At 43.6% G+C, this 576,716-nt stretch overlaps 10 protein-coding genes across 14 annotated transcripts; 4 read left to right on the top strand and 6 right to left on the bottom strand.

Moving 5' to 3' along the window:
* Nucleotides 1-132,443: 132,443 nt before the first annotated feature.
* On the top strand, nucleotides 132,444-141,676 carry HIC1 (HIC ZBTB transcriptional repressor 1). Of its 4 annotated transcripts, none has more exons than XM_075263592.1 (2): nucleotides 132,444-132,549; nucleotides 137,643-141,676. In XM_075263592.1, the coding sequence occupies exons 1-2, from the start codon at nucleotides 132,525-132,527 to the stop codon at nucleotides 139,574-139,576; spliced, it is 1,959 nt and encodes a 652-aa protein (XP_075119693.1). In that variant the 5' UTR covers nucleotides 132,444-132,524; the 3' UTR covers nucleotides 139,577-141,676. The 4 variants fall into 4 exon arrangements, with proteins under 4 accessions (XP_075119693.1, XP_075119692.1, XP_075119691.1 ...); XM_075263591.1 differs by lacking the exon at nucleotides 132,444-132,549 and adding an exon at nucleotides 133,751-133,859; XM_075263590.1 differs by lacking the exon at nucleotides 132,444-132,549 and adding an exon at nucleotides 136,526-136,608.
* A 24,171-nt stretch (nucleotides 141,677-165,847) lies between these two features.
* On the bottom strand, nucleotides 165,848-328,496 carry SMG6 (SMG6 nonsense mediated mRNA decay factor). Of its 2 annotated transcripts, none has more exons than XM_075263595.1 (19): nucleotides 328,375-328,496; nucleotides 319,851-321,513; nucleotides 317,372-317,561; nucleotides 317,108-317,218; nucleotides 316,919-317,025; nucleotides 316,755-316,833; nucleotides 313,787-313,897; nucleotides 313,440-313,604; nucleotides 305,577-305,638; nucleotides 300,339-300,484; nucleotides 270,210-270,359; nucleotides 269,971-270,109; nucleotides 230,941-231,142; nucleotides 186,723-186,899; nucleotides 180,245-180,388; nucleotides 173,239-173,386; nucleotides 168,575-168,786; nucleotides 168,254-168,335; nucleotides 165,848-167,827 (listed from the first exon to the last, which is right to left on the bottom strand). In XM_075263595.1, exons 1-19 carry the CDS (start codon nucleotides 328,457-328,459, stop codon nucleotides 167,697-167,699), a joined length of 4,104 nt encoding a protein of 1,367 aa, XP_075119696.1. In that variant the 5' UTR covers nucleotides 328,460-328,496; the 3' UTR covers nucleotides 165,848-167,696. The 2 variants fall into 2 exon arrangements, with proteins under 2 accessions (XP_075119696.1, XP_075119695.1); XM_075263594.1 differs by having other exon boundaries at nucleotides 269,971-270,124; nucleotides 270,219-270,359.
* A 102-nt stretch (nucleotides 328,497-328,598) lies between these two features.
* On the top strand, nucleotides 328,599-345,526 carry SRR (serine racemase). The gene is made up of 8 exons (XM_075263637.1): nucleotides 328,599-328,698; nucleotides 330,552-330,723; nucleotides 331,345-331,459; nucleotides 333,834-333,937; nucleotides 337,083-337,202; nucleotides 337,275-337,349; nucleotides 342,894-343,103; nucleotides 345,329-345,526. Exons 2-8 carry the CDS (start codon nucleotides 330,556-330,558, stop codon nucleotides 345,524-345,526), a joined length of 990 nt encoding a protein of 329 aa, XP_075119738.1. The 5' UTR covers nucleotides 328,599-328,698; nucleotides 330,552-330,555.
* Nucleotides 345,527-345,699: 173 nt separating this feature from the next.
* TSR1 (TSR1 ribosome maturation factor) lies at nucleotides 345,700-361,180 on the bottom strand. The gene is made up of 15 exons (XM_075263601.1): nucleotides 361,038-361,180; nucleotides 359,000-359,103; nucleotides 357,364-357,580; nucleotides 357,130-357,264; nucleotides 356,470-356,894; nucleotides 355,398-355,554; nucleotides 354,864-355,039; nucleotides 351,706-351,902; nucleotides 351,455-351,617; nucleotides 349,913-350,023; nucleotides 349,695-349,827; nucleotides 349,383-349,499; nucleotides 347,888-348,028; nucleotides 347,059-347,133; nucleotides 345,700-345,878 (listed from the first exon to the last, which is right to left on the bottom strand). The coding sequence occupies exons 1-15, from the start codon at nucleotides 361,150-361,152 to the stop codon at nucleotides 345,700-345,702; spliced, it is 2,445 nt and encodes an 814-aa protein (XP_075119702.1). The 5' UTR covers nucleotides 361,153-361,180.
* A 2,768-nt stretch (nucleotides 361,181-363,948) lies between these two features.
* On the bottom strand, nucleotides 363,949-376,976 carry POLDIP2 (DNA polymerase delta interacting protein 2). Its single transcript, XM_075263587.1, has 11 exons — nucleotides 376,816-376,976; nucleotides 373,171-373,252; nucleotides 370,913-371,010; nucleotides 370,701-370,797; nucleotides 369,858-369,933; nucleotides 368,709-368,816; nucleotides 368,475-368,611; nucleotides 366,450-366,476; nucleotides 364,783-364,908; nucleotides 364,616-364,695; nucleotides 363,949-364,386 (listed from the first exon to the last, which is right to left on the bottom strand). The coding sequence occupies exons 1-11, from the start codon at nucleotides 376,974-376,976 to the stop codon at nucleotides 364,272-364,274; spliced, it is 1,107 nt and encodes a 368-aa protein (XP_075119688.1). The 3' UTR covers nucleotides 363,949-364,271.
* Nucleotides 376,977-377,095: 119 nt separating this feature from the next.
* VMA12 (vacuolar ATPase assembly factor VMA12) lies at nucleotides 377,096-386,159 on the top strand. Its single transcript, XM_075263588.1, has 6 exons — nucleotides 377,096-377,267; nucleotides 378,582-378,655; nucleotides 381,489-381,578; nucleotides 382,374-382,413; nucleotides 382,527-382,639; nucleotides 383,776-386,159. The coding sequence occupies exons 1-6, from the start codon at nucleotides 377,096-377,098 to the stop codon at nucleotides 383,869-383,871; spliced, it is 585 nt and encodes a 194-aa protein (XP_075119689.1). The 3' UTR covers nucleotides 383,872-386,159.
* Nucleotides 386,160-394,577: 8,418 nt separating this feature from the next.
* Nucleotides 394,578-402,997, bottom strand: SEBOX (SEBOX homeobox). The gene is made up of 3 exons (XM_075262607.1): nucleotides 402,906-402,997; nucleotides 399,159-399,339; nucleotides 394,578-395,084 (listed from the first exon to the last, which is right to left on the bottom strand). Exons 1-3 carry the CDS (start codon nucleotides 402,995-402,997, stop codon nucleotides 394,578-394,580), a joined length of 780 nt encoding a protein of 259 aa, XP_075118708.1.
* An 11,849-nt stretch (nucleotides 402,998-414,846) lies between these two features.
* On the bottom strand, nucleotides 414,847-431,296 carry VTN (vitronectin). The gene is made up of 8 exons (XM_075263627.1): nucleotides 431,230-431,296; nucleotides 427,528-427,647; nucleotides 426,634-426,879; nucleotides 426,369-426,508; nucleotides 422,935-423,091; nucleotides 420,847-420,999; nucleotides 416,599-416,913; nucleotides 414,847-415,105 (listed from the first exon to the last, which is right to left on the bottom strand). The coding sequence occupies exons 1-8, from the start codon at nucleotides 431,294-431,296 to the stop codon at nucleotides 414,978-414,980; spliced, it is 1,326 nt and encodes a 441-aa protein (XP_075119728.1). The 3' UTR covers nucleotides 414,847-414,977.
* A 15,763-nt stretch (nucleotides 431,297-447,059) lies between these two features.
* On the top strand, nucleotides 447,060-465,824 carry SARM1 (sterile alpha and TIR motif containing 1). Its single transcript, XM_075262606.1, has 10 exons — nucleotides 447,060-447,127; nucleotides 447,673-448,184; nucleotides 456,115-456,733; nucleotides 458,139-458,351; nucleotides 458,434-458,525; nucleotides 459,917-460,152; nucleotides 462,268-462,370; nucleotides 463,534-463,723; nucleotides 464,832-464,953; nucleotides 465,426-465,824. Exons 2-10 carry the CDS (start codon nucleotides 447,730-447,732, stop codon nucleotides 465,553-465,555), a joined length of 2,160 nt encoding a protein of 719 aa, XP_075118707.1. The 5' UTR covers nucleotides 447,060-447,127; nucleotides 447,673-447,729; the 3' UTR covers nucleotides 465,556-465,824.
* A 13,457-nt stretch (nucleotides 465,825-479,281) lies between these two features.
* NCBP3 (nuclear cap binding subunit 3) lies at nucleotides 479,282-497,793 on the bottom strand. Its single transcript, XM_075263585.1, is given in 14 exon segments — nucleotides 479,282-479,949; nucleotides 481,548-481,718; nucleotides 482,578-482,726; nucleotides 483,599-483,869; nucleotides 484,587-484,684; nucleotides 485,206-485,305; nucleotides 487,051-487,159; nucleotides 488,843-488,946; nucleotides 490,138-490,257; nucleotides 491,582-491,707; nucleotides 492,165-492,270; nucleotides 494,089-494,154; nucleotides 497,541-497,696; nucleotides 497,699-497,793. Coding segments are annotated over 14 exon segments (1,857 nt in total). The 5' UTR covers nucleotides 497,744-497,793; the 3' UTR covers nucleotides 479,282-479,713.
* Between the last annotated feature and the right edge of the window lie 78,923 nt (nucleotides 497,794-576,716).

The following is a 576,716-nucleotide window of genomic DNA, read 5'->3' as shown; positions in this document are numbered from 1 at the left end:
GAATATGCTGCATGGCAAGAAAGGCAGGGGGAAGAGAGCAAGGATGGATGAGAGAAAAGGCAGGCATAGCGCGAGAACCCTGGGACATCTGTGTGTAGCTTCTCCCTGCTCTCCTCCTCCTCTTTCCTCCCACTCCTCCCACTCACACCTGCTATGGTGCAGCTTTCCGCTTGCTGAATATCGGTGCAGAGCCAATCCCCAGGCTTCGCCGATTAAAGGGATAGTGCTGAAATCTAAGCAAGCTGAGCAAATCAGCTTAACTATGTGCAATATGTCATTTTCAGTAAGGGATCATTTTTAAATAACCGTCTGTAGCCATTTATATCCTACGTATTGTCTGTATAGCTTAAAGGAGAACTAAGTGTATAAAAGTAAAGTATATATATATATATATATATATATATATATATATATATATATATATATAGTGAAAGAGAGATGTTCATGTCATCCTTAAGTATGTATATACAGGACCCCAGATTGGAGTGACATGATATACTTAGTGGAGATATTTGGACATCTGAACTTCCTGTTAGTAATCCCATTGAAGAACTCAGAATATCAGAATATCAGTCTCTGTCCATCCTGAAACAACTTCTAACAGGGAACAATAGATTGCACTGCTCAACTAATCAACTTACAATATACTTTCAAGGCCTTGACATGTACAATGACACTATTCTACCATCATGCCAGGTTCAGCTCTCATTGACAGCTGCATTGTCCCTTGTTGTCACTTTCAGCCATGTGTATAGGCATTTTCTGTTCCCGGGAGGGTTTTTGATGACCCATCCTCAGATCATCAGTATCAGGTCACTAGAGGTCCGATCATCTGTTGGCAGCTGTCTCCGGCACTGGAGCTATACAGTGTATTTTACCAGAAGCCGAAAGTTCATGCGGTGTAGTGGCTGCACCAGAATACTGCAGCTTTACTCCTATTCATAGTATAACACCCCCTTTTATTTTGGCCCCCACACAATATACAACCTCCTTTTTTTGTCCCATAACACAATACATGACCTCTTTCTATTTTTGGCCCACAACACTATACATGACTCACTTATTCTGGTCCAACACATGGTATATGACCCCCTTTTTCTGGTCCACCACACGGTATATGACCCCCTTTTTCTGGTCCAACACATGGTACATGACCCCCTTTTTCTGGTCCACCACAGGGTATATGACCCCCTTTTTCTGGTCCACCACACGGTATATGACCCCCTTTTTCTGGTCCACCACAAGGTATATGACCCCCTTTTTCTGGTCCACCACATGGTATATGACCCCCTTTTTCTGGTCCACCACATGGTATATGACCCCCTTTTTCTGGTCCACCTCTCCACCACATGGTATATGACCCCCTTTTTCTGGTCCACCTCTCCACCACATGGTATATGATCCCCTTTTTCTGGACCATCACACGATATATGACCCTCTATTTTTTCCCGCTACGTGGTATATGACCCCTTTACTCTGTTCCCTACAAAGTATATACCCATCTTTTTCTGGCCCCCCACATGGCATATGACTCCCTTTTTCCGGCTCCCTAGAAGGTATATAACCCTTTTTTTCTGGCCCACCACACAATATGACCCCTTTTTTCTGGCTTCCCACATGCTATATAACCCCTTTTTCTGGCCCACCACACAGTAGATAACCTTTTTTTCTGACTCATCACACAATATATGATCCCCTTTTTATGGCCAATCACATGGTAAATGATCCCCCTATTTTAGCCACCATATGGTATACGAACCCCCTTCCCCGCACTGTATATGACCCCACTTTTTATGGCCCCATTCACAGTATAAGACCCCATTTTTTTTACACAGCATATGATTCCCTTATTTATGGCCCCCACACAGTTTATTGTCCCCTTTTATTCCCCCCCGCCCCCCATACAGTATATGACTCTTTTTTTAGCCCCACACAGAGTAGCAGCCGATAATTTTGACTCACCTATCCATACTCCTGTCCAGGCTGGCCTCCTCTGTCCAGGGTGTGCTGTAGCCTACATTGAAGAATGCCAGAACAAAGTACATAGCGTACTGGGGTTCTTCAGTGCCAATAAGTAAGTGTAGCGGCCCCAACGGTTGGAATGTACAAACAGAACATATGCACCTAAAACATATATAAAGCACACCTAGCTTATGAATGAAGATTTAACCAAAGTGAAATGTGCCAGAATTCTGGCATAATTTGCACCAAACATGTCTAATATGCCAAATTTTATCTACCGTAATTTACAACTTTTACAAAAAAGGTGCATGGCATAGAAATGGGCATAGCTTATCAGAAAGAGAGCCAAAGTTTGGGCAAATTTTTTGTTGCAAACTAAGCCAACTAGTAGGAGGTTTAACATTAGACTAGACAGTCTGAAAGTTTGTCATATTTATCATCCAGCCTCAGCCGCTATCTACAACATATCTGCTCCATTGTATAGTTGAAGCAGCAAAGGCAGCAGCAAACAGCTGAATGGTGGGAGTCTCAGGTGTCAGACCTCCTTGGATCTGATACTGAAATCCGGAGGATAGGTCATCAGTATCAAGAACCCTCCCAGTACCAGAAACCCCTTAATAATGTATTAGGCGGGACGAGCTGCAGCTATAAAGCACTGCAGGAAAAAACGCAGTAGCAACACATTGCGGTTCTTCCCACAGCGCTTTAAATAGAAAGTTCGTGGAGTTTTCCTCCGTGGACTGTATCTATGGGGAAACCGTCGGCATTTCCGTAGATATAATTGACATGCTGTGATTTCTAAAACCACGCCGGATTTGCAAGAATCCCATCCACTTTGCAGTTACTGGAAAATCCCACGATTTTTCTCGCGGTGTTTCCACTGTGGGCAAATCTCAGCATTTCTAGCCCATGGGGCCCCGGCCTTAGACTATGACATATATTCAAGAGATAGAGATAGAGATTACAATTCCATACCTCCCAACCATCCCGATTTCCGCGGGACAGTCACGATTTGGGTGACATGTCCCGCGGTCCCGGTTGGAGGGAGGTATGTCCCGATTTCAACTCAGATCTGCGTCCAGAGGACGCAGATCTGAGTTGAACACATATGCGGCTGAAGCAAGGAGCTGACACAGGTCAGCTCCTCGCTTCGCCGCTGCGCGCCTCTCTCGCTGACCCATGCGACTGAAGGAAGGAGCTGACACAGGTCAGCTCCTCGCTTCAGCCGCATATGTGTCAGCGAGAGAGACAAGCAGCGGCGAAGCGAGGAGCTGACCTGTGTCAGCTCCTTCCTTCAGCCGCATGTGTCAGCGAGAGAGGCACACAGAGAGCGACGAGGGAGCGGAGGAGAAGGTAAGTTTAATGTGGAGGTGGAACGTGAATCTGGGGGCAGATGAAGGAGAGGATGGCATGACACTGGGGGCAGAGATGGAGAGGACGGCATGACACTGGGGGCAGAGATGGAGAGGATGGCATGACACTGGGGGCAGAGATGTGGGGACATGAATCTGGGGGCAGAGATGGAGAGGACATGAATCTGGGGGAAGAGATGGAGAGGACATGAATCTGGGGGCAGAGATGGGGGACATGAATCTGGGGGCAGAGATGGGGGACATGAATCTGGGGGCAGAGATGTGGGGACATGAATCTGGGGGCAGAGATGGGGGGACATGAATCTGGGGGCAGAGATGGGGGGACATGAATCTGAGGGCAGAGATGGGGGGACATGAATCTGGGGGCAGAGATGGGGGACATGAATCTGAGGGCAGAGATGGGGGGACATGAATCTGAGGGCAGAGATGGAGGGGACATGAATCTGGGGGCAGAGATGGGGGGACATGAATCTGAGGGCAGAGATGGGGGGACATGAATCTGGGGGCAGAGATGGGGGACATGAATCTGGGGGCAGAGATGGAGGGGGGACATGAATCTGGGGGCAGAGATGGGGGACATGAATCTGGGGGCAGAGATTGTGGACATGAATCTGGGGGCAGAGATGTGGGGACATGAATCTGGGGGCAGAGATGGAAGGGGGACATGAATCTGGGGGGACATGAATCTGGGGGCAGAGATGGAGGGACATGAATCTGGGGCAGAGATGGAGGGACATGAATCTGGGGGCAGAGATGGAGGGGACATGAAACTGGGGCAGAGATGTGGGGACATGAATCTGGGGGCAGAGATGGAAGAGGGAAATGAAACTGGGGGCAGATGAAGGGTGTATATGAAACTGGGGGAGAGATAGAGGGGGGACATATAATTTACGGGTGACTGTAGGAGGATTATACTGTGTGCGGGCACATGAAAAATTAACGGATTCTAAGGACTTGTTGCAGTCTAGTATATTACATTCAGTAGACAGTAAATATACAGATAACTGGCTAGGGTTCTTAGGGAGAGATTTATCAAACAATGAGAGCGAGAAGTGGAGGTGTTGCCCATGGCAACCAAACAATTCCAGATCTCATTTTTCAGACGTCTTCAGACAACAAAAGGAGCCGCATAATAAGTTGCTAAGAGAAATTTCTCCACGTCTACCTTGTAGTGTTGACAATATATTTAAAGAGCGGCGGAATATGATGGGGCTGTATAAGTAAGCAACAAAATAAATAATATTTCGATCTTGTCTTGCAATATTTATAATGTGCTTTTAGAACACAAGGGTCTCAAAATGCAGGGAAGTAGGGGTGAAGTAGGGGTGTTAGTGGTACCCATTCAGGTGCTCATCCTCCAACACGCTCAGATATTTTACAAGAAGCCAATTTACCGATCAGCGTATTGTTGGCATGCGGAGGAAACCTATGCAAACATGAGAACATACAGATTCCTCCTTTGTCAGATTTGAACCCAGGACACCAGCACTGCAATGTAAAATTACAACCTACTGAGCCCCCAGGTCGCCCAATTGATGGCAAGTATTTGTCCCAACTTACCAACAATTAGGTTGGCCAAATCCCCAGGACTGCCCAAACTGGATAGGCCCCCCATTTTGGGTGAGGTTTTTATTAACCACGCCCTATACTAGGCTGGGACATGCTGGGATTTCCAAAAACTCAAGATAGTCTCAGCAATTTCAAGACAGTTTTCAGCTATGTATGTCTGTCACAGGATGGAGGGGCAAAGCCTTATCAGGATAGTCTCCTAACTCTGTGGCGCTGTATATGTGCTTCTTATGCTACTAAATTGGGAGGTTCCTTACACTCCCAAAGTTCACTACTATGTGTGAAAGGGATGTTTTATGAAGCTAATAATTCTACTTGTTCTTCTATTTTTTGCAGTCAGACCAGTGGCGGATCCAGGCTTTGCGGGGCCCTGGGCAATTGACTTTGGCGAGGCCCTACTTACCCGCCCGGCCCTGGATCCGCCCCTGAGTCGGACCTGATATCAAAGCTGTCAATCATATTGCTGCAGTCCCATTGTCACTGAAAGTGAAAGACATAGCAGCAGTTGTCCGTCCTAAGATGCATGCTATACACCTACAATCATATACTGTAGGTCAACCATCAAGTCTGTAAATATAATCAAATGTTTATATCACAATTGTAAAGGTTATACAATCCATAACATAGAGGACAATGTAAAAGACATAGACAGTGTAAAGGTATACACAAAATTCCACCTCAGTAAAGCTATAAGAGTGAGGTCATACTGCCGTTATTAATGTCCATTGCTGTCACCCTTCACAGGATGACAGCAATGGACATAAGGTGACTGATGCAGATGGACCACCCCTATCCCTCCATCTGGAGTCCATCTGCATTCAGCCTGATGCAGAAAACATGATGGAAGCTTTCTTCCTTCATGTCTTTTACATTTCTGATGGAAGAAAAAGTCAAATGTTATAAAAGTAAACAAACATAGTAGAAAGTTCTATCATGTTTCTTACATTAGCGTCAATGGGAATCGATACAGATGGAGGGGACTCACTCGGCGTATGTCACTCTACTACCGTTAATGTCCATTGCTCTTATCCTATGGCAGATGAGAGTATTGGATATTCATAACAGTAGTGCAAACATCCCCTAATACCATAATGTAAATTCTACCTATCAAAGTATATCCTGACTGTCTATGAACTCCTGTGCTGATGCAAGTGAAATGCAAGGCTATAATAAGCCTCACACAAAAAACTGAATTGGAAACTTAGATGCGTGGTTGTCCTTTATTATGTAGAGAAAATTCTAAGATTTTCCTTATGTCTATAAATATTTTTTTTAACAATTCTTATTTTTTGGGAAACACCTAGTGAGAGCCTAGAGTCAGGCAATGTTACAGTCCACAAGTCTTGTACAACACAGATAGCAATGGCCGCCAGGAACAATTGGAAGGAAAAGAACATTTGCAGAGGGATAAGGACTCGAGACACCCAACAACTGGTATTAATGTGCAACTGGACACCCGACCATGCTAGAAGACAGAAAAGAAGAAAAGCAACAATCTGGAGCAAGAGTAGAATGAGAAAATAAGAGAATGTGTAATCTCTAGAGTTTCACCAGCAAAGTATTGGTCTATCATGAGGAGGCCTCATGTATGAAAGAGACCAGATGCTTGAAATGCCAGTGTAGGGGCACGTTGGATCTCAATTGCAACAAACATTCAATATCTGTTATAATAGTATGTTATTACTCACATAAGGCCAACCAGTTCAGAATTTTTTCTAAGTTCTTATAAACAGGCTTAACAAGGATGCAACTCACTGACCGAGGATATTGAATTACATGCTGCTGCTCTTAAACTTGGTGCACAAGATGTAAGACAGAAGCTGAGGGGGTGAAGTAAAATGGGGTATTTTATATTATGACCTTAAAGGGTACCTATACATTTCACAAAGATTATGACATGTCATAGTCGTATTATAAAAGTTTTCATTTGTGGGGGGTCCAGGTGCTGAGACCCTTCTTCCTCCTTGATAACTAAAGCAAAAGAGCAGAAGCCCCCAACTTAGCCCTGTACCTCTTCATGTATGTTTCATTCTTCTGGGCTCTCCGGAGAGAGTTGAGTGTGTAGTGTACACATAAAATGTCTATGGACATTTCTATGAAGCTGTATACTGCTCGGAAAGAGGAATAGAGCTGAACAGAAATAATTGATGCCGCACCAAAACCCTGTCCACTTTTCCCGATACATTTTGATATCTTTATTATGGTTCCCAATTAAAGAGCTGATATTAAAAGTATAGAACCACATAAAATAACTCCCATCCCCCAGTCTCTGTAAGAGACTGTCAAATATTTTCAAACATTTAACCCCTTTAACCGCATTGACATTTCTCAGTTTTTGACTCCCCGCCTTCCAAATCCCATAACTTTGTTATTTTTCCATTCACAGAACCATATGAGAGCTTATTGTTTATGGGTCAAATTGTTCTTCATAATTGTACTATTTAATATTCTGTATAATATACTGGGAAGCTGGATAAAAAAAATTAGAATGGGGTGGAATTGGAGAAACGGCGCGCTTGTGCAATTTTCTTACAGGCTTTGGTTTTATCACGTCCACTGTGTAGCCAAAATGATATGTCACCTGTATTCTATGGGTCAGTACAATTCTGAGGATACCAAATTTATATACCGTAGTTTTATTTAAGTTTTAATCCCTTAAAAAAATCCAAAATTTTGTCATATTCTGACACCTGAAAAATGTTTAAATTTTCGTGTACAGGGATGCATTTTTTTTGTGGGACCAGACGTACTTTTGATTTCTACCATTTTGGGGAATGTCCAATGTTTTGATCATTTTTTAGTTTAAATTTTTATTGTAGTTGAAATAACAAAAAAAAAACATCTGTTCTGCTGTTTAGATTTTTTCTTTGCCACTTTGCTGTTCACCAAAAAATAGTTAAGTTTGTAGGCAGGGCATTTTTCGGACACAGGGATATTTAATGTGTATGTATTTCACCTACACATAGGTGTTCTAGGGAAAGGGTGTGAAATTTTTAATGCTTTTTATTTTTTTAGATTTTTTTTTACATGCAGTATTTATTAGATCCCCTAGAGTTCTAGAACCCAAAAGGTTCTGATCACTAAAGTAATGCATTGCAAGGCTAATAAATTGCAATGCATTGCAAAATACCACAACTTCTATTACAGGTTGCATAGGGCAGCCTGTAATAAAAGAAATGCTCAGACAACCTGGGAGCCTTCAATAGGCTCCCAGTTGTCATAGCAATGGATCATTGATCCCAGCTATCATTCCAGGAACTGGCGATCCTCGCAAAATTGTGGTGCCCATTTGTGAAATGTCAAGTAATTTTGTTGATTCAAGGTTGCAGAAAGAGTGAATTTAAGAAATGTTTTTGAGGTGGATGCCTTGGCAAGGAGGCAGAGTAGGCAATTGGAGATTAGGGATGATGAAGGAAGGGGGCTTCCCTCTCATAATACTTTGAACTCTATTGATGTCTGGTAGTCCATGTACCATAAATTATTTCCCTAAGTGAAAGGGTTATTGCCTGTCACATTACAATGCATTATTTGTACCACCACTGTTCCCATCTCCCCTGCCCCATGATTTCGTTGAACATCCCCTGGTGGAGGCAGCAGGAAATTGTAAGGTCATGGATGTGCAGAACCAGGTTGTCCAGAGGTGGCGCACTTGTGAGACTGGGAATCATATGGCGCCATTTTATGTAACCCTAGCCTCTGCCCGTGACTTCACCTGCATGTTGTTGGTGTCGATGATCCACCTATATTCAGCAAATTGCTGCCGTCGATGGTTCGCCTGCTCCGGCATTTCGGCAGCTCTCAAGCTGTCCTGCTGCTGAACTTCGCACCGTGCCTGTGATTTTTCCGGCATCTCAGCAGCTCGCTGGGACACCATATAATGAGCCTGTTGATGGCATCGATGATCCGCCTGCTCCGGTGTTTAGGCAGCTGTCAAGCTAGCCTGCCGCTGAACTCGTTCCTCGTGCCATGCCCATGATTTTTCTGGTGTCTCAGCAGCCCACTGGGACACCATATAATGAACGTGTTGTTGGCATCGATGATCCGCCTGCTTCATTGTTTCGGCAGCTCTCAAGCATGCCTGCCGCTGAACTTGTTCCTTGCAACGAGCCTGTGATTGTTCCGGCATCTTGGCAACTCGCTGGGACACCATATAATGAGTGTGTTGTTGGCATTGATTATTCGCCTGCTCTGGTGTTTTGGCTGCTGTAAGACCTGCTTAATGCCTAGCTTGCTCAATCCTCCTCTGCTCCGCAAATTTGGAATAAAGGTATTTTCCCATCTCAGTGTCTCAGCACTGGAGTAGATCAGATAATATACAAATGCTTGTACACGATGGACTCAGTGTTATCTGTGTGTTTACACAGACAAGTCTTTATCAGCAAACTCCAATTAGCTAAGATAATGCTGCTGGCAAGAGCAGTTTAATATAGTATATAAACATAAATTCATAACAGTCATGAAGCCATGTAATTTACCACAATAAAAAGTAGCCTATGTGTTAATCGAGGTTACAAACTATGTGCCAAATTTCATCCAAATCTGATCAGCCGTATTTGCGTGAGTAACAAACTGTCACGAACTGAACTCACTGGGTCTTGAACCCATGACTTCCTGACTATGTTCTGCGGCCTTAACCATTGCACTATTTGGAAACCTGTTTTGTTCTGTGCTTTACCTTGTCTGGTCTCTTCTGTTGGAGTAATTGGGTTATTAAGATCACCTGTTCTGTGGCCAATCACAGTTTAGCCCGTCCTATATGAACTCACAGCTCACTCCATCCTGTGCCTGATTATTCTGGCTGTCTGCTTCCTGTTGCCCTGAACCTCACCACTGCCTTGCTGCTCTTGTGTACCGAACTTTGCTAACGCCTGACTACGATTGATCTGCTCCTCCTGTGTACCGAACCTTGCTAACGCCTGACTACGATTGATCTGCTCCTACCGTGTACCGAACCTTGCTAATGCCTGACTACGATTGATCTGCTCCTCCTGTGTACCGAACCTTGCCAACGCCTGACTACGATTGATCTGCTCCTACCGTGTACCGAACCCTGCTAACGTCTGACCACGGTTTCTTCTACTTCTGAGGTACTTATCCTTCATTTATTACTATTTAAGTACTGTACCATTTGCCCCACCAATTGGACTCCAAATCTGATAACTAGCATCGTTACATAATAATCAGGAGCCAACATGGTGGCCGGAGGGGCGGAGTCTGCTTTGTCACAGCATGCCTTCCAGATCTCGGAATTGCATAACCTTGTGTATGGCCTTCAAGGACAATTAAATGAAATGAAAAGTCAAGTCACTGAATTACAACAACAAGTAAATGAATTGCGTGCAAATTCTGCTGCTGTCAGTGCCACTTCTCAAGTTTACCGGATTCCACTACCAGAAAAATTTGGTGGAAAGAGACACTTGTACCGAGGATTCCTTAATCATTGCCGGATGATTTTTTCTACGCATTCCTCACAGTTCCCTACTGATAGGTCCAAAGTTGTGTTCATCATTGCCCTGCTAATAGACGATGCACAAGCATGGGCATCACCTTATTTAGAACAGGATGATGAGATTTTGGACAATCTGAAGGACTTTCTTGCAGCAATGGACTTAGTATTTGATGACCCCAATCGTTGCGCCACTGCTGAGGGGGTTCTGCGGGATCTTCGCCAGGGAAGACGCTCTGTTGCGGAATATGCTGCAGAGTTTCGGCGCTGGGCTTCTGATGTTTCCTGGAACACCTCCGCACTAAAATGGCGGTTCTATGGAGGACTTTCTGAATCTGTTAAAGATGAACTTGTTAAAGTAGATCTTCCAGCTGACTTTGAGGAGTATATACGGTTATGCGTCCGTATTGACCAAAGACTCCTGGAAAGGTAGCGAGAAAGACGAGGCTATTATGATGCAGGCACCTTCTCTCATTTACCTGAGGGACGGTTTCTCCCAAAGATGCAGACACCTTCTCAAACAGGTTCGGCCCCAGAACCTATGCAAGTAGATGCCATCCGGGGACCAATTTCAACTGCTGAAAAACGTCGCCGCCTTGCTGAAAAATTATGCCTTTATTGTGGACAACCTGGACATTATGTTCTTGACTGCCCTAAGAAACCTCAACGGGCAGTTGCGGCAACTGAGATTCGACCAAATTTGGAATCTTGTCCCCACTGTGCTTCTCTTATTCTGGTGACACAGCCTCTGTTTTCCTCCACATCTTGTCCTGACAATATGACCTCTAACCGACCTCATTTCACCTTACCAGTTCAGCTTTCATATGGTTCCTACAAGTTGTCCACTACAGCAATGTTGGATTCTGGTGCAGCTGGAAATTTTATGGACATTAAGTTTGCATTTGATAATCATATTGAGCACAGTGCAAGATCTTCACCAGTTGAATTAGTAACTGTTGATGGGTCACCTTTAAATTCTGGTCCGGTTACTCATGAAACTACTGAACTGGAAGTATTGATTGATCCCGGTCATCAGGAGAGGATTTGTTTTCAGTTAATCTCTTCACCAAAATTTCCAGTAATTTTGGGCATACCATGGCTTAGCATCCACAATCCTTCAGTAGACTGGAAGTCAGGAAATGTAACTTTCACTTCTGAATATTGTCAACAAAATTGTCAACTGAAGCAACCTATTCTTTCCCAGGTAGGAGCTACTGAAAGATCCAGCACTATCGCTGTCGAATTACCTGAACCTTATAAGGAATTTAAATATGTTTGTGACAAAAGGAATGCCGACCAGCTACCCCCTCACCGCACGTATGATTGTCCTATTGAACTTTTACCAGGCGCATCCATACCTTATGGACGCATCTATCCACTTGCAGAGATGGAGCTGAAGGTCCTGGATGAGTACATCAAAGAAAATCTGGCCAAAGGATTTATACGGCATTCCACTTCTCCGGCAGGTGCACCTATATTCTTTGTACCAAAGAAAGATGGCACATTACGTCCTTGTATTGACTACAGAGAACTAAATCAAATAACCGTTAAAAATCGTTATCCTCTTCCGCTTATTCCAGAGTTACTCGAGAGATTACGGTCAGCAAAGATCTTTACTAAGTTGGATCTACGAGGGGCATACAATCTTGTCCGTATACGACCTGGGGACGAGTGGAAGACAGCATTCCGAACACGCTACGGCCATTTTGAATCCCTTGTTATGCCTTTTGGACTTTGCAATGCCCCAGCAACTTTTCAACATTTTATTAATGATGTCTTCCGAGATCTGCTGGATCAATTTGTGGTGGCGTATTTGGATGACATATTAATATACTCTGAGAACCTTGAAGAACATCGTAAGCAGGTTACCATGGTTTTGAGCCGTCTAAGAGAGAACCAACTATATATTAAACTGGAAAAATGTGAATTTGAAAAGACAGAAATTCAGTTTTTGGGGTACATCATTTCTACAGAAGGATTGCGCATGGACCCTAGTAAGATCCAAGCTATTTTAGACTGGCCTTCTCCCAAGAATGTCAAGGAGATCCAAAGATTTGTTGGCTTTGCAAACTTCTACTGCAAATTTATTAGGAATTTCTCAAAAGTTATTAGTCCGATAACAAAATTAACCCAGAAAGGGATTCCTTTTAAATGGTCTTCAAGTGCCGACGAAGCATTTAACCAATTAAAGACACTTTTTACTTCTGCTCCTATCTTAGTTCATCCTAATCCAGACCTCCCATTTATAGTTGAAGTGGATGCTTCAGATTCAGCAGTAGGAGCAGTGTTGTCCCAAAGAGTTGGAGATAAACAGTTGCTTCATCCTTGTGCTTTTTTTTCTTGCCTGATGTCTCCTCCAGAAAGAAACTATGACATTGGGAATAAAGAATTACTTGCAATTAAGAAAGCATTCACAGAATGGAGGCATCTTCTTGAAGGAGCATCTCATGTGGTTCAGGTTCTTACAGATCACCGAAATCTAGAATTTATTAGATCAGCCAAGAGACTTTCTGGTAGACAGGCTAGATGGTCTTTATTTTTTTCAAGATTTAATTTCATTATTTCCTACAGACCGGGATCTCGCAATGGAAAAGCAGACGCCCTATCCCGGATGTGTTCTGACATAACACAAGATGACACATCCGAAACCACCATCTTACCTGCTAAGAATTTTGTAGGGGCAATAATTTCCAAGGATATACTTCAGAAGATCAAAGAAGGTTATAATGGAGATTCCTTCCTTAATCATCCCCCCACAGATATTGATTTGGTGTTTAGAGATGGGGTTTGGACTCTTGATCAGTGTGTATATGTTCCTGAGACTACTCGATTGGAAATTCTGCGCCTTGTTCACGACTCTAAACCCGCAGGTCACATGGGAGTCGAAAAGACCAAAGAACTTTTGTCTCGTTCATTTTGGTGGCCCAAATATCAAGTGGATGTAAAGAAGTATGTTTCTTCCTGTCAAACCTGTGCTAGGAATAAGACCCCTCGATCCTCACCAGTGGGATTACTTCAACCCCTTCCTATTCCATCTCGTCCTTGGGGTTCTGTTTCCATGGATTTTATTGTTGAACTACCATCTTCAAGAGATATGCGTACAATTCTGGTAGTGGTAGACCGTCTGACCAAAATGGCTCATTTTATACCAACAAAGGGGGTACCCTCTGCTGAAGAGACTGCAGAATTAGTCATCCGAGAAGTTTTCCGCCTACATGGCATACCCGACAATGTAGTTTCTGACCGTGGGGTACAATTTACCTCAAAGTTCTGGAAGAGTTTTTGTGCCACTCTAGGGATTGAAGTAAACTTATCTTCTGCCTTTCATCCACAATCTAATGGGCAAACTGAGCGCACTAACCAAACCCTTGAACAGTATTTGCGGTGTTACACAAGTTATCTCCAGGATGACTGGGTTAATTTCCTTCCTACAGCGGAATTTGCTTATAACAACTCCCAGCATTCTTCTACATCTCAGAGTCCATTTTTTGCCAATATGGGTTTCCATCCTACATTCATTCCCAACCTTCCAATTTCTTCTTCAGTTCCTGCTGTCTCCGACAGACTGTCTACTTTCAAGCAAGTTCAAGAAAAATTGACAAACGCTCTGCATGAAGCCCAAGATCGCTATAAGAAGACTGCTGATAGACATCGCAAGTCTTTTCCTTCCTTTGGTATAGGAGATAAGGTATGGCTCTCTACAAGAAATTTGAAGCTCAAGGTACCTTCAGCCAAGCTAGGTCAGAAATTTATTGGACCTTTTGAGATTGTGGCTCAAATTAATCCTGTAGCATTTCGTTTAAAACTCCCAGAATCTATGCGGATTCACCCTGTTTTTCATTCCTCTCTTCTCAAGCCTTTTGTGGAAAATCCATTCCCGGGACGTAACTTGCCTCCACCTGACCCAGTTATTGTTGAGGGAGAAGAGGAATATCTAGTAGAGGCTATTTTGGATTCTCGTATTCATCGAAATCAGTTACAGTACTTGATAAAGTGGCAAGGGTATGGTCCTGAAGACAATTCATGGGAACCCGTAAACAACATCCATGCTCCACAACTGGTAAGAGAATTTCATCAGCGCTATCCAGAAAAGCCAAGCCAAGTACCGTCCAGAGGACGCTCCTGGAGAAGGGGGAGTAATGTCACGAACTGAACTCACTGGGTCTTGAACCCATGACTTCCTGACTATGTTCTGCGGCCTTAACCATTGCACTATTTGGAAACCTGTTTTGTTCTGTGCTTTACCTTGTCTGGTCTCTTCTGTTGGAGTAATTGGGTTATTAAGATCACCTGTTCTGTGGCCAATCACAGTTTAGCCCGTCCTATATAAACTCACAGCTCACTCCATCCTGTGCCTGATTATTCTGGCTGTCTGCTTCCTGTTGCCCTGAACCTCACCACTGCCTTGCTGCTCTTGTGTACCGAACTTTGCTAACGCCTGACTACGATTGATCTGCTCCTCCTGTGTACCGAACCTTGCTAACGCCTGACTACGATTGATCTGCTCCTCCTGTGTACCGAACCTTGCTAACGCCTGACTACGATTGATCTGCTCCTCCTGTGTACCGAACCTTGCCAACGCCTGACTACGATTGATCTGCTCCTACCGTGTACCGAACCCTGCTAACGTCTGACCACGGTTTCTTCTACTTCTGAGGTACTTATCCTTCATTTATTACTATTTAAGTACTGTACCATTTGCCCCACCAATTGGACTCCAAATCTGATAACTAGCATCGTTACACAAACATACAAACGTTCACATTTATAATATTAGTAGGATTTTAGGATAGACCCAAACCAACAGTAAGACATAATATAACAGCTCTAAGAAATAGTTACTAGAGATGTGCGAACAGTGAAATGTTCAAAGTTCAAAATTTGATTCGAGTAGCCGCTCAATACTCGACTGTTCGATCGAATATTGAACCCCATTATAGTCTATGGGGAAAAAATACTCGTTAAGGGGGAAACCACTATTCGACTCAGGAGGGTCACCAAGTCCACTATGACACCCCAGGAAATGATGCCAACACCCTGGAATGCAACTGGGACAGGAGGGGAAGCATGTCTGGGGGCATCTAACATGCCCAAGTCACTGTATTATGTCGGGATCCCTGTCAGCTTGCGATATGTGGGAGCTGACTTTTTCCCATAGGAATGCATTGACCAGCGTTGATTGGCCGAATGCCATACAGAATACAGCATTCGGCCAATCAACGCTGGTTCTGCCAAAGGCTCGTCTGTGAGGAGGCAGAGTCTAAGATCGGACCAGAATGGAGACTGCTGTGGACCGATCTTAGACTCTGCCTCCTCTGGCAGAACCAGCGTTGATTGGCCGAATGCTGTACTCTGTATAGCATTCGGACAATCAACGCTGGTCAATGCATTTCTATGCCGAGATGTAGCAGTGCTGGCCATGCACTCAGCTTGGCTACACCGGAGATGCAGCCTAGCTGAGTGCACGGCCAGCACTGCTACAGCAGAGATGTGAACCCTGCTGCACACTCAGCTTTGCTGCATCAGAGATGTAGCAGAGCTGAGTGTGCAGCAGGGTTCAGCGCGTCTCTAATGCAGCAGAGCTGAGTGTGCAGCAGGGTTCACATCTCCGGTGTAGCAGCGCTGGCCGTGCGCTCAGCTCGGCTGCATCTCTGGTGTAGCCAAGCTGAGCGCACGACCAGCACTGCTACATCTCGGCATAGGAATGCATTGACCAGAGTTGATTGGCCTGTGCAGTTATTGGTGCAAAAAAAGCGCCAGGCAAGGTGGGAGGGGTATCGAATTTTTAGTGAGTTTGCCACGTGATGTTCGACTGGAATCGATATCCGATCGAACATGTACTCGATGGAACACTGTTCGCTCATCTTATAGTTACTATACAAAAAAAGGGAAACCCAAATACAGGGACATAAAAGTATTCCGTGAATGACTATGGCTCCTTTTATACACTGCTATACTTGTACATTTTTTGATACCTGTAGCATAAAAATGGAAGCCTTTAAAGAATTTACTATCTTGTTCCTGACTCTCTAGGAATCCCAAGGAGAGGTCTGGTTCTCGCGGCTTACTGATCTCTTTGAATAAATACAACGTAATCTTCTCCATGGCAACACAGCCTAGGAGTTTGTAAATGAACAGACATGCTTTACAGTCACAGAGCGGAAGTCCCGACGCTGCCAATTCAGGGCCTGTGTCACCCGGGGCCTCATTTATCATTGTATTAACGCTGTGCTTTATCTATTATGGAAGCCATAGATCCGTGCTCTATACCGCCAAGCTAAACTTATACAGTCCTTAAAGTACAATAGCACGCTTATACTAAAACTGTGTTTGCAATGAGTCTATGTCACGTCCCATTATCCAAGGGTAAAACAAGCACCAAGTTTCACTAATATCTTAATTTGTCCTTGTTTCAGATATCAGACTACTAAAAGTTAAGGGCACTACGTGGTGTTATCCTGGGGTGGAGGGAAGTGCTGTTTGTTCAAGTTGCACCCAAGACTAAAAGCCTTAGAGAAACCCAAAAGGTATTTTCTCTGTATTGAAATCATAAATAATAAAATATTGTTGGGGCCCTGTTACCGATTTTGACTTAGGGCTTCAAGTTTCCCCCCATGGTGTTACCAGGTCTTCCATTGAAGAAGTGCCTATGTTAGGAGTAGGGCCGGAGCCTCCACAATGTCGTGCAGAGGTTGCCGGCCCTCTCCTCCTGAGTCCCCTTCTTCTGGGTCTTGGGAGGCAGGCCAGAACCTCCGCAGTGATGTGCGGGGGTTGCTGGTCACCTCCTGAATTGGACAGGGGACTTCCGTTTCTTCAGGCTGGAGCCTATTTAAGGATGGGCTCTGGCTCCAGACCGCCGCTGGCTATTAAGTGTTTCCTCCTGTATTCCTCATAGTAAGCGTCCTCCTGTCCTGTTTGCCTGTGCTCTGACCCCTTGCCTTGACCTCTGACCCTGCCTTTGCCTCCTGATTTTTGCACTGTGCCTGCTCCTGTTTATGACCCCGGCTTGCCGTTAGACCTCTGCTTCCTGAATCCGTTTTTGTACTGCTCTGCCACTACTGTTACCGACTCGGCCAGCCTGACTTTCCCTTTGGATTACCCTCTGTACTGTGCTGTCCTCTTGTTTTATTAACTCAGACTGAATGACTACACTTTGACTCTCTGCTGCCACCTACTGATCACCGCCCACCACTATCCTCTGGTTTCTTGGACCTGCACCTCATCCTGAAGATCTGCTGGTAAGAGGTCCCAGTTTCTGGTTCTACTGTGATTTGTGGTGCACTGTATGTCTGTTTTCTGGCCCATACCGCTTTGCCTGGCAGTGCCACCAAGTCCATCCCCACGGTGCGGTCAGGGGGGGTGCTGAACAGTCAGCACCGTGTTAACCATTTTGATCAGTGTGTCTAGTACTGGTTCTCACTATTGGCTCAGATCAGCATTTGCTATCCTAACAGCCTAAAGCTGGCCATACACGTGAGATATTTATCTGCAGATCATTGACAGATTCAGCTTATTATAGTAGCATCTTCCATTAATCCAGGGGCATAACTAGAAAAGACTGGGCCCTATAGCAAATTTATGACTTGGGCCCCATCCCAACACAGTATAGCACCCTTTCCTGGTCCCCACACGGTAATATTCCATTTACACACAAGTATAATGTGACATAGCGGGTCCCTCCACTCAGTATAATGTCCCATAGTAACCCCTCCACATAGTATAATGTCCCAAATTGGCCCATCCACACAGTATAGTATCACACGGCAGCCCTCCACAGTATAATATATCATAGCGCCCCCTCCATATGGTATAACGTCCCATAGTGGCCCCTCCATATGGTATAACGTCCCATAGTGGCCCCTCCACACAGTATAATGTCTAATAGCAGCCCCTGGACACACTATAATGTCTCAAAGTGGCCCCTCCACACAGTAAAATGCCATCCTGATCCACATGACAACTCTGACATCATTGGAGAGGCCAGCAGAGCCCCACTGGAGCTCAAGAGAGGTGAGTAACACTGTTTTTTATGATGTATAGGAATTCATGGAGGGTTAAAGGGGAAACAGAGGCGGTCTGTTTTTTTTAAAAGGAAAAAGCAGCGGGGGCCACAAGACCCCCTAAGGCCACAGGCCTTGTAACAGCTGCTATGGCAGTAGTTTCACCATTGCATTAATTCTATGTGCATGATCACCACAGACATCAGATTCTCAGCAGATTTCACCATTTTATTGACTCTGCTAATTTTGCAGACCTTCGGATAAATATCTTATGTGCATGCAGCTCAGGGACGTTCAATGAAGGGATGCCCTGAAGCTGCGTCCAAGACATCTCATCCAGTAAATCAGTGCATGAGAGGAAGAACCTGAAACAGCTATCTGTAAGGTGTCTCTGCTCACTATGAGGAGACCAGCACTATAAACAATACATTATAGTTGGGGGATCTAGTACAGATTTGGCTTTGGGGTCCAGGAGCTTCATGTTACTAGGAGAAGCAGTATCCCGCAAAGTACAGAATAATGATGGATGTATCGTGTGCAGTCTCCTCTGCTGTGCGGTTTATATAGCTGCTATTCCTGTGCTGACAGTAGATGTCTGTGCCCAATATCATAAAGATTTTGGAAATACGTATATGCTTTTCCTTTCCTTTATTCTTTATTTCAGGAGCCGTTCCATAATCTCCATCTACATGTTGCATAAGTGTAGAATTGATCACCATGATCTGCCCATCAATAGCTGATAGTACAGTATATAGCGGATAGAAGTATGGCTCACATATGGCCGTCCTTCTGACTGATCTGCGGCTAATTATTTCTCCCTTTCTCCATTCCGTCCTTCTATCCCGTCACATTTCACCATCACTATTGCCCTGTTTTCCCTTCGCTTTTTTCTATCCTTTGTCTCTACCTATATCCCCTTCTCCCTCCCTTATTCTCTCTCATTTCCCTCCGCTGTATCTTCAAAGCTGTGACTCACGGATGTTAATAGTCGTCTCTCTGCAGGGGCTGAAATCATTTCTGTATTATTAGTCACCGCCGCTTGTCTCTCTGAGGAGGAAAGCCTGCAGCCACCGTGATAGTGCAGCAGCCTGTCACACATCTTATACAAGCCGTACATGAGTGTGTGGCGACCAGCTGAGCTGCATGTCTCTGCCTAGACTACCCAGTAACAGCCAGAGGAACCCCTCCTGCAAGAGCATCACCGCTCTACATGCTAATGGTCCTCGCCAGCTATGTCATTCCACCCCTCTACCCGCCAGAATCTAGAGATAAATGGGGTAGATCGCTATAAAACGCCCATACATTCACTTCTTGAAAACATAGTAGGCAGGTATAAATAAGGAGTCATTTCATGGGAACTATTTTCCATTGACCTTTACTATGCAGCAGGGATGATAGTGGGGGGATTTATTAGGATTGGTGTTTCCTGCACCGGTCTAAATTAGTTCCCCACTGGTGCGAGATATTTCTACCGTAATTCCATCTGCCAGAATTGAAGTCTAAATTAGTCAGGGACTGGAGTTAGATTTCTAGTATAATTCACACCAGTTTTCTGCCAAGAGTTATAGTAAATTTGGGGGGCGAGGTCTACCCGGCTTGCCTTGGCCTCTGTCCTGATCTACCCACTTTCATAGAGTGTTGAGCAGCTGCAGAACCAATAACGTGGCACATTTATGTTGGAAAGAGAAGGGTGTATGCCAGAGATTCATCACATTTACAGCCATCTATGCCAGACGACTGACATAAATAGGTTCAGTGGCATAAGTAGGAATGGCAGGCCCCGTGGCGAACTTTTGACATTCTCCACTCCCCCACCCCAACCGACCCCCACAAAAGCCCCCTCCGCCAAAGATCCTGACCAACCAACTCCCTCCCCCCCCACGCATTCCTGCACACACTATTATGCCTCATAGTGGCCCCTGTACACAGTATTATGCTCCATAGTGGCCCCTGCACACAGTTTTATGGTCAATAGTGGCCCCTGCACACAGTATTATTTCCCCTAGTGGCCCCTGCACACAGTATTATGCCCCATAGTGGCCCCTGTACACAGTATTATGCTCCAGAGTGGCCCCTGCACAGAGTATTATGCCCTATAGTGACCCGTGCGCACAGTATTATACCCCATAGTGGCCCCTTCACACAGTATTATCCCCCATAGTGGCCCCTGCACACAGTATTATGCCCCATAGTGGCCCCTGCACACAGTATTATGCCCCATAGTGGCTCCTGCACACAGTATTATTTCCCCAAGTGGCCCCTTCACACAGTATTATCCCCCATAGTGACCCGTGTGCACAGTATTATACCCCATAGTGGCCCCTGCACACAGTATTATGCCCCATAGTGGCCCCTGCACACAGTATTATGCCCCATAGTGGCCCCTACACACAGTATTTTGCCTCATTGTGGACACTCATGAACAACTATTATACTCTGGGGTATTTTCAGACCCCAGAAAAAAATAATCTGAAACCCAGGGGAGGATACAAACATAAAAAACTCATTTACTTACCTCCCCTTGGGCTCTGACACACTCCCTGGTGAAGTCATTTGAGCCTGGGCTTGCGTCACGACGCAAAAGGACGCAAGCACGGCCCATGTGACTTCAGAGACGTCACACAAGTAGGCCTGAAGTCTGCCTGGAGCCGGAAGAGAGGTAAGTAACAGTGTTTTTTTATGTTCCCTCACCTCCCCTGGGCCTCCAGCAGGTAACGACCTATTAAAAAAAAAAAAAGTACAGCGGTAGCTGGTGTCGCCGGGCCCCCTAATGTCCCAGGACCTGTGGCAGACGCTACCACTGCTACCCTGGTAGTTACGCCCCTGGATAGGTTAGTGAATTACCCCAGTGTGTATATACTATTCGCACTTGGTACCAAAAAGTCAACTATGGGCCTAGAGTCACTATGATTTACATACAAGTAAAGGAGGTAAATGCCTCGAGACAACTGGGTATCTGATACAGGGCTGCATAGCAGCAGGTGAAGCTTGTATTCATCATGAAAACTACAGGTCACTACCAACAGCAGGCAGGATTTTCTACAACTGCAATGTCTGCCTTGACTGTGGAATTGTCGCATGGATTGTCCTTGACTGTTCTCACCATTCTTCTTCTCTGCCTTTCTGATATTTTTCTTGGCCTGCCACTTCTGGGCTTAACAAGAACTGTCCCTGTGGTCTTCCATTTCCTTACTATGTTCCTCACAGTGGAAACTGACAGGTTAAATCTCTGAGACAACTTTTTGTATCCTTCCCCTGAACAACTATGTTGAACAATCTTTGTTTTCAGATCATTTGAGAGTTGTTTTGAGTAGCCCATGATGCCACTCTTCAGAGGAGATTCAAATAGGAGATCAACTTGCAATTGGCCACCTTAAATACCTTTTCTTATGATTGGATACATCTGGCTATGAAGTTCAAAGCTCACTGAGGTTACAAAACCAATTTTGTGCTTCAGTAAGTCAGTAAAAAGTAGTTAGGGGAATTCAAATCAATAAAATGATAAGGGTGCCCATATTTTTGCACCGGTCAAATTTTGGTTTAATGCATATTGCACATTTTCTGTTAGTACAATAAACCTCATTTCAATCCTGAAATATTACTGTGTCCATCAGTTATTAGATATATCAAACTGAAATGGCTGTTATAAACACCAAAATATTTAGAACTAAAAATGATTAAGATTAATAGGGGTGCCCAAACTTTTTCATAAGACTGTAGATAGATAGATAGATAGATAGATAGATAGATAGATAGATAGATAGATAGATAGATAGAGATAGATAGATGCTTCACATCTATATAAAATGTATACCTGGTCTATACATTTATAGCATTGTTTTCCAGTGGAGCATTTGTGTCTCAGGGAACTTTGACCCTTTTAAAAGACTTTTGGCTGAGTGTAGCAACTCTTTTAACACCCCACATATACACCATACACACATATCTGTTTTAGAAAATATTTGTATTCTTTGTGAAGTATCAACCCTGGAACATCTATTTCCATATCTCTGTGTTGTATTGTTCCTCTGCTGTTCCTCCTGGAAATATATAAACTGGATTTTACCAGTTGAATATGTACCCCTAAACACTCTGACCCTGTCCAATCAGCCCTGCCCGTGTCAGACTGTGTAGGGACACATCCCCAAGTAGCAAGCCACTGTCAAAAAAAAAAAGACACATCATGTGTTTTTTTTCTGTAGCGTTTATCACTGAAAGTCCATTGAGATTCCCTCTGCAAACGTTCTGCTTCTATTATAACTATTATGCCCAGCGTTTCTATAGCTATGATTGACATGTATTTTTTCTGTTTCAGATTTTTAGCCAGAATCCCTTACACTTTGCAGATACGGTAAAATGCAGCGTTTTTTTGCCATTGCATTTCCGCTGTGGCCAAACACTGTGTTTTTACAATGTGGAGCCCTGGTCTTAAAGGGGTATTCCCACGTCGCATACTCACCAGTCTTCACTGCTGTAAAATCTTCTTTCTGCCTGGTTTCTTGCATCATTTGGTGGGTGGAGTTTCACATGCAACCTGTCATTTAGCTCCGCCCCCAAATTAGTTTGTAGCTCCGCCCACTGCATAGCGTGATCCTATGGGGCGGCTGAAGGGCCTGTGATCAAAGGTCCTTAAACAAACACTATATGCACAATATTGGACTATGAAGTACAGGCAGGAGCAACTCCATTCTGTGTTACATAGAGAGACTGCCTGTCTCTGCCATAATGAACACAGTTGTATTAGCTAACCTGATAACTGGGAGAACAGAAGACGTTCAGAAATGAAAGCAGCTCCTCTCCTCTATCTGAGAGCAGGAAGCTAGGTCACGTGGTGTAGACACAGGAATAGCTAGATACACAGCACTTAGCCCCTCCTCCCTCCCCCTGAGAGCAGGCAGATACATCACTTGACTTTTGAGCAGATAAGTCAAGGGCTGTGTCAACAATGAAGTGAATAAAGTAAGATAGTGGACAAACAAAGCAGTTTTGCTGAAGCAGTGTATTTAGGAAAAGTCTTACATCCACATTAACAAGCAGTATAGATAGGATCTTTGTGATGGGACAACCCCTTTAACATGGGAATGATAACACCCAGCAGTCAATTTTTACATTGAAATTCTGTGAGAATAAAAGAGGGACAGTACAATGCAGAGTTTTTTTAAAAAATAAAAGATGCTCTAAATTGTTATTTAATGGAGAATGTTAGACTAGTAACATGCCTGCTTTAGTTGATCCATGCACAATCCTACTAATGGATGTTTGTGGGTTTGTGTGTTTGGATGTTTGTTCCTCAATCACAGGAAAACGGCTGAACAGATTTAGGTGAGATTTCACACATACCTAGATATTCACTAGGAAGGAAAGATAGGCTACTTCTTAGGTCCCACACTCACCCGGAATCCCGACCGTGACCGGCGAACGTTCTCTCTGCCTCCGCTGCAGGACTTGAGATGACATCATCACAGGTCTTTCATCTGGGCTCCGATTGCTTGGCTGCAGTCTATGGGCAGGCTGCAGCGGAAGCTGAGCGGCCTGATACGTTGGTGGCATTGCATGGGTGGCACCAGTGAGAAAGTCTGCACCGGAAAAAATGGCAGCTTCTTCTGTCTCTGGAGTGACGACGCCAAGCCGGCCAGCAGTGTAGAGCCAGCATAAGTTCTGCCCGCGTCACCACACATTCGGCAGACAGCCACATCACCACTCGTAACTTGCCATCTGGAAGAACACCCGCGGGAGAATGGACATACCGCCGCACCACCTCTTCAGTGACTACAGCGGCTCCTGGTAGGGGTTGCCGGCTGCAGTGGTTAGGGGCTTTCACAGTGCGTGGGGATGGCGGGGGGATGTTGGGGGTCTGGGAATGAAGAGGGTTGGTGGTGGTGGTGGGGGGAGGAATGTTGGGGGTCTGGGGATGAAGAGGGTTGTTGGGGGGGGGGTTAGGGGGAAAGGGATGTTTGGGGTCCAGCGGGGAAAGGGGGGCCAGGTGTTCAAGGGTGGGCCCGCAGGGAACTGTGGTAGCGGTGCAGCGGGCAGTGCTTTGCATGTTTTCAACTGGCGGGGGCCATTGTCGCGAGTCGCAGAGAGGAGCCGGTGGGGCGCACGGGCAGGACTGGCAGCAGAGGATGCGCCACGGCAAGGGAGACACATGGGCGCGGAAGTACCTGCAGGTGAAAGAGGCCAGGTGTATTGAAGACTGTGGGCCCGGGCGTGCGCAGAAGGTGGGTTGCACAGGGGGTCAGGGGGCTGCGGACGAAGTCGCGGGTACTGCTAGTTCAGAATAAGCAGAAGACTAAATGCAAAGAGCTATTTGAGCGACAATTGCTCAAGAGTGGCATACAAGGCATATTTTGCTGGCACCGCAGCCAGCACAGGAACTGCAGTATTAAAAGAAGAGACTGTTCTAGTACACGCGCCCTTCTCTGGCTGTCCTCTCTGCCCACCAATGAGAGGGGTGAGGAAAGCTGAGAAGGCGGAGCTCATCACTGTACAGCACAAGGACCCTGCCTGCTACAATGCTGAGCTCCTGCCCTGTTCATCCTGCAAAGGCTCCCCTGAAGGAAGAAAGCTCTTGCCAGCAAAGTGACAGTAAAAGACACCAGGTACATGCTGGGGTTATTATTCCTATTAATGTCAGGCATTTGGGGTTACTAATTTAGTTTTAGTATTTCCATGTACCTCAGAGTTAACCCCATCATGTCCCTCACACTAACCCATGTGCGCTTCACATAAGGGTTACTAATATGTGAGACATATGGGGTTAATAATAAACGACCTCAATAATGAAGATGTTTAATTATTACCTTCATATGTTTCGTGTATCAGTAACCCTTATGTGAAGCACAAAGGGTTAATGTGAGGGACATGATGGGGTTAATTGCTATTAATATGATGCATATGGAGTTGCTAAACTATAGTGCACATGACCGTACTTTTTATCCACAATTATAGATATAAGTACGGACCTATACATTTCAGTGGGCCCATACACATACATATACTGTAGATGTGTTTGTGCAGCTGTGTGTCTGGGTCAAATTGAAGAGCTGCAAATTATGAAGCAGATACCCTATACATACGCTATAACTGTACTGTATCTGTCTGCATTTGTAGTCCTGTCAATTCATTTTTAATGAATAGGTCAGTGAAAACCACATTTGTGCCTTTTGTGTGCAGGAGACCTAAGGTTGAGGCCCCTCGTTGCGAAAATGCAGTGCTTTTTTTTTTTTTTGCAGACTTTGTGGCGTTTTTTTAAACCAAAGTCAAGATTGGCTCCAAAAAGAATGGGAAACATCTAGGAAGCTTCTTAGGGATAGTTCACACTGGGATTCCGCGTTTGCACATTCCGTTGCGGCTGCTGCAACGAGATGCCAATGCAGTGCACAGCATCCCGTCGTGGCTTTCTGCTCCGGATTATGCCCAAATGAATGGGCCTAGTCTGGAGGGTGCTGACGCGAGGCAGATGCCGCGGCTAAGTCAGCCGCGGAATCTACCTGAAGAAAGGGCAGCTCGCTTCTTTTTTCCGCTAGTGGGAACAAACCGCTAGCGGAAAAAATAATGCTAGCAGTCTACATAGACCTCTATTGTGAGGGGGAGGATTTTGAGGAGGATTTCGCGCCAAAATCCGCCCCTCTTGCCCCGTGTGAACTAGCCCTTATATGTCTCCCCTCTGCACAATCCACTCCTGGCTTTGGCTGAGAAAAATGCAGGAAAATCTGCAACAAAAAAAAAGCTGTGTTTCCACAACGTAGGGCTGGGCCCCATGAGCTGGAAATGCCACAGGAAAAGTTGTGGTGTTTTACAGTACAGGCAAAGTGGATGGGATTCTAGCAAATCCCATGCCCACTTTGCGGTAAAAAGTTCTGAGGGGACACGCTGCGATTTCCAACATGCAGGTTTGGAAATCGCATCATGTCAATTATATCTACGGAAACCTCAACAGTTTCCCCATAGACATAATTGTAACAGAAAGTCCTCGGAGGAAAACTCTGCAAACTTTCTGTTTAAAGCGCTGCGGGAAGAACCGCGATATGTTTCCACCGCGGTTTTTCCCACAGAACTTTATTGCTGCAGGACGTCCCATGGGGCCTCAGCCTTAGGGTGTTTGTTTTCAGGTGGTCTCAACAGACTGGGACCAAAACCTTCAGAAGGTTTGGCAAGAAGAAGCGCTCACCCAATTGGATAACGCTAATGTTTATTAAGGCACGACGCATTTCAGGCACTCAGGCCCTTTATCAAGTGCAATAAATCACCCTTCCCAGAGCAGCTGGGAGTCTTAGTGACTCCGAGTTCAGGCTCAAAAGCCACTAAGCCACTAAGAGCCACTTTAGCCACTAAGACTCCCAGCTGCTCTGGAAAAGGTGATTTATTGCACTTGATAAAGGGCCTGAGTGCCTGAAACGCGTCGTGCCTTAACAAAAATATCTCTATCCAATTGGGTGAGCGTTTCTTCTTGCCAAACCTTCTGAAGATTTTGGTCCCAGTCTGTTGATGCCTCTACATCCCAGTGACGTTTCTTCCAGCTGCTTCCCTCTCGGTTTCTAACATCTTTTTAAATGTTGGGGTTGTTGTGTCCTACACAACCCCTTAAAGGGGTATTCCCACGTCGCATACTCACCAGTCCTCACTGCTGTAAAATCTTCTTTCTTCCTGGTTTCTTGCGTCATTTGGTGGGCGGGGTTTCACATTCCACCTGTCGCTTAGCTCCCCCCCCCAAATTAGTGTGTAGCTCCGCCCATCGCATAGCGTGATCCTATGGGGCGGCTGAAGGGTCTGTGATGTCATCAAAGGTCCTCAAACAACACTATATGCACAATATTGGACTATGAAGTACAGGCAGGAGCAACTCCATTCTGTGTTACATACAGAGACTGCCTGTCTCTGCCATAATGAACACAACTGAATTAGCTAGCCTGATAACTGGGAGAACAGAAGAAATGAAAGCAGCTCCTCTCCCCTATGTGAGTGCAGGACCTAGGTCAGGTGACGCAGACACAGGAATAGCTAGATACACAGGCTCGCTCCCTGCACTTAGCCGCTCCTCCCTCCCCCCTGACAGCAGCAGATACATCACTTGACTTTTGAGCAGATAAGTCAGGGCTGTGGCCACAAAGAAATGAATAAACTAAGATAGTGGACAAACAAAGCAGTTTTGCTGAAGCAGTGTATTTAGGAAAAGTCTTACATCCACATTAACAAGCAGTATAGATAGGATCCTTGTGATGGGACAACCCCTTTAAGGTGAGTGGCCTTCCATTTGCTTACCTTTACTCATACTTGTGCTGAATTTACTACACTAGGGTCGGCTCGGTGCCGTATTTTTATTCTTCTCTTGTTTTCAGGTGGTGACACACTGTGTACCCAGGTACGGCTATAGCCAAATCTCATCCCAAGTCAACAGTGCTGTCACTTTGGGGTAAGTGAGACACCCATTAATTCCTGGCTGTGGTTTTGTTGCTACTGCCAGGAATTAAATTGATCCGTGTTTCACTTACAGAAAAGTGAAGACCAGCAGTCGGGAATTGGATGTAGCATCCAGGTACATAGTGTTATCTCACTGCTACCACTCACATACGTTATCACTAATTGCAGGTTACACATGTACTTATATTGCTTCCAATGGAAAAGTACAGGTGTACCCAGGCAAATAGTGGTAAGCGCATGTATCTGGGAGCGCAGTATGACAGCACCCCTATGTTATGGTTTGTGCTATATGACTTTAGTGTAGGTGTCGTCAGCCTTACAATTTTTGCTCGGCACTCAGCTTTGATTTTTTAATTTAAATTGGCGCTTCAAACAAAAAGTTTGTCTACCCCTGCAATACCCTCATCCATGGGAGCAGGGCTTTTCTATTAACCAATACCCACTGTACACTGTAAATGGAGAGACAATAGCAAAAAGTCATAATGGTAAAACTATTGAAGCCTTGTGCCCTCCCAAGATCAGTCCTTGTGCTGCCATCTAGTGGTGACATGAATTAAACACATAGAAATGCGCACCATTCAGAATATACATAATCTAGAACAACTAAATGCTGTACAGGTTGTAAAATAATAGTCTATACTACAATAACAATTTATTGAAATATTATCAAAACTATATATACTATAAATATAGGGGGGAGTGACTGTACTCAATCCCTAAGGCAGGGATCGGCAATTAATTTTCCCATAGGGCCACATGAGAAATTGTAACGGTTCTAGAGGGCCATGTGCATCGCGGCAAATTTAGCTCCACCTACTTCTCTGCTGACTCCGCCCATTCTCAATCATTTTTCCATGTGCCCCACAAAGTAAAATCCTCCTACAGTCACCCTAACATTATACCCCACACACACACACACACACCCACATTATAACGTTTTAAACAACAACATCCAACATTGTTTCTCAAGAAGTCAATTTACTTGTCACTCTAATCTGAGACGGATGCCCACCTTAAATTCCTCTTCAATTTCTTCCATGTGAATCCATCCTCAGTCTCATCCTCTTTAAACAGATTAGGCATTTATGTGGATGACATACTCAGAGCTACTATGATCCCGTCACATGAAGACTAACAAGGGAATGTGTTACTAGCCCCATGTCAGACAATGCAGGCAGATTTCTAGATGCCAGAATTACCTTACACATGGCATAAACCCTATAATAAAAGTATTGCATGACTCATGCTTTAATTGTCTTATCTTGTTTACATGTAACACATAGAATATAAAGGCAATATATAGATTTACACTACCTTAAGGTTCTATAACTCACTACTTATCATCCCATCTAGCCAGTAATTACCGATCCTTAGACAAGTTCTAGACACACTGAAAGGTTTGTCATGTCTTCTACATTCCCTGCAGTTTTGTGCCTATGTCTTTTTCAGTTTTAAACTAACCTGCGGTGATTTTATTACATAATTGTCTATTATTCGAAGTGCTGTGTGCTACAGGTAGGGGGCGTTTTATCTCATGTACCCTCCTATCTTAAGCTTCAAAAGATGTATATAAAATATTCCATATTCTCTATAAAATTTTGTGAACTAATTCAATTGAATACAATGTTTGAAGATGAGGAAGAGGGAGAAACTCTACAAAGATACGTGCAGCAGTTCCAGCATGCAAGGCCATTAATTCCAGCCATTAAATAGAAAAAATCTATATAGAAAAGGTAACAAGTATACCGCTCAGTGCCACAGCCTAAATGTAATGTAAAAGTGCGGCTGGGGGCTTGTAATCTTTCATGTCTGTGCAAAGCCGTTAGTAGCAGCTCCTGCTTTCCAATAGTATAATGAAAGCGCCACTCGGTGCTTAAATCCAAGACAATATATCAGTCTTATATATCAAAGAGTAACCAGACATATCCATATAATATCCTAACTAATCTGGTAGAGCACGGTCATATTTAAATTCCGCAGCACTGTTCAATTTGTAGGGTTCAAGTACAGACAAATAGATACATTACAAAGATATAGTCACTTCACAGAATGAGACTGAGGGCCCTTCTCACAAGAGTTTACAATCTATGAGGTAGAGGGGGTGACACAAGAGGTAGCAGGGGCGGCATTGCTTATACAGTGGTCAGACAATTTTGTAATAGAGGTGACTGTCATTACATAAACATAAAAGTGTATGAGCCGTCACCTGCAAGCAGGACTTTTCTTTCTGCATCTTTTGGCTGGAAATCGGGCAGAAACCCAGCAGACGCTATTATAGTCTATAGGGTCCGTGAGTAACCGCTTTTAAGTGGATTGGGTTTCCGTTTATTGTGTCCACTTGGGTAAACAGAAACCAAGCACAAACTGAGCGTTATTGTGAACCCAGTCTTACCTGTCCCCAGTGCTCTGGTGTCTGCCACCATTTTCTTTTCAGACACGTGCCATACATGACTTGCTATTGTTTCCTATGGTGTATACAGCACAGGCTGATGATGATGATGCTGACTCAGCTTCCTGTTTGCACACACATAGGAGATAATAGCAGAGACGAGTGCTGCTGGGAACTTCCTGTGCTGGCTGGAAGCTCATTAGCATATGAATAAAAATGGACTTATTCAAAAACTACTGACGCAATTTACATACTAAAGGTAGGTGTGTATTATCATTTCTAAAGGCTATGCAAGGATGTGATTAGTTAAAAAATATTTTTCCCAATGATAGAGCCCCTTTAATTCCCCATACATCCATATAGCACCCACTGACCTTTCACTATAATTTATATCCTCATTTATTAAAGCCCCCTAATACTCCTTATATTAACTATGGCCTCTTATCTTGCTAAATTCCCACTGCTCCTAATTGACCTCTTATATGTATTACCCCCACTCCTCCACTCCCAAATAAAGAGCCCAAAGTGAGTAAAAAAAAAAAAAAAGTTGATGATACTCACCTACCTCCGAATACCCGAGGAGGAGCCTCCGCCACCGAGAATGCAGTTGCTTGCCGGAAAGCAGCAGGACTTCTGTGTACTGGAACGGATGGCTCAGGACAATGACATCATCGCAAAGACATCTTAGGGCAGCACGTAGGCCACAGGACCTACAAACCAACATTTCAACTGTATCTGTCTAATGTAGGTCCTTAGCCTAAAGGTAGTTCCTAGAGATGAGCGAACAGTGTTCTATCGAACTCATGTTCGATCGGATATTAGACTGTTCGGCATGTTCGAATTGAATCGAACACCGCGTGGTAAAGTGCGCCATTACTCGATTCCCCTCCCACCTTCCCTGGCGCCTTTTTTGCTCCAATAACAGGGCAGGGTAGGTGGGACAGGAACTACGACACCGGTGACGTTGAAAAAAGTAGGCAAAACCCATTGGCTGCCGAAAACATGTGGCCTCTAATTTAAAAGAACAGCGACGCCCAGCTTTGCGTCATTCTGAGCTTGCAATTCACCGAGGACGGAGGTTTCCGTCCAGTTAGCTAGGGGTTAGATTCTGGGTAGGCAGGGACAGGCTAGGATAGGAAGGAGAAGACAACCAACAGCTCTTATAAGAGCTAAATTCCAGGGAGAAGCTTGTCAGTGTAACGTGGCACTGACGGGCTCAATCGCCGCAACCCAGCTTTCCCAGGATCCTGAATGGAATACACTGACAGTGTATTCCCGTATACCCTATATATACCCCCGATACCCGTTCCAACGGTGTGCCCCCCCCCCACCTTCACCCCAGAAATACACTGCAAGTCCCCTAGCAATAGAATTGGGGCTATATACACCCACTATTTTTGCTACTGCCATATAGTGCCATTGTCTGACTGGGAATTCAAAGAATATATTGGGGTTACAAATACCCTCATTTCTTGCTACTGGTATATAGTGCCAGTTTCTGACTGGTAATTCAAAGAATATATTGGGGTTATAAATACCCTCATTTCTTGCTACTGCCATATAGTGCCAGTTTCTAACTGGGAATTCAAAATGCGCAAGGCTCCCGGAAAGGGACGTGGACGAGGCCGTGGGCGAGGTCGGGGGAATGGTTCTGGGGAGCAAGGTAGCAGTGAAGCCACAGGGCGTCCCGTGCCTACTCCTGTGGGGCAGCAAGCATTGCGCCACTCCACAGTGCCAGGGTTGCTTTCCACATTAACTAAACTGCAGGGTACAAACCTTAGTAGGCCCGAGAACCAGGAACAGGTCTTGCAATGGCTGTCAGAGAACGCTTACAGCACATTGTCCAGCAGCCAGTCAGACTCTGCCTCCTCTCCTCCTATTACCCAACAGTCTTGTCCTCCTTCCTCCCAAAATTCCCAAGCTTCACAGAACAATAACCCCAACTGTCCCTGCTCCCCAGAGCTGTTCTCCGCTCCTTTCATTGTCCCTCAACCTGCCCCTCCACGTCACGATTCCACGAACCTAACAGAGGAGCATCTGTGTCCAGATGCTCAAACACTAGAGTCTCCTCCATCTCCGTTCGATTTGGTGGTGGATGACCAGCAACCCACCCTCATCGACGATGATGTGACGCAGTTGCCGTCAGGGCATCCAGTTGACCGGCGCATTGTGATGGAGGAGGAGATGAGACAGGAGTTGGAAGAGGAAGTGGTTAATGATGAGGACACTGACCCGTCCTGGACAGGGGGGATGTCAAGCGGGGAAAGTAGTGTGGATGTTGAGGCAGGTGCAGCACCAAAAAGGGTAGCTAGAGGCAGAGGCAGAGGTCAGCAGCTTAGGCGAAGCCAGGCCACACCCGGAATCTCCCAAGATGTTCCAGTTCGTACCCAGCCCCGAAAAACTCCCACCTCGAGGGCACGTTTCTCGAAGGTGTGGAGTTTTTTCAAGGAATGCGCCGAGGACAGATATAGTGTTGTCTGCACAATTTGCCTCTCGAAATTGATTAGGGGCTCTGAGAAGAGCAACCTGTCCACCACTTCAATGCGCCGTCATTTGGAATCCAAGCACTGGAATCAGTGGCAGGCAGCAACGGCAGGACAAAGGCCGCCTGCCGTTCACGCCACTGCCACTGCTGACTGTGCTGGCGATGCACTCCAGAGGACGAGCCAGGACACCACTTCATCTGCCTCCGCCACTTTGTTGACTTCTTCCTCATCCTCCCCTGTTCCTGTCTTATCTCCTTCTCCTGCACCATCAAAGGCACCATCAGGCGCTTCTTTACAACAACCCACCATCTCTCAGACATTGGAGCGGCGGCAGAAATACACTGCTAACCACCCACACGCGCAAGCCTTGAACGCCAACATCGCTAAACTGCTGGCCCAGGAGATGTTGGCGTTCTGGCTTGTTGAAACTCCCGCCTTCCTGGACCTGATGGCAACTGCGGCACCTCGCTATGCCGTCCCTAGCCGTCACTACTTCTCCCGGTGTGCCGTCCCCGCCTTGCACCAGCACGTGTCACTCAACATCAGGCGGGCCCTTAGTTCCGCGCTTTGCACAAAGGTCCACTTGACCACCGACGCGTGGACAAGTGCATGCGGACAGGGACGCTACATTTCACTGACGGCACACTGGGTGAATGTAGTTGAGGCTGGGACTGCTTCCCAAACTGGCCCGGTGTACCTCGTCTCCCCGCCTAACATTCCTGGCAGGGACACGAGAAGAACAACCCCCTCCTCCACCACCTCCTCCTCCGCCACCGCCTCCTCCTCCGCTGTTAGATTGACCCCAGCTACGAGTTGGAAACGTTGCAGCACTGGCGTTGGTAGACGTCAGCAGGCTGTGCTGAAGCTGATCAGCTTGGGGGACAGACAGCACACTGCCTCCGAGGTGAGGGATGCCCTCCTCGATGAGACGGCAATATGGTTTGAGCCGCTGCACCTGGGCCCAGGCATGGTCGTTTGTGATAACGGCCGGAACCTGGTAGCAGCTCTGGAGCTTGCCGGACTCCAACATGTTCCATGCCTGGCCCACGTCTTCAACCTAGTGGTGCAACGTTTCCTAAAGAGCTACCCCAATGTTCCAGAGCTACTGGTGAAAGTGCGGCGCATGTGCGCCCACTTTCGCAAGTCGACAGTAGCCGCTGCTAGCTTAAAATCTCTCCAGCAACGCCTGCATGTGCCACAACACCGGCTTTTGTGCGACGTCCCCACACGCTGGAACTCAACGTTTCAGATGTTGAATAGAGTGGTTGAGCAGCAGAGACCTTTGATGGAATACCAGCTACAAAACCCTAGGGTGCCACAAAGTCAGCTGCCTCAGTTTCACATCCATGAGTGGCCATGGATGAGAGACCTTTGTGACATCCTACGGGTGTTTGAGGAGTCCACAAGGAGGGTGAGCTCTGAGGATGCGATGGTGAGCCTTACAATCCCACTCTTGTGTGTTCTGAGAGAATCCCTGATTGACATCAGGGATAACTCAGATCACACAGAGGAGTCAGGGATAGCATCCGATCCATCACAGCTGGAGAGTAGGTCCACACATCTGTCCGCTTCATCGCGTTTAATGGAGGAGGAGGAGGAGGAGGAAGAGTTGTCCGATGATGTGATGGTGATACAGGAGGCTTCCGGGCAACTTCGAATCGTCCCATTGTTGCAGCGCGGATGGGTAGACATGGAGGATGAGGAGGAAATGGAGATTGAACTTTCCGGTGGGGCCAGAGGAGTCATGCCAACTAACACTGTGGCAGACATGGCTGAGTTCATGTTGGGGTGCTTTACAACCGACAAGCGTATTGTCAAAATCATGGAGGACAACCAGTACTGGATCTTTGCTATCCTTGACCCCCGGTATAAAAACAACATCTCGTCTTTTATTCCGGTAGAGGGGAGGGCCAATCGCATCAATGCTTGCCACAGGCAATTGGTGCAGAATATGATGGAGATGTTTCCAGCATGTGACGTTGGCGGCAGGGAGGGCAGTTCCTCCAGTATGCGACCAAGTTCTCACCGGTCCACACAAACGAGGGGCACACTGTCTAAGGTCTGGGACACCTTGATGGCACCCCCTCGCCAAAGTGCCGCCACGGAGGGTCCTAGTGTCACCAGGCGTGAGAAGTATAGGCGCATGTTGCGGGAATACCTTTCCGACCACAGCCCTGTCCTCTCCGACCCCTCTGCGCCCTACACATATTGGGTGTCGAAGTTGGACTTGTGGCTTGAACTTGCCCTATATGCCTTGGAGGTGCTGTCCTGTCCTGCCGCCAGCGTCCTATCTGAGAGGGTGTTCAGTGCAGCCGGTGGCATCATCACTGACAAGCGCACCCGTCTGTCAGCTGAGAGTGCCGACCGGCTCACTTTGATAAAAATGAACCACCACTGGATAGAGCCTTCATTTTTGTGCCCACCTGTGTAAAGCACCCCAACATGAAACTCCATGTCTGTACTCAACCTCTCCAATTCCTCCGCATCCTCATACTCATCCACCATAAGCGTTGCACAATTCTGCTAATACTAGGCTCACTCCACCCTGATTTCCCCCAACTCTGCTGGTTAGAGGCTCCCTCCACCCTGATTTCCACCAACTCTGCTGGTTAGAGGCTCCCTCCATCCTGCTTTCCCACAACTCTGCTGGTTAGAGGCTCCCTCCACCCTGATTTCCACCAACTCTGCTGGTTACAGGCTCCCTCCACCCTGCTTTCCCACAACTCTGCTGGTTAGAGGCTCCCTCCACCCTGCTTTCCCACAACTCTGCTGGTTAGAGGCTCCCTCCACCATGAATTTGCCCAAACTGGGCTGGTTAGAGGCTCCCTCCACCCTGATTTCCACCAACTCTGCTGGTTAGAGGCTCCCTCCACCCTTATTTCCCCCAACTCTGCTGGTTAGAGGCTCCCTCCACCATGAATTGGTCCAAACTGGGGTTTTTAGAGGCTCCCTCCACCATGAATTTGCCCAAACTAGGCTGTTTAGAGGCTCCCTCCACCATGAATTGGTCCAAATTGGGTTTTTTAGAGGCTCCCTCCACCATGAATTGGTCCAAACTGGGCTGGTTAGAGGCTCCCTCCACCATGAATTGGTCCAAACTGGGGTTTTTAGAGGCTCCCTCCACCATGAATTGGTCCAAACTGGGCTGGTTAGAGGCTCCCTCCACAATGAATTTGCCCAAACTGGGCTGTTTAGAGGCTCCCTCCACCATGAATTTGCCCAAACTGGGCTGTTTAGAGGCTTCCTCCACCATGAATTGGTCCAAACTGGGGTTTTTAGAGGCTCCCTCCACCATGAATTGGTCCAAACTGGGTTTTTTAGAGGCTCCCTCCACCATGAATTGGTCCAAATTGGGGTTTTTAGAGGCTCCCTCCACCATTAATTGGTCCAAACTGGGCTGGTTAGAGGCTCCCTCCACCATGAATTTGCCCAAACTGGGCTGTTTAGAGGCTCCCTCCATCATGAATTGGTCCAAACTGGGGTTTTAGAGGCTCCCTCCACCATGAATTGGTCCAAACTGGGGTTTTTAGAGGCTCCCTCCACCATGAATTTGCCCAAACTGGGGTGTTTAGAGGCTCCCTCCACCATGAATTTGCCCAAACTCTGCTGGTTAGAGGCTCAATCCACCCTGATTTTCAAAACAAATGTTGGTGCCAACCTCAACTTACTACAAGGGCCAAATTCACTGCTGGTGACAAGCTCTCCTCACTGCAAGTGCCAAATACACATGTTTCAAGGTGTTTTCCTACTGTCAGAGAGGTGGTATTGAGTGTGTAAAGTGTGTAGTTGTTAGGCTGTGATGTTGGGGTAATAGAGGGTCTTTGGTGTGTTAGATGCCCCCAGACATGCTTCCCCTGCTGTCCCAGTGTCATTCCAGAGGTGTTGGCATCATTTCCTGGGGTGTCATAGTGGACTTGGTGACCCTCCAGACACGGATTTGGGTTTCCCCCTTAACGAGTATATGTTCCCCATAGACTATAATGGGGTTCGAAACCCGTTCGAACACACGAACATTGAGCGGCTGTTCGAATCGAATTTCGAACCTCGAACATTTTAGTGTTCGCTCATCTCTAGTAGTTCCCATAAACATAATGTTTAAATTTGTAGACAATTTAAAGTTAAACATTTGCAAATTTTAGGTTTTAACCCTTTCTCGTCATTTTTTGACTTTTCATTTTAGCTTTTGCTCCCTACCTTCCAAAAAACAACTTTTTTCTATTTTTTTTTTGCTTCACAGGGCGTATTTTTTGCGGGACAAATTGTACTTCATTATGGTTTCATTTAACCCTTAAGTGAATCAGACATTTTTCATTTTTTTCCAAAGGACATAACTTTCTCCTTTATCCATTTACGTGGTCATATGAGGGCGTGATTTTTGCGGGACAAGTTGTACTTCAAGATGGCACCATTTATTATTCTGCACAACGTATAAAAATGTAAAAGACATTAGCATTACTCTGCCACTTGGTATGATCACAGTGATACCACATTTATTTATTTATTTATTTATTTATTTCATGTTGTAATAACTTTACAAAAATTCAAAATTTTGAAGAAAAAAATTTCTTTCAATCATCAAAATCTGATTCCTTTTTCATATTTGTCTCTTTTTGTGGGACACTATGTAGTTTTTATTGATACCATGTTGGGGAATGTATGATTTTTGGTGACATTTTCCATTTTTTTAGAGAGGCAAAGCGGAAAAAAAAAAACACCAATTCAGTCATTTTGATTTTTTTTTTCCTTCTAAGGTGTTTTTATATTGTAATAGTTTGGGCGGTTTTTGACATAGGGATGCCTCATGTGTTGATGTTTACTTTTATATATTTAGATGTGATCTAGGAAAAGAGGAGTGATTTAAACTTTTAGGTTTTTTATATTTTAAAACTTTTTTATTTGCTTTTTAGCAAAGGGGGATTGAACATATCAGATCAGTGGTGCTATAGACTGTAATATTACTGCATTGGAGTCTATTGCAGATTTGTTATATAAGCGTTCATTCACATAGAGGAAAATAGTGAGGAATTTGGTGTGGAATTTGTTATGTCAGTCCAGGTAGCTGCAACGGGGCTAAGGGATAGCAGTAGGGAATCTCGCCCTGCACTACTCCCACTAGCTATCCCGGTCCCTGCCTCACGGGTGTGGGTCGGCTGTACTCAGGCTAAGCCTGACCCCGACATCTCCTCTCTCACTGATTCCGTAGGCCTAGAGGGAAGTGGGAGAAGGAATGCCCTATAAGATCTCTAGGGACTGGAGACTAAAGGGGGTCACCCCTAACGAACAAGTGAAGCTGCTACTGACAGGGACTGACAAGGGTGTGCGCTGACTAACAACACAAGCAGCACACAGGAAACATGTGGGAAAGGATTCCCCCAAACCAATATGGGAAGGAACCTTACACTAGGAAACAAACACAGGGAAACTGAGTAGAAATCAAAGGATAAGGCAATTCACTCACACAGTCAATTATACACTGAGGGAGGATTGGTGAACACAGAAGGGAAAACACACAAACCAACTCGTTCACCCAAACCTCCCAAAAATCAACCACGGAACTTCCTCTATCCCAGAACACCACCTACTCCTCCTGCGAAGGCCTAGCTCTGTAAAAGCGACACTCAGCACAGAACCATGGGAGGCATGGGTTTAAATACAGAGTAGAGACCACTCCTCCCAGGTGCAAATGGGAGGACAGACTAATCAACAGGAGATAAAGCTGCCTACCATCAGTGCGCACGTGCAAGTCAGAAGGTGTGCACCAATACCCACGACAGGACAAACCCGCAGCGCCAGTATGCCACCCCAGACACTGCGCAGCCAAAAACTCCCCAGGTAAGAAAAATAGAAAGTAAAGAACCTAAATACTCCTAACAGGATCCTCCCCTCAAGGAGAAGACTCCGGATTCTCTAGGAGCATCTTTCTTCGGGAACTCCTTGTGGAATTTCTCCACGAGTCTGGGAGCTGACACATCCGACTCCAGGACCCAAGAATTATCCTCAGGACCGTATCCCTTCCATGCCACCAGATACCATAGCTTCCCCCGAACATATTTGCTATCCAGAACTCGGGATATCTCATACTCCCCGGACTCAGAAACTGGTGGAACCTTAACTGGAGACGTTCCCTTCTTGGCCTTCTTTAACAAGGAGACATGGAAGACCCGGTTTATCTTCCACCTTTTAGGTAGTTGCAGCTGCGCCGCCACTTCATTTACCATCTTGATGATCTTAAAAGGACCCACAAACCTGGGACCCAGCTTCTTGCTAGGAACCTTCAACCTGATATTCTTGGTGGACAACCAAACCATCTCACCAGGGAAGAACTGCAACTCTCCTCTCTTCCGATCCGCCTGGACCTTAGCCTGGTGCGACGCCCGCACCAGATTCTCTCGGATACGGGACCATACCCCTTGCAGCTTTTTAGAAAATAGCTCCTCCTCCGGAACTGGGGAAGAAATGGAAGAAAATACTCCGAAAACAGGATGTCTACCACCGGAGCAAAAAAAAGGTGTGGTACCTGTGGCATTGGAATCATGGTTGTTTAGGGAAAATTCTGCCAGGGGGAGAAAGGCAGCCCAATTATTCTGGTTCTCTCGAACAAAACACCTCAAAAACTGTTCCACATCCTGATTCTTCCTCTCTGTTTGTCCGTTAGACTCTGGGTGAAACCCGGAGGAAAACGACAGTGTAACTCCCAACCTGCTGCAAAAAGCCCGCCAGAATTTAGCCACAAATTGCGGTCCCCTGTCCGAAACGATCTCCTCAGGAAGACCATGCAACCTTACAATTTCTTTAATAAACGCCTCAGATAGTGTCTTGGCACATGGCAGCCTGGAAAACGGTATCAAATGGCACATTTTCGTGAAGCGGTCAACGACTACCCAAATGACCGTGAAACCCTTAGACACCGGAAGGCCCGTGATGAAATCCATAGACAGATGAGTCCAAGGTGCCTTAGGAGGTTCCAATGGATGTAGAAGACCGTGGGGACGGGTATGCGACGCCTTGGCTCTTGCACAGACCGAACAATTTTGAACAAACTGCAAGACCTCCTTACTCCACCCTGGCCACCAAAAATTCCTAGACACCAATCTCATGGTCTCTGAAACACCCGGGTGACCGGCAAGAACCGACTCGTGACACTCCCTCAGGAGACTTCGTCGGAGAGTAGTTGGGACAAAAAGCTTGTTTCTAGGTATCTTGGAAGGTGCAGCGTGTTGCGCTTCGATCAAGGCCTTCTCCAATTTCGCGCCCAATACTGCTACCACCACTCCATCCCCAAGAATAGTGGCAGGCGCCTCTCGTTCCTCCTCAGTCGACATATACCGGGATAAAGCATCAGCCTTAACATTCATTGAACCCGGCACATAAGTCACGTTAAAATGGAACCGCGCAAAAAATAGAGCCCATCTGGCCTGCTGTGCATTTAATCTCTTCGCCGACCCAAGATAAATCAAATTCTTGTGGTCAGTAAATACCTGGACTGGCCTTCTGGCCCCCTCCAGGAAATGACGCCAATGTTCGAACGCTAGTTTTATTGCTAGTAGTTCCCTATCTCCGATGTCATAATTCCGTTCAGAGGCAGAGAATTTCTTAGAAAAGAAGGCACAGGGATGCGTACCCTCCTCGAACTCCTGAGAAAGTACTGCTCCCACCCCCACCGAGGAGGCATCCACCTCCACTCGGAAGGCCAACCTCTCATCCGGCTGTCTCAAAATGGGAGCGGACGAGAATCGCTTCTTCAGTTCTTCAAACGCAGCTAGCGCCTCTGGCGACCACTTAGCACAGTCAGCCCCCTTCTTAGTCAAGTCCGAGATAGGTTTCACAACCTCAGAAAATCCCTTGATAAACTGGCGATAATAGTTGGAGAACCCCAAGAACCGTTGGACCGCCTTTAGGTTCTCGGGTCGCGGCCACTCCAAGACTGCCCTGACCTTCTCAGGGTCCATCTCGAACCCCTTGTCCGATAGGATATAGCCAAGGAAACATAATTTATTGACCGCGAACACACATTTCTCCAGCTTAGCACTTAATTGGTTAACCCTCAGGAGATCTAAAACCTCTCTCACTCTCTCCCAATGAGTCTCCAAATCCGGGGTGTAAATGAGTATATCGTCCAGATAGACCACAACCCCCCTCCCTATGACGGCACTTAGTACATCATTAATAAAATTCTGAAAAAACGCAGGCGCATTGGTTAGACCGAAAGGCATCACAAGATTCTCAAAGTGTCCTAGGGGTGTGTTAAACGCTGTTTTCCACTCATCCCCCTTCTTGATTCTCAGCAAGTTATACGCCCCACGTAAATCTATTTTACTAAACCAGCGGGCTCCCGTAATCTGGCTGAATAAATCCGAGATCAACGGAATGGGATAGGGATTCCGCACCGTGATTTTGTTAATCTCCCTAAAATCCAAACAAGGGCGCAACACTCCATCTTTCTTCTTTACAAAGAAAAACCCCACTGCTACTGGGGACTTAGATGGGCGAATATGTCCCACCTCTAGACTCCCCTCAATATACTCTTTGAGCGCCTCCCTCTCCGGAATAGTGAGATTGTACAACCTTGTCTTGGGTAACACTGCATTTGGTATAAATTTAATTGAGCAATCATAGGTGCGATGTGGTGGTAATGTCTTGGCTGCCCTTTCCTCAAAGACCTCCCTGAACTCACATATTTCTTGAGGCAAATTGTCTATAGACAAAGACATAACGGATATGGGCAGACATCGACCATTACACCCCTGCCCCCAAGAAACTACTGACTCGGTCTCCCAGTTGATAATAGGGTTATGCTGCTTCAGCCAGGGCCACCCCAAAACTACTTGTGCTGGTAACTTAGACAACAAGAACAAGTCAATCTCTTCCCTGTGGCCACCCACAATAAACTCCAAACCCTCCACCTGTTTGGAGATGACAGCTTGCTGTAGAGGGGTCTTATCAATAGCCCACACCGGTATCTGAGACTCTAAGACCAAAGGACTCACCCTTAATTGCTCACAAAACTCTGAGTCAATAAGGTTGACTGCCGAACCACAATCAACCAAAATCCGGCACTTCTGCCCATTTACCCATCCTTCAAGGGTCAACCCGGCAGTCTGAGTACAGGAAATATGCACACCTCCCTCCTTAGTAGGTTTTCTCCCTTTACCCTCAATAGACCTGGGGTTATTACTCTCCTTGGCGAACCATTCTCTGGAGGGGCATACCCTTGCTACATGTCCCATCCCTCCACACACAAAACAGCGTACTGTGCGGGACCCTTCACTCTTGGGTCTTGCACTTCGCACAGTGGCCCCAATCTGCATGGGTTGGTCCCCCGGATCCTCTCTAAAAACAGAGAATTGAGGAGGGCTAAGCCCCCCAGGACTCTTGTCTCCACGCTCCCGGAGGCGCCGTCCAACTCTAATTGCCAGCTGCATGGCCTCATCTAGATCTCCCGGAACAGGGTGAGAAACTAGATGGTCTTTAACCTGGTCCGAGAGCCCTGTCTCAAACTGACTAAGTAAAGCGGGGTCATTCCAGTGTACTTCTGCTGCCCACCTACGAAACTCTGTGCAATATTTCTCTATAGCGTGATCCCCTTGCACCACACGTCGTAGGTTATACTCAGCCGTGCGTACCCTGTCTGGGTCGTCATACAGTAACCCCATTGTGGAGAAAAACGCCTCTACAGTTAGTAAGCAAGCTGAGTCGGCTGGTAACGAATGTGCCCAGATGAGGGGATCATCTCTCAATAAAGTAATAATAATCCCAACTCTCTGTACCTCAGAACCGGAGGAAAACGGCCGTAGCCGGAAATACAAAAGACAGTCCTTTTGAAATCGGAAAAAATCTGACCTCTTACCTCGGAAGGGTTCAGGTAAGCTGACTTTTGGCTCCAGAGGCCGACCCACAGGGGCGCTACTCACCTGCCTCTGTATGCCCTCCACCTGAGAGGCTGTGTGTTGAGCCAACTGCTGTACTTGAGATACGCCAGAAGCTTGGATGGCATCCATTCGTAGCTTGATCCCCTCCATCTCAGTGGAAATCTGCTGCACCGCCTGGTACAACTGTTTCAGGTCCGTCATAATGCAAACGAACTTTTTTTTTTTTACCGGCTGAGTGTACTGTTATGTCAGTCCAGGTAGCTGCAACGGGGCTAAGGGATAGCAGTAGGGAATCTCGCCCTGCACTACTCCCACTAGCTATCCCGGTCCCTGCCTCACGGGTGTGGGTCGGCTGTACTCAGGCTAAGCCTGACCCCGACAGCTCCTCTCTCACTGATTCCGTAGGCCTAGAGGGAAGTGGGAGAAGGAATGCCCTATAAGACCTCTAGGGACTGGAGACTAAAGGGGGTCACCCATAACGAACAAGTGAAGCTGCTACTGACAGGGACTGACAAGGGTGTGCGCTGACTAACAACACAAGCAGCACACAGGAAAAATGTGGGAAAGGATTCCCCCAAACCAATATGGGAAGGAACCATACACTAGGAAACAAACACAGGGAAACTGAGTAGAAATCAAAGGATAAGGCAATTCACTCACACAGTCAATTATACACAGAGGGAGGATTGGTGAACACAGAAGGGAAAACACACAAACCAACTCGTTCACCCAAAACCTCCCAAAAACCAACCACGGAACTTCCTCTATCCCAGAACACCACCTACTCCTCCTGCTAAGGCCTAGCTCTGTAAAAGCGACACTCAGCACAGAACCATGGGAGGCATGGGTTTAAATACAGAGTAGAGACCACTCCTCCCAGGTGCAAATGGGAGGACAGACTAATCAACCAGGAAATAGAGCTGCCTACCATCAGTGCGCACGTGCAAGTCAGAAGGTGTGCACCAATATTCACGACAGGACAACCCCGCAGCGCCAGGATGCCACCCCAGACACTGCGCAGCCAAAAACTCCCCAGGTAAGAAAAATAGAAAGTAAAGAACCTAAATACTCCTAACAGAATTTCAGCGCTGAAAAAAAGCCTCCCATTGACTTCAATGGGTTCCTTTTTCTGCTAGCAAGTCAATGGGAGGATTTTTTTTCCAGCGCTGAAATTCCACACCAAATTCCTCACCATTTTCCTCCGTGTGAATGGGCCCTTAATAACTACTGAAGCCTGCTGCAGTAGTTACATTACTATGGCAGGCCTCAGAGCCAGACGCCAGGGTCGCAGAGTCATCTCTGATCATGGTAATTCTGTCATCAGAGTCATCTCTGATCATGGCAACTTTGAAAAATAAATGGCGTTGCCATATTCTGACACCTGTAATGTTTTTATATGTCCGTATGTGGGGCTACATAAGGCTTCTCTTTTTGCAAGGTCGATGTAGTTTTTATTTATTCCAATATCTGATGTTGAGATCACTTTCTATTCAAATTTGAATGGGAGATGAAATGAAGAAAAAAAAATTACGGTTCAGTTCTTTTGATTTTTTTTCTTCCAGCTATGGTGTTAAGGGTATGGGACAAATATTTTTATAAGTTTGTAGACTGGGTATTTTTTAATGCAGGGTTACCTCATATGTTTGTATTTTATATTGTTTATCTATTTCATATCTGGTCTATAGAAAGGGGGGTGATTGGAACCTATTAATCCTTTTTTTTCTTTAACCTTTTAAGTGTTTGATCTATTTCATGGAATCCGGAATCCGCCTCAAAATCTGCCTGCAAAAACGTCTCCCATTCATTTCAATGGGAGTCACTTGCTTTTTTTTCCCGCTCGCAATTTTTTCAGTTAGCAGGAAAAAAAAGCGACATGCCCTATCTTCACATGGATTCAGTGGCGTAACTTCCGCCATAGCAGCAGAGGCAGCTGCCACAGGGCCTGGGACATTAGGGGCTCGCTGACAGCCACTACCGCTGCTATCATTATACTTGGGGGTCTTTTCGGACCCCCGAGTATAATGATTGGCGGACCGGGGGAGGTAAGAAACATAAAAAACACTGTTACTTACTTCTCCACGATCCGTGAAGACTTCGGCCTAGTCGTCTGACGTCTCATGACCCCGGCCTGCGTCCCAGGTCATGTGACGTCTGACGTCATTGAAGATTAACTACTTCGGAGGCCGACAGCGTGGGAGACGGGAGATGGGTGAGTAACAGAGTTTTTTTTATGTTTTTCTCCCCCTGGGTCTCCGATTATTATACCCTGGGGTCTGAAAAGACCCCAGAGTATTATAATTGTTCATGGGTGTCCACAGTGGGACATAATACTGTGTGCAGGGGCCACTATTGGGGATAATACTGTGTGCAGGGGCCACTATGGGGGATAATACTGTGTACAGGGGCCACTATGGGGGATAATACTGTGTGCAGGGGCCACTATGGGGGATAATACTGTGTGCAGGGGCCACTATAGGGATAATACTGTGTGCAGGGGCCACTATGGGGGATAATACTGTGTGAAGGGGCCACTATGGGGGATAATACTGTGTACAGGGGACACTATGGGGGATAATACTGTGTGAATGGGGCCACTATTGGGGATAATACTGTGTGAAGGGGCCACTATGGGGGATAATACTGTGTGCAGGGGACACTATGGGGGATAATACTGTGTGAATGGGGCATAATAGAGCGCATAGGAGGGGGTCGGTCGAGGTCTTCGGTGTCGCTCAGGGCCCGATGTCAAAAGTTCGCCACGGGGTCCCGCCATTCCTAGTTACGCCACTGCATCAAAGAGTATTTAATGCACAAAAAAAGTATATAGACTTCTATTAGAAAAGCAAGAAGAACATCTCACGACTAATATAAGTACAGGCTTTATGAGCTGCCAGAACTCCATTAGTCTCAGACAATATTATACATACTGATGTATACAGTAGTTCCACCTACACTTCATTTTTTCTTTCTCCTCTGGACAATAAAGAGGCGCAATCAAAAGACAAAAGAAGTCTTTGGAAAGCACAGAAGACATAAGAGGGAGACCAACTGCTGGAGGAGACTGCAAATGAATGCAATAGACAGTAAGATTAAATATGTAAGTAACTTACTGTGTATATTTATTAGGCTCCCTGACGCTAGGTTCACACTACTGTCACCTTTTCATTGTGTAGGTCCATCAGGGGACCCCAACAACAGAGACACGGATCGCTAAGGTAGTGGTACCACACAGAACTCGGTGTATCGCTTTACTATAATGGGGTCCAACGGTTGTCCATCATTTTTAAGCTGAAACTGGCGAAGGAAAAAATCCTCAATGCAGGACTTTTTTCCGATGTGGGACTGCGGATTTTTGGCAGACCCCACACCAGAGTCTCCAGCACATATGTGAACATGGTCTTAGTGCTCTGGGAATAAGAAGAGAACACCCGAGGAGAAACAAGGGGAAGTCTAGAAGGGTGACATATCTAAGAAGCACAATGATTTCAATTTTTCTTTCTCTTTTTGTTTTTTCTCCAGTTTTGTGTGTGTTGCTTGTATGATAAAAAGCATGCATGTGGAATTTATAAAAAGACACAGATTCACCCACAGATTCAAGTGTGTAACCAAAAACTGATTCAGCCTATCGCTATGCAACTCCCTAGTGTGGTGTATCTGATATATAGTAAAAGAAACAGGCCTCCCAACCGTCCCGGATTCTGCGGGACATTCCTGGATTCAGGGTCCTGTCTCACAGTCCCGGTCGACGGGAAGGATGTCCCAGTTTCAACTCATCTGTGTCCGGAGCTCAGCTCCTGCTTCACTACTGCGTTCCATGCCCAGAAGCTGTAGGCGCAATGTGATGACATCACTCACATTGCACCTACAACTCTATGACTGAGACTGCAGATGGAGCTGCGGGGGATCGAGTAAAGGTGAGTATCAGTGTTTTTTATGTTAAACATTGAAGGGGAACATGATGAAGGGGAAGGACATGAAACTGGGGGCAGATGAAGGGGGGAAATGAAACTGGGGGCAGAGATGGAGGGGGACATGAAACTGGGGCAGAGATGGAGGGGGGGACATGAAATTGAGGGCAGAGGTGGAACATGAAACTTGGCGCAGAGATGGAGGGGGATCATGAAACTGGGGCAGATGGAGGGGGGACATGAAACTGGGGGCAGAGATGAAGGGGGAACATGAAACTCGGTGCAGAGATGGAGGGGGAACATGAAACTGGGGGCAGATGGAGGGGGGACATGAAACTGGGGCAGAGATGGACGGAGGACATGAAACTGGGGGCAGAGATGGAGGGGGACATGAAACTTGGGGCAGAGATGGAGGGGGACATGAAACTGGGGGAGAGATGGAGGGAGAGATAAAAATAGGGGCAGAGATGGGGGAGGGGCATGAAATTAGGGGTAGATGAAGGGAGGGCACTTAAACTGGGGGGATATTAAGGGGGACATTAAACCGGGGACAACTGGAGGGGAACATTAAACCATGGGAGTAGCTGGTGGGGGACCTGTCTTTCTCTAGTTGCCCCCAGTTTAATGTCACCCTCCAGCTAATAATGGGGGGGATAATGGGGACTTATACACACATGGGGATACCTAACATGTTTGTTACATTTTTTTTGTTTAAATTATGGGGGGGGGGTTAAATGTAACAATGTAGGACAATGTGTAAAGAGCAAAACCCGTCCACCAAACACCATTATATATTTCACATGAAAAGTCACTTTACAAATACAGTAAATCACTTATGTGCAGTATTACATTAGGTGTCATACTCCAGAGCTGCACTCCTAGTCAAATAGAATTACAATGAATCCCGGGATTCCAGGTGGCTTCATTTTCTATATTTGTTGTTATTCATGTATTTTTTGGTATTTTTTTTCTTTTGGTGTTGTACCTAGGTATACTGTTCTTGAATGTGTTTGGTTTTCTTGTTTCTTTTTGTTATTGTCCTGCTTTATTGTCCTTTTCTTCCGTCTCCCTGCCCCTTGGTGTTTCCCTCTTCTTCCCTTTCCCGAACTTCTGTCCTCCTTTCTCATCCATGTTTTACCGCTGTCCCTGTTATCTAAGCTCCATGTGTATAACCGATTTTCTGGTCTTACTCTACTTGAATATTTGCGTGGTGTCTTCACACCCAGTTTGTGTTTTGTTGCATTGACCTTGTATGCAATACCTTAATGTTCGGAACTTTGCGGAATGTTTTTTTGTTTTTGTTTTATATATTGAAAATTTTTCTTTCTCCAATAAAAATCAAATTTAAAATAAATAAATAGAATTACAATGAATGTCCCTGATATCTGGGGAAAATGGCAGAACTCTGACATCTGCCACATGCACTCCCCAACTAGGTTTCATCTAGCCCCAGAATGGAATTGGCATCAGAAGAGAGCTGGAAGCCAATTATGAACAGTGTAGATTTGTTTGTTTTTTATTCTTAACTTTTTTTTTTACTTTGTCCCAGAAGGGAACTTGAACATTGAATCACTGATCCGCAGTGTCATGTGCTACAGCAAATATCTAAAACAGGTGATAGAGATAGATAGATAGATAGATAGATAGATAGATAGATAGAGAGAGAGAGAGATAGATAGATAGATAGATAGATAGATAGATAGATAGATGAAAATAAATCCCATTAAATTGCACAGGCCTATTTATTTGGAACAGAGAACCCATTTCCCCAAGGCCATTTAAGGTGAGTATTCTCCGGACCTTACTTCCCTTGTGTTCACACTGTAGACTTATTCTGGTCCGGGAGAGGTATTTTATTGCCCTGTGTTCACACTGCAGACCCATACTTGGGTCCAGGAGAGGTATTAGTGTATGGTCCTACCTTAATGAGGTCGCCTGGTCAGGGCAGGTGGGCTTCCTACTGTTTGATCAAATATGTACAATGAAGAACCTCAAATGTATTTATATATTTAGTTTATAGTATTTTTATAGTTTTTCTTTGTTCCTTATAGCCTTTGTGCTGTGTCAGAGTGCTGCTATATTTTTTTGTTTTTAGATAGATAGATGATTGGATAGATAGATAGATAGATAGATAGATAGATAGATAGATAGATAGATAGATAGATAGGAGATAGATAGATAGATAGATGATTGGATAGATAGATAGATAGATAGATAGATAGATAGATAGATAGATAGATAGCAATAAGATAGATAGATAGAGTGATTGATAGATAGATAGATAGATAGATAGATAGATAGGAGATAGGTAGGTAGATAGATAGATAGATAGCTAGATAGATAGATAGCAATGAGATAGATAGATAGATAGATAGATAGATAGATAGATAGATAGATAGATAGATATGCTTGGGCTTCTTACTATTTGATCAAATGTGTATAACAAAGACCATCTCATTTATAGCTTATTGTAATTTATAGATAATATTAGGAGACTTTAACAATAGCAGTAATAGCCGTTTTTTATGTCCTTCTGCTGCAATTTTTGTATTAGATAGAACAAAAGATCCAAATAGCAAAGTTTTGTTTGTCTTCCTTTCAAAAATTGAAAATGCTATATTATGTTCTCATGAAATATTTTTCCCTTTGTACGGTCGGTGAAATCCATTAGATCCAAACCTGTGTTTTACTGAACATTGAAAGCGACGTCCTTTAACTAAACATTGCATTTAAATGCCTGCATGAGTCACCCAGCTGTCCTGCTCTGTATAATGGACACGTCTCGGCACAACACATACTTTGCCATTCTCCACTGTAGGAGCGAAGACAGAGAAACAGTGAAAAGCATTGAGAGTTAAGGAAAATGAGTGACAGCTGAAGTGCCTCAATAGGGACAATATAAAATAGGTGGCAAAATAAAATTATAGAGATATAATAAGATGAAAATGCCACATCCTGCAGAATATATTCACATACAGTCAGTTTTTCTATGTGTACATGAGATGCAAATACAATAGGACTAGTACAGCTATTGAAAATAAATCTTACTTATATTGTAACGACATTGACCAATTGGCCAGAAGATTTTCTAGGATTGGCAATGTAAATCAATGGCATTTTTGTATGAACAGTAAAATGGCCGTAAATAGCTCAGTTGTGTAGACCTTATCACTAATGTTAACCAAGCAGAAGAGATAAAATATAAGGGATCAGCCAACAGCCATCACCCATGACTCTCCCATACACATGCACACTTGGCATTTATGTTTTGTTTGTTTTTTTTTGTAGATTGTGAGCCCCACATAGGACTCACAATGTACATTTTTTCCCCTATCAGTATGTCTTTTTGGAATATGGGATGGAAATCCATACAAACATGAGGAGAACATACAAACTCCTTGCAGATGTTTTTTTGCCCTTGGTGGGATTTGAACACCAGGACCCAGTGCTGCAAGGCTGCAGTGCTAACCACTGAGCCACCGTGTGGCCCCCTTGGCATTTGTGTTTACTGGCATGAAGATAGAAGAATTATTGGCTGCCAAATACCTCTGCTTAGTCCTGCTTATCTTCTCAAGAAACAAAGGGCTGGATGTGTTCAAATCTAGCATACCTGATACTTGCCATCCCTTGTCATGGCTGAACTGTTCATAAATTCCCAGCCTGTAAACATAGGGGACCCACAATGAACACAAATGCACCCATGATGTTATTGAAGTTTGTGCAAACTATTGTCATTGTAATTATCATACATGCAGCTAAGGTGATCATGTCAGTATTCTGAACCATATATTACGTACATAGGATATAATCAGTGTGGCGCTCGGGCCTGCTCCTGAAACTCCTGGAGAGTGGAATAGGAGGAAGAACATATGATGTCTAGAGATGAGTGAGTAGTGAGATATTCGATAGTTGTTTCGAGTAGACCTTCAATATTCGACTATTCAACCGAATATCAAATCCCATTATAGTCTATGGGGAAAAAAGGCTCGTTTCAGGAGAAACCACAATTCGACTAAGGAGAGTCACCAAGTCCACAATGACACCCCAGGAAATGATGCCAACACCTCTGGAATGCAACTGGGACAGCAGGGGACGCATGCCTGGGGACATCTAACACGCCTAAGTCACTGTATTACCCCACTATCACAGCCTAACAACTACACACTCCAAACTCAATATGGAAAATGGAAAAATATTTGGAAACCATCTTTCCTCTTCATTAGCTAATTTTAAGCTAAAGAAACATTACCATGCACCCCTTTAAATCACGTTGCCCATGACAACCACAGATGGCATAGGCAATGGGAAATCCAACAGCCCCCACCCTTAACGGTCATTGTTTATGTGTGTGATGTGGTGAGACCTCCAAAAATTACTTTTCTAGCCCTTCCAAATTAAGTTAGAGGCCCTTAAGCTGAGCCATACACAAATTTACTTTTCAGGCCCTTGGGGTGAGCCCTCTCAAACTTAGCTTCAGGCCCTTGGGGTGAGTTGAGCCTTGTACCAACAGAGTTTTAGGCCCTTAAATGCACCAGCTGAGTTTTAAAACCTTAAAGTGAGTTGAGCCTTGGTGGAGTGGTCATATAGTTGAGCCTTGCACTAGCAGAGTTTTAGGCCCTTTGTGTGAGTTGAGCCTTGCACTGGCAGACTTTTAGGCCCTTAAAGTGAGTTGAGCCTTGGTGGAGCGGTCATATAGTGCTTGTATCATCAAAAAAGTGAGTTGAGCCTTGCACCAGCAGAGTTTTAGGCCCTTTAGGTGAGTTGAGCCTTTAACCAGCAGTGTTTTTGGCACTTTGGGTGAGTTGAGCCTGTAACAAGCAGGGTTTTTGGCCCTTCAGGTGAGTTGAGCCGTTAAAAGGGCTCTATCAGCAAAATTATGCTGATAGAGCCCCACATATGCGTGAATAGCCTTTAAAGGCTTTTCAGGCACCTTTTAAGGCTATTCAGGCACCGCTAAAGTTATATTAAACTACAATACCCCCCCCCCCATTTTAAAATAAAACCCTAAAAAAGAATATGTTAATCTTATCTATTGTGCATGGTGGGCGGGCATTCAGGGTCCGACGTCATCTTCAGCCACGCCTCCTCTTCCAGCGATGTCCTCGGGTCCCATCTTCCTCCGGCACTCGCGTACTGCCATTGATAAAAAAATGGCACGGGTGCATGCGCAGTAGCTTGCTGCTACTACTACTGCTACTGTGCATGCACCCGCACCATTTTTTCAATGTATGCACGTCCAGGCCTGTGTCATGAGGTTTATTTAAAAAAAAAAAAAATTCTGTTGAAGCAAAAAGCAATGTCTGACTTTCATTTGTTCATTTTCATAGAATTTCTTATTTCTTATTACTTTTGTCAGATTCAAGTTATTTCTGTGAACATTGTGGGTTGTTCTATCAATAAATGAGGGAGACCAACAATTTTGTCCACGTGTATATATCAGCCCAAGGTTTCTGACATGTGTGGTCCAGGGCGGATCTGGAGTAGGCCTCAGCCCAGGTGTAGATCCTTGACACATTACTGACCCACCAGAGGCTGCAGTTCATGGCAGTTCTATGAGATGAAAGGAGGTGGATGGTTCTGTCCTGTAACTCTGAGTCTGGTGAGACAAAACTGTGCTTGTTTGGTTCGTATGGCTGGAAGTAAGACGTGCGTATAGTTAGGTTCTCCATTCTGTTTAGCTAGTGGCTCAAACGAGCAGGGATTTATTTTGTTTTTTGCCTGAAGTTAAGGCTGTATTTTGTTTTGTCTATTTTTTGTGCCTAAAGTCAAGGTGTATTTATTTTCCTGTTTTTTTGTAAATAAACCAGTTTTGCTGCATTTTGTGTCCCCATCTTGACTGTTTGGGTCCAGACCATGGCTTCTACCGAGCTAGCTTCCCCACAATATGTATATTATACATTTCATTTGCAGCATGCATCTTAACCAAATTGCATATTAACCGAAGTGCAGATTAACCAAAGTGCACTTATACATGGCATGACTATGACCTTCATTCTTCTTCTCATCACACAGGTATATGATCCTCTATTTCATCCACCTCTGCTTGCTGTTCTGCATATCCCCTCATTCATCTGCTGTAATATTGAATGGTATATGATCCTCTATTTCATCCACCTCTGCTTGCTGTTCTGCATATCCCCTCATTCATCTGCTGTAATATTGAATGGTATATGATCCTCTATTTCATCCACCTCTGCTTGATCCCTGAACTATATTGTAGTATTTCCATGTGTTCTTATCTGTACTAGTTAAGTCTTTGATCTTCACTGATTTTATGGCTGTTTCTGACCAAGTGTTTACTTAGATCCACACTGCTAGCATCCTCATGTGTCACAGTTTGTAGACTAATTAGTTAACAACTTAAATTGGTGCTAGTTCTGAAGCTCTGCTTTCCTATATAAGTAGATATAGCTAATGGGACAGCATTTCATGCAGGGGCATTTCATTTGCAGCATGCATCTTAACCAAATTGCATCTTAACTGAAGTGCAGATTAACCAAAGTGCACTTATACATGGCATGACTATGACCTTCATTCTTCTTCTCATCACACAGGTATATGATCCTCTATTTCATCCACCTCTGCTTGCTGTTCTGCATATCCCCTCATTCATCTACTGTAATATTGAATGGTATATGATCCTCTATTTCATCCACCTCTGCTTGATCCCTGAACTATATTGTAGCATTTCCATGTGTTCTTATCTGTACTAGGAAAATGTTTGTTTTTGTACCGTGTTAGCCAGTGGTTATAAAATATAAAAAACAAAAAAAAACTTTGCAAGTCTTCAGTAGGTGATACCTTTTTTAATGGCTAACTCATAATGATGACAGAATATGACATTTCGAAGCTTCCTCTGAGCTTCTTCTTCAGATATAACTAAAAAACACTCAGTAGAGGCTGCATATTTATGACTGGGCACAGGGCTAGAATTACAGGAGGGAGGGGGGAAGAGGCTCATTACTATATACTTATAACAACAAACAATCAATTGCCAGATCCCTGGTTCTTATCTTGTATAAAAAGACATAAACCCAAGTGAGATGTTCATCCCATTGTCCAATGTCTGGAATAGGGTCATGGCCTTGTACTCATAAATCAGTCGCTGTTTCCTTGATTTAAAGTTCCCTTTTAAGATCAAGATTTTCATGTCATTGATGATGCTGTGATCTTCCTGGCAGAAGTGTTTTGGCACGGGAAGATCAGTTCTCTGTTGTTTGATTGTATGGCGATGTGAATTAATTCTCATTCTGAGTTTCTGACCGGTCTCTCCAACATACAGATTTTCAGTGGAACATTTGGTGCAAATGATCAAATACACTACATTAGGTGTGTCACAGGTGAACGTACCTGGGATTTTATATTCCCTGTTAGAGTTTGGGATCTCTATCCTGTCAGTGGTCAGTATGTGGGGGCAGGTCTTGCACCTCTTCTGTCCACATGGAAATGTTCCTGTGTTAGTTGGAGGTGATAGTGAGCTGCTGACAACCATATTCCACCAGGTTTGGTGGCTGTCTGTAGCATAGGAGAGGGGGGTCAGAAAATATGGATTTTAGACGGTTGTCTTTTTGCAGTAGTGGATGTAATTTGCGTGTGATACCTCTCAGCGTCTCCAGGTGGGGGTTATATGTGACAACCAGGGGCATCCGATTGTTACACACAAAGCGAGACATATATCTAACAACAACCAGGACCACTCACACGTGGATTTGGAAACACAGAACTGTGTTATCAATCTCTCCACCTATGAACCCACCAAAGCAGAATTTGGGGTACTCTCCAGGGGACTCTCATTTTGTCCTTCTAAAACCATGGATAAAATAGAACTGTGCAGTGACATGGAGGATTTTTTCAGGAGACTGCGCCTGAGAGAATATTTTCATGACACAGATGACACAGAGGAGACCCAACCTACCCCTTCAGAGGTTCCAATCTTAGCAAAAAAGGAGACATCTGATTGGACACCTCCAACTGGACGAAATTTTGATTTGGATAATTACTAGAGATGAGCGAACAGTGTTCTATCGAACACATGTTCGATCGGATATCAGGGTGTTCGCCATGTTCGAATCGAATCGAACACCACGTGGTAAAGTGCGCCAAAATTCGATTCCCCTCCCACCTTCCCTGGCGCCTTTTTTGCACCAATAACAGCGCAGGGGAGGTGGGACAGGAACTACGACAGTGGGGGCATTGAAAAAAATTGGAAAAAGTCATTGGCTGCCGAAATCAGGTGACCTCCATTTTAGACGAATAGTGGATTTCAAATCCGGGTCATATGAGAATGTGAACTTTGTGACTATGAGACAGGGATAGCTGTACAGGCAGGGATAGCTAGGGATAACCTTTATTTAGGGGGGAATGTTATTAAAAATAACTTTTTGGGGCTCTATCGGGTGTGTAATTGTGATTTTTGTGAGATAAACTTTTTCCCATAGGGATGCATTGGCCAGCGCTGATTGGCCGAATTCCGTACTCTGGCCAATCAGTGCTGGCCAATGCATTCTATTAGCTTGATGAAGCAGAGTGTGCACAAGGGTTCAAGCGCACCCTCGGCTCTGATGTAGCAGAGCCGAGGCTGCACAAGGGTTCAAGCGCACCCTCGGCTCTGATGTAGGAGAGCCGAGGGTGCACTTGAACCCTTGTGCACCCTCAGCTCTGCTACATCAGAGCCGAGGGTGCGCTTGAACCCTTGTGCACACTCTGCTTCATCAAGCTAATAGAATGCATTGGCCAGCGCTGATTGGCCAATGTATTCTATTAGCCTGATGAAGTAGAGCTGAATGTGTGTGCTAAGCACACACATTCAGCTCTACTTCATCGGGCTAATAGAATGCATTGGCCAGCGCTGATTGGCCAGAGTACGGAACTCGACCAATCAGCGCTGGCTCTGCTGGAGGAGGCGGAGTCTAAGATCGCTCCACACCAGTCTCCATTCAGGTCCGACCTTAGACTCCGCCTCCTCCGGCAGAGCCAGCGCTGATTGGCCGAAGGCTGGCCAATGCATTCCTATGCGAATGCAGAGACTTAGCAGTGCTGAGTCAGTTTTGCTCAACTACACATCTGATGCACACTCGGCACTGCTACATCAGATGTAGCAATCTGATGTAGCAGAGCCGAGGGTGCACTAGAACCCCTGTGCAAACTCAGTTCACGCTAATAGAATGCATTGGCCAGCGCTGATTGGCCAATGCATTCTATTAGCCCGATGAAGTAGAGCTGAATGTGTGTGCTAAGCACACACATTCAGCACTGCTTCATCACGCCAATACAATGCATTAGCCAGTGCTGATTGGCCAGAGTACGGAATTCGGCCAATCAGCGCTGGCTCTGCTGGAGGAGGCGGAGTCTAAGGTCGGACCTGAATGGAGACTGGTGTGGAGCGATCTTAGACTCCGCCTCCTCCAGCAGAGCCAGCGCTGATTGGTCGAGTTCCGTACTCTGGCCAATCAGCGCTGGCCAATGCATTCTATTAGCCCGATGAAGTAGAGCTGAATGTGTGTGCTTAGCACACACATTCAGCTCTACTTCATCAGGCTAATAGAATACATTGGCCAATCAGCGCTGGCCAATGCATTCTATTAGCTTGATGAAGCAGAGTGTGCACAAGGGTTCAAGCGCACCCTCGGCTCTGATGTAGCAGAGCCGAGGCTGCACAAGGGTTCAAGTGCACCCTCGGCTCTCCTACATCAGAGCCGAGGGTGCGCTTGAACCCTTGTGCAGCCTCGGCTCTGCTACATCAGAGCCGAGGGTGCGCTTGAACCCTTGTGCACACTCTGCTTCATCAAGCTAATAGAATGCATTGGCCAGCACTGATTGGCCAGAGTACGGAATTCGGCCAATCAGCGCTGGCCAATGCATTCTATTAGCCCGATGAAGTAGAGCTGAATGTGTGTGCTAAGCACACACATTCAGCACTGCTTCATCACGCCAATACAATGCATTAGCCAGTGCTGATTGGCCAGAGTACGGAATTCGGCCAATCAGCGCTGGCTCTGCTGGAGGAGGCGGAGTCTAAGATCGCTCCACACCAGTCTCCATTCAGGTCCGACCTTAGACTCCGCCTCCTCCAGCAGAGCCAGCGCTGATTGGCCGAATTCCGTACTCTGGCCAATCAGCACTGGCTAATGCATTGTATTGGCTTGATGAAGCAGTGCTGAATGTGTGTGCTTAGCACACACATTCAGCTCTACTTCATCGGGCTAATAGAATGCATTGGCCAATCAGCGCTGGCCAATGCATTCTATTAGCGTGAACTGAGTTTGCACAGGGGTTCTAGTGCACCCTCGGCTCTGCTACATCAGATTGCTACATCTGATGTAGCAGTGCCGAGTGTGCATCAGATGTGTAGTTGAGCAAAACTGACTCAGCACTGCTAAGTCTGCATTCGCATAGGAATGCATTGGCCAGCCTTCGGCCAATCAGCGCTGGCTCTGCCGGAGGAGGCGGAGTCTAAGGTCGGACCTGAATGGAGACTGGTGTGGAGCTATCTTAGACTCCGCCTCCTCCAGCAGAGCCAGCGCTGATTGGTCGAGTTCCGTACTCTGGCCAATCAGCACTGGCCAATGCATTTCTATGGGGAAAAGTTAGCTTGCGAAAATCGCAAACTGACAGGGATTTCCATGAAATAAAGTGACTTTTATGCCCCCAGACATGCTTCCCCTGCTGTCCCAGTGTCATTCCAGGGTGTTGGTATCATTTCCTGGGGTGTCATAGTGGACTTGGTGACCCTCCAGACACGAATTTGGGTTTCCCCCTTAACGAGTTTATGTTCCCCATAGACTATAATGGGGTTCGAAACCCATTCGAACACTCGAACAGTGAGCGGCTGTTCGAATCGAATTTCGAACCTCGAACATTTTAGTGTTCGCTCATCTCTAATAATTACATAGACTGTTTCAGACACATGGTCAAATCAACTATACTGGATACAAATAAAGCACTGCCATCTAACATCAGTGCCCAGGAAAGAAGGGCCATAAAATCTCTGAGAAATAATAACGACATCATCATTAAACCAGCGGACAAGGGTGGCGCTATAGTCATGATGAACACATCAGACTACATACAGGAGGCACACAGACAGCTGAATGACACACACTACTACTCCAAGTTGGATTCAGACCCCCACAGTGGAATACTCTAAAAAACTAAAAAAGGTTATCTCCGGCCTATCTGATGGAGCCAAAGGCCTAAGCAGCCTCATACCAGCAAGCCCTAGGACAGGGACTTTTTATATGCTTCCAAAACTGCACAAACCTGGGAACCCAGGGAGACCAAACATCTCATGTGTTGGGACCCTTACTGAACAAATCTCTGGATGGGTGGAGGGTATCCTCAAACCTTTAGTGAAGGATACAGCCAGCTACCTACAGGATACTACAGACCTATTAAACAAACTATCCACTATAGGTCCCCTTCCAGATGGAACTATCCTGGCCACCATGGATGTAGAATCCCTGTACTCCAACATTCCACACCAGGACGGTATAAATGCCTGCCAGTTTTTCATGGAAAAGCGAGGTATGAACGCTGAATCGGTGGTGAAACTGACAAAATTCATCCTCACTCACAATTACTTCTCCTTTGGTGACTGCATCTATTTACAACGGACCGGCACCGCAATGGGGAGCAAAATGGCGCCACAGTACGCTAATCTCTTCATGGCCAAGCTTGAGAGTGACTTCCTATCCACCTGTACCATTAGGCCTCGGGCCTACTATCGCTTCATTGATGATATCCTAATCATTTGGACCGGGTCTGAGGAACAGCTGAAAACCTTCCATGAACAATTCAACCAGTTCCATCCCACCATCAACCTGACGCTCAATCACTCCTTCTCCGAAATAAACTTCCTGGATGCAGTTATCAAGATACAGGACAACAAAATTGAGACATCGCTGTATCGGAAACCTATTGACCGCCCGACCTACCTAAGATGGGATAGCTTTCATCCGAAACACATAAAGAACTCCATTGTATACAGCCAGGCCATCAGATACCATCGCATATGTTCAAACCCTGCAGATAGGGACGAACACCTTGGGGGCCTCAAAAACACATTCTTGAGGCAGGGTTACCATCCAAGAACAGTTGATAACCAAATCACCAGAGCCACCAGGATACCAAGATCGGAGTTATTAAAATACAATACCAAACAGGAAAACAATCGGGTGCCCCTGGTTGTCACATATAACCCCCACCTGGAGACGCTGAGAGGTATCACACACAAATTACATCCACTACTGCAAAAAGACAACCGTCTAAAATCCATATTTTCTGACCCCCATCTCCTATGCTACAGACAGCCACCAAACCTCAGGAATATGGTTGTCAGCAGCTCACTATCACCTCCAACTAACACAGTAACATTTCCATGTGGACAGAAGAGGTGCAAGACCTGCCCCCACATACTGACCACTGACAGGATAGAGATCCCAAACTCTAACAGGGAATATAAAATCCCAGGTACGTTCACCTGTGACACACCTAATGTGGTGTATTTGATCATTTGCACCAAATGTTCCACTGAAAATCTGTATGTTGGAGAGACCGGTCAGAAACTCAGAATGAGAATTAATTCACATCGCCATACAATCAAACAACAGAGAACTGATCTTCCCGTGCCAAAACACTTCTGCCAGGAAGACCACAACATCATCAATGACATGAAAATCTTGATCTTAAAAGGGAACTTTAAATCAAGGAAACAGCGACTGATTTATGAGTACAAGGCCATGACCCTATTCCAGACATTGGACAATGGGATGAACATCTCACTTGGGTTTATGTCTTTTTATACAAGATAAGAACCAGGGATCTGGCAATTGATTGTTTGTTGTTATAAGTATATAGTAATGAGCCTCTTCCCCCCTCCCTCCTGTAATTCTAGCCCTGTGCCCAGTCATAAATATGCAGCCTCTACTGAGTGTTTTTTAGTTATATCTGAAGAAGAAGCTCAGAGGAAGCTTCGAAACGTCATATTCTGTCATCATTATGAGTTAGCCATTAAAAAAGGTATCACCTACTGAAGACTTGCAAAGTTTTTTTTGTTTTTTATATCTGTACTAGTTAAGTCTTTGATCCTCACTGATTTTATGGCTGTTTCTGACCAAGTGTTTACTTAGATCCACACTGCTAGCATCCTCATGTGTCACAGTTTGTAGACTAATTAGTTAACAACTTAAATTGGTGCTAGTTCTGAAGCTCTGCTTTCCTATATAAGTAGATATAGCTTATGGGACAGCATTTCATGCAGGGGCATTTCATTTGCAGCATGCATCTTAACCAAATTGCATCTTAACCGAAGTGCAGATTAACCAAAGTGCACTTATACATGGCATGACTATGACCTTCATTCTTCTTCTCATCACACAGGTATATGATCCTCTATTTCATCCACCTCTGCTTGATCCCTGAACTATATTGTAGCATTTCCATGTGTTCTTATCTGTACTAGTTAAGTCTTTGATCCTCACTGATTTTATGGCTGTTTCTGACCAAGTGTTTACTTAGATCCACACTGCTAGCATCCTCACGTGTCACAGTTTGTAGACTAATTAGTTAACAACTTAAATTGGTGCTATTTCTGAAGCTCTGCTTTCCTATATAAGTAGATATAGCTTATGGGACAGCATTTCAGCAGGGGCATTTCATTTGCAGCATGCATCTTAACCAAAGTGCATCTTAACCGAAGTGCAGATTAACCAGGGCACGAAACAGGCTAACCATGGCAGAACACCAGGAAACTTACAACCTAAAATAACAAGTTTTACCACATGGTATCCTATAGCTACACTGTCTCTTACTATCTTAGCCATTGGCTTCCTGCAGATCTCTCCTCCACCTCTACCACCAGCACACACCATCCATGTCAGTCCCTCTCTTCTTCCCTCTCCCATGTACAGCTCTCACACACTTTTCAGTCTCTTTAATCGCCCCTTTACTTCTTTTAGCAGTGATACCAAATATAAGCGCTCACATAAATCCCTGAACCACCTTCTGTCTCTGTCCATGTTACTCCTCCTATCTGCTGGGGACATCTCTCATAACCCCGGCCCTCCTTCCTTCACTAGCTCTTCTCCCTGCACACATAGAAGGCCTACAAACCTCATCAGTATTTACCGTGTTCCTTCTCCTCATCTCTCCCCTGTCTCTTTTAACTGCTCTCTCTGGAATGCCCGCTCAGTATGTAACAAACTAGAATATATTAATGACTTATTCCTTAGTAAATCCCTCAGCCTGCTCGCCCTTACTGAAACTTGGATCCAGCAGGCAGACACAGCCTCCCCTGCTGCTCTGTCTCATGGTGGCCTACAATTCTCACATACCTCTAGGCCTGATAATAGGCAGGGTGGTGGGGTAGGCTTACTTCTGTCACCACAGTGCATTTTTCAGGCCATTCCACCGGTACCCTCACTCACGTTCTCCTCATTTGAAGTCCATGCTATCAGACTTTTTCGCCCACTCTCCTTACGGGTAGCTGTGATCTACCGTCCACCTGGCTCACCCTACCAATTTTTGGATCACTTTGCTTCTTGGCTTCCCCACTTTTTATCCAGTGACATTCCAACCCTCATCATGGGTGACTTTAACATCCCTATTGACACCCCTCACTCCCCAGCTGCCTCACAGTTTCTCTCATTAACCACTTCTCTTGGTCTTTCACAATGTTCTTCTTCTGCCACACATGTAGGTGGAAACACGATTGATCTTGTCTTCCATCGACTCCTCACAGTTTCTAAATTTACTAACTCTGCTCTGCCCCTCTCTGATCATAACCTTCTGTCTCTCACCATCAGTGCCCTCTCCCCTTCACAAGATACACCTACCCAACACACATATAGGAACTTGCGTACTATCGACACCCAGCACCTCTTAGATACTCTACCATCCTCTCTGTCCCCCATCTCCTCAATCTCCTGTCCCAATCTGGCCACCAGTCACTATAATGAAACCCTTAAAAATGCATTGGATGAGGTGGCTCCCCCCTCCACTCGTAAAGTCCCACGTAGGAGGCAGCAGCCCTGGCACACGCCACAGACACGATTTCTTCAGCGGTGCTCTAGGTGTGCCGAACGTCTCTGGAGAAAATCACGCTCACCTGCAGATTTCCTCCACTTCAAGTTTATGCTTAAAACATATAGTTCTGCCCTTCACCTCGCCAAGCAAGACTATTTCAACCCTCCTCATCTCTTCTCTCTCCAGCAATCCTAAAAGGCTTTTTGAAACTTTTCACTCCTTACTCACACCCAAGGTGCAGACGCCATTCACAGACCTTAGTGCTGATGACCTGGACACGTATTTCCATGCTAAAATTGATAAGATCCGTCAGGAAATCACTGCCCAAGCCGCAGGTGGCATTGATCCCACCACCTACCATAGCAAGGATCCCCTCACCAACCGCACTTCAGACTGTCCATTCTCATCTTTTGAACCTGTTACAGAAGAGGAAGTCTCCCAACTACTTTCTTCATCTCGCCCTACAACCTGCAGCAGTGACCCCTTCCCCTCACACCTTCTCCAATCTCTGTCGCCTGCTGTCACTACTTACCTTACTAAAATATTTAACCTCTCTCTCTCTTCTGGAATCTTCCCATCCTCCTTCAAGCATGCTGTTATAACCCCGCTATTGAAAAAACCCTCCCTGGACCCATCCTGTGCTGCTAACTATCGACCTGTCTCTAACCTCCCCTTCATCTCTAAACTCTTGGAACGCCTGGTCTATTCTCGTTTAATCCGCTATCTCTCTGATAACTCTCTGCTTGACCCGTTACAATCTGGCTTCCGCGCTCTGCACTCTACTGAAACAGCTCTCACAAAAGTCTCCAATGATCTCCTAATGGCTAAATCCAATGGTGACTTCTCTCTTCTTATTCTTCTGGACCTCTCTGCAGCTTTTGACACTGTTGACCATCATCTCCTCCTCAATAGGCTCCGCTCAGTTGGTCTCAATGACACGGCGCTCTCCTGGTTCTCCTCTTATCTCTCAGACCGCACCTTCAGTGTATCATTTGCGGGCTCTGTTTCCTCCCCTCTTTCCCTTGCTGTTGGGGTTCCTCAGGGCTCGGTCCTAGGCCCCCTGCTCTTCTCTCTCTACACAGCCCCCATTGGACAAACCATTGCCAGATTTGGCTTCAGGTACCATCTTTATGCTGACGACACCGAACTATACACATCTTCCCATGACATCACCCCTGCACTCATACAGAACACCAGTGACTGTCTCTCTGCTGTCTCAAATATCATGTCCTCTCTCTATCTGAAACTAAATCTCTCCAAGACTGAACTACTACTGTTTCCACCATCTAATAGATCTGTCCCTGATATAACCATTGCAGTCTCAGGCCTTACTATAACTCCTAGGCAGCAGGCCCGCTGCCTCGGGGTTATGTTTGACGCAAACCTTTCCTTCACCCCTCATGTTGAATCACTTGCATGTTCATGTCACCTCCACCTCAAAAACATCTCCAGAATACGCCCTTTCCTTACCAGAGATACACTAAAGACACTTACTGTCTCTCTAATTCATTCTCGCCTTGACTACTGTAACTCCTTACTAATCGGTCTTCCCCTTACTAAACTCTCCCCTCTACAATCTATTCTGAATGCAGCGGCCAGGCTCATCTATCAGGCTAGACGCTACAGCGATGCCTCTGGTCTGTGCCAGTCGCTACATTGGCTGCCTATTCATTATAGAATAAAATATAAAGTTATCACACTCATCCACAAGGCTCTCCATAATGCCGCACCTCCATACATTTCCTCCCTCATCTCTGTCTACCGCCCAACCCGTGCTCTCCGCTCACTCAATGACCTAACACTTACATCCTCTATTATCAGAACCTCCCATGCTCGTATACAAGACTTCTCCCGAGCTGCACCACTTCTCTGGAATGCTCTACCCCGGACAATAAGATTAACTCCCAACTTCTACAGTTTCAAACGCAAACTAAAGACGCATCTTTTCAGACAAGCCTATCACAATGTCTAACGTAAACCCTTAACCGTCCTCTGTCCCCGCTCCCACATTACCCCACATGATATGATGTCATCTCATGCTAACTTTATAGGTCCAAGCTCCATCCACATGTTACAGGACACGACTGGTGACGGCTCATAAAGTTATGTTTGTGTAATGACAGTCACCTCTATTACAGAAGTGTCTGACCCCTGTATAAGTAATGCCGCCCCTGCTACCTCTTGTGTCACCCCCTCTACCTCATAGATTGTAAGCTCTTGCGAGCAGGGCCCTCAGTCCCATTGTGTGAAATGATTCTCTTTGTAATTTATCTGTCTGTATTTTAACCCTACAAATTGTACAGCGCTGTGGAATATGTTGGCGCTATATAAATAAAATGTATTATTACATGAGTTTATTCTTATAGATAATCTTATAGATAATCTTATAGATTGTAAGCTCTTGCGAGCAGGGCCCTCAGTCCCATTGTGTGAAATGACTTTCTTTGTAATGTATCTTTCTGTCTTTATCTGAACCCTACAAATTGTACAGTGCTGCGGAATATGTTGGCGCTATATAAATAAATTGTATTATTAATTTATTAATTATTATTATTCTTTTAACTCCTTTTTCTTGTAACACATTTTTCCAAACCAGCCAGTGAATACAGGACAGGTCCTTTCTAATAGTTCTTCTCTTGTTATATAAGAATAGCACCGCGATAAAGCTCCCAGTCAGGAGAGACTGCAAGAATGATTAAAGTCAATACCCATTTATCACTTTCTCAAATTGTGTCCTAAGATACAAGTCTGCCTTATATTCCAGTATATGTCTCAAGGCCAAAAGATGTTTGTCAGCAGTCACCATATCTTAGAAATATCAATGTAGTTATATTCAGTATACGCTTTATATATTGTGCTCCTATGTATAATTTTTTTGTATTCCCAAAGAATGGGGAAATGAGCAGTACATAAAAGTGAAAATAGGCATTACATGAGTGTGCTCATTGTATGATGTCATATATGTTACATATTGCAGAATGTAGTACTCATACTTTCCCTTCAATGATTTGGCCTTGAAAACTGCAGCTATAGAGGATGAATGATGGTTTATTCACATATAGCATGGTGACTCAGGGGTTAGCACTGGTTCAACTGCAACCAGGGACAACATCTTCAAGGCGTTTGTATGTTCTCCCTGTGTTTGCATGTGTTTCCTCCCACACTCCAAAAACATACTGATATAGAAAATGGGTTGTAAGTAGAGATGAGCGAACAGTGTTCTATCGAACACATGTTCGATCGGATATCAAGCTGTTCGATGTGTTCGATTCGAATCGAACATCATGTGGCAAACTCCAAAAAAATTTGATTCCCCTCCCACCTTCCCTGGCGCTTTTTTTGCACCAATAACAGCGCAGGGGAGGTGGGACAGGAACTACGACACCGGAGGCATCGAAAAAAATCGGAAGAAGTCATTGGCTGCCGAAATCAGGTGACCTCCATTTTAGACGAATAGTGGATTTCAAATCCGGGTCATATGAGAATGTGAACTTTGTGACTAAGAGACAGGGATAGATGTACAGGCAGGGATAGCTAGGGATAACCTTTATTTAGGTAGGAATGTTATTAAAAATAACTTTTTGGGGCTCTATCGGGTGTGTAATTGTGATTTTTGTGACATAAACTTTTTCCCATATGAATGCATTGGCCAGTGCTGATTGGCCAGAGTACGGAATTCGACCAATCAGCGCTGGCTCTGCTGGAGGAGGCGGAGTCTAAGATCTGCTACCTCTGATGTAGCAGAGCCGAGTGTGCATAAGGGTTCTAGTGCACCCTCGGCTCTGCTACATCTGATGGGCTGACCGGCACACGGTGTAGTTGAGCAGAACTGGCTCAGCACTGCTAAGTCTCTGCATTCCCATAGGAATGCATTGGCCAGCCTTCGGCCAATCAGCGCTGGCTCTGCCGGAGGAGGCGGAGTCTAAGGTCGGACCTGAATGGAGACTGGTGTGGAGCGATCTTAGACTCTGCCTCCTCCAGCAGAGCCAGCGCTGATTGGTCGAATTCCGTACTCTGGCCAATCAGCGCGGTCCAATGCATTCCTATGGGGAAAAGTTAGCTTGCGAAAATCGCAAGCTGACAGGGATTTCCATGAAATAAAGTGACTTTTATGCCCCCAGACATGCTTCCCCTGCTGTCCCAGTGTCATTCCAGGGTGTTGGTATCATTTCCTGGGGTGTCATAGTGGACTTGGTGACCCTCCAGACACGGATTTGGGTTTCCCCCTTAACGAGTATATGTTCCCCATAGACTATAATGGGGTTCGAAACCCGTTCGAACACACGAACAGTGAGCGGCTGTTCGAATCGAATTTCGAACCTCGAACATTTTAGTGTTCGCTCATCTCTAGTTGTAAGTCCTATATGGGACAGTGACTGTAAATGTCTATAAATATGATGGCGCTATACAAGTAAGTAAATAATTAGTACACTTGAGTATGTTAAAGGCATCTTGTGATAAGCATCATGCTGCCTGACCCAGATTGGATTATTAGCAATCCTCTTCCAGTTTGATTATTGGGAGACAAGATAAACATAGCAGGGAGTCACACTACAGATGCCTGTGCCTGTACCCATTCTCTAAAACACTTCAGAAAGAACAACATAGTTCTCTGTCATGAGGGACTCTATTGGGATTTCTTGTTGCCAGGGGCGTAACTTGAGGAGGTGCAGTGGCACCGGGGCACAGTACAGTCATGGCCAAAAGTTTTTAGAATGACACAAATCTTATATTGTCACATGATCTGCTGCCCTCTGGTTTTTATGTGTGTTTGTCAGATGTTTTTATCACATACAGAAATATAATTGCAATCATATTATGAGTAACAAAAGCTTATATTGACAGTTAGAATGAGTTAATGCAGCGTTGCAATATTTGCAGTGTTGACCCTTCTTCTTCAGGACCTCTGCAATTCTCCCTGGCATGCTCTCAATCAACTTCTGGACCAAATCCTGACTGATAGCAGTCCATTCTTGCACAATCAATGCTTGCATTTTGTCAGAATTTGTAGGTTTTTGTTTGTCCACCCGTCTCTTGATGATTGACCACAAGTTCTCAATGGGATTAAGATCTGGGGAGTTTCCAGGCCATGGACCCAAAATCTCAATGTTTTGTTCCCTGAGCCATTTAGTTATCACCTTTGCTTTATGGCAAGGTGCTCCATCATGCTGGAAAAGGCATTGTTGATTGCCAAACTGCTCTTGGACGGTTGGGAGAAGTTGATCTTAGAGGACATTCTGGTACCATTCTTTATTCATGGCTGTGTTTTTAAGCAAGACTGTGAGAGAGCCGATTCCCTTGGCTGAGAAGCAACCCCACACATGAATGGTTTCAGGATGCTTTACAGTTGGCGTGAGACAAGACTGCTGGTAGCGCTCACCTCGTCTTCTCCAAATAAGCTGTTTTCCAGATGTCCCAAACAATCGAAAAGGTGATTCATCAGAGAAAATGACTTTACCCCAGTCCTCAGCAGTCCACTCCCTGTACCTTTTGCAGAATATCAGTCTGTCCCTGATGTTTTTTCTGGAGAGAAGCGGCTTCTTTGCTGCCCTCCTTGAGACCAGGCCTTGCTCCAAGAGTCTCCGCCTCACAGTGCGTGCAGATGCACTCACACCTGCCTGCTGCCATTCCTGAGCAAGCTCTGCACTGCTGGTAGCCCGATCCCGCAGCTGAAACACTTGTAAGAGATGGTCCTGGCACTTGCTGGTCTTTCTTGGGTGCCCTGGAGCCTTTTTGCCAACAATGGAACCTCTCTCTCCTTGAAGTTCTTGATGATGCGATAGATTGTTGACTGAGGTGCAATCTTTCTAGCTGTGATACTCTTCCCTGTTAGGCCATTTTTGTGCAGTGCAATGATGACTGCATGTGTTTCATTAGAGATAACCATGGTTAACAGAAGAGAAACAATGATGCCAAGCACCAGCCTCCTTTTAAAGTGTCCAGTGGTGTCATTCTTACTTAATCATGACAGATTGATCTCCAGCCCTGTCCTCATCAACACCCACACCTGTGTTAATGGAGCAATCACTGAAATGATGTTAGCTGGTCCTTTTAAGGCAGGGTTGCAATGATGTTTAAATGTGTTTTGGGGGATAAAGTTCATTTTGTAGGCAAATATTGACTTTGCAAGTAATTGCTGTTAAGCTGATCACTCTTTATAACATTCTGGAGTATATGCAAATTGCCATTAGGAAAACTGAAGCAGTAGACTTTGTAAAAATTAATATTTGTATCATTCTCAAAACATTTGGCCATGACTGTAGTCTTAGGGGCCCATAAACACTGGCATCAGTACTGAGATTGCAGCTTCCATCTGGCCCATAAGCCAACGAGACCCACAGATTCCCTTAACCATACTGAGGCTGATCAAACTCCTTGGCACCAGTAACCATCACTATCAAGAATTCGCTGTAGGGTTGCGGAAGGGGGTCCCGGAGAAAAGATTGTAACAGGGCTTACAAGGCTTTAGTTACACCAATGCATGTTGCCCATGTTTAGGACAGCATGAAGATATCATAAGGTTGCCTTAAAAATTGGCTTGACATACTACAACAGACATAGCAACTCAACACACAGCAAAAGGTAAAGTGTCACTGTATACTTCCCTCTGTAGATATAAATTAATATATTGGAGGAAAGAAATGGAAAGTAAAAGAAGAAACTAAAATATTAAGAATCAAAAGTAAAGGAAATAAAGAAAACATGATGAGTATGAAATCAGCTATACAGTATATACAGCTATATACATCAATTACATGTATATACATCAGTACATGAAGAAGCATCAAATCCTACTAATAATATTATAAATGCGAAAGTTTGTGTGTTTGTTACTCAATCACGCAAAAAACAGCTGAACGACTTTGAATGAAATTTGACACATAGATAAATTGTAACCTCAATTAAAACATAGGCTAATTTTTAACCCGGTAAATGTCATGGTTTCACGATTGTTATGAATTTATGTTCACATACTACATTACACTGCTGTTGTACCAGCTTATCTCAGCTTCTGATAAAGCCTGGGCCGTAATCTCTCTATGTAAATAAACGTAAACCCTCAGTGGATTGTGTACATGCATTTGCATATTATCTGATCTGCTCCAGGCAGTGCTGACAAACTGACATGGGCAAACACCTTTAATCCAAATTGGCAGTTTGCCAATTTTAAAAATGCCTGGAAAAAGAAAATCTAATTTGTCGCAAACAATGAGAGCTATGAAGGTAGCCAGAAGTCAACAGAGTTCTCCTCAAGCAGAGCTGAGGGGGATCAATGACGCCAATAACACGCTCATTATATGGCATCCCAGCGAGTTGCTGAGATGCCGGAACAATCACGGGCACAGCGCGAGGAATGAGTTCAGTGGCAGGCCAGCTTGACAGCTGTCGAAACGCTGGAGAATGCAGATCATCAACGCCAACAACAAGCTCATTGCTTCCCAGCGGGCTGCAGAGATGCCGGAAAAATCACGGGCACAGCGCGAGGACCGAGTTCAGCGGCAGGCCAGCTTGACAGTTGTCAAAACACTGGAGCAAGCGGATCATCAATGCCAACAACATGCTCATTATATGTCATCCCAGCGAGCTGCTGAGATGCTGGAACAATCACGGGCACAGTGCAAGCAACAAGTTTAGCGGCAGGTCAGCTTGACAGCTGCCAAAACGCCGGAGCAGGCGGATTATCAACGCCAACAACACACTAATTATATGACTTCCCAGTGAGCTGTTGAGATGCCGGAACAATCACGCGCACAGCGCGAGGTATGAGTTCAGCAGCAGAGCTGCTGAAATGCCGGAGCTGGCAAACCATCGACGGCAGCAATTTGTTGAATATAGGCGGATCTTCGATGCCAACAACCCGCAGACGAAGTCGCGGGCAGAGGCTAATAAAAACATAATTAAAACTTAAGAAGAACACGTGAGCAATAAAAACCATAAAAAGAGGGATGGAGAGAATTATAGGTAATATGTCAAGTTTACTTGCAACTTTTTGCTGCTCTGACGTTTAGTTTCCATTCATTGTCCGCAACTTCTTTTGGGCCAGGATTCTATCAAAGTGAAAAACAAAAATCAGAGAGAGAAATTACTCATCGATGATAAGAGACATCGATACATCATAGTTAAGACTGATACATCACGGCCAAGGTGATGATAAAAGACATCTCGTAAGACCAATGTCTGGTTGTGAAATAACAGATGACTTGTGATTGTGCGAAGATAACGGTCCAGAATGTGCCATAGAAAGGACAGTGAGATGGATAGCTGCCTGACAGGGGACCCAGATGTCACGTAGAAAGAATTTCAATACTGATACACTCAGTACATCTACAGATCTGATTCTGCTGGGTGGTGGATACAATGATATAAGTGACCCGGAGAAAATTAATGTGTTTAACCATTACAAGTCAATAGCAGAGAAGAGTCTAAAAAGAATTATTTATATGGATGCCTGAACAGACTCCCTGCTGATCTCCATTAAAGTATTTAGCATGCACAGGAACTTTCTCTGCCTTCACCATGTTCTTTTAACTATTTGATTATTCTTCCTTAGAAAAAATATTTTCTCATATACGATAAACTATAAGTAACTAATTGTAATCCTACAAAAGCGTAAGTAAATCTCTACAGAGGATAGCATACCTGTAACGTAAATGTATAAATGGATGCGCACAAGTACATGGCACTCCTGTTTGATCTATGGGTTTGCACCTACATGTGCTTCTTCTCCATGTTGAGATGTAGGATGGGTAGCGTAGTATAAGGTTCTGTTGTCTCTCCCTCCTCCCCCAGACTCTCGCCTTGTGTCTTAGTGACTCAGTATTGAGCTGACTCACAGGTGGGGGAGCGAGAAGCTGTAACCTTGCTGCACACACAGTGCTGCTACCCTCACACAAGCCTGCTCAGCTTGATAAGCAGCAGCCCACCTTCAATCCACCCGCGAAAAATGCACCCACATCAACTAATCTCCATCACTGCTTATGATAAAGGTGTCACTCACAGTGGCTGGCTTCCCACACTGCCTCCTCCATACTCTGCTCTTTGCAAAAGCCCCCTCACTACATTCTCAAGGTCACCTCTTACTGAATAGACCTTCTCCATTCCCACCTCCCAATCCCCAGGATGCTTTCAAACACTCCTGGGAAGATGAAGCGCATTTATTAACCTAGCCCTGCTAACATTATAACAGTGACATGTGTTCGCCTTTAACACACCCACTCTCACCACAATAAAGGACACCTAGGTCTCTGTCCCCTGTGCTTACCCACTGAGCCATCAGATGGAGCAGAATAAGGATTGCTATTATCTCTCCAGATGCAATAGTAAGGCAAGAATTATCTTTAACTACACACATACACCAAAATCAAAAAGTCAATTTCTCCTTACAGCAATTTGTTTTATATGTGGGCAGTGTTGGACATGTCCTTTTTTGTATTTTTTCTTGCAATACAACATATAATTGTCGTCTCTGCGCAAAAATATTGTTCAGTTTTTAGTAAACACTTTATTTTTAACTTTTGCTTTTCAAGTGCACCAAGCATTTGTAAAGTTTTCTTAAGAACGTTTGTAAAGAGCAATACAGAATAATCGTCAGCAACTTGTCTGTGTATTGTTTCCTTTGGCAATACGTTTATTACAGCTGAAAAGTTTGTGATTGTACGGAGGAGAACACATGGATCTGTTATTAGATAACGGTGAGGCGACGTTAACACCTGCACTGTTATTTCTGTATTTCAGGTTTCTGTCCTGACCCTTAGGTTAAGTTTACAAGGAGATTTTTGGTCAGGATTTTAAGGCCTGTTAGAGTTAAGTCCTCCATCTTTGTATTTTGGCAGCCATCTTGTGCTCTTTCACATATAAACTGATTTTTCTGCTTAAGTCAAGGAGGCCCTTTGTTAGACTTTAAGGAATGTGATAATGAACGTTAATGCAGAGGTTGCTAATCATTATCTCTCAAGGGCCTCATTTTGAGAAGATGCAGCTGACTTTGTATATCTCTTACCTCCTTTACATGATGTATGGACACATAACCAACAAAAGTATTAATCTTATGGTATCTGGGCACTTTGTCATATTTTATGGTTTATGAAGGTCACTTAGAGTTTGTATAGACAGAATCTATGTAGCTAATTGTCAATTAAGTTGCAACATGTCATCTTATCTCTTTTGCCATGATATATACATATAGACATAGTCTGGGATGTTAGCTCACACATAAGTATTTTGAATCCTTCTTTGTTTCATGGGAAAGTCCATCCCAGTTTGGAAAATTATAATGAGATGCAGATCATATCAGGCCTCAGCCAATAGCCATGTTCCAGGCTTGTCTTATATCTCTATAACCAATCGTGTTGTACCTGATTAGAATAGCCAAGCCAGCACTTTGTCTGTAATGTATTTAAACTACCTTTTTCTTATAATAAAATCAGAACTCTTTTGATACACTACCATCTTGTGTCTTTAATCAGTTCTCTAGGCTTAAAGAAAATGGCTGCAGGCCATCTAGGCCTGTTAATTAATTATCTAATTTGGAACTCTGCAACATACTCTTATGAGGACACTTTAATGTCCCCAACAGGCCGTATTCGCCTCAAAATCCTGACCAAAAAGACGGCTCCCATTGAAATCAATAGGAGCTGGTCAGGCATTCCGGCTCCCAGAAAAAGAAGTGAGGTGCTCATTCCTCAGGCTGTTTCGCCTCGCGATTTGGCCTGAAGACACTTTCAAGACCATTCATTGGGCCTAATCCGGAGCAGAGTGCGCAACTGGATGCCGCTGCAGTACATTCACGGCTACCCGTTTTTTGGACCAGAACCTGAGGCAGCCTCCACCTCAGGTTCCGGTCCAAAATACCCCGTGTGAACTTACCCTTAAACAGAGATGTAGCTAGACTTTCCATCACCTGAGGCAAAAGTTAATTTCACCCGTACGTATCCCCCTCATCCACAAGGCTCTCCATAATGCTGCACCTCCCTACATTTCCTCCCTCATCTCTGTCTACCGCCCAACCCATGGTCTCTGTTCACTCAATGACCTAACACTTACATCCTCTATTATCAGAACCTCCCACGCTCGTATACAAGACTTTTCCCGAGTTGCACCACTTCTCTGGAATGATCTACCAGCTCCCACATTACCCCACATGATATGATACCATTTCAGGCTAACTGTATAACTGTATATGCTAACTGTATATGGTGCAGGCACCATCTGCACATTAAAGGACATGACAAGTGACGGCTCATACAATTTTATGTTTGTGTAATGACAGTAACATTACAAAATTGTCTGACCACTGTATAAAAGCAATGTTACCTCTGATGCCGCCCCTGCTACCTCTTGTGTCACCCCCTCTATCTCATAGATTGTAAGCTCTTGCGAGCAGGGCCCTCAGTCCCATTGTGTGAAGTGACTATTTCTTTGTAATATACCGTATTTTGCGGACTCTAAGGCGCACTGGACTATAAGGCACATTACCCATGAGCGCCTTATAGTCCTGTCTAGGTTCATATATAAGGCGCACAGGACTATAAGGCGCAGCGCTGTCCAGTGTGCCTTATATGTGATTGAAAGCAGCAGTACGCAGACTTTGCCGGCGGCCGCTTACCCCCCGTGTGCCAGCCGCTTCTATTCATTTCAATGGCACGCTTCCATTGAAATGAATGGAAGCGCTCGGCACGCGAGGAGTTAAGCGGCGGCCGCCAGCAAAGTCTGCATGCCGCTTCCATACATTGCAATGGGAGCGTGCTATTCGAATAGCATTCGCTCATCTCTAACTTCAATTGTAATTGCTTCCATCCATATATAAGGTGCACTGGACTATAAGGCGCACTTTCGATTTCTGAGGAAATCGTAGGATTTTATGTGCGCCTTATAGTCTGGAAAATATGGTATCTTTTTGTCTGTACTTGAACCCTACAAATTGTACAGCGCTGCGGAATATGTTGGAGCTATGTACATAAAATGTGTTATTATTATTACCCTTACGCTAGGGTCACACCTGCGTTGGTGTTTCCATTCTTCCAGGCCACTTGGGGAGTCAAAAAATGGAAACTTAATATGCTTAAAAATCAGTTACCAGCGGAAACCTGCAGACCTCATAGACTATAGTTTCGCCTGAAAAATATGGAATGCATTTTTCAAGCGAAATGGGAAATGGAGTCCCCAAATGCACATCGGGTGCAGATGTGAACCCAGCCTGACTCTATATCTAAATGCATAAAAGTGGCATTTTGGTATCCCCCTATAACAACCAGCACCTGAGGGATATGCCCAGTTGCTCCCCAAGCTATAACCTTATCTTTAAACATTGGTCATTTTGCCAGACAAGCGGCACTTCATACTGTGCTATTTTATTATTGTTTTGTTTGTTTTTTGACATTTTCTTTAATGGAGACTCTGACTGAGATGTGAATGTGATAAGGTCAGAGTCGCGTTTATGACTAAATGACTAATAATCCTGGGGAACTGTTGTTGTCTTAATTGATTAGGCTGAGTGCCAGGTGCTAAAGAACTCACGCCATTCTGTATTGTTATTCATTGTCAGCAAAAGAATGTGTGTGGTAGCAGAGAAAGGAAGTGATATAATAACAACGTAAGTTTTCATATTCATTCCTGATTGGTATGATACATCTCAATCAAACAGAAAAAGTTTAAGCAGTTCCATTTATAGCCAGCTACTCCTGCTCCTGCGTGGTAACCTTGGGGAGCTGTATTCTGGTAGCAAGTCAAGCATTTGTTTTTCTTCCTGGATACAGGCACCATTTTTTTTTTTTTTTTTATAAATTCTTTATTTATATAAAAACAATAACAAAATACAGAACAGAAGCAAGACAGGACCGGGAGACCTGGCCCAGCAAGCCCCAAATCAAAACAAGAATGCGTCTACACGGGCAGGACAAAATTGAAAATAATATAACATGACATGACAATATCAATCAGGAGGAAGAAGGGAAAAGGCGGGAAGTCGGAAAGAAGAGGGAAAAGATAAAGAAGGGATAAAAAAAAATAAAAAGGGTGGGGGAAGGGGGCTAAGGCACCCAGGAGTCCATAAAGACCAAGAAGTTCCGCGGGCTATCACAATCCCAGCACACATGCAAAAGAGCTCTCTCCCCAGAGCCACAGCACCAGCAGGCAGATGAGGAGGCTGGGTTGAATTAACACAGTTTAGAAGGAACGTGAGGCCATCGGCCCAAGAGTTAACAAGCCACCTCCCATCGCTTACTGGCAATTGAACTCATATGAGCAAACTCGAGGATTGTAGAACATTGGGAGTCAGAGAGAGATAAAAATTAAAGTCACCTTCTTCCTAGTAAGAAAGGAAGACCTGTGGCCCAGAGGAGGGGAAACCGGGAGTAAATAAAAGCCAGAGAGGGAGTGCCCGGTCGGTTAGACCCCAAGCAAGCCATCTCAAATTTGGGAAGGGATCTGTCAAAACCTGGGGGAGCAGACGGAGCAAGGAGGATAACCATGGAGAAGAGAGAGAGGGAAAGTGGAGAAGAAGAGAGAGAGAAAGAAAAAAGAAGAAAAAAAAAAAAAACCAAAAAACCAATATATTAGGGCATTCAACAAATCAAATAAACAGTTCCGAACCCAGCTAGTCCAGGGTCGGACAACACCAAACAGTGGGAAAACCCACTAACGCAGATCTCTGAGGCACACCGCGGTATACACCCAGAGAGCTGCCAAGCCTTGCTAATCAGGGGGGGAGAGGTAGTTCAAGAACACGAAGCTACCCAGTCCCTCAGCAGCACAACAAAGTCAAGAGGGTGGACGGTGAGAGGGGCCAGAATCGGGAACCCACGGCCATGTGGACACAGGGAGGTGAGAAATACCAGGTGAAAACACTGAAACCACAGAAACAACTCAAGCACTGCATCGGAGGCCAGGGGACCGCAGGTCGCGGGGCACCCCAGCCTAAGAGGGGAAAAGGGGGCGAGACACACTGACGGAGAACTGCACGGCCACCACCAGGGCAGGAAAAGCTTAGTAACGACCTAGGGAGAAAATGAGACAATGACCTGGATTATGTATAAGGAAAATGTTAAAAGGTATCAACTACTGAAGACGATCAAGTTTTCTTGTTTTTCATATTTCTGACCTGGATTATGAGAGAAATAAGGCACATATAATTATAACAGTCAGAGCACAAACTTGAGGGGAGCAAGGAACGTATAGGATATTCCGCATCATGAGGGAGTCTGCAGAGAGTCTTCCGCCCGGCGCTGCCAGCAGGATAGCGTGGAAGAGGAAGATTGGTCAGCTGGTGGAGGAGCTGGTAACGGAAACTCAAGCCAATCCGGAAGGAACACCTCGGGCAAGTCCAAGAATTGTGCCAGTGGGACCGCCTGGTCTGGAGAATGAAGGGTGAATACAGCACCGTTTCGGTGGACCTGGAGGTGAAAAGGGTGACCCCACCTGTACGTGGCTCCCGAGTCCAAGATGAGCTGTAGAACTGGCTTCAGGAGTCGCCACATGGCCAGGGTGCGGCAAGAAACATTGGGGAGAAGAGACACCTGGTAATCCATGACGGAAATAGGGCCATGTCGCCAAGCAGCCTGGAGGATGTCTTCCTTCTCTCGGTAAAAGTGCACTCTACAAAGAACGTCTCTAGGATCTGCAAAGGTGGCGCGTCTGGGGCCAAGCACATGATGCACTCTGTCAATATTTATTCCCGAGTCCAGCGGTCGAGAGAGGACAGTGTTAAAGACGGAGGTAACAATAGAGCGGAGCTCATCAGTGGGGACCGTGTCAGGAATACTTCAGGCACCATCTTTTCATATAACATTATACCAGGTTCAAGCATACGCAACTATATCTAGCATTCAACTTTTAAGGATAACAATGTTTTTTTTTATACATTACAATGTAAACTTCACAAATGTAGCCTAAAGTCACTGATAAGACGTACAGACTCAGGATGTCAGGAAACTCCAGCCATTCTTGTACAGAATATTTGCACAAAGAAGGGTATACACAGTGAGACCTGGTACAGTAATGAAAACATTTTCTAAAGAATAGTTTGTCTTCTATATTGGTTAACAGAATAACATTTACTTTTCTACTACTTGTGTTACCTTTTTTTCTCCTTTTGTATTACTCTTACTTACATGAACACAAATCAGCAACAACAACATAGGTGAATGTAGAGTAAGGCTTGGTTCACATCTGCATTCGGTAATCCGTTCAGGGAGCCCTCATGGAGAGTCCCCGAACGGAATACCGAACACATTGGCAATCGGTTAGGAGTGAAAGCACACGGACCCTATAGACGATAATGGGGTCCATGTGCTTTCCACGTGGTCTGCACACGAGTCGTACGGACAGGAAAAAGATCATGAAGTACTTTCCTCTCCACATGACACGTGCGGAAAGCGCACGGAAAGCACACGGACCCCATTATTGTCTATGGGGTCCGTGTGCTTTCATAAGCTCACTGCTTGCCAATGCGTTTGGTAGACCGCTTCGGGGGGGGGGGGGGGGGGTCCTGATGTGGACTCCCCGAAAAGATTACCAAACGCAGATGTGAAGCAGGCCTTACTCTGCACCAGCGATATGATATATCTCGACACAAACAAATCCCTATAGGTGACTAGGGTCAAGTAGATACAACCTTATTATCTAATGCAGTTTTTTGACTGTAACCTTTAGTGTATAGTCAATAATAGTTATGCTTTATTGGATAAGTAGCTATCGATATATGTTAGTATAGGTGATAATTAAAGGGATATAAATTGTCAATAGCCATATTGTAACCTTTGTATCTTCTCCCACCTTATATGATTTGGTTAAATTCAGTGCTTTTGGAATTCTAAGTTGAATCTGATTTTTCTTGACAGCTTCAATGTAACTGTATGGTATTCAGGCCATTTTTGATGCCCATCTTTGCTCTGTATTGGCAACCTGTCCTACTCAGTCCTCTGTTTCCGTTGGATCATAATCGCTTTGTCTTTTCCTTTTTTGACTGACTTATAAAATCCACTTCTTCATCTTCCAGCCTGTAAATTGCTTTTCCTTGTCATTTTTTCCCAAAAAAATTAGTTGGTCAGACATTTGCTCCAGTGCTAAGTTCCTGTCATGTCACATCCACTACTTTCCTAACATTTAGTTTCCATTTGCATATGGCGGTGGCCAGTATAGTGTATAACTGGCTACTAGATACAGGTATGTCCTTCACTACCTTTCCTATTGGTTAGAGATATCCTGCGAGGAGTGTGGCAAGATGTCCAGCTTTGAAAAAGGCTATTTCTGTTCAAAGCTGCCATCTTGTGTATTTCATCACAGGATTATATATATATATATATTTATATATATATATATATATATATATATATATATATATATATATATATATATATATACACACAGGGTGTCCGGAAGGTAAGAACACAAAATGAAAGGGTGGCGCTGCAGGTAGACTGAGATGTCGGTTTCCTATTCCTCGCTGCGCCATGTGAAAGGAGAAACGAGGAAAAGAAAGCGTTTTAATGGGAAATCAGTTTACTCACTGTTACTTATTTACAAGAATTGCTCGCAGTGCTGGCCGCCTGCCTCAATGCAAGCAGTGCAACGCCGGGAGATGGATTGACGAACCAGTTCACAGACTCCTGGCATGGCCCTCACCGCAACGAATGCAGACTGGATGCAGTTCACGAGCTCTTCTTAGGTGGCACATGCGTTACGTACACATAAAAAAAATAGTACAATATAAACATAATCCAATGAAGGATATAATTAACAGTCCAAATTAAGGGTATATTATGTCAGCAATACACCAGGGCCACCCCAGTGACACATGATGGATTACTGCCCAACCAGACTGATTTCTGACCCTGACTATAGATTTCTCTAGATCTCTAAACACTGACCCTAACACCAGAGACCACTGACCCTTAGGGCCCCTTCACACGGAGTTTACGCTCCGTGTATTCTGTGTACGCGCTGTGTATTCTGTCCATATTACACGTGTAAAATGTAGTTAGCCATTGAGTTCAATGGCTTGTTCGTATAACACGCGTCTCTTTGCACACGTAGGCGCGTGCGCAAAAATACGTGTGCAAAAATACACGCGTTATACGAACAAGCCATTGAACTCAATGGCTAACGACGTGTAAAATGGACAGAATACACAGCGCATACACAGAATACACGGAGCATAAACTCCATGTGAAGGGGCCCTTACTGTGCTCTGATCACTAATGGCAAACCTAATATGCAATAGTGACACTGACATGGACAACAGGAGAGCACTGGGACCCAAAGACAAGAAAAACAAATGAAACAAACCTAACTACCGGTAAGTGGACAAGGGACAGATTCCTACAGAAAAACTGGAAAGAAACAAGCAAAACACAAGGAACTAGAACTGAATGGAGAAGAAAGCAGCGGAATAAAACAGTGCACTAGAAACACACACTATAATATAATAACAAAGTGTGATAAACCAGATAAAATATGAGAAAAAAAATTACTAATGGGTTTTATGTAATTTTGCTTTATAGAATCCATTTCTCCTTAATATTTTATTTGCTTGATGTGTGAGAGGCATAGAAAAAATGGCACTATATTCTATATGAAATGCTCTGCAGCATGTTAATCTATCTATTGTTTTAGGGCCATCCCTATTGTGGCTGCTTATTTTCGGAATACTGTACCTCTTTATTAAGGTTAGCTTTCTCTTCTCTTCCTGTTTTTTTTTCTGGACTATGGACACCTATAGAGACCCCTAGACCCTGCTGAGAACAGCTGATCAGTGGAGGTACCAGGTGTCTCCGATGTGATACTGATGATCTATTCTTACCAATAGTTAAAGTCCAGAAAACCCCTTTATTTGTCCTAAATTGATACAAATGATTAATCACATTATACATTAATATGACAGGTCAAAAGCTTGAAAATAATGATAATAGACATCATGCCATGCAGGAATTGGCGTACCGCGTTTCTTACATTGCCGCTTCCACGGGTTTTACTAATACGGTGGTTTAGCAATTGAGCGCTTTTCATTGTCCATTTGGTATGATACGTCTCTTATATGAGACTTCCTCTATCATTTCTATATGTCAGCTAATTGTATAAGTTTTTGTGAGGAATTCTAGTGAATATTTGATCAGCCATACTGTCATAAAAAGTAAATGTGTGTATAACAAACAGCCTGCAGATCCGCCGCCAAGTTCAATGTGACAGATTCCCTTTCAGCTGGATGATGCTTTTAGATGTGAAATTCGGAGCTGATTCATTTCATAATACAGTTATGATGTTTTTTCAGCTATTTTTGCACCAAATCCTCTACTTCCCCTTGCACAGCCACTAGGGAATGCTTACAGCGTACACATGTATACAGCTGCCATTGAACGCCATAATAAATCTGCATCCGGTACGCTGCTACAGCTATGAATAGTTCAGATGCACATGTATAAGTAGAGATTTTATTACTGTCAAAGAAATGATCTACATAATTGAAGTCGCTCATTAATTCCTAATGGTAAAATTGGACTGGTTATTGGTGCGGTTAAAACGTACAATTCTGTTTAATAAAGCACATAGTCGACCATCCTTGAGTTTTAAAAGAAGATGACATTTGTCCTCTATTTAGCACTGATGGCATGGAGCTAGGACATGTCACTTCTTTGTGACCACTGAGAATTGGGAGGAGCCACCTGTCCTACGAGCCCCGCCCCAATCCCAAAAATGACGCGGCACAGTGATGACCTAGCACTTGCATCCCTTCCACCTCTTATCGCCCTGCACAGTGTTGCTCCTTGACCATTACTGGGCAGGAAACTGCAGAAAGATGATTGGAAATGGCTTCTTAAGATACAACATATCTGCTCATTCACTCCACATTTATCATTCACATCTCAACATAAATAACGTTGCTGACATCACATATGGAATTTTACTTCTCTGACACCGCATATAGTATGTTGTCGTCCTGGGGAGCGCACTCACACACAAATGAAATACAATGCATTGCCTCCCACTGACATCACTTCCTAATGACAATGCCATATATGTTGTGTAAGATGCCTTGTGAAATGCATCTCCATCTCCTGATGATACAGACAGCACATTACCTGCTTAGCACTGTGTATAGCCGATCACTTGTCTGACTCCACAGATATAACTCCATGACCTTTGTTTGTAATCAGGTTTATTGCATTTCCTTCTTAATGCCCCATATATTGTTTATACTCCATGTACGTATGATCCATTTCTTACTGGATACATTATTGCTTCCCTGATGCCACCTACAATATACCTGATTGCCTTCCCCTAATACCACTTTACTTTCCTGATACCAGATACAGCATATTATTTCCGACAGTCAAAATTATTGTGCAGGATATCACTAAAGCTACATATAGTGCAGTGGCATAACTCGGAATGGTGGGGCCCTGTGGTGAACATTCGACATGGGGCCTTCCCCAACCTACCTCCCTGAAGACCCTAACCAACTGACAACCCCCCTCCCCCGCATTACTGCACACAATATTATGCCCCATAGTGGCCCCTGCACATAGTATGATGCCCCATAGTGGCCCCTGCACACAGTATTATGCCCCATAGTGGCCCTTGCACACAGTATTATGCCCCATTGTGGACACCCATGAACATTATACTCTGGGGTGTTTTCAGACTCTCTGACTCCAACGCACTCCCTGCAGATGTCGGCCATCTTCAATGATGTACGGACGTCACGTGAGCAGGGGCTTGTGCTGTGACACATAAGGATGCAAGCCCCGGCCCACATGACATCTGAGACGTCACACAAGTAGACCCGAAGCCTTCTGGAGCCAGGAGAGGTAAGTAACAGTGGTTTTTACATTCCCTCACCTTCCCTGGGTTTCTGATCATTATACTTGGGGGTCTGAGCAGTATAATGATAGCAGTGTTTGTGGGGTAGAAGGGAAGGGGAAGCGCAGGCAGCCGATAGCAGTAGGGGGGGGGGTTGGTAAGTAAATAGAGCCTGTTACCTGATGGAGTAACTCCAATTAAAAGGCCTATAAAAAAAAAATCCACAGCGGCTGCCGCCATGCCTCATAATGTCCCAGGCTCTGTTACCCCGATAGTTACGCCTCTGATATAGTGCATTACATTCTTAAAGTAACATAGAGTGCATTAGTTCCTAGAAGATGTGTAAGCATGACCTACTTGATGCCTCTTAAAACACGTGACATCAAGTATAAATTATTACTTCTCCAAATTTAGGGATTTACCTCCCTAATGCCACATACAGCAATCAGCCACAATATTAAAGGGATCCTATCACTCAGACATGATTTTTTCTAAGTACCATGTCAGAATAGCCTTAAAAAAGGCTATTCGTCTCCTACCTTTCGTCGTCTTCTCCATGCCGCCGTTCGCCTACAATCCCGGTTCTTGTCTGTATGCTAATGAGCTCTCTCGCAGCACTGGGGGCGGGCCCCAGCACTCAGACAGCACTGGAGGCGTCCCCAATGCTGCAAGAGAACTCTCTCCAGCGCCGTCTCCTCTTCTTCAGCAGCGTCATCTTCAGCCTCTTCTTCCGGCGGTGGCTTGTAACTTCTAAGGCCTCGGGCAGAGCAGACTGCGCATGCCCACAGGTCACAAGAAAATGGCTGCTTGCACAGTATTGGAAGAGGCCATTTTCTCATGGCCTGTGGGTATGCGCAGTCTGCTCTGCCCAAGGCCTTAGAAGTTACAAGTCACGCCGGAAGAAGAGGCTGAAGATGACACTGCTGAAGAATTTAGTTGATAAAGAAAGCCAAATTCATCCCTTTATGGGAGAATATGTGACACATGCGGCATAATAGTGCCTTCTGGAGCCACTATGGGGCATAATACTGTACGAAGAGGCCACTATGGGGCATAATAGTGTGTGCAGGAATGCCGGGGAGAGGAGTTGGTCGGTCGGGGTATTCTTTGGGGTTGGTCGGGGGAGCCCCATGCCAAAAATTTGCCATGGGGCCCTGCCATTCCTAGTTATGCCACTGATTGTAACCTCTAGCTACTGCTTATGATTGGCTAAGATGCTGTCAGGTGTTGCCAGAGGCCCTCCTGGGTCACAAAGATTATGTGGTCCTCCATTTTAGTTTGCCCGAAACAAAACAAAAAAAATGGTTTAATCCAGTTTATCAATCGATTCACTCATTTCTACTGCAGACTTGACTGCGGCCTCCCACAGTTTTCAAGCATTGCATTGCAAAGGATGAAGTTGTGGGTGAAAACAACAGCAGTAAGTGACATGTTTTGGGTTTAATCTTTACCCGACATCCACTGTAATAGTACAGCAGATGTCAGGTATTTACAGTCCTATGAAAAAGTTTGGGCACCCCTATTGATCTTAATCATTTTTAGTTCTAAATATTTTGGTGTTTGCAGCAGCCATTTCAGTTTGATATATCTAATAACTGATGGACACAGTAATATTTCAGGATTGAAATGAGGTTTATTGTACTAACAGAAAATGTGCAATATGCATTAAACCTAAATTTGACCGATGCAAAAGTATAGGCACCTCAACAGAAAAGTGACATTAATATTTAGTAGATCCTCCTTTTGCAAAGATAACAGCCTCTAGTCGCTTCCTGTAGCTTTTAATCAGTTCCTGGATCCTGGATGAAGGGATTTTGGACCATTCCTCTTTACAAAACAATTCAAGTTCAGTTAAGTTAGATGGTCGCCGAGCATGGACAGCCTGCTCCAAATCATCCCACAGATGTTCAATGATATTCAGGTCTGGGGACTGGGATGGCCATTCCAGAACATTGTAATTGTTCCTCTGCATGAATGCCTGAGGATTTGGAGCGGTGTTTTGGATCATTGTCTTGCTGAAATATCTATCCCCGGCGAAACTTCAACTTCGTCACTGATTCTTGAATATTATTCTCAAGAATCTGCTGATACTGAGTGGAATCCATGCGACCCTCAACTTTAACAAGATTCCCGATGCCGGCATTGGCCACGCAGCCCCAAAGCATGATGGAACCTCCACCAAATTTTACAGTGGGTAGCAAGTGTTTTTCTTGGAATGCTGTTTTTTTGGACGCCATGCATAACGCCTTTTTGTATGACCAAACAACTCAATCTTTCTTTCAACAGTCCACAGGACCTTCTTCCAAAATGAAGCTGGCTTGTCCATATGTGCTTTTGCATACCTCAGGCGACTCTGTTTGTGGCGTGCTTGCAGAAACGGCTTCTTTCTCATCACTCTCCCATACAGCTTCTCCTTGTGCAAAGTGCACTGTATTGTTGACCGATGCACAGTGACACCATCTGCAGAAAGATGATGCTGCAGCTCTTTGGAGGTGGTCTGTGGATTGTCCTTGACTGTTCTCACCATTCTTCTTCTCTGCCTTTCTGATATTTTTCTTGGGCTGCCACTTCTGGGCTTAACAAGAACTCTCCCTGTGGTCTTCCATTTCCTTACTATGTTCCTCACAGTGGAAACTGACAGGTTAAATCTCTGAGACAACTTTTTGTATCCTTCCCCTGAACAACTATGTTGAACAATCTTTGTTATCAGATCATTTAAGAGCGGCCTGTCCATGCTCGGCGACCATCAAACTTAACTGAACTTGAATTGTTTTCTAAAGAGGAATGGTCCAAAATACCTTCATCCAGGATTCAGGAACTGACTAAAAAAGCTACAGGAAGTGACTAGAGGCTGTTATCTTTGCAAAAGGAGGATCTACTAAATATTAATGTCACTTTTCTGTTGAGGTGCCCATACTTTTGCACTGGTCAAATTTTGGTTTAATGCATATTGCACATTTTCTGTTAGTACAATAAACCTCATTTCAATCCTGAAATATTACTGTGTCCATCAGTTATTAGATATATCAAACTGAAATGGCTGTTGCAAATACCAAAATATTTAGAACTAAAAATGATGTATGGGTGCCCAAACTTTTTCATAGGACTGTAAATATGGTGACCACTCAGGAGCTGAGTGGCCATAATAGCCGTTGGGTCTCTGTTGTATTATACAGCAGATACCCATGATCAGTGACTGCACTGATTGCGGGCATTAACCCCTCCAGAACCTCAGTCAAAGCTGACCAAGGTACCATTTTGCCGGGGATCGCTGGTACCCGAAGTGAGATCCGGGGTCGGCATCCTGTTGATGGCTCCCAGGCTTGTCTACCATTCATTTGTATAGTAGTCTGCTTTATGTAGCCTGCCATACAAATGCTGATATTTTGCAATGCATTGCAATGCATTAGCAAAAAGAACCCCAGGGGATTTAATAAATGCAATAAAAGAATTTAAAAAAAATATTTAATCAAAAAGGAAAATATTAAAAATTAAAGTCACCCCCCTTTCCCTAGTGCACATATAAAAGTACTTGAATAATGTGAAATACATCCACATTAGGTATCCCTGTATCCGAAAAAGCCTGGTCTACCAACCATAGGAATATAACTATTGGGATTGGTCTATAAGTCCCATAGACGACAATACAGAAGATTGCTGGTTTAAGTCCCCTAGGGGGGGCAATAAAATAGTAAAAAGCTTTTAAAAATATATAGAAACCTAAAAATTCTAATCAGAGATAAATAGAGATAAATAAAGATAAACAAATTATACATCCCCACATCTAAAAATACCTGATCTACAAATGTATAAAATTATTTTTCTGTATGATAAACGCTGTAGCAGGAAAAAAAAATCAAAAATGCCAAACCTCCATTTTTTCACTGTTTTGCCTCTGATAAAAATTTGAATAAAAAGTGATCAAATCAATAGATATTCCCTAAAATGGTATATCTAAAAAGTACACCTGGCCCTGCAAAAAAAAAAAAAAGCCCTACGCATCATGGAAATATAAAAAAAAGTTAGGGGTGTCAGAATATGGTGACTTTAAGCAGAAAAGTTTTTTTGAAAACTTTTGGATGTTTGTTAAGGGGTTAAAATGTAAATAAATTAATAATTAATAATATGTGTAAATTTGGAATCCTTGGAATCGTACCGAAGCACAGAATACAGGTAACACTTCATTTTCACTGCAGACTGAACACAATAAAAACAAAGCCTGCAAGAATATCGCACAAGTGCATTTTTCTCCAATTCCACCCCATTCTGAATGTTTTCCAGCTTCCCAGTACATTGTACAGAATATTAAATCTCACCAATATGAAGGACAGTTTGTCTTACAAACATTGAGCACTTATATGTCTCTGTGAACAGAAAAATAAAAAAAGTCATGGACTTTGAAAGGCGAGGAGTCAAAAGCAAAAATTGAAAAATGTCCTACTCCATCTGCCCCCAGTTTAATGCCCCCCTCCCTCCATCCGGCTACCCTCAGAGTTTAAAACTGGCAACATTAAACTTGGGCAGATGAAAGGGGACATTAAACTAGAGACAGCTGGAAGGGGGAATTAAACTGTGAGAACACCTGAAGGATGACACTACAATGTAGGGGCATGTCATGTTAGGGTGACTATAGGGTCATTGTATTGTATTTGGGGGAACAAAGAGAAAAGGATGGGAATAGGTGGAATCAAAGTAGAAGTGTGTGGGATTACATTTGCCATATTCAGTCCCTCTTTATGTCCTTTGAAAGTTGGGAGATCCTGGGGGGGCGTGGCTAGCCGCGTATGAGAGCGGACGCATCTCCCGAAGCTCTCTGTGTTCTCGCTCTCCATCCTGAGTTTACCGGAGCCATCCTGCTGCACATAGCCTGGGCTGCCCTGAGGCTCTCCCCCAAGCCTCTGTCTGCCGTATCTGGGCGCCGTCTGTCAGGTATTGCGTGGTCCCGGGCGGTTGAAATCACTGCGGCCTGCTGCACTGCCCGAGTCCGGCCGCCATCTTGGCCTCGCGGCCTACCCGGCTCCTTTAACCCTGCGCTGTGGCCTGATTGCAGCGACTTACCTGCCGGACCGTCCGGTCCCTCTTCATCCCGGTGGAGATCCTCTGGTGCCTCCTGGTGTCCTCCGCCTGCCGGTCTCCTCGTCTGCAGTACTGCCTCCTCTTCATACCGCTGCGGCCGCCATCTTGGATTTGCGGCCTACATCCCGGCTGGCTTCCCTGTGTGTGGCTGCCTCCAGTTGATTCTGCCTGCTGCTCTGCGGTGACTCCTGGCTCGGCGAGGTCCTCTGGTGTCCCTCCTCTGGTCCTCCTGCAGCGTCTGTGGGGGTATGCAGCTTGCAGCTCCCTGAAGGCTTCACTGTGTTAGGCCCTTGCTCTACCTGCTGCCTGGCCTCCCTGCATTGCCTGAAGTGGAGACACCTCACCCCCCCCCCCCCCTGCTGTTCTGGCTCCCATCCTGACACTTTCTACTGGGACATTCTGCTAACCCTGTGAGTACTCCCTGCTGTTTTTTTGGACTTTCTTACACTCTTCAGAGGCCTTTCTAGCAGGGAATTTATTTTTTGTTGCTGTGGACTGCAGTGGTGTGAAGGAAGTGCTGAGCCCCTACTCCACCATCAGGGGGGGCTCCTCACCTTCCTCCACTTGCTGTGTGTTATATGCTCTGCAGTATATCCCCACGGAACTAGCACTTCTCCCACTGCTCTATTGGCACCTCACGGGTACCGGGTTTGATTATGGAACTGTGTGACCGCCTCATGTAAGGCCTGGTGATACTGCGAGTGTACCTTCATTACCTTCTATGGTCGCTTCTCATTGTGATATGTCCAGAAGACGTCCTAACACCTCTACTGCTCCTTCCCGCACGCCGGGCCGCTCTCTTACTCACTCACCGTCAATCTCTACCTTCCTGTCCCGATCTGGAACCTCGGCTACTGGGTCTGGCACTGATGACATGGCTCCTCCATCTTCTCCGCTTCGTCAATCGCAGTCACCTCCTTCAATGTCTGCCACCCCCCCTGGACATGACATGCAATCCTTGGATTCAGCCTCCCTGCCCTGCTCGGCAGCCCATATTGCCTCTGCGGACTTTCAGCTACTTCGGGACCTTATTCAAGCTCTGCCCACTAAACAGGACCTGGATGCTGTAATTTCCCGAATGGAACAATCCCAGGCACAGGCCCTCGGTGCGATCCAGTCTGATGTGTCTCAACTTACTACTAGGGCTGACGCTACTGATCAAACACTGTCCTCCTTGGAACAACGCCTGTCTGCGGTGGAGAGCAATCAAACCTACTCTGAGGCCCGCCTTCAACAAATTGCTTTGCTCCTGGATGACCAGGAGAACCGGGGTCGCAGAAATAATATTCGATTACGAGGAGTGCCAGAAAAAGGCCCTCAGGATGATCTGATCAGCCGTATTAATACCATTTTCAATATGGCGACTCAACGCCCGCTGGATGCTACCTTCATGATGGACCGTGTGCATAGAGTCCAACGTTCTGGCCCGCTTGACCCTGCTAATCCTAGAGATGTTCTGTGTAGACTACATTACTTCACGGACAAAGAACACATCCTGAGGTGTGCCTGGGATATGGGATCGGTGCCTTTTGAGAATGCCTCTGTCAAGCTCTACCCAGACGTCTCATCCCGCACATTGGCTATGCGCCGTGCCCTTCAGCCGGTGTTGACTCTGATTAAGGACTGTGGAGGTTCCTATAGGTGGGGTCATCCCTTCCATTTGATTGTTCGTGTTGGCTCGTCTTCGATTGTTGTCCGTTCCCCGGCGGACTTGCCTGATTTGTTTGCCTCCCTGGATGTGCGCCCTGTCTCAGTCCCGAACTGGCTTGCTCTGGATTCCTCCCGCCCTACTATATCCAGGCGCGGCCGCGGTTCCAGGCGTTCTTCTTCGGCTGCTTCTAGAGAGAGACCTCGGCGAAACTCAACTCCACGACGTCTTCCAATACCGGATCCGCCTGGGTCTCCGCTCCGTCAACCAGATCTCTCAGCTCAGCTTCCCATTGAAGCATGATCCCTCATGCCACCGGTCTTTGATCTGCCCACAGGACAGTGTTGATATCCTTTTATGTTGAGTGGTCTTGGACTTGTTTCGCGGTTGGTGGACATTTTCACTATGTTTATTTTATTTTGTTCTGTGACTACTCTGTTCCTCTTGATCCTGTGCCTGCTGGGCTTTATAGATGGCCCTTGTTGATATTGCTGTGTTTTTATACAATATTGTTATTTGGACCTTAGAGTCACTTTGTAGCCCTGTGCATCCTATCCCTATACATTTTGTTGGGGGTAGGGGCATAGGGTTTTCCTTACCAGGTACACTCGTGGTGCTTGCGGGCCCACTTCTCCCCCCCATCTTTTCTTACTCCCTCAATCCTTCCTGTCTGTTGTTGTGCCCCTGGCCCATTTGTCTAGGGGTAGTTAGATTTGTTCTACTCTTGGTTCTTTTTCCTTCTCCTTTCTTCCCCCCCCCCCCTCTTTCTTTACTGCTCTCCTTCCTCTACCCTGTTACTTTCCTCTCTTTTTTCTTTCCCTCTCCCTTTACCCTCTTCAATTCTTCGCCCTCTCCCCTCCCTCCCCCCCCCTTTTTTTTTTTTTTCTCTCTCTGCTCCTAGGGTGTGAGCTGGGAAAGCCCGTCTCCCTCCATGCCTCCGCTTGATCGCCTTTCCTCCATCACCGTTGGCTCCCTCAATGTGAGAGGCCTTCATAGTCCGGAGAAGCGCTCCGTACTCTTCAATCTGCTCCGTACTCTTCAATGTTGTATTTTTGCAGGAAACTCACCATTGCTCTACCAAGCCATACAAGTTGACTAATGCTTGGTTTCCTCATGCATATCATAGCTCCTCTCCTGATCCGAAATCCAGAGGGACTAGTATCTTGATTTCTCGCTCCCTGCCTTGGGAACATTTGGAGACTCGCACTGATTCTGAGGGGAGACTTGTTATGGTAAAGGGTCGTATCTCCTCTCAACTTTTTACTTTTGTTTCTTTGTATTTACCTAACTCGGGACAGGGTCGTGCCCTTAGTTCTTACTTAGGGCTGTTGGACGGCTTTGTGGAGGGCTTCCTGGTGGCGGGGGGTGATCTTAATCTGGTCCTGGACCCTTCATTGGACTCTTCTGCTGGCGTCTCTTCTCACCCTTACTCACTCATCAGGAGGGTTAAGAGGGACCTTCATTCCCACCAGCTTGTGGACTCCTGGAGGTTACTCCACCCATTGGATAGGGATTACTCCTATTACTCTCCGGTCCATCACCGATACTCTCGTATTGACTACCTCTTTATCCGTCACCAACATCTCCATTCTTTGTTGGCTGCGGAAGTCGACAACATTACTTTCTCCGACCATGCTTTAGTTACTTTGTCTGTTTCCTTGTCCTCTCCTATTCCTTTCCAGCGTCAGTGGAAGCTTAACGCATCACTTCTTGATGATGTAACCATCCTGGATGACATTAAGACCCGTTTGGGGGAATACTTTGAGAGGGAGGAATTGTCGGGGATTGCTCCTCCTATGGTGTGGGAGGCTCACAAATGTTTTATCCGGGGTATTCTGTTGCAACATGGTTCCCGCTTAAACAAGGAACGCCGGGCTTGTATTGAATCTCTGCTGCAGCGGATCCGCTCGTTGGAACTCCTTCATAAGCGCCAAATCACTCCTGATGTTTATTCCCAGCTTGCCAGCGCCCGAGAAGAATTGCGTACGCTCGTCACTGATAGGGTGAAGGGTACTCTAGCTAAATGCAGACGTCATTTTTATGAGTTTGGAAATAAGAGCGGGCGTTCCCTAGCTAGGGCCCTTCGGGTTCAGCAGTCCTCCACCTACGTTCCATGCATCGGTTCCGCCCAGGGTACTCGATTACACATGCCCCTTGATATTGCGGCTGCCTTTCGGGACTACTATGCCTCTTTGTATTCTGTAGACTCTGGCCCTTCTCCTCTCCCTGACACGGAGTTCCGAGATCGCATTCGTTCTTATCTCTCCTCCTCTGGTCTCCCGTCGTTGTCTTTGGAGGACTTGACAGCCTTGGAATCTCCTATTGTTGAAGAGGAAATTTCTTTAGCTATCTCCAGTATGGCAACGGGTAAGGCCCCAGGTCCAGACGGCCTTACCTTGGCATACTATAAGAAACTTGGCCCTGAACTCCGCCCCAGACTGTTGAAAGTTTTCAATTCTCTTACCGATGGCTCAGCCCTTTGTCGTGACTCCCTGCGTGCTCACATAGCAGTTATCCCCAAACCGGGAAAAGACCCTCTTCTGTGCTCTAACTACCGCCCCATTTCGCTAATCAATGTTGACCTAAAAATTTTAGCCAAGATCCTGGCGACCCGTTTATCGCCCTTGCTAGGAAATATTATTCACCCGGATCAAGCTGGATTTTTACCCGGCCGTGAGGCTCGAGATAATACTACCAAAGCTATCAACCTCATGTATGGGGCTAAACGATCGGGCTCTCCTCTCATGCTTCTTTCAACTGACGCCGAGAAAGCCTTCGACAGGGTCAACTGGCGGTTCATGGAAGAGACCTTGTTACATATTGGTCTTGGACACCGCATGATGAGTTGGATCATGGCTCTATACTCTCTCCCTACAGCGATGGTCAGGGTGAACGGTTTACTGTCCCAGTCCTTCCCTATCCGAAATGGCACTAGGCAAGGTTGCCCCCTTTCGCCTCTCATTTTCGTCTTGACTCTTGAACCCTTCCTCCGCCAGGTTCGAGCCGATCCGAACATCTCAGGTGCTGCTCATTCTTCCCGTTTATATAAAGTGGCGGCGTATGCAGATGACTTGCTATTTTTTCTCTCCTCCCCGCATGTCTCTCTTCCGGCTCTGATGCTCGCCTTTCAGGCTTACTCGACCCTTTCAAACTTTAAAATCAACTTTTCGAAGTCGGAAGCCCTTAATGTGACCCTTTCTTCCTCAGCGGCCACCTCATTGAGTCAATCTTTCCCTTTTCATTGGGCCCCCACTTCTCTCAAGTATTTGGGGGTTTATCTTACTCCGGATCCGAAAGATCTCTTTCGTTGCAACTTCCCCCCACTTCTGGCGTCTATCAGGGCTGATTGTACTCGATGGTCCACTGGAGCCTTTACCTGGTTCGGGAGATGCGCGATTTTTAAAATGAACATTCTCCCTCGTCTTCTCTACTTGATGCAGACGCTTCCCATTCACATTCCTCTGTCTTTTCTTAGATCCCTCACTTCCATCCAACTGAAGTTCATCTGGTCGGGCAGACCCGCCCGAGTGAGTAAGGCTTTTCTCTTTCGTCCCAAGAGATGTGGTGGTTTATCGCTTCCGGACCTGAAGTCCTATTATTTGGCTACCCACCTGACTCGTGTCGTGGACTGGTGTAGGCATGCTGTTTCTAAACCTTGGGTCTACATCGAACAGGCATTCTCTCCTATCCCTTTGCAGGTTGCCCCATGGTTGGACTCCTCCTCATTGTCATCTCTCTTTTCTCACCCTACCCTTGGTCCCACGCTTCGGATTTGCTCCAGGGGCCTTGTTCGCTCCACTCTCCTCCCTAAGGATTCCGCTTTCTTCCCAGTGCTGGGCAATCCTGCCTTTCCACCTGGAATGTTTGATCGAGTTTTCCGTAATTGGCGCCGTCATGGGATTTTTCGTGCCTGTCACTTCCAGGACGCAGGGAGATGGAATACACTTCTGAACTCCCAGGCCCCTCCTGAGTTGCCCCCTTTGGATGCTTGGCGGGGGATGCAACTTCGTCACTTTTTGCATTCTCTCCCTGCTCCTACTGAGTTCCGTGTCGAACCTACCCCCTTGGAGAAGATTTGTGTTGGCGCTGGCCCCCTCCGCCACTCCCTCTCGCTCACTTACCAGATCCTGGTTGAACCTCCGGAGGACTTTGTTCCACCGTTCTTGCTGAAATGGGAATCTGACTTATCCCTTTCCCTCTCTCAGGAACAGCGTAGGCGTATTTTTTGCCTTTCTCATACTGCCTCCATCAGCTCTCGCCACCAGGAGGCCAGCTACAAAATCTTGTCCCGATGGTATAGGGTTCCTACGAGACTCCATGCTATGTTCCCTCAGGTCTCCCCATTATGTTGGCGCTGTGGCGACGAGGAAGGCACGTTGCTACACATTTTTTGGTCCTGTCCTGCCCTTTTGTCCTTCTGGGAGGGGGTCAAACGGATAACCCTCCAGCTTACTGAAACTTCTCACCATTTGGGCCCTGCCTTGTTCCTCCTTAATCATTGTGAGTCTTCTGTAAAGGTCTTTAAGCGTTCCCTGCTTAGATTCCTGATCCTCGCTGCCCGGGCTTGTATCCCCCTTTTTTGGAAACGAGTGGATCCTCCTCCTCTCTCCCTCTGGATTTCGAAGGTCAACGAGATAATGCACATGGAAAATCTCACGTCTTTCCTGCATGGTACGACTGAGGCGTACATCAAAACCTGGTTCTACTGGTTCAGGTTTCAACAGTCTGCAGAGTACCGGACGCTCCTGGGCTCTGACCCCTCCTCTGATTGATACTCTTGTTGTTCATTTCAAGTATTTGACCGGTGGTTGCTCCCGAGCCCTTCCCAACTGGCTGTGGTATGGTTGACCTGACGAGCGCTCTCGCTGGTTTCCTGACTGCTCACACTCACCCCTACCTACCCTTTCACCCTCTATGTTTAGTCCTCTCCCCCACCCACCTGTCCCACTAACCCACTCCCTCCTCCTCCCCCCCCTTTTTGTTTTGTTTTTTCTCTATGTTGCTTTCTTTGTTTTTATTTTTTCTTGTGTTGCACTGTGTGCTTTTTTGTTCGCAGGGCGGATGTTCGCCTTGTTTCTTGTAATTGTCTTTTCTTATTGTATAAAACAGGAAAAATTTTCAATAAAAATTTGAGTTACAAAAAAAAGAAAGTTGGGAGAGCCTACTAATATTATATATATATATTTGGGTCCCGGATTGAAAGATAGGCTACTTGGTATTCCCATACACACCCGGAATTCACGTACGCGGTGATCTTCGCTTCGGCATTCCCTGAAGGACCTGAGATAACGTCATCCCAGGCCCTTCAGCCGCTCACCCGGTTGGCTGGCGCTTCTGTGTGGGCAGAGCTAACAGACTGCCAGCAAGCAGAACAACATGGCGTCGCTGCGCGCTCCGGCCCGTACGGAACAAGCGACAAGATGTGCATTGGCTGTCCCGCCTGTGTTTGCTCACTGCGAGATCCAAGTACTCTGCCGCAGCCGGGGAGGGGATCGCCTGTACCGCTGTCTGGAACGCCTGTTCGGCCTGCTGTCCCGCACCCACTGCGGATTAGGGGGCCTGCATGTAACTCGGGATGTAGTGGTCGCACACAGTGTCGTGGAACAAGCTCTGGTGAGTACGCCATATCATTCGGCCACTGCACAGTGCATGTGATGGCAGGGGACTTAAGGGAGTTTGCAGAGGGGGCCCAGCTAAGGAGAGGGGGGTTGGAGGTAAGGGGAGGTGCCGTTCAGGTGGGGGACATAGGAGAGGGGATCCGCAGGAAAAGGGAGGCTGAGGAAGTAGGCCTGGAGGGGAGGGGCATGAGCACTAGGAGACGAGGGTGGCGGGGGGGCGCCACGAGCAGCCGGGAGGTAGAGAAACCGTGGGGACTGGCGAGGAGCAAAGGAGGCAGGGGCGCGCAGGACTGGATGTGGCGGCACACGGCAGGTCATGACCAATGCCGAATACCTGCATATCAGCGGTTCAACGTCCACGCCAACCCGCAGACGAAGTCGCAGGCAAATGCTAGTATGTATAGCATCCCCTGATGCCACGCATGGCACATTACTTCCCAGACTCAACATGTAGAGCACTACCTTCCCTTGATGTCCCTTATATTGCTTCTCCATATATAACTCCATATATACTGTAGCTCCTCACCTACTCCAATGCCATTCATATGATATTACCTTCTTATATATTGTATACTGTGACATTGATGCTACATTTTGCACATTACCTCCTTGACACTGTATATAGTGAATTACCTTCCTAATGTCATAAAAAGAACATTGCCTTCTTCTGATGTCTCATAGAGTTCAGTACTTCCTTAATGTCACCTATCTCAGTATATCTCCCTGATGCCATGTGTAATACACTCTGTTTCTGGTGCCACATATAGCACACTGTATATTGGGCATTACCTTTTTAACTCCGTCTACAACTCCATGAAACAATAGGACAATGTGACTTAGTATGGGTAACTATATGGGCAACAACTATCATTTACTGCTTGGAGTTTGTTATAAGCCACTAAACATACAGTGGTTTGCAAAAGTATTCCTACCCCTTGAGCTTTTTCACATTTTGTCACCTTACAACCACAAACTTAAATATATTTTATTGAGATTTTAAGTGAGAGACCAACACAAAGTATCAGATAATTGTAAAGAGGAACGAAAATGATACATGGTTTACAAAATTTTAATCAAATAAAAATCTGTGTAACATTGAAAAGTATTCAGCCCCCCTGTATTCTGATACTCCTAAATAAAAATCCAGTGCTCACAATTGCCTTCAGAAGTCACTTAATGTGTTAATAGAGTCCAGCTGTGTGTAATTTAGTCTCAATATAAATACACCTGTTCTGTAAAGGTCTCAGTGGTTTGTTAGAGAACACTAGTGAACAAACAGCATCAAGAAGACCAAGGAACCCACCAGACAGATCAGAGATAAAGTTGTGGAGAAGTTTCATGCAGGGTTAGGTTATAAAAACAAATCCCAAGCTTTGAGCATCCCAAGAAGCACTGTTCAATCCATCATCCAAAAACGGCAAAAATATTCTACAACTGCAAACCCACCAAAATAATGGCCGTCCAGCTAAACTGACAGATCAAGTAAGGAGAGCACTGGTCAGAGAAGCAGCCAAAAGACTCATGGTCACTCTGGAGGAGCTGCAGACATCCACAGCTCAGGTGGGAGACTCTGTCCAGAGGACAACTATAAGTCGTGCACTCCACAAATCTGGCCTTTATGGAAGAGTGGCAAGAAGAAACCATAAAACATAAGAAGTGCCATTTACAGTTTGCCACAAGCCATATAGGGGACACAGCAAACATGTGGAAGAAGGTGTGCTGGTCAGATGAGACCAAAGTGGAACTTTTTGGCCTAAATGCGAAGCGCAGAAAAGTAACCCTGCTCATCCCCCTGCCCACACCATCCCCACTGTGACACATGGCAGGGGCAGAATCATACTGTGGAGAGGCTATACTTCAGCAGGGACAGGGAGGCTGGTCAGAGTTGATGGGAAGATGGATGGAGCTAAATGCAGGACAATCCTGGAAGAAAACCTATTAGAGGCTGCAAAAGACGTGAGACTGGGAAGGAGATTCAACTTCTGGCAAGACAATGACCCTAAACCTACAACCAGAGCTACAGGAATGGTTTAGAGCAAAGAATATTCATGTGTTAGAATGACCCAGTCACAGTCCAGACCTAAATCCCATTGAGTATCTGTGGCAAGACATGACAATTGCTGCTCACAGATGTCACCATCCAATCTGGCTTGAGCTTCAGCTACTTTACAAAGAAGAATGGGCAAAAATCTCAGACTCCAGATGCTCAAAGCTGGTAGAGACAGACCCTAAAAGACTTATAGCTGCAATTGCAGGGAAAGGCAGCTCTACAAAGTATCTATATGGAGGGCTGAAGACTTTTGCACATCACACTCTTCAGATTTTTATTTGATTAAAAGTTTGTAAACCAGGTATCATTTACCTTCCGCTTCACAATTATCTGCTACTTTGTGTTGGTCTAACACTTAAAATCTCAATAAAATACATTTAAGATAAGGTGTAAGGTGACAAAATGTGAAAAAATCCAAGGGGTAGGAATACTTTTGCCAGGCAGTATAGCTGGATAGAATAGAATATGTTGATGTAATAATAGGTTCACATCTGCGCTGGGCTCTCTGGGTTGATCAGGTCCACCGGGGAGCGCGAATAATGGTGAGCCTGACAGCAATAACAGCTGTTACCTGCGAACACCAGCAGGCCCCATAGGCTATAATGGGGTCCATCAGGTATATGCTGTCTTTATACTGAAACCAGTGAAGAGCAAAGTCTGCCGTATAGGACTTTTCTCTCTGCCAATTTCTGGTGGGTTTTGCAGCCGAGTTTCCAGGAACTCTGACACATAGGAGAACTTAGCCTATGTGGTTGTGCTAAATTCAGAATTGCTATGTCTCCCAGAATGTACAGAAAATTCACGGAAAAGAGGAGACCTCCTGGAAGAGCGGGTAAATCTCTCAGATATCTTATTGTTCCACTCCTTAGAATAAGGGACGGTAACTGATCTTGGAAGCCTGGATAAACTACTTATTAACATATGCAGGGCAAGATTCAGTCATTCCAAGAACTGTAGAAAGGACGGCAGGACATTCGTTACATGTGGAGTAAAAGCAATGAAGTCATCAGTATATGAAAGGGTTACAGTTACAGGGCTGAAACTATGACATGGCAGACCACAAGAGGTAGTAATGGCATATACAGCACTTACATGCTTATCTAATGAGAAATAGTATTGAGGGTTATATAGTTCATTGGCAATGGCTGGTTTTGTGCATTGTTTTCCTCTAGGTCATACAGATAGGCCAGAAAATGATAAGATTTAATGGACTGGTCTATTCCCAGCCTTAGGCTCCACGACTGTGTTCTTTGTCACTGTCCAAATCATATTTTTCATGACTAGTACACTGACCGTTTCATTTCTATGGCCACTTATACACGACCACTTATTATCATGGCCTGTGTATGTGGCTATAAACCCGCGGCAATACTCAGGACATGTCCTATACCTGTATGTTATTTCTCCCGGGCTCACTGACAGCATCCATATGCTTTTGGTGCTGTTTAATCACAGCTAGGATACAAGCACACGGTCATGTACATATAGCCTAAGTAATAATCCTAATATAAATGTAAAAGTTTGTATGTTTGTATGTTTGTTCCTCAATCACGCAAAAACGGATTTGAATGAAATTCCGCACACAGATAGATTGTAACCTCGATTAAACTATAGACTACTTTTTATTCTGGTAAATGAAATGGCTTCACGACTGTTATGAATTTATGTTCACATACTATATTAAACAGCTCTTAGCAGCACCTTATCTCTATGTGTAAACATACCCTAACCCTCAGTGTGTATACACATTTGCATATTATCTGATCTGCTACAGCGCTGACCAAACGACATGGGCAAACACCTTTAATCCAAATTGGCAGTTTGCCAATTGTAAACATGCGTGGAAAAAGAAAATCTAATTTGTCACAAACAACGAGAGCTATGAAGGTAGCCAGAAGTCACACAGTTCTCCTCAAGCGCAGCTAAGGGGGATTATCAACGCCAACAGCACACTCATTATATGGTGTCCCAGTGAGCTGCTGAGATGCCAGAACAATCATGGGCATAGCGCAAGGAACGAGTTAAGCGGCAGTCCGGCTTGAGAGCTGCTGAAACACCGGAGCATGCGGATCATCAACACCAACAACATGCTCATTATATGATGTTCCAGCGAGATGCTAAGATGCCGGAACAATCACAGGCACAGTGCAAGAAACAAGTTCAGTGGCAGGCCAGCTTGAGAGCTGCCCAAACACCGGAGCATGCGGATCCTCAGCGTCAACAACACGCGAGCTGATGAGATGTCGGAACAATCATGGGCACAGCGCGAGGAACGAATTCAGCGGCAGGCCAGCTTCACAGCTGTCGAAATGCTGGAGCAGGCAGATCATCAACACCAACAACACGCTTATTATATGGCGTCCCAGCGAGCTGCTGACATGCCAGAACATTCACAGGCACGGTATGAGGAACAAGTTCAGCAGCAAGACAGCATGACAGCTTCCGAAATGCCAGAGCAGGCAAACCATCGACGGCAGCAATTTGCTGAATATAGGCGGATCATTGACGCCAACAACCCGCAGACGAACTTGCGGGCAGAGGCTAGTGTCAGAATATAAATTTAATGTTGTTGTACCTAATATCTACCACTAGATGTCAGGAGACACTGTATAAAAAAGTAACTAATACAGAGTCCTACTATGATACTGAACATAGTGAAATATTTCTGGATATATCACATTAGTGTTTAATAGTTATTAAGCGAACACATTGAAAATTATGAATGAACCAAGAATAATTCCGTTTTCTGGACTAAATGCCAGACGTTATGTTCACTAGTTCACCATAGAGAACCCAGTTTTAGAGACTCCAACCAGGTTGACTTGTAGCCTTTGATACATGTTTTAGAGAGGACCTGTCACCTCTTCTGGAGATGTATGTGATAGTAAATGACTGTAATAATTTTTCATGGTGTTCTCTGATATTCCTCCTAGAAATCCTACTATTATAGATGTGAAAGTTTGTATGTTTGTTACTCGATCACGCATAAACGGCTGAACGGATTTAGATTAAATTTAGCACATAGATAATTTGTAACCTCGGTTAACACATAGGCTACTTTTTATCCCAGTAAATGACATGGCTTCACGACTGTTATGAATTTATGTTCACATACTATATTACACTGCTCTTGCAGCAGCTTATCTCAGGTTCTGATAAAGCCAGGTCTGTTATCTCTCTGTGTAAACACACAGCTAACCTTCAGTCCATTGTGTACATGCATTTGCATATTATCTGATCTGCTGCAGGCAACATGCTGGCACACTAGATGGGAAAACACCTTTAATCCAAATTGGCAGTTTGCACATTTAAACATGCCTGGATAAAGAAAATCTAATTTGTCCCAAAATTCTAGAACAACAAGAGCTATGAAGGTAGCCAGAAGTCAACAGAGTTCTCCTCAAGTGGAGCTGTTGGGGATCATTGACGCCAACAACACGCTCATTATGTGGTGTCCCAGCAAGGTGCTGAGATGCCGGAACAATCATTTTTTGAGCCAAAGCCCAGAGTGGATTCAGCAAAATGGAGAAGTATAATTACTTTCTATATATTTCAAAAAATCGCCACAAAATCTGCAACAAAAGAAGCTGTGTTTCCGCAACGTGGGGCCTCAGCCAGAGGGAGCCTTCACACGGAGTAAACGCGCGTGTATTTTTGCAAAATAAACGTGTAAAAATAAGACTCCCATTGACTTCACTGACATTTTATAGGCGTATTATTACACGTCAACTCAATGTCAAGTTAATGGGAGTCTTATTTTTACACGTGTATTTTGCAAAAATACACGCGCGTTTACTCCGTGTGAAGGCTCCCTAAGACTGTGTTCCCATGGATGTGTCTGGAGTGAAATTGTTGCACTGCAGAAAAATAACGAAGGCTGTTACTTGTTTATTGTTTTAGAGTGAGGACACGGGATCTATCTGGATCCTGTTGTAGTGGCCATTTTACAGGATGATGAAATGACTGGGACGAGAACAGCACCAAATTTTAACTCTTCATTATGCATTTGTTGTGATTTCTTTAATGGTGACTTTACTTTAATATTCTAGCAATGTATCAGTCACGTATCAAAAGTTTGCCTTGGTGTGCATTGTACAACACATCTGAAATCGCCATGAAAGCAATCATTGAAATTAAAAAAGCAAAGCTATTGTTGAGGAAATCTGGCAGCAGCTTATTCCCCTGAGACGAGAAGGATCAGACAATAGCCTTTTCCTTCCATCCTCCAATATCTGCCATTGGAAATAGTTGTGACACCCTACACAGATTTGATGGACAGCCAGTGCTGCAAAAATTCTCCAACATGAATCTAATGTGTATGGTCACATCTGACATTGAGCTAAGAACTGGCATATATGACCCTTCAGCACCTCACTAGACAAGGAAGCCCATGAGTAGTTGCAATAGAGTTACACAATACATCAGACAGGATTAGTTCATCTGCACCATTGTGACAAAACAAAAGATAACAAATATGATAAGAATTTTATATGATGGATGATCCATTTTGGTCGTGTTGGCCAATTACATTAACTCTTTATTATAAAGACCAGATGTCAATGGTTAAATTAAACATAAAACTTGGTGTAAGTGTGCCTTTACCCTGTAGCTTTCACTGGGCATAGAATAATATACAATACAGAAGTAAAACTCTTATTCTGCTGCATTGCAACATGTTGGGTGAGGAGTAAATAATAGACAATTATTCAAAAAGATCGATATTTATTTTAGCAAATATTCCATTGAATCGATTCCAAGCTAAGTGTTTCCACGTTCAGTCATGGCTCAGTCATTGGGCCAGAGGGTGTCATCCACAGGTCGAGGCAGCTGGGAGGGTCCCGGCACATCTCATGCTGAAAGCTCTGTGGCTCTGGTTTGTGTCTGTTCCTGATGTGCAGCAGATGTGTTCAGCTGGGGTTTGGCTCACAGCAAACATCCCATGATCCTAAACCAGCCTGGGTGGCACCATGGTACCAATATCGTGCAACCGCTCGCTCCCAAGATAATTGTATGACATTCCAGTACTGAGAATATAAAAACCATATTAGCAGGAAGAGACTGGGACACAGACACATAGACAGGGAGGAGAGATTGTGATCTATAGTACAAGGAGCAAAGAGGAGAGCCAGGGAGATTATAAATGGAGAGGGTGAGACGCGGTGATGACAGGAGGGCTAGAGATGGAGTCATTGTGAATCTGGACAATATATTGTGTCATCCGCGACTTATATGTATTGTACATAGTCAGCTTTTATTTAATGGGAAGTTAAATTAAATATATATATATATATATATATATATATATATATGCTGTATATAACTTTTCATTAATATAAATGAACATAAAAGCTGACTGTGTACAATACATATAAGACGCGAATGACACTATATATATATATATATATATATATATATATATATATATATATATATATATACATAATATACTTTCATCTCAACTAGGTTTTTTCATCATTATGTGGTGACATTATTCACGAATAAGGTTTTCATGAAGGTTTTCAAGAAAACAATGGGTCAGAAGGGGTAATATCTCTATTAGGGAGAAATTGGTACAGGGACTTATTTAGATCCTGCCCTCCTAAGAATTCTGGGTAAGGAATACAAATAAGACCTCATTGGTGAAAATGAAAAATTTGCTCCCAGCGCCACCTATTGGATGATAGCTCCCTATAGATTAATACCTGGTTTTCAAAGGAACTTAAGGGTATAATTTGTGACTAATAGACAATCCAGTATGTCTCCTCCAAAAGGAAGAGAGTCCCATTTGTAGACAGCTGTTTGGAAGTTTTTACCTCTCACCAGTGCAATATAAGGTGTCAGAGGTGATGATATGGTTGAGAAGACCATGCATGTCGTGCTAATAATTCTGGATAAGACTAGGTTTACACCTGCACTTGGCTCTCTATAATTCGGGTCTGCCGATGACCACTAAAACAGTGGTTACATGCGGACCCCGTGGACCCCATAGACTTTTCTTGCTGCCAATTTCCAGTAGTTTATGTGGCAGAGTCACCAACGGCACCGATGTGACCTAGTCTAAGGAATACAAATAAGGTCTCATTGGCGAAGAAGAGGAAACAGCTGTCTGCGGATGGGACTTTCTTCCTTCTTCAGGAACCATACTGACTTGGCTATCATACATAGTTTATGGAATGAGGTGCCTTTGAAAACCAGGTATTAATCTATAGGGAGTTACCTTCCAATAGGTGGTGCTAGGAGAAAATTCCACTTTTACATTAACAAGGTCTTGTTTGTATAGTATATTAAGGAGACAATAGAAGAGACACTGAGAAATGCTACTAATCTGGCAGTAATTTCTCTCATCCATCATAGTAGCCTTGTCCCTGATAGTCTGAAGTCCACAGTAGTAGTTCTACAAAAGTGGCTTTGGCAGCTTTGTGGTGACACTTTGGCGGCTCCATTCTGTCTCCAGGACGTGTCAATGTTGTATCACAGGCACTACCATCATCTCAATTTTAGAGCACCTGTTAGGATTGCACAGCTATGTCATGTCCGGGTGTAGACGAGTACTGTAGATAGTTAAATCTGAGTGATATCGCATTGTGGGCTCTTAAATTTGATCAAATACTTCGCCAAGAACCTTAGCTTAGATAGATAATGATTAAGGCTGCCTTCACATGGAGTAACGTGGGGCTTGTGAAAATCCTCTTTTACAGCTGTACACGAAAGCCGGCGTTACGAGCGCTCCCATTGAAGTGAATGGGAAGTGTTCGGGAGTCTTCCGCAGCGCTCTTGTGTATGGCTGTGAATGAGGATTTTTACAAGCCCGGCGTAACTCCGTGTGAAAGCAGCCTTAGGCAGTAATGCTGTTTTTCATAAACGTATATGAAAAGTGCAACTTTTTTTGAGTATATAGTGAGATAGATTGATATATAACCTACTTGGTAAAGGCTGTCATGTAACATTAGGTTTCACTTACAGCGACTACTGCAGGAGAATTGGCTGGCCATGACTTCCACTGGCAATGTCAGCTGTCTGGCAGGGTGGTGGGAACAGGATAAGGACATGGGATGACCATCTGTCTACAAGTGGTTGTCTCCTCTTTAGTAGGACACCCACGGAGGTGCATGAGGCCGTACTGTACCTCCAAATTCCCTTCAATGACTTATGCACAAACCAATTCATTTTCAAAAGCATTAAATCTAGTTGATAATACATGCAATATAGCAACTGACAGAGCATGGTACAGTCAGACTATACTATTCGGTGTTCCAGACAATATTTTCATTGTAAAACAGTGCGTATTTCTGATTGTTTATATACAGACAACATATTCACTGTACAGTTATCATCATTCAGATCACTATATGGAAGCTAAGTAACCTATCAACATTGCTTCATTGTGGGAAGAAGCCAGGGAACCCACAGAAAACCCATCTAACACAGCATACAACCTCCATACTGATGTTGTCCTTGGCTAAATTCAAAGGTAGGATCACAGTGTTAGGGTGCATTCACACTAAGTATACGCTGAACTGATTCTGAACGTAAAACACGTTCAGAATCAGTGCGTACAAAGAAGATCCCATTCATTCATCCCATTCATTCCAGATGTAGCTGTCCATGTGCATGAGTTGTCTATGTACTTTGCACACGGAGCTCCGCTAAGTGCTGCGGCCACTCTATTACTGACATTGGTCAGTCTACCTGCACATCATCTACTATAAAGCATGCAGGTAGAGGGATCGCTATATGCCAAAGGCAGGGGTGAACCTAGACAGAAAGCCGCCCCCCCCCCCTCCCCCAGGAGGAGGGGTGGAGCGGAGGGGGCGTGGCGGAGGGAATGGGGCCGAGTGGAGGGGGCGGGGCAGACGGGCGGCGTTAGCAGGCAGGGAGAGGACCTGCTCTCTGCTAAGTGTGAGGGGAGGCCGCTGGAACAGCGCTGCGTCCAGAGGGCCTCCCCAATCCACCGCTCGCTTCCCATGCCGGGCTGCCGAGACAGTGATGCTAAGCCAGTCCAGGACAGCTTGTCCTGGACTGGCTTAGTTCAGTAAAAATGCGGACCCCCCCCCCCCCCCCCCCGGGGCCCTGGCATAGCGGTCGCTTCAGGTCGCCTCATGAAAGGTGCGGCACTGGCCAAAGGCTGTTTATTCTTGGGAAGTCCAAGGCCATCAGTATACTGATCCCAGGGCTGCACTTTTTTTTTTAGCAGAGATAAATGCAACCAAAGGCTTGTCTTCCATACCCATATCATGTACAGTCCTATGAAAAAGTTTGGGCACCCCTATTAATCTTAATCATTTTTAGTTCTAAATATTTTGGTATTTGCAACAGCCATTTCAGTTTGATATATCTAATAACTGATGGACACAGTAATATTTCAGGATTGAAATGAGGTTTATTGTACTAACAGAAAATGTGCAATATGCATTAAACCAAAATTTGACCGTGCAAAAGTATGGGCACCTCAACAGAAAAGGGACATTAATATTTAGTAGATCCTCCTTTTGCAAAGATAACAGCCTCTAGTCGCTTCCTGTAGCTTTTAATCAGTTCCTGGATCCTGGATAAAGGTATTTTGGACAAACAATTCAAGTTCAGTTAAGTTAGATGGTCGCCGAGCATGGACAGCCCGCTTCAAATCATCCCACAGATGTTCAATGATATTCAGGTCTGGGGACTGGGATGGCCATTCCAGAACATTGTAATTGTTCCTCTGCATGAATGCCTGAGGATTTGGAGCGTTGTTTTGGATCATTGTCTTGCTGAAATATCCATCCCCGGCGTAACTTCAACTTCGTCACTGATTCTTGAACATTATTCTCAAGAATCTGCTGATACTGAGTGGAATCCATGCGACCCTCAACTTTAACAAGATTCCCGATGCCGGCATTGGCCACATAGCCCCAAAGCATGATGGAACCTCCACCAAATTTTACAGTGGGTAGCATGTGTTTTTCTTGGAATGCTGTTTCTTTTTGGACGCCATGCATAACGCCTTTTTTTATAACCAAACAACTCAATTTTTGTTTCCAAAATGAAGCTGCCTTGTCCAAATGTGCTTTTTCATACCTCAGGCAACTCTATTTGTGGCGTACGTGCAGAAACGGCTTCTTTCTCATCACTCTCCCATACAGCTTCTATTTGTGCAAAGTGCGCTGTATAGTTGACCGATGCACAGTGACACCATCTGCAGCAAGATGATGCTGAAGCTCTTTGGAGGTGGTCTGTGGATTGTCCTTGACTGTTCTCACCATTCTTCTTCTCTGCCTTTCTGATATTTTTCTTGGCCTGCCACTTCTGGGCTTAACAAGAACTGTCCCTGTGGTCTTCCATTTCCTTACTATGTTCCTCACAGTGGAAACTGACAGGTTAAATCTCTGAGACAACTTTTTGTATCCTTCCCCTGAACAACTATGTTGAACAATCTTTGTTTTCAGATCATTTGAGAGTTGTTTTGAGTAGCCCATGATGCCACTCTTCAGAGGAGATTCAAATAGGAGATCAACTTGCAATTGGCCACCTTAAATACCTTTTCTTATGATTGGATACATCTGGCTATGAAGTTCAAAGCTCACTGAGGTTACAAAACCAATTTTGTGCTTCAGTAAGTCAGTAAAAAGTAGTTAGGGGAATTCAAATCAATAAAATGATAAGGGTGCCCATACTTTTTCACCGGTCAAATTTTGGTTTAATGCATATTGCACATTTTCTGTTAGTACAATAAACCTCATTTCAATCCTGAAATATTACTGTGTCCATCAGTTATTAGATATATCAAACTGAAATGGCTGTTGCAAACACCAAAATATTTAGAACAAAAAATGATTAAGATTAATAGGGGTGCCCAAACTTTTTCATAGGACTGTATATCACACTATATACTAAACCTTATCATGAATATATACTTGAAGTCTATCTGGAAGTCTATCTAACCACCGTGAGATTCTCTATTTCAGGCCTCACGCACACAACCGTAGTTTATTATTCGCAAATACGGATTCACAATTGCAGACAATAAATGGGTCCATTCTTTTCTATGAGCCCATACACTCAGCAGTAGTTTTCGCATTAAATATGGAGCAGGACCTATACCTGTCTATTTTGATGTCTCTCTCCTTTCATACAAGTGCATGGGTCAGTGAAAATCACATATATCACACAGGTACCAATCCATATGCCATCTTTTCTGTTTTTACTGACCAGTACACTGCACACGGCCTGAACTGTGAAGAGCAACTGCAAACCGCACAATACTAAGCCAAGGTCAGAGCTTATGGCTCAATAATCGCCATATTGGGCAAAAATTAAATTCATCGGTGTGTTGGAGAATAAGAAGGTTGAAATCTAATAGTAACATCAATGAGAAAAGGAGCAAAAAAGTCCGATAATCCTCCTGCTGGATCTGAACCAATAGGTTTTACATGAAACCTCCCAAAATGTCTGCATTAAAGAGGATCTGTCATATGTCACTCCTGGATCTGTTTTAGTAAAATTATCATAGGAATGTGAGAATAAATTGACAACTATGTCACTATTCCATTGTATATGAGGTGTGTACCTATACTGTCTGACAATGGCAGCACTGAATGTATAGTGTGAGATGGCCTAGGGACATATATCAAACTAGTAACACCCAGATGTCAATTTAAATATACAGTAACAATCCAAAAAGAAATGCAGGTCCTCAGCACTGAGGTACGTATAAAAAAATTTCTTTATTCCATCAGTTTAAAAATAGGCCCGCTTAAATATACAGTGTTGGCCAAAAGTATTGGCACCCCTGCAATTCTGTCAGATAATACTCATTTTCTTCCAGAAAATTATTGCAATCACAAATTCTTTGCTATTATTATCTTCATTTAATTTGTCTTCAATGGAAAACCACAAAAAGAATTGTCAAAAAGCCAAATTGGATATAATTCCACACCAAACATAAAAAGGGGATGGACAAAAGTATTGGCACTGTTTGAAAAATCATGTGATGCTTCTCTAATATGTGTAATTAACAGCACCTGTTACTTACCTGAGGCACCTAACAGGTGGTGGCAATAACTAAATCAAACTTGAAGCCAACGGGGCCACACGGTGGCTCAGTGGTTAGCACTGCAGCCTTGCAGCGCTGGAGTCCTGGTGTTCAAATCCTGCCAAGGGCGTAAAACCATCTGCAAGGAGTTTGTATGTTCTCCCCGTGTTTGCATGGATTTCCATCCCATATTCCAAAAAGACATACTGAGAGGGAAAAATGTACATTGTGAGCTCTATGTGGGGCTCACAATCTATATTAAAAAAAAAAAAACAACAACTTGCAGCCAGTTGGCCAATACATTTGGCCAACACTGTACATTTCTAGGAGGAATAACAGAGGAGCGGTACTATGCAGAGTTATATGGAAAGAGGCAATTGTTATTTCATGGGGAATACTAGCATTTGACAAATTGATTCCACCATTGTATCCAATGGACAAGCAAGTTCGTATATTGCTGAATATTGGAACGCAATGAATCAATGCCAATTCCTATACATGGGTGATGCTCAATTTCCTGTCATACAATATCTCACTTTATTGAGAGAGATTGTATGTGGTTAACAAGTAGTGTCCATGTTTTTTAGAGGACATCTGATAAAGAGTGAAATCTTTTTATGACACTTTATAGGAGTTTCCAATGTCTATACTGATTTAGATCCATAATGTCCCGTATATTCATCCATGATAGATGTCTTATGAACTTGGCCATTATTTTCTTAATCATATTTGCCATTTTTTCAATGCTAAAAACATTCATTTTTAGGGAACATCACCCTAAGTGTTCTTGATAATAGGGAGGGAAGTGACCCTTCAAATGACCCTTTAAATATCAAAATAATTATTATTTAGGATCCTTTCCCCAGAAATCTCTTCCCGGGGGAATAAATCCATCAGATAAATGGATATTATTACCCAAATTACCAGTGATCATGGTGAGGTCTCGTATTTACACAGGTGGGCAGGAGGTTAGCTAAACCTGCTCATTCTCACCACTTAAGAGGTCCACAAAAAGATGACGTTCGCTCAGATATCACTGCAGTTGTCCGCCTGTAACTTATTAGATAGGAATTCTAGCTGAGGATATTATAAATATTTCCGGGGGATATCCCTCTTCCTCAATACATGTCCCATTGAGTCTTTAAATCCCAAGTTGAGCTTTCTGCCTTTTGAAGTGGGATTGGACAGGGTGTGAGAGGACAGAAGAGCAAATCTGTACAACTTCATGGAGTCGAACCATAAAACACTGCGGACTCCAAGTCTTACTCAGCAGAAGCCAGAAACTGCTAATAAGATTGAAACATCTGTCCTCAAGTTGGAGCAATAGGTTTGCATCTTCACGTGACTGTATCTCTGAGTCTGCCCTACAGTTACTGCGCTGCTATATTTTTCTCCATAGGGCAATAACAGGTTTTGATGCAGGAATATTGCTGATAGCACAAGTCTTCCCATAATTCCCCGCACGGGGTTTTGCTGAGTGTGAAACCGTTGGTGTTGCACTGGCGGTGAACCTACAGCTGTATACTTATTATGCTAGGATGAAAAGGCAGTCACAAGTTCTGTCCTATCTCCTGTGGACTTCAGGCAGTCACACATGAAGCAAGCCTGGGGATTGTATAGAATATTACAGCGTCGATCCTCGTTGCAAGAATATGTGTATCATAGTTTGAAAAAAATAAGACATCCTAGCCAGAGGGGATTATTATTATTCAGAAATTTTTCATACCCACAGACAACATGAAACATATATATATGAACTGCTGAGACTTGTTACCTATTAAAAAAAAATTGTATTAGTGCAAATGTTTCAATGCCCAAGTTATTTTATAGTATGAAAGATGACAATATGCACCAACAATGAGTTTAACCCACATAGCTCACTAGGATGAATGGCTCTGTCAAATGACCTTATAAGAAGGTAAAAATGGGTTCCCCAACAATGCCAATGTTCTAGAAACTTATAGTGTTTTTGTTGGTTACATGGGTATTCGTAGTACGCACCAGCTGGACCCCTCTGGTAAATAGTGAGCTGTTCATTATTTTTGGGTTACCTTGAGCTTGATCTGTTTTTATCTCTTTTTAAGTAAACATTATATATGCCATGTGTTATATGCCTTGTATACCATCATGTGTTATAATGTTATTTTCCAGGATGCCACCAGCAATATAATAGGTTTCTAGCTAAAGCCCATTACTATAGGCACTATAGAAGAGTATTTCTGCATAGTACATTTCATACATGTACAGTACATTTTTATTATATTATATGATATACTAGTATATATGCTTGTAAAAAAGTATGATGTGGCGGTCCAGTGGTTAAGTGTTGTGTCTCACTGATCTCAATTAACCCTGCCATGTAATATCACATACTACTTGCTGATGTACCCCTTTAGATCTTTTGGGAAGAGGAGGCTTTGTGATGTCTAGGCAATGTATCATGGGAGTAATTTAGCAAAGCATATCCTATGATAAGCTATGGCCCTATGCTGCGTCTTACACAGTGCGGACATACACTATAACTGACCTGCATGTGCATGTGCACCACTTCATGTTTAGATTTGCTGGTGTTACCTGTACAACCCCCTGTGATGTCTTCGAAAATGCACACAATGCATTACAGATGTACAGAGTGACTATGACCTGAAGAAGCGCTACCTCCAATGCTCACTGCCAATAGCCTTGTGTAGCCATAAAAAACCTTTACTAGGTCACTCAAGTCCAGGATTATTATTATACTGGAGACCTTGCTTATTGTTAATTGCCTAAAGGACACTTGTTTAATAACTTTACCATGCATCAGAAGTAAGTACCTATGTAGACAGAGACATAACTAGGAATGGCGGGGCCCCGTGGCGAAATTTTGACATGCCCCCCAAACCCCTCAAAAAAAAAAAAAAAAATCCCGACTGACCAAACACACCCTTGCATTCTTGCACACACTGCTGTGGCCCCTGCACACAGTATTATGCCCCATATTGGCCCCTGCACACAGTATTATGCCCCATATTGGCCCCTGCACACAGTATTATGTCCCATAGTGGCCCCTACACACAGTATTATGTCCCATAGTGGCCCCTGCACACAGTATTATGCCCCATATTGGCCCCTGCACACAGTATTATGCCCCATATTGGCCCCTGCACACAGTATTATGCCCCATAGTGGCCCTGCACACAGTATTATGCCCCATAGTGGTGTTTGCATACAGTATTATACCCCATTGTGGACCACCCATGAGCAATTATAACACTCTAGGGTCTTTTCAGACCCCATAATATAATAATCAGAGACCCAGGGGAGGATACAAACATAAAAAACACTGTTACTTTCCTCTCCCTGGCTCCGGTGCAGTCCCTGCTGATAAGATAATCCTTTAATAGTCCCACAATGGGGAAATTTCCGTGATACAGTTTCATAGATGTACAGTAGTATATAACTAGAGAGGAAAACACATACAAGCTCATGGCAGATAGAGAAATCCTAGGAATCATAGCAACTAAAAAAGAAAGAAACACAGACACACTGCAGGATCATTTAGTTCTCTGTGCGGATTGATGTTGTTAATAATAATAATAATAATAATAATAATAATAATATAGCCGAATGTGGTTGGAGGACATGAGGAGGGGGGGTCACAGCCTGTAGATATAACAGGCAGAAATTTTTTTTGCAGAGGTGGGGGACATATGCAGCTATCATGATAACATGTGGCAGTTCCTTTGGTAGGTAGTGAGATCTCCTGCTCACAGCTGATAGTTCGGTATCTTACATCAGCACTATTGTTCATTAACCACAAAAAAAATGCCCCAAATATCCTTCATCACAAGCCCTCCTCCTCCTTTCTTCTTACCACTATGTTCTACTGCCCAGAGAAGTCTGAAGCCATCCAGGTAGACAGGGTGCTGCTCTCTTGCCAAGCTTCCATAAACACATGGGTAGGTGGGTGATGGTAGGTTCCCAGGTTGTAACAGAGTCCCACATGTCCACATTTAAAGAAAGAAATACCAGTCAGCAGTAGGCATCTTCACACATCAGCAATAGACGCCATAAATCATCTCCTTGAAAAGAAGAAGTCCACACATCCATACAGGTTTCTCCTCCATGCCGCATGGTGAGACATGCTGTCCTTAGCTCCTGGGGGGATGGTAACAGGCACATGTGCACACAGGTCTTGAGTAATTGTCCATGCTTTAACAATAGATACAAAAGGAACAAAATACTCCACAGGGTCTTCCATTCGATTTATAGTTGCTAATTCATAGTGCTAGTTTGCTTGGTTACAGGATTCTTGAAGATACAGAGAAAAAGAGTGAAAAAGGAAAGATAAAGGTTGCTCTCAGCTTGGAGCTCTGTATCAAGCAGCCAGCCACTCAAGGGGGCGGCGCCATCTTCAATGACGTACAAGATGTCACGATATTGTGGCGCATAAGAACACAAGCCCTGGCCCATATGACGTCAGGTACGTCACAAAAGTAGGCCTGAAGACTGCCAAAGCCAGGAGAGGCAAGTAACAGTGTTTTATATGTTTCCTCACCTCCCCTGGGCCTCCGATCATTATACACGGGAATCTTTTCAGACCCCCGAGTATAATAATAGTGTTTGTGGGGCCCGCGGCGTCACTTATCATTCCTGGCTCCTGCATACAGCAGCCTCCACAGAAGGAGACGCAATGGCGGCTGCAAGCTGGAGCCAGGATCGGTAAATAAATAGGGACCGTTACCTGCTGAAGTTACTCCAGCAGGTAACGGCCTATTAAAAAAAAAAACAACGCAGCGGAAACGGCTGTTGCCGGGCCCCCTAATGTCCCGGGGCCTGCAGCAGCTGCTACACCACTGTATGTAGATACAACATCTTGAAATGGGACATTGCCTCAAGAGAGACTTTTGCTCCAAAGCTGTTCTATTACCATTGTGTTTCTGAATTGTATGAGAGTAAAATATCAACTTCCCACAAATGAGAGTGAGTTCTTTAGCCTGTACTAAACACAACTACATCACAGGTTTTGTTCAGTATAAGAACTACAAGGCGAGGCAGTGGCCTAAAGTTTCACCACCTGTTCCAAATGCACTGGAGGAACATAGAGACAATGGCAGGGTCATGGAGCAACATGAGATCAGCAACGAGAGTGTCCGCACCTCATAATAGCATCTGCTAGTTGCGGCAGGCATCCAGTGAATGGATGTTGTAGAGACTGAGATCAGTGACTGTTTCGCACTTTTATGGGACATTCATTCTTCCTTATCCACTCACAAGTAGCCATGATGTAAAATGCAACTCAATAGTGAGGCCTGTTTCCAACTGTGTATAAGGAGTCTTATACTGGAGTACTGGGTCTTACACTGCTGCAGATGTATACTGTGCCACCCTGGAGACCAATGCTCTGATGTCTTTTGACAGCCATTAGCGGGAACCTTTGAGCCCAGTGATCCATAGAGACTGTAATATGTTCAACTGGGTCACCAGGTTTCCGGGTGACACATTCTTGGAATTCAGGACCCCTATGCAGTCTGTATTAAGAACTAGAGATGAGCGAACACTAAAATGTTCGAGGTTCGAAATTCGATTCGAACAGCCGCTCAATGTTCGTGTGTTCGAACGGGTTTCGAACCCCATTATAGTCTATGGGGAACAGATACTCGTTAAGGGGGAAACCCAAATCCGTGTCTGGAGGGTCACCAAGTCCACTATGACACCCCAGGAAATGATGCCAACACCCTGGAATGACACTGGGACAGCAGGGGAAGCATGTCTGGGGGCATCTAACACACCAAAGACCCTCTATTACCCCAACATCACTGCCTAACAACTACACACTTTACACACTCAATACCACCTCTCTGACAGTAGGAAAACACCTTGAAACATGTGTATTTGGCACTTGCAGTGAGGAGAGCTTGTCACCAGCAGTGAATTTGGCCTTTGTAGTAAGTTGAGGTTGGCACCAACATTTGTTTTGAAAATCAGGGTGGATTGAGCCTCTAACCAGCAGAGTTTGGGCAAATTCATGATGGAGGGAGCCTCTAAACAGCCCAGTTTGGGCAAATTCATGGTGGAGGGAGCCTCTAAAAACCCCCAGTTTGGACCAATTCATGGTGGAGGGAGCCTCTAAAAACCCCAGTTTGGACCAATTCATGGTGGAGGGAGCCTCTAAACAGCCCAGTTTGGGCAAATTCATGGTGGAGGGAGCCTCTAACCAGCCCAGTTTGGACCAATTCATGGTGGAGGGAGCCTCTAAAAACCCCAGTTTGGACCAATTCATGGTGGAGGGAGCCTCTAAACAGCCCAGTTTGGACCAATTCATGGTGGAGGAAGCCTCTAAAAACCCCAGTTTGGACCAATTCATGGTGGAGGAAGCCTCTAAACAGCCCAGTTTGGGCAAATTCATGGTGGAGGGAGCCTCTAAACAGCCCAGTTTGGGCAAATTCATGGTGGAGGGAGCCTCTAATCAGCCCAGTTTGGACCAATTCATGGTGGAGGGAGCCTCTAAAAACCCCAGTTTGGACCAATTCATGGTGGAGGGAGCCTCTAAACAGCTCAGTTTGGGCAAATTCATGGTGGAGGGAGCCTCTAAACAGCCCAGTTTGGGCAAATTCATGGTGGAGGGAGCCTCTAAAAACTCCAGTTTGGACCAATTCATGGTGGAGGGAGCCTCTAAAAACCCCAGTTTGGACCAATTCATGGTGGAGGGAGCCTCTAAAAAGCCCAGTTTGGACCAATTCATGGTGGAGGGAGCCTCTAAAAACCCCAGTTTGGACCAATTCATGGTGGAGGGAGCCTCTAAACAGCCCAGTTTGGGCAAATTCATGGTGGAGGGAGCCTCTAAACAGCCCAGTTTGGGCAAATTCATGGTGGAGGGAGCCTCTAACCAGCCCAGTTTGGACCAATTCATGGTGGAGGCAGCCTCTAAAAACCCCAGTTTGGACCAATTCATGGTGGAGGGAGCCTATTAGCAGCCCAGTTTGGACCAATTCATGGTGGAGGGAGCCTCTAAAAACCCCAGTTTGGACCAATTCATGGTGGAGGGAGCCTCTAAACAGCCCAGTTTGGACCAATTCATGGTGGAGGGAGCCTCTAACCAGCAGAGTTGGTGGAAATCAGGGTGGAGGGAGCCTCTAACCAGCAGAGTTGTGGGAAAGCAGGGTGGAGGGAGCCTCTAACCAGCAGAGTTGGTGGAAATCAGGGTGGAGGGAGCCTCTAACCAGCAGAGTTGTGGGAAAGCAGGGTGGAGGGAGCCTCTAACCAGCAGAGTTGTGGGAAAGCAGGGTGGAGGGAGCCTCTAACCAGCAGAGTTGGTGGAAATCAGGGTGGAGGGAGCCTCTAACCAGCAGAGTTGGGGGAAATCAGGGTGGAGGGAGCCTAGTATTAGCAGAATTGTGCAACGCTTATGGTGGATGAGTATGAGGATGCGGAGGAATTGGAGAGGTTGAGTACAGACATGGAGTTTCATGTTGGGGTGCTTTACACAGGTGGGCACAAAAATGAAGGCTCTATCCAGTGGTGGTTCATTTTTATCAAAGTGAGCCGGTCGGCACTCTCAGCTGACAGACGGGTGCGCTTGTCAGTGATGATGCCACCGGCTGCACTGAACACCCTCTCAGATAGGACGCTGGCGGCAGGACAGGACAGCACCTCCAAGGCATATAGGGCAAGTTCAAGCCACAGGTCCAACTTTGACACCCAATACGTGTAGGGCGCAGAGGGGTCGGAGAGGACAGGGCTGTGGTCGGAAAGGTATTCCCGCAACATGCGCCTATACTTCTCACGCCTGGTGACACTAGGACCCTCCGTGGCGGCACTTTGGAGAGGGGGTGCCATCAAGGTGTCCCAGACCTTAGACAGTGTGCCCCTTGTTTGTGTGGACCGGTGAGAACTTGGTCGCCTACTGGAGGAACTGCCCTCCCTGCCGCCAACGTCACATGCTGGAAACATCTCCATCATATTCTGCACCAATTGCCTGTGGCAAGCATTGATGCGATTGGCCCTCCCCTCTACCGGAATAAAAGACGAGATGTTGTTTTTATACCGGGGGTCAAGGATAGCAAAGATCCAGTACTGGTTGTCCTCCATGATTTTGACAATACGCTTGTCGGTTGTAAAGCACCCCAACATGAACTCAGCCATGTCTGCCACAGTGTTAGTTGGCATGACTCCTCTGGCCCCACCGGAAAGTTCAATCTCCATTTCCTCCTCATCCTCCATGTCTACCCATCCGCGCTGCAACAATGGGACGATTCGAAGTTGCCCGGAAGCCTCCTGTATCACCATCACATCATCGGACAACTCTTCTTCCTCCTCCTCCTCCTCCTCCTCCTCCTCCATTAAACGCAGTGAAGCGGACAGATGTGTGGACCTACTCTCCAGCTGTGATGGATCAGATGCTATCCCTAACTCCTCTGTGTGATCTGAGTTATCCCTGATGTCAATCAGGGATTCTCTCAGAACACACAAGAGCGGGATTGTAAGGCTCACCATCGCATCCTCAGAGCTCACCCTCCTTGTGGACTCCTCAAAGACCCGTAGGATGTCACAAAGGTCTCCCATCCATGGCCACTCATGGATGTGAAACAGGCAGCTGACTTTGTGGCACCCTAGGGTTTTGTAGCTGGTATTCCATCAAAGGTCTCTGCTGCTCAACCACTCTATTCAACATCTGAAACGTTGAGTTCCAGCGTGTGGGGACGTCGCACAAAAGCCGGTGTTGTGGCACATGCAGGCGTTGCTGGAGAGATTTTAAGCTAGCAGCGGCTACTGTCGACTTGCGAAAGTGGGCGCACATGCGCCGCACTTTCACCAGTAGCTCTGGAACATTGGGGTAGCTCTTTAGGAAACGTTGCACCACTAGGTTGAAGACGTGGGCCAGGCATGGAACATGTTGGAGTCCGGCAAGCTCCAGAGCTGCTACCAGGTTCCGGCCGTTATCACAAACGACCATGCCTGGGCCCAGGTGCAGCGGCTCAAACCATATTGCCGTCTCATCGAGGAGGGCATCCCTCACCTCGGAGGCAGTGTGCTGTCTGTCCCCCAAGCTGATCAGCTTCAGCACAGCCTGCTGACGTCTACCAACGCCAGTGCTGCAACGTTTCCAACTCGTAGCTGGGGTCAATCTAACAGCGGAGGAGGAGGCGGTGGCGGAGGAGGAGGCGGTAGAGGAGGAGGAGGAGGGGGGTGTTCTTCTCGTGTCCCTGCCAGGAATGTTAGGCGGGGAGACGAGGTACACCGGGCCAGTTTGGGAAGCAGTCCCAGCCTCAACTACATTCACCCAGTGTGCCGTCAGTGAAATGTAGCGTCCCTGTCCGCATGCACTTGTCCACGCGTCGGTGGTCAAGTGGACCTTTGTGCAAAGCGCGGAACTAAGGGCCCGCCTGATGTTGAGTGACACGTGCTGGTGCAAGGCGGGGACGGCACACCGGGAGAAGTAGTGACGGCTAGGGACGGCATAGCGAGGTGCCGCAGTTGCCATCAGGTCCAGGAAGGCGGGAGTTTCAACAAGCCGGAACGCCAACATCTCCTGGGCCAGCAGTTTAGCGATGTTGGCGTTCAAGGCTTGCGCGTGTGGGTGGTTAGCAGTGTATTTCTGCCGCCGCTCCAATGTCTGAGAGATGGTGGGTTGTTGTAAAGAAGCGCCTGATGGTGCCTTTGATGGTGCAGGAGAAGGAGATAAGACAGGAACAGGGGAGGATGAGGAAGAAGTCAACAAAGTGGCGGAGGCAGATGAAGTGGTGTCCTGGCTCGTCCTCTGGAGTGCATCGCCAGCACAGTCAGCAGTGGCAGTGGCAGTGGCAGAGGCAGAGGCAGAGGCAGTGGCAGTGGCGTGAACGGCAGGCGGCCTTTGTCCTGCCGTTGCTGCCTGCCACTGATTCCAGTGCTTGGATTCCAAATGACGGCGCATTGAAGTGGTTGACAGGTTGCTCTTCTCAGAGCCCCTAATCAATTTCGAGAGGCAAATTGTGCAGACAACACTATATCTGTCCTCGGCGCATTCCTTGAAAAAACTCCACACCTTCGAGAAACGTGCCCTCGAGGTGGGAGTTTTTCGGGGCTGGGTACGAACTGGAACATCTTGGGAGATTCCGGGTGTGGCCTGGCTTCACCTAAGCTGCTGACCTCTGCCTCTGCCTCTAGCTACCCTTTTTGGTGCTGCACCTGCCTCAACATCCACACTACTTTCCCCGCTTGACATCCCCCCTGTCCAGGTCGGGTCAGTGTCCTCATCATCCACCACTTCCTCTTCCAACTCCTGTCTCATCTCCTCCTCCCGCACAATGCGCCGGTCAACTGGATGCCCTGACGGCAACTGCGTCACATCATCGTCGATGAGGGTGGGTTGCTGGTCATCCACCACCAAATCGAACGGAGATGGAGGAGACTCTAGTGTTTGAGCATCTGGACACAGATGCTCCTCTGTTAGGTTCGTGGAATCGTGACGTGGAGAGGCAGGTTGAGGGACAATGAAAGGAGCGGAGAACAGCTCTGGGGAGCAGGGACAGTTGGGGTTATTGTTCTGTGAAGCTTTGGAATTTTGGGAGGAAGGAGGACAAGACTGTTGGGTAATAGGAGGAGAGGAGGCAGAGTCTGACTGGCTGCTGGACAATGTGCTGTAAGCGTTCTCTGACAGCCATTGCAAGACCTGTTCCTGGTTCTCGGGCCTACTAAGGTTTGTACCCTGCAGTTTAGTTAATGTGGCAAGCAACCCTGGCACTGTGGAGTGGCGCAATGCTTGCTGCCCCACAGGAGTAGGCACGAGACGCCCTGTGGCTTCACTGCTACCTTGCTCCCCAGAACCATTCCCCCGACCTCGCCCACGTCCCTTTCCGGGAGCCTTGCGCATTTTGAATTCCCAGTTAGAAATTGGCACTATATACCAGTAGCAAAAATTGTGGGTGCACGTAACCCCAATATATTCTTTGAATTCCCAGTCAGACAATGGCACTATATACCAGTAGCAAGAAATGAGGGTATTTATAACCCCAATATATTCTTTGAATTCCCAGTCAGACAATGGCACTATATACCAGTAGCAAGAAATGAGGGTATTTATAACCCCAATATATTCTTTGAATTCCCAGTCAGACAATGGCACTATATACCAGTAGCAAGAAATGAGGGTATTTATAACCCCAATATATTCTTTGAATTCCCAGTCAGACAATGGCACTATATACCAGTAGCAAAAATTGTGGGTGCACGTAACCCCAATATATTCTTTGAATTACCAGTCAGAAACTGGCACTATATGGCAGTAGCAAGAAATGAGGGTATTTGTAACCCCAATATATTCTTTGAATTCCCAGTCAGACAATGGCACTATATACCAGTAGCAAGAAATGAGGGTATTTGTAACCCCAATATATTCTTTGAATTCCCAGTCAGACAATGGCACTATATACCAGTAGCAAGAAATGAGGGTATTTATAACCCCAATATATTCTTTGAATTCCCAGTCAGACAATGGCACTATATACCAGTAGCAAGAAATGAGGGTATTTATAACCCCAATATATTCTTTGAATTCCCAGTCAGACAATGGCACTATATACCAGTAGCAAAAATTGTGGGTGCACGTAACCCCAATATATTCTTTGAATTACCAGTCAGAAACTGGCACTATATGGCAGTAGCAAGAAATGAGGGTATTTGTAACCCCAATATATTCTTTGAATTCCCAGTCAGACAATGGCACTATATACCAGTAGCAAGAAATGAGGGTATTTGTAACCCCAATATATTCTTTGAATTCCCAGTCAGACAATGGCACTATATACCAGTAGCAAGAAATGAGGGTATTTATAACCCCAATATATTCTTTGAATTCCCAGTCAGACAATGGCACTATATACCAGTAGCAAGAAATGAGGGTATTTATAACCCCAATATATTCTTTGAATTCCCAGTCAGACAATGGCACTATATACCAGTAGCAAAAATTGTGGGTGCACGTAACCCCAATATATTCTTTGAATTACCAGTCAGAAACTGGCACTATATGGCAGTAGCAAGAAATGAGGGTATTTGTAACCCCAATATATTCTTTGAATTCCCAGTCAGACAATGGCACTATATACCAGTAGCAAGAAATGAGGGTATTTGTAACCCCAATATATTCTTTGAATTCCCAGTCAGACAATGGCACTATATACCAGTAGCAAGAAATGAGGGTATTTATAACCCCAATATATTCTTTGAATTCCCAGTCAGACAATGGCACTATATACCAGTAGCAAAAATTGTGGGTGCACGTAACCCCAATATATTCTTTGAATTACCAGTCAGAAACTGGCACTATATGGCAGTAGCAAGAAATGAGGGTATTTGTAACCCCAATATATTCTTTGAATTCCCAGTCAGACAATGGCACTATATACCAGTAGCAAAAATTGTGGGTGCACGTAACCCCAATATATTCTTTGAATTCCCAGTGAGACAATGGCACTATATACCAGTAGCAAAAATTGTGGGTGCACGTAACCCCAATATATTCTTTGAATTCCCAGTCAGACAATGGCACTATATACCAGTAGCAAAAATAGTGGGTGTATATAGCCCCAATTCTATTGCTAGGGGACTTGCAGGGTATTTCTGAGGTGAAGGTGGGGGGGCACACCGTTGGAACGGGGATTTGGGGTGTATATATGGGGTATACGGGAATACACTGTCAGTGTGTTCCATTCAGGATCCTGGGAAAGCTGGGTTGCGGCGATTGAGCCCGTCAGTGCCACGTTACACTGACAAGCTTCTCCCTGGAATTGAAGTTATATGTAAGCCCAATATATTCTTTGAATTCCCAGTGAGACAATGGCACTATATGGCAGTAGCAAAAATAGTGGGTGTATATAGCCCCAATTCTATTGCTAGGGGACTTGCAGGGTATTTCTGGGGTGAAGGTGGGGGGGCACACCGTTGGAACGGGTATCGGGGTTATATATGGGGTATACGGGAATACACTGTCAGTGTATTCCATTCAGGATCCGCGGAAAGCTGGGTTGCGGCGATTGAGCCCGTCAGTGCCACGTTACACTGACAAGCTTCTCCCTGGAATTTAGCTCTTATAAGAGCTGTTGTGGTTGTCTTCTCCTTCCTATCCTAGCCTGTCCCTGCCTACCCAGAATCTAACCCCTAGCTAACTGGACGGAAACCTCCGTCCCCGGTGAATTGCAAGCTCAGAATGACGCGAAGCTGGGCGTCGCTGTTCTTTTAAATTAGAGGTCACATGTTTTCGGCAGCCAATGGGTTTTGCCTACTTTTTTCAACGTCACCGGTGTCGTAGTTCCTGTCCCAGGGAACCGAGTAATGGCGCACTTTACCACGCGGTGTTCGATTCGATTCGAACATGCCGAACAGCCTAATATCCGATCGAACATGAGTTCGATAGAACACTGTTCGCTCATCTCTATTAAGAACATATTAAGAACAAGACGATCTGTAAGTTATAGGGACTTAGGAATTTTAGTTGGCAGTAACACGCAAGTCGAGCAACAATTTCCAGGCAGCTACTATAGAGTCAATAATAAAATCATGGGACGGGGCAGCATGGTGGCTCAGTGGTTAGCACTGCAGCCTTGGAGAGCTGGAGTCCTAGGTTCAATTCCTGCCAAGGATAACATCTGCAAGAAGTTTGTATGTTCTCCCCATGTTTGTATGGATTTCCTCCCACACTCCAGACATATTGATAGGTAAAATGTACATTGTGAGGTGAGCCCTATATGGAGCTCACAATCTACATTAAAAAAAATTAATAAATAAATCATGGTGGGCATTATTACAGACGTAGATGTACATGAAATAAACATAGTCCTGACACTTTACAAATCACTAGTATGGATATATTGTGTACAGTTTGGGCATCATTGCACAAGAAGACATAGTAGAGCCTGAGCAGAATCACAGGTGGGTGACCTAAGTAATAAATGTATCCAGATATATTAGAATCAGACTCATGTAGTAACTATGTATGAATATATCAAAGGTCAGTACTGAGTCTCCCATGATCTATTCATACTGTAACAAGGAGCCATCCTCTATGTCTGGAGAAAAGAAGATTTCTGTTATAAGATTCTAGACCTTACAAAAAAAACAAAACAATGGGAGCAGGCTGATAACTGCGAGCTGTAGAGACAGCTATTTAAAATCAGCATAGTACTGTGAGCCAAGACAGACCCCCGCGCGCCTTCACCAGAGACCCCCGCGAGGCCGGATGGACTTTAGCTGAGAGTGTGAATTGTCATCAACAGATGGCACCACCAATAATAAAAGCTCTGCAAGGTGATACAAACACAAAACCCACTACTGACATACAGAGCAGGCAAGGAGCAGGCAAACAGTCGTACAGACCAAAAACAAGCCAAGAGTCAGTTTAACGCTAATGTGAACAGAAACAGGAAGCAGGGCCAAACTAGGAGTAAAACAACAATTAGCCAGCGCCTGTGTCAGGAGGGAGGGGTCTTAGGGAGCAGTCACACAATGTAACGCAGCGCCGATTCTGGCACGATAACGCGTGTAAGAATCAGTGCTGCAAAACAGAATTCCATTGACTTCAATGAGTTCCATTTAACGCATGTAACACATTGAAATCAATGGGTTAAAAAGCCTATCATTAATTTCAATGTGTTACGCACGCTAAACGGAACCCATTGAAGTCAATGAGATTCTGTTTTGCAGCGCTGATTCTTAAACGAGTTATCGTTCCTGAATCAGCGCCGTGTTACATTGTGTGAATGCCCCCTTATATAGGACCAACCCAGGAAACCTCTGAAACTGCAAAAACTTCCCAGGTTGACACGGTAACCTTAAAGGTAAAGCAGCTGGATTGAGAATCCTAATAGGTTTCTATACCAACCTAGAAGAGATTTCCTTATTGTAAAAGCATCAAGACTATGGATCTGTCTGCCAGAGAAAGTTACAGTAGGCAATACATTAATACAGATTTTGAATTGTAACAATTTTCTGGAGATTGGCCTTTGACCCAGGAATTTGTACTCGAAATAATTGATAAAACAAAACACCAATTGGCAGATATCGTAAAACCGTATAGCACAAGGGAAAACATATTTATGGTGCTGGAAAGTGGCGATCCAATAAGACAGGAGAGTGCACTCGCACAGGAATATGGTCTAGATGTTTTCTCACCTGGTTGAGTTGCGTCGAGCCACAACTACTTATAAAGTCATAAACCAATTGGCAGGCGGCAGGAGCAGGACTTCGGGGCATCAGGACTTCAGAGTTCCTGACAGAAGATTTGTCACAGAAGATGCAGGAAATGGAAATTCCCAGAAAAATGGAAGTATCCGCGCTTAACAACAGAAGATCCTTTGTAATGATATCTAAAATGTGTGTTTAGATATCAATAAGAAGGATCTTCTGTTGGTAAGCGCCGATACTTCCATTTTTTCTGGGGATTTCCATCTCCTGCATCTTCTGTGATTTATGTTGCTTAGGAGTTTGGAAGGATTTTTTCCTCAAAGGAAATTGACTTTTACCTCATGGGGTTTTACCTTCTTCTAGATCAACATTTCAAGCATAGGCTGAACTGGATGGACCTATTTCTTTCTTAAAGGGGTTGTCACATTATGGACACTTATTATCTCCACAGAACAGGGGTCTGATCGCTGGGTTCTCCAGTAGTCAGGAGGACAAGTGACTGAAAGTCCCCCTAATGCCCCCTTGTGAATAGAGACTCCGGCAGTGCGCACAGCCCCATAGAATACAATGTAGTGCACTGGCACTCTATTCACAAGGAGGCCTTAGGGGTACACGATGATCAGGCCCCCAGCAATCAGACACTTACTCTATAATTGGCCATTTCACATAGCCAAGTTGATGACACCCAGGCAAAAACCGGTAAAGCTAACAATGTGCTGAATTCAGCGCACTGTCAGCTTTCTAGCAATATATAATACCGCCAATCTCCGAGGAAATGAAACATCCTCTTTAAACTTTTTGCTATTGCCCTAAAGTATTATCTGTACAATAACCTTTTCAATTCTTCAATTCTGTTCATGAATTGTATTAGCATATTGAAAGGGAATGAGCTGAAATACCAGTCACAGCCCATGGAGAGAACCTTTTCCTCTAATTCTCTCCCAAAGGGGCCTCCAGACAGTATAATATCCCATAGTGGCCCCTCCACACAGTATAATGTCCCATTGTAGCCCCTCCACACAGTATTATGTCCCATAGTGGCCCCTCAACACAGTATAATGTCCCATTGTGGCCCCTCCACACAGTATAATGTCCCATTGTGGCCCCTCCACACAGTATTATATCCCATTGTGGCCCCTCCACACAGTATAATGTCCCATAGTGGCCCCTGCACACAGTATAATGTCCCATAGTGACCCCGTCACACAGTATAATGTCCCATAGTGACCCCATAACACAGTATAATGTCCCATAGTGGCCCCTCCACACAGTATAATGTCCCATAGTGACCCCATCACACAGTATAATGTCCTATAGTGGCCCCTCCACACAGTATAATGTCCCATAGTGGCCCCTCCACACAGTATAATGTCCCATAGTGACCCCGTCACACAGTATAATGTCCCATAGTGGCCCCTGTACACAGTATAATGTCCCATAGTGACCCCATCACACAGTATAATGTCCCATAGTGGCACCTCCATACAATATAATGTCCCATTGTGGTCCCAATGGTTTTCATTGTAAATATTGCAAAATTTTCAGATTCAATAGAACCTGAAAATTTTGGGGTAAACCACCCACAAACTATGATTATACTTTGGAGTCTTTCTAGACCCAGAGTATAATAATCGGAGGCCCAGGTGAGCTGAGTGAACATAAAAACCAGTGATACTGATCTCTCCTGCTCTCCGGCTGGACTCCTTGCTGTTTTTGGCCCTCTTCAATGATGTCACAGACGTCGCAACACCTGCCTGTCCACTTTACGTTTGACTTCACTACAGAGGCGCAAAGACAGGGGAGAGTCACACCAGATCCCAGGAGAGGTAACACTGGTTTTTATGTTCACTCATCTCCTCTGGGCCTCCAATTATTATACTCGGGGTTCTGAACGTCGCAGGCCCCATGGCAGACGCTACGGCTGTTACGCTGCTACTTGCACTAATGGTTTACAGGACAAATTGTATTTTGTAATGGTACCATTTATTATTTTATACAATGTACTGGGAAGCTAAAAAAATTATGAATGTTGTGGAATTGGAGAAAAAGCGCATTTGTGCTACTTTCTTATGGCATTCATTTTTATGGCTGTTACTGTGCAGCTAACATGACATGTCACCTGTATTCTTTGGGTTAGTACGATTACGTGAATACCAAATTTATATTGTTTTATTTACTTTTTAACCCCTTAAAAGAAATCCAAAACATTGCAAAAAAAAAAATTCTCGCCACAGATTGACATCTTCTTTTTTTTTAGATTTCCATGTACAGGGATGCATAGCACATCTTTTTTTGCAGGGCCAGGTGTACTTTTTAGTTATTTCAATTTGGGAAATGTCCATTGCTTCGCTTTTTATTTACATTTCATGAGAGGCAAAAGAGCGAAAAATCTGAGGGTTTTGTTGAATTGACTTTTCGTGGAAAAAATATTTTTATAAGTTTGTGTACCAGGCATCTTCTGATACTGGAATACTTAATGTGTATGTGTTTCACAGTATTTAAAGGGGTTGTCCAGGATAATTTAATATTTTAACAATGAGCCGCCCATCCCCCTTTCCCCTTTAGCTTTCTAAAAAAGATTTATTATACATTTTTTTTAGTTTTACTGTAATATATGTAGGTCATGTGTCCCTCATATATTGCATTTTTGCCTTTCTGCTGATGTCCGGGGTGTTGGATTAAAGGATATCCATATCCCAAAGCATCACTTGAAAGAAGTCTGCCCCCCCCCCCCCCCGACCCATTACACTTATCTGTTCCTCCAGTGGATATCCGAATCCTGGGACATCATCACTGAAAGAGCTGCCTCTTTATTGTGTGTGTTGACCATTGGCGCATGCACAATCCAAAGAGGCGGTGTCGGCCACCAAACACATCATGAGTCCAGAACTGGAAAAGAAGGTAAGTGGCTGGGGGGGGCTTAAAGAGGAGGTGCATGTACACGTCATAAAGAGTTTGTGCCCACGGACACCTCCATAGAGTCATGTAATGTAATGGCAAATATCTGCTTGCAATAGCACGACTAGTGTTCAAAATGTATAAGCATGTGTATAGCATTTTTGTAAAGCTCTGTCAGTCATGAATACCAAGTATAATACAATTTTTCTCTGTCCTGAATGATTACTCATATCTCTGTCCCTGAGCAGCATGGAGTAGTGAGGCGCTTATCTAATTGCTTTTCCTATCACTACTTGGAGTCTGTAACAGGCCATCTATCCTTTACTGTTATCATTTGATGTTGCCCATGCTGGACTTTCTCTCTGGGAAGCAGAAATAAAGCCTCTGTCCAGCATAAATAGTATTCCTGCGTCTTTTACTGAGAATGCAGCAGAAGCTGTACTGTACTCTACTAGCCTTGCTCAAATGAAATGCACAGACCTATCCATATCAAAGACATATTGTGATATTTCTGCATGGAAACATTTTTTATAATAATAATACTTTCCAATGTTATTCTCACATGCATCTTCATTTACTGATTGATTGACTTATTCATGTTGATCATACAACCACAGTAAAGACACATTCAGTTGTGGAACTTTGCTAAGGATTATTCTGCACCAAAAATTTGTGGCAGTATACAGTTCAATGCAACTGGATGGGGTTTTCACACATATAATAGGTGAAAAAAAATCTGCATAAAAAAATCTGAATTTACTATGGGTTTTCAAATGCAGATTTTTAGAGATCTTTACAGAAATGAATGAATTTCTTTCATACATACTAATTCTATCTATCAGAAATAAATGATCAATCCTATGGCTTCGGTCACTGAATTCAGATTGATCAATGACAAGTAATTTCATGCAGTCCATTTGAGCCCGAGGCATCACATTGTGGAAAAGCTGTGTTTTTGGTGCAGATTTTGTTGCGTTTTCTTTTAGCCAATAGTGGATTCAAAAAGGTAAGGGACCTATAAAGGAAGAGTTTATTCTACTACTTTCTGCTAAATCCACACCTGGGTTTGGGTGAAAAAGACTGAAGCAAAATCTGCCAAAAATAAACGACGCTTTTCTGCAACATGTTGTCTCAGCCTTGAATTGATATTCTAGTACTGTGGTGGCGAACCAATAGCACACGTGCCAAAGGTGGCACTCAGAGCCCTCTGTGTGGGCACCCATCTGTGGAACAGATTATACTGTGTGTGGGCCACTGTGGAGCAAATTGTACTGTGGGGAGGCCACTGTGGAGCAAATTGTACTGTGTGGGGAATCACTGTGGAGAAAATTGTACTATGTGTGGGCCATTGTGGAGCAAATTATACTGTGCGGGGACCACTGTGGAGCAAATTGTACCATGTGGGGGCCCCTTTACTATTTATATTATACATTATCTGTTTTATAGCAGATATGATATTAGTACAGTCTGTAATAACATTGATTGGTCACTATAAAACAGATCCTGTGCAATGTCAATAGTGAACATTAATTGTTCAAAATTATACCAAATGCAAACGGTTTCAGTACAAAGTTGTTTTGTATCATTGATAGCTCTGTAAAGCTCCATTCACACAACTGTATTTTGTGGGTCCATAATTGTCCTCAATTTTGGATCTGCACAGTATTAAGGTTAAATTGCCGTGTTGGCGCTTTGCAATAAATTAGTGAGTTTTGGGTTGCAGTTTGGGCACTTGGTCTCCAAAAGGTTCACCATCACTGTTCTAGTAATTTAAAGAAAGAATATGCAAATATGTTTCCCAGGATGTAAATAGGGAAACACTGCCTCTGTATGCCGCCTTCTTTTGGAAGCAGACATCCAGTGAGATCCAATCAGATCGAAACGGCGCCGTCCACAGTTGGGATGATACTGACTTGGCAAAATCCCGCATCATTGCAATTAAAGGCTTGTTGGAAAGTCGTGCATGATCTTCAAAGGAGCTGCTTCCAATAGAGGACAGCATACAGAGGCAGTTTCCCTATTTACATCCTGGGAAACATATTTACACATTCTTCACATAATCCCCCACAGTGGAGTGAAAATGGCTTTATAAGACTCCACACACCTACATGGTGGTCTCTCCCTGATGAATGTATACCAGGTCTAAGCTACTACTATGTAATGCAACAGGGCTTTCCCAAACGTTCCATGGGGAGGGATCCTGACACACTGGAGAAGATTTATTAAGATTGGCATTTTGCACCCCAGTCTTAACAAAGGGTCCAACTGGCACAAGGTGCGTCTGAATTATATGGAGGCTCTGATCTCTGGCATAGAATTTCTATATAACTTACACATGAGCTATAATAAATATGTGGGGCTAAAGTGACCCCAGCCCGCATCATTGTTGGCCCTACCTTGTCCACATTCATGAGTTAGGAATATGGCCATACATCAAAGATGCACCACATTATTACACATCTATGCCAGAAAACTGGTATAGATACATTGATAAATTACCCCCAATGTTTTCATGCAGTGTTACAAAGTTACCACCAATGTTCCTGCACAGCACACAACATCAGTACAACTAGGCTCTGTCACATATGGATGTGTTATTAAATGTCTGGAGACACCACAGACAGGAACATCAGATGCTATATGCATTGCAGTATAGGACTCCATAGGAGCCCAGCACTGGGTCTATGGACAAAGGAATGGAGGGGTTCTTAGATGAAAATGCAGCAGATAATGGAGAATTAGAGTTGTCATCATGTCCAGAATGCACCCTGTGAATGAGAAGTTTCCCGAGCCTTATGATAACATAATAGCCTGCTATCAATCCACATTGTAACATATCCCCCAACAAGTCACAGAATTTCATTAAATTTGCATCTGATCGTCTTTTCTAGAGCGGCTATACATCAGTTATCTCTGTCTCTTTGGCCAGTTTAAGTGGAAGGAATGACACTGTCTGATCAGACACATATGAAGCACATATGGGCGACATGGCAGAAAGTTTTTAATTGCTTAGAGAGTGATCCCATCTGTTGTACCCCATAACTTCTTATCCTGAGAGTGTCTATGTGGCAGGCCTCCTGTGAACATAGACCCCTTGTGGAATTCCCCCTGCCGCCTGATTCAGGGGTCTGGCATCATCATCCATTTCCTGACTGGCTCTGGTATGCCGCCCATCCATGAGAAGATGTTTCATGCATTTAATTATGGGGTCTCTGGAGTGGGGATGGTATACAGTTCAGCCCGGGTTCTATATCCACCTCCGAGGGCTCCTAATTGAATACAAATTTTGTATTAATTAAAAGTCAGGCAGCTAAATTGCAGCAAGCTGGATCCCCTGATCCTCTCCCTGTAATTCAGAGCTGGGATAATCTGACAAATGAAGTTGGCACATCATCTTGTGGTTTGGAGAATGGAAAGATGAACAGCTGGAATTCAACTCCAGAATCTATCCAAAGGCCGCCTCTATCTCTAGGCCCCTCTCCCCCTCTTCTACTCAGTCTGAAGTCATCCTGTTCACAAACCCATTTCCCTGCTGTTTAGTTAGAAAGTATTTGAAACAACAACATCATTAAAGAACATTTTACTGATGACATCAGCCGGACCCTAAACCCATATACACGGGCCTGGGGTAGAACCTGGGGCGGCTGTGGGCTCAGGAGTAGCAGCATACATCACCTTATTACCAACTGAGACAGAAGATGGATAGATGGAGAGATAGATAGATAGATAGATTGAGATAGGTAGATAGGTAGATAGATAGTGAGATAGTGAGATAGTGAGATAGTGAGATAGTGAGATAGTGAGATAGTGAGATAGTGAGTGTCACGGAGCAAAGGTATACGTCTTCCTCCGGATGGTCTTTTGAATCAACACGGACGCAAGAGGTCGGGAGACAACAGCAATTTATTGTAATCCACAAAGTTAGTAGCCGGCGGCGGTCACATCAACCGTAATAACAATAAGTCCACAGAAGTCACAATCCAATGATAGCTTTGGCTCCTTGGTCCTGTAACTAAATCCTGGCTCTCTGCAGAGCTGTGCACAGGCCGGCTAACACATACTAACTGCTAGCTATATACTATATACTAAGACTGTTACACCTATATCTGTGGGTGGGAAGGGCTGAGTCACAGATCCTTCCCCCCTCACCTATACCAAGGAGAGCAGACTCCCTGTCTACTATGGACAATGCACCATCCAACATCTTCTTGGAGACACTGATCAGATTATCTCCACCCATTGTCCTCACTAGTTAGAGGTATTTGCATACAATGTGCTAACACACTAGACCCTAATCAGCCAACTACACATTGATGTATATAACAGGTTAGAGAATACATTCCACATGAAATATATATTACACATTGCCTATAGTATAGACTCTAACCATCCCGTGACAACCCCTCCCCCTCTCAAAACATGTGCATGACACAATTGGCCTACACAGGTAAATTGGGGAATGCACATCAGTCTCTATAGCTCATATGTCCTCCTGCCGGGATAACCCATCTGCGTTCTGGTGTTGGTTCCCTCGGCGGTACTGAATGGTAAAGTTGTAGGTTTGAAGGGCTGGCATCTGGCAGAAAATCCGGTGGATCCATGTTGGCGTCTCTCTGAGCTTGGCTTCGGGTCACTGCTCCCACAAAGTGGCACTGTAGATTTCCAACATCGTTGCCTAACAGAACATCGGCCGGCAGCCCGCTCATCACACCAATTGTGCATCGTTTTGGTCCATAACCATAGTCGAGTTCCACGGTAGCTTTAGGAATACGTCTTTGAGTACCCCCTGCCAACTTGATAGAAATGCCAGGGCCCTCCTCTAGGGCCTCGGGTCGAACCACTCGGGGGTCCGCTACCGTTAGGAAAGCTCCCGAGTCCCGGACTCCAACAACTGTTCGGCCATCCAGTAGGACCTCCTGCAAGTGCTTCCGCTGAAGGTTTGCGGGATGTGTGGCGGAAGGCTGAATCCCATAGATCCCTGGAGGTGGAACAGATGGGTCATTCATGGAGTCATCTGGAAATGGGGCCAAACTTTCAGTCCTAGGGGTGGTTCCCAGGTAGTGAATAGGCCGGGATGCCACGGTGGCCCGTGCCCCCATGTTAGCAGGGCAACTAGCTTGCAAATGTCCAGGCCTCCCGCACCCAAAACATCTGCGCTCTAGCATTCTTCCAGTGGGTCGTTGTCTAGGGACAGGGTTGTTCATAGCTGGAGGCCGATGGGCTGGGGCAGGGGTAGAGGGGGAATTGTAATCCTGAGGCCGGGCACGAAAGGTGGGTGGCTGGATGAAGGGTGTCTGGCGGACTGTGGTAGTTTTCCGCTCCTCTGCAAACAACCTCTTCCACTGCGGCTTGATGGTCAGGCCCTCATCTGCAAGGGAAGCAGCTTGCTCCACTGTGGCTGGGTTCCGTTCCAGCACCCACTCACGGATCTCAGCGGGGCACTGGGAAAAGAACTGTTCCTTAAGTATGACTTGGAGGATCTTATCGACTGTGACAGCCTCCTCTCCTTCTAGCCAGCGCTTGCATGCTTGCTTCAACTTGTGGGCGAACATGTGGAAGGAGCTTCCCCCATTGTAAGACAAAGAGCGGAACTGAACTCGGTAGGTCTCTGGAGTGACTGCATAATACTTCTGCACCGCTCTTTTAATGGCCTCATAGTCCCGCTGATCACTAGGGTCCATGGCTCTGAGAGCTTCCGCAGCCCCATCTCGTAGGTGCCCCACCAGATACCGGACCCAATCCTTCTCTGGGACTTCCATCAGGTGGCACTGGTGTTCGAAGTCCTGAAAATATCCATCAACATCCCCAGCCGCTTCATCAAAGGTCTTGAAGTGTTTATGGGAGACATATGGTGGTTCTCTCACTGTTGGGCTGGGGGTCGACGTTTGATTATAATTCCTCGTAGTTATCTCAGCCATTCGCATTTCATGCGCCATTCTTTCCTTTTCATGCGCCATTCTCTGTTCCTCCTTCTCCGTTTCCTGAGCCCTCTGTAATGCTCTACTCCTTTGCTCTGCAGTTGCTCCTAGCCCCAGCACTGCCAATTCCTCCTCATACAAAACAACCCATCTGCTCTTTTGGGTCTGTACCTGCCACTCCTGTATCTCTCCAGTCTCCTGGGGGCAGCCCTCCTCATGGTCGCTTTGCAGGGTCATCTCCTCCAGTGCCTCGATCAGTTGATCTTTCGTTCTTCCCTGGTAACTCAGGTTTAGTTCCCGGGCCCTTACTTGTAGACTTGCCATAGTCCAGTTCCTGTATTCTGAGGTTGTGGCTCCATTAATCGCTGGGCTGTTGTAGTCCATCTCGCTGTCCGCTGTTGATCCCACCGCTGCCACCAGTTGTCACGGAGCAAAGGTATACGTCTTCCTCCGGATGGTCTTTTGAATCAACACGGACGCAAGAGGTCGGGAGACAACAGCAATTTATTGTAATCCACAAAGTTAGTAGCCGGCGGCGGTCACATCAACCGTAATAACAATAAGTCCACAGAAGTCACAATCCAATGATAGCTTTGGCTCCTTGGTCCTGTAACTAAATCCTGGCTCTCTGCAGAGCTGTGCACAGGCCGGCTAACACATACTAACTGCTAGCTATATACTATATACTAAGACTGTTACACCTATATCTGTGGGTGGGAAGGGCTGAGTCACAGATCCTTCCCCCCTCACCTATACCAAGGAGAGCAGACTCCCTGTCTACTATGGACAATGCACCATCCAACATCTTCTTGGAGACACTGATCAGATTATCTCCACCCATTGTCCTCACTAGTTAGAGGTATTTGCATACAATGTGCTAACACACTAGACCCTAATCAGCCAACTACACATTGATGTATATAACAGGTTAGAGAATACATTTCACATGAAATATATATTACACATTGCCTATAGTATAGACTCTAACCATCCCGTGACAGTGAGATAGTGAGATAGTGAGATAGTGAGATAGATTAGATGGATGGATGGATGGATGGATGGATGGATGGATGGATGGATGGATGGATGGATGGATGGATGGATAGATAGATAGATAGATAGAGTAGATAAAAATTATGATAGAATGATAGATATAGAATGATTGATTGATAAATAGATGATAGATAGAAATAATGAATGTGATTGAATGATATAGATAGATAGATTTTTTGTAGTTTTGGAGTACTGTCTATTCTTTGAAGAGAAAAGAAAGAAAGAAAGAAAGAAAGAAAGAAAGAAAGAAAGAAAGAAAGAAAGAAAGAAAGAAAGAAAGAAAGAAAGAAAGAAAGAAAGAAAGAAAGAAAGAAAGAAAGAAAGAAAGAAAGATGTATGGATAGTAATTTAAAAATAACAAACAATGTAAAAATAAAGATACTAGGCATATGGACATATGGATAGAGATAGAACCAAACAGATGACTAGAGCAGTAATGTACAGACATGATGACTGGTATGTGGTGGCCATTAGTGACACGTGTATACAGTATATACATCCAGTACATGTCTCCTATAGATCCTCCTCATCTGAGGCTATCCTATAGGGAGAACACCTGTCCAGTAACATCCTGAGGACAAGCTGACAGGACTTGGAGATAACGCTGCTGTAGGCAGCCAGACACCGCGCAGTGTGACTGGGGGCGTCTCGTATGCTGCAGGCCGGGTGTCCATAGCCTGTCTGCGGTTGTAGATACCGGTCAGTGTGACTGAGGAGGAGGAGGCAGACACTGGGTCCTCCCCACACACAGGGCAGAGCTCTCCATGCTGTGATAGTGAGGCAGAGCCGAGCACAAGGTGGCAGTGTGAGAGCAGGCAGCACCGGCAGGCACTGAGGACAGCGGCAGGCACAGCTGGCCAGGGAACATCTCCAGCGGGGAATGGGTTTCAGAGAGGACCCCCAAGGTATGTTGTGCCCACTATGCCAGCCTGTAGCATCTGCTCCCTGCTTAATCCTTCCAATGCCATCTACTCGTCATATTGGGCATCTTCAGGACCAGTATAGGGGGCAGGGGGTATCAGCCCGGGGTATCCTTCTGACACTTCTGTTATTCTGTCACCTGTACGTGATGTATCTGTGACTTACTGACCCCAGACCTGTAGTGACCCTGAGGATGAACATTGCCAGGGCACTGCCAGCACATGCCATAGGTGCCAGGTCAGTCCCTACATGAAACTCTTTGCTGACATGAATAGATTCGTTAGTATTTGTCATTTGCAAACGAAATTCATGTATCTGGCTGACCCTCCAGCACGGCAGGGGTTAATTGTGACAAGTCGTCAGAGGCTCACTCCGGCGGTAGTCACTGACTACATGTGTAATTACACTCTGACACCAGCGGGTTAATAGGTCGTGTCACGTGATGACAACAATGAAATTGGATGAATGAGATTGTATATATGGAACTGGAAGTATTAAATTGTATGTATGAGATTGGATGTATGAAACTGGATGTGTAAGATTGGATGTAGGAAATTGTATATACGGATTTGATGTTTTAAATTGTATGTATGAGATTGTATATATGAGATTGACTATATCCAATTGTATGGATGAGATTGGATATCTGAAATTGAATATATGAGACTGAATGTATGAAATTGGAAGTATGAAGTTGTATGGACGATGTATAAGATATATGAGATTGGATGTATGAGATTAGGTGAAAGAGATTAGCTGTCTGAAATTGGGATTTGATGTCTGAGATTACAGATCGTAGACAAATAGGATACATACCTGAAAATGGATGTTAAATTGGATGCACGAGATTGTTTCTGATCGTACACAGAGATCGCATGCATAAAATTGTAAATAACAGATCTAACATATATTGTATCTACTGGATCCTTGTGATCTGTGCATGTAATGGTAGAGGTGATGATCTCCTCGGTGCTGTAGGGGTTAATCCTGTGCTGGTCCTGGGGGGCTCCTCTCCCCCATCCTATGTCCCCAGCAGCAGGATATAGTGTACTGTCTCTTTAAGAAGCAGTTTGCTGTGTGTGAAGTTCACGTTGGGGTCACTTGAAGTTCCTGCCCTGGATTTTACCTTGTAGTTTAATATAGCTCCACATCACATGGGGCGCTAACAGCCTCCGATCACACAGGCTCCATTATCCCCCAGCAACCCGGCCACAGAGCAGCGGCATCTGACAGCACAGCCCGGGGATGGTCACTCACTCCGAGATCAGCTGTGTGGACAGCCCCGGCCTGCCAGGTATGGGGGCATTATACTGCCGGGCACAGGGGATGGGGGGCATTATACTGCGGGGTCAGGGCTGGTATATAGCTGTGGTCAGAACGCGCAAGGCTGGTATACAGCTGGGGGTCAGGGCTGGTATACAGCTGTGGTCAAGACGGGCAGGGCTGGTATACAGCTGTAATCAGGACAGGGATGGCTGGTATACAGCTGCGGGTCAGGACGGGCAGGACTGGCATACAGATGGGGTCAGGACGGGCTGGTATACATCTGTGGTCAAGACAGGGATGGCTGGTATACAGATGGGGTCAAGACGGGCAGGGCTGATATACAGCTGGGGGTTAGGACTGGGATGGCTGGTATACAGATGGGGTCAGGACGGGCAGGACTGGTATACAGCTGGGGGGCAGGACAGGGATGGCTGGTATACAGCTGCGGGTCAGGACAGGCTGGTATACAGCTACGGGTCAGGACAGGCTGGTATACAGCTACGGGTCAGGACAGGCTGGTATACAGCTGCTGATCAGGACAGGCTGGTATACAGCTACGGGTCAGGACAGGCTGGTATACAGCTGGGGTCAGGGCTGGAATACAGTTGCGGCTCAGGACGGGCGGAGCTGGTATATAAGCTGGGGGTCAGGGTGGGTATGACTGGTATACAGCTGGGAGAGATATATGAAGCTTTAGATATGGGGCTGATATTGTGGGGTACAGGAGACATGTCAGGGGGCATAGAGCTGGGGAATGAAGGAGTTATTGTAAGGGGCTTTGGGTCAATGAAGGGAATCTCTGCCCCTGATACCAGATCCATCCCTGCTACCGACACTGGTCTGGGCTCAGCCCTGGAGGGGACACAATGAAGCTGAGCCCAGGACTGGCCCCAGGATCCCATTACAAGATGTGTCACTGTAGTGTCAGGCAGCAGCTTCTAGTGACTGTCACTTGTGGCCAGCAGGACACATACATAGAGAAGGCTGCGACCACCAGTAATCCCCCTCTGCCCCTTGTCATAGTGATCTGTATTATACATGGAAGACTCGGCAAATACCGGGCACAGTCCGGGCAGTCACAGCCCCATACACACCAGCTGTTTCTAATAACGCAGCGCGGCTTTACTACTCAGTACAACTAGAAGAGGTTAATGCGACGGCCTGAGAGCCCCTATGTACAGAGAATAATAGTCATAAATTATATATACTACTACTAATAATAATTAATAGAATAATAATCTACAAGCCCCCCTCACTGCCGCACTATTATAATCCCAGCAGAAGATTACATTGTACAACTTGGAGATTTATTGCAACTTCGAATTACAAAAAAAATAAATAATAATAATAATAATAATAATAATAATAATAATTGTGTAAAAAAAAGTTTTTAAAAAAAAGTTTCAAAAGTTTTAAAAAGTCCTTATACATTCTGGCGGTATTATCATTTATCAGAAGTGTCAAGAGCAAAACAAAAAGAATAAAATGAAAGAAACAAATGTAATAACCAGAGATGCAAACTGAATATCGATCTATTATTATTTCTATTATTTTATCGGTTTGTGAGTCCAGAAATATCAAAGTCTCCAAATTAACACTGAATAAAATATCAACTAATAAAAACGAAATAAAAATCAGCTAAACCCTCCCTCTGTACCCGCCGGTGCCTGTCAGTGTCCTGCAAGGGTGACAGCAGAATAGTAACAAAAAAAAAGATACAAAGTATTTCTAAACAATTTTATACAAAATTCTGAACAATTAATGGAGCAATAAAATAACCGCAGGGGGGGGGGGGGGGACAGGTGAACCTCGATAAAATAAAAAAAAAATGAATATAATGAAAAAAAGAAACAAGAATAATTGTGCTGAGAAATGTCGATATAGTGAAATGATATAATGTGTGATAGATCTGTCCGACCCTGTATGTAATGATATCATCGAATCTTATCGGGATATATCGAAATATTGTATGAAATAGAAATCTAATAGAAAATATAAATATTGTATGAAATATAAATATAATATAAAACCTATAAAAGATAAATATTGTATGAAATATTGTTACATAGAATAGCAATATATTATTATTATAATATAAAATTACACCATTATTTTTATAATACAAAGATAATTGAAATCCAGTTCCCGACAAACCTTAATACAAACAAATCCCATATAAAGGTGAAGTCTGATGATAGTTATTGATATTGTTATTAGAAGAATTCCTCCGTGTCTTGTACTTTAAGTCTATGACATGTAATAGCCATACCTGTAAGATGTAATAATATACATATTAGGCTCTATGTGTTTCTTCTGCACTTTTCCTTATCAGATCAATAAGTCAGAGCAGATTAGTGATAGAGATTGTGGCCATAAATCCCCTGTACAGACAGTAGATACTCCCAGCGCTGGGGATCTCCTATGTGTAGGGATTATAGCCCAGCTAAAGCTTCTTAACACCTCATTATAGGTGACAACCTGGGGATATCCTTATTCTAGTCTACACTGGGGAGTTGTCAGACCAACCCCAGGGGGCTCACACAGGTATATACAGATAAGTCTATGTATACAGTGGATAGATTGAGGGGGACACCTGTCAGACTACAGGAAGGTGGAGTGATGTGGAGCTGCTGGTTCCTGATCTGGCCTGATGATGTCATTGTATGAATGCCTAGGAGGGATTGTAGCCACCCCCAGCCCCACATGTACAGGGGATAAAAGCTCTATGTATAGAGATCAGGTGGCACAAGGATCGGACACCATGATGAGGAGGAAAGGTTGGGAAGCTCCGCACTTACTTACTAGTGACAGCAGAGTGTCAGTCATCCTGCATGCTGCCTCCTCTCACACAGGTACCGCTCCTGCACCCACTGCTCACCTAGGCTCCCGTACACATTATTCAGCGATCGCAAGCAGTGCCCGACACAGCGTTTTACATTCAGAATCCTTGTACATACATTTCTCCTGCTTACACTTACTCCTCAGCGGCACTGCTTTATATAGGGATTCAGAGGCGTCGTAGTAGTTCTCTCTCTCTATATACATATTAGCTAGTATATATATATATATATATATATATATATATATATATATATATATATATATATATATATATATATATTATATTTATTTTTATTTATTTAATATATATTACACACACTATATATACACACATTATATATATATATATATATATATATATATTTATATATATATATATATATATATAAACACTATATAAACACTATATAAATATATATATATATATATATATATATATATATATATATATTACACACACACGCACGACATATATACTGTACATTTCACACACATAGATATATATTTAGTTATATATTATATCGTTTGCGATCACATCTAAATCTTCTGGATCGATCCCAGCTCCCCCTGTGCCGGTCCCATTCTGCATAGATGTGTTATCTATAGTCAGGGCATCAGTTTGTGATGTGGGTATTTAGTTGGGCACAACATGACTGTTGATGACTCCCCATTACCAGGGCACATAATATTACACTATAATAATGATGACTGATGCTACTTATACAATGCACCATACGGTTACATTTCCTTACTCAATCTGGAACTAGAAGTCTCAGCAATGCCGTGTGAGAGCCCTGCTGTTCTTGCCCTGACACTGAGAGCTGTGCCTTGATTCTAGTGCCCCCTTTGTAGTTGTGGCCACAGCTGGCATTGCCCTTCCTTTGTCACTTGATCTCTCTCTTCCTTATTGCTCCTGTGTCTCCTGAGCACTAGCTGACTGCTGACTGATGTTGTGTCTGTGTTTCTGAAGGTGGACAACTGAACACGATGCTGGATGCCATGGAGGTACCAAGTCATTCGAGACAACTTCTCCTGCAGCTGAACAGCCAGAGGACTAAAGGCTTCCTGTGTGATGTGATCATTGTGGTACAGAACGCCCTGTTCCGGGCACACAAGAACATTTTAGCTGCTAGCAGTGTCTACTTGAAATCCCTGGTTGTCCATGATAACTTGATCAACCTGGACCATGAGATGGTGAGCCCCAGCATCTTCAGAATCATCCTAGACTTCATCTACACGGGAAGACTGGGGGATGCCGAGCCTACCAGTGAGCAGCTCTTTGGGGCTGTCCTAGCAGCTGCCAGCTACCTGCAGATTGCTGACCTGGTCTCCCTCTGCAAGAAGAAGCTGAAAAGGAATGGAAAGTACTGCCATGTAAGGACATCAGGTTATCCGGGGTATGGGAGCCTGGGGAGGGGGCTGAGAGCCACCACTCCTGTCATTCAGTCATGTTTCAACTCTACTCCAAGACCAGTAGACATCCCCCCTGGAGAACCAGTCAATCCCATTAACACCCATTGTGGAGAGCTTTATGCCTCTGTATCTCAGGGGAACCAGTTGCACCAGCATGGGCTGTGCCCACCAGAAAGGCATTGCTCTCCTTTGTGTGGACTAGATCTTTCCAAGAAAAGCCCAAGTCGACCTTCTAACCAGCTCCACTCAGATGCTCCTGAAAGCAGGGATCCCCCCATACCAGGTAGACCAGACAGCCCCCCAGTCAGTGCCAGTGTTCTGACCACCAGCAACTCTTATAAAGACCAACCCCATGGTTATCCAAAGCTGGACAGCAGTACCTCACCAGCCCCACACCCTGAGCCTTATAGAAACAGCGTTTCCAACAGCCACCTTAGGACTGACAGTCGTGATCTGATGTTTGACTGGATGAAGCCTGAGCCAATTGGAAGTTATGTAGATGAAAGTGACAGAGAGAAAGACTTGGACAGAGAGGAGAAAGGGGAGGGTTCCCCTTTATCCCAACAACCCAGATACCCTAGCATTGAGAGTAATGAGCCAGATGATGATAAAAGTACCAGTGAGGAGACTGGCAGCAGTGGGGACCCCTCACCCTCTTCCAACCTCGAGAGGTACCATTGTAACCACCTGTATGATCCAGAGAGCTATGGGGACAACCTGTATGTCTGCATTCCTTGTGGCAAAGGATTCCCCAGCAGTGAGCAGCTCAATGCACATGTAGAAGCCCACAATGAAGAAGAGCTCTACCACAAAGATAGCATGGAGCCACCAGTGCCATTTCTTGATAAGACCAGCCAAAGTTTGGGGGACATTATCAGACCCTACAGGTGCTCTTCCTGTGATAAGTCCTACAAAGACCCAGCCACCCTGCGCCAGCATGAGAAGACTCACTGGCTCACTCGCCCTTACCCATGTAGCATTTGTGGAAAGAAGTTTACCCAGAGAGGAACCATGACCCGTCACATGAGAAGTCACCTGGGGCTCAAGCCGTTTGCCTGTGACGCTTGTGGGATGCGTTTCACCCGACAGTACCGCCTGACAGAGCACATGAGGATCCATTCTGGGGAAAAACCCTATGAATGTCAAGTGTGTGGGGGGAAGTTTGCTCAGCAGAGAAACCTCATTAGCCACATGAAAATGCACACCACTGGACCAGATGGAAAGCCCAAGCTGGACTTCCCTGATAGTGTCTACGCTATGGCCAAGTTCACTGCAGATCATCTAGGCCTTAAACAAGAAAAAGCAGCTGAAATCCTGTCCCAGACCTCACATTTTCTCAATGATCCCAAAACTATAGAAAGTCTTTACCCCTTGGCCAAATTCACAGCAGAACAATTTGGACTAACCCAGGAAAAAGCTGCTGAGGTCCTCACACAAAGCCAGCACCTGGGAAGTGACAGTAGGATCATTGAAAGGTTCTCCTCGCCTTAACAAACCTTCTTCACTTCTGGGTCTAGAAGTCAAGGGTGCCTCAGACTCAAGAACGTGCACCAACAAGGACTACACAGACATTGCATTTCCCTAAAGCTCACCTTGCCCATTACCTGGGTGCAGATTCTGGGCTTCCAAACTGCAATTGCCAAAGACTATGAAGTGGCAGCTTGAACCTGTGAATCACTGAGTGACCAGGTAGAGTTGTCACATTGGGGAAGCACTTTCAGAGGGACTTGTGCAAAGGCTCTGGTGCACTATCCCATGGGAACAAGAAAAGAAAATCCCTCCACCATGTAGACAACCCTTCCTCTGCCCAAGGTAGTGGTGAGAGTTGCTGCTTCTTGTCCTATGAATGGTGGATGTTTATATACAAGTAATATTGTATTTTTTTGTATTGTAAGGACAATCAGATGCAGAAATCAGTATTTCCCATATGTACAGTAGCTATGCAATATTAAATGCCCTGTAAAGATGTGAAGAGGCTTTCCCAGGTTGACTTGGCAGACTATTAGCAATGCATAGTAATACAAAGGCAAAGTGCCTATAGGCTGTCCTTGACTTACACTAGTGACAATGAATTGGGGAGGGTTGAACATGATTGTGCATCATCTGCAATGCTTATTTCTATGCAACATATTGGTAGAAGACCCTGACGCGGACTTCCTATGAGTCCAGATCAGTCATTGTTTGTCAATTTCTGGAGAACAGGCATGACTCAGTAGACTTACTGTGCAATCCCACCACCTTCATGAGCCACAAGTATGCATTCCATCTTCTCATCCAATCCTCCCCAGTTTACAGTCATTAGAAGTCAGAAGACAATTAGCTAATGTCTGCCAAAGAGACAGGGGGGGGGCACTTTGATCCTGTGATATGGGATGTGGCACTTCATGATGTACTACAGATATCATAGAAGCCTATGATGGCCACAGCGGAGAGGGGTGTTGCCTGCCAGGTTGGGACACTGTGAATTGCCTCAGGGTCCGCTCACACCCTCTACAGATGTCAAGTGTGGGTGTTCAGTTCCTAGAAATGACATCTCCCTTCCCAGCCACTATTTCCCAACTCTTCCTCTCCCCTACATTTTCGGGGGCCACCATACTGATTTGTGCTGGGAATACTGATTTGTGCTTTCTGCACAGTGTATTATATGAATATTTTTGTATTACAATGAAGTCTCTTGGAGACTATTGTGCCTTAACCATTATACCACTTGATACCCATTATGTTGTAAGAGCAGCAATCCTGTAGTCAAGCAGGGGTTAAATGCCGCTCTAGTGCTTTACAGCAATAAGCTCAGGTTTCCAGAATCAGGAGCTGAGCATCTATGCTTTATTACATGTGCAATCCCCCATTACCTCTGCAACCCTAACCCCACACCAAAGATTTTATTACATTGGAGCAATGTCAAAACCAAATCAACCCCAAACCCTCTTGGTACAGTGCCTTATGCTGAGACCAAAGCCTACACTCCTGCAAGAGCCAACACAATAACCACTAATGGGAGGGGGCAAGGACTGTTTATGTGTAAGTTAATGTGCTGACTGTAGATAGGCAATCTTCCAATATATTATATTATGTGCCAACTGTGAAGATGTGGGTACCTGCATATGTATGATACCCAGAGGGCCACAAGCCATGGCATTACACAGCTGCTGAGCTGACATTGGTTGCCGCCTCTGGAGTCTTGTTCTCACAGATCACAGTGTGAATCCTGTCCTAGGACTGAGGACTATGCTTTGTATTATACAGTCAGTCACTGTGTCACACGTATTGATGAATGTTATACTGGTGATGAACAGAGACCACATCAAGAGATCACAACCTGAAATAAACATATGAATACCATCCTGTGTCAGATGTCCATGTGTATATGTATTAACCCTTCATGCAAAAGCCTAAATCACCTCCTGTAGATACCTCAGACATCATCTTCTACTCAGAGGTTAGTAAGACGCATTGTAAGAAGAATCATCATGTTCTGCTCCTGCTGCCTGGGCTGTACATGGATTGCAGAAGGGATAAGTGAGAGCAGATCATTCGTGATCACATAGATCGGCCCCTGGACCCACATGGACTTTTTTTTGTACTTATCTAAATTATTTTTATCAATTTGCCTTATTTAAGGAAAAAAAAAATTAAACAGTCTGTGCTTGATAATAGTATTGTCTTCATTTCATCTGGGGATAGATTCAATACCTGCTAGATATGCTCACTATGCTGAGTGTATACAGGATAGGCATCTGCACACACACACATACATGTATATATACAGTATATATATACAAATATATATATATATATATATATATATATATACTTTTCCGCCTTTTAGAAACCTTTTATGTATAAGAAAAAAACATATGGATAATGATGATATTATTTATTTATTTTTTACCTTATTTTCCCTGTATATATATATATATATATATATATATATATATATATATATATATCAAAACTACATCAATTTTTGTGCACCACTGATTCCATCACTAATATGGCTGCGCCTGTGACTATTTAGTATTCTTAGAATTGTCTTCATGTCTACATACATACAAGATTTGGGCTAACTATCACCACTAAAGGTCATGGCAAGGTCAAAGTTTTCCCATAGACTTTTCAACAGAATCTTAGAATGTCATTAGACAGTATTTAGTAAACTGAAGAACATTTAGCACTCTTTATTGTTCTTTTGAATATTCGCTAAGTGAACATCTGGTCAAGTTTAATATGTATATTAAAAAATACACTATATATACAGTATATATATATATATATATATATATATATATATATATATATATAGTGTATTTCCTATTTGTCCTTCAGCAGCACAATTCACCTTCTGTGCTGCCTTCGGACTCAAGGAAAGTAAAGTATTAGGTAAAGCCAGTTTTCACTACAGATATATATATACTGTATCTAGATAGATAGATAGATAGATAGATAGATATGGAGTATTTTCCATAAGTATATTAATACATTTTTAATACATCTGCCTCCCACATGTGAACCCTTAACCATTATTATTAATAAAATGGAACCTATCCATTTTTAGGTATTTTTCTGGCATACTTATGGCACCCTAGATGTTTTATACATCTTGGTGTATATGTGGCGTGCGAGGAGCCTTATATTTTGATGACGAGCTCCTGAGAATACTGAATAACTGTCCTCATGACTGTGACCGCTCTCCAGTACAATGGTGATGTAGAAGTGACACTTGTATCACCGCTCTTGTATCAGATCATTTAACCCAAGGTACCTTGTAGCTTCAGAAGACATTGAAGGTGTTCATCTACAGCAATGTGTAACAGTGATCTACCACCTATACTAGTCTCTATGTATTTATTCCATCTCTATAGTCAGTGGGCTGGAAGTAATACCCTGCCCATAGACATGTATTACACACAGGCCAACCATTGTATAACCTCAGCATCCAATCCCAACCCCTGTTACAGTCTCACATATATTGCTTGTGCACATATATTGTTCCAGCACATAGGTGTCACTTGCTGATCACTTTCTAAATGGTGTCAGTGACTTGTAAATGCTTTCTCTGCAGTTTTTCTGCTCACCTTACTAGCATCGAGACAAGGCCTGAAAATTCCCAGCCTACATATGTAACCCCCACAGTGCACCGTGCAGATAATGTAGGGCAGGCAAGTCTCAAAAGAGAAAGGTCTAAGAATATATACGTCAGTCTTCTGTCAGTATATATTTTGATGGCAGTGATACTCCTAAGTCCTTTATATACCCGTCACACACTGCTCCATTTACAGGATATCTAAGAGAACAAGCATACATTAGATAGAGGCTCTGGCCTAAAGAGCTTGCAATCTACCAGCTGTATCTGTATACTATACATAGATCACGTTACCAGAAGTGATGCCCAGTTATTAATACTATTCTAAGCCATAAATGCAGGCTTGGGAAACAAGAAACCAGTAGAGAGTCAGTCTCATCCTCCATTATTTTAATATTTTTTGACCAACAATTCCAGCTACCTATAAGCTGGCCTCGAAGATACCGGCTCTTGTATGTAAGCTGTAATGGTCATTGTAATATAATGGATCAATCACATGCAGCATTTTTAGAGAAAAAAAAGTTTTTGAGTGTTTTCTTATCTAAACCCAGAAGTCGTTGCAAAAGGAATAGGTAATAAAACAGAAGGACTTTTACATGTCCTTCCTGCTGGATACCCTTATGGCTTTGGCTTGAAAAATTGCATTAAAAACGTCAATGGCAAAAAAAAAAACCTGTGTGTGAATTGAGTCCAAAGTTCTGTGCTTATATCTACAAAGCATTTTTTCAAGTATTTTCTTTATCCAAAACTAATAAGTGAAAGTTTTATTACTCTCCACAATTTCTTTGATCCATCCTATTTTTTTTTTTTTTATGTTGCACCAAATCCCTCGCTTCTCCTAAGAGCTTATTCACATGACAAGGTTTCATTGGCACGTTCGATCCATTTTTTTTTTTTTTTTTTTTTTTTTAATGGATAGCACACGGCCCCATTGAAAGTAATGGATCTATTCACACAACTGTCCTTTTTTATTGGTCCTGGATTCTTGAAAACGGGTTATGCCCGGATGTATATTAGCTATGAGCAATGTACCATTTTGCGGCTTAGTACATATCCCAGTTATATGAATATAACATATGATAAAATGATCTCTGTTTTTTTTTGGGTTTTTTAAATGTAGATTGCGAGCCCCATATAGAGCTCACAATGTACATTTCCCCCCTATCAGTATGTCTTTTTATGGGATGGAAATCCTTGCAAACACGGAGAGAACATACAAACTCCTTGCAGATGGTTTTTTTTTGCCCTTGGCGGGATTTGAACACCAGGACCCCAGCACTGCAAGGCTGCAGTGCTAACCACTGAGCCACCATGTGGCCCCAAAATGATCTCTGTTTTGGGCGCACACAACTGCATTTAAGCCATGAAAGCCTGTGTGTGTGATGGCCGGATTGACCAGCCTGTACCTGGACTCTGAGTATTGTTATCTATGCTGCTGTAGTCTCTGCCTCCCATACTGTCCTCTACTGTAATGTAGTTGTGTGAATACGAAATACGAATACGAAAAAGCTAACCGCCCTGTTGGAGAATAAGAGCTAATTTATATATAACCTTCCAGGGGCCATATCTGCAGAACAGGTGGACAGGGTTCAAGAAAAAACAGACATAAGCACCAAATTTTTCAAGGACACAGCAGCAATAAAGTGATTTGGCATTTAGCATGTACTTGGCGACAGGTCCTCTTTCAGGGATCTCTATGATCACAGCTTTCCCTCCTGTTGGGTGAAGGCAACCGCAAGTTTATCCTGTAAATTTATGGCCGTGCAAAGAGAAGCAGAAGAATTGGAGCTTTGTACAAGACAAAAGACATATCATGGAATTCATAACCACATGACTTAGGAACAATTTAGGATTAATAAACCGTAATAATAAGAACATAAGAGATTTAATATTACCTCCTAGTCCTATAGCACTGCTATAATATTTATTATGCTTACTCGTATAGCGCCATCATATTCCGTAGCGCTTTACAGACAGTCAGCACTTATATATTAATATTTTATTGTATAGCGCCATCATATTCATTGTTGACACATATATATATATATATGTATATACACACAGTATATATATATATATATATATATATATATATATATATATATATATATAGCTCTTGCATGTTGCTGAGTTATTAATACTTTTTTTTTCGCTTTTGCATTCTATCCGCTGGAAGAGCCCAACACTACAAAAGATTGCATCAATATAAAAAATCCAAATAAGCACCTTATGACGTCGAAATATGCAATTAAAGGTCAAGACGTTCCACAAAATTATTTGTTCCCAAAAAATTGAATTAAAAATCGTTTAAATGCTAAATTTTCGTGAACAATATTAATATCTTATCTAGGTCTGAGAAAGGTTAAACATGATGGCTTTATGTCTTTTATCAGCTGATGTAAGGCCGCCACAACACATACAGATATCTGACCAATATCTGTCCAATATCAGTCTACACTGGTGCGGCAATGGCCAGCTGATCAGATTGAAATGTGAAAACTGGTCTTGTGTATATACAGTATTTGTCAATGACAATGACTAGCTCTCACCATATCTGAATGACTCTATTATAGGGAACAGAAAGGTTTTGTTGTCAGATGATCATAAGAGACAAGGAAGATGAAAAATGGATCTATCTTAGCAAACCATCTCTGGGTGTAAATGGGCGACTTATCGCAGTTCACTATCTGTAAGGTCAGTCTGTACATGAACCCGGGTAGGATGTATACCTTTTTGGAAAGTGGAGATTTCCACTAAAACATATTGAATACATTTTCTGGCAGATCAGATGGATTTCCATCAGATCGATAGTCCATTCGCACGCTACAGTTAGCGCCATAATCGACGACAACCAATGGGGATGGCATAATACAGCCATCTTATCTAGTAGCAGTGAGAACATGGAGTTGGGAGCAGCGGCTGCTCAGTGTCACCTCTCCCCATCATGTGTCAGGCAGGACGGAGGGAGGAAGAGCAGCGGGCCAGGACTTGGCATCAGCAGGACGTCCTGCATTGTGTGTGACAAACAATGGAAACAGAATCTTTGAAAAAGAGCAGATTCTACCAAAGTGAGGATGTTCAGCTGGAGTCGCAGAGAGGGATAGGGACGTGCAGGCAGCACTGGTACTTCCCATCCCAGAGAGAAGGAGGGGGCGCAGGGTTTACAGGAAGACACAGAAAGTGAGATTTAACCTACACCATTCCAGATCTGTGCTACATAATGTGTCCGCCATATATCATGTACGGCCTTTACCAGGAGCAAACTCTGGCTCTGGCTGATGGCATCCTAGCAAATGCAGCAAGGCTTTGTGCACAAGTAACGGAAATAAAATTATATTGGTTATCGAACTTGGTTAATAGGACTACTACTGGATTGACGTTACAATGGTCACACATGAGCCATACTGCTCAGAGATCTCCAGGATGATTGTTAGTTAGATTATGGACATAACCACACAATGCAGATGTGTTACAGAAAGTTTTGCAAACGTCTCATTCTTCTGAATGAGGTTTACAGAGATCCATGTTCTTGTAGACAACACAACCCCGGTTTACATGTATGGGACAGATTTAGCGTTGTAGAAATTTTCACGATCATTGGGATTGGTGGGACTGCACCATTTTGTCTCACTAGTTCTGCTCTTACCCATAAATCTCTATATAGAGGCAAACCCTTTAGATGGAGTCTGTCAGCAGTAAACTGGTTCCCAGTATCTTGTAGAGGTGATACTATAGTTTCCAAATATGTATCTGTATTTCAGCTTTGGCGCCCCATTTTCACGTGAATTAGGGAAAAGTGCTTTCCCTGGGAATATACAGCTGAGACCAATACCCAGACAAGCTAAAGCAAACACAAAGCACTTTTCTCCTCCTTTTTATATGAATATTGACGTCAAAGCTTAAATAACAGACCATAGGATTATACAGATATATATATGAGATTATACTAGGTTTATAACCTATTTACTGTTGACAAACTCCCTTTAAGAACTAAGGGCCTATTCACATGTCTGCATTTTGTGGACGTGTGATGCCCATGCTAATCACGGACAGCACTACATCATTGTTATTTAGGGGCCGTGTTCTGTCCATAGTTGGAAATTCACATTTCTTGTACCTTTCGATAAAACAGATAACGCATTGATGCCATCTATTCTTTTTCACGTACCTATAGACTTTTCTCGATGTGATGCAAAAACCACAGAAACTTCCGTCACTTGTTGTTTTATACGGACCCAGGGTCTGTGAATAAAAGGATGTCTGAATAAATACATTGATATAAATGGATATATATGGCGTCCGTGGAAAATGTGTAGATTGCAGATGTGCGAATAAGGCCTTAGTGGTGACAAGTATGTCAGAATCTCCGATTTATCTGTTCTGCTCGCTACCTGGGGTTGTGACCACTGCCTCAAATCCCATTCCTCGCAATTGCAAGCGATGTGCTTGCAAAGCACATGGAGCCTATAATGGGCTCCGTGTGCTTGCCACGCACTGCCTGCGCGAACGAATTGTGCGGGCATTGCGCGGCAAGCACACGGAGCCCATTATAGTCTATGGGCTCCGTGTGCTGAACCGCACAGCGCTTGCATTAGTGTTGGTATTCCGTTCGGGGGGGGGGGGAGTCTCCATGCGGACTCCTTGCGGACGGAATACAAGCGCTAGTGTGAACCAACCCTTACATATCGCACCAGCCTTATATTATATATTAAACATGGGATTTTTACACTGCCCTCAACATATGGTAACGATGCACAAAGCCTGTTTTTGGCCCCACGTTGTGGAAACGCAGCTGTTTTTGTTGCAGATTTTGCTGCGGTTTTTTGATCCGTAGCCAGGAGTGGATTGAGCAGAAAGGAGATGTATAAGTACTTGATATATATTTACCCTTTGTAGTCACTGCTGGGTTTGGCTCATAAAAACGCATCAAAATCTGCAACAAAAAAAGCTGCGCTTCCGCAACACGAGACTTTTTTACGGATTTCACCCGCCAGTTTGTGTAGATATTTTAAGTTTAGCAAAAGAAAAAGCAAATATAAATCACAGCCTTGTGTGAACCTGAACTAATACTGTACCTTTCCCTTCTATTGCCATTACGGTTTAACCACTTCTTCTCCCTTTGGATATGTGCGGTTTAGTAATATATAAATACTATGGGGATATGTAAGCGGGATCTCATATCACATGGGGGGTATATAGTTCCCATAATCTCAGTTAGGTCATCATTCACACTGTAGATGGAAGGTGAAGGAGTTCAGGTAGGAAATAAATAAAATCCTTGTGGTTTCCGTACAGTGTCCAAAGTAAGATTACATTTTTTTTTACTTCTTCTAACAAAACTCCTATGTGTGTGGGATAGAAGAAAGTTACAGCCACAGGAAGCCGCACCCCGAAAAATAGTAAGTGGGAAATCATAGAAATGATAAAATAACCCCCTCCTCACTATGTGTTGGTAGGAATCTGCACCTGGAGCATATCCAAGTCTTCCCAGGAAATGGACTACAGAATAGAGCCCATGAGTTGGCCCTTTACACCCACCCCTCCCACCCATTGCCGGAGCCGATTCAAGAATTTCTAGTGTTGACTTGAAATCCATGTAAATAAAGCCATATATGTCACCAAACACAAATACCAGCTGCTTCCACTCCCAAGTCAGGGGGATTGCGCAGCCCCCCTTCAGGACCAGCCTGGGCTCCTTTTCAGCATGGATGGGGTTAAAACACCGAACGTGGAGAAAGTGAGAGCTAATTAACACATGGGGTGTAAGCCTCAAGGTCGTGTGATTAGTGCTGTGTACCAGGATTAGGCCAGGGTAACCCCTCACACTGGAGGTTCTCACCTCTGCACTGCTCATTGGTGCCTCTAGTGGTGGTGAGCGGAGGCCGCAGGGAGGTGATGTGCAGGTGTAGACCATTTCTGGGGCTCAGAGGATGCCCGCATTGCTCCTATGTGAGAGCTCTTGAAGCAATCACAGGGCTCACATTTCACAGCTAATTGCAGTCACAGATTGCCAGGTGCAGACCAGTTTTATGGCTTCAGGGAACTGTGCACTGGGTTGTGGGGGGAGGCATCCAGCGGGGATCCTAAAAAAAAAAAAGGCGTTCAGTCTCACCTCCTGTGTCCAGACCTGTAGAGGAGAAACTGAGCAGACACATAATACACTTTCTAATTCATGTTGGTTGAGATAGAAGCAATATGCTGAGTGAAGACGTCTGCGAAGAACTGTACGTTAACCCTGCGCTGCCACGGCAGACTGTAAAACCTCAAACTATGTGTAAACGGACAAGCAGAGATAGCTTATTACAAATGGCATCAATTCTGTCTTCACGTTCTAGGATTGGTATAATTTTAGAGCTTTAGATATTTAAGATGTGTTTATATGTTCGGGATTTTTTTCAATTTTATATTTTATTAAAGTTTTCAAAATCAGTAAAAACCAAAAAACCCCCAACAGAACAACAGAATCAGTAAAATGGACCAAAGCTATGCAGCTGAGCTAGAAGTACAACAACAGACACATGATAGAAAGCAATAGGTACATAGAGCGCTCAGAGCAACTATGTCAAAGACCACCTTGGGTACGATATACATCCCACAGCAATCCCACCGCGTTGTCCAGAATGTCACATCAGAGGACACTGTCAAAAGATGTGAAAAAAGAGCCATCCCTGTGAGCCGCAGCACCAGCACCCTTCAAAGTAGTAGGAATTGAGCTTGCGGAGAATCTCAGGGCTGTGGTGCCATGAAATTTGTAGTTCAAGTTGATTTTTTTTTAATATGGGGTACAGTAGGGACGTAACTACCATAGAGGCAGCTGCCACAGGACCCCGGCCATTAGGGGACCCGGTGACAGCCGCTACCGCTGCGTTTTTTTTTTTTTTTAATAGGCCATTACAGGCCCTATTTACTTGCCGATCCTGGCTGGGCCGAGATCGGCAAGTGACACCGCGGGCCCCACAAATACTATCATTATACTCGGGGGTCTTTGCAGACCCCCGAGTATAATGATCGGCGGACCGGGAGAGGTAAGGGAACGTAAAAAATACTGTTACTTACCTCTCCACGATCCTGCCAGGCCTCCTTCATACTTGTCTGTCGTCTCTGACGTCACATGAACCCGGCCTGCTTCCCGGGTCATGTGACGTCCGACATCATTAAATAAGGACGAGAGTGGCGGCTGACAGCATAGGAGTTGGGGGACAGGTAAGCAACTGTTTGTTTTTTTTTAATGTTTTTATCCCCCCGGGTCTCTGATTATTATACTCTGGGGTCTGAAAAGACCCCAGAGTATAATAATTGTTTATGGGTGTCCACTATGAGCTATAATACTGTGTGCAGGGGCCACTATTGGGGATACTACTGTGTGCAGGGGCCACTAATGGACATAATACTGTGTGCAGTGCTTACTAAGGGACATAATAGAGTGCGGAGGAGGGGGTTGGTCGAGGTCTTCGGCGTCAGTGTCGGTTGGGGGGGGGGGGGCCATGTCAAAAGTTCACCACGGGGCCCCGCCATTCCTAGTTACGCCACTGGGGTACAGATATATTTCCTAAGAGACGTGGCCAAATCATTGCCCACAACTCAGCAGATTCCTCCCACCTAGACATATAGATGTATTTCCGGAGCAATGAAACAGAGCAGTCGGCGAAGAGGCCATCAGTAATGGAGATAAGGCCTGGGGTTGAAGGACTGTAGGAGCACATGCCCTCACAACAGGACAATATGAGGTAGAGAAATAGACTGACAATACCCGAAAACTTGATGAAGAGGGAAGGAAATGTCTCATAGGGTGTAAAAAAAAAAAACAATAAAAAAAAGCTAAGCTGAGATGGGTTACAGGGTCTAGCAGATCCCCTAACCGAAAATGACCTGCCTGGAACCATGGACATGTCATACATGTAGTTGTACTATCCAGGAGAAGAGGTGTGACGAAAAATAGTTAGGGAAGATTTGAAGAGAGAAAACTGGAATTTACGCCAACATCTGAGCCATATCTCACTGGTAAATATCCCAGTATAAGCTGATACCAGGAGTCAGGAACTGGACCCCAAAACTAGTGATATTAGCCAGTATGGCAGATGATCTCTGAGGCCACTGATTGGTCACGTGAATGATGTACGTGACATCATTGCTGCAGGACTGGCCGGGACTAGAGCAGGAGACTTGTTTTCATTACTTAGCCCATCTCTTTGGAGTCCTGGACAACTACTTTAATGAAAAATATATTTGGAACACTGAGAAATGTCTCCAGTTTTGTCTGGAGTGATTTACATATATGAGCAGTGTCACAGAGGGGTGCGTACAGCCCACCACTAAAATTCATTCTGGGGTCGCCCTATACAGCTACATGCAAATATTATCTGACTGGTTCACAAATTCCTAAAATGGCACTAACATAGGTTTGTCAGTCATAGTTTGCTGCCTAGCCCTTACCTGTTGCCTTGATCTAGGGCCTTTGTAGCTCTCTGAGCCAGGGATGTGTGTCCACACCGCACAATGTGATGGAGAAGATGGGCCCAGGGTGGAAGGATATTGGTTGTCCCAAACCTAAACCTAGATATCATCTCAGCTACCCAACGTATCTGCTGTATATAGAAACTGGGTGGTTTTCTATTATACCGACACATGGCCTGGTTGCGATGCTGTATGAGGTACAGGGAGCGTACTGTGCCATGAAATGGCGAACTGGGGGCCCACTGGGAATTGACCTGCTCACCTGTGTGCCAGTCTGAGCCTGTATATGAGGCCCAGTGTCTCGCTGCAGATGCCTATAGAACGTATAACCACTTTCAGTACTGTGGGTTAGGTGCTAAAGCTTTGAAATCCCCTAAGAGAACGTGTGCAGTGCCCACCAGCAGGTGTTACACGCCAGGCTCACGTATGTACAGGAAGAGCAGCAGTCACTGCAACCCATAGTGTGAGAAAGAAACCAGGCAGTATTTTTAGCATTTACTATACCTTTAGTATAGGGATGTATTTAGTGTACGGTCACGTGTTTTTTACTGGCACAGATCTATAGAAGTTGCTTTTCTTGGATATATTTCTCTATATCAAATCTACAAACTTCCAATGAGTTTTTGTACAAGCAGAAAAAAAAACCAATAAAAGACATTTTTTGGTTCCTTTTTTTTTTAGCTGCAGTTTGCTATGTGGGGCCTTAGCCTAAGACTGAGATGTTGCTTGTACACTTGTTTAACCACCACAATAGCCGCCCGTATACAGTACGGTCTCACTCACAGGAGTGTATGCTATAGGTAAGTTACTGAGTTGAGTCTTCATTTCCTGCCTCTATGAGACTCCTTCACGTCCTAGAAGCTGCTCAGTCTGAATAATGGCGGCAGCAGGACAGGATAGCGGGATGCAGCGTCCTGAGCACTCACGTCACTGTGTCATGAGGTCAAGGCTTCGTGTGGCCGGGACTTTACCAAGATTTCAGGAAAGTAGCAAACGTAAAACTAAAGATACTGAAAAACTATTCATATAGCAAGAGCAGTTTCACACATACAAACACTTTGCAGGTATTGTATTGTGGTTTTGAGGCTACTTATATATGAAACACTTCATTCTGCCACATAGTTTATAAAAATAACAGAAAGCCTTAAAAAAAAAACAAAAAAAAAAAGCATGAAAGTCATCAAAGCTCTAGTTAAATGAGAAAATGAGACTAAAGATCAATTCTATATATACTGAGAAAGAGACATACATATGCTATATGTGCATTTACCCTGGAAGGAAGACACTGCCATTTATTAAAAAAAAACAACAACACCCAAACCAGGGATCCCCACCAATAAGAAGACAGAACAATAGTACTCCACGTAACCCTGCAAAGTACAAAGGACAGTCACACTCACACTGCAGGAAAGAGCCCACCACTCTCACCCTCTGAGTGATGAATGTCCGACCATTACATAGTACAGAATACAATTAGTAGAAATATTTTCCCTCACCCGTTTACTTGTTATCGCCATGATAATACTTGACCTATCACTGGACATCATAAATGGGTGTATATTGTTGGAAAACTTCATGGTTGAGTGTTTAGCTATGAACTTGGATCAGCACAGGAATATACTAAGCTTTCCATGCAGAAACTCAGGGGAAAGCAAGCAGAGATGCCAGGTCTGACAGCCATGACCACCTGTTTGGAGGTGGTTCCTGGTGGAAATATTGCCTTTGCCAGAACGATTGGATCTTAAACCTTAATCTCGGCCAATACAAGGGCCATGCAACTCCAAAATAACGCACATCGCATCTTTTCTGCTAAAGACAGATGTCCATCAAGTTCAATTGGTAAAAAAGAGGGGAAGCATTGTAGCGAAAAAAAGTTAACCCTGCTTAACCCAAAAGAAAGTGAAAAAGCCCTATAAATTGTAGTCTGATTAGCCTTAAAGGGATTATGCCATGAAAAGTATTTATCCTCCATCTACAGGGTAGATAGATAAATACCTAGTCAGTGGGTGTCTCACTGCTGCTCCTTTCCCCCCACTGCACATACAGTCTGACCGCAGCCATCATACTAATCACAACCTGTGCGTCGTGATGTCAGCCTGATACCCTACTACCCAACTTTGATACCCTACCCTGATACCCTACTACTATACCCTGATACCCTACTACCCAACCTTGATACCCTACCCTGATACCCTACTACTCTACCCTGATACCCTACTACCCAACCTTGATACCCTACCCTGATACCCTACTACCCAACCTTGATACCCTACCCTGATACCCTACTACTCTACCCTGATACCCTAATATCTTACCCTGATACCCTACTACCCTACCCTGATAACCTACCTTGATACCCTACTACCCAACCTTGATACCCTACCTTGATACCTTACTACCCAACCTTACTACCCTTCCCTGATACCTTACTACCCTACCCTGATACCCTACTACCCAACCTTGATACCCTACTACCCTTCCCTGATACCTTACCCTGATACCCTACTACCCAACCTTGATACCCTACCCTGATACCCTACTACTCTACCCTGATACCCTACTACCCAACCTTGATACCCTACCCTGATACCCTACTACCCAACCTTGATACCCTACCCTGATACCCTACTACTCTACCCTGATACCCTAATATCTTACCCTGATACCCTACTACCCTACCTTGATACCCTACTACCCAACCTTGATACCCTACCTTGATACCTTACTACCCAACCTTACTACCCTTCCCTGATACCTTACTACCCTACCCTGATACCCTACCTTGATACCCTACTACCCTTCCCTGATACCTTACCCTGATACCCTACTACCCAACCTTGATACCCTACCCTAATACCCTACTACTCTACCCTGATACCCTAATATCTTACCCTGATACCCTACTACCCAACCTTGATATCCTACCCTGATACCCTACTACCCAACCTTGATACCCTACCCTGATATCCTAGTATCATACCCTGATACCCTACTAACCTACCTTGATACCCTACCCTGATACCCTACCTTACTGCCCGCCTCATAGCATGTGACTAGGTGAATCTGCTCCGCGCCCCACAGTCAAGGTAAGTTTGCATAATCCGATTCAAGGTTCTAAAAGATGATGGCTATAACCTAGGGGGAAACATCCAGTACTTACCTCTTCCTATTGACCAGAGCAGTACTCTGTAAGGACTGAAGGACATAAGTGTAAGGACAATTCTATTTTACCCTCGAAACCTCCTCATAATACTTAGTTTAAATGTTTCATCCCCATAGAAATAACTGCAAAATTTAGACTTTTAGCTAAGCAATCATCAGCACCAGCGTGTCTATTGTCCTGGTGTGTTAGATGACATGAGAGATCGCTAAAATAGAAGATACATACAAAGCCTGACGGACTCCATTGTCTGTATTGGGGTCCGTTGGGTAACTGTTGTTTATAAACTGAACCCGGTGGCCGAAAAAGTTGTGCGTTCAGGAATTTTTCGTCTGTCGATTTCCTTACGGAGATTCTGATGCAGATATGAACTAAGCCCAAAAGGATAAACCTACTTTTGCAGCCTGATAAAGGGAATACAGGACTTTTGGACCCAATGGAGCATTAGAAAATATTAGAAAAGAGCACTTATTCTCTACAGAAGGGGAATTTTTTGGTTTTGCCTGTGGGCATTGTGAGCCAAAAAAATATAGAAACTATCACTGTAACTTTATATAAGGACTCTTTTAGTGGATGAGGGGCATCTTTTTTTTCTGTGTCTTTTTGGAGAATGTATCATGGATGCACCTCAAATATTTCTTTTGTTTTCTGACTTAGCAAAACTCATCAAGGCTGAGGTCCCACATTGCAGAAACATAGCATTTTTTGTTGCAGATTTTCTTGTTTTGTTTTTTTTTGAGCCAAAGCCAAGAATGGTTACATAAGGAATGGGAAATCTATAGGAAGTTCTTATACTTCTACCTTCTGCTCAATCCACTCCTGGCTTTGGCTCACTTATTTTGTTGCAAAATCTACAACAAAAAAAGCTGCATTTCCGCAACGCAGGGTCTTAGCCTAAAACATTAATGATAGATCCATGGGCTGAAAAACTTGTACACACACAACCATAACCGCAGCAGCAAATCTAATGTATTTAGCCTGTGCCAGCATACCCTTATGTGTCGTGATCATGGCGACTAGAGGATTACATGGCTATGATTGGTAGATTCTTAGAACCAATATAGTAACATGGAGGTGTCTGTGCACTAATATATATGTATACTGTCATGTATGTCCTGATCCCGCATGGTCAGATGACAGGTGCACTCGGCCATGTGACAACTAAAGTTCTGACATGGCAGTAAAGATTTAGAAAATCTCATCAACAAATGATGTATCAGGTCATCAAACTGAAATAGGAAATAAGGATTTGATGAATCTCTATTTAGCGATTAGTAAAATTGATCATCGATGGAAAATGATGTAATAACTGGGTTTTCATTACGATTCCCTCTCTAAAACACTGCTTGGATTAAGGACCAGCTATTGACCTGAACAAGATGTGAACCCTCTAACCCTCCTTCCTGTTACTGCTTTTAGTAAGGCTGCAGCCAGCGCAAGGGGACAAACATTTCCGTCTTACACATTAATATTATGAGCAGGAGGAACCTTCAGTTCATGAATTATAAAACTACTTGTTACAAGTCAAGGAAAACAAACAATCCAGACTATAGCTGTCTCCAGTAACATCCACGGCTATATAGATGTCTCATTTATCAAGTCAGGCTTAGTAGGTTTGGATCTAGAGGAAATATTCAGAGTTTTCGGTATATTTGCGGTCCGTGTTTCCCATGAACAGGGCATAAATGGATTCTATTCTGCGTATTTTCCCGCAGACTTTTCTGTGCTTTTGAATCGAATATGCCCATTCAAGTCATTTGGTCCAATGAGGGTGAAAAACAGATAACATAAGATGAAAAACCAAAGAGAGGAAATAAAAGAAAAAAAAAAAAAGAATTTTTTTTTTCATGTTAGAAAAAAAACCCAGACAGATGTGTGAATAAGATCTTAAAAAGTTATATATAGAGATGAGCTAGTACTGTTCGGATCAGCCGATCCGAACAGCACGCTCGCATAGAAATGAATGGACGTAGCTGGCACACGGAGGGTTAAGCGGCCGGCCGCTGTCAAAGCGGAAGTACCAGGTGCATCCATTCATTTCTATGGAGCGTGCTGTTTGGATCAGCTGATCTGAACAGTACTCGCTCATCTCTAGTTATATATGCAGGATAGAAATTTGCGCATTTTAAAGGGGTTCTCCACCAACCCAGTCACTGCCGGCAGGGTCACCTGTCACAGCTATTGATTGGCATACACGCCGCTTTAATATACCCCTGTATTTGGATCCTCACAAACCTGGATTAGAGATCTCACCATTACTATGCGCAGACTGAATGCTGGGGCTGGGAAGAGAAGGAAGTCTGTGAGGTGAGACTTCAGCCAATAGCGGCTGAGCAGGAAGTGATGTCAGGGAAGAGGATGTCAGCTGTAAACTTCTGTAAACTCAGTACATGCAGCCATTTTGTTATTACTTGTTATGTGAAATATCTAAAGTGTACAGAACACATTTACGTACATTTGGCGGACAAGACTGAGAACTAACATCCTCGTGTGTGTAATAATCCGAGTAGTTTCACTTTGTTAACTGTGAAATTTTACTTTAAATATTCTTTATAACAGATTACAAGATTTTTCTCACAATAAAATTAGGTGATCTCTGCAGACGTAGTATCTGGTATGTGTGGCTTCCTCTTATAGTCCATATAGACATGACAATGATGTACAAAAATGTATTTTTCTCTTGCTGTTGTTTTTCATGTAAGATTCAAAGTTCAACAAAATATCTGCTGGAAAAAGAAAGAAAACTTATGGGACATGATCAATTCAGGAAACAGACTAACATTATCTATCTATCTATCTATCTATCTATCTATCTATCTATCTATCTATCTATCTATTTACTGTATCTATCTACGGTATCTATCTATCTATCTATCATATCTACTGTATCTATCGTATCTATCTACTGTATCTATCTATCTACTGTATTTATCTATCTTTCAAAAGAAAAAATAATTGCAGCAGCACCAGCAAATCTGGGGATCATCTCACAAATTGCACGGCAGAAACCCCTCTCCAGGCAAAAGGGTTTGCAATAGAAAAAACAATCCGGTCTGTCAGCAACTTGTATGGATGGAAAATGTACTTTTATTGGAAAAAGCAGTACACCACATATCAGTCCACACTGGGACCATTTGCACTTGAGAAAGGTCCCAGTGTGGACCGATACGTGGTGTACTGCTTTTTCCAATAAAAGGACATTTTCCATCCATACAAGTTGCTGGCAGACCAGATTGTTTTATCTATCTACTCTATCATATCTATCTACTGTATCTGTTGTATCTATCATATCTATCTACTCTATCTATCTACTGGATTTATCTACTCTATCATATCTACTGTATTTATCTACCTACTGTATCTATCTACTCTATCATATCTATCTACCGTATCTACTCTATCATATCTATCTATCTATCTATCTATCTATCTATCTATCTATCTATCTTATCTGGAAAATGTCTTATGTAATATAATATTTGCAGAAAATATGCTTTTATATTTCATTACTTAAGGTTACACCTATACAAATTATTCACAGAAAACTTAAATATAACTGGATAGAATTCATATGTTTGTCGCCGTGGATTTTACCTTCAGAACATAGTGAAGGTGCACTTTGAAGGATATGGGGGCAAATTCGGAAGCTGTACCAGGGCCCCAACTATTATAATAATGGTGACTTCCTATGTGGCAGAATTTAAAGCAAAAGTTCAAAATCCAAACCAGGAAGGCTTGGAGGAACGTTGAAGAACTGCACTTGCCCAGACGTGTAATGTCCAAAAAAGTCTTTATTCGATCCAAACACACTACGCGTTTTGAGAATAGCTTCCCTTTCACTATATGGCAGAGGTGCCCTCTAGGCAAGTGGGTCCAAAAGGTCCGATTACCTCTGCCCCTTCTATATAGAAATCTGTACAGAGTCTTTGTATTGTCACAGTCTCCAGTCTGGAATACAGAAGCCTTGCTATGCCGCTCATAATACATACAAAGTATTACGGCATAAGCCTTTAACAAGGTGGTCGGGGGTTACAATGTTATTCTGCGTAATTAATTGGAAAATCTGTTTTCACTGGATGGTTTGTTCCCATATAGCTAAATATGTTATTAGCTTGAAAAAAGAAGTATGTCCGTCTAGTTCACCCTATAATCCTAGGGCGATGATCCACAGAAGGCGAGAACACCTACGAGGCGGTCATCAATTACCCCATATTACAAATATTCCTTCCCGACTTCATTATTATTATTATTATTATATTTGCTGCACATCTGAACAACATTCGGGGGTACTGAGCCCTGCATTTAGCAAACGTCTTACTGCTGACAAGTGGAGTACACAATCCTGCATGTGGCTTTTTCCTGTCTCACTTGCTGGAAGTAACACTTATTGTCCAGATCTGGAAGTGCGCAGCAATAGCTCCAGCTCAGCAGCGTGCACGGCTAATAATGGGGTGCTTAGCAAAACACACATCTGGAGTCCAGCACACGCCAAGGAGTGGGGGGAAGATAAATGCTATATATGCATTGCCTAGCGTTGCAGTCCTTGTGGACACCTTTATCATAAATGATGCTGGCCAGGACAGTGATGAAGGTCCTGGCAAATAACAGCTGAGTATTCCCCTAAAAATGAGGCATGTTTTCCCCTTTAACTTGGAAAATACAATGTATCTTGTACAGTTTTAACTCTTCTGTTCCCAGAAAAAATTCTAAAACTTAGAGGATCTGTGAACAATCCTGAAGCATCTTTTGGATTTTTACAACTGTGAGATGAGATAGTACTCAGTTATTCCTCCTGGAAATTAACAAATTGGGGACTGAGCATTACTATTCCCAAAATCTGATACCACCTGGTCAGTAACAATTTACTGAAAAGGTAATAGTTATACTCAGTTCTTAATATATTCTTACATTTCCAGGAGGGCTAACAGAGGAACGGCACAAGATCTAAGAAAAGATGTTCCCAAAATATTTACTAGTAGACAAATAAAAAAAAAACCCCCAGTGAGGCTGAGTTCACACCAGCGTTGGCCCTCCGTACAGGGATTCCGTTCCCCTCTTTGCATTTTTCACCCTTTTTGGGTGGAAACCAGGAGGACCCGATTATAGCCTATGGGATCCAACAGGTTTAGTCGATTAGGTTTCCGTTCGGGGGGTCCCTAGACTTCCCCTAACGGAAACCCGAACACAGATGTGAACCTAGCCTGAGTCCCGTATTAAAGTGAAAATACTTAACCCCTTAAAGGGTCACAGTTAATGACAATGATAGACAGGTTGTTTTTTGTTTTATCATTTTTTTCATAAGAAATAAGAATACAAGGACATGAAGGCAAACACAGGCATCGAGAGAACCGAACAAAAAAAGAATGAATGTCACTAGGGACCCAGAGTCCAAGTGAAAGCACATTTTTTTGGGAGAGGACCTACGTCCATCGAGTCATAGCCCCGTCTGTATGCGAAAACAAAGTGTCATATTCCCCGATTCTTCTTCCTCGAGACAAAACCAGGCAAAAACCAAAAGTGACTTCCTGGCCTGCAGAAGAAATATTTTTCTGAAATACCAAATTTACAATTAGTTTTTATTGAAAAAAAAAATAAAATTCAATAAAAATTTCAAAAACTATTAGTGAAATTTTTTTTGGTGCAGAGGAGTTTTTCCATTTTATAAGGATCTCATCAAAGAAATGAGCCGTTGGTAATGACAAGACAATGGACGCCGATCGGGTGAGGATGACGTAATATAACTTGTAAAGGGATTTTCTCCCTCTTTAACATTATGGCTTTTTCTTGAGATTAGGGGTCCGACTTGTGTTCTGTTATACAAGAGGGTCACACACTTGTCTCAGCACAAACATTGAAGACTCCTGCACATGGATAAATACGGTATAGAAAATCTCCGCCATATATTGCCTGCATTTCCTGGACTAATCTGGTCTGGATACGGGACTCTCATCATAGTGCTCTGCAATGCTCGGAGCCTCCCCTTGTTTCTACTGTCCCGTATTGTATACTAGCCTCTGCCTGTAACTTCGTCTGTGTGTTGTTGGCATCGATGATCCGCTTATATTCAGCAAATTACTCCCGTCGATGGTTCGCCTGCTCCGGCGTTTCGGTGGCTCTTAAGCTGTCCTGCTGCTGAACTGGTTCCTCACGCTGTGCCTGTGATTGTTCCGGCATCTTAGCAGCTTACTGGGACGCCGTATAATGAGCGTGTTATTGGCGTCAATGATCTCCGTCAGCTCCGCTTGAGGAAAAGCCCGTGGCGTTTGGCTATCTTCATAGCTCTCGTTGTTTTAGAACTTTGCAACAAATTCGATTTTTTTTTCCCCCGGCATGTTTAAGAGTAGCAAACTGCCAATTTAGATTAAAGGTGTTTGCCCATGTCCGTGTGTCAGCACTGCCAGGAGCAGTTCAGATAATATGCAAATGCATGTACTCAATCAACTAAGGGTTATCTGTGTGCTTACATAGAGAGATAACAGACCTGGCTTTATCAGAACCTGAGATAATCTGCTGCTAAGAGAAGTTTAATATAGTATGTGAACATAAATTCATAACAGTTGTGAAGCCATGTCATTTACCGGGATAAAAAGTAGCCTATGTGTTAGTAGAGATTACAAACTATCTATGTGCCAAATTTCTTTCAAATCTGTTGAGCCATTTTTGTGTGATCGAGGAACAAATATCCAAACACACAAACTTTATAATATTAGTAGGATAAGGACTCCTGGCATCATCCTGCTCTCCAGACAAGATTCAGTCCGGTAAATGTAGGCAATATGGTGTGCATATTTTTCCTAGACTGGATTTGCCTGCATGTAGGAGACCAAAGTGACACCAGGCAAAATGGACACCAAAAAGTGAATTGTTTTGGCTGGTTTTCTGTTAAGCTCTAGACAAATGTTAATATTTTAGTATAAAATAAATCTAGACGTAAATAGCAACGCTGAAATAACAGGAAAAAGCCATGCTACCTGATACAAAGGGAACCCATCAGGGCTATTTGGGACACTAAGCCATCCACAGGCCCCTATGGATTGGTGGATTACCTCCCCAATAGGCCTGTGCCAAATCTGTCCGGTGCAACATTACAAAAAATAAAACAAATATAAACAAATAAAGCTTTATACTTACCTAGAGAGGAGTCCAATGACTCTCTTTGGACATGTATGTGGTGCTCCCACCACCTGTGCAACTTTTCAAGCTGGGGAAGTACACCTTGGCGTCACTGAGCATGTGCACTAAGCCACAGTGCAAAGGGGTTTATTTTCATCCTGGACACCAAAAGCATTATTAAGGGCTCTTTTGGACACTAAACTATCAGTCTAGTGGGACATTAAACCCTGAATAGCCCTGACAGGTGCCCTTTAATAAACCAGGTCCAGGTTAAACAGTTACATGTTGTATACTATGCCAGCAGGCAAAATATTGGTAAATGCTGCCTAGCACCCTCAGGCTAAGGCCCCATGAGACGTCCCGCAGTAATAAAGCGCTGTGGGAAAAACTGCGGCGACAATGCATCGTGGTTCTTCCCTCAGCGCTTTAAACATAAAATTCAGTTTTCTTCTGCAGACTTTCTGTTACAATTACATCTACGGAGAAACCGTCGGCATTTCTGTAGATATAATTGACATGCTGCAATTTCCAAAACTGCACTGGTTTTGGAAATCACAGTGTGTTCGCACCACAGTTTCTACCGCAAAGTGAGCGTGGGATTCGCTAGAATCCCATCCACTTTGCCTCTACTGTAAAACGCCACAATTTTTCCCACGGCGTTTCCGCTGCCGGCAAATCCCAGCGTTTCCGGCCTCAGTGTAGATTCACACAGAGGTATTTGATGATGATTTTGAGGCAGATTCTTCAAAACTAGCTCAAATTTCTGCCTGAAATCTGCCGCCCATTCAGTTCAATGAAGAGATAAATCTAAAAAAAAATAATAAAATGGGCCTTGCTCGTTCTTTAGACGGATTCTGCCTCATTGCAGTAGAGATGCAGATACCTATCTAATGGTCATCTCACCACGTCTGATGTGGCGCCCTCTTTCAGAATATGTAGGGACTAGAGATGAGCGAACACTGTTTGGAACAGCACGCTCAGATAGAAATGAATGGAAGCGGCCGGCACGCGAGGGGGTTAAGCGGCCGGCCGACGCTAAAGTCTGCGTGCCAGGTGCTTCCATTCATTTCTATGGGAGCGTGCTGTTCGGATCGGCTGATCCGAACAGTGTTCGCTCATCTCTAGTAGGGACAAGCCACCATTTGTAAGTTACTGACTACGTAGGGTAGGAAGAGTTTATCCTCTATGTGTTATATACCACCAATAGTGAAAGCTTAAGGAATTTTCATTCTCCATACATTACGGTGCGGACATTTCTTCTAGTGACCCAGTTAAGCTCTTGTAGCTTCTCATAATTCTCTCACATAATGAAACAGGAGGTAACAAAGAAGAACACTGCACAGGCAAGAGGGAACAAAATCCCCGCTCACAATAGGGATGTAACCTAATGTGGTGAGATATTGTAAAACAGTTCATCTCTCTGCGATTCGGGCTCCAAAGTTAATGGTATAAAATATTCCAACTCAGAGATATTATAGACTGGTAGAGCAGCCTGCATGGGAGACTGATGAGACATAAAACCCATAGAGATCAGGTACGTCTAGAACAAAGGTTTCCATGGTAACATAAATTATTAGTTAGAAAAGAATATTTCATTTACTGGATAATGGATATTGCATAAACTTTGCATTAAATTACAATCTAGGCAAATAGATCTGATCAGAGAATGAATCATCCCATAAAATTTCAGGAGACATGGATTAATAATGGCAGATATAACACCGGCAAGTGAGGGGTTAATAGCACATTTTATTTAACCTCTGATCTAACTTTTTTTTTCTTAATTTTTACTGACATGGCCATAGGAGGGGTTACTTTTTGTGGGCGGATCTGCATTTTGTAAAGGTACAATTTAATGTAACACAATTTGAGAAGCTTTTAAAAAAAAAAAAAAAAAAAAAAGTAAAAAAAAAAGTAGGGTTAATAGGAAACCAAACAAACAAAAACACTATTCCACCATTGGTTTGTGGTTTCGTATTTACATAGGTCACTATGTGATATAAGGGACAGATTAATGTTTTCTGCAGTAGTAAATAGTGAGATATATGTAATATAGGTTTTTCTTATACCTTACAATTTTCAAAAACCAAACCTTAAAAACATTTTTTTCCCGTTGATTAACCCCTTCCAGGACCAGACTCACAGTCTTGGTGGAAGAAATGTCCAGGACATCTTTGTCACCTTCCAAAACATAGTGACTTTGTAACTTAAATTTTTGTACGTATCTGTATGAGGGTTCTATTTGTAGTTTTGGGATACCAAAAACTTACAGCATAACCTATAAATTTTCTGGAGGAAAAAAAAAAAATCGAAATCCAGCCATCACACCATCGCTTTTTGTGCTTTAAATTTATTGCCACTGTTCACCAGACATAACATTTTACCCTTATCCTACAAGTCACTACAATGATGGCTATACAAAATCAATAGAATTTTCCTTTTATGTTTTGCAACATTTGCAAAATAAAAACACCCCCTTTTGTTTTTGAAGAAAATGTTAATTTTTCATTCATTTTCTCGCCTAGTCTCTCTATAGATTGTTGAACTATTTTACTCTTAATTTTTCTAGTTCCCTCATACAAAGGTCTGTCCTTGCTTGTTACGTTATACCTAATGATATTCAAATTTCAATAAACAAAACAAAAATTTCCTTTTGTGTCGTTACTTTCTATGGGTCATAACTTTATCTTATGGCAAATGTACCTATATGACATCTTTTTTTCTTTAGATAAGATGTAGTTCACATTGGTGTCATTTTAGGGTACGTGGGATTTATGAATTAAATTTCATTAATTTTTTGGGGAAAAGTAGAGGGGGGGAAAAAAAGATTTTTTTTTTATTTTTTAAAATAGCTGATTTTTTTTTGTGTGTGTGTCCACCTCAGTTTAAAAATAACACCCTTCTTTGTTTTTAACGTTATGAGGTTTGTGATAATACCATGGCTATTTTTTTTTAAAGATTTTTATAAAACTTTTTTTTATTTAGTTTTACATTTTTTAGAACTTTCTTTGCCCCATTGTAACGTCACAGTGTACCTTGTTATACTTAGACTTAGTTTAATGGTGTAAGAAAACATTTTCTACTAGCATAAATTGACAGGCGATCTATCAGGATGTGTCTCTGGCATATCTAATAAGGCCGTCACTTAGAGCAGGTCTGAAGGCCTTTGAGAGACCCAAATCTGCCAAGGCAACCATAGTCACCCTGTGATCACAGTTCAGAGGTGCGGATGGAGAAGCAAAATGGTTCTGCTTTTGTTAACCCCATATATCCTGCATTCAGCACTGACCATGATATCTAAGGTATCACAAGAGGATGCAATCCATTGTTCATACTCAATACAGCAAGAGCCCGGATATTAATCACAGTCAAGTGCCAATGATATCATCTGGATACAACTGTACCTCCGTGTGTCTTTACTAACTATATACCTAGATGTAGAATTATGTCAAAGTGCGGGAATCTGTAGTTGGGAAGGTGATGTAACCCCATATGTTGCCAGCACCCGACATATATGATACAGACTAAGCTCCTGTGCCGATAACATACACTTTCCACATGATGTCACATACAAATTAATCTATATATTTAACCTACCATTTATTTCTGTTATCCTGATTTTTTCAAGAAAAGAACAGTAGGAAAGTAAAGACAGATCTATTCTAAGGGAGTAGTGGGTGCAATCTTGAGTATCACAGTAGACTTCTATATCATCAGGATCTGTAAGGGGGATAGGTGATAATACTGGTGGTCTCGGTATTCATGTACTTAACATTCTCACATATAATATCCTATAGTGAGGCAAAGGTTAAAATTCACAAAGCAGAACTTTAAATAAATAAAAATTATATATATATATATATATATATATATACAAAAGAATGAAACTACCAGATAAGAGTAAAACAACATTTATTAAGATATTTTTGTCAGGCAACACCAAATCTAAAAATAGTATACAACAAAAAATTCCAAGCCTAAAAAAAAAAAAAAAAAAAGGAAAAAAAACAATATGAACAACACGGCCATTCGTACAATACAGATGGGAAGGGCAATACAAGTGACAGTAACGGCGGTGCTATCTCTCAGGCTATGAGCGTGGACCTTGTGTCACACTATAGGTGATGTTCCTGGGCTTTGTGCTTATAGGGGGATTTATGGGATATTGAGGCTGGCTGCACTCATACACTATGTCCATAATGGATAAGCTCACTCTGAAAACAATACACTAAAGGGTTAAACCTAGCACCGCCACTTCTGAATAGCCATACCTGGTTATATTGCTTTACTAAAGCCACACGTACAGGAAATGTAACGAAATAAAAACTATAGTACTCCTTACAGAAGCTTTACGTCACCGCACACAGAACAGTCTTCACTTTGCCAACACAAACCCACGTCATCTCTTGTCCCTGCTCACAAACTATTTACACTCGCAAATCTGTGGAAAAGATGATCATAACATAAAAAAAAAATACTGATCGCTGCTATTATCTAAAGTCTCTGCTGTCTGACCAGCTATCGGCGTAGAATATGACCGACGTAATGGTCTCCGTCCACTAGAGTATAATCAGAGTCAGCCTCAGCTATCTATACTCTCTCCCTGGTTTCCAAAAAGCATAGCAAAGTAACCCTTTGACAGCCTTATGCCCTGCGCCTAGTCCATGCTCGCAACACCATGGCACAGCAGCGAGGCCGGCCATTTTCATCGACAAAAGGGTTAAAAGGAGCCACTGTCCAGGCCAACAAACACGAAGCCAGGACCATGTGGTTGATTTTTGCCTTTATCCCTACAGACTGATCTTATAAAGTATTAGGGAAAAGGATGACATCAGGACCTACAGAAGACTTTTAGGATTTTCAGATGTCAGGTCTTGGCTGGGAATGACAGAAAAGGCTGAGAGCGTTCACTGCCAGGGAAACCTGCCGAGAACATCTGTGTAACCTGGTGTGTGTAGAGATGAGGATCGGTCAAGTAACGGAAAAGCATTGTTGTACACTTTACAGAGCAACATCATTCTTCATGTCTGAATTTAATGGCCACACCTACGCATCTCCCTATACAACAAAGGGGTGAGGCTGGCTTCGTCAATCGAGAAGGGGGGAAAAAAAATAAGAAAACAGAAAAAAACAATGTACAAGATAGGAAAGAAGATGGGGGAAAAGGAGAAAAAAAAAGGAGGGAGAAGGCTGTGTATCTGCTGCTCCAACCTCTACTCCTGGTTCCAAACTATGAGCCGGGCTGGTAAAGAAATACTGACAACCAAAAGAAAGGAAAATTAAAAAATGACAGAAAGTAAAACCAATAAAAAAAAAAACTTCAACCAATAAAGAAATAAAAGCAAACTAAAGATCAAATACTTCCGGGTGATGCAGGCATCACTGGTGCACAAAGAAAAAAGGGAAAACCAAAAGGAGATGCGCCCCTGGCAGAAAACCTGCCAGTAAAATCCTGCTCCGGATTGTCATCTTACTAAATTCTGCACCCTCGCTGACTAGTCAGACCCAACATATAGTGGCAAGCCCCTTCTTTACGCTCTCCCACCCGCCTGAACAGACAAGTTACTGCAGGCTCACGATGGGGGCGCATGAAAGGAACATTATAGCCTTTGTTCTAGGTTATTTCGGATGATGGGTTGAGGTCCGGGGTGTGTGTGTGTGTGGTATAACATGGGGCAGTTGAACTGATGGTGTCAGGACTGACTGTAACGACCTCTCGCCCCGGCGGGTCACACACTGGATATTCTTCTCTTTTATTTTCTTGCACACAAGGATTCCTTCCTTTCTAATTCTTGGCTGCTTCACCCCACTTTGGCCCACTTGAGAAAAGCAGGGATGTCCCGCACAGGGACGTGACGGGTCAGGGCCTTGACTCTGAGGTTACGGTCATCGGTCAGCAAAACCACTTCTCTTCTCAGGCGTATTGGATCGTCTGAAAACAGAGCAGAGAGTATTAGGGGATGGGGTACGAAACCTGATGGGGGTGAGAAGAGGAAAAATGATAACTAAAAGGAAACGTGCAGCAAGTTCTCACAGGAGGAAGAACGTGGGAGCGGAGGAGAGCTATAGGGAGGAGGGGGAAGAAGCTTGTCACTGTGACACTGGTAACCATCCTCCGTGTTACAAACCAGAGGCCAGCAGTTGTCAGTATTAGGCCAGGATCTGTCTTTATAAACAACATAGACAGCTGTGGCAGGTTAATCCTATGACAGATGGGCCTGGGCAGCTCATGATGTCACTCTAATCTGCCACAACAGGATAGGGATGGAGGAACGGGAGGAAGTGGCATGACTTAAGGTGTTTATATAAGTATATTACGGGTGTCCAAAAATGAAGAAAGTATTTTGTAAGGCCTTACCTTTATTTGACGGCATGAAGTCCTTAGCATTGTCCTTGCAGTAATGCAGGCAGCAAGACAAGATCAAGTCATCGTTGTTTCCCTAAGAAACCAAACAAAAATGTCAACACGTAGAGATCTCCATGATCACTAGAGGCTTGCAAGCCAAGCCACTCTTACAAAACTTTAGAGGACTCTATACCCTCCCTTTGCTTTCTCTTTCCATTTAGTGAACACAAAGTACAACAAGATGAAGAACCAAACATGCTAGTAAGCCGGACTTGGACAGAAGTTATAAGGATCAATCCTACAGCACCAAATAAGCAGCGAGAATGAAGATACCTTCTGTCCAGAAATATCCTCGCTTCGGAACGCAATAGATTCCAGCTCATTGCCGCGGCTTGTTAGTGCTCTCAGAAAAGGGTCTCGAGCTTCAAATCCGTGTTCTAGAAACTGGATGGCCTTTCTGGCTTTCTCCTGCAGAGATCGAGCCTGCACAGCGCTGCGCTGATCAACATCTTGTCCTTTTGCAAGGCCGTCCAGTTCATGGATAACTAGAGAATAGGAAGACACACATTTTTGTAAAACTGGGGACAAAAAGTTAAAACTTGCTTTGATTCTACTCTAATAGACACGCATTTTAGCTACTGCATGGGTGGTCCTACCAAAGCAAAGATCTTCCTGCAAACAAAACAATGTCTGATAAAATACCACTGACAAAAATCCCCATCACCGCTTGTTATTGGCATCGCTGTATGTCCACGACTGCATACAATATGGCTAATAAACTGACCCTCAACTAGACACATGAACATGATAGCACAAGCCTCATGAAAGCAAATAATATACAGTGATGACCTCTATAAATGGCCTACTAGAGGGGGGAACCTCGTGAAAAACAGGGCCCAAATAATAAGGACATGGAAAATGTCCAAAAAATACTATCTGGTTTAGATCAGGAGAAGTGTTGTTAAAGAGGAGGTACTGTGTAAAGGTTTCATTGTACCTAGTGGGGACTTAAAAGATTAAAAACCGGTCACAAAATATACAAAATAATATCCTAAAAACCTGGGAAACCTGATGAATTAATTGTGAGTCAATGGGATAAATCAGGGACACTTCGGATCCTTCTTAGAGGGAGTGTCTCCAGGATGAAGCATATTAAATTAACCCCCCCATGAAATGAAAGGCGTTGTATGGGATAAAACGATACTTTAACACTAAACTATACACCCTATCCCCGCCAAACTTCTAACTAAGTTACTTTATCAAAAAACTATATGTACCCATATTGCTGGGGCAGTCATGAGGCTGCCCCAGGCACTTTGTCTGATTTTCCGGAGACATTTCGCTTCCCAGTTTCTGAAAACTGATCATCATCAACACTGCTCTCCACCCCATCATACTTACCTGTCTTCATGTCGGGATTTTCTGGGAAAGAAACGTCACTTCCTTAAGGGGGGCTGGCTCCTCCTCTTCTTGACATCTGCCAACCTCCCACACCTGTGCAATATAGCCTGAGTGCCGGAACTCCGGCTCTATTGTGCAGGTGCCGGTAGACGTGAAGAGGAGAAGAACAGAAGGAAGTGATCTCATGTGCCCTGAAGATCTAGACAGTAAGACAGGTAAGTATGGAGGTTGGGTTGAGTTAGTTATGTAGGGCTTGTAGTCCGCGGGCTAGCTAGGGAAACAGGGAGGGAGTGAGTGTGTGTGAGAGAGAGAGAGAGAGAGAGAGAGAGAAAGAAAGAGAGGTTGAAGGAGTGAGTGAGAGATGGTGGGAGTGAGAGAGGAAGGGGGCAGGAGTGAGAGAGGAAGGGGGCGGGAGTGAGAGAGGAAGGGGGCGGGAGTGAAAGGAAGGGGGCGGGAAAGAGAGGGAGGGTCGGGAGTGAGGGAGGGGTATGTGTGAGTGAAGAGCAATGCATCATGGTAGTTGTAGGCTAAAAGAACAGGAAGCTACCCATGTAAACAAATGCAAAGCATGCCAGGAGCTCCAACAGAAATCCAGAGATCACACAAAACACTGCTAAAGGTATTTGGGTGCACTTATTAACCAATTGATAGCACTCAAAGACCCTTTGAGGCTGGAAAATCCCTTTAATTTATTTCAGCTTATGCAATTGAGCAATTTGAAGCACTGAGGGCAGCCAAGCTGAAATGTCATCTGGTCCTGTCACTGATAGAAGGAAAGGCAGCGTATCACAGTAATGTGGGGCATAGCAGTTTAGTGGCCAGACAACTCTTTATTATAGCAAATAGATTAGATAGATACATGATTTAAGATGTGACAAGCATGGTCTATCAATTTGTCTTGAGATGAAGACCTTACTAATCTATACCAAGTATTATACACTTGAGCTATACACACTAGTATTGAGTGATGTCCGACAACCGTACTGAAAAGACACTGCTTGTTAGCTAGTACATCCAGACAGAGTTTTTTTTTTTTTTTTGGTTATGGACTAAACCTTGATAACCTATTCTTAGGATACCTTCAATATCTTCAATATCAGACAGGTGGGGGTCAGCGGCTGTATTTGGCACTGCAACTTATCCTCATGCACTTCAATGAGACTAAGCTGCAAACAGTCCATGTGACTGGTCATGATGTCTCTTGGACTGTGAAACGTAAGTGGCTGAAGACCTCACCGATCTGATATTACCTGCCTATCCCAAGAATAGGTCACCAATATTTTAGTCCTGAACAATCCCTTTAAGCAGGTTAGCAGCAGTTGAACGATGCTATTGAGTAATCTATGCCTATACAATAGTCTAACACTCTGATCAATTCAGTACAAAGAGCTCAATGATATATAAAGATACCTACTGTAGCTCATGGCTGGAACCTAAGCTGCTGGGAAAGGAACTACAAGTCACAGCTCTCACGTCATCACAAGATTATTTTGCTACAACAATTATAAGGAATACAAATGTGTATTTCACCGCGCTCTTATGCAAATCTAGCAATGCTGGGCTAGACAGACAGATGAAGATTTTTTTGTAGGCGGCTTATAAACAGATGGACCCAGTAGTATTTGTGTGACAGGAAGGAGCTTATAATGCATGCTCATTCCCCCCACAGGGAAGAAAGCGTGCTGAACTTCTTATTAAACCCACCCAAATACACCAGATACGCCACAGGGCTCCTTCTCTCGGTCAGGGAAAGAACTCCCAAATCCAGGGAGCTGGCCAGACCACCCAGTAACACCAGTTCTTGTGCCAGGGGCGAGTGTTTAGCAATAACTGGAACCAGTGAGAGATTGCACCGCTGGCTTTATATGGAGAAAAAGCCGTGACGGGGACGTGTGTTCCAGCAGCTGCTCACTCAGCTGTGTGACTCTGTACCAAGTCCAGCCAGAGAGCTGCACAGTACAGCAGCCATAGCCAGAGTGCAGTCAAGCACAAGGCAGCTGAGGGTTAGTGGCAGGAATCAGGAGCACCCTAGTACTCATCCCGCATGAACAGATCTGGAGACAGAAAGTAAGTAGCATATAAATAGTCACACATGGGACAAGTGTCTGCCCACTGCAATCTTCACAGAACATTAAGATGTGACAGACATAATAATTTCCATGAGCGGCCTCTCACTTTCTGATCAGCATATGACTGTTGCACAAGACAATGTTGTATGGTGTGTGTGCATACATATCCATAACCAGCAGGTTCAATCCGCGATCTTTGAGGCGATCTCTAGGACCAATAGACTATCTGCTCACTTATAGCAAGTAATATACAGTTTTTTTTTTGCACATAAGGATCATCTTATACTTCACACAATAAAGATCAGCTATCATGAACTGACTTTCTTATGGTAAGGTAACACAATGTTCTTGCTATGGCTTAACCTGAAGCCCCTGAGCCCTAGTACAAAATATATAACGGGGCCCCCATTTAACATGAGCCATCTATGATACTGGTGTCTTTGTACACCCTGAGGCTCCAGGGACTTGTAGCGCCCCCTACACTTCTGGTTCTTGCTAACAGATGTGGCTTCTGAGCAGGAATTGCCCCTCTATGACATCCACATGAAAATGGACATATGGTCGGTGTTTCCCTCAGGAGACAAATACTTTAAGTATTTTCTTAGACCTTCAGTGAACATTCACTTTTACACAAAGACCCCTCCATTTCCAAATTATTCTAGAATTAGGATCACCAACTGCAAAAAAGCACTAACTCTTCTGAGTGCGGGTTCACACCTGCGCCTGGTCTCCGCTTTGTTGGTTTCCGTCTTCTGCCCAAGAAACTGGACAGGAGATGGAAACCGGCAGTCGGTTTTCAAACCCATTCACTTGAATGGGTTTGCAAAGTGACCGCCCGTGAGCATCTTGTGCCTCTTCGCGACACAACCGTTTTTTTTTTTTTTTATGGGACACAAAAAAAACACGGTTTCACCTCGGAGAGGCACAAGATGCTCACGGGTGGTCACCTTGCAAACCCATTCAAGTGAATGGGTTTGAAAACCGACTGCCGGTTTCCATCTCCTGTCCAGTTTCTTGGGCAGAAGACAGAGACTTGCAAAGTGGAGACCAGGCGCAGGTGTGAACCCGCCCTAACTGTGCTCTTGTCTTACAATGGAATACAACATGATCACATTGGCTTGTTTTAGTATCCCCTGAAAGTCTGACTTGGCTAATACAGCCATTAATACACATCTAAATAGTCAATGCAGCTTCCTTTACAAGTACCTAAATTATTATTTTGTAGTATTTTGTACACCAAACCACTGGTATTTCAGGCATAAATGTCCCTTTAAAAGGGAGTCTGTCATCAGTAAACTGGTTGTAAACCTAGCCAGGACCTAGCAGAGGTGATGCCACACTTTCCAAATAAGCCCCATTTTCATGTAAATCGCTGCTTTATTAATATGCAAGTGAGCAAAGAAGAGCTTTAGGTACATATTTGGAAACAGTAGAATCACCACTACCATGTACTGGGATCAGGTTTATAACCAATTTACTGCCGACACTCCCTTTAAGAGGACACCACGACTGCATTGGTGCTCTTACCTATAAGAGGAATAACTAGTATATAGATCTGACAAGACAGAAGCTGCTGCAGCCCGGGGAGGTGGTTGATAAAGCCATTTGTGTCAGGAACCAGGAATAAGGGACAGATTTCCAGCTCCAGGGGTCTTGTCTTTCCATCCAGGACAGCCTAGGAAGATAAAATGAGTGAAATGTTTCCACTAATATGCGTCTAGAGCCAGAAAGTAGAACAACAGGTATTTAACAATTGGAATTGGTAATAAAACATTTTGGTATGGTGGGTAATTTAATAAAGTAAGCGACTTGTTACAATAAAAAGAGGCCCATTGGTAGAAATTGGGAGAGGGTGTAACCTATGACCTATCTCCATTATATTTTTGGGTAGGAAGGGGCAGAAGATGAGAGCACTAAACATGTCCAAGTCATTGCTCCCCTATATGCCTAGATTATAGACCACTGATAACCCGCGATTACCTAAGTATACAGGTTATTAAAGGGAGCCGGTTATATGAAAATGCAGTGGAACCTGCAGGGATCGAACAGATTGATATACAGTTTTATCAGAATAGTTTCCCTGTAACTTGTCACTTATATCATTGCTCTTTTCATGCTTAGAAACAGTCATGTAGCCATAGGGCTCGTAAATCAGAGATTGACGGCTATGGTCATGGAGGGCCATCAATTACAATGTAGGACCACCCCCCCATGGCTCGATGACCGTCTCTAAACATAAAAGGAGCAAATCTATAAGTGAATAAAATACAAGTTATACGGAACCTTTCCTACAAACCTCTATAAGAAGCTACCTGCAGACTAGATGGCATGGCTCTGTTTAAGGATGGGGTCGGGGGAGTCTGTATTAAATATATTAAAGCACATTTTCTGGTCCAACTGAAATCCAAACATTGGCTTTAATGGCTGGTACGTAATTTGCTAAAAATACAATATCATGTAAAAACCAAAGGTGTTGGTCAACCCACTCCACTATTGCGAGTTCCAGCTCTGGGGCGTCTTTGCACAGGCTGTGACTGTCTGCACGTCCCCTCTGCAGGATGCACTGACCGACAACGAGGTCACATCATACCGAGCCAAAAACAGGCAGCAATAAGAACTGAAGCTTGGACGGCGGGTGGTAAAGGGAAGCAAAGCAGTCACAGGGTAGCAGGGCAGTCGGGAAGTCTGTGGCATTTCTCCTCCTGCAGGGTATTGTGTTATAAATAGCCCAGAACTTCCTACTCCACAGGTTCATAAGGAAACAGTATCCTGTACTACCGTCTGCTTATACTGCCCTGTAAGTGACAGCATTGCATCTCTGCCGCTTGCTCTCAGCAAAGGAAGAAGCTACTTAATGTTCATAAACATCCACAAGTCACATTGCTTTAACATAGCCGGTCTGCATCTTATACATCGAAACAAGTTTTAGCTCAGATACAATATGCGGCGTCAATAACTTTTATAGGCCCATATTTCTTAGTTATACCTTGTCCAGCCATGCCCAAGGGCATTCAGTGTGGCTCATCATAACATGCCCGACTGCTATTTTCTCTCTTGCCAGAGGCTGGCGTATCGGGGTGGATTGACAGAATCTCAAAGATCTCACTATATTTCAATTAGGTGTATGAAAGGTGAGTAACCAGGCTGGTTCTGGGCAGCGGGCCAATTGCTGAAGGGTACACATGTGTGTTGTGTCCCAGAAGGGCTTTCACCGGAGCTGTATTACAAGTCGCTCGGCACAGATTGCAGGGTCCAGGCATATGGTGAGACAGATGTGCCTGGCAAGGATTCAAGGCTACAAAATGAAGAATTATGGAAGTAAAGGGCCCTGGGCACTAACAGAGGTGGGGGCAGGAAGATGAAGAACAAATATCTTTTCCCCTTTGGTATCAGTATAAGCTCATCTGGAACGAACATACTCTGTAAAACTTTACATTCTAAGCCCCACCAAACAATGAACATTGACAGGGGCCTGAAAGCATCTCCAGGCAAAAGAATTCTATCACAAGGATCTGGTGTCAGTGTATCAACACGTCCCATAATGGAAAATATTTTACCTGTGCGTTACTCCATAGGTGAAGGAAATGTTACAATTACAAAAGGGAGTTAAATATTGATGCCTCCATCGCCCCATACATACTAGTAGCGAAACATATTTTGCGAATGACACATTTTGGCCACTTTTTGTCCCTCTATACATGTCCTGACATACCTGCGTAGACACTGGATGGGTCATGGCTGCAGGCTGTGATGGGATTAACGGGGGCCACGTCACAACAGGGGCAAGCGGGCACCACCTTCAGCCAGTTATAACTGAATTACTAAAAATTTGCTAAAATGTATTTTTTTTTTTTTTGCTTATTCAATCATTTTACGAGCAGGAGTGATTCATGCAACAACTGTTTGCTTTCTCCTGAAACCGCACTGGGAAGGCAGCTGCAAAAAATCTGTTTCCCTCCTCTATTATACACAAATCATTTCTGCTGGTAAAAGTAATTAACTGGTTAATGCCAGGAATCAGCTGATAAAGCAATTCTGTAATAAGTCAGAGCCACATGGCAAGTGACCGAAGTGGGTGAAACTTGCCAGTGGCTATCCATTGTAATCTGCAGTAGCAGCATTGGGGAGGAAACCAAACAAATCCCATTGACGTGCGGCAACTTAAACCTGCGCTGTGGGTTATTAACCCGCAACATGTCCATTATTTTCAGGGGTTTCATCTATTATTTTCATAGGGTGCAATGCAAGGGATGAAGGCTGCGGGGTCTTGCAGCAATTCCTTCAGGTGTTTGCACACTGCTGCCACCACCACCACAGATGTTTGCAGGTAGTTGTGTAGCATGTCAGTAGTGTGTGGTCCGAGCCATAGAAGATTTAAAGGGCCTCGGAGGTGGAGCTCACAAGGTAAGATTTCTACATGATCTCATATGAACTAGAACACTATGGCTTATAAAGAGAGAGGACATCAAATCCATGTATACAGGTAAAGAGAAAAAAAGACAAGTTTCCAGCAGATAACTTCTGGAGAAAAACCAAGAACATGTGTAAAAGTCATTATCCCCTGCTATCTGGTGAGTGTATGCGGTCACTGGCATTTAATGTATAACACAATGTATTCCTGGAAGCCCACGGGACAGTGATCTTCATAACAACCCAGAAACCGAGCAACGCCAATATAGAAGAGGGACAATGGGCTCTTCATGCAAATTTACCTTCCTGCGCAAATACAAGCAGCTTATGGCGTCACTACTGGAAGGCCCCGGTCATGCACACACGTGGGGCACAACTATAGCTATATTTCGCTATTTATATACATATAACTCTTATTACCTCCAGTCAAGGGATATACATAATCACAAAAATATGTCAGGCAGACAATGGGGCAAATAAACTAATAATAATGCACCAGAATGATGTAATTTGCATCAAAAACTTGATGTGCAGATACACCTTATTTGCTATGTGTTTTAGGCCCGGTTCACACCCGCGTTCGTGTTTCCACTTGGGGACTTCCCGAACAGAAACCTATAGGCATTAAAAAGTGGTTACCTAAGGAAACCACATAGACTCCATAGACTTTAATGGGGTCCGTGTGGTTTCCGCACGAATCATGCGGAGAGAAAAGTGCTGCTTGCTGAACTTCTCTCTGCATGTTTTGTGCGGAAACCAGATGGACCCTATTATAGTCTATGGGGTCCGCAGGTTTCCCAAATAACCACTTTTTAATATGTATAAGTTTTCGTTCGGGAGGTCCCCAAGCGGACTCCCCAAACGGAAACCCGAACGCTGATGTCTAATAGGTGGGCAGAGGTTAATATACAAAACTGTACTACACCAATGTTTATAGCTATATTAACGCCAAGCCTGAGTCAAACGATTTGTCCCACTCAGGCTTGAAGTTAATATTCAAAACTGTTCACTAGAAAATGTGCTAAAATTCTCGACAATGCGCAAAATTTTGGAGGAAACCAAGTCCACTAAGCCTCCATGAACACGCATAGGTGTACCCTCCAAAGTATTGTTCAATGATACATTCTGTTGAAAACAGAGCAGTCCGTATTCTGCTCCATGTCATCAGAAGCTTCGATAACTTTCAGTGGTTAGGTGGCATTCACACTACCGTTGGATTCCGTCAGCAGTGTCCGTGACTATTGTCCGCACAAGTTATTAGCAACGGACACTGGCTGGTCAGTCTGAAATTTCCATTAATTTCAATGGGATTTTATTTTTGTGTCCTTTAATGTCTGTTTACACCCATGTCTGTTTTTTCAAGTGGACAAAAAAATCCTACATGCAGGACTTTTCTGTCGGGTTGAAAAAACAGACAGCAAATGTCCGTTATTTATTTATTTTTTTTACATTGAAGTCTATGGGCAACAGACTTCTAACGGGCAGTAACAGTTACTATCTGTTATTTTGTGTCTGTTTAGTTTCTGTGCATGCTCAGAAAGCATCAACAGCAAAAAATCCCACAAAAACAGACACTGACACTAACTGATACTAATGTGTCCATTTTTTAATTGAGCCATTAAATGGATCAGTTTAAAAAACGGACACATTAATATCAGTTAGCGTCAGTTAATGTCTGGTATGATAGGCGTCTTTATTTATTTATTTTTTTAACCTCTTCAGTACTGGGCCAATTTGTGGTCCAGGACCAGACACATTCAACTAATGTTTGCGTCTTTTTTCGAGGGCTTTATTTTTATGTTGTTTTTATTTTCTCATGTGTTTTAAAAAAAATTTTATATCCGGGAAAATATAAAACACAATAGGTGGAAAATTGTGTCTGGTTTTCACTTTATTATTATTTTTTTAATTTAATAACACAAAGTCACTGAAAAACTTTATAAAATAAACCTTCCCTGCCATCTCTCTGGGAGCTCCGGCTGAAGTTACAGCTGGCTCCCAGCTGCACGATCTCCGTGCAGCTGCTGTGTTCTGATTGGACGTACCTGTACGTCCTGTCAGAACTAGGCAACCACTTCCCAGATGTATATAGTCTATGGGCGGTCCAGAAGTGGTTAAACGGACATCTTCATAATGGAATCCAACGGTAGTGTGAACCCTGCCTTAGCACACAACTCTAATGATCCACATCAATACATGGTGCACAGGGAAATTCTACATTAGCAGCTCTTCAGGTTGTGTTCACATTTTGACACAGGTTCCTTTAACTTAAAGGGGTATTCCCATGTGCATGACTATTTTCAAGTTTGTTGATAAAAGTTATACATTTTTGCAAATATAAGTCAAACATTTTCTCTAGATATCTTGTGGTCGCAGTTTTGTTGTTATGACCGGTTGCCAATGGATATGACCATGACTGCAGGAACTCTCTATGATCAGAAAATCAGCGATAATTTCCTTATTGATGCTGGATTATCTTTCCATACATATAGTGTCCCTGCCTGATAACTCAGCTACAATAAGAAAGTCATAGCTGGGTTCCTGACAAGTCCCAGACCATAGAAAGTTTCTGTATCAGTGGTCGTACCCATTGGCAACCGATCAAGGCAACAGACGGTCACCGCTAAGATAGTTACAGAAAATCTTTAAAACTCTGCAGAATTTTTAACTACATATGTTTGAAAAAATGTTTAACTTTTAATTATATACAATTATAGATATGATTATGTACACAGGAATACCCCTTTAAAACTGGGGGGAAAAAAACGCAAACAAAAACACTTGAACAATCTGAACCCAAACTGCCTGGTGTGAACCCAGCTTTAATCTGTACTTCCCATTAAAAAAAAAGCCAGAGTATTTCAAAGATCCTGCAGCTGGACATCCTGGGGTTTGTGTGGTGTGCAGTATTGAAATTTAGATTTTTTTCCTTTTTATACAGACACTGGACTCTGTCTCGTTGATTCCCACGTTAAATGGATATTGAAGTCTATTGATGACCCACTTCACACTGTACAGCGCGATGGGCGCTGCTGTGGAGAAGGACGTTCCTGACTGACTGTCAGGAACGCCCTTCTGACTGTAAAGATCTACGGTACCGGGACCGAAAGCTCTTTACCCGGGACATAGATCGGGAAAGCCGACAGTGCGCTGAATTCGGCGCACTGTCGGCTTTCCAACAGTATATAACACTGCCTGTGCCCAGATCCATGAAACAACCTCTTTAACCCACTGAAGCAACATCAGCTATTTACTTGTTGGGCTTGTAACAGTGATGGGAAATCTGGCACCACATAGCGGGCCGCAGTAAAAAAAAAAGTCTGCGGGAAAAACTGTGGCGGCAATACTTCGCTGTTTTTCCTGCAGCGCTTTTCACAGAAAGTCCGCAGATTTTTCTTCTGTGGACTTGTTTCAATCATACCTATTGGGAAACCACTGGTTTCTCCATAGGTATAAAAGACATTCTGAAATTTACAAAACCGCAACAGTTTTGGAAATCACAGCGTGTCTGCGGTGCATTTTTTTCCTGATGGTGGGGATGGGTTTCACTAGAATCCCATCCAACCTGTAGTGACTGTAAAACGCTGCGACGTTTAAGCCACATGGGGCACCGGCCTTAGGGCGGGTTTACATCTGCGCCCGGTCTCTACCTTCTGCCCAAGAAACTGGACAGGAGATGGAAACCGAAAGTCAGTTTTGAAACCCATTCACTTGAATGGGTTTGCAAAGTGTCGGCCTGTGAGTCTTCTGGTCTCTGAGGCAAAATCGTTGTTTTTTAATTTTCTGGACACAAGGTCGGACATGCAGGACTTTATGTCTGGTTAAAAGAAAATCGGTTTCGCCGCAGACCAGAACAAGCTCACGGGACACTGACTGCCGGTTTTCCATCTCCTGTCCAGTTTCTTGGGCAGAAGACGGAAACCTACAACGCGGAGACTGTTGCATATTTTTCATACCACACATTCACACTGGTAGGTTTTTTGCCTCAATATGTCCCCACATAATGACAAATTAAACAAGTGAATTATAAGACCTGACCGAAATGATATTTTTGCCCTACAATGTCCCTGCCTATAGGAAGTAACCCTTTCATCTCCACGCTCACACTAGCTATAAGCATTACCTGAATCTTCTGCTGCCGACGTTTCTGCTCCTCCACTTTCCTCGCCAGGGCTTGCTTCTTGGCACGTAGCTCTCGGAAATCATGCTCTGCCCCGCTGCTTTCTGGCTCCGAATCTTCAGCAAACGCTTCAATGACTACATCATCCTGGTTTAAAAACAGGTTTATGAGCAGTTAGTGTAAGATTTACAGTGCATCACCTGCATAAAATGTACACTCTGCATCACCTGAGAGATTAACTTTCAGCATTTACAGGCAAGATTTCCGCTGGTCTTAGAACAAAACACTGGCATGTAATAATTCATACAACATACGACGCTATATCATGCATTCATTTCAGAAAAGTCCATCGGGAAAGGAGAAGTAAAGTACAGCTGTGGCGTTAGGATATGGTCATTTGTGAGTGCACAGAATCTTGTCATTTATGCAATACATTTATACATATATTAATTTTAGCACTGAATAAGAGGCAGATTCTGGATAAAAATCAGCTCCAAATTCCACCTGAAAGTGGAAAATTGGAGTCCGATGCTGAATTTTTCAGCTAGTGGAGAAGGTGCGTCACGCTCGATATTCAGGTGCATTACGCTTAATAACTCCCATTGAAGTGAATGGGAAGCGGACACATACCGCCTCAGGCGCAAAATTTGTTGAAGCGGAAAAATTCAGCTTCAAAATCCTGGAGCTGAATTTTTCAGCTAGGAAAACTTCAGCCTTGTGAACACACCTTTTACACCAGGTTCACAACTGTGTTTGGGTTTCCGTTCTTCGGGTCTATGAAAAGCGGAAACCCAATCCGCTTATTAAGCAGTTACCTATGGACCCCCATAGACTATAATGGGGTGAGCCGGGTTTCCATCTATTTTTTAAGCACAACGTGGAAAGGAAAACAGGCGCAGGTGTGAACCTAGCCTTAGTCAGCCATACACAATAGTAAGGGAGCCTTCACATGGAGTAAACACGCGTGTATTTTTGCAAAGTGCACGTGTAAAAATAAGACTCCCATTGACTTCAATGACATTTTACAGGTGTATTTTGCAAAAATACACGTGCGTTTACTCCGTGTGAAGGCTCCCTAATACTGCTGAGGGTGTGACTGTAGTCAGTGCTTTGAGGAGACACGTACATGTACATTCTCTATAGTAAATTTTACAATGTAAACCAAATTTTCACAAATCTCATGTAAACGCTATGGACATTTTCTGCGTATAAATGACGTGATGTGGATCTTAAAACATGCCTCAAGGCTCATCTAGTTTGTAGAGTTTAGGAGTGAAATTCACAATGAATTCTGCATATTACATAGGCAAATTATATGGGCTCAAGTATAAGGCAGGGAAGTGGAGTCTGAACTGAAATAAGATATATTACATTTATTGAAGACATAAATACTGCCAGTTACTGGACAATATTATTTAGAATGATGTAGTTATTAGAGATGAGCGAGTAGTATTCGATCGAATTCCTCCCCCGCCAAAGGTCTGAGCACGCAATAAATCTCCCAGTTTCAGAGAATTGGGTCTCAGCGCACCTGAGACTACTTGACGTACGTGTACGAAAGGTCGAGAACCACTGATCTGGTGGATATTGTTCTTTACAAAGAACATATACCGTATATATTCTAGTATAAGCCGACCTGAATATAAGCCGAGGCCCCTAATTTTACCACAAAAAGCTGGGAAAACTTATTGACTCGAGTATAAGCCTAGGGGGGAAATGCAGCAGCCACGGGAAAATTTTAAAAATTAAAATGGTCGGATTTTTGGGTGCAGTAGGTGCTGGGGAAGGGGAGGGGGTGTTTTGGTTGTCTGCCTACCCCTTCCCTGAGCTTGAGGACTGTTTTTTTTCCCCCATTTGTAATTCACCCTGGCTGAATATAGGGTATCTGCAGTGCTCCTATTAACCCCTTCCCGTCGGAACAGGAGCGCTGCAGATCCCCTATATTCAGTAGACCGGGCACTGTCAGACACAGGGATACTTAATGTGTATGTGTTTCACAGTCATTTTCTACTTTTCTATGTATTCTAGGGAAAGGACGGATTTACAACTTTTATTTACTTTATTTTTTTATTATATTTTTTTTAAAACTTTTTTTTCACTATTTTATGGGAGTTCTATACATTACTATTCTATACATTACTATTGAGGCTGGTCATAGACTCGAGTATAAGCCGAGGGGGGCCTTTTTCGGCACAAAAACTGTGCTGAAAAATGTGGCTTATACTCGAGTATATATGGTACATAATTTATAGATCTGACACAGGTTGGTCTTCTCAGTGAGGTGGTCTTCTGGAAAGGTTTCATGATCTACATTCTTCATCCACCTCCAGGTAATCCAAGGTGTGGAGACACTAGCTATATTTTTTTACATTACCTTTAAAACACATAAAAATAAAACCAAAAGGCTTACAAAAACTATGTGGGGACCTTTTCACCATGAAATGGTTGTCCATGGCCATCCCTTCCTCAAGCTCATCCTGGGAAGGCGGAAGGCCGGCCGCTCACACACAGCTCATTCTCACTTCCTTGTCTCTGGTCGTGTCTCTCCAGAAGAGGTTTACAAGGAGGTATGTTTCAGCTAGCATGTGGTAAAAGTCTGTTGAGATCAGGAGTTACATGCGGCTCCTGGTTAACTTACGAGAGGTCAAGTGCTAGTCAGAAGGGTATGTAGATTTTATGTTCAGCTTTCGTAAGATGCTTGGTGCCAGTGTCCCGCCTACTAACCAAAGGGGAACTTCTCACTTACCAAATGACTAAGGGCATTAACGACTATACGTGAGTATAAGGAGGAGGGGACACCCCAATGTCAGCTAAGGGTCACAAGTTCACCGCGTCTGGTAGCCAGCTCTACAAAAACGTGAGAAAATGATCTGCTTCTAGTGACGGTGCGTGCAGAACTCATGAGAAATATAGACGTGTGAAAGGAAAAAGTAAAACCTATACCAGATATTATTTATGGCTATGGAAAATACATCGTATCAAAAGAAAACACAGAGAAACTTTCATAAGTGTAAGATATGCCCAAGACTGTAATACAGATGTATATACGCTCAATGCATATGGTTTAGGTGTGATGTCTAGGTGTCTATACACTGATCCGCCAAACAGTAATATAAAAGGTACTGACTAGAGTTGATTCGAATAGTATTCACAACATAGTTTTGAACACCTCGCTCCCATAGGAATAAATGGAAGCGGCCGAACAGCAAGGGGTTAAGTTCCGGCCGCTTCCATTCATTTCTATGGAGCGAGGTGTTCGAAACCATAGTTTCGAATACAATTCGCTCATCTCTAGTACTGATGGTAAGACATTTATTATTGTGTGACAATGGCGCCTCATAGATTATAATGGGGTCTGTTTGGTGCCCATTGTGTTTAAACTGAAATTGGCGGAAAAAGGTCCTCTGTGCAGACGTAAATGTAACCTATAATAGGTGGCAAGTGACTGCTACCTCTGCCTGTCCTATAGCCATGCCTCTGACAACCTAAAAGCTGAGACCCTATGTGGCGTATACACTGCAATGGTGTTACTAGTACCTGGAAAGTGACGAATCCCATCCAAACATTGCAGAAAAAAATATGCAGCAGAAATGCTGCAATTTCAAAAACGCTCACTTTTTTTTTTACCTAACAAAACCGTTCAAAAAACTTATTGAGCACTTACAAGGGCTCAAAAACGGAAACATGTAGAGAGAGGGAGAGAAAATAAAATAGGTGGGGTGAGAAGGGACAGAGTCATCATTCAGACCTGAAAGCAGGTCACTGACCTAGGCAAGAGCTAGAGAAGTAGCTGTATCTGACAGTGCAGGATACATAAAGAAATACATTAAGTAAAACACTTCTGTTAGCTTAAGATACAAGTCTGATTATGAGCTTTAAGGGTGCATTCACACTTCAGATACGCTCAGCTCATTCTGAGCGCGTACAAAGCAGATCCCATTCATTTCAATGGGAACCGGCATACGTGCGCTCCCCATAGAAATGAATGGGCTGCTTTTTTCCCTATTGGTTTCAATGTGATACTGTCGCAGTTTCCAGGAAAGATGCGCTCCTCTTTGATAAAACCAATCAACGCCTCGGGATAAATTAAACCAGGCTTTTTTTTACAAACAGATAACGCGTTTTAGCGTGAGGACTCGCACCCCTTCTTCAGATCTCAAATATAGCGTTCAATAGGCTCCTGATCATTGTACTTGGAAGTACGAGATCGAGCAATGGAGGAAGGTGGTCTACTGTGATGAATTACATTTTTGTTTTAAGACTATATAAATGGATGTGTGCACGTGGTACGTAACCGATCTGAGCTGTATGGCAGCAAGAAGTGGACCAACACAATATACTGTATAGGTTGTATTTAATGTTACGGTTGGCGATTGTATATACGTTGGTCTAAAAAAAAAGTCATAGATAAATACTATTGTGTATAAGAACATGTGTAAATACTGTGCAGCACACGCTTCATCCAGAGTATCATGGGCACGTGGGGAACGCTTGTGTACAGTCTTGGTCTGAGCAGAAAGTTTTGTATATAACATGTAGGTAACGCACAACAAGATACGATGCAAAGATTTATTAGAACTTGTGCAGATCAAAGATGAAGCCGTCACCCACAGCAATCAGATTTCCTCCATCAATCTCAAAGGAGCTTTGCAGATGGAAATTGCTTCATTTTCTTCCCCACACTAGTTTTGATAAATCCCCTACTTATCGTAACTTCTAAAACTTTTTTTTTTTTTAAAGTAAAATAGAAATATTTTTTAGTCCCTTGCCATAAATCAGTGGTGTGACACCATCAGCTGGCTATCTGCACACAGGGATATTTCGCAAGGTTTCCCATAAGGACAAACGAAAAAAATCTGTGATTCCTCAGAATAGAGATGACAATCTGTACATTGTTCATGTGATAACAGTGGTAGGGCTGGAAGACTTCAGACAGGGCTCATATCGCTTACAATACACCCAAGGTACAACATTTGCACACTAGTATTATATAGGGTTTTTGTTCTTAAAGCATCTCAGACCTGTAGGTCTCTAATTACTGGTACGGCATGAAGGTTTCAGAATGACTACTACTTAGTGGTCATTCATATAGTACATTGCCTTAAAATCCTGTCATACTCTAGATGCATTTTAATATCCAGTATGTTTCAATTTCATTCTTGTTCATTCAGGGCTTAGGAGTCCAGTGGGCGGAGCTACTCAGGGGCCGACAGCCGCCTTGTTATAAGTGTGCCTATAGAGATTGCCATCGTTCTTGGGAGTAGGACTGAATGGACTCCTATCTGTGTGTAAAAGCCCGAATAAGTAGGACCGCCCACTGGACTCCTTAGCCCAAAATAGGTGGGAATTAAGAGGGAATCTACCACCAGCAAAATCACTCCTAAACCAGTCTTCCTGACATAGTGTACACACATTTCGTGTATCAATGTGCAATTTCTTTTATACCATATACATAAGCTATTCGCAGTCATACCTGCCGGAGCACCCACTTTCTTCTGGGGTCACCACCCTCGAAAATAAAACTGGATAGGTCTCAACAATTTGCAGTTCAGATTGCACTTTGATACAAGAACGGTATCTTGAGTATCACTGTATGTTGAATATGATGCGTCTGATAGCCGACGACTACTAGCACGCTGGAGGTTGCCGTTTTGCAACAGCTGGAAATCCACCGCTTCTGCATTAAGGGTTCGCTGAAAGCCCTACACATGAAATGTTACATCAAGACTGGTTATTGTGCATGCCTGTAATGTAGTTACTGTACATCTGAGCCCCAATACAAGGATTTCATGGTTGTGTGACTGTAATTTGCTGGACAGACATGGTTAGAAGACATCGTATAATGTGCAGTAGTGGGACCTGAATATGTACAAGTCCAAATACTCGAGATTACATGTGGCTGCCCTCAAAGCACACACAGTACATAGCGAGATGTGAACAAGTACATGGGAGGTTGCCTCAAACTTCTTAATCAGATCAGGATGTGAGGGACAGACAGGGTTCAGTGGAGGGGGTAGTGGGATGGGTGCTGTCAGCTCTTCCTGTACGTGTCAAATAGACTTCAATTCACCCTAAGCACAGCACCAAGATGTACGCCCACAAACTTTATCCCCAAACTGAACTCAACACCCCCTCTCTCTCCCCTCATTCCCCCGTCTCGGCTGCAACACATTATTAAAAAAAAAAAAAAAAGGCCATGAAATAATAGCAGCAGATGATGAATGTGGAAGAGAGACAGGGACCATAAAACACACATTAGGATGACACAAGAAAGAATGTGGATGTGCAGAATGGGAGTGACATGTCTGTACGTACGAGAGGCTGGCACTCGGGAAATTCAGGCACATATTTGGCACGTCACTAATATCAATTGTTTGAAGAAATAACAAAAAACCTCAGATATTGTTTCTCCTGGGTTGCTTGTACTTCTTACCACTGGCTCAGTGGGTAAACCCCAGTCTCCCCCACTTTTAACCAATACCTGATCGTCCAGTTGGTTTCCCTCCGGGCTTCCTGTTTCCTTTCCTATGGCGTCTGGGACGGGTGCCACTGACACATACTTTCCACCCTTGAATGCCAGCAGAGGCTCTTCTTGTCCGCACAGTGCTTCCAGGAAATATTTCAGGACTGTGACCCGCTTACAATCCGCAGCAATAATCTAGAGGGGGAGAAGGAGGGAGAATAGATAATGAGAAAGGAAAACACTGAGCAGAGGCAGAAGAAAAGGGCCAAGTCTTCCATTAACCCTCTGAGTCGGATCGGCAATGTAGACGCAGAGGTTGTAATAGCAAATCAGAACATTCACTCAATAGTAATCTGTATTAACGTCATCGGAAGACGCTCTCATGAAAGCAAAAACACCTATGAAAAACAATGTCAATGCAACGCATTGTTCCGAACTACAGGTCTCACAAGACCCTGCCAGTCCATCAATGGCCGATTTAGCTCCACGACCGCATTAGTTTTCACTTCTGTGTACATGAACAATCGTATCGGCCATTTCACTAAACCACAGAACTGCATTTGACGGTTTACATTAAAAATACAGAACAAAGAAAACCGCCACACAAGTCATATGGCACATCATTGTCTCCAGGAGTCTGGGCATAGGCAATGTGGTCAAGAGCATTCAGACAGTGTGACTACCTAGACACCTGAAAGTAAAATATATGCACATTTATGGAAAATCTGATGAATAATGAAGCAAGATATGAGGAACGACATGGTGTGACTGCTGCCACACTGACTGACCACTTCTTGGTTTTCATTACTATGCCTCCTCTATGAGGAGGAGGTTCAGTTCCTGCATAGTGCCAGGTCAAGAGGGCCACCATGCATGAAAGAAAAGCAGAAGGGTTATGGTAAGGATGCAAACCCCTAAATAATATACTATGGTTTGCAAAAAGCAGCATCTACTGATCCGGTGATCACTACAGGCCTGGAAAGGCATATGCTCCTCATAGATCCCCCTCTATGACCTCCATATTATGTCCTATTCACATTTGCAACAAGCTAGCTTAGGTTTTGGTACTTCTTTTTGGCCTGGTCTGTTTTTTGCATGATGCAAAATGAAATCCTTCCCTTGGCATCCAGTCACACATTATGCTGCTCTTGTTTTCCTAAAAGAAGACACCTGATGGAGACCAAATTTCAGTCTCCCATTGACTTTAATGATATGAAGGACTCAAGTAGAAGGTCTCAGTGCCATGCTAAAGTAGGTAAGGGCAGCATATTGGTAGCTCGGGGCTGCTGTTCACATAATACAGTCATTGTGCCATCTGGCTAAACCTGTGACCAATGTCTCCTGCGTATACATGCCAATACTCTGGCGAGCGGGGCATGGTGAGCGCTGCATTATGTAGCCCTTGTACAATATGGCACAATGAAGTCAGATTTATTAATACTACAATATAATCACATTAAAACCTATATCTATTATGAGGCTTTGTAGAATTTCTCCACACTTGCCTAAAACTTTTGCACAAAACTGTACACCAGCATAATCAGGTGACAGATCTGTTTCAACACTGCATTTATGGAACAGATAGATAGATAGATAGATAGATAGATAGATAGATAGATATATGATGAATATCTGACTTTTTTGTGACTCCTTGAAGGTAATCCCCACTCACAGCACAGAATGCCTCTGGAGCAGGAAGTCGCGTACTAAACTATAAATTACACTAAAAGTCACTTTCCATGCAGAGTTATTTTCGTATGAGTGTAATCCTAGAAAATAAAGATCAAAAACGTTACCCTGACAAACAAAAACGTGTGAGTTATAGATGTAGCAGAGCGGAGTTTGCTACCTGGAACAAGTCACTGTGAGGTTACGGCTCATCGTTGGTTTTATATACCATAATATCGCAGGTCTATCTGTAACTGTGTCAACGCATTTCGATGAGCCGGGGTGGTGAACAAGCACGGAACTTGATACGGTCCTGCACCTATATGACCACCAGTTCAACACTCCCCTGTGAGACTTTCTATATAACAATGTATAGATACAATTTAGGCACTAGTGTTATAACATAGGAAATCTGGCAATAAGTAATGCAATAAAAAAATGTCTATGAGAACAATAGGTAAAGGGGGGAGTTAGTCCCTGTCAAACACAACTTCTGTCCTTTGTTAACAGCCAGCGATCATGTGGCGTTCTGGTAGAATACTATACATTTTATTAGAGTACCGTACACATGTGATCTTTTCCTGTTCCACTTTTATTGGTGCTGAACATTTCTCTTCTACACTTTACTGTAAATCAGCGGACTGACCTAATCCTTTATAAAGGAGACGAACCATGTCACGAAACATCAAAAAAATAAAAAAATAAAATAAAAATAAAGAACCTTTAAAATTCAAAGAAAATAAATTTAATCTCTGTGAATTTTCTGTTTTATAGTAATTATTAATCTTGGATGCTAAAAAGGTGACGGGAATATCCCTTTGCATAATAATAATACAGTTAAAGGGCTTTTCCATCTAACGCCGCTTACGCCCTACACATAGAATAGGTGAGAAGTGTCTTATTACAGGGGATGATACAGCTGTGGACGCCCGGGATCATGTGAATTGGGAGTCACATAGTATCCTACTGTGAGAGATCAGTACTACGTAAGCCAAGCACCGCTCCATTCACTTCCTTGTTGGGCCTGATGAAGGTAGAGGACAAAGCTACATCCTGCCCATAGCCTCTACTTATATAGGACCCAAGGAACATACCTCTCCCCTTCTTGTAACCACTGGGTGTCCAACAAGTTGAGCTTTCAGCCATCAGACCCTGTGTACGGCATGGAGTATCTACCGTCAAGTTGCTTTTGCACTAATTTAGTAGCAGCACAGCTTTGAGTCTCATCAATATACTACTTAAGGTCTTTTCCAGTATTTTGGAGGATGCGTTTGTAACGTTAATACCAGAAATGGGTCCAAAATAATGAAGCGGTACAAATACTTCCATCATACATCTCTGCTTCCACGTCAGTTGTGGTTTACAAATACTGGCGCAAATACAGAACTATAAAAAATGGCCTTATGGTAACTTAAAAGACCAAGATCAAAACTATGATCTGACCATAACACATGAATTGACCCAAATGACCATTTAGGGACCAGTTGATTTTTCAGTAAACACATCCTATAAGCAGGGCCATCCCCTTTTGTTTGTCATGCATTTGCATGGTGAGCAGACACTCAATGGATCCCATTGTAGTCATTGAGGTTCACCAGGGACAGATGTTGTCCACTGTATTAGACGGTCTGCCTGTCCATTGTTCTGGTCCTCCAACGGACTATACAACACTGATTTGAACAAAGTGTAACATGTATTTTATTGTAGTCTTATTGGCTGGTTTATTAGCTAATTCTGAAACTGCACGTGTGTAGGTGACTAATATAGATATGAATCTCTGTTCGAAGTTTCTAAATATGTTGTGCAATATGAGCAAATTTACAAAAGACTACAACAATGTTGAAAAAGGAGAAAACAAATTTATACTTACTCCACTTATTATAAGCAAAAAAAAAAAAAGAAAATCTTGGATCAAACTATATTTGCATCTGCAGCAACTATGTATAGGCCCGTACAGCAAAACCTCTTGTTGGTCCCAGCTTCTTGCTATTGTATCCAGAAGGGAAAGGGACATGTAGAGATGCCTTGTAAGCTTCTTAAAAAAGCACACAGTCACCTGTTCATGGCACTCCAGTGTCCTCCGCTGTTGTCCAGTCACCGATTCCTTTCCTGTGGCCACAGAGGCCACTGATTGGCTTTAGTGGTACAATGCAGCACATGATACGGCACGTGCCGGACTGGACAGCAATGGTGGACACCAGAGTGCCGGATCAGGAGAGCATGATTTTTTTTTTCTCTTTCCCAGCTTCCTCCCAGAGTTCCAAAATTCATAGGCAATCGCTTTTAGGCTACGGCATAAGAAGAAGAAAGAAGGAAAAAGAAAAAAAAACAACTACATACTGCTAGTCAAGTACTAGGGTCAGTGCAGCAGCCCATCCATTGCATAGAAGCACTTATGGGGATCTGCAGCTTCACTACTACGATATGAATGGGAGCGATGCTGTAAGCACTCCTCACCAAAAATTCCAAACACGGTATAATCACATGAAGTTGGTAGAGGTGGTGGAAGGTCCTCTTTGGCCAAATTTCTATGCAAAAAATCTAAGTCTAGAGCATATAATTTTGGACCCATTTAGATAAATATGAGTGAGAGGGGTGAACGAGCCTGTTATACAAGCTAGTGATTTGTAAGGGGGCCACGTCATAGACCTTCAGCAATAAAACGTATGCTGTCTATATGGCATTTTCGTAAGCAGCTAGACTCGTTCTATATACTTCTTCATTAACGTGTTCCATAAAGTGGCCATGTCACTGCTGTCATTCTCTACGCAGGTAGTACCCCCAGGACCTCGGCTGCCAGCACTGACATGGTACCACTCCTAACACACAGCAGGATTCCCGGGATTAGGTTACTCACTCTGCAGAACTGCGAGACACAGCTGTGCATTAACCGTATAGTAATCACTTCCTGATAGAAAACCTTCCACAACATCAGGGTGGGAGCGACTCTCCATCGACTCATAACTAGCCCGCTCACATACTAAGACCACATCCTATGAACCTCTACAGTCATGGGCTGCTGCTCTGTTATTTGGGGCACGGCTATAACATCCCAAAACACAAGCTACACTCTGCATAACATAAATGATTCAGTAGGCATGTGGTAAAGAAAACTGCAAAAAGCGAAAAAAACAAAAAAAAAACAACCCCAAACTTTTAAACACACACACATATCTCTCTCTATCTATCTATCCATCCGTCCATCTATCTATCTAAGTTTAATTGTAAGGCTCAGTTTCCTGTATTAAAACCACCCAGAATGAGCTACGGCGTATCCCTGCCATCAAACCCAAAGCTTCAGTGACAATGGTGGCATCGGAGGTCAATCTGTGCTGTGGTTTTCGCACACATTTGGGGAACCCATTAATGCGTCTATGCCAGATTTTTAACGTAGATGTGTTAATGTTGCACCTCTTTGGAGCAAGGATCTTACTGGTGTCACATCCCTGTTCTGAGCCTCGCTCGCCTCTGTTAATATGGGTGGAGAAGAGCCGGGGACACGTATTTATTAACTTATGACAGCTTTTTGGCATGAGCCACACCAGTTCCTAAATGGCATAGACTTCCATTGTAGCACCTGGTTTATTTAAATGCCAGAGCCTCTTGATGGTACAGGTGCAAGTTGGGGCTTTTATTAAGACTGCCATACAAAACGCCAGTCTTAATATTACGGGTAGAACTGCTTAAACCTCATCGGCTGCTTCTACTGCTCATGACAGCAGGACCGGCCATCGCAGAGTCTGCACTGGAGACGTCTTGAGGGCACCTAGCCAAATTTCCTGCACCCAGATATCACCCCATAACTTTAGGCACTACTTGCTCTTCAGGAGCCCTGGTGTGCTGGGTGTACAGTGATGGTAAAACCGGTTCCCATCAAAAAACAGGCATAACTGGATAACTAGAAATTTATTAAAGACGACGTCGACAGGTCATAATCTTTCTGGTGTTACCACGTCCTGCAGAGCTTTACAATGACCGTGTACTTGGCACGTGTCAGACCTTGCCTATCTTGCCACGGTACACAGGCACAGCTCCACACACAATCCGCTCCTTCCAGGGAAGGATAGAAGAAATCAATAACCACTTGGAAGGAGTCAGGCGGGGCGATGAGTCCACCATCCATTACTCAGGAACATTGTGCAAGTTGGTGGGCTGGCACTGAACTCTGGATGCCAAGGCCACGCAGCTCACACGAGAGTGTTGTCAAAAAGGAAGTTTGCCTGCGGCAACGCTACACGTTTCCTCTTACAGTCTAAATTTACATGCAGTTGTTTCTAAGTGTGTCAGCGCTATGACCTACATGTGACCTCTGCCTGCAACCTACTTCAACTCTAAGCACCAGGACTTTCCTTTTCCATTGCTTGGACTCTCTGCAGTGTAATGCAAAACACGTGTGAAGAAAACCCACACAGTCAACCTGTTTGCTGCCATGGACACCCCCTCCCCAAAGATCTCTGGCAGGAAATAGGTGCCCTGCCAAATGACTGCCTGAGGTTACAAGAGGAGGAGGGGGCAGTCAGCTGCAAGAATGTTCTCCTCACGCACAGGACCCCTCTCGCTGAAGGATATGATGGAAAGACAAGCACAGACCTAACACGGGCAGGAACCAGGAGAGCCCCGGCTAGTGACAAGGTGTACAGATCACTAGTCGGACATGTCACTGTACATGTGCACGAAAAAAATACAATACAAAGGTCTCCGAGCCTTATAACACTGCAGAATCCGAAAGAGTTTATTCGCATGAAAAATCGTATCACTTTTATTATTAACCGTGATTTTATTTAAGCCATATTATTCTATGAATAAAGCCTAAGGGGAAAACCCCCCAAAAAACAGTGTCCCTATATAGAAAATCGGAAGGAAGAGTCTATAGCAAGCTGCGGATATCTGTAATAAAGACAGACGAGTGCTACCATGAAAATCTTTCCACCCTACATGGCACTTTGGGTAACATTTACACAACACCTCGGCAGAATCTGACGGCCCGTACTACGAGTCAGGGAGATCTGGTGGGCGCAACAGGACTCATTGTGGGACTGTTCAGACTATGTGCAGTAGTTTCCTAATAGAAACAATGATACAGATGTGCACAAAGATTCTTAAGCCACGGACTACACCTAGTTTTGGCTTGAAAGGGGCACTCCAACCCAAAACTTGTATATCCCATCACCCACATAGGTGATAAGTGCTAGCTCAGGGCTCCAAGGGCTTTCCCCTCAGTTGTAAAAACCATGGAGTTCCAATGGCAACAACTCACAGTATTTGTACATTCCCAGGAGGAGCAATAGAGGAATATCAGTGTTGTGAGGACTAGTGTTGAGCGAATAGTATTCAATCGAATACCTCGCCCGCATAGGAATGTGTGTAATAGGCCAGACACCAAGGGGTTAAACACACTGAATATTCGATGCATTTAATCCCTTGGTGTCCGTCCGATTACACGCAATCCGATGCGGGCGAGGTATTCGATCGAATACTATATGCTCAACACTAGTGAGGACTGATTGTTATTTCATGAAGAATCACTAGAGCAGACGGATCCTATCTAAAGATCAACACCAACACATGAGTGGAGGCAGACCACCAGGCACACGCATTCATGGAAGGCGGTCAATCATTAGGACCGCCCACTGGACTCCTAACCATAAAACTAGCAGAATTTTATATATAGAATATATCTATTTATCTATCTATCTATAATAAATAAAATCTATATATCTCAATCTGTTTAGCTCCTCCTGCTACATAATATGCTGAACGTAGATAGGACGGCATTTGTCAGCTTATCCTTATAAACGGTTTTGACTAACTAAAACTGAAGTGTATTAAGGATAAATTCACATTATATTAAAGACAAAACTTCTAGAAAATGGCAAGGCAAAAAAAAAACCTTATTTTTTAGCTTGTTTTATATATAAAAAACCCCCTTAATATGTGTAATGACCAGTCTCCTCGGCTTGTACAGCACAGTACAAATGCCAGAGGGCTCAGGTGAGTCATGAACAAGACGCAGGGGTGGAATATATACATTTATTTGAAGATATACATATCCCTTTATATTAGATTATTATTCTGTATAACCTGGGGCCCCGCACCTGCCCTGTCAACATCTGTCTGAAAATGACGCAGTAACTGCAAAAAAAACACAAGACCTGCCTAACAACATAGGAGGTATTTGTAACATGGCGGAGTTTCTATGGATTTCATACTGAGTGTTGTCTATGTGACTGATCAGAGAAGTTCTATCACAACCTGAAAATGCAAATATGACACACAGTACAAAGAAGAATTATACACTTTATATGGTATCTGAATTAGCCATATGCAGCAGCATGACTTATATTTTATTCTATTATACATTCTATAATATTAATCATTTTATCTTAGTGGGGTGACAAAGAAACTACGACCACGGGACAGAAGTTGATCTGATGGCGACTATGCAAAAGTATATAAATATATGTGTAAACCTATGCCCTATACATATATATATATATATATATATATATATATATATATATATATATAACAAAAAACTTTGAAAGGCTTCACAAGTTGATAACTTTTTTAATGGCTAACGAATAATGATGACAGATTACAAGCTTTCAAGGCTCGCGGCCTCTGCCTCAGGTACTATACCTGAGGAAGAGGCCAAGAACCTCAAAAGCTTGCAATCTGTCATCATTATTTGTTAGCCATTAAAAAAAGGTATCAACTTGTGAAGACTCAGTTTTTTTTTTTAATATTTCATACCCACTGGCTAATACGGTACAAAAACACACTTTTTCCATATATATATATAGATATATATATCTATATATATATCTGCCAACCCAAATTGACAAAAATAAGCCTTAAAATTTTTGTTTTGAACGACTTATAAAAGTTTTTTTTTTTAATTAAATATACTCACAAAAATAAAAAAATATTAAAAATAGTGACGTACAAAGGGCCTAAACTAGCTGGCAAACAGGTTAACAACAAATATTCTAGCGTTCCATTGCCTAAGCACATCCCTGCATGACTATGTTGTCCAACGTCAATCACAGCCCACTGTTAGGTCACCAATCCTCTGCCGCGGCCTTGTTCTTGGCCTATCCGATCCGATATGACTACCCAGAATGACGCTAAAGATTTCTATAAGGAAATATTCCAGGAATTTTTATTTGTTAGTTTATTTATTTTTAAATAACTTTGGAAATTCCTTTTAACTCAATAGGGGGCGCCCATGAGCATTTCTCTGTTCTCGATATGGGTATAAACTTTACCTGATCTCAAAAGGGTTGTAAGTGCTTCATTTCCCTCCCCCACCATAGGAGGGTTAGTCACGATAAACCATGACGTGACCCCGGCCTTAGTGTATGTCTAATGAAAAGCTCATGTGTTATGGTAAGTCTTTACAAGACTATATGCCCACCTCTGAGTCACCATTAGGTCATGGGTATACACTATATGCACGTGGGAGGTAAAAGGTCCGCACCGAGGAGCAGGCATGAATCAACCACATGTAATGCTTTTCAAGTGGAGTTACGCTTTAACTTCTTTCATATTTACCTCTTTAATAAATAGACAACGACGAAGAGCGAGCTTTTATCTGTTTACTGTAATAATATTTCCCCTTCTGACCATCTGATTTACAGGTCACCCCGCAAACATGAAGGCTACTACCGATAGACATAGGTGAAAGCAGGGCTGCTAGGTACAGGAAGGCAGCGTGTGGTAGGAGAGAACTGTAAACGTGCCCTGAGATAGAACATATGCCAACCACAAGTGAACAATAGTGAAACCCCGTGACCTTGTGACCTGCCATTGCGGCGGCTTAGTATTGAGGTTATTAGTTATACTTGGTAACAGCTTCTCTAATGGAAACTATGCCTGTACTCGCCGCTTTACAGCCACGTACTGCTCACGCAGGTGGATAAAGTGTAACACGTAGGCACCGCGCTGGTGAGCAGATGGCTGAACCCTGGCACACGACCATGGAACTGAATACCATCAAAGGAGAGTTATCGGAAAGAATATGCAGATGATCTTATAGGATACATGGACTTTTTTTTTAACCACTTATCACTACATAGTTGTGTACACGTCTGGAAGTGTCTTTATCCCCCTCTTCCCTGTTCAGGACACATGCACTGCTCTACTGAGCCGAGTGTGCATGTGTATTGGGGAAATGTGTGTGTGTGTATGTATATACAGTCCTATGAAAAAGTTTGGGCACCCCTATTAATCTTAATCATTTTTAGTTCTAAATATTTTGGTGTTTGCAACAGCCATTTCAGTTTGATATATCTAATAACTGATGGACACAGTAATATTTCAGGATTGAAATGAGGTTTATTGTACTAACAGAAAATGCGCAATATGCATTAAACCAAAATTTGACCGGTGCAAAAATATGAGCACCTCAACAGAAAAGTGACATTAATATTTAGTAGATCCTCCTTTTGCAAAGATAACAGCCTCTAGTTGCTTCCTGTAGCTTTTAATCAGTTCCTGGATCCTGGATGAAGGTATTTTGGACCATTTCTTTCTACAAAACAATTCAAGTTCAGTTAAGTTTGATGGTCGCCGAACATGGACAGCCCGCTCTCAAATGATCTGAAAACAAAGATTGTTCGACATAGTTGTTCAGGGGAAGGATACAAAAAGTTGTCTCAGAGATTTAACCTGTCAGTTTCCACTGTGAGGAACATAGTAAGGAAATGGAAGACCACAGGGACAGTTCTTGTTAAGCCCAGAAGTGGCAGGCCAAGAAAAATATCAGAAAGGCAGAGAAGAAGAATGGTGAGAACAGTCAAGGACAATCCACAGACCACCTCCAAAGAGCTGCAGCATCATCTTGCTGCAGATGGTGTCACTGTGCATCAGTCAGCAATACAGCGCACTTTGCACAAGGAGAAGCTGTATGGGAGAGTGATGAGAAAGAAGCCGTTTCTGCACGTACGCCACAAATAGAGTTGCCTGAGGTATGCAAAAGCACATTTGGAGAAGCCAACTTCATTTTGGAAACAAAGATTGAGTTGTTTGGTTATAAAAAAAGGCGTTATGCATGGCGTCCAAAAAGAAACAGCATTCCAAGAAAAACACTTGCTACCCACTGTAAAATTTGGTGGAGGTTCCATCATGCTTTGGGGCTGTGTGGCCAATGCCGGCACCGGGAATCTTGTTAAAGTTGAGGGTCGCATGGATTCCACTCAGTATCAGCAGATTCTTGAGAATAATGTTCAAGAATCAGTGACGAAGTTGAAGTTACGCCGGGGATGGATATTTCAGCAAGACAATGATCCAAAACACCGCTCCAAATCCTCAGGCATTCATGCAGAGGAACAATTACAATGTTCTGGAATGGCCATCCCAGTCCCCAGACCTGAATATCATTGAACATCTGTGGGATGATTTGAAGCGGGCTGTCCATGCTCGGCGACCATCTAACTTAACTGAACTTGAATTGTTTGTCCAAAATACCTTTATCCAGGATCCAGGAACTGATTAAAAGCTACAGGAAGCGACTAGAGGCTGTTATCTTTGCAAAAGGAGGATCTACTAAATATTAATGTCACTTTTCTGTTGAGGTGCCCATACTTTTGCACCGGTCAAATTTTGGTTTAATGCATATTGCACATTTTCTGTTAGTACAATAAACCTCATTTCAATCCTGAAATATTACTGTGTCCATCAGTTATTAGATATATCAAACTGAAATGGCTGTTGCAAACACCAAAATATTTAGAACTAAAAATGATTAAGATTAATAGGGGTGCCCAAACTTTTTCATAGGACTGTAAATATATATATATATATATATATATATATATATATATATATATATATTATACACACACACACATATACATACATATACACACACACATACATAATTGTATTTATTTTTTAAGTGTTGGAAAATGCCCAATCTATAATATACTATTTATCCCCTCTGGTGACCACATTTTAATGTGTTTTCTTATTAAGTTAAATTGCTATTTTTTGGTCACCAGTTCACATAACAGGAAATACTCAGGACAGCCTGGTGGTCAGTGGTTCGCACTGTTGGGTTGCAGCGCTGGGGTCCTGTATGGAGTTTGTATGTTCTCCCCGTGTTTGCATGGGTTCCCTCCGGGTACTTCTGTTTCCTCCCACACTTCAAAGACATACTGACACTAAGTTCACACCTGCGTTCGGTTTTCAGTTCTTCGGGTTCTCTTGGGGACTCGAAGAATGGAAAGCTAATCCATTTAAAGAGTGATTACTGGTGGAAACCTGCAGTCCCCATAGACCAGGGGTAGGGAACGTACGGCTCTCCATTCAAGCGGATTCGAAGATGGAAACCCCCAACATAGTAGGAATGCTAATGTGAACCTCTCCAGATAAGGATTTTAGATCATCAGCCATATACGGGACAGTGACTGATAAGTAGAGATGTGCGAGTACTGTTCGCATCAGCCGATCCGAACAGCACGCTCCATAGAAATGAATGGATGCACCTGGTACTTCCACTTTGACAGCGGCCGGCCGCTTAACCCCCCGCGTGCCAGCTACATCCATTCATTTCTATGCGAGCGTGCTGTTCGGATCGGCTGATCCGAACAGTACTCGCTCATCTCTACTGATAACGTCTGTAAAGCATTACAGGATATGACGACGTTCTATAAGTAAGCAAAATAAGAATGTAACAACATCTGGCATAACTGGTTGAATGTTAAATAAAAATATAATAGGACATTTAAGCCACTCCTTAAGTTCAGACAAAACCATGACACCACCATGCATACTGTATGCAAACTTACACAACTCTCCATCTAGCGATATCTATGACGCTTGGGAAATTGCTGTTGATCCAAGGACCCAGAATGTGCATGAACCAGTCTAGGGTACCATTCATTCTCTGTGTGCCTCCAGAGAACCCTCCATATTCACCAAATTGAACAACATATTGTCCGCATACAGAGAGGATACGGAGAGGATCACACCAGTAACCGCTGCAAAAAGAAGAGGGGGTGGCACACAATTGGCACGCCTATTTAGGGCCTCTACCCATTGGGAATGCCTCCAAAGTATAACCATGCACTGTAACGTGCACTGTTGGCTACAGATACAGCAGGTGAAGGCACTTCAAGAAGCCAAGCGGGATGGATGCCCAAGCACTTAAGTCTCCCACAAGAAATTCCACTCCACTAAATCAAAAGCCTTTTCATTACTCGCTGAGGCTAATGCCCCACTGCCCATTTCATCATGCCGGATCTGTAGGTTAGTATACAGTCTTCTTAAATTAATATCTGTGGTTTTGCCTAGGATAAAGGCAATTTTTTTTTTAATGTAGATTGTGGGCCCATATAGGGATCACAATGTACTCCCCCCCCCCCCCCCCCATCAGTATGTCTTTATAGAATGGGAGGAAATCCATGCAAACACGGGGAGAACATACAAACTCCTTGCAGATGTTGTTCCTGGCAGGATTCAAACCCAGGACCCCAGCACTGCAAGGCTTCAGTGCTAACCACTGCACCACCGTGTTGCCACTTGGGTAAAGGTAAATTGATCAATCAATGCAGACTATCAATATCATCACGGATCCCAATAAGTGCCAGCAGCTTCACTAGGATTGTAGCATCGGAGACCTCAGACGATTGTGACGTCATAAAAAGAAGGGGACAAACATGATGAAGCAAAGGCATGTTTTGGCTCACTTTGACAGCTGTCTAATGCGCATAATAAATGCATTTAGATAATTTTTAGAGCACGAATTAAGCCAGAATTCTGCCTGTAGTTTAGCAAAACAACCCAAACCCCTGGCCACAGACAGATGTAATTTAATCAAGCTTTATTAATTGAGGATTGTGGGATGAGAACCACAAATCTACAATCTTCCGCTGGAAACTGTCTAGAAAGTGTGGGCATCTTTATATTTGGCATCAGAAGGTAGTTCTATCCCATTCTGTATTTCAGTGGGGCTCCTGCATTACTACGTGTGTGGGCTGATAAGGGCGGCCGGCCGGCTCACAGTCTGCATATACTGTATATACCTTATACTACACTGGCTTCTGTAATAAAGTGTACATTTGTGCTTCGCCAAGACATTCACTTTCAATTTGAGCCAACATCTAACACCCAATTGAAACCTCTCGACGCTTGGGCTGATTTAAATACCAATTTGTGAAAGAGCTGGCAGGAAATCTTATGCCACCCTCTGGCGTCCAAGAGATGTTGTAATGCATTAACTTTATAGTGTTGTAAACGTGCGAGTAACCATGCGATGATTTTCACTTCCTGGAATCTGGTCTGTAATCGTGGCATCTGTAGGGCACCCATTACCCTATCTCCTCCAGGACACTGAAGGCTGTGGGTGCCGTGGTTAGATTTTCTGTGTATCATACGTATGACCCCATAAAGCTCACATTTGGAATTTAATCACCATTTAGTCATCAGGGCTCGGAAAAGGGATTTCAGTAATAGAAATACCGGAGTAACCCGGAGTTTAGCTTGAGAGGTATCATAGTTTATAAAGACAAAAAAAAAGGGTTGTAAACAATGACCTGTAGGAAAAGATTTCACGTACAATGACGTGTGACAAGAACTTGTTAGCAATGCATAAAGCAACTTTGTCCTAAAGATAGTTAAGGGGTATTCTCATCTATGGCAAGAGGGGGCGGATTTTGGCGTGGAATCCATGTCATAATCTGCCCCCTCACAATGGTGGTCTATGTAGACCGCTAGCAAAACTAGCTGCCCTTTCCTCAGGCGGAATCCGCGGCTAATTCAGCCCCGGCGTCCACCTCGTGGCAGCACCCTCCGGACTAGGCCCATTCATTTGGGCCTAATCTGGAGCGGAAAGCTGCGACGGGATGCCATGCACTGCACCGGCATCCCGTCACGACAGCCGCAACGGACTATGCACAGGCGGATTGCGTATGAACTAAGCCTTACGTGTCTGAGACAAAAATATATCATCTCCACCACCATGAGGTGTTTCAGGGGTAAATAGCAGTTAGGAAAACTGCGTAGCCATATTCTGAAAATGCTAGACTGGTGCTCAGGATACGGAGCTCCATATTCCCATCTCCGTCACACTTCGCGAGATGGCAATAACCCTTTAAAAAGTAGAAGCCTTATTAATTTATATTCCAAGAATTTTCCAACTCCGTGGAAATATTCTAGCAGTATGATTTATTTCATCTATAGTATATACTCAGAACTTTGCCATAATGGACAGATATAAGATATCCCAGACTTCCCACCAAACCAGAACATTTTCTGCAGTGTAGCCAGGATGACAGTCTTTCCAACATGGCTGACTTCCTATAAACTAAGGTTTACATTACCACATATGAAATCCCTCCGGTCAGTTTTATAACCCCACCTTACCAAGCTCCACCATAGATTTCCCATTGTACATCCCTGAAGATACCCATTTCTGCTTCATATTAGCAACCAAGATAACAGAATTCTCCAGCTGATCATTGCTGGTCCTTTCTAACACTCTCCTGACTCACATTCATACTATCAGTGGGTGCTGTGTGCAGAATCTCCAGTGTATTTCCATAAATGCACCTTTCACACTACTCCGCTCTTCCTTGCCTTCTGCCTGAATGAACTTACAGTGTAATCTATAACATGCAAGAGACAGGGATACACTGAAGCGGCAGCATGCGTTAAAGGGGTTTTCTGGGATTACTAAAGAATAAATATGAAATGGTACATCATTAAAGCAGGTACAAATAGAGCTCTACATTTTTTCAGATTTTTTTGGAGTGTTTCTTTAAAACATTCAATCAAAAACAAAACAGGAATTTAATAAATCTGATAATTCAGATCGGGGAGGATAAGGTTCTGGATTACCAGAGTCATGAAGAGGAAAGGTACACTCAGACTCACTCAGCGTATCTCCATTTTACACTTGTGATCCTGAGCCAGTCTGCCAACTATCTCTGTCTCATGTATCCCTTACACTCACTTCCTTTTTCCTCTTACTCTTGCAGCACCAGGGATGAGACTAAAAGCACCAATTTGATGTATGTAATCCATCAAGGAAGACAAATAAATGAAGTGTTTCTTGGAATGGCAATGTGTTTTTTGGACGGAGCAAGTAGCACTGCCGTTTCAACGAAAATACATTAACACTGAGCCTTTTTTATGTTCGAGCTGTCAGTGAGGATCAGGGAAGAGCATGAAGATATACGACTATACAGTTTCCTACTCACACAGCAGATAAGGTCATCTATGCAATATCATGTACATATACAATGCACACAGGCTTGTGTCACGTTATATTGTATCTAGTTAGATTCAGAAGTTTAATACATTAAAAGAATAACATGCCAAAAATCTCAGGTCTACTAACCTTACGGATTCCTCAACATCCTACTATGACCTCTTTGTTGATCACAGTGCGACACACGGTCCACGCGCCATTCTTTATGCACGCCAAGACAGCTCAGCAAACCTAGTGTAGCAATCACTAGAAGGATATACAACACTGTATTGTACAGTCCCAGCATGCCTGAAAAACGCAGCGGGTCAATTTTTGTTGTGGAAACGCCAGCGGATTCTCTATAAATTTAATAGAAGGAAGAAAAATGCCAAAAAAGATGAAGCAAAAATTGAAAATTTTAGCTGCGTTTCGCCTTAAAAGTATTGAGAAGTTTCAGTAAAACTGTATCGTACAGGGGCCCAGCAGCAATCCCAACAGCTGATCAATGTGGGGGTGGGGTGCGGGTCCCCACCGATCAGTTATTAATGACTTATTCCCAAAAAATAGGCAACCCCCCAAAAAAACAAAAGAAACCCCAACACCCTAGGGTCTAACTAAGGTCACACATATGGAATTTAGCCACAAAATGCTGCAAAAAAACCAAAACAAAATAAAACAAACACCCCCCAAAAATTCACTGCTTTAGTATAGTCTCATTTTTGTGTCCACGGAGTCAACAGAAAAAAAAAATGCGGCTTACCGCAGATAACAGTGACCTATCATGACCTATCTTCAAGCGGATTCCACCTGGAAAAACCCATTGAAGTTAATGGGAAGCAGAAAAACCGCAACACTTTTTTTGATGCGGTTTTTGCAAAAACTGCTACAAAAACCACTAGCGTTTTTCAAAGAGCCATGCACTGTGCTGGAGCAAAAAAAAATCCTAAAACTAAAAATGCCTCAAAAAAACGCTCCAAAAAACCCCCAAACGCCTCATGTAAAAAAACACAATTTTTTTTTTCTAATTTCTGAAGCGGATGTTTTTTTCCACTCCAAAAACTCAGTGTGAACATAACCTAAAACACTCCCATTGTATTTGTAGTGTATTTTTTAGCTTTAATCAATTATTATACATTTAATGTGATTTTTTTTTTTTTTTTAATTAGTAACTGCAACTGATAATTGGAAATTATCAGGTTAATACAAAGGCCTATTAGGATCCAGGGCCCGCGAGTGTTCTGCATTGCTACATTTGATGCTAAATTCATACTAGCATTTGGGTTTCTTTCCTTTGGGTACACCCGATTTCCTCCGATTTAATATGAAAACCAGTGGAGAGATAAGTCCGATTTTAAGCGGATTCTGTGAGTCTAACCCTACTGCGAATCCAGCCGAAGTTCCACAAAATATCTGCAATTTACACGTTTTGCAATCCCTGTCTTCAATTCTTCCATATGCCGACGTCAATAAAAAAAAAAAAAAAAAAAAAAAAAAAATAGAAAAAAGAACAAGTATCGCATTATAATCTACTACGGATTTACGTAAAAATGCGGCAATTCTCATGTGTGTGAATTCACCCTTATGGAGTGTTTGACGTGTTCATTATTTATCAAGTAGAGTTTCGTTACTTCTAAAGTCTATGTAAATTCCTTGCAGTGATTTTATTACAGTCCAGTCTCTGTGTGTATAACACGAATATACATATTTTTTTCACGTTCCATTAATTTGTGCCCCCCGCTGCAAATCAGCGAATTCCCCGGGTACACAACCATTGTGATTTGTTTGTCAAGTGTGGGAACTGTGTGGGTAAATGGGACATAAATTCTGACCCAGGCTGTTGGTTAAATGAACATATGGACATGGTTTACAGTTTTCAGTGAACATGTCATCCCAAAAGATTTCTGTGAGAAATATATATGTATAGATGACGTGTTGGAAACTGCCAGCTTTATGTATGTGATTTACTCTGAAGACAAACCCACCAACACAGGATGGAAGAAATTTCTATCCTCCCTGGTTTTTAGCACATGTGCAAGGTTTCCTGTGATTTTAAAATATTCATAGCCCACACCATAGATTTATTAATGATATCATAACCGATATGATCATAACCTATATCCAACAAGGAATGAGGCATCAATTTGATGTTTCTGCTCTGATGGATTCTATGGAATATCAAGTTGCCATATTAAACTTCCAAGGTTACTTTCCCCCACAGATATACCGCACTTGTCTATGGTTGTATCAGGTATTAAGACTAAACTCTGTTGAAGTGAATAGGGCAGAGCAGATTCCCATACACAGCGCCGCACCTCCCATGAGGCGACCTGAAGCGAGCGCTTCAGGCGGCATTTTTGATTCCCAGCTTGTCCTGGACTGGCTTAGCACCGAGCGGTGGTTTGGAGAGGCCACTGGAGCAGCGCTGCTCCAGCAGCCTCCCCTCACGCTCAGGCAGAGAGCAGGTCATCTCCGTGCCTGCTCTCTGCCTGCGAACGGCGCTAAGCCCCGCCCCTTTGTTCCACCACGCCCCCTTCGCTCCGCCATGCCCCTTCGCTCCGCCCCCTCCTCGGGGGGGGTTTGCGGCTTTCTGTAGTTCGCCTCGGGCGGCAAAAGGGGTAGGTTCACCCCTGCCCATACACAACCTATGGGCAGGTATAGGTTATAGTTGGAGATGAGCGAACACTATTCGAAACAGCCGTTTCGAATAGCACGCTCCCATAGAGATGAATGGAAGCGGCCGGCACGCAGACTTTGCCGGCTTAACCCCCTGTGTGCCGGCTACGTCCATTAATTTCTGTGGAAGCGTGCTATTCAAAACAGCTGTATCGAATAGTGTTCGCTTGTCTCTAGTGAGTCATGTTTTCCTAAACCAGTACAGCCCCTCGTGATTGTGTTCTAATATTCCAATGGCTACACGTGTGCGAAATGTCACCTACGTACGGTGACCAACAGGCACAAGATTTTGTAAGTAAAATAAAGGTATTAAAAACTTCAAAACTGTCATCACATATGGGTGGGGTTTCATCTGGCGTAACGTTATAACACAGCGTCGATAGTCGAACTGTGAAATTTCTAATTCGCCTTAAAGGGTATCTGAGAATTTGTGAGAAGTTGAAATATGTGCAGGGTCGTCTGTTCTTGGACTATATAAGCCTTCATAACATGGAACAGATCAGTGTTTCTGCTGCTAATATCCTTATTACGGCTGCAGCACATTTAACATTTGTCTCTGAAGCTGTGGGCATGTACAATAAGGAGCAGTCTGCCCCCGCCCCTATCAAATTTAAATAGTTTAGTTTGTTTACATGTAATTCTGTCAGGAGTAACTGTATAAGGGTATGTTCACACTGAGCTTTTTTTTGCAGGCCGATTTTGACGCGAAATCCACCTCAAAATCTGCCTGCAAAAATGGCTCCCATTGACTTCAGTGGGAGCAGCTCGCTGCTTTTTTTCCCGCAAGTGGTGTAAAAAAGAAGCGAGATGACCTATCTTGCCCTGGATTCCGCGGCTCGAGATTTGCTCTTGTTTAGGTCCATTCATTCGGGCCTAATGAGGAGCGGTATGCCACCACAGAATGCTGATGCTGCGTAGTCATCCCGTCGTGGCTAGCCGCACAGAATGTTCACACAGCGGAAAAGGTTTCCGCCACCTTTTCCTCGGTGTGATCATACCCTAATAGAAAATATGTAACAGAGAAAAGCCCATGTGAACATATGATAGGAGATCCAGGAAAACTGAACTACAAATATAAGGCAAAGACATGGAGGATGCTGCAGCTAGAAAGATCCCTGACACAGGGAAAGGGCAAACTATGAGCGGTCTGTGAATAACGGACATCCCATCTATCATAACACAAGCAGCCAGTAGTGGATACAAGTACATAGAAGACTTTTCCAATATTGTAAGCTGTGGGATGGGAAGAATACTCTTTCCTTCCACTCATCATGCCAGCCATCTTGAATCTATGGAGGGGACTTCCCTAGTAACAGGGAGTGAACTGCAAAGAGAGGAGACACCTAGTGGCAGAAAACGCCATTTTTAAAAGAGAACTTTACACCACCTCTAATTGTCTTCTTTATAGGCACTTCTCAACAGGTTCTAGCATTGAATTTTTGCTCCAGTCAATACCATTCCAGAACAATCATTTATTAGTTTTAGCATAATTATGCACTCCGTCAGGTGGGTGGTCCCTGTCTGAGACACCACCCACCTGGCAGAGCGTAATTATGTTGAAACTAGCAGAAAGGATTGTTCTGAAATGGTAGGGACTACAGAAAATAATAAAAAATTACTGCACCAGAAACAGTAGAGTGGGTCTTATCGAGGGATGAAAAGAACTATATGAAAATGACATGCAAATAAGTTGTCGGAGTTAATATTAGAGGAAAGGTTGCTCCCTTTAAATGGCCACTAACTCTTCCATGTAAAACAGAGGGACTCGCAACCCAATGCAACCATCTGACCTCTTGTGTCCCCCTACCTCCTCATAGACTGTAGGCTCTTTTGAGCAGGATCCCCACTCCTATTGTTTGATATGTTTATTTCTTTGTTACATTGTAATGTCTCATATTGTCTGTTGAAGTGTCCTCTGATTTGTACAGTGCTATGGAATATGTCGGCGCTATATAAAGATTATTATTATTGCAAAACTGGAAGATTGATTTTCAATCCTCTCAAAGACTACAAAAGCAATGAAGACAACTTCAAGAGGTTATGGACAGACAATCCCCTCTCACCCCACCCCCACCCCATGTCTATGGTCACAGCACAGTAATCTCACATCTGTCTTATAACAAGCCGTGGTTCCTGTGGTTCTGTCTACCTGTTTACTTTGGGACGACTGATCATGTGCTGTCTACATACATGAAAACTATGATCAGTCACTTCAGTGTATCATGAACAATTCCTTTAAATATTAAAATTGAAAACATGGACATAATTTAGCAGCTGTTAGAACGATCGCCAAAGTTTTGCGACTCAGGTCATTCTATTCGGAGAATCAATGACCAAGCTCCGTTCTTAATAACATTGGAAAAGGGAAGTGCGGCCATACTGGTAAAACATACCGTCTTGTAAGTTAAATAAAACCCTAAATCTACATACAAAACACTTTCTGCTGCAACTCGTGTACAAGAGAGCAGATACTAATAATAATAAGGGAAAAAAATCCTTTCCCTAAATAAATACCTTTTGTCAGGAAATCTAGGAGAGGAATGTGCCGGGTGTTTACAGCGATCAGAACATCACATTACAAATCTCCTTTCACTGTAAAATGTCATTAAACTTTCTTCGGTACAATTGGCAGGGTCGCTCAAGAATAAACAGATTAAAAACTCCAGATCTCTCACTTTCCTGTCCGCTTGCTTTCCCTTTTACTCACTGACTGAAAGACAAAATGCTGAAAATAATTCCGTGTATTCACCTCCTGTTATTTTTAGCTCGGCCTATAAAATTATTTTTCATGACAGCAAAGCATTTAATCAGCCCGTACAGCTTGTTAGTGTTATGGACAACCCTGGAAGGAAATCTTGTAGCGGTGGAATGAAAACAGCGTTTCCTATGTCACCAGAAAGCAGCGCCTGCAGTGACAAGGGTAAATGCTCTGGGATGGGAGAGATGAATGGCCGGATTATCTGCATGGTGTCGCACAGGGCAATGCCCTGCCATCCTATGCAATGCCAGTAATGGCAGAATACATGGTTCAAATCGGTTCATTGATATCAGTTATAGAGTAAGGCTCCCTTCAGATTAAGGTGGGACACTTATGGCTGTACACGGATTGATTTGAGTCTATTGAAGGATCCAAAAATATGGACAAAATAAAATGGGACACACACTTTATAAAAAAAATAAAAGAATAAATAAATAAATAAAAAAAATAAAAAAAAATAATAAAATAATGATAATCTATACACACATAGATAGATAGACAGACAGACAGATATTAATATATATATATATATATATATATATATGTGCCATTGACATGAAGTGATGTGAGGGGTTAGTATCTTTAAGACTGAGGAGTGGGTTTAGAAATCCTACTCTCCTTTTGCCAACACCGCATTGGGGGGAGGCTCCTTCTGCAGCCAGTGGACTTCCATCCAAATAAAACATTTGTGATCCGGGATTTAGGTGATCTTGTTGGACACTCAGAAAAATTGATTGACTATATTTTTTTTTTATTCCAGTAAAACAGAATACGATAGAATGAGCTGACAAAATAAAGGGAGGGATTTCTAGGATTTTTTTCTATATTTAGCATCCCTTTAAAACCTAAAAAGAGGTCTTGGCCGTTACATTTATATAGCAGAGTGCTAAGCAGTTGTTGGAAAGCGCAGAACATCATACACTAAAGAAGGGCGGAATCACTGTCATGTACAGGAAATGCAGATGAGTAAATTAAGGAGTGTGAACACTTACTGTAAGGGATTACTCAAATATATGACATAACTTCTAACCATCCAACTCCACACGTTTATACCATGCAAAGGAGAACATGACACTACTGCATACCTGGAGAAGACAAATAACTATCTAGTATGGACCTTTAACTATGCTCATCCAGAGCCTCCTGGTTTCCATTTTAATTATTCCCCAATGTGCCCAGTTTATTGACTAAAACAGTTTTGAGAGAGTCCAGTGGTCAAGTGAGTCAAGTGTTAAAGGGTTGTCCCAGAATTTTAACTTAACTACACACAGGGCAGGTGATAAGCAACAAGATAGGGGGGACCCGGGTCCTATGTTTAAAAGGAGCGGCACAGAATATAGACAATGCTGCTCCCTACAAACTATTGGACTATACTTTGCCATCTTCTCTAGTCCCATAGTATTTTACTGAAGTGGCAGAGTGTGCGCTCCACTACCTAAAGGGGGCACAGGACCAAATGTTTTCGATTATGGGGGACCAAGTGGTCGCACCCCACTGATCACTGGGATATATCGATGGGGAGAAAGTTTCTGAGATAGATTGCATACTATAGTTGTGACTGTCTTGAGTGGATCAGATACCATTGGTCACTCCCCATTAGGTTTTTAAGTTTTCCTTCCTTCCATTCAATAAAATGCATTATTTCTGTATAATTTTGGATTTTTTAATCTGGTCACTTTCTTCCTTCATTTGTTCACAATATGGTATTTGGACTGGGACTACTACACTCCTTATACTCTTATTATATGGATTTATTCATATTTTGATTATTTATGGATGGTGCCCCTCTAACTCTTTGGTAAGCACCCCGCCGATCAGACACCTCTCACCTATTTCCTGGACAAGCTTTTTAGAAAAATAATTGCATCACCATAAAGAGATAAAATGAAGAAACTGGAGGAAGGCAGACATCAGTTAGTTATAAAATAATAATAATAATGCAGATATACGCTCTGCCCGTTCTGTGCCATGTGGTCGCTCTCACAATCCTGTGCGCTCTAACCATACAGTTAATGTGGCACGGGAAGCTGACGAGATCTATGAGAAGAATAGGAGAGGCCGTGGACACCAGGGTCCCAAGATATGTTCTTGGCACAGACTCAGGTTTGCTGACAAATAGGGGATGTAAAGAGATATGCACCCGTTGCTATGCCAGCAAAATAGATAGTGAACAATGAAGGTCTCTCATCTGTAACTGGGGCTAAGGCAGAGGAAACTGGAAGGTCAGCTCCCTCTTATCACCCATGGAAAGAAAACAAGCTGTGATGAGGAGATTTTTCATTATTTATTAAGCACATTGGGAAGTGTTTTATACAAAGTGGATCCTGCCATGCCATTTGCCAATGCGCCTGGTCTAACCCAGAGAACCAAGTCTTAGAGAGTATAACTGATCGGTAGCAACCAGAGCGTTCTTATTATTCAACTTGCATACATCTCTGTAGGTGGTGACGGCACATAGGTGGCCATAGGTGGACTAAAACCGCCCCATTCTCATGAAGAGCGGGTCCCAGGGCCTCATGGTTTGTAACTAATCTTTGCACCTACTTCTTTCCAATTAGGTAAAGATACAAAAATGTAACAGTAAGTTCCGTCCACATTTCCTAGCAGTCATTCATTTCAGTCCATCTGATGTGCAGTTTGCAAGGCTTTTCTCTTGAAGAGGTTTCAATCCCAGTAAGACTTGCTAGATGTGAGGTCTATGTCCATGATGCTGCAGCTTTCACTAGCTCTCCATTTTATTCCTGTACTGTTTTTCCCTAATACAGTCCGTATGTGATCCTCTTGTGCAAACACAAACTCATACCGCCTTTCTCCCACCTTGGTACCCGACTGAAGACACTGACAACAGGGTTATGGAGACAGTAGCCTAAGCAGACTCCAGCCCTCTAATTTCATAGCTCCATTGACTCTCAGTTAAATTCTGACTCCTTCATAATAGGCTGGCACCAATGGTCAGATAAAAGCTACAAAGGTGCCCTTTCCCTATCATGATGCAGCTTACACTAGATTCACACCTGCATTGGAGTTTCTGTTCTTTGGGACCCAAAAAATGGAAATCCAATTCGCTTAAAAAAGCGTCTACCCATGGACCCAACAGACCAGTGTTAGCGGACCAATGGCACGCGTGGCATCGCCTATATCGCTCACTTAGTGAGTGATCGCTTCTTTCAGCTGAATGTGCAGATGCAAATACAACTGAAAGCTGTCAGTGCAGGCAACGGTCCGTGGCCTACACTGATGGCACAGCGTGACCTCTGCCCCGACGCAAGACATCAGCGCTTGCAGTCAGAAGGAGGAGAACGACGCGCGGCTGCTATTCATAGGACTTCAGGCAAGTGTACTCTGTGGGTGTGTGTGGGAGCCCTATTGTGGAGCATAAAATACTGTGTGGTGGGCCTAACTATGGTGCATATAATACTGTGTGGTGAGCCCTACGTGGAGCATATAATACTGTGTGGGGGCCACTGTGGAGCATATAATACTGTGTGAGGGCGACTGTGGAACATATAATACTGTGTGGGGAGCCCTACGTGGAGCATATAATACTGTGTGGGGAACCCTACTATGGTGCATATAATACTGCATGTTGTAAATAGTGAACATTAATTGTTCAAAAGTACCTAATGCAGAGACCTTCACCTTTCAGTACAAAGTTGTTTGCATTATTGGAAGCTCTGTAAAGCCCCATTCACACGACTCTAATCTGTGGGTCCATAGCTATCCAACGTTGTGGATCCACAAAGTATTAAGGTTAAATTGCCGTGTTGGCACTTTGCGATAATTAATGGGTTCTGGGTGACAGATTGGGCACTCGGTCTCTAAAAGGTTCGCCATAGCTCCCATAGACTATAATGCAGAGAGAAAAAGTCCTGCTTGCAGAATGGAAGATGGAATCCCTGAACGGTCATTGATTGCAGATGTGAACCTATTCTTACTCTTTGTACAGCCTCCTCTCCTCCCGACTGGCACTATCTCCCACTGATATAACGATATACTAGTAACAAAGGAAGGAAAGGTAGTGAATAGCAGGCTTTCAAAAGCAGCCCAAAGAGGAGAGCAGCCAAGAGCACTGTGTGCTCAGCACGAAAATAAGAATCAACAAGACAGGCATCTATGTAAATTGGTTACACAGACTCTACAGCAAAAAAAAAAAAAGGTAAAATGTATTTTGATGAAAACTATTTTGACAGTTAATTCATTTTGTAGTTAAGGAAAGCCAAAAAAAAAAAAAAAGTGGGTACGTAGATTCTCAAGTAGTTGTGATAAACAGCCTCATTGTGTTATCTGAACCTTTTTGATGAGTAAAGAATATCGGGATAACAGACATTTTTAGGACTGCAAAATAAAGGATTCAGAGCATAGTAACTTATAATGTAAGACTAAATGCAAAGGCAGAGTCAAAATTGTCTGCCATCTTCTCAGTACTATGGTTGTCCCAATTAAATAAGAGGATAGAGACTTCGATACTGGAACTGGAGCAGTATGGAAACAGAATTCCATTATGCCTTTATATTATACCAATCTAGACTGACTCACAACCCATACGCATACAGGTAAATGTGTGGGAAATTAAGGACATGTTCACAAGGAGGCATTTGGCACAGATTTTGAGGCCAATTTCTCATCAGAATCAGTGCCAAATTCATCCGTGAACCTGCATCCCATTGTTTCCATAGGGTGGCTGAGATTGAAGCAACACGCTGAAAACCATGAGGATCCTGCTCCTACTTCTGGGGCTGATCAGCAAGTGAACGCCGAAGTTCTGCTTTGGCTCTTCATCTCAGGGAGCCAGAGGACCCTGAAAATGGAAAGGTATCTGAGGCGGTAGTCTGCTTCAATTCTGAACTGGCAGAGCTTGGCTGGAAGGCCAGCAAGAAGGGTGTGCTATTGGAGCTGTGTCCTGGCTGTTCTCAACTTACTATTGAACTTGCTACTGTAGCGGCCTGAAGAAGACGCCAGACCGGTGTCAAAACGCGTAGACATTTGTCTGTCTTTTGGAACCAATAAAGCTGTTTCAGCTCGTCCCTGAGTCCTTAGCCTCTTCAGTGGCGCTCTATCCATTATCCCGGTTTCTACCTGACTTCTTTGTTTTTCTTTCAATTCTGAACTGGTAAATGACTGTGGACAGGGACCGATGGGAGTGATGATCTCCATACAGCATAGCCGAATAGCTCGAAGCTGAACAAGCATCAGGAACTAGAGAAATGTACATCATTTATTTCCACAGCAGGTCAAATTGCAGACACCTAACATACTGAAGGGGTTAAACTCAATGTTCCTTGTACATGTCCCAGTCTGCAGGCAATGGGACACACTCCTCTGGGGTCAGTGTGGGAGAGCACTGCCCTCCCCACCGAAAGTCCAGACACACACACAGCACCCAGCTGGGGAGTGCAGCCTGCAACTAAACAACTTCTCCGCAGAAGACAGATATATCTTGTTTAGTAATAAGGAAAAAATGCTGCGAGGAGGGGATTTGGGGGGATGATTTGAAGATGGTCTGGAAAACACAAACAGCTTGGGCTCCGAAGGGCAGAGGGAAATTATGAGGGCGTCCAACACAGGAAGTTTACTGCTGGAGCAGTGTGCAGCACGTCCGCAGGTAGGAAGCCGAGGAATCCTCTTGGGATGCTGAAGTGGTGCCTGAGCAAGACTGGTATGAAAACAAAGCTCTCGCAGACCATGGTGCGCAATGAAATAATATGTCACTTCAAGTTCAGGCTAAAAATATAGGCCTCTAGCTGAAAGGCATACAATGCTTGGGGAATATATGAAAAACACATGTGCATGATAGTAATACCACACACCTGGAGCATGTCACAGAAACGCACACAGCGCCTATAGATAACCGCAATATAAATGATAAGAAGGGGGGTCTAATCTGTATCATAGGACGGCAAGGCGCAATATGCTGTAAATATGGACAATCCTAACCTCCTCCTATTTATGAATAAATCTCTAAGCTTTCTAGGTGTCTGAAGAAAGTACAGATATTTCACTTTGCAAAGTTACATAGACCGAAAGAGTGCGCATACTGAATGGGACAGGCTAGACCACTTGAAGACACTTCAGACATCAGATCTCACCACAGCGTGCGCTGAAGTCTGTCTCAGAGAAATGCGGATCACAGACCACCAACAAAATGACAGCTTTAGCGAAGGCTGCAATTCATTAGAGATCAGCGTGTATAGAAGACCTGTCACCTGTATTACGGCCTGTCCAGTCTAATGGTAAAAGAGCGGGCTATACTCCCTACACAGGCTCATGACCTTGGTGTAAGATGTAAAACTTCTTATACCAAGAATTACAAACCTTTATTAAGTGGTATCAAAGGGGTATGTTCCGGCTCCTGGAAAAATAAGCGAGATGCTCATTCTTTAGGCCGTTTCACCTCGCAATTCGGCCTGAAGACACTCCCTCCTCCCGATTAGGGCCCAATCCGAAGCGGAGTGCGCGAGTGGATGCCAGTGCAGTGCATCGGCATTCAGTCGCGGCTACCCGTTTTTTTTGGACCGGAACCTGAGGCGGCCTCCGCCTCAGGTTCCGGTCCAAAAAACCCAGTGTGAACTTACCCTTACAGTTGTGTCACCAAAGACAAAGATCCACTATCCGTACAGCATAGGTATTAGTGAATAGGTCATATGTCAGATTATTTGGGGTCTGGCAGTCCCATAAAAGAAGCATACAGGCGAACTTTTGGAGTCCTGTTTTCTTGAGTACTGGGGTTCCCAGTAATTAGACTCCCAATGATCTGACACTTTTTCCATACCCTGTGGATAGGCGATACATATTTTTGGTGATCAGTGGATTGAAAAAGTACCAAAGTTTATTAAATCCAACTATTCTCAAATTATTAACCCAGGCTGAATCAAAAGGAAGGCAAGAACCACTGTGGTAATGGCTAAAGATCCACTTTGTCATAAAATGGAAAAAAATATTCCATTCTGACCTCTGCTGGCAATCGTACAGGACCGGTTCAACATTCCCCATTAATACCAAATAGGTGGTGGCTTATAAAAGGAACATATGTAATCCTTTAACACTAGCCATACTTTCCGCCATTACAAAATCCCGGGGGAAAATGCTACATATTTTACAGTTTGGTCGGTAAACTAATACCTCCGAGCTTTGTGAAGAAACAGAACTTCCTTTAACCGTAAGCAGCGACTCCATGTTCTATGTTGGGTCTGTGGAAAAAATGTATTGCGTTGTGTGTAATCACCATCGGCATGATATTGATTCGATAGGTTATCAGAGTCAATATACTCTGTACCAATTTACAGGACCATCTAATGTACATGACAGGCCGGCAAAGACTTGTATCGCATATGTCGAGGAAAGTTCGGATTGAGAATTATGACATGTATCATGCCCAATCCTTCATTTAGGCGATCCCCCAACCCCCTTCCATCGAGACGTCTATCAGGAACATACTTCACACTCGCCAATGAAAACACATACACACATTTGGCCAAACTGAGCATTTGTATATAGAGGACCGACAACATAGATGTCAACTGGAAGAACTTTGGCTGACCGGTGCTGAAGGTATAAAGAGGTCCCCAAAGTTGTCCTTGGGATACAATAATTTCACCATACAATGGTCTCTTCTAGACTAATGCCCTTGAAAGCAGACAATGGAGGATCCAACAAATCATGATGATTATTTCCTTGGACAAATCCAGGTAGTAGCGAAGCACATGCACTGTCCGACTAGTATCGTCCCCTGCACTAGAGCGCTCTCCTACATGCTCCATACATCTGTATATCTGGATGAGCCGCTTCTTTGGACACCAGGTATGAGCGGCTTAGTGTTATTTTTCATGGGTCAAGCTGCAGTACCAAGCACAACCACTATATGGTGTACTTTGCAAGCACTGAGGAGGTCGCAGCACTTGTCCGAACACTGCAACCCTGTCGATGAGCAGTTATGTGGGGTACCGATCCTAAGAACAGATGACCAATATAGTCCCAGAGAACCCCTTTAAATGCACAAAACAAAAAAGTAGAGATAAAAAAGGGGGATTGTCCAGGATTAGAACTTCTTTCTTCTAGAAACAGCGCCACTCTTGTCTGCAGGTCGCGTGTGGTATAGCAATTAGAGCAAAGAACCAAACTAAAGCTTCCCAGATTTATTGTTCACCTTTGGTGAGAATGGTTCGTTCATAGGCACTTGAGTTCACCCAGCTTTCTGAGAATTATGATTCACCCCTTTGTACCATGATAAGGGAACAGAAGATGTGTCACTCCATTTACACAGATGCAACTTCCCCAAATACAGACGTTGAAGGTTTATCCCCAAGGGGACAACTGTGGACTTTATTATTTCTTCTCTTACATTTCGGGTAAAAGGGCATGGTGCCATGTTTTCTTGGCATCCCCAGTTAACTCCTTCACCATACTCCTTTTGGGAAAAGAAAGGTGCACATGAAGCGAATATTGATATCTCTACAAAACTGTGCCTGTGTGTGAATAGAAGCCAAATGACTAATGCAGGGAAGGAGGACCGTTGTGTTAACTAATTCATTGACTGAAGCGATGGATTGGCAAACAAGCCGTCAAAAGCGAATCTCGGCGCTGGCGGATCTCAAGTGATTGCTAAACTCATCAAGCCCCCGAACGAGAGCAGAATGTTACATCTCAAAAGTGGCAGCAGGAAGAGCGAGACTAACACAATTACATAGTATTCTCCTAGGGTCTCCTAAAGATCGTGTATCTGTGCTCGCCATACACAAAGCTCATCCATACATTCACACATTTTTTACATTTGATATAATTATCTTCCAGAATTAGGAGGAGGAGGGGGCCGTGGGGAGATTCTGCCGCACAGGCAATTACAGAAAGATAAATTTCCTTCTTCAGGGATCTGTCAGGGCTGAAGCAGCTTCGCTCCACACTGAAGTGGAAGCTTCGGGTCATGCTTGGTTAACTTGAAACAATGCCATCACCTAAAGCTGCTGATCTTATCAGAGTGTCTCGCAGATTGCCGCAGATGTGCAGCGTGGCACAGGCCTGAAGTTTTCATACCTGGAAGCGTGCCAGCGACACAAACAAGACGCTTGGTTGGAAAAAAAAAAAAAAAAAAAGATGAGGTTAAACTTATGGCAAATGAATACGCTATTAATTTGTGCAAAGAAAAGACAAAGATGTGGAGAAAAACTGGACGACGCATCAGAAAAATGGTGCTGGAGTGTTGATGATGGAAACTGGCAGTTGCCAACCCTGGCGTTCACACACATTCCAGCCACATCGAATCATACGACCTACCCCGCCACTGAGGCCCACCGCTTTGAAGTCAAGTTAGAGATCCAGAAATAGTCATCGTAATGAACAAATGGCAAAATTAAAGGGGATGTCCAGGATTACTGGAACATGGCTGCTTTCTTTTACAAACAGCACCACACTTCTCTGCAGCTTCAATTCATTCATTATGCTTACGCTGGGTTCACACCAGCGTCCAGTCTCCGTTGTCAGACAGTGCCCGCCCGTGAGCGTTTTCTGGTCTCCGCGGCAAAACAGTTTTTTGTTTTTTGAATTTTTTATTTTTTTTAACTGGACACAAAATTCCGCATGCCCGACTTTGTGTCCGGTTAAAAAAGCCCGGTTTCGCCGCGGAGACCACAAAACGCTCACGGCCGAACACTTTTCAAACCCATTCATTTGAATGGGTTTGAAAAATGCCTGCAGGTTTCCGTCTCCTGCCCAGTTACGGGCAACAAACAGAAACCTGAAAGCAGAGACCCCGGACGTCGATGTGAACGAGCCCTTACTTGTATAGCGCCATCATATTCCGCAGTGCTTGACAGACAGTGTCAGATCCTGTCCCATATAGGACTCACAATCTACATTTCCTATCAGTAGGTCTTTGGAGTGTGGGAGGGTGCCGGAGTACCCGGAGGAAACCCAGACAAACATGGGGAGAACATACAAAGTCCTTGAAGATGTTGTCCTTGGCAGGATTAGAACCCAGGACTTCAGTGCTGCAAGGCTAACCACTGAGCCACCGTGCTGCTGTAATACCACACACAATCCGTGTGGTGGCTCAGTGGTTAGCACTGCAGCCTTGAAGCGCTGGAGTCCTGGATTCGAATCCTGCCAGATGCAACATCTGCAAGGAGTTTGTATGTTCTCCCTGTGTTTGCGTGGATTTCCTTCCATTCTACAAAGACATACTGAAGGGGAAAAAAAAGTACATTGTGATCCCTATATGGGACTCACAATCTACAAAAAAAAAAAACAAAAACAAAAAAAAAAAACAGCCGAGATTTTTTTAATGCTGGACAACCCCTTTAAAAGCATCCAATTCACACTATGCACCACTGCTTACACAACATTCGCAGGCTCGGGATGTAGTATGGCTATACGTGAATGACTGAAGGCATCAGAAACCCAACAGAAACAACTGAGGTGTGCCAGAATTCTGGCGTAATTTGCGCCAAAAAAATAGCGTACATGCTTTACACCTCATTAACTAAGTGTTTTATGTCCTCTCTGCACCTTGTACAATAAGTTACCAGGGATCGTCAAGAGTGGGAAAGGATTTGTTATAAAGGGGATAGGATTTGTTATGAGATACTGTGCACCAAAAATTGTGCCAAAATATTGGTGCATTTTATGTTGGAAACGAAACCAACTAATAAATGGTGCTAGAATAAACCTTCTAAACTGCACAAGTCACTGATATCTGGCGCAGTTTAGGGGCCTGTTCACATGGAAAATGACTGTGAAGTTCAAGCTGGACGCTTCATTTTCTGGCCATGGCTTTCATTCGCCATTAGCTCATGATGAACGGGGCTAAATCAGCGAAGGCCCCCACGCTGAGAGTTCTGTAGCTGACCTGCTGTTGAATCCGCATCTAGATTGAGACGGACGCTTTTTTAAGCACTCTGCTTTCATCTCTGCCTCCCAATGAAAACAACGGGAAACAGATTTGGGACAAAATTTGGCATTTTGAGGGGGAATCTACATAAGAATCTGAGTCAAAATACATTGTGTGAACCCAAGACAGTCTCGTTTCTAAAACTTCGGATTCATTTCTTTGCCCCATTGTATTATTAGAGATACAACACAGAACATGTTAGACTTCAGTTTTCATTTAATAAATAACCTACGAGAAATGAGAGGAAAAATTTGATTGGTCGCTTTGGGTAATTTTTTTTTTTACATTTTGTAAGTTCTGGTAAATTTTCTGTCTTTTTGGTATGTAATGCCTATTTCTATTTGGTACTTCAGATTGTAGTACAGTTGGGTTACTTGGTACCCTCTCGACCACTTCACTCGTGAACATGGGTGACTAAAGTGGATGTTTAGGGCTAGTTCCGCGTGTACACATTCTGTCGCGGCTGCCGCGATGGATTAGGCCCAAATGAATGGGCCGGAGCCTCGTGCCGCAGCTGAATCAGCTGCAGAATCCGTGGGAAGATAGGGCAGCTCGCTTCTTTTTTCCCCTACTAGCTAGCAGCAAAAAGAAGCAAGCGGTTCCCATTGACGTCAATGAGAGCAGCGGATTCTGAGGCGGATTCCGCGTCAAAATCCACTGCCAACTTGCCCTGTGTGAACTAGCCCTTAGAGGTTAAAGCCTCTGGACACTGTCACTTATAGGGGCTGTTCGAAATTTTGTTGATGTAGGATTTAGAATGAGTAACGCCTACAAGAAACGCCACTCACCCCTCTGACCCCTGACACACCTCTTACAACGCTGCCTACGTTACTCTACTTCGGTCACTCCCAACACAGAGGAAATGCCACTCATCCAATGACTTGTTTTGCAGAATTGCATCATTATATTTTTGCATATTTTGCATCATTATATTTTTAACCCTTTCTGAGACCTTATCAAAACCCATCAAAACACTCGAAGGAACATAGGTGGAGGCATCGGAACTGAACTGGCCTTTAGAAATAAATGCAGATTTCCAATATGTAATTCAGACCACTGAAAATGTGAAGAGTAAACCTGAATCCAAAGAACCCCTTTAATTGTCTAACATCTATTTCAGTAGTAAAGCACTACTATAAGGCCAGCTGTAATAATGTATACCGGTCACACCGTGACCATACAGATGGGAAACATATCAAGAACTGGTCCTCATCATAACCGGCATATGACATCCCTCATCTTCACTCCTCACCACTTACAGCTTCCTTATTTGCTTCTATATACCTTCCATGTCATCAGACCAGCTCATTTCCTTTCGGGGTAATGTGACAATAGATATGACATCTTATTATATTAGCCTTCACATGACCTCTTGGCACTCCTCAAATAGGACATTTTTCTGTGCCATCACTGTATTTCCTCCCTACATCCGCTACAATGCCCTGGGACACCCCGCTTTTCCTGTTTTGCACCATTAGAAACTAATATGTACCACGCATTTCAGATCCAACCCTGGCATCAAGGACGCTGCAGACGTGTAGGAATATCTTTATGAAATATGCACACACAGTTCCTGATGGAAATTTTGTTATCTGAATAAATTTTACATTTCTATCCAAACTTTGCACTGATGCTTTACAACTTATTTTCACATTTGGACTCTTAAAGGACTGTATTAATAGTGTTAAAGGGGCTTTCCTGGCAATTTTTTTTAAAGAAAGGTCTGTAAGTGCTATTAACCTATAATAACGGCAGGGTTTTGAGTGATTCCTGTTCTTTTATCCTACAATTACCATAATGCATTGCTCTTCACTCACACTACTTCCCCCCACCCTGTTTCCCTAGCTAGCCCACTCACTACTAGCCCTTCCTACATAACTGATTCAGCTCACCCTATCATACTTACCTGGTTTTCACGTCCGGATCTTCTGGGCACGGGACATAACATTGTTCTGCAGGGCTGACGCTATTGCGCAGGCGTGGGGGGCCAGCAGACAGAAGTGATGTTCCATGCGCAGATCTGGACTGGAAAACAGGTAAGTATGATGGATTGTGGGGGGGAGCTTAGTATTCGTGACGGTTTGTTCCTGGAAATGGAGAAAAAGATTGAACCCAGAAAATCTGAAAATGTTCCTGGGGTGGTCACGTGATCGCCCAACGAAATGGGTAAATATTTATTTTTGGTCAAGTGAGTGAGAGCAACTTAGAAGTCAGGTCTTGGGAGGGTGTTTAGCTTAGTTTACAAATATGATTTTATACTGGACAATCCCTTTAACATTAAGAAAAGGGAAGTAGTCACTTGATTTGAGGCCACCACCTCCGTACTATGGACGCCCAGTGGATTAATGACAAAAAGGGACACAAGAACATATCATAAAAGGTATTCACTAACAACAACCCCCATCGCATGTATGAGTAGAAGACAAGGACCAAGGGTTTGTAGTAGAAGAGGATCCGCGCTCGCTGGTAGTAGGATGAAACATAAACCGGAGTTACCAAAGTAGATTATTTATTGAGATTAGTAGAATAAAACAGTACGACGCGTTTCGAGCCAAACTGGGTAGGAGTAGAAGACAAGGACCAAGAGTTTGTAGAAGAGGATCCGCGCTCGCTGGTAGTAGGATGAAACACAAACCGGAGTTACCTAAGTAGATTATTTATTGAGATTAGTAGAATAAAACAGTACGACGTGTTTCGAGCCAATCTGGGCCCTTTCTCAAGTGCAAGTAAACTCTCACAAAATAGAATAAGGTAATGACATGTTGACATCATCAGACAAAATTACATCACATTATTGGTCCTTTTCCAGTGACCTTCTTTGCAGGGATAACTATTTCTAAAAGAGGTGAGCTACGGCTGGCACCTTTTTAGGCTCATGTGAAAGACCACAAAGGTTTTAGGCTAAGGCCCCACGTTGCGGAAACACAGCTGTTTAAGTCACTTGGACCCAGCGAGCCGAACAGATGTCAAGGTGAAATGGCTGATGCACAGCAGTTCATTACTGCAACTCTCCAAACAAATGCAGGAGAAATTTCATCAAATGACCTTATGACTTTTTTCTATGGATCTGGTACTTGCATCAATCTGAGATACAGCCCAAACAAACACTCAAAGTGAAAAAGAATTAGCTGGCTGGCAAAATGCTGGTCCCAGCATGGAGCAAAAAGTGGTTTGCATTGGCTACAAAGTGACAGGAGACCATAGGAGAGCAGGAATATGATTACTGGAGCTGACTAAACGTCTTCATTCTAAAATGTTTCATCAGCAAACTTCAAAGTCAGGCCTCTAAAGTTTCCCTGCCTAATAAAGGAGCGATGCCTTTGAGTCTGGGCCGGTAATGAGGGTGCTGAGAAGAGGGCCTGGTGTTGGCAAGCTGCTTGTTTGTGGTCGGTAACAGATTGAGAAAGGCTTCTGCCAGTGTAAGAAGAGCTGACCTAAGAGCCAACGCTGAATCCCAACGCTGAAGAGAATCACGAGAGGGTTCACAACAGTGTTAGAAAGGTTTTTTGCCCCCTCTACAAAGAGTTGAAAGATGACATAGCACTCAATGGAGAACTAAAGCAGGACACCCGTTCAGGATAAGTTTTGTGAGAAAGGGTATTCATGTTGTAATAAGTTATCACTCAGCCACTGGATGATGAATGCTACATTTAAGGGGGGGGGGGTTACTCAATGGGACAAGCACTAGTTGTCAGAAGAACATTCATTTTCCCCTGTCTTACAGCCATCCATAAGACAACCAGAAGGCATTGAATGGAGCAGCTGTAGGGTATCTATACTCTATGGGACTGAGGGAAATGGCAAACCTCATAATGAACGAATGGGGCAGCAGCGTGCAGGCACCACAGATACTCCATTCAACTCCCCTGACCTTAAAACAGGGAGAACACAAGACTCCCATTATTGCAAATGTTGTGGGCCCTAGCAGTCCGACACCCACCATTTTAGCAGTCATCACCTATTCAAGGGATAGATAAGTTATTACCGGAATACCCCTTTAAAAACGATATCATTACATTACACAAAGCCTCCATATATTGTGTCTTTCCTTCAGCGCATACAGTAGACAGCTCCACCTTAAGATCAGCATCCTTGGTAATGGCTGAGGGCAACCCTGTAGGCTTTCTGCAAGAAAAGGCAAAGACGCTTCTTCGCACCTGGCTGAAAAAGCGGCTGTACGTTGGAAGGCTGCCAGGACAAACTGGCAGTGTACCAGCTACAGCGGACAGTAATAAGGGAAGCTGTCATTCACATGGCTTCTCTCATGCCCCAAGGCAAGGAATTACCTGTAAACTTCTCTCCTCTACATTTCTCATCTAGTCACATTAAGAAAAACTTGTTCCTCGAAGATCTTAGGCTGCAGCCAACAAGAGATCCAGGAATAAACCTTGTGCCCACTTATCATCTTGGCGCAGTGGCTGGTTAAGGTGGAGTGTTGAGGACTATACTTTAAGTAACAAAATCTAATGAATAAAGCATTATTCTTGTTTCCTGCACCGCAGATTGAAGATTGCTTTTTTAGAGTATTGGATATCTGAGAAATCAGCTGCACGTCTACCCAGATAAGGTCTGTAACCGTTTACTGTGATTGCAGAACATCTGCACAATGACCTCGCGCAAATATTGTTTTGGATACATATTAAAAGTATCTTACAGCTCCGATTAGTTCTCCTGACCAAAGAGAAGGTATTTGACAGCGGAGTGATGAGCAGCCACTCCAAAATATGCTGCGCTTATCTGAGACCCCGCAGGACTGCGTTGGCTTGCAAGGTGAGATTACCACAGGTGCTGATTCCAGCAGGTTGAAAAGAGGAAAGCGGGGAGGTGGGTGCAGAGTGGTCTCTGTTGGAACTTGTCAGACTAAGAACGCTGAAGAAGAATCTACAGAGCGGGATCTGATGGATGCATTGGACGAGCCCCAGCCGGCGGTTGTGACAGAGGCAGAAAGTGCTGTGCTCTCGGGCCTACTACACATTCCACTTAACACTCCTCCGCTGTCATCTGCTGCTTTCTCCTCCAGCATTTTGCAGGGCTCATGTGGCTTCAAGCTGCCTCACACCTGCACAGACAGGTCCTTGTACCCTAAGGGAAGAGTGGGTACGATAAAGGAATCAGACATCAAAATGTACCGATTCACTTCATATCTCATCTGGAAACCGAATACCAATATTGGCGGCTGCTCAAATAACCTGTCGGGCAGACCAACCCTTCTCATGTAAGGCCTTCATATCAACTGAAGTCATTCTTGTGGGCAGCCATGTTTGTAAGAGAACTGCACAGTATATTGTACAGAGAGCTGTCTATTGTATCACCACAAAGGTCTTACATAAAAACATGTCAAAATGTTAAGAAAATGACTAATAAAGTTTTATCTATATATTTATTAAAGGGGAAGTTTGATGAAAACAAAACAATTGCACAAGTAATGGTTGGCAGTCACTATAAGTTATGCTCCCCTTTATCGCTCATCTCTATCAGTCACATTTGGATACCCCAAGTGACCTCTGCAGGGCCGCGCTAGTGCCAATGACTGGCAGGTGGAAGGAGGACATAACAAATGGTTAAAAGACCCGGAGTGGTGGGCGGTCTGTATGGTAGAGCTGGCAACTATGACCTATGATCATGATCAGGCATATTACCGCAATTATTATTAATGATGATTTAGGTCATAACCTCATCCCCCAGATGCAGATTATAAGAAGGGTGACCGACTGCATGTAATGGACCCTCCATATAATACGGCGTTGTGTCCAACTGATGAATGATTCCTATGGCGGGGCACAGGAATCTACAGGAGCAGAATGTATTTTGGTGAACCTAATCTCGCGATTAGACCCACCAGGTAGATCACGTGGTGCTGTGACGCTTCCACCTATATATTATGACACCATGTTACAGACGTCATTCAGGAGGCTGAAAAAGGCCTGAAGATGATGGAGACCAGCAAAGGAGCCCAGGGAAGGAGAATAATGCCATTTTATTATGCTTGCCCCCCTCCCATAAGTCCCCGCTTATACTCTCCTCAGAGGATAATAAGTAATAGCAGTTCGGATTCTGCCCAAACAAAACTGCAGGTAGAAGCTTGTGAATCCTGCAATAACCAAACCGAAATAAAGTCTATTAACCAGGGTAACAGAGGTTTTCCAATTTGTAGACCATTAGTTTACAGCTGAAATACACAGTTGCATATGCAGTTATATATATTGTGCAGTGCCACGCCTGTACATGAGTTGCATCTGCTATTTGAGCTTGTTGCTGTTCACAGCTTACATTTCTGTTACGTTTTTCTTGTACATTTTTTTTTATACTTTTTTAAAGGACACATATTTTAAATGACACTTGTCCCCTTTCCTCAATGTATTTTTTAATGTATTTCATGCATGACTATTTTTCTAAAGCAGTAATGACTAAATGACTAGCACATTTTACTATGCATTTTAGAAGTAAATATTAGCCATTAAATACATCTCTGATTTACAACTTAACAGTCACTGGCTCACAGCCGAAATATAGCAAAATTTGAGTCATTGCAGCAATTATAAAAAAAACAAAAACACCCCAAGAAGTTCTTAAGCTGAGTTTTTAATTGCAGTAATGCCTAGCAGTTACTATACTGTACAATAAACCTATATATCATTGACCACTAAACCAGAGGTTTTAAAGGGATTGTCCAGTTTCAGACCAATATTTAGAGACAAATGTTATTGTTTGTATATTGAACAGTTCTACAATTTTCCAATATACTTTCTGTATCAATTCTTTACGGTTTTCTAGATCTCTGCTTACTCCCGGTGGATAAAAATCAGTCCATGGACATGTGATGTACACACAGATGCACAGCTCATTATAGTCACAGCACCTGTGTATCCATCACATGACCATGGACTGTATAATCACATGACCATGGACTGATTTTTATCGACTGGGAGTAAGCAGAATCGATGACCACAAACAGAGATCTAGAAAACCAGGCAGAAATGATACTGAAAATATATTGGAAAATTGTAGAAATTTTCATTATACAAATAACATTTGTCTCTAGATATTGATCTGAAACTAGATAACCCAGTGAGTTAGTTGGGAAGGGCTAGTAGTGGGCGGGCTAACTATAGAAACAAAAAGGGGGCGGGAGGAAGCGAGGGAGGGGGAGGGAGCGAAGGAGGGGGCGAGGGAGGGAGAGGGAAGGGGAGGGAGTAGCTCAGAGTGAAGCGTAAAGCTACCCAAGTAAACAAATGCATTAGATGCCAGGAGCACCCAGAGAAACCCAGAATCCACTCAAAACACTGCTAAAGGTATTTGGTTGGACTTATTAACAGCTTTAATTTTTTGCCTGAAAAACCCTTTAAGGGTCCATTCACACAGAGGAAAATGGTGAGGAATTTGGTGTGGAATCTCAGTGCTGAAAAAAAAGGCCTCCCATTGACTTCCCATTGCTAGCAGAAAAAGTAAGCCATTGAAGTCAATGGGAGGCTTTTTTTCCAGCGCTGAAATTCCACACCAATTTCCTCACTGTGAATGGACCCTAAGTGTGCGCACTTAACAAGCATAATCATTGGCCACTATATATAGCCATGGCTCTTGTTTGCCATGACCCAAAACAAGAACAGACAGGCACGGTATCCCAAAGAGCACCTCGGCCCATTATATCTGCAATTAGTGCCCACCTATGGTGTTGTATCTTTTAAAAGAGGATTGAACAACAACTTCTTCAAGAAATGCAAATAATACTAGTTTATATTCCAATAGGTTTTTGAAGAGGAAAAATATTCCAAATGATTACCCTACTGATGGAGAAATGTGAAATACCGTCACACTGTACACTACAGCTGAGCACATACTACTAACATACTGTAGTAGGCAAATAACGCACACTTTTGCCCTCAGGCATTTTCCCCCTGATTCTTTCCTCCTTTTACTTTTAGGAAGTAGTGTCTCACCCCATAAGCTGAGGTATTAATCACACAACGTCTGGTTTTAATCCACACGCTCCCAGTCCTGAACGGATGGTTATCTGGGGAAAGAGTATTCCCCTTAATCTCACTCCACAGCCAAGAAAAGTTGAAAATGAAAAAAACAGATTGGAGCAGCAGTTGAGCCGTTCGCTCGGTCAGACGCTGCCTCGGGGAGATCCTTCTGCAGCTTTGCTCTTTTTTTTTTTTTTTCAAGCAAAATATTGACTTTAACAAGCAAGTATTAAGCGTAGCTACAATATGATGCAGAGCTCCTCCGAGGAAAAACTCCAGCGCGGTTCAAGCCTAGTATTCCACATTAACCCCCGTGATATGAAAGCAGATCTATGGAGGTCTTTAGAATCCTCAAGATGACACTGAAGGTTCTTACAAGACTGTCCTGATAAAACTAGCACCTGAGCTAGCCGTCCCCATAAATAATCAGATATCTCAATTGACAACAGAACAAGCAGTAGATCATGAAAATTTAAGTAAACGTCTTTCTAAATGGGCAAACGATCTGAGAACAAATGATCACTACAGATTAGAGATGAGCAAGTAGTACTCGATCGAGTAGGTATTCAATTGAATACTACGGTATTCGAAATACTCATACTCGATCAAATACTACTCGCTATTTGAATGGAAAAATTTGATGCAGAACCAGCGTTGATTGGCTGAATGCTATACAGTCGGCCAATCAACGCTGGTTCTTCTCCTACCTTTAGAAGTCTTCTCCGCGCAACGTCCCCGCGGCATCTTCCGGCTCTGAATTCACTCAGCCAGGCATCGGGCCTGGGCAGAGCAGACTGCGCATGCCCACGCTACAAGAAAATGGCCGCTTTGACTGTAAGCGTCCATTTTCTTGTAGTGCAGGCATGCGCAGTCGGCTCTGCCCAGGCCCGATGCCTGGCAGAGTGAATTCAGAGCCGGAAGACGCCGCGGGGACGCTGCGCGGAGAAGACTTCTTGGAGAATCCAGCCCGACCCTCACTCGTGGACTTGGTAAGTTCTAATTGATCGAATGTTGCTTAACCCTGAAATGAGCATTTTCCCCCCATAGAGTATAATAGGATTTGATATTCGATTCGAGTAGTCGAATATTACCGGGCTACTCGAAACGAATATCGAACATTTTACTGTTTGTTCATCTCTACTACCGATCACTGACCGGTGATCCAACGATAAGTGATGATTCACGCCGTTGTCTGTTGGCATCTTTAAGAATGAGAGTAAAATCACTATAAGGCTAAATATCTTTGTACCGTCTTAGCCAGTGGATATGAAATATAAAAAATTGAGAGTCTTCAGCAGTTGATACCTTTTTTGATGGCTAACTAAACTGATGACAGATTGCAAGCTTTCGAGGCTCTAGGCCCCTTCCTCAGGCATAGTTGCCTCTTTCCTTTCGAAGGCCTGAGGAAGGGGCCTAGAGACTCAAAAGCTTGCAATCTGTCATCATTTTAGTTAGCCATTAAAAAAGGTATCAACTACTGAAGACTCAATTTGTTTATATATAAAAATCACTGTAAGTGTGGCCGACAGTAATGGAAACTGAAGGACGAGGGGGTGGGTGTATAACTTTAATAATGACCCCTCCTGATGAAAAATAGAATGAAAGTATACAAGCACTGATCCACTTACCATATCGTTCATCAGCCCTGGCTACAGACAATTCATTTGCCCATGTAAAAGGACCTTTACTTTTCCTAACATTACACAGAACTGCTAGGATTTTACTTTCCCATCCACATAGTGAACGTCGGGAGCCTCAGTACGGGGTAGTAACTTGCCATGACCTTTCATAATTATAGTGTTGCCTCCCAAACTAATATCTAGTATTAATTCCCTGTTCCGCTGCCAAGTTTCATAGCAATAAATAAATATTACTCCATATTACTAAACTTCTTACCTCTCTGGCATTACTGTAAAGGGAACTAAAACCTCAACTCTTACGTGTCAATTTGGTGCACAACCGATTGTTCGCAGCTATCAGCCACAGGCTGTTCTTCTATGGATTAAACTTACACCTAGTTAAATTTTTTTCCCCCATATATCACCAGTTTTATGACCCCCCAGAAAGCTCTATATACAAAAGCATTAGGCCCCATAAACACAACCTTGTGCAGTGTATAGGTCAATTAAAAAGCGAACTGATGGCACACAGATTGGTATCACTTTATCCATACACTTCAGTGAATGGATGAAGATGCAACAATGGACAGGTATGGGGCCTGAGCTATAGTTTGTGGCTCTTTTCTAGGGCCCAGACAAACATCCGAAGAAAGATGAATGTCAATGGGGCCATATAAATGAATGGGTCCGTATATTATCTGCAATTACAGACCCATAATTGCAGATAATATATAGCAGTAAGCTACATTTGTGTACATGAGGCCTTAATGCAATAAGGAGATTTAAGGCTCAAATACAAGGCATTACGGTATGCACAGGGCCAGTGTGGAAGTACAGAGAGGCTACAGAGGATGTACAGCGCCCAGGGAACTGCATAGTCTCTGTAAGACATTGTACAGGCTCTGTCAGGTGTCATGTACAGAGATACACATTGGAAGGGTTTTTCCTAAGTTGTGCAAAAATGTATTTTTATATTTATTACTTAGCTACAGCAGTGACATGCCTTTAAACCCACATAACCACAGCAGCCAATTGTTGGCCTTAGTAGTATACAGCACAAGACACCATAGGCCAGTGATCGGAGCAGAGATATCATATACCCATGTAACCACTGCAGAGATAACATAGCCATATACCCATGTAACCACTGCAGAGATAACAGTCATATACCCATGTAACCACTGCAGAGATAATATAGCCATATACCCATGTAACCAGGGCAGAGATAACATAGTCATATACCCATGTAACCAGGGCAGAGATAACAGTCATATACCCATGTAACCACTGCAGAGATAATATAGCCATATACCCATGTAACCACCACACCCTTAGTATTCAAAGCTCATAGCTTTCAATATCATATGAAAACACATTCTCCCCCCTTGGGCAATATCTTGAAAGGAAAACCTCTCTATGTGAAAATACCCATGTGCCTATGACATCTGATGGGACTTGCCATTTTTCTTCTATTGTATTTGTACCAAAAGGACCGTACAAACCGTTTGGAACAAAGAAAGACCCAAAATGTGGCATGAGACCTTTTAGGCTCTTACGAACACGCCAAAACGGTGTAGCTTGTGCTACAAAATGAATTACAATACCATACCCTGGCCGTGAGATCCAGTCAGTCCATCCTGTAAAGATTCTTAAAGAACAGAGTAGCTTTACATGTGTCAATGGAATAAGAATTGGCATGCGTTGCTCGTATGTAATTTTTTTCTTCTGCAAAGACACGATGGGTTCGCTCTCCTCGCAACGTGTTTATCTTAACAAATACCGTTGCATGCCAGCCAAGCTGGGCCAGTAATTACTAATCACGCCAGCAAAGCAACCGTTTCAGTCAGCCCCGACACATAAGGGAATAACTTGATTTTTAAAGGAAAAAAAAAATGAGTTCACACACAGTTTCTACTTCTCTCTAGTCAGCTATTTATCACTTTCCTCTTAGAAAAAAAAAAAAAAAAAAGGACAAAAAAAAAAGAGCCCTGGCAGATATCCTGGATGAGAGTTCTGTGGTGGATGAAGAGGGTGAGCGGAGGGGAGGGGGGTATGCATGATGCAAACCATTTGGAGCTAAGTGAGAACGCTGCCAATACAAGCTGCTTTATTCAAACAAGTGAGGAAGTGATGGGACGTTCAGCGTGCCAGAGCGCGGACACAGCTTTAGACAGTAGAGCAGCACTTAAGCCCCAAATACATACAACACAACATACATGTCAGACAGCTATGCACTATAAACAGCACACACGTGCAAGCAAGCTCATATACAGTGCCCAAAGGAAACCAATGACCTTTTTACTTATGACATAAAGCTGGAAGTCAGCAGTGAAAAGGTCATTATTTTCCCTTTGCGCTCTCAATCAACGACGTTACGGTATTCACTACTTGGAGTAAACTTCCCAAGATTTAATGGGGTGAGGAATAAGATGAGCTTAAAGGACGGTATAAGAGACGCAAAAGCCAATTTTTTTCAGCACTGACCTTGTCTGACGTTTTCTCCACGTAACATGGTTCTTGAGGAGCGGCAAGGAGAGGAACAAACCCAGAGAGAAGTCTATCTTCTTCTAGGATCAGGAGGGAGAGGTCGTCATCGGGGTCTTTATAAAGTGGTACTTCTGACTGGTTCACGCAGGTCAGTGTGTTACAGAAGTCAGCCAAGACACTCCATAGATCGAGAGAAGGTCTGTGAAATGGGGAAAAAACAAGAAAAACTATTCATTCCATTTGCAATTCATGGACATCTCTTTAATTTATAATCTGATAATCTGGAAAGTCTAGAAACTGCTTTTCCAAAGAATTGCATTATAATGCGGAATTTTACAAAATCAGAATAAATACAAAACAAAAAAATAAAAAAAAGAAGCAAAGAAACATTCAAGAAGTCCTTTGAGAACAAGAAAATAAATGTTGGGATCCCTGAAAGATCTCTACTCCTGCCAGTGAGTTTTATATACTCCTCTATAACCAGGGTAGTAGCGGCGGTAAACCAAATTTCCGACACCAGTACTGACTCGATGACCTGGATGATTTATGCCAAATTAAGGCTAAAAACACACGAAGGAAAACACTGATTTAAAAAAAAAAAAAAAAAAAAAATGCAGCAAAAACATTTGTGTTTTTCCTTTCTGCCTTCCCCACCATATAGAAGAAGTGATCTGCAATCTCTGAATCTCATTCACTTTTCTGGTACTGTAAAAAGTGTATTTTCCTGCTGCATTTCCGGAAAAGGCCAAAAACTCTGTGTTTTCATGTATGGCCTTAGCCTAGTAAAAAGGTAACTCGAGATGAGCGAAACGAAGCTGACAAAGTGGAAGTCTGTCCAAATTTCAGGAAATATTCGATTCGCATCGAATTTGGATTTCCTCACACTTCGTGGTAACAAATCACGTGTTCCTAAAATGGCGACTGCACATGTTAGGACATGGGGCAAGGAACTCTGGGAACACGGAATCACCACAATCCTGTGTGTGTGCAGCAAATCAGTAGCCAGCCCTGTGTTGTCACAGCCCTTAACCCCCTTCGCAACCACCAACGGCATTGGGTGTTAACTGTAACTGACAGTTAACACCCTGCTCCTTAATCTTGGACCGCGGCATCCAAGGAGTATCGCCATGCTACATGTCCCCCTCGGCGAGATGGAGGGGGGGGGGGGGCTATATGCAACTTCATCCAGTGACCCCGGGCTGCTAGTAGCACCCAGTATCTGGTTAATCCTGCCCAGAAGTGAGGAAGCCAGCCTATGCGTCTGTACAGGCTGACTTCCTCTATAGACCGCAATACACGTAACAACACGCTCATTATATGGCTTCCCATGCTGAGATGCCAGAACAATCACGGGCACTGCGTGAGGAACAAGTTCAGCAACAGGACAGCTTAAGAGCTGGACGGCAGCAATTTGCTGAATATAGGCGGATCGTCAACATCAACAACACGTAGAAAAAGTCGCGGGCAGAGTCTAGTTTACAATAAAGCCTTGAAATCTACCATGAACGGTGGAGAAACTTAAACTGCAATACAGGACAATATAAAATCTACATACAATGATGAGTAACTCCACTGAAATATTTATGGAGTCACAAAATAATTTTTTCCATTAAATAACTGCTCTTAAGACTCTGTAGGCCGTCCTTGGTTTTCAGAATGGACAAATTGCGTTGTCTGTTTCCATGGACAACAACTAAGTTTTGACAGTACTTATGTGACAGCTTTGAGTTACTGTCATCCCACTACCTAAAGTGAAATTCTGTCGACCTGAAATTTGCAGATTTGTGCTCTTTTCTCAAATGTGGTTACCTATCAACTTAAACTTCTGTCATAGCGACATAATTTTGACCGGTGGGCAATCTTTTCATAAGCCCTAACCATAACCCTAACGCTGGGTTCACACTAGCGTTTGGCAGTCCATTCTGTGGTTTCCGTCTTTTGCATGCAGAAGACGGAAAGCTGTCAGACCGGGTCCAGCCGTGAGCGGCAGTGAGCATTTTATGCTCTCCACCGCAAAACCGTTTTTTTTTTTTTTTTAAACCGGACACAGAGTACTGCATGTCCGACTGTGTCCGATTTAAAAAAAAAAAAGGTTTTGCGTCGGAGAGCATAAAACGCTCAACGCCGCTCACGGACGGACATCTTTCAAACCCATTCAAATGAATGGGTATGAAAGAGTTCTGCAGGTTTCCGTCTCCTGCTCAGTTTTATGCAGGAAACGGAAACCTGCATGAACGGAGACCGGGCGCAGATGTGAACGAGCCCTAACCAAAAACAAAAATTATTTTGACCTATGTCAAAATAATTGATTCTGAAACCCCACCAATTATTAGAACAAAAAGGAAAAAGAGCTCAGTTTTGCAGTATGCGCTGTGTATAGAATACACAGAATACACTGAGCAGTGTATAGAATCTATAGACTTTCTGGCAACACGGTGGCTCAGTGGTTAGCACTGCAGTCTTGCAGCGCTGGAGTCCTGGGTTCAAATCCTGCCCAGGACAACATCTGGAAGGAGTTTGTATGTTTTTACCATGTTTGTGTGGATTTCCTCCCATATTCCAAAGACATACTGATAGGGGGAAAAAAAATCTATAGACTTTCTATGAATTTGTACACTGTTTCTTTCTCCGGGAAAGGCCATACAGAAACCGAAACCTTCCATTTTCCCAACTGGTGAGTAGTCTGGTTTGAACAAGGTACGATACCTTAAGTGGAGTGGCCAATAAGTTGCTAAATTGAGGGGTCCCCCTTCACACATTTGAGGGAGTCCAAATGACAAAAATAAAAATCCTTAGCTCAGGAGCGCTTCCGTTCTTTCTTGCTTATATGCTACCAAACTAAGTTCCATCAAGCCAACATGTGTTCTTATCACTAACCTCAACCTCAAAAGTAGAGAGCAAAACTTTCCGATGCAAAAATCCTAAGGTCAAGACAAGTTTTTCAAATCAAAGCAACATAAACAAGAAGTAAAAAAAAAAAAAAAAACCAAGAGGAGAAACATGGTGGAGTATACACAAGCTAATGACAAACACACAAAATTAGATTAACTTTTTTGTTGAAGGAAAAATGGAAGAGATCAACGGTTACGCAAACAGTGCTCCGGTCAGACTCGAGGAATACATCAGCCAGGGTAACCGTACAAAAGATGGAAACTTTCATTGTAACGAAAGATCTGAGCAATAAATGAGAAGGTTCCAGGTGCCAAATCTCTAAAGCTGCCTCATTTGGCTGAGGGTCTACACCAGGAAACGCCCGCTGACAAAAAACATCTTGCCACTGAGCACGTGATGGCAGTTTTAGAGAACACTGTGTACCACTGACTTCTAATTCCTCTCCCCACAGTAGAATGAAAAGTCGTCGTCCCCCCCCTTCACATCTTTTCCTGTCAGAAGGGTTCATCTTCAAGCCCTCCTAAAATCTGTCAAAAACGTGCAGATGAAAAAAAAACATGGGATGAAATAAACAGTGGGAAGGCTGGTCAGTGAGGTAATGGGAACAGCGTGGACTCTGCAAAGCCAAATAGTGTTTTAATAGTTAAAAGGAGTGAACTTGACATAACCTCTCGGAAAGATCCTGTTCTGCCCCTCAGGTCTGACAGATATCAGAACAGAGCAGGCACCGGATACACGAGAAGTGGGGGGCACGGGACCCCTGGGAGATAAAGTTGCACGTCCGTGCCTTTAACCCTCGGAATGCCCCCGCTGCCCGCTTTGGGCCGAGCACTTCCGGTTCACACACATCCTGTGCCAGAAAGCAACGCCAAGTCACACAGAAAAGGCTCGCAAAGTAAACAAACCGAACACAACAACTGTGACAAGAAGAGAGGCAGAGAAAGAGACAATCGAGAACAGGAGAGGCCAAGAGAGAGGGAAAGAACCAGGCCAAAGTAATGAGGAGAGAACCACTGAATGGAAGCAGAAGGAGCGCGGCTCCAACCATGATCAGGTTTCAGTCAGTTCACGGCTAACAGCCCCAATATCTATCCAAAGACTATGTATATTCACCTTGGTAACAGAACTACTCTCCCCGAAGCTCAGCGCAATACTGTTCAATGAGGGAAAGTTAGCAGGTGATAGCCTGACCTCTGCGAGCCCCGAGCTCACATTGTGTATAATAAGACAGGCATATGGGGTTGTAAAAAGACTAATGTGCACAATTATCTACAACAGAAACGCAAACAATGAATCATGGCTGAACTATTAGACTTCGTGTATAACCTCTACGGGAATCTCTATATACAACAATGGCTGCTCATTACAGTCGGCTGGAACATATAGTTCATCCGCTGCAAAGGAAGTCGCAACAGTTTTCAGGTTTAGGCTAAAGCCCCACGTTGCAGAAATGGAGCTTTTATTGTTGCAGATTTTGTAGCGGTTTTTTGAGCCAAAGTCAGAAGTGGATTGAGCAGAAGGGAGAAGTATAAGAAACTTCCTATATAGTTCCAATTCCTTTGGCAGCCATTCTTGGTTTTAGCTCAAAAAACAGCAACAAAATGTGAAACAAAAAAAAGCTACGTTTCTGCAACGTAGGGCATCAGCCTTAAAAGAGAGTTCACAAAACCAATAGCCATTTAAAAAAAAAAAAAGAAAAAAAAGAAGCATGACTAAGGCTAGGTTCACATTTGAGCCATAGTCTCCATAGGAGAGACTGCCAAAAATTGGCAAAGAGAAAAGTCCTGCCTAGAGTGCACAAAAGCACAACACGTTTCAGGGAAAATAAAGAGACGTGTGTTTCCATCTTCACGTTCTTGTGGATTTGTATTGTCATTCTGGATCTGCCATCTACCTGTGAGCATGACCGGTCCTTTTTTCTTGGATTTTTTTTTTTTCCTTGTTTTGTTCCCATTCACTTCCAACAGATGAGGTTAAAGGGATTCTATCAATAGAATCCCATTTTTTAAGACTAGCACATAGGAATATCTTTAAGAAAGGTTATTCTTCTCCTACTTTTAGATGTCTTCTCTGCGCTGCCGTTCCGGTGATATTCTTCGTGATTTTCTGTGGTATGCAAATGATTTTTCCACACAGCAAAGGGGGTATTCCCCAGCGCTCAAACCGTACTGGGAGCATCCCCAATGCTGCTAAAAAAAAATTTCCACCACAGCCTTTTCTTCTGGAACGCCTCTCCGTTGCATCCTGTTCCGGCACTGGTCTTCTAAATCCTAGGAATTCACAGTCGACTCTGCCATTGGGCTTCGGGCAGAGCCAACTGTGCATGTCTGCGGCCATTTCTTGTGACCACTTACACAGTACGCTCGTATACCCGATGGGCAGAGCCGACTGCGCATGCCTAGGATTTAGAAGACCACGGCCGGAACAGGACGCAGCGGAGAGGCGGTCCAAAAGAAGATGAGGTGGCGCTGGAGATTTTTCTAGCAGCATTGACGACACCCCCTGTGCTGCTAGAAAAATCATTTGCATACCACAGAAAACTAGGAATATCACCAGAACGGCGACATGGAGAAGACTTCTAAATTTCTTATTTGCCATTTCAAGAAAAAAAAAAAGTGCCACCTAGTGGCCAAACTATTGAGAAAAATGTTGAAGTACATAAATTTAAATACAGACAAAAATACTTTAGTCTAAATCCCAGACAAAGTGAGCATGCTCTTGCTCTAATCCGACTCAGTGTCCGTTATTGTAAAAAGTAAAAAATTGAAGGCCCTAAAAGTATGCCAACAAGGATTTATTAAGCACATAAAGTAGTCAAACACTGCGCCAATTCCTACTATTTGTCAAGGATTCTTTGGCACTACACAAGACCCAGACACCAGCACATATCTAATCATGCACATGGTTATTTATTGTTCTTGGACATTTTGGGGATGAGGGGAAAAGGAAAAAAAAAAGCAAACTAAAACCATAAGATGCATACAAGTCTTGTAGGGCTAACAGAGAGCCCAGTAGAGGGATGGTAGAGTCAAGGATACAAGGCAGATGATTTTTTTCAGGTGCATTTCACTTATCTGCACCATCACAGGAGCCCAGGGTGGGGGGGGGGGGTAAGAAACTGTGGAGCTGGTTTAAGCCAAACCTCTGACTCCTTTGAATTGGTTCATGCATAACAATGAGTGAACAATTTACTCTGCCTCTATAACCTGCACTACTGTGAGTAGTTACAAGCCACTGGCTCCATATCTTACAGAAATGCTGCAGTTGCTAAAACTCTGCTATACTTTTTATATAAGATGGCTCTCAACTCCACTATATTTGGTTAGAAAATGCTCCACCAACGTATAGCAAGATTACTAGCAGCCTCCTCCTTCCCCTCCCCTCTCCATAGACATCTCAGCGAACAATAACTGCAAATGCTTTCCAATGAAAACACTGGGAGGCAGATTTCAGAGCAGATTTTGAGGATTAACAGTTTCTAAGAATGTGATCTTCAATGAAAGTCATTCTAGGAATAGCTTTGTAGCTACCTCGAGAAAGGAAACAATTTTTATGAAGATTAAGTTATTATTTTTAGGGCAATACTCCTTAAAATGAAAATATGCAAAATTGCATTTGTCCTTGGGTTCCAGCGATAACACAAACTAAGAAAAAATCAGATGTAATGACAATCACCCTGTGGGCAACACATCCTAATTCTCAAGGTTAGTTTGAAGAGCCGCGTCACTCTCGGGCCAAAATCCGCCTGCCGTGGCTTCCAACAGTCATGGCTTCTCCCTCCGGAGTAGGCTCAAATGAACGGGCCGATTCCGGAGGTTGCTGCCACAAGGTGGACACGCGGCTCAACGAGCCGCAGAATCCACCTGAAGAAAGGGCAGTCTGCTTCTTTTTTCTTGAACACTTTTTTCTTGAAAAAAGAACACTAGTGGTCTCCATAGACCACCATTGTGAGGGGGCAGATTATGATGTGGATTACGCGCCATAATCCGCCCCCTCTGTGTCTGTGTGAACTAGCCCTCAGAGTGTGGCTCGGTATGAATACTTTTACCCCCCCCCCCCCAAAAAAAAAAAAAAAAAAAAAAAAATGAATAAGTCGCCCTCTGTCGACCATGCAGAGTGCCAAAATTTTCTTCGCCGGAGTAACATTTTATGATGCTAGGACATCTGCTTTAAAAGGTGTTTCACCGCCCAAAGCTACTTAACATATTTTACCAATTCCATACTTAAGCAAGTGTGAAGGTATTATTAACCCTTGCCAGCCATCCCATTCTACTTCATGCTAGGGTCATGCTCCCAGCCACAAGCATGTAAGAGGACAAATTATGTAACGACCCCACATTGGCTCAGTAGACGGAGGACTAGTAGGAGTGGATTGGCCAGGTCAAGGCACATGTACACATCTGTCCGATGGAAGTTAGGATATAAGCCCCTGCTCTGTGGGTCTTGCATATAACAATTGGCTCCCTCCTCCCATTGACATATGGACGGAGTCCTAAGCTCTGTTTATTTCAGCAGGATGGCAAAAATAACAGTTCATTTACTTTTTATTGCCTAAAATTCCAGGGTTTAATATAACTGTCAGTTTGAGTGGAGGCCAGCTGCTGTTTGATAGGTTGCAGAGTGTTTCAGTGGTCCCCTCTCAGAGTTTGCTGGTATTAATTAAAGCGCGTTATGGGGAGCAGACCCCCTTTTTTTTTATTATAAAACTTACCTCAGAGATCAACAGGGCAGAAACATGGATGGATTACACTGACATAATAGAGTTACATTATCTGCATTGACACAACTCCTTGGCGCAGTGCAGGATGACATAAAGCCATCCATAGAAATACTCCATCATGACCAGGAGAGTTACATATACCTGCCTGTGATAAGCAAACAATAGGTGTTAATGTAAGTTATAAACTGCCAGGGCAAAGGACACGCCATATAAATTGTATGTATATGTGGACCATAAAATAACTACTGACTCGTAGCGGTTATCAGACAGATAGAGGATGCCTGTCCTACATACAGCATACATTTAACTGAAAAGTCCTTAAAGCATACCTAATCTTTTAAACAAGGTTTGAGGTTCTTGCAGCATTTCTGATGGTAATACTATAATAACGTATTAACAGATTTTGGCTCCTTTCAGCGAAATCTTGTCCTGAAATCCACTTTGACGCTTTTGTATTATCTCTCGTGTTTCACCAAGACTGGCACGGCAAGTACAGATGGGTGGGCACTTGTATGATACAGGGACGCGGAGGATTCTACTTCAAACACATCTAGAATTTGTCACTTTCATATTCACGATGATGGAACCGAAGAAAATAAGATATCCAGCGCCAGAAAGATTTTTTAAAAAATTAAAACTTCGCTTTTACTTCATAAAAAATAAAATGATTACAAAAATGGATCCACTGAGTAATACAAAGATAGTAATACAAAGATAGCTATGAGTAAGGGGCATACTATGAAGCCCCGAAACGCGTAAGCTACTATCTTTGTATTACTCAGTGGATCCATTTTTGTAATCATTTTATTTTTTATGAAGTAAAAGTGAAGTTTTAATTTTTAAAAAATCTTTCTGGCGCTGGATATCTTATTTTCTTCGGTTCCATCATCGTGCATTTGCATCCTCTCCAGTCGGGGATTTATCCGCAGCAGCCTTCAATTAAGTATGTTTCCATCCCTTTCTATTTAAAGGGGTTTGAGCGGTTCTTTTGTTATACTTTCATATTCAACAAGACTGCAGTTCTATCTGTGTTATTTCCAGAGATATCACCAGTGCAAAACAGTTGGGATTGGGGACTGAACTGGTGTCAAGTAGTCGCCATCTTCTGCAAACTGTAGTAGGAACATCTGCTGGCATGTCACTAATACACAGCACTGACATCCTTCGGTAGTACAAACAGTGAACACACTTGTCTAAACAAGAGCCTGAGGATCCAGTATGGCCACATCTGGTGGACAGTCCATTCATTAGATGCCTATTAATATCAGGGTAAAAAATATGCAAATCTATTCTCCAGGATGTAATTAGGAGAACAGTGCACTTTGTACGCCTCCCTCTAGGGGCAGCATCCTTAACATCATGACTCAGTTAATAAGCCTACAGATATGATGCGGGGTTTATTGCCAAATTAGTATTTCTATTCCAAAAGGAACAGATTCCCAGCTATGGACAGCGCTGTTTCCGTATTTTGGACCTGCCTCAGGTCAGGTTATGTTGCTATGGTGACCTGACTGACGAAGTGACGTGGAAGGGTACAATTGACTATACCGGTCCAGGCCATGTAGCGCACTTCACTTCACCTATTGGAGGGCACCGCTCCTGATGTCTGCGCGATCTGCTCTGTCTCCGGTGTCCGCCTGTGTCCTTCTGTCACATCGCAAGTATGCAATGTAAGGAGGATACCGGACGCAGATCACCGGTATCCTCCTTACATCGCATACATGCGATGTGACAGGAGGACACAGGCGGACACCGGAGGTAAAGCAGATCGCGCAGACATCAGGAGCGGTGCCCTCCAATAGGTGAAGTGAAGTGCGCTACATGGCCTGGACCGAGCTCCCCAGGAGCTTCATTATAAATGCACGCCTGCCGGTGGTGTCGGCGGGCCAGACAGATGTGCTCGGTGGGCCGCATGTGGCCCGCGGGCCGTAGTTTGAGGACCCTTGCTCTAAGCACTCTACAGAAACATTTCATGCTGCAAATTCAGTATATTGTCCTAGATCATATACCACACATCTTCCTGCTGATATTGGGGCAGAGATATCTCAATATGACACTGAAAAAAATAAGTGTCCTGCCCAATCTTGCTGCGGAGTCTGCGTTTCGAGCTCCTCACTGACTAGGTCCATTTATCTGGGCCTGAGTAGCAGTGCACAGTAGTGATGGGAGGACAGATGCCCTGCAGGGAAGAGGAATCAGAGGTGGGGGTCTGCCTCAAATAACTTCATTTTCTGCTATGTGAAAATACCCCTGCTGCACACAAACCATGGGCCTGCGAGTGTCTAAGGGGGCGTTCACACTACTGTTGGTGACCATCAGCAGTGTCCGTGGCTATTGTCCGTTACAAGATTTTAGCAACGGACACTAGCTGAACCGTCAGAAATCTGTTTAAATTTCCATTCATTTCAATGGGATTTTATCTTGTGTCCGTTTACACCCAATCCGTCAGAAGTCCATTTTTTCCAGCAGACAAAAAATCCAAACATGCAGGACTTTTGTTTCTGTTAGAAAAAACGGATGGCAAGTGTCCGTTATGGGCAACGGACTTATAACAGACAGTAACTAATAGCCATCAGTTACTGGCCATTATTATGTGTGCTTTTTTTCTGTGCATGCTCAGAAAGCAGAAGCAAAACAAACAAAAAAAGACAGTATAAAAAAAAAAAAAAAAAACCAGACACTAACTGACGCTGGGTTCACTCCAGCGTCAATCTCCGCCTCCAGGTTTCAGTCTTCTGCCGACAGAAGACAGAAACCTGGCAGACCGTGTCCAGCCGTGAGCGCCGGTGACCGTTTTGTGCTCTCCACGACAAAACCGTTTTGGTTTTTTTTTAACCAGACACAAAGTCCTGCATGACTTAATATGTAACAAATATGTCACCTCACCCACAAATCTTCCAATACAAAAAGCCAATGTCAAATACCTTGTGAAAAAAAGGAAGGTGCTCGGATGATTCGGCCTCTCAGCCCAAGGTATAGATGCAAGCGTCCATGATTGAAAATGCTGGATTTTTTCAATCATGGACGCTTACAAAGTCCTGCATGTCTGACTTTGTGTCCGGTTAAAAAAAAAACAAAAAAAAAACCAACAACGTTTCACAAAACGCTCACTGGCTTTAATGGGTTTATAAAATGCCTGCAGGTTTCCGTCTCCTGTCCAGTTTCAGGCAGGAAACGGAAACCTGCAAAACGGAGACCCCGGGCGCAGATGTGAATGAGCCCTAACACTAACTGATACTAGTGTGTCCGTTTTTTTTTTTTTTTTAACTGATCCATTTAATGAAGCAGTTAAAAAAACAGACTCATTAACATCAGTTAGGGCTAGTTCACACGGGGACATGGAGGAGGATTTTGACAGCGGAAAACACGTCATAATCCTCCTCCATACAATTAGTCTGTGTAGACTGCTAGCTTTTTTTTTCCTGCTAGCAGAGAAAAAGAAGCGACATGACCTTTCTTCAGGCGTTTTCCGCCTCAAGAAAGCAATAGAAGTGAATGGGAGGCGAAAACCGCGCAGTTTTTTCCACGCATTTTTTTTTGGCAATAATAAGCGACACTTTTTTTTTGCAAAAAAACGCGCGGAAAAAAACGTGACAGTTTTTTCATCCCATTCACTTTACAGGAGGGGAAATCAGCCTGTTTTTTGGGGGGTTTTTTTAAAGCTGTTTTTACAAAAAAAAAAAAAAAAAAAAAAGCTCCAAAAAAAGCTTGGCAAGGTCCAAAAAAAGCTTTCCTAATTAGGAAGCTTTTTTTTCCCGGTGCCAAAATAAGCCACACGTTATTTACAGTCCTATGAAAAAGTTTGGGCACCCCTATTAATCTTAACCATTTTTAGTTCTAAATATTTTGGTGTTTGCAGCAGCCATTTCAGTTTGATATATCTAATATCTGATGGACACAGTAATATTTCAGGATTGAAATGAGGTTTTTTGTACTAACAGAAAATGTGCAATATGCATTAAACCAAAATTTGATCGGTACAAAAGTATGGGCACCTCAACAGAAAAGTGACATTAATATTTAGTAGATCCTCCTTTTGCAAAGATAACAGCCTCTAGTCGCTTCCTGTAGCTTTTAATCAGTTCCTGGATCCTGGATGAAGGGATTTTGGACCATTCCTCTTTACAAAACAATTCAAGTTCAGTTAAGTTTGATGGTCGCCGAGCATGGACAGCCCACTCTCAAATGATCTGAAAACAAAGATTGTTAAACATAGTTGTTCAGGGGAAGGAGACAAAAAGTTGTCTGAGATTTAACCTGTCAGTTTCCACTGTGAGGAACATAATAAGGAAATGGAAGACCACAGGGACAGTTCTTGTTAAGCCCAGAAGTGGCAGGCCAAGAAAAATATCAGAAAGGCAGAGAAGAAGAATGGTGAGAACAGTCAAGGACAATCCACAGACCACCTCCAAAGAGCTGCAGCATCATCTTGCTGCAGATGGTGTCACTGTGCATCGGTCAACTATACAGCGCACTTTGCACAAGGAGAAGCTGTATGGGAGAGTGATGAGAAAGAAGCCGTTTCTGCAAGCACGCCACAAACAGAGTCACCTGAGGTATGCAAAAGCACATTTGGACAAGCCAGCTTCATTTTGGAAGAAGGTCCTGTGGACTGATGAAACAAGATTGAGTTGTTTGGTCATACAAAAAGGCGTTATGCATGGTGTCCAAAAAAAACAGCATTCCAAGAAAAACACTTGCTACCCACTGTAAAATTTGGTGGAGGTTCCATCATGCTTTGGGGCTGTGTAGCCAATGCCGGCACCAGGAATCTTGTTAAGGTTGAAGGTCGCATGGATTTCACTCAGTATCAGCAGATTCTTGAGAATAATGTTCAAGAATCAGTGACGAAGTTGAAGTTACGCCGGGGATGGATATTTCCGCAAGACAATGATCCAAAACACCGCTCCAAATCGACTCAGGCATTCATGCAGAGGAACAATTACAATGTTCTGGAATGGCCATCCCAGTCCCCAGACCTGAATATCATTGATCATCTGTGGGATGATTTGAAGCGGGCTGTCCATGCTCGGCCACCATCAAACTGAACTGAACTTGAATTGTTTTGTAAAGAGGAATGGTCCAAAATCCCTTCATCCAGGATCCAGGAACTGATTAAAAGCTACAGGAAGCGACTAGAGGCTGTTATCTTTGCAAAAGGAGGATCTACTAAATATTAATGTCACTTTTCTGTTGAGGTGCCCATACTTTTGCACCGGTCAAATTTTGGTTTAATGCATATTGCACATTTTCTGTTAGTACAATAAACCTCATTTCAATCCTGAAATATTACTGTGTCCATCAGTTATTAGATATATCAAACTGAAATGGCTGTTGCAAACACCAAAATATTTAGAACTAAAAATGATTAAGATTAATAGGGGTGCCCAAACTTTTTCATAGGACTGTACGTGTGAACTAACTTAGTGTCCTTAGGTGTTCCTTTTTTTGTTTGTTTTTTAACGGACACTTTCATATCGGAATTCAACGGTAGCGTGAACCCTGCCTAAACATCATTGGCACAGACAGCATTTTTATAAGATAAAATAATCCTTTAATAGTCCCACCAGGGGAAATTCAGTGTGTTACAGCAGCATGGATAATACAATAATAATACAAATCTAAAAGCTCCACGGTAGAGGCATTACAGTAACAGCAGGTACGGATAAAAAGGTAAAAGCAAAGAAGATAGTAGGAGGGATATCACAACTTAAGGATCTTACAGTTCTCTGTATGGAGTGATGTCCACTTAACTCAGTGTTGGTTGTACAGCCTAACCGCAGCAGGGAGGAAACAATTCCGATAGCGCGCCTTCTCACACTTGGGGTGAAGCAGTCGGTCACTGACAGTACTGCCCGGTGCTATCACGGTCTCATACATGGGATGGGAGTTGTTCTCCAGCAGGTCACCCACCGCCTGTACTGGGTCTAAGGGGCTCTCCAGGACAGAGATGGCCCTTCTAATCATCTTGTTGAGCCTACTCCTAGCCCTGATTGAAATACTACTTCCTCAGCAGGCCACTCCGAAAATGATGGCTTATGCAAGCCGTAGCCACTTTCCGAAAAAAAAAAAAAAAAAAAGGTGTGGTGTGATCATGGGCCCCATCATCCCATATTTTTCATTCTATACGCAGGGACTGACAGTCACGCAGGGGTTATCAAAAGCAGCATTAAAAACGCTGGTCTTGATAAATCCCCCTTAATAGTTCCTTTTAATAGCCAGGGCACAGACATACTACAGCACTAGAGAGTTAGAAGATTATCCTGTCACTGCTGTAACAGAGCTTACTATCCTATTTCCTTCTACTCTCTAGAGCCAATATAACTAGAAGCCAATAAAATTACCAGTACTTTTTTGAATCATAGGAAGAAACTGGAGAACCTGGAGGAAACCCACATAAATACGGGGATGACCTGCAAGTCTTAAAGCAAACCAACAGCATGCACTGAACAGCATACTAGGAGCATATATACATATATATATATATATATATATATATATATATATATATACATATATATATATATATATATATATACACACTGTATATTATACTTATAGGCAAGCATCTATAATAAGTAAAGGGCTGCACAGACATTGAACATAACGCAGCACTACAGTCAGTCCCTGTATCCTACGGAGGGACAGTGGGCCAAGGATTCGCATCTTACTTGCTGACCTCTCAATACTCTGCAAGCATTAGCTTTTCATAGATCATTATTAATGGCGTGTAATTTGGACAATCCATATTTTGGTTATGCTCAATTGAAACCCTTTTTTTTTCACAAGCAGCTTACAATTTAATGAACCATTTCTAAACCATTATATAGTGTTAATGTCAGCCAGCTGTCCGGAGCATGAAAATCTGCTACTGTCCTAGCTGAAGCAAGAGAACGACAAGCCTTGAAACTGAAGACTAAATGTTCCACAACCTCATATACCGTGAAGGTGTCAAATTTTGTCAGTAATATTCTTACTAAGCAAATACTAGTTGTCACCTTCATACAGCTGCTATTTCTCTCAACTCAATATACACATGCACACTTGGCTATGCTACCGATGCATATGTTGTCAATCAGGAATAAGCGGCTAGCAGATGCCTCTTGTGGCATGAAAAAGGACTGGTCATGCTAAATAGTATCCCTGTGTTTGTTGCTCTGTTTACCTCCAAGCCCTCTCCATAGACTTCTATGGGCTGGAGTAACCTGATCTCTCAGTAAGTGGCTAACCCAGCTATAGCAATAAATTCAGAGAATGGGTCAATGCGTAAGGTATTGGGAAGAGAGAGGAGAGGAATCCATAATAAGATATATTACATAGTCATTTATTGGGGCGGGGGGGGTGTGATAATTATTGATAATCAATGATCTTGAAGACCATGTAAAAGTACAAGACTTTAAATTGGGTGCCCACTCAGCTCTAGGATCACACAGAGGCGGTGCTGACTGCTATCAGAGACCCTTCTTATCATATAGCACTTAACTGCTCCGGTGCCATAGACACATGACCTGACCTGAGGGGTTTTATGACCTGAGGGGTTTTATGTTGAATTTACTCGCACTTTCCCCTGAATAGCTCCCACAAATCAAGATTGCGAGAGTAATTTGGTCACTATGACAAAAAGAAACCTGCTGGAGATACCCAGGCCAGCCATAGTATATAACTATTATAGCCTGCCCGTGGCCAGCCTCAATAGTTACATAGGGAATTAGCCAAAGACTTACAGTAGTATGGCAGTCTATGCTACAAGTGAGCAAGTCCATAGCCGAGCAGTAGGATGACATTTTTTATTCTTTTTAAATAAATTGATGAAAATTGCTTAAAACTCTAATTTGCGCCTTTACTTTAACTGTATCGTAGACTCTTGCTATCACTCAATGTGCAGGATGGAACAATAGAATCTCAGTAAAGGGGCTCTATCATTGGGGATGGGTTGGGGGTTTGAGTGTCCTTAGGGTCTTGTAGTTCTTGTTTGGGGCGTGTGGGTATCAGTGGGTTTGAGGTAGACGGGTGATGGGGGGGGGGGGGGGCTTGCTGGTCTTGTGGGTGGGGGTTTAATAGTCCATGGGGAGTGGGGGTTTGATAGTCCATACGTCTCATCTTCCTCTTGTAAATGATCTTGTAAGAAATTCAATGTAGGGACAAGAGATTCATCCCAGTCAGCTCCACAACGGCCCACTGCCAGGCCAGTCTGACCATTTCTGGTATTACAGTTCTTATTTTCACTAGTCGTAAATATTAGGACATTACCAGTAAAGGATTATATAGGCTCACTAGCACATTGTTTTGGCTAAGTCTAAGTAAAAAGTAAGGTGTAAATAATGAATATTTTAACAGCCACTAAAACTAGAAGTTTTATTAAGTGACGTTACTACTGAGGTCATTTCCTTGCACAATCACAACCATCTCCAGTTCTGAAACTCAACACATTTTGTTATAATCATCTCTCTTGGATAAAACAAAATTCAGGTTTAGTGGCCCTTTAAAGAAATCCCCGGACTGTACATACCCAACTGCAATAAACGAGGATTTCCTGCAATTGGACTTTTGTTAGACAATGTAAGAGGTCCCCAACTTCAACCAGTTCTCTGGAAAGTGCTGTAAAGATGCGGCCAGTCATTCATTTATGGTCAAAAAATGAGAGTGGGAAAAAAAAATAACCACCACACCTATACAGTGGATGGGGCTGCTGTCTAGATCCTATTACTTGAATGGGAGCCGTTCCTTGATCTGGGTAACGGATCCCAAAAAATCATACATTGGTGACCTATGCTGCAGATCTGTTATCAGTAGATTTAACAAGAAAGCCCCTTTAAGCTGACCACATTTACGTTGGGAGAGACAAGTACTGCACAGTTGGATCTCCCAGTTCGGTACACATGCAATGCTCATCCTACTAATACTAATATTATACATGTGAAAATTTGTGTGCTTGGGATGTGTGTTCCTCAATCACGCAAAAACGGCTGAATGGATTTGGATGAAATTTGGCACAGAGATAGTTTATAAACTCGATTAAAACATAGGTTACTTTTTATCCTGGTAAAAGACACGGCTTCACGACTTATGAATTTATGTTCACATACTATATTAAGCAGCTCTTGCAGCAGCTTATCTCAGGTTCTGATAAAGCCAGGTCTGCTATCTCTCTATGTAAACACTCAGCTAACCATCAGTGGATTGTGTACATGCATTTGCTATTATCTGATCTGCTCCAAGCAGTGCTAACACACTGAATAGGAAAACACTTTTAATCCAAATTGGCAGTTTGCTACTTTTAAACATGCCTGGAAAAAGAAAATCTAATTCATTGCAAAATTCTAAAACAATGACAGCTATGAAGGTAGCCAGAAGTCAAAGAGTTCTCCTCAAGTGGAGCTGAGGGGGATCATCGACACCAACGACATGCTCATTATACAGCGTCCCAGCGAGCTGCTGAGATGCTGGAACAATCACGGGCACGGTGCAAAGAACAAGTTCAGCAGCAGGACAGCTTAAGAGCTGCCGAAATGCCATAGCAGGCAAACCATTGATGGCAGCAACTTGCTGAATATAGCAGATCATCAACACCACCAACATGCAGACGAGGTTGCGGGCAGACGCTAGTGCATGCATATGGAAGAGGTGGCAGAGGTAGCTGTCCGCCAAAAGAGCGTTCAGCTGACAGCTATCTAAAGTACGGGCTAAATGAATAATTTTAGACCAGATTTTAGCATCATGTTAGATTTTGCTCCAACACTCTTCTTTTCTAAAAATCACAGTGGTCAGAGGCTCAGATTTATTGTTGTGGTAATGAGTAGACACTGGTGTAGACATGGAGCAAGGTGGCGAAACTAGTTTGGGCTAAGTTTGAAATACGGGGATAGATCTTTAGAGAAAAGTGGGATCAATATGCAAATCTGTTTCCCAAGATGTAAATAGGGAAACAGTGGTCTCTCCTCAAGGAGTGACATTATCCCCATAACCTAGAAAAAAAATGGGCATAGTTTAAAATGGGCAATGAAGTACCAAAAACGCACAAGTGTGTCGTAAAATTCGGACTCAAAGTAAGCCAAATAAAAGGAGAGATAAACTTAGAATAGAAAGTCGAAAGATACAACAGATTACACTGTCAAACTATTAGTAAATCTAGGCCAGAGGTCTGTCTCTTGCATAAAGGTGGGATAGGATGCTAAAATTCTGGTTGCCTATAGGAGACCTTGAGAATGTTCGGTATATAGATTTACAGTTTTTACATAAAGTGATATACAGTATACCCTTAAACTCCCCTTAGTGTTGGGTGCCAGCAGTAAATGTTTAAAAGAGGGCTAACCTAACCTCAAAAAGCTGCAACAGCTGAAAACCCCCCCCCCCAAAAAAAAAAACCACGCTCAATACTCACCTCTAAAGAGGAAAAAGGGGACCAAAGGTCCGTTGAGGGAGAACCGTGCACACTGGTATGTTTAGGAAGATGGTAAACCAGGGTCCAATTACATAGGGTTTATCGGGTAGTTAAAAATACAGCATATAGCACGACGTGTCAAGTGTTGTGACTGTTCACAACCTCATAAGGTCAGAGGCCATCTGGTCCACGTTAATACTTACCCAGTTTTTAATCATCTGTGTACTCTCAAATACTACACTTAGTGTGTTCGGTGTCTTTGTTTTGTTTTATAATACTCACCTTTACACAGGCTTGTAGCTGCGAGTGCTATTTAGATATACAAAATGGGTTCTCATGAGAAATATTTATCATCTATCCAAAGGATTGGTCAGGGTGCCAACAACAAAAAAAATCCGCACTTATTTTTTACCCCATTTGTTTCAACTGGACATGTAAGAAAAATACACAACGACAAAATATTCGCCCTTTTTATATGCCACTAATGTGATCTACTGGTTTTCTGACAAGATATATATATATATATATATATATATATATATATATATATATATATATATATATAGCTTGGGGATAAAAAAAAAAAAAAAAAAAGTTACTCGTTGGAAAATCTGTCTTTTACAGCTAGATCATGAACTTTCATTGCCAAATCTACGGCCAGTTTTTAGGTTATAAAAAGCATAAACTCCGTACAGGTTATAAATGTCGAAATAAACCTCAAAAGCAAAGATTCTGTGAAATGGCCGCATCCGACATTAAGAAGTAATCTAACAGACTAAATATGGCCACCCCATAGAAAACCACTTTTCAACGCAATCTTGTATGGTTGTTTCAAAAAGTCGTTTTGCAGGATTCGCACTTACACACCTTTCTATACTGTGCGCCATCATCCTCTATTAGATTTTATTGCTACTCAGGCTAAATGACAGTCACCCGGGGAACCCTCTACACCAGATTCTGAAGAATAAAACCTTCTTCCAGCGATGTAACTCGTTCCTTCCAATTAGCATTGAACAATTTTTCCTACACTAAAAAGAGAGGGGGGGAAAAAAAAAAGCTCTGCACTTTTTCAGTGCGATCATCTCACACTGGGGAATTCTTGTGTGAAAGCTGAAATTATTTAGTATTGCAAGCAAATGATGTAAGAATAGTTTTTATGGATTTTCTTAAAACTGCCATTTTTCTGAAATCATAGGAAAAAAAAAAGGTCCAACCTAAGTACAGTTACCTCAACTTCCTCAGTGAGTGTTTTGTCGCAAGCCTGTATTATTTTTAGCTTCTCACCGAGGAACGTCTTCATGAACGCTGAGAACAGAGTATGCCGAGCTGGAAATAAAGTCATCGCTCGGCGTACACAGAGAAATTCCAGCTTTTGTAGAAATTTGTGATTAAATATTTCACAATTTCGGCAAGGAAAGCAAGTAGGGCTGGGCGATTTTGCCTATAAATAAAAAATTTAGCTTTTCTCAAGCTTAGAGCCAATTTTAATTTCAATTGTTCTTGTTTTTGTTGCAAGAAAAAAAAAAAAAGTTGCTGGGAAGGAGTCACATCGATTCCTTGCAGATCTTGCATCTTACCACCATTATATACATTACCATATGATCATCAGATTGGTGAGAGAAAGCCTGCATGGAATATAGCAGATCCCGCGGCAGGACCAACATCAATTTTTATGATTCTGAAGAATTTATTTCTGAATTGAATGTATTTGATTATTTGCCGGCAGGGCTGGGCACTTAGAGGGGGGAATTACTGAGAAGCACAACAAGGGTCTAAAGGTCCTCCAAGATAAATGGAGTCTGCAACAAGTGTGCAATTTCTGTAACCATATTTGAAGTCCAAGTTTTTGTCCTTATATCATACTAGCAATACCCGCGACTTAGTCCACGGCCCCCTCACCCTTGCGCGAACCACCTGTAGCACGGCCCGTGGCCCCCCCAAGCACCTTTCCTTGCGGCCACCGCAGGCCCCTCCCATACCATCGCCCCTGGCCCCCTTTCCGCTCCTCGCCGACTCCCTCTACTCTGACCACGGCCCCCTCATCCACTGTCTCCTCACCTGCGGTCCCCCCCCCCCCCCTTACCCCCACCCGCGCCCCTGGCCCCCTTTCCCTCCCCCCTTTAGAGACTACAGTCGCCTCCTCCATCTCCCCCACCACCACCTCCAATATCTGCCTACACTGTGCAATACAGAGCGGTCATTAAGTGGTATTTCCTATTTTCTTCTAATGAACCCAAGAACTTTGCTTTTATGGCCAGCCCATATTTCCAATTTACTAGCGTTTAATGAAAAAAAACAGGTGAATTTCTTCAAATAGTCAAGAAAATTATCAAAATATACATGAATGCATAATAAAATCATAAAAAAAAACCCCAAACATTTAGAAGTGAGCAGCTTTTGGAAATTTACGACTATACGGTAAACCACTTTCACAAATTAGGCTCCTGTTATCCTCTTAAACCTTCCTAGCAAAGACAGTATAGTCAAACATACCCGAGTCTCTACGATAAGCGGACATGTTTGTACATGAGAAACAATGCCACTTCTAGTCATTATGGGACTTATATTTTGCACTAATTAGTAGTCTCACCCTATACATGTTGTATATGAAAATTGTAGTTCTCGCTAATCTGGTGGATGAAGACTTGTTGACGTATACTACACACATTAGGTAGAGGAGAATCTGCTCTATCACTCAGAACCAACCCCAAGCAGGACATATGTATAGAGGTACTGACTTGTTGATGAAAGTAACACACTTTGTAGTGATAGAAAGTTTGTATTCAGCGCTAAAATCAGCCTAATCCTGACTTTCCTCGTCTTCTGCAGTCTCTTCTGCCCTCTCCATACACTTCTAGAGAGGAGTCATGTGATCTGCAATCCTTCTTCAGGAAAAAGGGAGCTATGAGTTTCACATTAAAAAGGCAGCTTAGCAGGGAAACCTAATAATAACAGAAAAGGGCATTTCTCTCTAATAAGATACATTACAAAGTTTATTATAAGCGCCTATACTCTCAATTTAGACCCTATTGTTGCCAACAAATCAAAAAAGTTACAACAGCTATTACCAAAAACATTACAGCTATACCTATTACATATAACTATTATATATTGTGAATAATCTGTGGCAGTCCATTTAAAAAGGAGCCTATACAAGAGACACTCTGGGCCTAGGCCGCCACATGAATTCACGGGAAGTGTAGTTCAGAACTATTACGCTATAATTAAAACTAGTATTGGAGTAGATTGACTCACTACTTAATGAAAATGTGCACGAAGAACATTTTATATATAAAAACATCTCTCTCTCTCTATATATATAGTGGGAAGGTGACAGGCAGAGTACAGGAATTACAGTATATCTCCCCCAGGCTTCTGACGTGTGTGGTCCAGGGCGGATCTTGAGTAGGCCTCAGCCCCAGATGTGGGTCCTGGGCTTGTTACTGGGCCATAAAAGGCTGCAGAGCCTGCACTTCAGGGCAGATCCTGGGAGCGAGAGGAGGTACCTGGGTCTGTCCTGAAATACTGAGAAGTCTGGTGAGACCGTACTGTGCTAGTTTGTTTGTTCATGTTGTTGGTAGTAAGCCACACATATAGTTCACTTTATACTGTTTAGCTAGTACTCGGACGAGCAGGGTTTTGTTTGACGTTATTGCCTGATGTTAAGGCTGTATTTTACTTTGCTCATTCTTGTGCCTGACATGAAGGTTTATTTATTTTAATGTTTTTCCAAATAAACATGTTTGCACGAGACATTGTGTCCCAGTCTCTGACTGGTTGTGTTCGCACCATTGCTGCCACCGAGCTACCTTCCCCACTACAGTATATGTGTGTTTTTAATATTATTTGAAAATTCCTGATGTGCAACCATAAACGCATGACTTGTTTCTCTGACTGAACCTCCAAGTTTTTCTTGCATTTCTCAAGATGAGCATTACGGATATGGTCTATAACTGATCCTCAGAGGTCCGCAAACTTTTTAAACAGGGTGCCAGTTCACTGTCACTCAGAACGTTGGAGGGCCGAAATATAGCTAAAAAATAAAAAATTAAGAATATACGCTCCACAATAGCTTCCTCCACAGTGTCATATGCTCCACAGCAGGCTCCTCCACAGTATTATCTGCTCCTCAGTATGCGCCCCACACACACAGTATTATATGCTCTTCAGTACGGACTTCACCCCACAGTATTATACTTACCCATACCCACCGGGCGTCGTCCTCCTTCAGACTGCAGGCGCTGAAGACTTACGTCATCGTGCCTGTGTCAGAGCAGAGGTCACATTCTGCAATCAGTGTAGGCTGCAGTCTACACTTACTGCTGCTTTCAACTGTATGTGTATTTGCACATACAATTTGAAAGCAGCAATCGCTCACTAATGGGGAATCCTGTACAAGATTCCCCGTTAGTGAGTGATCTGGGTGACGGCGTGCGTGCCCGCCGGTGGGTCAGAAAAATGTCCTCAGTGGGCTGCATGTGACCCGCAGGCTGTAGTTGGAGGACCCCTGGTCTAAACACTAAAGTCAATGCAAAACAGGTGCGCTTTCTTTGGCATCCATTTTTATTCTTCTTCGTTCCTTTAAAGGGGCTCTATCAGCAAAATCATGCTGATAGAGCCCCACATATGCGTGAATAGCCTTTAAAAAGGCTATTCAGGCACCAGTAAAGTTATATTAAACTACCCCCCCCCCCCCCCCCCCGTTTTAAAATAAAACCCTTAAAAAGAATGTGCTCTACTTACCGAATGTACACTGTGGGCGGGCATTCAGGGTGTGTCTTCATCTTCCTCCACGCCTCTTCTTCCTCCGATGTCCTCGAATCCCGTCTTCCTCCGGCGCTTGCGAGCGGACACTGTTATGAAAAAAATGGCCTGGGCGCATGCGCAGTAGCATGCGGCTTCTACTACGGCTACTGCGCAGGTGCCCAGGCCATTTTTTTTATATCAGTGTCCGCTCGCAAGCGCCGGAGGAAGACGGGAGCCGAGGACATCGGAGGAAGAAGAGGCGTGGAGGAAGAAGAAGACACACTCTGAATGCCCGCCCAGCGTGCACGATGTGTAAGTAGAGCACATTCTTTTTTAGGGTTTTATTTTAAAACGGGGGAGGGGGGGGTGTTATTTAATATAACTTTACTGGTGCCTGAATAGCCTTTTTAAAGGCTATGCACGCATATGTGGGGCTCTCATATGCTGATAGAGCCCCTTTAATAATGTAAGCATGACCTCTATAATAAAAACATGGTGTGTACCTGGCCTAACCATGCTTCTGTAATTCCCATTCTGGAAACTTATAAGTGACTCTCAGATGACAGATCTGTCAAAGGCAAAAAAAACCAAAACATTTTGACAAAGAACTATGGTAACAAATATCCCATCATCGTAATAATTATAAAAATTAAGAAAAAAAAAATCACTCTGATCAAATAATCCTAATGGTGGGCATGTGTAGTTGGTTAGAGAGCTCTAATCCCAAATGCAAATTGAGATGAAGACACCAACACATATTGTAACTATGTGTCCAGCAAAAACAAACACACAAACGTTTGCAGCATTACATAAGAATGTCACACAAAAGTTTACTAACCAAACACAATGTATTAAGTAATCCACGTAGCATTGTGTGCGTGTCAGTGAACTACATGGGGCCCCTGGCTAGAAGAGGAGGGAACCAGCTTAGATAACTACATGTATGACTGGAACTTCTTACAATTTTACTTACTGTACAATCATTGCACTCCAAGCCAAATACAAGGCTTTATGCACAAGCAGCCAGCGAGCCGTACAAGTGAAAACACATTGTAACATGGACAAATAGAAAGTTCACACAGTTCAAACTTAGGGTGCCCAATTAAGATTATGGCCTGACAACCTTGGCACTGCGATATGGGAAATTTTACAAGCCAAAAAGAACTGGGGTGTTGAAAAATGTCCAACCCATGAAAGACAAAACCCTAACCTAAAGTACTGCAAGTTTTTATTCCCTAAAACAAGGTAGTGAAATATCTAACCTGTTTTTATTTTCTTACTGTGGCTTGTTTTATTATTATTATTTCTTTACATCATTATGGGGGCCGCTCATATTTCCGTACCTTCTCCTCTGCTCTGATAACAGCATTTAGTGATATGCTTTACAGCTGTTTCATGGCCACAGACAGCAACAGACTGGTGCCGAGTCATTGAGGTCAATGGTAGAATTTTCTAGACGTGGGGAGGGGGGGATAGATAAACTGGGACATCATCTATTGTTAGTAGTGAATGCAATTATGGATCAGTGGTGTTATCTATAGAAATGTTATCTTCTATTGTTAATACTGTTTGTGATGAACAGTAAAGGAGCTGACTGCTGCAAAGAGAGACTCCTACAGAACTGGCATTCTATTAGGGTTAGTAGTCAGAGTGAAATTTGAACGATTTGGGTTTTTTTCAATATAAATATTGCTGTGCAAAAAATATATATCTATTTTAGTACAATTTATAATGTTATAAATTTACACAAGTGTATACTAAATGATATGAGCAGTGTCGCTGCCAATCCTGAAAATGACTAATCCATATATTACATCTTACCAATAAACTACACACCAATCCATGTGTAAATTGATTTGTCAATCCCAAGAATTGACAAATGAATAAGATGTATCTGTAGTGACCGCTGTAATGCTTCTAATAAGACACTCTGCGCTTCCAAGAGCTTGATCCGGCTCCTTTTCGTGCAGCTGCTGATGTACTTATAGAAGTCCCTTCGTAAAACACGCTGCAACGCTCTGCATGCCAAAGACTTCACTGCCGCTGAATGAAGGAGGTCATCACATGAACGACAATGGAGGGATCTGACCTGTAGGGTACATACATTACCTCTAACACACAACTAAAACAAGATCTGTTCTGAAACTCACAGCAAAGTCTGATCAGAAACTTTGAGGTGATGACTGAAAACGCTACACGGTGAATTGCAATATGGCCACAAGGTCCTGGCGATTCCACAGGATTCACGTCACGCACTTTACCTAAAATGCTAACGATAAATCATATGCACCATATGTTACCTTGTTGATCAATGAGGATACAAGCTCAAGCATGACCAAGGAAAGAAAAAACAAAAAACTGCTGCATGCTCCAATAATTCATTACAACATACGCGAATTATCATTTCTCATTTTCACCATTTAAGTATATCAAAATAAAAGGGAGGGGGATTATCCAATCCAGTCAGGCCACTTTTGTGCAGGAAAACATTTTGGCAAAAACGGGACTTATTTCTTTTCAATTTTCCACCGTTAGCACCTGCTACCAGAGATGGAAATTCTATGTTTTCCAATGTTTTTTTTTGTGCCATACAGACTGCCTACAGAATCACCACAAGTGCAAAGTAGTGTGCACCTCTCGATAGAATAGGTGCCTCATATATACACAGATAGATAGATAGATAGATAGAATAGATAGATTAATAAGATAGATAGATAGAATAGATATGATTGATAGATAAGATAGATAGATAGATAGATAGATAGATAGATAGATAGATAGATAGATAGATAGATAGATAGACAGACTCCATTCAGAAAAATCTGCAGCAAAAATCTCTGACTGCCACTGTAATATACAACCAAAAGGCAGTGACAATCCCTTTGTCATTATGGCACTGCAATTTATACCACTGGTTAAAGCCAGCAGAATAAATGGCCATGCTAACCCATTACTACTATACGGGTGTGGACCTGGCCACAAAGCAGATATGGCAAACTGAAAGGAGAGATCACTGTTTCCCAGCGATGTAAAGGAGCCAGTCTTACTACTCATCCTACTCAGGAGACAATGGTCAAAACAGCCATAACAAATGCTATGTATTAGTGCAAGCACAAACAGATGCAAAAAAACAAACAAAAACAAAAAAAACCCCAAAACCTGGCCATCTGGTTACATAGATATCAATGTTATAAAACCTATTGAGGTTTTTTATTTATTTTTATTTTTTTTATAATCTAGAGATGAGCAAGTATATTCGATTGAATATCTCCACCACATAGTTCTTGGTGTAAAAAAAAAAGTGTCAGGGAAGGTGGTAGGGGCATCAAATTTTTACTGCCCCTACCACCTTCCCTGGCACTTTTTTACACCAAGAACTATGTGGCGGAGGTATTCGATCGAATGTATTCGCTCATCTCTATAAAGGACGCAAAAATGTAGTATACCATACTTTTGCATCTGCCCACAAAAAACAGACCCTTTAACTTTAAAAACAAAACAAAACACTGATGTCTATGTAAACAGATGACCACCTGTTTGCACATATGCTAGACATCTTTTTTTTCTGTTTTCACATCCTTTAATGTGGACAAAAAAAAAAAAAAAAAGGGTCCATCACTGTTATGCCATATATATATATATATATATATATATTATGAGCCCCACATAGGGATCACATTTTTTTCCCCTATCAGTGCGGGAGAACATACATACTCCTTGCAGATGATGTTCCTGGTGGGATTCAAACCCAGGACTCCAGTGCAAGGCTGCAGGTCTAGCCAATGAGCCGCCGTGTTGCCCCAAGTTGTTGTTTTGTATCCATTAAAATGATATTTTTCACACACACATATATATATATATTTTATCATGTCCCTCATATTAACCCCTGTGTACCCCATATAAGGGTTACTAATATGTGTAAGACACATGGGGGTACTAATGAAGGACCTTAATTATGAAGATACCTAATTATTACCTCCATATGTCCCACATATCAGTAAATCTTATGTGAGGCACACAGGGGGTTAATGTGAGGGACATGATGGGGTTAACTGCTATTACTATGATCCCCATTGAGTTACTAAGCTGTAATGCACATGACCTGACTTTACCTGCAATGGTGGATTTCCCCCACCCACCTCGGCTTATACTCGAGTCAATAAATTTTCCCAGTTTTTTTTGTGGTAAAATTAGGGGTCTCGGCTTATATTCGGGTCGCCTTATACTCGAGTATATACGGTATAAATAAATATATATATATATATATATATATATATATATATATATATATATAGTGAACTGAATAGAACCTTATAGAATTAGGATTGGTATAGGGGGTCACAATGTTAATCGTGACGCATGCTGAAATTAATAGGGTTTTCAAAAGGATACGGAATATCAGTTGGAGGCGACTGAACTAAAACATTTAGGTAGTGTCAGGGGTTGCTAGGTGGGGTGGCATAGACACACAAGTCCAGTTTCTTTTAGTCCAAAACAAAGGCAGAGTTTATTTTCACTCAAAAGGGTAGTACAGCAACAAAAGGAAACGATACAAAAATAAATACCTGCCCGTCTAGGCTCTAACTAAACATAGAATAGGTTACCTCACCTAGAATAACAGAAATCCAAAAAGCCAGTAGAATCATTCAGGACACAGTTCCAAAAATTCGACCCCTCTGTCAGCTCTCCAGCCTAGCTCTGCCAAAGTGTTGCTGCTGGAGCTGGCTTCTTAAGCCTCCTTGACAAGGAGACTCTCTGCAGCTGAGTCGCTGCCGGAACATCCCCAAAGTGTGGACTGGAGGGGGGTGGAATAACAGGTCCCACTACCAACCTACCTGCCATTCCTAAAAATCCAGCCCAATACTGAGCATTTACTAAAATGCTCAGCAGACAAAAGCTGTCTGCTGAGAACAAACATTCCTGGAGTTTTCTCATCTCACCCACCTGAGTAGTCTGGGTGAGATGTACACCCCCTCCATTACCTGACCAGCCATCGGCTTACAGTAAGTACACATGAGGTAGGTGCGGACGTATACAAACTTATCAGATCACAACGTCAGGGCTGGGAATAATCGATAACAGCCTCCAGTGTACAATACCCAGGTCTTACCTACAGCGCCAGTCAGCAAGCTGAAACCTGCTGTATACATATATCAGAAACCATTAAAATACCCCGCTGATAGATTGCCAAGGAAACTACAAGAAAATCTGTTTCAGGTTCCAAAAGTGCCATAAAAGTGATGGACACATTGTTTAACATCAATGGGATTCCCGTTTCTCACTCACGTGTGCTAGCTTTACCTTCATTCAGTTAGCAATAATCTCTTTATTTTGGCTCCGCCACAAGGACACTATCTCCTACACGATTTCGTGATATGGCATCACACTATGACATAAAATGCCAATCCATTCTTCATAAATCCTGAGAGGAGAAGCCATGACAATTAGCCTTTAGTGACGTCACAGCCGCTGACCACCCAGATCTCCCACAGATGTTCTATCGTCCTCTAGGACACTGCCCTCTTCTTGTCCACATCTAAGGACTACCACCCAGCACACCCTATTTGGGAGCAAGGAGTGCTTTAAAGTTCACTCTGTTTTCAGCAGATCTCATTACATTGAAATAGTTGCTGCAGCTTTCAAGGCAAAGATGAAAGATTGCTTCCCAAGAATAAAATAACAGCCAGAGCTGTGTGGTGAAATGGAGAGAAAAAAATGACAATGTTCAAAAAAACATATGAATAAAGCCCTGCCTGCCGCGGCTTACAAGATCAAGGAGTTGTGGAGGATGAGCTGTAGAGACATAATACATGGGAGCCTGGAAGTGCAAAGGGTACAAAGGACAGAGGGTACTGAGGACACTGCCCAAAAATGAATGTTGTCCAAAAGTGAAGATGTTCATGGGAACACTCAGTGATCGAATGTTTATCAGGACTGTCTGATGGGAAAAGCTGGGTGAGGGAAAGGGGCAGGCACGTACAATTACACCTCCATTACTTTGTGCTCCTTTGGTATCACCCTGTCTTTTTGGGAACAATGTAAAAGTGACCTTGACTGTCCAAGCAAATACATATGAACATACACAAAAAACAAGGCGCATTTCCTAAACATAAATGGACATCAATTCAGGGCATATAATGGCCTAACAAGATGAAAGCCCCAAACATAAGACGCGGAACAGATACTGTATATCCTAAACTGTGCTCCGTGCCATCAGTGATGGTTGAGAGACTCATGGCAGTCATTGTAATGCAAATTAAAAATTTGAGGGGCTTAACTACCCAGAATCCCAAAATAGCTGTCTGCAGGTGAGAACTTCAGAGTCGTGGGTATTTTTTGGGGGGGTTTTTACGTAGATTGTGAGCCCCATATAGAGATCACAATCTACATTTTTCCCTATCAGTATATCTTTGGAGGATGGGAGGAAATCCATGCAAACATGGGGAGAACATATAAATTCCTTGCAGATGTTGTTCCTGGCAGGATTGGAACCCAGGACTCCAGCACGGCAATGCTGCAGTGCTAACCATTGAGCCACCATGTTGCCCCTTTTGGGTTTGTTTTTTGTTTTTTTTGGCAAGCCCTGCTAACAATAAAAACAAAATTAATGTGCAGACTTTTCCCATAGACCTCGATCCATCCAAACAGCAATACTCCTCATTCCGCCAACCTGAACCCTTCCCTGTACTGACTACGGACAAGAACCCACACTGTCTACACATAGGCACGCTTCTCTTTGGAGGAGTCTCAGGTATGGCGGGTATGCATAGAGAGTAAGGTCAAATGTAAATTCAAGTGGGCATGAAGTCTAAAACGTATGATGGCTTGGTTAATGTGAGATTCATTTAAGAAAGCAAAGTTATGCCAGGTGGTCTCTGCTGTACGACCAAAGTGCCCACGGGGGACAGGACAATTCCTACACAGTCAAGTCAAACCTTTCCCTTCTCAAACACAGATGTAAAAACAATTCAGTCGTTGTAATAGCGCGTCGCCTGGACTTCTTAATGCCAATCTAATAATAAAAAACGCACGTAGTGCTGTGGCAACATACCGGAACTCCCAGTCCAGCGACACAGCACCAGTGACCTTACTATTAATAGCGCATTCCCCTATGGGCACTACAATGATAATGAAGCTCTGGAAAGAATTCCTCCTAAACCCCCGGTACCCTGGAAATGTTTTGTTCTAAAGCAGCAGCTTTTCCTTCCACAACCAAACCCTTCCTTCATAATCCCCTCTCTGTGACATCACCAGCTGCCGTTACCAAGGAGAGGGATGTGTCACAAATAGTGCACACAACAAGGTCAACGTGCGAATGTCTAGGGGTAAGGAAGACATCTGCAGGGGCAGCGCGCTTCTCTGGAATGGTTCCCGCTCGTCGCCCCACTGTAAGGTGCTTGTAGGACGCACGTACAGCGCCGGCGCTCCGGAACAATGTCCGTTGTGTGGTGGAATGTCTCATCCGGAGACTTCTGCAGATGGGAAGGGGTTAATCCCGGCTACACCGATTATTAACCCTTAATCCCCAGCAGGCTTTTCAAAGTAGGAAAAAAAAAAAGAGTGAAAAGTGCAGCTGCAGGACTGCGAAATATCAAAAACATGATAATTTAGCAAGTAAGTTCACATGTGCAGTCTATCCATCTCTGGGAATATTTTTTTTCTGCAGCAGTGGAAAGATGTAACAGAAGTTGACCCTGCCTAAATACAATTTCTATCCTCTCCCAATAATCTGAACAAATGGTTTTCATTACATCCACAAGGCTCAAAGTCTCATGTCTCCTTATTAAATACTGTCGCTGGACCACCACAGTGAAATAAGGAAAAGGAGGAAGGTAAAATACACATGTGCGGGTACCCACACATTCACCCAGGTGTCCTGAAATTACCTGACACCTCCCCTGTTACCTGCTCCCCCCATCACAAAGTACCTGCACCTTTCCCCTGATCCTTACACAGAACATTAGGATGAGGCACAGGAAAGGGAAATGTAGAAATAAAAACAAACAGAAGCGGGAGACCTCCATACAGCAAACGACACAAGATGTATGGCATGGCAGGATGGAGCCCCAGGCTGACTGGTGAAGCGCTGGCCCCGCAGCCCTGCCTGTGTTTCCCATTATGTAACCCTGGTCATGGGCAGGCAGCCAGACTCCAAATGAAAAAGAAACTCTGGCTTGGCATGGCTTCTATTTTCCTATCCTCACTCAGGGTCAGCACGGTGTCACACAGCTGTAGAGAAAGCTCCAGGGATCGGAGCTGGGAATTGCTCCAAAGCCAGAGACCGGGGTTCAAGTGCCAGCTGAGAGCAATAAACCAAGCGCCGCAGCTGCAGAGAGCTTGATGGTTCTCAAAAGTCCCCCGACTATTCCGGTTTCTGAGAGCAACGGATGAAGGAATCAGAGAACACAGCGTCACGGCATAAGGCGGGCGGGATGCTGGCAGCCCTCCTGCTCTCTTCACTGCATGTCAGAATTCATATCTTCCCCCTGTGCTGCTCCTTCCAGCTATACTGTTGCAGATTCCTCAAGAACAATAGAATTTTCTTCTTCTTAAAAACTGTGCCTGTCTGACTACTAGAACGTAACGCAGATCATAAAGATGCATTAAAATAGCACCAAAACTAAACTCACCATCTAATAGGACTAGGGTTGAGCCGATCTTGAGATTTCAATATCGATTTTAAAGTCCGATTTCTGATCATTTTCCAGCCGATCCTGATCGCAAAATTTGTTCGATCGTCAATTGGGAACTGATCTTTCCCGATCCCAATCGCTCAACCCTATTTATGATATATACATGAATAGGGTTTGGGCAATCTTGAGATAACCTCCGACCTCGATACGGCCGGAAAAGATCGGGATCGGAATTCCGACCGCGATCGTGAAATTTACTCGATCGCCCAACCCTAAATAGGACGAATTGCTATGTATAGAATGGAACAGGGCATAGGCAAGATGAAGCAGTGACAGAAGACATTTGTCACTGCTCATAATAGTACTGAAATCTACGTAGGGCTACTAGACAACACGGAGTGGCTGATAACAGGGAGCAATAGTTGTCATTCAATGGTGCAACGAATTCAGAATTTAGTCAGGGTCACTTTAAGGCCACTTGTTAAATTTTTTTTTTTTTTTTACAGGGGCGACCATACCTGTCAGGAAGTCTGTATGCTTACTTACCTTCAACTAGTTATGCATCTCGGAGTAAAAATTTTACATAATAATTGTCTACGAGCGGCAAACAAAAGCAACACAAAGGGTTAATAGAACAGTGTCTTAATGGACTGGAACAGAATTTTGGAACTAGTGCGAAGAAGAAAAAAAATATATAAATAGATACGTACATTTCCCTTAACATGGGTCCCTGGGCACATCATTTTTCTTTATTACAATGAACTGTGAGGTCAGCTTTAACAATGTGCCGAGCCAGCATCTCTAGTCATGGCTGTAAAGAAAACTTGATGGGCTCTATAACAAGGAGGGGGCAAACGCAGATGAATTAAGGGGAACAAATCTGGTGTCAAATCACAAAAGAATGTTAGGTTTAAGTAAAAGCAGCAGTGACTCCTTTGTAAGATCAGGGAGAAGCAATATTGTATTGTAAGAAGTTGTTGCAGTGGGTAAAATGGGGCCAATATGGTTGTTGATCCGATACATATTTGCTCTCATCTGCACAGCAGGCTCACCACTTTACAGTCACTACATGAGAGGAGTCGGGGTGGGAGCAATGATCACCTAATCCGTAGCGCACTTGGGTTGTCTGTAATGAAACACGCTTCTATAACAGCATGGAGATGGGAAATCGTGCCATACAACCTTATATACAGTATCTTGTGTAACACCTTTATGATTAAATACAAAAAAAAGGAAAAAACACTAAAAGGGGTGACCTCTAGTGAGCACCAGAATTAGGAGCAGATCATTGTCCCATAGAAGTGAACAGAGATGAATGTTCACCACTGACCTGTTTACACTTTGACTCTGGACTGACAACCGAGATGAGAAGCCATAGAACAGAGACAGATTTGGAAAGTGTAGAATCGTCTCTTCAAGGTAATGGGATAAGGTTTCATTCTAACCAATTTACGGCTGACAGACTCCCTGACCTATTATGGGCAGCTGACTCATGTCCTCCCAATCTGACCACCACTCCGTGCTCTTCTGTATAGACAGGTGGTCAGTGTCTCTCGTGTGGACTACAGCATTACAAAATCATCTAGTAAATCTTTCCTGGCAACGCTTAGACCTCTACCCCACCGAGGTTCTGCCCTATTCGGTTTTTCCAGTGCAGCTGATAATCTCATTTCTGTCCTGAGTGAGTGTAGTAACAGGACAGATTGTCCCTTCTAGGCCTCTGTTCCCGGACACCTTTATTCTTTGCTCATTACTGTGACTGGCGGGTAATGGTGCAGTCTGACGGGTCTGTGAGAAGCATCTGCTGAGCTCTGATAAGGGCTAGAACAGTGTATGTATAGAAAATCAGATACAGCAGTGTGACGTTCAGAACAAGCACAGTCCGAGCACACTGCTGGCCCAACTTGTCACTGAAACCAGGAAGTGAAGACAGGAGAGCAAGTGTAACCCTAAGGGCTAGTTCACACGGGGAAAAATGGTCAGGATTTTGATGCACAATCCGTGTCAAAATCCTGCTCAAAAAACCGCCTCCAATTGAAATCAATGGGAGCCAGTCATTTGCTTTTTCTGCAAACAGTTTGTTACCGCTCGCAGAAAAAAAAAAGCGAGCTGCCCTTTCTTCAGGCAGATTCCACGGCCGATTCAGCCGCAGATGTTCGCCTCATGACATTCGTTTGGGCCTAATCCGGAGTGGAAAGCCATGACTGTCAGAATCTGCGACACTTACGGCTAGCCGCAGCAGGTGCATTTTGGTCTTGATTCTGACGCAGCTTCCCACGTCAAAATCCGGACCAAAAAACTCACGTGTGAACTAGCCCTAAAGGTATGTTTGCACGGTGGAAAATGGATTCCGCGTGTGAACATACCATGCGGCGAGCCGCGACGGAATGCCGATGCAGTGCACTGGCAGCCCGTCACAGCATTCCGCTCCGGATTAGACCCAAATGAATGGGCCTAATCGGGAGGGAGTCTCATGCCGAGACAGGTCATCTTGCTTTTTTTCACTACTAGCTAGCGGAAAAAAGAAGCGAGCAGCTCCCATTGAAGTCAATGGGAGCTATTTTGGCAGGTGGATTTTGAGGCGGATTCTGGGTCAAAATCGCCTGCCAAAAACTCTGTGTGAACATACCCCTAGATGGGAAACCCCCTCTAAGGCTGGTCTTACACGACCGTAATGCTTTTACGGTCTGTAAGTTGCTGATCAGCAACTTACACTAAGCAGATGTCTGTGACCTGCCGCACTCGCCCATAGAGCTCTATGGGTGAGTCCGTGCAGTGCCGTGAATTGCGGCCATTACGGACATGTTCTAAAAAGAGCGGACCTCGGTTGCGGCCCGATACACCACAGATAACATATCTGGTGGTGTAAGAGGCCCGCATTGATTATTTGTCCGCAAATGGGCCGCAATTGAAAACCCTCAATTGTGGACCATTTGCGGACTTAAACTACGGTCGTGTAAGACCAGCCTAAGCTGTACAGTTACCCCCCTTGACATATTACCTGTTTTGGCTATGTGCAGAATCTCCAGTGTGCTTCTATGTATACCTTCTCCCTGACTCTTACTTGTGAAAGCTGGCAGGAAGAAACAAAGAGGCAGAGGAGAGCGGATGGGGTTTACCCCGCAGGAATATACTGAATTTCTCCAATGTCCGTTCGGATACAAAAGTTCTAAGTTTGAAGAGCATATGTATCTGTCACATAGTATGGTAATTCTGACTAGAAGCAATGCTTAAAAGCATTATTCTCGTTATTCATAATTGCTGTGAAGAAAAAATATTTCACACATGCTACAAAATCCTGAGCGTTTTCTTGTTCAGTCAATTGGTATTTATTTCCCTTTTTCCCCCCTGAAAGAATCTTAAGAATCGGAAGCTCACAGACAATACGGGGAAATCATTGCCAAATTCTACCCCAACAAAAGTCCCATATAAAAAAAAAAAGTGGTCAGGGGCCAAGAAGTAAATGGTGTATGGTGGCAGCTTACAATATTTTTATCGGATGTGTTAGGTACGTTTTAGAAAGAAACCTTTCAGCCTTACTCTGGCAGTGATAGTGATGTTATCAAGGTTGAGAAACATCAGTCACTGCAGACAGCTGGAGCGGGACGTCGAAACTTTGACTTTTTACATTACATCCATCCCCATGATTTGAAGGACGTAATTTATAGCCAGAATAAAAGTAACTTCTCTGCAGATTGTGGCATTATAAAGACACCTTGTGTACAACTGAAGTCACCATGAGATGATTAGTGGTGAAAAGGAGACTACAGGTTCCCTTTAACACATTCCCAGATATTTTTTTCGATTTAAATTTTTTTTACTCCTTGCCTTCCCAAAACTTTAGCCTTTTTTTTTTTTTTTTTTAATTCACAGAACTGTGAGATTTATTTTATAGGACTTTTTTTTTTTTTTTTTTTGTGAGACAGATGGTGCTACATACTGGTACCACTTAATGTTCCATATAACCTACTCAGAATGGACAAAGATATCAAATGTATGTAGCTTGTGTTAAGTTCTAATATCAAAAAATATCAAACGCAATGACACCTAGACGGGCGAACGGATTTGGCTGAAACTGCGCACATACATACCTTGGGTCCCGGATTGAACGATAGGCTACATGGAATTCCCATACACCATTGCAATTCATTCCCGTGACCGATGCTTTTCACTTTTGAATTTGCTGCAGGACCTGGGACGCTGTAGGACCTGGGATGACGTCATCCCTGCCCCATCAGCAGCTCACCTGGATGGGTGCCGCTTCTCTATGTGGGCAGAGCTATCGGCCGACCGGCGTCCACAAGAACATGGCGGCTCTCAGAGGTCCAGAGCATCCTGAACCAGTGCCCGTACTCTGGGGCAGCGAGAAGTGTGTACGCTGCCCCGCCTGTGTGGGCTTACCACAGGACCGCAGTGCTCTGCCACGGCTGGACAGGGGGTCTCCTGCGCCGCGGTCTGGAATGCCAGTTCGACCTGCTGTCCCATGGCGGCTGCAGCCACTGGACTCTGCATGTCCGTCGGGGATGTCGCCGATGTCTGCTCAGGGCTATCTACAGTGTCCTTCGGCCACAGGAGAAGGGTTGTGACGACAGGCGAGTTAGGGGACTTTGAGAAGGGAGAGGGGTGGGGTGTTGGGAGTGAGGAGGTTGCCGGTCCAGTGGGGGACACGGGAATGGGGGGGCCTGGGCAGGTAAACCCGGGGGCCCCTGGAAGGTGGTCGGGGACAGGGCCGCCACAGCGTCCACAGATGGAATGGGGGCACATGGCTTGCCGCGGGAGGGGGCCCTCATAGGCACCCCTGTAACATCGGTGCACCGGGAGCCCGGGGTTTGGTGTGGCCGTGGCCACAGGTTGGTGGGGGGAAAGGTGACACAGGGTCTGGGGGGGGAAGGGGTCACTGGGTAGGTAAGACAGGGAAGGGGGCATAGGGTAGTGGGAAAAAGGGGGCACGGGGTAGGTAACACGGGGGAAGGGGGCATGGGGTTGGGGGGGGGGTCGGGGACACGGGGCTAGGGGGGAAAAGGGGCACGGGGTAGGAGAAAGAAGTGAGCACATGAGGGAGTGGGTAGGAAAAAAGGGGGTTAGCGGGCCCCAGGGGGGAGATGAGGAAAAGGGAGCCGCTGTGGACACAAGGCAAAGGAAGAAGCCTGCGCAGCGCTACAGGTGGGTCGCACAGGGGGTCAGGGTTCCGCGGACGAAGTCGCGGGTACTGCTAGTTAGAACATAATATAGGAAGTACCAAAGATAAAATTCACACTAGCAGACACTAATTCTTGCAACGCACAATCCACCCACATAACTATTACACAGTAGCGGTTCTAGTACTTACTCGCTTTGAATTTATCAGTCGTGAACCCTGAATTAGTACATGGTATTCTAGAACTAACTTGCAGAAACACTAACATTTTCTTATGTACTAACCACAAGTCAAAAACAAGATCTTTTACAAGGCCGCCATGCAATATACGCTGTATTTTATACAGGGCTCAGGGTTAGGTAATAGAAGTTTCAGCTTTTAAAAGGAACACTAAGCCTAGAAAAGAATGATACAAGTAAACAGGAGATAATCCTTTCTTATTGTTTCTCAGTCTGCAGAAACTTCTTCAGGCTTGTAAAACTCCTGCAGAGAAGACAGGGCTTAAAGGGATGGTATCACCATTTGTTTATGTTATTTCTGAAAACTACCGTATATAGTGAAATACGTAATTTTCTCAGTCTTTATTTTCTGATTGTAGAATAATTCTATTTTCTGTAAGCGCTTACAGGGATTGCCATCTTGCCCGAGCTTCGTCTCTGCTCCATTAAACGGCATTTAGTGATATGCTTTACAGCAGGCTCATGGTCATAGGCAGCAGCAGACTGGAGCTAACTCAATGACATTTATGAGCAAATTTCCTACACATGCTCTGTGCAAGCAGGAGGAGTAGAGAAGCCACTAGTACTTGCTAGTAGTGTATACCATGACGGGTCAATGATATCTAAAGAGTTTCTCTAATATTGTAATAATGATGTGGGCATTAGAATCAACACAATTGCCCAACTCCCACAGAGTAACAGGGGTACTACGAAAACATTGCAGCACATCTAGCTACTCTGTGTCTGTAACTACATTGTTTCCAGGTTATGGGGATAATTTCAATCCTTAAGGAGAGATCACCTTCACAGGCGTATGGAGTCTTACAAAATCATTTCCGCTCCACTGGGGAATTATGGGGAAAAATACGCAAATCTGTTTTCAAAGTTTTCACTGCCTGTTTGCTGCCCTCTAGGGGTAGCCCTCTTATTCATGCATGACTTTTTCAACAAGTCTATTGTTATGGTATGAGGATCTGCCAAACCAATAGATCTATTCTAAAAGATACAGAATTCCAGCTTTGGACAGCGCTGTTTCGATCTGGTTAGATCAGTTTCCCTACCAGTTTTCCCATCGCTGTGCTGAAGAGATCCAACCAAATCGAAACAGCGCTGTCCACAGCTGGGATTCTGTTCCTTTTGGAAAAGATCTATTGGTTTGGCAAATCCTCACATCATAGCAATAGGCTTGTTGAAAAAGTCATGATGTTTAAGAGGGCTACCCCTAGAGGGCAGCAAACAGAGACAGTGTTTGCTTATTTACATCTTTAAAAAACTGATTTGCATATTTCTACATTGTTTCCTTAAAGGGGCTCTATCAGCAAAATTTTGCTGTATGAGCCCTGCATATGTGTGAATAGTCTTTAAAAAGGCTATTCAGGCACCGCTAATCTTGTTTTAAGCCCACCCCCCCACATCGTCGTCTTCTTCCGGCGGTACAAATCCGGCGCATGAGCACTGCCATTGAGAAAAATGATGGAGGAGCGTGCGCAGCAGCTCCGGAGGGAGCGCTACTGCGCACACGCCGCATTTGAATCAATCGGATTTGAACTGCCGGAAGAAGACGACGATGAAGCCAGGGAAGATCCAGGCCCGGAGGGCGTCACCGAAAGAAGAAGGCGGCGTGCCAGAAGATGACGTCTGATCATACATCACCGTCCAGCGTGCACGATAGGTATGATTTACATATATGTTTTTATAGTTTTATTTTAAAACGGGGAGGGGGGTGGGGGGGGGGTGTAAAATAAGATTAGCGGTGCCTGAACAGCCTTTTTAAAGACTATTCACGCATATGTGGGGCTCATACAGCATAATTTTGCTGATAGAGCCCCTTTATCGCTCAATCTCCTCTAAGGCTAGGTTCACACTAGTGCCGTTTGGGAATTCCGTTCCCCATTCTGTTTGAAAAATATGAAGAGAAAAGTTTGGCATTTTTCAGGCAGAAACCCGGCAGAACCCGCTGTACTATATCCTCCACAAGTAACTACTTTTTAAGCGGATTAAGTTTCCGTTTTTCGGGCTCCAACTGGACCCAAAGAACAGAATCCCAAGCGCAGGTGTGAACCTAGCACCAGGAAGTTACAGAAGCACTGCTGTCCCATAAGTCCTGGCCATAGCAGTCAGTAGGGCAAGCAGTGGTAGAACTGACCCTTTAATTTATATATTTTTCGAAAATTATTAATATAAGTTATGGTTTTCTTGTTACACCTGCCACTCAAAGAGTGTAGTTACATCAGTTACATCGTGACCATTATCCGATTTAGAACATTCAAGCTCCAAGTCTCATAAGATGTAACACTTACTCTTTGCTGACGGTTAGTGGATTGGGTGGTGGATTCCAGGTTTCAGGATGGCCCAGCATCCAGTCTGACCACACCTTAACACTAGGCAGAAGCTCTTTTAGATCAGATGGAAAAGAAGAAACTTTCACTTCTATGTCGTCTTCTGAATCGTCAGCTGATTGGAGGGAAGAAAAAAAAACAAAACACAACATTTAGAACAAAAGGCAAATCTTAGAGAGAACATTAGAATCTTGGGAGACTCCTCTCACCTTTTTCACCAGAGTTACATTGCTTGGTCCGCAGAATTTTCAGTAACTGGATGCATCTATGTACAAGAAGTGAGAACATTGCCAGTCCCAGAGAGGTGGCCTGCTCCTGCACTGCAGAACGGTAGCCATCTACATGTCCATCTGCAAGAGAATACATAAGTGTAAGAGCGGGAGAAGGGTTCCAAGACAGACATTGGCACAAGCTTCCATTAGGATGTCTGCACATTGTGGATAAGCTGCAGATCTGCCATAGAATTATGTGTAATACCTACATATACTAAGCACAGAAAAGTCTGCTAAATTTCATCTTCATGTTGGAGGAAAAAATCTGCAGCATAACACCTTACATTGCAGACTTCCATTGTGGATTTCACCCACTTTTTGCAAAGCAAGGAATGAAATCTTCGCAACATCCTAGATAGAAATCCATAACAATTTTAAGAGTTTGATAAATATGGTTTGCGTTTCTGCTGTATCACCTAGAATACCATGTTCAGTGACCCAGCCCCATAGGATCATAGATATTTGTGATGCGGCGAGTCACTGCGCCTATTGTCCCATACTGTAATCATGACAAGACAGTAGTCCGGCATTGAAGCAGTGACTCACAGCATGATAGAAAACCATGAGAGTCTGGGGCTCTAGTCAGAGTGTCGGCCAGGAACTTCAGTCATATATACAGGCCATGTGATCCAGAAAAAGCATGCTTAAGGACCATCTGCAAAGTGGATGCTGTCAGGCAGTAGCAGGCAAAGGGAAATAAGAGGGAAGCAGGGATACCGACCACTGCTCATGGCCGCCAAGTCACACCCCCTTGTCTGTTCCTGCCACCACCACCCACTTGACTTTAGAGAGTGTAATTATACCTCACACACCAATACTATTTGAATGGTTCACCTGGAAAAGGTGCAAACTAGAGAAAACCAATTCCAACCAAGCCAGAATCAGTGGAGAGACGCCTAATAAAGGATGAGGAGAGAGGGAATTGGTGGAGGGGGCAAAAAGTCCTCTATTAATATTACCAACACATTTGGTGGTTCAACCTTTACTGTGTTCTTATGGCATCAAGTGTACGAGAGACCAGAGGTAGCCCAAGTCACATCTCATAACCAGAGATAGCCCACCTCACATCCCATAACCAGAGATAGCCCACCTCACATCCCATAACCAGAGATAGCCCACCTCACATCCCATAACCAGAGATAGCCCACCTCACATCTCATAGCCAGAGATAGCCCACCTCACATCCCATAACCAGAGATAGCCCACCTCACCTCCCATAACCAGAGATAGCCCACCTCACATCTCATAGCCAGAGATAGTCCAACTCACATCCCATAACCAGAGATAGCCCACCTCACATCTCATATCCAGAGATAGCCCACCTCACATCTCATAACCAGAGATAGCCCACCTCACATCTCATAACCAGAGATAGCCCACCTCACATCTGATAACCAGAGATAGCCCACCTCACATCTCATATCCAGAGATAGCCCACCTCACACCTCATAACTAGAGATAGCCCACCTTACATCCCATAACCAGAGATAGCCCACCTCACATCTCATATCCAGAGATAGCCCACCTCACATCTCATAGCCAGAGATAGCCCACCTCACATCTCATAACCAGAGATAGCCCACCTCACATCCCATAACCAGAGATAGCCCACCTCACATCCCATAACCAGAGATAGCCCACCTCACATCCCATAACCAGAGATAGCCCACCTCACATCCCATAACCAGAGATAGCCCACCTCACATCTCATAGCCAGAGATAGCCCACCTCACATCTCATAGCCAGAGATAGCCCACCTCACATCTCATAACCAGAGATAGCCCACCTCACATCCCATAACCAGAGATAGCCCACCTCACACCTCATAACCAGAGATAGCCCACCTCACACCTCATAACCAGAGATAGCCCACCTCACAACTGATAACCAGAGATAGCCCACCTCACAACTGATAACCAGAGATAGCCCACCTCACATCTCATAACCAGAGATAGCCCACCTCACACCTCATAACCAGAGATAGCCCACCTCACATCTCATAAGTTAATTACAGCTTATTAAAAAAAAAAAAACAGCACACGCACACCACATCTCCATAGGCCCAGTCACTCAAGTTATGGCCAAGTGATGAACAGGCCGTACACAGGCATATAGCTGATCAGTGTGCCTTCAGATTTGTATTATTTTTTTAAACTGGCCTATTGTTTTCTTTGTCCAATAAATACAATTGTGTTGCTCACATGTCCATGTGGAAAGGTCACGGGTGCAAACAAATAACTCAGGTCATATTTCTGTCCGGTCTCACTCATTGAAATGTCTGTGCTTTTCATGGGCTCCTATAAGACTAGGTGTCATCCATCTGGTTTTCTCATAGACACCTACAAGCACGCTGCCTTTATGGGGCCCAAGAATGTGTCCTCTAGAATGGGAATTCTAGGTCACTATACCTACAGTACACAGAAGTATAGGGCTTAAATTCCCATTAAAAAGTTTCTCATCAGGAAAAAATATTTACCATCACCAACAGAAAAAACTAGATGTGAAGAGAGCCTTAGGTTTCCCGTACAGCAGATCGGTATTACCTGCAAACCATCATTTGTTTTTGTTCAATATCACACGGAATATAACAGGAAAATAAAACTCAGCGGACCGCCATATAACAGACGAAGCCTATGGAGGTGACACTCACATGTACTCTGCACAACCAGATCAGCCTGTATCCTGATGATACTGCCACAAACACAGGACTCCATAAAACAGCATGGACAGGAAAACCGTCTAAATGCCACTTGGCTTGTTCTATTGATAGATCTTTCCAACTAATAAAGCTAAAAATTCCCATAATGCATGTATATTACCAATTCAATGGGAGTCAGTAGCAGCAATTTTTTTTTTTTTCCTGGCTAATTTTTTTAAGCGACATGACCTATTCTTCAGACAGATTCCACCTTGAAAAACCCATTGAAAACAATGGGAGGGGGAGAAAAAGCGGAATAGTTTTTGGACACATTTTGCAAAAACTGCTATTTTTTTTTTAAAAGGAAGTTTTTAGGTCCATACAGTGTGCTGGGGCAAAAACTGCCAGGAAAAATGTGACGACCCCCCCCAATCTTTAAAAAAAAAAAAAAAAAAGTCAAAAGAAGACGTTTCCTAGTTCCTGAAGCAGCCTGCAAAAAAATCTGTGTGAACTTACCCTTAGGACTAGTTCACACGGGGGGCAAGAGGGGGCAGATTTTGACGGCGGCGTCCGCCTCGTGACAGCACCCTCTGGACTAGGTCCATTCGTTTGGGCCTAATCCGGAGCAGAAAGCTGTGACGGAATGTGCACATGCAGAATCCCCGTGTGAACTAGTCCTTAGGTAGACATTTAATCGGATGATAACAGAAGGATAAATATTGGTTTTTAATTTTTATTTTTTTAATTGTATAGAATAAGAACGTATAGAACAATAGAAATATAGCTGTACGTAAACTAAACATAAACATATGCTCATATGAATATAACAAGCGTGTGTGTGAACATGTCACATAGTGATAGACTCATTTTCCATATTGCACATTGGAGAATTATTCCCAACAAATGGGTAATTTAGAGGCCTGCGGCTCTCAGCACGACAAGGGGCAACACATGGCACAGCTTGGTTGTCTCCTGCAGGTAGTAAATCTACCTGGGTAGAGGAAAGTCATCCATTACCGGCTCTTCCCACTGATCTCAGACACATTCTCTTGTTTCTCAGAGAACATTATACTCATGGAAAACATAAACCAACTGTCGTCAAAGTTGTCTGAAAGCAGGAAGCGGGCGGTGAGGAGAAAGCTGCCATGTGGCCGGATGCTATGTATTTCTAATTAGTGCTATACATCTTTCAGCAGAGAGGGCCCTTTCTCTGGGAAACACAACGCACAGCCCTTGTTATTGTAACTGTCAGAGAGCGCTTGCACAGATAATCTCCAGGAAAAGGGATAAACACGTCCCCTTGCCAGCGGCTCTGCTAAAGGTACAAGGCAGCGCTGCTCTCAGTCACAATCCAGCAAAAGGAAATGACACAACAGACAATGGAAGGAAGAGGCAACGACACAGACTGGCCTCACGGGTCCTGCACTACTCTGTGCATCCACCAGGGGAGCTGACGAGCGCAAGAGGACAGACAGAAGCCTACAGTGTGCAATGGGAATGGTGCAATAGGTTCATGTTGATGAATAATACAAATATATAGTATGAGGGGTCCATCGGAGGTATAGGTCAGGAGGACTTCCCAGCATATACTTCTTGACGGGTATCACTGTACAGGCAGTGGGCATCTGACAGTCATAGGTTCCCATCGTCCACAATGCTGCGAGAGAACTCTCCAGCGCCGCCTCCATCTTCTTCAGGAACCGGCCTCTACGTGTCGTCTTCTGGCCTGGCTTTCAATCTTCTACGCATGCGTAATCATCTCTGCCACTGGGCCTCGGGCAGAGCCAACTGCACCTGTGCGCGGCCATTTTTTTGTGGCCGCTTACGCAAGCTCTTGTAGTAAACTGCCACAAAAAATGGCCGCGTGCAGGTGCAGTCGGCTCTGCCCGAGGCCCACTGGCAGAGACTATTGTGCATGCGTAGAAGATTGAAAGCCAGGCCGGAAGATGACGCGTAGAGGCTGGTTCCTGAAGAAGATGGAGGCGGCGCTGGATGCCCCCAGTGCTGTTTGAGCACTGGAGCCCGCCCCCAGTGCTGCTAGAAAACTGAATGTCTACCGAATGGCGGCGCAGAGAAGACATCTAAAGGTAGGAGAAGAATAGCCTTTCTTAAGGCTATTCCTATGTGTTAGTTAGAAAAAAAAAAGGGATTCTAATGATAGGATCCCTTTAATGCCTGATCAATAGATGTCCGACAGCCAGGACCACTTCAGATCAGCTATTTGAAGAGACTGCAGCCACTTGACAGAATACAAAGTGATGTACATAGAATCGGGCAGATAGCCCACCTGATGAATGAAAGTGACTTAAGTGGCTTGTGAAGCAGAAGCCACGCTCACCTGACCTCTGGTGATACCTTCAGAAAGTGATTGTTGGGGTTTCTGGGTCATCTCTATGTAACGTACAGAAAACCCTTTAATATTACATTTAAGTGCACCTTTAAAAAGTAAAAAAAAATAAAGTAGTTGGGAGCATTTGTCTGTGTGAGTACAGAGTCAGGTCTCTTGCACAATAGTGAAGCTGTGCATTTAGCTTTTGCTGGAAGTGTAAGCCTTCTGCAGACAGTTGTTTCATGTCAGCTGACGTCCATGTCCTGTAAAAGTCAGACCCCAACCATTTATCATATGTACTGTCAGAGTCAAAAAACAATGACCCTGCCAAGTACCCAGTGGGAAAGGACAGACCACGCTCACCTAACAGCACCTGCAAGTTATTAGCTGGGTTTTATCTCTCAGACACACTGAAGGTTTCATCCATGAATCAGTCCATATCCAGACAAAGCTCTGGCAGAGAATCCCACCAGAAATCAGAGGAAGTGGGCAGCCCAGCACCCGTCTGTCTGACACACAGGAGCAGACAGCTACTTTATACCAACAGCTGGACGATAAAGGTGAAGCCAACAAACAACTCATATGCCCAAACCACATCATGCACATGGACAGACCCGGGAGCAAAAACAGTCCAGACTTCATTCCTTGGCACAATGTTTGCAACTAACAAAGTAATCAAATACTAGTGAGGATCGGCCCGGGAAACCCTGCCACAAGGCAATAACACAACTGCACACATAAGAGAGTTGGCCGGTATGGGACTTTATATGAAGTAACAACCGAGGACTGCAGACAAACCAAGCACCAATGATCATTACTGGAGTATCACGCAACTATTGGGCACCGGGGAGGGGTTTCAGCCACTATATAGGACAACCCCTTATATCCTTCTGGAACGAAAGAGAACTTATCGCCTTGGCCGACATTTCTGATTTGGTAAATATCTCATTTCTCAAAAACTCAAACTGTGCGTGGTGCTGTACCGGTGTTATTCCTCTTAGAAATATATGAAGAAGCTTGACATCTGGGCGATACCAGTTAGGGAGTCGTCCCCACGCCCTGACATAGTCCGGTCAGTGCTGACTGCACAGTACACAGTCACAGTACCACGCACAACAGAAGAACTGGCACACGTTATACAAGAAAATACACCCAAAATATTTTGGTGATATGATATATGCATATGTACTATGTACTACGAAATCGGCTGAAAAATGTCACGTGACATCATGTACAAAATTGCCAAATATTTGTCATCCAGGAAAGAGGAAGATAAAAATGGAAAAATACAAGAAATCATATTTGCTACGATCATTACATTTTGTGAAATGGTGCAGGGTTTTTTGGCCACCACTGTATATATATTCAACCGTTGTAATCCAAAAGAACAGAACAACAATGGATCAGTATGATATTTGAATGAGATCCATATTACACATTGGTATTTATACTAAGCGACCCGGATCCAGTACAGAGCATAAAAAATCTGGAATACTTAACTCTGTAATGTCAAAGAGCTGTAGACCGACAAATTACCACCTTGAGGGAGCACAGAGTTAATTTATTCTACTACTATGGTTAAGTTCACACGGGTTTTTTGGATCGGAACCTGAGGCTGAGGCCACCTCAGGTTCTGGTCCAAAAAACAGGTAGGCGCAACTTAAAGCCAGTGCAGTGCACCGGCATCGAGTCACGCACTCTGGTCGGTATTAGGTCCTATGAATGGGCCTAGTCCAGAGGAGAGAGTGTCTTCAGGCCGAATCACGAGGCGACACAGCCTGAAGAATGAGCACCTCGCTTCTTTTTTCCGGGACCCGAAAGAAATGGCTCCCAGAAAAAACTCCTGAGCAGCTCCCATTGATTTCAATGGAAGCCGTCTTTTTGGTCAGGATTTTGAGGTGGATACGGACTCAAAATTCTGACCAAAAAACTCTGTGTGAACTTACCCTACTACTGCTGCCACCACTTAGTTTAAGGATAGGTAGAAAGAGGGGAGAAAGAAAAAAAAACAAACAAACCACTGTCATACACATTTCAGGCCTGCCACAGATCTGTTAAGTCAGTATATAGGTCAGATTGTGGACACACAACAGGTTCTTGACTAGTAGACTGCTTGTAGGAAATCACTTAAGTTTCTTGTAAATTGTGCTAGAAATTCCATTACAAGTCGTAATTTTTTTTTACTTTTTGGGGGATTAAAGGGAGTCCGTCAGCAGGAAAATTAAAGAGGACCTTTCACCATATCCGGGCACAGGCAGTTCTATATACTGCCAGAAAGCTGACAGTGCGCTGAATTCAGCGCACTGTCGGCTTTCCTGATCTGTGCCCGGTGTGAAGAGCTTACGGCCCGGTACTGTAGCTCTTCTATGGTCAGAAGGGCGTTTCTGACCATTAGCCAGAGACGTCCTTCTGCCTCGCGGCGCCAATCGCGCTGTGCTGTGGAGCGGGGAGGAACGCCCCCTTCCTCTGCTCACACAGCTTGTCCGTAGACTAGCATTATCAGGAGAGGGAGGGGGCGTTCCTCCTCGCTCCACAGCACAGCGCGATTGGCGCCGCGAGGCAGAAGGACGTCTCTGGCTAATGGTCAGAAACGCCCTTCTGACTGTAAAGCGCTACGGTACCGGGACCGATAGCGCTTTACACCGGGCACGGATCGGGAAAGCCGACAGTGCGCTGAATTCAGCGCACTGTCAGCTTTCTGGCAGTATATAACACTGCATGTGCCCAGATATGGTGAAAGGTCCTCTTTAACAACAAACTGATGAAAGTATCTTATACGGCGGCTTCTACACTGCCTTTCTTATACTGCCTTGCTGCTCCATTTTCATGAAAATTAGAGTTTCATTCTTAAGAAAATGAACAAAAAAAGGGCTTTAGGCTAAAGGCCCCACATTGCAGAAACACTTGGGGGTTTTTGTTGCAGATTTTGATGCTTTTTTTTTTTTGACTCAAAGTCAGGAGTGGCTACATAGGGAATGGCAGCTCTTAAGACGTTTCCTTTCTGTTAAAGGGGCTCTATCAGCAAAATCATGCTGCTAGAGCCCCACATATGCGTGAACAGCCTTTAAAAAGGCTATTCAGGCACCGTAAATGTTATATTAAACTCCCCCCCCCCCCATTTTAAAATAAAACCCTAAAAAAGAATGCGATCTACTTACGCATCGTGCACGCTGGGCGGGCATTCAGGGTGCGCCGTCTTCTTCTTCCTCCGATGTCCTCGGGTCCCGTCCTCCTCCGGTGCTCGCGAACTGACATTGATATAAAAAAAAATGGCCTGGGCGCATGCGCAGTAGCATGCGGCTTCTACTACAACTACTGCGCATGCACCCAGGCCATTTTTTTTTTTTTTTTTTTTATCAATGTCAGTTCGCGAGCGCCGGAGGAAGACGGGACCCGAGGACATTCCTAGGAAGAGGAGGCATGGATGAAGAAGGCGGCGCACCCTGAATGCCCGCCCAGCGTGCACGATGCGTAAGTAGATCACATTCTTTTTAAAACTGGGGGGTAGTTTAATATAACATTTACGGTGCCTGAATAGCCTTTTTAAAGGCTATTCACGCATATGTGGGGCTCTAGCAGCATGATTTTGCTGATAGAGCCCCTTTAACTACACTCTTGACTTTGGATCAAAATCCACAAAACGCTGCGTTTCCTCCACATGGAGGAGTTTCTTCTTTAGCTGGAGCTTCATCTTCTATTCTAGATAATACCCAGCTCCCATTACTTGAGAGGCATCTTCCATTTTGCCTGCAATTATTTGGAATGGACAGTAAAACCCCAGCAGGAGTAGAAATGCCACTCAGCTAATTTGGATTATAATATAACACTATTCATAAAAAATGGAGCAGCAATGCAGAATAATAAAGGCACCTTTGGAAAGTGTAGAAGCAGCTCTGCAAGGTGCGGTCATTAGTTTGATAGAGATTTACCTGCTGATAGACTAAGCATAAAACCGTAAACCACGCAACCAACACACACCACAGACCTGCACCGTGTGAAATATTACAAAACTGATTATTATAAATCTATCCATCCATCTCTCATCACGCCGTGATCAATGTCATACAGATATAACCTGCTATCATCATACTAATCAGATCCTAAGGTGGATTGCCAAATCATACCACACGCTCAGCCTTATATACTGTTGCCTTCTATATACTTAAGACTCCAAAGCTCCGAATAAGACACCCACACCAGCTATTGGTAGAAAGACTCCGTGCAGGGTGTGAACAGTGAATATAGCGTGTGAACCAAAGCCAATTTCTTTAATCTTTATTCTCTTTCAGTTCCTTTTGCCCCAGGAACTGAAACAGAGGAATAATCTCATACTAAACTCAGACACTCACACGACAAAAAGATCACAGCTAAACCAAATTGGACTCAATTCTCTGATGCAATAGCGTTACTTTGGAGACAATAAACAAAGAAAGTTCCTCAAAAATTCATATGTAATGTACTATGGAAAAAGGGAAAACTCAGCATAAAAGTCCCGGCTGTCGGAGGGCCGATTGTAGTCTGTTGCAATAATTATATAAGAGAATATAGGGATGTCTAAAATATTTTCAATAAACCCACTAAAGTTTCTTTAGAAATTGGGCATTAAAATAAATGCAGTTAGAAACTGGCCCGTAAAACCACAAGCAGTAGCTGTAATCTTATTAACTCCTTCGCAACATCAGATTTAGGCCGAGGCCCCACGTGGAGTAGACACCGCGGGGAAAAAAAAAACGCAGCGTTTTACAGTCACAGCAAAGTGGATTCTAGTGAATCTCATGCCCACTTTGCAGTGAAATAAACGCAGTGATTTACAAAATTGTTGCGGATTTGGAAATCGCACCATGCCAATTTTACCTACGGATACGCCAGCGGTTTCCCTATAGATATAATTGAAGCAGAAAATCCGCAGAGGAAACCTGCGCAATGAGATGGCGCTGCTCCTTTTCCTGCAGCCATTTTTTTTTTAAATGTAGATTGTGAGTCCCACATAGAGTTCACAATGTACCGTATATACTCGAGTATAAGCCTGGTTTTTCAGTTTGTTGTTTTTTGTTTGTTTGTTTGTTTTTTGGGGGGGAAATCTATGACAAGCCACAATAGTAATGTATAGAATCTCCTATATAATATTAAAGAAGAAAAGAAAAAAAAGGGAAAAAAAAGCTTTAAAAAAAAATAAAATAAAAGTCTAAAATCCCTCCTTTCCCTAGAATACATATAAAAGTATAAAATGACTGTGAAACACATACACATTAGGTATCCCTGTGTCTGACAGTGCCTGGTCTACTGAATATAGGGGATCTGCAGTGCTCCTGTTCCGTCAGGAAGGGGTTAATAGGAGCACTGCAGATACCCTATATTCAGCCAGACAATTCCAAGAGGGGGAAAAAAACCCAGTTCTCAAGCTCAGGGAAGGGGCAGACAGACAACCAAAACACCCCCTCCCCTTCCCCAGCAACTACTGCACCCAAAAACTCCGACCATTTTAATTTTAGAAATTTTCCAGTAGCTGCTGCATTTCCCCCCTCGGCTTATACTCGAGTCAATAAGTTTTCCCAGTTTTTTGTGGTAAAATTGGGGGCCTCGGCTTATATTCGGGTCAGCTTATACTCGAGTATATACGGTACATTTTTTTTCCCCTATCAGTATGTCTTTGGAACATGGGGTGGAAATCCATGCAAACACGGGGAGAACATACAAACTCCTTGCAGATGGTTTTTGCCCTTGGCGGGATTTGAACACCAGGACTCCAGCACTGCAAAGCTACAGTGTTAACCACTGAGCCACCGTGTGTCCCCCAGCGCTTTTTTTTTTTTTTTTTTGCTGCAGGATGCCACGTGTGGCCTTAGCCTATAGCAATTTTCAGGTGTCCTAAGGATAGGTCATCAAAATCTGATTGGTTGTGCAGGGTATTGCAGTTTTGTCCCATTTACGTCAATGTAACAAAGCTTTATTATCCTGCACTGCCATTGATAAATAAATGGCCCCAAACCATGCAGATTCTGTAGGGTTTGCCCAAATGCTCGCCCTGTCAAACAAAAGATTGGTGTAACATGGATAAAATACCACAGATGTAATATTGAAGACCTGTGGTAAAGATAAGCCATCAAAGTCAGAATGCTAGGTATATATCGGTAGCTTGAGCCGTGGGGGAGGGGTGAAGAGTCTGTCAGCAGTAAATTTGTTATAAACTTAACCTGTAGTACCTTGTAAAGGCGATTCTGCAGTTTCCAAATATACCTCCAATATTCATCTTTCAACCCCCTATTTCATGTAAACCACGGCTGCTCTGGGGTTTGCCGTATCTTGTCTAGGCTTTGGTCTCACCTCTAGATTCCAGGACAAAGCACTCAGCCCTCATCTGCATATGAATGAAACTATTTTTTTTTTTGCAAGATTTATAGATGGAAAACTTCTTTTGACAAATTGCTTAATTTAATGTCTAAAGCCATATAAAAAAAACCTTGTCAATATCAAAAGAAACTTAAAGAAGTTGTCCAGGCTAAAAAAAAAAAAAAAAAAAAAAAAAAAATTAATTAGGCCCAGGGAGTGGTTTAAGAAAACAAAAAACACATCCATATATCCATGCATATCTGTAATTGCAAGGTTAGCAAAAAAAAAAAAAAAATTAAAAAAAATCAATATTATAAGAGCAAACAAACCCTTTAGAGAGGACACTTCTGCCAAGTCCAGCCCCAGCACCATTTATTAGGCCTTGCTCCCCTGCTTTGGGCACAGTTGGAATTTATTCTCTAGTCCCCACCTTTCCCGAGTAAGTGCTGTAAGTACAGGGTCTACATAGCATATCAGGCACCAAACACTCAGGAGGGCAGTGTCAGGCAGAAGCAAGGGGTGTGAGCTTTGAAATACCAACCTGACAGTACAAAGCCTAAGTACAATATCAGACACCAAAACTAACAGCACTTATTGCTCAGAAACAGTGGGGGCTAGAGGAAAAATTCCAACTGCGCTGGAATCAGTGAAGCAGCTACTATTTACAGATGATGAAAACTGGAATTGTTGGAGGTGGCGAAAGATCCTCTTTAAAGTAACTAAACTTTAACATTTATTTACTTTAAAAAAAAAATGACATATTGATGCCAAAAGGTGGATATTGGCACAGCCCTAAAGCAGTTAACCCCAATCCTGGGGATACTATAATGTAATAAATGAAGAACATTCCTGATGGTGTAATGGTGTTTTGTTCCCCTTCATGCCAGATGTAAAACAAACACTTGTTCCCAGGACAGGCTCAGCAGAGAAACACTTGTGCCAGTCTAAAGCACAAGACTGCCATGCACATGTCCAGGGCAAGGCTGAAACATCGCAAGGAATGACGGTTCCCTGCCAATTAAAATTATAAGGCTTTTTATTTGTAGCACTTATTAAGCAAATCTTCTCTTCTAGTGCCAAGTCATAACAGACCCAGGGTACAGATAGACAAACAGCGTAGAATAGAACAAGAATTCCCAGCACATAATTGTAAGTCCTGCGAAGCACACAATATGGATAAAGGCTCATCGCACGGGCACTAAATCTTTGTGCCACAAACTGAAAAATAAAATAAATAAAAAGATAAAAGAAAAGGTTAAGGTTACAATGTATTGTGACTATTAGGGGGCATTTACACGGCGCTGATTCTGGCACACTAACTCGCGTAAGAATCAGTGCTGCAAAACAGAACATTGGCTTCAATGGTTTCCGTTTAACACACGTAACACATTGAAATCAATGGGTTAAAAAGCCTTCCATTGATTTCAATGCGTTACGCGCTTTAAACGGAACCCATTGAAGTCAATGTTCTGTTTTGCAGCGCTGATTCTTACGCGAGTTAGTGTGGCAGAATCAGCGCCGCGTTACTCTGTGTGAATGCCCTCTTATAGTGAATCTGTAATTACCGTATGTACTCGAGTATAAGCCGACCCGAATATAAGCCGAGGCCCCTAATTTTTCCACAAAAAAAACTGGGAAAACTTATTGACTCGAGTATAAGCCTAGGGGGGAAATGCAGCAGCTACTGGAAAATTTCAAAAATTAAAATGGTCGGAGTTTTTGGGTGCAGTAGATGCTGGGGAAGGGGATTTTTTTTCCCCCACTTGGAATTCAGTCTGGCTGAATATAGGGGATCTGCAGTGCTTCTATTAACCCTTTCCTGACAGAACAGGAGCACTGCAGATCCCCTATATTCAGTGGACCGGGCACTGTCAGACACAGGGATACCTAATGTGTATGTGTGTCACAGTCATTTTCTACTTTTATATGTATTCTAGGGAAAGGAGGGATTTACAACTTTTATTTTTTTTTTTTTTAAGTTTCTTTCTTTTTTTTTATTTACTATTTTATGGGAGATTCTATACATTACTATTGTGGCTGGTCATACACCCATCCCCCCCCCCCCCCAAAAAAAAAAAAAAAACCCTGAAAAACTAGGCTTATACTCGAGTATATACGGTACATCGTGAGCTCTATGTGGGGCTTTTTGCACTTCACTCGAGTATAAGCCGCGTTTTCAGCACAAAAATTGCTGAAAAATTCGGCTTATACTCGAGTATATACGGTAGCTTATGCCGCCATATGTAGGATATGCTGGCTCTCTTTGATGAGGTTACCTAACTGTGTTGCTGCATCTTTACTTCTATGGATATCAATGGGAGCTGAGCTGCAGTAACAGAGCTGAGTCATCTGCTTCAGACTCTGTTCACTATGTAAAACAGAGAATGGGCCAAACACCCAAAGGAGTCCTAGGATGGGCCATTAAAAAAAACCAAAAAAAAAAACCTGAAAACCCCCAAAAGAAAACAAAATCATCACTTGGTTATTTGTCCTTATATTATTTTCTTTTAATATTAGAATCGATCATTGTTTATGCCAGGCAATTTCATAACCACTGTAAGATTGTTCCAAGCCTTGACTAATATATATAATTATTATTTGCCATTGGAACTATCACCAGGGTAGTTCAACAGTATCAAAAGATGTGACAGAGCCCAGACAACCCCTCTAATTCTAATATGCTCATAAATGTAAAAGCTACACATTAAACGGGTTATTTGTTGTATTAAAATATTATTCATATAATAGGATTCCTCCATACGAACAACTTACTAAATATACAAGAAGTTAAAATTTAGCCAGGTTCACCTGAGTCCCATTCATGTCACATGACCACATCGGTGACGTTCCGTTTGCAAGTTCCCTGTAAGAATGGAGACCTGCAAACGAAACGTCACAGTACCACATGACCAAGTGTCTCTACTGCCCTTCCCAACCTCAGCGCAATGGGACAGAGGTCAGAGGGGCAGTGTATGCCTACCACAACTAGCTCCGCCTCCTTGCCTAAAGCTGAACCCACATGCACAGATGTCAGAGGCAGTGTATATGACATGTTATAGATGTGATCACGTGACCTAAATGGAAATCAGGTAAATGGTGCAACATTTTAATATGATGTATAGTTGTAAGTAGTTTATATTGAGGAAACCTTTTATATGAATAATATGATTACATAAAAGTGAAAAAAAAAATTCTATATAACTTCTAACATCATTAAAAGGGAACTTTTCAGGTTCCCCTCGGCAAGCAAAAAAAAAAAAAAACAGAACAAAAGAAAAACAACAAAAAACACAGCAACGTTTCTGAACCGTGGGGACTCAGCCTTAAAGTAATTCCACAGATCTTACCACCGACAGCTGCTTTCCCTGTCCAGCTCTTCCTGAAATGGTCTAGTTCTTCCCCTAAAAAACTTACCACCCAGAACAGATGTGGCCTAGATCCTTGGTCATGTTTTAGCGGTCACTGTGCCAGAAGTTGGGCAGAGTTTACACCAAAAAAACTTGCATATAAACTGCACTCTTTCTGCACATTAAAGAGAACCTTTTACCACCTCCAACAAGTCCAGCTCTTTGCATCATTTAATATCTGCTGCTCTACCAATTCTAGCGCAGTTGAAATTTGTTCTCTAGCCCTCACCATTCCCAAACAAGCAATGCTGTTAGTTTTGGTGCCTGATATGCCATTTAGACTCTGCACTGTCAGGAGGGCGGTGTCAGGCAGGAGCAGACAAGAGGTGTGACTCTGAGCTCTGACACTGGCTGCCTCTTATTGGAGCTCTGAGCCACACACCCTGCCTGACACTGCCCATCTGACATTACAGAACTCAAATAGCACACCTGGCACCAAAACTACCTTGCACTTGCTCAGGAATGGTTGTGGCTAGAGAGAAAATTCCAACTGTGCTGGAGATACAACTATTAACACATATTAAGAACAAAAATTGATGGAGGTGGTGAAAAATCCTCTTTAAGGGGTTGTGGCATGGTGGAAAGAGTGGACGGCTTAGCAGAAAAAGAGCTTAAGGCAAGACCCCGCTCATCACAAATGCACCAAAATTTTGGTACTCTGTTTAAAACTAAGCCAAATAGGGGGGTGTAAACATAGATTAGACAGTCTAAAGCTGCACCAGAGTCGTCATCCAACATCAGTCACTGTGATAAATCTGAAAGAGTTTAACACCACCTAAACTTTTGTTCAACGTTTGACGGGATCAGCAAATAGGCCCCATTGATTCAATAGATGGCACTAGAGATAGTTTATTTTTCCTTCTGGAGTGGACTTGAAACAAAATACATAATGATAATTATTATTTAAACTATCTCTAGTGCCATCTATTGAATCAGTGGGGCATATTTGCTGATCCCTTCAACCTTTGAACAAAAGTTTAGGTAGTGTTAAACTGCTACAGACTGATGTTGGATGATGATATTTTTATTATTACCATTATTATTATTATTATTTAAAAAAAAAACCTTCTCCTAAGCCTTGAGGATGCCAATTACCAGATATGGCAGGTTTTAGGTACAATAACCTGAAAATACTGAATGCCTCTCTTTTTGGCCATTTAAAATAGAAATAGAAAATAAGTTATACAACAATTCCCTTCTGATCCTGTCCCAAGACTCCCTGCTGGTCTCTACTTCCTAATTAGCCAGTGCCACAGGCTTAGTGGCAGTTTTATCATATTATATACAGATAGATCGGGAAGCAACCACCATTGGGGACCATCAGAATGGGAGCAGCAGATTTTTTTATTTATTTTATTTATTTTTTAAGTCTTTAACTGTTCATAAAGGGCAAATCAAGGACATTTTATTTTTAGGTTTTTTACCTTTTTAATTTTTAGGTTGAAATACTCTAAAATTAGACAAACCACTAATGTTGCTCACACTTACCTGGTGCAACCTAAATATAGTTTTAAGTGCAAAAAAAAAAAAATAAAAATAATAATAATGGTGATCGTTGCAGCAGAGCCGGGATATTGATTAATGGAGAAAAGCGCAACTTACGTTGAACTCGACAGAATAACAAAAGAAAGGAAAAGGGGGGGGGGGGTGCAGATCATTTTGTAGAAATCAATTTGTATTGAGTGCGGGACAAGGTGCGCTGCTAGCACTAATGTGAGCGCATATATCAGTATAATAAATAATTACATACATCGACAGTCTGACCGAATGACCCGCATCTATACATAATAGCCAATTTTTTCAAGCCAATTTTTTTTTTTTCTTCCTCCAAACCAATTTTGTTTTCCTGCTAACACGAAAGGTTACAAACAGCCTGGGTGAGAGGGGAAACCAGAACAGCTCGGAGAATTGAATACTACCTCAAATCTCAGGGAGAGGTTTATTTTATTAGTTCTTAATAAATATCTTGCAGATTTCCTCAGGAAATACAGCAGATCACATGTAAAATAGTTTGGTACTGAAGTCAACAGTGTCAACATCTGAAATCTATTAGGGCAAAGCCACAGCAGGGAGATCAGCAGGCTGAAAAACTTCACTGCGCTGAGGCGGGGATGAGAAGGGAGGGGGGGATGGAGGAGGGCAAGGAGGGGAGAGGGGGGAATCTCACGGCCTTCCAAATTCTTCGAGAGGTAAAAAAGTCAGCCAAGGCGCAGAGAGAGAAAGAGAGATCCCACATCCTGCCGTGTGCTGCCAGCGATCTGAAGTACCCAGAGCAGAAAGAGGAGATTAATTCCATGTCTGGCCCCAGAGGGAAGGAGGGGGGCTGGGAGGAGAGGGCAGGGTAAGTGGTGCTGGCCGCATGCCACCCCCTCCTTTCCCTCTCCTTACCCCCCTTCTTTAAGACATGTTTCAATGCAGACAGAAGTAAACCCCAGCAGACAGCAGCTCACAGCCTGCCAGGGCTAAGCAGCAGCTGCACCACGTCTGACTCTACTATACAGATGTTTCTTACAGCATCACTTCCACCTTCTCCCTTTTTATTTTTTTTTTAAAGGCACAGCACATCTGGGAAGGAGGGGGGAAGAGATGGAAGGAGGGAAGAGGGGTGAGCGTTGGATGGAACCACATTTGTTCGGGGGCCCAGAGTGGGGATGCGCAGGCTGCCAACAAACTGCATCTGAAGAGGATGATGAATATTGTCTGTCACCGCAGCTTCCAGAACAAGCTTAAAGCCAAAGCGTCTGACATGAAGTCTGCGGACGGGGGTCTGGAGCTGTGCTGTGTGTCTTCTGAGGTGGTTACATGCCAATCCTGGGTGAAATGCCCGAAAAACCACAGGCACAGGATGGCCAATCTCAGCCATGCACCGCAGGATACTCAACCTGTACATGCTTGGAATTACTACTCTCAGTATGCTACAGCATTCCTACTAGGGAGAGTAGTACATATCCAGCTGACAATGCACGGTCAACACAACCTGCACCTAATCCGACCTTATGAATGCTATACTAAGAGATCTATCAATCTTATAATATACAAGGAGACATTCATTGTTACCTGCAAAGACTGCAAACCTGTCCAGGTTATGACCTGCTTGCATTATTGCACAGCTCCTTCCAAGTAGGGCTCTGATACTGAATACTAAATAAACAAATATCCACATGATAGTGGCCAAGTGTCCAATTGTTGGGGGCTCTACCACCAGGACAGCCCACTGACCAACATGCATACACAACCTTAATAGGCACTGCTCCTCCGATTCTGGTACAGTCAGAATTTTGTTCTCTAGCCCCCACCATTCCTGAGCAATCACTACTGTTACAAATGTTGCAGTCAGATGGGCGGACCATGTCTTTCTGCTCCAGCCAAGGACCGCCCACCTGACAGCAGAGCATAACTCTGCTGGAACTAACAGCAACCAGAAAGGTCAGGGCTAGAGAAAAAAAAATTACAACTACACCCTCTTTAAAAGATGTTGTACACAGGGTAGGTGAAAAGCATCAGACAACTGGGGATCCATAGAGGTTCCAGCATTAGGACCCCCACTGATCACACATAGGTTTTAATCCTCATACAACCCTTTCTATCCAATGACTGCAAGCAAAGATCTAAAAACAAGGAGGCCTTCATAGACAATGAAAACCCCTTTAAACACGCTACAATACAAATTGTTTCTCACAATGGAAATTCAATAGTTTTATACCAAAACTGAATTTGTTCCAACATTAGAATTGAGCGGTTACAAGGCCCATAAATATTTCGATATATACTTATACCGTACTGTGGTTAAACTGCACAAACGACCGTTCCCATACATCTGGTTATTGGCTGGATGTTTGTGAGGTCAATAGATGCACGAACAGGACAACTTACGCAGATGGATCTCCAATAGTCTGCAGGCTTCAGACAGAGCACATTGGTTATTTTAAGTGCTGGTTTTATTCCCCCTTAGTTCTTAATATAACACCTCTCCACTATGGTCACAAAGAACTGCTTCTCCAAAACCATAGTACAGTAATACATGTAAAGCGCTTAGAGGAACCTTTCCCATATAGTTTAGACAAGCCGACTATTGCCACAACACCCAGAGAACCCTTAAACGTGGTGTCAGGTTAGAATTTTTTATATTATTTTCTTAAATGCTCAGAAGGGGTTAATACTCGCCGCTCCGATTGCCCTTTTTTATTGCTATATGAATAATTGTTCACTTTCAGGTCCTATACAAAATGGTACATAAAAGGTCCTGAGCTGGAGACTTCTATAGGTGGTCCAAACACCATCACTGGACACACAGAAAGGGGTAATTGAACACTGTACAGGGATTTTTTTATTTTTACTATGGAAAGGCCTAGTATGTAAAGTACGACCCTCTTGACATACCCTTGGTGTGAGGGACTCTCTAAAGCTGTTGGAGGAATACACAAGGGAATATTCCAAACCTATTGGGAGAAAGCCAAAAAACGACGTGAAGAACTTAAAGTGAACAAACTTAAAGGGGCTCTATCAGCAAAATCATGCTGATAGAGCCCCACATATGCGTGAATAGCCTTTAAAAAGGCTATTCAGGCACCACTAAAGTTATATTAAACTACCCCCAGTTTTAAAATAAAACCCTAAAACAGAATGTGATAAACTTACCGAACGTGCTCGGCGGGTGGGCATTCAGGGTGCGCCGTCTTCTTCATCCACGCCTCCTCTTCCTCCGACGTCTTCGGGTCCCGTCCTCCTCCGGCGCTCGCGAACGGACTTTGATAAAAAAAAAAAAAAATGACCTGGGCGCATGCGCAGTAGCAGAAGCCGCATACTACTGCGCATGCACCCAGGTCATTTTTCTTTATCAAAGTCCGTTCGCGAGCGCCGGAGGAAGACGGGACCGGAGGACATCGGAGGAAGAGGAGGCGTGGATGAAGAAGAAGACACACCCTGAATGCCCGCCCAGCGTGCATGTTCGGTAAGTAGATATTCTTTTTTAGGTTATTATTTTAAAACTGGGGGGTAGTTTAATATAACTTTTACAATGCCTGAATAGTCTTTTTAAAGGCTATGCACGCATATGTGGGGCTCTAGCAGCATGGTTTTGCTGATAGAGCCCCTTTAACAATTATGACAAGTGACAGATTTGCCAAAACATACAAGCTTACCATACACTGTTTGATACTATATATACGCAAAAATTTTGAGGGTACACATTTGTGGTTGTGATATAATTTTGGTAGTCCTGTATCCTGTGTTATTGATTCTATATATAACACTATGCCCAATTCTTTCCACAAGTATCATTTATCATGATACACAGCTCTCCGAGGATTGGTGCTTCAGTGGGGGCCCCCAATCCAGTACCCAATATCAGAAATAAGAAGCGGAATCTGCAATCATTTTTGTTCTATTTTTACTGTCCAGTTTGACAGAATATGTGACGAAGAGTCCAGCACCAACGTGGAGAAAGCCTTAGTGAACTTGGCAAATGCAATGGATGACTACAATATGGATCCCACAAAAACTCTTTAGTGAGAGGACGAAAAAGCTAAAAAAACACCAATAAATAAAGCTGAAGGCAAACTGATGGCCCATTCTTAGGATAAGTCATCAATAACAGATACATCGCCCGCAGCAGATTGAGGGAGATCAGGACCTCACCGCACATGGTCTTACACTGGAGATCAATGGATACCAATATTCAGTAAGCTCCCTCTAGTGGGACGTACGGCTACCTATATACACCTAGCATGTTGTCCAATCTTAGAGATCATATTTGCGGTTTTGTCACCTGGGAATGGACAGTTTATTGTGCCTGCTGATCCGAGGGGTCGGCAAGGATTATGACGCTTCAGGGATTCTTTTTAAGTAGCCATGGACTAATTGTTACTGGATTTGAAGGTCATCAAGCAGACTGAAAGTCATCCTCCATTTTGTAGGCAGCTAGTGCAGGGAACGGATGATGGGTGTTATGGGAGGAGGCATGTTGGGGTTGCTTGGTTATTAATCTCGATGCAGCATTTTGGGTTGAGCTGAAGGAAATGTATTTCTTTATCAGGAAGACCTTTATATAGGGCATTACAGTAAACTAGACACGACATTATGGCAGCAAGGACCAGCGTGGAGAGGTCTTCCAATGGAATAAGGAATTTGCAATGTTCAACAGGTGAAAGTACAAAGATTGGATAATGGGGAACTCTCTCTCTCAGCAACCAGGTATCCTCCATCAATAATTTGCTAAAGGTTCGCACCCAGTCTGAGCTTTGAAAGTTTGTGTTACCTAGGGATAGAGGTGATGGATGTATAAATTATCACTTTGTCACAAACCCCTGACCATAGACCAGGCCATGACTCTGGATTAACTTGCCTGATGGAAGCATGTAAACTGCAAATAGCATTGTGGATAGCAACGAGCCCTGTGGACCTCCATATTTTGAGGGGGATTGGTGATGACGACAATGAGAAAAACTTAGGTTCGATTCACATCTGTGTTCAGTGTTCAATTCGGGGAGTCTGCATGGGGACCCCCTGAACAGAATATCAAACGCATTGACAAGTGGTGAGCTTATGAAAGCACGGACTCCATAGACAATAATGGAGTCCGTGTGTTGTCCGCACAAGTCATGCGGAGAGGAAAGTACTTCATGAACTACGTTTTATGCTCTCCGTGGCGAAACAGTTTTTTTTTTTAAACCGGACAGAAAGTCCTACATGTCCGACTTTGTGTCCAGTTAAAAAAAAAAAAAAAAACTTTCGCCGCGGAGAGTCCAAAACGCTCACCGGCACTCACGGCCGGACACTTTTCAAACCCATTCATTTGCATGGGTTTGAAAAATGCCTGCAGGTTTCCGTCTCCTTCCCAGCTTTGGGCAGGAAACAGAAACCTGAAAGCGAAGACCCCAGGCACAGATGTGAACGAGCCCTGACCCTCCAAACTGCTTCCAGCAAGACTGCTCCCCCCTCTGTAATGACTGTCTGTGCGCGCTGCCGCCAGAAATTCACCATTACTACGCATCCACCTTAGAGATGGATCATTGCTGGAGGAGAAGACTGAATCAGTAAGGGTAAGTATATACTATGGGTCAGGGGTTGGGCTGAGTAGGTAGGGAAAGGTGGGATTGCTAGAGGGACAGGGGGAGAGAGGCGAGAGGGGTTAGTAAGGAAGTTACATAGCAGGAAGCAGAAGCACCCAGAAATCACTCAAAACACCCTAAAAGGTATATGGGTGCATATATTAACCTATTAATAGCACTGACTTTATAAAGAAAAAAAAAAAATTGCATGGAAAATGCCTTTAATTCCAAACTCCTGGAGAATATAATATAAAAAAAATACATTAATTAATAAATATATGCCGTATATATTATTTTTTTCTCTCACACACAATTCTCTCTCTGTATATACAGCACATAGAACGAAACATAAGAGACTTTAGTTGCCAGTCTGACTTGCACCTCACACACCAATTTGCTACGTCCTTCCACCATATAAACATCAGTAGATCAAACAAGCCACATTATAAAATATCTCTTTTTCTATTAATGACAATGAGAAACCTCTTCCAATGAACTGCCTGGATAAGCTAATTCTTGCACAACTATTGCTTCATCCCTGTTTGTCTAACTTCTTTCTGATGTCTATATTACCTTTCCTGGAAACACCAACTATGAATGAGACATGAAAGCAGCAGCTCTGTCCTTCGCCTGCCAACACGTGTTGCCATCAGCAGTGTACAGAGACGATCATTAGCCAGAAAGAACATAAAATAATTAACAAGTATTACAACTAAGCTACTGACAACACTCCCTGGCACAGGCTCAGTCTGTACAGTATATAGGAAGCCAGATATTAATAAGCATTATGGAGGAGTCACATCAATTGTCTGTACCAGAAATACTAGTTTTGATAGTATCAGAAGCCTGATGTCATACAAACCGGGGGCCAAGTGGTGAATATTAATTTTTACTTTTCAGTTGAACGCATGTACAAAATAAGGAGAGAATCTGCCAATCACTAGTCAGAGGGGCGAGCGCCTGAGCCAGTGACTCGCTGCGTGGCCATTTTCTTCCTGTTTTGAGAGGGACCCAATGACATCAGGGAACTGCCCGAATAATGAGGGGAAGGCTCATGTGAGATCGGACCCCCAACCCCGTTATTACCCCTAGAATCTGGACATGGGTTCATCCCTGCTAATAGATGATGAGAAGAATCAACGGAAAAGAAGAAAATAGACTTGCAAAAGAAATGGTGACATTTTCCATACCTCAGACACCAAGGCTTTATAAACCTCCTCCAGTCTGTATAGGGTAAGCTCTTAAGCGCCCTCGAGTGGTGATTACAGGAAGGCAATTTTTAATCATTTACACTGTTCAGCTGAACTTTTCAGTTCTCACCTTTTGTGACCGCTGCGGCTAATCAGAGCCCTAAGCTTCTTGGCCTCAGCGGTCACATGAGGCAAGGACTTCCACAAGAAGGTGACCCCATGGGCAGCACTACCATGGTAAAAGAAACCGGAGAACAGAAGGACAGAAAATAGTTTTCTTTGTAAACACACCTTCCCCGGCCTCTGTATATCCTTTTTTTTTTTTTTTTTTTGTAGATTATGAGCCCCATATAGGGATCACAATGTACTTTTTTTTTTTTCCTATCAGTATGTCTTTGTAGAATGGGAGGAAATCCACACAAACACGAGGAGAACATACAAACACCTTGCGTTGTTCCTGGCAGGATTCGAACCCAGAACCCTGTGCTGCAAGGCTGCAGTGCTAACCACTGAGCACCGTGTTGCCCCGGCCTCTGTATCTCCTGAACAACCCCTTTAATGATATATACCAGGGCACAGCACAGGAGTGGTTCTGAGGGGACAGTTCCTTTAAATTCCAAATATTTTACCTCTGACAAGAGGGATAGACTGGGGCTTTTTCAGGACCATTTCTCAAACCTGGATAGATTCTGAGACGACAACATAGGATCACTCATAGCAGCTGTTTTCTCTCGCCGAATGCCAGCGCTGGTATTCATGTGACCAAGAGCAGTTCATGGTTCAAATCAAGACAGCCGCAACAACACCAACTACTCAAATCTAACAAAGAGGTAAAACAGAGACCACACATGACAGGCTGAGGATTAAAACCTGGAAAAATAAGAACCAGAGAGGAGTTGCCCACTCAAGCGCCTGATGACACGAGAATGACAAACCCGTTCCCTTGAGTTTCTCATCCCCTTGAAACAGAAGAGGAAAAGTTCACAGTCATTTATCTTTTCAGAGAAACGCGGGGTTTACTACTGCTAGGAAGGAACTAAATTACCATTACATGTCTGTGCTCACAAGCCGAGCAACAATAAAGTGCGATCCACTAGTGATATCTGTATTTTCCATTAAATAATAACACTAGATTATTATCTTTTCTCATCATTTTATGTTGTATTGTTCCTCTGTTATTCCTCTTAGAAATGTATGAATAAAGTGATAATTGTGCATTACCATTCCATTGTCAAAGGATCATATTATACATCACATATACTGAGAGCAACCACACCATCTCTAGATAGCAAAAGGTCCTCCCGAGACCTACCTCTATCCTAATCAATGCTCCATTGATTGCAGTACAGTTGGAATTTTTTTTCTAGCCCCCACCATTCCCAAGTAACAGGTGCAGTTAGTCTTGGTCCCTGATGTGCTATGAAAACTGTATAATGTCAAAAGGGCGGTGTCAGGCAGGGGGCGTGGCTCAGAGCTCCAATCAGAGGCAGCCAGTGTCAGAGCTCAGAATCACACCCTTGTCTGCTCCTGCCTGACACCGCCCACCTGACAGTACAGAGCCTATATAGTATATCAGACACCAAAACTAACAGCAATGATTGCTCGAGAACGCTGGGGGCTCAAGGAAAAAATTTCAACTGTGCCAAAATCTGTGGAGCAGTGCCAATTAAATGGTGTAAAGAGCTGGACTTGTTAGACGTGGTGAAAAGGTCCACTTTAAAGAGGTCCCCAGGCACATGAGGATTCATATCACTAGAAAGTAGTCAGGTCACTGAATTCAGCAAACTGTCGGCTTTCCCGTTATGTGCCCCCGTGCTGGAGTTATAGGTGCCGTTACCGATCTCTGCCCACTGTCAGAAGAGCGTTCTTGACAGTCTAGCTGGGCTGTGAGAATTGCCCCCTCCTGACAGTACTCGTCCATAGACTAGTACTGGGGGGGCGTTCTTCACAACTTAGCGTCATAGCTGGGCAGTAAGGAACACCCCCGCTGACAGTACAGAGCTATGGACGAGTACTGTCAGGAGGGGGCAATTCTCACAGCCCAGCTAGACTGTCAGGAACGTCCTTCTGACAGTGGGCAGAGATTGGTAACAGCCATGACAACACAAAGGGAGAATAAAGGCAGCAATGGGAAGAGGTTAAGACTATTAGACCACTGTACACATTGACAGAATCAGGGTTAAAGGTAAGTCTAGTTACAGGTTCCCACAACAAACTTTATTTTCCCACATTTTTTCACAAGTCGTCATAAAATTCAAGCTAAAAATTACAGCCAAGTAGAAAAACAGCTAAACTGGAAATATTCTCTACTTGACTTCTAAGAGAAGCCGAAAAATTAATTTATCAGCAGATATTCTGATATTACAAGTGCTGAACACATCAAGCATTGGGAATTTCCCTAGACATCTAAATACATGATCAACGATATACTGAAATCCACAGGGGAACCCAACAGGAAGTGTGGAGTAGCTTTGCAGTGGCCCCAAAGGAGCAATTAAAAAAAAAAAAAAAAAAAAAGCAGTTGGTGCACTGGGGGTGGGCCTTCAGCTCACTGGAGCACAGCTCTTACCAGACAGACCCCTACCATCCTCTGCCACCCCATGCAGGGGGAATTGATCCACTATCACATCACTCATCCTATTTGAGCAGCAAGAGGAGTGCTGCTGGGCCTGAAGGCCTCGCCCCCAGTGCACCAATTTAACACCAGAGTTGTAACATACACAAAAGGTTTATCATTGTAATGTTCTCTATAATGTGGTGGTGGTAGCTGAATATGTTTGAGTGAGACACAGAGACCCTTTAAGGCTGAATTCACACAGAGTTTTTTGGTCAGGAATTTGGCCAGGAAAAATCCGCTCAGGAATATTCCTGAGGCGTTTTTTGAAGCATTTTCCGCCTGAAAAAAAAAATCAATGCAAGACAATGGGAGGTGGAAAATCTGCCTGGCGGGTTTTTTTTTGCAAAAAATGCCCCCAAAAATGCCTAAAAAAAAAAAAAAAAAAAAAAAAAAAAAAAACGCTAGAGTTTTTTCAGCTTCCCATTGGCTTCCATTAATTTTTTTTAGGCAGGAAATGCCTGAAGAATGGACATGTCGCTTCTTTTTTTCGCTGGGGGGTGCGGCAGGTTACATAGGACTGTATGGTGAGGCATTTTTTGGAGGAGGATTTTGAGGCGGATTCCTGACCAAAAAACTCCATGTGAACTAAAGGAGTGCCAGCAGTGAATTTGCTATAAACACAGCACCTTGTAGAGACAATTTAACAGTTTCAAAACATGTCTAATTTTTGGCTTTGAAGCCCCACTTTCATGAACATCACTGATGCCCAGGCAAGTGCACAAAACACCTTCTCCCTCATCGGCATATCAGTGGCCGCTATAGTCGCTGGGTTTCCACTGTATTACAGAGCAGAGACTTGTCCGTAATATACACGATCAGACCCCTTGGGGTTCAAGACCCCTGGAATATGGAGGGGGGGGGGGATCTAAAAATAAAAGTCAGGAAAAACAAAACAAAAAAAACAAACACCTTTTCTTACATCAATCCAATATAGATTTTTTATCTCTGGCTTTCCAGCATGTGACATGAAATATTGAGCAGTCATACGGCTGAATTGAAAAATTAAATAAAAGTTAAGGCTTTTGGATGGAGGGAAGTTAAACAAAATAAATAAATGAATATATGCTATGGCAGGAAAGGGTTAAACCCCGTTCTCTTCATTAACTCCTATAAACCCATCTATAAGTAATTGTTCGCAGTATTGTACGGGCCTGATTCAGCACGGTGCTCCGCTAAGCACAATCCATGGTAGCTGCCTGAGCTACTGGGAACGGCTGCTCCGGTAACATTATCATTCACACACGTGTTGGTGCATGCGTAGAGGATTACACGCCTATTATGCCGAACTCCTAAATCTCTCAGCATTAGGGTCTCATTTCAGTCTTGCTAACAGCAGGAACTCCAGTGTACGCAGGCGGAGCAGAATTAGCCTGCAGTAGTGGAATTCCTCATCTGTGCCACACAGAAACTCTAGTTTCCAGATATTGTGCCAGCACCCAGGTCTAGTAACGGTACAGTACATCCTCAATAAGACGCCACTAACCACTGCCTGAGCCGCTGGTACATAGGCATCAGAGAATTCCAGAATTATGTCCTGGAGAAAAATGGCTACAATTAAATATATAAAAATAATTATAATCAGCAAAGACTTGCTTAGAGGAGGCAGAAACGCAGAGGTGACGGTATCCCCAAACTACAAGGGCGGACTGGTGACTCTGTTACCAAATAGATGAGATTAGTGACCTGCAGCAAGACGGTGGAGAGAGGGAAAGAAAAGATGCAATCCCCACTTAACTTTAATATCTGCCATGTATAACCAAATACTTTATATAGCTGCATAATATTTACCATATATTATAGACATATACACACAAAAACACTTGAAGATCACTGTGCACTGCCATCTGTCTGTCATTTTTGGTAATGCAGGACCCTTTAGCGTGGACTCTGTATCCACATGTGATAGACTTAGGGCTAGTTCACACGTGAACTGCCTGCGCGGGCTTTGACACAGAGAGAGACGCGGCTCGCCGCGGCTCTCTCTTGTCAAAACCCGCCCGCCGCGACCATTGCGGTCGCGGCTTTCACCTCCGCTGTCGGCTCAAATGAATGAGCCAACATGGAGGGTGCTGCAGCTGGGCGGAAAGAGCATGTCGCTTCTTTTCTCCGCTAGCAGCAGCCCGCCGCTAGCGGAGAAAAGAAGCCCGGCGGTCTCCATAGACCACCATTATAAGGGGAGGTTTTGGACGCGAAATCCGCTGTCAAAAACCTCCCCTTATACTCACGTGTGAACTAGCCCTTACAGTGCAGAATTTTTCAACGTCTTTAAATGAGATTTTTTTTAATCTCATCCACTTTTCTACTACTTGAAAATCCATTGTGGTCAAACCCTAACACTTTCTTCACAATTTAAGCATGCAAACCTTCAGAAAAAATCACAATTTTCTTATTCTATCGAAAGAACTGACAAAATGTTGCTCCAAATAACTAAAACCATGCTCATTCTCTCTCATAGGGTGCATTATAATGGTCAGGATGGGTCCACACTTGCGCCGGGTCTCTCCTTTCAGATTTTCGTCTTCTGCCGACAGGAGACAGAAACCTGACAGTCAGTGTCCGCCCATGAGCGCCTGTGAGCGTTTTGTGGCCTCCGTGGCGAAACCTTTTTTTTTTTTTTTTTTTTTTAACCAGACACAATGTCTTGCATGTTCGACTTTGTGTCCGGTTAAAAAAAGAAACGGTTTCGCCGCGGGCGCTCACGGGCGGACACTGAATGAATGGGTTTGCAAAGTGACTGCCAGTTTCCGTCTCCTGTCCAGATTCTCAGGCAGAAGACGGAAACCTGAAAGCGGAGACCGGGCGCAAATGTGAACCCGCCCTCAGCTGTAAAAAGAAGGCTATACTAGCAAGTAAGGATTGCTGGGAAAATCAATTTTCTTTACTAATGCACCAGATATTTTTGTTTTACTATATTACAAGTAAAATAAAGGAAATGGAATACCCGAGAGTCACAAAATACAGATCTGCAAGGGTTAAACTAGAGACAAAAAAAGTGACCTGGTGCAGTATGGAGTAAGTATGAAATAAATGTTTTATGGCTTCCCTGGTGTTTCTGTAGATTCTTGACCAAGGACTATTATTTTAAAGAGCTAAGGAAACCATCTACTACAGAAAAACATCTCGGATTAAATGTTTTCTCCTTCTAGTCAACCAATAAAGCAAACACAGAAACCATAAAAATAAAATAAGTGCGGTGTAAACTAACTCCAGTGGTGAGGAGACTACTGGAGGCTTCTATTATTTTCCGAAATCGGTCAAGGAAATAGAAGATTTAATAAAACAATTAGACTGAATTCACATTTGCAATTTTGACTCCGTTTTTTGGTTTTTTTTTCTTTCGCAAACAGCATTGGATGAGAAGTATAAAGCCTGTTTCAGACGGTTTCTACTTTTGTGGAATAGGAGAAGATTATGGGTCCATTCACACGCAGGAAAATGGTGAGGAATTTCAGCGCTGAAAAAAAAAATCCTCCCATTGACTACAATGGGTTTTGCTAGCTTAAAAAAAAAGCTAGCAGAACCCATTGAAGTCAAAGGGAGGATTTTTTTTCAGCGCTGACATTCCACACCAAATTCCTCCGTGTGAATGCACCCTAACTTTAAAGCAATATGAAATTAAGGATGTTGGTGCACTGGGGGCGGGCTTTCAGTTCCAGAGCACTGTTCAAATCTTTTCTATGTCCTGCTTGAGATTTTGCCAAACAGGATGGTGATATCATGGCTGCATGTGCGAGGGTAAGGGCTAGTTCATACGGGGTTCTGCGTGAACACATCCTATCGCGGCTTTCTGCTCCGGATTAGGCCCAAGTGAACGGGCCTTGTCGGGAGGGAGGTGTCACGAGGCGGATGCTGTGATGGAAGGGCAGCTCGCTTCTTTTCACCGTAAGTGGGAACAAACCGCTCACGGAAAAAGGAAGTGACCGGCTCCCACTGATTTCAATGGGAGGCACAGGATTTTGATGTGGACTCAGTGTCAAAATCCTGACCACTTTGCCCCGTGTGAAATAGCCCTAAGGGGTCAACTCCCACTGCAAATAGTGGCGAAGAGATCAGTTCCCTAGAAGTTGAAACTACCAACTAACTCATTTTCAGATTGCTTCAAAGTGGTTTCTCTCCAAACTACAAAGTCACACCATTAAGAGCATGTTGTGTATCATGGTAATGTGCTCTATAACATGATGGTGGCAGATGAATATACTTTGGAAAGGCTCCCCTTAGGTAGTATGGAAGACTGGTAAGAATGCACTATACAGCAGTCTCATGGGGGCAGACAGAACGCTGAATGAAGCAAAGCTGGACCCATTGATAACCTATACAAATGGAGTCCACTGGGAATCCAATATTTTTAGGGCAATGCGTCATGCCGTCATGTACTTGCCGGTAAAAAGAATACAATGGAAAACAACAACGGAAACCTTGACAAAAGCTGAAGCGCCAATAAATCCTTTCAACTTTTCCTCTGTTTTGCGTCATGACATATACACATTTTCTCCATACCTTTGCTCTGAGAATTATTCACGGCAAACATATTAATAGCCATAAGCTGTAACATCCTCGTATTGCCAATAGGAGACGGGCTGTGCTGGAGAAGGGCCTTAAATTCCTGAAGAAGCTTTTCTGCAACCACATGGAACGTTTCCATCCTGCAAAAAGTAAAGAAAAGTCAAAGGCCGGGAAAGGGAAGCGGAGGACAGAGTGACAACAAACATGGCCAGCAATGCAGCTCACCATGGAGTTGTCACACTGCTTTCCTAGACTCCTATTTAGACTTGGTTCATATCAGGTTTTCAGTTATATGAGGATCTGTGACCCCTGACAGCATACAATGTAATGGAGTCACTCCAAAAAGGTGCAGATGGAGCACCCCTGTACATTACACTTATTTTACTGTACATATGTAAGAAGTGGCACCACCAGGCACGAAGTCCAAAATATACATTTGGAGGATCATTACATGGTTTGCTAGGTAAACACCAAAATTAGGTTCCAAACGTGATGTGAACACAACAAAGGTTGGCACTCATATCAATGCATGGATAGATATGTCACTACCCCAGGGATACGCCTGCTGCTCAGTTTCTGTCTGTAATGATAGGATTGAGAAATGAATGGAAAAATAACCAAAATTGAAGTCCGCTCCATTAATTGCTATGAACATGCTCACATTGATTATTTCAATTATTTTTCATCCATGTTTATTTCACATGGATATTGGCTAAAGGATAGGTCACTGTACATTATCAGGTCAGCTGACATGTGGATAACCGAAACCAAAATTCAGTTGCATGGCGTGACATAAATAAGGGGTGTGGCAGGTAAAAGGGGAGAATCATTCATTTCCTAATAATCGAGGCAAAATGTTTTGATTTGGGACATAACTGCCCAGTCCTCCAATAACGACAGATAGGAACGGTTTTCAACTATTCGACTCCCAAAGATGTGTCAGGTGACGATCCAATACCTTTGTACATTTACTTGTTACATCACATTTAGTATCTCCAAGCCCAAGCTCACATCAAGAAATTATAATACACTTAACATTAGACAGACAGATATTGGGATATATGTATCTATCTATCTATGTATCTATCTATCTATCTATCTATCTATCTCAGGGGTGCTCACACTTTTTCTGCGTGTGAGCTACTTTATTAGCTGACCAAGGCAAAAGATCTACTAGGGCGGGGCCGGGCCTATGGGCGGGACGGGCGTGTATGTGGGAAGGCCAGGCGGATCGTGACAGGAGACAGCGGCGTTCTGTGGCTGCCCAGGGATCCCCGCTGTCTGCTTCTTCACAGTGCAGGCTGAGAGTTACCTCTGGACACTGGCAGGCTGGGGCTGCTGCTGCCCCGCCTGCCAGTGTCCGGAGATGACTCTCAGCCTGCACTGTGAACAAGCAGACACCGGAGATCCCTGCATCCCGCGATCAGTAGATACCAGTAGATCGCGATCGACGTATTGGGCACCCCTGATCTATCTGGTACATGTGCACACACAAATACAGATGTATCCTTTCTTCCTCTTTGACCTGATCAGGTGTGTGTATGTGGAGATGATCAGCTTTTCAAAACAAGATTGTGTGATAGTCAATGCTTAGATGATATATGTCAGTGTATGGCAACTTGGTATTTGTGAAATACAGTCTGAGTATTACGTAGTATCTCACAATATTGTATTAGTTTAAACAGGACCTTTCATCACTTGGGGCACATGCGGTTTTATACACCGCTAGAAAGCCGACAGTGTGCTGAATTCAGCGCACTGTCGGCTTTCGTTTCTGACAGTCAGGAACGCCCTTCCTCACAGCAACGTCTATAGCACTGTACTGTGAGAGCAGGGAGGAAACACCCCCCACACACACACAGTACTCGTATATGGATGAGCGCTATCAGGAGGGGAGGGAGGCGTTCCTCACTGCTCTCACAGTACAGCGCTATAGGCCCTGCTGTGAATTCAGCGTACTGTATGCCCTCTAGCGGTATATAAAACCGCATGTGCCCCAGGTGATGAAAGGTCCTCTTTAATTAGCATTTGGGTCCTTAAAGGTATTTTCCCAGTTCAGGATTTTGCCTGCCCTTCTGTCTCCTTTCTCCTCCTCTTCCGGGTTTCACGGACAAGGGTAGGCTTTCAGTTTAATAACAGAGATACTAGACCTCATCTGGGCTCAGCAGCTAAATACACAATGAAGTAAGAAAATAGCAGAAAGAAATGAGCATGCTCAATGTAACATCCTAACCTAATCTGAACCTATGAATATCCTACACCTGGTTTTAGAATGGTTAATGTAGCTTGAAGTGGTGTGAACTTACAGCACTATATAAGCCACAGCTATGATACGGACTGGTTCCCTTTATAAATGGTATAATACATTGCGGTGGGATATTACAGAGTAGGGCTTGCAAAACCCACTGAAGTCCCGCAAAGGTTGCACAAAATGCGCTCTAGACTTAACAAGCAGAAGCTCAAACTATTTTTGAGCTAAACCAATGCACTTTGTAAAGGAAAAAAGTTATGTGGTTTTCTACATAGCTAGTGCAACTGTAAGGCTGGGTTCACACTAACGTAGGTGTCCGACAGCTAGTGTCCGTAGCTAATGTCCGCGCAAGATTTTAGCAATGGACACTAGCTGTATCCGTTTACAATTTCCATTCATTTAAATGGGATATCATGTAGTGTCCATTAGTGTCCATTTACAAGCTTGTCCGATTTTTCAAGCGGACAGAAAAATCCTGCATGTAGGAAAATGTAAACGGAAACAGCTAGAGTCCGTTGCTAAAATCTTGCGCGGACACTAGCGGTCAGACACCGACAGTAGTGTGAACCCAGCCTAAAAGGAAAGTGACACAAAGCAATGGCATGGTGAGGGCCTCCATCTATATCACTGGATATAATCCTTGTTTATGTTCAAGGGAGGCTTAGGAAATGTCATTCAAGGTAGAAAGGGTGCCTGGAACCAGGATACACCATGGTAATAGGAAAACACTATTTTTACAGGTTTTCCCAGAACTAACAGTTTGCTTAGAAGTATACAGAAGTAACTCTAACCAACTCGGACAACTAGTTTAAAGGGATTCTACCACTAAAATGCTGTTTTCTGTGCTTTACACGTTGGAATAGCCTTTAGAAAGGCTATTCGCCTCTTACCTTTAGATGTGATCTCTGCCACGCCGTTCCTTAAAAATACCGGTTTTTACTGGTATGCTAATGAGTTCTCTGCAGCAACAAGGGCGGGCCCTAGCGCTCAAACGGCGATGGGGGCGTCCCCACTGCTGCCTGAGAAGTGTCTGCAGTGACGCCTTCTTCTTCAGCTGTATCCTCCCCTCCTCTGTCGTCTTCCTTATTCGTCAGCTCTGACGCCTGTGCAGTTGGCTCTGCCAGCAAGACACTGGTAGAGCCGACTGCGCATGCCGGCCGGCGGCCATATTTTCGAGGCCGCAAGGCAAGACTGCACAGGCGTCAGAGCTGACGAAGAAGGAAGACGACAGAGAAGGGGAGGATGCAGCTGAAGAAGAAAGCATCGCTGGAGTGGGTTCTCGGGCTGCAGTGGGGACGCCCCCATTGCCGTTTGAGCGCTGGGGTCCGCCCTCATTGCTGCAGAGAAATCATTAGCATACCGGTAAAAACCAGTATTTCTAAGGAACAGCGCAGCGGAGACCACGTCTAAAGGTAACAGACGAATAGCCTGTCTAAAGGCTATTCCGACGTCTAAAGCAGGAAAAAACAGCATTTTAGTGGTAGAATCCCTTTAAGAAGGGATGATGGAAGTGTGGTGTGATCCAACCTGCCTATTTCATTTTCAGGAATATGCAGTTGAAATTTTCCACTTGACCAGGTTTTCGCATTACATTCAATGGAAGTTATTAGATCCACCTGAAGATCGAGCATGAGGCTTTATCTGCTAGCTTAAAAAATTAGCTAGAGAAAAATAAAAAAAGGTATATAATATCTATATATCAGTCTGCCTTCCAGTGAAATGAAGTAAGGCTGGTTTCAGACAAATTTGGAGCCGATTTTGAGATGGAATCGGCCTCACATGCAGTGCCAAATTTAACCATGTGAACATACCCTTAGGCTAACACCATGTGGTAAAGCTGTGTTAGAGGCAAAGCCAGGAGTTTTATATTTTTGTTTCCACCCATAGGGCTCTTTCAAAAGGGGCGGATTCTCATGCCAAATCCACCTCAGAATCCGCCCCCTCACAATGGAGGTCTACATAGACCGCTAGCTTCCTTTTTCCATGAGCGGTATGTTCCATGTATTAAAATGCAGCTAAAAAGGAGGAAACAAACAAACAAAAAGACTCAAACACAAAAGAAGATAAAATGTAGGTGTTTTTTTTTTTGCCTTCCCCCACATAAGGCTATACATAGATGATCACAGGGTCCTTGGGAAACGGCATGGATAACACATGGATGATATCTTGTGTGGAGTCTGTGCCTTCCACAGATTTCCAGCAATGAGCCAAGGCAGCCATAGGACCTGTCCAGAATTTTGTCCCAGGCTCACAGCCCCCTACACGGATAACAACAGACTCACAAGTACAAGTATGGGATCACAGAACACAATGGGTCAAACTTGCCCTGTTATGTGTAAGAAGTCAAAGACTATGGGGGCAAAGGGGAAAGGCCGCATTCTCACAGGTAAAATTAGCACGCTTTTCTGCAGAGTTTTTGTTTCTGCAATGTGTGGATGAGATTAAATAAACTTTGTTGGACATTAAAAAAATTATATAAATTATTATAATTTATATATCACTTCTGACTACAGGAGGACGCCTTCTGAAATATTACATACATACATACAGTAAAAAAAAAAAACCTCCTTGAGACGACCACCCCTAATTGGATTGAAAAGTGGTAGTTGTTAAAGAGGAGGGGGTTGTTCTGAAGTAAGATATCCAGCATGGACAAAACAGTTGTAGGAGGATGAAGAGATATTAGCTGTATCCAAACCCCCGGAGACTGGTCATCTGCAGAGAGATATGTGGTTTGAATGATGATATTTGTCTAGAGACGGAAATACCCCAAATGGCTTACAGCAGAAGTAATATTTGGGTCTGCGGCACAACATCCCCACGTCCAGCTGAGAACATCACTCTGCAGTGATGTCAAGGGAGTAGTGAGGGCGCTTCACCCACCGAGCCCTCCGCTATAAACACAGCTTGGCTGCAAAGAGGCTGACATTCCAAAGAGATGCATAACGTCGGAAAATGAGACACAGATCCAGCACACTTACCCAATCCTGGTGAAGAGCTTCCCCTGGGCATGCAGGAAGCTGAGCAGGAAGCGTTTGTTCAGCTGCATGGGAAAGAAAAAAAAAAAATTTAGAAAAAAAAAAAAAAAAGACAAAACAATAAAACCTTCGACATTCTGGGAAAGGAGTGGAGTCCCGGGTGCTGAAATAACCTGGCCTGGGGATGTGGGGGCGAGTGGCTGTAGATGGGAAATGAATGACATGCCCTAAATCTCACACACATGCTGGGATGGGCACATGCCATTCTAAGGAGCAGAAAGCACAGGCTGTCTTACAACAACACCCTCTGCCGGCTGGTAAAACAGTGTTTAATGACAAAGAAAACAGAAGTAACCAGCACAAAATCTGGAAAGACTATGATATAAAAAAAAAAAGGGGGGACCGAAAGTTATACATAAAGGAAATCAGTCACATATATACCTAGTGTGGAGCACAACGCCTAGTACAAAATCGGTAGAAATCTTTGCCATGTCCAAGACTTCTGACAACTACCTGCAAGTCTACAGATATTAAAAGCAAACCTGACGCCATGAAAATAAAGTCCAGTCTGTAAGCAGCATATTGCAGGGCAGCAGGACCTAAGTAGAGTGGTATTGTTAGGGCTAGTTCACACGTAGTTTTTTGGTCCGGATTTTGACGCGTAATCTGCGTCAAAATCCAGGTCAAAAAACCGCCTCCCAATGAATTCAATGGGAGCCGGAAAAAAGCAGCGACCTGCCCTATTTCGACGCGGATTCCGCGTCAAGACAATTCCTCCGGACTAGGCCCATTCATTTGGGCATAATCCAGAGCGGAAAGTCGCGACTGTCGGAAGCCACTGCAGGAGTATTTTGGTCCGGATTCTGACGCGGCTTCCCACGTCAAAATCCAGACCAAAAAACTACATGTGAACTAACCCTTAGAAAAGCTTAGGAGTCCAGTGGGAGGTCCGACTGTCTATACAGAGGTTTGTGACTTAAAAGCAGAACCCCCCACTGCACTCTTGTCCTGCATGGAATGAGCAGAGGTATAAATGTAGCAGAGTTAACCCAAACTTCTGAAATTGGTTAAACTGCAGCAATGTGATATGTGATCACAGAAGGCAAACAGAAACCAATGAACACTCAATGAAAAGTCAATGAATAATGATTTTTCATTGTCTTCTGTGATAAGTTATCATGCTGTAGTAATTTAACAAATTTCAGAAGTTCGAGCTAACTCTGCTACATCTGTAAAATACAAGACAAGTTTTATAGTTTGTGGGAAAAGTCCCAGTATATGTATCTGCTCTGCTGCTTTATAATATACTGCCTGCAGATGAGACACCATGGTTAATCTATCTTCAGGCTTAAAGGGGGTTTCCGGGCAAAAGATGTTTTGTTTAAATATCTGTTAAGTTAAGGCCCCATGTTGCGGAAACGCAGCGGTCATTTGACAACCCCAGGGACACTTTCTGATAATCTGGTAATGTTCCGTTTCACCGCTTCTGAAACAGAACGTCACCAGTAGTCTTCCCCCTGCCCTATCCACATCAATACTTACCAAGCCTTCCTGTGTCCGGGGAACGGCTCCTCCCCTCTTGCCGTCTGTTAGTAGTGGGCAGAATAGGTTAGCTAGGGAGATGGGGAAGGGTGGGAGGGGCTAGTAATGGGCGGGATCGCTAGGCTTAGTGAGACAGGGAGGGTCTTGTAAGGAAGTGAGAGAGGAGGGGGGCTGAGAGAGGGAACTAGTGTAGGAGCTACACAGGCTAACCCCAAGTAAACAAAGGCAGGGGATGCAGCAGCAAATCAGAGACACCCAGAAATCACTCTAAACACTGCTAAAAGGTATATGGGTGTACTTATTAACCCATTACTATCACTAACAGACCTTTCTATATAAAAAAACAAAAAATTTAAAAAAAGGGCTGGGGGTTCTGGACAGAAAATCTTGAGACCTCATTCACATGTATTGAGCTGTCATTAGTTGTGGATCTGGCAGTACAGAAACTACACCATAAATGTGTAACAAATACACCAAGCATGAACTTGGGTGTGAATAATCGCTGTCAGCGGGACAAAGTTTCAGCCAACAGATGGATTGTGGGTACGGTCAGCCTTGTAATATGGTAAGAGAGCGTCGATGACAACCCATCACAACTGCCAACCCCACTATGCTCAGTCTACTACCGCCAAAATATCACAAGTATTTATTTTACTAGGACACTTAGGAGAGTATACACTGTATAGCCTACCCGACCAACTCTGTACTTCAGCTACATTGTAAGAAAGGTCACAGCCCAGCACATTTGGGGGTCGATGAAGTGTCGGGCAAGCAAACTTTCAGCACTTAGGAAGTTTTCAAATTCCTATAAAACTGTGGGATTTTATGATCTTCGTGGTTGCAGCTGCCCAAGAAGCCAGAAATTCTGTAATAAGCCTCACCGTCCTGTGAGACATTGCAATCTATACATTGTGGCCTCCAGAATTAGGATACTTGTACGTGTCATTTACAGAGAACCGGCCACATTGAACAGGAGACCAAGTGAATGATGGCATGTTACATAGCTGGAGGCACAGAGTAGGCAGATACATAGCTTTAAGAAGGGTTTCAGTATAAGGGTGCATTCACACAGAGTAACGTGCCGTGTGATGTGGCACGTATACGGTGTGTGAGATTTTGAGCGCCGTATACGCTCCCATTGATTTCAATGAGAGCCTGGATCGTATACGCCGCGTTATTTTGCGGCCGCAAAATAACGCGGTGTATACGATCCAGGCTCCCATTGAAATCAATGGGAGCGTATACGGCGCTCAAAATCACACACGCCTTATACGTGCCACATCACGCGGCACGTTACTCTGTGTGAATGCACCCTAACAATTTTTTTTTTTTTTTTTTTAAATGTAGATTGTGAGCCCCATATAGGGATTACAATGTACATTTTTCCCTATCAGTATATCTTTGTAGAATGGGAGGAAACCCACGCAAACACGGGGAGAACATACAAACTCCTTGCAGATGTTGTTCCTGGCAGGATTCGAACCCTTGACTTGAGCGCTAACCACTGAACCACTGAACCACCATGTTGCCCCTGGGTTTCAGTATAACTTGTCAAATAAAAATCAGATCTCTGTAAAATGAGCAACTAGTAAGTCCCTGAGTAAGACAACCGTCGGGCTACTAGGCAGCTCCAAATGAGTGAAGATTTATATAAATAAATCACAAGTTTTACTGAATCTTTCCTCGCAGTCTGCTCCGCTCCTCCTGCTCTATAACATACTGCCTGCAGACAGGACCGTGTTATACTGAAGACATGGAGGGCCGGCCACTGGCTGATCATGATAAGTTTACGTGTGCACGATGCAATGGGATACAAAGAGGAGACACTGTTTTCTTGACATAAGCTTATAGGATTTTTTCTTTTTATAACTGATAGATGTGACAGTAAAATCTTTGCCATATTAATAAAAACTACATAACAAGACTTATAACCTTACACATGACAAAACTAAACTAAACCGGTCAATGCCCTGATATTCTCGGGGTGTTGCAGGCGCTGAAAACAACCACCCCCCTCGGGCCACGCCTGCGTTCTGACACCTGCACAATCCTACGTGCAGGCACAAGGCACCAAATAAGGGAAGGATTGTGTACAGCGGCCCCAGGAAGAAATTGTGTCTTAAGATGAAATTTCAATACTTGAGTTTTGGACGTAAATTTCGGGATCTGCTCTTTCTCAAGCCATAGTCTGCTTTAAGCCTCCAACACGAAGAGGAAGAGAGGCAGCCGAGATGTAAGGATCCCTGGGAATCCAGGATACATCCAGCAGAGAGACAGACACAGAATGGACATCCAGGGGGAGGGAGATCTAAACAAGAAAACATAAGACACCCGGACGAAGGCTACTCCAAAGGTTTCCGTTAGGTATAAAGAAAGTCAGTAAACAAAGCGAAGGGAAGGAATAGCTAAAGAATAACCACATAAAATTCATGTCCATAAAGCTATCAAATAAGCGGCGCACTACAAACCGTGTTCAGCACAACTATATATCACATTATATAAGGTTACTGCTGAAGCTACGCACTTATAGGGAGTCTGTCAGCAGTAAGTGTTATAAACCTAATCCTAGGACCTAGTAGAGGTGACTCTACAGTTTCCAAGCATGCCTCTGCTATGCAGCTTTGCAGATCCATTTTCATGTAAATTATTATTTTATTCATATGCAAATTAAAAGAAAAGTGCATTGGGGCCATAACAAGTCCGGGCTTTGTTCTCCCCTCTAGATTCCCGGGCAAAGGATTTTTCTCCTTACTTGAATATGAATGAAATGTTGATTTACATGAAAATGGCTTGTAAACCACCTTACATTGAACTAGGGCAAGCTGATACGTACCAACTAAGTATTCATTGTAAGCTATATTGTGCATAGAAATTATAAAAATAAAAAAAACACACACACAAAAAAAAAACAAAACACAAAAGTCCGCAGTACTCCCCAGTATTAGATATACCCTTTCCAAATGGTTAAAGTTAAAGTCGCTGCTTCCCCCTGACATCTTTTGCTACATCAGTGGCATCCTCGAGATAAAGGGACATATTTGGGCTTTGTTCTCTGCTCTATATAATGCAATATTACCCCTTTATTCACATACGAAGGAAATGCTGATTTTTTTTATTCTCATGTAAATCAAAGTCAAAGTTTGGAGTTCAAATCATATTACATGGCTATGTAGAAGGGACATGTCTGAAGTACTTGTGTATATATACGCTCATCCAACATCAAGCACTGACATGTACACATGCAGTAGCAAACGTAAAACCACCCGAATAGCAACGTGTGACAGGGTGATATTTATGGCCAACCAGGTCAATAGTATTTTGACTATTTTTTCTCTTGATAGTCAACAACAACTTGTACATGTTTAACCCCATAAATAAAATTCTTCAACACCTCCGCCAAGTCATCATTTAATAGGAACTGCTCCATTAATAGCAGCAGAGTTGGGAATTTTTCTCTAGCCCCCACTATCCCAGAGCAACAAGCGCAGGTAGCTTTAGTGCCTGGTCTGATTATTAGTTTCTACACTGTCAAGTGGGTGGAGTCAAGCAGAGCAGACTGGGGCATTTCCATCTAGGACAGGTGTATCAAACTCATTTTCACCGAGGGCTACATCATCCTTATGGTTGCCTTCAAAATGTAGTAATTCTGAGACCGTATAAATGTACCTATGCTAGTTAGGTATAGTTACAGTTGTAGCCCGCACAAGGCAACCATAAGGCTGATGTTAACATATTGCTAAAGAAAAGTTTCTAAAAATCCTTACCCATTTTGTTTTCTGGCCGGCTGTCCCCTCATAGGTAATAGTGTCCTAATTATGCCCCCTACAGGTAATAGTTCTCCCCACCCCACATGAAACTAAACAATTACCTACAAAGCACTGATGCAGCGCTCGGCTGTCCAGCAAGGGGTTCCGCCATATTTCCATTCCCAAAATTGATGGGGTTCTCAGCAGTAGGTCCCACACTGGTAAACAATTAATCCTACACCCTATGAATGTTTTTTGGCATAATCCCTTTTGTCAGTTACTTTATTTTTTTTACTATTTAATACTGCTGCCAACGGAGTCATAAACATGAACCTTAACTCGGCCCTACCCAGGTCTCTGTCTGCAGAGGTGGCAGCTCCATTGGTGGGTGTATACAGGTCCTCCGGCTGTTTGGCTACTATAGTCATTGGCCTCTAGAGTCACCTCTTTATCTGTGGCCTGTGTGTCAGATGAATGTAGCCGGTCGTGCTGAAAACAGAGGCCCATGAAGAGCAATCTGAACAGTTAAAACTATTCAGGGTCTATAACTAGCTTTATAATACCGTAACCAATGTAGAATGAAGAGGAGGAGAAAAAAAAAAATGTTGGTTTGGTGTTGTGACAACTCTTTTCTAGAATTTCTTGCTTTCATCAGATCAACAGCTGTGCTATGGTCAGGTCTGAGACAAACGTAATAAGTCACATTAAGTTCAATGTGTAGGGGGACAGACATGGCACGGTGGCTGAGAAGGAAGTGGGTATGATCTGGTGAGTCACACCAAGCACTGCGCATGGTGGAAGTCACGTCGCACTCTCTGAGATGCTGGGAAAGTGGTTTTCGCGTTTAACCAGCTACAATGAAACAGGGCACCTTTACTTCCTCCACTCTCTAGTTCCTCTAAAAGCAAAGCCGTACACACGCAAGTAGACGATGGCTGCCTGGCAACCGCTCACAAACTTGCTTGTAAATAAATATGGGTACCAATGTAAACCCCGCACAAGAAGGGAATTAAACGGGTGAGAAGTAACGGATATAATGGCAGAAAATAGATGCATATAAAGTATGTCAATGAATAAATAAACTCTACATCATAGACTGTACTGGCAAAGCATTGTAAGACGGCTACAAAATGTATCACATAGCTGCTAAGAATATACTACATAGAAATATAATAGCGGCTGATGAAGTAAATATTAGGAAATAACCGTATACTTATGAGCAATGAATAACAAGCTTATAACAACAACATGAAAGTAGTAGCAGTCATAAAGAGATAGGACACTGGCGTTTAAGAGGGGCAATGGCACCACCTGGAGGCCAAAGATGCACACTGCACCTGAACTTTTACGGGTGGTCAGTGGTGTGAAATAATAAAGGGTACAGGGAAAGTAGACTAGAAGGGTTAAAGAGGGCTAGTAAAAAAAAAAAAAAAAAAAAAAATAATATATATATATATATATATATATATATATATATATATATATATATATATATATATATATATATTATGATAGATAGATAGATCTATATATCTCAATGTTGTATGACCACCACTCCATTCACTTATTCAGAAGAGAATGGAGTGGATGACACGTATCCACCACTGCTGCATTCGCATGGATCACTCGCCCAGCTGTTGCAATCTTTAGGGAGTTGACTGTAGATAAGGATCAAGTATTAAATGATATTAATGTCCTTTTGTTAAAGAGGACCTTTCATCAGTTGAGGCATATGCAGTTTTATATACGGCTAGAAAGCAGACAGTGCGATGAGATCAGCGCACTTTCGGCTTTTCCACTCTGTGCCCCGGGTGAAAAGCTAGCAGTCAGAAGGGCGTTCCTGGCAGTCAGTCAGGAACGCCCTTCCTCACAGTAGTGTCTATAGCGCTGTACTGTGAGAGCGGTGAGGAACGCCCCCTCCCCTACTGATAGTACTAGTCCATAGACAAGTACTGGGGGGGGGGGCTTTCCTCCCCGCTCTCACAGTACAGTGCTATAGGCGCTGCTGTGAGGTAGGGCGTTCCTGACTGACTATCAGGAACGCCCTTCTGACGGTTAAGAGCTACGGTACTGGCACTGATAGCTCTTCGCCCGGGGCACAAAGTGGAAAAGCCGAAAATGTGCTGAATTCAGCGCACTGTCTGCTTTCTAGCGGTATATAAAACCGCATGTGCCTCAACTGATGAAAGGTCCTCTTTAAGGGGATTTCTCTCTACTAGCAGAGTCGCACTAGCAGGACTGACCCCCATCTACTAAACAGCTACCCAAACTGCCCCACAAAGACATAGAAGAAAAGGCTGCCTGGAAGTTGTGTAGTAGTCAGTACTGTAGCTCTGAAAGGATCATATGACTCGTTTCTGAGAAATCATGGCATGTAACACATGGTCCTTCTCAAAGATGTTGACAGAGATCATGTGACATATCATGTGACTCCAGAGCCATTTTTTTTCTCTGCCCCCACTAATTTTTGGAAAGCGAGGACATGATCACATTCACCAGCAGAACTAAGTGTAACAGGTATAACGTCTCATTAGATATTCCACATTAAATGGCCCAAAATGCAATAATCAAAACTCACATCACTTGGGCTAAGACTTTGAAGACCATCACTCCCAGGACTGCCGCTGGAACAACCTCCCCGCATTGGGTGGATCCATATCTCTACTCGGGTGGTATCTTCAGTGGAATTACGATAAGTGTTTGCTTCCATATCCTTTTGAGTCTTCTGTTCCATCTGCTCAGCCTAAAGTTTAGAAAGATTAATAAAGCATAGAGTTGTAAGAACGCTGAGATCAATCAACCTTTACAAAACCATTGTAGTAACGGTATGCCATGCGCTAACATAGAGAGAATCATTTTGCTATATTGATAGAAAGCGCATTTCTAGAAAGCAGAGGGTACCGTACCAGGAAGACCGCAGCTTACCTTACGCTTGGTCTCTTCAAACAAACTCATGAGACTTTCCTTGGCAGTGAGAATGGGGTTGCTGGCAGCCAGGCTACGCATGTAGTAATAAACAGCATCCAATTTCCTCCTCTGTTGCAACAGAAGGTGTAAAAGACAAAAAATAATAATACATTAAATAATTTAAAACATTAAAATCAAAATTTGGTCTGAAGATAGAAAATGCTCCAGTGTGAAATCAGTTTTAGGGAAAATATATATCCCTTTAATAAGAGGCACTGTACCCGAAATTTTATCCACTGCAACATGATGTGAAGAGTAGCTTATTCACTGTATATATTTTTAAGTAAAATGGCACAAACTTGCTGCCTCTACTGTCCATGTGGAATAGGAATTTAATGATACCGTATCATTCCGTATATACTCCAAATATATGCAGTGTACTTTACTAGTGTGAGCGAATAGTAGATACAAATAACTCACTCCCATAGGAATGTGTGTTAGTGCCGGCCAGCGTTTAGCCCCTTGGTGTTCGGCCACTTACAAGCATTCCTATGGGAGTGAGGTATTCGATGAATAGTTTGGAATACTATTCGCTTAGGGGGCGTTCACACTACAGTCATTGTCTGACAGGTAGTGTCTGCTGATAATGTCCGTTCAAAATCTTGCAAGGACATTAGCAGCGGACACTAGCTGTGTCCGTGACATTTTTCATTCATTTAAATCAGGTGCGTGGTTTTGCACTCCATGCTTGTCCTTAAGTGTCCATTCCTAAAGATGTCCGACTGTTCAAGTGGACAGCAAAACCCGACATGTAGGTTTTTTCTGTCCGCTTGAAAAGTCGGACGTCTTTAGGAACGGACACTTAAGGACAGGCACAGAGTGCAAAAGAACGCACCCGATCTCCATATAAATGAATGAAAAATGTCACGGACACAGCTAGTGTCCGCTGTAGTGATGAGCGAATACTGTTCGGATCAGTCGTTCCGAACAGCACGCTCCCATAGCAATGAATGGAAGCACCTGGCACGGCGACCAGCCGCCGGCAAAATGTACGTGCCAGGTGCTTCCATTCATTTCTATGGGAGTGTGCTGTTCGGAACGGCTGATCCGAACAGTGTTCACTCATCTCTAGTCCGCTGCTAATTTCTGTGCAAGATTTTGAACGGACATTAGCAGCGGACACTACCTGTCGGACAATGACGGTAGTGTGAACGCCCCCCTTAGCTCTATTCTTTACCACTGTAAAGAACCATGTATTTACCACTAAAAAGTGGACAGTGCACCGAATTCAGAGATAGTGGTGCCTTTAGATTCGGCACAGATATCCCGCCATTGTCAGAAACGTGGGCCTTAAAGCCTTGCGTCACTGCTGACCGTACTCTTCCATAGCCTTGTACTGTGGGAAGGGGAGGGGGAGAATACCAGTACCAAAACCATTGCCACCGATATCTCTAGCATCACGACCCAGACCATCAAAGCAAACAGTGCACTGATTTCAGAGCACAGTCAGTTTTCTAGTGGTATATACCCAGTATGTATACCACCAATATCAGAGGACATGAAATGTCCTCTTTAATTAAATTTACATAATGCATTTGCACATTAGGCAAATGATTGTCTGAACATTTACAATAGCTGACTGTTACTAGGAACGGTCCATCCCATTAGATCCTCCACATAAAGGGATGTTTAGTCTTAGAAATCCAAAAATAAATCATTGTGCAACATATGATAAATGTGTAGCCTCAGGCTGGAATCACACATGAAACATTTGCGTTAGTTTTCTGAGCTAAACACAGGGGTAGGGATACAAAAAAGGAGTAACAGAATTGTTTTGGCCACTCTTTCATTTTACTAAACTTGCACCAACAACTGAGTGTGTGATTCAGGCCTTATACTGCTGAATCACTGTTTATATTGAGGGCTATTAATGGGGACTGACTGGCAGAAGTTTCCTGATGCACCACATGACATTCCCATTCAGAAGGATGACTTGTGGTTTCTGGAGCTGTACAGTGGACGTTCTTGGTTCAATGACTTAACTGTCTTGCATCATCTACGTTCAATCTGTGTATTTTACATGCACTCCTGCCTGCTCCTTGTGCAGTGTTTAGTGCATATTGTAGAGTTTTTTCAGGGCTTTATTACCTGATGACCTATCCTTAGGATAAATTATCAACTGAAGATCAGCGGGGTCTGACACCCAGGACTCCAGCAGATCAGCTGTCCCCAAGCGCCACTTCTACTTCATAGGTAGAGATGAGCGAGTACTGTTCGGATCAGCCGATCCGAACAGCACGCTCGGATAGAAATGAATGGACGTAGCCGGCACGCGGGGGGTTAAGCGGCCGGCAGCCGTCAAAGCACGGTGGCTCAGTGGTTAGCACTGCAGACTTGCAGCGCTGGAGTCCTGGGTTCAAATCCCGCCCAGGACAACATCTGCAAGGAGTTTGTATGTTCTCCCCGTGTTTGCGTGGGTTTCTTCCTGGTACTCCGGTTTCCTCCCACACATCAAAGACATACTGATAGGGAATGTAGATTGTGAGCCCTATATGGGACAGTGACTGTCAATGTCTGTAAAGCACTGCGGAATATGATGGCGCTATACAAGTAAGCTTAATAAATAAATAATAAAATAAAGCGGAAGTACCAGGTGCATCCATTCATTTCTATGGAGCGTACTGTTCGGATCGACTGATCCGAACAGTACTCGCTCATCTCTATTCATAGGCCATGCAACATCACATTCATCAGTCACATGGCCCAATTGCAGCTTCAACAGCTGCTATACAAATGTATGGCATTGTGTTCGGTTTTCTGTTGCAGTCTATTCAAACAGCTGATCGGTGGGAGTTTCGTATGCTGAAACCTGGCCAACCAAAAACCTATCCTTAGAATAGGTCATCAATTAATACGCCTTCAAAGCCCCTTTAAGTCTGAAATCTGCTAAAAAGGTGATCTATATAAAACATTCCCCCCTTCTTACCGTGTATATTGCCAGGAGCGCCAGCTGATTATAAGGCCTACCATTCTTGGGTGCAATGTGTTGAGCCTTTAAATACCAGCTGCAAAGATAACAATGCATTTATTCAGAAGACAAATCACTTTGTTTCCTTCTAATCCTAAGAACATTATCTGCGATATTATTACCTGCGAGCCTTGCCATAGTTACAGGTGTCTGCAGCTTGTTCTCTATAGCGGGCGATGTCACCCTGGCAAATCATACAGCGTTGTGCGCTGATCAAAGCAAACTTCACCTAAATACAACAGGTAAACAATATAAAGCTATCCAAATGTCATCACTCTAGACCAACCTAAAAGGAAGAATAATTGACTTACCGTTTTTCGGAGTGGCTTACTGCGAATCGCCATGCCATCCATGTAGTCTTCAAGCTTGAACTGGTAGGTTACTTGCAGCTTCTGAAGTAAGCTATCAAAAAATACCGTACCCTAAAAAAGTGTATAAAAGGGTGAGAAATGCAATGCCTAAAATATATACAGTATAGACTTGTAGCCTAAAGCAAATGTATGAGGATGTATTAGGAGGGGTAGAAGGTAACAACCATATAAAGTGACACAAGGAAACCATGTATGTATGCTGACCTCATCTAACACCAGGAGCAGCTGTCTTCGGATGGCTTCACTTTCACCCGACGACTCTTTCAAGAAATGGCGAAACTTCTCAATGACTTGGTAAAACACGTTCTTCCATAAGAGCTGGTCCACATTGTGCTGGTCGCAGAATTCAATGTCAGTCAGAAGGCAGTGCTCATAGAGTTGAAGCAATTCAGACCTGCACAGAGAAGAGATTATCTAGAAACCTGGAATGTCTACATTCAGTATCCTAGTCCGACTATGTCAGCCACAACCACACTAAGCCTAGGTTACTGAATTACATGGTAAAGGTGTCCAAAAGGAGCACAAGACCTAGAACTCTAATTTGGTGATGGAACTGCTTCCTGCACACCATCATACATTACAGCTCAAAAGACTTCAAAATTCAATAACCTTGTCCTAGTGGCAACATGGAATCCAAGTTCTCTCCAAGCTTCTCAAGTCTGTGTTGCTTCTGCACTATGGCTCCAGCACAAGGTAATTCTCACACATAAGAATCAAGTCAGCCACTTGTGTAGGAGTCAGAGTAGGAGAATGGAAAAAATAGCAGCCGGAAGCTTGACTTACTGAATCCACAATTGTTCCACAAGATTATAGGGTTCCAGAATAGGGATTTACAGCAAAGGGCATGTTGTTTTTCCTGGGTGATATAGCACTGAATTTGGGCAACAGGTCTCTTGTTATCTGTCTGAACTTGGGTATTTACAATCTCCTCCAAGTATCTAGGGCTGCTGACGACAGCTCAACCTCAAGACTACCTTGCTCTTCATCTCACGCCTATATTACAATGTACTAGCAAATCATTGTAGGCCACCATCCTCAGTGACAGAGAGAAATCATATGGAAAAAACTTTATAAAAGTGCTAAATGTAATAAGTTATATTTTAGGGGAATGGTTAATAGGAATTTGCTTAATTGGCAAATTAATTTTTTTGAAACAATATATTCTGGCTTTCCATACTTTAGGGCTGTGGGATTTAGGGTTTAATCTTGAAAAATGTTATAGTTGATGACCCATCATGACAAAAATTTTTGTACATTTTATGTAATTATTCTGATTGGGTCCTGATACATTTATACAAAATGCAGAGGATGTTTTACACTGACTCGGAACCGGAGTGAGAACAAGACCTGAGAACCTATAGAGGGTTAATGATAATGGAGGATTGTGTGTTCCTAACTCATGGCTCTGTTATATCTGGGGCTACTAAAGGGGTGTATGTGTGTGTCTGTATAATAAATAAATATATATATATATATATATATATATATATATATATATATATATATATATATATATGTTTGTGTGTGTGTATAGGTCTCCATCTTCCTGATTAAGAGTTAATGGAGAGCGAATGTTGCTGTCCGATTTCATAAAAATTGGCATTAGGAGGAGACTCTAAGGGGCCATTCACACGGAGGAAAATGGTGAGGAATTTGGTGTGGTATTTTCCATGCTGAAAAAAAAGCCTCCCATTGATTTAAATGGGTTCTGCTAGGGTTTTTTTTCCCACTAGCGGAATTTTCCCATAGATGCTGAAAATTTCACTAGTGGAAAAAAAAGCTGGCAGAACCCATTGAAATCAATGGGAGGCTTTTTTTCAGCGTGGAAAATTCCACACCAAATTCCTCACCATTTGCCTCCGTGTGAATGGCCCCTTAAATGTCCACTTGGTCTGAATGACTATCCTGAGCACTGGAAAAAAAAGGTTCTTTATATATTGTCAGAGCATCGGGGGTAGAGGCAAAAGTTGAGAAAATGTGTGACCCTTGGGACCTGGAATACCTGCTGATAAAATAATCCTTTATTAGGGTGCGTTCACACTGAGTATACGCTCAGCTCATTCTGAACGTAAAACACGTTCAGAATGAGCGCGTACAAAGCAGATCCCATTCATTTCTATGGGAGCCAGCATACGTGTGCTCCCCATTGAAATGAATGGGAGGCTTTTTTCCCCTATTGCTTTCATGGGGAAATTTGGTAATGTTGCTTATCATCTGGATAGCATATATAGTGTTACTTGTGACCTGGCTGTGCTGGTATTTCTTTATAGTAGTGAGGATATATGCATACTTACCTAGCACTGCTTCCAGTACATGAATAGGTTGTATGCCGCCATATTATCTGTAAGTGTATACGCTTTTTCCCTGTTATCTATGGAAGATTGGGAAGCTGGTTGTCTTTTTCATAATTGCTATATTTGTGTGTGCACCAAAACCCAGCACCAAAGTCTGAATCATGGTGACACATTGGTGCCTCTATTGCCGAAATATCACTGTTTTCATCAATATGCAAATGAGCTTTTTGGAGCACCAAGTGTACTGCCGTTGCACTAAAGCGGGAACCAATTCACAAGGGGAAAAAACCTTATGATCAAACCGACCCTATCTATCCGCAGGGCTGTGTTGATATACGCTTTGCACTTGACAGACTCCCTGTAACAGAAAGCTGCAAATATTTCCTTACCGAAGTAAAGCCATTTTGTTGAGGCCTTCTGTGCTGACGGAATCCCTGGAGAGGAGATTACTGAGCTGGAGCTCTTGGTTATCCGCCATTCGGAAGAGACGACTCATTTCTTGCTGCTGCATTGTCCTCACTTGCTGCTCGATTTCCTCAGGCATTACTGGACTTCCAGAGTAAGAACCAGAACCATATTGTGCAGACTGAGCTGGATAGGCCGGATAATAACCACCAGGATACACGCCATTGCTGGGACTTAAAGAGTAAGGCATGGAGTAACCAGGATACGGATATGGCGGACGGGCAAAGTAATAAGGGTTATCGGAGTTCTGGAATTTGTAATAGGGAGCTTGAGGAGCAGACTGGTGGCTGTCACTCTGGGAAGAAGGTGCAGACTCATCATCGGTATCTAGAAAATGAAGCTGAGCGCTCTGGTTTTTTAGAGCAGGCTTTTGTTCAGGGTTATTGGGGTCCCACAGACGGCGATTACCTCCACCACGGCCTCTACCACGGGCAGATTTGCTGTTAGCAGTAGAAAGGGGCTTTATACTGTTTAGCTCTAGTGCTCCAGTGGCGTTGGATATATCAGTATTGGCGGGAAGAATAATAATGCCTCTCCCTCTGCCCCTCGGCTCACTGGACCTCTCCCTCAGTTCTGGCTTCTCCATGTTATTGGGTCTATCCGATCGCTTCCGGGGTCTCTCTTCATGAATGGCCGGGTGATGGGGAGATTCTCTGCTGTAGAACCCTTCTCGGTTATCCTTGCTGCTTGATTTCTTGATGCCATCGGCATTTTCAGAACAACTTTTTTCACTGGAGCTCTGTCTCTTCTTCCATTGGTTCCTACCTAGGGGAGTGTCATCCATCCATTCATTATAATCATCGTCAAAAGAATCGGTGGACGAGAGGGATACCTGCTTTTTTGTGCGCAGTTTCTCCTTCCGATCTCCGATTAGCTTTCCTTTGTCTTGACGCCTCCTGTTGCCTTCTGCTAAGATGGCTTCTTCGCTGCTGTTGTTGCTTCCTGCAGAGCTGGTGCTGCAGTTCCGAGTGCGGGTCCTGCGTTTGTCCGAGTGTGAATATCGCTTAGTTGAACCCGTCTTCCTCTCTTCCTTACAAAGCCTGAATGAAGAATTCTCTTCTCCGGCTTTGTAGGTTCTCTCTCTCTCTGACCTCTTTGGTTTTTCACTCTTGACCACTTTGGTTCCATTCTCCACAGGAATCTTATGATTTGTTAAAGACTTTTCAAGATTTTCTTCATTTTCAAGCTTAAGCTGCTCAGTTTTTCTCACGACATCGTCTTCTATAATTTCACTCAAACATTCTTTTACAGGCCCATGCAGTCGCCTTCCTGGTTGGTAAATTTGTCGGTCGGGTTTCTTGGTCTTTTTTGTGATTTTTCGCTCTTGTGTTTCAGGGTTCACCAACAATGGACCCCCCTGCTCCAGATCTTCTTCCTCTTGGAACTGATCTGGGTTTACTCCATTAACCAAAGCCTCGCAATGTTTGACTTTGTCATTTCGATATTCTTCAACATGATTGCCGCCATTACCAGATGCATCCACCTTGGCCTTATTTCTTAGTCTGGACAACCCAGGCTTATAGATTTCAATGTCTGGTCGTCTATTATCTTTTCTTTGTCTTGGTTCCTTCATCTCTTTAATGGACTCTATAATTAAAAAAAAAAAGATAATAAGATAATATAATAAAATCATAATATTCATTAAGGAGGATGAAAAAGAAAAAAATATGTGGGGACAAACCAAAATTGTCAACAACATGCTTCTTGCACTTAGGCTGGTCTTACATGACAGTAATCTTAGTCCGCAAATTGTCCTCAATTGTGGGTTCTCAATTGTGGACCATTAGCAGACACATTGTATTCAGTGCGGCCTCTTACACCAACGGATATTTTATCTGTGGTGTGCCGTGCCCAGGGTCCGCACTGAATACCGCAGGTCTGCAAAGTCACGGACATCACGGCATGGCATGGACTGTCCCATAGAACTCTATGGGCGCACGCAGATGGACACGGACGTCTGCCGAATGACAGGAGAGATACTGCTTTTAGGGCAGAATACTACAATACATATTGTCTCTGATGAAGCAAGCCATGATTTGTACAGAGGCAGAATTTGTACAGAAATAACAGAGAACCAGGGCAACACAGTGGCTCAGTGATTAGCACTGCAGCCTTGCAGCGCTGGAGTCCTGGGTTCGAATCCCGCCCGGAACAACATCTGCAAGGAGTTTGTATGTTCTCTCCGTGTTTGTGTGGATTTCCTCCCATTCTACAAAGACATACTGATAGGAAAAATAAAAAATAAAAAATGTACATTGTAATCCCTATATGGGGCTCATAATCTGCATAAAAAAAACCCAAACAACGGAGGACCTGTACTGCAACCCTACTAATTTCCCATAAAAAGAGAGCCACAGTACAGCCGGGTGCATAAAGCCAGGTCAGTGTAACTTTTCACGTTGCTTTCAAGCAAAATTCTTAGTGCAAAAAAACCTTTTTTAAGTACAAAAAAAATAGATGTTTGTTAGCAAAAAAGGATCTACCAATAAAAAATCTATTCATGTTTATTCTTGCATACAACAGTGCTTCAATACGGTGTAGCAGCTGGAGTGAGATCTGATCACATGCTGGGGGAAACAAGCAGAGTATTGTTTAGTAAGCCTTATGTCGAAAACCTTTCATCAGAGAAAACACAATAAAAGAACAATGCACCAGAAGTACCAGAACATAGAAAAGACTTAATAGTTTTAGCTGCTGCAACAGAGGTACTACAGTCGACTCTCGATTTAACGTATCGGTATATAACGTATATAGGCTATAACGTATATTTTCTCAGGTCCCGACTAACCTACATGTATTTTTATCCCGTTATAACGTAATATGGTTTGCATATAACGTACTCTTTTTTGGACCCCCGCAGCCAATTGCAAGCCACATATAACGTAGAACGTTGTGTACAGGAGGGTCCCACCTAGCCAATCGCATGCATTTTCTGCCGCGTATAACGTAGTACGTTATACGTGCGAGCCTCTGACGAGTCTCTCACCACAGTGCCCTCTGGGTAGATTAGTTCACCGGAAGGAAGTCGTACGTGTCTCGTGTCGTGTGAAGTTCCGGTTTTGGTTGTTTATTGGCGCCAGAATGCCTCCCAAAAAGAGGACTAAGCTTACTGTGCAGCAGAAGGTAAGCGTGACATGGAGTTGCACACTGGTAAAGATGGTTTTGTGTTGATTGCATCGCGATTTCATTACTGTACGTTTCTATTCTCATCGATCAGGTTGAAATCATACGGGAGTTGGAAGGCAACTCTAGCCTCAGACAGACAGATCTCGCAAATCGCTACAATATGCCTCTGACGACGGTCAATACCATTGTGAGAAACAAAAAGCATATCCTAGAGAAGAGCGAGAAACTCGGGAAGATGTCAGGAAAACGTTCCAAATTCCGCAAAGCAAAGCATGAGGAATTGGAAAACATTTTGATGAAGTGGATTAACCAAGCACGAGCTGCCGGAATTAATATTGATGGTTCGGTTGTCAGGGAAAAGGCAAACACTTTAGCAGCAAAAATGAATGTGAAAGACTTTGTTGCTTCCAGTGGCTGGTTCACGAGATTTAAGGAACGAAACAGTCTTTCGTATTGTGTTGCTGCTGGCGAAAGTGGGGCTGTAGATGTGGCTACTGTTGAAACTTGGACAACGGAGCAACTGCCGAAGATTTTAGAGAAATACGACCTAAAAGATGTCTTCAACACTGATGAGACTGGCGTATTTTTTAATTTGATGCCGAATCGCACTATCGCTGTAAAGGGGGAGAAATGCCACGGGGGCAAAATGAGCAAGGAGAGGATCACCGTACTCGTTACCACCAATGCGGACGGCTCGGAGAAGATTCCTATACTGGTGATAGGCAAGTAAACTAAAATTACAGTACTGTATAAACGAGTTTCACTAAATTTAATTTAAATGTTGAATTACTGTAAATTTGCCTTGCAGGCAAGTACAAGAAGCCACGTTGTTTCAAGAACGTACGCACACTGCCGTGTGAGTACAAAAACAACACCAAAGCTTGGATGACGGGCGATTTTTTCATGCAATTTTTGAGAGCCTTCGACGCAAAGATGGGTACACGCAACAGGAAAGTGGCCCTCTTCCTGGATTGTTGCCCCGCACACCCACAAGAAGTGGAGGGTTTACGCAACGTAGACCTCTATTTTTTCCCGCCTAATTGCACAAGTAAATTGCAGCCACTCGATTTGGGTGTAATTAAGTCCCTCAAGTACAATTACAGGCGTTTGCTCGTGCAGCGGGCACTTGCGCTGATGGAGCGCAACCAATTGGATCAGTTAAAACCGGACCTGCTCCAGGCCATGCACTTCCTGGTAGCTTCGTGGAACAAAGTGACCCCCGCTTGCATCAAGAATTGTTTCCAGAAAGCAGGGTTTGAAAGTGCTGGAAACCACACTCAACTTTCGGAGCTAGAAGCAGCTGGAGCAGCAGTGATTTTGTATCAAAATGAGGAAGAAGAAATGGAGCAAGCAGAAATCCCAGGTGACGCCGAAGAAGTTATTGATACACCAAGCTGGGAACTCATCGCAGGGTCTGGTTTAGATTTCGAAACGTACGCAACCATGGACGATGAGGTGATTACATCAGAAGTGCTTTCTGTTGAGAAAATATACGAAAACGAGCAGGAGGAGGAGTGTATTCTTGAGGAACCAAATTCTGATTCTGAAAGCAGCAATTCCGTTTCCGAAACAATCGTGCCAAAATATTCTGATGTTCTCGATTCATTTCAGAAGGTGAAGACTTTCATTAGCGCTTTTGATGTCGGTGAACATATCATTAATCAGGTAGCAAACGTCGAGAGTGTGCTGTATGGGTTGCGCACCAAAGCTGTGCAAAAACAAACCCGTATTGAGGAATTCTTCTGTCCTAAAAAGTGAATGATACGGACACACACACACAGACATACAGTACTGTATAAATAAATGTAAATAGTTTTAATTTGGCTTCTGCGTTCTGACATTCTTACATTCGGCGTTATGTGCATGACACGCGCATGTACGTACAGTATTTTATAGGGCCGAAAAAGGTGCTATCGTGAATAACGTAGTCAGGGTCCGGCACAGTGAAATACGTTATATACGTATAACGTATTCGCCTTATAACGTATTTTTTTTCCCGGTCCCAGCAATACGTTATATCGAGAGTCGACTGTATATCCAAAATAAGGCCCCAAATGAGAGGCAGAGGCAAAAAAATTCCCAGTTTAGTAATACAAAACAGAGCTGATGTTGCCAGAGAAACAAAATCTTGATTTTGCTCATACTTATGGGGAATTCTCCACTGAAATCACAAATTTCTTGTTTAAACTTAATAAATAAATAAATTCTATGAGCTAACATGGGAAGGAGCGGGGCTGCGATTATGGCATGTTATCTCAATTCTGATTAATCGCAACTATATAGGCCATGTCCTTAGTAAATCACGCTCCTTTTACAGTATAAAACATTGTTGGGCAGACCTCACCCGGCGGTTGCGTTCGGAGTAAACACTACTATTATACTATAGGGTCTACTCAGACCCCAAAGTATAAGAAGCGGAGACCCTGAGGAGGTGACAAACATGAAAAACAGTATTATTCACCTCTCCTGGGATCCAGCGCGACTGTCTTTAGGGGCTTCTGATTGATGTCAAGGACCGCCAAGGCCAGCTCGCTTCTTTTATCCATGAGCGGGAACATACCACTCACGGAAAAAAGGAAGCTAGCGGTATACATAGACCTCTATTGTGAGGGGGCGGATTCTGACGAGAATTCAACGCCAAAATCCACCCCCTCTTGCCCCGTGGGAACGAGCTCTTAAGGCTCCAAGAGGGTAAGCACACAGACAGGGGGCTGCAGATGGATGACAAAGGTTGGGAAGAGAAGACGACTAGATGGCTGTTCAGTTAATAAAACTAATGTCTTGAGTTCTCAGCTAAGCAGTGAGCCCTGGCATCTGCCCAAGTATGTCGGGTGCTGACACCGGCCCGGCCTACCAGACAATTATTGACTAGAGGGAAGAAACTGTTGATCATAATGTGGTGGGAAAGCCTCCATGGAGAATATCACACTATGTGGCAGGGATAACATCATTTCACTTTTCTCCTGAAAATCAGAACTCTGCAGAGACAATCCTGCTCACCAGAGTGACCAACAACAGGCCCCAAGTATCACACTCACCCACTGACTCTCCAAATCCAGGTAAATGCACGCAGCTCTCAAAAAGAAAATAAACAAAAAAAAAAGCCTCTACCTTACATAATGGGAAAGAAAAATGATTAATATTTTACTATATAGATAGTATGGCATTACCAATTATGCTTTAAAGGGGCATCCCTGTGCTGTAATTGGGTATCAATAATGTAACCAGGACGGGCCAGAACTCCCATGGTGAGGCAGCGACTTACATCACCATAGATGATAAAGTTTTATTGACACATACATGAAGTTTATACAAAGACTCAATATATAGAGCGATGACCCTTAGGGTATGTTCACACTGCGTTTTTTGCAGGCGGATTTTGACGCGGAATCCACCTCAAAATCTGCCTGCAAAAAGGCCTCTCATTTATTTCAATGGGAGTCGCTCGCTTTTTTTTTCCCACTAGCGATTTTTTTCAGCTGGCGGGAAAAAGAAGCGACATGTCCTATCTTTAAGCAGATTCCTCGGCTCGAAACTCACTCCCGATTAAACCCATTCATTTGGGCCTAATCAAGGGTGGGATGCCGGTGCACTGCATCAGCATCCCATGGTGGCTAGCCGCGCGGAGAATTCATACGGCAAACCCTTGTCAATAGAGATGAGCGAGTACTATTCGAAACTCCCGAAATTTCTACCTGCCTTCTGGGATAGCACGGCAAAATACAGTATTGTCCAAATCAATCTGGGTTGGCTGTGGGGCCCACCACCATGCAGATGCAGCACTTCCCCTAGCCCCTACCGCGGGTATATAATGGTCATATAGTCTGACTCCACAAGTACACACGGTTATAAAATGATTTCTGTAGAAATTTGATGAAAGGTTAGGTTTGCTGTAAATCTCAATGCCCGCCACTGGGTTGTGTGGTTTTCAGCCATTCTTGGATATTATGAATACTATAGCATTCTGTAATATCCTAGCCAGTTAAAAATAAATAAAATAACCTGATTCCTCTGCTTTTTACACAAAAAAGAAAAGGGACAGACATCTTGGCAGAAACGAATGAACCCCAAAATAAGTCAGCAGCGCCCATTGGGTGCACCTGGTGTCTGACATGTGATGGAGTGTGCACGGTGTCAAGGTTTATGTTATAAATGTGAACAGCTGGCCATACACATTAGAAAGTGAATGGGGGGAGGGGGGCGGCTTCCTGACTCCCCCCTGAAGGCAGAGGTCAACTACCTTATCATCTCACCCCATGCCAACCCCGCATGCCTGTGTCTTGGAGGAATAGCTCACATACCAAACCTACTATAAGACTAGGGCTACACCGCGCCCTTAGCCACAACTCTCATTGTCTGTCCAAAGATGGTGTCGTTGTCCTGCAACTCCTAATATAAGTGAATGAAGTTGCATTGATATATCCAGAGGGGGCTGCAACTGTGACTTCTAGATGCCAAAAAAAAAAAAAAAAACTCAACAGGGGTGCAGCGAGAAGTCACAGCACCCTATGGGTCACAATGCGACTATTCCCTTACATTAGTGATGCAGTCTGTATGTTCTCCCCATGTTTGTGTGGGTTTCCTCTGGTTTCCTCCCACACTCCGAACACATACTGATAGGGAATGTAGATTGTGAGCCCTATATGGGACAGTGACTGCCATCTGTGAGGTACTGCGGAATATGGTGGCGCTACACGAAGTAACTTTGGCCACACTACAAGACCACGCGAGCGCCCTGACCACAGAATATGCTAAGGCGCACGGTGGACCATCTGCCCAGTGCCGGGTATGTAATGATCTGTCTGATATGTCTTCTATCGCTTCTTACACAGACTTTATGTTTTGGGGTTGTTGTTTTTTTTGCACATTGCTATATAAAGTTGTTTAAAACCAATCCACTATTACAGCATGGCAAAGAGGGCATTTAACCCATTCCACATGTATCTGCCCATGTGCCCACTGCCATTCCTTTGGAGTATTGGGCACACATGGCACCGAAGTTATACGAGCTCTGGCGCCCTCTACAGAAGAGATTAGTAAAAAGCACAGCAGGTGATGAGTGGATATTTTATCCCATAGGCGCCTTCTATAGGGGTAAGCTGGTGACTGGCACCTCTTATAACAATGGTGGGCAGGGGGTATAGGGCACAGCGGCCTGTGTTAGGAGACCAGGACACACACCACACATATATACTGCCTATATACTGGGAGAAGTTGTACTGGTTGAGGGGGCGTGTAGTTCAGTATGGAGCAGGGGGCGCCATATTCTGACTACACTACTGTCCTTCTGAAAAGTATCAGCCACTGCCGCTCCTGCCTTACCTCGGGCTACAGAGGCGTCACTGGCTGCGAGCAGCTCCCGTAATTCGGAGGCAGAAATCCTGACCCGCTCTAACGTCGCCGCCATCTTCCCAGCGACCGCCAGGAATCAAAACAAGAAGTGAAGTGTAAGATGACGGCGAGCGCGATGGGCCAAACCACACACAGAACGCCGTACGGAAATAGCAGCTGACGTAGTCACTCTGTACGGACTGTCAGCTGCCTGTGAATGGGGCCGCCATGATGCTGTACGGAAAGAGTCATAGGTCGCTGTGAGGTGACATGCGCAGTTGCTGTTGTCCCCTGGCTAGGTGCTGGAGTTTTGAGGTGAGACTATAGAGCTATAACCACAACCAGATAGAATCGGCCATTATAGGACATGAGATATCTCCTTGTGGTCATTCTAGTCGTACATAGCTGCAGCTGCCTGATGACAACCAATATAACTGCACTTCAGCTGTAGACAGAAGTTGTCACACAGTTTCTACAGATTTCAGAATGGCGGCATATACATCACATACAGGGCCGGCTCCTGGCTTGTGTGGGCCCTTGGCAACAGGATTTCAGTGGCCCAACTTTTCTTATGGAGCAGCGCATGCGCTCCGCAGCAAGAAAACAACAACCAAAATTGGGTGTAATACAGTCCAATCCATACAAGTAGATAAAACCTGTGCAGATGTTGGAAAGTAAAGAGGAATGTGAGTCGTACATCTGCGCCAGGTTACTTCTTGTTTTCCGCCCCCCGACTCACGGTGGTGGATACAGAACATAGTGGCGTAACTACCGGGGTAGCGGCTGCCAGAGGGCCCGGGACATTAGGGGCCCAGCGACAGCTGCTACTGCTGTGGTTTTTGGGTTTTTTAAATAGACCCTATTTACTTATCGATCCTGGCAGGGCGTCATGTCAAAAGTTTGCCACGGGCCCCCGCCAATCCTAGTTACGTCACTGACAGAACATCAGCATGTCTGTGCAGCTTTACCACTGATTACGCCCAATTGAATGAGTCTAACCAGTGAAGAGTCCCAAGCCAAGGCCCCCAAATCAGCTGCGGCAAGATCCCGCAGTACACTTTTTTTTTCCAGCTTCCTGCTCCAATTAGTTTCAATGGGACCAATGGGAGTCAGAATGAGGGAGGGATCTGGCACTGATTTAGGGGTGAAATCTGCTGCAAAATCAGCGACATATTCCAACTCGTGAGCACAGCCTGATACTGTTAATAGTGCAATGAACACCTTTATTTGTATTAATAGTAGTGCTCAATGCAGAAACTGAGTGGACCCCCACAGATACGTCTATATATATATAGACGTGACTAACAAAGACAGGGCCCATAGTAAACTTTTGTCTTTATGTCTCCTACATGGTATAACACTCCATTTACACACACTATAAGGTCCCATAGTTGCCCCTTCACACAGTATAATGTCCTATAGCAGACTCTCCACACTATATAACATCCCATAGTGGCCCCTCCACACAATATGTTGTTAAATAGCAGCCCCTGCACACAGTATTATGTCCCATAGTGACCCCTCTACATAGTATAATGTCCCATAGTGGCCCCTGCACACAGTATTATGTCCCATAGTGACCCCTCTACATAGTATAATGTCCCATAGTGGCCCCTGTACATAGTGTTATGTCCCATAGTGACCCCTCCAAACAGTATAATATCACATAGTGGCCCCTGAACACAGTATTATGTCCCATAGTGGCCCCTACAGTGTTCACTACCAAAGAACTATTATTATACTCTGGGGTCTTTTTAGACCCCGGAGTACAATGATCGGAGGCCCAGGGGAGATGAGCGAACATAAAAAAACAATGTTACGCACCTCTGCTGGGCTCTGCACAACTCTAACTTACTAAGTGTTCTGGCCTCCTCAATGATGGCACAGACATCGGTTATGTCAGCTTCATTATCCGTCGTGACACCGGCCGAAAAAGCTTAGTGGGCCCCCTCAGGAGCTTAGGGCCCCAGCACATGCCAGGGTAAGCCGGGTGCTACATTGGAAATGATCACATATAGTCACTAATTATGTATAAAACCTGTGTGACATCACTCTGCTAACATCTCCAAACTGCAGTCCTCTATAATGCATATGTATTTATAATGTGTTCCTGCTTAGACAGACAGTTTTTTTAGGGATTTACTGTGACATCTTATGTTCTATTTCAGGACCATGAATCCCTCATATTGTGTAACGTTAAGAGACGTGCAGGAAGCTCAAGGACGCATCCAAGGTTTAGTCCATACAACTCCAGTCATGACATGTTCCAGTCTGGATGCACTCACTTCACGCAAGTTATTTTTTAAATGTGAATTACTGCAGAAGACTGGCTCATTCAAGGTGGCTTTTCTGTATTTGCTATTTGTTATTATATTTCTACATCATATCATTGCTTGAAATCATAACTCATGCACTTAAAAAGGACCTTTCATGGTTTGGGACACAGGCAGTTCTATATATTGCTGGAAAGCCGACAGTGCGCTGAATTCAGTGCACTGTCAGCTTTCCCGATCTGTGCCCCGGGTAAAGAGCTTTCGGTCCTGGTGTCGTAGCTCTTTACAGTCAGAAGGGCGTTCCTGACAGTCAGTCAGGTACGTGCTCTTTCACAGCAGTGCCTATTGCGCTGTGCTCTGAGACCGGGGAGGAACGTTCCTTCTCTCTGCTCACAGTGCTTGTCCATAGACGAGTATTATCAGGAGGGGAGGGGACTGAGCTGCAAACAGGCCTTGTGATAAGTGGATGTGACAGCAGCTGAACTGGGGGGGGGGGGGGGGTCCTGTGTATCAGACCCAAGGATAGTTCTTCAATATTTAACTGTTGTAAAATCCCTTTAAAGTGGTAGAATGCAATAAATCTAGGGAAACGCAGTGTGTCACTTTAATGAATAATTCATTTGATCCATTTTTTACTTAATTTACTTAAAATACAGGAATTCCATTTAATCTGCTTTTGTTTTTTCAGATTCGAGGTGCATTAAATGCAGTTAAGAGTTTACCATCCGGGACATGTAATGCAGTTGTGACTCACAGCAGTGGTAACCATGGGCAGGCATTGGCTTTAGCAGCAAAAATTATGGGTAATTATTTAAGTAAAACAGTGGAACAGGAAAACTGATCAGGATTGAAGGAAAGATGGATGGCAGCAAGTGCAAGGCAGTTCATGAGGAAATCTGTTTCAGTCTGTCAGAGATCTGACACTGGGATGGAGCTTCTGCTTCCAGCAGGAGGACGGTGCCCTATACATACTGGAACAGTCACACTAGATATTTTAGGAGAAACATTTCAGTGTCTTCGAATGTCTGAGTCACAGATTAGACCATAATCCAATTGACAATCAGTGGCATGACGTGAGGACTGCTGGACAGCAATGCTATCCATTTAACTTGAAGGAGTTGCCTGAAAAAATGGGCTGAAATCCCAGTGTCTGGATTTGCTAAGTTATAGTAACACAACCCGAGAGACACACATTTGTTCTTGCAGCAAAAGATGACTCCACTAAGTATTGACTTTCATGGGGTTAATACTGTACTTAGGCAAGTTCTTCAATTCTTTTGCCTTAAAGGGGTAGTCCTATCTCAAGGATCCTATCTAGACTGCTAGCTTATGTGGATTTAAGACTTTTCCTAAATACATTGCTTCAGCAAAACTGCTTTGTTTGGCCGCTATCTGAGATTATTCGCTTCATTGTTTTCACTGCGTTTCCATAACCAGAGACCTGGCGATGTCCAGGACAAGTGACTTAGATCCCTGCTCTCAGGAGGGGAAGGGAAGCTGAGTGCTGGATGCTTGTATTTCTGAGCTGTTTATCTCTCCGCCCAGGACAAGTGACACAGCTCCCTGCTCTCAGGAGGGAGGGGGAGCTGAGTGCTCATAGCCAGCTTGTATTTCTGAGTTGTTTATCTCTGGCTCTTCCAGATATCAGTCTGCTAATTGAATTTTGCTGATAAGGGCTGAGACAGGGAGTCTGTTACCTCTATATGTGAACACAGACCTAAAACTGAGTTTATTGCAAGCTGACTCTTGGTCCTGTAGCGTGTAAATTTGGGATTCTCATCATCTATCAAATCCAGCTCTGCTACATCAGCTTCATATTGTGCATCTTCCAGTGATACTGTGCTAATTTATTTACAACCATCCCTCATTACTGACTGCAAACATGTACTGCTATGAAGAGAGATAGCAGAGCTGGCTTTGTCACCGACTAAACACACACTATCAGCAAGGGATTCAGGCTTTGCCTGGGAGACAGCAAGTGAAACCCCGCCCACCAATTTTACCAAGAAAACCAGGAAGTGAACAGAGCACACAGCCTGCAAGATGGTGAACAGGCGAGTTGGGAAAACCCCTTTAATTATTGCTTGTGTTACAGTAAAAAAAAAATATATTTTTCATATTCAAAGTGGTTCATATGTCACTCTATTTTTATCTACAGAGATGTATGGGGTATATTTTTTCCGATCAAGCTGTACTTTTTGTGGGCAAAATTTTGGGGTATTCAATTTTTCTACAGAGCCGAAGTATTAAAAAAATGGCATCTCAGGTGCAGTGGTTATTTTTTCACTACGTCACTACGATAACAATTACCGTATGTTTTTTTTTTGTTTTTTTTTTGGGGGGGGGGGGGGGTTGTATGGCTTTAATGGGAAAGGGTCAAGTTAAACTTTTAATATTTAATATTTTTTTTATATAACTATTTTAAAAACTTTTTCAGTCCCTCTAAAGGACTTGAGCTTGTGCTTGTACAATACACTACAATACTTCTGTATAGCAGTATATTGTGTATTTATTGACAAGCTATTACACTATCACTATTGACCATGACATCTGAGGATTTAAGCTTCCTGATTCAGAACTAGTTTCAGTAACCCTTCGTTCACATCTGCGTTTGGTATTCTGTTCGGGGAGACTGCATGGGGCCCCCTGAATGGAATACCAAATGCAGTTGCAAGCGGTGTGCTTGCCACGCGCTGCCCACACGAATGATGCGGACAGGAAAGTAGATTGTGAACTACTTTCCTGTCCGCATGATCCCTGCAGAGATCTGGCGGAAAGCACACGGATCCCATTATAGTCAATGGGTCTGCGTACTTTCACTGCACACCACTTGCAGTTGCGTTCGGTATTCCGTTCGGGGGGTCCTCATGTGGACTCCCCCAAACAGAATACCAACGCAGATGTAAACGAGGCCTTAGCTGCAATAGTGTGGCATAGCCACTACACAGTGTCCAAAGCCATTTGCTTCTGGTTTCCATACACTGTACTCTAAACAAATTGGGGATGGGGATACAGAGTAGTGGGCCTAGGGTAATAATAACGACCTAGTTTGTTCTTTCAATATCTAGTGTTGGAAAATCCCTTTTTGTTCTACCTACGACTATATGGGTTTACTATGGGTACTCCGCTATCCTTTATAGACAAGTTCTAAGTAATACTACTCATTTTATCTTTTAGGTATCCCTGCACATGTGGTAGTTCCAACCACAGCAGCAAAATGTAAGAAATCTGCAATCCTTGGGTATGGTGCATTCATTGTGGACTGTGAACCGACAGACGAGGTAACCAGGAGGTGCTTATTGACATCTTGTAGAACAGGGGTCAGCAATAGAGATGAGTGAGTACTGTTCGGATCAGCCGATCCAAACAGCACGCTCCATAGAAATGAATGGATGCACCTGGTACTTCCGCTTTGACGGCGGCCGGCCGGTCCATTCATTTCTATGCGGGCGTGCTGTTCGGATCGGCTGATCCGAACAGTACTTGCTCATTTCTAGTCAGCAACCATCAGCACTTCAGCTGCTGTGAAATGACAGCTCCCAACATGCTCCCCTTACTTCCATGGGAGGTCCAAGAACAGCAGAGCAAGTATGCATGCTGGGAGCTGTAGTTTTACAACAGTTGGAGTGCCGAAGGTTCCCTACCCCTGTTTTAGAGGTTAGCTTTAGACATAGTTAACACTACGATTGCATGATATAATATAAGAGAGCTATGTAGTTCAACCAGATCTTAATGTGGTGGTATTGTAGTGTCAGTACAACAGTAATATATTAAAAATCAATCTATTTACTCAAAAGTTAAAAGCAATGCTGTGCATAAGATATACAGTCATGGCCAAAAGTTATGAGAATGATACAAATATTAATTTTTACAAAGTCTACTGCTTCAGTTTTTCTAATGGCAATTTTCATATACTCCAGAATGTTATAAAGAGTGATCAGCTTAACAGCAATTACTTGCAAAGTGAATATTTGCTTAGAAAATGAACTTTATCCCCCAAAACACATTTCAACATCATTGCAGCCCTGCCTTAAAAGGAACAGCTAACATCGTTTCAGTGATTGCTCCATTAACACAGTGTTAATGTGGGTGTTGATGAGGACAGGGCTGGAGATCAATCTGTCATGATTAAGTAAGAATGACACCACTGGACACTTTAAAAGGAGGCTGGTGCTTGGCATCATTGTTTCTCTTCTGTTAACCATGGTTATCTCTAAAGAAACACGTGCAGTCATCATTGCACTGCACAAAAATGGCCTAACAGGGAAGAGTATCGCAGCTAGAAAGATTGCACCTCAGTCAACAATCTATCGCATCATCAAGAACTTCAAGGAGAGTGGTTCCATTGTTGGCAAAAAGACTCCAGGGCGCCCAAGAAAGACCAGCAAGCGCCAGGACCGTCTCTTAAAAGTGTTTCAGCTGCGGGATCGGGCTACCAGCAGTGCAGAGCTTGCTCAGGAATGGCAGCAGGCAGGTGTGAGTGCATCTGCATGCACTGTGAGGCAGAGACTCTTGAAGTAAGGCCTGGTCACAAGGAGGGCAGCAAAGAAGCCACTTCTCTCCAGAAAAAACATCAGGGACAGACTGATATTCTGCAAAAGGTACAGGGAGTGGACTGCTGAGGACTGGGGTAAAGTCATTTTCTCTGATGAATCCCCTTTTCGATTGTTTGGGACATCTGGAAAACAGCTTATTCGGAGAAGACGAGGTGAGCGCTACCACCAGTCTTGTCTCATGCCAACTGTAAAGCATCCTGAAACCATTCATGTGTGGGGTTGCTTCTCAGCCAATGGAATCAGCTGTCTCACAGTCTTGCCTAAAAAACACAGCCATGAATAAAGAATGGTACCAGAATGTCCTCCAAGATCAACTTCTCCTAACCGTCCAAGAGCAGTTTGGCGATCCACAATGCCTTTTCCAGCATGATGGAGCACCTTGTCATAAAGCAAAGGTGATAACTAAATGGCTCAGGGAACAAAACATAGAGATTTGGGGTCCATGGCCTGGAAACTCCCCAGATCTTAATCCCATTGAGAACTTGTGGTCAATCATCAAGAGACGGGTGGACAAACAAAAACCTACAAATTCTGCAAGCATTGATTGTGCAAGAATGGACTGCTATCAGTCAGGATTTGGTCCAGAAGTTGATTGAGAGCATGCCAGGGAGAATTGCAGAGGTCCTGAAGAAGAAGGGTCAACACTGCAAATACTGACTTGCTGCATTAACTCATTCTAACTGTCAATATAAGCTTTTGTTACTCATAATATGATTGCAATTATATTTCTGTATGTGATAAAAACATCTGACAAACACACATAAAAACCAGAGGACAGCAGATCATGTGAAAATAGAAGATTTGTGTCATTCTCAAAACTTTTGGCCATGACTGTACTATAATCCAAGCATCGATGTAAGGCGCGCTCTCCCTCTTGCGTATTTCAGATTTTTTTGCAGTTCACCTAGTATTAAAGGAGATGTTTACCAGGCAGTTTTGGATGGCTCTATACATTGTGCATGTGGCATTACTATAGCTTTGCTTCCATTGAAGTGAATAGGAGTTGAACTCTAAGGGTAAGTTCAGACGGAGTTTTGTGGTCCAGAACCCATGGCGGAGGCCGCCTCAGGTTCCGGACCAAAAACTGGGTAGCTGCGACTGAAAGCCGGTGCACTGCATCAGCATCCAGCCGCACACTCCGCTCCGGATTAGGCCCAATGAATGGGCCTTGTCCGGAGGAGGGAGTGTCTTCAGCACAAATTGCGAGGTGAATGGGCCTGAAGAATGAGCTCCTGGAAAAAGCTCCTGAGCAGCTCCCATTGATTTCAATGGGAGACGTCTTTTTGGTCAGGATTTTAAAGCGGATACGGCCTCAAAATCCTGACCAAAATACTGTGTGTGAACTTATCTTAAGGCCGGATTCACACAGGGATTTTTGGTCCGGAACTTGAGGCGGAGGCTGCCTCAGGGTCCGGTCTACAATGCAGCTGGTGCAACTGCAGTGCACTGGCATCCAGTCGCGCACTCCGCTCCGGATTAGGCCCAAATGAATGGGCCTAGTCGGGAGGGAGTGTCTTCAGGTGGATTTGCGAGGCAACTCCACCTGAAGTATGAGCATGTCGCTTCTTTTTCTAGGAGCCGGAACAAACGGCTCCCGGAAAAAAAGACCTGACCGTCTTTTTTATCAGGATTTCGAGGCAGATACAGCCTCAAAATCCTCACCAAAATACCCGTGTGAACTCAGCCTAATACTCCAGCCCTACCAATATTCAATGTATGGCGTCATTTACTTCCAACTCCATACACAGTTTAGAAATGTGCCTAGTTGCAGACCTGAACTGGGATAGGTCTGGTTGAACGTTTTTATGTTTCCACAAACCATATCAATGTGATAAAACAAAATTTATGATTTTGTTTTGTTTTGCCCAAGTCCCGAATTGAAGTGGCTGCGAGGACAGTACAGAAGACCGGAGGTGTTTTGATTCATCCAAATCAGGACCCAGCTGTCATTGCAGGTCAAGGGACCATCGGCCTTGAAGTCATACAACAGGTTAACCTATAGAAAAAGCACATTGCACTTTTTATGATGTAATGTAGTTTTGTAATGTAAGTTGTGTTTCAGGTCCCAGGACTGGAGGCCTTGGTGATACCTGTGGGAGGTGGTGGCATGTTGGCTGGAATAGCTGTTGCTGTTAAGGTGAGGAAGTAGTTTTGATGATTCTATTAATGATCTAAATACTAAAATACCCCAAATTTACACTCATACGGCATGATCTTAACTGCAAGTACCTGTCTCTTCTTGATAATGGCCATAGGGGTCACCGTCCTATTGCAAAGTGTGTTCAGAGTGGTTACTATAGCATCTGTTCAGTATACATATGGATGAATGCTTGGCTAGCAGGTACCAACACAAATAATTGTTTTCTGTCTCTATATAGCAAGGTTGGACAGATTGATTTCTAGGCCTCCAAACCATGTCACCAGAAAGTGACACCAGCTCATCGAATATAGTCACAATTAAAAAATGTATTTAAGGCTGGAGGCTCCATGGGACGGAAACGCTGCAATTTAAATCGCAGCGTTTTACAGTACAGGCAAAGTGGATGGGATTCTAGCGAATCCCATGCCCACGCTGCGATTTCCAAAACCGTTGCGGTTTTGGAAATCCCAGTATGTCAATAATACCTACGGAAACGCCAGCGGTTTCCCCATAGGCATAATTGTAACAGAAAGTCTGCGAAGGAAAACTGACATTTGTCTCATATTTACATATGTGACTAAAAATAAGGCAAAACATCATCTCCCAGCTCTCCATAGACTGGCTTCTTACATAAACAAATGTGACCATCAACAGCATCAAATATCTGTATTACAGAACAGTTTGCAGCGGGTTTACTTAGCTTAAGACTAGATCTGGACATAGCCAGGAGATAGAAAGATTATGAATGATAATCTGTTTTCCCTTAGCCCAAACAGCAGCACAACTGGGGTATTCCTGCCGCTAATGAGCTGTTAGGACAGGTGGAATTTTTAATTACCTAACAGCTTTTGACCCCTATAAGAGGCCGGAAGACCTGCTCCTCCCTTGTGTTAGTAACAAGTATGATATACAGAGAGCAATTTATGCCAAGAGCTACACACACATACACAAAATCTGTACAACAGTACCTCCTAGGGAGGGAGCCTTGTGCTGCTGTTTGGGCTAAGGGAAAACAGATTATCATTCATAATCTTTCTTTCCCCCTACACCCAACAGCAGCACAACTGGGGATTTAGCAAGTATTGTTTCCCCTAGGGCGGGTCCTCCTGGCAGGCTGATGCCAAGACGGAGTGCCCAAACGCTGTAGCATCGGCCGTACGCCAGTCCAATCTGTAGTGTTTGGCAAAAGTCAGCTGTGAGCTCCATGAGGCTGCAGCACATATCTGGTCTAGAGAGAGGAACCGTGTCTCTGCCCATGATGTCGCCACTGCTCGGGTGGCATGGGCTCGTAAGAAATCTGGAACAGGAAGATTCTGGGCCCGAAGGGAACAGCTGATAGCTTCTCTGATCCATCTCGACAGGGTTACCTTTGATGCTTTAGCGCCTCTATTGTGGCCAAACACATTAAAGGGATTCTACCACTAAAACACCTTTTTTTCTAGTTACCACGTCGGAATAGCCTTTAGAAAGGCTATTCGTCTCTTACCTGTGGAAGTGCTCTCCGCCGCGCCGTTCGTTCAAAATACCGGTTTGTACCGGTATGCTAATGAGTTCTCTCGCAGCGATGGGGGCGTCCCCATCGCAGGAGCAGCGATGGGGGCGTCCCCATTGCAGCTCGAAAACTCACCGCAGCGCCGCCTCTCTGGTCTTCGGTGTCCTTCCCTTGCTTCTTCAGCGTACTGTCGGACGCCTGCGCAGTACGCTCTGTTCGACGAAGATTGCTGAACGTACTGCGCATGCGCGAAATTGCGATCCCAGCCATAGTGCGGGCACCGAACTTTTGCGCATGCGCAGTACGTTCGGCAATCTTCGCCGAACAGAGAGCATACTGCGCAGGCGTCCGACAGACGCTGAAGAGGCAAGGGGAGGACACCGGAGAGGCGGCGCTGCGGTGAGTTTTCGAGCTGCAATGGGGACGCCCCCATCGCTGCTCCTGCGATGGGGACGCCCCCATCGCTGCTCCTGCGATGGGGACGCCCCCATCGCTGCGAGACAACTAATTAGCATACCGGTACAAACCGGTATTTTGAACGAACGGCGCGGCGGAGAGCACTTCCACAGGTAAGAGACGAATAGCCTTTTTAAAGGCTATTCCGACGTGGTAACTAGAAAAAAAAGTGTTTTAGTGGTAGAATCCCTTTAACCAGAAGATTCTCTGATCTTCGGAATGGTGCTGTACGGTCTAGGTAAATACGTAGTGCTCTTACCAGATCCAGTGTGTGTAGCTTCTCCTCCTGCTCCGTAGCAGGAGAGGGAAAGAAGCCCGGTAGGGTGATCACTTGATTGGTGTTCTGAAGTGTTGGTACCTTTGGCAAAAATCCCGGAACGAACCTTAGCTGTACCCTGTCAGGGAAGAAGGTTATGAAAGGTTCGGAGGCCGCTAGGGCCTGCAATTCGCCAACCCTCTTGGCGGAGGTTATTGCCAGCAGGAAAGTCACCTTAAATGACAGGTTCTTCCAGTCCACTTCAGATAATGGTTCGAAGGGGGGGCGCACATAGCCCTTGTAGAACCGCGGCCAGGTCCCACCTGGGGACAGGGGGCCGTACCTGGGGGCGGAGCCTGGCAGCCCCCCTAAGGAACTGTTTGACAAGAGGATCTTGTGATAACCATGTCTCCAGGAGAGCAGATAGAGCTGACACTTGAACCTTGAGGGTGGCAGGTGCTAGTCCTCTCTCCAGGCCGTTCTGTAAGAACTCTAGGACTGCATCTCTGTCTGGATCGCGGTGGCTGCCTGTACACCAATCTCGGAATATCCGGGCGATCCTTTGGTAGCTCTGATTGGTTGCCTCTGCTCTTGAATGGGCTAAGGTACTTAGCACTCCCTGGGACAATCCTCTGTCTGTGCGTATGGCGCGGTTAACCTCCAGGCAGTGAGGTTGAATTTGTCTAGGCCCAGGCACGGCCGACTGTTCAGTGACACCAGGTTCCTGACTGGTGGAAGCCTCCAGTAGTTCCCCCGACTCATAAGGATAAGGTCGGTGAACCATGCCCTTTTTGGCCAGAACGGCATGATCACTATTGCCGAAGTCTGGGCCTGCCTGAATTTCGCCAATACCTTTGGGATCATTGGGATGGGAAGGAACACGTATGCCAGTTCGAACCTCCATGGTATTGACAGGGCATCCACAGCCAAAGGGTTGTCTTCCCGGTACAGGGAGCAAAACCTTTCTACTTTGGCATTGTGTTGGGTGGCCATCAGATCCACCTCGGGGAGACCCCACCTCCTGGTCAGGTAGTGGAAGATGTCCTGATTCAAGGAACATTCGCCTGCGGTCGGCCGGCCTCTGCTGAGTTGATCCGCTAGGATGTTCAGGCGGCCCTAGATATGTACCGCGGCCAGCTGGGAGAGGTTCCGTTCTGCCCAGTAGAAGATCAGGTTGGTGACTTGCATGAGCGAGGGGGACCTGGTTCCTCCTTGCTTGTTGATACAGTGGACTGTCGTCAGATTGCCTGATCTTACTTTGACCGCTTTCCCTCGTAGAAGTGGTGCAAATGACAGAAGGGCTCGATGAACTGCGGTAAGCTCACGCCAGTTGGATGAGTGCGTCCTCTCCCGCTGATTCCATGTACCTTGAACCGGGGTCTCCCCCAGATGAGCTCCCCAGCCTGTGAGGAAGGCATCTGTAGTCAACAGGGTCCAGGCGGGCTGGACCGAGGACTTCCCATCTCGCAGATGGGTCCACCAGGGCAAGGTTTGCCGGGTGCTGATGGTTAACTGGATTGGCTTCTGTAAACCTGAAGGACTGTGATTCCAGACTCTCAAGATCTCGTTCTGTAGAGGGCGCATATGCCATAGGGCCCAAGGAACTGCATCTAGGGTAGCGGACATCAATCCAAGGACCTTCATAGCCGTCCTGATGGTGACCTTCCGTGTAGAAGACAAATGATGTACTGCCCGAGCAATTTTCCTTTTGCGAGGAGAGGGTAGAGAGACCGTCATGTTGAGAGAGTCTAGAATAAGTCCCAGGAACTGAACTCGTGTTGATGGCACCATTACTGACTTCTGCCAGTTTACCAGCCACCCCAGCTTGTCTAGTAGAGCTACGACGGTCTGCACCTGCGTGGTAAGAACCTCCTTTGAATGAGCCTTCAGAAGCCAGTCGTCCAGGTACGGGACTATGGATATGCCTTGAAGGCGCAGGGCGGCAGCGACCGGAGCTATGACCTTTGTGAAGGTGTGGGGGGCGGAGGATATGCCGAATGGGAGGGCTGCGAACTGGAAGTGCGCCTCTTTCCCGTCTAGGTATACGGCAATCCTTAGGAACTTTCGGTGTGCCGGAAAGATGGGTACGTGGAGGTAGGCATCCTTCAGGTCCAGAGTGACGAAGTGATCTCCAGGGCGCATGAAAGGTAGCACTGACCTGATGGTCTCCATCGAAACCGCAGCCTGCGGATAAAGCGATTCAGATACCTGAGATCGATGATCATACACCTCTCGCCTGATAACTTGGGGACCAAGAAGACTGGAGAATAGATGCCTGTGCCTTGATCTGCGCGAGGAACCACCTCCAGCGCGGCTTTGTCCACGTACTCCTGAATCAATTTCTCCAGATGAAGTTGTTTGGGGCCCTGAAGAGGGCGGGTTCTTACCATCTTCTCTGGCGGCTGGGCAACAAAATTAATTTTGTAGCCTTCCTGGATCGTCTGGATGACCCAGGGGTCCCAAATATTCTGGCGCCAGGCATCCACATAGTGGGAAAGACGGCCACCCACCCCGGGGGCGAGGAGAGGGGAGGTAGGGTGGAAGGATTAGAAGGAGGTGCCCTTACGTTTACGAGAGGAGCCCCGACCTCTACCTGATCGTCGCTGGCCTCTAGTTCCTCTTCTGGAGGTGCCTCTTCCTCGAAAGGAGGGACTCCGACCTTCAAGGGGCTGTGGCAAATTCTTGCCTTTGGAGTCGGCCAGAGTTTCCATAATCCGGTCGAGCTCCCTCCCGAACAGCCGTCCCGGCTCAAAGGGGAGACCACACAGGCTATTCTTGGAGGTGAGGTCAGGACGAGTAGGGCGGCGGACCCGGGGAACCAAAAAAAAAAACGGTTCCCAGGAGAAAGGGTCCTAGCCGCGCAGGGAAGCCCGGCTCCGGCGTGGCAGCACTCCAGGCGCACGCATGAGCCGGCGGGCTCCCCCGGCGGGGGAGGAAGCAGCAGAGGCTCAGAAGAGCAAAAAGAAAGGAAAAATATAGCAAAGTCTTCCGCTTGTCAGGTAAGAAGGAGGGGGGTGAGAGAGTAGCAGACCCCTATGAGAGGTCAGAACCGCTGCTCCCCCTACCACCTGTCCTGTCCTACAGGACAGAAAAAAACACAAGGGAGGAGCAGGTCTTCCGGCCTCTTATAGGGGTCAAAAGCTGTTAGGTAATTAAAAATTCCACCTGTCCTAACAGCTCATTAGGGGCAGGAATACCCCAGTTGTGCTGCTGTTGGGCGTAGGGGGAAAAGGGGGTAAATTGTGAGTTATTAACACTTTAGGGGTTTTATGCTTACAGACACAGACTGAATTTCTTATACATGGTAGCTTACTCTTCCATGGTCTTTGGTTCACAGGCAATTAAACCAGAAGTAAAAATATTTGCGGCAGAACCTCTTAATGCAGATGACTGCTACCGCTCGAAGATGAAAGGTGTTCTGACTCCTAATCCTCAGCCTCCAATCACCATAGCTGATGGTGTGAAGACAAGCATTGGACCAAACACCTGGCCTGTTATACGGGACCTAGTGGATGATGTGTTTGTTGTCACTGAAGAGGAGATCAAGGTAACCACTAAGGGCCCGTGCACATTTTAGCATAATACACGTGTACAGAATAACACTTCCGTTGACTTCAATGAATTTTTTCTACACGTGGAAAAAACGCGTCAAAATATGCACCGCGTTTTTTGACATGTTTTTTTTACACGTGTTAAAAATGTCATTGAAGTCAATGGGAGTGTTATTCTACACACGTGTATTATGCTAGAATGCGCCCGCGTTAACTCCGTGTGTACGAACCCTAAAAGTCACTGTAAAGCCAGTGCAACTCTGTGCTCACTGGTGAACTCCCTTCCTAGCAGACCTAGGTGGTGCTATCCGTGTGCGCCCCTGTCTTTTTAAGAATATGTTCTCACCGTCTATACCTTGTCAGTCTGTATCTATTTAAATTAGCTTCCCTCGTCCCTTTTTAACTGAGCAATTTGTTCATTTTCTTGTTCTGATGCTTGTCTGCTGTTTTATGTTAGGTGTTTTGTCTGCGCTCCATTTATGCAAGTCCTGTTGGCCTGTTATTTCTGTTTCTGCTATCTATTTGCTTTGGGCTTCTGTTGCAGCCTTATGTCCTGCTGTGGATTCCTGTTTTTGACCCGTCTAAAATCTGTAAGTTCTGCCCTGTATCCTTTCAGTTGTTAGCCTGTATATGCATTGTCTATCCTCTCTTCAACCAGTCCTGACCTGCCTGGACAGCGGCTACCAAACAGTGGCCACCTCAGGAGGTAGTGACCTGGCAGACTCCCCAGAACAAAGAGCATAGAACACATGGGAGTTAAATGGTGAAAAGTGGGAGCCTGCTACATTGAACCAAGTGCCTTGACAGTATATCAGGAGAGGGACTCCACATTATACTGATCCACTATATGCATGCTAGAAGTCCCTGCCTCCCAGTGTCATCCTAGCCGTACCGTAAACGGTAGCAAGGGGTGAAACAGAATGTAGCCTAAGAGGTGGCCTCAAACCTAAGCCGTTTGGAAGCACGATGGGTCCATTATCTGTTGACTATATGTATATATACACCCAGTGGATTACCTCCACCTCAGTGTTCCCTTGACAAGGCATGTCTTCAGAGTACAATTGTCAGTGCATCAGGCCAGTTTCAGAGAGCTGTATTACATCCATAGGACCTGGACCCACTGTGATTCAACTGAGCCTGTGGGAGACTGGTTGTAAAACTAATCTTTAGGTTAAGTTATCCACAAACACAAGTATGGCATCCTTTCAGCAGTGGCAAGTTTAAGTTATGGATATATTTTAGACTTCTGAACAAAACTTTAGGCAGTACATGAAGGCAGCAATTCTACGTTTACTATACAGGACCAATGAATTAGTATTTAGTTACACAGACATCAAGAAAATGGACATGACTATCTTTAAAGAGGACTTTTCATCAGATTGGGCACAGGCAGTTCCATATACTGCTGGAAAGCCGACAGTGTGTTGAATTCAGCGCACTGTCGGCTTTCCCGATTTGTGCCCCGGGTAAAGCGCTATCGGTGCCGGTACCGTAGCGCTTTACAGTCAGAAGGGCATTCCTGACAGTCAGTCAGGAACGTCCTTCTCCACAGCAGCGCCGGTAGCGCTGTACAGTGTGAGCGGGGAGGAACGCATTCCTCCCCGCTCACACTGTACAGTGCGATACACGCTGCTGTGGAGAAGGACGTTCCTGACACAGTCAGAAACGCCCTTCCGACTGTAAAGCGCTACAGTACCGGGACCGATAGAGCTTTACCCGGGGCACAGATCGGGAAAGCCCATTCTTAGGATAGATCACCGTTTTTCAAATTCTTTGACCTCCATTGTTTTACCTGAATGGCCCCCTACATTGTTTACACATGCAGAGCAGCCCACGTATACCCGCAGCTGGGTCTGCTACTGAAGCTTGTCCATTTCAAGATGTACTGCGGCCCCGCCATTGCACGGACCATTGAATGTTTAACAGTCTGTGACCAAAAATAAATAAGTAAATTATTTGCAAGGTGTGACCTGAGCCTGAAGGTGGAAATACAGAGATACAGATGATAAAGAGATATATCTCATGCTGTAGGTAAAAAAAAAAAAAAAAATGGAAAAAAAAACACAAAAGACATATGTTGGTAAAACATCAGAGTTCCTCTTTAATTCTTGGCACAGAGTACACGATGGTCATTTTTATTTTAAATAATTTGGAAGGTCTGTATGTTGATATCCTCCATCAGAATGGACAGACACTTGTAGTCTCTTTTTGTTCATTACAGAGTGCTACACGGTTAATATGGGAGAGGATGAAACTTCTGGTGGAGCCCACCGCTGGCCTGGGGTTAGCTGCCATTCTCTCCAGGCGATTTCAGGAGAAAGCAGGAGATATACACAACATTGGTGTAGTACTATGTGGCGGTAATGTAGACCTCAGCAGCATGGGCTGGCTAATAGAGCCTTCAATGAACAGCAGCTGAAATGGGGACGTTTGTTTCCTTTGCCATTCAAAGAAGAACCCTCCTTTTTTGGATCCTTAATTTTTTTTTATAATTCACACATCTACAATGTCTGAATACACAATAAATAAGTCTTTTTAAGGCACCAAACAGGTAATGTAGAAGAGATTCTGTATTAGATTCTGCTACAGGCTTTATTCCATCTCCACTTCTGCAGGATCAATCTGAACCTCACTCTTCACCCAGGTTATTGGAGGTGGTACATATGGGTCATAGGTCCATTTAGGATAAACACGCTTGTACAGGTTCATTAATACAGTGTCCTGGGACTTCAGCTGCCCATCAAAATGGCATTTCATGTGTCCATGAGTTCCTGGACAGTAAAAAAACAGAGGGTATTATGCAGGGTTACGAACATATATCTATAGTAATGACTAAAAACACTGTACCCCCAGGCTCCACTGTAAGAGGAACCCTCGCTGTCAGATCTACAGGTCGTATATTATAAAGTAAGAGGAGCTGAGCAGATGGATTTATAGTTTTGTGAGATTATTCCATGTAATCCAAACTCATTGTAAAGGCCACCAAACACTGCACCGCCCACTGGACTCCTAAGCCAAGAATGAGCACAGATTAAAATGACAGGTTATTCTGCATTGTTTCCCACACAACTATGTATCACTCTGCTCTGCTTCTCCTGCTCTATAACATGCTGCCGTCATATCTGACATGTTCAACAGGATAGGTTCCCTTCATTATTTTTTACTTAAAAGGATTATTTTCAAACGGACGACCTATCCGAACCCTGCACCAAACAGCTCTGCTCCTAAGCAAGTCATAAGAACAGAACTGCAGTCCTCCAATGCCACTGCTATACAGTGCACAGAGCCTTCCGTTTCAGTTCCTCCTTATAGGTTCTGTTACCTGGAGGCATACATATAAAGGCATGACACAGACCCTATGAAAATCAGATCCTGTGGATAGGTCATCAATATAAAAGATACCAGAATGGGGGGGGGGGGTCATACAAAGTGGTCAGCATTCAGGCTTATCACAACGTAGCACCAATTCTTCAGTTTCTGAAACAGTTCTTGGGAACATTTTAGTGGCTCACAGACACCACTTAGGGGTTTTATACGGGTAGGAATACAATTGTTTTGGATCTAGACTAGTACTTTATATTACAAGAAATACAATAAGTTTCTTAAGAAAACTCAAACTTTTTGGTATAACCATCAGAGACCGCACCACAGTCTACTAACACAATACACTAGAGTAATTCCTGTGGATTGAGCATCCATACATACACCTTTTTACTAAGGGCGGTAATACGATTTGCTTAGACCCCTAGCTGGTCTCTACATTCACATATATATGTAGCACAGAATACTACAACTGTCTCCTTCATCTGAATCTTCATTTTACTAAATTATGGTTGTGTAAAAATTATCTAATTCTGAAATAAAATTTAAAAGAAACCTGATTTTTCATGAAACATACAGTTCTATTATGTCATTGCAAATGGCATGAGATTCTGTATAGAACATGCTCACCTAGAGGTTCCTTAATATGTCCTCTGCGACCCCACTTTGTCCGCAGCTCCACTGGTTTAAACCACAACACATCCTCTGTAAAGGCAAGAGTGTTAAAGCTGTAGCAAATGTTATTGAAAAACTAAAAAGTTTATCCTGAAATAATTGGTTTCAAACTGTAATTTTTTTTAGTTTTTTATATAGAAAAGTACAAACCTATACAAAAAAAACTTTTCAGTGTGATAATTGCAAACATTCACAAATAAATTGAAAGACATTAAAAAAAAAATTCATACACAGTGCAAATATCACTTGATCCGTAGGGGTGCAAGTTGTCAGACCCCACTGATCTCATACGGAAATCCTATTCTAAGGATAGGTCATCAGTATGTAGTCTTGGACAACCCCCTTTAGAAGAAAAGTGTCACCAGTAAACGACATTTGTATTTTATTTTTCTAAGACTTTTTTTTGTTTTTAATTTCCCATATCATCTATCTATATTTTTATAAAAATCTTGCCACTAAACCTAAAATAATTTGACTTCCGGTCTCTTGGAGTCATGTGCCATAGACACAATGATCTAGAGCAGACCCTAGTGAGTTCTACAGAAGAGTTTTCTAGGCATGCTGTGTGAGCGGAGTAGAGGTTATTGTGTAGAGATGGGAGTAGATAAGCTGTGCAATCCCCTATTGTGACTGGTGGATTATGTGTCTACATATACATTATAGCTGTGGGGTTTTTTTGTTGTTTAAAATAAAAATAAAAAAGTTATTTTCTGGCGACACGTACAATCCTTTTAAGCCCATTATTAGAAGGTAGAGAATAACCTATTAATATATTAGCACATACCTCTATTGAAGAACATGTAGCGCACCACTGCAGTTTTCTTCAGTATCTTAAATGGGTGACCACTCAATACTACCCTTTTGATAACAATCCTGTCAGGGTCCACACTCAGGAGAGACCCCGTGGCTATCAGATCATGCATCCCTATATAAAAGGAAAAGGTGTAGATACTTCTCATTAAACAGACACAATCAGGCAAAGAGCAATCCTGTGCTGGCCTACATAACTAAGACGCTTAAAGGGATCCTATCATTCAATCACTTTTTTTTCTAACATGTTGGAATAGCCTTAAGAAAGGCTATTCATCTCCTACCTTCCGTTTTCTTCTCCGCGCCGCCGTTCGCCTAAAATCCTGGTTTATCCCTGTATGTAAATTAGTTATTTCGCAGCACTGGGGGTGGGCCCCAGCGCTCAAACAGCACTGGGGGCATTCCCACTGCTGCCAGAGAACTCTCCAGCATCGCCTCCATCTTCTTCTACAGCAAGTTCTTCACCGCGTCTTCTTCCGGTGGCGGCTTGTAACTTCTAGGCCTCAGGCAAACCGACTGCGCATGCTCGCCAGCCACGAGAAAATGGCCACTTCCAATACTATGCAAGCGGCCATTTTTCTTGTGGCCGTGAGCATGCGCAATTGGCTTGCCCGAGGCCTAGAAGTTACAAGCCGCCACCGGAATAAGATGCGGTGAAGACCTCGCTGCAGAAGAAGATGGAGGCGATGCTGGAGAGTTCTCTGGCAGCATTGGGGACGCCCCCAGTGCTGTTTGAGCACTGGGGTCCGCCCCCAGTGCTGCGAGAGAACTCATTTACTTACCGAGATAAACCAGGATTTTAGGCGAATATCAGCGGGGAGAAGTCAACAAAAGGTAGGAGACGAATAGCCTTTCTTAAGGCTATTCCGACGTGTTAGAAAAAAAAAAGTGATTGAATGATAGGATCCCTTTAAGTGCGGTACAACACTTATCGTAATTGTAAGAGGTGGTCCTGTCAATGATTGATGGCTCTGTATGCAGAGTCCACCTCCTTGACATTTCAGCATAGAAAGAGTACAAAATATAAGTGTGAAAAGGACAGATTTTTCTGAATCTTTTTCCACAAACGCATACATGAATCACATACAGCCCCCATTAGTCCCGGGCAATCAATGCTGGTAGTTTTGGTATCCGATATACTATTTAGATTCTTTACTGTCAGGAGGGCGGTGTCAGGCAGGAGCAGACAAGGGGTGCGATTCTGAGATCTGACACTGGCTGCTTCTGATTGGAGCTCTAAATCACGCCCCCTGCCTGACACCGCCCTTCTGACATTACTGAGCTTAAAAAGCACATCAGGCACCAAAACTACCTGCTCTTGTTACTCAGGAACGGTGCGGGCTAGAGAGAAAATTCTAACTGTGATAAAATCAGCAGAGCAGTGCCTATTAAACATTAAGCACTAGAATTGGGGGTGGTGAAAGGTTCTCTTTTGGGCTAAGAATCTTTATGCGGAATCTTAAACTTACCGTTACTGCGCTGCTTGAACATTAGTACTGAGGCTGTTGGGAAAGTAATGGGGGCATAAACCGTGACCACCACAGCGGCATCAGAATGCAGGAACCGCTCAGATTTATGTTTATCCGCTGGAACAGAAAGAACATAAAATAATCACCAATGCCAATTCATTAATAAAAAGCCATTTATGCTTCATATACACAGCAGAGTCATACAGAATATTGTATCAGGGCCTTCTATAATGGAATGCTGAGTACAATGTAACAAGAGAAGTAACATGAACAGTGAGGGTCTAGACATGGATTGGAGGAAGGGTCCCTTACCAGACGTGTGCTGAGAGTACAGGGGAGCTGCTCGGAAACGTCGGAAGCCGCAGTGAAATATAATTTCTTCTTTAGCTTGCACTGGCTCAGCATTGCCAGCGTGTCTCCTCACCAACATGTTCACAACAGACATCTACAAGCATAAGAAATAACTAAATAACCCGATTTTACCTTCGGTACAACTATCTTTATTAGGATAGCAAAGCCAAATTGCTCACCTTATGTTCATGAGGAAGAAGTGAATAAAGGACAAGTGGAGCCCCCTGTTGGTAATGTTCCAACACAGAGACTGGTACTCCGGTGATGTGTACGGTCACATACCAGCCAACCTAAAAGGGCAAAAGAAATTAAAGAATATGTCAAATAAATTGGGTGCTTTGTTATAGTACAACTAGCTTCTGCCCGCGACTTCGTCTGCGGGTTGTTGGCGTCGATGGTTTGCCTGCTCCGGCTTTTTGGCAGCTGTTAAGCTGTCCTGCTGCTGACCTTGTTCCTCACACCGTGCCTGTGATTGTTCTCAGCAGCTCGCTGGGACACCATATAATGAGTGTGCTTAAGAAAATGGCCACTTACACCAGCTTACTGTACAAGCGGCCATTTTCTTGTGGCCTGGGCATGCGCAGTCGGCTCTGCCCGAGGCATAGAAGATTGAAACTCAGGATGGAAGAAGACACAGGGAGAGGGTGTTCCAGAAGAAGATGGAGGCAACGCTACAGAGTTCTCTCACAGCATTGGGGACGCCCCCAGTGCTGTTTGAGCGCTGGGGACCACCCCCAGTGCTGTGAGAGAACTCATCTGAATACAGACGAAAACAAGGATTTCTACTGAATGGTGGCCCAGAGAAGACATCTAAAGGTGGGAGAAGAATAGCCTTTCTTAAGGCTATTCCTACATGTTAGGGAGAAAAAAAAAGGGGGTATCCAATGATAGGATCCCTTTAAATACTCAGCATTCACCATACTATTACGGTGGATGTCAGGAGAGGGTTAAAGAGATTATTGAGGATCGGGATACTTATGGCTTATCTTTAGCATAGGTCACCCATATCGGATAAATAAGGGGCCCAAACTCTGCAACCCCACTGATCAGCTGTACATAGGAGCCATAGTGCCTGTGAAAGGTATTAGGCTGCATTCACACGGAGTAACGCCAGCGTGTATCACAGCCGTACAAGCCGGCGTTACAGCAGGGCTGCCGTACACTTCCCATTCATTTCTATGGGAGCCGGCATACGAGCGCTCCCCATAGAAATGAATAGGCTGCTTCTTTCACTGCGAGCAGTCCCATTGAAGTGAATGGGAAGTGCCGGCGTGTACGGGACGGCATGAGCAGAGCTTGCCGTGTACGCCGGCACTTCCCATTCACTTCAATGGGACTGCTCATAGTGAAAGAAGCAGCCCATTCATTTCTATGGGGAGCGCTCGTATGCCGGCTCCCATAGAAATGAATGGAGCTGCTTTATACGTCGCTTATTCTGAACGTGTTTTACATTCAGAATAAGCTTCAGGAAACGTAGTGTGAATGCCCCCTTAAACTGCTATACCTATAGAAACCTCTACAAAGCATTGGCATGGTGATAGCTCAAAGTAAAGACTGAAAATGCTGCAGCGCCCCTTCAGCAAACCAGCAGGGGTGCTGGGAGACTGCCACGGATCAGATACTGATGGCCTACCCTAAGGATCACTGCGCCTGGATTATCATTTTATGTGTTAAAGCAGATTCTTAGGTTAAAGCTATATATAGTAACAACCACTGATTACCATGGCGGCTTCATTTTCCTCCTCCGCCAGTTCTCTGAAGATCCGTTTTCTGGTCCTGAAGAAGTCATGAAACTGGAAAATTCGAGCATAATCTCTGGGGAGATTTTCCTTGGGATCCCATGGAGACGTGCGGAAGCTTTTAAGACCACGATATTTTTGAAACCTGAAGATCAGAAATAACCAGGAGTTCAAAAGAAAGTCGGAATCTAGCAGACTGGAATCTAGTGAAGGAATCTACAACACTTTCTTACCGGATTCTAGCTAGCTGATCTCGAGGGGTGTCCACCTCATCTGGGAACATCTCGTCCTGTCTTTGCAGTCTATATTTCTCCAACATCTGTTCTTCCTCTGCTTCATCCAGGTTGTCATCATACTTGTCTCGTGTGCTGTCAGGGATGGTGACGGTCTCGCTCTCTTCCTCTGGCTCTTCAGCACTATCTTCCTCTTCCTGACAATAACACAAAATGTAATGCCATATAAAAAAAACATAAGTGGGCTATAAGGTTACACAGCTCTGGTATAAAGGAGGCCTCACGTCAGCTAAGGAGGTGATAACCACGTAATATATAACCGTAAAGCCAAATAATGCGCAGCATGTATTTCCCAAATTATACTAGAGGACATCTTTACTACTGATGGCGGCGCAACATAAGAACAATGGGGCAGAATTATAAAGACTAGCATTTTGTACGCTGGTCTTAATTAAAGAGGACCTTTCACCATATCCGGGCACAGGCAGTGTTATATACTGCCGGAAAGCTGACAGTGCGCTGAATTCAGCGCACTGTCGGCTTTCCCGATCTGTGCCCGGTGTGAAGAGCTTACGGTCCCGGTACCGTAGCTCTTCTATGGTCAGAAGGGCGTTTCTGACCATTAGCCAGAGACGTCCTTCTGCCTCGCGGCGCCTATCGCGCTGTACTGTGGAGCGGGGAGGAACGCCCCCTCCCTCTGCTAACACAGCTCGTCCATAGACGAGCTTTATCAGGAGGGGAGGGGGGGGAGTTCCTCCCGGCTCCACAGCACAGCGCGATAGGCGCCGCGAGGCAGAAGGACGTCTCTGGCTAATGGTCAGAAACGCCCTTCTGACCATAGAAGAGCTACGGTACCGGACCGTAAGCTCTTCACACCGGGCACAGATCGGGAAAGCCGACAGTGTGCTGAACTCAGCGCACTGTCAGCTTTCTGGCAGTATATAGAACTGCCTGTGCCCGGATATGGTGAAAGGTCCTCTTTAAAGGCCCGACAGGCACAAGGCAGGCCTGATATATGAAAAGACGTAGGTCAACCCTGCCCATTGTTGCTGAATGGGAAATGAAACATTTTCACGTACAGGGTGTACGGAAAGTAAGTATACAAAATGAAAGGGTGGACTTTAGCCAGTATATGAAGCGTTTTTTTATTAATAAACATGTGACCGGAAATGCACCATTGTGGAGCTGCAAATAAACCGAGATGTCGGTTTCCTATCCCTCGCTGCACCATGTGAAAGGAGAAACGAAGAAGGGAAAGTGCTTTAATGGGAAATCAGTTTAATCACTGTTATTTATTAACAAGAATTGCTTGAAGTGCTGGCCGCCTGCCTCAATATAAGCAGTGCAACGCCGGGAGATAGAGTGAAGGCATCCGTTCACAGACCATGATGAATGTAGCCTGGATGTAGTTCACGAGCTCTTTGCAGGTTGGCACAGGCGTTGTGTACACAGCAGACTTGACATGCGCTTTCTCTTCTTTGTGTCTCCTTTCACACGGCGCGGCAAAGGATAAGAAAAAGACATCTTTGTCTACCTGCGGCGCCACAATGGTGCATTTCCGGTCACATGTTCATTAATAAAAAACACTTCATATACCGGCTAAAGTCCACCCTTTCATTTTGTGTACTTACTTTCTGGACATCCTGTATATACGCCAAAAAACTACTAATCATAGTAAAACAGTCATTTAAAGACAAAATTGATCTAGGTTATAATCGTCCAGCCCTATGTTAGAAGTCAAGTACAAATTATTTTTTTCGCCATATTAAATTGATTTAACATTTTTAATAAGGCTGACAACTCCCTTAAAGGAATCCTATCATACAAACCCTTTTTTTTCTGAGTAACACATCGGAGTAGCCTTAAGAAAGGCTATTCTTCTCCTACTCCTCTCCTTCTCCTTTCATTGTCTTCTCCGCGCTGCCGTTCCATAGGAATCCCGGTTCTTTATGGTATGCAAATAAGTTCTCTCGCAGCACTGGGGGTGGGCCCCAGAGCTCAAACAGCACTGGGGGCATCCCCAATGCTGCAAGAGAACTCTCTCCGGCGCCGCCGCCGCCATCTTCGTCAGCAACGTCCTCTTCTTCCGGCAGTGGCTTGCAACTTCTAGGCCTCGGGCAGAGCAGACTGCGCATGCCCACAGGCCACAAGAAAATGGCCACTTACAATAGTGTGCAAGCGGCCATTTTCTCGTGGCCTGTGGGCATGCGCAGTCTGCTCTGCCCAAGGCCCGAGGCCTAGACATTACAAGCCACCACTGGAAGAGGAGAATGAAGAGGACGCTGCTAACGAAGATGGAGGCGGCACTGGAGAGTTCTCTCGCAGCATTGGGGACGCCCCCAGTGCTGTTTGAGCGCTGAGGCCCGCCCCCAGTGCTGTAAGCGAACTCATTTGCATACTGACAAGAACCGGGATTCCTAATGAACGGCAGCACGGAAAAGACAACGTAAGGTAGGAGAAGAATAGCCTTTCTTAAGGTTATTCTGACGTGTTACTCAGAAAAAAAAAGGGTTTGTATGATAGGATCCCTTTAAAGGTATAATGTCACCAAATATATGTATTCTCTATTCATACTCATGTCATGCAGCACAATAACCTTTATCTAAAATATACTCTAAATGGCCACTTTATTAGAGACGCCTGCCCTTTCACATTCCGCGGTCCCCTATATGGACATTAGATATGTAATCCTGAAATGCACATTAAATCAAAAGAACAAGTTTTCTGAGGATCAGTCTCAGTACAAAACCACATTACAATGAGTAAAAAAAGAAAACACCTACGTACAAGGCCTGGTCTTCGATGCTAGTATAGACAGGACCGGCATTTCAATGATTGACAACCTTTTAGGATTTTCTCATGCAATCTTGTACCAAGACTGAGGAAACAAAAAAATGCCACAAAAGGGGTCCTGTGGAGCTTTGTTGATGGGTGGGTCAGAATTTTGGCACATCTTTTGTCTTATGATACCTATGGATGATAGCTGCAGTTTCGATGGTCATCGAAGGTCCAATGCACTATTAGATAGGGGTCTCTAATAAAGTGGACATTCAGTGTTTAATGCTACTGAACTTATTATTAGCACAGTGAAGAATGATGGTGTGAACACATTCTGAAAAGACATCTTTAAGTACAACTAGGTATAAATAACAGATTACCTCAGAAACGGCTTCATCCATAGCATCTTCCTGATCATCATCCATGTCGTCATCATCGTCGTCTTCATCATCACTGCCTTCTTCTCCATCACTTTCCTCATCATCCAAGATCCACGCAGCCTGGTAAGTGGATGTCCCTTTGGGAACCTTTTTCTGTACTTTCACTTTTAAGGATTCTGTTGTGAAATTTAGAAACAAAATCCATTAATTATGTGCTAATTGAGAAAAGAATTACAAAATACTGCAATAAAAAGTGGAGGGGAGATTCTGCCTAGTCACAATGCTGACGTGTCTTCTAGTCTCTGTTTTGTGCTGACTGTATATGAAGTCTTTTTCATGGTTGGTCCCCTATTATTCACATTATACCCATTCACTCTTAACAAGAGTGCTTTAGGTTATATACAGATTGTATGAAGCACATAATGGAGTTCTATAATAGCTAGAGGTTCTCCTTAAAGATGGTGAATCACTTGCAAGGATCTTTGACATAACCCTAAGGAGACAGCAAAGGATGACATGCAAGGAAAAATTTACCCTCGGCTTCTCTGAGCTCCTCCTCAGTAGGCCACGTCTGCTCTCCTTCCATAGGATCGGGAACTACTTCAGACTGCAGAGTCTCTTGCTTTGCTGGATCAGCCTTCATTAGAAGCTTCCCATCCTCTTCCATCGCTGCACAGTTGGCAGGTTCATCCTGTTTATTAGTACAATAAAGCTGCATGAATAGCTGAATAATGCTGCCGCTATATGCTCAATAAACCAAAAACTACAAAGAAAAAAAAAAAAGTCCCTCTGCCTCCGCACTATCATTTTGTTCACAAATCTCTGAGATTTAAGCCTCAAGCATACAACCCCAGTGTGCCATCCAAGGGGGCTCCAGAGCTGCATTTCGATCTGATAATTATAGAGCAGGACCTAACCCGCTCCTGGAAATCTGATCGGAACAGAACCCTCCATAGCAACAAATCTAACATGGAGATCACTCTGGTGACACTCAGCTGACATCTGAGTGTGATCCTCGTGCCCACCATAAAAAAAAAAAAAAAAAAAAGCAGCCTACGCATTTGGCTTGCACACCCAGATGTAAGCATGAGGTCTAAGACTATATTCATATCTGCCTCAAAGACTCCCTAGTAGAAACCATATCTAATGTAAAGTCTGCAGTTTTTGAAAGAAAAAAAGATAGCGAACACAAAGCCCTGTATTTCTTGACAAAACAGAAGCAGCACAACCTGAAACTCCCCATTGTAAGTGTGAAGTATAAGAGAGTTACAGCTCATTGGAAAACTAATGCCAAACTAGACAGGACCAGTACAGGATTTCCACATAAACCGTAGCAAGCAATTGCAATTGGCTGGTGTCCACCACAGCTTTCTATGTGGCTGTTGTGACTTTCAAAAAGACTAAAAACCACAAAAAGTGACAAATCTGTGGATACAAAAACTAGTGTGTAAGAAATTGTGTGATCTAGATTTCCGGCACATTGTGTACCTCCGGTACGACACAGCTCAGCAGAGTCACGCTGACTTCAGTGACCGACCCACTGTGAGTACTTGCTGCGTCCCCAGGCCTAAGCACTTTGGATGAGTTTACAAACACCCAAACCTACCGTCATTTCCACATCCTGTCCTTTTTTAGCCTTGTGGACTCGTGGGTTTAGTGGATAAGGGTCAGGAGGGGCATCAATCTGAGACATCTGAAAGTCGCCATGTCCAACGATATGAATCAATCTGTTAACATTGAGTTCTCGCCCCCGCACGTAGCCAGATACTTTCAATGTGCCCACCAGGCCACTCTCATCAGATGGCTGAAAATCCGCTCTATGCGCCAGCATATAACAACGTCTGTCCCTGAATGCCAAGTGTCTCTGTTTCTGGGTGGATATTTGCCTTAACAGCAAAGCAGCTTCTGGCGCGGTATCCAGGTGAAACAGCTTCACATCGGGAAATCTCTTCTCTATTACTTTACTTAGGTGTTTCTTTGTATCATTTCTTTTCTTTATTGGGATTTCATTCATACCCTGCACAGCAAGCACTAAAACAGGGGAAAAAACACAACATCATGCATCAATATTGTGTGATAGAGAATACAAACCGATCCAACATGAAGCTACCATTACAGTCAAAGACAAAAATATTACCAATATTACAGTTAGTCGCATGTTCCGGTTTTATTCCAGAGGTACTGGATAGAATACACAGCACTGAGGCAATGGTTACTTTATCTTTCCATACTTATACATGGCTGTTTACACTACTGAACCTCTTACCACAACTAGGCAGGCCCTGGGCAAAAAGGCACGACAGGCAGTAGTCGCCATAACTGTCCCATCCCTCCTGGGGGTCCAGAACAAACAATAGTGTATCTGCCACTTTGGCCAGATCCAGCAGATTATGCAGATCATCTGTAGACCAAGGAGAGAAGACATACAGTTACCCATGCATTTATACCATGGTGGAATTGTTTGTTTGGGCCAGTGACCCACTTTGGGGTTTATTCTTACCCTTGTTCGCTTGGACAAAACACCATCGCTGCTTCATCTTAGGACACACCAGAGCAAACTTGCCATTCTTGGAGTCATCTTCGTGAAGTATATCACCCTCATTGCTCTGCACCAGATTCATAAGGCTACTCATCACCACATCTGCATGGAGGGGAACCACGACCACAAGGTGTGGGGGGCCATCTTTGCTTCCCAAATTGCGCTTCTCAGTGAGCACCTGCACAGATTAAAGATTTAAACTCGTAAAGGGGTTTTCCAGGCAAAAAATAATTATATAATTTTTTTTATTTTTTTTTAAAGGTCTAGTGCAGGAAGCCAACACCTTCTAAACAAATGCAGAATATACCAGAAGCTCCCACAGTCACCCAAGATATTGCTAGATATATCTGGGTGTACTTTTAACCCATTAAAGTACACCCATATATTTCTAGCAGTATTTTGAGTGATTTCTGGGTGTCTTTGGGAGCTCCTGGTATCTTCTGCATTTGTTTACAAGGTGTTAGCTTCCTTCTACGTAGTTTCCTGTATACCTTCCACACTACCTCACTGTCACTGCTCCCCCACATCCTCTCTCACTCCGTTACACCCCATCTCTGTCTCCCTAGCTAAGCTACCCTGCCCACTGCTAGCCATTTTCAAGTAACTAACTAAACCCATCCCCTGCCCATCATACTTACCTATCTTCCGATCTTGAAAACGGCTCCTCCTTTCCGCTTCACTGTGTGCAGGCTGGAGACGTTGCACACAGACTGGAAGTACCCGTGAGACCTGCGCAGTAGAGATTGATTGCCATCTCTACTGTGCATGTCTTGCAGTCACCTCCAGATTGCGCAAGCGCTTCAAAAGAGGAGGCATTCCCGAACACAGATAGATACGCAAGTATTGATGGGGTTTGGGAGGAGAAGAGAGTACTGGTGACGTTCCGTTACGGAAGCAGTGAAATGGAATTTCACCGGACTATGAGAAAGTGTCCCTGGGGAGGTCACATGACCATGCCAATGATATGGCTAATTATACATTTTTTTTAATAGAAGTAAATTAGAAGTTAAACTGGGTGAGGGGGTATACTTTAGGGGTTAATTCATAGTTTATCCAGGGAAACCCCTGTAAGTACATGATCTAATTTCTATTGTTGCCCTACTACAGGTAAAGTACACAATGGGGGAAATGTATCAAACCCTGTATACTAGTTGCCTGCCGTAGAGGGAGGACATTGTGATACACATTTGGCGCAAGGTTTTTTCTAGAACCAAACTAAGGCCAGAGCTAGGGTGCTTCTGCTCGAGATATTTATTAGACCTCATGTAAATAATGGAAATCTATGCAGCTGGAATAGATCTCCATTCAAGCGTGCGGTGGTGTGACCGATCTATGAAGAGGTCAGAGACTTCTCATAAATTATATGTGACCTGCACCAGTCAGGGCCTTATGAAATGCCAGTCTTAATAAATCAGCCCCAAAGAATGAGAGAAGTGGTCAGTGCTCCAGAGGGGAGCAGAGAATTTCTCAACTCATTTACCTGCACATAGGGTTATTTCCAAAGACTTGTTTTTTACTGGAGTGTTTCTTAAATTACCAAACAGAGAATACAGCCATGTACACGAGGCCTAAGACTGAAAATAAATGAAATACTCACAGCATCTTTCCTCTGTCTGCGGATCTGGTTGGCTTTATGTCTCCTGTCCAGCTTGCTTAAGTTTTTTTTCAGTTTTTTGCTGAGAACTTTAACAGGAACTCGTCCTTAAAGAAATCAAACAACAGTCATTTAGTTCAGATGGACGGACTCCTGATACTTAATGTAAATTAGGAATAAACAGGACTGCATGTTCTGCAATGTCATAGGCACAAAGTCATGGGCCGAACAATAACATTCCACAGAAGTCAACGGAAACATATAGGTAAGGAACACTGTCGCAATGTCATACCATAAACCACTTATTCTGGTGCTTGTTCATGTGTTCAGTTACACAGGATAGATGCCAGAAATGGGGCACCCCATGCTAGAGACCCCTTTCTATTATCCAGAGTGACACTTTTCTCTGGAGGATCCAGTGCAGCCAAGTTAAAGGGGCGTTCCAAAATTTTTTTCAATCATTTTATAGTTAGTATACAGATCTCGTTCTGGTCATGTGAGGGAACCACTGAAGCAGTCACGAGCCATTTGGGAAGAGGTCACCACCTAGGCCTGTGATTGGCCTCACATAAACGGGATTTCTATGGTGATGTCAATCGGAGGCCCTGTATACAGAAGTACAGAGCGCCTGCCGTTGACAACGGAGGCTCAGGGAGAGGAGAATACTATTTGTTATGTTTACTGGTCCACTAGTGGCAGCTTTAAATAAAAAATATATATATATATATATATAATATAGGTCTCTGAACACCCCTTTAAGAACAAACTACCAAACCCAAACTTTTCTAATGATGCTTAGGTAAATCTGTGGATGACGAATAGCAAGAAAATCTTCAAAACAAAGATTCAGAGTAACGCGAGGGACAGGTGGTGACAAACAGTCATGAAGCATCAAGGATTGTAGTTTCGCCTTGCAACATCAGAACTAATGCAAGTTAATGGGGTTGATCAGTGATTGATTTTTTTGAGACTTGCAACACGCTCCTTCATTTAGATAAGTTACAATGCTGCAACGCAAGATGATACGTGAATGAAGTCAGTCTCCCATACACATAAATGGCCGAAATGAGCAGAGAAAAGAGAACAACAAATAGAGTGTGTCACCTTTTTTTTTCCCCCTCAATCCCTGTAAAACAAGGGACATGTGAATAGGCTCCTCTCACTATAATGGTCATATCGATTTCAGAAGGTCATTTTCACAAAGCACTAAATAGACACAAGTCTATGATCCCTAAAAACAAGCGTCATAAAGATAGACGCAAACTACACCATGATCACGTGAATAAGGTATCTGTAGGGTCCTCGGGCACGGCTGCCTCCTTCACATGACACATCTAACATAGCCATTACTGTCAGATATCAGTTTCTATGATAAATCTGACTAATGTACAGACCATTACACATCATCATAGTATTTATTTATTATGATTACTACTTGTATAGCGCCATCATATTCCACAGCGCTTTACAGATATTGACAGTCACTGTCCCATATAGGCCTCACAATCTAAATTCCCTATCAGTGGGAGGAAACCCACGCAAACACGGGGAGAACATACAAACTCCTTGCAGATGTTGTACTGGGCAGGATTTGAACCTGGGACTCCAGTGCTGCAAGGCTAACCACTGCGCCACCGTAGGGCTATCCGGATTTGTGCAATGATATCCCATACTATGTCAGTCCTAGCGCTATGTGCCTGGGTGGTCGCTGACTGTATACCTAGTCTATATATGGAGGCCCCTATATAATACAGGCTATCCTATACAATGACCTGCTCCATAACAAACAACAGCAAGTTTTAGACTACAGATTTCCATAGAGCTTAGGCATTTTAAAGGGCAGGTCACAGCTTCCATTTACTTAAAGGGGACGTTCATCTGAAGGAAAGTGAATGGTTCAGCCTCGATGATAATCTGTAAAGTTGGGCATTTCCCTGATGACAGACATACTGTCCGGGGCTGTGGGATGCGGTGCCTGCACACACGTGGAGCTCACATGGAGGGGCCGGGCCTGCACACATGGCGCACACTCTCCTCTCACCTTTATTCTCACGGTCCTGGGCTCCGCGCCCTCTGTGCCGACCTGTCTTGTGCGCCTTATTCTGCTGCTTTAAAGCACCGGGCCGGTGTGCAGCCTGCTGGTCGCCCGCCGCCATGATTACCGATGCTCTAAGCCTGCTCTACGGCTCGTCCCAGTACTGAAGGACCCGCCCAACTGAGGGCGGAAGGTGCACAGCCAGCGGGTACGCATGCGCAGCACAGCTTGCCCTTCTTTGCTGTGCAGGTATCAGAGTGATATTCCTGGTGTATACAGACGTGAGGAGGATGTGTCTCAGTACTGAGGACTTGTTCAGACCAAATACAGTATGTGTGAATAGGATGTGCTTACCAGAGAATGCTCCTGTCATAGTCACTATAGCAAATAACAGTGTAGCTTCAGCTGTAATTACAAAATATATATATACAGTATATATATATATATATATATATTATATATATATATTATATATATATTAATATTACACACTAACACACATCTATCTGCAGTATCTATCTACACAGTATCTGTATCTAGCTACACTGTAGCTGCTACAGTATCTATCATCTACAGTATGTATTTATCCATCTCCAGTATCTCTCTACATACAGTATCATCTATCTACACCTCTCTACAATATCTATCATCTACAATATCTCTACAATATCTATCAACAGTATGAATGTATTTATCTACAGTATCTATCTATCTATATCTATCCATCTATCTATCTCCAGTATCTATCATCTATCTACAATATCTATTGGCCCTTGGTATGTAAACGTTTGATTTGGCCCCACAAAATCAGCAGACAGATCTAGAACAATACAACGGTAGGTTCACACTAGTGTTCAGGATTCCGTCCTTTGAGTCTGCTTAAAAAGGGGTTACACACAGAAACCACAGACCCCATAGACTATAATGGAGTCTACCAGGTGTCCACCAGTTTTATACTGAAACCATAAGTTTGGTCAGTGGGAAAAAATAGCATGCCACAGCAATGCTGACTCCAAGAAAAAAAAAAAACACGAGGGAGTATGGCACATAGTTTTTCAGGCATATCACTCCCTATATGCCATGCAGCACTTCCATCTGAAAGTGAGTTTGGGCACCGTGGCTACTCTCTGGAGTGCTCTGATAGGTCTCTGCAATTGATGCGGCATGACTTACCAGGAGGGTACTCCTACTCACTGAAGATGATGTGAATATTTACCCTCAACTGAATAACTAGATGCATTAGACAGAGAAAAGACTGCTGGCCAGTATGAATCCTCAAGGGAGTCTGGTCAACAAAACAGTATACCAATAACAAACGTAAAACGCTACAACCAATGACAACCCAAGAATTTTACCTGGGAGTACATTTGGCAGTACGGCTATTCTTGTGAAGGGCGTCAATGTACAGAGTAAGCCTGTACAACTGTGGCCTGTCCAGGTGAGGATGAAAGAGTGGTCCCTGAGCCAGAAGGTCTCTCCTCAAGGGGGTCTTTAACCAAGAAAACTAAGCCCTCCTGGGCCACCGCTATGAGAAAAACCACCACTTGAACCCTTGTGATCAGATATACATGAATAAAAGCATAACCCAGTTCCAAGATTGGAAGGTGTCCACTGCTATAGAGATGTCTGAAGGATCTACAAGTCTGTTCTATCTTGTGGCAAACAAATCGCATGCATTGCTCATTCATCACATCCTGAAGGTTAGGTGGACTCTGAGCTTTAGGTCCTTCCATAGATTTTCTTTTGGATTCAGGTCAGGTTATTGGCTGGGCCATTCATAGTTACATAGTATATGAGGTTGGACGGAGACATCAGTCCATTAAGTCCAACTTATAGCCCTACACTCCCCTAGTGTTGATCCAGGGGAAGGCAAAAAACCTAATGAGGCTCATGCCAATTGCCCCATTTCAGGGGAAAAAAAAATTCCTTCCCGACTCCTTCTAGCAGCTTTATCTTCTTTATCCGAAACAAACTAAGTTTCCTTAGCTGTGTGTTTGGGATCATTGTCTTGCTGAAATGTCCACTCTCGTTTCATCATCATCCTGGTAGTTGGCAGCAGATTTTTCTCAAGAAGGTCTCGGTACATTTGTCCATTCATCCTGCCTTCAATTATATGACGTTTGCCAGTGCCATATGCTGAAATACAGCCCATAACCATGAGGTTCCCACCTCCAAACTTCACTGTTGGTATGGTTATTTTGGGGGGCGATATGCAGTGCCTTTTGGCCTATACACATGGTGTGTATTACAGTATCTAAAGAGTTGAATGTTGGTCTTCTCTGACTAGACTATATTCTATCAGTATTTCACAGGCTTGTGTAAATGTTGTTGAGCAAACTTTAAACACGCTTGATTACCCTATTACACCTATACAGAAAACACTAGTGTTTCCATAAGTATAATTGACATGCTGATTCACAAGAACGAGTGGATGCAATTCTCCAGAAACGTAGCCCTGAAGTGCAGGGAGTGAGCGGTTGTGCTTGATACACTGATTCTCTCTTAGAATACCTCCTTTACGGTAAGTTCACACGTAGTTTTTTTAAATAAATGGGAGCCACTCAGGAGTTTTTTCCGGGAGCCAGAAGAAACCAAGAAGCGAGATGCTCATTCTTCAGGCTGAGTCGCCTCGCGATTCGGCCTGAAGACACTCCCACCTCTGGACTAGGCCCATTCATTGGGCCTAATACAGAGCGGAGTGCGTGGTTGGATGCCGATGCAGTGCACTGGATTTCAGCCGTGGCTACCTGGCTTTTGGACTGGAACCTGAGGTGGCCTCCACCTCAGGTTCCGGTCCAAAAAACCTGTGTGAACTTACTCTTAGGCTCCGCACTAGGTATAACCATTGTGTGTATTACCCATGTGTTCAGTAGCTGTTCCATGCAATACCATTTATTATCATTAATTCACACTATGCTCACTTCTGTATGTATTGCTTTATTGAAAAAAAAAAAAACTCAAAAGAAAAAAAAAAAAAAATTTAAAATAAGTTTAATTCCCAGAGGGGTCTTGGGTAATTTGGAAGGAAAGCTCAACTGTGTGGGAATTTACTATGAACGCAGCAGCTTCTGTATCAAGGAAGGTGGATCCCAACACAAATCCTCCTCTCCAAAACAAGACAAATCGGGACTGAGGAAGTAGATATATAACTGAGCTTCCTTCTGACAATTTCTGGAACACAAGCGTCTGATAAAGTTCTACAAAGTGCTTTTCTGTCAAGGCTTTGTGTTTACAACGTTACTACCAGTGAAGACCAGACGGGGGCGTTTTTTCATCCTTGTTACTTTCCAGGGAGAACGGAGGAATTCTGACATCAAAATGGGAACCATCAGGTCGCTCAAACCGGAACGTTCCCCTAAAAAACAAGGATGGATTAAAAGTTATAAGCTGCACTGTGCATAAACTTGTGGGCCTTCAAAGAAAGATTTTCAATTGAAGATAAGAGAGAGATTATAGCAGGCTACTTCATTTTATTAAGACATAAAGGCGCATCTATTCACTGGCAATAGCGTACAGAAGAGGAGATCTCCATCTGTTACTATGTAGTGAATCAGGGCTCAATGCAAAAAAGAAAAGCATCTCACCACATATGGCCACTGGAAGCCTGCAGAGATACATGACTACTGTACTGGAAAGCTGGCTGCTCCTTGGAAAGTACTGGCTCCTAAAAGTGATACAAAATACAGAGTGAGTGCAAAATTCACACACAACACGGTCATAAAGAATTCAAGATCATTCAGATGAACCTTACCCTGCCCACAACACCACGACCTCTCACAGTCTCCAATGTACCCGAGAGGCTGAAAATCCGCCAGTGACGCTCTCTCAACTGAACTACTTCCACACCAAGGTTCTCAAGACGGATGCAGTAACGCCACTACATGGGTCATGTAAATGTTAAAATGACTGACGACAGAATAGTACCAATAATTTTCACTAAAAACTGTTCAAAGTTACAGAGTTCACAAATCACAGGGTTTTTTCTAGAATATAAACTTGAATAATCTCACTGTATTACTATGATGGAGTTCCTCTAGTTGTAAGTAAAAATGGATTTGCTGCACTCCATGCGACAAGCTTTTTAGTTTGCCGTGTAGTTTATTAGCAAAGTTCCCCTTCTTTCTCACCCACTTCAGTGACACACCATGCTGCACACTCCAGCAGTAGATACAACTCTGGGCAGGTTCACACCTGCGCCCGGTCTTCGCTTTCAGGTTTCCGTCTTCTGCCTGAGAAACTGGACAGGAGACGGAAACCTGGCAGACAGTGTCCGCCCATGAGCGTTTTGTGGTCTCCTGCATGTCCGACTGTGTCCAGTTAAAAAAAAACAAAAAACGTTTCGCCATGGAGACCAGAAGGCGCTCACGGGCGGACACTTTGCAAACCGGTTCAAAAGAATGGGTTTGAAAACTGACTGCCGGTTTCCGTCTCCTGTCCAGTTTCTCAGGCAGAAGACGGAAACCTGAAAGCGGAGACCGGGCGAAAATGTGAACCCGCCCTCTCTTAGTTATCTGTAACTAACAGGGTGCTTGACTTCAATAGGAGCTTTACAGCAGGGGCTCAGATAATAAACTATAGGTCATAATAAGAAATTATACCAAGTACTGCAACATAAGACATTTATAACCAAAAGTATGTGTTAAAGGGATTCTCTCTCTGAAAGGGAGAGGCCACAGGTAAATGTCCGACGGATATGCGCAGTCTGTGCTTTTGGATGAAGACGCGACAGTGACATGGAAGAAGAGGCAGAGAAGAAGACGGAGGCATCACTGCAGAGTTTTCTGATAGTACAGGGGACGCCCCCAGTGCGGTCTGAAAACTCATTTACATAAGGAAGAAGAGATATTTCTCAGGAACGGCGGTGCGGATCAGAATAATAAAGGTAAGAAGAATAGACTCTCTTAAGGCTATTCCAAAGTGTACTTCGTTAAAAAAGCAATTGTAATAGTATCCCTTTAAATGTGGAATCTGTAGCAAAATCCATACAAAATCCACATCAACTCACACTTTACTGCATGTTTTGGGTTTCAGGTGAATTTGGCCTTACAGGTGTATTAAGGAACTACAAGTGCATTAACTGATTAATAGATTTTTATTTTTTTTTAATCTGAAAAGGACCCTATCCCTCAGTCTGGGTATGAGTTTTTCCACCAATTAAAAGGTCACCATCTTCCACCTTCTGTGTCTACTTCCAAAGTATAAGAAGAACAGTGCAGAAGCTTTCGGATCAATAAAACATGTAATGGTGGAAGAAATGGCCAACATCAAACTTCACAAACTTGTAATTGTATTTTAACATTCTGTACTCCTCTACAACACGTTTTAGCGACTGCGAAAAAACTGTACAAGTCTAATCCTTACTGCCTGAGGCTGACATTTTGCTATATTACCTATTAATGATAAAGACGAATTACTTACCCAGTAGACATGGGAATTCTGGGCTTCCTGTGAGGGAGATAAAAGATTTCTTTTTCAGCAAAATGTAAATATATTTCTTTTTATTTTTTAATACGAAAACGCCAAGAGGTTTCAATATTTATGCCACAATTTGGGTCAATTCTGTCAGCCAAAATAGAGAGATTCTTACTAGTCCAAATTACATTCCAAATTCAGGTCCTGACGTAGATTCTAATGACTAAGTTATGAGGGTAAGTTCACACGTGTTTTTTTGGTCAGGCCATATCCGCCTCAAAATCCTGACCAAAAAAGACGGCTCCCATTGAAATCAATAGGAGCCAGTCAGTTCTTTTTTTCCAGGAGCAGTTTGTTCCGGCTCCCGGAAAAAAGCAGTGACTTGCTCATTCTTCAGGCGGGTTCGCCTCGCGACCTCTGCCTGAAGACACTCCCTCCTGACTAGGCCCATTCATTTGGGCCTAATCTGGAGCGGAGTGCGCGACTGGATGCCGATGCAGTGCAGCTACCCGTATTTTGGTCCAGAACCTGAGGTGGCTTCCGCCTCAGGTTCCGGACCAAAAATCCTGTGCGAACTTACCCTTACAGTATAGATCCCTTTGATACTACTAGTTTGGGTCTCCCAAACTCCAGTTGGGTCAGGACTTGCAGATATCTGGACATACACTCACCGGCCACTTTATTAGGTACACCATGCTAGTAACGGGTTGGACCCTCTTTTGCCTTCAGAACTGCCTCAATTCTTCGTGGCATAGATACAACAAGGTGCTGGAAGCATTCCTCAGAGATTTTGGTCCATATTGACATGATGGCATCACACAGTTGCCGCAGATTTGTCGGCTGCACATCCATGATGCGAATCTCCCGTTCCACCACATCCCAAAGATGCTCTATTGGATTGAGATCTGGTGACTGTGGAGGCCATTGGAGTACAGTGAACTCATTGTCATGTTCAAGAAACCAGTCTGAGATGATTCCAGCTTTATGACATGGCGCATTATCCTGCTGAAAGTAGCCATCAGATGTTGGGTACATTGTGATCATAAAGGGATGGACATGGTCAGCAACAATACTCAGGTAGGCTTTGGCGTTGCAATGATGCTCAATTGGTACCAAGGGGCCCAAAGAGTGCCAAGAAAATATTCCCCACACCATGACACCACCACCACCAGCCTGAACCGTTGATACAAGGCAGGATGGATCCATGCTTTCATGTTGTTGACGCCAAATTCTGACCCTACCATCCGAATGTCGCAGCAGAAATCGAGACTCATCAGACCAGGCAACGTTTTTCCAATCTTCAATTATCCAATTTCGATGAGCTTGTGCAAATTGTAGCCTCAGTTTCCTGTTCTTAGCTGAAAGGAGTGGCACCCGGTGTGGTCTTCTGCTGCTGTAGCCCATCTGCCTCAAAGTTCGACGTACTGTGCGTTCAGAGATGCTCTTCTGGCTACCTTGGTTGTAACGGGTGGCTATTTGAGTCACTGTTGCCTTTCTATCAGCTCGAACCAGTCTGGCCATTCTCCTCTGACCTCTGGCATCAACAACGCATTTCCGTCCACAGAACTGCCGCTCACTGGATGTTTTTTCTTTTTCGGACCATTCTCTGTAAACCCTAGAGATGGTTGTGCGTGAAAATCCCAGTAGATCAGCAGTTTCTGAAATACTCAGACCAGCCCTTCTGGCACCAACAACCATGCCACGTTCAAAGGCACTCAAATCACCTTTCTTCCCCATACTGATGCTCGGTTTGAACTGCAGGAGATTGTCTTGACCATGTCTACATGCCTAAATGCACTGAGTTGCCGCCATGTGATTGGCTGATTAGAAATTAAGTGTTAACAAGCAGTTGGACAGGTGTACCTAATAAAGTGGCCGGTGAGTGTAAATATGCATTACAGCTCTCTGAAGGATGCCCAAGTTATAGTCTGCTTGGAGACTATCTATATTTATTTATTTATTTATTTTTAAATAAATGGTACATGCATTACAAAATGGATCCAAAAATGAGTAAGCAAGCAGAATACAGACCCTCATGCCCATGTAGAAGGGAATCACTGTGACCCGGATATTCTCGGTGGTCTCCCTATGCACATCAGACAGCTCCAGCCAAGGGTGATTCTTCTCTTGCCACGCGCGAAGTGTTTCACGTGCTACAAATGGTGGCACTTTATATATGTTTAAAAAAAAAAAAATATCGAAGGGGATTAGAAAGAACCTCAAACAATATAGTCAAATACTGCCAAAGTGAGCATTGTAACTTACCTTTGGTTTGTTCATAGCTCAGGAACCTTTCAAATAGTTCGTGTTGGATGGGAACTTGATCAGTAGAGTTGTAGGGAAGTATGTCCTCATGACTTACATAATCTAAACCTTTTATAGGGTACAGAAGGAGAAACAATTAATGCAGGTATTTCCAATGTCTAAACTATACCTCATGGGTTGCCTACTGTGGAAATCCTGTTAGGCCCACTAATAAAATGATCACAGAGAGCTACAAAGACCACCCAGAGCTTTGTTATTAATTATTAAGTTATTAGATAGAGTTGTGCATGGGAAAGACATCCTTCCACTCACAGTGTCTGGCAGAACCCTTGTAAGCCCTCATTCATATCAGCGTTTGGATTCTGTCTGGGAGAGTCCGCATGGGGAATACATGGGAATACAAACGCAACTGCAAGCGGTGTGCCAGTAAAAGCACACGGACCCCATAGACTATAATAGGGTCCGTGCATTTGCTGCACGAATCATGCGGACAGGAAAGTAGATGGTGAACTACTTTCCTGTGCGCAAGATCCCTGCGGAGATCTGGCGGCAAGCACACGGACCCCATTATAGTCTATGGGGTCCGTGTGCTTTTTACTGCACCAGCACTTGCGTTTGGTATTCCATTCGAGGGGGTCCTCATGCAGACTCCCCCCGGACAGAATCCAAACGCTGATGTGAACGAGCGCTAAGTCCCCACCTATTTTGAGAAAAGGCATTCCCAGACCCCCTGCCTTGCAGAGTTTAGAATTGATCTATTCATTTCTATGGGAGTTGTAAGAATCCCCCCAGCCTGTCTGCTCAGTTGTTCTCCGAGCTCACATTGAAATAATTGGCCACCTCAGCACACACAGAATCTGTGAGATGAGGGGGATGGGAGGGGGTGAGGGGGCGGGTTGTTATGCTCCTTGAACTTCACAACAACACAGAAGTGATGCTTTACTTAGCTCCCCCTGAAATATATAGATGCATGGATGTGCTTGCTGCTCTGGAGTAAAATGCTCTTTTAGCTGCTCTGCACCTTTCCAAGTGAGTCCGAGCCCCCAACAAGACTATTTGAAGATGTGTTTCATGGACAATTTCTCATATTTATGACAATTCCTCCCCACTAGCACACCATAAACCAATATCTCACTATGAAACACTTACCAGGAATTGCATACAAAGCTCGGCTATCATCATGATTCGCAAGAAACGTCACTGCTTCCGTCTGTGACCTCTGTGACTGATGAACAAGACATAAATAATTGGCATTTAGAGATTATCAGTTCCTGTCCTACTACACACAGATACAAACATATAGTGTATACAATGATACCAATCAAGGAGTCAGGATTAAAAGCAGCATTTGAATTGTTAAAAGGGTTATCAGTTTATTAAATATGGGCCAAATAACATCAATCCATACAAAACTCTTCCAAATATAAAACCTGTTTAAATTCAGGCCTGTTTATCCGATATATTTTAAAGGTCACTGACCACAGCTGTGACGTTTCATTTGCAAACTCACTACCCCTCCCTGTGAGCAATTCAGCCAACAACTTAAATGTCACAGCAGCACATGACCTCCTTGCCCCTTGAAGGCACTCAGAGAAGTGATTTATTGGCTTGTCAGAGATGCAGAGAACGGCTTCATGGATTTAAAGGGGTTAGCCATTTTTAGACCAATATTGAGAGACCAATGTTATTGTTTGTATAATAAAAAGTTGCTGTCATTCATCCTGCTTACTTTTGGTGGATAAAATTCTGACCATGGTCATGTGATGAACACACAGATGCAGAGCTCGCTATAGTCACAGCGCAATAATCAGACATTGCCTGCTAACGAGCTGTGTGGGAATTATTAGCTCAGAATTAGTTGTGAAGTTTTTGGTTTCCACTATCTGGGGATGACTGTATTTGGTATTTGCCATATTCCTTCTAGGAGCAATTCTCACTGTAGTCAATGTGTGACCATATTCCTATAATCCAGTTCCTATTATGGACACTTACTATGTGGGGGCAGTCCCGTGCATCTATTAGTACTTGGTAATAAGTGTGTGTTTTGCCCTTGACCTCTTTGGATCCATGAACTGCAGAAGTCTCAGCCCTAAAAAATAAAAATCATCCAATTACAGGAAACATTCACTTAAATATTATAGAAAAGCATATTCCTTGTTTTAAAGAAGCCACAAGGCCCGAAGTAAAGTAAAAACCAAGCTCACTTTTCTGAGACAGGAGATGCAATATCACGATCATATAATCTCGCTTGCCATGGAAACAGAACTATTCCTCTGTATCCAAAGACACTGTGCAGGAAGAGCTGTGAAACAGAAACATGGAGATGCAGATTATTACCAGATAATACATGGACAAAAGGCTGATTATTACTACTTTAATGGGATTCTACTGCTCCTATTAAAGAACTTTATGGGCTAGTGACTGCGTATTTTGGTTCTGATTTTGACGTGGGAAGCGCGTCAGAATCAGAAGCAAAATGCGCCTGCCGTGGCTAGCAGCGGCAATCGTGGCTTCCGACAGTCGCAGCCTCCGGAGTAGGCGCAAATGAATGGGCCTAGTCCAGAGGGATTGTCTTGACGTAGACGCGCTGCAGCGATTTCCACCGTGGCGTCCGCCTCAAAAAAGGGCAGCTCGCTTCTTTTTTCTGTGAGCGGGAACAAACCTCTAGTGGAAAAAAAAGATCACTAGTGGTCTCCATAGACCTCTATTGTGAGGGGGTGGATTCCACTTCAAAATCCGCCCCCTCTTTCCCCGTGTGAACAAGCCCTATATGTTATAATGTACCAAAAAAATATCACAGGGGAAAAAAAAAAAAAAAGTCACACTTACTTAATACCAGATGATACAAAGCTATGCAGGACATGGACAGGGAGCCATGCAGCATTTTGCACCTGTGCCCTAATAAAACATCCACCCTACAATCTATGGAGGGGGTGGAAGCCACATTTCAAATGCACAAATAAAACTTATACCAGGCTCTGTCATATGATCCTGTGAGGTACTCTGCAGCAAAAAACAGCTGAAAAAAGATAAGCCTATTGGTTACGCCCTATACTGTTTGATCAATAATTTGGCCAATATAAGCAAGCTTGCCTTAGTTGGGCATATAGAAAAGGCAAGCGTCTCCAGAAGATAAACCTTTTAGCACTGAGGAAAACAACACCTTTATCTAAGCTTCACACATTTCCTTCTTTGCTGCCACAGGTCAATTGAATTTTTACTGAATTTTAGATACAGAAAATCAGCAAGGCAAATGTGTCATCCCACCCATGGGGTTCACTTATATGCAGCAGATTTCTTGCAGAAGTTTCAGCAACAAAACTTCTGTTTGTAAATTTACCTCTATTGCAGGTGCAGTCTGAGCCTCATCTCGGTTTATTATTTTACATTCAAAATTGTGCACATACATTGTAGAAACATAGTACAGCGAAAGCTCCCCACATCTCTAGGAAAAGCATCTCCTTATCCAGACCAGATCTCCTGTGACTAACTGCATGTTGGCCATCTTTGATGACATCACTATATAATGCAATTTTGTTGTCTCAAGAGGTTTCACAACAAGTAGAAATTTGAAGGGGCTTTCTAGCCCCTGATTTTTCTGTCTGATTACCTATCCATAGAGTGGGGTACTGGAGAAAGCATGTAGCACAGCAATTATTGTGTCAGATCAATCACGCTTCCCTGGTGCTCTGGTGTCCTCCCAGCTTGGCTGTCTTTTGCTGGAAGTCCTCGCCACTTGTGACGGCCCATGTCCCTTCAGCTGCAGCCCCCAATTAGCCTCAGCGGTCACGTGGGGTGAGGACTTCGACAGGAAGACAACAACAGAGCTACAGGATCGGACTGCACTGGGAGACCCCAGAGCACCGGGGACAGGAGACTATGATTTATAATAAATAATTTATCCTTTCAGGGCGCAGTGTAGAGACTGGTTGTGGCAAATATAGCTTTTCACTTTATAATGAAGATTTGTGCCGATATTCCATGGTCTTCCTCTATGCTTGAAGTATCTGTATGGAAAGCTTTACTGTTTATATTCACAGGTTAATAATATACTCTGGTCATGTGAGGCTCACAGGTTCCTGCAGTTATCAGATCTTTCTCTTGCATTGTGCAAAGCACTCAATATACGCAGCAAAGCCTTTTATTTAAAGAACACAAGAGATGTTGAACCATGAGGAATGTATACAGAAAAAAATATAAGGCTGAATAAAGTAAAGTAAGAAATCTAACAAACGTCTGCTGCTTAAAATCTGTTTCATATATCTGAAAGGATTGTTTAAAAATTTTGCAGCAGATCAGCCAGATGTGAACATAACCTAAATTATTCATTCCATATTCTTTACATCCAGAGACATGGATATGAAGTTACGATTTTTTGTTTTATTATTTTTTTAAACAAACTGGCTGAATGTTAGTTATATTGAATGAACAAATCTTCTTGCCTTCTTTCGGATATCCTTACCTGACCCGTTTCATATTTCCCCTGTTGCTTTGGCACCTCAAACACCCCCACTGTCTCCAAGACTTTACCTTCTGGTCTGTTTCTAGGAAGACAGAAAAAAAAACGTATAGAATTATATACAGTAACATACAGTAATACAGTATGACATGATTGCACCAATTACTCTTCCCATAGAACATACAAACAGCTAATCGGCATTGTGCTGGGAGTCAGATCCTCGCTAATCTAATATTGATGACCTATCCTAAGCCGAAGACCCTAAAGCCGTCTTCCATTATATAGAACCAGGAATATAACTATTCCTTTCCCTTCGCATACCAAATCCCCCCACCTTGAAGTTTTATAGAAGTTTGCCATTATTATGGCTTACCTGAATACCAGTGGGTAAAAATTTTTTTTTACTATTTCATTTATCTATTAATTCCTTAAAGCGTACCTGAAGTTCTAAACTGTTCATAAATGAAAAAATAAATAAATCTAATATATATAAATCACACACATAGATATAACTTTATATCTTATCAAGACCTTCTCCACTTATTAAGGCTGGATTCACACCAGCGCTCTGTGTCCGTCAGGGGATTCTGTCCGACATTCTACTTGAAAAATGCAGAGAGGAAAGACTTATCTCCAAAAACCCAGCGCAGGGGTGAACCAAAAGCATCAACTGTTCACCTGCATCTTATTTTTAATCTGACTCCTATTTTACCTAATCTCCATATTCACTGTCACATACAAAGCTTTATGGAGAAGTGAGGGGTGGAGTAGAGTATTCCTGCTGGCAAAGTAACCAATTTATTAAATCATTCTGTGCATTGGTAGCCTCTTAGGGCCGGTTCACATTAGCGCTTGCCTCCCGTCCGGAAGGAATCCGCAGGAGGACCTCCCCCCGATTGGAATATCAGCACAGCTGCAAGCACTGGACAGTTAAGCACACGGACCCCATAGCATATAATGGGGTCCGAGTGCTTGCCGCGCCCTACCTCATGAATCATTCTTGCAGGCAGTGTGCGGCAAGTACACGGAGCCCTGCGGACTCCTTCCGGATGGGAGGCAAGCGCTAATGTGAATCGGCCCTTATCTACAACCAAGAAGTATTAGGGTAAGTTCACACAGGGTTTTTTCAAAACCTGAGGCGGCGATCCAAAAACCGGGTAGCCGCGACTGAAAGCCGGTGCACTGCACCGGCATCCAGCCGCAGAGGAGGGAGTTTCTTCAGGCTGAATCGCGAGGCGATGCAGCCTGAAGAATGAACATCTCACTTCTTTTTCTTTTTGATTCCAATGGGAGCCGTCTTTTTGGTCAGGGTTTTGAGGCGGATACGGCCTCAAAAACTTGACCAAAAGACTCTGTGTGAACTTACCCTTAAGTTTGCAGAGAATGGCAGTGTGTAATACTCCTGATAATACTGGTCTATGGACGAGCACTGTGAGCAGAGGGAGGGGGCGTTCCTCCCCACTCACACTGTACAGCGCGATAGGCGCTGCTGTGGAGAAGGACGTTCCTGACTGACTGTCAGGAACACCCTTCTGACTGTAAAGAACTACGGTACCGGGACTGATAGCGCTTAACCGGGGCACAGATCGGGAAAGTCGATAGTGCGCTGAATTCATTGCACTGTCAGCTTTCCAGCGGTATATAGAACTGCCTGTGCCCAATCTGATGAAAGGTCCTCTTTAAGCAATTACTTGAGTGATCTAGCAGCTGAACATGCTAAAGTAGGTCTTAGTTAATTTCAACAAGACAGGACAGATTTGTATGGGTTTATTCAACAAAAAAGTCAGGTTTGTATGTCCACTCTGAGTCCTGCGCGTTCAGCCAAAAAGTTGCATCCACCTGAGAAAGACAATCTTTGCAAAAAAAAAAAAAAAGTCCAAGAAAAGGATCACATTGAAGTGAAAGTCTAATCAATCAGTTAATTAGTTGTGGTTAGTATCATAGACCTTCGCATAAGGGTCAATGTCCCTACTATTATTACATGGTACAATCACTACTTCATCTATTTTTTATTTTTATTTTTTTAATTAGCACACAGTATAAAAAGATTCCTGATCCCTGATGTAGAAAGTAACTGCCTGGAAAGTGGAGAGGAAAACAATAATGTACTACAAAGTTTAACAAACCTGTATCATTAATGAAAAATTGTTATAACTGGAGGTTTGTTTTAAACTTCTGACCTCAGATATATAACAAAGATGCCTAAGGTTGGGGTCACACTTGCGCTGTGTGACCGTTCGGGGATTCCGTCCCCATTCGCCTTGAAAATTGCAGAGAGAGAAGTCCTGCAAGCAGAAACCTGGCGGACCCCCGTTACAGTCTATGGCAGGGGTCCTCAAACTGCAGCCCGCGGGCCACATGCGGCCCACCAAGCACTTCTGTCTGGCCCCGCTGACAACGCCGGCAGGCGTGCATTTATAATGAAGCTCCTGGGGAGCTCGGGCCAGGCCATGGAGCGCACTTCACTTTACCTATTGGAGGGCACCGCTCCTGATGTCTGTGCGACCTGCTCTGCCTCCGGCCCACTGTTTAAAAAGTTTGAGGACCCCTGGTCTAAGGGGTCCACGGGTAACTTGAGCGCAGGTGTGAACAGTAGAGTGTATAAAGGGGGTCTGTCACCAGGAAACGTGACATATACCCAGCCTCAGTGCACTGCAGGGACCATTATACTGAGCACCATCATAACTGCACATAGTCCAGCGAGTGCACCATATCCTTACACCGCTCTATAGTCATGTGTGATATAGACTATTATAGAGTATGGGGCACAACCCACCGCACTGTAGTCCCCTTAGCATATTGCTAAAAACAGCTTTTTCAGGGCAATGGCGCATCTACTGGACTATCTATAGGTACTATAATTAGAATCCCCAAAATTTAACCCTCCTCTGTCCCTGCTCCCACATGATATGATGCATGTCCAGGAACCATCTACATGTTAAAGGACACGACTGGTGACGGCTCATAAAGTCTTATGTTTATGTAATGACAGTAACCTCTATTACAAAAGTGTCTGACCTCTATATAAGCAATGCCGCCCCTGCTACCTCTTGTGTCACCCCCTCTACCTCATAGATTGTAAGCTCTTGCGAGCAGGGCCTCAGTCCCATTGTGTGAAACAACTTTCTTTGTAATATATCTTTCTGTCTGTATTTGAGCCCTACAAATTGTACAGCGCTGCGGAATATGTTGGCGCTATATAAATAAAATTTATTATTATTATAGGTATGCTGCTGTTCAGCACAATGTTGTGTGAATGCACTTTGGTCACATTGATTATTGATAGATAGATAGATAGATAGATAGATAGATAGATAGACAGACACACACTTGACACGCTCTCCGCACATTCCCTGGCATGGTCTGCAGTAAACGCACGAGGCTGGCATAGCCCTCTGCAGCAGTTCACACTTGTGGCCTGGCTCCAGCCAGTGATGTCACCACTCGCTGATCCGCGCCAAGCTCCAAGGTGTCACCTCTGACAGATTAGCGGTTACATTATGACAACAGATACAGCGCCCCCCGGTGTCAGCCCAGTGTAAGCTCCCAGGCCGCACCGTGCAGCTCTGCAGCAGCAGGACGCAGTGTGCCTATAGACAGCCGTACACACAGCGCTAAGTACATAACGTTATTATAACACTGCGTTACCTAGAAGACAGCGTCCGGTCCTGCTGAAAGCGACATCCGCACACCGGCCTCAGCAGAGCGGTCCGGGCCTGCCGGAGCTCAGCACCGACACTGTTAGATAGACCTCCCCGGAGTAACCGGGTGAGCACCGACAGGCTGCGCCGAGCTGCACACGCCGCCATGGTGCTCCGGAGAGCTGTACGTATGACGTCACACGCACTGACTGCGACGGACGTAAGTCGTGTATGTGTCACCTCTGACCTTGTACCCAGAAGTCTGTTCGCCTTGTGTCTCAGTAGAGATGGCGAGTGAGTGCCGGGTGACGGAGCCGCTGCTGCGGGCTCTGAGGGATGTACAGCCCGAGCTTACCCCGGAGTCCCGGGCCGCAGTGCAGGCTGTGCTGGAGACAGGAGCCGGCTCCTATGTATCGTTCCGTGTGCTGCGGGAGCTGCAGTCACTGCTACGGGGAAGAGGTGAGAGGAAGCCCCGGTGTCACCTTGTCTGGTCACAGACGCCATCTCTATCACTGTCACTAGGGGTGTTATTGTCTCTGTCACTCTTGTCACTGACCTCTGCAGGGGCCATAGCTAATCCGGGGGTCATGTGCAGCAGGTACATCAGGTGCACACACAGCTAGCCCCGCCTTCTTGACCAGTCTGAACACTTTGTTGGTGTAGGATGGTGCACAGAAGATCCAGCTTAGAGTATAACCTGAGTCCATGAAGCCTTACACTATGGCTGCAGTATCCTGTCAGTCAGGGCTCAATTCCAAGGTTTCACAAGTGACCCCCCCCCCCCCTCCAAAATTATTTACTGGCCCACACAATATAGTGTCCCCATAAGGAGCTGATATAGCTGATCTGAGGGGGTCTCGGCGGTAGCATCCTCGCAGATCTAATATTAATGCGCTATACCGGGGGTAGGGAACTTTCGGCTCTCCAGCTGTTGCCAAACTACAACTCCCAGCATGCATACTTCTCTGCTGTTCTTGGAACTCCCATAGAAGTGAATGGAGCATGCTGGGAGTTGTAGTTTCACAGCAGCTGGAGAGCCGAAGGTTCCCTCCCCCTGCGCTATACTGAGGATTGACCGTCACTAGTACAAAACACATAACCCCTTTACAGGTTGCCCAGGATTTTAGTAAATCTACCTACATGACCAGTAGTCACCTGTTACATCCCCATATTGTTCTAGTGATCCTATGGTCCTGCAGTGATGATTATGTGATATATCATTCTCGCGATTGCTGCAGCCGATCACTGGTCTCAGCGGTCGTGGACTGTAATGAAAACATTAAAGAGGTTGTCCAGGGAAAAAAAATGTTTTTTAAAAATAGGCTGGGGGAGGTGGAAAAAAAAATCCTACTCCCCTGTCCCCAGTGCTCCAGTGTCCTCCCAGTGTGGTCCGGTCCGGTCCTGTCCTGTGTCTTCTTGAAGTGAAGTTCCTCGCCGGCTTTGATGTCGCTGAAGCTACTGGAATAACCTGATTTAATCTTATGGACATGGAACTAGCCAGACCAGGCGGCCACAACCAGCCTTTAAGAACTCTGTGCAGGCATGTATCACGGGTATAATCAGGACAACCCCTTTAATATTGTCTTCAGAATTCTGGTCTGGTGCCAGGTGTTTTTGTTTTATAGAGCGCCTTGGTATAGGATTTCCAGCAAATTGAAGAACTATGTTCACTATTACCCCAATGTATAAGTTTTACAGATGAACTGGTTTTGTATTGATTTATTATTGGCTGATCATCTAATAATTTACTTATTTTTTTCCTTCCTGTTGTAGGTTCCCAGCTTTATCTGCATGAACTTCTGGAAGGTAGTGAAATCCATTTACCGGTGGTCGAGCTGCCTGAACGGGTAATTTCATATAAACACTTAGGGAAGAATTCATCACTATTTTACAGCAGTTTTTACTTTCGTTTAAAACAGTTGCAAAATAGTCTTGAGCAATGTTTTTGCACTGGCCGCAAAGTGGGCAAACCCATCATCCATGCCACATTTATCATCTTTTATGCCACACTTGTGGTGTAAATGACAGAAATCTACCCAGGGCATGGCGCATATTTCAGCTAAGGTGCAGAGACTTGTTAAAGTGGTTGTCCGGGCAAAATAAATATCTTTAAAATAGGCTGGTGGAGGTTAAAGGGATTCTACCATTAAAACTTTTTTTTTTGTGGATAAGACGTCGGAATAGCCTTTAGAAAGTCTATTCGTCTCTTACCTTTAGACGTGGTCTCTGCCACGCTGTTCCTCAGAAATACAGTTTTTTAAAGGTATGCAAATGAGTTATCCCACAGCGATGAGGGCGTCCCCACCGCTGCCAGAGAAGTGTCTCCAAGCGCCTCCTCCTTCTTCGTCCACCGCGACATCTTCAATGTCTTCCGGCGCAGGCTCGTAACTTCTAGCAGAGCAGACTGTGCAGGCGCACAGGTCACGGGAAAATGGCCGCTTGCACAGTATTGTTAGCGGCCATTTTCCCGTGCGCCTGCGCTGTCTGCTCTGCTAGGTTACGAGCCTGCGCCGGAAGAAGACATTGAACATGACGCGGCGGACGAAGAAGGAGGCGGTGCGTGGATACACTTCTCTGGCAGTGGTGGGGACGCCCTCATCGCTGTTTGAGCGCTTAGGCCTGCCCCCATCGCTGCAGGAGAACTGATTTGCATACCGGTAAAAAACGTTTTTTCTGAGGAACGGCGCGGCGGAGAGACAAATAGAGGTAAGAGACAAATAGCCTTTCTAAAGGCTATTCCAACATCTTATCCACAAAAAAAAAAAAGTTTTAATGGTAGAATCCCTTAAAAATAAATAAATCTGATACTCTCTCGTCCCTGGTGCTCCCATCAGTCCAGTTCTTTTGCTGGACGTGGCCACTGAGGTCAATCACCAGCTTCAGGCAGAGACCCCAGGACGTTACAGATAGAGACGTCATGTGCCCTTCTCTGAAGCCACTGATTGGACTCAGCGGGAACTTACGCCAGAAGATAACAATGGTCTAGTAGGTCCGGACCGCGCTTCTGTGAGTTGTCCCATGTCTAAATCTAAATTCATAAAACGTCTGGACATCTGTTATCACTGTGCAGTCCATTGTGGGGGCTCACCAGACAGTTATTGGAGATATCTCAGGCCCTGTTCAGAACCCCCCTCTACATCCCAGAGGGGTGCAAGGAACATGTTTGATGTTATCTGTGGGAAGCTCAGAGTCTCTTCACTAGCATATGATGCATAAACAGATCTCATTATACACAATGCCGTTTTTTTTCTATCTTTAATTTCAACAGAATACATAGGAGGAAATAAACAAGTGCATCATATAGTTGCATATAAGAGTATGTTTACACAGAGGTTTTTTTTTTTTTGTAAACTGAAACAATCTAGGAAGTTGTTTTTTTTACACAATGTGGTTTTTCATTGCAGTGTTAGTCATGGTTTTTTGCTCCAGCGCACTGTATGGACCTGGAAACTTCTCTTTAAAAAACGCTGGCGGTTTTTGATACAATTATGCAAAATAAAAATAAAAAAATGCATCAAGAAACGTACCACATTAAAAAACATTTCCAGTTTTTTTCTACCTCCCATTGATTTCCTTTGGGGTTTTTTAAGGTGGAATCTGCCTGAAGATAGGACATGTCAGGTTTTTGGTTGGGTTTTTTTTTTTTCCTGTAGCTGAAAAAAAATCAGCTACAGGAAAAAAAACTGCTACTGACTCTATTTGAAATGAATAGCAGGCACATTTTCTGCCTCAAAATCAGCTCGAAAAAAAACTCTGTTAACATACCCTAAGGGCTAGTTCACACGGGAACTCCGCGGAGCATATTCCATCACGGCTTTCCGCTCCGGATTAGGCCCAAATGAATGGGCCTAGTCCTGAGGGTGCTGTCGCGAGACGGACGCAGAATCTGCCTGAAGAAAGGGCAGCTCGCAACATTCCACTCACGGAAAAAAGAGCGCTAGCGGTCTACATAGACCTCTATTGTGAGGGGGCGGATTATGACATGGATTCAGCGCCAAAATCTGCCCCCTGTTGCCCCATGTGAACGGGGCCTTAGAGGGCTGGACATTTGCCATAAACAACACAAGATTTTACCAAGATACATAATACATTTAAATAAACAGACAAGGTCTGAACAGAATTAAAAAAAAACACACCAGAGTTTTATATGTCAGCGAGGTCCATCATCCTTCAGTGGGTGCGTCCTAAGACTGACCCATCACAGCGTTTTGTTTTGAGTTAAAAACCAGTTAAAATACCAGTGCAAACATAACCTAAATGTGTTTTTGTGATAACATTTTTTTTTCTATAGTTTCCAAAATTTGGATTTATATACCGTTAATACCTCGCTTTATGCTGCATGTAATAATGGTTTTTGAGCATTCTGCCATTTATTGTATTTTCCCCATTGTCTTCATGCTAAATGACATGAGCACAAATTTTGTTAGCAGTTCCATGTACAGTGATTGAAAAACACCAAAAAATAGTTAAAAAAAAGTTGAAAAGAAATTATCATGAAATTTTGGTATATGGCAAAAGGGCAGACAGAATCCATGCCTTGTGACTACATGAGGCTTCTTGCATCAGCTTTTTAGTTACAGGGTAAATATATTTGAGCTCTGCACCCCTGATATTATTATATAGTGCAAAGACCTTTTGTTTTAGTGGGATATAAAATGTTGTAAACTTTTGTGCTCTCAGAACCCCGAACTTGTGGCTCGCCTAGAGAAGATAAAGGCTAAGTTGGCAAATGAGGAATACAAGAGGATCACCAAGAATGTCACTTGTCAGGTATTACATGTCGTCATGATGATGCTTCAGATGTTCTATAAACCAAGAATCTGACAACATTGTACTGAACCCTTTGTTGACCACCATACATATAGTCACATTCCAGCGGCTTATATTCTATGCAGTTGGAACATACGATGAATACAGTATATGAGGTGCCTTGTAATGGCAGAGGACCTTTCATCAGATTGGGTACAGGCAGTTCTATATACTGCTGGAAAGCTGACAGTGCGCTGAATTCAGCGCACTGTCGGCTTTTCCGATCTGTGCCCTGGGTAAAGCGCTATTGGTCCTGGTACCGTAGCGCTTTACAGTCAGAAGGGCGTTTCTGACAGTCTCTCAGGTACGTCCTTCTTCACAGCAGCGCCTATCGCGCTGTACAGTGTGAGCGGGGAGGAACGCCCCCTCCCCTCCTGATAATACTCGTCTATGGACGAGCACTGTGAGCAGAGGGAGGGGGCGTTCCTCCCCGCTCACACTGTAAAGACTGTAAAGCACTACGGTACCAGGACCAATAGCGCTTACCCGGGGCACAGATCGGGAAAGCCGACAGTGCTCTGAATTCAGCGCACTGTCGGCTTTCCAGCAGTATATGGAACTGCCTGTGCCCAATCTGATGAAAGGTCCTCTTTAAAGAGATCAAGATGACAATGTTGCAACTACAATTAAAAAAAAAAAAAAAAAATTCTGTAACAGAATACTATACAACATTACGTGTGCACTGAAAAAAACTAACCATTCTAAATACAAATCTAACAGATTGCAAAAAATTTTTTGTTTATTCTCTTTGTACAGTCTAATCAGCAGGGAACTCTCGCTGACTTTGGGAGACAAGGTATGGTGACCCTTTGGGGCATAAGATATAGTAGTCTGGATATTGAAAGTCTACATGAGGCATGACCCCACTGACCTGTACTATAACTATCGTTTACTGTTGTATGTCTGCAGTGCGGCCACTAAAGACAGTCATCATCACCATCTTCAACTTCTTAGTCACAGTTGCAGCTGCATTTGCTTGTACTTATATTGGGAGTCAGTATGTCTTCACAGAGTCTGCTGCGGTGAGTAAGCTTTGAGCTGTGGGTACTATTTATCCTGTGTTACTGTACCTTTCAGTAGCTTAATATACCTAAAACTAACATTATTATGTTATGAAACCTAGCTATAGCTAAAACTTGTGAAGATACTTTCTGATCACTCATGTCCTGTATATTTCCTGACTTCACTCTGTAAAGAAAGCTATCAATTTTTTTTAATTGTGTAATTCAAAATATCCATAAGATTGGTGATAAATCGCTGAGGCCCTCGAGCTAGGACCCCAACAATCCCTAGAGCTAGGGTGCCCCACCTCCATTACTGAGGAGTTTGGATGAAGCAGTGGTCATGTATGTCTACTGTTACTCCTTTTAGTGTCTGTGGGACTGACAAGATAGGTGAAAGCTGGGGCTACACGGTGGCTCAGTGGTTAGCACTGCAGCCTTGCAGCACTGGAGTCCTGAGTTCGAATCCTGCCAGGAATGACATCCGTGGTTGCGTGGATTTCCTCCCATTCTACAAAGACATACTGATAGGAAAAAAAATGTACATTGTGATCCCTATATGGGGCTCAGAATCTGCAAAAAAAAAAAGCTAGGTGAAAGCTGCACTCGGCTATCTCCATTGGTCTCCTAGATGTATTTAAAATGTGTGCAAGAATGGCTTTAAAATGGAGCGATTTGGGACACTAAACCCTGGTCTATAAGGATCTTTTAGTGGTTTAGCATCCTAAATCGACCTGGCAGGTTCTTTCATTTCTTGAAACTGGACAAACCCTTTTACTCTCAGAGACTCCATATATTGGTGTTCATATTGCCTATCTTCATTGTCCCATTGCTGATGGAGGGTGCGCTTCATAAATGGGGCGCACCCCCTGTTCGGATGTGCACCTAAAGAGAAATGCCCCCCCCCCTCTCCCAGATGCCGTATATTGCTTGCATTATTTACACCTGATTTCTAGCATAGATGATAAATGCACATACGCTTGCCATGTCCCCTTTTTTGGGAAATTGCTGAGGGCAATGCAGAAAACAAAAAAAATTGCATTGTTTGTGCACGAAAATGACAACTGTTTACACTCCTAATGTTGTTTCAAGTTTCTTTTTTTTCAGACTGTTTAGCGAGCATGTTACTAAATGTTCCTTTCTTTCCTGTCTTGCAGCGGGTCCTGTCCTCTGTGATTGTGGCTTCATTGGTGGGATTGGCAGAGCTGTATGTGTTAGTCCGAACCATGGAGGGGCAACTTGGAGATCTGTAGTAATATCTTTTGGAATGTCTAAAATAACGTCAGATACTGAACTAGTATGTGGTGTGCTCAGCTCTACTCATCCTGGATTACATGATTATTACTATTTCTGCCATGTTACATGAAGTGCTGTATATACATGTAATATTTTCTAAATTATAATATAGTTTCAAAGAAATTATATATCTTCATATTTAAGGTGAAAGCAGTGCAAGGAAATCTTGGATTTCACCGGTTCTGATAAATTTATGTTTGTATAATGACTTTGTTATAGAGTCTCCTTAACCTATGGTATGTCTGTGTCCAGTCCCTTTTCACAGTATTTTATTTTTTGTAAGGTGGTAGTCAGAAACTTTCTTAGGCACTTTTCGGCAGATTTTGGTGCACGTCCTTCAGTAGTAATCTGTGTTGCTTTTACATTCACATCAGTAAGTGACATACCACATGCAGATTATCCTTATTGAATGGGGTGAAATTGCAATACATCAGCCTGCAAATCTGCAGCACAATTCTAGGGACAGCCTCCATATACACGTCATCTGTCTACTCTCCTAACACGTCTATTTAATATATCTATATCTAATATACGTCTATTTGTATTCCCTGTGACATAACCGTTGTCTTTATATTTTGATATCTCACCCCATTCCAAATATTGTCAGATGGATATTGCATATCAAGCATTTATCATCACAGGTTTTTGCACATCAGAGTTGAAAAAGTTTTCCAACCCATGAAATTTTGTAGAAATGGCTTACAATCACAAATATGAAAAGAGTAATAGTTACCTTCCCAATCTGTGGCCTCTGTTTCTTTAGCACCAATGACGTAGTGTTATGTTGTCGTGTCCCTGCTGCCTATACTCCTAGTAATACAGGTGGCAGGGTAACAGAAACCTCACAGGGCTGCACCACAAAATACTTGTCTAGCAGATTTTCAATACTGTAGAGCCAGGCCAGGCATACATTGTGATCTTTGCTCTGAAGGAAGCCCCAGTAGTGGAGCGATGCATCTTTTTTTGGGTTTTTCTCATTGTACTTGTGCCGTAGTCAAGAACGAGGAGCTGAATAAAGTGATTGGCTGCAGCAGTCACATGTTGTCACGTCATCACTGAAGAACGGAAGACCACGACCAGGATCGGTATGAGAGCAGCTGGGTTACTACTGAGAATAACTTTTTGTTATTTTGTACAGGTGACAGCTATCTGTCAAAGGTTTCATATGGCTGTAAAATCCCTTTAGTTCACGTGTGAGTGAGGTTTCATATTCTGGCCAAATTGACCGAACTGCAAAATCATTATTTCTGATGTAAAACTTTGTGATGAGATGTTGAGATTTCTATTAAAGTGCCTCTCTGGGGTTTCTATGTCCCTAAAATAACTGCACCTTGTCTTGGATACCTGAGTGACTTACGGTTTAGGTAAAGAAAGCAAACCTGCCGCTGTTGTCTCAAAAGTCCAGATCTTGAGTTGACAGCATGGCTTAAAGAAGACCTTTCATGTCCTCGGGCGCATGCGGTTTTAGATACCGCTAGAAAGCAGACAGTGCTATATAAAACTGCATGTCCCCGAGGACATGAAAGGTCCAATTTAAATATGTCTATATAAATGTGTTATCAGATAATAGTAAATGTGTAAGCTGCAGATGACAATTTACATTCCATAGACAAATGTTAGTGTCTCATACATGAGTTTGTCCCATAATGAATACTTAGCTGGCCTGTGGCGAAGTGTCTGCTCACTCTCCAGAGATCACAAGATCCCTTGTTATCTCTGCATGCTTTACCCCAGTCAAAGCCTATGGAGTTGGCAAAGATAGTAGAGCGTTGTACTTGATGATGGGACTTCCACTCAGACACCATGTATCCTGTGGACAGATAAGTGTTTGTTATGGGACATCCTTTTTTACCTAGACCACAATTTAATGTATAGCGTATCATCTACAATTGCTTATCTTGCACTTCTCTTGAGGTTCGGTTGATTCCTCTCAAGAACTGTATTAACAATTCTGCCAACTACAGAGCTCAAATCTCCAAACCTTATTGCTTTATTGTTTCTACTGAGCTTTGCTCTAGTTATTTGCCTTCCGATAGGCATAATCCAGGTATTGTATATGCTATTTTGTTTGTGTTTTACTACTGATGTGCCCTGTTATTTTAGTGGATATGAAGAACCATTTTACCTGGAATTTACCTGTGTTAAAAAAAAATGTTACTATACTTTGTTGTGGATATATTTATTTTCCATTTGTCTTCTTGACAAACCTTTTACCAGATTTTTCTGCTATTAATTTATATTTTAAAGTGACCAAATAAAAATCTTTACAAACACTTCTATATCTGTACTGATTCCTGTATGTATAGTGACTGCATTGTGTAAAGTAGTACTTGTGTCACTATATTTCCCATATTGTGCAATACTTTAACATTTAGTTATATATAGGGGCGATGATTTGTCAGCCAAAACAGTGGGAATCTTGCCATGCTGTAGGATTTGGGTGAGTGGGACAATATGGAATGGGTTGTATCTCTGCAACTTGTTAATGTCATAAGGAGAGACTTTCCCACCTATAGGAGACAGGTGTGCACGCACAGTAGATGCTAAGAAACTTGTTAGTTAGCTAGGAAGTGTTTGTGTGTGTGTTTGGGGGTTCAATAGAAATTGTGCCACCCTTGGAGGAGAACCGAAGCTATTTGTATTCCCTGTGACATAACCGTTGTCTTTATATTTTGATATCTCACCCCATTCCAAATATTGTCAGATGGATATTGCATATCAAGCATTTATCATCACAGGTTTTTGCACATCAGAGTTGAAAAAGTTTTCCAACCCATGAAATTTTGTAGAAATGGCTTACAATCACAAATATGAAAAGAGTAATAGTTACCTTCCCAATCTGTGGCCTCTGTTTCTTTAGCACCAATGACGTAGTGTTATGTTGTCGTGTCCCTGCTGCCTATACTCCTAGTAATACAGGTGGCAGGGTAACAGAAACCTCACAGGGCTGCACCACAAAATACTTGTCTAGCAGATTTTCAATACTGTAGAGCCAGGCCAGGCATACATTGTGATCTTTGCTCTGAAGGAAGCCCCAGTAGTGGAGCGATGCATCTTTTTTTGGGTTTTTCTCATTGTACTTGTGCCGTAGTCAAGAACGAGGAGCTGAATAAAGTGATTGGCTGCAGCAGTCACATGTTGTCACGTCATCACTGAAGAACGGAAGACCACGACCAGGATCGGTATGAGAGCAGCTGGGTTACTACTGAGAATAACTTTTTGTTATTTTGTACAGGTGACAGCTATCTGTCAAAGGTTTCATATGGCTGTAAAATCCCTTTAGTTCACGTGTGAGTGAGGTTTCATATTCTGGCCAAATTGACCGAACTGCAAAATCATTATTTCTGATGTAAAACTTTGTGATGAGATGTTGAGATTTCTATTAAAGTGCCTCTCTGGGGTTTCTATGTCCCTAAAATAACTGCACCTTGTCTTGGATACCTGAGTGACTTACGGTTTAGGTAAAGAAAGCAAACCTGCCGCTGTTGTCTCAAAAGTCCAGATCTTGAGTTGACAGCATGGCTTAAAGAAGACCTTTCATGTCCTCGGGCGCATGCGGTTTTAGATACCGCTAGAAAGCAGACAGTGCTATATAAAACTGCATGTCCCCGAGGACATGAAAGGTCCAATTTAAATATGTCTATATAAATGTGTTATCAGATAATAGTAAATGTGTAAGCTGCAGATGACAATTTACATTCCATAGACAAATGTTAGTGTCTCATACATGAGTTTGTCCCATAATGAATACTTAGCTGGCCTGTGGCGAAGTGTCTGCTCACTCTCCAGAGATCACAAGATCCCTTGTTATCTCTGCATGCTTTACCCCAGTCAAAGCCTATGGAGTTGGCAAAGATAGTAGAGCGTTGTACTTGATGATGGGACTTCCACTCAGACACCATGTATCCTGTGGACAGATAAGTGTTTGTTATGGGACATCCTTTTTTACCTAGACCACAATTTAATGTATAGCGTATCATCTACAATTGCTTATCTTGCACTTCTCTTGAGGTTCGGTTGATTCCTCTCAAGAACTGTATTAACAATTCTGCCAACTACAGAGCTCAAATCTCCAAACCTTATTGCTTTATTGTTTCTACTGAGCTTTGCTCTAGTTATTTGCCTTCCGATAGGCATAATCCAGGTATTGTATATGCTATTTTGTTTGTGTTTTACTACTGATGTGCCCTGTTATTTTAGTGGATATGAAGAACCATTTTACCTGGAATTTACCTGTGTTAAAAAAAAATGTTACTATACTTTGTTGTGGATATATTTATTTTCCATTTGTCTTCTTGACAAACCTTTTACCAGATTTTTCTGCTATTAATTTATATTTTAAAGTGACCAAATAAAAATCTTTACAAACACTTCTATATCTGTACTGATTCCTGTATGTATAGTGACTGCATTGTGTAAAGTAGTACTTGTGTCACTATATTTCCCATATTGTGCAATACTTTAACATTTAGTTATATATAGGGGCGATGATTTGTCAGCCAAAACAGTGGGAATCTTGCCATGCTGTAGGATTTGGGTGAGTGGGACAATATGGAATGGGTTGTATCTCTGCAACTTGTTAATGTCATAAGGAGAGACTTTCCCACCTATAGGAGACAGGTGTGCACGCACAGTAGATGCTAAGAAACTTGTTAGTTAGCTAGGAAGTGTTTGTGTGTGTGTTTGGGGGTTCAATAGAAATTGTGCCACCCTTGGAGGAGAACCGAAGCTCCAGCTTGATCTGTCGCAGGTAGAGGAGATCAGCCTACCTTTATCATGTTGTAGAGGTCATCCACTATTAAACCAAAGTGACACTGCCAGAGGAGAGCAAAGAGTAGCCACACCAATGAGTCTGGAAGTCAATGTATGAGCTAGAAGAGGAGTGTCACACTAAAGATGAGTAGGAAGGATGTATGTGAGAGTGTGCCGTGTTTACTGACAAAGTTGACCGTGAGATGTGCAACATAGCAGGTGAGTGTACAGCGAGATTAGACTAGTTACTGCCTGTGCATTGTGTGGGGGAGGTAGCTCAGTAACGGCAGTGGTGCAGACCCAACAAGTTGGACACAAAAACCATAGCAAACAGGTTTATTTAGGGATTCTACCACTAAATAGCTATTTTTTCTGCTTTAGACGTCGGAATAGCCTTTAGAAAGGCTATTCGTCTCTTACCTTTAGATGTGGTCTCCGCTGCGCCGTTACTTAGAAATCCCGGTTTTTACAGGTATGCTATTGAGTTCTCTTGCAGCAATTGGGGCGGGCCCCAACACTCAAACGGCCACACGAGACAACGAGACACTAGTAGAGCCGACTGCGCGTGCCAGCCGGCGGCCATATTTTCGAGGCCACAGTTGCGCGCACGCGCAGTACGCTCTGTTCGGAGAAGACTTCGAGAAGCGTACTGCGCGTGCGCGCAACTGTGGCCTCGTAAATATGGCCGCCGGCTGGCATGCGCAGTCGGTGCATGCTCAGTAAGGTCTGTATAGACCTCTGACGCGCGAGTGAAGTCATCCAGGCTTTGGAGGGTCCATTTATCATGGTGCTTGTGATATAAAAGTGATATTACTGATAAATCTACCCTAGTGTATACAGGGTGTTGGCATATACACAGCCCAGTCATATTAATGTGACCACCGCCTACTTTCACGTCAATGTTAAATAACCAATCACAGAAGGCGCGTGTCATCAGCCATCTGAGTGCACTCATCATTGTGGGAGACACTATGGATCAACACAAGTATGCCTCTATTCTTGCGGACCATGTTCACCCCTACATGCAAAATGTTTTTCCTCAGGATGATGGCATCTACCAGCAGGACAATGCGACGTGTCATAAAGCTCGCAGTGTAGGTACGTGGTTCGAGGAGCACCAGGATGAGTTTTCCATACTCCCTTGGCCAGCAAATTCCCCGGATTTGAACCCAATCGAGAATCTATGGGACCACCTCAATCGGGTCGTTCGCGCCACGGATGCTCAACCGCGTAACCTAGTGCAGCTGGCCACGTAACTGGAGTTGGCATGGCTCAACATCCCAGTGATCATCATCACAACATCCCCTCTCTTCCTGCATGTCTCGCAGCGGTCCGCTCTGCCAAAGGTGATTATTTTGGATTTTGACAGGTGGTCAGTACCAAGGATCAAGGGCGACCAAATTTCAAACACTATTAATAAGAAGGGTGCCCCCCACTAAAAAGGATAAATAAAACTTAACTTTTATTAAATATATTTATTAAAACGGTATAGGGTCGCAAAGCCCTGCAGAGCCCCTAGTGGAAATAGGAAGTATGCACCTATCTCTATTTTAGCCAATACTGAGCTGTATACTGTTGATATTCCATGTTCCCAATAGTAATAGAATACCTGACTAGAAATATCTCAGTGCAGAGGTATGGAGGCCGATCTCTGTCAGTGGTAAGTATGTATCAATCTAATAATTGCTGTTCATTACTAACATAAATATCAGTTCCTCCTAAACCAACACCCTGCCTGCAATTTCAGCTACGGTGGCAATAGAATGGTAGGTCAGATGGCTATGATAACAGCCAGCTGAATAGCATATCTCGGGCCCCCAAAGTTGCTATATACAGGACCAAGATGCTCTAATAGTCCTGTATGGCATATGCCCGATACATGACTATTACGGGTGTCTGACCATATCAGTCAGCAGCTATAACAGCGGCCATAGCAGCTACCATAATATACAGTCACTAATGTCTAGTCTCTCGTCTCAGGCGGTCACATTAATGTGACTAGACTGTGTAATATATGTGGTCCTGGACTTGTGTTATCCTCACTTGCTCACATAGATGTGAAGTCTCTCCTGTGATGAGGTTGTGAATTTGCAGCTAAACCCCACACGAGACAGACTGCGGGAGTTTAACATTGTCGATTAATGTTCTGATATCTGCTAAGCCCCTTCTAAAAGACACTTAATATTTTATTTGCAGTATACACAGCTCTAACCTGGCTCTATAAAGTTATGGTGGGATTAGGTAATGTAAGTAAATCCACAGCCCCATCTCTCACACAATCATCTGGAAATTAGGGGCTGGATTAAAGTAATGTTCATGAAGATTAGTTGGTATTACAGATGATTGTGATATTCACTGGCATTGCAGGATTGTGGCTCATGACATGTTTATTGCAAAGTTCTTCAAGAATCAACTGAAATATAATACTATCGAAAATTAAAAAAAGAGATAAGCACAAAGGAAGATTGTCTATAACCGATGTAATACACAATAGAAAGGTCCGATAAGTAGTCTCACAATGGAAGATAAGGCAGCGGACCTTCATTTACCATGTTCAGATTAGAGGATTTCAGAGCTAAATATTATTGTGTATTTGTAAAACAATCGGCAGGATGAATCTTCTATGAGATGCTGCATATTAATATACTGTAGGTGTAGACCCCGAACCAGGGCGCCCTTTCCTAAAATCACCTGCAAATTTAACTCTGAAATTCTACTGTGAATTTTCAGCTTATGTGCTTCGGGAAAAGCTTGCTCACCTTTATAACCATCAGAGATTTGTCACCCAGCTTTTCCAGGCTTCCTGAAAGGCAGTACAGTCTCTATAGCAAAGATACAGCTGGGCCCTTCATTCTGTCCCTCGATCCGGATCCAGATTTGTGCCCATTACATTAAAAGGTATATGCTTTTTAGTGAATTGGGCATATTCCAGTCCCTAGGTCCACCAGAAAGCCAAATAAATACCTACTAAGGCTGAGCTCACACCGGGTATTTTGGTCAGGATTTTGAGGCCGTATCTGCCTCAAAATCCTGACCAAAAAGACAGGAGCCGTTTGTTCTTTTCAAAAAAAGAACGGACATGCTCATTCTTCAGGCGGAGTCGCCTCGCGAATCCGCCTGAAGACACTCCCTCCTCCCGAATAGGACCATTCATTTAGCCCTAATTCGGAGCGGAGTACGCGACTGGATTCCGGTGGACTACATCGGCATTTAGCCACGGCTACCCATATTTTGTGAACCTGGCCTAAGAGTCATAGATATGAAATATAATTTATACCATTGTCTGATGTAAATTATATGGAATTTGTCAATGTGGAAGGTCCTGCGATGACCCTTGGTAGAATTACACACCACCCAAACTAGCTACGATATCGACTCTAAAGTCCTGTTAGAGACAATGTAGTGATATAGGGATTTTTTTTTCTTCCATACATTCTACGAATATCCAATTGTTGCCTCTTTAAGTATAAGCCACCCCAGCCTAATGACATGACAGCAATGGCTTCAGGACCATCAGTATCGGTCACAAAACTAGGGGCTTCTACATTTCTCATTTGTCAGTAGATCGCAGGATGTCTTAACACAGAATAGTCTTTGAAAATTATCGTTCTTATCAACACTTGTTTGTTGGCCATTGTTAAAGCGCCTTGAGAATCCCTGGTAGCAGCACCAGCCATGCTCCCTTTCCCCTAGGGAACAGAATGACCTGAGGACTCCAGGCACAGCCGAAACTTAATAATGTAAGCTGGAATTCTTGGATAGCTTCTTCATCTTGTCTCAAAAGTGGATCTTTCATGTCCTCCTGCACCTGCGGTTTTATATAGAAATAAAGCCGACCAGTATCCAGTATTCCTCAGGAACGCCCTTCTGACAGTGAGCAGAGATCGGTGCCGAAACTAAAGGCACCGATATATCCAGCTCAGGGGCACATAACAGGAAAGGCGACAGCACGCTGAATTTAGTACGGTATATAAAACCGCATGTGCGTGAGGACATGAAAGGTTCTCTCTAAATCTAAGCATGCCAGGCAACTCTTTATCTGTGTTTCTTCTTGCATGAGTGCCTCCCTTTATACACTCATTCTATAGTAACCAATTCCTAGTCTAGTCCATTCTACTAGTTATGCAACTACTGTTCATAGGTGTTTTACTATAGATTTCATTATTGGAAAAAAAAAAAATGCCCCCTCCAAAAGAATACTGTGCGCAGGGGGCACTATGGGGCATAATACTGTGATAAGGGGCCACTATTGGGGCATAATACTGTGTTGCAGGGGCCACTATTGCGCATAACAGTGTGTGTGTGTAGAGCCCACTATGGGGCATAATATTGTGTGCAGGAATGCAGTTTGTGCAAGAAGGGGGTTGTGGGGGGTCATCTTATGATAGTAGTAGAATGATGGACACAGAAACACAGAAGGAGTCCCCGTCAGAAAAGTAAACAAAAACTTCTGTCATGCTTTTTACTGTATATATGGGGGTGAATACAAAAGGACACCAGATACAGGGAGTTCTGTCTGTAACTGTTGTTTAATGTCTATTGCTCTAATTTTTTGGCGGATGAGAGCAACGGACATTAAATCACGGTAGTGTAAACCCACTTCTGACATGTTCTACTGTGAATAATACATGGCTATATGAGATTTACAAATCACTCTTGCCTTCTTTACATTGTCCCAAATTTTTTGGACTAGGGGTTGTAAAAATATACTGAGTAATATCTTAAAGGGGCTCTATCATTGGGAAAAGTCATTTTTTTACTAATCACATCCTTGCATAGGCTTTAGAAAGTCTATTCCACACCTACCTTTAGTATGTAGATTGCCTCAGTGGTTTCTGAATAAGTCCGTTTTTATTCATATGCTAATTAGACTGGTGCACGATGCATCGTGCACCCTCTTTGCTATTGTTTCCTAGGGGTGTATACAGCACAGGCTACTGCTGCTGCTGCTGATGACTCGGCTTCCTGTTTGCACACACAATAGGAGAGAATAGCAGAGACGAGTGCTGCTGGGAACTTCCTGTGCTGGATGGAGACTCATTAGCATATGAATAAAAACGGACTTATTCAGAAACCACTGAGGCAATTTACATACTAAAGGTAGGTGTGGAATAGACTTTCTAAAGCCTATGCAAGCATGTGATTAGTTAAAAATGATTTTTCCCAATGATAGAGCCCCTTTAAATAATCTGCACAGTATCTTATACCATGTATTATCGCCTACCCTGGTTGAGATGTGTATGACTATCTGAATGAAGTACAATAAGTGTTTTGTGCCCTGCCATATTGGGGGCCCACCTTGCTCAGGGGTCCACCATGACACTTTCTAACACAGCCTGTCTTCTCTTGGCAGGTTAAAATTGGCTACTGCAAATACATTTTGTAGTATTTTCCAGGGCGATCATTGGCCAAAATGGTTGAACGGCCATTTTGTAAGCCAAAAATGGAATGTGTATGGGCAGCTTTAGCTTTTTGCCCTCGGTTTAGTTACAATTCTGCCTTAAATTGAAGGACTGAGTGCTCAGAGAGTTCGTTGCTGGATCTGTACTGTCTGACAACCCCAGTGAAATGACAGCCATATGCCTGGAAAACACATCCCTCAACCCAATGCACTCCTTCTATAGACACAGGCTATTCGGACACTTATACCATTACACAGGCTCAGATTTGGTTTACTATTTTATTTCTACTACTTTTTTTCTACTACTTTAGTTTCAATAAATGAACAGCATCCCCCCACCCCCCATTTTTCCATTTGTATACAGTATCCATAGCATGTCTGATCTTTCATAACTTCAGGTTTCTCAGGTTTCCATTAGCGATTACCATTAACCATGTTACAAATCTTAAACATCATACACAATTATCAACCTTAATGGTCTATAAGAATTCTAGCAATACAAAGCCCGCTCTAGACATCGCTCAGATTAGTAAGTATGGCCGCATTATAGATCACATCAGAGATATACCCCAGAGAGGTCTGCGGCCCATTCTCATTCATGGCCTGAGGGAACCTATCCCAATATGATCCTTGTGATGGGATTGTTATTGGCTCCAGGTCAACCATCTGGTTGTCGTACATTGTGGCTGCACTGCCATACTCCGGACTGGAGTTGACGCTCTGACTGTAGTCATGGACATAAGGCACAGCAGAGTATTGCTCAGAAGCTGGAGGAGACATCTGCTGAAACGGCTGGTATCCGGCTTGTGGCATGGAGGATGCATACTGATTCGAAGGTCCGTAAAACATAGGCTGGTTCGGAGGTAAGGACGTGGGGATGACAGCGTTTCTTTGTCTTCCGCGCTGAGAGGGATATGCTGAACCACAGCAGAAATGGTGAGTGTGGAGTGGAGACCCTCTCCTATATAGGAACTTGCCGCTTTTGTTTTTCCTGGCCCTCCTATTTTGAAACCAGACCTGTGGGTTAAAAATAAGTAGATTACATTGCTTCCTAATAATATAATATTCCATATGTCTAGAATGGAGGCCATATAGGAGGTACCAGATAGACCCCAATGACTTATAAGGGGGCATTCACACAATGTAACGCGGCGTTGATTCTGACACGTAAACTCGTGTCAGAATCAGCGCTGCAAAACAGAATCCCTTTGACTTCAATGGGTTCCGTTTAGCGCGTGTAACACATTGAAATCAATGGGAGTCTTTTTAACCCATTCATTTCAATGTGTTACGCGCGCTAACCTGAACCCACTGAAGTCAATGGAATTCTGTTTTGCAGTGCTGATTCTGACACGAGTTTACGTGTCAGAATCAACACCGCGTTACATCGTGTGAATGCCCTCTAAAGGAGTCTATAGGGTACTGTTCATGTTGTTACAGGGAAATTAAGCCAGCTCACAGCGCTGTAACCCTTTGAAATGAATGGGTTTTAAAAGTGACTGCCAGCAAGCCGTCCTCTATCCAGTTTCTTCGGGGATTAGGACGGAAACCCCCTGGGCGGACAGCGGCGCTAGTGTGAACACTGCATAAAAGAGAGACTTCAGCCAATGTGGTTGGGAAATCTACGCTGACCTCCTACTCCGCTCTGCTCTCATCCGTTCCTCACACAACCGCCTCCAAGATTTCTCCCGTGCATCCCCCATACTCTGGAACTCCTTATCAAGACACATAAGACTGACCCCCACAATCACAGGATTCAAGAAGGCCCTGAAGACTCACCTATTCAGGAAGGCCTACAACCTCCAATAACACTATCACCGCACCGCCATCTGTACAGTCTCCCCCTCTCCTTCTGTCTCTACCCCCCTTCCACTATAGATTGTAAGCCCTCGCGGGCAGGGCCCTCTACCCCACTGTGCCAGTCAGTCATTGCTAGTATTATATCTACCTGTATATTTTGTGTATTGTATATAACTGCAATAGGAAAAAAGGTCCAGCATGCCATATATAATAAAATATAACTTTTACTGTAGCATAGTTAAAAACCTATAACAATAGGCATGGATCCATTTAAAAAAAATAACATACAAAGCCTTTGTATGTTATTTTTTTTTAAATGGATCCATGCCTATTGTTATAGGTTTTTAACTATGCTACAGTAAAAGTTATATTTTATTATATACGGCATGCTGGACCTTTTTTCCTTTTGCATCTATTTCTCATCCCGAGTAGCAGTCCGGGAGTGTCTCCGTGCAGACGGGGTTTTTTGCTAAGTGTGAATAAGCTTTTATATACGGTAGAGCAGTCAGTGACACTTTTGGTGTGTTTGTATTGTATATAACCCCCAAATGTAAAGCACCATGGAATTAATGGTGCTATATAAATAAATAATAATTAGAGATGAGCGAACACTAAAATGTTCGAGGTTCGAAATTCGATTCGAACAGCCGCTCACTGTTCGAGTGTTCGAATGGGTTTCGAACCCCATTATAGTCTATGGGGAACATAAACTCGTTAAGGGGGAAACCCAAATTCGTGTCTGGAGGGTCACCAAGTCCACTATGACACCCCAGGAAATGATACCAACACCCTGGAATGACACTGGGACAGCAGGGGAAGCATGTCTGGGGGCATAAAAGTCACTTTATTTCATGGAAATCCCTGTCAGTTTGCGATTTTCGCAAGCTAACTTTTCCCCATAGAAATGCATTAGCCAGTGCTGATTGGCCAGAGTACGGAATTCGGCCAATCAGCGCTGGCTCTGCTGGAGGAGGCGGAGTCTAAGATCGCTCCACACCAGTCTCCATTCAGGTCCGACCTTAGACTCCGCCTCCTCCAGCAGAGCCAGCGCTGATTGGCCGAATTCCGTACTCTGGCCAATCAGCACTGGCTAATGCATTGTATTGGCGTGATGAAGCAGTGCTGAATGTGTGTGCTTAGCACACACATTCAGCTCTACTTCATCGGGCTAATAGAATGCATTGGCCAGCGCTGATTGGCCGAATTCCGTACTCTGGCCAATCAGCACTGGCTAATGCATTGTATTGGCGTGATGAAGCAGTGCTGAATGTGTGTGCTTAGCACACACATTCAGCTCTACTTCATCGGGCTAATAGAATGCATTGGCCAGCGCTGATTGGCCGAATTCCGTACTCTGGCCAATCAGCACTGGCTAATGCATTGTATTGGCGTGATGAAGCAGTGCTGAATGTGTGTGCTTAGCACACACATTCAGCTCTACTTCATCGGGCTAATAGAATGCATTGGCCAATCAGCGCTGGCCAATGCATTCTATTAGCGTGAACTGAGTTTGCACAGGGGTTCTAGTGCACCCTCGGCTCTGCTACATCAGATTGCTACATCTGATGTAGCAGTGCCGAGTGTGCATCAGATGTGTAGTTGAGCAAAACTGACTCAGCACTGCTAAGTCTCTGCATTCGCATAGGAATGCATTGGCCAGCCTTCGGCCAATCAGCGCTGGCTCTGCCGGAGGAGGCGGAGTCTAAGGTCGGACCTGAATGGAGACTGGTGTGGAGCGATCTTAGACTCCGCCTCCTCCAGCAGAGCCAGCGCTGATTGGTCGAGTTCCGTACTCTGGCCAATCAGCGCTGGCCAATGCATTCTATTAGCCCGATGAAGTAGAGCTGAATGTGTGTGCTTAGCACACACATTCAGCTCTACTTCATCAGGCTAATAGAATACATTGGCCAATCAGCGCTGGCCAATGCATTCTATTAGCTTGATGAAGCAGAGTGTGCACAAGGGTTCAAGCGCACCCTCGGCTCTGATGTAGCAGAGCTGAGGGTGCACAAGGGTTCAAGTGCACCCTCGGCTCTCCTACATCAGAGCCGAGGGTGCGCTTGAACCCTTGTGCAGCCTCGGCTCTGCTACATCAGAGCCGAGGGTGCGCTTGAACCCTTGTGCACACTCTGCTTCATCAAGCTAATAGAATGCATTGGCCAGCACTGATTGGCCAGAGTACGGAATTCGGCCAATCAGCGCTGGCCAATGCATCCCTATGGGAAAAAGTTTATCTCACAAAAATCACAATTACACACCCGATAGAGCCCCAAAAAGTTATTTTTAATAACATTCCCCCCTAAATAAAGGTTATCCCTCCTAGCTATCCCTGCCTGTACAGCTATCCCTGTCTCATAGTCACAAAGTTCACATTCTCATATGACCCGGATTTGAAATCCACTATTCGTCTAAAATGGAGGTCACCTGATTTCGGCAGCCAATGACTTTTTCCAATTTTTTTCAATGCCCCCGGTGTCGTAGTTCCTGTCCCACCTCCCCTGCGCTGTTATTGGTGCAAAAAAGGCGCCAGGGAAGGTGGGAGGGGAATCGAATTTTGGCGCACTTTACCACGCGGTGTTCGATTCGATTCGAACATGGCGAACACCCTGATATCCGATCGAACATGTGTTCGATAGAACACTGTTCGCTCATCTCTAATAATAATAATAATAATAATAATAATAATAATAATAGTAAAATAAAGTAAGTGAATTTACGCATGTACTGTATATCCCAACCCTAGATTCACACTTGTGTTTAGCTTTCCATTCTTCAGGTCCGCTTGGCGACCTCAAAAAGGAAAGCTAACCCACTTATAAAGCGGTTACCCACAGATCCCATAGACTATAATGAGCTCAGCTGGGTTTCTGCCAGAAAAATGCAAAAAAAAAACATGGAGAGAAAAGTCCTGCTGCATTTTTTAAGTGTGTTCAGAGATGGAAAACCCGAATGGAGTTCAAGTGCTGGTGTGAACCCAGCCTTAGATAAAATGACAATAATATAAGGACCAACTCGATGGACCACGTGGTCTCTTTCGTCAAGTTTCCATGTTATATTTTGTAACCATAGAATATAAACGGAGCATACAGCGAACCATGGAAAAGATGATCCTATAGGGCACCTCCCTATTACCCAGGACTTAGACTAGTGAGTGCTGTAAGTCACACAACCGAAAAACTGGTCAATGTTGCAGAAGACACAAACTTGAAGAACCTGTGGATAGGTTAAAATGTCACTTGTGAGAAGACCCCTTTAATTATACTTGTCGCTGACTATAGTCTGGTAACGTACCTGTACTTTACACTCGGGTATTTTGATAACATTGGCGAGCTGCTCCCTTGTACTGATGTCTGGATAAGGGACAACTTCAAAGACGTTCTCTAGCTCCATCTGCTGCCATTTACTGTACAATGTCCTCTTGCGCTTTCTCTGGTTGGTCGCCCCATTCACAGAGGTTCCTGTATTTGCTGGTCTAGTCTCTGTTGCTGAAAATGAAAATAACCATTCTTATGTTACTTTCTGATAAACTTAGTATTATTAGATTCTTGCTACTGTATAACTTAGTATACTAGCTTTTATAGTCAATGCAAGTTAAAGGGATATCCTGTTAATAACAAGGATGGAGGACTGTTATTTGGGATCTGACTATTTGGACAAGAAGCCCCTTCATTTAAACAAAGTGGCGGTCACGTGTATGCGGCCACTCAATTATTCACTGAGGGACTACTAAAGAGAAGATGAGTTCAGCATTTGGCCATCTTTGGTGGTCCCACAGAACTGAGTGTATTAGCACCATGTATGACCACCACTCCATTCCACTCCTAGTCAGTGAAGGTCCCAGCAGTTGGGCTCTCACTGATCCAGCAGTTATACTCTATCAATCTAATATATTAAGTCTTTACATATACAGTATATAAGGCCTGGTTCACATCTGCGTTCGGTACTCCGTTCGGTAGTCCGCATGGGGGACCCCCGAATGGATTACCGAACACATTGACAAGCGGTGAGCAATGAAAGCACACGCACCCCATAGACTATAATGGGGTCCGTGTGTTTTCCACGCGGTGTCCACACAGAACATGTGGAGAGATAAGTACTTCATGAACTACTTTCCTCTCTGCATGATTCAAGCAGACACTGCACAGAAAACACACGGACTCCAGTATAGTCTATGGGGTCCATGTGCTTTCATAAGCTCACCGCTTGTCAATGCGTTCGGTATTCCGTTCAGGGGGATCCCCATGCGGACTCCCTGAAAGGAATACGGAATGCAGATGTGAACCAGGCCTAATATAACAATGTATATCTGAGAGCTTAAAGGGGTATTCCCATGACGCTTGTTCACTAACCTGCAGGCTGTTGTGCTCTCTTCACTTCCTGCTTTTCTCAGCACATAGGTGGGCGGGGTTTCACTTGCACGGGATTGGATGATGTAGCAGAGCTGGATTTGAGTCAATTTGCATTACATACAGAGGTAATGGACTCCCTATCTCAGATCTTATCAGCCAAATTCAATTAAACCGACTGATAAGAGCTCAGAAATCCCAGAGCTCTCTGAGAAGCTCCGCTACTTAAAGAGGACCTTTCATCAGATTGGGTACAGGCAGTTCCATATACTGCTGGAAAGCTGACAGTGCGCTGAATTTAGCGCACTATTGGCTTTCCCAATCAGTGCCCCGGGTAAAGCGCTATCGGTCCCGGTACCGTAGTGCTTTACAGTCAGAAGGGCGTTCCTGACAGTCAGTCAGAAACATCCTTCCCCACAGCAGCGCGAATAGCGCTGTACAATGTGAGCGGGGAGGAACGCCCCCTCCCCTCCTGATAATACTCGTCTATGGACGAGCACTGTGAGCAGAGGGAGGGGGCGTTCCTCCCTGCTCACACAGTACAGTGCTATTCGCGCTGCTGTGGGGAAGGACGTTCCTGACTGACTGTCAGAAACGCCCTTCTGACTGTAAAGCGCTACAGTACTGGGAACGATAGCGCTTTATCTGGGGCACAGATCGGGAAAGCTGATAGTGCGCTGAATTCAGCGCACTGTCAGCTTTCCAGCAGTATATAGAACTGTCTGTGCCCGATCTGATGAAAGGTCCTCTTTAAAAGACACAAAGAGCTCAGCGATACTCCCAGCCCCTCCCCCCCTGAGAGCAGGCAGCTACATCACTTGACAAATGAGCAGATAATCCCAAGGGCCATAGAAACGGAGTGTAAACAATGAAGTGAATAAATTAAGATAGCGGCCAAGCAAAGCAGTTTTGATAAAGCAATGCATTTAGGAAAAGTCTTAAATCCACATAAAAGAGCAGTATAGATAGGATCCTTGTGATCGGACAACCCCTTTAATTGCGGTGTATTGAAAAGTTCTGTACGTTATGAGGTCACTTTGCACATGTTTAATATAGATATAAGTAGGATTGTTTCAAACCACTTACAGCAAGCAGAGATCTTAGTAATGGGGAAGAAGTACGACACAAAGGGGCAAATTTATTAAGACTGGTGTTTCATACGCCAGTCTTAATAAAGGGTCTGATCAATACAGGACAGCCCCAATTTATGAAGAGACTCCAACCTTTTCATTAATCAGATGCAGAACCGATGTTGATATCCGGTATAACTCATGCCCAAAAACTGATGCCTCCCAGACCTGCTCACTTTTGCAGAAAGTGGTGAGGCACAAAATGGAGGATGTATCACGTCTTTGGTGCATGAGAGGGTCTTGTGTCAAAGAATGAACTCACTTTCACACATCAACACCAGAAACCTGACTTAGATGTGTTAATAAATTCCCTGCAAAGTTTTTTTTTTTTTTAAGAAAGATACCATATGTATAGGTATATATGTATACCTATATATACCTATAAACCTTTATGTATAAGTGGAAATCCTCATTTAAATAAAAGCATTACCACTTAAAGGCATGTAAGTAACAGTTCACCTAATTAATTGCTTTAAGGGTCTCACACACTTTTTTGTTTGCTTGTTAAAATCATTAAATGGTTCCTGTGCTCTTTAGGCTACGACCGGACCTGACCTGACCCGACATAGCAAAACGCAGCAAAAAAAAAAGCATCGGAAATGCATTGTGATTTTTTCTACAGTGTTTTTCATTGTATTTTCGCTGAATTTTCTTCTGCAGACTTTCTGCCCCTCTTATACCTATATGGAAAACGCGGGTGTTTTTTAAAAAGTAGAATTTCCGCTGCTGAGTTTTTTCTACAATGTGAGGATGGGATTAGCCAGAATCCCATCCACTTTGCAGGTAATGTAAAACAATCTTTTATATTTCATTGTTCACATGCATGCAATCTCCGTCTGCAGTGATTTGTGAAAACGCAGGAAAAATATGTGCAATAATAATTATAAATAGTAACTTCATAGCGGTATCAATATTACTATAAGAAATACTGTCTGTATTACCTTCTATAATCCTCAATAATACAGTAAGCAATGCTGTAGGTGTAGGAATATAATATATGTAATAACAGTAATGAAAAGTAATTTAACTGTGGTGTAATATCTAAATGACCTTCTATAATCCTCAGTAATACTATAAACAATACTGTACGTGTATGAATATAATATATGTAGTAACAGTTATATTATAGAACAGTATCTTCATAGTGCTATCAATATTACTATATATATATATATATATATATATATATATATATATATATATATGTACATATATATGCAATACTGTATTTGTATGACAATAATATAATATATGCACTAGCAGTTATATTATATCACAGTATCTTCATAGCCATATCAAAATTAGTATATGCACATATATAAGTTAGATAGATAGATAGATAGATAGATAGATAGATAAGAGATAGATAGATAGATAGATAGATAGATAGATAGATAGATAGATAGATAGATAGATAGTAGATAGATTCCAAAGTGATACAATAAGTAATACTGTAGGTACATAGATTTATAATATGTGTAAAATCATCCACTAGTATAAATGTAAGAATAATATATAATAGGACAAGTATCAGGTTTGGGGTGGTCGGGGGTCTCTCCCACTTACCTGTAGCAGCTGGCACAGTGCCCTGGCTCCACATTGGCACAGGCTGCTGTGTGTTGGGGTAGAAGGCAGCCCTCAGCACTCTCTCCATGGTGTGGTGATGTGATGGCCGGTGTGTCCTATACCTGCAGCCTCTCTTATAGCTGCTGCCCCCTCCCTCCAGCAGAAGACCCCGGGGGTCTCTGCCCCCGCCCGCTGCCTCCCTTCTCTTTGATCCCTCCACACTGACAATACAAAGTGTCTGCCACCTGCCCTGTCCTGGCCATGTCCATCACCTGCAATCCACACTGGGCAGTACTGCACGCGACTTCCTCACACAGGAAATTGGAGGGACTTACTATGTGTAGAGTATGGAGATAGCCTGCAAGTCACACCTGTAGCTGAGACTGGTAATGTACACTATCCTATCTATAGTATAGTACAGTACAGTATAGTATAGTACTGTATAGTGTAGTATAGTATAGTATAAAGTATAGTATAGTATAGTACAGTACAGTATAGTATAGTACTGTATAGTGTAGTGTAGTATAGTATAGTATAGATTCTATACTATCTATACACACAGTACTCATACACAATATACTGGCATGTGTCTGTCTTTGTTATCTGGTAGGCAGGTCATTCAATTGTAGGCATTAACCCTTCAGTTGCCTCGGTCTATGGATGTTACAATATACTGCATTACCCTTGCAGTATATTGTATTAGTGATCAGTGACACCGCTGTTTTATTAGTCCTAGTCTACGTCATATGCTGATGTGATATCAAACATAACTTTTATCATTATTAGTGTATTTTGGGGCCAACAACATTAAACACATAAACCCTTGCCTTCAACAGCCATTTTTAATTTAGTTTTTTTTATTTTCGTTTCTTTACTTATGCAAACTTACAACTAAGCAAAGGTCATAGCTTTTTAATTTTTCCATTCACAAACTGTATAAGGACCTTTTTTTTTTTTTTTTTTTTTTTTTTACAAGACATATTGCAACATTTAATATTCGGTACAATGTTCTGGGAAACTGCCAAAAAAGTCTGAATGAGGAGGGATTAAAAAACAAAAACAAAACTGTGGATTTCTTATGAATTTAGTTTTCTTCACAATGTTCACTGTGCAGCCAAAGTGACATGTTACCCGTATTCTGCATGTTGTTATGATTATGGCAATATCAAATTTATATTGTATTGTATTGTTTTTGATAAGTTTAACACCTTAATAGAAATTCAAAACTTAAAAAAAAAAAAAAAAAGAAGCAGCATCCTTGGAGTCGCCATATTCTGACACCCATAAGGGGGCATTCACACTTGCGCCCGTGTCCACCCTGTACCATTCCACTTGGTTTCCATCCTCAGTCCCGGCGAAACTGGACAGATACGGCTTCCTGGCGGTCAGCTTTAAGACTTATTCATTTGATTGGGTTTTTAAAGGTGACCGCCGGTGTCCACCTGTGGCCTCTCCACAGGGAAACCATTTTTTTCATCCGGACACAAAGTCGGACATGCAGGACTTTGTGTCCAGCCGGAAAAAAAAACCTTTTCCCCACAGAGAGGCTGCAGGCGGACACCGGCGGTCACCTTTAAAAACCCAATCTTAAAGCTGACCGCCAGGAAGCCGTATCTGTCCAGTTTCGCCGGGGCTGAGGATGGAAACCAAGCGGAGAGGCACAGGGCGGACACAGACGCAAGTGTGAACACCCCCTAAATAGTTAATATTTCCATACATGGGGCTGAATAACATCCTTTTTTACAGGGTCAGATGCACTTTTTTATTTGGATTATTTTGGGAAATGTCTGATGTTTTGATCACTTTTTTTTTTCAAATTTTCTTGGGAGTTGAATCAGTGAATAAAATAGTGTTTTGGCCATTTAGATTTGTTTTGCCCGCTAAATTATTCACCGTATGGAAAAAATATTTTTGATATGGGTGTAGTTCTGGCATTTTTAGACATGCGGGTACCTTTATGTTTTACTTTGTCTATTTATCTTTATTTTTGATCTTAGAAAACTTTATTTTTTTATCCTAGGGGGTCTCATCACTAATACAATATACTGCAATGATAATGCATTGCAGTATATTGTACAATCCATAGACCAAGTCAACTAAAGGGTTAATGCCAACGGTCAGAGTCCACTCTAATATGCTGTAATATAGCAGGTGCCATATTTAAAGTGGCGTAATTCGCCATAATAGTGTCTGAAGGAATTAAATTGCATTCTGCAGATCTTTTTCATTGAGAGGACCAGCCCATAATAGATCATTTTTTGTGTAGTTTTGTTTGTCTCAAGGTTGTATTATATGCATATGTTATATACATAAGTGTCACTATATATGTGAGATAAACAGATATACAGTGAGTGACAGCGAGAGAGGATAGATAGATAGATAGATAGATAGATAGATGATAGATAAATAGATAGATAGATAGATAGATAGATAGATAGATAGGAGAGAGATAGATAGATAGATAGATAGATAGATAGATAGATAGATAGATAAAAATACAAATGAACAGCATTCCAACCTAGTGAAAACAAGTAGTTCTTGTGGATTTATTCTATGCATGGAATAAACCCAAAGTAACTACTTGTTTTCATTATGTTGAAATGCTGTTCATTTGTATTTTATTGCATTTCTGGGATCATATGCCAGACCCCTAAGAATTTGGACCCACTGACCTCACCTGACTGGTCATTATATATCCATGCTCTAGAATTTATTTCTGTTCTCTTGATAGATAGATAGATAGATAGATAGATAGATAGATAGATAGATAGATAGATAGACATCCAAAACAGAGAGTACAATGCAGCACTCAGGTAGTTAGTAGGTGGCTTCTAGCAAACCAAGTCTCAATGAAGACCTCTCTCTTTCCTAGTTTAAAGTGGACCTCCAATTATATATCCCTCCAATTCTAAAACAACTTTGCATAAATGAATAGCACCAGTGAATATAAGAAACTTTATAATATATCTTATTAAAGAGGACCTTTCACCATATCTGGGCACATGCAGTGTTATATACTGCCGGAAAGCTGACAGTGCGCTGAGTTCAGCACACTGTCGGCTTTCCCAATGTGTGCCCGGTGTGAAGAGCTTACGGTCCGGTACCGTAGCTCTTCTATGGTCAGAAGGGCGTTTCTGACCATTAGCCAGAGACGTCCTTCTGCCTCGCGGCGCCAATCGCGCTGTACTGTGGAGCCGGGAGGAACTCCCCCCTCCCGCTCCTGATAATACTCGTCTATGGACGAGCGCTGTGAGCAGAGGGAGGGGGCGTTCCTCCCGGCTCCACAGCACAGCGTGATAGGCGACGCGAGGCAGAAGGACGTCTCTGGCTAATGGTCAGAAACGCCCTTCTGACCATAGAAGAGCTACAGTACCGGGCCGTAAGCTCTTCACACCGGGCACACATTGGGAAAGCCGACAGTGTGCTGAACTCAGCGCACTGTCAGCTTTCCGGCAGTATATAACACTGCATGTGCCCAGATATGGTGAAAGGTCCTCTTTAAGGAGATCTGTTTCCTCCTCCACTTAAAGGGATTCTACTAGAGATGAGCGAGTACTGTTCGGATCAGCCGATCCGAACAGCATGCACGCATTGAAATGAATGGAAGCACCTGGTACTTCCACTTTGACGTCGGCCGGCCGCTTAACTCCCCGCGTGCCGGTTACGTCCATTCATTTCTATGCGAGCGTGCTGTTCGGATCGGCTGATCCGAACAGTACTCGCTCATCTCTAGATTCTACCGTTAAAAAACTTTTTTTTCTAGGTAACACGTCTGAATAGCCTGTAGAAAGGCTATTCGTCTCCTACCTTTGGAAGTGATCTCCGCCGCGCCATTCGTTCGAAATACCGGTTTGTACCGGTATGCTAATTAGTTCTCTCGCAGCGAGAGAACTTTTATCAAGTTTGTAAAACCCCTTCACAAATGTAAAGCACCATGGAACAAATCGTGATATATAAATAAATAATAACACTAAGAATTTCAATAATGACTGACTGTAGTCGTCACATGTCAGTGCTGCTGGTGACCATGGGACTAGTAGCATACAAGGCAACCAAGAGGTGAGTATTGATTTTTTTTTATTTTGTCTTTTTCAGTATCAAGTTTTAGGCAGTGGCTTCATGTCACGTAAATGGCCCGGTTTAGCCCCTTAGAAAATGCTGCAGTTTACAGTCCCTAACGAATCCCATCCACACATTGCAGAAAAATACCCTCAGTGGAAATGCTGCAATTTCCAAATCCATTGCATTTTTGGAAATGCATGTTATGCATGTTAAATATACCTACAGAAACACTGGCAGAGGACTTTCTGTGAAAAGCGCTACGAGAAAAACCACAATGTGTCTTCACCACAGGTTTTCCCAAAGTGCTTTTGGCTGTGGCCTGCTATGTGTGGCCTTAGCCTTAAGGAGATTAGGCCACAAAAAGTATTGTCCTCTATCCATAGGATGAAAGATAAATAGCTGATTGGTTGGGGGTCTGACTACGGAGACCTCCCCCAATCCTGAGAACAGTTTTTTTTTTTTCCCCTGTTGTGAATGCCAAGCTAAGTGTAGGAATGCCCATGTAGGATAGGGCACATCCATGCTCCTATTCACTTCAGTGGAAGTGCTGGAGAGAGCTGGAGTGAATTGGAGCCTGGACAAGACCCGTCCTCCACAACCATACCAACATTTAGCCTGGCTTGTGGTCAGGGTGAATTCACATTGGGGAAAAAATACCCCTGTTCTCAGGATCATTAGGGGTCTCAGTGGTCAGACCCCTACCAATTAACTATTTAATATCTATCCTACGAATATAAATAATTTTTGTGGCATAACACCTCTGAGGCTAAAGTCCCACATCGCGAACTGAAGGCCAAAAAATGCAGCGGAAAAGACTGCAGGCGTAACACGCTTTTTTCCTCATCATTTTTCCCAGAACGTCTGCACAGTTTTCCTCTGCTGACTTTCTGTCTCTATTATACCTATAGGGAAACTGCCAGTGTTTCCGTAGGTATAATTGACATGCTGCGATTTGCAAACATTTACGTGATTTTGAAATCGCAGCATTTCTACTGCAGATTTTTTTCTGCAATGTGGTGAATCTCATCCACTTTGCAGGTAATATAAAACACACTGGTTCTGTCCACAGTCAAAATGCTGCGTTGTCACAACGTGGGGCTAAGGACTAACAGTGGATTCAAAGAAAATGACTGACATCACTTTACTACACTGTTGCTTAGATGTGAACTGCCTCCCGCCATCATAGACACTCCTTTTGATGATGCTCCAGAGGTTCTCAATGGTGTTGAGGTCAGGGGAGCATGGGGGCCACACCATAAGTTTGTCCCCATTTATGCCCATAGCAGCCAGAGATGCAGACGTGTTATTTGCAGCATGATACGGTGCATTATCATGCATGAAAATGATCTTGCCGCAGAATGCACGGTTCTTCTTCTTGAACCATGGCAGGAAGTGCTGTTTGAGAAACTCCACATACATTATGGAGTTCATCTTTACCACTTCAGGGATCCTAAAGGGGCCGACAATCTCTCTCCCCATAATTCCAGCCCAAAACATTACTCCACCTCTTCCTTGTTGGCGCTGTAGCCATATTTGTATGGGGTGTCCATCAACCAGCCATCCTCCACTCCATCCATCTGGACCATCGAGCGTTCCATGGCACTCATCGATGAACAAAACAGTTTTGAAGTCAGTCTTCATGTATTGTTTGGCCCACTGGAGCCGTTATTGTTTGTGTGCAGTGGATAGAGGAGATCAACAGGATGGCTTACACACAGCTGCAAACCTCTGAAGGACCCTGCATCTTGTTGTTCGGGGGACGTTGGAGGCACCAGCAGCTTTAAAAATGTGTCTGCTGCTATGACAAGGCATTTTTGCAGTTTCTCTTTTAACCTGACTTAATTGTCTATTGAAAAGAGTCCTCAATTTTCCCTTATCAGCACGCACACGATGATCACGATAAAGTGTCTTGGCAATGTTGACTATAGTCATTCCTTGACCTAAATACTCCACAATTTGTTGCTTCTCAGCAGCCGACACATCCTTTTTCTTTCCCATTTTGGCAGAAAATGTAGGCTGCTTAATAATGTGGGACAGGCTTTTTAAGTAGTCTTGCCTTTAATTGGACAAACCTGCCAAACTAATTAGCAAAGGCGTCTGCAATTGCTTTCAGTGATATAAAGAGCCCTGACACACATCACCATCAATGAGTTTAACTGACAAACAAAAAAATTCTTACCTTATCACTCCTAAACACTTTTTTGCATAATAATGTGGAACACAGTGTATGGCTGAGCTGGATTTTCCCCTTCTCTGCTGCCATCCTAGTACCTGTCCAGGATTATTGACCATGTCTGAGATTTTATTCTCCTATTCATTCCTTTCCTCAGTGGGAGTCAGTCAAGTCATTTTTTTCTTACTAAACTACCCAGTGTGTACTAGGGCATACAAGTCCACATGTACCTTTGTTCACCGCTGCAGGAATTCAACTTCAACATAACACCTGATACAGCTGATATCTTTGGGAGGAGATGAGCAGACTAGGCTTGGTAAAAAAAAATATACTAATTATTATAGAAATGCCCTACTAATCACTGGGGATAGTGTGGTAGAGGAAAGTGACTTGACAGACTGCTGATAAAGGTAAGTTCACATGTTTTTTTGGTCAGGATTTTGAGGCCATATTTGCTACCCGTTTTTTGGATTGGAACCTGAGGCGGCCTCTACCTCAGGTTCCAATCCAAAAAAAACATGTGTGAACTTACCCTTAGGCTAAGTTCACACAGGGTTTTTGGTCAGGATTTTGAAATCAATGGGAGCTGGTCAGGTGTTTTTTCAGGGAGCCAGCTTGTTCCAGCTCCTGGAAAAAGAAGTGACATGCTCATTCTTCAGGTTGTTTCGCCTCACGACTCGGCCTGAAGACACTCTCTCCTCCTGCAGTCGCGGCTACCCGTTTTTTGGATCGGAACCTGAGGTTCCAAAAGTATGGTATGGTAATAGTATGGTAATGGTAAGGGTTGGTTCACACTAGCGCTTGTATTCCGTCCGCAAGGAGTCCGCATGGAGACCCCCCCGGACGGAATACCAATGCTAACGCAAGTGCTGTGCAGTTAAGCACACGGAGCCCATAGACTATAATGGGCTCTGTATGCTTGCCGCGCATTGCCCATACGAATGAATTGTGCGGGCAGTGCGCGGCAAGCACACGGAGCCCATTATAGTCTATGGGTTCCATGTACTTAACTGCACAGCACTTGCGTTAGCATTGGTATTCCGTCCGGGGGGTCTCCATGCGGACTCCTTGTGGACGGAATACAAGCGCTAGTGTGAACCAACCCTAATAGTATGGTGCCCTTAATGCCGCAGATTCAGGGCACAGAGTCGGAGTCAGAGACAGAGTCGGAAAATACTCTTGACTCCAACGCTTAAGCCCTTGGATGCCATGATCTATTGATTACGGCATCCGAGGGGTTAAGTTGTCCGAGTCAAAGCAAAAAACCCACCCTATAATGTAAAAAAGAAAAACCCATAATGTAGACAAAATAAAATAAATCAGCATGTATAAGCCCCATTATCCAAAAATAGCATTATTTATCTCATATGGTGGACACCGTAAAATAACCCAAAAAGCGCAATCTATAAATTAGTGTACTTTGGTCAACTTGCTTTCCCCAAAAATTAGCAATAAATTAGATTTAAAAAAAATACCAAAAATTGGTACCAATAGAAAGTACATCTTGCCCTGCAAATAAAGAGCCCTGATATGTCTCTGTCAACCCAACAGTAAAAAAGTTATAAGCATCAGAATAAAAGGTGACTCCATGAAAATAGCTGATTTTTGAAAAAATGACGTTAAGGCTAAGGCCCCACGGGCCGTAATCGCAGCGCTAAAGTACTGCGGAAAGAACCGCCGCGTGATCGCATTGCGGTTCTTTCCGCAGCGCTTTGAAGAGAAAGTTCACAGAGTTTTCCTCTGCGGACTTTCTCTTAACATTATATCTACGGGAAAGCCGCCGGCGTTTCCGTAGATATAATTGACATGCTGCGATTTGCAAAGCCACAACAGCTTTGCAAATCGCAGCATGCGCGCACTGCGATTTTTTCAGCAAAGTGGGGATGGGATTCGCATGAATGTCTCCGCTGCGGGCAAATTGCGGCGTTTATGTCCCGTGGGGCCCTCGCCTTACGTGGTAAAGCATAATAAAACCAATATCAATTTGGTATTGCCGTAGTCATAATGGAGCCAAATAAAAGTACAACTTCTCACGCAAAGAATAAACCCCCACATAGCTACGTCAACAGAAAAATAAAAAAAGTTCTGAATTACAGAAGATCTGAAAAAAAAGTTGCCAAGCGTTAACGCCTAAACTACCCTGTGTCCTTAAAGGGTTAAACACCGAATACCCTTTGCTGAACAAAAAACAGGAAAAAACTGCAGCAGTCGTGATAAAGATCAAATGAAGTCAGCACTTTCCAACAGTTTCCTTGTTAGGTGAGGCTTGGAGAAGACACGTATTTGATGCAGACGTGCAAACACCTACAGTTCAGGCTTTGTCTAGTGCATTGAACATCAGAGTTCCTCTTGACTTTTAACTTTGACACCTTGGGTATTGTTAGTATGCAAACAGCCAGTCTGAATAATCCACTCTACATATCACACATTGCACCATTCTGGATTCAATTCACTTAACAGTTAGCAAATGAACTCATGTCAGGATCAGCTTTCGCATCCTGTACTGCTCACATGGCCGGGCTCAGACACACAGATCTCTTATTCCCTCTAGTGGCAAATCATCTTATATAAAATACAGCAAAACCCAAATGGTCGACAATAGGGAATGATGAAGCATCAACCAAAATATGATCTGCCCTAATCCAAACTGAGGCTCTTCACCAGTGCAAAATAATACAACCCTGAGGTAAGGCCCCCCGTAGCAGGCCGCATCACGTGTCCCCTGCAGCGCTTTTCACAGAAAGTCTGAAGAGGTTTTGTCTATGGACTATTTGTTTCCATTATACTGATAGGGAAACCGCCGTGTTTCCATAGGTATAATTGACATGCTGTGACTTCCAAAAATCATGATAGTTTATGACATCACCGCGTGTCCGCTGTGCAGTAACTGTAAAACGCCATGTGGGGCCCCGGCCTAAGTGTCTGTTCTAGAACCAAAGACAAGTACACTTGGAAACCTTGTAAATGGGCCGTGTGTACAAGGAGAACATAGCTAAACTAGAGAGTGTGGAGAAGGCCAAGAATATGAGAAATGAAGAAATGAACGGGCCGACTCCGGAGGTTGCTGCCACCAAGCGGACACCGTGGCTCAACGAGCTGCAGAATCCGCCTGAAGGAGGGGCAGCTCGCTTATTTTTTTCCACTAGCCGCAACATGCCTCTAGCGGGAAAAAAGAACGTTGCGGTCTCCATAGACCACCATTGTGAGGGGGCGGATTATGACGTGGATTACGCTCCATAATCCACCCCCTCTGTGCCCGTGTGAATGGGCCCTAACAAATTTGGGGGTTTTCAGTTTACGCTCGGTTCACATCTGTACTTGTACTACATTCGGGGATTCCGTTTTTACTCCCTGGCCTGTGACTATGACAAGGGGACATCCTCTACGCCATGGAGAGAACATTTCACCAGCAACATAGACACAGATTTTATAACACTGTAAGAGCAGCGGGAATGCACTGCCACTGGATGTGGTGATGGTGAAAAACATTGCAGACTATGGGCATTACATTTTAGTGAAGACAAGTTGATCCAGGGTTTTATATTAATTGCTGGATTTGGAGATGGGAAGGAAATCTTTTCCCTGGCATCACAACCTTATGGAGATTTTTGCCTTCCCCTGGATCACCAGTTATAGGTTGGACTTGAGGGACCTGTGTCTTCATTCAAGCTCATATGTTACTTAGTCACTCAGGATTGTGCATGGACAGCCAGAATGGCTAGCTACTATTCCAGCGGATCATTGTTGTGGCCTGATTTAATTGTCATGCTTGTCAGTAAAATATTTGTTACCAAAATCAAGAATAATTTATGGTGGTCATTGAATAGAATATACCCACCCTATAGCAATTGTAACCCCCTTAGTGGGGCTTTTCTGGCTAAAAAAAACTGATGACGTATCCTAAAAATAGGTCACTAATATGAGACTGGATGGGGGTGTGACATCCTGGTCCACCACAGATCAGCTCTTCACTGCAGGTGATACACAAAGGATTGAGTAGGAAGCAGACAGTGCTGTTCTCTTTGTAGTCATTGCAGCTTGCTTTCCATTTCATTGAATGGGAGCTGATCTGTAGTACCAAGTGTGGCCACTACAGAGAGAACAGCGCTGCTCCATTTTCTGTATATCAGCTGTTTACAATAGCTGATCGGTGACGGTATCAGGAGTTGCAAACCAACCAATCGATTATTGATAACAACCCTTCCTTAGAATAGGTCATTAATTGTTTTAGCCCAGAAAAACCCCTTTAAGAGCAGGCCCATTTTTTGGGTCAAGGACATTCTCCATTTTTTCTCCAATGCATTCTATTATACTTTTTTTTATATATTTATCCTACTTGTGTTTTGTGGCATAAAGTAGTGTTAGTGCATGAAAAATTATTTTGTAGTATATATAAATTAGTGATTAATTTGTATGTTTTTTTCTAAATTAGTATAACAAATAAAAAAGGACACATTTTTTTACACCTTTATGTTATATGATAAAACTTTATTGTGTGATTTTTATTTTTTCTTTACACATATACTGTAAATAGGTATTTATTTAGGGACTTTCAATGTATTAATGTTATTCCATGGTTACTGTTTTTGCATTTTTAAATTGTATTTAAAATGTATTATTTATATAGTCTCATTTTGGTAACTTTAGCTATTAAATTTAACAATGAAACGTCTCCAGAAGACCACTCTTTTGAGAAGACCCCACCTCTTGATAAACAATTTTTTCATTGACTGATTTTCCTCCCATTATAATGTATGGAAGCTACCGCTCTATAAGCAGACCAACCCCCAGTGGCGTAACTAAAGTCTTGTGGGCCCTGGTGCAATCTTTTGTCAGGAGCCGCCTACCTCATCCCTACAATGAATTCCTGATAGTGATGCTTGCGGGTGCTAAGGAGTTTAATCCACCTTAGGGAGCCTTCACACGGAGTTACGCTCCGCTCATTCTGAACGTAAAACTCGTTCAGAATGAGCGCATAAAAACCAGCTCCCACTGACTTGAATGGGTGCCGGCATATGAGCGCTACCCATTAAAATCAATAGGAAGCTTTTTTCCCTATTGCTTTCAAATGTGATACACGTGTATAACATTGAAAGCAATAGGGAAAAAAGCCTCCCATTAATTTCAATGTGTAGTGCATGTAAGACGGCACTCATTGAAGTCAATGGGATTCTGTTTTACAGCGCTCACTCTGACTCGTGTTTACGTGTCAGAATGAGCGGAGCGTTACTCCGTGTGAAAGCAGCTTACTATTGTCATTGGCGGACAGAATACTAGGGTGGTGATCACATTTCAAGAAGCACACCTCCCTTTGACGCCATTATAGTTGCCGATTGCTGTGATAACGGGATTAAACATACAGGAGTTACCTATAATAACATTCATTTTTCATGGATGGAGCTTCTGTCCCTGTGAGCTCACAATCGTGTATGAAGACTTTAGGGTAAGAAAATATAGCACCTTCCCCATATACAGTAGTGCTTTTCCGATGTACAGATATTTGGTAATACTAGAGGCAACACGGTGGCTTAGTGGTTAACATTGCAGCGCTGAAGTCCTGGGTTTGAATCCCGCCAGGAACAACATCTGTGCAATATTCAAAGTGACAATAAAAGAGCAAAACTTTGCTTGGGAGTTATGACTTAACAAACTTTATTCAACCCACCATTATCTCATTTTTATTTATTAGGATCACACCCAGATCATAAATCCATCTTTATATGGCAGAAAATTGACAAATACATTTTAGTTATGTCAGAGATAGACAGATGTAAAATTCTTGAAATGATTGGTTGTTGAATTTAATTTCTTGAATATATTGCTAAGGAATGCCTTATCCTCTTGACTTCTTTATCTTAGAAGACGTCTTGCATCCCAGCCAGTATTCTGCAATGGATCGAGGGTAGCGAGGAGAAACGCGGTCCACACGCTTTGTCTGAAGGTTAACACGGTAATATTTATCTGCGCATGAAAAAAAACCCCAAAAAAATCATAGAATAAGTATTCATAATTAGTATTTATAGATCTAACAGTAACTCGGGGAGTGGAGCATTGTGGGATCTGTAAAGCGCTGCGGAATATGATGGCGCTATATAAGTAAGCATAATACATAAATAAATAAATACATTCTACATTAGATGAATAGCAAAATTTCTCACTTAAAGGGATTGTCCAGGCAAAAATGGATAACCACTCTAACTTTTAAATTCCGATGCTCCAGTGTCCTCCCATCACGTTCTGGACCTTCTGTTGAATGGGTCTTTTCTGGATTTTGCCTTTAACGGCTGAGACCCCCTGTTACAGAAAAGCAGCTTTTTTTTGTTGCGGTTTTTTGAGTAAGGAATGGATTGAGCAGAAGGGGGAAGTATAAGGGCTTCTTATATATTTTCCATTCCCTTTGTAGCCATTACTGGGTTTGGCTCAAGAAATTGCAACAAAATCTGCAAAAATAAAAGCTGAATCCAGAGCATTTTGTCACGTCCATGTGTAAGCAGGCTCTCTTAAACGTTGTGTCAGTAGTGGTATATATTCGGTGCAAACATGTATACAATGTATAGTTCCAGCCTATGCTACTGTATATTGTTTGCCCATCACACCTATTGTAAAAAAAATTACATGTAATACACAGTATTTGTTTTGGTAGCATTATATACGCGTGGTTATAGACAGAGAATTCCCCTGTGTATATGGTGAACATGTACCTCGAATGTGAAGGTATCTGAGTTTAATTTCATGCTATTGTTTCGACTAAAAGGGTTGTCTGACATAATAACACCTATCCAGTGTTTGCAAATGTAAAATAAAAAAAAATACTAAAATAAGACCTACCTCGAAAATAAGCCCTAGTTACAGTTCATTAAAAAAAAAAAAAGTGTCTAGACAGCTATACATGTAAATAAGTAAATAGAATACAGCAGAATAGATACCGTAGACCAGGGGTGCCCAATACGTCGATTGCGATCTACTGGTAGATCGCAAAGGACGTATGGGTCGATCGCGGGATGCAGGGATCCCCGGTGTCTGGTTGTTCACAGTGCAGGCTGAGAGTCATCTCCGGACACTGGCAGGCAGGGCTGTGAACAAACAGACACCGGGAATCCCTGGGCGGCCACAGAACGCCGCTGTCTCCTGCTCTCACGATCCGCCCGACCCCGCCCACATGCCTGGCCCTGCCCACAGACGCCGGCCCCACCCACAAGCCCGCCCGGGCCCACCCATAGGCCTGCCCACAGGCCCGCCCTGGCCCCGCCCTAGTAAATCTTTTGCCTTGGTCAGCGACATCAAGTCATTTGTGAAGTTTTAAAAGGAGAGCTCTATATATTAGTTAGGGTTTGTTCTATATTCTACAACTGAACGTGTTGGACAACCCTTTTAAAGAAGCGTCTTCACTGGATTTATCTTTAGTCCATTGTTTAGTCCGCCAAACAACCCGTAAGCTCTAGGATCATACACACCATTTTTAAAGAAGTAAACACTTTGTACTGGTTGGCATTTTGGTTGACTTTCAGGAGGAACCCAATCCGGATCATCCTCTACATTATAGTTATAATCGTAATTGTAGCTGAGAAGGTCATCTAGTATGTGGAAGGTATCATCCAAGCTTGGTCTTCTCTTGCGGCTCCTCCTTCGGTTATTCTTTCGCTTCTTACTACGACGTGGAGCAGATTTTTTCTTTTCAGGAATATATAATCTGCTGGGCAACACAGCATCAACTCCATTTGGGACTCCTTTCCAGTCTTTGCTTATATAGCGGGGAACATCATTGCTATCTGTAAATATATATGAAATAAGAAATACATATACAGTCCTATGAAAAAGTTTGGGCACCCCTATTAATCTTAATCATTTTTAGTTCTAAATATTTTGGTGTTTGCAGCAGCCATTTCAGTTTGATATATCTAATAACTGATGGACACAGTAATATTTCAGGATTGAAATGAGGTTTATTGTACTAACAGAAAATGTGCAATATGCATTAAACCAAAATTTGACCGGTGCAAAAGTATGGGCACCTCAACAGAAAAGTGACATTAATATTTAGTAGATCCTCCTTTTGCAAAGATAACAGCCTCTAGTCGCTTCCTGTAGCTTTTAATCAGTTCCTGGATAAAGGTATTTTGGACAAACAATTCAAGTTCAGTTAAGTTAGATGGTCGCCGAGCATGGACAGCCCGCTTCAAATCATCCCACAGATGTTCAATGGTATTCAGGTCTGGGGACTGGGATGGCCATTCCAGAACATTGTAATTGTTCCTCTGCATGAATGCCTGAGGATTTGGAGCAGTGTTTTGGATCATTGTCTTGCTGAAATATCCATCCCCGGCGTAACTTCAACTTCGTCACTGATTCTTGAACATTATTCTCAAGAATCTGCTGATACTGAGTGGAATCCATGCGACTCTCAACTTTAACAAGATTCCCGGGGGCTGGCATTGGCCACACAGCCCCAAAGCATGATGGAACCTCCACCAAATTTTACAGTGGGTAGCAAGTGTTTTTCTTGGAATGCTGTTTCTTTTTGGACGCCATGCATAACGCCTTTTTTTTTTATAACCAAACAACTCAATCTTTGTTTCCAAAATGAAGTTGGCTTCTCCAAATGTGCTTTTGCATACCTCAGGCAACTCTATTTGTGGCGTACGTGCAGAAACAGCTTCTTTCTCATCACTCTCCCATACAGCTTCTCCTTGTGCAAAGTGCGCTGTATTGCTGACTGATGCACAGTGACACCATCTGCAGCAAGATGATGCTGCAGCTCTTTGGAGGTGGTCTGTGGATTGTCCTTGACTGTTCTCACCATTCTTCTTCTCTGCCTTTCTGATATTTTTCTTGGCCTGCCACTTCTGGGCTTAACAAGAACTGTCCCTGTGGTCTTCCATTTCCTTACTATGTTCCTCACAGTGGAAACTGATAGGTTAAATCTCTGAGACAACGTTTTGTATCCTTCCCCTGAACAACTATGTTGAACAATCTTTGTTTTCAGATAATTTGAGAGCGGGCTGTCCATGCTCGGCGACCATCAAACTTAACTGAACTTGAATTGTTTTGTAGAAAGAAATGGTCCAAAATACCTTTATCCAGGATCCAGGAACTGATTAAAAGCTACAGGAAGCGACTAGAGGCTGTGATCTTTGCAAAAGGAGGATGTACTAAATATTAATGTCACTTTTCTGTTGAGGTGCCCATATTTTTGCACCGGTCAAATTTTGGTTTAATGCATATTGCGCATTTTCTGTTAGTACAATAAACCTCATTTCAATCCTGAAATATTACTGTGTCCATCAGTTATTAGATATATCAAACTGAAATGGCTGTTGCAAACACCAAAATATTTAGAACTAAAAATGATTAAGATTAATAGGGGCGCCCAAACTTTTTCATAGGACTGTAAATAATAACATATTCCACAACTGCTCATCATAAAGATTACAATACATGAAACACATGTAAACTGCAGCGGTTTCAAGATTGCATATACTTAATAACTTAATGTTGACCTGAGTCTAGAACTTCCCGGCTGACTGAAGCTACAATGCACAGGAATATTGTAGAATACTTTCCAATATATGGTGGGTTTCAATTACTCACTATTTTCAAGATCTTTGTATGTTTTTGGAGTATGGGAGGAAATCCACACAAACTCAGGGAGAACATACAAACTCCTTGCAGATGTTGTCTTGGTAGGATTTGAACCCATGACTGCAAGGCTGCAGTGCTAACCACTGAGCCACCGTGTTGCCCGAATATACTGTATTCTTGTTCAGATCCAGAGGATAAACGCTTGTATATACAGATGTTACGACTCGAGTAAAACCCCTTGCAAACGACCATATGAAAGGTCAGTGTGCTATCCGGGTTCATTTCTGTTCATTGTATGAAAGGTGCCGCGGAAGGAAGGACGGCCGGCGCATGGTGTCGCCTGTTCGTCGCCTGTGCCATTCATGCATGGCCGCTGGTTAGTACACGGTCATGAGCTACAGGCTTTAACCAAACTTTCTGGGATAAATTGTTGCAGCAAGATAAGTGAATGACTCCACATTGGTGATAGTTACCTTTCATACAATATCATGCTGCAGCAGTTTAACCTTCTTCTGGGTTAACTTTACTACATTTGCTATATACAGTCCTGCATTCAGCTGGGAAGTATTGTGTTCAGTCTAGGCCGTGAAGGCAAACCTATGGCACGCGTGCCAGAGGTGGACTCAGAGTCCTCTCTGAGGGCACCCATCTGTGGAACAGTTTGTACTGTGTGGGGGCCACTTTGCAGGAGATTGTACTGTGTGGGGGCCACTTTGCAATAGATTGTACTATGTGGAGCAAATTGTACTGTGTATGGGCCACTTTGTAGCAGATTGTACTGTGTAGCCCACTGTGGAGCAAATTGTACTGTGTGGGGACCACTTTGCAGCAGATTGTACTGTGTATGGACCACTTTGTAGCAGATTGTAGTGTGTGGGGGCCACTTTGTAGCAGATTGTACTGTGTGGGGACCACTTTGCAGCAGATTGTACTGTGTGGAGCCCACTGTGGAGCAGATTGTACTGTGTATGGGCCACTTTGTAGCAGATTGTACTGTGTAGCCCACTGTGGAGCAAATTGTACTGTGTGGGGACCACTTTGCAGCAGATTGTACTGTGTATGGACCACTTTGTAGCAGATTGTAGTGTGTGGGGGCCACTTTGTAGCAGATTGTACTGTGTGGGGACCACTTTGCAGCAGATTGTACTGTGTGGAGCCCACTGTGGAGCAGATTGTACTGTGTATGGGCCACTTTGTAGCAGATTGTAGTGTGTGGGGGCCACTTTGTAGCAGATTGTACTGTGTGGGGACCACTTTGCAGCAGATTGTACTGTGTGGAGCCCACTGTGGAGCAGATTGTACTGTGTATGGGCCACTTTGTAGCAGATTGTTGTGTGTGGGGGCCACTTTGTAGCAGATTGTACGGTGTGGGGACCACTTTGCAGCAGATTGTACTGTGTGGAGCCCACTGTGGAGCAGATTGTACTGTGTGGAGCCCTTCACTATTTTTATTACACATTATATGTTTTATAGCTGACAAGTGATATTATTACAGACCATCTGTAATTGTCCCCAATTGTGGATCTGCACAGTATTAAGGTTAAATTGCCATGTTGGCACATTGTGATAAATTAGTGGGTTTTGGGCACTCAGTCTTTAAAAGGTTCGCCATCACTGATCTAGGCAATGCTCTGTGTGCATTGTAACATTAATTGATAAATTAAGAAAACCTCAGAGATTTTGCAGAAATGCCATTGTAAAGTGGCACCATCTCCTTGGTGGGTGAATAGGCCCACACATTATTATGACAGTAGTTCTCTCTGTCTCTCATGCATTTGCTACACAAATGCTCAGCATTGGCAGCAGATAGTTATATGGCCGCACCTCAGGACTACCTACACAGATTGGAGCACAATGTTTCTAGCACTGCAACATTCACTGTCAACGCAGGGCACAAGTCTTCAACTAACACAGGAATGGCCACACCATTGATATATCAGCTAACTCCTATTGTATACACCGGGGGAGCCTGGACTACACAGAGAATATTGGTATAAGACAGTGAAGTAAAGTGCCACATTCCAGTAATAACAATAACTGTGTCTTCTAGTATATTGACATAACATATATATATATATATATATGTAAAACTATTGAAAAACTTAATTTTTCTCTACACTTACCTTTGAACCACGCTCCAAAGATATAGTCAAAGTCTTGTTCCCAGCTATCATAGTGGATCATTACGTATCGTGTGAACAGGTCTGATGGGGATGAGGCCATACACTCTTCAATGGTAGGCTGGTTTTTGAACTCATACTGCCAATACCTACTACCTATGGCGAATAAGCATGCATTTACAGTTATTGGTTATTCACATCATAGACATCAATTTGCCATCACTTTCTGGTTAGTGCAGTCTGGTTGCTGGGATCGCCACTGATCATGAGACTGAAGAGGTTGTAGCACTGCTTTACTGCTTCATACCCTTTAATGTTTTTCCCTACATAGCAGGTGGAGGAGGACGCTGTGCAGGGTACTAGAGCACGGGGACAGCTCTATACATAGAAATGGGGCTGGGCTGCAGTTCCTGCACATCAGGTAACTATGAGCTTCACTGTGCAAGGAAGAACTTTAAGAGTTTGTCATTCTAAAGCAGTGTCATGGCCCTGTCAATCTCAGGATTGGTGGGACCCTGTCAGTCAGACCCAAAAGGGAACATGGAGTAACATACAGCACATAATATTAATAGAGATGAGCGAACACTGTTCGGATCAGCCGTTCCGAACAGCACGCTCCCATAGAAATGAATGGAAGCACCTGGCACGGCGACCGTCCGCCGGCAAAGTGTACGTGCCAGGTGCTTCCATTCATTTCTATGGGAGCGTGCTGTTCGGAACGGCTGATCCGAACAGTGTTCGCTCATCTCTAAATATTAACATGGTGTGCACTTTGAAATATGTGACCTGTAACCCAATTGGATGTCATGCAGCATTCTCAAGTTTATGTAAGGGGTTTTTCAGGATTTATACATTGATGACCTGTCCTTAGTATAGGATATAGATGTGTTCTATAGGGGTCTGATATCCAGGACCCCATCACTCAGCTGTTTGAAGAAGCTGCGGTTACATGGCACAGCAGCAGCTCAGTCCCATTAAAGCATTGTTTAGTCCCTATACAATGTATGGCTCTGTGCTTGGTATTCAGTGAAGACACCCCAGGGCTCACCCGAACGCTACAACTAACTTAACCAGCTTATCTGCGGGGTCCTGTGTGCTGGACCTTCATAGATCCCAGATTGAGGACATAGCCTAAGAATAAGTCTAAGTCCGGAAAACCCCAAAAAACACTGAAATAGGCAATTCCTTCAACTCTAAACTTACAGAACTGTTTTATAGGAATATGTAGGAATATGTGAGCCGATTGTAGTGGACAGTTATATTACAGAATTGTTATACAGTCCATTGCTCTAAGTCAGTGGGGCAGATTTATGAAAACTGACTTAGGCCAGGGACCCACATGGCGTAAAATCTACGGTTAGACTGCGGCAGAAACACTGTAGAAAAAAAACACAGTATTTTACAGTCACTGCAAGGTGGATAGGATAGCGAATCTAATACACACCTTGCGGAAAAATATGAGGAGTGGACACAATACAAATTCCAGAACCCCATTTCTAGCGAACCCCATATACCTACTGGAAGACTGGCGTTTTCCCTATAATGGAAGCAGAAAGTTCACAGAACAAAACTCTTCGGACTTTCTGAGAAAAGCACTACAGCAAAAACCGCGATGCGTTGCCGCCATGATTTTTCCCGCAGCATTTTGTTACTGCGGCCCGCTATGTGAGGCCTTAGCCTTAGTTGTCCATAGCCACCAATCACAGCACAGCTTTCATTTTTCAAACATTCTACAGGTAATGAAAGCTGTGCTGTGATTGGTTGGTATTGGCATTTACAACAAGTTTTTTTATACAATTTTTATAATTCTACCCCACTGTGTTTCAAATACAGAAAATCTGTTCCCTATTTTTTCCCTAATAAATAAACTTAGAATAGGGTACAGATCCTTTAGACAATGTTAGGGGTTTGCTTTTTTTGATAATAACCAACATAATTTTCCTACCTAAGGTTCACCAAACATCATTCACAGTTTCCTTGTTCTATTATTGGATCACTCATCCAGAGCAAATATGAGACATGATCTGCAAGTATCACCCATATGATATGGTATTTGATATCGCTTAAAGGTTCTGTATTGGTGAATATTACCTTTAAAGAAGTATGCTTTTTCATTCCCTTCGTAAGTATTGGCTGGAAGTGAAAACGCGGCATCAATATTGTCTGGAATGTTTGAAAAACCATCACTAATGGCACGAGGGTATTCAGGGTCCAGGGCTGTATCAGTAAACCTCCAGTATTGTGTACCCTATAAAATCAGGCAGGTGTAAGACTATGGATTTCTTCAGTAGTTGAATACATAGGAGAACGTGTTGTATTATGACATCATATCAAATAACGGATGTACATTAAAGTCAAATCATTTCACCACTGTTTTGGCCCCAGTTTTGGCATGCAGGGTTTTTCTGTCCGCTTGAGAAGTCGGACATCTTCACTTGCGGACAGGGAAGGACGGGCACGGAGTGCAAAAGAACGCACCCGATGCCCATTGAAATAAATGACAGGTGTCACGGACACTACATGTCGGACACCGACGGTAGTGTGAACGCTCCCTTAGACTCCCATTGATTCTAAGGTTAGACCATCAATATCTAGTTCAAGACAGCCATGTTACATTTTGTACTGAAACCATGAAGCCTCCAATGACACCAGCCCAATTGTCTCCAAGCTGAATGGCACAGATTTCTCTAGCCCTAATCTTATGTGTCCCGTGGCTCTAGTTTCACACACATACTCTCTACATATCAGCTGTTCATGCTGCCTGTACTTGGAAAATAAAATAATTGGCAAGGTTATTCTGACACTTGGCTCAGACTAAACTTGTCATTCAGCCGTATTACAGCCCACAGCACATTTATAGATATGATACTTATTGCGGTATTTATGAATTGTCACTGTTATCATCATTAATATTGTTATTTCATTCATTCATATTTTATATCATGATGTGATTGAAGCCCTCAAGAGCCACATCTTCATGCATTAATGGTGAAAGCCTCTGTCTTACTCTAGGGGAACGTACATCAACTATTCGCAATGGGACTGGAATGTACATTGACAGCCCCACTAGAAGATTTCTTATCTACTTTCCAGTAAAGCATCAGTCAATGAAGCATAGATAGATAATAATGTTGCATAATCATCAATGAAAACGTTACAAATGTTAATCGAAATCTAAGGCTTAAAGGGGTTATCCAGGCTAAAACTGTATTCATTAATTAGGCCAGGGGAGGTGAAAATAAAGATAATTATACTCACTTGTCCACAGTGCTCCGGCACCTCCCCACGCCATCCGGTCCTGCAGCTCTGTTGTCTTCTGCCGGAAGTACCCACCGCACTACCTGTGACATCCCCGCAGGGTTGAACCTACCTGTTTCGCCGCCCGAGGCGAACGACAGAAAGCACCCCCCCGGGGGGCAGAGGGGGCGGAGCGAAGGGGGCGTGGCGGAGCGGTATTAGCAGGCAGAGAGCAGGCAAGGGGAGGACCTGCTCTCTGCCTGAGCGTGAAGGGAGGCTGCTGGAGCAGCGCGGCTCCAGTGGCCTCCCCAATCCACCGCTCGGTGACGGTGATGCTAAGCCAGTCCAGGACAGCTTGTCCTGGACTGGCTTAGCCTGGTAAGCAAAAATTCCGCCCTCCGCGAGGCCCTGGCATAGCGCCGCCTGAAGCAGTCACTTCAGGTCTCCTCATGGAAGGTGCGGCGCTGCATCCCCGGTACCTTTCCCGAGACCACTGAGGCCTCCAATTGGTCTAAGCAGTCATGTGAATGCTGAGGCCAATCAGCAGCCTCACCGGGAGGGAACTGGGACGTCACAGCTAACGGGAAATTCCACAGCAAGTAGACATCTGAGCTGCAGGACCATGCTGGGCTGGGAGGACACCGGCACATTGGGGACAGGTGAGTATGGGGGAGTTTTTTTGCTTTTTTTTCACCTCCCCGGCCTAATTAGAAAATTATGTTTAGCCTGGACTCTTTTAATACTGGACTCAAAGATCACAATAGAGTTTCCGTGTGAGACTTTACCCCACATCCAGCTTAAAATCAGTGGAGAGAAAAGTCCTGCAAAGAGGACTTTACTCTCTGCTGTTTTCACAGTAAATTGGGCGGAAAACCAGTGGACACCATTATAGTCTATGAGGTGTGCAGGTCTCCATGTGTAACCGCTTTATAAGCGGACAGGGTTTCCATCTTTTTGTTCCCCATGTGACCCTAGCATTAGATTTATGGCTATTTTGGTCATTCAGATTAAGTAGCCTGATGACTTTCAGATCACACTGTTGTTAAAAGATGGACATTAGGCAAGACTGGTGTTTTCCTCTCTGGTCTAGATAGACATTGCCCTGCCAGAGTTTGCTAATTTATGGTGAGGAGCAGATTTCAAAAGGAGGTGCGCGTGCTGCCCATGCTATTAATTCATGGCAGGCCGATTGCAACACGGTTGTCTGCAACAGGCCTAGCATGTAAACGTATTTATGGCGTTCAGTGGTGGACATTTATTTTAACCATTAAAATTAAAAAGATATTACTAGGTCTGGTCTCCTCCACCTTCCCTCTTCTGCCATCACCATGTCCCTAAACTGTCTTCCCCTAACAGTAAGACTTCTCAAAGACATTTCCATCCTTAGCTCTATAGTTTACCTCTTCATATAAGAAGCTTACCATTCATTCACATCTGTGTTCGGTATTGTGTTCGGACAGTCAACATGGGGACTCCCCGAACGGAATACTGAACATAACTGCATGCGGCGTGCAGTGAAAGCACACGGACCCCATATACTATAATGTGGTCCGTGTGCTTGCCGCACGCTGCCCACACGAATCTTACGTGCAGGAAAGTAGCTTGTGAACTACTTTCTTGTCCGCATGATCCCTGCGGAGATCTGGCAGCAAGCACACGGACCCCATTATAGTTTATGGGGTCCGTGTGTTTTCACTGGCACACCGCTTGCAGTTGCATTCGGTATTCCATTGCTTCAGGAATTAGGAAATGGTTTTTAGAAGCTTTTTTTTTTTTTACATGAGGCATTTTTTGAAGCATTTTTTGAGGCATTTTTAGTTTTTGTTTTTTTCCTCCAGCACAGTGTATGGACCTTGAAAAAAACGCTAGCAGTTTTTGAAGTGTTTTTTGTCAAAAACCACATCAAAAACAGCAACATGGTTTTTCTGCCTCCCATTGTTTTTTTTCAGGTGGAATCTGCCTGAAGAAAGGTCAGCTTGCTTCTTTTTTTCTGCTAGCGGAAAATAAACGCTAGCGGAAAAAAAAGCTAGCGAATCCTATAGAAGTCAATGGGGAGGCGGATTTTGAGGCGGATTCCGCGTCAAAATCCTCACCAAAAAAACTCCAGCCTTATACCTCTTAATGTGCTATTTATGGTAGTTCTGGTACAACGTGGTTATCAACATCCATATCTGTCATCTTCTTCTTCAGCATCAAACAAATGTTCCATTTGTGTTTTCTGAGCATTGTTAGGCATAGAAATTGCAAAGGAAAATTCAAAAATTAAAAATAGAAAATGACCTTCCCACCTTAAACAGATAAGTCTTCCCCTGGCAGTTCAGGCGAGTGAATGCAGCATCTATAGGACCTTCTATACCCCATACGTCCTTGATGAGTTTTGGGTATCCATCCAATGCACGTTTATCATCAAGTTCATAAAAGTATTTTCCTTTATAAGATAAAAAAAATGGCATCAGCTAGTACGTTAGGTATTAACTCCCAACTGATTTGTTACAAAATAAAAATCACATATACATCACCAAACCAAATTGTGTTACGGATGCGCCTCCATACCTCGGAAGGCATAGACAGAGCCATTTTTAAAGTTTGTAAAAGCATCAAAGGGTCTCCCACTACAGAGTTCCTCGGGGCTTTCTTCTGTGGCAGGTGGTGTTGTAGTGATGACTTCCATTTCAGGAGTAGATGCCACCAGCTCATCTGAAGATGTTGTAAGCTGAGTCAACTCTGAATCTGTTGTCTCATTAAACATATCGTAATTGTACTCGTCTTCAGGAGTGTCAAAAACATCTCCTCGTGTCTCTGTAACAGAAGACCATACAGTAGATCCACTTAATGTCTATCATTTAAAGGGGCTCTATCATTGGGAAAAGTAATTTTTAGATAAGCACATCCTTGCATAGGCTTGAGAAAGGCTATTCCACACCTACCTTTTGTATGTAAATTGTCTCAGTAGATTTTGAGTAAGTCCGTTTTTATCCATATGCTAATGAGCTTCCACCGTGCACCGGAAGCATGTCAGCAAGCCAATAGGCCTCTGAGAAGGTCGGCATGATGTTAAAGGGAGCGCCCTCTATTGGTTTGCTTGACTGAGTCTTCCTAATTACATCATGGAAGACAGACTTGCACATTCTTAGTCAGCGCCCTCTATTGGTGTGCATTCTTGAGGCACTGACTTCCTAATTACATCATGGAAGTCAGATTTGCATATTCTTCCCATGTTCCTTTGCACAGTGGAGCGCTCATGGCTTAATAAGACTCCACACACCTAAATGGTGGTTCTCTCCCTATGGAGTGACGATATCCCCACAAAAGACATACTGATAGGGAATTTAGATAGTGATCCCTATATAGGACAACAACATGCAATGTCTGTAAGGTGCTAGGGATATGTTGGAGCTATACAAGTAACAGAAATATATCAATACTGTGGAGTTGTTCCCTTCTTACCTTTTGGTTTGCAGATTGAAATGTAGTCATCGCAGCAGCTCTTGTAATATATACATAAATTATCACATTGACATTTCTTGTTCGCATCGAATCCACTGAAACATCTCCCGGCACAGGACTCTGTAACAAGAACACAGGAAGGCAGTGATCCTGGTCAGTGAAGAAGAATCACATTTTTACCCTTAGATAGGAGTTAGGAGATTTTGGAATAGTATTAGATAAACCAGCAGTGACAAATGTATTTAAGAAATTCCTTATAGACACAAACATTGTAAATGGCCGTCACACGGCTGCATTACTTTCAATGTCTGTGACTGGGGGCTATTCACATCACCAATATTTTGTCTGTTGCAATGGACCGTCAACATATAGGTCATGCTTGTCAGGCTGTCTCTTACAGAAATCAACAAGAGGTTGTAGGAGCTAATTTGTGGTGGAAAATAACCCCAGTGTGAACATACCCTTAAAGTATACCTGTTGTTTCCGGAGCCTTCTCAAGATAAGCTGCTATGTTTGTGTACATGAGGAGTAACGCTATCTCTGGTCATTATATGGCTTATATTCTACAGTTTTTATCAGTCTCACCTTTGCCTATTGTATCTGGGGTGCCTGATATACTAAAACTGGTAAATGGAGACTAGCCGCCATATACTGCACACAGTAAGTACAAGAGAATCTGCTCCATAACTCTCTCACACTCAGAAACAGCCTCAGCACCATGCAGGACATATATGGAGAACTACTGACCTATATTCCTGTAGTAGACAATTTATATTCAGATTTAGCATCACACTTATCATACAGTTACATACACTAACATGGGGACCTGAAAGTTGGAGACCCTGTATTCTTAAAAAGCGGTAGATGAGGAAACCTGTGTACCCAATAGTCTATAATGGGGTCCGCAGCGTTTCCCCCCAGTTTCTATTATTTTTTATACTGAAAAATATCCTGGACAATCCCTTTAACTGCCTACTAACTATTGACCAGGTTAAAACATCCAGCGGGCTGCCTGCAACACGTAGGGATATTTTAGAATGTTTTATTCTGGTCTTCTATGACTTTATGGTGGACACATTGGAGAATATTTATCAATAGAAGTCTGACACTTTTCTGTCTACATTTACTACAAAATTTATCAACATCCTTCCTACTAATATTATAAATGAATGTGAAAATTTGTATGTTTGTTACTCAATCACAAAAAAAAAAAAACAGCTGAACAGATTTGAATGAAATTTGGCGCATAGATAGTTTGTAACCTCGATTAACACATAAGCTACTTTTTATCCCGGTAAATGACATGGCTTCACAACTGTTATGAATTTATGTTCATATACTATATTACACTGCTTTTTCTGCCAGGACTATCAGTTAATTGGAGTTTTCTAATAAAGCCAGGTCTGTTATCTCTCTATGTTAAAACACAGATAACACTGAATCCATTGTGTACAAGCATTTACATATTATCTGATCTGCTCCAGTGCTGACACACTGACATGGGAAAACCCCTTTAATCCAAATTGGCAGTCTGCCAATTTTAAACATGCGGGGAAAAAGAAAATGTAATTTGTCGCAAAATTCTAACACAACGAGAGCTATGAAGGTAGCCAGAAGTCAACAGAGTTCTCAAGCGGAGAAGCTTGAGAGCTGCCGAAATGCCAGAGCAGGCAGATCATCAACACCAACAACACTCTCATTATATGGCATCCCAGCGAACTGCCAGAACAATCATGGGCACAGCGCGAGGAACAAGTTCAGTGGCAGGCCATCTTGACAGCTGCCAAAACGCTGGAGCAAGTGGATCATCAATGCCATAAACACGCTCATGATATGGCATTCCAGTGAGCTGCTGAGATGCCAAAACAATCACAGGCACAGCACGAGGAACAAGTTGAGCAGCAGGGCAGCTTGAGAACTGCCGAAATGCCGGAGTAGGTGAACCATCGAGGGCAGCAATTTGCTGAATATAGGCAGATCATCGACGCCAAAAACACGCAGACAAAGTTGTGGCCAGAGGCTAGTATATATATACTTATGAGCGTATATACTTATGCACCAAAAAGAACAGAACAATATGGCAGGACATGGTTTAGACGGATCCTACTTGATGACACATTTATGAAACAGAAAAGAATGAATATGGCTCAAATTTTCTTGTACAAAGTAGACCAAGTTTAATATAGTGTAAACGTATGAATTTATGAAGCATTTCTTAGTGCGCTATAAATTCCCATTAGAAGCTATGACAGTGTGAAGCATGTTTAATTCCAAAAAGAGATGATTTATAATGGCGGACCCAATCCTATCATCCCAATAAATGTGAAAATATAAATTCTCCTTGTTATTGATAGTATTTGGTAAAATCTTTCTATAACCATAGTCCTATCGTATAGTTTTATCATACAACAGTAATATTTAATCCCAAGCCCTTTGATGTTTGCTCCCTGTTTCATCACATGTTTATTTGCCGATTTTGCACATCTATTGACTCAGCAAGGTCAATGCGCTGTTATTTTCTTACAAAAAAAAAAAGAGGAATTTTCCTTTTCAAGTCATGAGTTGACTGTGAAAGTATGAGAAAAAATATAGTAAAAAACCCACAAATGTAATGCAGTGGTTTAATATCTGAAGTCATACCTAGTACACATCTTTGGTTATAAAATAATTATAGTATAAAAACGTAGAATTAAATACTATGAGAACTTTTTCAACCTGCTTCTAAAATGAAAAAAAAAGCAACCTAGAAAATGATATTCATAAAAAATCTAAATTTTTTGCTTTATAGCTCCTATGCAGGAGTTTCAGCAATATAAACCCCTTAAGGCCGGGGACCCATGGGCCGGAAACGCAGAGTGAAAAATCGCGGCGTTTTGCTGTACTTGCAAAGTGGATGGGATTTATGCGAAGCCCATGCCCACTTTGCGGAAAAAATTGCAACACCGGACAAGCTGTGATTTCCAAAACCGTTGCGGTTTTGAAAATCGCAGCATGTCAATTATATCTACAAAAACGCCGGCGAATTTCCCATAGATATAATTGTAACAGAAAGTCCGCGGAGGAAAACTCTGTGAACTTTCTGTTCAAAGTGCTGCCGGAAGAACCGCAATGCGTTCACGCCACGGTTGTTCCCGCAGCGCTTTAGCATGGCTGTTCCAGCCCGTGGGTCCTTAGCTTTAAGTAGACACTTGGATATAGATAACATATGAACTGGAGGAGATACCTAAAGACGCCAAACAATATGTATTAATATGTACTGATTAGGGTTGAGTGATCGGGATCGGAAACGATCAGATTCTGATCGGCGATTGCATAAATTTCACGATCGCGATCAGAATTCCAATCCCGATCTTTTCCGGCGGGATCGGGGTTATCTCAAGATCGGTTCAACCCCATTCATGTATATATCATTAATAGGGTTGAGCGATCGGGATCGGAAAAGATCGGATCTTGATCGGCGATCGAGCAAATTTCACGATCGCCATCGGGATTGGCTGGAAAATCATCGGAAATCGGATTTTAAAATCGATCCTGAAATCTCAAGATCGGCTCAATCCTAGTATTGATATTGGTAAAGTTTACATCACGTATATGAATATATCCTTATACTCCATAAATAAACTTGGAATAGAACTCAATAACCCAAACAAATGCTGCTACAATTCTACAGGTATAAACAGCCACATTCCCAGATCTACCTACCTTCAGCGGCCTGGGCAAGCCAGGTTGCCCCGAAGAGCAGGAGAACAGAGAGCAGCCGAGCTCTCATCGCTGGACTTTGTGGACACTCCAGTCCGCACTCCTTTCTACTTTGGTATACACTCTGACCTCTGATTTTATCCTCCTGTTTGTTTGATGTTTCACCACTTTTGTTTGCACAGATCAACTAACGAATATATTTTTTTCTAACCCCCCCCCCCACACACACACACACACAGTGTTCCAGGAATCAATCCTAATAAAAACACTAAATGGGCGGGGGGGTATATGCTCACAGATTAACTTTATGATTTAGTAAAATAAGATATATTTTAACACTATTTGGAATAATACACAAACTGAAATGTATTTTGATTTGAATAGGTTACCCTAGAGGTTAGAGCCTAGAGACTTCATAAAGGGGGCTCTATTCTAACACAAATGCTCCTCCTCCATGTCCCAGAATAGAAAACTATTATCTTACCCACGGCATGAATACATTCCACGGATAGTCATTTATTTATACAGCTGTCACTAAAAGCTAAGTCATTCGAGTAGAAGTTGCAGCTTCTTCACCATTGACGGCCACACGAGGTTAGAGAGGCCAAATCCATGGTTTCTTTTTTTAAAGGGGTTGTTTTTGTGTCATTCACTGTAAATGGAATCTCCTATCAGGAAATTACCCTGTTATCTGAATTAAAGGGGTTATTCAGCTTCCAAAAATTATCTGCAAATACATCCACAGCAGTGCTAAATACTCGCTGTTTCCTTATGCAACCTTTCCTTGGCTTAATTTTACTTGAGACTCCTTGTATCACTGTTATTTACATGCAGTGAATTTGTGAACAAACTACATTTCCCATAATTCCTTCTCCCTGCATATAAAGCTCATTGGGGGGGAGGGGGGGGGGCGGAGGAGTAAGCTTGCAAACGAGACATCACAGCATCAAGTGACCTCAGATGTGGACGTGATTTGTTACCTGTGATTTCGTTATAGGGAAGGGTGGAGAATGGAGGGGTACACAGAGAGTGAGAGCAGGCAGATGAATCTTGGGAAATGTAGTTTGTTCACAGTGATACAGGGAACTACAAGTAAAATAAAGTCATATTTAGCTATAAAAGAATTAAAGATATTACTAGTTACAAACAAAGTTGGGAATGTGATTTTTATATGTAGCATGAACTGCTACATATAAAATATTCCGACTGTCTTTTTAATTATCTCAGGCTCTTTTATAGCTAGCACTTCTGCAGCAGTAGATGAAAGCTGGAAATCCTCGTGATACTAAAACCACTTGTTTAGGTGGTATGAAACGTCATATGAAATAACCATACTCCTTTGCTAAATGCTAAAGCTCTACAAATTCACAATACAAATGTGTACTGACTTTCCCTAGTAACAGCACAGTTAGAGGCTTGCTATGGAGAATGTAACAATCTGTTATTTATTTAAAAGGAAGTTAGATAGGTTAATAAAGTATATTGCAAAAATGTTCACCAAACAACCCCAACGCAATAGCAAAAATGAATAAATGAAATGGTAGTTACACTTTAACATTACTTCCCATCACTATGGACATTTTTACACTGGTTGCTGCATACTTAAACTAGGCTGACACATCCTGTTTTTTAGAGATCACGCTTCAGTTTGTGTTGTATATATTAAGGAAGGATCATCAGTAATAATCTGACCAGGGTTGCAATACAATATAACACCTCTGTTACAGTTAGAGACAGATATAACATTTCTGCTGGAGGATGACATTTCATCCTGGTGACCTATTCAAGTCTGCATTTGTTCCTGAGTTAACCTAATGTGGTTCTGTATCCAATGCTAAGTCATAATCTTCTGCATCAGCAAAGCAATGGTAAAACATTGTTGGATTTGAACTTTGAGCAGTTTCTGAATAGTCTATCCAGTTCTGCTTTATAATCCAAGACAAGTTTCTCATTTATTTACTTGCCAGAGAGTACATATCTGATTATTTTCTAGCACCACTAAATCTGCCTGCTCCGCTTCTACCCAAATCTGTGTGTTCCTACTCAGGTTAGGTAATATTACATGACTCCTGGCTCTTCTTGACTTTGTTCTTGCTACCTTAGATATTACATTTGGTCACGTTTGGACTGGGATGTCTAGGGCCCTCCAGTGGAATTGTTTCTAGGGGCCAGGAACCCTGAAGATCAGCTATACCAAGACAAGGCAGCTAAAGGAAATAACATGTCAGGAACCATGCTGCTTACCCATTATACAATGTACACCAACGCACTACCTAAACTACAGCTAAACTAAAGTAAGCTACACTCTGTATGTCAAGTGAACAGCGTAGCATCTAGAAATGTTACCATTACCTGTAGTCGCATTGTTCTGGAATAGCTGATCTGCAGAGGTCCTGGCTGTCAGACCCCCGCAGATGTAATTGGAGCAACCCATGTGGTGAGTAGGAGGTGTAAAATAATAAAACAAAATACATAAATAAAGCAAACTCACCTGTCCCTGGTGCTCCGTTTTCCATCGCCAGTGTCCACTCAGTCTCTTGCCATCGCCATCTTGCTGGGAGTCCTGCACGTCATGTGACTGCTGAGACCAATTAGGTGCAGGATTTCTAGAAGTGAGTCGCCGCCATTAAACCAAACAGACACTGGCGGAGGACAACGGTGTGCTGGGGAAAGGTGAGTATGCTTTATTTCAAAAAATTTTTATACCTTTATGTGGCCACAGTGGTCGCTCCAATTTATGGATAACCTCTTTTCTATTCTGCCTTTGCTACATCATTACAGTTTCAGCTCCATCACGTGCCAGTATTTCCTGCTCCATACAGGACACTGTCCCTTTGCTCTGCAAACAAGCAGATAGAAATCATGGTAATCTTCGTCACCAGCCATACCATATTTTGCTAAGAAGCCATTAAGTGTTGCTACAAGAAGGGGTTAAATTAGCAGAATTGCTCTGATATGGAAAAGTTTCCAAGCTGGAACCCTGGAGGAGTAATATCAGAAACATTAACATCAGCACAAAATCAATGATCATTTTAAAAGGCAGAGAGGAGAAGAAGAGCGCTCTCATAATAGATATTTACTACGATAATAATGCCGACCTACAATGCATTTTTTATCAAAACTGGATTTGAACATTTTTCAGTAGTTTCTGGCATTTGCATATTTATTATGGTTTTGGTATTATTGTGGCTATATTTAGATATAAATTACTGGATGTCCTCTTAGAATTTTAGCTTTATTTTTATTCTATTTTTAAAGGGACACTGGTGATTTCTACTTATTATATTGTCTGAAGAACCATCCTCTCACTAGTAATAGTTGTCTCCTCACAGTGTCTTGCCTTGTCCTGCTTTCACCTTCTTCACAAAGCCATATGATCATAGTTTGTCTTTTTTTTTCTAGCATGGGTTGCTGTGTAAACAGTAGGCCTCTGTCAGCTGCTTGCACACGTAATAGTGGGCGCTCTGGCTCTACTGTGCAGGGGTGGGCGGCCGGCAGGTGTCAAGAAGAGGAGGTGCTGGCCACCCAGGAGAAGTGATGTTCTGTGCCCAGAAGATCCTGCTCGGAAGACAGGTAAGTATGATGGGGTGGGGGTGGTTGGGTTAGTATGGATGATATTCTGTTTCTGGAAATGGAAACAAAACATCACTGGAAAATCAGAAAATGAGCCTGGGGCGGTCATGACTCCCTGACGATCTTAGGTATATATACATTTATGGTACAGTCAGTAATTTAGAAGGTAGGTGGGGGAAGAGGGGGTGTTTAGCTTAGATTAAAGATATCAATTTATCTTAGACAACTAATTTAACTACAGAAGCACTGGAAATCTGTTCCTTTTGGAATAGAAATACTAATTTGGCAATTAAATCCGCATCATGATAGTAGGCTTATTAACTGAGTCATGCATGATGTTAAGGATGCTGCCCTCTAGAGGGCGGCGTACAGAGTGCACTGTTCTCCTAATTACATCCTGGAGAATAGCTTTGCAAATTTTATACAGAAGCACTGGTGTAGGAGGGAGCTGGTTTCCCGCCTTCTCTTCTTCTCTTTTTCTTGCCACTTTTACACTACCGTAGTGCATTGCCTTCAACACACAAAGAAGAAAACATAGGGGAAAACAAAAATAGTTACACAACCATAAAATGTTAACATACGGTTTTATTGAAGCACTGTATATGGTTAAGACACAATGAGATTAATGATAAGACACAGGTTGTGGACTGTGCTCTAGTCTTTGGCCTCTTTATAATTCTTGCACATGTACTGTGCAGCCATCTAGATTCCCATTACACTGACTGTCTAAAAAAATGGCTAGTGGAGTACAAGAGCTGACATGTGCCATCACGCACCAAAAATGTATCAACTTTAGGTGCATTCTTGGCCACTTTCTAGGAGCGGCCCAATTAGTAAATCTGAGCCAGAGATCTTAAATATATTGGGATTATTTTTGGTTTTAATACTTTATATTGTGCAATTATTTTTGGTTATACTTTTTGTTGTTTGCGTTATTTGGGTAAATTTGTTGGATCGAGTCTGTGTGCTACCATCACTGTTCCATCATCCCTATTAAGACCAAGCTCTTCCTGAGGCTGCTTTCACATGGAATTACGCTCCGCTCATTCATACACGTAAACACGTGTCAAAGTGACCGCTGTAAAACAGAGTCCCATAGACTTCAATGTGTGCTGTTCTTATGTGCCCTACACATTGAAATCAATAGGTTTGAAAGCCTCCCATTGATTTCAATGTGTAGCGCGCGTTAGACCGGCACACATTGAAGTCTATGGGATTCTGTTTTACAGCGGTCACTTTGACACGTGTTTACGTGTCTAAATGAGCGGACCGTTACATTGTGTGAAAGCAGCCTCACTATCATTACTTCAACTAAGCACCGTAACTTATACCGTAGGGTATAATAACCTGCTGTCCAGACAGACCTACAAACTAAGAGCATTGAAGCAAGATATATACAATACAGACCAAAAGTTTGGCCACACCTTCTCATTCAAAGAGTTTTCTGTATTTTCATGACTATGAAAATTGTAGATTCACACTGAAGGCATCATAACTATGAATTATCACATGTGGAATTATATACTTAACAAAAAAGTGTGAAACAACTGAAAATCTGTCTTATATTCTAGGTTCTTCAAACTAGCCACCTTTTGCTTTGATTCCTGCTTTGCACACTCTTGGCATTCTCTTGATGAGCTTCAAGAGGTAGTCACTGGAAATGGTCTTCCAACAGTCATGAAGGAGTTCCCAGAGATGATTAGCACTTGTTGGCCATTTTGCATTCACTCTGTGGTCCAGCTCACGCCAAACCATCTCGATTGGGTTCAGGTCTGGTGACTGTGGAGGCCAGGTCATCTGGCGTAGCACCCCATCACTCTCCTTCTTGGTCAGATAGCCCTTACACAGCCTGGAGGTGTTTGGGGTCATTGTCCTGTTGAAAATAAAAGGGCCCCTTCACACGGAGGATACTCTGGCTGATTCGGAACGTGTAAACGTTCCGAATCAGCAGCGTTTAAAGCAGGTCCCATTGCTTTCTATGGGAGCCAACATACATGTGCTCCCCATAGAAATGAATGGGTTGCTTTTTCCCATTCATTTCTATGGGGAGCGCGCGTATGCCGGCTCCCATAGAAAGCAATGGGACCTGCTTTAAACGTTGCTGATTCGGAACGTCTACACGTTCCGAATCAGCCAGAGTATCCTCCGTGTGAAGGGGCCCAAATATGGTCCAACTAAATGCAAACCGGATGGAATAGCATGCCGCTGCAAGATGCTGTGGTAGCCATGCTGGTTCTGTATAAATCCCCAAGAGTGTCACCAGCAAAGCGCCCCCACACCATCACACCTCCTCCTCCATGCTTCACAGTGGGAACCAGGCATGTAGAGTCCATCCGTTTACCTTTTCTGCGTTGCACAAAGACACAGCTTTTTTGTTAAGTATATAATTCCACATGTGTTAATTCATAGTTTTGATGTCTTCAGTGTGAATCTACAATTTTCATAGTCATGAAAATACAGAAAACTCTTTGAATGAGAAGGTGTGGCCAAACTTTTGGTCTGTACTGTATATATATATGTTTAGTATATACAATTACATTGACATTTCTATAGATAAAGTAAACAACTAAATTAAATAACTTGGACCATCACTACCGAGAAGTGGATATGGATCAGAGAAAGAGTGCAGAGGCGGAATATGTGCATGCTACATTCAGTGCAAGAGTCCTCCGCCTTCTCATGTATACTTTAGCCAGATGTCTTTTGTATTTTTTGCATCCTATTTAATAATTAATGGCTTAATTGCTATTATTATTACATGCCAAAACCCTGTTCAAAAGAGCATTGATCACAGCTGGAAGCTGCTCGGGATAATGCTTCCCGGAAGAACCTGACAATGAGCAAGGGACTTGCCAAACATGACACTAATGGTGGCATACAAAATAAGTAGGGAAGATTTCCGAAGTCAAAGCGTAAAGGCTCAGAATGGGTTAACAGATAAAAGAGAAATAACCTGACCAATTATTCTAATGTCACTATTCTAATACTTACCGAATATCCCTCCCACTTTAAACAATAATTTCCATCTTCACCCACAAGTACAGGCTATGCCCCCATGAACCTCCACAAACCAGTGACCATTAGGAATACCATTAGAGTGCTCGCCATAAATACTTCTCCTATACGATCCATAACCAGTGTCAGTGGTTACCTATGTAAATAATGCCAGTATAGACTTTATGATGTGCCCACCTCCAGCGCCTGCACATCATCCTGCTAATGTGCAAACATAAAAGCTCTTCTATAACTGCATTCTTACATTTGGACTTTGTTACATTATAAGGATGAGCGATCTCTCAGTAATAACAATTTGATGTGCATAAGTAGGGGCAGGAAGTCCGTGTGGGGTTGTATCAGCCAATAAACCGCAGATCTTTGAGTAATGTCAGCAACGTGAAGTAGGTTTGTTATTTCCTGCGGTGCTAGAGCCTAAGGTGTACAGAGCGCTGTGGAAACACACATTTAGGGTACTAGTGTAAAAGAAATGAGAGCCCTAACATAATAATCTGATATGTCTAGTTTACTATTTATGGCAATGTATATAGGATCAGAATAACAGGAATAAACACTAAGTGCACACATTGTAAATGCAAAATTGGCCTGGATTAAAGAAACTCGTTGCAGCTTAATCTGATTGAATTAACATCAATGATGTGGTAAATATCAGACCAGACAAATGTGTCCCTGGTGATTTGGGCACTGTATGTCTGGCTCTCGGAAAAGATTTCATTTCTTCTTTTTTGGTAGAGTATGAGCAGCTATTATGCTGTGAAGTGTATTTGCCCGCTTCAGGTATTTCCTGCTATTGCAGATTTGTCAGAATGATTAGTGTTTGGCCAACTTGTATATAAACGGTCCTTGAAGTTGCTATAGACTGTGAATCCCGGAGAGGATTTGTCTTATGTTCAAGGATGCAATCCAGGTTGCACTACTCCAAATTTAAAGCAGGTACTGTGTTTCCCCGAAAATAAGACAGTCTCTTATATTAAATTGTCGCCCTAAATATAGGACCTGTCTTATTTTCGGGGGACGTCCTATTACAACCGGCAGTCATGCCGGCACTTCCTTAGTGGAGCGTCAGCATGACTGCCGGTTGTAGGTAGTGTAGGGGAGGGGAGGGGAAGAAGGTATCATACTTACCTTTCCCATCTTCCTAGCAGCGCTGGTGCTGCTGTTCGTCCCGGCAGTGGTGGGCGGGGCTTAGCAATGCTTCGTGGGCGGGGCTTAGCTGAGCTTTCGTGGGCGGGGCTTAGCGTTCCCCACTTCACTGACACTGCAGCCGTGCTCTGTGCTCTGTGTACACAGGAAAGCCGGGTGCTGTCTCTTTTGTATGCCGCCTGCTGCCTCTGGGATGAGCTGGGAGAGCTCATCCTACAGCAGCATGGACAGCAAAGGCAGCAGCCGGCTTTGCTGTGCACACGGAGCACAGAGCACGGCTGCTGTGTCAGTGAAGTGGGGAACGCTAAGCCCCGCCCACGAAAGCTCTGTTAAGCCCCGCCCCCGAATCCCCGCTAAGCCCTGACCACCACTGCCAGGCATGCCTTATTTTCAGGGGGTGCCTTATATTAGGCAATTCAACAGAAACCCCCCACATGCCTTACTTTCGGGTGTGTCTTACTTTCAGGGAAACACAGTACCTGTTAGTCTTGCTAAATCTATTGGAAGTAGAGATGAGCAAATAGTATTCGATCGAATACCACTATTCAATTGAATACTCATATCGGTCGAATACCACGCAGGAAAATTCAATTGAATTCAATTCAAAAACCTCCTCGTCCTGCTATCTTCCTGAACGTGGAGGATTCGATGTGTCAAACTTTGGTTTCCATGGAAAACGGAACAACATTCCCGTTTTTTTCCCATAGACTATGATGGTATTCGATATTCAATGGAATACTACTCACTCATCTCTAATTGTAAGGTTTGCAAGGTAAGGTATTTTCACAAGAGTGGACTGTAAAACAATGCAACAAAGCTATATACCCTGTGCAGAGGTCAGCTTACACATGTGCTTGCACATAGCTTAAAACCATCTCAGATTCAGAGGAATGCTTGTGCATCTATTCACACCTTCCAGGCGCTCCCTGCTTCACCATTCTTCCCAATTTCATCTGCTGATGTCTTGAATGCAGACAAGTGCAATATAGTAACATCACTACCTCATACCTGCTCATCTGAAAGACTGGAGTGAATTCCAGACGAATAGAGCGAGGTGAGTATACGTTTTCTTTATTTTGCTTTTTAGTTCTTTGGCAGCAGATACTATATAGCTAATATCACTACATTGCCTCTGTCTGCTTATAGTAGTTGGCAGGAGAATTGGGAGCTGAATGATGAAGCAGAAAGTGGATGGCTCCCTATTTTATCACTGTTCTCAATTCCATCTACGTCCTGTAGATGCAACACCCTGAGCCCTGGTACAGCAGAACAGCCCTCGAAATCCAGGACTGTCCTGCTGAATCTGGGATAGATGGAAGATATGCACCACTGCTAATACTTGCATATAAACAAATTGTAACATCCTCGCCCGTCCGGGCTTTGGCACCATGCTGCGGCGCAGGAGACGTGTCTGTCTGTGATGTCTTCTTTTGGGTTCTTCTTGTATTGTCTAGACACTGTCCTATTCCCTCATCTTGGTAATTCATGTTCCACCACACCCATCTCCTTCACCTTGGTTTCCCTCTGCTTCTCTAATAGTTAATTTTAGCCTTACCTGTGTGATTGACAGCCTGTCTACCAAACAAGTCTGGGTCCAGTTCTTCCTCCCTATTTATTCTTGGCTCACATTCACATTGGTGCTTGCTATTGCCTTGTGCGCGCTGGCTATTTACTCTTACTGTTTTCTTGCTGTATTCTTATTCCTGACCTCTGGCTTTACCTTTGACTATTCTCTTGGATTATGATTCTGTACTCTGTTGCTCGACTGTTACTGAACCCTTGGCTAGCTGACCTCCCTTTGTTGTTGTTTGTCTTGTCTGTGTTCTGTGTCTTCACAGATATCTAGGGAGAGCTTGTCGACCAGTTGTCGTCTGTCATTTAGGATAGAACAGGCAAGTAGGAAGGGACAGGGGGAAGTTCAGCTTAGGGATCACTGTCTTGTTGTGCCCCACCCTCAGGGTTCACCAGCAGCTATTGGGGAATTGCTCCTCTAGCAATTTCCTTACGCAAATCTCCTGGTAGACTTCTGTTTGAAACAGAAGATACCTGAGACATCAGCAAAGTTTTTCACTTGGACCCTTTTACACCTCTCCCACAGGCCTGTGGCTACTATCACTTTTTAACGGTTTGCCATTATATCATGGAAACAACCACATTACATGAACAGAATTTATAAACCTCTTATGTAGAATTAGAATAATAATAATATGCCTAATAGACACAAACAAGTACTTTCTTAAGATTCCGAGGTTGTACGCCACAAGTGAAACCAAATGCTCTTAGAATTAAATTATTGGAGCAATTACTGACAGTGAAAAAAATAGCAAAACAAAAATCCAATACCATTAAAATGGCTGAAATCTCAACAATCACTGCAGAAAAATCACTTTGTAAACATTTCACAGCAAAGTAGAAAGTATCTGCATAACAATACATTCAAAACTACATGGATATGAATCTGGCTATTACGCTGTGTGGATATCATACAGGGCTTTGCTAGGAGGGTCATATAACTCAATCTGGAGTGCTGGGTTGAAATGCTGGGTTCTGGTGTCTTAACCTACAGGATGGAGAATTCAAGTATAGAATTAAGCTAGTTCACACTAGCGTTACTTCTCCGTTGTTCTGGACCATCAGAGGCTGACCACTAAGACAACAGTAACACAGAGACTCCGGCGCAGATGTGAATTTAGCCTTAGCAACAAGGTCCAAGAACTAGACATTACACTGTTGCAGGCAGAAGGATCAATTGTGTTTAAAGGGATCCTATCACTAAAATGCCTTTTTTTCTGACTAACACGTAGGAATAGCCTTAAGAAAGGCGATTCTTCTCCTACCTTTAGATGTCTTCTCCGTGCCGCCATTCAGTAGAAATCCCGGTTTTCTTCTGTATGCAAATGAGTTCTCTCGCAGCACTGGGGGCGTCCCAATTCTGTGAGAGAACTCTCCAGCACTGCCTCCATCTTCATCTGGAACAGCCTCTCCCCGTGTCTTCTTCTAGTGCTTGGGTCAAACTTCTACGCATGCTCATACGCTGCACATGCCTGCGGCCATTTTGTTGTGGCCACTTACGCTCTGTACTCTGTTGAACTACAGGAGCATACTGCACATGCACAGTACACTCGCGTAAGTGGCCACAAAGAAGTAGCCGCGGGCATGTGCAGTCGACTCTGCCAGAGCCCCGATGACAGAGCCAACTGCGCATGCGTAGAAGTTTGACCCCAGTGCCGGAAGAAGATTCGAGGATAGCCCATTCCAGATGAAGATGGAGGCGGCGCTGGAGATTTCTCTCGCGGCATTGGGGATGGCCCCAGTGCTGTTTGAGCGCTGGGGACCGCCCCCAGTGCTGCAAGAGAACTCATTTGCATACCGAAGAAAACCGGGATTTCTACCGAATGGCGGCACGGAGAAGACATCTAAAGGTAGGAGAAAAATAGCCTTTCTTACAGCTGTTCCTACATGTTAGTCAGAAAAAATAGCATTTTAGTGATGGGATCCCTTTAAACAAACTTTTACTTTACGTTATTTGCTATATTCTCCACATAGCACATGAGGATGATGTACTGTGGTCAGATAAGGAAACCAGAGATCCTGGAAGCCATGATGAGTGCTATTTACTAAGCAGAAAACGATACCATCACTATATTGATTATAGACCTTTAAAGACTCCAGAAATCAACTCCCCAGATAGCAGAGACAAGGCACAAACAAGACAATGGTGGAAAGATTAGGACAAATGTAACACTTGATTATCATGACATAGACACATCAATGCTTGTAAAACATGCTAAGGCAGAGATGGCGAACCTATGGCACGCATGCCAGAGAGGGCATGCAGAGCCCCCTCTGCTGGCACGTGTGCAGTTGCCCTGATCACTCACTAACGGGGAATCCGGTACAGGATTCCCCGTTAGTGAGCGATCGCTGCCTTCAGCTGGTTGTGCAAATACACATCCAACTGAAAGCTGTCAGTGTAGGCTGCGCATACCGGGGTCGTTGCCATTGCTCCAAAGAGGTAAGTTTTGTTGCCCAAAAGAGATCATTTGCATATTTTCAGAAAAGCTGATATTTTGGTGATTCACAGGGGGAAGCCACTGTTAGGTTATGGTCACCTGAATCAATCTACCCACAGTGGTGACTTGATATGCTGGGTTCTGCTGACAGACTCCCTCTAACATTGCCTACCTCATATATACCAGTATCAATATTCCTATAGTCCACAAAACTCTGTTCCTCTGATACTCTGCTGTAGGTAACAGAGATCGAACACTAAAAAGACAATAATAAGCCATGATACATCTGCATTCTATGGGTCATATTACAGCTGCAAATTCTGCTCCTGCGGCAAGTCTAGTAAACCCAAATAGCAGCTTCATAGTGATCTATGACTGTGACGTCAGTCCATATAATTCTGGCCGTGCAAATCCAGCCTAATAGCAGCACATTTACAATGCAGAGATCCCATGTGAAATATAACAAGGTTACTGGAGTCCACATGGTCATCACTGCTAATGTAAGGCTGACAACAAACACTGTGCATATGGCTCTTCATATAGCAGAATGACTCTGCAATCTGTAAATAGCTGCAGAGAAATCCAATAAGTCGAGGGACTTGTCCTCAGGACATCCTCAGAAAAAGGCAATACCTTGCAAATCATTTCCAGTAAGATGTCATGTATCTTTATACAATGCAGACCGGGTTTTGTCTGAGATAGCTTGTTATTCTTCTAATATACTTTCTGTATCAGTTCATCAAGGGTTCCAAGATTTCTGCCTGCACCATTGATCGCATGCACCATCTGAATTTCACATGTAAGGCAAAGGCCAGCAGGTTTATTGCACTAAGCTGCTATGCCACTAAGGTCTCGGGTCCCAAATGTCTCTGTATGAAAACCACCTCACCCCACAATCTTCAGTAAATTATTACAGGGGAGATGAGTCTGGCAGTGCACAGTACAGCTCATGTTACGGTACATACCCTGCACATCAGAGGTGTATACAGAAAAGTGAGGTGTGCGGTCCTTAGCTGCATCTAACACAAGGTACATGAGCCAGTGCCCTAAAGTGGACGTCTAGACTCATCTATCCTATAAGTCAGCGTTTCCCAAACTTTTTGAGTTCAGGACAGAAATTCTGTAGGGAGCACTTAACATATTTTACCTAAAACCTACATAGGTGCCAAAGATAATGAGCGATATTAATGATGGGGGGCGGGGAGGATTTCTAACGAATTCATATTAGATATTTTCTATTAATTTTATTCAAAGTTTTTTCTTTTTCAGTCACAGTTAAAAATACATCCATATTTTAACTTTATAACATAATATTTGAACATACTTGTTGGATGTTGAAGCCGCTGCTCCTAGTGGAGGGTCTGTGTCAGTGGTATTAACTGCTTTTCTGAAGGATCCAGTCTTCAACCAGCGATCCATTGCTGTACAATCAAATTAGGAATGTTTTTCGAATAACACGTGGCGAATAACTGCAAATACTGAGTGAACTAAACTGACACGGCAAGGATCGAGTGACCGCACAATACGAGCGTGAAAGATGACTAAAGCATGTCTGTGATCTAAGTTTGGCAGCACTCTGACTAGTCATACGGTCGTCTGCAAGGGCTTAGTGTCAGCTACATGCCCTCTTGTAAATGCATGTCCAATCTGACATTGGTAAACCCATGATGTGTGTATATACATACACTATGTGATCAAAAGTATCCAGACACCTGGCTGAAAATGACTTACAAGTTGGTGGCGCCCTCCATCGGTAATGCTGGAATTCAATATGGTGTTGGCCCACCCTTAGCCTTGATGGCAGCTTCCACTCTCGCAGGCATACGTTCAATCAGGTGCTGGAAGGTTTCTTGGGGAATGGCAGCCCATTCTTCACGGAGTGCTGCACTGAGGAGAGGTATCGATGTAGGTCGGTGAGGCCTGGCATGAAGTCAGTGTTCCAAAACATCCCAAAGGTGTTCTATAGGATTCAAGTCAGGACTCTGTGCAGGCCAGTCCATTACAGAGATGTTATTGTGGTGTAACCACTCCGCCACAGGCCGTGCAGTATGAACAGGTGCTCGATCGTGTTGAGAGATGCAATCGCCATCCCCGAATTGCTCTTCAACAGTGGGAAGCAAGAAGGTGTTTAAAACATCAATGTAGGCCTGTGCTGTGATAGTGCCACGCAAAACAACAAGGGGTGCAAGCCCCCTCCATGAAAAACACGACCACACCATAACACCACCGCCTCCGAATTTTACTGTTGGCACTACACACTGGCAGATGACGTTCCCCGGGCATTCACCATACCCACACCCTGCCATCGGATCGCCACATTGTGTACCGTGATTCGTCACTCCACACAACGTTTTTCCACTGTTCAATCGTCCAATGTTTACGCTCCTTACACCAAGCGAGGCGTCGTTTGGCATTGACCTTTGTGATGGGTGGCATCCAATCACCTGACCACGTTCAAAGTCCATGAGTACTGATATGGAGGACCTGGCAGTAGGTGGCAGCACAATGCACCTAATATGAACAATGTATGTTTTGGGGGTGTCTGGATACTTTTGCTCACATATTGTATATATATATATATATATATATATATATATATATATATATATATATATATACACTATATATATATATATATATATATACACTATATATATATATATATATATATATATGTGTGTGTGTGTGTGTGTGTGTGTGTGTATAATTTTTTTGTGTCATTTACCCCCTCCTTCCCCCATGACAGTTGTTACTTGAAAGTCTAAAATATATAATACAGTACAATACAGTACAATCAACGCTTTTATCTTTAAGGCAAATTCTTTATTAATTAAAACGTAATGAACAGAAAAAAATGCAACAAAAAAACCCTGTAAAATAAGGTAATGAAAAAAATAATTTAAAAAGTCAGAAAAAAAGTGTCTGTGAAGGGAATCTAAGGATATAAGAGTACATGTACAATAATGTGCCGAGTCCATTGTAAAATAGTGCAGACAATAGATGGATGATAACCGTGCGCTGTCCAGGCATCCACAGACACTCTGAATTGCTTCAGTGGGCTGCAAAATCAACCGAAATAGGACCTGTCCTGAGTTTGGCCAGCACTCACGGCCCCATACACAGACCTGTGATAACACACGTGTGTATAGGGACACCAAAAATAATGGGTCAGTGTACTAGAATGTAAAACATGGCTAACACACGTGTATATATATATATATATATATATATATATATATATATATATATATATATATATATATATATATGTGGCCTAATTCAGACACTCCATCAGAGGGCAGTCATGCGGTTTTACAGACATTTGCAAGGTGATAGTTGGTCATTTGGTTTCTAGTTTTACATATAAAATACACCATTAGGGAGTCTTCACACGGAGTAAACACGCGTGTATTTTTGCAAAATACACGTGTAAAAATAAGACTCCCATTGACATCAATGATATTTTTACGTGTAAAAATACGCCTGTAAAATATCATTGAAGTCAATGGGAGTTTTATTTTTACACGTGTATTTTGCAAAAATACAGGCGTGTTTCCTCCATGTGAAGGCTCCTGTAGCACTGAAGCACAGTATGGCGGTAACTTCAGTAAATGGTATTTCTGACGTATTTTGAACTGCAATTTCTGAACAAACTGGTAAAACAATAAATTCCAATTGTCTTTGACCATGACGGTTTGGGTTGGGCCATAACACCGCACCATGTAAACTATGACTAAAGTACATGTCCTGGAGTTACATCAGTCCCTCTTTGTTCTGACAGACACCTCACAGACAGCAGCCCATACTGCTATATACTGTCCACGACCGCCGCTGATTGGAGGACACCAGCTACAAGCCACGCCCCGTAGCTGCTGATTGGAGGATACCGGCTACAAGCCACGCCCCGTAGCCGCTGATTGGAGGATACCGGCTACAAGCCACGCCCCGTAGCTGCTGATTGGAGGACTACGCCGAGCGGCGTCTTCCTTAGCGGCTGAGAAGGCTGTAGCCGAAAAAAGCCGAAGAGGATGTTGTCGTCAGGGAGACGGGATCCGACTGTTGCCAAGGGGTGGGGCGAGGATGTGCTGACGTCACTCTGCGGCTGCCCGTCTCGCTGAGATGCTGGGAATCCAGACAACAGAGGGAGAGCGGAACAGGTAGAGGGGACGATTGTTCTTAGAGGGGAAGTCTATGGCCTGTCTGTGTATTCATGGAGCTAATGCATGCAGTCAGTTCTTGTACCTGGGAGACCTCGGCTGTGGGACTGGAATAAGCCATAGCTGTATAAGCCTGTAACTGCTCCCATCAGTGCATGGATGTGAGGGGGAGGAGGAGGTAACTCTATGTGTCCTAGGCTGTTATTTGATGTGTGTTGTGGAGCCTGTTTTTAGTCTGCATTCACACCTGCAGGTTTTTGGATACAGTTTTTGAAAGCAAAGTCAGATGTGTCTGATAATGGGAGAGATGAGCGTTCTGGCTTCAAAAACCTGACTGTATGAATACACCCTAAGTATAGCAGTCTATGTGGTGTTCAGAATAGGAAAGAGTTAAAAAATTCTGGTAATGATGACACCCTCTGCATGCTGCATGTGAATTAACCCTATGGTTTGTAGGACAGGAAGCCTAAAGATAGTCTCCCCGCGGAGGGAGCGTGCGCCAACTTTGTGAGCCCAGCTGACTTATCTGCTTTATTCTTATGTAGGTTACATCGCGTCCTCTTACACGGTTCCGTCAGTCCAGAAATGCAGTAGGGGGATCCATGGTCCTCACCCTCCTCATCTCCGCCTATAAACTCTGCAGATACATCAACATGTTTAACAACGAGCGTCTTGTTGTTCCTGGATACGTAAACAACATGTGCTGGTGGCATGCATCTGGGGGCACAAGCAAGGGTCAGCAGGTGTCTCCAGGGGTGAGCACCGATGTACAGTTAGCTTTGGATAGAGTCCTGCCTGATCTCCATGTTGCTATCTCTAAGCTGAAGCAAGCCATGTGTGAGAACAGTATATGTGACACCATCACAGAGATCTATCAAATGGTGGAGGAGGCCTGGGTGATGCCCGCCGTGGGAAGAGAGGTTGCCCAGGGCTTGTGCGAAACCATCAGACTTGAAGGTGCATTGGACCTGCTCCTCAGCTTTTTTCAGTCAACGGAGAAGGAGGTGACCTACAAGGCTTGTCAGCTTGTGGAACAGATTCTGGTGTCAGAGAACAGGTAATGACCGCCAATGATCCAATTATGACCGCCGATGCTATACTTGTGGCGGGTGGTTGGGATAGGTTGAGTTTATGTTATAAAGAAATGAGCTGTATTTTATTATAACTGGTCATAACAGAATGCAGAACTGTAGAGTGAAAGGTTCAGTCGCTGTACAGGGGTTGTCCAACCATGCAAGTGAAAAACAAATGCTTAAAATGTTATAAAGTAATAAAAATAATACTCAGCTCACCGAACCTCTCCGCTGGTCGCCATATCCTGACCTCTGGTGATGACATCTCAATAGTGGTCTTCAGAAGTTATATCCTTATGGAACGTCATCTTTAGAGATGAGGGTACGGGAAAACGGTGGGCGGTCGGTAGGCTGAGAATTACTTACCGTTACTTTATTGTTTTATAGTATTTTAAAATCTGATGTATGGCTAAACAACCCTTTAAGGATGGTTTTATGGGTATTAACTTGAGCACCAACAAGGTATGATATCCGCTTTATGGTTAAATTTTTCTTTATTCTGTCCTGTTGTCCCTGTGATCAGGGACGGATTTTGGCCAGCACATACTGTATATTATCACACACTTGCTCTATTAGCTCTTTATCATTAGGAATGGCTTTCCCTTGCATAATGTGCTATACTCTTTAGTCACTCTGTATTGATCATTAGGAAGAACACACTTCATGGAAATCTCTGTCCACTAATGTTATGGTCTACAAGACACCGCACATACGCTATTGCTTGCAGGTTATTTTCAGCCATTGGATAAATGTAGTGCTCGGTTTATCACTTCTCTGCTACATCATGTCCACAAGGACTGACTTAAGATACCATCAGCATCCATCTGTAGGATCAGTGTGATGTGATTAGAACTTGAGAGCTTCTCTGGATCGACAATAAACAACTCAAGTAGCATGCATGATAAGCATTAGTTGTTGTAGATGAATTATTCAGACTTAAGAGAATAATCTGTCACCAGGAAATGACCTATTGTTTAAGTTATTACAGTAAACATATTTTTAAGGAATTTTTGGTAAAGTTGTTTTTAATTTTAAAAATTACCGTATATACTCAAGTATAAGCCGACTTTTTCAGCACAGTTTTTATGCTGAAAAAGGCCCTTTTGGCTTATACTCGAGTCAGGGTCGGACTGACAAGGACCTGCATAAATTAAACGAAGGGGAAGGTCCTTTAGTGCTACAGTAATGATATAGAACACTACCCCTTCTCTAGCAAGAGAGATGAAAGCCCGGGAGGCCCCTGCTGCTGCCCTGCATCAGGAGAGGAAGCTAAAGTGAAAGTAAAACACACAGGTACCTGCTGGGGTTACTATTCTTAGTAATGTCAGGCAATTGGGGTTATTAATTTAGTTTCAGTAACTCCATGTGCCTCACAGTAATAGCAGTTACCCCCATCATGTCCCTCATATTAACCCCTGTGTGCCCCATATAAGGGTAACTAATATGTGAGACACATGGTGGTACTAATAAAGGACCTTAATTATGAAGATTCCTAATTATTACCTCCATATGTCCCACATATCAGTAACTCTTATGTGAGGCACACAGGGGGTTAATGTGAGGGACATGATGGGGTTAACTGCTATTACTATGAGGCACATGGAGTTACTAAACTGTAATACACATGACCATGATGTCTCAGTTAATGTGATATTGTTGGTATCCATTTTAATTTTTAAAATTTTCCAGTAGCTGCTGCATCCCCCCCCCAGGCTTATACTCGAGTCAATAAGTTCTCCTAGTTTTTTGTGATAAAATTAGGGGCCTTGGTTTATATTCGGGTCGGCTTATACTCGAGCATATACAAATATATTAAAAAAATCCTAAAAATCCTATAATTCCAGCTTTTGGCTCTAAGCCTAAACACTCCGTGACTTCCTGTTTTCTATAGAAGGTCCATGGGCCATAGACGCAATGGTCTGGAGAAGAGCCAATTGATTTGTGTGGGAGAATTTTCTGGGCATGCTCTGTGACCTGGGCAGAGGTCATTGTGTAGACAAGGGGGGGGGGGGGTAGAAAACTGTGAAATCCCTTATTGTGACTGATGGATGTCTTATCTACAGGTATGCGAGATGCCCCATTCCCTCCTGATAGTACTCGTCCATAGGCGAGTACTGGGGGGGGGGGGGGGGGCGTTCCTCACTGCTCAGAGTCATCACTGGGCAGTAAGCAACGCCCCCTCTCACAGTACAGCGCTGTAGACGCTGCTGTGAGGAAGGGCCTTCCTGACTGACTGTCCAAAACGCCCTTCTGACAGTGAAGAGCTACGGTACCAGCACCGATAGCTCTTCACCGGTGGTACAAAACATGAAAGCCAATAGTCCGCTGAATTCAGCACACTGTTGGCTTTCTAGCGGTATATAAAACCGCAGGTGCCCCAGGAGGTGAAAGGTCCTCTTTAATATAGATAATAACATGGACAAATTTTTAAAAACATCACTCATTTTCTGACAACACATTCTCTGTAGAGGGGTTAAAGGGATCCTATCATTTAAACCCTTTTTTTTATAGTTTACACCTCAGAATAGCCTTAAGAAAGGCTATTCGTCTCCTACCTTTATCAGTCACCTCCAGCCCGCCTTTCGGTAGAAATACCGGTTTTTACTGGTATGCAAATGAGTTCTTTCGCAGCACTGGGGGTGGGCCCCAGCGCTCAGCCAGCAATGGGGGCGTCCTACGGAGAACTACAGGAGCGTACTGCGCATGTGTGCAAGAGCGGACTGTGACCCGCTGGAAGAAGACGCGGTTGCTGTTGAAGATGGAGGCGTCTCTGGAGAGAGTCCTCTGGAAGCATTGGGGACGCTCGCAATGCTGTCTGAGCGCTGGGGCCCACCCCCAGTGCTGCGAAAGAACTCATTTGCATACCGGTAAAAAACGGTATTTCTATCGACCGGCGGGCCTGAGGCAACTGATAAAGGTAGGAGACCAGTAGCCTTTCTTAAGACTATTCTGACGTGTCAGCTAGAAAAAAAAGTGTTTAAATGATAGGATTCCTTTTAAGGCTTTTAAGGGAATGTATTCCCTGTGACGGACATTTTTTATGTTACATTTAGATGATAGAGTCTGATATGTCATACAGTCTGGCCGACCCTATGGACCACACAGGTCTCTTTTTACAGATAGTGAATATTCGTATATGGCAGATTTGTTGCAGAAACTTCTTTGACTGAAAATCAGTTCCATTCATCTAAATGGAGTTGTCTTGTTGGCCACACATGGATTCCTGCCAGCTCTATTTGATTTGGGCAGTTGCAGAAAATTGCTGTAACAAATCTGCTGTGTGCGAATATACCCTTAATGTGGGCCTAACAGTGAACCAAAATAGAACTTTGTGGTGAAGTGTCATCACTGCCTGGTTCTTAACCCTAACCTAACATGCCTGACAAATTTACTCAATAGTTTAATAATTAAAGGGCTTTTCCAGGATTTTTGTATTGATGACCCTTTAGGCCAGTGAAGGGAGTCTGCAGTAACTGTGTTTTAAACCTAATCGCAGTTCCTTGTAGAGGTGAATCTACAGTTTTCAAAGATGTCTCTGTTATTCAGCTTTGGAGCTGCTTAAAGGGTTTGTCTGGGAAAAATTTTTATATTTTAAATAGGTCGGGGTTTCCCTGGTGCTCCGGTGCCGCCCTGTGCAGTCGGGTCCTGCAAGTACATTTCTGTCTTCCAGTTGTTTAGCAGAAGGGATCCAGGACCTCGCATCCCATGAGAAGTTTCACTTCTAGAAGACACCAAAGCAGCAGGACAGGATTGCACTGGGAGGACACCAGAGCACGAGGGACAGGTGAATATGATTTTTTTTTTTTTTAAATTTTCACCTCTCCTATGTTAAAAATATTTTTTTGCCTGGACAACCTCTTCTTTGCCCTGGAATCTAGAGCTGAGATCAATGCCCAGACAAGCTAAGACATATTCCACTCCTCTGCATAGGAATAACAACACAACTTGCATGAAAATGGTGCTACAAAACTGAATAACAGAAGCATATTTGGAAAGCTTAGAATCAGCTCTACAAGGTACTAGGATTACAATTATAACCAATTTACTGCCAACACACTCCCTTTAAAGAGGACCTTTCATGTCGTCATCAATGTGCAGTATTATAGAAAGCTGAATTCAATACACTGTTGGCTTTCTCGGTATGCGCTGTGGTGTTGGAGATATTGGTGCTGTTAATGTTAGCACTGATATCTCCCCACTGTCAGAAGGGCTGGGCCTTACAGCCTAGTGTCATCGCTGGGCTGTAATGAATGCCCCCCTTGGAAGGCAGTAATTACGAATGCCCCCCCTCCCCTGGCTTCTAGCAGTATATAACACCGCACATCGATTATAATTTAATATCAGATTGGTGCATTTCTGACTTCCAGCACTCCCACCTATAGCTGATTGAACGGGCTTTGGTAGCGCTGGTAGTTGCAACACTGCATCCCCTGTGTAGTGGCATGGAATGGTACTGCAGCTCTCTCCTGTTCACTGTAATACAAAGAGAGCTGCAGTACCAGTCTTGCACAGAAAGACTAAAATCAAATCAACTGCAAGTTCTGCTACATGTAAAGAAACCGCTGTACAAATGGTCTAAAACCATTCCTGAAAACAACCCCATATTATGCTTAGCTGTAGGCCGCAACTCGTATTAAAGGGTATGTAAACATAGCTGAGGGTATGCACACACAGCTCAATGGGCAACATTCACTATTGATTTGTTATTCTATCTCAGGATGCAGCATGTTCGGAGGTAGTGTACAGTGTGTACTGAGCTCTCCGGCACATCGTCTCACTTCCTTTCCGATGACCACTAAAGCCGACGTTCTAGTCACTAAGGAGTCACTCATTTGTCAAGCTAATTTTAGAAGTAAGAAGATTCTACACTCAGAGCTATGTGTGAGGGCTCCACACAAGATTACTTGCTAGACATTAAAGTTTCTCTTTATTTTTTTTCATTTATATTCACCTTTGCGTTGTCCATTCCTATGCGTTACAATAAGCACCGACACTCATATAGGGTTCAACAGGGTGAAAATTTATCAAAATTATTTCACAGTTCTAATGATGCAATACATACAATACATATCAGAACTATGCTGCTGATAGAGATATGTCAGGGCTCGTTATTTGCGGGACAAATTGTATTTTCTATTGGTAGTAATGTTTGGGATTTAGGACTTTTTCATCAGTTTTTATTGTTATTTTTTGGAGGAAAGCAAAGTGACCAAATGATGTTAATTTGCGCTTTGTGGTATATTTATTTAATGGCGTTTACTGTACAGCATAAATATTAATGTTTGTTTATTTATTTTTTTACATTATATATTTTTTGAATATGAGGTTGCTTTTTTAAAAATGTTTTTATTTGTTTGTTTATTTTTGTGTGTTTTATAAATGTTTTTTTTTTTTTTTTTTTTTTTTACTTTTTACATGTCCCACAAGCTAGGATCTCATTTTAATATTGCAGAACATCGCACATTAGTTCATATGAGACCTGGGCCAGGCCTCCTGGCTGCAATGGTAAGCCATCCTGCAATCCATGGAACCCATGGCAACCCTTGGAACCTGCAATCTTTCGTGGGGAATCCGAAGGGTGATGGGGGAGGAGGGGGAATCAATCGCAGGATATAATGCCGCAGGTACAGCTTCTGTGCTTGCGCCATTACAGCACTGAACATTTACCATATGCTCAGTGCAATGCAATGCTCTGAGCTGGAAAGGGTTAAATCACATTTTTCTGTTCAAAATATTTTTGAAGAAATTTTGGCGATGTTTTTAATTTTAAAAATTAATATCTAATATTTAAAAAAAAAAGTTCCAGTATTTGCCATTAAAGCATTCTATGACTTACTGTCTCCTATAGATGGACCATGGGCCATAGACACAATGGTCTGGAGCAGACCCTATAGACTTCTATAGGAGAGTTTTCTAGGGATGATCTGTGACCGGGCAGAGAGGGGAGTAGATAAGCTGTGAAATAAATCCTCTATTGTGACCGGGGATCCTATGTCTCATGTTATCGATGAGATCATCAGTGAGCTGGAAAGTGAGAGGCTGCTGCAAAGAAATCTTCTACAGAAAACAAGAAGTCTCCGAATTTTATATGGCCCAGTGGATTTTTAGCAATTTTTTTAATATAGATAACATGTTTTTTTTTTAAAGAGGACCTTTCACCATATCTGGGCACAGGCAGTGTTATATACTGCCAGAAAGCTGACAGTGCGCTGAATTCAGCGCACTGTCGGCTTTCCCGATCCGTGCCCGGTGTAAAGCGCTATCGGTCCCGGTACCGTAGCGCTTTACAGTCAGAAGGGCGTTTCTGACCATTAGCCAGAGACGTCCTTCTGCCTCGCGGCGCCAATCGCGCTGTACTGTGGAGCCGGGAGGAACTCCCCCTCCCTCTCCTGATAATGCTAGTCTACGGACAAGATGTGTGAGCAGAGGGAGGGGGCGTTCCTCCCCGCTCCACAGCACAGCGCGATTGGCGCCGCGAGGCAGAAGGACGTTCCTGGCTAATGGTCAGAAACGCCCTTCTGACCATAGAAGAGCTACGGTACCGGGCCGTAAGCTCTTCACACCGGGCACAGATCGGGAAAGCCGACAGTGCGCTGAATTCAGCGCACTGTCAGCTTTCTGGCAGTATATAGAACTGCCTGTGCCCAAAAGTGGTGAAAGGTCCTCTTTAACTCTATATTTATTATAACATTTTATTTTAAAAAATATGCCATTTTCTGGTGACACATTCTTTCTAAGTTACTTTCATAACTTTTGGCCCATATGCGTATAATTCTTCTATGGAAGGTAAAGTCATGAGTTGTCCTTTACACCGACATTTAAAGGGGTTGTGCAGAACTTTGAAAACATGGCTGCTTTCTTCTATCATGTCACATCTCCATCCCATTATGATACCGAGTTGTAGCATTGCCATAAGAGAAATGGACATGAGGTCACTTCCTGACAAGAAGAAAGCAGCCATGTTTTTGAAGTCCTGCACAACCGCTTTGACACCAAAAGGTAAAAAGAACACATGACAATTGTACAGCATGTGATGGACATGGAATATTTGACATTGAATTATTTTGTGTGACAGATGTGCCTTTCACCTTCAAGTTATTGAGTTACTAGGGACAGAGTATCTTAAGCAGTGTAAATGGAAAAAATAACATCCAATGCCATAAGGCGCAAAATAATAATATTCATAAGCTTGGACCTATGCTAAGTATCACACAGTAGGTACTTGGAAATAATCTATTGCTGATACACAGTCCAGTCACATTATTGTGACCACCTGTCAAAATCCAGAATATTCACCTTTGGCAGAGCGGACCGCTGCGAGACGTGCAGGAAGAGAGGGGATGTTGTGATGATGTCACTGGGATGTTGAGCCATGCCGGCTCCAGTGCCGTGTCCAGCTGTGCTAAGTTACGTGTTTCAGTATCCATGGCGCGAACAACCCGATTGAGGTGGTCTCACAGATTCTCGATTCGGTTCAAGTCCGGGGAATTTGCTGGCCAAGGGAGTACGGTAAACTCATCCTGGTGTTCCTCAAACCACACACGTACACTGTGAACTTTATGACACTTCGCATTGTTCTGCTGGTAGATGCCATCATCCTGAGGAAAAACAATTCGCATGTAGGGGTGAACATGGTCCGCAAGGATAGATGCATACTTGTGTTGCTCCATCGTGCCTTCCACAATGATGAGTGCACCCAGATGGCTGATGACACGCGCCTTCTGTGATTGGTTATTTAACGTGGACTCCAAAAGTAGGCGGTGGTCACATTAATATGACTGGACTGTGTATTTTATATCATTGTACTAGAGGGAAAATAAGTTAGAAAAACTTTTTAGCTTTGAATATGATAGCACACAATGGCTGACAAATACAATCCTATATATTATGCATTTTGTGCAATTCTATTTGCAGGGATCGCATTGCACGTGTTGGATTGGGCGTTATCTTAAATATTTCAAAAGAAAGAGATGATCCAAGACTTGCCAGGCACTTATCTGGCATCCTTGAGCACATGTTCAAACACTCGGAAGAAACCTGCAAACAGCTGATATGTGATGGAGGACTGGACTCCATTCTGTTCTGGTGTCGCTGGACAGAACCAGTAGTGCTGAGACATTGTGCTATGGCTCTGGCCAACTGTGCTATGTATGGTGGACCAAATAACCAGAGGCTGATGACGGAGAGAAAGACGGCCGAGTGGTTGTTCCCTTTAGTTTTCTCCAAAGAGGATGAGCAGATACGTTTCCATGCATGTCTTGCCATCACCGTATTGGCAACGAACAAAGAAATCGAGAAAGAGGTTGAAAGGTCTGGGACACTGGCATTGGTTGAACCCTTTATTTCTTCTTTGGACCCTGAGGAATATGCCCGTTGTCTTCTGAGTAATAGTGATAACACACAAGGACGGACAGCAGGTGATCTCCAGCGTCTTGTACCATTGCTGGACAGCTCTCGGTTAGAAGCCCAGTGTATCGCTGCCTTCTATTTGTGTGTAGAGGCCGCTATTAAATCCCAGCACAAGAATACAAAGGTGAGCTCAAGTTATATGTCCCAGATCTATTAAATCTATTATACTAAGTTACTAAAATCTAAGGGCTAGTTCACACGGGGGTTCCGCGTGTGCACATTCCATCGCGTCTGCAGCGACTGCACCAGCATCCCGTTGCGGCTTTCCGCTCCGGATTAGACCCAAATGAATGGGCCTAGTAGGGAGGGAGGTATCGCGAGGCGGATGTCTGAATCAGCCTGGTCATGTCTTCTTTACATGTCTTCTCTCCATGCGGGGAGCTAGTTTGGTAAAACAGTTCTACAAATATAACCAGCCACTCAAATGCAGGTCTAAATGGTTGCACCGAAAACATAAAGAGCTAGTTCAGGAGTCGGGAACCTTTTTGGCTGAGAGAGCCATGAACGCCACGTATTTTAAAATGTAATTCCATGAGAGCCATAATACCACCCCGCCATTCCTGCACGCACTATTATGCCCCATAGTGGCCCCGCACACAGTATTATGTTCCAGTGTGGATACCCATGGATAATTATTATATTCTGGAGTCATTTCAGACCCCAGAGTATAATAATTGGAGACCTATGGGGGGATAAAAACATAAACAAAACATTGTTACTTACCTCTCCCTGGCTACACTGCACTCTCCGCCGTTGTCGGCCATCTTTAATGACGTCTGGCACGTCGTATGACCAGGGGGCTTGCATCGCGACACATATGGACACAGGCCCCGGTCTGTGACATCTGGGACGTCATGCAAGTAGGCCCGAAGCCTGCCTGGAGAGGTAAATAACACAGTTTTTATGTTTCCTTACCTCTCCTGGGCCTCCGATCATTATACTCAGTGGTCCGAAAAGACCCCCGAGTATAATAGTGCTTGTGGGGCCCGTGGTCCGGTAGTTACGCCCCTGTCTGCGAGCCAGATGCAGCCATCAAAAGAGCCAGATCTGGCTCGTGACCCATAGGTTCCCGACCCGTGAGCTAGTTACTTGCCCCCCCAGGTAGCTCACTTCCCTGCCCACATCTTGCTATCTGTCTTTTGAACCCTGAGTGTGTTCTCTATGGGGAGAGGGAGGTTGAAACCTAGCATGCCTGATCCTTCATTCTCCCAATATATGGCATCGGGGAGAGTCAGTACATTAGATAGTCATCCGGTCCTACTGTATTCAGCACGTCCATCTTATATGTATGGGCTCCTTAAATCTTTCATTGTACACATGGGTTTTGACATATAGTACATACATGCATGCATTGCTAGCTATATTTTTGTATTTGCAACCAACATTTTGATTTTTCACCTTTCCATGTCATTTGCGTCATGTATGAGGCTCACATTAGTATTTTCAATAAAAATATGACTTCTTAGCAAAGTATGCATGCCTGATAACTCCATGGTATACATTGTATATTGTTTCATCTTACCTCCTAGGTGTTCCATGAAATAGGAGCCACACAAAGCCTAAGGCGAATTGTATGCTACTCTGTTGACTGTACTGTTTCCTCCCTGGCCAAAAAAGCTCTTCGGATGATTGGTGAGGAGGTCCCGTCTCGCATTGCACGTTCTGTACCTAACTGGAAACCCCTGGAAGTACAACACTGGCTGCAGCAGATCGGCTTTAACAAATATTCACCGGCATTTTTGGTAAGTTGTGAGAACATAAAACATATACATAGACTTTCTCTAGCAATTTTTTTTAATCTAATCTCGCACTTGGTCATAACAGAACCACCAGATTGATGGCGATCTACTTCTGAGGTTAAGCGAGGCCGATCTAAGTGAAGACTTGGGTATGACTTCCAGTATCACTCGTAAGAGGTGAGTGTTTGACCTGCTGCGTTATTTCTTGTTTCATGTCAATGAAGAGGCCAAAGATCTAAAGAGAATAAAGCAGCAGAAAATATTGTCATAGATGACAGCTGCTCATTGGTGGTCCTGGGGCTCATACATTCCAAATGTAGGGGTCCAGCAAATACTGGGGTTGTCCCACAAAAGGTACTTATTCCCTGTCTACAGGATAGGTGATCTGACTGCTGGTACCCCTCCTCAAGTTGCTCATCTTGAAGGGAACAACACCAGTCCATAGTTCTTCATTCAAGGCTATGGGCCTGCTAGAAATCATTGAACTTTGGCGCACTTTGCTTGGGATAAGTATCTTTCTTGGCACAACCTCTTTAATGAAAGATTTTATCGTGACAGGAGAGTTGCTCTTTTGACGGCAATATTATAAATGTGAAAGTTTGTGGGTTTGGATGTTTGTTCCTCAATCATGCAAAAATGGCTGCAGGGATTCGGCTCAAATTTGGAACATACATACCTTGGAACTTGGAAAGATACATAGGCTACATATTAAGCTGCTAAATGCCCACACAACGCCACCGCAAGCCCTGAATTTGCCGTTCCGCAAGGCTAATGGAGTCGAGATGATGTCTTCCGCTCTGCTTCAGCCGCTTTCCGATAGGCCTGCGGCATTGAGCGGGCGGAGCTGAGGATGCTGTAGCACATGCCTCCCGCTGCAAGCTCCGGCCCGTCCGGAATGAGCGGCCGTGCTGTAGGTGCGCGAGAAGTCCCTCCACTGTGCCAACAGTGCACGCATGCTGGGGGACTCAGCGGTTCAACCACTGCTGTGGAGGGGTTGCTTACCCCACTGTTGCCAACGACAAGTCTGCTTATCGAGTCTGCCAGACAGTCTGGCATGTTGCGACCATGCAGCCTCTTTCTACGGTCGCACACACTCTCGCCTGCCAAACATGTTGTGCGTGCGCCAGGTGTCCCAGCTCTGCTACCTATGCTGTAGGGGAGGGGGGGCGTTGACACAGGCCCTCGGAATGGGGGTGCGCACGGCAGACCAGTTTGGGGAGGAGGGGGATTGGTGGCATGAGTGGGGGCAGCGGGTAAGAGGGGGGGCCAAAGTGGCGACCATTTGGGGTGGGGAGCAGGAGGTCTCGGGATGGGGAAATGGAGGGCACGCGGGAGGGGCCAAAGAGTGAGGAATGGGTCCAGGGACCCACGGTACTACGAGGGACTGCGGGACGGTGGTCACATACACGCGTGAGGGTGCTTGGGGGTTGCCGGACCACACCTGCAATTACTGCACAGCACGGGGGGGGGGGGGAGCTGTTGACGGGAGGGAGTGCATCGGTGGAAGGAAATGCTAGTGTATATATACAGTATATATATAATACTAAGATGCTGTTTCTTTTTTATAGATTTATGAGGGAGCTGGTGGAGTTGAAAACATATGCCAACTACTCAACATGTGATCGCAGTAATCTGGCCGATTGGCTTGGCAGTGTGGAGCCGCGGTTCAGGCAGTATACGTACAATCTGGTTACTTGTGGCATTGATCGTAATTTCCTGCATCACGTGACTGAGGAGCAGCTAGAGGAGGATTGCCATATTACTATAGGTTTTCACCGGGTCCGTATTCTGACAGCAGCCAGAGGTGACCATAATCCACTTTTATACAATTCACTGCCATATAAGATGTGCTACTATTATTATTACTATTTTAATGACATTAAAAACCTTATTATATATAGAACATGCTTTATATAACTTTAGTTTAGAGGTAATATAACCCCAACCATCTTGAGTTACATCCACAGAGGGATTTGGTTCTTTCATCCTATAGATGGACTATCAACATAATGTGATGGTCTTATAACTATATGTTACACTGCTGGTATGTACTCAAGGTATTGATGCCCAGTACTACAAATATGCAAGTCCAGTTGGAAACTGCAACCCCATGCTGCTTCTTTCTTTGTGCACATATGGATTAACCTACATAGCCCCTTACCACCCAATAAGAGCAAGATATCACAAGATTTTCAGTACCACTTATCCTAACAGGGGCAGGAATAGAACAGACATGCCTAAGTGAATTTCTGCACCTGGTCCTGGCTTGTTGGGCTGCATATCAGGGGTCTCCGCAACGCAGCTTGTTGCACATTTTATGTGATGAAGAATAAGCCTTGTCAGCATGTGTAATCTACATGCAGAGAATCACCAACCCATTCAGGCTTTGCTAGTTGGTACAAGATGTGAGTTTTATGGTCTGCCAGGCAGCATCACATTTAACCGGCTGAAGACAGTGTACACCTGGGGATATCTGCTCTTGTACCAGTCGGTAATTATTCATGACATTGTGCTAGAACTGAATCCAGGCACTTATTATATCTTATACCACTTTACAGACAGAATCAGTTATTAGTTTGTGTAATATATATATATATATATATATATATATATATATACACCCTTATAGAAATATGAAGTATATTCCTGCTTACTTCACAGAAGCTTTGTATTACTAGTCTATGTTTAGCTCTTGTGCATAGAATAGGTAATAAGTGTCTGATCACTGAGCGACTCATATTATTCCCAAGTACAGTTTTTCCAAAGGGGGGAATCCCTTTAAAGGGGTTGTCCGGGATAAACAAAAATTCTTCATATGAACTAAACCCCCTCCCCCCAACTTCTAATGTACTTGTATTATAAAAAATGTATAATTACCTATATCCGTGTGGATAAGCCTCCCCAGGTACACTTTCTGATAATCCGGTTATGTTCTGTTTCACTTCTGAGATGGAACGTCACCAGTACTTCTTCCTCCCATCCCCATCAATACTTCCTGAGTCCGGAACGGGACCTCCTCTCCTCTTCTCTTCCAGTGCCTGCACAGTCTGGAGGTGAGTTCAAGACATGTGTAGTAGAGATGGCAGTCCATCTGTACAGTGCATGTCTCCGCAGGCTGCGGGCAGTGAAGAGGAGAAGAGGAGTCGTCTCCCTCTATGGAAGCTAGGTAAGTATGATGCTATGGGACCTGGGGGGGAGGCTTAGTTACTTGATAAGGGCAGGATAGCCTAGCTGAGCATAGCTAGAGAGGGAGGGGAGGCTAGTAGTGGTCAGGATAGCTTAGTATAGTTTAGCTAGGGAGACGGGGAGGGGGTGTAACACAGTGAGAGGAGGGGGGAGCAGTGACAGGGAGGTAGCGTGATAGGTACACAGGAAGTTACATAATAGGAAGGTGCACATGTAAACAAATGCAGAAGATACCACAGACACCTAGAAATCACTCAAAACACTCCTAAAAGTATATGGGTGTAAGTTTAACCCATTAATAACACTAACAGAACTTTAAAAAAATATATATTTTTTTTTTTGCCTGAAAAACCCCTTTAAGTTACACAGAGTTTTAACCTAATTGACCTTTTTTTTCAGAGTCAGCAATAAAAATAATACATTTTATTTATATAGGCACTTTACAATGTTTTCTTCCCAGCTCTGTCTTCAGCAATCTCTATCACGTATATGCGTCTCTATTTAAGTGTGAGAAGTGAGAGCCCATTCTGAGGGTTAGTAGGGTTTGCAGAACCCTAACAACCAGCCATTTGTGACCCACTTGTGGACAGGTCATATCCTGGTACAGCGGCACAATCTGTTTAATAAAATACTAACCTTGTTACTTCTTATTGTACTGACCTAACACCTCTTACTGTACATATCGCCAATAAGTTGCATGAGGAAATAACTTTATCTTTCTCATCTATCTTAGAAATGTTGCACTCGCCTCTGCCCTGCAGTGTAGGCAAATCTAGCTATGATGGCCCTGATGTGTTCATCAGTTACCGGAGGAGCACAGGATCTCAGCTGGCCAGGTAGGCCATATATTGCTTCCTAATGTAAAATCTCACACCTTACCAGCGGCATTACAAGGAAACCTCTCAGGTGTTATTTTCCACCATAACCTGTTCCCATCATGTACAAGATGAAGTACTTACCTATCCATTGCTGCCCGTCCACCATGACTACTATGGGTAACTTACAGATGACTTTTTATGCTTTCACGCATTTATAACTTCACTTTGCTGCAACAGAAAGGTTACAGGGTGACAGCAATGGAAAGGGAATTACTAGATCCTGCACATGCTGGGGCCAGTTTATGGTGGAAAGACCACCTGATAGGTTCTGTTTGATGTTGCATCAGGTATTGTACTTGTGATTTCATGTATAGGTTAACTAGGAAGATGAGCGCCAAACAAAAGGCTGATTGTCAATATCTACCAATAAATGTTGTGCTAGAAAAAATAGACACTGCTTACGTTTTCTTTTCTTCAGCATTGTAGTTCCACAAATCCCTCCAATCTTTAAGCGTCTGGACATCAGGGGTCATGTACTGTACTACTGGCTTCATTGCTCCCATTGGTGATGCCAGTAGATGACCCATGAATACTGAGACCACTGATTGGCTGCCGCTTGTAAACAAAGATTGTGGGGGCGACCTGAGCTTCAAAACTGGAGATCACCTGAGCTTCAGAGCTGGGGGAATTAGAGATAAATAGCGCTTATCTTTACGTGTTGTACAAGTGGTACCGCACTTCTCCTTCTGTGATCACGGTACTGCGTGGTTGGATTCTTCAGTGTTGTCTCCGGTGTAGTAATACCACGGCACACGTATGTTTTGCATAGGTGATATGTTTATTTACATGGGATTATGCAATCATCCACCAATATTTATAACATGAGAAAAACAGAGCGTAATGCTCAAGAGCGGAGGAGACGGTCAACGTTTCGGCCGTAGATACAACCTTTCTCAAGCCAAATCTGTTATGAAGAACCTGGGTGGAGATCCTGGCCGGAGGAGCGTGTCCTTCTCTTGTAAGCCTGCCTTTTATCTGTTAGCATTTGTATCTCTGTTAGGCTTATTTTTAGACACTGAATAAAGCGTCATGGACACGGCCAAGGCTATTCCGATGTTTCGATGTTGTGCGCTCTAATTTGACTCACTAATTGTCACTTGTATGTCTTTCCATTGTGACAGCCTCCTCAAGGTACACTTGTATCTTCACGGCTTCAGTGCCTTCATTGATGTGGAAAAACTGGAGGCAGGAAAGTTTGAGGACAAATTAATACAAAGTGTTATCAGCGCTAGAAACTTTGTCCTAGTCCTCTCTGCTGGATCTTTGGATAAATGCATGGGAGACAATGAATGCAAGGACTGGGTACACAAAGTAAGTCAGATCTTCGCAAGACATTTACACAGAATATTTTATTATCCTTTACTTTCATAATTTTATTTATTAGAAACCACTTGGGGACCCCCTGAATGGAAACCTACTCCATTTATAAAGCATGCCGCGCTTTCCTCTCCGCATTTTTTAAACGGCTTCAGGGACAGAAACCTCGAATGGAGTTTAAAGTGATTCTACCATTAAAACCTTTTTTTTTTGTGGATAAGATGTCGGAATAGCCTTTAGAAAGGCTATTCCTCCCTTACCTGTAGACGTGGTCTCCGCTGCGCCGTTCCTTAGAAATACCGGTTTTTATCGGTATGCAAATGAGTTCTCTTGCAGCAATGGGGGCAGTTCCCAGCGCTCAAAAAGCGATGGAGGCGTCCCCACCGCTGCCAGAGAAGTGTCTCCAGCGCCGCCTCCTTCTTCGTCCACAGCGTCATCTTCAATGTCTTCTTCCGGTGCAGGCTCGTAACTTCTAGGCCTCGGGCCGAGCAGACTGCGCAGTCGCACAGGTCACGGGAAAATGGCCGCTTGCACAGTATTGTTAGGGGCCATTTTCCCGTGGCCTGTGCGCCTGCGCAGTCTGCTCTGCTCTGCTAGAAGTTACGAGCCTGCATCGGAAGAAGACATTGAAGATGACGCTGCGGACGAAGAAGGAGGCGGCGCTTGAAGACACTTCTCTGGCAGCGTTGGGGACGCCCCTATCGCTTTTTGAGCGCTGGGGACTGCCCCCGTCGCTGCGAGTGAACTCATTTGCATACTGGTAAAAGCCGGTATTTCTAAGGAACGGCGCAGCGGAGACCACGTCTAAAGGTAAGAGCCGAATAGCCTTTCTAAAGGCTATTCCGACGTCTTATCCACAAAAAAAAGGGTTTTAATGGTAGAATTCCTTTAAGCGCTGGTGTGAACCCGGCCTTACTTCCCCAAAAATCTAATCATAGGCTCCTTGTAAGTGGCAACATATATAAAATACTTCATTTATTTACTCTAATGACTAAGTGATGTCTCAAGTACAAATATAGAAAAAAAAGTCTGCAAGAGTGAGGCCCATGATTTCTGCTGTCTTGTCGCTTACCATGTGAATTCCGTACATACATTGTCACAGGAGATTGTCACAGCACTGAACTGCGGGAAGAATATTGTGCCAGTCACAGACCACTTTGAATGGCCGGACCCTTTGAGCCTCCCTGAAGATATGAGAGCCGTGTTAAAGTTCAATGGCATCAAGTAAGCCTTACCCTTACTACCTGTATAGCACAAAAGATTTCCAGGATCTTATAATAGAAATAACTTGTAATGACTTGAATAATAAAGCCGTACATGTAGTGACCAACACTGTGTCTGAAGCTTTGCTGTACCACGGTGGCCAACGAAGTAAAAACTCGCTACACTCTTTGGCGATGGTTGAGCAGTTGTTGGCCACATTGCACATTACAGCGTGGGGATCGAGCTCCAGAGTCGTCTTAGACCTACAATAGTTGTGTGATCCAGGGCAAAGCAAAGCTGGTTGGTGTCTGATTGGTGGGGTCAGATTACTAGGAACCCCAATAGTCACAAGAACGGGTGTCCTGTCCTGTATGAATCTGGCAGTGGTCATGCATTCATACTACAACTCCATTAGCAAGGGTCTGATTCAATATGGCAGGGAACCAGTAGCATGTGGTAGGCCAATAATCAAGAATTTTCTTTTGTTTTTCAGGTGGTCACATGAGTACCAAGATGCAACTGTTGAGAAGATTATCCGCTTCTTACAAGGGCGCTCCTCTCGGGATTCTTCCGTTGGTTCTGAGAACAGCCTTGATGGCACTCCTCCACTAGGGGACAAATAGTAAGCTCCATAGGAAGATCCAGACTTGTTGACAGTAGTACCTGCAGGATATTCCTGCAAATCCTTGTGTCCCTTGGCCTATTGGATGTGAACCCCCTTATCCACTGTCCTCCTCAAATATTACCTTTGTCTCTGCTTGGTATTTCCTTAAACTGTATTCAGCTTTCTCAGAACAGAGAAACCACATTACCCAGGGATGAGATCCATACACAGCCTTACTACATGAAGGTCCTACATTGGAATATACTATCCAAAGCCTCTTTTACAAGATGAGGGGCAAAATTATTGCAATATGAGGTGACATATGTCCACTAAACACTGGAAGAATACTGTAAGAGCCAAGTCTGTGATATCCAGAACTTCACATCCAGTGGTATCTTGCAGAACTGGCTGTTATCGGTTTCCGTCTTGCTCAAAGCAGAGTATTCATTGAACGACTGCAAAGCAGTGATCAGATCAGAACATTTCCAGGTACTCTTGTTAAATCTTGGATGCATTCAACAACCATACAGAATGACACCGATTGACTAAGGACTGAGATAGGGTCTTTGTCTTGTTGCTATCTGTCAGCTCTCTTAATGCTTACATCTTCATCTTTTTCGGGGTGCTTCCTTTATGTACAGTTGGACCATGCACACGTTTAGGTTATATCCACACAGGACATACACATGATGGAATTTCTATCATGAACTTGCCCCTTGCATTGCAAAGCTACAGCAGTGACACAAGAAATTCTGGTGCAAAAAAGCCCCCCACACTGTATAAGGTGTTTATTGACATGGCGAAATTTTGGCAAATTTACTATGGCTGAAAATTCTGTGTGCACATACCCACTATAGACTTTTATGGTATATTGACCGGATATGCTATAAAAGTTTTAACCATCAATGCTGCCTAATTTCTGCTTAAAGTAGTCCGGCATGTGCGCTGCCCGTACATAAAAGTCTATGGAAGACATAGTAATATATGACTGAAAACATGGTTGACTGCAAATACAGCAGCGGTTTATATTTGTACCATCCATCTTCTGGAACATAAGTGATTTAAAGATGTATTCCTCTCCTAGCTTGTAGCTTCAATGCATGATGTGTGATAATATTCTCTTGCAGCAATTGCTTAAAGGGTTTTTTTTAGGTTAAAGGGAACCTGTCAGGTTCATTTGGGACACTAAATCAGCCATAGGTCTTTATGGAGTGGTGGTTTAGTGTTCCAAATACATATGAAGCAATGACACTCATGTCTGCATTAAAAAAAAACAAAAAAACCTTTATACTTATATATAGATGGATCAGGTGAGTTGCATTAGACTTGTCTCTGGTGCCTGTGCAGTAAAGCCGGGACGTACGCATGTGCACCAAAGTTGAGGTGTACTCCGCCAGCTTCACTGAAGAACTGCGACTGTGCTGGGAGTACAGGGGCCGGATATATATAAATGTTTTTTTTTTTATTTTATTTATGACATAAATGGCATTAAAAGAGGTCTATTTGGGACACTGAACCCTTTGTTCATAAGTTCCTGTGGGTGGTTTAGTGTCCAAAAATCAGCCTGATAGTTTCCCTTTAAATAATTGACAGGTCTTCAGTTAGAGACTAGCAGGGTTCAGGATTGCAGCTCAGCCCATCCACTTAATAGATGAATGTGACGTTACATGGCCTGCGAAGTGGAAGGGCTGCTCAGGGAGGGCTGCTGCTGCTTCAGACAGCTGATTCTCGGGGAACCCCAGTATCGAATCGCAATAAATCTTCAATTTAAATGTCCCAGAAAACCTTCTAGTCATTATAGTGACATCTAGTAAGCCCAGAGTGCAATAATAGAAACCAGAAACAGCTATAAAGGAGGCTGAAGCTACAAATGGCAAGAAAATATAAAAGCTCCTGAGCGGCTCCCATTGATTTCAATGGGAGACGTTTTTTTGGTCAGGATTTTGAGGCGAATATGGCCTCAAAATCCTGACCAAAATCTCCATGTGAACTTACCCTTATGGCTGTCTACACGGGGTGGGTCCTGACTTACCATATTTACCAAGTGCTCCAGCTCTGCTCTGACATCACCACCCAATGCCGTCCATATAGCCGGGATTGACATTTTCAGCCTGTGCCCGCATTGTGTCCTGTCTGTAGGTGATTCAGGCCCTCAGCCCATGGCACTTTCATGCTGATATGCAGATCTAGTAGTTTGCAGCCACAAATGCATGGCCCTGCTCTGATTAAAGACCCCTACATGGGGCTATTATTGGTTTGGGAGGCATTGTGGACCTGACAGGTTCCCTTTAATGATCTTACTGCAGATAAGGCACATAAAGGGGGCTCCTGCTCCAGCTAGTTGTCTTACAGCCAGACACCGGATAGTGAGGAGCAGGACGTCATGGCTGAACTCTCGGGACACGCAGAGAAGATTTCTGTGTTTTTCAGCTGTTATTGTAATTTATCTGTGTATTTTTTATGGAGCCTCACTCAAAATCATATAAATCACACAAAATAGCTTAAAGGGGTCCATCACATGGTGTCACATCAGGTAATGTAGTACTTGGGAGCAAACAGACCCATTCATTCCTTTAATGCTATAAGCTTTATTTAAGACAGAAATGGAGTGACTACTCTTATAAGAAGATTTATAGGCCCTCACACATAAAGCCAGTCAATAATATTACACTACAGCAATAGCCCAGGGATATGCTATAGATGTTAAAGAGGTTGCGCCATCATGGACACTTTCCCCTATCCACAGGATAAGTATCCGATCGCTGGGTGCCCGAACACCAAGTCCCCAGTGACCAGGAGAAAAACCCCCGAAAGCCTCCTTGCCAGTGACCAAGGCTTCATTCACTTTTCTCTCCGGATTAGGCCCAAATGAATGGACCTAGTATGGAGGGTGCTGTCGTAAGGTGGACGACGGGGCTGAATCAGACGCAGAATCCACCTGAAGAAAGGGCAGCTCACTTCTTTTTTCCGTGAGCGGGAACAAACCACTAGCAGAAAAAAGAACACTAGCGGTCTACATAGACCTCTATGGTCAGGGGACAGATTTTGAGGAGGATTCCGCACCAAAATCCACCCCCTCTTGGCCTTTATGAACTAGCCCTTAGGGTACTGGCTTTTATTTTTGCAGACTGTATAACAAAGATAAATCAATAGATCAATATGCAGTGTGGTGTGTTGTGAGGGTTTTTGGGCCTCCTATATAACATACTATTTCCATTACTTTTTCTCTTTGTTAACTCCTAACACTTACCCAGGTTACGCTTCGTTCACATCTGCGCTTAGCGAGTGCTCGGGGACTTTTCTCTCCACATTTTTCAGGCAGAAACCTAGCGGGCCCCATTTTAGTCTATGGAGTCCATAGGTTTCCGTGGGTATTTTAGAGTATGGTGTCCAACAATAGTCATTCCTCCAAAATCACAAGCTGAATTTTCTCTATACAAACATGAGTGCAGGGCACGGACACAGAGAACAGTAATGTTGCAATGAAGCCTCCGCACAGGTCTATACAGATAAGCAGAGCACTTGATGATACTGGCAGGTCACTTGTGTAACCTCTTGCCGGTAATATCCCTGGTAACCACACATTGATATACCGCACCATAGTACTCCAGTGTTAGTAAATACGCCCACTGTTACAGTAGTAGAATATGGTGTCATTCAGCTACTGCCGCCTGAGACACCTAAGGTGATACGTGCTTGGCTCAGTAGGACTTGCAGGAATCCAGTTGTGTAATATCCAGACTCACAATGTTAAGATCTTCTCATTGGATTACATAGGTTATAAGCAATTGCCCTGCATGTAAGACACAACTATAGCAGTGTTGTCGCCGTGATCTGTTGATGCCTTTGTATTTGAGCTTCTCCTTACTAAAGAGGAAATGGTGGTAAAATGCAATATGACTATGTAGAAATGTGAATAGGTTTCTATCTACTACATGTACATCTGCATGTAAATTTAAAGCAACTACAATTGTTACGTACTTTCCTGAATATCCAATTCCTTCAGGTAACCAGTCTCTGCCTTTAATGCCTGAGCTCGGAAACCGCAAATCAGGTGAAAACCCGTTCCTTGTGGCCTTTTTTTCGGATTGTAATTTTTATTGCATTTTTTTTTTTAATAATCTCTTAATATCACAATATTGTGTCCCTTTTATGTCTGTCATTTCAAACCTAGGCTACCTGCCATTCCAAAACTAATAAAGATGACATCTGACTACTGCTGCAATGTTGGGCTTTGGATATGCAGAGACTGTAGAGCTACTGACTACCAAGGTATAGAAGCCATCCAAACGGAGTAAACTGAGGTGTATACACCCCTATGGCTGCCGCTGTCCCTTGCAGCAATTCAAGGGACTAAAAAGTGAAAGTAGTCTAAGGGTAAGTTCATACGGGGTTTTTTGGACCGAATTTTGACATGGGACTCTGCCTCAGAATCCAGTCCAAATAACGCCTCCCGCGGCTAGCCCCGACCCTCCGACAGTCGTGGCATTCCACTTCGGATTAGGCCGAAATGAATGGGCCTAGTCGGGAGGGAGTGTCGCACCGCTGTGGAAAAAGGAAGTGAATGGCTTCCATTGAAGTCAATGGGAGGCGGATTCCACGTCAAAATCCGCTCCAAAAAACCCCATGTAAACTTACCCTAAGGCTACGTACACATCTGCACCAGGGTTTGTGAGCAACTCCGCCACAGCATCCACCCAAAATTCGGTGGAGGAAAAAGTCTGAAGGTTTCCGGTTTAAAAGAACAAACATCAGACGGACTCTTTTCTATTCAATGGGGTCTATCGGACTGCAAATCTAGCGGTCCGCCTCTTCGTAGTTCTGGAATTTTGTTGTTCTGGACCAGAATAATAGAGATACAATGCTAGTGATGAACCTAGTGTACAGCTAGAACTGATTTTTCAAAATACGTGTTTGTACATGTCTGAAGGTATTATGGTATGCTAAAAGAACCTGTTAAATTCTAGAAAACAACATTTTATTTTTTTCTATTTATATTACATATCTAGCACCAAAATCATTTGCAGCACTTTACGGATATTGTCACTCACTGTCCCAAGTAGGGCTCACAATCTACATTTCCTATCAGTTCATCTTTGGCATGCTTGATAGAACTCAACAGGTTCTTTTAACAAACCTTAAAAAAAAATTACAAAGACACGTTCCCCCTACGCCCAACAGCAGCACAACTGGGGTATTCCTGCCCCTATGAGCTGTTAGGACAGGTGGAATATTTAATTACCTAACAGCAATCAACCCCTATAAGAGGTCAGAGGACCAACTCCCCTTTGTGTTTTTTTCTGTCCTGTGGGACAGGACAGGTGGATGGGGGAGAGGTGCTCTGGCCTCTTACAGGGGTCCCCTCTCCCCCCCCTAAGTTTTTTACCTTGCTGCGTGGTCCGGATGAGTCTCTCCCCCTGCTCCGGTCCGGGTCCCCGCTGGAGCGTGTGCGGCGGCATCGCGGACGTCGGATACTGCAGGTGCCGGCAGGTAGGAACTTTCGTCGGCTGGCAGGGCCTGGGAACTAGTTTTTTTTGGTTCCCGGGTTCCGCCCGAGCCAGGGACCGTTTCCGGGGAAACCACGCATGCGCAGACCGTGCGGCCAGAGTTACATGCCGCGGCTGTCGGATGACAGTGAAGATCAGCAGGTAAGCCACTGCTGGTGAATAACTTTAAGGCTAATAGGAGGAAGTAGCTCGGACCCAGGTGGCGGGGGCGTGGCTCCGCCCACTGTCCCTCCCCCAGCCGGCCTATTTAAACCCCCCTCCACCACAAGATGGTACCTGTCGCTCCGGTTACAGGTACTTCTGAAGCATTGCTGCCTCAGGATTCAAAGCTCAAGAGCTGGAACTGCTAGTTCGTGCTATCAAGGTTGGTGGAGGGGAGAGTGGGCTGGGGCTGTAACTGTGGTCCGGATTTTTTTATATAGTGCTCCTTGGGTTTTTGTCTCTTTCCTTCCTCCCTTTAGTATGTCCTCCTCATCATCCTCGACCCTCCCTCGGAGGAAGACCACGGCCAAGAGGAGACATTTGTCTTGTGCCCAATGTAAAATTCCCCTCCCTGATGCCTGTGAATACAGGTACTGCCAGGGATGCAGAGTGCCTCCCTCTGAGGCTACCCCGATCAGAGAGATGGTCTCCTGGGTTAAGGACTTTGTTTCCCAGTCCATGAGAAAGGTGGACGAGACCATTTCCCACCTCGCCAAGAGGCCCCGGCTGGAGGCTTCGGAGCCCTCCCTCCCGCCTCTTGAGAGGCTTCACATCGGGAAGGTTGAGTCCTCTGAGGAGGACCCTGTGGAGGTGGAGAAGGAGGTGTTTCCCCTCGACAAGATGGGCAGACTTTTCAGAGTCCTCAGATCATGTGATCGGGAGGCAGGGGAAGGGCCAAGCAGGAGGGCTAAGTCCTTTAAGGCTAATACTGACCTGGTCCAGGTAATGGAGGGCGAGTGGAAGCGACCCGAGAAAGCATTTACACCTTCCGCTAGATTCAGGGCACTCTTCCCTATGTCAGAGTCCCAGCAGGGTGTCTGGGGACCACCGCCTAAAGTTGACGTGGCAGTTGCCAAACTATCCCGCCGGACAGTCCTGCCAGCCGAGGACGGCTCAAGCCTGCAGGACCCGTTGGACCGCCGCGTAGAGGGGTCCCTGAGGCGGGCATACTCTGTCGCCTCGTCACAGGCCTCCGTGGCCATATCGGCTAATGAGGTGGTCTCTGCCCTACAGGCCGAACTATCTTCCCTTGCTAGGGACATAGACACGGGGGTCCACCGGGACGACCTCCTATCGGCTATGACCGATATTAATTTACTGGTGGACCACTTGGCTGAATCCTCCAGGTCGCAACTAAAACTCGCCTCCAAATCTATGGCCCTCACCACTGTGGCCAGGCGACCGTTGTGGGTTAAACCATGGAGGGTGGACAACGCCTCCAGACTAGGGCTTTGTACCCTGCCCTTTGAGCCAGGTAGGCTTTTTGGTAAAGCCCTGGACAAAATCATGGAGGATCTGGCGGACACTAAAACCAAAAATCTGCCGCAGCCACCTGAAAGGAGAAGAACTGCCTTTCGGGGCCGAGGATCCTCCACCAGAGGCTTCAGGGGGCGTGGACGCTCCACTCCCCAGGGCAGAGGTAGAGGACGCGGCACTTTCCGCGATCGTAAGAAGGATCCCTGACCCATCAGTGGTCTGCCATCCTGGGAGAAATCGGGCCCGTCCATCTAGGGCCCCGACGCAAAGGTCCCAGGGTCATTTGCTACATCAAGGCTCCACCGGCCGAGAGAACATCTTGCCCTTTTTAGGGCCCCAAACAACTTCATCTTTGAATACCCGTCCAGAAGGATCTCTCTCTAGACTTCTTGGTTTCCAGAATCCTGGGCGAAGGACTCAGGTTCATCTTCGACCTAGACCGCTCCCGCCACGGGATGCGGTTTCCTTAAGGGACCTTCAGGCCAGGTATACTCGCAGGTTCTCTCATAGCTCGGCCCAGGACCTTAGATCAAAGGGACGAACACCCAGATGGAAAACCTTGTCCTCAAATTTCCACCCTCCCAGACGGCAGAACTTCAGACCCCCTATTTCCAGGGGAGTAGTATCCACGGGTCTTCCCCCAGCCCCCTAGTAAGGCTGGGGAGCCCTTTAATGGGACAGAGGGCTTCTCTAAGCCAGGATCAAGGAAGACCCGTTAGGATTTTTTACGATTCCATCAAATCTAATCCAGTTCCGGGGATTCACCAGGGACTCTCCTACCTGGAGGCACCTTCTCTATGTCAAGAAGCTGCGAGTCCGGAATCGCTGTCCCTAGGGACTAAAAAAGCCTATCCAGTGAACCATCAGTGCCCAGCCATGATTGGCCCGGCAGACCCATCTTCGCGATGGCAGGTCCTCGGTCAGGTTTACCTAGACCCTGTTGACCACAGATGCCTCCCTGTCCAGGGGAGCTCATCTGGGGGAGACCCTGGTACAGAGCACCTGGCGTTACCTGAAGAGAACGCGCTTACCCAGCTGGCGAGAGATTACCAGAGCTCAAGTGAAGCTTCTGACATGGACTGTACAGTTTCGGGCGTAAAGGACCAGGACGGACAGCCTGATCATAGCCAATTACGGTCATTCCAGACGGAAGATGAGAGCCCTCTCCACGTTACCAGACGCCAGGATCCTCATCTATTCGGATCTATGAATCTCCCAGCGGCCAGCGGTTCAGATTCCAGGTTACAGTCTGCGGGACTGACTCACCAGAATGTGGATGACCTTAGCCAGGTCATCCCCCGACCAGGGTGCTCTCCACTTTCCTACCAAAGGATGAGGTCTCCCCGAGGTGGATCTGATGGCCACCTCAAACAGCGCCGCAATAGAGGAACGTTGCTCCCCAGTTCGGGAAGACAATCCTCCGGCGCTGTATGCCCTGTCAATACCGGGGAGGTTCAGACGGAAGTGCGTCTACCCTCATCAACTGAGGATTCGGAAGGTATTGACAAAACGCAGGCAGAACCAGAGCTTGGCAAGGAGCTCGCCATTCTGGTTAGAAAGGGCATGGTTCACCGTCTTCACTCTCATGAGACGGAGGAACACCTGGAGGCTTCCACCAGTGTAAACTCTGGTAATCCGGAACAGTCGGCCCTATCAAGGCCTGAACAGATGCAACCTCACTGCCTGGAGGGTAGCCAGCCTTTAGCTGGCAAAAGAGGATTATCCCAGGGAGTGCTAAGAACTTTGGCGCACTCAAGAGCGGAGTCAACTAACCAGAGCTACCGGAGGGTCACCCGAATCTTTCAGAACTGGTGTTCGAGTAACCAGCGCGACCCTGATAGGAATGCAGTCTTGGAGTTCCTACAAGACGGCCTGGAGAAGGGGCTAGCACCTGCTACCTTGAAAGTCCAAGTCTCAGCTCTGTCCGCTCTCCTGGAGACCCGGCTAGCACTAGATCCTCTGATTAAACAATTTCTAAGAGGGGCTAGTAGACTTCGTCCTCAGGTGCAGTCTCCGGTCCCGAGCTGGGACCTGGCCGCAGTTCTGCAGGGGCTCTGTGCGCCCCCCTTCGAGCCCCTAGCTGAAGTGGATTTGAAGTACCTAGCATACAAGATAACTTTCCTGTTGGCAATAACCTCCACCAAGAGGGTCGGTGAGCTACAAGCCCTAGCGGCTTCTGAGCCATTTATAACCTTCTTTCCAGACAGAGTGCAACTAAGGTTCGTCCCAGGATTCTTGCCAAAGGTACCCACACCTCAGAACATTAACCAGGCAATCGTCTTACCAGCGTTTTTCCCCTCTCCCACCTCTGAGTGGGAAGAAAGGTTGCACAAGTTGGACTTGGTGAGAGCGTTGCAGATTTATCTTGAGCGGACTGCGTCCTTTCGGAAGTCGGAGAATTTGCTGATCAATGTGTTTGGCCACACCAAGGGGACCAAAGCATCCAAACCAACTCTATCAAGATGGATTAGAGAAGCCATTATCTGCTCCCTACGTGCTCAGGACCTCCCGGTACCAGACCTTATCCGTGCCCATGCCACCCGAGCAGTGGCGAGATCATGGGCCGAGAGACGTTTTCTTTCCTTGGAACAGATATGTGCAGCGGCTTCTTGGAGTTCTCAGCTAACTTTCGCCAAACATTATAGACTTGAGTGGCGAACAAGGGAGTCCACAGCATTTGGACATTCAGTATTGGCATCAGCTTGCCAGGATCACCCGCCCTAGGGTAAAGCGATACTTGCTAAATCCCCAGTTGTGCTGCTGTTGGGCGTAGGGGGAACGAAAGATTGTGAATGACAATCTGTTTTCCCTTAGCCCAAACAGCAGCACAAGGCTCCCTCCCTATGCTGTATTTGTACTATTTGTTTGTACTATGTCATATTACTCCTGTTAAATAGATGTCTAAAACTTTTTACTTGCTACTAACACAAAGGGGAGTTGGTCCTCTGACCTCTTATAGGGGTTGATTGCTGTTAGGTAATTAAATATTCCACCTGTCCTAACAGCTCATAGGGGCAGGATTACCCCAGTTGTGCTGCTGTTTGGGCTAAGGGAAAACAGATTGTCATTCACAATCTTTCGTTATAAACCAAGATACTCGGAAGAAATTCAAGCAAACATGGGGTGAACATACAAACTCCTTGCAGATGTTGTCCTTGACTGGTTTCAAACCCAGGACTCCAGCGCTGCAAGGCCACAGTCTGATGGTGAAAACACAACAAAAATCTAATTTTAATTAATGGAACATATGAAACTATTTGTGCCAGTTGTGTAACGAAAATTACAAACTATAGTGTGTCATATTTGTACAATAATTTGCAAGATTTCTGACAAGTAACCAATTTTGTATGACAGCAAGGAAAGTAGGGTTTGGCAGGACTATGCGGTCTTCCAATTTTATCAAATGATTACTATTTTTTAAAAAATTTTGCAAAAATCAATAGCAGATTCAAATATAAAAAAAAACATATCTTATCAGGCATAAAAATGTTTCTTTTTGTCTCTTTCACACCTGCATTGGAGGTTCTGCCATGAGCAGAATTTCTGACAAAATAACAGAAATAATTCTGCAAGCTTGACTTTTTCATCACGGAACATGACAACGCCATTATAGATAATACAATCTGTTGGTGACCATCATATAGCAGGTACAACGTTCTGTTCCTGACTGAAGATATAGTAGAATAAAGTTCAGTTCACACTGAGTTTCTTTGTCTGGATTTTGACACAGAATCCAGCTCCAAAAAACACCTCCCATTGACTTCAATGGGAGCTGTTCACTTCTTTTTTTTCCACTAGCGGTTTCTTACCGCTTGCGGAAAAAACTAAGCGAGCTGCCCCATCTTGCTGCGGATTCCGCGGCTGAATCAGCCACAGCGTCCATGGCGCAAAGACTACCTCTCACCTAGGCCCATTCATTTGGGCCTAATCCGGAGCGGAATGCGACGAATGCAATGCACCGCCATCCAGTCGTGGCTAGCCGCGGTAGGCGTTTTTTTGAGCGGATTCTGAGGCGGATTCTCGTGTCAAAATCCGGTCCAAAAAAACTCTGTGTGAACTCAGCTTAAGGCAAGGCCCCACGTAGCAGAAACACAGCTTTTATTGTTGCAGATTTTGCTGCGGTTTTTTGAGCCAAAGCCAAGAATGGAAATATGTAGGAAGTTCTTAGACTTCTCACTTCTTCTCAATCCACTCCTGGCTTTGGCTCAAAAAAACACAACAACAAAAAAAAGCATTTCCACAAGATGGGGTTTTAACCTGAATGACACAGATGTAACGGACCTTATCCGGGTCTATGACTTTTATTCTGAAAACTCTACATAAATAGTTGGTAACCGTTCATTCAGGGCTCCTGATGGGGATCGTTTTGACTTTGCATTCTTGGTAGTATTTGTGAGTAGCCCCGCTGCCTCTTTATGATAAAGGCAGGCAGATGCAGCATAACTTTCAAAACTGCATATACCAAAAACCCAAAAAAGTGACTGGTGGTGAACCAGGGAAAATTACCAAGTCGTCAGTACTTTGCTATCATGTCCTATATATGATCCTGCTGGTGTCTCTCCTCTACTTTGTGCACAGTGTATAGAAGACCTCATAGCAACTGGTCTCCACCAACTGGCCTAGGGACAGCTGAAAAAAATCCATACTACTAGTCATACAAAGGCCAGATCTAGCGTTATCCCCAATGCACTCGCATACTGTACTGTAGATTTACAGAAAGTTTCTAGAAAAGTTAGTTCCACTAGATTAGACAATGGTACAAATCTACAACTGCTCAGAAGAAGCGGAGCTTTCATTAACAGGAAAATAAAATGATATACCAAATTCTATACATATAGCATGCCCTGGTCACATATCCAGTTCCCAGCATGTACTTTCTACATCCTAAGAGTAATAGGTCCTGATGGGTCGTCACTGGAATATGTGTAATATCTGGTCCCATCTATCCTCAGCAGTGTTAGTCTTCTGCCATAGCCGCTCATACAGTACAATTATTTCTCCCATATAGGATTCCCATCTTATTACCAGTGTCGGTGATTTCTGTTCCTTCATCTGATACCTCCTGGTAACATTGTGTTCTTTTGCCGTCATACACACGAGGTGCTTCATTTCCATAGAAAGCCCATGTCCACTACAGACTGCCCACTGAAGTCTATGGGGGAGGGGTGGGTACAAACTGCAGTACAAAAACCCGCTAGTACATATACTGAGAGTGGGCAGCGTGGACCCCGGCAGGTAAATATTACCAGGAGCCACAGTGTCCCCAAACAGCATATCTGCGGGGAAGGGTCTTGGCTATGAGACTTTAGCACATCTAATATTGATGACCTACCCTAAGCCTAGCGATATTACAAACTGCAGGTTTATACAGCGACTACTGTTTCATAAACCTTTTGCTATGGCCTAGTGACATGTCAGACATTTCATTGTAACAAAGGGGCAGAAATGAGGGATTAGCACAGGGTATGTTCTAGTGATCACCATTCTGAGACATAACGCGACAGTGCCTGGTGTAAAAAATAACTAGGACACAGTAGTATAGGATGTTGGATAATGGACGGTGGAAAGCACTAGGCCATCTCAGTCATGAGGGGAAAAAAAAAGTAAAACATCACTACATTTGGGGGAAGGGGAGGTGTAAAGAAGGGGGACTAAGAGGTTTTTCATGATAAGTAAAAAGTTGCCCAAAGCCAAGAACTGTAATAAAATAAAAGCAGCTCAACTTGCCCATTTTATCCCCTGCTGCCATTCCGGATCTCCGGCCAGGCTTTGCTTACATGGCATCAGCCGGTATATCATTGCCGCAGCCATGTAAACATAGCCCGGTCAGGAGGATCACAATGACGATGCTGAGATGTATATAATGGCTTCTTTACCTTTATCATCACAATGACTGGTGCTGGTCATGTTTTTAATCCTCTTGAATTCCCTCCGTCATAGGATAGGGGATAAACTTTTGATTGATGGCGGTCTGACCACTTGGATCTCCAGCAATAAGAAACATAGAAGTTCCCTGAAGTACCCGGGAGAATGGAGAAGTTATGTACCTTATGGTCAACCAGAGATGGACAAAAGGTTTCACCTGATTTGCAGTCCATAAAATACAATGAGCAATCTGGTTTATTATACTAGGTATATACTGGGAATCCCAAACCTTAATGGTGAATTGCAAACAGACCAATTGGTGAAACAATAGACTGATTTGAAATTTTAAAGGGGCTTTTCAGTGATCAAGGGGGATCTAACTGCCTGGACCCCCAGGGATCACAAGAACAGGGGGTACACAAGTCCCTAAAAGCACTATGTGAATGAAGCCGTGGTGCACATTGCCGACTGCTACTCCATTACTATGAGACTGAGTGGCCAGGCACCTACCACAGTGCTCTATTCACATGGGGCACTTTGGGATAGACACTTGCCGATCCCATTCTCCCGATCCCTGGGGGTCCCAGTGATCAGATAAGTATCACCCCATCTAAGGGGGCATTCACACGGAGTAACGCCGGGCGTGTATCACAGCCGTACACGCCGGCGTTACGGCAGACTGCCGAAACACTTCCCATTCACTTCAATGGGAGCACTCGTAACAGCGGCGTTTACAAGCGCTCCCATTGAAGTGAATGGGAAGTGTTCGGCAGTCTGCCGTAACGCCGGCGTGTACGGCTGTGATACACGCCCGGCGTTACTCCGTGTGAATGCCCCTAACAGTACAAGAAGATTATCTAGAAGATAAAGATTGCTATTGCATAACCAATAAGGCTTTAAATAAAGCAGAATATTGTGAATCACTGGATGGAGCAGACATTTACTCAGGATGAAGATGTACAACCAATGATTACAGCCTATAGGCACTGGACGTTATATAGCAGACATCACGGCAGACATATTTGTCCAGAGGGTTAAAAACTGTCCCCTCCAACTTAAAAAAAAAAAAAAAGTTCTAAAACAGAAACGCATTTAATCCTTATTCACAGTAAGTTTACATAAGATATTAAAAAAAAAGGGAAACACTTCATATTAACCAATACACTTTAATCCCCGGCCAAACCGAGACATGAATTTTGTAGAGCCTTGTTGAGAACACCGCTGCCACTATTGGCGTCTCAGCTTCAGTATAAAACAATTGTCTGAAAGGCAGGAGCGGCACATTTTCAAGTTGCTGCCATGCTACAGGAAGCCATTGTCCCAAGAAACACAAGTCTGTCATCTTTATCATGAGTCTGTGTCAGAGCCAGAACTGCTCTCTCGGCTGATTTCAATCTGTAAGGAAGGCAAGTTGTCCAGGCGGCTCTTCTTTTGCCGAATCTGCTCCTTCTCTTTGATTAAAGCTCCCCAAGCTTGCTGTAACACGGTGTCGTCTTCCTCTGGAGCGACGCTGACCTTCTGACCCTTCTCCGCAGTTCGGACTTTCTCTTTTGGGGCTGTTCCTAATCGGTTCCACAAACCTCCTGCAATAGATAAGAAACCACAAGGTTGATCTAACTTCATGCAGAGTTCCGATATACCGTATATACTCAAGTATAAGCCAACCCGAATATAAGCCAAGGCCCATAATTTTACAAAAGAAAAAAAAAAAAAAAACCTGGGAAAACATTGACTCGAATATAAGCCAAGGGGAGACTTGAGGACTGTTTTTTTTTTTTTTCCGCCACTTGGAATTCAGCCTGGCTGAATATAGGGGATCTGCAGTGCTCCTATTAACCCCTTCCCGAAAGAATAGCAGCACTGCAGACACCCTATAGTCAGTAGACCGGGCACTTTCAGACATAGGGATACCTAAGGGCGGGTTCACACCAGCGCCAGATCTCCGTTTTGAGGTTTCCGTTTTCTGCAGAAGAGACAGAAACTCGGCATTCAGAGTCCGCTGGTGAGTGCCCGTGAGCGTCGTCTGCTCCCCGCGGAGAAACAGTTTTGTTTTTTTTTTAAAGAAAAAAGGTAAAAGAAAAACGGCTTCACCGCGGAGAGCAGAAGATGGTCACGGGCAAGACACCTGTGGACCTGTGATTTTTCAAGTAGTATCGCCAAGCTCCTGCCACTGCTGGTTTCCTGCAGCGGCAGGAACGTGATGATGCTGCGGGCCCCGGCACCTGTTACGGCAGCTAAAACCCTACCCGGCATCTGTCGTTCTATTAGAGCAGATGCCGGCTCTGCAAAGCGATCCCAATAGCAACCAGGACTCCACTCAAATTCTTACAGCGGAGATGCCGTAGCCAATGCCGGTGATTTCTGATTGCAGGCATCAAAGACCCCCCCCCCCCCCCGCAAATACAAACGTTACTTGACTCGAGTATAAGCCGTGGGGGGGTTTTCAGCACAAAAACAGTGCTGAAAAACTTGGCTTATACTCAAGTATGTAGGGTATTAGGTTTTTCAGTTGCCCAAGATTTCAACATTTACGTTTTTCTGACGGCCCTGAACTAAAAAGACAAAAATAAAAATCTCCTCAATCCACAAACTAGTAAACATCAGTCATGAAGATAAATACTTTTTTTAAAGTACCCCTTTAGTACAAAAAAAGCCCCAAAAAACATCCCAAGGCTATAGCCCCACTTTGTGGAAACGTAGCTTTTTTTGTTGCGGTTTTTTGAGCCAAAGTCTGGAGTGGATTAAGCAGAAGATAGAAGTATAAGACTTTCCTATATATTGCTCATTCCTTTTGAAGCCATTCTCTGCTTTGGCTCAAAAAAACGCAACAAAATCTGCAACAGAAAAAAAGCTGTGTTTCCGCAATGTGGGGCCTTAGCCCAAATGTGACAGCCAGCCAGAGAGCAGATATCCTGGCAGTGGCAGGGTGTATAGGGATGTAGTGTTGCGGTAACAGCAGAGTCAGGAGGTAAATCTTTGTATCCTGCTTCCTGACCTCAAATGACCACTCATACTGCAGAGTTAGAGCCTTGGAATAACTTGAAAGCGAATAATCTGGGCTTTCATTTGATGTAAGACCTAACACTCGAAAAATCATGACACCCTCCAGACTTTCTGGGCAATGAAAAGGTTAAGCATCACATGTGCGGGACCAATCAGTTTTCAGCAATGAACATCTAACCTGTTTTCTTCTCTTTGCTGTCAGAGTAGAGACCCTTCCCTTCCATTTGTTTTGGTACACCGAGTCGGCTGTGCACATCAGAAACGGGTTCTCTTCGAGATTCTGACGACTTACTCACAATCTTCCTTGGTTCAGGTGAATGTGGTCTTTTCCCAAGCCGCTGTCGTACATCTGCATAAAGGAACCCAAAAGAGATTCTATAATACAACTCTGCTCAGTAACCTACTGTAAGGTGTCCTGAATATCCTGCTAAGTATGGTTTCCTCTGGTGAGCGAGTACACATTTAATGTTTCATAACCATGTTGCTCAATGAATGCCAGTGGTCACATAACCAGTTCAACTGAAAGGACCAAGACCAACACCATGTTTCAGCCACATGATCCACCTGGAATATTATACCAATGCATAGCCTGGTTGAGATAAGTATTTGTATGACGTACAATGAGTGTACTGTGCCACCCTAGGGTGAGCTGCGGGCCCACCTGGGTAGAGGCAAGTTCACACCTGCGCCCAGTCTACGTTTTCAGGTTTCCGTCTTCTGCCCGAGAAACTGGACAGGAGACTGAAACCAGCAGCCAGTTTTCAAACCCGTTCATTTGAATGGGTTTGCAAAGTGTCCGCCCGTGAGAGTCTTCTGCCTCTCCCCGGCGAAACCAGGTTTTTTTTAACCAGACACCAAGTCAGACATGCAGGACTTTGTGTCCATTTAAAAAACTGTTTTGCCGCAGAGACCAGAAGAAAGTCACGGGAGGACACTGACTGCTGGGTTTCTGTCTCCTGTCAGCAGAAGACGGAAACCCACAAAGCGGAGACCGAGCGCAGGTGTGAACCTGCCCTAAGAGGCTCTCGAGGATATTCAACTGTTCATCTATGGGCCAGTGTGGGCCTGTGTGTAACCACTGCTCTGAACAGGGAAACATGAGACTCCCATTGTCATTGGATGGGGTGCCCAACAATCAGACAATTCTCCTCTCTATACACAGAAGAAATGAACATAACCCTACCATAAGCACAGTTACACCGTCCTACCTGATTTTACAGCCGTTGCCTGTCTACTTGTGCCGCTCTGTCTCTTCTCTTCCAGTAAGAGCCGGATGTCAGCTGGCTTCTCAGAATGGGTTTTACTTCCAATTCGGTTTTTCACACTACTACTAGTTGAATCTGATCTCATTGAGTTCCTGTACAAGGAAATAATGGAAGCTATTAACACTCTGTTGCGATCTACGATCTAGTTTAGTGCCTCCCTGTATGAAGCCTGCAGCCACCATAATACTTAGGCACCCCTTCAGTAATTTAATATGGCTTTCTGTAGGATCTAATGAAGATGCCATAGTCAAAGGGCAGAGTGACAGCTGATCGACACTTTAGTACAGGCCTATTACACAAGCTGATGTAAAGTACACAGTCCAGTCATATTAATGTGAGCACCGCCTACTTTTGACATCAACGTTAAATAACCAATCACAGAAGGCGCGTGTCATCGGCCATCTGGGTGCACTCATTATTGTGGAAGGCACGATGGATCACCACAAGTATACATCTATCTTTGCGGACCATGTTCACCCCTACATGCGAATTGTTTTTCCTCAGGATGATGGCATCTACCAGCAGGACAATGAGACGTGTCATAAAGCTCCAGTGTACGTGCGTGGTTCGAGGAGCACCAGGATGAGTTTATGGTACTCCCTTGGCCAGCAAATTCCCTGGACTTGAACCCAATCGAGAATCTGTGGGACCACCTCAATCGGGTTGTTCGCGCCATGGATGCTCAACCGCGTAACCTGGTGCAGCTGGCCAAGGCACTGGAGTTGGCATGGCTCAACATCCCAGTGATCATCATCACAACATCTCCTCTCTTCCTGCACGTCTCGCAGCGGTCCGCTCTGCCAAAGGGGGTTATTCTGGATTTTTGCTAGGTGGTCACATTAATGTGACTGGACTGTGTATGTGACTTCCTTATGAAGGGATCCATGATCGCCTTTTTTGATCTCATTCTTTGGGGATCACTTTAATAAACACCAACCTTTCACAAGTCATGTAGAGTTCTTACCTGATGGTTTTTAGTTGTGACTCCACTTCGTCAGCATACATGGTCATCTTCATGCTCTTTTTTGGGGAGGGAGTGGAGATCATCTTTAGCTCCAGGTCATAGTCCATTTCATCAGAGTCGGAGGTGCTCGCTGCAGATCGCCTTGCCCCCTCCCTCTCTCTTTTAAAAGCTTGAAGCTCATCTCTGTATTCTACAACAACACGGTCATCCTCATCCATATCTTCTTCCTCCTCCTCTTCTTCAATAGGCTCCTCTGGAACATTCACCAGGCCTACACATCAGGCAAATATTCAACCTATGAGCCAAGCTACAGAGCCCAAGGGCCTTGAATGCTTGTCTCCTAGAAATAATACCACCTACATTGTAGCATAGACTACAAAACTTCTGACGGCCCTGGCTAAGTGAAAAGAGTTACAATGCCAAACAGATCACTCCATATAGTCATGTGTCAGAATTGAGCCTTATTTACACAGTACTGTCTGGATAATTTACAGTAAATGGGTTTTCTAGCCCCAGAAAACTAGATGTCAGGATGTTAAAATAGAATATTTAGAATAGTGGTGTATTTTATGTGGCAGATGGACTTTTGGGGTCCACTCATGGTCCAGAGCCCTGTAGTGACTGCTACATCTGAACCCTCTATAGCTAGACCCCTGCCTCTAGCAAACATAAAACAATGGCATACATTAGCAATAAGATACTGCTTTACAAGATATATGACCAAAATTAGTTTATGCCATAGTATTGTATAGCATATAGCATTAAACAATGTAAGGCCATGTTCAAAACTCACTTGTCTCTATGTATTGGGTAGAAGGTTGGAAATGTGTAGAAACGTATACCATGAATGTATCAGTTTATACTGTTGCTTACTTTCAGATAGTGTGTGTCGGACACGGACACACACGACATTTCCCATAGTGAACACTTAAATAATACTTAAGTAGAGTGAAATGTATATCTAGACTCTTAACTTGCTGTAACTGACCTGAATGCAGATGCTGGTAAGCAGGTGCATCATCCCCAATGAACGTCCTCTTCTTAGTTACATCTCTTTGGACACGACGTGAATGATATCTCCTTTTCCTATGCACATAGGAGAGAGCTGCGCTTTAGTTTTTATAGACTTGCGTTATTCTCCTCATGAAATTCTCCTTACGGAGCCTAAACCACAAAAAGGACATGTTCCAAGTTATGTTTCTGGGCTTATGGCCCCATCCACAGACCATGATAATACACAGGCCTGTGTATGGGGTCATTAAAATATAATGGGTCAGTATGCTAGAAGCCAAAAGCTAAGCTAGCACACGGACAAAGGACTCGTTCGTGCGCATGGATCCTTACACCTGTATATCCACAGCCTGCTACAGTCTACTATTGCATGTGGAAACTGAATTAAGCAGGGTGTCCTTAGATTGAATTTTTGTCATTCTTGTGGCCCGACAAGTTAAAAAAGAAGGTTCAACTGGAATCCAACCAGTATGCTAGGGAAAAGGGCTCGGGGGTCAGTTCCTGGATGGACAGATTGCTATACTCGTGCAACCATTGGTTGGGAGCAACATAAAAAGCCAACTCAATAGGGGTCTGTGAGCACAAATATTATGTACCATGAGTTGCTAAGAATTCCTTTCATGCCACCGTAGTTTGGATTTCCATACTTCATGTAATATTGGCTTCTTCTTGCCGCTCCCAGCTCTTTCTTATCATCTAGAAAACACAAGAATAATGGGTAGCAGCTATTTTAAGGTAAAATTACTCTTCTGTAGGACTTTTGCCAATAAAATGTTACACAGGAGGAGACAGATACAGCTGCCATGTCTTCAGTTCATGTTTGTATCTGAGCAATGTGTTACAAGTTAATAGAGAGGGACCATTACAGGAAATCCCAGGACTCTCAAAGAATACAGTCAATGTAGTTGCCGTGCTCTACTGCCTGTCTGAAAAGGGAGGTACCATAGAAAGATTTTAAAGAGGGCCTTTCATGTCCTCGTGCACATGCTGTTTTATATGTCGCTAGAAAGCGGATACCGTTATGTGCCCCGGGGCTGGAGATATTGGTGCTGTTAGTTTAGGCACCAATCTCTGCCCACCGTCAGAAGGGCGTTCCTGACAGTCTAGCTGGGCTGTGAGGAACGCCCAACAGTAATCATCCATAGCCTGTTACTGTCAGAGGGGGGGGGCACACTTTACTGCCCGGCGATGACGCTGAGCTGTGAGGAACCCCCCCAAGTCTATGGACAAGTGTGCGTGGGGAGGAAGCGCAGCTAGACTGTCAGGAATGCCCTTCTGACGGTGGGTAGAGATCGGTGCTGAAACTAACGGCACTGATATCTACAGCCATGAGGCACATAATGAGAAAGCCGACAGTACGCCGAGTTCAGTGCACTGCTGGCTTTCTAGCGGTATATAAAATTACATGTGCAGGACATGAAAGGTTCTCTTTAGGGGTTTCTAACCTCCAAAGTGGGAAGTCAAATTCTATCTTATATGCTTACCATTCAAACTCTGCCACCTTTATAGGGCTTCACTGTATGATGAGGTTTCACCCACAGAAGAGAGTCCATAGCAGCAAACCACTCGCCACAATGGTTATGTGACTATGGGCATCACATCCATGGTAACAGCCAGTACTGAGCTGTTGCTGTGATGACCCCGTGGATGAAACATTACTGCATTGTGATGACAAAAGGGAATCCTGGTATAAGGGTGTAAGGACATTGCAGATTTCAAGCCTCAAATATATTACAAATTGTATTAGCTCTAAGACAATGGTGCGTTACATAGTCTGAATACCCCAGAATAGAGAAGGGATTTCAGGATGCCGCACCCTAAGGTAACCTTAATGCTTATTACTACTTTAATCACTTCTGCTTATCAAAGGGAATAATATAGGTAATAAAAAGACATACAGCAGCTCCACAGTAAGCTAGAACTTAAAAAAAATGCTACATTTATTTATTTTTCTGTTTTTAATCTCTAAGTTGTGCCCCAATACATATTTTGCCATGTCATAATCCAGTGGAGAGTCTCTGGTGTTCCTGATCCAGGCAATGCAGCCAATCCGTGGTTGAGCAGTAATTCTCTATTCACGTGAAGCATTACCGCTAAGTCACCGCTCACGTGTAGGCAGAAGACCAATAAAGACCATGGAGCCGAACACCCCTTTAACTCACACATTACTTTTCTTCTAATGTCTATGTGTAGTTTCCATCAAAACATGTATTAAAGGGGTCTCCACGGTCAGGTAAAAGCTCTGCATTTTTCTTACATAAACATTACCACTCTTCATCAAGGGTTGGATTCAGTTGTGCAGATTAGTCCCATTCACTTGAATGGAAATATCGTGCAATACCAGACACAACCCAAATCAGAGAAAGCAAATCAGTTCAGATGATATCAACCATAATTTCCTGAATGTAAAGTCTGGAGCATAAGAGACACTGCTTGTATACCTTTGGTAGCAAATCTCATAACTAACTGGTTCCCCTTGAATGTCTTTATAGAGAGCCGGATATCATTTCTCATTAGGGAATCTTGCTCAGCCTGAGAGAGTGTGTCCATCTGTACAAAAAGAAAGAGATGGACATTTAGCCAACTTGTCTATACATATATATATATATATATATATATATATATATATATATATATATATATATATATATATATATACACACACACACACACACACACCAAAAAGACCGAGCAGCTACCGTATATACTCGAGTATAAGCCAAATTTTTCAGCACAGTTTTTGTGCTGAAAAAGCCCCCCTCGGCTTATACTCGAGTCAGCAAAAAAAAGGGGGATGGGGGAAGTCTATGACCATCTGCAATATCAATGTATAGAATCTCCCATCAAATAGTGGGAAAGAAAAAAAGCTTAAAAAAAAAAAAAAGTTGTAAATCCCTCCTTTCCCTAGAATACATACAAAATTAGAAAATCACTATGAAACACAAACACATTAGGTATCCCTGTGTCTGACAGTGCCCGGTCTACTGAATATAGGGGATCTGCAGTGCTCCTGTTCCGTCAGGAAGGGGTTAATAGGAGCACTGCAGATACCCTATATTCAGCCAGGCTGAATTCCAAGTGTGGGGGGGGGGGTCAGGGGGAGTCCTCAAGCTCAGGGAAGGGGTAGACAGACAACCAAAACACCCCCTCCCCTTCCCCAGCAACTATTGCACCCAAAAACTCTGAACATTTTAGTTTTTGAAATTTTCCAGTAGCTGCTGCATTTCCCCCCTCGGCTTATACTCGAATCAATAAGTCTTCCCAGTTTTTTTGTGGTAAAATTAGGGGCCTCAGCTTATATTCAGTTCGGCTTATACTCGAGTATATATGGTATTATATAGAGGCTATTATAGAAGGTGAAGTACACCAGAATAGGGGGCTCAGTGGTGGGTTTCCAAGTGGAAGACCTTCCTCTACCCTGATGCACACATCACCACCAAAAAAAAAAACACAGTATAGATTATAAGTATAAGATTATATGAGAGATGTCTACAAATATTTTTTATTGTAATTAAAAACAGGCCAAAGGGACAAAATCTGAAGTTAAATGTAATTGCTGGAAATGATCTGTTACTGTAAGAGGAGCTGAGGATTGGAATAAACTTCCAGCACATGTAGTTGGGAAATCTACAGTAATTGAATTTAAGCCACCTGGAATAAACACATTTCTATCCCAGGGTAAAACAGAGATAGTGTGGCCTATGGAAACTTTCTGCTGTCAATCCTCTATGTTTATATGATTTACTTTCCTCAAAGTCACTGAAGGACCTTTGACTGATCCATTTCTTTAGAGACTGTAATGGAAGAAGCCTCGCTGCAAGCCGTTTCACTAATACAAGTCACTAGTTTGTGGGGTGTGACAATCTAAAACCAGCTATGACTGGGAGGTAGCACAATCCGGACCATGCAGGTCTCCATACCTGAATCAGTAGAGGTGTATAGTATACAGCCAAGCTCTGAACAGATATACTATCTACAGTAGGACAAGACGTGCCGGGGAAGGTTTTCAATAGCTGGACTCATACTTCAGATAATTCCAGACATCATATAAGTTTAACAAACTATAAAAAATTGCAAAACTTGCACCATATACATGTTCTTTTAGAACTGTTTATGAAGATGCCATCACTAACAGATCATGGAATCATCACCAAGATGTCGCCCCAGGAGGAGGTCCACACATGTAATAGTAGGTGCTATGCATATAGAAAACCTCCATAAATAGAAACACACCGTGGTCAAAACCTTCTTTTCAGGCTCCTCTTCAGCATCACTTGCATTATCTTCATCTACTTCACCTTCTTCTGTCTCGTCCCCAGAGCTGTCATTGTACCTATCTGGGATGGAGGGAAAAAAAATAGAACATTGCTTAATCTGTAACTTGCCAAGTGGTGTGCCTGGCAGTAACACATGCGGTCACATGCTAGTAAGCAGGGTATCTGATCAATATAGGGGTTGCCAAAGAGGACAAGATATTGAAATGATGTTGTTCTTCTTACTAACAACTGTATGTTTATAAGGCAACTACTGACTTGACATGTCTGTAGATTTGACTAGTAGGAGTCACAGAGACCCCCCACTGATCATTGTCTCCGTTCTGTGCTGTTTAGCTCTGCTATGGAGTCCATAGACTTTATGTGAACCTGTGCCCCACTTGCTCAGAGAGACGAACCAAAAGACGCGCCTTTCTCCCTTTGTAAGGGAGAGGTCTCACCACCCACTTTCTGGCTGATCCTACTGACTCATATCAAAATTAGTGAAAATGATAAATAACCCCCTCCCCCCCAAAAAATATATATATATATATATATATATATATATATATATATATATATATATATATACACATACACATACTTATACACCACCAAAGAAAGAAGTCTCTCCGTCATGTATTAATTGCCACCCACAAACATTGTACTAGACAGTTTCTCAAAGGAGTTGTCCAGACAAGCAATATTGAAGGCCTATCGTTATCAGCTTGGCGGGGCAATAACAGCAGCTAACACAGTGTATACAGATGGAAACAGACTGCTCTGTACACTATGTAGTGACTGCACTTTGTTACTGCAGTTCAGCTCCCGTTCAATTGAGTGTCGCTCCCCCACCAATCTGATATTGATAACCTACCTTAAAGGGTTATTCTCATCTCAGCAAATTGCTGTTGAGATGGGAATTACAGTTCCCAAGTCCCAATGAGGGACTTACATGAACAGCCGAGCGGTGCTGCTCTACAAGTTTCTCATAACTCCCATAAAGGACAGAAACTGTGCAGATCAGCAATGCTACGCTGTTTCTGTAGCGTCCATTCCCCTTTGTTCTTAGCCGTTCCTGTAAATTCCAGCCATAGTTAACACTGGGAGTAGTCATTTCCATTTCGGCATGGATACAACAGTTTTAATAGTTATTAAAAGTTATCTTTTTACCCTTTAGACATAGACATTCGGTATTACTGTTTGTAATTGTCTGGTCCATACAAGGACAACCTCTCCTGTCTAACATGCAACAGAAACAAATAAGGTGGTTACCGGCTTTGGACTTTGCAGATGTGCTCTCGTCGCCCTTCTTGCTCTTACTGTCTGCTGGCATAGTGCTCATATTTAACAAAGCCCGAGCTGCAGTCACTTCATCAAGCCAAACTACATTGCCTGAAAGGACAAAAAAAAAATAAATAAATAAATCCCATGTATAGTACCACTAGACAAAGGTATTCTCTTCAGCATACCAGCTTACCAAGCTCATCCACCAATGACAAACAGAACTTACACCGCACCATCCCTTGTCTGGACTGTCGCGTATTGTTCCATGAGGCTGTAAAAATAATTTGTCTACCAGCAGCAGAATATAAATAGCACATGCTGGGGGGAATGGAGGAAGGTCATGCCCAAAAGATGACATGTCTTCAGTAATGTGCCTACCCGCACTGCTGCAAGTATCCCTGGAGGAAGCTGAAGCACCAAACGTGTGGCAGGGTCAGCGGTGGAGGTCACAGCGGGACAATAAAACATGGCCAACACTGGTCTGTCTATGTAACTTAAATGCCTGGAATTGTGTTCCTGGTTATATATAACTTTTATTGGATTCACCCATTGTATGGCTATCTTCAGTTTTGCAGCTACTGCCACTCTTGTTAATATCTTGTGAAGGAATGTAAGGGGTTCTATCTAGTCACTGTAATTTTATTCCACATATTGTGAGGGTTTGCCTCATCTTTCTAAATGGTAAAAAAATGGCTCTGCTACCTTCTCATAATGGCAGGAAGACACATGTATGCGGCCACATAGCACAAGACGTCACATTATTAAAGACCCTGCTTAAAGTGCAGACAAACCGGCTTTCCAAATGTTCTTTTCGTGCCAGTAACATCTAAGGGTCCTGCTAATGCCACTGCCATGCTTAGCTCTTATAGCTGGGGGGGGGGGGAGGGGTCACTGTTGTCTAAATTTTTTCTCATGCAAATGGCAGTATTAGGGTATGGTCACACAGAGGTTTTTGCAGGCGGATTTTGACGCAGAATCCATCTGCAAAAACGTCTCCTATTCATTTTAATGGGAGTCCCTTGCTTTTTTTTTTCCCTCTAGCAATTTTTTTCAGCTTGCGGGAAAAAGAAGCGACATGCCCTATCTTCCTGCAGCTGAATCAGCCATAGCGTCTGTGGCTCAAGACATACTCCTACTTAGGAACATGCATTCAGGCCTAATCACTGCATCGCATCCCGTTGCGGCTAGCCCCGTGGAAAAGGTTTCTGTCGTATGAACCTTACATAGCACCTGCTACAATAAATAGTAGGCAGATGTAGTGTCAGTAAGTCTGAGGAAACCTGTGGCAGCCATACTGAGTGTTATCCAACTTTCCTAAATTATTTTTTTTTACTTAATACTTTTAATATCTAAAGGTAATTTTATATTTAACATCACTTGCTGTTGACAATAAAATACGCTGAAAAAAGGTTTTGTGCATGTATCAACTTACATGACGTATCATCCAGCCATTCAATGTAGCCAGGCGGATACTGTTTGAAGAAGGCAAAGATATCCTCTGTGCTCATCTCATCCACACCGCTAACATGAATGGTTTCCAAGCGGACTTTGGGGATTGCTGAAAAATATTAGACATTAGTACTTTCTTCCTCCCGCCAATATCTGACCTAAAGCTGTTACAATGAAAAATGATCTTAGAATGCAAGACAACACGGGAAACACAAAGTCAGATGAGACCACAGGGAATATGTAGTGTGTGGAGTCCTGGCCTAGCAACAAGTACTGAAGCATGGTGGCAGTATAACAAGCTGGAACCATTCCCTTAGGGATCACTTACTCAGGATTGAGTTACCCAAGCACTTGCATACAGATGAGTGAACATCACTTACACATGGGCATAATGGTAGGTCACCACCTAGGAAACCTAATAACACAATGCAGTACTGAGCTGACAATACACTGCTACCACACTTACTAGAAGTCCTTCATACATGTATGTGTATGTGTATGACCGTACTACTAGATTATATACAAGCTATAACACACATTCTAGATAGAATGGCCTGAATATTCACCTTTTCTCATCATCTCACGATCCAATACAACATCTCTTTGATTATCGTTGACCTCGGCACGGAAATGGAAACGCTTTGCTCTCTGCTCCTTTTTTTCAATGGCCTCCTGGCAGAAAACAGAGAAACCACAAAGAAATTACAATTTATCCGAGTGAAGTAACAATGGCTGGCCAGCACACTCAACAAAACAATGTCATTTAGATCAATAGCTATTTTAGAAGCCATCACAAAGAAATAAATCAGGTTCGATCACAATAAATGCAGTATCATGATAATACAGTGTGAATGTATTAGTATTAATAATACAATGTTTCACTGGATCATCACTATTAGGCCCCAACTGCATCAACGTAGATCACTGCTATAGACCGTGTCACAGGCAGAGCAACCGCACTATATCGTTTCACTTACTTAAAGGGATTCTATCATTAGAATCCAATATTTAGCTAATCCATGTTGAAATAGCCTTAAGAAAGTCTATTCTTCCCCTACCTTTAGATGTCTTCTCCGTGCCGCCGTTTGGTACATATATTTGGTGCTGTCCCTTGTGCCACGAGAAAACTCTCCAGCGCCGCCTTCTTCTCCCCCATTAGGCCACAGGAAAATGGCCGACAAACAAGTGTAGTGGGCGCAGTCGGCCGACCAGGAGAGAAGAGGTGGGATCAAGAAGAAGGTGGCGCTGGAGAGTTTTCTCGCATCACGGGACGCCTCCTGTGCTGTATGAGTGCTGGAGACTGCCCCCAGTGCTGCAAGAAAACTCATTACTATAATGAAGAAACCGGGAATATATACCGAACGACGAGAACACCTCTAAAGGTAGGGGGAAGAATAGACTTTCTTAAAGCTATTCCGACGTGGGTTTAACTGAAAACGGATTGTAATGATAGAATCCCTTTAACTGCCCACTGAAATCTCCATGGGTCTTCTTTATAGAGATTAGGCAATATACTTAAACCAGTATTTCCTTCTGAATGCTATACTATACCATTATGATCAGTGGGGATCCGACATCTGGGGCCCCTGATAATCCCAATAAGAAATGGGGCTGTGTTGCTGTTACCTGTCACTGTACAGGAGCCAAATCTCTTTATTAGTTTTGTGGCCCCCTTATTCTAAGGATCAGTAATACACTTGTATAATGCATACTATGGAACTACAAATGCACATGTCTAAAGATGCAACAAATCCAATTTACTATGGATGCAATGCAAAAACCTGCACAACTTTAAGAAAAAGCCTTTAATTGCTGATAAGTGGTTTCAGGGGAATTTCAAGGGGCACCCTGGAAAGATTTTGCTCCATTAAATCAATCATTAAAAAACTTGTGTTGGCAAAAACTATGTATATAAATAATTGTACATTATTAAAGACGGTAAAATATAATTTAAAAGGTTGTTTTTTGTTTTTTTTTTAATTTATTTTGAAGCTAAAGCAGGTAACTTTTTCCAACTACAGCCAAAATTAGTCACGACTCCGACTCCACAGCTCTGAGTAAAACTTTATACTACACTTGCTTAGGCAATTCCCCACATTAGGCATTGCCCGGTCATGATGGATGTGACTAAAGTGTGGCAACATGGATATCGGTATGGCCTTCAAGTTGGTGCAGCTAAAAGGTTCATATTTTTTTTTTTTTAGACTGTACATTGTAGCCTGTAAAACAGCCATTCCCAGTCCTGAGTCTCAAACACTTGGATCAACCCTTTATTGGTAGGGTGCGGGTGGCTTACACATTTGGATCAGTTACCCAGACACATTTCGGAAGTGATGTGACAGCTAAGTGGAAAAATAGACCATTAAGGTCCCAGGTTCCTCAATACCGCACCTCGCTAGTTATGTATGTGGTAATGAAACCAGCATATACATAACAGCAGAACTGCAGCACGGTATTCATTAAAAGATGGACACAAGGGAGATAACTTACCTTTGAGGTGACATCAATCCCAGTGATAAAAGCCCCCGCTTTATTTTCATATCGCCTTGTACTGCCCTAGAAACAAGAACGAAACAATAACTTTGAGTAGCCGTCAGATGAGTCACTATACAGTCACGTATGGCAAAGCACATGACATTACACGACCTCAACCACATCCTTGAAATCTCAATGTGCTGCATGAAGACACAGCCACAACACAAGCTGTAACAGCACAGGAGCAAATGCACAGAAGAGCTGAGAATAGGCTAGGAGGTGGTCAGGACATTATAGACTTCTCGTACAAGCTCTTCTACACCATATGGGACTCTCAGATATGTGGCAGGCTGATATGTCATATGTAAGGACTCTTAGCTTTCTAGAACACACATAAGCCCACACAGGCGGCTGAGCATTATACACACAGGTACTTACAATAGAGGAGGATACGCTATAAAGCACAGTCGGTGCTATAGTAATAAGTTACTATATCCCCTACCGTCAGATAGGCCGTCAGTATCTAATCTGTGGGGTTTTGACACCCAGGACTTACACACATGAGCCGAGGCGGCAGAGATCCTCCTGTGAGTCCGGCTTCCACTTTATAGGCCGATGACATCACATTCATTTGTCATCTGGCCCCTTTATAATTCCGTCCCATTACCTGAATGGGGCTGAGCTAATATACCAAGTACATCCCCAACACATTGTATAAGAGGCTGTAACTCTCACCTGAATGCTGCAGTCTATTCAGACAGCTGATCTGTAGCAGATCTGGGTGTCAGCCCCCACCATACTGATACTGATGAGAAAAATACAGCATCAGTATTTATCTCAGGGAATGCTAGAGTAATAGAGGACATGATGCAGCGAACTGGGCTGATCTTTGCAGTGCCTTCAGTCCTGATTCCCAGGCAGCTGGTCATGTCTAGCAAATTTTGCATTGTAAATACTGAAACCAAAACAGCAGTAACCACAATTTTATTAGCTTAAATCTCATCCACTACACGGTTATAACACAACCAACTCACCCGTGTGTCCCTGGCCTGAGGGAGGGGGGGGGAGGGTTAAACTCCTTTAGGCTAAGGCCCTACATTGTGGAAATGCAGCATTCTTTGTTGTACATTTTGCTGCAGTTTTTTGAGCCAAAGTTAATAGTGGATTGAGCAGAAGGGAGAAGTATAAGAACTTCCTATATATTGCTCATTCCTTCAGAAGCCACTCCAGACTTTGGCTCAAAAAACGCAGCAAAATCTGTAACAAAATAAAGAAAAGATGTGTTTTTGCAACATGGGGGCCTTAACCTTAGGCTAAGGTCCCACAGCAATAAAGCGCTGCAACGCATCGTGGTTCCTCCAGCAGCGCTTTAAACAGAAAGTTCGCAGAGTTTTCCTCCGCAGACTTTCTGTTACAATTTTACCTATGGGGAAACTGCCAGCATTTCCGTAGGTATAATTTACATGCTGTGATTTCCAAAACCATGCCAGTTTTGGGAATCATGGCGTGTCCGCAGGGCAGTTTTTACCGCCAAGTGGGTATGGGATGCACTAGAATCCCATCCACTCTGCCCATACTGTAAAACGCTGCAATTGTTTTTGCTGCAGGCAAAACGTATTCCGCAGCGCTTTACAGACGTTGTCAATCACTGTCCCATATAGGGCTCACAACCTACATTCCCTATCAGTAAGTCTGTGGAGTGTGGGAGAAAACCGGAGTACCTGGAAGAAACCCAGACAAACACGAGGAGAACATACAAACTCCTTGCAGATGTTGCCCTTGGTCAGATTCGAACCCAGGACTCCAGCGCTGCAAGACAACACTGCTAACTGGGCATTATGCTGCTTTGTTGTGGTGACATTTTTTTACAAGTGTCACTGTGTTGTATACCAGTTTTAATACCATCTGGCGCTAACTGGCCCTTTAGTAATTCAAGCGCAATTCCATGTACCAGAATGGAAACCTATGCCAGGCTGGAACTGGTGCAGATTTCTTAAATAACCGGCACCAGTTTTTTGTGTGACTTATTGTAATACTAACGGGCTGAAACGTCTCTATCCCAGCCCCTCTGGACCGCCTTTCATAAAATGTTATGAGCAGAGGCATAGATAGAAAGTAGTGTCACAACTTCAGTGCACCAAAGAGGGGACAAAAACGGTTCCCAACTATGCCAGAGGGCATGGTAAATCCCCCCTGTCAATTTAAAGGTGTCTATTCACATGTTTGCTCTTTTGACTGAAATCTAAAAATAAGACATGTCCTATGGCTGGCCATTTTTCAAGGATCCCTATAGACTCAGGCCTCTGAGGGATCCATGAAAACATATGTCCCGTTTTATATATGATGCTACATGATCGTAGTTTTGCCATGTTGGAGTGCTGTTTGTTTTTTTACATGGACAGCACACTGCCCCGCTCTCTTCTACAGTCCCGCACACGACCATGATTTTTCACGGGCACATGTGGGTGCTATGAAGTCAGGCTACAAAATTCAGGGCAAGTCCTGTTCTAGTCCAGGCTCATTCATTCTAATGTATAAAGCATGGACACCACACAGTTGTGCACATTTAGCCCTAAAGTGGAGTACGTTGGCCTATTATCTTTGAACAGGGGTGCCTAACCTTTTGGGTATCTGGGCCATTGCAATAAGGAGTTGTCTTGGGCCACATTTTAAAGAAAAGCTGGTGAACAACAATAAAAACAGGTCTGGGCCTAATTTTCGTGGCATCCACCACCACAAGCAAAAAAGTCCTGACATAATCCTAATAATGCAATGGTCTTATGTGCGGGTCCCGAGCAAAAGAAAAGGGGCAACCTAAAAATACTGGGATATCTGACACCGTTGTGAATGTATCAATATCCGGATTGAGTTGCAGTCGTCACTATGAGCATGTTATAGTTGTTATCAATTTTACGGTCTGAGCTTGGAAGATGACACACCGTAAATCGCACCGCGTGGTAAAAATACAGGCATGTATACAAATAGCGAGAGCGTACATACACACTACATGGCACAACCATAAAAAATCATAAGGGTTTATGTAAGTTTGTTTTTGTGTTGCCTGTGAGATGGACCCCCCTGTCTCTAAGGTGGTTAGAGGGTGTCCTAGTGTGGGAGACCCCACCATCAGCTGTAATATCATCAGCAATGTCACTGCAGCGCCTCCACAGGGCATGTGGTGCATTACTAGTGAGATGAATGTTATGTACGAGTCCTCCAGAGACTCTCTGTAGCCTGCGGCTGCTGCACAGGTATATGATGGCGCTATATACATGTATATATACATGTATGTAGGTGTCCCCGGCCTGCAGTGTACTGGATGTGCTCAGTCTCCATAGGCAGCAATGAATGGCGGCAGAGAGAAGCAGCCGGCTCCTCTCCATGGTGATGGCGGCCAGCGGATAATCAATCACAACCCACACAGGACGTAATGCACGTCCGGTACCGGCTCCCGCCACCTCACGTACCGAAACCTCCCGAGGAGAACTCTTGTCCGGTGCGGCCTCCACTTCGCCCTCCTCCACCTCCATAGGTTCCGGTTCATTAACGCTTCCAACTCCCGATTTCACAGACACCCGCAGTCCCCTGACCGCCGCCATCTCCTCGGGTAGACGCTCGGGGCGATACCGACAAACGCAGACAGGCTGTGAGTCCTCCGCCCGGTGATCATAGAGTGCTAGGTGCCCTGGCTAGACGGGACGCAGCACATGACCCACAGGTGAAGGGGCGGCAGCCATCTTGGTTGTGGAGTAGAGCCGGAACGTGGTGGCGTGCGAGTCACGTGATGTGGTGTCACACCTCGGGGTGTACTATACACAGGGCATTAGTAGTGTTAACCCTTGCTGTTAGGTTGTTGTTGTTGTTTTTTATATAAATACCTACATTACAGAGAAATCTGCCATTATACTTTCTCTAGCTACTGAATATTACAGATCTTTGCTTGTCATTCTTTGTGAGCCGTTATTGTCTGATTCGCAGTCACTGGGGTTTGCCTGGCCTTTATATGGTTGACTTACCATCAGGTTCCTCTGGGATTAATAAAGTAACCTATTCAACTGATGCTCTGGGTGTGACTGACATTTGCCCCCCATAGAACAACTATTTGAAGCAACAACAGTGCTGTGAGCGCCCCCTCCTGCTTTATAGGCCATGTGCGGTCATATTCATTAGTCACATGGACTGTATTATACAGCAGAGACCTGGTGCCAGTGATCATAAGTCTCACCAGGCCTCGGGGCTTATTCCAGAAGAAGTCCTCGCCCCGCACGACTGCTGAGGCCAGTCAGCAGCCTAAGGAAAGGGTGCAGGATGTCACAGGTATGTGAGTGATGTCCAAGGGTCTTTCTATGGGCCACTGTGGCCACAGATTGTCCTTAGTGGTCACGTGTGGCAAGGACTTCTGTATAACCACCAACTTTCAAAGAATAGAAAGAGGGAGATAATGTGTGTCAGGCTATGTGCCCCGTGGCAAATGTAGCTTCACCCACTTCTATGATGACTCCGCCCCTTCTCAGCCCTCTTTCCATGCACCCCAGGTGCTAGAGGGGGACATTAAACTAGAGGTAAATAGAGGTAGATATGTCCCCCCTCCAGCTACCCCAACAGTTTACTGTCCTCCAGTTGAACCCAGTTTTAATGTCCACTTCCAAATTGTCCCCAGTTTAATATACCCGTCCAGCTGCCTCTAATTTAATTTCCCCTTCCAGCTGCCCCCAGTTTAATGTTCCTATTTAACTTTCTCCAGTCTAATATCCCCTTTCATCTGCCCTCAGTTTAAATTCCCCCTTCATTTGTACCGAGTTTAATTCCCCCTCTATCTGCCCACAGTTTAACTGAGGTATTTTCTTGTGGTGTGGGAATGCGCAGTCGGCTCTGCCCGAGGCCTGATGGCAGAGCCGACTACGCATGCCTAGAAGATTGAAACCCAGGACGGAAGAAGACACAGGGAGAGGACGTTCCAGAAGAAGATAGAGGCGGTGCTGGAGAGTTCTCTCGCAGCATTGGGGACACTCCTAGTGTTGTTTAAGCTCTGGGGACCGTCCCCAGTGCTGCGAGAAACGGAGGCTGGAGTGCTGGAGGCTAATTAGCATATCAATAAAAGTGGGATAATTAAAAAACGGCTGAGAGGATTAACAAATTAAAGGTATGTCTGGAATAGACTTTCTACAGGCTATGCAAATATATACTTAGTTAAAGAGGACCTTTCACCATATCTGGGCACATGCAGTGTTATATACTGCCAGAAAGCTGACAGTGCGCTGAATTCAGCGCACTGTCGGCTTTCCCGATCCGTGCCCGGTGTAAAGCGCTATCGGTCCCGGTACCGTAGCGCTTTACAGTCAGAAGGGCGTTTCTGACCATTAGCCAGAGACGTCCTTCTGCCTCGCGGCGCCAATCGCGCTGTGCTGTGGAGCCGGGAGGAACGCCCCCTCCCTCTCCTGATAATGCTAGTCTATGGACAAGCTGTGTGAGCAGAGGGAGGGGGCGTTCCTACCCGCTCCACAGCACAGCGCGATTGGCGCCGCGAGGCAGAAGGACGTCTCTGGCTAATGGTCAGAAACGCCCTTCTGACCATAGAAGAGCTACGGTACCGGGCCGTAAGCTCTTCACACCGGGCACACATCGGGAAAGCCGACAGTGCGCTGAATTCAGCGCACTGTCAGCTTTCTGGCAGTATATAGAACTGCCTGTGCCCGGATATGGTGAAAGGTCCTCTTTAAAAATGAGTTTTTCCAATGATAGAATCCCTTTAACAAACTAGTACTCGCTTCCCCCTGGGCTCTGATTACCAGTTACAGCAACTCTCTTCATCTGCATACAGGTCCCCGACTGTTTGTGCCAGGTGAGTGCTGTGGCCAATGGTAGACCTCAGAGGTCAGTACTGTGACATCAGTCAGGGATTTTTATACAGATGAACCCAGCTGCCAGCACTGGTTATGGAGACCCAGGGAGAAGTGAGTACTGTCTTGTTATGTTTATGGCCCCAGATTTTGCATTGGGACCCACAAACTTCAAATTACGCCTGTATAAGACCCATCGAGCATTTACCCAAATATTCATTCCACCTATTAGTAAAAAGCTGATCCAATGTCACAAAACCCTACTGTAATATCTCATTACCTCAATGTGATGTCACAAAGGCCCACTGTAATGTCCAAATGCCCTATTGTGATGTCACAGTTAACCATTGCGATACCACAACTGTCTATTGTGATGTCAAAATTAAAAATTGTGATGTCACAATGCCACTTTGTGATGTTTCAAAGCACCATTGTGAGGTTACAATGCCGCAATGTGATGTTGCAGTGCCCTATTGTATTGCCAGAAGCCCCATTGTGATGTGATGTCTCATTGTGATGTCAAAACAAAATGCCCCACCAAAATGTCACAGTCAACCATTGTGACATTACAAGGCCCCATTGTCATTCCTTCCCATGCATATTCAATTTGATAAACATAGCCACAATACCAACGGTAATGTATCTCGAAATACGGATTTGACATATTAAAAACCTACGACAGATATTCTATTCAGTTGTGGATCTTTGACCATATTGGAGAGGCTTATTCGAGATATAGGGTTAATACTCTGGCTCCCTGTGGTTTAAATGAAATAGTTGAATAACCTAAAGGTAGGTCGTAGATCCGCTGTCTATTCTATTTTGTTTCTATGGATGTGCTTTATGAACTGTGTACTAGTGCTAGTTTTTTTTTTTATTTTATCAGTGAGAGACTTTTTATGAATGGGAATTGTGTTTTATGAATGGATATGTATTTACTATCTTTGATGACATAAGGGATTTTCTTAACGAATATGTGTTTATTAAGCAGGACTTTGTGTCTGTGGAAAAAAAAAAAACGATTTCCAGGTGGATTGCTGATTGTAATAGCTTTTTGTTTGTCCTTGCATGTCAACAATAAAAAGTTATAGGATGAACTTGATGGACCTTTGTCTTCATCCAACCTCATCTACTATGTAACAGTGACAGTGTCTAATGCATAACAATGTAAAGCACAGTGCCTTTATCTGTATTTCCCCCCCATAACATAGATAGCTGCAGTGACCATAACAGTGCCAGCCACGGTGCCAAATAATCACAACCGCAACGCCCTCCACACAATGACAACCAGAGTGTCCTGTTACATTGGCAGACTCAGTGCGCTCAGAACAGTGAAAAACACAGACATCTAAAAATAGTGTAAGTCATGCTGCTCACATAAGAGCAGTACATTCCCAAGGCTGACACTCTCCTGGCAAGTAATTAATATAGAAAGCACTAATTGAGAACGAACCACTTTACATTTAATCATTGGTCGGAAAAAATGGGCAGTACCCCACGTCATTACTTTAAAAAAAAAAAACATTTCCCATGAAGCTCTATTTGCCCTATGACTTAATGAAACCATTTCACAACCTCCACTGTGAACATGTCATACATGTCTAAAATGGGAATACCCTACCCATGTAACCTCATTTGTATCCACTGTTACTTCCAAGTGTTCTAGCAAATAGGAGATACCCTAAAATGTAATAGGAAAATAGTATAAAAAATAAATAGTAAAATATTTAGACTTGCAATAAAAATGTTCACAATGCAGGAATCCCTATGGAATATGAGATTACAGGGGTTGTCCTGTTATGGACACTTATCCCCGATCTCATAGACCACATTAGTACAAGTGTATGAATATCTCCACTAGTTTACGTCCTCGTGTTCCCCATTCTTACATTTCTGCTTGTATCTTCCGTTGGGTTACTTACTTCTATCCTCACCAGGAGTGGTGGCAGGTGCTTTTTTTTAGGCTGGGTTCTCTTCTTGTCATGTACTTTATCTCTAATGTATGGCATTCAGATTTGTTTTTGCTCCCCTCTATTATGTAATGTACAGGGAACTGTAGGGTTACCACCTCATCCAGCCAGGACATTTACATACCTCCCAAATTCTGAAGAACCGAAAGAGGAACAAAATGTGCGGTGCGCGTAGCGTGCCGTGGCAAATTTAGCCCCTCCCACTTTTGTGTTGACTCCACCCATTCTCATTCATTTTTCATGTGCCCGTTCACAGTATAATCCTCCTACAGTCACCTGTAAATTATATGTCCCCCTTCTATCTATATACACCATTCATCTGCCCCCAGTTTCATGTCCCCTCCATCTCTGCCCCCAGATTCATGTCCCCCATCTCTGCTCTCAGATTCATGTCCCCCATCTCTGCCCCCAGTTTCATGTCCCTCCATCTCTGCCCCCAGATTCATGTCCCCCATCTCTGCCCCCAGATTCATGTCCCCCCATCTCTGCTGCCCCCAGATTCATGTCCCCTCCATCTCTGCCCCAAGTTTCATGTCCCTCCATCTCTGCCCCCAGATTCATGTCCCCCATCTCTGCCCCCAGTTTCATTTCCCTCCATCTCTGTCCCCAGATTCATGTCCCCCATCTCTGCTCCCAGATTCATGTCCCCCCCATCTCTGCCCCCAGTTTCATGTCCCTCCATCTCTGCCCCCAGATTCATGTCCCCCCATCTCTGCCCCCAGATTCATGTCCCCACATCTCTGCCCCAGTTTCATGTCCCCTCCATCTCTGCCCCCAGATTCATGTCCCCTCCATCTCTGCCCCCATATTCATGTCCCCACATCTCTGCCCCCAGATTTATGTGTCCAATCTGGACGCAGATCTGAGTTGAAATGGGGACATACCTCCCTCCAACCGGGACAGCAGGACACGTCACCGAAATCGTGAATGTCCCGCTTAAATCGGGACGGTTGGGAGGTATGCATTTAGGGGATAGCAAAGAGTAATATGGTTTTAGTGATGTGGCTTAAAGGGGCTGAGCTACCAAACATACTTTTTCCGTATACTCAGAATAGGGGATATGGGTCAGAGAATGGGGGACTGTATGCTCCACTTGTGTTACCTGCACTTCATTCACTTCGACTTTCGGTCACCCAGTCCATTCTTATGATCACAATGATCCCACTATTATGCCCCATAGTGGCCCCTGCACACAGTATTATACCCCATAGTGGCCCCTACACACAGTATTATGCCCCATAGTGGCCCACTATTAGACCCCAGAGTATAATAATTGGAGACTGAGGAGGGATACCAAAATAAAAAACAATGTTACTTACCTATCCCTGGCTCCGCTGCACTCCTTGGTGGTGCCAGCCATCTTCAATGACGTCCAGGATGTCACATTGACCCAGGACGCCCGAAGCCTGCCTGGAGCCCAGAGAGGTAAGTAACACTGTTTTTTTTATGTTTCATTACCTCTCCTGGGTCTCCGATCATTATACTCTGGGGTCTGAAAAGACCCCGAGTATAATAATAGTGTTTATGGGGCCCGCAGCGTCACTTACCGATCCCAGCCCCTGCCAGGATCGGTAAGTAAATAGGGCCCGTTACCGTCTGGAGTAACTCCAGCCGGTAACAGCCTATTACAAAAAACAAAAACGCAGTGGCTGTCAACAGGCCCCTAATGTCCTGGGCCCTATGGCCGCTGCTACTGCTGTTACCCCGGTCCCCGGTAGTTACGCCCCTGCTTATCACCACTGGGTCTCCACTGCTTCTTTTGTCCCTCTCTTATGAAAGTTGGGTTGTCAAGTATGTCATTGTACTGCTTTCCCCACTTACATTGCCACTAGGTGGTGCTGAAACACCTTATAAATCAGGGAGAGGATCTACATTTAAGGGAATGAAATAGTACTGGGTATCCCAAGTATCCATCTCTAAGCCTGTAGTAGAAATACAACAAACTACCGTAAAGATTGCAGAATATAAAAGTAGTAACCCTACTTTGATGAAAGCCTCATTGACTCATTGTAAAAATATAACAAAAATTGTTCAAAATTCTCATCTTGCAGAGAAAATAGGACTCAGGATAGAATATCAAGTGTATCACCATCAGATAAACCTGACTTCTAGCTATAAACTTTGAGATAAAGGACAAAATAAAAATCTTAACTTTTGTATCAAATCTAAAAAACGCACGTGTTTCTGTCTGAAGGAATGTGGAGCTGTCACAGAAGCTGATAAGGATACAATATCTAAAAAGAAGCAACCTAAGACTAGAAACTGGACATCTGATGTAGATGCGGAATGAGCTTTTATGGAAAGAGAAGTCTAAGTCAGATCTACTGAACAAACACAAGACTCAATGGGGAGATTTACTAAGTTGAATGGGGGGGAGGACTCTATTATCCCTTCTACAAAAGTTCTCTGGTATAGACCGATGTTAATTTGGCACATCTTTGCCATGCTATGATGTAATAATGATGTCATAATCGTTAAAGGGAGAAATGGGGGGGAGGACTCTATTATCCCTTCTACAAAAGTTCTCTGGTATAGACCGATGTTAATTTGGCACATCTTTGCCATGCTATGATGTAATAATGATGTCATAATCGTTAAAGGGAGAAAATGGCCGCTTGCACAGTATTGTAAGTGGCCATTTTTTCGTGGCCTGTGGGCATGCGCAGTCTGCTCTGCCCCAGGCCTAGAAATTACAAGCCACTGCCGGAAGAAGAGAATGAAGAGGAGGCTGCTGACAAAGATGGAGGCAGCGCTGGAGAGAGTTCTCTTGCAGCATTGGGGACGCCCCTAATGCTGTTTGAGCGCTGGGGCCCGCCCCCATTGCTGCTAGAGAACTCACTTGCATACCGACAAGAACCGGGATTCCTATGGAACGGCGGCACGGAGAAGACAACGTACAGTAGGAGAAGAAGAGCCTTTCTTAAGGCTATTCCGACGTGTTACTCAGAAAAAAAAACGGATGATAAGATCCCTTTAATATAAATTCACAAGGTTATAATATTGACATTTTGTTTTACAAATTAAAAATGTTTTTCAAGTACAATTTTCCTCAAAATATTAAGCCCTCATATGACTCTGTGAATGGAAAAATAAAAAATGTTACAGAATCTGTTACAGATCTGGTCAGAGGCAGCCAATGTGCCACACCATCCTCAGTGATAATTTTATTTTATAAAGTTGATTGAAGTGATCTGTGAAAACAATGTCCACATGTTTAAAAAAACAGCAAAAAGTTGCATGAAAAGAAAATTATACTCGCCTAAAACTGTCTTCTTTCTTCTCCCATGACACAGAATGCCAAATCCAGGTCAACCACTTAGAGTTACTATAGGATGTATTGCACCATGGGGTGTAACATATCTTCTAGAGTCTATAAGTCATCTACCTATTGTTTCTATTGTAAAGTGCCAGCACTCGCTGTGTGATAGGGATTATTATCAGTCAGGGCAGGTTCACACCTGCGCCAGTTTGTATAATCTGGCCAGCTTCCGTCTTCTGCCCCGCGAAACTGGACAGGAGATGGAAACCCGTCGGTCAGCTTTCAAACCCATTCACTTGAATGGGTTTGCAAAGGTAACTGCCCGTGTACACTTACTGTCTGTCCGCGGGGGAAAACGTTTTTTTTTTTAACCAGACACAAAGTTGGACATGCACTTACTCCGTCTCCAGTCCAGTTTTGTGGGGCAGAAGACGGAAGCCGATGGGATTAGACAAACTGGACGACGAGCGCATTTTATTTTTTTTCCTTTTCCAGAGCCATAACATTTTTATTTTGCCATGAACATGACCATATCAGGGCTTTTTATTTTTTTTGTGGAATATTCATACAGCGCCGCACCTCCCATGAGGCGACCTGAAGCGACCACTTCAGGCGGCACTATGCCGGGACCCCGGGGGAGGGCGGCATTTTTGCTGACCTAAGCCAGTCCAGGACAAGCTGTCCTGGACTGGCTTAGCGTCACCGTCTCGGCAGCTCGGCACGGGAAGCGAGCGGTGGATTGGGGCGGCCCTGTGGACGCAGCACTGCTCCAGCAGCCGCCCCTCACGCTCAGGCAGAGAGCAGGTCCTCTCCCTGCCTGCTCTCTGCCTGCTAACGACGCTTGCTTTCTGACATCCGCCTCAGGCGGCACAAACCCTAGGTTCACCCCTGTATTCATACAATGTATTAGGAAGCAGGAGAAAAATTCTGGGTACAGTTGAATTGAAAAAAAAAGCAATTGTTCTATCTTCCTTTTTTTAGGCTAAGGGCTCATGCAGCGTCCCACAGCAAAAAAGCGCTGTGGGAAAAACTGCTACGGTAACGCATCACGTTTTTTCACGCAGTGCTTTTCACAGAAAGTTCGCAGAGGTTTCTGCTTTCATTATACCTATAGAGAAACCACTGGAGTTTACGTAGGTATTATTGACATGCTGCGATTTCCAAAAATGCAACTGCAGTGTGCCTGCTGCTTGTATTTTACCGCATTGTGGGATTGGGATTCGCTAGATTCCCATGCATTACACAGTGACTGTAAAATACATGCAGCAGGCACATTGCTGTTGCATTTTTGGAAATCGCAGCATGTCAATAATACCTATGTAAACTCCAGTGGTTTCTCTATAGGTATAATGAAAGCAGAAACCCTGCGTTTATACCACACGGGGCCCCAGCCCTAAGGTGTTCACTAAGCCGTAATAATGACGTTACCTTTATTAGCGGATTAGTACGCTCAGTGGTTATGAGTTGTTCCCTAATACTTTTGTCCATGTAGCATATAGGTCAGGAACAGAACACGGACTATACAGTAAACGCCACAGGCCCATCAATAATAGTTAACAGTTCACAGACAGGTGAATACCAGTGGGTTTCATCTATCTTACAGGGTATATTACAACCTTAATTTTAGATATAAACCACCAAAAATGTGATAAACGAGATAACATTCGATATGTGGAGTTGTGTGGAAATGACTGTATTCGTGATAGTTGCTGTTAAGCCTGTCTACGTCAACCATCTGATAAATATGAGATATCTGGCAGTCCAACTCCACAGCGAATATCCAGGTCAGTACATTTTCCAAGAAGTGTTGTCAATCAAGGTAAGATTTGATTAGTAGGCTGCCATTCCAACCACCTGCCAATAATAAAGTAAAAATGTTGTAATAGGAGATAGATGAGAGGGCACTGAGCTGCAGAAGTGGGATGGATCCTTATTTCTACCAGCACCAGGATGACTAAGTGGAATCTCACTACATGTCCCTTCTACTTGATAGGGGGCAAGAGAGGGTTTATGGATCTGGTTGCCACAACAAAATGAAATGGACATTTTAAGAGGGAAACAGAATATCGGCATTCTAAATTGTAACTACACGAACACTTGACTTCTGACCTTTTAGAAAAATCTGCAGCATCTGGGGAAGAAGCATTTATTCATCTTACTTAAAGAGGACCTTTCACCTCCTGGGGCACATGCAGTGTAATACACCGCTAGAAAGCCAACAGTGCAATGAATTGAGCGCACTATCAGCTTTCACATTCTGTGTCCCTGGTGTAGAGCTATCGGTGCCGATACCGTAGCTCTTCACTGTCAGAATGGTGTTCCTGACAATCAGTCAGGAATGCCCTTCCTCACAGCAGTGTCTATAGCGCTGTACTGTGAGAGGGGGCATTGCTTACCGCCCAGTGATGATGTTGAGTGGTGAGGAACGCCCCCCCCCCCATTACTCGTCTATGGACGAGTACTATCAGGAGGGGAGGAGGCGTTCCTCACCACTCTCACAGTACAGCGTGACTGTCAGAAATGCCCTTCTGACAGTGAAGAGCTACGGTAACAACTGTTTTTCTAGTGCAATTCTCCATGTGTTTTATGTGTCACATGATCCCATTGAAAAAAGAAAAGTTGAATCCAAAATGGCGGCTTCGCAGATGGCCGCCATTGGCGTCAGTCGGCCTAAAATGTTTCCTCCCCTCCCATGTACTAATATGCTACAAACGGTAAGGTGATATCAGCAACCACTTCTATTTTATCTGGGTATATCCATACTTATGTCCCACCCTGTATATACAGGCTCGGACTGGCCCCCGGTGGGCCCCCGAGCCCTGACTTAAAGTTTTGATTTTTACCAATGCAGATGCATTGGTCGGGGCCCGATCGGGATGGCCAGGGGCCCCAACCGGGCCCCTGGCCAATGCATCTGCCTCCACACACAGGGGTCCCCATTAGCTGATGCTGAAGAAGTACACATCGGAGGACAACGTGTCTTTCTTCAGCATCAGCTAACGGTCGCTCCCTTCACTTACCTGCAGCTGCTTTGCTGCTCTCCTGTGAGGTCTCCCGTGCTGCCCGCACGCACTTCCTCCCCCTCCCCCTCCTCCTCATACTGAGTCCTCTTACATCGCAGCGTGTGGGGAGGACAGGAGCCGTCTGCTGAGTTCACTACTGCTGGAATAGGTGAGTAAACTCTTTTTGTAAAATCTGTATGTTTAATATGTATATATGTACATTTGTGTAAAGTATGTGACTTGTATACTGTGTGAGTACTGTATGTTTGTATACAGGTATGTGTGATTATATACTGTATGCTATAATAATGTGTATGTATATATGTGTGTGTATATATAGTATTCATACAAGTATATATATGGTATATGAATGTATATAAATGTATATGTGCTATAGTATTGTATGTGTATATTGTATTGTATATGTGTGAGTATATATGGTATATGTATAAGGCCTGGTTCACATCTGCGTTCGGTGATCTGTTTGGGGAGTCTGCATGGGAACCCCCTCCCCCTTCCCCCCGAACGGATTACCAAACGCATTAGCAAGCGGTGTGCAGTGAAAGTACGCGGACCGCATAGACTATAATGGGGTCCGTGTGCTTTCCACGCGGTGTCCGCATGAGTCATGTGGACAGGAAAGTAGATTGTAAAGTACTTTTCTGTCCGCATGTTGTATGCGGACACCGCACGGAAAGCACATGGACTCCATTATAGTCTATGTGTGCTTTCACTGCACACCGTCTGCTAATGCGTTCGGTAGTCTGTTTGGGAGGGTCCCCATGCGGACTCCCCGAATGCATTACTGAACGCAGTGAGTGCAATCCCATCCACACATTGCAGAAAAACACACACGGCAGACACACTGCAATTTCCAAAACTGTTGCGGTTTTGGAAATTGCAGCATGTCACTTATATCTACAGAAACACCTGCAGTTTCCCTATAGGTATAAGGTATAAGTTCACACGGGGTTTTTTGGTCCGGAACCTGAGGCGGAGGCCGCCTCAGGTTCCGGACCAAAAATCGGGTAGCCGCGACTGAATGCCGGCACACTGCACCGGCATCCAGTCACGCGCTCTGCTCCAGATTAGGCCCAATAAATGGGCCTAGATGGGAGGAGGGAGTGTCTTCAGGCTGAATCGCGAGGCGAAACGACCTGAAGAATGAGCACCACGCTTCTTTTTCTGGGAGCTGGAACAAACCGGCTCCCGGAAAAAAAAGAACTGACCGGCTCCCATTGATTTCAATGGGAGCCATCTTTTTGGTCAGGATTTTGAGGCAGATACGGCCTCAAAATCCTGACCAAAAATCCCCGCGTGAACTTACCCTAAAGGAAACAAAGTCCTCAGAGGAAACCTCTGCGGAGTTTCTGCAGTAAGCTGCAGGAAAAACTGATGTGTTGCCGCCGGGGTTTTTCCCGCAGCGCTTTTTGCTTTGTCTTGCTACATGGGGCTTTAGGCTGACGCTAGGTTCACACTAGCGTTCGGCAGTCGGTTCTCAGCTTTCCGTCTTCTGCATGTAGAAGACAGAAAGCTGTCAGACCGGGTGCGGCGGTGTGCGTTTTATGCTCTCCACCGCAAAACCGTTTTTTAAAAAAAAATCAGACACAGAGTACTGCGTGTTCGACTCTGTGTCCGATTTTAAAAAATCGGTTTAATGGCGGAGAGCATAAAACGCCGCTCACAGCCGGACATCTTTCTCACCCATTCAAATGAAGGAGTCCTGCAGGTTTCCATCTCCTGCCTCTGTTTTGTGCAGGAAATGGAAACCTGCAGAACGGAGACCGGGCGCAGATGTGAACGAGCCCTAAGGCTGAGTTCACACGGAGTTGTTTGGTCAGGAATCCACCTCAAAATCAGCCTCCCAATAGAACTCTAACCCAATAGAACCAAATTCCTGACCAGAAAACTCTGTGTGAACTCAGCCTTATAGTGTGATGCTCAGTCTATTGAGATAATAAGGATGAGGCCCAACAGTGAGACGCAGCTGAAAAAAATAGTGGCGAATCTCAATGTATTTTTTCCACAGTGTTTTTTTCCCCGCACTTTCTCCCAATTGCGCAGCTGAAAGTAACCGGCCATGTTTTTAGAAGCGCTCACATTTTAGAGTTTGTGGCTGTTCCACATCTTTTTTCCTGCAGTGTGTGGATGAGGTAAATTTGATTATATTTCATTCACTTTGCTGGTTTTTTCTGTAGTAGCCAAAGACGTTGTGTTTCTGCAATATGAGGTTTGAGGTATTTATGGTCTATCCAGAGTATAGGCCATAAAAAAAAGTTTAACCCTGGAAACCCCTTTAACCCCTTAGAGACACAGCCCAAAAGTGACTTAAGGACCAGGCCTCTTTTTTCAAATCTGACATGTGTCACTTTAAATGGCGATAACTTTGAGACGCTTTAACTTACACAAGTGATTCTGAGATTGTTTTTTCGTAACACATTGTACTTCATGTCAGTAGTAAATTTTTGTTGATATGTTTTGTCTTTAATTATGAAAAAATAGGAAATTTGGTGAAAATTTTGAAAAAAATGCAGTTTTCAAACTTTGAAATTGCAAGCCTTTGAAATAGAAAGTCATACTACCCGAATTTTTTCATAAATATAATTAACCATGTCTCTGATTTATGTAGCAATCAAATTTTAAGCACCCTTTCATTTTTTTCAGATATTATAAGGCTTACAAGTCAAGCAGTAATTTTCCAAATTTTCAAGAAAATTTCCAAAACACATTTTTCAAGGGACCAGTTCAGTTCTGAAGGGAACTTGAAAGGCCTCTCTAATAAAACCCCCCAAAAGTCACCCCATTCTAAAAACTGCACTCCTGAAAGAATCTAAAACAGCAGTTAGAAAGTTTCTTAACCCTTTCAGCATTTCACAACAATTAAAACAAAATGGAGGTCAAATTTACATTTTTCAATTTCTGTCACTAATATATTAATTTAGCCCTAGAATTTACACATTTACTAAGGTTTAAAGGAGAAACTGCACCCCACATTTTGTTACACAATTTCTCCCGAACACGACAATACCCCATATGTGCTGGTACCCTAATGTACGGGCACACGGTCGCTCTCAGAACGGATGGAGCACTAATTGGATTTTGTAGGCCAGATTTTGCTAGAATATTTTTCAGGCGCCATGCCCCGATTGCAAAGCCCCCAAGGTGCCAAAACAGTGGAAAACCCCAAAATGTCACCCCATTTTGGAAACTAGACCCCTCAAGGAATTTATCAATGGGTATAGTGAGCACTTGGACCCTACAGGTGTTTCACAGATTTTTTTACCATTGAGATGTGAAAATGAAAAATTACTTTTTTTATAATAAAATGTCACTGTAGCCCCAAATTTTTCATCTTCACAAAGGGTTAAAGGAGAAACTGCACCCCACATTTTGTTACACAATTTCTCCCGAACACGACAATACCCCATATGTGCTGGTACCCTAATGTACGGGCACACGGTCGCTCTCAGAACAGATGGAGCACTAATTGGATTCTGTAGGCCAGATTTTACTAGAATATTTTTCAGGCGCCATGCCCCGATTGCAAAGCCCCCAAGGTGCCAAAACAGTGGAAAACCCCAAAATGTCACCCCATTTTGGAAACTAGACCCCTCAAGGAATTTATCAAGGGGTATAGTGAGCACTTGGACCCTACAGGTGTTTCACAGATTTTTTTACCATTGAGATGTGAAAATGAAAAATTACTTTTTTTATAATAAAATGTCACTGTAGCCCCAAATTTTTCATCTTCACAAAGGGTTAAAGGAGAAACTGCACCCCACATTTTGTTACACAATTTCTCCCGAACACGACAATACCCCATATGTGCTGGTACCCTAATGTATGGGCACACGGTCGCTCTCAGAACGGATAGAGCGCTAATTGGATTTTGTAGGCCAGATTTTACTAGAATACTTTTCAGGCACCATGTCCCTTTTGCAGAGCCCCCAATGTGTCAAAACAGTGGAAACCCCCAAAATGTCACCCCATTTTGGAAACTATACCCCTCAAGGAATTTACCAAGGGGTTTAGTGAGCCCTTTGACCCTACAGGAGTGTAACAGAATTGGCCCAACAAAAGGAAAAGTGACATTTTTTGCTATAAAATGTAGCTTTAACCCCAAATTATGCATTTCCACAACGGGTTAAAAAAGAAAATGCACCCCACAAATTGTCAAGCACTTTGCCCCAACTACAGAAATGCCCCACATGTGGATGTAAAGTGATGTATGGGCACACTGTAAAGTCCAGAGCTGAAGGATCGCTATTGGGATTTTGGAGGGCAAATTTAGCTGAAATCTGTTTCAGGCACCATGTTGCATTTGGAGAGCCCCTGAAGTGCTAGAACAGTGGAAACCCCCCCCCCCCCCCCAAAACGACCCCATTTTGAAAACTAGACCCCTCAAGGAATTTATCAAGGGGTTTAGTGAGCACTTGGACCCTACAGGTGTTTCACAGATTTTTTTACCATTGAGATGTGAAAATGAAAAATTACTTTTTTTCCAATAAATCGTCCATTTAGCGCCATATTTTTAATTTTTGCAAGTACTTAGAGAATTAAGAGCCCCCCACAGTTTGTTACACAATTTCCCCTGAACACGGCAATACCCCATATGGGATCATAATCTGCTGTATGGGTACATGTTGGGGCTCAGAATGGAAAGAGCGCTATTTGGATTTTGGAGGGCATATATTGCTGGAATAGTTTTGAGGTGCCATGTCGGATTTGCTGAGCCCCTAAAGTATCAATACAATAGAAACCCCTCAAAAGTGACCCCATTTTAGAAACTACACCCATCAAGGAATGTATCAAGTGGTATTATGATTTTGAGACTAAAAATGCTTCCCAAAATTTGAAATTTTTAAAGAAATATGCCATTTTGGTATCCAATGCATTGCACCCACTTTGTATTGTCAGAGACCTGCACTCCTAAAACTATTAAGTGGGCGATCCCGAGGGGCAAAAAAATTATATATGTGGGTATAAACTGCTGCTTGGGTGCACAGCAGGGCTCAGAAGGGAAGGAGCACTGCGCTTTATAGCTTTTGGGGTACAGATTTAGAGGGACTTTCTGGGTGCCATGTTGTTTTTGCAGAGCCCTGGAGGTGCCAGTAAACTGGAATTCCCCAAGAAGTGACCCCATTTTGTAGGGGAAATTTTAGAGTCTCTGCAAAAGTGCCATGGCATCCAAAAACCAAACCGTCTAAGTCTGTGCTCCAAAAACCAAATAACCTTCTTCCCTTCTGTGTCTGGCTGGGCCCTAATATCAGTTTATACCCACATATGACATTACGTACGTTATCCGGGGTACACCAGTGTCATACATGTGCCCTAATATCAGTTTATACTCACATATGACATTACCCCGGTTACACCAGTGTCATACATGTGGCATAAACTGCAGTTTGGGCACACAGCAGGGGGCAGAAGGGAAGGAGCGCGATGCGGCTTTTGGAGTACAGATTCAGATGTTTGGTATCTAGACGCCATGTCATGTTTGTAGAGCCTGTAAGGTACCAGAAAAGTGGATTCCCCAAAGGAGTGACCGCAGTTTGAAAACTGCACCCCTAAAAGAATTTATCAGGGGGTGTAGTGTAGTATTAGTATCCCGGACGTGACTGCACAGCGGATGGCGAAGAGGGAATATATAAGCTGTGCGGAGGACATTGCAGACACTAAATACCCTACTGTACCCCCAGTAGCTCCTATGATTGGGGAAGTCACACTGGGGTCACTTTGGGGGTCACTTCTGGTATATTTTCCCTCATAAGCTGTAAATATAGGGTGTCCCCTGATATTCGCTTGCACAGCTTATACATTCCCTGCCTGCCGCACCCAGTTGTGTTCTAATGATTTGGCGATTTTGCGTGATTTTGTCTTCACATTGGTAGAGGCTATATTTTATTTATTTTTCTGCTGACGTGGCCATATAAGGGCTTGTTGTTTGCGGGATGCGATGTATTTTGTAATGACACCATCTTGGGGTGCCTAAAACTTACTGATTACATTTTATTAACTCTTTTTTTGCTGGATTTAAAAGAGAAAAAATCAATTCTGGTATTGAGTTTTACCTTTTACATTTTTCGCCATGCAGCGTACAGTATAAGTAACATGTGACCTTTATTCTGCGGGTCGGTACGGTTACGGCGATACCTCATTTATGTTATTTTTTTATGCGATACTAAGTCTGCAGAACAAAAACACATTTGGGGACATAAATCAGTGATTTTTGCATCGCCATCTTCTGAGAGGCGTAACATTTTTATTTTTCGCTTGACAGTGTTGGTTGAGGGCTTATTTTTTGCGGGACAACCTGTGCATTTTATTGGTACTAATTTGGGGTGCATATGACTTTTTGATCACTTTTTATAGCACATTTTGTAAGGTGAGATGGCGAAAAATCACTACTTCCGGCGGGTTTTTTCCGTTATTTTTTACCGCCGTTCACTGTGTACATTAAATATTGTTTCAGTTTTGTTGTACAGGTTGTTACGGACGCGACAATACCAAATATGTATTGTTTTTATTAATTTTTTGTGTTTTTTTTTTACATAATTCATTTTTTATAGAAAAAAGGGATTTTTGGGACTTTATAACTTTATTAATTGTTTTCAAATACTTTTTTTTTTTTTTTTACACTTTTTTTTTTACTTGTTCTTGTGTCCCTATGGGACACATGGATCAGTGATGATTGCATCACTGATTCTCTACTCTAGACTGAGACACAGGCTGCAGTGACAGCCTGCACGTGTCTCACTCTAGACACAGGAAGTGAGCTGTGCGGACGGGACAGCTCACTTCCAGAAGACGCCGGGAGCATCACCAGGTAAGTGAGTGCTCAGGGCTGTCTGGGGTCACTAACCAGACCCCAGACTACGTACTACAGATACCGGCACCCCCCGATCTCGGTCCGGGGGGTGCCGGCGGGGGGGGGAGAGATCGCGGCACCCTTTGTTTGCGGTGGTCATGTTTGACCATCGCAATCAAAGGGTTAAAACCTCCGATCGGTAAAAGTACCGACCGGAGGTTATGGAAAAGGGTGATAGCTGTCAGTAACAGCTATCACTCAGTTCCGATTCCGCCCGCTCAGCTAGTGAGCGGGCGGAATCACCATGACGTAATATTACTTCATGGTGCGCGAAGTACCTCGCGTCCATGACGTAATAGTACGTCAAAGGTCGCTAAGGGGTTAATATGCCCCACACATTTTAACATCCCCCTTCTGCACAATATGTTAGCCCCATCACTACTCCCACACAGTATAATGGCCCCATACATTATGGGGGACCAGTGAAGTGGCCATAAAATATTTGGCCCAGACAACCCCTTAAAACAGGTTGTCTATAAACTGGAGTGATCACTGGGCCGCCACCAGGGAGGTGTAAAAATATATATATATATATATATATATATATATATATTTTTTTTTTTTAAAAAAGAGCCTTCTCACCTGCCCCCAGCCCCCGTTGTCCCCGCCTGTGTTTGGTCTCATGGCCTCATTTCTGGAGTTCCTGTACCTAATTGGTCTCAGCGATCACATGAGGTGCAGGACTCCCAGCAAGTAGTGCCAGTACGAGACTGAATGGACACTGGCGGCGGACAACGGAGCGCCAAGGACAGATGAGTATTCTTTTTTATTTATTTGTTTTTTATTTTACTCCTCCCGCCCAGCACATGGTTTGCTCCAATTCCTGGACAACCACTTTAAAGGATTTAGCCATGTTTCTAATATTGATGGTCTGTCCTTAGGATAGGCCATCAATATTACATCTGCGATGATACAACAGCCAGGACCTCTGCAGATCAGCTTTTCCAGGACACTTCAGCTACGGGTAATGGTAACATTTCTAGGAGCCATGCTGTTCACTTGCCATACAGGCTGTAGCAGTAGGTATATGTAGTGCACATGGTATAGTGCGTGAGTAGCATGGCTCCCAACATGTTACCTTTAACCGCCCTGTCTCGGTACCGCTGATCTGCAGGGTCCTGGCGGTGGGCCCCTAGAAACAATTCCACTGGTGGGCCCTAGACATCCCAGTCCGACCCTGTGTATATATATCCCATATGACATACTATTAACTGTACAGATCAAATCATACACAATGCCCGAAAAAACAAGAAAAGAAAAATTGCTTGGTTCACAAGTCAAGTACATAGAAGTGGCTTCTTTTCACCTGCAATCTCCATATTAGTAGGGAAGTTGCAGATGAATGATTGTCATTTCCTAAACAACCTTTTAGGCTGAGACTCCATGTAGCATCTCATAGCAAAAAAAAGTTTTTCTTGCTGAATTTTTCACAGAAACTCCCCAGAGGTTTCCTCTGCTACCATCCTATTAATATTATAAATGTGAAAGTTTGTGAGTTTGTGGGTTTGTGTGTTTGGATGTTTGCATGTTCGGATGTTTGTTCCTCAATCACGGAAAAACCGCTCCACCGATTTGGCTGAAATTTTCCACAAACATAGTAATTACACTCGATTAAACAATAGGCTACTTTTCGTCACAATAGCGCACATACGTTTGTGCCAGGACCCCCACAAAACCCAAACTCACACCACCATCTCTGCAATCTCACACACTTTGGACCATAGCAAGCCACAAAATTCATATTGCCCTCTGCAGCCTCGCCCCTAACCCCACACATATACATATACTTTACCACTTTGCCCCTCACCTTAACGATACTCCAGGAGGCTCTCTTTAACGCTCCGGAGCAGCCATGTTTGCCGACCCCCACCGCTCTGACAATCCGTGACACCGCCCACCCATGTCAATACCCCTAGGCGGTCTAATAAATGCAAAAAAAACAGTTTAAAAAAAGTAAAAAAAATATAAAAAATAAAATAAAAAGGATTAAAAATTCAAATCACCCCCCTTTCCCTAGAACACATATAAAAATAGTTAAAAACTATGAAACACATACATGTTAGGTATCCCCACGTCCGAAATCACCCGCTCTACAAAGCTATACAAATATTTTTCCTGTTCGGTAAACGCCGTAGCGGGAAAAATGGTCAAAAGTGCCAAACCGCCATTTTTTCACTGTTTTGATTCTGATAAAAATTTGAATAAAAAGTGATCAAAGCAATAACATTTCCCGAAAATGGTAGAACTACAAAGTACACCTGGTCCCGCAAAAAAAGACGCCCTATACATCCCCGTACACTTACGTATAAAAAAGTTACGGCTGTTGGAATATGGCGACTTTTCAAAAAATAATTTTTTAACACAGTTTTGGATTTTTTTTAAGGGGTCAAAATGTAAATAAAACCATATAAATTTGGTATCCCCGGAATCGTAATAAAACACAGAATACAGGGGACATGTCATTTTGGTTGCACAGTGAACGCCGTAAAACCAAAGTAAGAAAGTCGCAGAAATGCATTTTTTCTTCAAATCCACCCCAGTCTGAATTTTTTCCCTGCTTCCCAGTACATTATATAGAATAATTAATGGTGGCATCATGAAGAAAAATTTGTCCCAGGAAAAATTAAGACCTCATATGGCTCTGGGAGCGGAGAAATAAAAAAGTTATGGGGTTTAGAAGGAGGGAAGTCAAAAATGAAAATCAAAAAATGCCATCGGCGGGAAAGGGTTAACTTCAAATACTTCTGTCCCAAAGTCACTATGTAAAGTTTCTCACAACACCGTATAGCAGCTCAAATACAAAGTAACTTCAACACAAAAGTCTCACGTATTCTCTGAATTATAGCAAAAACAAGATACAAAGTACATTTCATATCCCATCCCTTATACACAGTACGAAAACCTTACCCACGCCTGTATATACCCACTTCTACAATCGCCGCAGACGAAGTCGCGGGTAACAGCTAGTTATACATATAGGGAAACCACTGGCATTTCTGTAGGTATAATTGACATGCTGCGATTTCCAAAAGCGGGACAGTTATAGAAATCACTGCGTGACTGCTGCACATATTTTTATGCAACATGTGGATGGGGTTAAGTTTTTGTAGTCCCACTAGGGAACATGACACCGACACTGACACTGTTTGATTACATGTACAATATAAAGCGACATTGGCAGGATGTAATAGGAAAACTAAGATAGCAAGCCTGTGGATGATAAACCCTTGGCACCCCAAAACAGGGAAAGCCCACCTGCCAGATGCCATGGTTGCTTGATTGTATATATAAAAAAAAATGGAATTAATGGTGCTATATAAATAAACAATAATAATAATAATTAATAATAATTCACTATGCTGGTATTGTAAAACACAGTCATTTTTTCTGCTGTGTTTTTGCATTATGGGGCCATACACTAGTGTTCGTCTCTCTGTCATTCTAGTCCACATGGGGACCTGAAAGACAAAGAAAGTGGTTACCCAAGGACACCCGCAGACCCCATAGACTATAATAGAGTCCACAAGGTGTCCGTCGGGTTTTCGGCGGTTCTACACTGAAACAGGTGGAGATAAAAGTCCTTTATGCAGGACTTTTCTCCCTGTTGATTTTAGATAGAATCCCTTCATCGGAGTCTCCTACAGAAATTCCAATTCAGATGGGAACATAGCGGTAGCATTTGTTACAAAATATGGTCCTTGAAAATGTGTCCACTATGTGTCACTGTTTAGTTATTAAGAGCATACACCTTAACGTTTGCCAGCATAGTATATACGGTATATGTGCATGGACTTGAGTGTTACTTTTTTTTACATCTCATGATAAGAGGATTTAATGAAAACATCAGAGGCCTAAAAATCTGGAGCAATATAAGTGAGAAAACAGAGAGGTCCACACTGGCCCAGACTTACTTAGACAGGCAGTCTGAAGATACTCCAGAATTATCACAGGATGATAAATCTTGTATGTTTGGACTGTCTAGTTGCAAATTTTTGTTGGCTTCAGCATAATTTTGGGGCACTTTAGCAGCATTGTGGTGACACTAAACCATGCCACCTTTTTCTCAAATTCCATACCCCAATATCTGGTGAGTTAAAAATATTTTTAGCCCCAACTAGATGCACTACATTGCACCAACATTGCACATTGTCTTGTTTTAACACAGTAGTGACTCTGGGCCATTGTCAGCAGAGCCAGAGTAGAGGATCTGTTACAGTGTGTTAGTGGCCATAGTATCATATCCTCTGCGCACTTCACTCAGATGCTGTATTATAGAGATAAACCTGGTAAGGCATCTCTGAAAAATATCAGTACTTTATGGTTTTGGGGTGTAACCATATGGGTTGCATAGATTATAGTCTCTGGGATGAGATACTTGCTATTCTTCACAGGAGATTACAGTCTTCATTATCTCTGTACTGTGACACTGTAATCTAAGATAGAAAGCAAGAAGAACAGTACAGAACGGACAATTCTTGCAGCTTGCAAATTTTCTTACATTAAGCCACACCTCTAATACCACCCAGTCACCACTTCCACTATTTGACCACACGTAAACCCACTTAATTTGTGTCCTCATACAGTAAATACATCCTACTTGGTGTCCCCACACAGTATCTTGCCCCCTTAGTCCCCCCCCTCATAGTATAATACACAATTAGTGCCCTCACACAGTATGTGGCACCCATTACAGCACCCACACAGTATACTGTCCCAAAACTTACCACACACAGTATAAGATAAGATAATCCTTTAATAGTCCCATCAAGGGGAAATTCAGTGTGGTACAGCAGCATTTATAATACAGTTGTATATTACAAGAAAGAACACATACAAGCTCAGAATAGCAGATAGAAAATATACTAGGAGTTATAGCAACTAAAAAAAGACTTCAGGATCATTTAGTTCTCTGTGCGGAGTGATCTTTGCTTAGCCTGATGTTGATTATACAGCCTGACTGCGGTTGTGAGGAAGCACTCCTTCTCACACTTGGGGTGAAGCAGTCGGTTACTGACAGTACTGCCCAGTGCTGTCATGGTCTCATACATGGAGTAGGAGTTGTTCTCCAGCATGGAGATAGGAGATGCAGTTCAGAGCCAAAGTAAGAACCAGTACTAGATATACCGATTAAAATGGTTAACACAGCGCCGTGTGTTCAAAACCCCCCGAGCCGCACCATCTCCAACCCCACAATGGTGTTCACCAGAGCCCCAGATGGTGGGGACGGACTTGGCTGCGCTGCTGCGCAGAGCGCTACGGGTCGGGAAACACCAAACACATCTAGAGCACCACAAATCAGGGTAAACCAGACACTGAGATCTCTTACCAGCAGGTGTTTTGGGTTGCTGTGTAGGTCCAGGGATCCAGAAGACTGAAGCAGGTGGTCAGCAGTTGGTGGCAGAGAGTAAATCGTAGTCGTACGGTCTGGGTCATCAGCAAGAGGGCAACGCAGTACAATGGGAAATTCAAGTGGAACGTCAGGCAGGCTGAGTCAGTAACACGAGCATTAGCAAAGTACAAAGTGGAGTTCAGGTAGCACAGGTCTAGAGGCAAGCCGGGGTCATTAACAGGAACAGGCACAATACTAAATCAGGAGGTCGAGGCAAGTTCAAAGGTCAAGACAAAGGGTCAAAAACACAGGCAATCAGGACAGAAAGAACACTTACTACCAGGACGAGAGAGTACAACTGAATGGCCAGCGGCGGTCCAGAGCCAGAGCCCTCATTATATAGACTCCAGCCCACCGCTAGGCTGAAACCGGAAGCCCCGTGTCCGGTTCAGGAGGAGACTGGCAACCCCCCATACAAAGCTGCAGAGGTTCTGGCCTGCCTCCGGAGACCCAATAGTGGGGACCCAGACTCTCACCTTGGGGCGAGAGAGTCAACAACCTCCGCACAGCACTGCGGAGGTTCCGGTCCATCTCATAACAGGTGCTGGATTGGCTCCCACAGTCTCCAGACCTCAACCCAATCGAACACTTGTGGGTAGACTTGAAGAAAAAGCTGTATTCATACCCAAGTGAGTCGACCAGTATGCAACAACATTGGGAACATATAGAAGAGAATTGGAATCAGATTTTGGTCGAGACATACTTGAATCTGATCAAGAGCATGTCCAGAGGGATTCAGGCAGTGTTGAACACCAAAGAAGGAATTACAAAATACTAAAAAAATAATAAATATTAATAAATAAATAAATAAATATTAATTACTATTAATAAATATTAAAATATTAAACTGGTAAAAATTAAAATTTTGATTTTTAGTACCAAAACAGTAACAATGCAGTTATATGGCAAGATCTGCATAACTTATCATATGCTAAATAGTGGCAAGTCAAATTTATGTAGTTATTTAGATAGCCAAGAGGATTGTCTATAAAATGATGGTAGTCTGACATTAGATTCTGTAGTGGATGGTGAGAGATGGAGCCTGAAAGTCACAAGTACAAAACATTGTTACCCTTTTACTGGCCGGTGTAGCCATTATTACTTTTTTATTCACCTGTAGTAATAGTAGACTTATTTATTTGGGGTTTATGTGCCATTACTTACATTTTGGAATGTAACATGGAAAATGGTATTAAAACTACAGTGATGTAGGATTTCTACACAGCAATATATTCCCTGTGTTGCTACCACTGATTCTCTCTATAGTAATGAAATATGTTGTATTAGGTTTTACTTTTCCCTAAAACATAGCACTGTTTAACAAGAGACTCAGGAGAAATCCCTTCCCACAATAATAGTATTATATAACAGTTTTACATGTGGCAGGAACAAGCCTAGACCCTTGTAAAGATTAAACTTGGGGTAAGAACATGTTATGGTGCCTTTTATGTGCGAGTCCTATAGGGGGTTTATGTTATGTCATGTTATAGATCAGTTTCTCTATATTCCCAGTATTATTATATATACACATGTAAAGTGTTAATGGCATGTTCCTAGAGCTGAGAATGTTATAGAATTAATGAGATTGTAATAGGGCGACCATTCAGCTAATACGTTACTTAACATGGGAATGTATATTTTTCTTATATATTAGGAAAAAGAATGACTTGCCAAGCAGTGTTATAATATTACAATGTAACTGGTACAGGAGAAGGTCCAAGTCCAAGTTCACATTGCTCCTAAGGGGTTACAATACAGAACTTATTAATAAAATCTTTTCGTTATGCCCCAAACATACCTTATTTAGTGGTAATAAGAAATTTTATTTTGTAAACCTCCAACACCAGTATATCAAAATGATTGTGGTTTTTGTATCTGCTGACATTTAGATTACCCTTTAGGAGTTATATAGTAGATGAGGCTGGATGAAAACACATCAAGTCCAACCTATAACCCTATAGTGTTGATCCAGAAGAAGGCAAAAAAAAACCATGAGGTTGATGCCAATTGCCCCATGTCCGGGGAAAAAAAAATCCTTCCCGACTTTTACCAAAAATCTAAAACCTGTAACATTTTTTTCATTTAAGAAAGTCATGAAGGCCCTTTTTGAACTTGTTCAATGAATCCATCATTACCACATCCTTCCATAGCCTCACCACCAGTGGTGTAACTAGGAATGGCGGGGCCCCGTGGCGAACTTTTGACATGGGGCCCCCACCCCTGACCGACACCGACGCCGAAGACCTCGACCGACCCCTCCTACGCATTCCTGCGCGCTCTATTATGCCCCATAGAGGCCCCTTCACACAGTATTATCCCCCATAGTGGCCCCTGCACACAGTATTATGTCCCTTAGTGGCCCTGCACACAGTATTATCCCCGTAGTGGCCCCTGCACGCAGTATTATCCCCATAGTGGTCCCTGCACACAGTATTATCCCCCATAGTGGCCCCTGCACACAGTATTATGTCCCACTGTGGACACCCATAAACAATTATTATACTCTGGGGTCTTTTCAGACCCCAGAGTATAATAATCGTAGACCCAGAGGGAGAAAAACATTTAAAAAAACTCTGTTACTCACCCATCTCCCGTCTCCCATGCTGTCGGCCTCCGAAGTAGTCGATCTTCAATGACGTCAGACATCACATGACCCAGGACGCAGGCCGGGGTCATGAGACGTCAGACGACTAGGCCGAAGTCTGCACGGATCGTGGAGAGGTAAGTAACAGTGTTTTTTATGTTTCTTACCTCTCCCGGACCGCCGATCATTATACTCGGGGGTCCGAAACCCCCCCCCCCCGAATATAATGATAGCAGCGGTAGCGGCTGTCACCGGACCCCTAATGTCCCGGGCCCTGTGGCAGCTGCCTCTGCTGCTATGGCGGTAGTTACGCTACTGCTCACCACTCTTACAGTAAAGAATCTCCGTCCTTGTTGCTGGTGTGTAGAGGATGTCTCCTTATTGAGCGCCACTGGCCTCTGGGACAGCAATTTATCTTAGGTATAAAATGGCCAAAACACTGGCTTAGCACTGCACCCCTATATTGTTTATGCCAACGTGCACAATATGCTTCTGGCCAAATGGTATGCAAGGAACAGAAGTACAGCCTCATTAGGCAATATTCACACCAATGTACTGATTCTCGGACATGTTTGGTAATTACCCTGCACCAGTGTAGTATCTTATTATTATCATGGATCCATTGACTTTTAATGGATGTGGGTCCATAAAAATGCGGTCGTGTTTCGAGTCCGTCAGAAAAACTAGAGCATGAATCATGGACAAATGATATCTGAGACATTTTTAAGGAAGCCATGTTTGCTAGCAATAGGTAAAGTAGGATCCGGCACGGATAGGGAGTGGAGACACCATGTCCAGCTGCACACTCCCTAAACATGTCAGGTTTTCTTGTTCGACCTTCTGTCCTGACATATGGCTGCCTACTGATCATCTTGCCAGAGCTTCACTTTCAAGTACAATTCTAAACTACATGGTACCTATCCACATTGCATATACAGATATTTATTCTGCATTGCCATGTGGTGCCACCATCATACTAGTGTGTCCTACTGTTGTGAATTTCAATACAGATCGATCCATCATCTTTCTACACTCCATTGCCAGCCACACACGAAACACTACTATTGGGTCATGGAAGCCACAGACACCCAACTGAAACATCAATAACACAATGTGAACATAAGGGAATTTGTATTATGTTTTACAAAGAAAAAGGATGGGCAACCCCCATCCTTCCCTTCGCAAACACTCTTCACATACTCTGAAATCTGTACTGAATTTGTCTTGGTGTCGGCTTACACAAGTTAAAAATCACAGCTGCCCCTAGAAGGTTCTGGAGAGGTATAGGGGAAGAAAGAAGTCCACAGAAGCAAAAGTAAAGACATACAGAGATATGCTGCTGCAGCTAAAAGCAAGTTTTCTTTCTCACCCCAAATTTGTATTCACATCAATAATGTTCAGTATTTCTCTATGAAGCCCAAACATGTTAAGAACCTGCATCCCCCAGTCTCCTCTAGGGGGTTGTTGCAGAACATGCAGAACACCAGGTCATTTTAAGGGTTTACAAACTTTTTCCAATATTTTCTCATCTATCTCTACATGTGCTAAACTTTCCTAAGTCCTCATGTTCATAATTGCAGTGTCCCCCAATGGGGTATTCTGGGACTATGATCCAAGGCTTCTTGATCCTGCTGTGTATTGAACCAATGAAAAAAAGCTAAAATGTGTCCTGCATTTCCCCAATGGGGTTTAGAAAGGAGGACTAGGTCCCAGGGGTTGCCCCAGATAGCCACAGTAGATAGCTTTAGAGGACTAAGGAAGGGGTGAAAAGCAATAGTCAACCCTGTCCATACACGTGGAACCCGCTGCTGTAAGATAAGGTGCCTCCATGTTTCCCTGTAACTAAATGAAACTTTACAAAGTAAACTGAGCTGTAAACTACATGGCACCCCCACAACCCCTTTAACCACTTCAGTACCGGGCCAATTTGTGGTCCAGGACCAGACACATTTTCGGGGTTTTTTGTATGTGCGGTTTTGAGGGCTGTAACATTTTTCTCATATGTCTCATTCAACTAATTTTTGTGTCTTTTTTCGGAGACACATAGGGCTTTATTTTTATGTTGTTTTTATTTTCAAATATGTTTTAGGGTTTTTTTATATCCGGGAAAATATAAACATAATAGGAGGGAAATTGTATCTGGTTTTCACTTTATTATTATTTTTTTATTTAATAACACAACGTGTCACTGAAAAACTTTATAAAATAGTTTTTCCTCTCTATTATAGTAATTTTTATTTTGTATGGTGTTGTCGGGGATGGGGCTATAACGTTTAATAACGGCGTTTTATTAGAGTATTTTTTTTATTTTGTTTAATTATTTTATTTTCATTTTTTAAAACTTTTTTATTATATATATATATATATATATATATATATATATATATATATATATAATTTTTTTTTCAGATTGTGTCCCCATAAGGCCATAAGAGACCTTTGGGGACATCTGATCACTTTTTTGTTGTTGTTAGGGAGGCTGATTTTCCCTATGCAAACTGTACAGGGGGAGGAAAAAAGGGAAATATCACAGCCCTCATGTAGAACACATGGTATTAAAAAAGCTGGTATTATAAATTCACGACAACCAGAGAGACTGGAGTGCTCCAGAATGTGATTCCTTCGGAATTCCTCCGGAATGTGATTTTCCCTATAACTGAGGCTGCTACATTTAGCCTCAGTTGCAGGAGGAATCCAGCCTCCTGCACACTGTTTTTTACACTTACAGAGCTGATCTGGGTCCTGTAGGACCCAGCAGCTCTTGTAAGACACTGAGCCCGGCGGATCATGTGACCGCTGGGTCAAAGGGCGGCTGCATCATGGCGACGCCCATAGCCGTGTATACAGCTCTCATTGAGCGCTGTAGACATGGCAATCGAGAAGGCAGGGAAGGGAATAAACCTTCCCTGTCATCTCTCTGGGGGCTCTGGCTGAAGTTACAGCTGGCGTCCAGCTTCAGCAGCTGCACGATCTCCGTGCAGCTGCTGTGTTCTGATTGGACGTACTGGTACGTACTGTCAGAACTAGGCAACCACTATTCGGATGTTTATACTCTATGGGAGGTCCGGAAGTGGTTAACAACGTGCTGGCCTAGGGCTTGCAAGAGGATTTGGCGCCAGAGGTCAAAATGGTGGGTGGCGCAAACTCCTAACTGCTGTACACTGGGTTATTGCACTCTCCCCTCCTGTATTCTTTTCCAAGCTATGGCAGAAAATAGCTGGGCAATACATAAAAGATGACATGCATATCTAACAGAAATGTGAGCACAAAGTCAATATTATAATCCTGACAATTCTTTAGACATGATACATCACAGCGGCCTAGTACTGGAAACCCTTTTGTTCCTTAGTTGTGGCAGCGCAGATTGGATCTTGTGTTGGCTAAATAAGGTTCTCTGTTTGCTATTATGAGTTAGATGAAGGCAGATTACATCACATTGTGGGGGTCATTCATGCAGAACGCCAGGTCATTTCAAGGGTTTACAAACTTTTTCCAATATTTTCTCATTTATCTCTACGTGCGCTAAGATTTCCTACGTCTTCATGTTCGTACTGACTTTAGACTAGAAATATTTCTTCTTTGGCCTGAGTTTCCTTAAAACAACGACATGCATTCCTTCACTGGAAATTATCTTATTCTGTTTATCGTCAAGATGATTTCGTGTCCAAGGCTCTTAAAGTACATGTTCACCTTTGAACACCTTTTGACACTTTATAGACATAAACATAAGTTGAGTAACTTTACAAAGACATTACTAAACTTCTTATTTACAGGTAGAGATGTAGCCATACAGGCAGTGGCGTAACTAGGAATGGCGGGGCCCTGTGGCAAAATTTTGACATGGCCCCCCCAACCGACGCCGAAGACCTCGACCGACCCCCTCCTCCGCATTCCTGCGCGCTCTATTATGTCCCTTAGTGGCCCCTGCACACAGTATTATATCCCTTAGTGGCCCCTGTACACAATATTATGTCCCTTAGTGGCCCCTGCTCACAGTATTATGTCCCTTAGTGGCCCCTGCACACAGTATTATGTCCCTTAGTGGCCCCTGCACACAGTATTATCCCCCTTAGTGGCCCCTGCACATATTATTATCCTCCATAGTGACCCCTGCACACAGTATTATTCCCCATAGTGGCCCCTGCACACAGTATTATCCCCCATAGTGGCCCCTTACGCACAGTATTATGTCCCTTAGTGGCCCCTGCACACAGTATTATGTCCCTTAGTGGCCCCTGCACACAGTATTATCCCCCATAGTGGCCCCTGCACACAGTATTATACCCCATAGTGGCCCTTACACACAGTATTATGTCCCTTAGTGGCCCCTGCACACAGTATTATGTCCCTTAGTGGCCCCTGCACACAGTATTATACCCCATAGTGGCCCCTGCACACAGTATTATACCCCATAGTGACCATTACACACAGTATTATGTCCCTTAGTGGCCCCTGCACACAGTATTATCCCCCATAGTTGCCCCTGCACCCAGTATTATGTCCCACTGTGGACACCCATAAACAATTATTATACTCTGGGGTCTTTTCAGACCCCAGAGTATAATAATCGGAGATCCGGGGGAATAAAAACATAAAAAACTACTGTTTCTTACCTGTCCCCCGGCTCCTATGCTGCCGGCCGCCGCTGCCGTCCTTCTTCAACTAGGAAGGAGGCTTGGCAGGATCGTGGAGAGGTAAGTAACAGTGTTTTTTCATGTTTCTTACCTCTCCCGGGCCTCCGATCATTATACTCGGGGGTCTGCAAAGACCACCGAATATAATGATAGTGTTTGTGGGGCCCGCGGTGTCACTTACCGATTCTAGCCCAGCCAGGATCGGTAAGTAAATAGGGCCCATAACGGCCTATTAAAAAAAAAAAAAGATGCAGCAGTAGCGGCTGTCACCGGGCCCCCTAATGTCCCGGGCCCTGTGGCAGCCGCTACCACTGCTACCACGGTAGTTACGCCACTGCATACAGGCCAATTCTCCTGAAACGTCCAAGATGCTCCCACAAAAAGGGGCGACCTCCTGGACTCCTAGAAAAGTGAGATCTCCCAGGCCTGGCTGCATGCTCCTCATATCCTGTGCTCCATGTGACATGGGCACTTTATGCGCCAGTCACATGACAAAAATTGGGCATGACTGGCAAATTTTGGAAATAGATGTGCAATAACAAATTTAACCACTGCATATTGTTCTATTTGGTCCCTAGCTTTATATATGACCTCAACTTTATCATGAAATAATTTGGTGCATTTTACATCTTAAAATATTGTCATTGAGTTATTGGTTTTCCCAATATTTTAAAGGGGTTTTCTGTGACTTTTATATTGATGATCTATTTCAAAAACCTATCCAAAAATCAATAGTACAAGCGAATATAAGAAATGTAAAATATTTTAACATTGAACTTCTTATAAAGCTGTCCTACTCCATTCCCAATTCCTGCAAAACTGGCTACTATTTCCATCTCAAGATGACTGGAGTTCACGTCTAGCAAACTACATATCCATAGCAGTCTACACAAAGGAGAGGAGTGAGAAGGAGCTGAGAACAACAGAAGAAGATGTGGATGGAAAAGAAAAATTGACGAGAGATTTCAACGCAAAATTGTTCGGATGGTGGATAAAGAACCTCGACTAACATCCAAACAAGTTCAAGCTGCCCTGCAGTCCGAGGGTACAACAGTGTCACCCTGTACCATCCGTCAGCGTCTGAATGAAAAGGGACTGTATGGTAGGAGACCCAGGAAGACCCCACTTCTTACCCAGAGACATAAAAAAAAGCCAGGCTGGAGTTTGCCAAAACTTACCTGAGAAAGCCAAAAACGTTTTGGAAGAATGTTCTCTGGTCAGATGAGACAAAAGTAGGAAAAGGCATCAACATAGAGTTTACAGGAAAAAAAGAGGCCTTCAAAGAAAAGAAGACGGTCCCTACAGTCAGACATGGCGGAGGTTCCCTGATGTTTTGGGGTTGCTTTGCTGCCTCTGGCACTGGACTGTTTGACCATGTGCATGGCATTATGAAGTCTGAAGACTATCAACACATTGTGCAGCATAATGTAGGGCCCAGTGTGAGAAAGCTGGGTCTCCCTCAGAGGTCAGGGGTCTTCCAGCAGGACAATGACCCAAAACACACTTCAGGTCAGCACTAGAAAATGGTTTGAGAGAAAGCACTGGAGACTTGTAAAGTGGCAGCAATGAGTCCAGACCTGAATCCCATAGAACACCTGTGGAGAGATCTCTTGATGGCAGTTTGGAGAAGGCCCCCTTCACATCTCAGGGACCTGGAGCAGTTTGCCAAAGAAGAATGGTCTAAAATTCCAGCAGAGCCTTGTAAGAAACTCATTGATGGTTACCGGAAGCGGTTGTGCGCAGTTATTTTGTCTAAAGGTTGTGCTACCAAGTATTAGGCTGAGGGGGCCAATACTTTTGTCCGGCCCATTTTTGGAGTTTTGTGTAAAATGATCAATAATTTGACTTTTTTTTCATTCTCTTTTGTGTTTTTTCATTGCAAGCAAAATAACTGAAGATATTACCAAAGAGTTTGTGCTTGCAATCATTTTCTGGAGGAAACTGAGTATTATCTGACAGAATTGCAGGGGTGCCAATACTTTTGGCCAACACTGTAGGTCATTACTTCTATATATACTATATGTCCTGCATAATCCTGAAGAAGCTTCTAACAAAGTTACAGAACAGATTCTCAGTGACAGTATGCAGTGTATGACAGTCATCATGCACCAGCAGCTCATGGGGAACTGCAAACTAAAGACAAATCCTGCTAAGGGGAAACCTGCAATAAAAATGCTGAGGGAAATAGTGTTATTCCTCATGTACATAGACATGACAGCTTGAAAAGTCACCTGTACTGACAGGTACATTTAGAAATACTTCAAAGGCAGTCTGTCAAAGCAGCCCCATAGATTGATAGGATAGGGTCACCTGAATCAGACCTTGTTTACCCAATGTGAATTGGTGCCTCTATTGCCAAGATATACCAATTTATTTCAATATGCAAATGAGGCTCTTTGGAACACTGTTGATGATTAACTCTTTGGAGCAACAACAATGGCCTCAACATCAATATCTCATCCACAAAGGCACCGGTTCACAAGGAGAAAACACCACTGTACTCAGGCCATCAATATTTTTACCCCTTTATGTATATTTATAACATAAAAAAACTCGAAAAATTCATCTGAAAATTGCATGTGCCTGACTGTTGCTGCTCCAGTGACCCAAGTTCAGTGTTACATGATAGTACATCTCATAGCATTCCTTGACAGCTCCTCATTCCTTCCAGACCAATGATCTGACTGTAGGAGAGACATCAGGATGAATATGACACTATGTTTTGATGCCAACAGACGCCATCCTCTTCAAGGAGTATGGATGTTTTCTGTATGTCACCACCTGTTACCCACAAGATAAATGAGGGTGGGTGTGAGCCGTCCAATAGTCTTGGCACATATGAATGCACATCCGTTCCACAGATTGTTAGGACTGTTACCAGGCTAGATGTCATTAGTAAGTCTATTTTATGATCGCATGATCGGGTAGACTTAGAGCAGAGGTAATTCGAGTCAGTTTATCACTAGGTGGTTTAGGCAGACACTGATATATATATACATTCAGTACCACTATTAAAGTTATACAGGTTTTAATAGATTGTAAGCTCTTGTGAGCTCCTTTTGTTTATTATTATGGGGTAACGTATTCTCTGATCACACATAGCTATATGGCCATTTCATTAAATATTAGGCCATGTTCACATGTGGGGTATTTGTTGTCAATTTTCAGTACATATTGCACAAGAAATATCTTCAGCACAGTATAGCACAAGCCATGCGACTTGGGTTTAGAAAAATCTATTCACATGGACTGTAAACCTTCACTGCGAACTTCAGATTGTGCTGCAGAATTGGATCCGCTGCAGATTTGCTGTCTACTCTACTGACAAAATTTTGCAGTTCTGTAAATCCAACTTCTGGTGTCTTCCCGTACAGTTGATGGCCATCAGGGGTATTGTTTCTCCTTAGAGAGGGATAAGGGTTGGACATTGACTTTTAGGATTTTTATCTTCCAATAGGTAGCACAGCTAGCGCAGAGAGGTACAGGCTTGTGTGGGGTTCGTTGTAAAATGGCACAGAATACACATGAGTGATATCTGCTGCAAGTCATTTCCTTCAGTGAACCCGGGCTACTGAAGGACAGGTATAGGACCTATCCTGGACCAGGTTTACAGCCACATGCTCAGACATGTGATATTGCACAGGTGTGTATATGGGGCCATAAAGAATAATGGGTCATGGTACTAGTTGTGAAAAATACAGCTGGCATATTGACAAGGCACATGTACATGTGTCTGGAGCTTAAGGAGAAACATTACCCCCATACAGGGGTGTGCGTACAATCCCTACTGGGACCTTCAGTGAGCATTAGGAACCTTTTACATGATGCCGATGCTTTCTGCAAATTTTTCTGTTTTGTTTATTGGTTCCGCTTGACAATGATAATGCTTACAATCAGTGGCGTAAGTGCCAACGTAGCATCTGCCACAGGGCCTGTGATCTTAGGGGGCTCAGCAGGTCCCTGTTACTTTTTCTTTTAATAGGCCGTTACCAACTGTAGTAACCCAAGCAGGTAACAGGCCCTATTTACTTACGGATCCCTGTTCCTGCTCATGGCCACCTCCGTTTACCCTTCTGCCCTTCTGGGGTCCCGATGCATTTAATATCACATTACTGGGGTCCCCTGGAGGGAAGAAGGGAGTTGGCCGTGAGCAAGAGTGGGGATCAGTAAGTAAGGCCACGGGCCCACAGCAGGAGTATTTGTTTGGGGAACTCTTCAGACTCCAGAGAATAATGATCAGAGGCCCAGGAAAGGTGAGCGAACATAAAAGTCACTGTTACTCTCCAGCGTGACTCCATGTTGTCTTCATCCTATGTAGTGATGTCACAGATGTCACGTGGGTCAGGCTGGCATAACCCACGTCTGTGACTTCATTAAAGAGGACCGAAAACAGTAGGGAGACACTGGATAGTTCAGGATAATGAAGTGTCACTGGTTTTGATGTTTGTCACCTGCCCTGGGTCTCTGATCATTATACTCTGGTGTCTGAAAAGACAACAGAGTATAATAATTGTTTGTGGGTGGTGTACCCCCAAAATTTTGGTTTCTGCTGAATAGGACATCTGCCATGATAGGACATAATACTGTGTGCAGGGCCACTGTGAGACATTATACTGTGTGGAGGGGCCACTATGGGACATTATACTGTGTGGAGGGGCCACTATGAGACATTATACTGTGTGCAGGGGCTGCTATGGGTCATTATACTGTGAGGATAAGCCGCTATGGTACATTATACTGTGAGGAGAAGCCGCTATGGTACATTATACTGTGAGGAGGGGCCGCTATGGTACATTATACTGTGAGGAGGGGCCGCTATGGTACATTATACTGTGAGGAGGGGCCGCTATGGTACATTATACTGTGAGGAGAAGCCGCTATGGTACATTATACTGTGAGGAGAAGCCGCTATGGTACATTATACTGTGAGGAGGGGCTGCTATGGTACATTATACTGTGAGGATAAGCCGCTATGGTACATTATACTGTGAGGAGAAGCCGCTATGGTACATTATACTGTGAGGAGGGGCCGCTATGGTACATTATACTGTGAGGAGAAGCCGCTATGGTACATTATACTGTGAGGAGGGGCCGCTATGGTACATTATACTGTGAGGAGGGGCCGCTATGGGACATTATGATGTGAGGATGGGCCGCTATGGTACATTATACTGTGTGCAGGGGCCGCTATGGTACATTATGATGTGAGGATGGGCCGCTATGGTACATTATACTGTGAGGAGGGGCCGCTATGGGACATTATGATGTGAGGATGGGCCGCTATGGAACATTATGATGTGAGGATGGGCCGCTATGGGACATTATACAGTTTGTAAATAGGGTGTTATACTGTGGAGGGGCTGGAAAAGGGGCGCTATGCCATGGTGGGGAGACCCAAGTCAAAAGTTTGCTATGGTTTGCAGAGGGGTGCAGAACCTGAAGGACACTCATAACACCCCAACGCAAGAGCTCCGGAGAAAGTTGCCCAAAGGACATATCATCGTGCTAGGTCAATGTGCCAGAGAAGTGAACATAGACAGTAAAACATAAAATTTAAATTAAAAAAATTAGATACATCATGACATGACAGCCTAGACATCTAACTGGATCTATGAAAATTCCTTAATATTTGCCCTAGCCACAAGGATGGACCAAATAGAAGTGTGTGCACTCAAGTGTGAAAGTGAAGTGTGTGCACAAGGGTCGTCGTTCAGTGGAATCCCAACTACAGTGAATTCAGGAACCCAAGGCTCACCATTTCTAGGACACCTTTGCATCTGAGACTTTCTAACTACCTGTATTCTAACCTCAATCTGATGGACAAATGTAAAGGTTGCCTTTATATCCTGTACTTACAACTAGAGATGAGCGAACAGTAAAATGTTCGAGGTTCGATATTCGAATCGAATATCGAACCCTATTATAGTCTATGGGGGGAAAATGCTCGTTTCAGGGGTAGGCAACATTCAATCAAATTATACTTACCAAGTCCACGAGTGAGGGTCGGACTGGATCCTCCGAGAAGTCTTCTCCGTGCAGCGTCCCCGCGGCGTCTTCCGGCTCTTCATTCACTCTGCCAGGCATCGGGCCTGGCCAGAGCCGACTGCGCATGCCCGCACTACAAGCGGACATGCGCAGTCGGCTCTGCTCAGGCCCGATGCCTGGCAGAGTGAATGAAGAGCCGGAAGACGCCGCGGGGAAGCTGCACGGAGAAGACTTCTAAAGGTAGGAGAAGAACCAGCGTTGATTGGCCGACTGTATTGTACTGTATAGCATTCGGCCAATCAATGCTGGTTCTGCATCGAACTTTTACATTCGAACAGCGAGTGGTACTCGATAGAGTACGAGTATTTCGAATACTGTAATATTCGATCGAATACCTACTCGATCGAGTACTACTCGCTCATCTCTACTTACAACCTATCACCTGGTGGTTGTCCTACACAATGGCTTTTTTCGACCACTTATAAGATTATATACTACTATACCATTGATCATAGCCTACTAAACAGCTACACAGGCTCCCGGTATGCCGTGCTGAATCAGGTCCAGCACAGAGCTTGTACTGATAAGTTGCATTTTGGAAAAAGCAGCCATTACTCTAAGGATTAGCTTCCAAAGCCAATAATATCCAGACTTTCTTCCATGGAATTCCCAGTCCTGGATGGAGGAATACTGCTACTTACCGATTGTTTTATTTTACTTATTTTTATAGAATACAGTTTTACCAGAACTTTTCTTTATAAGACTGAGATCTATATTTTGCACGCCCATCACTGAACTTAACATTGCAGACCCTGTCTGTCTGCAGATCCCATAAGCCCAGCAGTTATATAATGCTTGTGATGTTTGGCTATCCGCCATTGTTTTTGCTTGTCAAATCTCACATAACAAACGCTGAATGCTGAAAAGAGCCATTTTAAATGTTTTAGGAAACAGCTGTCTAAATAATAAAAAAAAAAAATAATAAAACTTTCTCTTTAATTCTACAATGCAGACATTTCGTCTCAAAAAATTCCCAGGCAAATAGCGGCCCTGACAGGACACCAGGGGCAAGAGATAGTCTTTGATCAATTTGGTATAATAGTAATAACGGTAGAGATTAGCTAATGTCTCTTACTGTTTATTATGACGTAATCCTATTCACAGCTGTCAGTGCTTTATGGATTTTATGGAACAAAAACAGAGATTAAAAACATATCATTTGCTTTGGACATAACATCGAAATTCTGAGAGTGATTTGTTAACATAGTTCATACGCAGAACATTAAAGCCACAGCAATAACTTTCTGCGAGCAAAACTCAATAATGGCTTATTATTATTTTCATTGCATTTTTACCTTTTAGGAGGTTAATATGGATTTTAGATTAAACCTCATGGACATTAACCTATTATGACTCTGTACAAATCCCTAAATGTGCGTAGCCATAATAGAAGTCTACAGGACTGTACTGTACACGAGTATGAGTTCTGTATGAACTCTGAACTCTGAAATTTCCCCAATGTGGGACTATTAAAGGATTATCTTATCTTATCTTATATCCATAGCAAAGGCTACAAAAAGCAAAAAGTTCAATGTAATGCCGTATTATAGATATAGGATTGGTGATATAGTGCTATTAAGCGGCACCATGCTCCAGCACACAGAACAGTAGTCTGCTGTTGTATAGGTGTGAACCAGCCCAGATTTCCATTGTATTTGCAGATTATATGTTTAGTATGCTTTCTCATAGCTCAAATTCTACATATGTAGATTCTGGTTCCTACTAAGCGAACATTTACCTAAATAATTCCCATTTGGGAATAGGCGACTTCACAAAAATTCCATTGCACATGGAAAAATGAAGACTCTAAGAATACTTAATAGATAAAAGTATGATTGTTAGGGATTTGCTAGGACAGCAATTCCCCGGTAGCTGTTGAACCCTGGGACGGGACACAAGAGACAGTGAGCCCTAAGCTGAAGCCCCCAACTGACCCTTCCTATTGCCAGGCCCTATCCTACGTAATAGGCGGCAACCACGAAGACAGTCCCTTCCTGTATATGTGAGACACAAAACGCAGACAAGACGGACAACAACAAAGAGAGGTCAGCTAGCCAAGGGTCTGTAACAGTCGAGCGATGCCATGTCAAATCGGAGTGCAAAGAATAGTCAGTGAGGAAAGCCAAAGGTCAAGGATAAGAATGCAAGCCAAAATAGTGACAGTAAGGAGCAGGTACGCACAAGGCAATAGCAAGCCCTGGTGTAAGTGAGAGCCAAGAGGGAGGAAGAACCCGCCCCTGGAGTAGATAGGAAGGCAGGCTGTCAATCACAGGGCACGGCCAGATTAACCAGTAGAGGAGCAGAGAAAACTGAAGGCGAAGGAGATGGGTGTGGTGGAAAATCAATTATCAAGGTGAAAGAATAGGGCAGTGTTCAGACAGTACAAGAAGAACCCAAAGGAATAAATCACAACCGAACACATCTCCTGCGCCGCAGCATGCGGCCGGACGATGACGCCAAAGCCCGAACTGGCAAAAATGTTACAATGATCTTATGGGGTAGCTCTGACATTGGGAGGAGACATCTCAGAAGTTGTGATAGGTGAGCACTGGATCACAAGACTCCACCAACTTCTGACACAAAGTAGCAGAAATACTCAGCTGACCACTCTGCCCATTCATTTCAGATTGGCCATCTCTCCTCAGTGATCTGGGTGAATGGTGTACGGACACATATACTATAGCACTACCATGTACCTTGGCACTACCTGCACTATGCATACTATACTTTTTATATTTTTGTATTGTATTTGGGTATTGCATGAAACCATTTATTTGGACGCTCGATACATTATTTCTATGGATGCTTTCTGTGCTATGTATATAAACACTATATGATCACTTGTGGGTGGGGGAAAAAGGAGGGGAGTATTCAGCCACCAGCAGCAATAACAGAAATTCAGATCAATCAATAACCATTCCACTTAACTTTCCTTGAAATGTCGGGTATCGCACGGAACTGACTCCTTCGGCTTGGAGCTGTGAATATGCAGATCGTTCGGAAAATAGAACCAGCGTAGCCCCGTTAGGAAAGATAAAACTCTTCTTTATTTAATCCATGAAAAAATCTTCATACACGCATGTGAAAATATTAGAAACTGTGCCAGACTACTGTTTAGAGAACTTACAGTTTTAAAATGTCTGGTTGGGGTCTGACCACTGGGACCTCCACCAATTGCAAAAACATAAGTCTTGTGTCCCCGCCCCAAATCAGTGTCCATCATTTAATCTGCTAGGGATAGCATAGTGTTGTAATTGGCTTCTCTATAGTAGCCAGGGGTGAACCTGCCTTTTTCGCCGCCCGAGGCGGACGACAGCGGAGCAAAGGGGGCGTGGCAGAGTGACATTAGCAGGCAGAGAGCAGGCACGGAGAGGACCTGCTCTCTGCCTGAGCGTCAGGAGAGGCCGGTGGAGCAGCGCTGCGTCCACAGGGCCTCCCCAATCCACCGCTCGGTGACGCTAAGCCAGTCCAGGACAGCTTGTCCTGGACTGGTTTAGGTAAGCAAAAATGCCGCCCTCTCCAGGGCCCTGGCATAGCGCCGCCTGAAGCGGTCGCTTCAGGTCGCCTCATGGGAGGTGCGGTGCTGATAGTAGCCCATTGGAAGCCTGAACCTCATTCATATGGGGGAGAAGGAACCCCATATTGTTACAGAGCAATATATATCTAGCATAGGTCACAGCCTGATCCTGAGCTCCGTTGGTTTCTTCTGGCGGAAGTCCCAATCAGGGGACATGGGATGTCTGACAAAAGAAGACAGTCGAGCAACAGGACCGGACCACACTGGGAGGACACCGGAGCATTGGGACACATGATAAGAAGAGGGGCCAGGTATTACTCTACTGTAAGAGTATTGATGGACATTTTGACAGACGCAGCACATCTTGGTGACCAAGGTGGAGGTTTCAGGATACACTCCCTATAAATCGGCATGATAATTGTTGCACCTGTTATACACTAACTCTTAGTGAAATATATTAATAAATTGTGTCCACTGTCAATGATGCACAAGAAGATCACCTACTCTGCCGACTCCTTGTTCAATGGAGATTACAAGTGCCAAGACTTCATTATAACATAAAAAATTCAACAAATCGAAGCAGAACCACATAAACATATATCATGTAGCTGCAGTACAATGTGTGGTACCTTCTATGTCATCCTTAGCAACCACTATTACCAACTCTTGATCCAAACAAGAAATCCTAGAGACTTCGGTGACATTAGATCTTTGCAGGAGATTCCTTCAGCTATTAATAGAGAAGGAATAAACTGTCCATCCAGATCTTCACGTTTAGCTCTCTGGATCATTGAATCAGAGACATAAACAGACCATGACTAGACCAAGACTGTCACACTGCACAAATAGGCCTGTCACTCCGCTTACTTAAGTGTTTGTTGAAGATTCATGGGACAAAAGAGGAAATGTCCTTATAAAAAGTAAAAAATAAAACTCTAGAATTTCCCAGAGCTGTGAATGGAAAATAAGTCTCTTAAGAGAATCGGAAATGATCCTCCAGTACATAGAAACTTGATATTAACTCTCAGAAAATCTGAGTCATTGCTGTCCCTTGGGAAGAATGTTTTGAGGAAAATCTAGAACCTTCTATCTTAAGGTCACTCATTCATGGATGTGGTGTATGTGTGAAGGTTTCCAAGTTAGCAAATACATTAATACAGGAACACTCCATACAAAACTGATTCAAGCTTGTCACATGGGATGGACATGATGCGGAATTTCTGTTATTCCCTGAAGGATGGTAACAAAAATGACTCAAGTTTTGTATATTGTTAGAGATGAGCGAACACTGTTCGAATCAGCCGATCCGAACAGCACGCTCCCATAGAAATGAATGGAAGCACCTGTGACGCCGGCCGGCCACCGGCATAGTCAGCGTCACAGGTGCTTCCATTCATTTCTAAGGAGCGTGCTGTTCGGATTGGCTGATTCGAACAGTGTTCGCTCATCTCTATATATTGTGCTATGGAACACCAATAGGCATTGCTATCGATCTCCATAGACTCATAGGTTGAAAGACGTTGGTAAAGTGTTATACAGTGTTAGGGAACCCTGGGACGGGACACAAGAGACAGTGAGCCCTAAGCTGGCTCCCCCAACTGTCCCTTCCTATTGCCAGGCCCTCTCCTACGTAATAGCCGGCAACCACGAAGACAGTCCCTTCCTGTATATGTGACACACAAAACGCAGACAAGACATACAACAACAAAGAGAGGTCAGCTAGCCAAGGGTCAGTAACAGTCGAGTGATGCAGTGCCAAATTGGAGTCCAAAGAATAGTCAGTGAGGAAAGCCAAAGGTCAAGGATAATAGTGTCAGCAAAAACAGGAACAGTAAAGAGCAAGTATGCACACGGCAATAGCAAGCATTGGTGTGAATGAGAACCAAAGCTAAATAGGGAGGAAGAACCCGCCCATGGAGTTGACAGGAAGGCAGGCTGTTAATCACAGGGCAAGGCCAGATTAACCATTAGAGGAGCAGAGAAAACTGAAGGTGAAGGAGATGGGTGTGGTGGAAAATCAATTACCAAGGTGAAAGAATAGAGCAGTGTTCAGACAGTGTAGGAAGAAACCAATGGAATAAATCACAACCGAACACATCTCCTGCGCTGCAGCATGCGGACGGATGATGACGCCAAAGCCCGGATGGGCAAAGATGTTACATAAAGCCTATAGCAATAATTGCACAATGGTGCAACCAGCATGGAAGCAGGATAGGCAACTTCTATAAGGCTTGTGGACAGAGGGTGCACCCAGGCACCTTTAGGCATTTACTTACAAATATTAAGATAAGATACATTTTTTTTTTATAACCACTGTTCCCCTTTATCCTGCCTTTTTTTGCTGGGGTCCAGTTGTGACTTTTGTTATGGAGCCCCGTGTTTTTTAGCTACATCCCTGATGCTACATGTTCAAATCCACAGTGCAGGTTGCATCGGAGTATGTGATGTAGTCACAGCATGTGGATAAGACTTGTTTAAGATCAGCTATATCTGTGGCACCTGAACCTCTGCAATCACTGCGGCTCAGCCAAGAAAGTATAGGAAGACTTGTACAAAACCAGGAGTGCAATAAAAGGGAAGAATTATACATTTATACTTACAGTATATACTGACCTTCCATATGCAAACAAAAGCACTGAACCAGCAGGGAATGACTAACAGTGGACATTCCCCGGAGCAGTTGTTTCAGATCATTGCCCACTACTTTTTTTTTTTTAATTCTCAATTTTATTTTATTGTTTCAATAAGTACCACAAAGCCTAAAGGGAAGAATCACAGATAAGGTAGACGTCAATGTCAACTACACACCCATGAGTAGACCTAGTCTAAAACCAAAAATCATTAAAAAAAAAAAACAGTAACAAGTAGAACAGAGAAAACATTAAGGCTGAGACTGGATGAATGTCATTGTCTGGAGGCCAGGGTAAAAAAGTAGTCCCTGGTCCAATATGTAATCCAAGGAGGGTAAGAGCCGATATCGACCAATAGCTACTTACAACTGAATGACAGAAGGAGGAGAAAAGAAGAAATAAAGAACAAAAATGAAAAAGAAGGAAAATGAGAAGGAAAAAAGGTGGAGGGAAGAGAGAGGGGGCGTTTTAAAACATAACAGTACAAGGGGGTAGGATAAAAAGAGCCACCAGGAGAGCGGCACTAGTCATGGTCAGCCAACAAGTAAGAAGAAGAGGAGGTGGGATAGGGGGAGCAAAACTAGGAGAGGGACTACCGAGAACCAGCTATAAAAAAATCCAGATGGGGCTTCCATCAGTACCCCATGGTGGGAGTGCGCACCTGGAGAAGGGAAACTAGGCCTGGAGAAACCCAAACTCCACAGAGTTCTGAAATTGTAGTTAGCCATTGCAATTAGTTTGTTGCATCCCCTGTATGGGAATTAACATTGGTATAGTTTGCATTCGGGGGGATGACTTCCATTGTAGCAAGGACAGAGTGTAAGTGTGAGGATACCTCTGTTGTATTCACATATGCTCTGTTCACATCTGCGTTTGGACTCCGTCCAGGGAGAGTCTGCATGGGGACTCCCCCGAACGGAATACCAAATGCAAGTGCAAAGCGGTGTGCTTTAAAATGGCATGGACCCCATAGAATACAATGGGGTCCATGTGCTTACCGGCAGATGTCCGCAGGGATCGTGTAGACAGGAAAGTAGTTCCCAATCTACTTTCCTGTCCGCATTATTCATGCGGGCATCACGCGGCAAGCACATGGACCCCATTATAGTCTGTGGGATCCGTGTGCTTTTACAGCACAGCGCTTGCAATTGCGTTTGTATTCCGTTCGGGGGGTCCCCATGCAGACTATCCCTGGACGGAATACAAAAGCAGATGTGAACCAACTCTTACCTGCATCGACATGCCCATCACTTTCTGAAGTGGTGACAGGGAGCCAGAGATACGGAGGCTATTTTTTAATACCATTAATATTGATCTCACCCTATGCGGCGTCCATTGACTGAACAGTATTATAGCTTGAACTTTGAATATTTACCCATTTACAGATAACTACATAAATTGGAGAACTTTATCCAACTCCTTTATTGCTCCCATAAGCAGATTTGCCATTGAACAGTGTGTCTACATATGGGTGATCTTTCCTAGAAACATGTACTACAGAGGCTGATACTAATAAGATAAGATAAGATAATGATTTTTAGATACATGCATTATAATATTCTTCTTTATAGACCATTTACATGAGTGATTTTATTAGTACTGCAAGTAATTGAGATTGTCTTCCATGACTAGTTTCTTAGATCTATGCTGCCACCCAGCACAGTAGATAAGACATGCCATAGCTGCCCATGGATCATTTGATAGGAATATACACATTCATATGGCTCGCTAACAAACATGTAGTAATGCCCTTTTAGCACTGGTTTACTAGAAAATAATAATGCCAACTTGCAAAAGTAGGATTGATGAATGATGACCAGGCAGAAGATGCAATATAAAAAATATATAGAGACTTGCCAAGCACTTCACTTAGTAAGACATGTCTTACAAGACAAGTCATTAGTCTTATTTGGCCTATGAAAGGCATTGCATCAATCCTGTCACTATGTAGTCGACATATCTCATTTATGGTAATATAAACACCTCCATTATTAACTTCAATGTGTATTGCAGCCACTTGTCACATACTATCAAACAGTGGCGTAACTACCACCATAGCAGCGGTAGCAGCTGCCACAGGGCCCGGGACATTAGGGGCCCGGTGACAGCTGCTATCATTATGCTCGGAGGTCTTTTCGGACCCCCGAGTATAATGATCGGGGCCCCCTGTTGGTGGAATACTTTCCACCAACAGGGGGCCCCGAAGCTGCAGCAACGGCTGAGACACAGGAGCTTCAGGTCTGGCTCCTGTCAGCGCTGCAGGACGCTCCCCCTCTCTCCCCCCTCCCTTTCTCTGCTGTCCTCTGCCCACCAATGAGAGGAGGAGGCGGGGCTTATCCCTGCCGAGCTCCTGCACAGAAGAGAAGAGGAAGAAGATGCTCCAGGAAAATGAAACTGAAGCTACACAGGTACGTACTGGGGTTACTATACTTATTACTATCAGGCATTTGGGGGGATTACTCATAGTAATAGCAGTTAACCCCATCATCTCCCTCACATTAACCCCTGTTTGCCTCACCATAAGAGTTACTGATATGTGAGACATTTGGGGGTAATAGTAATGAAGATACTTTATTATTACCTCCATGTCTCTCACATATCAGTAACTCTTATGTGAGGTACACAAGGCTTAATGTGAGGGACATGATAGGGTTAACTGCTATTAATATGAGGCACATGGAGTTACTAAATTGTAATGCACATGACCAGATTTTTTTTTATCCACAATTTGTCCTGGTATAGCGGTCAGCGGTGACAGTATTTAGTCCTGTAGGGGCCACTATGGGACATAATACTATGTGCAGGGGCCACTATTGGGTATAATACTGTGTGCAGGGGCCACTATTGGGTATAATACTGTGTGCAGGGGCCACTAAGGGACATAATACTGTGTGCAGGGGACACTATGGGACATAATAGAGCGCGCAGGAATGCGTAGGAGGGACTCGGTCGAGATCTTCGGTGTCGGGGGGGCCCCATGTCAAAAGTTCGCCACGGGGCCCCGCCATTCCTAGTTACGCCACTGCTATCAAATATAAATGGTATATTTGGGCAGCAGCCATTGTGTAATTCGGGACACACTGGCTCCGTCATGATGACCTGCATATGACTCATGGACAGTATGACTGCATTCACATCTGTAAGGAATTTGTATGTTTTCACCCAGCATGCTACTTTCCCATGTCTTTGGAATTCAAGACCATGACACCTTGCAGGAAGGAATGATCATATTGGAAGAGCTCTGTTCTTCTTCATGTATATAACATCTCTGAAATATTGTTTTTAGAGTAAGCGTGTTTTTTTTTTCAACACCACATGGTGACACTGATTGCTTTTAGTGACTCAGTTTCTTAAAGGGATTGTCCCAGATCAGACATTTGAAAAGAACCAGCAGGGGAGAATTAGAAAATAAAAACGCACTGATACCTACCTATATTCTCCCCTCCGTTCCTGTGCTGGACTGGCTTTCAACTCTCCAGCTGAGTTTATATACAGAGTCGCTGCAATGGTGGCTGTATACAACTGACGCCAGGTTCACACTAGCGCCCGGACTCTGTTCTGTGGTTTCCGTCTTTTGCATGCAGAAGACGGAAACCTGTCAGACCGATTCCAGCCGTGAGCACCATTGAACGATTTATGCTCTCCGCCGCAAAACCGTTTTTTAAAATCGGACACAGAGTACTGCATGTCCGACTCTGTGTCTGGTTTAAAAAAAACGGTTTCATGGCGGAGAACATAAAACGCTCACCGGCACTCACGGCTGGACATCTTTCAAACCCATCTCTCTGGGCCCATGCTATTACCATGAGGTATAGATGTGTCTAAAATGTCCTGAATATATCTTGAATGTGGTTAAAGGGGTTTTCCAGGCAAAATTGGACAAGTCCTTCAACTTTTAAATCAGCCGAGAGCAGTGAAAAAAAAAATCATACTCATCTATCATCAATGCTCTGGTGTGCTCCCTGCATAGTCAAGTCCTTCTCCTTCTCTCTCTCACCTGGAGAAACCAGGGAACACTGTGAGAATAATGTTCTTTGATTTCTCCAGTGCGTTCAACACCATTCAGCCAGGGCTACTGAGGGAGAAGCTGAACCTTGGTGGAGTGGACCATCACCTGTCCAACTGGATCCTAGACTACCTGACAAACCGCTCTCAGTATGTGAGAGCCCGGGACTGTGTGTCTGACACTGTGATCTGTAGTACGGGGGCACCACAAGGTACAGTTCTTGCCCCATTCCTCTTCACACTGTACACTGCTGACTTTAGGCACAACTCCTCCAGCTGTTACTTACAGAAGTACTCCGATGACTCTGCTATAGTCGGCCTTATCACTGATGGCGACGATAGGGAATACAGAGACTTAAACCGGGATTTTGTTGAATGGTGCCAGCAGAACCAGCTCAGGATTAATGCTGGGAAGACCAAGGAGATGGTGGTGGACTTTAGTAAACGGAGAGGTGCTCCGACCCCAGTGGAGATCCAGGGGACAGGCATTGAGATAGTCAGGACTTATAAGTACCTGGGTGTGCTCCTCAATAATAAACTAGACTGGGCTGATCACCTGGAGGCGCTGCACAGAAAGGGCCACAGCAGACTCTACCTGCTCAGGAGGCTGAGGGCCTTCGGAGTCCAGGGGACACTTCTTAGGGCCTTCTTCAACTCTGTGGTTGCCTCAGCCATCTTTTTCGGTGTGGCCTGCTGGGGGAGCAGTATATCAACCAGGGACAGAAATAGACTTGACAGGCTGATCAGAATGGCCAGCTCTGTCCTGGGGAGCCCCTTGGACCCCGTACAGGTGGTGGGTGACAGAAGGATACTGTCTGTGGTGACCTCCATGCGGGAGAACAAATCCCACCCCATGTATGGGACTCTGATGGGACTTGGCAGCACTGTAAGCGACCGTCTGCTTCACCCCAAGTGTGAGAAGGAGCGCTATCGCAAGTCCTTCCTTCCAACCGCGACCAGGCTGTATAATCTACATCAGACCAAGCGAAGATCACTCCGCACAGAGAACTAATGATTATGAATGTCCTCCTCCTTTCTTCTCTGTTCCTAAGCTGCTATGGACTCCTAGTATATCTTTCTCAGCATATGTGTGTCTACTACTTCTGTAATATATTACTGTGTATTATCCTGTATCTGTATTACTATGCAGCTGAAACATACTGAAATTTCCCCACTGTGGGACTATTAAAGGATTATCTTATCTTCTTCTCTAAGTGAAACTGCTCACTGGCTGTGATGGCACGGATCCGTTCCGTTGAGGCCAATCAGTGGCCTCAGCAGGTCTCAGGAAGAGACTGTGATGTCACAGGTAGCGACATTGCATGCCATTCGTGGGTGGCCTCAGCAGTTACGTGATCAGCAGCTTCAGCGGAACTCTGGAAGAGACCCATTCAGCAGAAGGTGTTCACCTGGCACATTCCAGTCCCTCTTCTGAACAGGTCTGTTCCAGAGTTCCGCCAAAGCTGCTGATCACATGTCCGCTGAGGCCAATCAGCGAATGTGACATCATGGGTCTCTTTTTGAGGCTGCTGGTCACATAACCACTTAAGCCAATCAGCGGACTCAGTGGAAGGGATTCATGACATCACAGCCGGTGAGCAGTTTCATTTTGAGAATGTGCTGGAGCAGAAGGACATGCCTGGTTCACATCTGCATTCGTTATTCCGTTCGGGGAGTCTGCATGGGGACCCCCCAAACAGAATACCGATTGCATTGGCAAGCAGTGAGCTTATGAAAGCACATGGATGTAGATTATAATGGGGTCCGTGTGCTTTCTGTGCGGGGTCTGAATGAACCATGCGGAGGGAAAAGTACTTTATGATCTACTTTCCTGTCCACATGACTTGAGTGGACTCCCTGTAGAAAACACACGGACCCTATTATAGTCTATGGAGTCTGTGTGCTTTCACTGCTCACCGCTTGTCAATGCATTCGGTATTCTGTTCCCGGGGTCCCCATGCTGACTCCCCAAATGGAACCAGGCCTGAGTATGATTTTTTTTTTAGTTTTTTTCCCTCCTTCACTTCATTCTTTATCTTTTTATGTTATAGTTTTTCACTGGAAATCACGAAGAAATGACTTATCATTGAGTCTAGAAAAGGCAGCACTTTGCAGCTACCCATATTGATTACACAGCGATCACTGAGCAACATGTCGGCTGAAATAGAAAAGACAAAAGCGGATAGAAACCATTTCTATATTCTTCTCATGGTTCCTCATTGTACGTGACAGCTGGCACCAATGTACTTTTCCTAGATGGCAGGAGCATTAATCCACGTATATACATGTGCAATGGCCCACAACCAAAAGCCATTTTTGATGGCATTTGGTCTTTTTGGGTGAAAAATCTTACACCATCTAAGTATACAGGTTATATGGGATCCTATGAGCTTCCATGGTAACAGACTACAACCAAGACCTGTTTAATCTGCCCGTACAACTTGCAACCTGCAGAAAAATGTAATGCTGATTCCACAGTACTGAGGACAAGACCATCTCCAGGACCTGCCAAGGCTCCATTAACCTAAAAAAGCATGTGATGTGCAGTAATACACCCCATCATATCTAATTTTAGCAGTATTTGAAGAGGTAAGTTTATAGGTATAAACCAGTCCCATCATCTGTCAATAAAGATATCAATCTGTATGTATAAGCCACTAAACAAAATACTTTCCGTCTGCTTTTCATGTAGACCTCAGCAGAGTATCAGGGCAGGTGTAGGCTATAGCTGACTGATGGAAGAGACTATAAATATGATATACAGTGCTACATGTGTGGTATACGGCTTCAGATCAGCAAAAGAGCAACATCAACCAAATGTCTTACATAGAGAACGTCTCATTTTAGAAGGCCTTTCTGAGGCCCCACGTAGCAAAACGCAGCTAAAACACATTACCTTTATTTCCGCAGCATTTTTATCGAGTTTGTGCTGCATTTATCTCTGCTTTGTTTCCTTCCCCTATGCTTTCGATTTTGCACCTAAAATTAATATGTTGCGTTTTTCAAAAACAAGGTTCTTAGAATTTTTTTCCCTCAATGTAGATAAGATCTATACACAAAATCTCATTTACTTTGCAGTAACTCTAAAATGCAATGTTTTTTTCAGCTGCATCTCTGCAACTGCCAAAAATTTTTGATCCTCTAACGTAGGAACGCTGCATAAAAAAACATGCTGGAAACTCATCACATTTTTTGGCGCTGTGTTTTTCATTGAATTTTTGCTGAGTTTTCCTTTTCTGCCCTTATTATACCTATACAGAAAATGCCGGGGTTTCTGCAGGTATAATTGACAACCTGCAATTTACAAAAACATTAGAAAACATAGTTTATCCACTGCTGATTTTTCTCTGCAATGTGTGGATGGGATTAGCCAGCTTTTTGTTGCGGCTTTTTCGCAACATGGGGCTTCACCCTAAGGCTAAGGCCAGGAAACACTGCGGTTCGCTGCAGCGTTTTACAGTACTTCAATGTGGATGAGATTCATGCGAATCCCATGCCCACTTTGTGAAAAAAAATCGCAGCACGGACATGATGCGATTTCCAAAACCGTTGCAGTTTTGAAAATTGCAGCATGTCAATTATATCTACGGAAACACCAGCGGCTTTCCTGTAGATATATTTGTAACAGAAAGTCCGCAGAGGAAAACTCTGTGAACTTTCTGTTCAAAGTGCTGCGGGAAGAACAGCGATGCGTTCACACCACGGTTGTCCCGCAGAGCTTTAGCGCAGCGTTTCCAGCACGTCGGGCCTTAGCCTTAAGCTCCATGTTGCGGAAACTCAGCTTTTTTTGTTGCAGATTTTGCTGCGTTTTTTTGAGCCAAAGCCAGGAGTGGATTAAGCAAAAGTAAAAAGTGTAAGTGCTTCCTATACATTCCCCATTTCTTCCATAGCCATTCTTGGCTTTGGCTCAAAAAAAGCAACAAAATCTGCGACACAAACCAACACAAAAAGCTGCGTTTCTGCAATGTGGGGCCTTAACCTACATTTCGGAAATGCAACTTTATTTGTTACAGATTTTGCTGCAATTTTTGAGCCAAAGCCAGGAGTGGATTGAGTTTCCTAGATATTTCCCATTCATTTTGTAGCCACTCCTGGCTTTGGCTCAAAAAATTGCAGCAAAATCTGCAACAAATTAAGCTGTGCTTTCACAACATGCAACCTAAGAGTTCTTCCCATATCTCAAAGCAGGAAGTGTTTATTAATAAAATGCAATATGTGACCACCCTATGCCTTCAAAATAGCATCAATTCTTCTAAGCAGGCAGTTGTTGAAGGAACTTGGCAGGGAGGTTGTTTCAAACATTTTGGAGAACTAAGCACAGATCTTCTGTGGATATAGGCTTGTTCCAATCCTTCTGTCTCTTCATGTCATCCTAGACAGACTGGATGATGTTGCGATCAGGTGGGGGCCAAATTATCATTCAGGACTCCTCTTCCAAAGGGCAAAGGTCACACCAAATATTCATGTGATTTAGATTTCTCTTTTGTTAATTGACAAAATAAATTATTCTTCTACTTCTATTTCTGAAAGAATTCTTACTTTGCAGCATTTTTTATAGGAATATTTTCTCCGGAGTTGCATGTATTACAACCATTGGCCTCTGTTTCGCTCCTTTGTCTCTATAGAAACATCACTACATCCTCTTCTTCCTATTCTATTCTCAAAATAAATTGTCATTATTTCCCTTAATCACTCGGCACCTTAAATCCATTCTGTCTTCAGAGTATCCATTGCCTCCCATGATGTGTCTTCCTGCCTACAGAGATACACCCTTCTGTACTTCCAATAAGTATGAGGTCATTGTAACCTCTCTATCTGCACCACTTCAGGCCGTCCACTGAGGAACGCTATCTCATAGATCTTAGAACAATTTACACTCCGTTCAGAGATAATGGCTCTCATTGTGGTTTGGGGGTGTCACTGATTAAGATATGACCATGTGACACTTTCTCAACAACTTTACATCATCTGCTCTTTGCTCCTTTACTATAACTTAATAAGCAACCTTCCAGATAGTTGTAATTACATATACTCTAGCTTTTAGTGTATATACAGCTCACAAACAGGCCCATCCATTACTTTACAGTGTAATGTAACATCATGTAACATAGAAGTGTGAATACATTTTGTAAAATCTCAATTGTTTTTTGCATTTGAAAACTGCTGTTGCTTAAAAGGGATGATCTATGACACTAAAAACACGTAAACTACTGAGGCACCAAATCATGTACAGACGTCTGTATAAAGCAAGAGTGGGGCAGCAAAGCACAACCAATATTCAGCTGGGTGCAAGACTCAATTCCTTCTAAATCTATGGTATCTTCCAGCAGCGGTGCTCCAAAAAATGTTAAAGGCTGAGGCCCCACCATGCGGATGTTGTTCCGTTTTTTTGAGCAAAGGTCAAGAGTGTCTAGAAAAAGGAATGGGAATTCTTATACGTCTTCCTTCAGCTCATTTCACTCCTGGCTTTGGCTGAAAAAACTGCAACAAAAAAGCGCTGAATTTCTGCAATGTGGGGCTTTAGATAAAAATCTGTGATGTATTCAGTCCATGAATTGCCATAATTCATACTTTTTATAGAACATTTTAAAGGTTTTGCCATGTTTTCTTACTATATTTCTTTTAGGGTATGTTCACACTGAGTTTTTTGGAGTTAATTTCGATGTGGAATCCGCCTCAAAATCTGCCTCCAAAAAAGACTCTCGTTGACTTCAATGGAAAGCCACTCGCTTCTTTTTTCCGCTAGCTAGTAGCGAGCTGCCCTATTTTGCCGCGGATTCCGTGGCTGACTCAGCCGCATAGTCTGCAGCTTGAGGCTCCCTCCCGATTGGGCCCATTCTTTGGGCCTAATCTGGAGTGGAATGCCATTGCAGTGCACCAGCATCCCATCGCGGCTAGCCGCACGGAAGTGTTCTCACATGGAATGCAAATTCCGCCATGTGAACATACCCTTAATCTGTAGTAGTGGTGTGGTTATCTTGATGGACAACTGTACTAATTCTGTAACTATGCGGCTAGCCGCACGGAAGTGTTCTCACATGGAATGCAAATTCCGCCATGTGAACATACCCTTAATCTGTAGTAGTGGTGTGGTTATCTTGATGGACAACTGTACTAATTCTGTAACTATGTAATACACATAAGAGAAAAGTTGACGAAACACGCAATTTTGTCAGAATCAGACAACTAGCATGCATGGGCACCTCCAACCCATTCCTTCACATCTGATGTTGAATTTTAAAACCTTGTCCTTTTGTTTTCCCAGAAGCTAAGCCATTGTCAGGATGAGGCCCCACACTGCGGAAACGCAGCTTTTTTGTTGCAAATTTTGTTGCAGTTTTTTCAAGCCAAAGTCAGGAATGGATTGAACAGAAGGGAGAAGTATAAGGGGGCGTTCACTCTACCATCAGTGTCCGACTGGTAGTGTCCGCTTCTAGTGTCCGTTCAAAATCTTGCAAGGACATTAGCAGCGGACACTAGCTGTGTCTGTGACATTTTTCATTCATTTAAATGGCGATCAGGTGCGTTGTTTTACACTCCGTGCCTGTCCTTCACTGTCCGTTCCTAAAGATGTCCGACTTTTCAAGCGGACAGCAAAACCCGACATGTAGGTTTTTGCTACATCAATCAGTATAGTATGCCAGGTTAATGTCTTCCATTGGCGTTTCAATCTTTGAATTGGAAAAACATAGCATAATGGACATAATTATGTCATATCACAGAGACACAACAGTACACAGTATGATACTGATATGGATAATGGCACTCTTATGTGACAGCACAAGGATAAGGCATACAATGATGTCACAGTACATAAACAGTCAGAAGTATAAGACACACTGAAATACACAACAGTGATAATATACACAGTGATGTCACAGAAGAAGAATATTAGCCAAAGTGATGTCACAATAAGGACATACTGTATATATGCTGATATCACGGATCAGAAATGATGCAAAAAACGTCACTAAAAAAAATCACTTATAGCGTCTGTGTTTTGTTATGGAAATGGGCCATCAGGTGTCCTATATCCTCTTCCTCCTCACCCTGCTCTGCCAAGTCCGCTACCCAGGTTATGGTCTCAACGGGTCACTAGGTTCCCTACTGAATCTTCTCATGTGTGAAAAAGTCACCTATCTATCTATCTATCTATCTATCTATCTATCTATCTATCTCCTATCTATCTATCTATCTATCTATCTATCTATCTCCTATCTATCTATCTATCTATCTATCTATCTATCTCCTATCTATCTATCTATCTATCTATCTATCTATCTATCTCCTATCTATCTATCTATCTATCTATCTCCTATCTATCTATCTATCTATCTATCTATCTATCTATCTATCTCCTATCTATATATCTATCTATCTATCTATCTATCTATCTATCTATCTATCTATCTATCTATGTTTCATATCAGGCACCATTTACTTAACTTTCCATTTAGACATCTTGACTGTACATCAGGTTTCCTTTCTACCCGAATAACTAAAACAGGTACACCAGTTGCAAAGAAAGCAAGCTCGTTCCAAAGAAAAATAAATCTGCTTGCAATTACGTGTCACGTTTCAAGGGAAAGCACAGAAAGCACAGCCTGACCTTGTCCTGCTACAACAAATACTTCATATTAATAAAATAAGCAACATGTGTTTATAGTGTCCAAGAAAACTAATATTGTTACAAGTGATAGAAATCCGGTAAATGTAGAGGTTGCAGTTGCAATCTCGCAATACATGGCCCCATCCATCCTTTCTTCAATATAGTGCAGTCCAGCGTTGCACCTCCCATGAGGCAACTTGAAGCTACCGCTTCAGGTGGCGCTATGCCAGGGCCCCGGGGTGCATTTTTGCTTACTTAAGCCAGTCCAGGACAAGCTGTCCTGGAATGGCTTAGCGTCACCGTCTCGGCAGCCCGGCACGGGAAGCGAGCGGTGGATTAGGGAGGCCCTGTGGACGCAGCGCTGCTCCACCGGCCTCCCCTGAAGCTCAGGCAGAGAGCAGGTCCTCTCCCTGCCTGCTCTCTGCCTGCTAACACCTCTCCGCCACGCCCCCCTTTGCCCCTTCCCCCCCTTCGCTCCACCCCCTCTGTTCCACCCCCTCCTCCCGTGGTGGGCGGCTTTCTGTCGTCTGCCTCAGTTGGCGAAAAAGGTAGGTTCACCCCTGGTGCAGTCGTGATGTGTTCTTTGCAGAAATCATTTGGATCATTAGGATCGTAGGTAGGTGAGTATAACTTTTTCTTATAATTTTTTTTTTTCAGAGCAGTTGGGTTTTTCCATAGAATAAGGGGATGGTTAGGAGGGGAAATTATAAGGGAGGATTCTTTAGGGGCCTTAGGACTATAGGGGGGTTATTTATATAAGGGGGCATTGTGAACATAAGGGGCCATTAGTGGGCATCATTTATATAAGGGGTCATTAGGGGCGCAGTATTTATGTCAGGGGGACTCAGGGGCATAATATAAGGGAGCAATTCATTTAATTAAGGTGGCACTTGGGCTTTATTACGGCTAAGACCCCACGTAGCGGGCTACAGAAGAAATGCACTTCAGGAAAAACCGTGGCAATAACACATTGTGGTTTTTCCCACACTGCTTTTCACAGGAGGTCTGAAGAGGTTTCCTCTGCAGACTTTCTGTTTCCATTATACCTATAGGGAAACCACCAGCACTTCTGTATAATTGACATGCTAAGATTTCCAAAAAACACAACAGTTTTCAGAATCGCAGCATGTCCACTGTGCGTATCTTTTGGGAATGTGTGGATGGGGTTCGCTAGAATCCTTTGCAGGAACTGCTGATTCTGGGGGTCCCGGGTATTGGAACTCCACAATTTTTTTTTTTTTTACCTTTCAATTAGGAATCACCAGGGGCAATATTAATAAGGGGCAATATTTAAAGGGGGTACACAGGGAAGTTATTAATTTAAAGATGCATTTGGGGGTATTATTCATTATGGGGGGTATGTTATATATTTTATGATTGGGGTAGCAGCAGGATGGCTGTACAGGTGAGGACAATGTAGGTCAGGTGCCTGGGAAAGTGAGGAGCCAAAAATATCTGTGCTGCAAACTTTACAGAGTTTGAAAGAAGTCATGACGGAAGAGTAATGGAATGTAAATGTGAACGATTAGACAAGATGTCACCTGTAAGTCACTAAATGTTGCTGCACTGTATCATCATATACCTCTATACGGTCACTGTATAGTGATAATACCGGTATACAAAAGTTGGGGGCCCACTTGGACAGACTCGCCTCCCCTGGGCTCAACCCTTAGCTACACCTCAGCTCTCTTCAGGTCATTGACCAGGTCCTCCCTTGTAGTTCTGGGCTGATTCCTGACCTTTCTCAGAATCATTCTTACCCCATGAGGTGAGATCTGGCCTGTTGTCCAGGAAGGAAGATTGACAGTCATCTTCTGTTTCTTCCATTTTCTAATAATTGCACCAACAGTTGTTGCCTTCTCACCAAGCTGCTTGCCTATTATCTTATAGGCCACTCAGCCTTGGGCAGGTCTTCAAGTCTGTCCCTGGTGACCTTAGACAGTTCTTTGGTCTTGGCCATGGTGGAGAGGTTGGAGTGTGGGTGAGTGTGTGGACAGGTGTCTATTACACAGGTAATGAGTACAGAGGAGGAGAAGCTAACAGGTCTGTGAGAGACAGACTTCTTACTGGTTGGTTGGTGATCACTTATTTCATGCAATAAAATGCTAATTATTTAACAATCATACAATGTGATTTTCTGGATTACTTTTTCAAGATTCTGTCTCTCACAGTTGAAGTGTACCTACGATAAAAATCACAGACCTCTCCATTCTTTGCAGGTGGGAAAATTTGCAAAATCGAAAGTGTATCAAATACTTATTGTCCCCACTGTATATGCAATGTGGATATGTGAATAGGGCCTAAAGGTGGACTTTTTCGAGCGCTACTTCTGTACTTTTTTTAAAAAATAATTAATAAAATGGTAAATTTGTTGTTCATCTGAGGTTACATTTTTTTTAACCTCTTCCCTCTGCAGCCATTTTCACTTCAAAACCCACAACTTTTTTTTTCTGTTCACGTTTTTTATGCTATAAAAACTTTAATGAAATGTAAAGTTGTGAGTAATGCAAACATTTCTTTGCACTGCTATATTCTGACAACTGTGACTTTTTCTTAGATTTCAAAATACAAAGTTGTGTTAGGGCAAGCTATAGTTTTTACTAGATTCTGGGGAATTTATGACTTTTTTGATTACTTTTTATTCAGTTATTGGAGACGTGAAGAGATGATAAATTGGCAATTTAGGCAATTAGATTTTTTCTCCCACTTCAGCAGGATAGATGGGAAAATACTCTGAAAAGTGAGGATGTGTAATGTGTTTGTAAAATCTTTGCCTGTTCGGGCCTCTGTGCCACCCTCTGCTCACACACTGTGGCGCAGGAGACTATGATTCCTTTCTTTAGGTTCATGTTGTACTGTCTGAACACTGCTCTATTCCCTCACCTCTGTAATTGATTTTCCACCACATCCATCTCTTACACCTTTGTTTCTCTCTGCTCCTTATATAGTTAATCTCAGCCTTACTTGTGCGATTGACATCTCTCCATCCAATCAAGTCTGGGGCAGGTTCTTTCTTCCTACATATTGATTTCCCACCCTCACCGTAGCGCTTGTTATTTGACTTTCTGTTATGTACCAGCTCTATACTGTGACTGTCTGTATTTACATTTCTGATCCTTGGCTTTTCTTGTGACTACTCTCTTGGATTTCGTTTCTGTACTGTGCTGCTCAATTGGTCCCGACCCTTTGGCTAGCTGATCTCCCATTTATTGTTGTTTGTCTTGTCTGCATTCTTTGTTATCATCTTTATCATAAGAAGGGATTGTCGCCCAGTTGTCCTCTGCCGCCTAAGGCAGTGAGGCAAGTTGGCAGGGACAGGGGACAGGTTCAGCTTAGGACTCGCTGTCTTGTCGTTCCCTTCCTCCCAGGGTTCACCAGCAGCTACTGAGGAATTGCTCTTCTAGTAAGTCCCTTACAGTGTTTTGAATTACATAAAGGTGGACGAAGTTTAATTTTAATCTAAAATGTTTTTACTTTTACTTTTAGACCCTCTAGAGCAGTGGTTCTTATCTTGAAAGATGTATATCCCAGGGAATACTCCTTGCAATCCCTGGGGGTACATGCCTAAGATACACTTATCTATATTTCATGCTGCACTACCTGCAGGTCTCCATTATCCAGGATGGATGCCTGCACATAACTGTGAGCGCCACTATAGAAGTGTAATGAATGCTTCCATCTGCACTAATGTATGCTTTCAATGCAGTTACTGGCACTCGTGGAGCAAGTGGTAAAATGTATTCACCACTCTCCACTCTGATCCCTACTTGTATGCAGTATGGCACGTAATATAGATATTATTGGGTACTGTGGGGACCATTATGTTGCATATGGGGGACTAGTAGAGGCCATTTTGTTGCCCATAGGGGCACTGTGGAGGCTGTTATGTTACTCATGGGGCACTGTGCAGACCATTATGTAATACATAGGGGCACTGTGGGGGCTATTATGTTATATTTAGGGGGAGAAGGCATCCGCTGTGTATGGAGAGGGCTTAAAGGGGTTGTCCCATCACAAGGATCCTATCTATAGTGCTTGTTAATGTGAATGTAAGACTTTTTCTAAATACACTGCTTCAGCAAAACTGCTTTGTTTGTCCACTATCTTACTTTATTCAATTATTGTTAACACATCCCTTGACTTATCTGGTCAAAAGTCCAGTGACGTAGCTGCCTGCTGTGAGGGGGGAGGGAGGAGGGGCTAAGTTCTCGGGAGCGTGCCTGTGTCTCTCTATTTTATTAGTTCCCCCCCCCCCAGGGGGCTTGAACCTGCAGTCATTTGATTGCAGTTCCCATAGATGTCAATACAACTGTATTGCCGTCTATGGGACTTTCTGTATATTACTATTACGGCTGGTCATAGACCCAGCCGCAATACTAATATAGCCGTGACAGGCCTGGGAGCCTTCAGTAGGCTCCCGGCTGTCATCGGAACAGGTCGGCTCCTGCGATATCGCCATGCAGGAGCCGGCCTGCAACTGTACAGGTATGGGGTCGGTGGGGACTGGCCCTTGGTGGGGGAGGTATTATACACCTTGGGGGGAAGGGGCCGCCAATACAGACCCGGCATCCGCTGTAATAGAAAGGCGGATGCCGGTGAGGATTAGACGCCGGCACATCGCTACGCTCCTGCCCTGCATGAAGCCAGCAGCGGCAGCTCCCCAGTGCTGCGAGAGAACTCATTTGCATAAAGACGGAAAACGGAATATCTACCGGACGGCGTCGCGGAGAAGACATCTAAAGGTAGGAGAAGAATAGCCTTTCTTAAGGCCATTCCTACATGTTAGTTAGAAAAAAAGGGATTCTAATGATAGTATCCCTTTAATCTAATTTCTCTATAACCCTAAATCATGTACGTTTTTTGTGATAATACCATTACATCCATAACATAAACCTGCCACACCCGTCAAGGTGTCACCTTGCTGTACATTGTGCTTCATGTAGGTCCATTTACATTTGTTGCTGGTTTTATATCCTTGGCCAACATTGTTTGCTTGAACACTGTAGAGGATTATATAGTCTGATTCGTTCTCCGCTGCCATTACTCTCAGCATCTCTCGCAGAAGGCCCAGTCAGTGACATCATAGAATTGGACGAGTTCTTATTTATTTTGCTACAGACTATTGGAGTTATAAAAATATGATCACGTAGAAGGCTACACATCGGGCTGTTTTACAGCATTATGTAATGACATCAGGCACTTTTACGGGCAGGCTACATGCTCAGCTTATCACTGATACATTTGGAAACATTTTACAGAGCTGAATAGTTTTATTTATTAATTTATTCTGGAACAACTTCAGTCCTTTCCTGTTTACGAACACTCCTTGTTTTTGCTTGTTTTGGCTGGTTTTTTTTTTTTTGGTTTTTTTTTAACTTTTCTATTGTACTCATATTTTGTTTTTCAGTAAAACTTCAAGTAGGAACAATTTTGCTCGCCGCCATCTCTGGAATTATGTTTTCAAGGCTCTGAGATGAGATATTCGGCAATAAGCATTGCTTTTACTTAATCTTTACCTATTCTTGTTAGTTCTGCCGTCTACACATTATAGTCATTTTTACAATACGTATGGCGTCCGTTTTTGCAATGGCCGTCACATGTCCATTATGATAGCACATTGAACCCAATGTGTCTATTCACATGTCTGTGAATAGACACATTGACATCAAAACTTCTGGCATACACTGTCTTTGTCCATGGATTCAATAGAAACATATGGACTCAATAGAAACCAATGGATATATTTTGAACTGATTTAAAACAGATTGTCCACCATTTCACGTCCGTTAAAAACAGGTCAAAAAAGAAAATCAATAAAAATTCATCCATTTTTTTTTTTAACTTGGATTAAAAAAATGGCGTCCCCAGTGCTGCTTGAAAACTCCCCAGCGATGGCCTCTGTCTTCTTCACCGCCTCCACCTTCTTCTTGCACGCTCCTCTTCTCTTCGTTCCAAAGCACTGACTGCGCATGTCCATCAGCCAGTATCCTGTGGCCGAATGGGAGAGGCACAAGAAAATGGCCAACTGTGCCGACTGCGCATGTCCGTCGGCTATGTTCCTGTGGCCTCTCCCGTTTGGTCACAGGAAAATGGCCGATGGACATGCGCAGTTAGCGCTTGGGAACGAAGAGAAGAGGAGTGTGCAAGAAGAAGGTAGAGGCGGTGAAGACGACAGAGGCTGTCGCTGGAGAGTTTTCAGACAGTACAAGGAACGCCCCCAGTGCTGCAAGAAAACTCATTTACATAAGGAAAAAAGAAGATATTTCTCAGGAACGGCAGTGCGGATCAGAATAATAAAGGTAAGAGAAGAATAGTCTTTCTTAAGGCTATTTCTAGGTGTATTTAGTTTAAAAAGGGATTCTAGTGAAAAAAAATCCCTTTAAAAAAGGGGAAATATACTGTTTGGGGGTGTAAAAGGGGGTCATAAACTGTGGGGGCCATAAATAGGGGTTCATATGGTGTATGGGGGGTTAAAAAAAGGAGGTTCATATATTGTGTGAGGTTCATAAATAGGTCAACCATGCAATCGGTGTGTTGCCCACTGATACCTATGACTATGAGCAACCTCCCAAAATTTTTTACTGAAGGATCATTTTTACTTCTGCGGGACATTGACCTTGTGCACAAAACATCGTCCCTGTCTATCCAGTAGTTAATATCTATTATTAGTAATAAAATGTAAACTAATAGTCTGATCAGAAAATTAATTTCGGAATCCGTCCTTCTTCCACGGCTGTTATAAAATCTGGAAATAAATACCGGGCTGATGTAAAACAATATACAGTACTTGTACCTTGTCTGGTGGAAAGAGTCTATGAGGGTTGTGCAAGCCAAACTAGTTTCATCCATTGACTCTCAGCTTTGACTGCTGTCAAGATTTCTTGTAAATTGTAGGAAGCCTAGTGCTGGGAAAGTGAGAAAATAACAGCGCCTCAGTTATTTTAAGGAAGAGGAGATGATTAAAAAGCACTCCGAGAACGAAATGGAGAAGAAGAGGAGCGGGGGACTGAAATGTTCACATGCCTGATAAGATAAACATTGGAAGTCAAGGGAAGATGCTACATCCATGGAAAATCTGAGCGCGGGGATGTCAATTAACACTATCATAACAGGGCCGTGCTGAGATGAGGAAGGGGCCAGGATATGAATGATCCTACATTACCAAACACTCCTCTAGAAACTCAAACACATAGAAAGTGAGACCCATAGCTAGTGTTAGGAATATCTTTGGTATTTCACCTGTCAGTGGCTGACGCCTCTTGGTTCAGAGGGCATAGAGAAGAACAGTGCTTCAAGACGTCTTGTATATCTACCATAATATACAGATGTTGTACCAGTTCCTTTCTACAGGACAGTAACATCTATAAGGATTATAATATGAAATATAGCAATAGAACAAATACAGGGTGCAGGAACATGACTCCCTTTTTTTGAATTGCGCACCATTCTGTCGCTAGAGGTCGCTAGAGTAGCCTCATTCAAGAGGCGTGGTTCTATAGTTTTGTTCCCTACCCCAGTCAGTCACCATCATGCGATGGAACAGTGAGGAGCATGCGTTTGCTGTTTAGTCCTACTTTTCTGAGATCGCAACCCAGCGCGCCTTCCGATATCGATTCAATGTAGTTCCATTGGGCCCTGTCCTGGACTGGAAACCAATTGATACATGAGTCACTATGTTCGGACAAACCGCCAGTGCAACAAGACGAAGAACTGGAGTCCTTTGGCCCATCAGATCACCTGAGAACATTGAGGCAGTCAGAGCTTCATTCTTGCAATCCCAACAGCGTTCTACAAGCAAACATGCGTCTGCCCTTGGACTTTCTGATTGTTCAGTGAGGCGAATTCTTCAGGATGACTTTCATTACCATCTATACAAGATGACAATTGTGCAGGAACTCTACGAACACGACTTCAATTCTCGGAGTAACACGTGAGGCGCTTCTCAAATGTTCCTAAGGACGCAATTGTTTTTTTCAGTGATGAAGCCCATTTTCTTTTGAGTGGATGTGTCAACAAACAGAACATGCGCTACTGGGCTGACACCAATTCAGACCAGTAGGTGAACATGTTGGAGGAATTTTTTTTTTTCCATGACTTGATGAATTGGACATTTGGTTCCAACAGGACAGAGCAACGACTCACACTTCAAGGGCATTGATGGCTGTTTTGAGGGCAGAAATTACCAACATACCCGCTGCTATGCTGGTAAAGGTCATGACAAACGCCAGAAATTGGCTTATTCAGTGTATGGACAATGGGGGGGGGGGCCTCACATACCTGATATGATTCTCAGAACTGTAGAAATGAACATTTAGATATGTACCTACATTCTAAAAAAAAATATATGTTAGAAAAAATTTCTGATCCATAAAATGGGTTTTATTGCGTTTTGAAAAAAGGAAGTTATGTTGCCGCACCCTGTATTCAGTGCTTTACCGATCACTTGAAGCACCAAGAAACCAAACTTTCCTCTTTACTTTCCTCTTGTCTGAACACAACTCACACCTTAGAGGGCCAGTTATGGAAAATAGAATGATTTCTTGATACTCTGTTGGGAGATGATTATGTTACCTGTGAACAACCAGTGGTTGTGATGTGTAAAATAGCAAGCCATGAATTTTTCTAGAATATTACTTGCAATATTGTATTGAATTTTTATCAAGAGAGATTGAAATCCTTAACAAATTCCCAAGAACGTTAAACCCTCTCTCAACCATGATGCAATAATATGTTCAGATATGTTACTGTAATCTTCAGGCTCACAAGCATGCTTGTGCAGCCGCCATGGGAAGCTGGCAGTGATGGTGAGGATCTTGCATATTTAACCTTTTAGATGCTGCAGTCAGTACTGACCGCAACATCTAAGGGGTTTACAGGAGGAAGAAACTCCCTCTGCTTCTCCATTGGCACAACTGCAATGTAATCACGGCAGACTGATAGTTGTCATTGCTGTCAATTTTGGCATTACTGTCAATGCTATAAGGCTTGTATGTTATTTAAACCATGCAATATATGCTCAAAATAACATTATAATTATAAAGGTATAATGGAATTGTGGTAAGTGCTGCAGGAAATAACACCATGCGTTGTCAATGCACGTTTTTGCTGCAACCTGCTACATGGCGCTTTAGCCTGAAATTGTAAAATTCTGCAGCTACCACTAGGAGGAGCTTACTGCGTATTGGTTAAATACTGGGGGAATATACCAAAGCTTGCATTTCCAGTGCCAGTCTTGATCTCTATGCCCCTTACAAATTAAGCACATTTATTTCCCTCTGCACACCAGAAAGTATAATCTGTGCCAACTATGAGCTAGGGCCGATTTGAGCTACAGTTTACACCCCTACTAAGCCAAGGCTCATCCATTTAAAAGAAAAGTGTCAAATGTGGTATAAAACAGTAAACTGTCACATATTTTTCTGTAAAAAAAAAAGACTTTTGCTACATTTTTTACTCCGTATTGACAGAAAAGAACTGATGCAGAAAACTCAATACATTTCTCCGAATGAGTTCAATGTATAAATGTATGCAGTGAGCTCCGGCACCCCCTACTGGTGGATATAGGAAGCCAGAGTTTTCATTTTATGCTAGGCCAGGTTTGTAGCTCTGCAACAGGCAAATGGAGCTCCAGAAGTTCTAAAGATAAAGTACAAAGATTTCTATGTCACCTCTTGTTATCCCTGAACATTGCTAGCTCTTCCTGCTTGTATTGAGGTGATCTGTCCCAATACATGGTGGTTAGTTCTGCCATCCATTCCTGTAGGTCGAATATATTAGTCTGGAAAGAAATCATGCAGATGTTTTTTCATGCAGCGCAGTGAACAAGTCCCAAATATAACCCCACAATTCAGACTGCCGGTGATACATTTATCTTGTTTTGCACAGGTTAGGGTGCCTGGTGCTGAAAATAAGGATAACACATTTTCCTTCTGTTTTGTGTGATGTCAAATTGAAGGTAAATTGGTTTCACATCTGTTTTGCCAAGGGCACTAGATTGATGGAAACCAAAGGGCCCAACAGATGGAGATGAAGGCATTCATTTATTTATTTTTGCCCCGGTCCCCTTATACTTTTCTCAACTTAATGCTTTCCCTTTAATTAGATTTTATACATTTTTCCTGTCTACCTCAATCAGATCTTTCTGTAGGTGCTTCATATGTGACTGCATATATAACTGTATGTGCAATAATCTGGAGGAGGACTCCACAAAAATATTGGAAGATTTAGATCCAAACTAGTGAATTTTGAATGACTGTATTCAAGCTGGAGTGCTTTTTCTTATCTATCTATCTATCTATCTATCTATCTATCTATCTATCTCCTATCTATCTATCTATCTATCTCCTATCTATCTATCTATCTATCCCTCTATCTATCTATCTATCTATCTATCTATCTATCTCTATCTATCTATCTATCTATCTATCTATCTATCTATCTATCTATCTATCTCCTATCTATCTATCTCCTATCTATCTCCTATCTATCTATCTATCTATCTATCTCTCTATCTATTCCTCTATCTATCTCCTATCTATCTATCTATCTATCTATCTATCTCTCTATCTATCTATCTCTCTATCTCCTATCTATCGTATCTATCTATCTATCTATCTATCTCCTATCTATCTATCTATCTATCTATCTATCATCTATCTATCTATCTATCTATCTATCCCTCTATCTATCTATCTATCTATCTCCTATCTATCTATCTATCTATCTATCTATCTATCTATCTATCTATCTCTTATCTATCGTATCTATCTATCTATCTATCTATCTATCTCCTATCTATCTATCTATCTATCTATCTATCTATCTATCTCCTATCTATCTATCTATCTATCTATCTATCTATCTATCTCTTTATCTATTCCTCTATCTCCTATCTATCTATCTATCTATCTATCTCCTATCTATCGTATCTATCTATCTATCATCTATCTATCTATCTCCTATCTCTCTATCTATCTATCTATCTATCTATCTATCTATCTCCTATCTATCTATCTATCTATCTATCTATCTATCTATCTCTTTATCTATTCCTCTATCTCCTATCTATCTATCTATCTATCATCTATCCCTCTATCTATCTATCTATCTATCTATCTATCTATCTCCTATCTCTCTATCTATCCCTCTATCTCCTATCTATCTATCTATCTATCTATCTATCTATCTATCTATCTATCTATGTTATAAAAAAAGGTGACTGTCTAAAAATTAATGCCAAGGACCTATCCACCGTAAAATAGGCAGCCCTCCACAGGTCGAAAAATGAGAAAACAGACTGTGCAGCGTTTCAGCTCTTCCATAGAGCCTTCTTCAGTTTGTGGAGTGCTGCCATTTTTTCTTTTACAATAAATATATCGAGAGATAGATAGTCAAATGGATAGCAGTCCGAAAATCCAAGTATAGCAAATATATACAAAAGATATGCACTCTTTACAAAGGAACAAATTATTCCCATATATGAGTACCAAAAAGTAATTGGAGAGTCCCATTACAAATTGTAGTATAATACTTCAGCACTTCAAAATTCAACGTATGGAAAACTTTATTCCATAATCTAAATATAAAAAAATTAAACACACAGCCAATCAAAAATAGAGCATCTGGATATTCGATGTCAAAGATGGAATTTGACATCGAATATCCAAAAATCCAAATATAAACTGGATCTTTATTCCATATGCAACATTTGAGTCAAAAGTTGCTCAACAGTGGAACAGTTGTCTGGACCCATTGGTTTGGACCCCCTTCTGTTGTGTCTTTATTCTCATCTGTGCTGCTCTGGCCTCTTCTTTCACTAGATTGATAGAGCTGGATTCTTTCCATGGTGTAATATACAAAATACTCAAAAGAAGTACAATACTAACAGCATTGTACCTCTACCCACTGTACTATCTGGTACGGGATAGAGGGCCCTGCCCACGAGGGGTTACAATCTATGAGGAAAGGGGGATAGTTAGGTGAGAGGAGATTGAATGAATTATTTAAAATTTAAGGGCACCTTTATTTTAATGGAACTGAGACTAAGCCAGAATGAAGTCTCATTGTTAGCTGTAACAAATGGAGTTTATACTTTCAACTGAATCCATTGCAAGTGCTCCATTTCCGAGAAGTATGTTGAAGACTGAGATGAGACCACCTGCTGGATGACCTTTGAGAAGATGTATAAACAGTGCCATGGAACTATGTATAAGATATCACTCACTTCTTCCTCTCGACTCTAGCAACATGATGAGCCAGACTTTCTTATCCTGCATACTTCCCAAGATGTTTCTAAGCATTTGTCTGCGCCAATCCTTGTTTCACTTGTAGCCCTTCAAATCAAGAAAAGTAACCATTAGAAGTAACAAGAATGAAATGTGAATTCTACTAAAACTGTGCAAACTTTTCCACCAAAAATTTGCCCAATAATAGATCCTGGTGCTCCTTAAGTGGTTGTTTATTTTATTACAAGAATGGTAACAAGTAAGTATTCATGTCGATACAATGTACTCCTCTTCATACCTAAGTTATCTAAGGCTCTTCTGCAAAAAATTAAAAATGACTATCTATCTATCTATCTATCTATCTATCTATCTATCTATCTATCTATCTATCTATAGTATATATCTACAGTGCCTTGTGAAAGTATTCGGCCCCCTTGAACTTTTCAACCTTTTGCTATATTTCAGGCTTCAAACAAAGATATAAAATTTTAATTTTGGGGGAAAGAATCAACAAGTGGGCCACAATTGTGAAGTAGAATGAAATTTATTGAATATTTTAAACTTTTTAAACAAAGAAAAAACTGAAAAATTGAGCATGCAAAATTATTCGGCCCCCTTGTGTTAATACTTTGTAGCGCCACCTTTTGCTGCGATTACAGCTGCAAGTCGCTTGGGGTATGACTCTATCAGTTTTGCACATTGAGACTGAAATTCTTGCCCATTCTTCCTTGCAAAACAGCTGGAGCTCAGTGATGTTGGATGGAGAGCGTTTGTGAGCAGCAGTTTTCAGCTTTTTCCACAGATTCTCAATTGGATTCAGGTCTGGACTGTGACTTGGCCATTCTAACACCTGGATACGTTTATTTGTGAACCATTCCATTGTAGATTTTGCTTTATGTTTTGGATCATTGTCTTGTTGGAAGATAAATCTCTGTCCCAGTCTCAGGTCTTTTGCAGACTCCAACAGGTTATCTTCCAGAGTGGTCCTGTATTTGGCTCCATCCATCTTCCCATCAATTTTAACCATCTCTGCTGAAGAAAGGCAGGCCCAAACCATGATGCTGCCTCACCATGTCTGACAGTGGGGATGGTGTGATCACGGTGATGAGCTGTGTTGCTTTTACGCCAAACATATCGTTTTGCATTGTGGTCAAAAAGTTGGATTTTGGTTTCATCTGACCAGAGCACCTTCTTCCACATGTTTGGTGTCTCCCAGGTGGTTTGTGGCAAACTTCAAACAAAACTTTTTATGGATATCTTTGAGAAATTGCTTTCTTCTTGCCACTCTTCCATAAAGGTCAGATTTGTGCAATGTACGACTGATTGTTGTCCTATGGACAGACTCTCCTACCTCAGCTGTAGATCTCTGCAGTTCATCCAGAGTGGTCATGGGCCTCTTGGCTGCAAATCTGTTCAGTCTTCTCCTTGTTTGAGATGAAAGTTTAGAGGGACGGCCGGGTCTTGGTAGATTTGCAGTGGTCTGATATTCCTTGCATTTCAATATGATTGCTTTCACAGTGCTCCTTGGGATGTTTAAAGCTTGGGAAATCTTTTTGTATCCAAATCTAGCTTTAAACTTCTACACAACAGTATCTCGGACCTGCCTGGTGTGTTCCTTGGTCTTCATGATGCTCTCTGCGCTTTAAACAGAACCCTGAGCCTATCAAAGAGCAGCAGCATTAATACGGAGACTTGATTACACACAGGTGGATTCTATTTCTCATCATCAGTCATTTAGGACAACATTGGATCGTTCAGAGATCCTCACTGAACTGAACCGAGTGAGTTTGCTGCACTGAAAGTAAAGGGGCCGAATAATTTTGCACGCTCCACTTTTCAGTTTTTATTTGTTAAAAAAGTTTATAATATCCAATAAATTTTGTTCCACTTCACAATTGTGTCCCACTTGTTGTTGATTCTTCCCCCCAAAATTAAAATTTGATATCGTCATGTTTGAAGCCTGAAATGTGGCAGAAGATTGAAAACTTCAAGGGGGCCGAATACTTTTGCAAGGCATTGTGTGTGTATATATATATATATATATATATATATATATATATATATATATATTGTTCTGTATTCCCCACCTTCCCAAAGTCATAACTTTTTCATGTTTCCGTTCACCGAGCCATATGAGAGCTTATTTTGTACATTCATTCTGTGCTTTGATACATTGTCATTCATAATGGTGCCATTTAATGTTCCATGCAAAGTAATGGAAAGCCAGAAAAAAGTTCAGATTTTCAAAACTGTCGACATAATGTTACTACTACAAATCATTCCCACAGTAACACTAGTAACATCAGAGGGATTTTGGAATGTGATCGGCACATTGTAGCCCATTCACGTGTCACGTATATAAGGACGACAAAAATCAAACCTGCATTAGCTCCTAGTAAACTAAGGAACATGCTAGACCTGAAGATAGTAAATGTGCATCTAAATAGCATGATAATGCAATGAATTTGAAATGTAACCTCTTTCCACCCAAAATGAACATAGTGTCATATTTTATCTTCATCCTGTTTATCCATGTCCTAGTTTTAACTTGAAGAAGGGACTTTTAAAGTTTAAATCTGTTGTGAGCAGTGAAACAAAATTGTAATTTTACATGCTCACCTGTCCCAGTTGCCCCATTGTTGTCCTGCACCTCCTGGTTCGTCTGCTTTCCTGGGTTTCTTCAGTTGGCAACTGTATGGCTGATAGAGTAGCCCCTTCACTGGTCCCCCCCCCCCCCCTCCATAGCAGTTTTATGTCAGTACTTACCTATCTGCTCCCTGGTCCCTGCTCTACTAGTGGCAGAACTGGGTAGGCGGCGCCACTTCACCCTGGCCAGGATCAAGGAGGGGTAAGTGGGTAGAGGCCTTACCAAACCTCCACTGCCTATTAAAACAAGGCAGTGGAGGTCCGATAGGGCCCCATAAATGCCCCCATAACAAGGACTAATAGTCAAGGCTTGGGGCCCACCAGGGGATTCCCTGGTGCGCAAGTTCAACCCTGTATGAGGCCAGCCCCTCTGACATTTCAGCATCTGACATCAACATTACGGATATCTCTGGCCCTGGGGGCACATACAAGTGCACTGTGTATCTCTGAAGCAGTATATAATATGTCCCAATGCAGAAGACATAAAAGGTCCTCTATAAAGGGAATTTATTAGGACGATTTGGAAGACTAAACCACAAACAGGTCCTTAGGGACCATGGGTTTGGTGTCCCAAATTGCCATGTTATAAATTGTAGTAATCCTAACCCTGATGTTGAGGATTTATTCTGATTGACAAATTGGAGTCAAGATGGAGTTTTCCCTTAAAATGAAAAAAATTGCCTTCAGCTGGATTAATGGCCTGCAACACTACCAGCTACTACTAGAGACCCCTGGAGAGGCGAAATAGAAAGCAAAGAAAGTTTCTAAATATTAGAAAAATATATATAAACTAGAGGGAGGACCCGGCTTCGCACGGGTATATTACATTTTATGTTTGTGTAGTGGCCCCATAAGAAATGTCCAATTTTGCACTGGTGTATTTTGTATGTGGTTTGTGTGTATGTCCATAAGCGTCATGTGATTATGTGTATCTCATTTTGGATATCAGTGAAAAACCTGTGATCAGTTGTTATGGATACCTGGAGTAAAGCTGTATCTAATCCTTCCCCGTGTAGTACTGTGTTTAGACGCAAGTATCTAATCCTTGTTGGTGTGGTACTGTGTGCAGATGCACATATCTAATCCTCCGGCGTGTGGTACTGTGTGCAGATGTGTGTATCTAATCCTCCCCCGTGTGGCATTGTGTGAAGAGGCACTCATCTAATCCTCCGGTAAGTGAAACTGTGTGCAGACGTGCATATCTAATCTTACGGCACGTGGTACTATGTGCAGATGCGCGTATCTAATCCTCTGGCATGTGGTACTGTGTGCAGACAGGTGTATCTAATCCTCTGGCGTGAGGTACAGTGTGCAGATGCACGTATCTAATCCTCCCCCGTGTGGTACTGTGTGCTGAGACGCGTATCTAATTATCTGGCATGTGGTACTGTGTGCAGAGGCTTGTATCTAATCCTCCAAAGTGTGGTACTGTGTTCAGACGCACGTATCTAATCCTCCCCTGTGTGGTATTGTGTGAAGAGGCGCGTATCTAATCCTACGGCATGTGAAACTGTGTGTAGACGCACGTATCTAATCCTACAGCATGTGGTACTGTATGCAGACGCGTGTATCTAATCCTATGGCGTGTACAACTGTGTGAAGATGTGCGTATCTAATCGTCTGACATGTGGAACTGTAAGCAGACGCGCGTATCTAATCCTACGGCATGTGGTACTGTGTGCAGACGTGCTTATCTAATCCTCTGGTGTGTGGAACTGTGTGCAGATGCGCGTATCTAATCCTCCCCTGTGTGGTATTGTGTGATGAGGCGTGTATCTAATCCTACGGCGAGTGGAACTGTGTGTAGATGCGCATATCTAATCCTACGGCATTTGGTACTGTGTGCAGATGCGCGTATCTAATCCTCTTGCGTGTGGTACTGTGTATTGAGACGCGTATCTAATTCTCTGGCTTGTGGTACTGTGTGCAGAGGCTTGTATCTAATCCTCCAAAGTGTGGTACTGTATGCAGACACATGTATCTAATCCTTCCCTGTGTGGTATTGTGTGAAGAGTCGCATATCTAATCCTACGGCGTGTGGAACTGTGTGTAGACGCGCGTATCTAATCCTTTGGCGTGTGGTACTGTGTGCAGATGCGCGTATCTAATTCTTCCCTGTGTGGTACTGTGTGCTGATGCGCGTATCTAATTCTATGGCTTGTGGTACTGTGTGCAGAGGCATGTATCTAATCCTCCAAAGTGTGGTACTGTATGCAGACACATGTATTTAATCCTCCCCTGTGTGGTATTGTGTGAAGAGGCATATATCTAATCCTACGGCATGTGGTACTGTGTGCAGACGCGCGTATCTAATCCTCTGGCATGTGGTACTGTGTGCAGATGCGCGTATCTAATCCTCTGGCATGTGGTACTGTGTGCAGATGCGCGTATCTAATCCTCCCCTGTGTGGTACTGTGTGCAGATGCACATATCTAATCCTCTGGCATGTGGTACTGTGTGCAGATGCGTGTATCTAATTCTCCCCTGTGTGGTACTGTGTGCTGAGACGTGTATGTAATTCTCTGGCTTGTGGTACTGTGTGCAGAGGCATGTATCTAATCCTCCAAAGTGTGGTACTGTGTTCACACACACGTATCTAATCCTCCCCTGTGTGGTATTGTGTGAAGAGGCGCGTATCTAATCCTTCGGCGTGTGGAACTATGTGTAGACGCGCGTATCTAATCCTCTGGCATGTGGTACTGTGTGCAGATGCGCGTATCTAATCCTCCCCTGTGTGGTACTGTGTGCAGATGCACATATCTAATCCTCTGGCATGTGGTACTGTGTGCAGATGCATGTATCTAATTCTCCCCTGTGTGGTACTGTGTGCTGAGACGTGTATGTAATTCTCTGGCTTGTGGTACTGTGTGCAGAGGCATGTATCTAATCCTCCAAAGTGTGGTACTGTGTGCAGACACACGTATCTAATCCTCCCCTGTGTGGTATTGTGTGAAGAGGTGCGTATCTAATCCTACGGCATGTGGAACTGTGTGTAGACGCGCGTATCTAATCCTACGGCATGTGGTACTGTGTGCAGACGCGTGTATCTAATCCTCCCTGTGTGGTACTGTGTGCTGAGACGTGTATGTAATTCTCTGGCTTGTGGTACTGTGTGCAGAGGCATGTATCTAATCCTCCAAAGTGTGGTACTGTGTGCAGACACACGTATCTAATCCTCCCATGTGTGGTATTGTGTGAAGAGGCGCGTATCTAATCCTACGGCATGTGGAACTGTGTGTAGATGCACGTATCTAATTCTACGGCATGTGGAACTGTGTGTAGATGCATGTATCTAATCCTACGGCATGTGGTACTGTGTGCAGATGTGCATATCTTATGCTCTGGTGTGTGGAACTGTGTGCAGATGCGTGTATCCAATCCTTTGGCATGTGGTACTGTGTGCAGACGCATGTATCCAATCCCCCGGTGTGTGGTACTTTGTGCAGACGCGTGTATCTAATCCTTCGGCATGTGGAACTGTGTACAGAAGTGCATATTTAATCCTCTGGTTTGTGGGACTGTGTGCAGACGCGTGTATCTAATCCTCTGGCGTGTGATACTGTGTGCTGATCTGTGTATCTAATCCTCTGATGCATGTATCTCAGTTTGGATATCAGTGTTGTATTGTGCATGTGGAGTGACCGTGTGTATTGCAGTTGGAATATGAGTGAAAGACTTGCAGGCTTGTATTGGCTAAGGGGGGGGGGCATTGTGTTTGGAATGCTGTATCTCAGCAACGGTACGTCCGAGCGAGTTGGAGTCTCGTCTTAAACCTTCCCGGATATCTGAAGTATCTCTGTGCCAAATTTGGTGAAGATCGGTCCAGTCGTTTGGTTCGCATTAGAGCACAGACAGACAGACAGACAGAAATTCATTTTTATAATATAGGGAGATATACAAAGAAAAAAATATAATGTCAGAAAAATAAAGACATTTATTAGTGATATATCTATATTATAAAAATGAATTTCTGTCTGTCTGTCTGTCTGTCTGTCTGTCTGTCTGTCTATCTGTCTGTCTGTCTTCTCTAATGCGAACCAAACGACTGGACCGATCTTCACCAAATTTGGTACAGAGATACTTCAGATATCCGGGAAGGTTTAAGACGAGACTCCAACTTGCTCGGACGTACCATTGCTGAGATACAGCATTCCAAACACAGTGCCCCCCCGTAGCCAATACAAACCTGCAAGACTTTCACTCATATTCCAACTGCAATACACACGGTCACTCCACATGCACAATACAACACTGATATCCAAACTGAGATACACACATCAGAGGATTAGATACACAGATCAGCACACAGTATCACACGCCAGAGGATTAGATACACGGGACGCACTTCTGCAAACAGTTCCCCACACTGAAGGATTTGATACGTGCGTCTGCACACGGTTCCACATGCCGAAGGATTAGATACAGGCGTCTACACACAGTTCCACACTCCAGAGGATTAGATACGCGCATCTGCACACATTTGTACACGACATAGGATTAGATACACGCGTCTGCACACAGTACCACATGCAGTAGGATTAGATACGCGCGTCTACACATAGTTCCACACGCCGAAGGATTAGATACGCGCCTCTTCACACAATACCACACAGGGGAGGATTAGATACGTGTATGTGAACACAGTACCACACTTTGGATGATTAGATACATGCCTCTGCACACAGTACCACAAGCCAGAGAATTAGATACGCGTCTCAGCACACAGTATCACACGGGGGAGGATTAGATACACGCGTCTGCACACAGTACCACACGCCATAGGATTAGATACACGCGTCTGCACACAGTACCACATGCTGTAGGATTAGATACACGCATCTACACACAGTTCCACACTCCAGAGGATTAGATACGCGCGTCTGCACACAGTTGTACACGCCATAGGATTAGATACATACGTCTGCACACAGTACCACATGCAGTAGGATTAGATACGCGCGTCTACACACAGTTCCACACGTCGCAGGATTAGATACGCGCCTCTTCACACAATACCACACGGGGAGGATTAGATACACGTGTCTTCACACAGTTGTACACGCCATAGGATTAGATACACGCGTCTGCACACAGTACCACATGCTGTAGGATTAGATACACGCATCTACACACAGTTCCACACTCCAGAGGATTAGATACGCGCGTCTACACACAGTACCACATGCCGTAGGATTAGATACGCGCATATACACACAGTTGTACACGCCATAGGATTAGATACATGCATCTGCACACAGTACCACATGCCATAGGATTAGATACGCGTGTCTACACACAGTACCACATGCCGGGGGATTGGATACGCGCGTCTACAAACAGTTCCACACACCGTAGGATTAGATACGCGCCTCTTCACACAATACCACACAGGGGAGGATTAGATACACGTGTCTTCACACAGTACCACATGCCGTAGGATTAGATATGTGTGTATGCACACAGTACCACATGCCGTAGGATTAGATACGTGCGTCTACACACAGTTCCACATGCCGTAGGATTAGATACGCGCCTCTTCACACAATACCACACAGGGGAGGATTAAATACGCGCGTCTGCACACAGTACCACACGCCAGAGGATTAGATAAGCGCGTATGCACACAGTACCAAATTCCGTAGGATTAGATACGTGCATCTGCACACAGTACCACATGCCATAGGATTAGATACCCACGTCTACACACAGTTCCACATGTCGTAGGATTAGATACGCGCCTCTTCACACAATACCACACAGGGGAGGATTAGATACGCACATCTGCACACAGTTCAACACGCTGGAGGATTAGATACGCATGTCTTCACATAGTACCACCGCCAGAGGATTAGATACGCGTTTCTACACACAGTATCACACGGGGAAAGATTAGATACGAGCATCTGCACACAGTTCCATACACCGGAGGATTAGATACACACATCTGCACACTGTACCACATGCCATAGTATTAGATACGTGCGTCTGCACACAATTTCACACGCCGGAGGATTAGATACGTGCATCTGCACACAGTACCATATGCCGGGGGATTGGATACATGCGTCTGCACACAATGCCACATGCCAGAGGATTGGATACGTGCATCTGCAAACAGTTCCAGACACCAGAGGATTAGATAAGCAGGTCTGCACACAGTACCACATGCCGTAGGATTAGATACGTGCTTCTGCTTACAGATCCACACGCCAGAGGAATAAATACACGCATCTTCACACAGTTGTACACGCCATAGGATTAGATACACACGTCTGCATACAGTACCCCATGCTGTAGGATTAGATACGCGCGTCTACACACAATACCACACAGGGGAGGATTAGATACGTGCATCTGCACACAGTACCACACTTTGGAGGATTAGATACAGGCCTCTTCACACAGTACCACATTCCAGAGAATTAGATACGCATCTCAGCACACAGTTCCACATGGGGGAGGATTAGATACGTGCATCTGCACACAGTACCACACGCCAGAGTATTAGATACGCGCGTCTGCACACAGTTTCACTTACTGGAGGATTAGATACGTGCCTCTTCACACAATACCACACGCCGGAGGATTAGATATGTGCATCTGCACAAAGTACCACACCAACAAGGATTGGATACTTGCATCTAAACACAGTACTACACGGGGAAGGATTAGATACAGCTTTACTCCAGGTGTCCATAACAACTGATCACAGGTTTTTCACTGACATTCAAAATGAGATACACATAATCACATGAGGCTTATGGACATACACACAAACCACATACAAAATACACCAGTGCAAAACTGGACAATTCTTATGGGGCCACTACACAAACATAAAATGTAATATACCCGTGCGAAGCCGGGTCCTCCCTCTAATATATATATATATATATATATATATATATATATATATATATATATATATATATACTGTATATATATAAATTCTATATCTATACTTGCCATGGGAATACTCCCAAACCGCCAGGATACATTGCTCATGTGACTGGCATGCGGCTGATCAGCTCCGGCACCTGCACTGACTGTTATGACGTGTTATGATTTGAATTCTCGGCTCACTTGTTACTGAGCTGCCAGTCAGTGCTGTAGCAGGATCGGAGCGTCTCGTGCATTACGAGAAGCGATTTGGATATTTTGGATTGCGAAGCCGCATAGGCACTTTATTGTTCTTTGTATTGTTATTGTCTGTTGTTCTGTGTGTGTTTGTGAGTGGATTTGTGTTATTTTATTTGCAGGAATCATCTTCACCACCTATTGGTAAGTCCTAATCCACACACTATATACACTACACACAGGGTAATACAGCCATAGCACACAGTGTATATACGCAGAGGTGACCTGTGTCCAGTTTGGCCTCTTTAGACCTGTCCATCACACTATAGATAACTAGCACATGGACAGATCTGGGTATATACTCCTACATAAGGGGTCATTTTGTAACTGAATAACAGTGAAGCTGTCTGTATTCCACAAGGGGGCAGCACTGCTCAGCGGGGACAACCACAATGCTGGGCATATTACAGTATATTAGTAAATGCTCACTGATGTTTCCAGCACATTTGTTACAGTTAGGATAAAATGGCCAACATATTTTACATCCGTGTTCACACTCTGTTTTTTGCTCAAATTTTCCATGTGTCTGAGACATTAATTGGTTACAGTGACGAGGTCATGTGACTAGTATGTGATGGGCATGTACTGGGCACTACCTGGCACATCTATGGTACTGGCAAATTATAATGAGAACTGGATCTTAAAGAGGTTTTCCACAATTACCCCTTATTCCCTATCCACAGGGGGGTTACAAGTAACTGATCACTGGGGGGTCATTGTTTTGTTCAGGTGGCTCCTCTTCACATTCACCATTCATAGTAAGTCACAGGCAGAGCCGACTTCACATGCAGGCGGCCAACTACAGGAGCTCGTGTAACAGCCACAAAAAATGGCCGCTCGCACGTGAAGTCGGCTCTGCCCGCAACCCGGGCAGAGCCGACTTGTGCATTGGTTGAATTTTGACCCCCGCACCGGAAGAAGACGTGTGAAGAGGCCGTTGCTGAAGAAGATGGAGGCAGCGCTGGAGAGAGTTCTCTCGCAGCATTTGGGACGCCCCCAGTGCTGTTTGAGCAGGAGATAACAGATTTTAAGGAGAATTCACCTTGCTCCAGTTTAGTGAAATACCACAATGTTCCCTTATACCACAAGTATGATTCTGTGTAAGTGGCCATTTTTCTTGTGGCTGCGTGCATGCGCAGTTGGCTCTGCCCGAGGCCTAGAAGTTTCACCACCTGCGCCGGAAGAAGACACAGGAAGATGACGTTCCTGAAGAAGATGGAGGCAGTGCTGGAGAGTTCTCTGGCAGCATTGGGGATGCCTCCAGTGCTGTTTGAGCGCTGGGGCCCGCCCCCAGTGCTGCAAGAGAAGTAATTTGCATTCCAACAAAAAACGGGATTTCAAGCAAACAGCGGTGCAGAGAAGACATCGAGAGGTAGGAGAAGAATAGCCTTTCTTACAGCTAATCTGACGTGTTAGTGAGAAAAAAATGAGTTTGAACGATAGGATCCCTTTAAACCCTATAGGCACTGCAGTTTCTATATAAAGGAAACCTTTCAGGTGTATTTTGGACAATAAACCACCTACAGGTCCTTATGGACTGGTATTCATATTGTAACCCTGTCTATATATTCAGTTCATAGATGATGTGTAACCACTCACTGATGCCAAATGTCTTAGGTGAAAGGTTTGCATATTAATCCTATAAAATGTAATTATCAGGTACTTTATGAGTCCAATGGCGTCCAAGGAGATTGTATAGGGGAGTCCAGGTGTTCTGTATAAGGGACAGTGACAGGAGTGTTTATCCTAGTGAATCTAATGCACATCTTTCTATTCAGATGGTTTGGCAGGTGCAGATATTTATGGCAGTAGATTGATATTACATGTTAGTGAATAGGATTTCATGTATTCCCATTCACAGCTTCCAAGCGCAGCAGAATTATATATATATATATATATATATATATATATATATATATATATATATATATATATGACACTACATGAACACGACATATCTTGTATCACATCTTCTATCCCTTATGTATCCTTATACAATATCTTTCTGTTCAGGAGCCAGCCAAGCCAAGGTGACATGGAGCGCCTTCCAGAGGACGAGGAGATCTACGACATCCCCCCCCCCCCATGATGGCAATGACACTGCTGGCCGGATTTACCTATAATGTCGGTGTTGGAGTCTTTTATCTGTAGTTGTTACTTTGTCTATATTGTTATATTGAACATATACAACATGCCTACACTACACGGAATTGAGAAATACAAGAAAACCTCTTTCAGACGACAAGACAAAGTGAACTGAAAAGTGGTCTTCTATATTAGAAGATGGCCTCAAGAAGTCTGCTTTGAGTAAGGCAGTGGTCTTCTCTAAGAGATGGTCTTTGACTACATTTAAAGGGGTTTTCCGGGCAGAATTTTTATTTTTATTTTTTTTTTATTTTTTTTTTTAGAAAGGTCTGTTCGTTCTAGTGATGGGTTAATAAGGACACCCATATACCTTTAGCAGTGTTTAGAGTGATCTCTGGGTGTCTCTGGCAGCTGTTGGCATCCACTGCATTTGTTTACATGGGTTAGCTTCCTGCTGTGCAGCTTCCCATGTAGCTTCTACACTAGTTCCCTCTCTCTCAGCCCCCCCCCCCCAACTCTCTCACTCCGTTACACTCCTGCTCCCTGTCTCCATAGCCTAGCGATCCTGACTATTACTAGCCCCTCCCCCTAGGTTACCTCCGCCCACTACTAGCAGAGAGAAAGAGAGGAGGACTTACAGCATCCAGGTACCAGCAAAGACTGAGCAGACGCAGGCGGCTGGTGACAGTGTGCCAGGGATAGGTGAAGGTGCTTTTCTTTTTTATTTTCCCCGGCCTTTACAAGAGTTGGTCCAATTCCTAGACAAGCCCTTTAAGATAAGAGTATGGTAAAGATAATCTAAGTAAAATAATAAAAATAGTAAAAAACTAACATAGTAATAGACATAAAATATCATAAGTATGATATAAGTATATAAGCTATAAATTTTGGGCAGAAATAAGATGAAAATATTATGGTTAGGCTAATAACACTAGAAAATAGTAAAAAAAATAAAATAAAATATATATGTCAAAAAAATAAATAAATATAAATATAATATAAATATAAAATATATAGATTAACATAACTGACATTATATATTATATACTGACATTATATATTAGATAAGATATATATTATAGGAATAAGATTAGTGTAAGTTATAATAATACAATATAATATAAAAAATTTAAATAAAAAAAAAAGGTGTAAGATTATATATAGAATGATAGTTTAGCGTAAGTGTAATATAATAAGAT

This window comes from Leptodactylus fuscus, chromosome 2 (genome assembly GCF_031893055.1).
Source record: "Leptodactylus fuscus isolate aLepFus1 chromosome 2, aLepFus1.hap2, whole genome shotgun sequence".
Lineage (NCBI taxonomy): Eukaryota > Metazoa > Chordata > Amphibia > Anura > Leptodactylidae > Leptodactylus > Leptodactylus fuscus.
The sequence above is the reverse complement of the archived record's forward strand: the minus strand, read 5'-3'. Positions and strand labels throughout refer to the sequence as shown.

Bases quoted from the DNA above. Each gene is read 5' to 3' on its own strand.
- TSR1 (XM_075263601.1), bottom strand. From the start codon at position 361,152: ATGGCGGCGGGCGACCAGCAGGCTGCACACCGGCCCGGTGCTTTAAAG. The intron at 355,555-356,469 runs GTAGGTTTGGGT...ACTAATAAACAG, and splicing joins GACAGGATGTGGAAATGACG to GATGAACCTGCCAACTGTGC. The intron at 351,618-351,705 runs GTAAGAAAGTGT...TCTGATCTTCAG, and splicing joins GATCAGCTAGCTAGAATCCG to GTTTCAAAAATATCGTGGTC.
- VTN (XM_075263627.1), bottom strand. From the start codon at position 431,296: ATGAGAGCTCGGCTGCTCTCTGTTCTCCTGCTCTTCGGGGCAACCTGG. The intron at 426,880-427,527 runs GTAAGAAGGGAA...CTTCTGTTACAG, and splicing joins TTCAATCTGCAAACCAAAAG to AGACACGAGGAGATGTTTTT. The intron at 426,509-426,633 runs GTATGGAGGCGC...TATCTTATAAAG, and splicing joins CTCTGTCTATGCCTTCCGAG to GAAAATACTTTTATGAACTT.
- VMA12 (XM_075263588.1), top strand. From the start codon at position 377,096: ATGGCGAGTGAGTGCCGGGTGACGGAGCCGCTGCTGCGGGCTCTGAGG. The intron at 377,268-378,581 runs GTGAGAGGAAGC...TTCCTGTTGTAG, and splicing joins GTCACTGCTACGGGGAAGAG to GTTCCCAGCTTTATCTGCAT. The intron at 382,640-383,775 runs GTGAGTAAGCTT...CCTGTCTTGCAG, and splicing joins TCTTCACAGAGTCTGCTGCG to CGGGTCCTGTCCTCTGTGAT.
- POLDIP2 (XM_075263587.1), bottom strand. From the start codon at position 376,976: ATGGCGGCGTGTGCAGCTCGGCGCAGCCTGTCGGTGCTCACCCGGTTA. The intron at 368,612-368,708 runs GTAAGTTACAAT...ACATATATAAAG, and splicing joins GAGCTATGAACAAACCAAAG to TGCCACCATTTGTAGCACGT. The intron at 364,909-366,449 runs GTAAGTAATTCG...TGACCCATGTAG, and splicing joins AGAATTCCCATGTCTACTGG to TGGCGTTACTGCATCCGTCT.
- SMG6 (XM_075263594.1), bottom strand. From the start codon at position 328,459: ATGGCGGCGACGTTAGAGCGGGTCAGGATTTCTGCCTCCGAATTACGG. The intron at 313,898-316,754 runs GTAAGAAGGGGG...CTGTTGCAACAG, and splicing joins CGCTCCTGGCAATATACACG to AGGAGGAAATTGGATGCTGT. The intron at 186,900-230,940 runs GTCAGTGCTGAA...CTCCCCCTCTAG, and splicing joins TGGAGAAAACGTCAGACAAG to ATTATTGCTGCGGATTGTAA.
- SEBOX (XM_075262607.1), bottom strand. From the start codon at position 402,997: ATGGAGAGAGTGCTGAGGGCTGCCTTCTACCCCAACACACAGCAGCCT. The intron at 399,340-402,905 runs GTGGGAGAGACC...AACAGAGACTAG, and splicing joins GTGCCAGCTGCTACAGGTAA to ACCAGCAAATACAGGAACCT. The intron at 395,085-399,158 runs GTACGTTACCAG...TTTAACCCACAG, and splicing joins TACCCGAGTGTAAAGTACAG to GTCTGGTTTCAAAATAGGAG.
- HIC1 (XM_075263589.1), top strand. From the start codon at position 136,557: ATGTATAGAGATCAGGTGGCACAAGGATCGGACACCATGATGAGGAGG. The intron at 136,684-137,642 runs GTACCGCTCCTG...GTGTTTCTGAAG, and splicing joins TGCTGCCTCCTCTCACACAG to GTGGACAACTGAACACGATG.
- SARM1 (XM_075262606.1), top strand. From the start codon at position 447,730: ATGGTCCTCACCCTCCTCATCTCCGCCTATAAACTCTGCAGATACATC. The intron at 458,352-458,433 runs GTAAGTTGTGAG...TGGTCATAACAG, and splicing joins AATATTCACCGGCATTTTTG to AACCACCAGATTGATGGCGA. The intron at 464,954-465,425 runs GTAAGCCTTACC...TTTGTTTTTCAG, and splicing joins TTAAAGTTCAATGGCATCAA to GTGGTCACATGAGTACCAAG.
- SRR (XM_075263637.1), top strand. From the start codon at position 330,556: ATGAATCCCTCATATTGTGTAACGTTAAGAGACGTGCAGGAAGCTCAA. The intron at 333,938-337,082 runs GTAACCAGGAGG...GTTTTGCCCAAG, and splicing joins ACTGTGAACCGACAGACGAG to TCCCGAATTGAAGTGGCTGC. The intron at 337,350-342,893 runs GTGAGGAAGTAG...TTTGGTTCACAG, and splicing joins GAATAGCTGTTGCTGTTAAG to GCAATTAAACCAGAAGTAAA.